General features: G+C 43.5%; 26 protein-coding genes across 37 annotated transcripts; 17 read left to right on the top strand and 9 right to left on the bottom strand.

The window, feature by feature from the left end:
• Nucleotides 1-56,649: 56,649 nt before the first annotated feature.
• FBXO2 (F-box protein 2) lies at nucleotides 56,650-60,950 on the bottom strand. Its single transcript, XM_074161638.1, has 5 exons — nucleotides 60,681-60,950; nucleotides 59,424-59,550; nucleotides 59,229-59,324; nucleotides 58,739-58,874; nucleotides 56,650-58,309 (listed from the first exon to the last, which is right to left on the bottom strand). Exons 1-5 carry the CDS (start codon nucleotides 60,928-60,930, stop codon nucleotides 58,175-58,177), a joined length of 744 nt encoding a protein of 247 aa, XP_074017739.1. The 5' UTR covers nucleotides 60,931-60,950; the 3' UTR covers nucleotides 56,650-58,174.
• Nucleotides 60,784-66,767, top strand: LOC141473986 (F-box only protein 6-like). Of its 3 annotated transcripts, none has more exons than XM_074161637.1 (6): nucleotides 60,784-60,881; nucleotides 62,764-63,113; nucleotides 63,724-63,850; nucleotides 64,531-64,626; nucleotides 64,963-65,098; nucleotides 65,811-66,758. In XM_074161637.1, the coding sequence occupies exons 2-6, from the start codon at nucleotides 62,855-62,857 to the stop codon at nucleotides 65,955-65,957; spliced, it is 765 nt and encodes a 254-aa protein (XP_074017738.1). In that variant the 5' UTR covers nucleotides 60,784-60,881; nucleotides 62,764-62,854; the 3' UTR covers nucleotides 65,958-66,758. The 3 variants fall into 3 exon arrangements, with proteins under 3 accessions (XP_074017738.1, XP_074017737.1, XP_074017736.1); XM_074161636.1 differs by lacking the exon at nucleotides 60,784-60,881 and adding an exon at nucleotides 62,635-62,675 and having other exon boundaries at nucleotides 62,790-63,113; XM_074161635.1 differs by lacking the exon at nucleotides 60,784-60,881 and having other exon boundaries at nucleotides 62,699-63,113; nucleotides 65,811-66,767.
• Nucleotides 66,768-67,386: 619 nt separating this feature from the next.
• Nucleotides 67,387-74,910, bottom strand: MAD2L2 (mitotic arrest deficient 2 like 2). 2 transcript variants are annotated; one of them, XM_074161639.1, is made up of 9 exons: nucleotides 74,808-74,910; nucleotides 71,688-71,739; nucleotides 71,326-71,444; nucleotides 70,690-70,761; nucleotides 69,708-69,808; nucleotides 69,491-69,585; nucleotides 69,312-69,385; nucleotides 68,171-68,263; nucleotides 67,387-67,898 (listed from the first exon to the last, which is right to left on the bottom strand). In XM_074161639.1, exons 1-9 carry the CDS (start codon nucleotides 74,868-74,870, stop codon nucleotides 67,857-67,859), a joined length of 711 nt encoding a protein of 236 aa, XP_074017740.1. In that variant the 5' UTR covers nucleotides 74,871-74,910; the 3' UTR covers nucleotides 67,387-67,856. The 2 variants fall into 2 exon arrangements, with proteins under 2 accessions (XP_074017740.1, XP_074017741.1); XM_074161640.1 differs by lacking the exon at nucleotides 74,808-74,910 and adding an exon at nucleotides 74,186-74,262.
• Nucleotides 74,911-81,098: 6,188 nt separating this feature from the next.
• Nucleotides 81,099-86,639, top strand: DRAXIN (dorsal inhibitory axon guidance protein). The gene is made up of 6 exons (XM_074161756.1): nucleotides 81,099-81,558; nucleotides 82,882-83,069; nucleotides 83,634-83,745; nucleotides 84,103-84,192; nucleotides 84,433-84,522; nucleotides 86,527-86,639. Exons 1-6 carry the CDS (start codon nucleotides 81,099-81,101, stop codon nucleotides 86,637-86,639), a joined length of 1,053 nt encoding a protein of 350 aa, XP_074017857.1.
• Nucleotides 86,640-93,839: 7,200 nt separating this feature from the next.
• Nucleotides 93,840-103,494, top strand: AGTRAP (angiotensin II receptor associated protein). Of its 2 annotated transcripts, XM_074161649.1 has the most exons (6): nucleotides 93,915-93,950; nucleotides 99,220-99,254; nucleotides 99,488-99,599; nucleotides 100,222-100,420; nucleotides 100,627-100,665; nucleotides 102,612-102,718. In XM_074161649.1, the coding sequence occupies exons 1-6, from the start codon at nucleotides 93,924-93,926 to the stop codon at nucleotides 102,716-102,718; spliced, it is 519 nt and encodes a 172-aa protein (XP_074017750.1). In that variant the 5' UTR covers nucleotides 93,915-93,923. The 2 variants fall into 2 exon arrangements, with proteins under 2 accessions (XP_074017751.1, XP_074017750.1); XM_074161650.1 differs by lacking the exon at nucleotides 100,627-100,665 and having other exon boundaries at nucleotides 93,840-93,950; nucleotides 102,612-103,494.
• Nucleotides 103,495-125,913: 22,419 nt separating this feature from the next.
• Nucleotides 125,914-136,988, bottom strand: MTHFR (methylenetetrahydrofolate reductase). Of its 3 annotated transcripts, none has more exons than XM_074161542.1 (13): nucleotides 136,849-136,988; nucleotides 136,079-136,110; nucleotides 134,039-134,290; nucleotides 132,705-132,943; nucleotides 132,296-132,406; nucleotides 131,935-132,128; nucleotides 131,196-131,446; nucleotides 130,208-130,342; nucleotides 129,713-129,893; nucleotides 129,142-129,324; nucleotides 127,641-127,742; nucleotides 127,300-127,419; nucleotides 125,914-126,780 (listed from the first exon to the last, which is right to left on the bottom strand). In XM_074161542.1, the coding sequence occupies exons 3-13, from the start codon at nucleotides 134,278-134,280 to the stop codon at nucleotides 126,583-126,585; spliced, it is 1,956 nt and encodes a 651-aa protein (XP_074017643.1). In that variant the 5' UTR covers nucleotides 134,281-134,290; nucleotides 136,079-136,110; nucleotides 136,849-136,988; the 3' UTR covers nucleotides 125,914-126,582. The 3 variants fall into 3 exon arrangements, with proteins under 3 accessions (XP_074017643.1, XP_074017644.1, XP_074017642.1); XM_074161543.1 differs by lacking the exon at nucleotides 136,079-136,110 and adding an exon at nucleotides 133,876-133,932 and having other exon boundaries at nucleotides 125,938-126,780; XM_074161541.1 differs by lacking the exon at nucleotides 136,079-136,110 and having other exon boundaries at nucleotides 125,938-126,780.
• Nucleotides 136,989-137,071: 83 nt separating this feature from the next.
• CLCN6 (chloride voltage-gated channel 6) lies at nucleotides 137,072-152,806 on the top strand. 2 transcript variants are annotated; one of them, XM_074161597.1, is made up of 23 exons: nucleotides 137,072-137,155; nucleotides 138,215-138,274; nucleotides 139,303-139,368; nucleotides 139,911-139,976; nucleotides 140,658-140,724; nucleotides 141,140-141,246; nucleotides 141,486-141,612; nucleotides 142,219-142,286; nucleotides 142,395-142,453; nucleotides 143,119-143,251; nucleotides 144,118-144,231; nucleotides 144,485-144,651; nucleotides 145,580-145,706; nucleotides 146,081-146,207; nucleotides 146,555-146,708; nucleotides 146,809-146,968; nucleotides 147,109-147,215; nucleotides 147,828-148,014; nucleotides 148,648-148,805; nucleotides 149,618-149,774; nucleotides 150,471-150,578; nucleotides 151,251-151,376; nucleotides 152,726-152,806. In XM_074161597.1, the coding sequence occupies exons 1-23, from the start codon at nucleotides 137,072-137,074 to the stop codon at nucleotides 152,804-152,806; spliced, it is 2,610 nt and encodes an 869-aa protein (XP_074017698.1). The 2 variants fall into 2 exon arrangements, with proteins under 2 accessions (XP_074017698.1, XP_074017699.1); XM_074161598.1 differs by lacking the exon at nucleotides 139,303-139,368.
• A 9,647-nt stretch (nucleotides 152,807-162,453) lies between these two features.
• Nucleotides 162,454-165,950, bottom strand: LOC141473865 (natriuretic peptides A). The gene is made up of 3 exons (XM_074161475.1): nucleotides 165,537-165,950; nucleotides 163,639-163,924; nucleotides 162,454-163,380 (listed from the first exon to the last, which is right to left on the bottom strand). Exons 1-3 carry the CDS (start codon nucleotides 165,654-165,656, stop codon nucleotides 163,364-163,366), a joined length of 423 nt encoding a protein of 140 aa, XP_074017576.1. The 5' UTR covers nucleotides 165,657-165,950; the 3' UTR covers nucleotides 162,454-163,363.
• Nucleotides 165,951-170,162: 4,212 nt separating this feature from the next.
• Nucleotides 170,163-170,873, bottom strand: LOC141474087 (natriuretic peptides B-like). The gene is made up of 3 exons (XM_074161791.1): nucleotides 170,760-170,873; nucleotides 170,341-170,635; nucleotides 170,163-170,188 (listed from the first exon to the last, which is right to left on the bottom strand). The coding sequence occupies exons 1-3, from the start codon at nucleotides 170,871-170,873 to the stop codon at nucleotides 170,163-170,165; spliced, it is 435 nt and encodes a 144-aa protein (XP_074017892.1).
• Nucleotides 170,874-176,263: 5,390 nt separating this feature from the next.
• Nucleotides 176,264-199,517, bottom strand: LOC141473842 (atrial natriuretic peptide receptor 2-like). Its single transcript, XM_074161446.1, has 8 exons — nucleotides 199,281-199,517; nucleotides 197,347-197,481; nucleotides 196,912-197,086; nucleotides 196,390-196,488; nucleotides 195,561-195,652; nucleotides 194,894-195,031; nucleotides 176,942-177,123; nucleotides 176,264-176,363 (listed from the first exon to the last, which is right to left on the bottom strand). The coding sequence occupies exons 1-8, from the start codon at nucleotides 199,515-199,517 to the stop codon at nucleotides 176,264-176,266; spliced, it is 1,158 nt and encodes a 385-aa protein (XP_074017547.1).
• A 3,587-nt stretch (nucleotides 199,518-203,104) lies between these two features.
• On the bottom strand, nucleotides 203,105-207,787 carry LOC141473898 (chymotrypsin-like elastase family member 2A). Its single transcript, XM_074161524.1, has 7 exons — nucleotides 207,745-207,787; nucleotides 207,143-207,231; nucleotides 206,505-206,602; nucleotides 205,417-205,545; nucleotides 204,244-204,380; nucleotides 203,409-203,554; nucleotides 203,105-203,269 (listed from the first exon to the last, which is right to left on the bottom strand). Exons 1-7 carry the CDS (start codon nucleotides 207,785-207,787, stop codon nucleotides 203,105-203,107), a joined length of 807 nt encoding a protein of 268 aa, XP_074017625.1.
• A 2,942-nt stretch (nucleotides 207,788-210,729) lies between these two features.
• On the bottom strand, nucleotides 210,730-215,866 carry KIAA2013 (KIAA2013 ortholog). The gene is made up of 2 exons (XM_074161522.1): nucleotides 214,876-215,866; nucleotides 210,730-214,097 (listed from the first exon to the last, which is right to left on the bottom strand). Exons 1-2 carry the CDS (start codon nucleotides 215,864-215,866, stop codon nucleotides 213,238-213,240), a joined length of 1,851 nt encoding a protein of 616 aa, XP_074017623.1. The 3' UTR covers nucleotides 210,730-213,237.
• A 3,008-nt stretch (nucleotides 215,867-218,874) lies between these two features.
• Nucleotides 218,875-237,356, top strand: PLOD1 (procollagen-lysine,2-oxoglutarate 5-dioxygenase 1). The gene is made up of 19 exons (XM_074161554.1): nucleotides 218,875-219,085; nucleotides 223,591-223,682; nucleotides 224,185-224,321; nucleotides 225,558-225,721; nucleotides 226,223-226,335; nucleotides 228,046-228,109; nucleotides 229,218-229,315; nucleotides 229,652-229,753; nucleotides 229,864-229,995; nucleotides 230,275-230,396; nucleotides 231,094-231,198; nucleotides 231,646-231,771; nucleotides 232,590-232,731; nucleotides 233,268-233,381; nucleotides 233,651-233,716; nucleotides 234,072-234,176; nucleotides 234,574-234,720; nucleotides 235,024-235,149; nucleotides 235,421-237,356. The coding sequence occupies exons 1-19, from the start codon at nucleotides 219,004-219,006 to the stop codon at nucleotides 235,574-235,576; spliced, it is 2,193 nt and encodes a 730-aa protein (XP_074017655.1). The 5' UTR covers nucleotides 218,875-219,003; the 3' UTR covers nucleotides 235,577-237,356.
• A 148-nt stretch (nucleotides 237,357-237,504) lies between these two features.
• Nucleotides 237,505-250,482, top strand: MFN2 (mitofusin 2). Of its 2 annotated transcripts, XM_074161792.1 has the most exons (19): nucleotides 237,505-237,553; nucleotides 237,892-238,045; nucleotides 238,268-238,446; nucleotides 239,157-239,292; nucleotides 239,636-239,798; nucleotides 240,320-240,444; nucleotides 240,763-240,871; nucleotides 240,963-241,070; nucleotides 241,470-241,623; nucleotides 241,861-241,928; nucleotides 242,101-242,222; nucleotides 242,558-242,684; nucleotides 243,226-243,330; nucleotides 243,821-243,923; nucleotides 244,606-244,826; nucleotides 244,970-245,119; nucleotides 246,036-246,232; nucleotides 246,614-246,748; nucleotides 247,423-250,482. In XM_074161792.1, the coding sequence occupies exons 3-19, from the start codon at nucleotides 238,272-238,274 to the stop codon at nucleotides 247,490-247,492; spliced, it is 2,268 nt and encodes a 755-aa protein (XP_074017893.1). In that variant the 5' UTR covers nucleotides 237,505-237,553; nucleotides 237,892-238,045; nucleotides 238,268-238,271; the 3' UTR covers nucleotides 247,493-250,482. The 2 variants fall into 2 exon arrangements, with proteins under 2 accessions (XP_074017893.1, XP_074017894.1); XM_074161793.1 differs by having other exon boundaries at nucleotides 237,892-238,446.
• A 2,379-nt stretch (nucleotides 250,483-252,861) lies between these two features.
• On the top strand, nucleotides 252,862-259,224 carry MIIP (migration and invasion inhibitory protein). Its single transcript, XM_074161445.1, has 9 exons — nucleotides 252,862-253,032; nucleotides 253,593-254,081; nucleotides 254,723-254,825; nucleotides 255,255-255,366; nucleotides 256,801-256,865; nucleotides 257,304-257,433; nucleotides 257,817-257,913; nucleotides 258,645-258,752; nucleotides 259,060-259,224. The coding sequence occupies exons 1-9, from the start codon at nucleotides 252,862-252,864 to the stop codon at nucleotides 259,222-259,224; spliced, it is 1,440 nt and encodes a 479-aa protein (XP_074017546.1).
• Nucleotides 259,225-272,386: 13,162 nt separating this feature from the next.
• TNFRSF8 (TNF receptor superfamily member 8) lies at nucleotides 272,387-292,204 on the top strand. The gene is made up of 11 exons (XM_074161761.1): nucleotides 272,387-272,458; nucleotides 281,866-281,956; nucleotides 284,997-285,122; nucleotides 285,554-285,709; nucleotides 285,816-285,909; nucleotides 286,336-286,613; nucleotides 286,837-286,947; nucleotides 287,263-287,310; nucleotides 288,499-288,524; nucleotides 290,243-290,450; nucleotides 291,960-292,204. The coding sequence occupies exons 1-11, from the start codon at nucleotides 272,387-272,389 to the stop codon at nucleotides 292,202-292,204; spliced, it is 1,455 nt and encodes a 484-aa protein (XP_074017862.1).
• Nucleotides 292,205-296,490: 4,286 nt separating this feature from the next.
• TNFRSF1B (TNF receptor superfamily member 1B) lies at nucleotides 296,491-314,377 on the top strand. Its single transcript, XM_074161618.1, has 10 exons — nucleotides 296,491-296,553; nucleotides 304,195-304,297; nucleotides 306,581-306,709; nucleotides 307,842-307,991; nucleotides 308,952-309,045; nucleotides 309,128-309,321; nucleotides 310,089-310,163; nucleotides 311,006-311,043; nucleotides 311,350-311,620; nucleotides 312,178-314,377. The coding sequence occupies exons 1-10, from the start codon at nucleotides 296,500-296,502 to the stop codon at nucleotides 312,375-312,377; spliced, it is 1,308 nt and encodes a 435-aa protein (XP_074017719.1). The 5' UTR covers nucleotides 296,491-296,499; the 3' UTR covers nucleotides 312,378-314,377.
• Nucleotides 314,378-317,636: 3,259 nt separating this feature from the next.
• Nucleotides 317,637-417,144, top strand: VPS13D (vacuolar protein sorting 13 homolog D). Of its 3 annotated transcripts, none has more exons than XM_074161606.1 (69): nucleotides 317,637-317,805; nucleotides 318,729-318,806; nucleotides 319,039-319,229; nucleotides 319,538-319,618; nucleotides 320,913-321,029; nucleotides 321,246-321,350; nucleotides 321,670-321,840; nucleotides 322,587-322,687; nucleotides 323,311-323,479; nucleotides 324,896-324,988; nucleotides 325,724-325,934; nucleotides 326,510-326,689; nucleotides 327,136-327,266; nucleotides 328,029-328,101; nucleotides 328,618-328,788; nucleotides 330,098-330,228; nucleotides 330,893-331,025; nucleotides 331,630-333,849; nucleotides 334,209-334,360; nucleotides 335,122-336,156; nucleotides 337,038-337,128; nucleotides 337,679-337,805; nucleotides 338,687-338,867; nucleotides 339,829-340,011; nucleotides 342,646-342,862; nucleotides 343,346-343,556; nucleotides 343,686-343,857; nucleotides 345,179-345,291; nucleotides 345,838-346,047; nucleotides 348,016-348,281; nucleotides 348,461-348,594; nucleotides 349,507-349,662; nucleotides 350,258-350,477; nucleotides 351,319-351,393; nucleotides 352,102-352,308; nucleotides 352,779-352,868; nucleotides 353,864-354,004; nucleotides 355,214-355,336; nucleotides 356,026-356,100; nucleotides 358,513-358,618; nucleotides 358,945-359,097; nucleotides 359,738-359,873; nucleotides 360,688-360,735; nucleotides 361,495-361,645; nucleotides 362,280-362,490; nucleotides 363,652-363,899; nucleotides 364,565-364,756; nucleotides 365,281-365,407; nucleotides 366,380-366,522; nucleotides 366,783-366,913; nucleotides 367,161-367,336; nucleotides 367,430-367,553; nucleotides 367,957-368,192; nucleotides 368,950-369,058; nucleotides 369,529-369,689; nucleotides 370,047-370,155; nucleotides 371,452-371,631; nucleotides 371,898-372,014; nucleotides 372,356-372,505; nucleotides 373,480-373,629; nucleotides 374,446-374,542; nucleotides 376,215-376,363; nucleotides 378,837-378,971; nucleotides 379,339-379,506; nucleotides 392,476-392,608; nucleotides 393,976-394,171; nucleotides 411,379-411,510; nucleotides 415,181-415,421; nucleotides 416,250-417,144. In XM_074161606.1, exons 1-69 carry the CDS (start codon nucleotides 317,709-317,711, stop codon nucleotides 416,379-416,381), a joined length of 13,173 nt encoding a protein of 4,390 aa, XP_074017707.1. In that variant the 5' UTR covers nucleotides 317,637-317,708; the 3' UTR covers nucleotides 416,382-417,144. The 3 variants fall into 3 exon arrangements, with proteins under 3 accessions (XP_074017707.1, XP_074017706.1, XP_074017708.1); XM_074161605.1 differs by having other exon boundaries at nucleotides 342,643-342,862; XM_074161607.1 differs by lacking the exon at nucleotides 356,026-356,100.
• A 25,478-nt stretch (nucleotides 417,145-442,622) lies between these two features.
• Nucleotides 442,623-470,554, bottom strand: DHRS3 (dehydrogenase/reductase 3). Of its 2 annotated transcripts, none has more exons than XM_074161601.1 (6): nucleotides 469,584-470,554; nucleotides 447,157-447,300; nucleotides 446,756-446,875; nucleotides 445,774-446,012; nucleotides 444,630-444,755; nucleotides 442,623-443,478 (listed from the first exon to the last, which is right to left on the bottom strand). In XM_074161601.1, the coding sequence occupies exons 1-6, from the start codon at nucleotides 469,776-469,778 to the stop codon at nucleotides 443,394-443,396; spliced, it is 909 nt and encodes a 302-aa protein (XP_074017702.1). In that variant the 5' UTR covers nucleotides 469,779-470,554; the 3' UTR covers nucleotides 442,623-443,393. The 2 variants fall into 2 exon arrangements, with proteins under 2 accessions (XP_074017702.1, XP_074017704.1); XM_074161603.1 differs by lacking the exon at nucleotides 469,584-470,554 and adding an exon at nucleotides 468,841-469,143.
• An 8,118-nt stretch (nucleotides 470,555-478,672) lies between these two features.
• LOC141473840 (arylacetamide deacetylase-like 4) lies at nucleotides 478,673-486,088 on the top strand. The gene is made up of 4 exons (XM_074161444.1): nucleotides 478,673-478,843; nucleotides 482,995-483,211; nucleotides 484,743-484,806; nucleotides 485,317-486,088. The coding sequence occupies exons 1-4, from the start codon at nucleotides 478,673-478,675 to the stop codon at nucleotides 486,086-486,088; spliced, it is 1,224 nt and encodes a 407-aa protein (XP_074017545.1).
• A 5,914-nt stretch (nucleotides 486,089-492,002) lies between these two features.
• On the top strand, nucleotides 492,003-498,269 carry LOC141473992 (arylacetamide deacetylase-like 4). The gene is made up of 4 exons (XM_074161643.1): nucleotides 492,003-492,158; nucleotides 495,777-495,993; nucleotides 496,399-496,462; nucleotides 497,489-498,269. Exons 1-4 carry the CDS (start codon nucleotides 492,003-492,005, stop codon nucleotides 498,267-498,269), a joined length of 1,218 nt encoding a protein of 405 aa, XP_074017744.1.
• Nucleotides 498,270-504,206: 5,937 nt separating this feature from the next.
• On the top strand, nucleotides 504,207-510,529 carry LOC141474001 (arylacetamide deacetylase-like 4). Its single transcript, XM_074161654.1, has 4 exons — nucleotides 504,207-504,389; nucleotides 506,157-506,373; nucleotides 509,359-509,422; nucleotides 509,755-510,529. Exons 1-4 carry the CDS (start codon nucleotides 504,207-504,209, stop codon nucleotides 510,527-510,529), a joined length of 1,239 nt encoding a protein of 412 aa, XP_074017755.1.
• Nucleotides 510,530-512,817: 2,288 nt separating this feature from the next.
• On the top strand, nucleotides 512,818-517,194 carry LOC141473963 (arylacetamide deacetylase-like 4). The gene is made up of 4 exons (XM_074161610.1): nucleotides 512,818-512,994; nucleotides 515,134-515,350; nucleotides 515,733-515,796; nucleotides 516,420-517,194. Exons 1-4 carry the CDS (start codon nucleotides 512,818-512,820, stop codon nucleotides 517,192-517,194), a joined length of 1,233 nt encoding a protein of 410 aa, XP_074017711.1.
• Nucleotides 517,195-518,368: 1,174 nt separating this feature from the next.
• On the top strand, nucleotides 518,369-521,540 carry LOC141473961 (arylacetamide deacetylase-like 4). The gene is made up of 4 exons (XM_074161608.1): nucleotides 518,369-518,545; nucleotides 519,408-519,624; nucleotides 519,952-520,015; nucleotides 520,766-521,540. Exons 1-4 carry the CDS (start codon nucleotides 518,369-518,371, stop codon nucleotides 521,538-521,540), a joined length of 1,233 nt encoding a protein of 410 aa, XP_074017709.1.
• Nucleotides 521,541-523,092: 1,552 nt separating this feature from the next.
• On the top strand, nucleotides 523,093-527,202 carry LOC141473951 (arylacetamide deacetylase-like 4). Its single transcript, XM_074161593.1, has 4 exons — nucleotides 523,093-523,260; nucleotides 525,247-525,463; nucleotides 525,665-525,728; nucleotides 526,428-527,202. The coding sequence occupies exons 1-4, from the start codon at nucleotides 523,093-523,095 to the stop codon at nucleotides 527,200-527,202; spliced, it is 1,224 nt and encodes a 407-aa protein (XP_074017694.1).
• Nucleotides 527,203-527,904: 702 nt separating this feature from the next.
• On the top strand, nucleotides 527,905-531,817 carry CFAP107 (cilia and flagella associated protein 107). The gene is made up of 3 exons (XM_074161443.1): nucleotides 527,905-528,001; nucleotides 530,756-530,935; nucleotides 531,567-531,817. Exons 1-3 carry the CDS (start codon nucleotides 527,905-527,907, stop codon nucleotides 531,815-531,817), a joined length of 528 nt encoding a protein of 175 aa, XP_074017544.1.
• The last annotated feature ends 2,975 nt before the right edge of the window (nucleotides 531,818-534,792 follow it).

Genomic DNA, 534,792 nt, shown 5'->3' with positions numbered 1-534,792 from the left:
CCCTTTTTAAGATGGAAATTCCAGGAAGCCCATCCCCGTTGCCAGACCAGTTGTGGGGACTGTGCTGCTGAGACAGACCAGCAGCTGCTCCTGCTTGGCTCAGTGTGTCCCTGCTCTGGTCCCTGCCAGTCTTGCACCTTCACATCATGTCATCCCTGTGAAACTGGATCAAGTGTTTGTTCCTAGAGTAGGTTCCCCACGTTTTAGCTGGAGAGAGGAGTGCCAGGACAGGACTCTTGTTAATGCCGGGGGAAATCCAGAGCAATCCTACTGCAGGCGGTGAGAGCGTGAGCAGAACACACCTAGTTTCTTCCTTGCCATCCCATGGTGCAGCTGAGTTACCCCTTTCTGCAAAGCGTTAAATGTTCCTTGGCACCTACCTCTGATCTGCACCAGTTCCTTCATAATGAACCCTGTGGCCATGAACAAATGGTTCTGGAAAGGATTTTTGACTCTCTTTAAGCTGTGCTGCTTTGGTGGCTGCTGTGCACAGTTCAGCTCCAACATTGATCTGTAAGCCACGTCTGTTCTCCAGATTTAATGACTACTCATGCCCTGAGCACTCCTGAGTGGCAGTGAGCACAGAGGACAGTATGCTGTTGATATACAGCCCCCTGAAACCCATGTGGCTGTGTGGGTGCTGCAGGGGAGAGCGAGGTAGCCCTGGTGCTCTGGCTGGTGGCTTGGCCTGAATTTAGCTAATGCTTCAAACTCCCTGGGGTGATTAAAGCTGATGGATATTTCCAGGTCACCAGACAAGAGAATAAGGTGCTGAGTGCACCTGTAGAGGAAGTTCCTCCTATGAGCATGAAGAAACCTTGAAAGGCCTTTAAGACAAGGCATAGATGTGCTTTGAATCCTGCAAAGTTTAAAGCTCGTTTAAGCCCATGGTGTCCTATGTTTGTGCTCACTATAAAGAGGTGATATAAGCCCCCCCACCTCCAGAGTGATTCTGGACACACCATGCTGGGACCATTCATTCAGCCACTCTTGGAAGGCAAAGATTAATTTCAAAGCAGTGGAAAACCTTTTATGTCTCTTGGGTCTGATCTGGCAGTGTCTGATCTGCAGACAAAAATAACAAGAGTTCTTGGCACCTCACAGGATCTGTCCTGTTTTCTGGAGCAGGCAGGGGAAAGGACAAGCTGTCATTTCCCTCCTTCTCTCTGGCCAGCCCAGGCGCACTCGGTGCAGAAGGGTTGGTTGGCACTAGCAGAAGCAGGGCATCACCTTGCCCTTTTTTGTCCAAGGCAGTACTGGGAGAGTACTGGGCTGAAGTGAATCAGAAAGGAAAATGAGAGAGACCGAGATACATGCAGAGCTGTAGCAGATGATTCACAAAGGCATATTGAGGAGATTGTGCCCCTCCAGCAAGGAAACTGAGGCAAGGAGAGGAAGAGGAACTTATTCCAAGTCGTAGTAGGCTGGCAGAAGAGCCAGGAGATGATCCTAGATGATGCTTTTCACTGCAGGGGCCCACTGGATGTTGGTAAGCTGACAACTTAATTAAACATAGTCATGATACTTGTCCTAAGATCTAACTAGACATTTGCCCCATCAGCACTTCACTCCGCACAGCTCTGTGGTCAGGGTGGCTGGTGCTTTCTCCACATTCTGCAGATTGAAAGAGGCTTAGAGGTGGGGCACGGCCTTTCCCAAAATGCTTACAACACGCTGATCTCCCCAAGCATCTGTGGAGACAATAAATCAGTGGCAGATGTGTACATCCATCTCCATGTAGGCAGCGTCCTCCTTAGCATTAGAAAATATTCATAAAAGTACAGAGGTAAGAAAATGGATGGGTTTATCTGAGCAAATGCGAAGGTGGGGCTGACAGCCCTGCTGGGAGTCGGTGCTCCGAGGCAGATGCTCGTAGCAATAAAAAGCAAGACCTCACCTGTCTGGCACTGTTCCGGGAGCAGATGCTCACCCTAAATTAATTCCTCCCACATCTCTGCCAATCTTCTTTCTCTGATGACTCCTCTGTTTCCCAGACCGTCTCTTAGGCCCCATCATCTTGCTGAGCAAGGTTCAGCCTTCTCCGTGGTAGCTGCTCGTGCCTAAGGTGCTCACAGAGTCTGGACTAAAAGTGGCTGGAGATTGTCTCAGGGAGAATTTCTCAGACAGAGGAAACTAGGGAGTTAAAATGCTTCATACGAAGCTGTCAGTTTTGATGTTTTTAAACAGCAGACCAGCCTTACTTGGAAGAGAATGCTCCAATTTTCCATTTCAAAACAATCTTGCTGTAGTTGAAAAGAAAAGTACGCAAATTTTCAGTTACAGCAGTTTCTGTTAACTGCCCACTCCTTTTTTTCTAGTAAATCCTGTTTTGAGGGTTACAGTCTGAAAAGTTGATGTTAATGTTTCAGGATGGGGGTCATTCTGAAACTGTGCAGTCTCCTGCAAAACAGAGTGGGTCCTGTCCTGACCAGAAGCTCTCTCCCTGCCAGCCCAGGGCAGGCACAGAAGGGCACTGATCCCCAGTGTTGAAGCTCTGTGATATATGCACTGAGGTGGTGTTGGTGCTCTTCACCTTCAGTGGAGCTGCTGAGTGGGTTTAAGGCTCTCCATGGCTGTGGACACTCAGAGAGAGTCTCTGCTCACAACAGCCCTGTCGAAATCAGCTTTGGAGGGAGGAGGAACAGAGCTGACGTGATTTTGAGAGATCATTGTCAGAGGAAGGAATAGACCCAGGTCTCCTTCCTCTCTTTGTTTCCTTATGTTATGGTGCCTTTTGAGGTGTTGGGTTCACGTGGGGTCTGTCCAGGCAACTGGGGCATCAGGTTTGGCTACCGACCTCAGCAATTCCAGGGGCTGCAGATACTGAAAGGGGATCAGTGCTGAACTGGGCTGTGTTTCTCAATCCCTGATGGATCTGAAACTATGCCAGAGCAAAGCCAGCCTGAGAAATATCCTCAAGGAGGAGGACATATGGCCTGCTTAGAGAGTTACTGGGACCACTGGTAACCAGGTGGTCTCCAGACACCCCTGGCTTTGTCTCTGCTGGAGCAAACTGGGATGTTGCTTTGTGTCACAGCATCTAATTCTTTTAGCTTGTCCTGCACTGAGTTTTCTTACCAGAGCAGCCTGCCCTCCTGGAAAGTTATAAAAGGCTTTTTATTTAACCCTGTGACATGTATAAATCCTCCCACGCTGTCCACCAAGGAGGCCGTGCTGATTAATTTACAGCCAGGCAGGACAAACTCACAGTCTCTTAGTTATTTCTTCCAAAATCACTCCTCACCCCAGATAGCATGCAAGCCATAGTTCACAGGTTATGCTTTTTCAAAGGCCTCCGCTAACTGCTCTCCCCTGGCTTAGTGCCCAGGGTCCCGCAGCTAAAAGTCGCTCAAGGCCCGTCTCCATCCTGAGGATGTAGTTGTTCGGGTGTTTGGTTTTCTGCCCTCCGCTTCTCCTTTGGGTGGTTGCTGGAGGGGTCGGGGAAGTGACGGCCAGGACCAGAGGCAGAGCAACATGCAGATGAGGAGAAAGATTTGCAGGGGGAAACAGAAGAGAACTAATGGGAGGGAGGATGGTTCAAAAGCCAAGGGGAGAAGAGATGTGAGCACCCCAAGGAGGGAGGGCACTGCTGTTTCACCACGTCCTGTGCAGACCTTAGAGTGTCGGTTCTCAGAGTGATGTAGCACAATTCCCGATGTAACGCACGCGTGTTACTTTTGTAAGTCGTCTCCTACCCTCACTATTTTCAGTGTTCCTTGATTTTTGGAGACTGTTGTAAATAAAAAAATTTTGACATTCGCACGTTTGGATCCTTCACTCATCACTGTGTCACTGTTGCATGTAAGCGTAGCGCCGTTGTGTGTGTAAGTAAAGCAGTGGGGATGAGGCCACAGCACTGGTTCCCAACGTGCACAGGATCGGTCCTGCTGCTGAAATCAGGCCTCTTGAAGCCAACTTGCTACGTCCAGAGAAGATGACAGTCCAGAAAAGCCAGCTCAGGATCCCACGCAGGTCTGCAAGAGGGCTGGCTTGAGTAAGAGTTTTAGGCAAGTTTTGTGGAGGCCTTTTACTCCTCCACACCACCCTGTGCTACTTGCAGTGTTTGAAATTTGCACCTCTGTGCTCACCCCACGAGAAGGAGATTCATGTGCCTCTTATCTGCCTGCTCCCCTGGTACTGCAGTTTCTCACAAAACCTGGCACAAACTTCTGGTCAAGATTTTGTCTCCGTGTCCTGTGCTGCAGCAGCAAAGTGCTACTCTGCACCTCCCAGGACCACACTGAACCGATGCACACAGAGGCCAGCAGCAGGACAGGAGCAGAATCCAGGCTTTTACCTGTCTTTGCTCCCCACACCCTCATTTGGGGGTGCCTACACTGCACCCAGAGATGATGTTGCTGGGAAGGACAGCACCGACAGCACATTGGGGCAAAAACCTGCCATGTTTTCAAGCCCTCACTTCTACCGATGAGGCTGAAGTTACTGGTGAAATCCCTGTTGCAGTAAATACCAGGAAAGCTCAGGGTCGCAATCTGACAAATAAGAAATGCATTATCCACAGGAAAGAGGAAGGTGGTCCCTTTGATGAGAAGTTGGGGTTTGCAGGTAGAGGTGTCCTGGGGTACGGCAGCTGCACAGGCAGAGACGGGCAGGGTTTCCATAGCTGCTGGGCTGGGGAAGGATTTGGGGCAGGGGAAGGGGCTTGGAGGATGGATTATGGGGGCGGCAGCTGCTCACTGTTCATTTCAAGCTGGCAGAGGCGGGAAGGAATTGCCTTTCCGTCTGCGGGAACCCATCCATGCCGGGCTGCTGGCTCAGCACTGATGGTCCACGCTCGGAAGCCTGCTGCCTGCCATTTGGCAGAGCCCCATCTCTCCTGCCAGGTGAGTGAGCCTGGTGTGAAGTCTTCACGACAGGCAGTGAGTTGCCCCCCAGATCTTCTGTCAAGCTGCAGCACGGCGAGGTCTCCGTGGCCTCCCCGACTCCCCACCAGCATTCGGGGGCTCTGCCTGGGCACCCTGGGGTGCTGCAGCGGGTGCACGCTCTGCCCCTTCTCCCGAAGGCTCCTTCCCACCCTGAAACCGAACCCGGGGCCCCGATTCTGAGGCTTGGAAAGGGAAAAGCCGCTTTCTCACTAGAAAAACTGCATCTCGGAGCCTGCCCTTTCCACTTATGCTGTCCCTTCGTCCTCGGGTCACCTGCCCGTCCCCGGGAGACCTGGAAGGATGGGGCTGGTGTCGGCAGTGCCGGCGGGAGCGGCGGGGGGGTGTGTGTGTGTCGTGCCCCCCCCCCTTTGCACGAGGCCTTTGCACGAGGCCTCGGCACGCGCGGGCGGGCTCAGGTGCAGCCGTTACCTCATCGGGCGCCGTTAAGGCGCAGCCCCGGGGGGGCGCTGAGGGGAGGCCGCTGCCTCCGCCGCCACACGGCGCGACACGACACGACACGACGTCGCCGGGGGTGAGTGGCCTCCCCCCCCGTGGTGGGGCGACGCTGGTGTTGGGGGGGCCGCGGCAGCGCTGCTGGAGGAGGGAGGGGAGCCGGGGGTCTGTCCCCTCAGGGCCCCGCCGCGCCCGGTGCCGCCCTGAGGCGCTTCTTGAGGGGAGTTGGGCCGCTGCCTGTCCCGTCCCCTCCGCTCCGTCCTTAACGCCGTCCCCCCTGCCTCCTCCTCGCTGCTGCGGGCGGCTTAGCACAGAAATAGGGAGCTTTTCAACCTTACACCCGCCTGATCCAGCCGTGCTGATGTAAACAAGGGTCTTCTGCTTTTTTTAATTTTTTTTTTTTTTTCCACACAGTCTGGAGCACGGATTTTGCTCCTTCTTGTTTTTCATCCCACCCGCCCTTCTCTAAGCGCCCTACCCTTTGCTGAACAGGGCTGGTCCCCGCGCAGCCCCGCAGGGCTCCTTATCCATTTCTGAGTAGCTCGGGAACAGTCTTCTCCCCCTGATGATTGACACAAAGGTCAGTCAAAGAGGATGACTCACTCTTTTCCCTTCCCTGGTAATTTGTCACCCTGCAGATGACACATCTTAGTGGCTCTTCAAGCAGCGAGCAGAGCTCTGGCAAACCTGTGAGGAGCTGTGCTTCTGGGATGCTCTTTTTTTTTTTTTTTTTTGTCCTGGTGGTTGTTTATTCGGCTATTATGTGCTCCTCAGGGCCTGAGGGTGGTGATGAGCAGAAGCTGGAGGGGCTGGGTGCCAGGCTTTCCTTTGCTGTAAGCCAGCGCAGGAGCTCAATTGAGCCCCAAACAGTAGGAACTTGGAAGGTTTGTGGATCATGTCTCTCAGAGTGTTGGCCCATGATGCCTATTTCTTGTTGTTTTTTTTTTTTTTTATTCTCTCTCAAGTTAGAGCAAGTTTATTGCCCCAGGAGCTCAGTATGGAAACACGTTTTGAGACTGCTGCTTGCAACAAGCTGTAGGAAGGGCCAGGGAGCTCGGTTAGCACCTTGATGGGTGTTTTGGCAGGGAGAAAAGCAGTGAAGGAGCCTGGACAAGAATAAGGCCTGAAGCGCATTGGGCTGCGGTGAGAAAGATTGCCAAAGATTTGGTTTCAAACCCAGATTTGAAGCAGAGAAGCCTTTTTGCTGGGTGGGGCTGTGCATGTGTCAGTCTGGGGGGATGGATTAATCTGCCAGTGAAGTGCAGCCGTGGCTGGGCTGAAAGGCAGCAGCTGGTAAACAACACTGAAAACAGCCGCTTGTGATGGGAAGTGGAGGAGGCTGAATTAAATTACAAATAGCTTGTGATTTAGGCAGGCAGTAGAAATGTCCTCCATCTTAAACTTGAAAGGTTTTGCTTGTGGAGAAGGAGGTTGTGAGGGAACTGCTAAGGGGTGAAAAAGGTCAGGGAGAAGGTATGGACTAGCCATATGCATCTGGATTAGCCAAGAGAGGCTATGTCTGAGAGGAAGGGTCGTGGTGCTTCTTTGGGTAGCTGATCTGACAGCGTGTGGCCAAAGACATGGCAGTCTTGGTGTCCCCAGAATGAGGGTGCATGTGAGGACATCCACTTACTGAAGGGGTGAGCTGAAATCTGGCAGTGAGAGCATTGTGGCTTGGCTGGTTTTGGCAGGAAAGCAAGCAGCTCTTGCTGCCTCATGACTGCTTTACTTTAATGTTTGTTAGCTTGTGTTCTGTGTTAGGCTCATCTTAGCTACAGGTGTGGGCACTGATGCATTGTTCCCCATCACCTAAGAGCTCAGCAGCCTTGTCAGACCACTGCAGGTGATGAGTGTTGGGTGATTAAAAGTTCCCACATGAAATGAGGTGATCTGAGATTATTTCCCTAAGCAGACTGAACCCAGAAAGTGCAGACGCAGGGTTGGGACCCTTTCAGCCTGAGGCAGGGCAAACTCAGGGTGAGCTTTTAAACAGTCGTGTGGAGGTGCTTTTTTTTTTCTTAAACATCAATGACCTTTTCAATTGAATCTCTTGGTGCTGAGTGAGAAGTGCAGGTTTGGCTGCAGGGGAAGGTTGCTCATCTGCACTAGGACTCTTAATCTTTTCTAGCTGGTGGCCTCTGTCCTGCCGAGCTTCCTAGGGCTGTGTTGTGTTGGACAGAGGTATATGGACAGGCAACAGGGACTTTGGTGTTCTCTCTTGAACCCATTCCCAAACCCATTCGCTGGCTCGTGCAGGCTCCTGGGAGCCTTTCTCAATGTGTAATGGCCTGGGCTTCCCCTGAGCTTTTTGCGGAGTAACAAAGGAGTTGGCAAAATGAGCAGGTGAGTTGATCAAGCAGTCAGTGCATAAGATAATTGCCCACAAATGGCTGGCTGAGTCTGTACCAAAGTTTGTTGTCTCAGCATTGAGCACTGCCTGTCAGAGCAGGTCCAGGCTGTGGGGAGTGATGAGAGCCACAAGCTGTCCCTTGGTGGCATTCAAGATCACGATGAGTTTGCTGGTGCCTGCCACAGCTGCTCTGCTTTGCGTTGAGGAGTTTGTGTTTGATGAACAATATAGTTTTGTCACTGGAGGGTAAGCAGTGGCAGTTCATGTCCTTGAGTATCACTTGGGTTTGCGGTCGTTTCCTGAATGAGACGCAGCCCAAGAGTGCTGAAGGATCTGCTGCCTGTGGGATTTTCTTTCCAGCTCTTTGTTTGGAGAGGGGGAGGTTTCTGGCAAGAGAAGTTCCTTAAACTGCAAGGCTGCTCAAGGGAAGGTAGTGGTGAGGTGCTGCTTTGGTCATGTTTGCTGCCTTTACCTGTTCTATCTTTAGACTCAGTCCATTCCCTCTGGCATGGTGACACAGCACTGCCTGCAGATAGCTGAAACAGTTTGGGGGGCTGGCTGAATTCTGTGAAAACTAGACCAGATTTTTATTTTTTCTGCAGGTGCTATTGAGCTAGCTCTGGATGGTGCACAGTGCTCCCACTGTATGTTCTTTTGGGGGTAAACTGTTCCTCATGATAGTTTCTCAGGCTGGCTGCAGTGGGTGGTGGGTTGATTTCTAATTATTTTCTTTTTAAACCATTGGACTCTTCCTGAGGGTTCTAGTTTGTCAGAGACAGGTGTGAGTGAGCAGCAGACCTGTCCCCTGCCCCTGGTATTCATGTACCTCTCAAAGGAGCTGCTCTAGGGGAGCCAAAGGGTAAACCCAGGGATGCCTGGGATGCCTGTGATGATAAATCGCGAATTCTTGTCAGTGCTTTGTCTGTATGTCTTTAAGCTTTATTTTTCCTGATGTGAAAATGGAAGTGACATCTGTGTCTAATGTGTGAGGCTGTGACCTCAGTGAAATCCACTGATGGATGCTGCATCGTCTGAGGCTGCTCTGCAGAGGTGCTGCCCTTGCTGAGCCGGCTCCTGTGCAGGCACCCTCGCGGTGTCCCAGGACTGAGAATACAGGAAGGCTGTTCTTTCCTTGGGGCCTGGCTTACACTGATCACAGTTCAGCTTATGTGGGGAGAGAGAGAGTGCTCTGAACTGCCCCAGCATGTGTTTAGGCATCTGGTCTGGTGATGGATCATCTCTGATCCCCTAGTATGCAGTTGTTATCTTCTAGCTGCTGCCAGAGGCTGAGTTTTGCTGGCCCTTTGCTGCTTTGGAGCTTTAGGGCTGAGCAGTCTGTGCAGCTGGTCATAAACCTGAGATAAGAGCATGCCTCTAACCCTCGACAGCACAGAGGGCACCAGCACCTGGTCAGAGACACCCAGCTAAGCATTAATTCTGTCCTCTGCAGGTTATCATTGCGTGCTACTGAAGTCTGCTGGTGCTCTCCAGAAAACCTTCTCTCTGCTGTCTGATCTGCTGAGGCTGTTTCTAATAAAGCTAACTACAGAAAAGTGGATTCAGCTCCTTCCTGATGCATGGAGACAAGTAAGTTTTTCCTCCAGCGCTGCTGCTCTGACCCCATTCCTGCTGAGCAAATAAAGCTGCCTTACTCCACCGTCTCTGATAACAAACCCTCCCTGCCCAGCCAGCAGCTGGCTTTTGGGGGCGCTCTGCAATGGTGGCTGTGCTGTGGCAGCTCCCAGCAGAGTTAACCGGGTGCTGGGGAGGACATGTGGGACAGAGCTGGGATGAATCTGCAGACAGGGCCACGCTCCCCGCTCTGTGTTTGGAGAGGGTTGATGATTGCCAGCACTGGGCTGGAGATGCTCAAGGAGCCTGGCTGGGGAAGGCTGGTAGTGACCAGCCACTAACCTCGCGTGCGCTCGGCAGCCTGCACTCCCATTTATTACCACTTAAAATTTGCTGTCTCTGCTCCAAATGGAGTGTTTACAGCATTGACACGAACAGCTGTCCCAGTCAGCCAGATCATAACAAATGGGATCTCTGGCTAGAGTGTTATTTTGCTGCAAGGGGGCAATACATCTTATTACTAAACAATGAAGCTCGTGATGGATGGTGACGAGTCTCTTTGCTGTCTTGCTTGATGATCACACTGAAAAATAAACATAAAACCCAAGATGTTCCTAGGGATCTAGGCAAGGCCTCACATTGTACCTGGGAAGAGACGGTGTTGAGATTCTCCCGAGCCTTAACTGAAAGAGGCTATCAGTTGTGCTGCTTTCTCTTTGGGAGGGATGAGCTGGGAGGGATGTCACGGTTGGGGGAGAAAATATGGGGAGAGAGAGGAGGAGGTGCCGGGCAAAACCGTGGGGTGTAGTAAGAGCTGAAGACAACTGGTGTCTTCCCTGGGAACGCTGCAGAGCTCTTGCCCTTGGTAATGTTGCCTGTTGTCTGATTAAAAGGCAGTACAGGTCGAACAGTGTCATTTTGATCCAGCCTGAAGCAGGGCTGCATTATTGGGGGAACTTATGAGTTGAAGGAGGGGGAGTGGGGACAAAGCCCTCCAGAGGGCCATGGAGGAAAATGACGGTTATGGGGGGGACAGGGCCCTCCTGAGGGACAGGCACATCATCCTGCTGCTTCAAGTGACTCGTGTTGAGGACTGTGAGCCCTAGCCTCTCTGAGCAGGACGCTGGAACAAATGATATGCTCATTTAATGCCAGCACAAAATTGGAGGAATTGTGTTCAGTGTAACGGAGGTGAGACAGTCTGAATCAGCCATCTCTGTTTCTGAGCAGCTGCAGCAGCAAAGCTCAACCCTGTGCAGGTACGTTACCTACAGCTCAGTCGCTGCAGAGATATCGATGGACTCCTGGACCGAGCTCTGCAAGAGCCGCAGAGGAATGCTGGCTGGCTAAGGATGGTGTGTGACTCACCCATCTCCTACACATACCCACGCACCCTTCCCCTCGTGCTGTTTCTAAGATCAGCCAGCACAAGGACTGCTGGATTTTCTTATCTGATCTCCCCCAGCCTAAGGGTGTTTTCTTCTAAATGGGAACTGTGAAACGATTAGAACAGGTGGTACTGTGATTTTTACACCGTAATAAATATATTCAGAGTACAAGTGGGGCAAGCAGAACAGACCCAAGGGAATCAGCATCTCCTCTGTTTGGGCTGTACAGGGTGCAGATGCAGCACAATGGGGCTGACAGCAATGAGGATTGGCGCCGAGTGTGTGAGTGACACCGGTAGCGTTGGGAAACCAATTAAAACTCATTTAAAATATTAGCATATCAGCAGGCAGGAATTCTTCCGACTGGCTTGGTTTCACTGGAGGATCGGGGAATAGGGCCAGCATTCGTCTGGCAGTTTTTCCTTCAGCACACTTGCATTCAGCTCCTGACCTGTCAGGGTGTTGAGGGACCTGCTGGAGGAGAGGGGCAGAGGGGCTTGGCGTATCCCTGGGGAAGGGTATTCCCAGCCTTGCACTCCTCCAGCAGGAGCTGTGGCAATGAATGGTGGTGGAGGGACGGGAGCCATGAAAGCAAACAACGAAGCTGCTCTGTTTTGATGTGTGTGTTTGTGGAGTGGATGAAGGAGGAGGAAGCTTTTAAAAAATCCCAGACCTCTTTTTCCCAACAAGTTCTCCCTGGTATATATTTATTTTTAGTATCTATTTAGCAGAGAAGAGGGGGAGGGCTGTCTGGGAAGGGGGTTTGCTGAGAGGGGGTGGGTTTGTAATCCAGACGGATTCAAAGACAGACTTAAATAGAGCATTAATGGAAGAGGGGAGCTTTGAGATTGCAGCTTTCTATTTTGGCAAAAAATGAGCTTTCTGTGTTGTGCCGGCTGCTGCTCAAGCACAGGGGTGGTTGGTCCCTGCACAGAGGAGCTTTCATTTATGTGCTCCTGAAAGTCCGCATGCTGGTTGGGGGCATTTTTGGATCAGGTCCTGAAAACATGAGGAAGAGAAAAGAGGGAGTGGAGATGGCTTACCCCATGCATGGCGTGTGTGCGCCATGGTGGAACAAGCAGTATTGCTGCCAGCTTTGGGGCTCAGTTGCCTTTCTCCAGACACAGCTGAAAGCAGCCTGGCCTGGTGATCTGCAGGTTTCTGCTGGACGCTTGGTCAGGGAAAGACCTCGTGGCTTTGCCATTCTCCCTGGGTAGAAATTTCCCTTTGAAGCAAAGCTCTCCTGAGCTTCTGTTACCCTGTTCCTGTGCTGTCTTTTCCCTCAAAATTGTACTGAAACTGGAGAATCCAGTGCTGAAGGATTTGCTTGACATCCGATTGCAGCCGAAAATCATTGTGCTCCCTTTTTTTATTCCTGTCAAGGTCGTGGTGCGCTTGAAGATTTTATTTCTGACTGTTCAATAAAGGTGAGTGCTGGGACCAAGAAACTCATCTGAAATAAATCTGTGCCCAGTGACTGTCCGGGAGCAGGCTGCCCTTTCCTCAGGTGCATTTGCTCTTTGGGTCAATCAAACCCCAATTTCTTCTCATTTGTATTTTTGTTGGTAGATACCAGCATTTGAAAATTGCAGTCATGTTGCTTAGTTACCATGGGGTAGAGAAACTGCACGGGCTTGATTTCTGTGGGTGGCTGCGGATGGGTGTGCAGGCAATTCCCAAGCAGCTGCATGGGGTAGGAGAGAAATTCAGGACCTGGAGTATCGCATGAGAGATCAAGGATACAGATCTAACTGGAGTGAGTGACTGAAATAGGAGTTAATTGACCAGGTACTTAATTTTTGTGGACCTGGGTACATATTACAAGAAAATAATCTGAAGAAGGACTCCGCATTCCCGCACTAGGAGTAGATGTACTGAAGCTGTCGGGAAAAGTTAGTCTCTAATACCTCCGTATCAGTAAAGAAATCACAGCCTGGTCCCTGGACGCAGACTTTGACAATCATTTCCTGCTAATGCTTTGGCCAGCGAGTCTGTCACTCAAATATTTGCTGAGAGGTGAGGTTCTTAGCTCAGTCTGTGCCTGGCTGAGTCCTTGCCAAGGAGGCACAAGGATGATGGGAGAGGTGACCTGGGCTGGTGTTGGTTTCTGCACTCGGAGGAATTTTGCCTCTGAAAAATGCAAATGTGGTTGGAACCAATTTTGTTCAAGAACGTGAACAGACACTCAAAGGACCTTTTTTCACTCTCCCCATGACTTCTCCTTCTCTAATTGCTAGGATGAATGCATAAACCCTTATACTGAAGTGTTCACAAGAGCGGGTTTACTCATTTTACTCTTTTTCTTGGCATAAAAGGCATCTTATTAAGCGGGTTTTAATGTTTGCTCACCAAGAGACGTGGATTATAAAGCTTTAGAAATAACTTGCATCTGGAAAAGCCAATTAATAAAACAAAAATTCTGATGTCATTTTCTCATAAATTAACAATTTATAGATAATTTACAGTGCTCATGTCATTAGGCAAATGGGCTTTAAATTGATTTCAAATTAGTGGGTTAATGATTTCCCACAGGTACCATTTCAATGGGCAGCATATGCATGGTGGTTTTTTTCAATACAGGGGTAGGTGTGCAAACTCATGCCTCTAATTGAGGCAATAATTGGAGTGGTGGTCACATTCAAGTGCAGTATTGATCTGCAAAAAAGTGCTGACTGTCTCCATCACTGTGGCAAAGAGGGGGTAGGAAAGGACTCTGGGACAGACTGCAGTCTTTGCATATTTCTTGTATAATAACTTTCATTTTGGTACCCGTTAACTCCAGGTAGTGCATTAAGGGAGCCGATTGATTTGGTATTGTTAAATAACCTTGCAGTTCATAGTACTGGAAAAAATATTCAGCCAAGTTCTAATTATAGTTGTAAGGGAACGATATGTCCCCAAATTGATTAAAAGTGGGGTGATGACTGTATGGAGTCTGAGACCAACCCAAGGAGGGAGGTGAAGTGTTCTCATTGCTGCTTCGATGCTCAGGCTGTGTCCTGCAAGCCTGGCCCGGGAGCCAGTCTCCAGCCTTGTCACCACTCTGGTGTCAGCTTCCATCTCTGTGTGACTTTCTTTCACCTCGTTTTTTCTTTTCTGTCATTTTGTCCCACCTGCGAATGTTGTGAGTACTTTAGGGGACAGCCTGACTGGCTCGTGTATATTAGCACAGAGAGCTGAGGTTGGAGCCCTGAGGTGCTAGCAGAAGGTCAGCAATTGATATCACGGCTTGGTCAACTGTTAGTTGCCAGGAGGTCCAGACTGGTGTCATGTTGGAGCAAATCTGGAGCAACTCCACTGGCTTGGTTGGCATTTCTGTAGGCTTGTGCTGGCATTAATAAATTGATGAACTGGGCTTTTTGTGTCTCATCACCCTGATGCAAGAGGCATAAGAAGCACTAATGAATTCCTCCTCTGGGAGATGAGGAGTTATTATCCCTGCCCTGCTGTGGAGTAACTGGGACAGAGAGAGATGCCTGCCTGAGGTCATGGGAGGGAAGAAGGGACTTCCCTCCCATTGATGTAGCGCTGCTTTCTGCGAGCCCCACTTCACATGGGTGTCTTTTTGCAGCGTGTGGCCACCGAGGCAGGACAGCACTGAACAGAGATTACGGTCTGGGTTGGCAACACCCTCAGCAGTGCCCTGGGCGTTGTTATTTGGCACCATGGATGGGGAGGCTGAGTGCCATGGAGGATTGTGTTTTGAGCATGACGGACAGTAACTCATGAATTAAACGGCTGTGGAAATGGATTTTGTTGGCAGTACACATTTGTGGAGTGCAGTCTCCCTGTGGCTGGCTGTTTACACAAACTCTATTGCTTTCAAGCTTTGTATTGCAAAATTAAATTCCTCCTGCATTAAAAATTTATGTTGGATGAAAAGATCAGTATATTGAAACTTGGTGAGAATATCCCCCTCCATGCACATACACGCCTCATTTAGATGTACCTGCCCTATGAATGCCAGCTCATGATCCGAATCATGTGAGATAAGGTTTATAATTACCTTCTATCAGTGCTCTTTAGGAAGTGGAAAGGTGCCCTTAAATAGGGGATGATCCCTATAAAGATGAAATTTATACGAACTGAGAAGTTGTTATTGCATCCCTTAGTGTCGCCTGTGCTTCCAGAGGTGTTGAAAAGAACCCACAGAGAGAGATTTATGGGAAAGCATCTTTTCACAGTATGTTATTTTGGATTCAAGGACACTGAGATTGTGTCGTTTATTACACAGAGCTACTTGTCAGTACACAATTCAGCTCGTAATTATAGCCTTTCATCTTATTAGCATATGTAAGAGTTTATATAAGTTTTATCCAAACATTTTTTAATTCATTAGGTGTTCTCCTTGTATCTGCTGTGCCCTAGGGCTAAGAAACACTCTGCACTTGTTTTTTATGTAAATTAGACCTTAAAGATACACATAAATCTGTAGACATGCTTCTACCATTTAAAAATGATGCCTTAAGATGCGTACAATAAAGGGAATGAGGATTTAAAGCCCCATCTCAGTAGAATACACTTTATTTTGTATATATTTTGAAGGAAAGCAGATACAGCAGCATATCTTGGGTTTCGGGAGAGAAGGTGGAATGAGGGGTGGGAAATGAAAGGGGAAGCAGGCAGATGGTGCTAGTGGAGGTGAGCAGCAGCTCGAGGTAGAACCCAGGGCAGGGATAGGAGGGTGGCACAAGAGGAGAAGGCTGGAAAGACCTCAGGCTGAGGTCTGTGGCATCACTGCAGACGTGTTCTTGACGTAGCCACCATGAGTCTTGCATGGGGCAGGAGGGATGCAGGAGAAGTCTGTTATAAGCAGTAAGTAATGATGGTGTGGAGGGAGCCCTGACTCTCCTAGCAGAAAGTCATGTTGGTGCTGGCTGTCTAAGGGTGTTTGTTGGTGTTTCCTCTGGCCAGACAGAGCATGGCGTCTTCTGTATTAAATTCCTTTTTCCCATTAACTTGCATGCTATTTATTTCTGCCTTCCTGCTTTTGGCTGCACGCTGTGAGTCTGGAGGAGCTGTGACCTGAAAGGACCATCTGTTTCTGTGGGTGCAGGCTGCTGGCAGACAGGCGGGGTGGTGAGGGCCGGGGAGGAGGGCTTCAGATCCCATATGCTGCTGTTCCCTGTGCCTCCTTGCCGGCTTGGTACTTTGAAGGGGAGTGGGGGGGGAAACTCCAAATAACCAACCAACCAAAAAAAACCCCTCCGTTACCCTGGGCAGCTGTAGTGGAGCCAGACATCATTTCTCCTTGCAGATGGGGAGGCTGGGAAGAGTGACTTGTTTCCTCCCTGCACCAGAAACCCTCATTTGGTCATGGGAGTGATCTGTCAGGCGGTGCCATTTTCTTCCGGCAGCTGCAGGGCCTTTTGCTGGCACGGCAACCACACTTGTGGGAACCCAGGGCATGGACCTGGGAGCACCTGGCTTCAGAAGGGCTTTGATAACAGACCTCTCTGATTTCTCATGATCAGAGCTTCAGTCATTGTCTTCAGAAACCCACAGAAAGGCTTGGGGTGTAGACTCACAAAGGCTTCCAATTTAGGAACCCAAATGGGAATTTGATGCTTTTGCTGCTGGCAGCCTGTGAATGAAAGCCCCTGCCCCGCAGTGCTATCTGTAAGTATCTGTCACTCTCCACACTTAGTGACGGTGCGAGATACAACCTCTGATTAATGCCTCCAGGGATTTTCTGCAATATTGTTTTGCAAGCAATTGTCATTTAACATTAAGGTAAATACCTTGCAGCTATGAACTAGAAAGCCTTTTTTTTTTTTTCTTTCTTTTTAGAAACAGCCTCTTAGCTTCACAAGCTCTCTGGCTAACATTAAAACTGCCTCTCATCTGCTGGCGTTCCAGCCAGCCTCCCGCTACCCCAGAGCTGGCCCTGAGCAGCATGCAGTCGCCCGCACTGGCTCGAGTCATGGGCAGAGCGGTTTGCTGCTGCCATGGCTGGGAAACCTGGCCGGGGGGGAGGGAAAAATGGAAAGGAAACTTGGTGCTTTTGCCCTTTTTATCTCTTGCAGGAGGAGACTGCTGGTTAGTTGGCACAGGCTAGTGCTGAGTGGTTGGATATGTAAATGAGTTCACTTTCATTAGCGATCTTGGCTATGTGAAAACACCATTAAGTCCAGCAAGGCTCATCTCTTCTAATACCTGTGTTTCCCCTGGAGACATCTAAGTTTCTAAGCTAATAATTTCTTATCGGACTCTGGTGACTTTTAGTTAAGAAAGTAGCGTGATGGGGGGGTCACCACTCCTTATGTTTTTCCTTCATTTCTAAATTATGTGAACTCTTTTCATTACTGTTGCTTCTCTGAAATGTTTAGCTTCCCCCTTTTTTTGGTCCTTGTTGCCTCGTCTGGTTCTTGCTGATGTAACCCAACCTAATGTGGTAGTCAAAACCCACAACAAAATCCCTCCCACCACTCTCTTTGGTGGAGATCAAATGGAATGTTTTTGGGGTGATCACTGCATCGTTGCAGGCAATAATGGTGCCAGTGTGTGCCCTGTGCCCCTGTGAAAGTGGTGGAAGTTTTCTCCTGTGAAGGACAACAGTCTCTCCTTTTTCCAGCAACCCCCCAAAGAGCCAGCAGTGTGCCTTGGTCTGGCTCCTTCACAGCAATGCAAACAATTACCATTGCGTGAAAGCCACGGCTGCCCATGCTTTAACAGCATTGCAAATTACACTCATAAATTCAGAGTGCAGCTAATTGTTGTTTTATGGAGTAGATGTTCTTCAGGAAAAAAAAAAATAATCTGTAAACACTCTGATGCCCTGCTGAGTAGAGGGCTATTTATCTTGGGTGAGGAATAGCCTTCCAGAGCGATTTAAGTGCAAGGTGGATGACAGGCTTTTCAAGGGCACTCTCGTTCCCCTGGTGAGGTTCTGGGCAAGTGGGATCTGCAAGAGTTTTTTTTAATATGGGGTTTTACCTGCTGCTAGAGCAATATGCCTTGTGATTACGGTGTTATTACTTGTTCTGGAAACCCCTCCGGCCTGGCTGAGATCAGGGCTCCCCTGTGCCTCCCGCTGTCCTTGTGAAGGAGAAGGATGCAGCTGGTTTGAAGGATTACACTCAAAGTGGATGTGACTGGCCGGGAACAGAGGTATAAAGCTCATCGTGCAGGGAAGCGAGATGCTGAGCAGACTCTGCTTTGTTAATTTGCCAAGATACTGTTATGTGGTATCTGTCACCATAAGCAGGTGCCGTGAGAACATTTCTACTCTTCATCTGTCTTGAGCATGTCCTGAGGATAGATGGGAGAGCCAGGAATGAGCTGCTCTGGAGTCTTGGCCCAGAGCCCTGACCTGGAGTGGCCTCATCCTGCACCCAGGAAAGCCAGTGGTGAAGCAACTCCCCCTCTTGCTTGGGGGTGTCCAGGCTTTCGCTGCTGGAATGACTCTAGCTAAGCTTAAGCTCCCCTTCCTTAGCCCCTTAGCACTTGCAGGTGAGCCAAAACCTGCTGCTTCTTGTGGTGACAGTCTCACCTTCAGAGGCTGCTCACTCCTCTGAAAGGCCACTTTGCTTCCCTGAGTGCTATCGTTCTTCTGAGCCTGTCTCTTTATTCCTAATTGGATCCTGTGTACTCAATTGTCTTCATCTGTGAAAATGTTATGAGGGTGAGGTTTCAGCACTTTTTTCTTATGATAATTTATTGTATTTTAATTCTGCTTTCAGTGTGCAGTGACTTGGCAGGATATGTGGTTTGCAGGGAGGCAGAGGGTGGGAGGCTTTATAAATAAAATACCTGTGTCTGTTCGTCTCCCTTCACAACCGGGGGCTGATCTTCGTTATGCCAGGGCAAACCTGGGAAGCTTTCTACTAAAATTTAGGGTGGCAGCAGCACAGTGCTGGTGCAGCAGAGATGAGAATCTGACTGCATGTGAACTGTCAAGGCTGTAGCTTTCAGGGCTCTAAATAGACAACGTATGTGTATTTTAATAACCGTAACCTTCAGTTTCTGCTGAATGTGCAGAATGCAAACCTGCATTATAATAGCTGGAAAGGTTGTTTGTGGTAGATCTTGATATACTGTTTGGAGTGGGCTTTGCTTTGCTCCAGGAGGCTCCAGTGAGGCTTTGGAAGGGAATGATGTGCTAATTGAGAATTCAGCAAATAACAGCTTATAAAAGGTCCTTGTCTAGTAAGGTAAGAGATACCTCTAAAAACACGCTTTTACTGGTTAGAAGCACGTAAGAGAATGTCCTTGTGGGCTGAACAGGACACTTTAGTTATAGGTTATGACAATGCTTTGAGCTTTGCAAATGCTGTGTGTAATCAGAAGTGCTTTTGGCTCTTCCTTGTGGTGCGGAGGTGAAGCAGGAAGGACAGGGAAGCTTGTTCTGTGGTTTTCCCCTTCAGTGCATGGAGGGGGGTTCCTGGGAGCTGTACTGAAAGCTCCTGGAAAGGAGCTTGGGTGTAAATGCCGAGTTTGGCATATGCCCTGCTACAGTGAGTGTTGCTGGAGAGCCAGCCTGAGATCTGATACCTGAAGCGGGGCCTAGTGGGAATCAGACCTTTAAGCACATATAGCCTGCTTTATTTGGCTTGGTGTCAGCTGGGGTGATTCCTATTGTTAACAGCTATCCTTTTAAAGGGGAAAAACTTTGTAGCCAGTTGAAAGTGAGCAAAAGCATTTGAAATGTAAGGTTGATCCAGGCTTTCATGTAAACAATATGCCTTTTCCCTTTAGCGGAGCCTTGTGTGGGGTACGCTCTTGGCTGGCAGCCCTGGGAAAGCTCACGGTGACCTCTTCTATGAGGGGGAGAGGAAAGGTCCACCCGGGAGGTGTCGTGCTGTCACGCTGCTGCTGCTGGAGTCTGGTCCTGCTTCAAGAGGAATAGACGCCAAAAGGGGCAAGAACAATAGCTGAGCACAGGAGTTGGCTCGCTCTGGTGTGGACTTGGCTGGCGGCTCTGCTGCTGGAGGACCTGGGGCCTGACCTCCTGTCTGATGAGCTGAGCTGGAGCCCCTCATCTCTGCTGCTGAATCAAGGGTTGCTCTCTTATGGGGTGAAGGAGGCAAAGGCTTCAATCAGTGCTCTGCTGTAGTTGCCAGGCGAGAGCATGTGTGTATGTTACTGTTAAAATTCAATGTATGGTGTGGCGATTGAGAGACGGGACACAGCTTGATGCAAGCAGAATGTCAATTTATTGTATACAATCATGTCTTTATATATGCTTACATTGACTGTGTGTTTTAAACAGATTGGTCCTTTTGCACATACGCTGCTCGCACGGCTGCATCGGATTGGTCAGCGATATACTGTCACGCTAGCAAACATACCTTATTTTGAGGAGATAGTCCTTAAGGCCTTCTTTGGCAAGGTGCTAGGGTGTCTGGAACTTGCTTATCTCAGTGTTGTAACATTTGTCAAGTTTCTGTTTTCAGGCCCTTGTTTAGTCTTTTTATGGTCATGACTTCCTTCGGTTTCCCATGGTTTATGGCCTACGTTTCCCATGGTTTATGGCCTACAAGTTCCAGCAAGTCCCTGCTAATTAATTGAGCAGTACTCAGGGTTCTGCTCTTCAGGCCTCGTCCCACAGTATGGAGTATCCAGTAATGCTGGCTCTTGGCAATTGGTCAGAATGACTTGAAGGGGAGAAAATCTTCCTCCATCCCTTCCGACCCCTGATGTGATTTAAAGGAATCAGTTTTTATTCCTGGTCTGAATGCGAGCTTGAGTGTTTCTGTGAGTAGCTCAGCTGTATTTGTGTGTGATCCCTCTTGCTGCTGTACTGGGGCCCCTCGGACTTCCACTGCTGTACCTCCACAGCTGAAATATCTCAGCTGTAACCTATTTAGCTTTCCTGGCAAAAGTTTTCAAACAAAGCACGAGGCTTTGCAGGCAGCGCGTGGGTGAATGTGAGCAAAGCCAGCAAGGTGTTCAAATTCAAGTAGGTCAGAAGTGAAAGAGAATTTCACAGGAAACACTGAGACATATTTTAAGTGATTTTGTTCCAAATGGAAGTCAAATCATCTTTTTCTTTTTTTTTTTTTTTTTTGTAACTTGGGTTTTCTAGAACTGAATCTAAAAAATAAATCCCTTCCACTCTGAAAATAATCACCCAAACCTTCAGTTTAATCAAAACATTTATCTCTACTAGATTGGCTGGTAGCTGTTCCAAACTGGTGCAATTTAAGCTCATTTCTAAGTTGAAATACGTGTGATCATTCAGCAGAGGATTTGCAAAGCTACACACTTTTAATGTGCATTTCAGAGCTGTAGCCCTCAACAACTTGCATGAATGCAAGTCAATCATTTTAAAAACAAATGCAGCGCTGTGACCTTGGTTATTGTGCAGCCAACCTTTCCACTGGCGTTCATCCCCATCCCGTTTTGCTTTCAAATCCATGCCCTCGGGCACGTGGTTCGGGTGCTTTCTGAGTTGGGGCCCAGCGTACAAACCCTTGGTGAAGTTTATCTGTGGGAACAAAAGGCCCTTATTCCACTGTCACTGTGATTGCTGCGTGGGAGTATTACAGTGGTGCGGGGGGAGGAAGGGGGAATATGCTTCTGTGCAATCACAAAATTGAATTCCTTCTGTGTATTAATGTAGCAAGTGTCATTTTCTTTATACAAAAGAGAAAGATCAAGAAATAAGAGGTTTAACTTAAGTCATCAATACAAAAGAAGTATGCCTCCGGTTGTACCACTGTAAACAAATGAAGCTGGATGTCTGTCTAAACAACCGATAGCTCGCAGGCAAGTAAAGAAAAACCACTCAGGATGTGACATTTCTTTAAGAGGACCTTAATGTTTTGATTTACCTTCACTAAGGAGCAGAACATGGTTGTTTTAGTGGAGCTGCCCCAGCCCTGAACTTTGCTGGCTCCAGCGTGTTTGTGCGAGCACAGAACACGGGTCCCTGGGGAAAGGGACTTGGCTGGAGCTGGCTGGCGAGGCAGCCGCTGTGTTAGTCTCTGCAGAGCTGCCCCTGCTTCTGCCGAGCTCGCTCTACACATGTGTGTCCTTCCTGGGGTCTGATGGGTTTTTGCAGGTTTTGGAAAGTTCCTGTGGATGTTGTAGCACTGCACGCAATTTGAAGTGCGTGGCTGTGTTGTCTCTACTGAGAGTCTGTCTGTTGAGAAGATGAGCTGTGGATGAAGCTGTACATTTCAAGCAAAGGTGAGATGTGCCCAGTGGTATGGTGGGAGCGAGGCATAGGTAGACCCAGGAGCTGGAGTGCTGCAAAGTGTATGCTGGGAGCCCCCAGTCTGGTTTCATCCTGGGCAGCACCCTGGTCACCCTGTGGGCAAAGCTGTTGGCTGAGTATCTGGGAATGCAGACTTGAACAGGATTGTTGGGGCAGCATCTGTCCGCTCCACAGAGCAGGGACCAGTGAGTACAGGGAGCTGAAACACCAAGCACCTCCTTGACATTTCCTTGTCACCCCTTCACAGCCACTGAAACTGTTGGTTTATGGCTGTGAATAGCAGGAAACACAGGAACGATTTCTCCTTTGACATTTGAATTGCAGACACCACTTCCAATTACATTTCCCTTTTTTTTTTTTACTAGATGTTGGTTCAGGTGTATTATCCTCTTTATTTTATTAGTGTTATTATCTGTTGTTGAGGCTGCTAGCGATGCAGAATTTGCTGACATTTTGGCAGAAGGGCTTCTGAAAGCATTGCCTGCTCTTAACCTTTGGGAACACGTAGGACTCTGCTGTTGGGCATTTGCCAAGGCCATGGCTGTCTTTGAAGCTCTGCCTCTCTGCTGGGATCTGCAACCCCAGCGAATCCAGCACATGCTGGAAATCCTAGGGCATCTTTAATTACCCTACCCCTTGGCTGCAGCTTGTAGGCTCTCTGCCTGGGTGGAATATGGTGGGGTCTCTGGGAAGGATGCACGGGGAAACCCCATACTCACCTCTGGAATTGCGTCCCATAAAGGTATACAGCTGAGCCCAAATATTTCCTGATGCCTTTGCTTTTCATCTGTTTCACTCTGCTGGCTGGATAAAGGTTTTCTTTTTCTCATCATGATGAGAGATGTTCTTTGTCAGGGCTCTTAATCTCTGAGGCTGTGCAGATAAACCTACAGACCTGGAAAGACAGGGGAGAAGGAAGATGTGGCTAGTGAGGCAGAGAGAAGGAGGCTGAAGAAAGAGCAGTGGGAGGGAAGTGGAGGGGAGAGGGATGTTAGGAGAGGGTGAGTTATGTCACATTGTTAATTTGTGTTACTTGTCCTATTCTCCCGAGCTGTTGTGAATTAGAACAAACCGGGTCAGCAGAAATTTGCTGGTCTCCCAGCAGAAGCATCAGGAGATGATGTACAGGGATTTAGCCATATGAATTGTTTTTTTATTATTGTTTTCCCGTGCGCTGTGGCTGGGGTTTAGCTTGGAATAGCTTTACTGAGAGACCTGCAAAGGCAACAGTTGTAGCATTACCCACAGTGAGCAGGAGATGTGCGGGGATCAGCTGTGTGGCTGTTCCAGGCTTTACAACAAGCAGATTTTGCTTTGTACAGAGCTGTGTGGTTAAATCCTCTTCATCTTCTTTATGACTGGTGCTGCTCATGTAAGTTACTTTCTCTTCTGCTAGAGATAGCTCTGGTCCTAGTGTGATAGGAGAGAGGAATGCCCTTTGCTTCGCAGAGTGCTGAGGGCTAGTGCAGCTGCCTTTGCTGGTTATTCTAAAGGCATTTGGGTTGCAGGAGGAAGAGGGCTTGCAGCTGCTTATCCTAGTGCCAACACCAGTAGTGGTGGTCTGGATCTGAAATGGAAGAGCTGATCTCCAGTTCCTGGCAGGTCCAGAGGCTGTGGGCTAGGTGGATACGTGGGGTGATGCCTTTTGATGCTCTTCAACCATGCACCCTGAGTTCGGTGGTTGGGGCAGAGCTGTGCTGTGACCCTGTGGGACAAGATGGATTGCCTGGACATAAAGGCTGAAAACATCCTAGGCTCAGCCTCACAATGGCATCCTGCCTGGTGTACAGCTGGAGGAATACCGTTGAGCATTGTTAAATGCACCAGACATGCAACATAAGGTTCAGTTTCCTCTTCTGCTACATGTATGTAAACTCTGTCTAAATGATTGTTATCCAGGGCTGGATCAGACCCCTGCTGGTATTTAGGGCAAATGGGTCATCTGTGCCCCCAGGATTGATGCTTGCTCTAATCGAACTCAGTATTTCTTCTGACAGTCCTTTGCCTCTGCATGGCATCTTCCATGTCAAAGTCCCAGTGCCTCTACAAGCCTTAATTACCTGTCTTTTTCATCACATCCCTGTGGAGAAATATAATTCCCTAGTTTATAGGTAGGAGCTTTGAGGCATAGAGAGGCTAAGGTCAAGAGGAGAGATGCATGGAGAATGGTAATACAGACCAGCAAAGTATTTTGACACTTATATTCCTTCTGATTCTGAAGGAGAATCAGAAATGCTGAATTATCTGTGCCTTTACAAGCTTCCTTACTTACAAATACGTGCAGCTCACTGCTTACTGATACAAGGTGAAGAGTAATTGAGAGGAGCACTGCTCCTGGGTGACACCCTTAGCAGGGCATGGGACCGTATGCCTTGGCAAGAGAGGTTTGGGGCTTGAGATGTGTAGCAGGAGTGAAATGCAATTTATGAGGGCGTAGATTTAAATGAATTGGATCATTTATAAAATCAACTTCTCCAGGCTACTTAGCTTTTTGATGTCTCACCAGTATTTAATTGTCTTAACTTGGTCTTAATAGAATTATTAGGTTTTATATCTCTGTAGATCTTGATTTATTTCCCAGCTCTCAATCTATTGGCCTGTGGCAACACTTCTACTTAGCTTTGATTTGCAGGGGAGGAAAAAGTTATTAGACCAGCAAGTTTGTTCTGCATTAACAAAGGGAACAGTTCTTAACCAAATTATCTGTGGTTTGTCCTGCAGATTTTAAATGAAACATTGCTTTGGCAATACTGAGCTTCACAAGGCAGGAGCCATCTGCCTGTAGCCCAGTAGTAGCTGCTACAACAAAAAAAGGCTCTGGGTTTGGGGTTCCCTGCTGCCTTTGGTGTCTTTGTCTCTCTGGTGGTGTGAATGGTGGGGGGCTGTACGCAGGAAGGGGGTGGTGGCTGTGCTGTGGTTGAGTGCTGCTTACTGTCCTTAGAGAGTGTGAGGGGTTGCTGCTACTAAGACAGAAGAAATGGATAAAAACCTTTTCCAAGCAGAGCTGGGAAATGAAGTTTTGAGCCAAAGTTGGTGACTGGAGGGTGAAGTGAGGCAGGAAGATAAATATTTTAAGTTTCAGTATTTGTATTTTTCTGAAATGCTTAAGTATGTTTTGAAACAAAGTCTTTATTTGTTTTTGTTTGGTTTGATACAAAACAGGATTTTCAGGACTTGAGCCAAGATGAAATTTCACTTTTCACATCTTCCTCGGTCAATGACTAAGTTGAAGCAAACAAAGAAATTAACTCCCTGAATCAACTGCTTCCCCAGGCTGCCAAGGTTTTGGCTGGGAAAGGAGAGATTGGCCCCATATCCTCTGGGACCCTGCTTTTTAGAGAAGAGGCTGGCCAGCAGCAGATTGGGGAAGGCATCTTGGGACACCAGTGGATTTAGCTCGTAATAACAGCAGGGGGTCAGTGACAGCTCTGTCTGTAGCTGATAAGTAAAAGAACAAGCTCAGAACTGCAGGTCAAGAAACAGCAGCTGTCATTACCCTAGAAGCCCCGATAACATAATCCTTTAATAATACCAACATAATACCAGCAGCTGAAGGCAGGGGAGGGAGAGGAAAACTAGAAAAATCTGGCCTTGCATTTGCTGTGGATAGATGTGGGAGAGGAGGATGTGTGCCTAGGTGTCTGGGGCACAATACAAGTGAAGGTGGATGTCTCTGAGCACAGGAGGTGGCTTTGCTAGGAAGGATGCTCTGCTGCATGTCCCAATGATTTGTTGTTGCTGTTGTTTTTTAACTTCTTTTGCTCCTGCTTGTGCCCTGAACTAATGCTGCACTGCCTGCTAGGAGGAGGAATCCCCTCTGGTCACCCTTGGCCACTCTGTGCCTGGGCCAGAAGTACCAGCTATTCGGGACTGGGGATCCTCTTGCTGCTGAAGACCTTGTCTAAGGCTGTTGGAGGCAGCAGGGCTTTGGTTAGCCCCTGCAGAGGAAGGCTGTGTCCTCAGGGCTGTGCAGCTCCTCAGAGGTGGGGAGTTTGTGCAGAGCGTTGAAAATAATGCAAAAAGTGTAGCTTGCCTCTTACTGGATATGTTGTCCCTCTGCCCCCCACTTAAGAAAATATTGCCCTCCAAATTCAATCCTGTAGCTTATTATTCATGAGGTCATTACTGTTTAATTTAATCACCAAATGTCAGCTGAATCCCATTTATTCTGCTAGCTCACTAGAGATTTACCTATTTATTTTACATTTCAAATGAATTGCTCATTATTCTGTCATTCTGGGATTTTATTCTGTAATTTATTTTGTGGGCCCTGACAAGTTGAAAATGAGCCCTGGTTCTCTCCTCTGTCTTGCATGTTAATTGTCAGGCCCACGGTTCAACTGTTCGCTTGCAGGACCGAGGGACCTGACCCAGTATGCGGGGAGGGAGGGGAACCAGGCTGTGTAATCCCACAGCTGCTGTTGCTGATTCAACTGTGACAAGAAGGAAATACTTTTTCTCTCCCCTCACTCCCCTGCCTCTTGGGTCACTGTCAAAGGACAAATTCCCCTGTGCAACTTGCTACCGAAATACACCATGGCGGTTGGAGGTGTGTAGTGTCCCTTATGGTGCGTGGGCGTCAGTGTGAATGTGCGGTTGGAGTCCTGAGAGCAAAGGCTGTAAAACAGAAATGTTGGAAAGAGTACACTGTTTGGGGTATAAATCAGCCTTCTGTTTTAATGAGGTTAGGATGAAATGGTCCTCGGTGAAGGACCTTAGGTTGCTTATTTCTAGCTCTTCTTTTCTTTCTCTTGCTCTTGTTTTTGTCCTGCGTTGGTGCTGAAGAAGACAGACCAGTGCTCTGCTCCAGCTAGCAAGGTCCCTGGCTCCTGTGGTGTCCCTCACCTGGATTGGGTCTTGTCTGCTGTAGGTCCAGGTGTTCGAGCTCACAGACCAGCTCCTTGCAGACAGTTCCTCGTGCTGTTTGCCTGGCTACCGAGATCACTGTGTGCGATCTCAGCCCCAACCAGCCTCTTTCTCCTTCCTATTGCAGAACACACAATATTATGGAAAACCAATTTTCTGTCTGGATTAGTTCTTTATCTGCCAATTGAGTGCTCTGCGCTATTTTTCAGCTGCCCCGTGAGCTGCTGGGACCCATGGGCCCTGTACATTGCCCCTTTATTATCCAGTTGAAGAGCGGCTCTTCTGTGCTGGAGAGAAGACTTGTTAAGGAAATTCACAAAAGGCCAAAGACACTGGCAGGCATTAGAAAGAGCAAGAGGAGGAATTCAGAGGGTATGAAGGGGGATTTCAATCTTCAGGCTCATTTCTTGGTGGAATATAAGCTAAGCATGCTCTCAGCACAGTGAGAGTAAACAGCACAAATTCCACCGGGTTTGTCTTTGACGCTTTCCCTAACTGATACCAGTCCAAAGCACCTCATTGATTTTCTGCTTTGCCCAGCCTGACATCAGCAGTATGAGGTTGCTCCTATTTGCTGGGCTGAGTTATTGCCTGCTGTTTCCAGTGAACTTCCCTGGCAGGTGTGAGATTTGGATGGCATAGACCTGTTTGGCTTTTTTCTGAGTTGCTGTTCCTGGACATAGTATTTTCGCACCCTTCTCAGCCTGGGCTATCAAGGGCATGTTTTTGGAAGGCACTGTTTCCCAGGACTGGAAAAAGCTTTCTTGGATCTACCTCACCATCTCTGTGAAGCAAGAAGTAAGCTTGATCTGGCCAGGCCGATACCCGTGAGGCTGTGAGGAGGGTGAGCTACCCAAACAAGCCGTCTGCCTCCTGGTGTGTGCTTATGCTGTAAACTGCTTGAAGCCAGGAGTTTTCAGTCCTGCTTTGCGCAGCACTTTGTGTTGAGAGTAACATGGGCTGAAACAGGGTCTTTCGGACATGGCTGCAGTATGAGCAATTGCCAGAGCACCTAAAATGTCAGCGACTCGCTCTGGGCTGTTTCCTGGGATTTCTCCCTTTTCCTGGGATCTGGGTTGAGCTTCTGTGCCCTGACTGTGAAGAAAAGCTCAGTGGGGAGGTTTTGGGGGGAGGAATTTGCCTGGTTTGCACTTGCTCAGTTCCAGGAGGAATGGGGTGGCTGAGTGCTCAGTACTCGTTCTTGTGAACAATGGCTCAGAAAGCATCATTTTCCAACTGGATGTCAGGCATGTGTATTCCTGGATACTTAAGTACTCTTGACTTGCCCCTAACTGAATTTGTGTCCTAGCATTTTTCTTAATTATGCTCTCCGATTCCTCTATGTCAGTGTTTAATTGGAGATTAATTGGGAAAACAGCGGTATGCATCCTGATAGAGGAAATGGATCATGTGCATGTCTCTTCCATGCTCCTGCTAGGCTCTAGGGAAGAGCCCAGTTAAATTTTGGGCTTGTCCTCCCCTTTCAATGTCAGTGTCTCTTCTGCTTCCCTCGCTGCTGCCCTGCTGATGCCAGGGAGGGTGCCCAAGTCTCCTGATCAGCACCTGTCCCAGAGCAGGGTGGCTCTGCTGAGAAACACGATGGGCTGAACAGGCTTCCCCATGCATCTCCCCACACCCTGGCTCTTTGGGGTGTGATGGGGAGGGGTGTTAGACCATCATTAGATGTTTGGTGGAGCCTGGTTAGATCCAGCCAGAGGAAAGGCTCTGGAGCCCTTCTGAGCACTCCTGGCCCTGCCTTCAGCTGAGCATGGGATGACGAATAGAGGTTATTCCTGCAAATGCTCCTTCCACCCATTAACAAGCAGTTAATGGTACAGGGATCCAATAACAATCCTTCTGACTGGCTCATGAGGTTGTATGGCAGTGTCCCTGCCAAGCAGCATCTCTCGCATCCTCCTGTGACTGGGAGAGCAATGAAGGGGATGAGGGGAATGCTGCCAGGGGCGCTGGATAAATTTAGAAGCTTAAGCTCCTTACTCTGTCCCCATAAGCTGAGTGTAACCATGACTGACACAGATGTGGCAGCTGGTGTCCCTCTGATAGCCAGGGATGCACATCTCAAAATCACTGACTGTGCTGCAGCTGAGCACCTGTTTTAGGCTCATTTTCCCCAAAACTCAGTGTTCCCAGACAGGCTGGGAAAGTGAGGAGCAACCTTTGCTCAATTTGGTAGGCTATATGCTGGTTGGGGTGGCTGTTTGATGTTGCAAAGCTCCTTGTACCTCTTAACTGTAAAAACTGCTGCTCCTTTTGAAGCTGCATAAGCAGTCATATTACTGAGAGCACTAAGTAGAAAATAGAGCCCCTCAACACCTTCCCTGCTGGTAACATGTTGTGAAAAGCTTCCTTTCCTTTTAAAGGGAGCAAAAGAGCCTTGCTTTACTGCCAATAGAAGATGCATTTCTCTGGCAATCGGTGTAAAATAAATCTATTTAAATAGAGGTAATTTGGGCCAAAGGAATTGATTTTGCTATCACAGTATGTTGGATAACACTAGTTTGTTTCTTAAAAAAAATTAAAAAGATGGGGGCAGGACTACAGTTTGGTACTTTGCACAGCTGTATAGCTGTTTCCCTCCATAATTTTGCAGTCTGTCTCAGAGGGATGTTGCTGTCCCTTCCTCCCACCCCTGGTAGGCTTAGTTTTGCTGTCCCATTTAGCATGAGAAATGCCTGGCTAGTTAGTCCAGCCCCACACACCAAAAATGCTCATTTAATTTTGGATGATTGCACTTCTAGAGGAGATGGGGGGGTGGCATAGAGATGGCAAAATTAAGGCTTTGGACACTCATGAGCTCTGGTAGAAGATGCAGGGGCTTAGAGCATCTGATAATTGTGCCATTGGTTACCTGCAGCTGAGTATTAAAAAAAAAAAACGAGGTGTCTAAGGAAAATGGATATTTGGTCAGCTTAGGCTGTCAAATTGTAGAGCTGGCTTGTTTTGTCTCTGTTCTTTTCCTCTTAATAAACAGGGTGCTTTCCAGCAGGGCCAAATTACGCCAGGGCTAAGTAAGTCTGGGTTTTGGTACTGCTGTTTCATGGTGCCACGGTAGCTTCCTCCCTTCCTGGCCCCTTCTTCGAGCTGAGGCCGGACTCCCCAGGCGGAGGCTGCAAGCTCCCTAGGGTGCTGTTGCTTGGGGGGAGGCTTTTGCCTCTCTTGCCCCAGCAAGCCCTGGCTGGAGTGAGGGTGCGGAGAGCTGAGCCCCAGCAGGTGCTGAGCAGCAACACAACAGGGACAGTGGGTAAGGATGGAGCTGATCTGAACATGTCTCCTTGGTGCCTGTCAGTCAGTAGTACCCATCAGACCTTTGAGGGTGGGGGTAAGATGTGAAGGGGAGGGTTGAATTATGGCTGGAAAAACACCAGATTTCTTGTTCTTGATCAGGAAACCTTTCAAATTTACCTCTGTGGCCTGGCTAGTCTAATAATGAATTGATTTCTCCGTGCCTTGGCACGTTTTACAGAAGCCCTGTCAATACAAGGCACTTGATTTAGTCAATAAGAAATGGGCTGGGGACTTCAGACTGGGATTTAATCACTGCAATATCACTGGTGACATTTCAAGTGACAGATTTCCCATTAACCTGGGGAACCCAGTTTGGCTTGTTCCTATGGTGCCCTCTGATCAGCTCATGTTTGGGGGGGAAATACCTGCACAGACACTGGTGTTTGTGGCTGTAGGACCAGGGAGCTGAGCACTGATGGAGAAGGGAAGAGCAAGGCTCCAGACCAGGATAGTGCTGCTGCCTCAGCAGATGCACTGCTGGCTCCATACTCATGTCCTACTGTCACGCTGCAAACTTAATAATGTTTGTCAGCAGCTAATTAACACAATAACAACTGCTTTCTGCCAGAAAGCTGCATGGACCCTGCAGATCAGGATTCTCTGCCCTGCTGGGGAGAGGCTGGGGCAAAGATGGGTCTCCAATGAGTAACAGCAGTGCTGCTGTGCACCAAAGGTGGGGTGAAGAGCTCTTGTTGCTTCTGAGGAAAGGCCACCGCTTGCAGAGGGTGCAGCCTGTGGGTGCAATGGGGATTTGTCATACATGGAAAGATAAGTGAACTGGCCCCTGCTGCACGCTGAGGAGCCACGCTCTTCAGAAGCACACAGCCACAAGCCACAGCATTTGTCTCACCTAGTAGTTGGTAGGTTTTTAGTGTATTCTCTCTGTGTGTGGCCAGAGTGTGGTGGTTCTGACCCATCCAACTAAATCTTAGTGCTGGTGAAAATGCCATTCAGGCAGGGGTTGTTTTGCACTCGGATGCAGGATGTAGTTCTGCAGAGTTGGTAGCTGGACTGCTGCAGTGGTGGGTCTCCTTCCAAGCCACTCAAGTCTGTGGAAGTCTGAAACTTCCGCAGGCTCTGGAGTACAGGGATGTCCAGGAAACCACACTTCTCCATCTCCCATCAGAGCTAAGTGGACATGAGGCATTGAGCTTTTCCCTGCCTTCCTTCTGGAATCCGGGTAGCGAGCTGTCACTTGCTGCACTTTCGTCAGAATGGCCTTTCCCTCTGACCTGGGGCTGCCTGTGTAAGGCTGTCCAGACACCATTCTCCACACCATCCTGGTGCACCATTCCCTTGGCAGCTGTGGGAACAGAGATCTCCCTTGCTCCAGTGGAGCTGAGATGCTGCCTGCTCCTCCTGGGCCTGGAGCAGAAGTTGCTGACTGTAGGTTGCTGCCAGCTCTTTGCCTTTCACGAGAGCCCTTTATTCTCAGCAGGGCAAATAGAAAACCCATGACCCCCTCTGCTGGCAGTCATCTCCTGTTGAAATATTATTTCAAGCCAGTATAAAATTCATTCACATCATCATCAGTGTGAAATGAGGAGGCAAGGGTTTTCCTTGCTTTTCCCATTAAGAATAAATCTGCCCTCTGAGACAGCCTGTTTACATCCTTTAATGAGCCTCCGCTGTCTGAAGCGGGATCACTGCCTGCTCTGCAGGATGAGCCACGCTTGCTGAGCACCCTCTGGTCTTTCTGTTCCTCCTACAAGGAGTGGGAAATGCTCCCGAGTCGCCTGAGCAGGGCTCCTGGCACTCCTTCCCCCGGGACTGGCTGTATTTCAGCTCTGCTACTGACACTGGGGGTTTTGTGTGGCTGGGGCAGCCAGATGATGCTGGGACACAACATAAAAACTAGCTGAGAATTCAGAAAGAATTCTCTTTTTGCAGTTGTAGTGAAGGAGGCTATTCTGCTAATTAAGCTAACTTGGGGCCCCTGAGGCTGGGGGTTGGACTCATTTGTACATTAGCTGAGGGGAACAGGTAGCCAGTGGCATGAGGTCTGAGCTGGAAGCGCTCTCGTGGGGCTGCACTTCCCATCTGGAACAAGCTGGGGTCTGGGGTGCAGGAGTGTTTTTTAAGAGAAACTTTAGAATCTCGGAGTTTATTTAATATACCTTATTCCTTCGGGTTATTTTTAGCTTGCTGTGGCAGTGAGATGAAAGCATCTTCCAAGCCTCTAAATGAGGAGCTGCTTGCTTCTCTTCACTGGATCTGTTTTATAGGTGAAGGAGGAGAGTAATAGAGCCAGAAATGTAATTATATCTCTCGCAGTGTGGGGCTGTTCCATGGCAAGACCTTTGCTCTGTGCCTAGTGGTGAGGAGCGGCGCTCAGCTGCCGGGTTTCCACAAAAGAAATGATGCAGTTATTGGCTCCTTCCCCCAGCTCGAGAGGGTGTGAGTGAAGAGAGAGATGCTGTGGAGCCCTCCACAGGGCAAGGTGGTGTAATTTGGTCTGGGCTGGCACAGGCAGCTCTTTTGGTTTGACTGTTCTGTCTTGCACTATGAAATACAGAGCCTGTTTGGGTTGGCTGTGGTGGGCTCTTGTGTACAGGCAGAGGCTGGCAGCTCTGATGCTCAGGATTTAGACTCAGGAAGACCAGAGATGATGTCTAATTTGTCTTTCCCCTGCCTCACAGGTGCTGGATGGAGGCTCTGCAGAGCAAGGTATGCTGCATACTGACAGTCAGCAACTACATCTGCAATTTGTGCCTGACCAGGGCATTCTCTGAGGGAGCAGGCCAGTGCTGTCTGACCTGCCACAGCCACAGCTTTCTAGGGGACATCCCACGGCCAACACACACAAGCCACTCCGTGCTTATGCTCATGTAACAGTGTTGAAGGAAACCCCTCCACCTGCAGAGAAGATGATTCCCAAGCATGCTTTGTGGTCAGTGGGGATGGCCAGTCGTTGTCCCCTTCTATTAGCAGCCAGCTGAAGTTTCTCAGGTTTGAAAACTGTGTTTCTGATCCATTCATGCTGCTTGGCACTGACAGGAGAGTGAAGACCTTGTGGTTAACTGATTTAGCTCAGAAAAGTTGTCTCAACTTTGCTCTGTGTTACTTTCTCCCTTTAAACCAGTTGACCAGGACTGGGAATTACCTGCTCACTGGTTATGTGGGCTATACAGGCTTGTCCTTATTTGCTAGCACCCGAAGGTGCTGTTCATCACAGCTGTGGCCAGCAAGAGGCGGGGGTACCTGCAAGTAACTGGTGGAGCTAGAAGAAATGGGGGTCTGGGCAAGTAACTAGCATGTGACAAGGGGATCGTTACCCTGTCCTCTGCTCACAGCTGGAGGGGACAGAGGTCTGGGTGTGTGAAGGAGCAAGGGGCTCTGTGCTCAGCTTACTCCTGGGTAAGAGCACTGTACGTTTCCCTGTCTATGGAAACTGGATAATAACCTGAGCTGGTATCACTTGGCTGCAAAACACACTTCCCTGACTTGGCCTGGGTTGTGGAGGAGGGTGATGCATGTTTACACCAGCTGCGGTGCTGGCCTAGTAACTACAAAGTAGGGTTTTTTGTTAAAGGATGGAATTGGTCTGCTTTGGTCTGTACAAAGCAGCTTTTTTAAGCTGGTCCTGCTCTGTGAGTTGAAAAACAGTGTTGAAATAAGAAAAAAACCTCCATAAAGAGGAGATCTTGAAGACTTTATGCTAATCATATGAATGCTTTCTGCATTAAAGCATTACTATAATGAGAATGTGTCAAAGGCTTTGCTGGAAAAAAAACCTAAAACGTTAAAACAGATTGGGGCATCTATCTGTACCATAAAGAGATCTTTTTAGTAGAACTGCCCATAATTCCAGCTGTCACAAAATGAGACTCCTGAAATGCCCTGTGAGTAGCCATTAAAACTGGGGAAGACTCAGCCACATGGTCTTGCTTTGATTGTTTTCAGTGAAAAAAGTACTCTGACCCTTGGACCGTCATTGCTTTGGGAACCTCTGCCTACAGGAATTAATGACCTCTCATTAAACCAAAATAATCATTACCTCAATTCCCAGCTGACTGCATGGAGGAGGATGAAGGCCATGCTGTGTGATGTGCCATATCATGTGGCTTTCCCTTGGTCCCCAGACTTGTCCCTATCTCCCTGAACAGAAGCATGAGATGGTCAGACAAAGGCTGGTGTGACCCAGGGCCCAAGAGGGGCAAGCTTCAGCGAAGCTGGGGAAAAGGAGTTTGCAGAGACACTAGCCTAAGGTGGGACAAGAAACGTTGGTTTCTTTGAAGCTGTAACAATTAGAATGCATTCTTTTCACTGGAACGACTTCAGTTTTTATCCACATCCCCCTCCTTTCTCTAGCAAATAACGGTTTGGGTTTGGTTTTTTTAAAATAAAATCCTCCCTCACCTCTGAGACTGGCTTAGCCGAAATGACATTTTCACTTGAAAAGTGAAACAGAGGAGGAGAAATATCTAGCCACCTTGGTCATTATTTCCCCCCCCATCCCAAATGAAGTAGTGGAGATATAAGGAGAGATGCACAGGGCTGAAGGAGCTAGGGAGTATCTGAGGGAGAACAGAGGCAGGATCAGATTATCATCAATGCTTTTGGGTTTCTGCACTAGTAACAATTCAGACACCAGTCCCCAGATCCTTATTTTGATCCTTTTGAGATGGGAATATAAAAGGAGTTCTCCATATTCAACAGATGCATCTGAAGAAGGTACAAAGGGGAGAGAAGGTCCCAGATCCTTTAACTTCTTTGAAGAACTGAGCATTTGAAAGAATGATTTTTATTTTAAAAAGGGGAGAATTAGAAAGGTTTAGAAATTCAAGAAAGAAAGGGGAGGAGGGGAGAGAAACATAACTTTAACCTGTAATTGTCCTCTCCACATTCATTTTACCACTCCAGAGGCCGTTACTTGTGCTGTGTGACTCCTCACAGGTTTTCTCACCGTTGTCTCCACTCCTAAATGTGGTCTTTGAGTATGATGCTGCTTTGTCTTCTCACCTCCCTGTTTTATTCCCTGCCAAAGAGTGAGGTGCAGCCCTGGGAGACCTGGCCTTGGCATTGCACTCCTACTGCATGGTTCACGCCAGAGCAAAGCTGTAGCTACCTCTGTGGGGTTTGGGTTTCTTTCCTCCGTCCCTCCTTTGTCCTTGTGTTTGCAACCACCTCTTTGTTTTGCAATGGTTCTGCTTCAGCCTTGAGTGAACAAACATTGCAAGCACTGTGTGGTGTTTGAGGCATCCCCTCTGGTCCCACGACAGGACTTGTTTAGACAAAGACCTTGGCACAGGCAGATGGTTTCTCCACTGTCTTCGCTTCTGGCATTTCACCTTGAACATAGTGATTTTAATGTGTCCTCCTTTGTTTGGAATAATTTGTCTTACAGTCTCCACCTTATGTTCCTTTCCTTTGCTGATAGCCCTGGGTTGGGTGTCATACAAACATTTGCGATGGTGTTTGTCTCTCCATCCTTTAACAGATGCTTATGTCATCTGAAAAATATGCATTACATTATCAAGCAAATAGCTGTGGCTTTCGATGGGTGAAGAGGGGCAACTGTGTTTAGATTTGGGGGCACCTATGAACACTCCCACTTGTGATAATAGTTGCTGGTTTAGCAGTGAGACTGCATTTTTTTCCCCCCAGTGCTTTGGTTGTGTATACAAATTATTTTGTAGTCTTGTTTTTTTCCATTGAGATCTGTTTGGGAATTCTTCTTTTGTTTGTCAGTTCTTTTAATGGCTGTGTAGGAGGGTGAGTAGCTTTTCTAGCGAGTGCAGCTATGAAAGCGGTCACTTGGCAGCAGCGTGGTTTGCAAGGTTGCTTTAACAGACATGCAAATTACTGTCTTGTTCTTGTATTGAATCCCAAAGTGGGTGGAATCCTTCCTCAAGAGAAAATACCAGGACAAGGCACATCATAGCTTTGCTATTACTGCAGAGCACTGAGCAGTGACCGTAAAGTGCTGTTGCATTTTATTTGCTTCCATTTACAGGCAGTTGACTGACCTGCATTCTGCATAGACAGCCGTGTGATTTGAGCTTAATGAGTCAACGGCATGTGGGACAGAGATAGGTGGCTCTTCTAATCATGGGTGAAAGGCCCATTGATGTGTCCTAGGAATTATGTTAAAATTGATGGGAGTTCATAATATCCAAAGAACACTGGCATTTACAAACGCTCAGCAGCTGCCCCTGTGGCTGTTAATGCTCACTCGTACAAGCACCTTGTAGATTCAGGACCCTCTAGGACTGGAGCTGGTGTGGGTGGGAAGGTGCAGTAGTGGCTGTGTCTCCTGAGGGCTCACTCCCAGTGGGCAACTGGTGTCCTGGGGCAGCTGGGAGGCAGCTGCTTAGTTTTGTCCTTTTTCTGTACCAAAACGGCTTGTGCATCTGCAGGATTCTGCTGCAGAGTGATTCCAGAGGGACTCTCAGCAGGGGAAGACGACACTGCCTTAGACATGTCAAGTGTGGTTTATGTCCATGCCAGCTTCAGTTGTGAAGTGGGGAGCTGCGGGTTTGTTCCAGTTTGTCCCAGTTTGGGAAAAGGCACCAGGACCCAGCCCTTCAGAGGGAATTCACTGTCACAGGGCGTCCTGCTTAGGCACGGTGCCAGGCTGAGGGCTCGGGGCGTCCCCCGTCTGATTGGTGTTAGACCCACCTTTGGAAGGACCAGCACAAGCCAGAGCTGAGATTGGTGAACGATCCCCTGGCTGCTACTGCTGTGTAACATAAAAATAAACCTTTTTCTATATATGAAAGCCTGCAAGGTAATTAATATCCTAGCCATTAAATTCCACTGTAGTATACTCAGTGTTAATAAGCTAGCTAAGAGCTCTGCTTGAGATTAATAAGTTGCAAATGACCCAAGGGCCACTGCTTCATGCTTGCTTTTTTCCCCATTTACCCACCCAAAATTACAGAATTTAAATAGAAAGACAATTTTCATTTATGAGCTAGTATCATTATTCATAACTGGAGAGTTGTAAGGAATAAAAAGCCTTTCCGGTTAATTAGAGACTTCAGCATCTCGGGAAAATTTGGAAGGGAAGAAAATTTGGGTTTGACTGAGGTTCACAAATATAAGGCACAAATCAAAAGGAAGGGTAATGTAACTTCTGCAGAAATTCCAAAATGCTTGATCCTAAGGGTCCAGCTCTCCTGTGCAGGCCAACGATCTTGCTGCAGGGAGGAGCATGGAATGTGCCAGGAGGTAGAGTTGCTGGATATCCAGGGTGTTTCCCCACCTCCTGGCTGCTCTCTCAGGAGAGAAAGACAGAGGGATGTGCTTCAAGAAGAAAAAAGGGAGAGAAATGGCCAGATCAGCTTCTGATCTGAAAGAGCAAGGAGTTCCTTTTTCTGGTCATGCCATACAAACTCTAGAGCTTTCTCCTGGTACTGACCTGCTTGGTGCCTTTGGTGAGCTGCTTGTGAAATGTGGGAGATGTGCTTGGAAGGAAGCGGGAGCAGAACTGGGCTTCCCTTGGAGTCACGTAGCTGAGGCTACTGGACCAGAGTCCCCTCTCCCCTTTGAAAAGGGTCAGGATGGGAGAAACTTGGAATGTTTTTTTGTGTTAACTGTGGCTTTTTTCTTGCTCTCGGGGCTGTCAGTCTGCTACTGCCTGCCAGCCCCAGAATCTCTAATTAAAACAAATTAGAGGGAGAAGAACTAGAAGTATAGAAATGCTCTGCTAATTATGTGGCTTGCTTAGCAGGAGAGCTGGGCTGCGGTTTTGTTTGCGTCTTCTCTAAGAGGAGGCAGCATTGCTCAGAGATGCTGGGGAGAGAGAGGGAGGGAACAGTCTTGGAAACTTTGGCTGTTTGTATCCACGTGTGGACTACCTCTGTGCCCAAAGTATCAGCCTGATTCCTGCTTTAATGCTGCTCTTTCCACACTCTCTGAAAGCCTCGTGTCTACTGAGCTGCTGTGTTCAGAAGCATCTCTCATGTTGTGTACAATCCTCCTGTAGCTCCAGATGCTCATCTTCTTTTCTTACATCCCTTCCCCATCCCTTAGGGACAATTAGGGAAGAGATTGTAAATTCATAATTATGGACCTTTTCAAACCTAAATTAGTTCCTCCAGTCTATCAGGTGAATACATATTTATAAGCGTTCTTAAAAATGCACCATCCTTCACTCAATGAGGTGTAATGAATCCATCATGTAAATACATGCTCAGGTGCAGAATGGAAAAATCCTTAGGGTATTTTTTAGGATTATTAGAGGGATGTTCCTTGAGCAGCTTGGCTTCTCTCAAAAGTGATAATAAAAGTGATTTAACTGTATACAATGGACAGATCACTTAACGGATGTTTCTTCTTTATCAAAAGCACACTGGCGCTCTTCAGGCAAGCAGGTTCTTTCTCTTATCTCTGCAACTTGGTTCATGTTAACAGGACTAAGTTAAAAGAACTTAAGGAATAACTCACCTATGCTACCGAGATCAAACTCTGAAAAGCGCATTTTCCAAGAGTGCGTATTCCAAACAGAAAACCAAAAAACTTGGTTATTGATGCAGGAAATGGTGTTTGAGATGTCTGAATCTGAAATTTCTTGCTATCTAGTCTGTCCTCTGCTCTGGTAACACTTAACCAGCTTTGCATTTCTAATTTTGCTAGAACGTGGAGTAAAGACTTCCTGAAAATGCTGAGCTCATTGAAGTTGTCCCAGTGCTCTGGCTGCGGGGTTGGGGGGGGCGTAGATGACCCTGAAGCCAAGCTGTGGGGAAGACAGAGTCTCTGGTGTCTGAGGTAGTGCTCAATGTGTTGCAGGTAAAGCAAGGTATGTTCACAGCAGCCTGCTGACCTGCAGAGGTGTCTCCAGGTGACAGTCTGGTGGTGGCAGGATAGGTGGAGGAATGTCATCTTGTGCGTGTTGGCAGCCGTGGGCTGAAGGAGGAGTTGTGGATCCAGAGTCCTTTTTACTAATCCAAGCTCTGCAAGTCCTGTACTGCATGACTGTGGGGAAACTGCTGCTTTTCTGCACCTCGGTTTCTCTGGTGGAAATCCAGGTCCTTGAGCTACTCAGAGAGTATTGGCTGTGGAGTTGCTGCATCTGATAAGTGCACTCTTGTCAGCACTGTAGACCTCCCTGTAGTCCCCAAATGCCTGGTACCTGATGTGTGTCCCAGTGGTTCTGCTGCCGTTCTGCATTTGGGGCAGTTGGTGCTTGAGAGGGCTCAGACTTTGGAGGAGAGTCTGTAGCAATTGCTGTAGGGGGCCTTGCAGTGAGGGTCGGGCTTTGGGACTGTTCCCCTGGTCAGTCAGACCTTCCTTTCCTCCTCAGTGTGAGCACTTCTGAGCTCTGCCATGAGGGATGATGACCATGAATGAGTTGGTTCTCTTCTAGAGGTAGGTTCTCAGGAGGAGAACGATTTGTGTCCCCATCACTGGCTCTGGTGCTGACTCACGGGTAGCCTTGAACAACCAGTTCTGGTTTCCTTCCTTGCACTGCGGTTTCTCTGACTGCAGAACCTCGCATTTATTACTGTTTTGAGTATTTAGTTTAGCTTTTTTCTCCTCACAAATGTTAGTAGTGAATCTTAACACTAGGGTATGTCTCTGGGACCTACCTGTGATTACAGTTAATCAGGGCTGTAAGTGCTTCATTGGGCTGATGCCAGGGCACTCGGTCACACTCAAAGTCAAACTTGCCTATCAAATCCTCCTGCTGCTGAGTGGAAGAATACACTTCCTCCAGATTACTGGGTGCCAGGGGAGGGGAGTACTCGGTGTAACAGCTGGAAGTGAGCCTTCTCATCTCTCAGCCAAGTTAGAGAACCTTGCAGACTCCTATCCTAATTAATAGAATCTATTCTACTTTCATTGCATGCCACTACTTAACTTCTTAGAAAGGAGGAGACAATGATTCTGGACTGTTAACAACTATGCTAATTTAATGTTGCATGAAATAGCTGATGCAGAAAGAAACCTGGGATTTTATGGCTACAGCTCTCCAGAGTTTGCCTACCCAAAGGGAAAGGATTTTTTTTATTTTTTTACTTGGAACAAAGGGAGCCTATTTTGTAAAGCAATGAGTCAAGAAACGCATGGAAGAGGGGCAAAACATTTTTCTCCTATGCCCATTTTCCTGCAGACTCATTAATTGTGTGCCATAGAAGACAGCAGTTGCTGCTTGTCAAACTAGCAGGAGGAAAGCTGTGCCCTCAGCATTTGCAGGTGAATTCTATGTATGTGGTAGCCTTTGTCTGTGATGCTGAGGTACTTCTCTGTTTTCATGTGATGTGCAACAAACCTAGAGATGCTAAAGCCAAATGGTTGTGTATCTTGGAAAAACTTTTCATGCTTCTAGTCCACACTGAGCTTGTGTGAACCCTACTCTTGTTAAATCCCTGAGCCACTGAGTGCATGCTGCATGTTACCAGGTGCCACCAGCCACAGTCCCCAAGTTTAAAAATAAAAAAAAGTCAAGTATCTGAGCATGGGACCGCTGGGCAGAATAGACATCAGCATGCAGGGGAGGTACTGCCTTTCTTCCTGACAGCCCTTTTTCTCCTAAACAGTATACCTGTCTGTAGGTGCTCTGTTATAAGCCAGATTGATGGTGCTAAAGTTCTCTTACAAGGTTCTGGAGGATTTCCCTACTGAGCTCCAATACAGAGAAATTACTTTTGATCACCTTTCTAAACCCTGATTGCCTGTGTTGTAAGCAGTTGTGGGGCTGTGTGCTTGGGATGCTAAAGTTGGGGCTCCGCCAGCATTGGAGGTAGTTGGGCTGCTCAGGTATGGCCTTTCCGAGGGCTCTGGGGCTGTTTTGGTGAGACTGGTGTACCAAGCTCCTGGAGGATCCTGCTGCCTGCCCACCTCATGCTCCTGGGGAGACTGCCGAGAGGTTTGACTGTCACTGGTGACTGGCAGGTCGTTAATGGATGAGAACATCTCCTGGCACTGACTGCCAGCGGATCCCTCCCCAGTGATCTTTTTCTCCTTTTATAGCGTTCTGTTAAGTTTGTCTTTTAAAAATTACCATTTCTAATGTTACAGCCTGAAGATGTTGTTGAGAACTTTCATTAATTGTTACAGCTCGTTATGGTTTTAATTACTGCACTTTTTAATGTGGGCTGAGCTCTCTGTAATATGAATCTGTTTGTGCTCGCTTGTTTCTTTACATAAAGCAGAGTGCTTTACTGTCTAATTACAGTGGACTTCATAGAGTTAGCTGAGGGGCAATATTAATTACCCTTTGTCCTAGCTCATCTCTTGATGCATTTTCTAATTTCTCAATTATTTCTTTTTATGTTCTTTGCATTGTGAAGCTAAGGAATAAAATTAAAAACAACTAGGAAGGTCAAGGTTTGGGGTGGGGGGAGTTGTATGTAAAACCTCATCAGCTGCGTTTCTGTGCTGTTAATCTGTGTTGCTGCAGCTGGACTTGGCAGGGCACCTCAGGAAATGTAGAGCTGGGGCATAGCTCTTCTGGCACTGATTTGCCCACTCCCTGGTCCCTTTCTGCTCCTGATGTTAGAGGAGTGATGGATTTCATCCCCACCATCCCCTCAGACTAAACCTAATGGTAAAGTGAGCAACTAGGGGAGATGGAAGGAGGCAGCTGGCAATAGTGCTGGGGCCAGGTACTCATTAAAGTCTCCTCCGACTCTCACAATGACCATTAATGACTAATTAGCTGTGCTCCCAGTGCTGCCACTGCAGTACTGATTAATTTAACAAACCTCTCCACTGCACACAGTATCCATGAAGAAAAAGGGGTCTACACGGCTTGCAGGTGCCTTGCTGGCACTGGGGTACCCCCAGCCTGACCAGCGGCCAAGGAGGAAGGTGTGCTGTTGTACCCAAGGTTGGTGATGGGTTTGTCTGGGCGTCTGCGAAGCCAGCTCTGCTGCTGCAAGTCTCCTCGCTGGCAGTGTCAGTGGGGATGCTGGATGCTCTCCTGCCCCAGGAGAAAGGGAGCAGGCAGGAGATGACTTGCAGCATGTCCATCTGGTGGCCTGCATGCTCCTCTGGCTCCTGATGTAATTTACTGAGTCCTCATGGATTATTAACTGTGATCTTAGAATGATGGATAGTGCTTGTTTAATGCGACTCTGCCTTTGGTGCTGCTACTTCAGCAACTGCTGATTTGGGTTTTTCCCTCCTCTGCATCAAAGCTGGTAGTAGCCTAGCTGGGTTCAGGATAAGGCACTCTTTTCTCTGACTTTGATATGGGAATGAACTTGTCCCTTCGCCCCCCCAGCCTGCTCTGCCTGGCTCTGCTGTGCAGCCTCCAAGAGAAGAGAGGATCTGCTGCCCTCCCAACAGCTTGGTGCTGGGCAGAGACAAGAGCCAGCCTTGCCACGGGCAACAAGAAGAAGGAGCAAGGGCTGTGGGGCAGGACTGAGCTGGCCTAGCCCCCACTGGTATGTGGCAGGGAGGCTTATTAATTGCTTGGTGGTGCTGTGTTACATGGCCCATTTGCAGCTTTTTCTTGTCTGTTTTGAAACTGTGAAATGAGGCGCAGTAATCAAGGAGGGTTTTAATAACCATCCCAGCTCTGACATTTAAATTACAGATGGCATTTTCAATTAAACAGGCACTCTCAGCAGGTTTAATTTAGCTATCAGTTCTGCTCTGTTCTTTAAGTGCATTCTTAAAAACAGTGATGAATTTAAAACTTGCTCCAAAGGGAGAAGAAGCTGAGGAGGGATTGGAGCTGGCTGGAGAGGGGGAAGCCCTTCAGGGGATGCTGAGCATGCAGAGGGAAGCCGGAGATTGAGGCGATGAGACATTCAGCTCCCCCAGCACAGGTTTGTGCGCAGGATGCCTGATGTGCTGCTCTTCTCAAGTGTCGTTTTGTGTGCCTACATGTCTGCATACACAGTCACAACAGCATCCTTCCAAATGCAGTGACACCTGGACTTGAGCACCCCATCTATTCTGTGGCTGGTCAGGTGTCTGTGTGCATGCCTGCCTGCTTTCACTCCTCTGCTCTATACCATCTTTCTGGTGGCAATACCTTATGCATAGTCTTAGAAAACATGCCTGGCTGACATAATTAATTGCATACATCTTGGTGTACATAGCATGATGTTGCAGGCCTTGTGCCTGGTTGCACTCCAGCTCCGGAGTGGAGACCTGTGCACTGACACTTTCTCTGGCAGGAGCCCTGTTCTCTCTATGAGCATCCTTGCTGCACTTCTGCACTATTATTCTGTCTGTATTTCATTGCTGTCCTGCTTCTGCCGATGCATGAAGCACTGTCCCACAGCACAGCAGCTTATGGACCTGCCCATGCACAGCTGCATTCCCCTGCATGCCCACAGCTGTCCTTTCTATCTTTTCACACATGTACTCCTGTTTAACCAGGGCACCCCAAATCCACTTACGCACTTGTGCTCTCCCTTGCACTGTTCATGGTTTGCTTGCTTCTTCCAAACAAGGCTGAGGCTGTTTCTAGCTCTGCTTAAACATAAACCTAACAAAGGAAGACCATAAGGGGCATGGTGGGAATTACTGTTTTGGTTCAAACTTAATTGTCTCCCTGATGGCTCTGGCTTGCTTTCCTCATTAGTTACTAGATGTGCTGGTTGCTGACACGCTGAGCTTGGTTTGCAAGTCCTTATGGGCCCTGGGAGCTGCTGTTGCTCAGGGCTGCCTGTGCTGAGAGGTACCCTGCCTCCAGGTCTCTCCCGAGAGGAGGCAGGGAAGGAAGCACCATGCTGGTTGTGTCGTTCAGCCGGGGTAAGTGCTGTTCTGGAAAGCCTGTGTTGCCTGGCACTCTGAATCTCAGTGGTCTGCAGACAGAATGATACCTGGGTGGAACTTGCTCTATAAATGAGGCAGGGGTGAAGCTGGGGCAGCCCCAACTTCTGTGTGCTGGAGGCTAGTCTGCTGCCTTGTTTGTGAGGTGGACACAACTGCTCTTTACTTAGTACAGATAAATGCCTGCTAAGTGTCCCTGGAAGGTCACCTGTGTTCTCCCTCGCCTGTCCCTCTGCATGCAGTGCACGAGTCTCTGGGTCCTTGTGGCCCTGCACACTCAGGTCCCGTTTGCTCCTCTCTTGGTGTGGCAGCTATGGTGGACAGCCAGTCCAGGTACCTGGTGGTTTCGGGGGACAAAGCTATAGGGCTGCCGGCTTCAAGATCACTTCCTGATCTCCAGGAATGAAATCATGCCCGATTACTCTTGAGGCATGTGTGTTTCTAGTCTTCTGTGGCGGAGCTCATGATCCCCTAGGTCAGAAACGGCTCCTTGTTACCTCCGTACCCAGGTGAAACAGCTGGGGTTCTGCCCAGCACAATTACAGGGCAAGGGTGACTTGTGGTACTGAGGAAGGAAACTTATTTCAAGTAGTACAATTTGGGAAAGTCCTGCTTGGGTCAGAGCTCAAAAAAGGGATGGGATTGGGAGTTGTGATGTTGATACCCAGCTCTGCACACTGTATTGCTGCAAAGACCTGGAGGTCACAGCTCGTGTGAGGGTGTAGTTCAGGACGACTCAGCCATCGTGTATTCTCATGGTTCTTAGCTGGTGATTTCTGCGACACTGTGTGTTGCATAAATTAAGGCTGTGGTCCTGGGCCTTCCTTTTGGGGCGCTGCTGTGGCATTTGGAGAAGAGCCTTGCCCTTCTGCCGAGGAGAGCGCCTGCTCCCTCGCAGCTGTCATGAGGAGCCTCCTGCTTTTCTCTCCAGTGTAAAACAGGGCTGGATAATTTCATCACCGCTAATAACATTTCTAGCGAGGCAAGCTACAATAATGATAAGGGTAATTGAATCTCATGCTTCAGGGATAAGCTGAGCTCAGGAGGGGGATCAGGGAGGAATTCATTTCCCCCTTCCCTGTGGAAGCTGCTTTGCACAGTCGATCATTTGTGTTGAAAGGCTGATGCTTTCCCTGGCACAGGGGCTGGGCTGACCCGAACAGCTGGGCTCCAGAAGATCCCTCTTGCCTGCTGTCTGTCCTGGATCTCGGTGCTCTGGTCTGTGGTGAAGGGTGAGCCGGATTTGCCTGCAGTCATTCCAGGGGAGAGTGGGGAGCAGTGATAAGGAGAGGGAGGCACTGCCTGCCCGAGACTATCAGTCGCTTACAACTGGCTGGCGTGTGCAGGTGTGTGCCGACAGGCAGTGTGAGCGGGCACCAGTGCCAGGAGGTACAGGAGAAACTGTAAAGTTAGCCTCTGTGTCCTGTTCCTGTGCAACTAGCCTGCTGTAGAAGCAGCATTTGAACACCTGATAGAGGTAAAGTGTTCTACGTCTAGAGCTCTGCTTTGATTTTTAACTTTGGAGGGATGAGTTAACCTATAGGGACGCGTGATGAAATGAAGAATACAAAGCCAGGCTGTCTTAAGAGTTGCCAGGACAGAACACTGGTTCCATTGTCAGCTAACATCTCTGGGCTTTAGTGAATCTAATCCCCAGGATTTAGAGACTCTCTTCTTACCTGTTGTCAGAATAGCTAGGAGTTCCAATTCCTGCAATCGTATTACAAAAATTCTTAAAAAAAAATAAATCACATTACAGAAAAGGTATCTGTGGTCAAAACTTAGTTTCAAATAGTATGCTTTGAGAAAATCCTGAATGAATCAAACCTTAAAGGGAGCCTAGGAAGCAAAATGTGTCTGCATAACTGTTTTGTGTTATCCTCCCAGCTCCTAATACCATCGAGAAGTGGATGCGTTTCTGAGGGGGTCTCTTAATACCCTTCTCTTACCTCAAAGGAGCATTGTTGTTTAATTACCTCATTTGTGCTTGGTGGGAAGCTTAAAGCATTCTGAGCTGTGGCAGTGAAAGGGGCTGTAGAGAATAGTGTGGTGTTATTTGCTAAGAATAAACCATAGGGTGATGCAGCTCAGCTAAACGGAGCTTTCAGACCTATCTGACAGGGTGGGAGCTCTCACTAAAAAGACCTGTCTGGCTGAGCTGGAGAGCAGAGACATGGCACGTGGTCGGGAAAAGGATGTCAGCAGCCAGCCTTCTGCCCTGGTCCCCTCACTGTACTCAATGACCATCCCTTTGGATGGATTTATTTCCCCCAGTGCTTGGTCTGGATAGGATCAGGCAGTAGAACTGTCTCAAGGTCTGTACGTGAGCATCTGAGACCTTGAAAACAAAGTGATGTGTTCAACAGCCATGCAGGGAGACTGTGCAGAGCAACACACTGAACCCAGCAGCACAGAGGTGTGCAGGAATGCTCTGGAGTCTTTCCTCATTTCTAGGAGAGAACCCTCAAAGCTCAGCTGTGCTGGTCCTGGAGGGAGAGCCCAGGAGGCAGGAAAGCATTTCTATTCATTTTTTCCCCTCAGCAGCTGTGAATTATTCATGGGACTCCACTGACTTAGTGCTCGGGAAAGGATTTCCTGTTCATTATTTACTGATCTCTTCAGAAGCATTACGCTTTTTACTTTCTTCTTTTTTTTTTTTTTTTTTTCTTTCCTGGGATCTCTTTAGGAGCAGGAGAAGCTTGTCCCCCTGGACTTTCAAGAAGTCCTTTGCCATGTGCCTTTGTTATTTATTCCTTATAATGAAGCTGCTAGAATTAATTCCGAAGAAAGACAGTGTAAAGAAACATCTCTGTCATTAAACAGTCTTCAGAGCTTTGGTTAAAAGATTTCCAGGTGGCAAATGAATGCCTCAGTGGACTCTGTGTCAATTGATTCATGATGTGATTGACTGATGGTGTCTAGTCTCATATCGAAGCTGTCCTTGATGTCTATCACCTGGTTTCTTCCCTGGCTGTGAGCATGGGATGAGAAGACTGCAGTGGGATGCACAAAAGCCCTGGTGACCGTGCTGGGAAGGAGTCCAGCATTTTGGCCTGGGACTGGGTCTCTCTTGAGGTTATGATCCCCAAAGTACCAAGGACATTGGGGTAATAATACCCTTTGGTTTATTTTTTTGTTGAAGGTTGTGGTGTGTGGGATCCATGCTCTGTAGCAGTGTCACTCCTTGTTCATCAGACAGCCTGGGTCACCTTCCTATCTCTGGTAATGATCTAATCATCAGAGAGGACAGTCTGTGCCAGCGTGTCCTGTCTGTTCTTGGGTTGGGTGCCTGAATGAGACAGTGACACATCTCCTACCTACAGTCCCGCACATGATGGCATTCACAGGCATTCCCGCACATCCCAGGAGGCACACTGAGTTTGTTTCTCACTGGAGTTTTGCTCTTTTTTCTCCAGCCCTAGCACAGAGGTGTTTCAAGCTCTGCCTATTGCTTTTTATGGGGCATTTGCTGTTTCTAAAGGTGCTACTCATCCTTATCTAGTGATTTGCAGATACACATAGGGTAATTTCTCCAGGTCTGTTTCCAGGTGGGACTGTGATAGTGTCAAGTAGTTAATTGGGCTATGTGGTCTCTGAGGTCAGCTTCAGACTCCTGATTACCTGTGTGGATGAGCCAGGGAATTGCTGCTATGCATATTGATGAGGATGAGCTTTCTGTGGGAGCCTGCCAGGCTCGGGGGGGTGATGAGCAGAGCTGAGGGTAAGACCTAGATAGGGGAATGCTGGCTGATGTCAGGGGCAGAATGGCTCAGAGGATGTGAATTGCGCAGCAGGCATGGGTGCAGATGTGGCTGTGAAACACACCCCGTAGCACTGCTCCTGCAAGCAGGGCAGTTGCCCGCAGCAAAGCCCTCTCTCTGGGGCACTACGGACAGAGAAAAGAAAAAGACACTGTGGCTCATCGTATGGCTCTGTATTGGTGTGCTCAGACTGCTGTATGTTACATCCCCTGTGTTGTGCTCTATCTGCTTTTGTTCATGCTGGCTGTGCAGGGTCTGTCCGCCTCTGTAAGGCGTGCAACTCAGCAGGACTCGTTCCCAGAAAAGCCTCCTGAAGACTTTTGAAAGACCAAAGGAGCAAAGTGCATTGAGGCATAAAATTTATAGTTAGTCACAATCCAAAGAAAGGTAGCAGCTCATCTGGACAGGAATTGCTTTCACCTTGGCTGCTCCCACCTCTTCCTATCCAACATCATTAGGCTTAGGAAGGAGCAAATGTGAAGAAAAGGTTTGAAAGCAGCCTGGAAAAGCTTGGCTGGGGTTTCTGGGTCATACTATACAAATCATTAGGAAAACAACAGCAGCTCTGCCTCTCAGTGAGCTCTAATGCTCTCTGGAGATGCAGGTTAGCTGTCTGGCCAGGCTGCAGTGTGGGGAGATAGGGAAATAGGCATGATTAAATTATCCAGGCAGTTCAAAGGGCTCTGCAGGTGGCTGCTCCTTGGTTATGTGTAGGGGAAGGTTGTAGGATTGCTAATGAATGTAACCCCTAAGGGAAGGAGACCCAGAGTGTGTTGCTGAATCCTGGCAGTTCTTGGCTCAGGGGTGTTCACTGTTGGGCACAGACATCCAGGGGCTCAGCGGGACAGGCTTCCAGTGTCCCGCAAGACAGATGTCACTCCCCAGCACTGCACCGCTCTCTGACAAGAGGCAGCGTGGTCCCTTTTTTTGCCTCATGTGGTAAACACTCTCCACACACCCCAAGGTATTTCCTGGCTGTTTCTCTACCTGTCGGACACATAACAAGCCTTTCAGCTACTTCCTGCCACCCAGATGTGCAGCAGCGATGTGCTCGTGGGGGAGAGCTTGTGTGGATCCCCATCTGACACCAGCTGGGTATGGTTATTGAGGGAGGTAGACCTTGGCACTGATGGGGCTTGGAAATGAAATGAAATGCCATTCATTTTGCATGCAGGCAAAAAGCACGGTAAATGAAAGGATTAGATGGAGTATGCGTGAAGGGAGAGCTCTTGTCCTGATCAATAATTTAAAAATTCCCAGGCAAGTGAGAGTTAGGGCTGCATGTACAAAACAGTTATTTGAGGCTTTTTTTTAAAAAAAAAAAAAAAGCATCAACAAACAAAACCTTCCAAGGAGCTGTGAGAAAGACTAGTTTGTTTGGATTTACTGGTTGTACTTGAGCTGAAAGTTGCAGTTAAACATAACTGGATGTTTAGTAAATAAACTGCATTTATAGGAATGCATTGTTACTTTTATTCAAATTGCCTTAAACACTGTCCATATCACAGTAGCATAAGGGAGAATAAAAAACTAAGCCACATCGACTTAGAGGAATACTGTCGTACTGAAATCAGAGCAATTCAAATGCTTTTTCTTAATGTATGCTGGTTATGTCCAAACTTTTATTCCTCATGGCCACGTGTGTGTTGGAGGCTGTATAAAGCGGTGGACAAGGCTTCCTCCTTGGGGAGGAAATGTTCAGAAAACAGGGCTGTGGGCTTGGAATTCTTGGCTGTACTCACAGGCTTCCCGTGTGACTCCCAGCTAAGGCAGGCTTATGCCTCTGCCGTCCCTGTGCTAAAATAGGGATAATAGCTCATGGAAGGTAATAAAATCTCCTGGCAGTTCAGAAGCATGTGGGTGTATCATGGCCCTCATTCCTGGAGCAAGCACTGTCTGTATACAGATGAGGAATTAATGCATCCCATGTGGGGTTTTTTTTTGGTTAAAAAAACCCAAACTTGCTTTTCAGACTTTGCCTGCCTGTATCAAAGCCTCTTTCCTCACCTCTTTTCCATCCATACTGAATCCCAAACTCTGCTGTGTACAGAAGCACTGACCTTGATAGCAGTCCATCAGTAGCATCTCCTTTTCTGTAAGGAGTGTGTCGAACAGTAAGTACAGCAGCTTCTCATTTCTTTGAGCTGAAATGCCCAATGGCAACAAATCATGTAACTTCCTTTGTGTTTCTGGTTTTCCTCATAGTCGCTGCTACCATTAAAATTTCTAGAAAAGAAAGAAGCCCTCTGCTTCTTCAAATGTACCGTGATCCCTTTTCAGCACCCCACCTGCCCTGAGCATAGCCCGTGCTGTGAGGAAGTGGCCAAGTGGCATCAGTGAGTATTGGTGTTCCTTGCTGTCTGTGAAGGGCTAATTTGAGGGGTCTTAGCTCAGATATTCCAGCAAACAGTTCCCAGTGGTGTCATCTAGGAGCTGTTGTGTTGCCTCTGGGGATCCCCAGAACCAGGTGTCCACTTAGCTGCCCCAAATGAAGTGTCAGAGACTTACAAATAAGAAAGAAAGGTCTTATGGTGTGTGCTGCTCTGAATCCCTCCCAGGCAGGAGTGTTCCCCTGCCTCTGTCCACTTCTCTCTAGCCCTCTCACCCTTGAGTGCTGTGTTTCTTGGCTTTGATGCCCGTTGCTGACCAAGAAGAGCTGCCTTGTACTGGTTATTACGCATCCTGTCGCTGCTGGGTGTGCTTGAACTTGACACAGTCTCCGAGGGTGCAGTGGGAAACACAGGTTGGAGCTGTGTTCTCTGCTCTCCTGAGCCCTGGTTTCCACTGATGGTGGGTGACTGCGAGTTTGTGCTGTGCGGGATGGGGCACAAAAGCATCTGAAAAGGGCGACTGGGGCTGCTGCCTGATTATTTTTTTTTTTATATGTTGCTTAGAAACCAAACTCAATATTACCTAACTCCACCAGATCTGCAGTGCAGAACTCATTGCACAAGGGGAAAGGAGGTTTTTTTATTTTTATTATTATTTTCTACTTTTTTTCCTTTTACAAGAAATAACTCACTTTTCAGCTGTTGGAGAAGGTAGTAATTGATCTAGAGCTTTGCAGCTTGCCTTCTGGAATGGTTTTATTCTTAATGTAGGAATAAAACTCTGTTAGGTCAAATACACAGCAATAAATACAAGAAGCACATTAGCTTTAATATATTGGATTATTCCACTTGGTGGTGACGGGGAAAAAAACAAGATTTAATTCCCCTGGCAATGCAGGCAAAGAAAATCGCTTTCCCTACCCATTTTTTTTTTTCTGTTAAGTCATTTTTGTCTGTCAATGCCAGTGCTGCAGGCTTTGACAGGGTTTAATTTTACTTTTTTTTTTTTTTTTTTAACCTGGTATGAATGTAGGAAGTATTTTCTCCAAGTAAATTGTCCACAAATTCACTCCATACCTTTTATTTCTAGCTGGTATGATGGATTCCTTCCCTGGTGGGATGTGGGGAGCTCTCAGTACAGTCAGAAAAGGGGGGATTGTTGTAAACTGGCAGGGCAGGGCAGCTTTGAGCTTCCCTCTGCTGTTGGAGTGGGGCAGTGAGTTCAATGCAGCCATTCCCCTTCTTCCAGGCACATTGGTGTTGGTTTCAGTTCCTACCCTGAAGCTTCCCAGCTCAAACTAGGATTTGCGTCTCTGTGCCAGCTGTTTTCGTGATGTACCACCACCCTTCAGTGCCATAACATCTGTTGCAACTTTCCTGGTGTCCCACAGGCTAGTGGTGGCTCGGGGCTCCCGTGTGGTGGTGAATGTACCCAGCAGGGCATGAATTTCTCCCAAGTGACGTGCCTTACACTGCTGAAGTCTTTCATCCAATCCCATAGTCAGTCCTTGTGCCGAGCCTTCTCTCATTTTCTTGGGAGACCAATGACATTGGATCCTTTTCCTACAATCCCTACTTTTTCCCAAATTTCTATTTTATATCAAGAACAGGACAGATGAGAAGAGGCAGGAATGATCCCCTTGCTTGTCATCACGGCAGACAGAGGTAGAAGGTGGCTTTGCTGTGGACTAGGCAAATAACAGAGAGACTACAGCAGAGATTTAGCTTGGGTAACAGAGAGGAAACATCTCCGTGTGATGAAAGACTGTAAGAAAGGATTTGCAGGGGGTAAAGCCTTCATAGCCAGAAAGGCTTGAAAAAAAAGTAGATCAGTCTGTCAGGAGTGATGTACAGGTGGGAAGGGGGGTGCCATTCACAGGAGAGAGGGCCTTAGAGTAGGCAAGCCTGGGTTGTGTAGGGGGTAGAGTGGGGTGTGTGTGTTGGTTTTAAAGGCTCTCCTGTGTGCAAATTGGCAAGAGAGACCAAGGAAAATAGCAAGGCAGGAGTCTCCATGTCATGGAGACTCCATGAGTCTTTGCAATGTATTCATCTGTCCAGGCAGAGTTATCGCTCCAATAAGCAGGGCTCCTCCACCAGCACCTAGATTCTATCTGATTGTATTTGTCTAAGACGAGAAAGACTTCACAATAATCCTGCTGGCAATTAATTGGCTTTTGTTCAGCAAGAGTGAACAAGATCTCATCTTAATCTGTTTCATTATTTCTCCTTGTATAGCACAGTGAACACAAGATTAGGTTTAATTTACAAAAAAATGCAAAGTCATTACTCATATCTGGATCAGGATTTTATCTGCTTCGTTTTGCAATGCTTCATGTGTCAGTATTAATGAGAGGAGCTGCATGGTGTGTGGTGAGGTGGAAATGGCACCGCTTGACTTCAGGACCTTTTGGAAGGATTGCAAGTAGCAGAGCTCTGGTATCATCCTTCCTCTATCCCCATCTCCTGCCCTTCCTCAGAGAAGAGGCTTTGTGCTCAGGAAAACTAGCCTCTTCCCACAGGGCAGTGGGCCGTGATGCTCTTAGCTCTCATCTCCTTGCTCCTTAGGCAGTAGCAGCCCTGGGTGTACAGGGAAGAGAGCTATAGGAAGCCAAAAGGAAATGTGGGGTCCATGGCGGTGCCAGCCAGAGGCAGGTCTCCTTTGACACCAGGTGAGAGGCTGGGCCATTTCCCTATGATGGTCAGTGTCTGAGGACATCAGGGTCCTGACAGTGCAGGAAGGCCAAATTGGTGTTTCTGAAATGCTCTGGATGGCTGTGGGCATGTGCAATGCCTGGGGGTTTATCTGCCCCTGAGCATTGCTCGTACAACCCATCCCACTACCCAGTCCCTGCCAGGCAGCTGGCTCAGGAACCAGCTCACAGCATGTTCCCTTCCTCTGGTTCTTCTGAACATGGTACCTACATCTGCAATATGCTCAGTGGGAGGCGTCTCACTCCCTGGTTAGGACCAAGCTCCTCCGGCAGTTAGATGCGTTCCCCCACGATCCATCAGTCCAGTGAGCACTCTTAGGATTTTATTGCAGCCTCTGCCTTTCTGGGAACACTGATTGCGCTGTGGTTAATGGGTCTGCACAGATAGCAGCTCCAGATGAGTTGCTCTAAGTGTCTGCAAGGCATGTTAGCCAAGGGCGTGTGTAATATAGCAGGGACTCTTGCCTTGTTGGGGAGGGCTGTTGAACTTCCCATGCAAGGAAGGCAGCAAAGTGGCTGCGTGTGCCTGAGCGCAGTATAAATGGGGATGCAGACAGCCCTGCTGCTCTGGGTGGGATTCTTCTGATTCTCATGGGCTGGATTAAGAAAGAAGATACTCTGCAAGGAAGGGAAAGTTACTAATTTGACTGATACTCTTAATAAATCAATGCCCAAGGATAGTGTTGGGCGAGTTGTGCTGCTTCCAATTGAATTTGAAAGGCAGGCCTTGATCTGTGTTCAGGAAAGCTTTCGCTGCTCTCTGATTAGTGCATTACAGTTTAAAAGACTGCCTGCATCCAAGGCAAGTGTGCCATGAGTGTCTCTTGCCCAAGAGGCAGCTGTACTTCCAAGATGCATGGGGTGTCCCAGATGGCAGGGAGAAGTGTCAGGGTCTGTCACTCAAAAGCCGCTCTGCAAACCATGACAGCAGGCACTTAACAGGGCAAGAAGAAGAGAGAAGAGGAACTTGAGCCAAAGCTGCAGCCGGAAGAAACGAGGTGCAGTGATCAGAAATGCAACACTTAGTGGTACGCTTACAACTATTCAGCATCTCTCTCGGCGTGGGAAGCAGGAGCTCGGAGCACCCGTGGCTCCCCGGGCTCGCTGCCTGCAGCCCGAGTGCCCTCTGCTGTCACCGCGGGTCCCGGCAGCACTGGGGCGAGCGCTCCCTTCCTTGGCGAGAGACCGGGGCCGGTGGCCACGGGGGGCATTGGACATTGCCCCTGCGTGGACCGCGGACAGGGCTGCGCTCAGAGCAGTGTCCTTTGGATGCTGCCAGCCAGCTGGAGCCCAGGGCTGCTGGGAGGAGAAAGTAGAGACAGTTACTACAATCTTTTACTCCACTGCAATCTTTCTCTGCGTGAGACAAAACTCTTTTCCTCAAAAAATGAGGGAGGCTGATACTTAGCCCAGAAGCGTGCATGTGTACTTTCTTAGCTGTGTCTGGCTTTTCTATTCCTGTGACATCTCTTCCTCACACACCGATCTTGACCATGCCCCTTGTCTATCCCGTTCTGGTTTGTCTGGGTACCTTTGCTTTACCTGCAGGATGCTGTGGAAGGAGCTCAGCTCTCAGGCGGTAATTATACTTTCCAGCTTCCATGAGACTTCCTAGTTGAACTCTAGGAAGCTGTTCTCTCTGTAACTCCAAAGTGCCTCCCCAGTAGGAAAGCATCTTCAGGCCCTTTTTTCCCTAATACCTAAGGGTGGTTGCTGCCCCATGGACATAAGGAGGAACTAGCTGGATGGAAGGAGAAGCAGGAGGTTAGCTCAGTGCCAATGCTCCGCACCTGTGGACTTTGCCTTTTCCTGAGGTATCTGTATGGTGCAGGACAGCAATGAAGGAGGTGTGGGAATGGCTGTGTCTGAACTGCCAGCGAGGTTTGTGTGCACGGGGGATGTTTCTTCATTAGTCCAGTGTTTTCCAGTTCTTTGGAGGTTTTCTACCCCTGACAGGCTTGTGGGCCCAAATGCAAGGATAAGTCACTGGCTTTCCATCCCGTTTGTGACCATACTCATCTCAGCTGCCGCTTTAGGCTAGAAGCTTCTGTTGCAGGTGGGGCTGATGTCCTGCTATCCTGGCTTTCAGGAGGTGTCATTCCCAACCTTTGCAAGTTCTTTGATTTAGGGGGAATCAGTCTCCTAAACTATCATCCCTTTTACAGCTGGCTAGAACAGCTGGGCTGCAAGCAACAGGGAATTGTCAGATAGTTGTCTTTTTTTTCTCCCCCATCCCTCCCATCCCCAGTCTTGAATGCCGGGTGGGGGAGCAAACTCCTCCATCTGTCCACAGTTCCCCCAGGTGGGTAATAATAGATGCTTCATATAGAAAAATTCAATTAGACTTGACAAGAGATGTATGCTAGAGCTTCCTTGCCAGGGCCCCATCTTGCTCTGTTCTGTTCCTCTGCAAGAGACTTGCTGTAGGAGCTGTTATGAAAGGAAAAACCCTTTTAAGTATAATGGCATTTCTAGCCAGGACTGGTGGGCTTTGTAGAAAAGAAAATTACAGTGGGATCTTGCACAACTGCAGCCACTGAGATGCAATTGTCTACCTAGGACATCAGGTGCCAGCTGCAGAGAGCAGGAAAGGGCTGTGTGAAGTGCTGTGTTTAGGGCTTCTCCTCTTCTCCTAGTGCCTCTGAGTATTAAAGCAGCCAGGGTAAGAGGTGTGTTCGTGCCCATGTCTTGGCCAAGAAGTGAGTCTTAAACTCTCTCTCCAGTTCTCATCATCCAGCAGTTTTGTTCCAGTGTGGGGTGTTTCGGTGGATATTTCCATTCCTGGTTCAGTGTAGCTCACCACTAAGCTCAGTGGTGGCCTGCCCCAGAGACGGCTGTGGTGCGCTGTGGTTTGTGCTAAGGAAATAGGAGCTCATTGTACAGCTCTGGTTGCCATGTTCAGGACTGGGAGGAGACCCCTTTTGTGTGCTTTTGATTTTCTCCAGCGTGAATACTTCAGCGACGCTCAATTTTTGTGGTTTAGTGTTCAGATTTCTAAGTACTCTGAGTCTGGGTGATGAAAATATCGGTTATAAATTGCTTGGGGACAGACCTCTTCCTGCCTGTACGCACACATATCTGCATTGGTCATCAGTGTCCCCAAGAGCTACTACGTAGTGTCACACAGCTGCCTGCTGGTGTTGGCACAATAGAAAGCAGAAGGAACCCCCATTGAAGCTCTGTGTGATAAAGCCCTTCAATAGCTGGGAGCTTTAATACAGCTAAACCCTTTGTTACAGTTGCCCTGACTTTCTGTAATCCTATGAAATTGCATCCTCTCAATTTCCATGAGTCTGTAACATGTGAGGCCCCATTAACCTCCTGCGCTCTGCTCGTCTTGGACAGATGAGTTGACATCACCTTGGAATTGGATGTATGTGTATGACCCTGACAGCTAATGTGAACATCGGCCCTGCTGGAATGAGGGTGGGGGGAGTGTGGAGGGGGGAAACCGAGCTGCTGGGGAGGCTGTATTTAGAAGTTCAGCCTAGATAAGCCTAAAGTGGGGACCATGCCCTACCCTGTATTTACAAGGGACACAGTATCTGAAGGCTTAATCCTGGGGTTTATCCTGACTCTGAGATCCTGGCTTAGGAAAGGTTCAGTTTAACAATTGCATCACGATGTGGAATATTGATCCCCTCGTTGTTACTGATTCCTTAGGGACAGACGGAGGCCTCATTTCTTCTGTGGGGCAGAGGATTGGGAGTGAGTTGAATATTAACTAGCAACGTTTGTCAGCTTCATTAAAGGCTGTGGTGAACAAAACTGCCTCGTGTGAGCGTGTGCAGAGGTAACAGAGGGGGAAGAGTTAAATTCTGAACTAGTGCTGGTCTCTCCTGGGTCAGAACCAAGGCTGAGCTCACAGTAGAGTTATAGTTACAGATGACCTGGAGGGCATCTATCAGGGCTGGACTGTGTAGGAGCCTTCCCAGACCTTCTCTGTGCCTTGCATGAATTCCCACTATGTTTTAAGTGCCCCTCTGCCTGCTGCTGCTCTGCAAACCCGTCGCCCATCAAGTGCTTCTGACAGGTTCAGGCTGCTGGGTCGGCAGCAGAGCATGCAGCTCTTTCTGGGAGACTCATGGTGTTACCCAAGACACAATGACTCCTGGTTTTGGATAGGACTGGCTGACATCACTCCACATAACAGAAAAAGCACAGGACACAAACACCCAGCACACAAGGGAGGGTCCACACACAGCTGTGTCATTTTATTATGTCTGCCTGGGCTCTGGCTTGGTGTGGCTGTGGCTCAGAAGGCCAGTGTGCCCTAGGCATCAGGTGCAGCAGTGCAGAAAGCCTGACGAAGCAGGGCGTGCATGGTGTGACCAGCTCAGAAGCTCTCTCCTTTGGCTACAGGTAATACCAGTGCACTGCGCGTGTAACGGTGCGCTTTGATGCAAAGTGGCATTCAAGTACATATGCGCTGGCAGCCCAGGAAGGGAAAAGAGACAGATGGACACAAAAATATAAGTGCCCGTCTCTCTAAGCAACACCAGCTCTATTACAGGGATGCTCTTCCGAGAGGACTGACTTGCAGGGACAGGCTTGGCTCAGGGAAGCTCAGGTGTCTGTGTTCAGGATGGTGGCTGGCAGCCCTGAGTGATATCAAGAGGCACTAGTGGGAGTACGTATGAAGTGCTGTCTTGTCAGTGAGCATATGGAATGGAGGCAGACGTGTACTTTTTGCAGACGTTGTTAGTGTAGGCAGGAAGAACTGAGATCAAGTGGGGCTAACGACAGCTTTCTGCATGAAGAGTGTCTCCTACCTGCAGAGCCATACTGGAGGACCAGGGTGCTTGTTGCATGAAGCATGCAGAGGCCAGGAAGGGGTAGATGAGTTTGTTTTCATTTGTTCCTGCTGCCCCTCAGTTTGCTTCTAACCCACTTCCCTAAGTCCTTGTTGTCTCTCTTCCAGCAATTGCTCTCCACTGCCATCTGTTTGAAGGAGCCAAATGAAGGCCCAGGCCTTCAGGCTGCCCAGGGTTGGACATCAGAGATGTTTCGGTTCCCAACATTTTGCTTGATAAATGGATGCTGGGAACAGTGTAAGAGAAAATGATCCAATACCTACTGCTTTGCATTGTCATTCCTAAAGATTAAACTAATAGCACTTGGCAGCCAGGCTAGAGCTCCTATGAGGCAAGTATAATGACATCTATTGTTTATAAATGGGAGAAGCTAAGGTTCTCACTGCAGGTCATGGAAGCAGTTGATGACAAAGATGAGAGGGCTCTGGTTTCCCTGGTATGTTCTCAAACACAAGGTCTATGCTTTTCTTTCTTCCTTTTTTTCCCCGCTCTTTAACTTCCAAAAAATATGCCCAAACTACCGCTTGAAGTTAAGGGGTGCCCAAATCTGGGAAGCAGGCAGGAGAGGTGTCTAGCTCAGGCTGGGTGCTAGGGGTTAGTGGCTTAGGAGAGAAGTAAAGTCTGCAGGATTTTCAGGTGATCTCATGTCTGATGGAGAACGTCAGTGCAAGCGGGTGAGCCTGAGACTCATGTGGTGCGTTCACAGCTCTATTAGTGTTCTTTGCATAGTCCATTTGAAGAAAGATGGGTGGTGGCCCCTGGCATCTTGCACGTGCATTCATATGCAGAAAGGTTGTATGCTCTACAGCCCAGAAGCAGCACCATGAAGAAACCATCCAAAGGCCATGGGATGCCCTGAGGGAAGTCAGCTGCAGCATGCAGGCCCCAGTTCAGCACAGCTACGGCTCCACTGTCACGCTGCTGTTGGTAACGCGTACACCATACCATCCCTTCCAGAATAGTGTGTCCTGGCCACCGTGTTCAAAGCGGACAAAGCGAACCCCCGGCCCGTAGTTGGAAAAGGTGTGGGAGATCTTTGGGGCAAGAGACAAAATGGTTGTTGGCAAGTGTCAAACCACCATGAACCTACCCTTCCTTAGTGCACAGAGCCTTCAGCCCCCCCGCCCGAGTCACACCTACCAGGCTGGGTAACAATGAGGACATTTACAGTGGGAGTGACTGGAAGGAGCTTTGATCCCATTGTTGTTCAGAGGCCATTGAACCTCTCCCAGTTGGGCATCTCCTTCATCTTACACCTGCAGCGGTGGCTCAGCAAGTTTCCAAGTTTTATGTAAGGTAGCCTCACATTAATAATCCTGTTCAATCACAGGGTCATGGCTGCACAGAACACATGACAGAGCCTTCTCCTCCTCCAGGAGAACTCTCCTGCTTCTCTCTGCTTGAAAGTAGTCCCGATTCATGCAGGTTGGGTGTCACCTGCTGAGCCCACAGCTGTAACTCACCTCAGTCCAGTTGGCGTCACTGTCCTGTGGGATGGCAACAGTCTCGCTTTTGTACTCAGCCAGAACATCCTCGTTCTCTGAGAGCAGCTTCACACAGAGCTCATAGAGGCAGCCGGCATCACTGCGTCCTGCATACCTGCAAGGAGATCCAAGCTGCCAGCTTGTGTAAGCTCGGCAAAGAGCCAGAGCATGCACTTGCATCTTGCTGAGTGTGGGCTCTACCAATCTCATCAAGTTACTGGGACGCTGGTTTGAGGTGGAAATCTGTAATGGTTCTTACCCCCATCCACCACTTCCCTTCATTCACAGCAGGAACCTGGTCTTTAGAGGCCATACGCACCAAGTTTGAAGCCCATGGGAGCTGCTGGTGGGTCCGTAAGCCCAGAACCAGCCCTGTCCCACATCTGGGGGATGTGACAGCTGAGGTTTTAAGGCCCAGTGCAGGTATATGCCCTCCCTGCCTGCCTTCTGAGGCATCCTCGCTACTTACCAGTCTCTTACCACGATTTTAGGCTGGGTTGTGTCCATCAGCTCTTCCCAGTAGCCCTCAGCCCTGAGGTCAATGACCTGCGCCTTCCGACACCACCTGAAACACGAGATGTTAATTGGTATCACAGTTTTTCTCCTGGGACTGAGGGAACCAAAAATGTCCCCTTCCTTGAGTAAGAGAAGAAAGCACCCTTACTCATAAGATGTGACAAAGTATTTATGGACTTCTTCACTAGGGAATTCTTTTCCAAAGTCCCCAGGGAGCTCTTCAATTTTCCAGCCATCACCTCCATTCTCTACCTCTCCCCAGTGCTGCAAGTCGTCTGCAGGTGGCAGAAAAGAGATTTGGATGAGTCTTAATTTCTGTGGGCCTGGGGAACCTGACCTTCTCCTGCTGGACCCTTTCTCTGGCTGGTGACAGGTATGCTGGTAGATGCAGCACTAATTTTGTATGAAGATCTATGGAGATGTTTGTTAAGTAGAGCTCAAGCAAAAAACATTTAGTCTGGTTGAACTTTAATAGTAACAAACTTTAACATTCCCCACCAAAATGGCTGTGCATGTGTGTGTTTATTTAAGAAAGTATTCCAGCGAAATTATTTAGGTATTCTGAACCGCGTGTCAGCACTTTCAGTGTCATAACATGGGAATAGCCTGGGGAGAGATGCTGATTGCTTTATTTCTACAGTTTCTAAATTGCTGAGTGGTGTTTCTAGAAGCAGTATGGCCTTAAACATTGGGCTTCTCTGGTCTTAGCCAGAGGGAATGTGGCTGTTGGAAAAGCTTGCAGAAAAATAAGCTGTAAGCAAAATGGAGAAGCTGTCTCAGTATTGCTTTGGTCTGTGATGTGTGAAACGTGTTTGCTGCTGCTTGGGTTGTGAGGCTTGGTTACTGCTGCTTATTGCTAAGGGTCTTGTAGATCTGGCAAGTGAAGTTCATCGACTATCAGAATAATGGCAGATGGGGTTTGAGCGCAGCTCTGTAACATGGGATGTGGTAAGGAGGGTACAAACAGGACTTGCCTGAGCTGCTTCAAGGAAGGAAGCCTGAGGTGCCTGGTGAGCCAAGGGCAGACTGGCTCCTGAGTGGGGAAAGGCTTGATCTTTCCTGTCCTGGGTTGACAAGAACCAATGTGGAAACTCAGGTGCCACTACCATCACTGGGACAGGGGTTCCGCAAAGGACATTTATGTGTCTCAAATGTGACTTGTATCCCTGCAGGGGCTTATATAAGGTTGACGTCAAGTAGAGCCCTTTGCAAAGGCTGAGTATCAAAGGCCTTCATGCCCATTAAATGATATGACCACATGCATTAAGCGATTTGACTGTTGGGCAAGAGGAAAATGCTGCAACCTGGTGGCAACTAAGACCTCTTTTCAAAGACTGGAGATGCCCAGTTCCCAGTGACTGGTCGCCTCTGTGAAATCTGGGGGCTTGTTATGCTTGTCTCTCACCTTCACCACATGGGTTCCTGATGAGATTCTTCCTTTTCTTACTCAGGAAGTAGAAGTTTTGCCAGTTCTCTGCATTCTCCTCTGACTCTGCTCCAGTGAGGCCTTCCTGCTGACACTTCAGGATCCAAAGCGCGGCTCCATCGACCAGGTTCTTCCACTGGCAGCAGACCAGGCGGCACGCCAGCACCAAATCCACTGCAGGTATGGAAGCCAGGATTCTGATGAGGACTGCTTCAGGGAGGGACTCCATCCTTGGGCCAGGCTGGATGGAGCTTTCTGAGAGAGAAAGGGGGAAGGAGGGGTGACACAGTGGTCCTTCAGACATGGGGTCCCCCACCCTAGGTGATGTCAAACACTGATGCATTAGAAAAAAGGCAAAATAAGCATGTTATCTGAAAGCACGATTTTGGGGACACAGATTACTTCCTAACCTCAAGCCCTCTGACCCCTATTAAGTTAATACCCTGTAGCATGTGAGCAGATCAATATTTTATGTTCTAAGTGAAGCTCTCAGTTAAATCTATTCACAAAATGCAAGGGATTGACATCTGCAATTGTGGACAGTTTGTCAGCTTCCCAGACTGGAACCAATCCTTCCAGAAATCTCTGTTGCTGCAGAAATCAGCTTCTTAGTAATGACTTCCTCTGCAGAGGCAGGTATCTGGGTGTTTGTTCTGCCTCTAAGAACAACCCTGGTAACAAACGCTGCAGAGCAGTACCCAACTATCAGTAGTGAGCATCTTGGCAACCACATCTGCAGTGGCTCGTTCTGTATCTGAAAGACTTTCCCTCAAGGGGCTGGCACTTAATTTCCTTAGTCATGAGTCTGGATGAAGCATAGGTCTGAGCACAAGAGAAAATAACTCAGCTGATACTCTCTAATATTCCTTCTTCCTATGGCCTTATAACCTGAGCAATTAAGTCAGAAGCGTGTATTTTAACCTCAAGTGCTAATTCTCCATGCTGACTCCCAACAGCTCTCTGCTGCCCTGAATTCTAGGGCCGGGTGCTGCAGGAGTAAGGACAAGATGAGTGCGCAGATTCAGAGTCCCCATGTCATCAGTGTGGGACACACTGTGACACTGCTTTTATCCCAGCTGAGACTGCAGGGAACTGTCTAGATGCAGCCAAACTCCTCAGGAGTGAGTCACTAAGCCTTGGAGAGCACTAGGAACAAAGCAGGTGAAATATCCTGACATGCTGCTTGATGAAATACAGCAGTGCTCAATCTGGCAAGGGAGGGAAGAAATAGGCAGTCACTACTATAGCAGCATCCTGAATCTGGATGTTCCAGACGCAGAGCTGCCCTGTGTCCCTTATCTGCACTGCAGACAGGAGGAGGAAACTGACATTTAAAATTCCCTGGTTTTTATAGGGGTAGCACTGGGGACTCCTTCCCAAACACACACCTTCCACCCCTCAACCGCAGCCTTGAAGGGTAAAATGTGATTATTTAAAAAAGAAAAAAGGGAAAAAGAGAGATCATGCTGGCCTCCTCCCCTGCAGGAATCCCGCATGCCTCCCCGCCCGGTGATGGAGCATTCACCGCTCTCCCCGCTCAGCCGGGGTTCCCTCCGCACTCGGGGCGGGGTGAAGGTCCCCGCCCGGTTTCCCTTTTCCACCCCGACTCTCGGTACCCTAAACCCGGCCCACCACCAGCAGACCACCCCCCCCGGTAGCGCCCATCCCTTGCCGCGCTCCGGCTCCCTGTCCCCCCTCCCCGTGCCTTCCCTTCCGAGCCCAGACAGCCCGGCAGAGCCCCTCCGGCTCACGGCGCGGTGCCCCCCGTCCCGTCCCGTTCCGTCCCCGGGGGGAGCCGCCGGGCGCTCCTACCTTGGGCGCTGCTGGGCGGGCGGCCGCGGCTCTGCAGCGGGCGGGGGCCGGGCCGGGCTCCCCCGGAGAAGGGCGGTCTCGGCGGGGCCGCGGCGCCGCCCCCCCGCCCCGCCCCGCCCGCTGCGGAAGGGCCGCGCCGCCGCCGAACATCCGCGTCCGGAGGTGGGGCCGGGGTCGGGGCCGGGGGGGGGATGGACGGACGGAGGCGCCGGGGGGGCGCGGTTCGTTATGGAGTTATGGGAGTAATTAGTGCAAACTCTTGCTTGTTTCCCGAAGCTCGGCGCTGTAGGGGCCCCGGGATTTTCCGTCGCGTAGCCCGGCGCGGAAGCCGTCGGTCTGCCATGACAACCGTCCTGGACCTCCCCGAGGATGTGCTGGTGGAGCTGCTGTCCCTGCTCCCGGCCCGGGACCTGGTCCGCGCCTGCAGGCTGGTCTGCAGGCAGTGGCGGTACGTGGTGGACCTGACCACCCTGTGGAAACGCAAGTGCCAGCGAGAGGGGTTTTATAGGCAGAATTTGGACAGAAGCGTCACTGACTGGAAGATCTTCTACATGCTCTGCAACTTGAAGAGAAACTTAATCAAAAACCCCTGCGCCGAAGGTTTGTTTAATTATTTATAGTAGGAAGCTAAGAGTTTCCTAACAGTCAGAATGAGTCAGTGTCTTGCGTTACTCAAGTGCTGCTGGACTGTCCGGCTACTGATGGATCTCTGCGGGGTCAGATCCACGAGTAAACGCCTGCGATAAAAATACCGTGGGTAGATGAAGTTCTGGTAAATACATATCTGTGGTTGTGACCAGAAAAATCCCTGGAGTGACTAAGGCCCAGCGCTGTGGGCAGTGACGGTTAATTTGCACAGCAATATGCTAATGAAGCTGTCGGGTGTTGGGATTAAAGACTCAGGCAGCTGGGGGACTTTTGTTGTCAAAGACGTGATTAATACGATTACAGTAATTCTACTTTATTACTGATTATGAGTTTCTGATGTGGTCAGAAAGTTGGTACCTATTGTCCGAGCTGCTGACAGCCACATTAAAAGTAATGGCAACGTAAAGTAGGAGTCACTTCCAGCTGTAGGAAAAATACAGTGGAAAAACTCATCAAAGCAGGTTCTGAGTATTGTGCTGTACCCGAGACTGTAGCAACAGCAGAGATACTGCTGGAAACTGAAGGGAGGTCCTAACGCTCGTGTTGGTATCTACGTTTTTAGAGAAATTTCGGCACTGGAAACTTGATAAAAATGAAGGAGATAAATGGAAGATTGAGAATCTGCCTGGAGCTCATGGAAATATGATGCCAGACCCCGAAGTACACAAATACTTTGTCACTTCATATGGGTAAGAGCTGGATTCCAGTAACCTGGAGCTGGAAGACCTGCTTCCTCCTGTCTGTCTGAAGTTAGGCGGCTGGAGGCGGGTCACTGAACCTTGGCCCATGGGTGGGCAAAGGAAGGAGCTTAATTAACCTTTTATACTAGTTAGTCTAAAGAGACAGGTGCGCTGCTGAGAGAATCGCAGCATGTGCTAAACTCCTCTGTCTCTGCCAGGAATTCCCTGTAACTTTTTTATAGTCATGATAACCCACACGGGATCTCTGCTTCTCTTCTACCAGAGGCGGTGGGCAAAGGTTAAGTAAGCTAATTATGTGTGCTTACCTGATGAGGTCAAAGCTCTGTAACCTCTAGGAGCGGTAGGTGTGTCTGTCACGGTAACAGCTTGCAATAAAAGCTGTCAACAGCGGGGGATTAACTGCTTTTACATCCATTAAGCAGTAGTTTCTTGTTCAATATATGCTGTACACGTACAGGGACCCCTCTTAATCCAGCTTTTATCTGGGAGTGAAGCTGATCACTTCCTTGGTTAGTTCTGGCTACAGAAAATGACGTGCCTTGGCCATGTCAGCCTTGTGGGCCTTCAGGTCTGGGTGGGCTTTTGGTAAAACTGTCAGGCAAAGTGTGGACGCTAAGAGGGAAGAGATGTATTTTGTGAAGGTGTAACTATTTCTTTTGCTCTTGCAGGCCATGCTTCAAGTCTCAACTCATTAACCTGCAGAAAGAAGGATACTGGAATCAGTTGATGGATGAGAAACGGCCTGAAATTGTAGTCAAGGACTGGTAAGTGTATGCACTGAAAACTAGAATTTCTGGCATTGGCCTAGAGCTAAGCTAGGCCTCCGGAGCTTTTCATGTTGTAAAATTAGTTCTTTATCCTTTGGGAGTTGTAGCTCTTGAGCAAAGCATGAGCTAAATCTGAGTTTATTCAGTGGGCTGTAGAGAGGTGGCAATGCTGTGACGAGCAGGACAGCTGGAAGCTTTAGAACTTCTTCATAGCTGTGGGGATGACATTCCTTTTCCTCTGCAGACAGGGATCCCCTTGGATACTAGTTTTGAACACTAAAGAAAAACTGAATGCTGTAGATACAACCCTGCTCCTTGGTTACTCCCCTCTAGGTATTCTGCCAGGTTTGACTGTGGGTGTCGCTACGAGCTGACAGTGAGGCTGCTTTCTGAAGACTACATTGTCCTTGAGGAGTTCCACCCCGAGCCAGTGGTCATAGAGCAGTGGAGTGACGCCATGTGGAGAGAGGTGAGCAGCAGCCCTGGGGGCCGTAGCTTTGTATCAGTGTTGTGACACTTGAATCCTGCAAGTCTTACCTGGCCAAAAGTCCCAAGTGGACCTTCCTTCTCTGCTCCTCAGTGTTCTCTACTCAATATGAAAGGTAAGGAAGTCCTTGCTGTTGACAACGCTGAAGACACAGTACTGCTGTGAGAGCTGTGTTCATTTAGTAGGTGCCCAGGATTCGCTGGAGTATCCCCTGGGCTCCTGTGTCATTTTAGCTCAGTCTCTTTAATTGTTTCTGGTTTTTTACTTAAGTTTTTGTCTAAATAACTAAGTCCAAGAGCACAGTTCTTGTTTTTATTGCATCAAAAAGCTTTGTTTTAGAACTACAGCAGGGATGTAATTTGAAGTGTTGCAGACATTACTTTTCTTAAACTGCCAAATGTGTTCAATTAGTTTGGCTGTAGATTCCCCATTATGTTGTTGCTTATGTGATAAACACACCCAAGAATCAAGCTTAATGTTATGTTTGACTTGGGGAGGACTTCAGGGCAGAAGGCTGAATGAGAGAGGCTTTTTACCCATCCGTCAAGAAAGGATTATGGTGCACTTTCAATTAAAGATACCTTAGAATGAATTTTTCCTGAGACCAAGACTCACATACTATAGTTGTTTGAGTGTCTAGGTCAGTACAGGTTTATTTAGGCAAATTAAGAGGAATTTTCTTCTTTCTCTCCAGATCTCTCACACCTTCCAGAATTACCCACCCGGAGTTCGTTACATCTGGTTTCAGCATGGAGGCCAAGACACTCAGTTCTGGGCAGGATGGTACGGGATCCGAGTGACAAACACCAGCATCACCATCGGACCCATGACACGGTTATGAAGGCACAATAGAAGTGTCTGCTTTTACCTCAGGACTGTGACCGGGTGGTCTCAGGTGCACTTATTTCTCTGTACGTCCCTGGGTGGGTGTCCTGGCTTTGTCTTGCACAGATGATCTCAAGTAGAAGCGGCTAGTTCTTCTCGCAGCAGAACTCCTGCAGGCCCAGCCCTCTGGAAGGACTTCTGTCTTCCTCTTTCGTTCTCTTGTACCATGGATTTTACTGCAATTACTAGTGCCCTTCCACAGGAGGAAGATCAGGACAATTAAATATGACATCTGTCTTTTCTACTTATTATGTCCTTGTGCTACAGCTAAATGCTTAAGTCTTAAATAGAAAACCTTTCTTTTTTTGTTTATGGAACTTACAAAAGAGAAGGCTAAAATGTTTCATTTCAGATTATCAATGCTGTCCTCAAGGGCTCTGCTACAGAGACTTATTTTGTATAGTATTTTCCTGTTTCATTTTAATTATGTATAAAAACATGTATCTTTCACATCAGCCCTTTCATAAGGGAACTGTCAATGCTTTTTCAGAAATGCTGTGTCACTAGTACTTAATTTCTTACCGTTTCCGTAAGTCTATGTGATCAAAATGGTATATACCTTCCCTGTCCCAATACAGCCCATCGTTGTTTGAATAAACAGCTACAGAAAGAGGAGATCAGGAATCCCGGAAGGTGGTTACCTTACAGCATAAGTGCCTTTTGATTGTGCTGGGCTTTCTCCATGCTGCCTTTTTACTCCCAGAGTATGTGGTTTGTACTGAAGAGTCTAACCCTATATAAAACGTTAAAGCAGTGCAAAACCTGCATCTATAGTATACTTGCATTTTTTTACTGGGAGGAAGTAGAGAGGTACTACACTGTCTTATCAAATTGTCTGAGCAACAAGCTCAGCTCAAATATATCTGAGCTATATAGGCTGCCCAGGGAGGTGGTGGAGTCTCCTTCTCTGGGGACATTCAAAAACCTGCCTGGATATGTTCCCGTGCAAGCTGCTCTGGGTGGACCTACTTTGGCAGGGGGTTGGACTAGATGATCTCCAGAGGTCCCTTCCAACCCCATGTGATTCTGTGATACTATAAACCACATCTCCTACCCCTGTATGCACAGAGCCAATACTAAGGCCTTCTTCCATCTGCTTCGATAGGTGTAGGATTAGTGTTTCCCTTGTCTGTTCTGCGAGGAGTAGGACATTTGTCATGTGTCCTTGCTGGACAGACCAACTCCACCTTGCTAATACCACTTGTGGGTGAAAGCTCTCCCATGGAAAGGGGAAAGACCGAGGTTGTAATAGCCTCTCGTAGGAACTGACAGATCCCACACGTGTGTTCCAGGAAAGGTGTGGAATGTGGTGGAAGCTCCACAGGAAATAAAAATACTTCCTTAGTGAAGGGGGGAGGCTGGTTTGGACAGAACTCAGCCTAGTTCAACTGGAGTAAAACTTCATATTTATTGAAGACTAGTTGGGACAGTCACAGTGGACAGACACTACATAAGGCCTCGCTCACCTTTAGTACGAGTCCATTGCTGTAGTGGAGCACGTAACAGATCGCTGTGTATCGCTACGATGTGCAATGGAGATGCCCTGTTGAGGTGAGAACTGGATCTGTACAAAGCGCTGACTGCGCGCTGCAGCGGCCACGTCCTGCCCCCAGGGACTGGCTGTAACAAAACCTACACTCACTCTCTCACACGTGAGCGTACAAGGGAACAGGCTCTGGCTCCACATTCCAAGTCAGTTCTATATACAGTGGTAAGAGCACTTGAAATCGAGGCAGCAGCTGCTCTACATTCACCCGGAAGGCCAGCTGAAGAGACGGTTATCAAGGTATGGTTTGTGTTGTATCTTATTCCACTGGAAGATCAGATGAGGCTTGAAGGCAAGGAAGATTTGGAATCAGGTGCCTTTGTGGGCTCGCTCTTCTACATACAGCTGCATCTGGAGGAGAGAAACAAGCATCAGCTCCCTTTGACATGCAGGTAGGTGAATGGGGGAAAAAAGTCCTCAACAGGCTAAAGAGGAGGAGTTTGTACCTTCCCCCATAACCAGGTTTCCTATTTTATTATGAGGAGTCTTGCCCTGTTTTCATTAGTGGCACAGGCTACTGCCCAGCAGTATTAAAATTGTCACCCTAGAGAAACTGCAGAGCTGGCATCAGAGTAGACAAGACTTAGAACTACATGCAGTTTCTGGCACCTCTGGCACCTCACCTTTAAGATGTCAGATGTCATCGTTTTCAGGGGAATGAGCCGGGGATCGTGCATGTGCACATCTTGTTCGTCAGCGAGGATCCACGGGAAATCCTAGGGGCAGGAACACAAGGTGCTTTATTTGCAGAGAGGCTGGCAGAGGCTGTAAGGTGAGCCCTGAGCTCGCTCTCAGCTCTAGGTCAGCGTTAAGTGAATGAGAAATCTAGTGGCTGAGGGAAGAAACGGGTAACTCAAGCCTTTCATAACAGCAAAACTTAAAACATTGTACACTTGGCCCTGAGACTCAGCATAATTATCTTTAGTTACAGCATCAAACTATAACATTAACCCACGTATCCCAATGGTGACATCTCACTTCTTTAAAAGATACACTCTTAGCTGTCGTCAACTAGCACGTTCTATTCATTACGCCAGCGTTTAACTCCAAAATGCTTAGGCCATGGACTTATTTCTGTTCTGCCTTGTAAGGTGAAAGGTTGGCCGACTGTACTACTGGTTTCCATGACTAAGCAGTATAGAGCAAACTTTCCCCTTGCAATAATTCTGTACTTCACTAGCTTGCTGTATTGTGCCTTAAGACACCCAAAATAAATTGGCTTAGGGGAAAAAAGTTTCCCTGCACCAAAGCAAGGATTCTGTAAAAAAAAGTCTTGCTTTAAAAAGCGATCTGCACGTGCTTTCCTGCAAGAAAAAATATATTTGTGCACTCAAACCCCACTAGTTTACTTGACTCTGAGGCTTCCTCGCTACTTATAAAGAATCAGCCATCCAAACACAGTGGATGTGAAGCAAAGGCGCTTTTTCTGTTGTTGTTACTTAAATTCAAGTACCTGCTCTCTATGCTAGAGTACTTCTGAGTGAGTGAGCAGGCACTGTGCAGTGAGTGTTGTTACCATCTTCAGGTCAGGCGTTGAAGCAGCTTTTGTCTGCAGTTGTGGCTGGTGTGTGAATGTGCTCGCTCACCTCACTGGTGTAAACCATTTTAACATGTGCAAAGCAAAGCTGTGAAGTGCATCACGTGAAGCTAATGTATGCGTTCAAAATACCTAGTGGCCTTAACCTCAGAGATGCCAAAAACTAATTTCCAGTCTTTGCTGCTCTGCAGGTTGCTCACTGTCAGGGAGCCAAAGCTCTCACCCACCTTTATCACCTGGATCTTTTCCATGTTCCGTGTGGCAGCCTCCCGTGTGTGAACCAGAACCGTGAAGGTGCAACCTGCAAGAGAAATGGTAAGCTCCAGATCAGGGGACAACTACCAGAGGACGGGACACCACCTACTGGTGTCACAAGTCAAGCAAGGCCGTGCATGGATGTGTTTACCCGGGGGATTGTTGTCAAGCACAGCATCGCACACGCTGATCTTCAGGATGAAGGCACGCAGTAACTGCTCCACGTGGGACAGCAGGGACTCTGAGCTGTTGGGGAGACAGCAGTTGTTACTGGCGTGCAGCAAAGTACCGGGGCCTGGAGCTGCTTCCGAACACTGCCGCAGAGACAGGCATTGGATGCTACAGGCAAGCAGGAATGGAAACTTTACCTAATGGAAAGAAGAGGTGGCTGGGTGATCTCGAAGACAAATCTCTCCACAGGGTGGTGCTCTTTATCCAGGATTACAACTACGACTTTCTCCACATCATTCTGCAAGAACAAAGATCGAAAAATACCTTCCTTAAAACAATCTGTCTCTGCCCCCAGTCTGCTTCATGTACTGCTGATGAAGTGGGAGTATGCTGAGTTGTTGTGGCTCACAGCACTAGCAGTTATCCAAAGCTTGAACACTGACAGATTATTATTACCAATCAGAAAAAAATGCTTTTACAAAGCCATTTCTTGCTAGATGTCGAACTGACAGCTTATCACTAAGGCCAGGAGAAATGAAGTGCACCAAACAGTACACTTCTCTAGACACTGTTTTGGAACAAAGGAGGAAACATACAGCTATCTCACTGCGTTGCTCAGGAACGGACAATGACGAGGAAGTTAAGATAAGCTTAGACCGTTGGCCAAATACAGCAGCTTTGTACTATTGCAACGTAAAACTGACCTCTTTCCCGTCTCTAAACGCGCATTAAGGTTGTCTGTAAAAAGCAGAGAATGCAAAATCTGCAGTTTCTTATGGACACACTTTTCTCTCACAAAACCTGGAGTTCAAACCTACCTTTTCTTGCTGGCTTTACAGCAAAGCATTCAAACTCTTCTGCCAGATGGGTACTTAAATGTATTCAAAAGCAGAATGTTAAGTTAACATGTAGGATGATGTAACTGAAGAGATATAGCTGTGTATCCTCACGTGCATGTATCAGATGTAACTAAATGCCAATGATCAGCAGTAAGGCTGGGCCTTAACTGCAAGGCAAGGTTATGGATGTTAGTTTTATTTTTATTAGTAGCTTTATCAGCTCATATATTGTGTATGATAAATTTGTAAATAAATTTTGCAATGAAGACAGTATTTCTGTTTTATTTTCTATCAAAACCACTTGCAGTACTTTCTGGCCCAGTCCCCGATACGATCTTACCTTCTCGAGCAGCGGCTTTACGCAGTGCAGCGTGTCCTGGATGTACTGATTCAGCTCCGGGTGGCAGGACATCTGCAGCAAACACAGGGAACGGTCAGAGCTGGGTTCTGATGTGAACCAGGACAAGGCTACACAGGGAGATCTAAACAGAAGCACCGATGTTGCAGAAGTGCCAATGTTACAAGGCACTTGAGTCGTGCTTCAAGTAGAATTCTTCACCACTAAGCTGCCACTTCAAACCAGTAATTCTTGCATGGAGGGGTTAATTAGCTGAGGCAGATCACTGTACCCACACAGTTGTAGTATATCGGGAATATATACCCACAATAGCATATCAGGAATAGCATATTCCAACCATCTCTACTTCCTAGGAAGCATGCTTTTGTGTTACCTTACTGCACATAGCTGGGGAAGCCGCCTACTAGTGCTGTCCATGATCTGCTTGTTCCATGAGTACTGCTGTATCCTCAGCTACGAGGCTGCTTTCCCTTTTGACAGGAACTAAATTCTCTTCTAAAATGAGTTTGCACATTAAAACAAACTCTGGAAGTGATTTAGTTTGTTCTGGTGCGTGTTGACTGATCCCAGCTATTTCGCTTCTCCACGCGGCTGTCAGCTTCCAGGACAGTCTCCTACCTGGACAGGTACATTGTACTTTTTCCTCTTCTGAAAGATCCCAATAGGGTAAACTTCTCTGACATACAAGATAAGGTGAACAGCCACTTCCAGAAATTCTGAAAGAACATCTGCAACCACTGAAAAACAAAAGTAAAGGATGCTGAAGTAGGGAGGGGTGGAAGCACACACAGTAATACCAGCTACTCATAGGAATTATTATTTTTTTTAAGGTATTTTTCCCTGAATAAATTTCACCTGCTTCCCCTTAGCTGCAGGAAGCTTAGGGACAGAGCAACCCTCCAACTGTGATCTCACAAGCTCATGTCCAACAAGAAGCCTTGCCAAGCCGTACCAGTTTGCAGCGCAGCACGACACATTACCTTGCCCAAAGTTAAGGTCCTGCCGCGTGAGAGTGGTCATCTTTCCCAGAACCTGGAAGTAACCACAGAAAGAATGTTTACCCTCTGGCTCCTGTGTTATTAATATAGTCAGCTCACGGAGCCATCCACTTCCATTGTGGCCCTGAGCTCAGACCCCAAAAACCTGTCCTCTGTGCCTAGTCACAAGCATGTCAACACAGCCACGACAACTCCGCAGGGCCCACTGGGAAAGGTTTAACCACCCTCCATAACCAACATGTCATCAGAAATCACCAGTACTGCAAAAACGGAGGACAGTAGCATTGCTGTGTTCTGGCCCACACCTCAGATTGCTCATAATTTAATTCCTGCTTTTTTTTTAATTGGTTTTTATTAAAAAAAAAAAAAAGTGAAAAATCTGTCCAGTTCACAGTTCTTCACTGGCTCCCTCCTTTTTTGATACATTTTGCTAGGACTGGAGAACTCTCTTCCTAAGACGTAAGGAAGTTTAGACAATCACTTTTTAGTAGCACAAGGAACACTATTTTTTTTTAAAGCCACACAAATGTTTCCATAACATACTAGAACATAAATACACCTTTTCTAATCCCTATATCCTATTACAAAGCAAGAACTGGTCAGTTTTATGGGTTTATTCCCACACCACCACCACGAAGCATTGCTTGTTCAGGCATCTTCCTGCATCTTCCACCGACACTACACAACACAGGTACCCAACTGCTGTCCACTACCAGCAGCTTCAGAGCATCTTCCTCCAGTGCCAAGGAAACCAAACCCTGCACAGCTGCATAATTCAGTTAACATGGAATTTGTCACACAGAATCATGGAATATCTTGCGCTGGAAGGGACCCATAAGGATCATGGAGTCCAGCCTAAACCATACGACTAAGAGCATGATGGTCCTTGAACTCTGCCCGACTTGGTGCCCTGACCACTTCCCTGGGGAGCCTGAAATTTGTGACAACTATAACTGGCAGCACATTAGACAGCCATTAGATACCATGTGCCAACAATCAAACAGCAGACTCTGGGGCTCAACTTTCCAACACCTTTCCTTATACAGTGAAGAACACGCCTTACACCTTTGCTTAAAATTATGTTGTGTACACCATTTTCTATTGCAAATTTTGTTTCATTATTTTTATCCATACTCTCCGCACACATGCAAACTCTAACCACTAATAGCAGCAGTTTTTTGTTCATAAACTGTGTATGTCTTTAAATGCCTCCAGGTGCACCCTGGCTCCATCAGTAACACAGGTGTCTCACGCAGACCCCTGATGAGCCACAGACATTCCAATCAGTTCTTTAGCCACTGATTTTCAAGCTGCTCCAGCTGCAACAAACCATGTTGTCCAGACCTACAAAGAATTACTTCAACCTTCACAAAATAGGAAGATATTTTCCTCTCCCTTTTTAAATCAGAATCTTACCATTCTATACAAAGACTTCCTGGAATATTAGTGACCTGCTACAATAAATAGAATTAAGATACTTAAGCATCTCTCCAGCACCTCAGCTGCAGGGACTCTCAAATTTGTACAAAAGATCTGTATCACAGTGGCATAAAGAATGTGTGTTCTCACGGAATCACGGAATTATCAGAGTTGGAAGGCACCTCTAGGGATCATCTAGTCCAACTCCCCTGCTAAAGCAGGGTTGCCCAGAGCACATCACTCAGGACTGCATCCAGGCGGGGCTTGAAAATCTCCAGAGAAGGGGACTCCATGACCTTTTTAGAGGTTTATGTTCATGTCCTCACCTAAACATCCCCCTTTCTTAAACTGAGGCCCCAGTGGGGCAACAGCACCCCAAGAGACCCACCCTTAAACGCAGTCACAGGCCTAAGAATCACACATTGCATGCTCTCTCAGCTTCAGGCTTGGAGTAAATGACTGGAGCAACGCTGCAGTTAATTGCCTTTCATCTGTTCATTTGAATTTCCTGTCCTATATAAGCTCAGTTGCCAGAAAAAGCCACCCCACCTTCCCACACGGCACCGAGGGATGGCAGGGGAAAGTGAGGAGGGGTAATTAGGGAAGAGAAAGCCTGCGCTTCCTTCGGGCTGCTTTCTAGAAGCCAGCAACCCCTTACCGCAGGAATTCCAGCAGGGAAGCACAGGAGGCAGGGACAGCAGGCCCTTAGTAACCCCCCCAACCCCACCCCCCGCCATCAGAGCGCCCGTGTCTGTTACCGGGGCCCCGTCCCAGCCCACAACGGCCAGCCCAGGCCTCGGGCACCGGCCTGCGCCGCCCGCTGCACGGTCACGGAGGGAGAACCCCAGCGGTGTCTCTAACAACTGGGCAGACGGAAGGACAGACCTCGGCTGTGGGGACAGGGACGCGCTTCTCACCCGACCGCCATCGCCGTTACTCCGGCATTGCCGCCGGGGCGTTCAGCACCGCTCCCTCCCCCAGAGGGGCTCCCCCTCCCTCGGGCCCCCCCCCCAGCACAGCCCCTCGTTCCCCCGGTGTCCCCCCTCCCGCCCGCTCCGTACCGCTCCGCTCCGCACCGTCCCCGCCGCCGTCCCTCCCGGCCGCACGCGCGCGGCGCACAGCGCGAGGGGCCGGCCGGCGGCGCGCCCGTGTGACGTCAGGGCGGCGGGAGGCCGCAGCGCCCCCTGGCGGCGGGAGGAGCGCTCTGGGGGGAGCCGGTCCCCGCCGCCCCCGCGTCGCCCCCGCGCCCCCCCGGCCGGTGCCCCCCCCGCCCCCCCCCCGCCCCGCGGCCGCAGCTCCCTCCTCTACGGCGGGGCTGGGCGCTCGGTGCAGGGAGCGGGGGACGCTGGTCCCCCCCCGGCCCGCTTTCCTACCCCGTTACCGTAAGGCGGGGGCGCCCTGCCCGCCCCGCCCCGCCGTGCAGGTGAGCGGGGGCCCGGCCGCCCCCCCCCCCACCGGGGCCGGGCCGCCCCGCCTTTGTCTCTGTCCTTTGTCTGCCCCAGGCAGGGACCGGGGCAGGGACCGCTCCTGCCACCAGCCCCGTGGGACCTCTCACCCTGCGCTCCCGCAACCCTCCTCCTCCTTCGCACCGGGCAGCCCCCGCACTCCCCTACAGCACCCCCGCACCCCTTGCACCCCCGCACCCCCCCCCCCCAGCACCCCCCGCGCCCCTCCCATTCCCACCTCTCCCCGCACCATGCACCCCAGTCCCCCGGGATTCCCGGCGTCCCCGGTTCCTCTCCGCATTCCCCCACTGCCTTCCCCCTGTCTCCTCCTCCTCCTCCTCTTCCTCCTCCTCCTCCTCCTCCTCTCGGGTTTGAACACCCCCTGCCCCCCCGGCAGACCTGCTTCCCCTCCCGCTGCATGCACAGCCGCTGCCCTGCCCTGCCTGCCGGGCTCAGCCCAGACGGAGGAGCTGCGGACAGGTAGGCAGCGCTGCCCGCACCGCGCTCACCTTGCGGGGTGCGGGGGGGGCCGGGGGGGCATGTTCCACCGAGCTGATTTCCCTTTGCTTTCGCAGGGATTGGAGAGGACGGGGGGGGGGGCACTTTCCCACTTTCCGTGCGCCCCGGAGGAGACAAAGGCCGGGGGTGACGGGGAGACCCTCGGTGCTGCCGCCGCCGGGATGCCCCCGGTGCGCGGTGCCTCGGGTGGCGGCGGCATCGCTCGGTGGCGGGAGCCGAGCACCGAGCCTGGACAGCGCCGGTGCCTCCAGCCAGCCCTATTGTCACCCGTGACCGGGAGCGGGCTCCAGGCTCCCCCGCTGCCGCCGCGGTTCTGCCAGCCGGCTCGCCCTCGGCGCGGTGTGCAGCGCCGTGCACCTTGCAGGGGTGCGCGGTGTGGGCTTGGGGTCTTGCGCCCCACCACCCGACTGCAAGTCCCTGCTACTTCAGGGGCTTCTGCGAGCTCCTTCCAGAGCCGGCTCTCCCCTTCCCTGGAAGCAAAGTCGCCTCAGACAGAGGCATCGTCCCTCTCGCTGGGAGCTGCTGAGCCCCTCACGTACCCCAGGGGTACGTCCCGGTGCTGAGCCAGAGCTGCCATGGAAAGTGGCCGAGGGGCGACAGAAGCTTTTCCCAGTGAGTCATTGTGTTTGCAGAGCCGTGGGCTGCCACGCACCGAGCCCCTGAGTACCCCCCCGGGTTATTCTCTGCTCTTCCTCTGTTGATAAAAGTGAGATCTCGTTTCCGAATTAAATCAATTTGGCATCCGTTAATGGCTTATTACAGCTAGTAATTCATCATGTAGGATTTAAGTGACATTTATCCAATTCACACCTGAAGTCTTCCGTCAGAGGGTTTAATGGAAATGGGTTTGCATTCCCATCTCCTCTCCCTTGCAGAAGGAGGCATTAATCCTACGCGCTTTGGTTCAAAGTTAGAACAACATGCCAGGAAAAATGTTGAAAGCGCAGCCTAACTGTTCTGCCAGTCGGGACACATCCACTACTCCCCCCTACCCTCAGTGAAGATGGGGCCAAATCTGCCCCCATTCTTCCCTGTCACACTGGCGGGTGTTTTCCAGCCGGGTGAGCAATGACCTTTGCTATTGATTGTGTCTCATTTGTCACTAGGCATTGTGCATTAAACTGGAGAGTCTTCTCGGCTGTGCTGACAGCAAGCGACTCTATCTTGGATGCTAATCTCAGGCTCATTGCTATTTTAATCTCATTATTGGGTAGAGTAGACTCTGTTTGATAGCAGGTTGCCTATGATGGCTGTGTCAGCCACTCCGTGAAGTCCCAGGGGGAAGCAGAGCAGAGGGTACTGCATATTCATTCATGTGCCCCTCTTCCCCTTCAATACAGTGACTTTCTGGGCTGCTCTGTCCCTGGGGGATGCTGGTGCCGTACCCTCCGGGCTCGTGCAATGGCACTGAGAGCAGTGGAGGTCTCTGTGCAGATCAGGGTAGGCACGGGAGAAATGGGTGGTTGAAGGTGAGAGGCAGGTAGTGACTTGAAGGATTTGCAAGGTGTCCAGTGTTCATCAGAGCCAGGGTTGCTGGAGCTTAGCAGTGACCTAGTGATAGGTACAAAACTACCAGCTTCCTCACAAGTCCAGGCTGCAGGAGAGGGTACTTCCTGGGTTGTGCTGTGTGAACAAGTCACTCGTGTCCTCAGTGGTTAGGAAGGCAGAGCGCAGTTTGTCACCCTGACCGGTAAGGGGAAGACATTGCCTGGGCCAACAGGTCAGCAAAACCCGAGTCCCACTTCCAGCCCTTCAACTAATGTTGAGTGAGTCACATTTGAAGTAGTCACTGGATTTGAGGTGCCCCAGGGAGATGCTTGGTGGAGGCACAGGGGCAGGTACAACTCCTGCTCACCCCCCCCCACCCCAAGCCTGGATCTCTATGTCCTGTCTCTTGTGCCACTAGTGCAATTAGTGTATTGGACTCCCTTTCTACAGCGGAGTGCTGTTTGGTGATGGCAGAAAGTGAGAGAAAACAACACAAGCAAAAGGAAAGCAGATGTTTCAAAGGGTAGTGGTGGGATTCAAGTAGCCCAGCCTAAATCTCTGCAGAGCAGAAATGTCTCACACCAAACACAGTCACGAGGACAAGGAAACTGGAGTCAGATAAATATGAAAGGCAAGGTAGGGAGGAAAGGTGACGATGGATACAGGAAACCTAAGGAAGAAGTAGGGCAGCTCCAAAGAGGGACCCAAAAAGACTGGCGATCTGTGAGCAGGAGACCCTGCTGCTCTGTTGCCCCAAGGATGTCTGGGCCAGCAGCAAAAAAAATATTCTTTACAAAGTAAATGTGCAAAAGAAAAAAAGAAGGGTGCATATAAGATTACCTGTCTGCTTTTGGGGACCCTAGAAAGCTGGGAGAGATCCCTTTGAAATGGGAAGGTCTCTTGGCAGATTGTATATGAAGCTTCCCAGAATTTGCCTCCAGAAACAGAAAAACAGATGGAAAGAGACCCAGCAGGGAAGTGAAATCTCATTTATCTGCACAATGCCATCCTCCTGGCTCCAGCCAGCTCTCTGCATGTCAGCTACCATAGAGCCTACCCCGTCCATTCTGCTCCAGGCCTTCCCAAACCCATCCATCACCCTATGGCTTCTTATTTACAGGGAGCCTGGCACACAAAGCTGGGTTTATTGTCTGTCGTCCCTGCCACACATGCACATACACACAACACCCGTGTAGATGCACATACACTTTGTCTAGTGCTGCAGCTTGGGATTGTCTGGAGTCCAGGAAATCTTTACGCGCTCCTGCCAAAGTCTGAGCTTATCAGAGCCAAAGAGAAATCTGGCCCAGAAGTACGTGCTTGAGTCTAGCTTGGTTCAGCCCTTGAGAGTATAAGCTGCAACATTTGAAGTCTGGAGTCATAAAGGATCTTGATATTCTCTATTTCTCGGTTCAAGAGAAGAACATAGGTGAAAAGTTAAAGCTAGGACTGTCAGGCATCATGTTTTAAGTCAGATATAGGAATGCGCATAGATGATCTGATGTTCCTGCTTTGTCAAATACAAACCAAATGCAGCAGGGGCAGTTTCAGAGCCTACATGAGAGCAAAGGTGACATACCTGTATTTATAGGGAGAAAACACGCCTGAGTTTCTGTGTACCTACTCGGTCCATGGCTGCCTTGCAGGATTACAGGCAGAGAGCAGAGTAATAGCAATTGTATCGGTGAGTCCAGAGAAAGAGACCTCCCCACAGGGAAAGTTAGCCAAGATGCAAAAATACCCCTAATTTCCCTTACACAGTTGTGACCACCAGCTATTAGCCCAAAATAGATCAGAAATAGTGGCTGAGAGACAGCACTGCAACTCACTCATCAGCTCTGAGCCTGCACCCTGGGTAGCTCTAAGGCCTTATCTTTGCTTTACACATTTTCTTGTTAGTAGGCAGATTGGCTACCTCAAGAGGCAGGTGGCTCGTAATCCTAAGGGTATATAACGGAAGTGCAAGGCATGGGGTAGAGTAAGGAGGATGTGGGCCTGGTGTTGTGAAGAACTACAAGGGCAGCTTAACTTGGCCACTACTTCAGCTATTTTCTTTATTAATGTATGAACCCTAAGAAGGGGATGAATTCTGGGGTTGTTGTAACATGTGTGTTTGTTTTAGAGCTATTTAGGAAAGGCATCTTCTTACAAGGCCTGACTTCTTTCTACCTGGCATATGTCTCAGGGCAGAATTTCAGCCTTTGCAGAAAGGGTGCATCAGCAGTGTGAGAACATTGCTGTCAACAATCAACAAGCCCAGGGCTAGCATGGGCTTCTTTTGTGGACTGTGGTCCTGACAGAGGAGATGGTGGGGTTTACTTTGGTGCTCAGACACTGAGGAACCTGAGCGCTGAGGAGAACTAGGGATGCTGTTGTGTTATCTAGCTGTCTTTTGGAAGTGTGAATTTTACACCTTCTATAGGGTAAGAAAAATGAAAGAGGTAGGTTAAAGATAGATCATGACATGGAAATAAGTGATTAAGAGAAGGCTGGGACTTCTGTGCCTTTAGCACAGCAGTGTTGTGTTAACCCGAGGTAGCAAAACTTGTCCATGCGCTGTTTTGGTTTGACAAACAGCTCAGACCTCCCCTGGCAACAGCACACTACAGGTATTTATCTGCATTATTAGTGCAAGATTCCCAGTGACAGAGTAACACAGCATGTTAGCCTGCCCTCTCAGCCAGTGCAGAGATGAGGCATCCCATGTGCTCTAGCTGCACTTTCATCCCACGTCATGCCAACAAGGCAGCCGGGCAACTTAAATAAATGCCCCCTACACTTTGAAGCAGACCTGTTTAGCTGCTTCCTAGCTCCTGCTGAAAACCAGAATCCACAGCTAATGTATCTGTCAGGTTCCCCATCAAAGGGCCCATGTCTGTGTGAGTGAGATTGGAGACACCTGCCTTGCATTCTCTTTGCACTTGTTCTCTCCTCTTGGCATTTTGCCTGCAGATGAAAAGGTAAGATGCTGTTTCCAGCTCTTTGAGTTGTTCTGAGTGATGCCTTGATCCAGCTGGTTTGCTCTGGTTCTTAAAGAGAAAATCCTAGGAAAAAACAAAGACTGCGGATGCACAGCTTGGGTTTTGTTTTGTTGCTATTTGTTCCATAGGTTTTGAAGCAGGACTTCCAAGTGCTTTGTTAATAGATTTAGCTGTTGGTCTGGTTTTTCTTTGTCCCAGGTAGCTGCCGACAAAATGCTCTTTCATAGTGTTATGCCTTCAAATGAACTACCCAGCACCTCCTAACTCCATCCTGAAGTAGCAGTTTGTTGTCCTTTGTGGCCAGTGGAAAGACCTGCTTTTCAGACACTGCATTGAGGGCCACTGTGCTGCCTACCTCCTTCTGGGGCAGGTCTGAACTGAACATTTGCTCCCAGGCTCTGAGCAGTAACGGAGATGAATCTTGGAAAGGCAGAATCAGTTGCTGAATGAGCGAACAGGCCTTTCAGTTAAGAGGATGAAGACATCTCCCTCTAAAGTCCCCAGATGCTCCATGAGACTGGGGCTGCTATGATGGCCACAATAATAATAGACCTAATTAGAGAGGTCTCTGACTTGTGCAGTTTCTCAAAAAGCCATGTGTCATAACACAAACTCAGGGATGAAGGAAGACCCTCAAAAATATTATAGCGAAGCGGAATGAATGAGACTAGATTGCAGCCATTGTGCTGAGGGACTCCGTCTCAGTGTCCTTTGGACTTACATTACCCTCCCAGTGACAGCCTCACCTGTGGGGTAAGGTGAAGTGACCTGTGCAGGGTCAAGAAGGGAAAGTGGGACAAGCTAGAGAAAACTCAGTCTGCCTCCCTGCTCCTTGATCTTTAGAGCAGCGTTCCTGCTTTGCTGGCAGCAGCAGATTTATTTCTCTGCTGTGCTGTGACGTATCAGCACAAAATTTCCAGTGTTTTTTCCTCCCTTGACGAGTGTCAGCTACCCTGAAGCAGTACGTGTGTGCACGCGTGTGTCTCTGTCTTGAGCTGCTCAGGGCTGTTGCTGGTCCTGCGAGGCCACCATCTGCCTCCAGTTCTGTTCATCTTGACATCTTCATTGCAAGGAAACCAGCTGTGAGGAGGGGCCAGTGCCAGCCAGGCCCAGGATGCCAACCTGGCAGCAAACAGCTCTAGCCGGACAGCTGGTGCTGTGCAGGCGGCTCAGGAGCTGTGGCCTGCAGGAGCCAGGCTCGCTAGCCCCTCAGATGGTAGGCTGTGAATGGCAGGGTAGGGGGGCTAGTCAGGAATCAAAGGGAAATGTCCTGCTGATTGATGGCCCTCATTTGCACATGAAACTGGGACTCTCAGCCCTGCAGGCCCTGCACGTGTGCCTCAGCTGCTGTAACCAGGGCCGGGAGAGGAGGAGGTAACCAAGGAGGGGAAAAAAATCACTTCCAGCTCTGGACACCATAACTGTTTTCATCCAAGTGTCCTAGGTCTGAATCTTTCTTGCCTTTACAGTTCCTAGAAGTTGGTTGCTTATTTTTTCTTCTTCTTGTTTTAAATTGCAGGTGAGGCAGAGCACCCAGGATTATGGCAACTTCTGCCACCTTCTTCTCTGCCTTCCTTTTCCTGTGCCTGCTGGTTCTTTCTGACATCAGCCCTGCAGACTCCCTGGACCCTGGCACAAAGCTCAAAAATGTCCCAGAGAACAACAACCATCTTCAAAACCAAGAGATGTGGCTGCAGCAGCCCAGAAGTGGGCACCACCACAAACATGGCTTGGCCAAGAAGGAGAGGGTCCATGCCATGTCTCCTAGAGGGCAGCCGGCTGGGGAAGAGGCCCTCAGAATGGGAAGCGGAGCTCCAGCTGCAGAAGAGCTGGCAGCAGAGGGACAGCCAGCAGCCCTGAAACAGAATAAGGATGTGTTCCTGGGGTTTGAATTCCCACATCCTGAGAGGGAGAACCAGTCCCCTGGGTCTGAGAGAGGAAAGAAGCAGAACCGAGAGCATCGGCGACACAGCCGCAGGGACAGGCTGAAACACCACAGAGGTATTTGAGCTCCAAGGGAAGCTGAGGCTGTTGGGTCAGTGGAAATGAGTGTCACTTGTCTGAGGGCAAGAAGATGCAGCTGTGGTTGAGCCACATGGGTATGTGGAGGGTGTGGGATGTGTGCTTGCTCTGGGGAGAAATCTGCCAAACAAAAGAGGCACAAGAAAAAAGGGGAACTCCAGAACCAGAGGTTTTAACTGCTGGCTGCGATTTTGGGAAAATGACCTGGTTTGCCTTACAGGGGGAGCTCTGAAAGATCCTAGGCCTTGAGGGGTTGTTTTAGGGTGGCCGCCTTTGTTTTTTTGCTTTTTTAGCAAATGGTTCAATTTACGAACAAACATGTCCAAGCCATGCTCAATCTCTCTGCTGACTTCAAAACATGACCAGAACTAGAAATAATACAAAACCTCTACTTTGCTTGAAGATCAGTTTGTTTTCATCAGAGTTTGTATTCTTCTATATTTATGCTGAACTACAAAATATATAAACTTTGCATATGTGAAATTGAACTAATTACTTTAAAATGTTGCTTGTTTTTGACTGGGACTGCTTTCCTTCACAGGTCAACTTGTGGGTGTGTGTCTCTGTGGTATGGTACGCTCGGTGTGGTAAATCTTTAGTTCTACTAGAGCCAGGCAATTTATGTCAGTCTACACTGTTTGACAAACTGGGTGTCAGTATCCCTGAGTTCCAGCTATCACTCCTCTCTGCCTCAGTAAGAAGAGTTCTATTGTTTTCTCGGGGGACTGACTAATCAACTCCCATTAAGCAATATAGAAGAGTATGCAAGAAAGCTGGTTCGAAGCGATATTTGCAGACTACGAAAGAAGCCTTGTTTCTTTGGTTTAACTTAAGGTCTATATCTAAATGAATACTGAGGAAGAGCAGGGATCAGGCTGTGAAAATATTCTTCTTTCAAATTAGGGAGGTCCTGACTTGAGCTAAATTGAAATAACCCACAACTAATATCAAATAAGAATGCGTTCACGGGTATTTGCAGCAGCTTAATCCATTGGGTTAAAAATGGTACAAACAAAGAGACTAGAACAAGAAATCCTTTGCTTCTTAAGCAAGAGATAGACATATCTTCAAGAAGGTGTGATTATGTATGACTTAAGTGTGTAAAAATCAAGACGCATATACTCTGGACCTGATCTATAATTTAATAGCACATGACTGTTTTACACTGGTCTAAACACCAGCTCAGGGTGGTAGAACACTGGTCAGTGGCTGGATGAAATCTGAATTCCTTTGACTCAAATCTATGGCACACAGAGAGGGATGAGAGAAAGCTAATGCTACTGTACCCATTGCCCTCTGCAGGGAAGACTCCTGAGGCTGGGCCAAGCTCCCTGTACAAGAAACCTGAAAGCTTTGAAGAACAGTTTCAAAACCTTCAGGCAGAGGAAGCTACAAGTCTGACTCCCACCATGCTTCTCATCACTGCACTGGAACTAGCCATTTCCACAGAAGAGCCTCCTGTTCTTCCAGCCACATCACCACGTTCACAGGTAAAGAGACAGCTGGAAACTGCAGTATACCTCTGATGTAGACAGGAATTTCCTGCAGCTAAGGTGCAGTTTCTTTTTTTTTTTTTTTTTTTCCTCCTTCCCAGTTAGAGGTAAAAGTGCTAGCTTAACATCAAAGCCCTCCCTCAAAAGCAGCACTTTGTCTTGGAGACATCTAAACACATCTTCTTCATAAACATTTCCTTTAGTTGCTTCTCTTCCCTGCCCTACCTCTCCCTTAGCTAGCCATCTTCATTCAGCTTCAAGGACCAGAGAGGCAGTAGGAGCACTTGGCTGGACAGGCAGCGTGTCCTAATGCTCCTTGCTTGCCTTTTGTCCTTATGTAAAACCAGCGGAAACTTCCCTCTTGGCTTCAGCTGCAACAAGGGAAAGCTCTATCCTTTTGAAAATGAGATGCCAAGAATCCCCAGTGGATCAGACAGGGGGAAGGGAAGTGGAAATCATAAAGCCTTTTTAAGGTCTAAAAGCAGCAGGAAAATTTACGAAGACTTCAGTGTCGTTACAGAAATATAATCCTTTGTCTCTTTGGCTTCTTGTGGTTTGCAGGCCCGCCTCAGGCAAGATGGGGATGTGATGCCCACCCTAGATATGGCACTCTTTGACTGGACAGATTATGAGGATCTCAAACCAGAAATGTGGCCATCTGCTAAAAAGAAAGGTGCTAAACCTCCCTGTCCTCTTTCCCAAAAGTCATTCTGTAAGGCTTGTCCCACGGTTAGTGTTCACAGATGTGCTGAGGGATGTGAGATCATAGTGGTGGGGAAAGAGACAAATAAGGATAATGCTGATTGTGTTTTGTGCTCAGTTTCAGAATGTTTCTCATTTTGGATGCATAGTTTGAGGGCAGAGGAAAAATGATAGATGGAGGGTTGAGAAATAGGGAGGAAATTAGACTATGAAGGTTTAGAGTTCAAACTCTTGAAGCTTGAGGCTGTTTATACCCTGGAACAATATAGTCTCCAAAATAAAAACACTAGCGTGAAATTTTCTATCAGCGTCTGTTTTTTTTCTATAGAGAAACGCCGCAGTAAGAGCCCCAACAGTGGAAATGAAACCGTGACGGCTGAAGGAGAGCCATGTGATCATCACCTTGACTGTCTCCCAGGTCAGGATCAGCTTGGTAGAGTCATTTCTCCAAACATGAGATCGTTTGAAATCCAGCCCAGGTTCTAATATAAGTATTCTTATATCTAATACTGATAGAAAGGCAGAGGGAAGGGTGGAGGCTCTCTAGGCATGTTGTGGGAACAGATGATGTCTGTACCATGGAGCTGCCATGGGTGTCAGTAGCCCTACGAGGGAAGGGGATAAATGAGCTGTGCTGACCCTTGCTCCTGTGTTGCAGGCTCTTGCTGTGACTTGCGTGAACACCTCTGCAAACCACACAATCGAGGCCTTAACAACAAATGTTATGATGACTGTATGTGCACTGAAGGTGAGTTCAGCTCTTTGCTTTTCCTTTTCCAGCTGGCTTTGTAGTTGACTTGGAATAGTGGTTTGTACATGAAAATAGGAGCCAAACTCTGCTGCTCTTAGCCTTTCCCTGCCACTGACTCACAAAGTGACCATTGAGTCATCTATCTTGTTTTCCCTCATGAAAACAAAAATTCTGATAACTACAAACCTAAAAAAAAGCCACAATATATTAACACTTCAGTGGTGCTTTCGAGTATCACAGGTTATTAAAACAGACTACTATCCTTGTTTTACATGACCTTATGCCTAATATGGCTTTCCTGAGTTAATTATGACTGAATTTATAGCAATTTAGTAGGTACGGGCAGGACACAGACTTTTGTTTCTTAAAACTGTTTCTGAAGAATCCACGGCAGCCCTTAATAGCCAGTTGTATTATGAAGATGTTGAGAGGCACACTCTTCTAGTCTGAACATGTTCAGGATCAGGTCCAGGCACTGGGACTTGTCGGCCAGAACAAAACTCTGGTTGCCAAGTTTTGTGACCTGTGTTACATACCTAGTGACTTTGAACGGGTCATTCACCTACTTTTTACCCAGTTAAACAGACTGCTTTCCTGGAGTTGCAATATTAAATGATAGTCTTCACCTTGGGTGTGTCATATAACACTTGAAGGTCCTCATCAGAGACGATGTTCAAATAGATTAGCCTAGAAAAGCATTTCTGCAAGCCTAATGAGGGCTGCCCCTGGCCCTGCTTTATACTTAAGCTAGTAATAAGGTGATGCCAAATATCCTTCCTCTGTAGCATTAAAAAGATCCCCAGAGATGTAGGGTCCAGATAAGACAGACAAGACCCTTAGATAAGAGCAGAGCTCTGATCTTGTGTGCTCTCCTTCTGGGAGGCCAGACTGCCCTGGGGGGATTGGTAATGAGGGGCAGAAACCCGACTTCAAGGTAGCCTTCTCAACATAGCCCAGGGACATGCACTCCAAAAGGCTGCTCAGTGACCTGTGACATCAGCTGGGTCTCCCGTGTGCAAGTACTCAAGGCCAGTTTATGGGCTGTCTCATTATAAAAGCTATAAATCTTCAGCCTCCCCGACTCTGGGGGGTCCTGGCACTGTTGCTATCTGCTGCCTGCTCTGGAAGTAAAAAGAGTTGCAGTTTCTAGGATGATCAGCTCAGCTCCTGCCAACCCAAATGACCAGATCCTGGGCTATTGAAAATCAGGGTTTTCATGAGAATTATTTACACAAAGGCTGTACCCTGTTTGGCCCAACTAGCTATGCACTCTGGTGTAACAAAGTCAGACAATAGACACGAAAAGATAAATCTATCAGTGCCCGAAACCAGTGTGTTACCCTGACCAGAGGCTCCCATTGCCTCCCACTGCCATGGGAGAGTATGTACTGATGTTTTTTACAAATGAAATGGCTTATTTTTCCCCCCTTAGTATTCATCAATGCCATATCACATAGCTTCCCTCAGACCCTGTACTTCGAGCATCCAAAGCAGAGAAACTGAAGGAGATCAGCAATGAGCTCTGGATCAGATGTCCCAGTAATAATGCTTCAAAGTCTCTTCTCTCCTCTCCTGAAGCTTCAGGGAAATAAATAGCAAAGGGAGCTCCCTAGCCATTGCTGCTGCACATTAAGTCTATAGTAATTTCCCAATGGAGAGATCACTTAGACGGTAATGGGAAGTAATAGGAGGAAACCAAGCAAGGCTTCCATAAAATCACTGGAAACAATCAGGATAATTCATTGGTATTTCAAGAAGCCAGTAAATCCCAAACCAGAACAGTGAGCCAAGCAGAATAGCAGGGCCCAGAAAGCAATATGCCCTGCCCACGCGAGGCATTTCTCTACCACCTCATTTGACACAGCCCAGGCTTCCCAGTCCTGGGACTGTCCCCACTGGAGCAGACTCTGTTATGAACTGAGACCGAGAGCCAATTGTTTGATGTTAGTGCTCTAGTGAGCCCTGGTCCCTTCTGCTCACTTATACGTGTCTTTTCCGTAGGGCTACGCTGTTATGCCAAATTCCACCGGAACCGAAGAGTGACCCGGAGGAAAGGGCGCTGCGTGGAGCCTGAATCGGCCAACGGAGAGCAGGGATCATTCATTAATGTTTAAGAGGGTGGGACTCCTGCCTGGATGGTCAGCAGCTGCGGTCAAACTGTTTATACCTAGCAATGGGAATTAGAGGAAAAAGTCAAGCAAATGACTGGAGCTGCAGGCTCTGAACATGCCAGGTTCCAACAAGACTGAGGCTTATGTTAATTATAGAGTGGCCTCAGCCTTTTCTATACCAGGACTGCATTCCCCCTCCCTTTCCTCAGCACATTCCTGCCATTGAGCTGGGTCCCCTCTGACAGTTAGTAAGAGATGATCGTGACTAACCATTCTGGTGGTCCTGGCAGGAAAAGGCTCTGCATTTTCATCTCCTCCTCTCAACAGAGGAAACGTATGAAAGATCATTCAAGTCAAAGGGGATAAAGCTTAAACTTTACCCTTTAACTATTGCTTGAGAAGAAAGGTAGATCCTCCTTAAAGATCAGAGGTTCCTAGAGGATAGGAAGCTTGTAGCCTCCAGGCAGAATCAAAGATAAGGAAAGGGATCAGCAGGAAGCTGGCTGCCTTGGTGAGAGCTGACAAAGCTCTTGCTCTCTCCCTTGTTCACTGCTACAGACAGATATTCCCTGGCTGTTACATACTACCACTTCCTACCTGTCTTTGGGACCATCCAGTCCCACTCCATCCTTTCTTGCTTCCAGAGAACCACCTGGTTTCTGCAAGGACGTAGCAAGACATTCCAGCCTGCAGTTCTCACTCATTTAGTTATCCTCCCAAGTCTGTTATTTTTAATTATTACTTTTAGAAGCTTTCTGGGGAAGTGATAGTTTTCCTAGTGAGCCAAAAATAAAGTTTTTGGTAACAGGAGATAGGGACGGGCTGTTCCATTGTAGTAAACCCTGTGACATGTTGCATGTGTGTTTCCATGATATGTAAATAAAGATATGATAGATATCCTTTGTGCAACTCTTCTGCTTCTTTGACTGCACCTAAGGATGTGGCAGGAACCAGAAAAGGCCTATAAGGGATCTGGCCAGCAGGTAGCACTCATGACTCCAGGTAATTACACAGAGTAATTGTCCCACTTGGTAGAAAAATATTTTTACCCAAATTGGGGATCCAAGCTTTACTGTAGCCTCACACAAATTGCAGCTAACAGTCAGTTTCTGCCTGGTGTAGCCATCCAGATGTTTAAAACTTCTTTATATTACTACTTAGTTACTGAGTTCAGTGATATATCAGAGCAACAAAGGCTACCTGTGTTAAACAGGAGTAGTGTTAGTTGGTAAAGATGTTCTTTTCAACGGCTAACACCTGCTAACCTGCTGGGAGACAGCTCTGAAGCATTTTTATACTCAAGAACCTGGAGATGTACAGCACTTTTTGTAGGAATAGAAATATTAATCCTGGTGCTCTGGTCAGAATCCTCTTTTCGCTGCTTCCCTAAGCCCTTCTGTGTTCTATTTAGGTAGCAAATCTCCATTTTGCACTCCTGTTTCTGTTGTAGTGTCACTCTGCATTGTATATTCATTCAAATGCTGTTAGCATAATAGTTTACTCCTCTAATATGATGAGTGCCCAGTCATGACTACAGAGATATGCTCTGAATACAATATTAGTTCTGACCCACATACACCTGCGCCGTGAGGCGGTACACGAAAGAAGGAATTTGTAGAGGAGCATTTAGGCAAAACCTACTGCTTGGTTGGATGTAGCTATTTAGATTTCTGCTTATAGCATTACAGTCTTAGCTCAAAAGGCAGGAGAAAAGAAAGGTAATTTGGGTCCATCTCTATGCCACGGCAGCAAGGAGGCAATTTGTTAACCCAGAGAGAGAAATGCAGCCCCTCCCTCAGCCCAGATGCAGAATAGTGGGTGGTGCTGCCAGTGGTATTGTGAGTGAAAGCATAAAGGGAAAAAGGCCTTAATTGATCACAGCCAATTGCAGAGCTCTCAAACCCTGGTCTGTGTGACACCAAAGAGAACCACAGGCACAGCCATTATCAAAGCCAGGTTTTGATACCACACTGCTTTCCAATATAGGAGCCGAGATCCGGGTGGAATTGAAAGAAAAGCAGGAAATTTTGCAGGGCTCTTTATCCTTGGTGATCCAGGTATTCATTGCCCCATACATTACATACAGAATCCTTGTAGGATCCCAAGGCAAAAGACCTTGCCCAGGTCTTTTGGGCAAGACTGTGTTGCAAATCATGTGAAATACAAGCAGGCTTAAACAGCAAGTCTGAATTTTAAGCCAGAGCTTTTAGGCTCCAAAAGGAGACTTCCTTCTTCAGCTCTTGCTTTTTCAGCTTTTGGTCTGCTATTAATTCTGACTATAAAGAACACATGATTCTTAATTGGTGGGGTTAGTTAAATGTCTAAGGTCAGTGAAAATTGAGTTAATTATTATAAATCAAGTCACAAGATTATTGGATTGATTGCTCACATTGGAGTTTCAGAAAGAGTCCACGACCAAGACTCATTCTTTCTGAATCAAACTGTGATGTTACAGAGGTGAAGCAGAAAGGGTGAGCAGCAGCACAGGCACACACTGCACAGCCACAGCAGCATGAAAAGAGTAAGACAACCTGATTTATGTATCAGCCAGATCAACTACTGACTTCGCAATTGCAGTGCAAAGGAAAGCTGTTGAGTAAATAACATGCCAAGGTGTGGAATACAAGACAAGCCTGTGATATAAAACCCCAGGGCAGCATTTGCACAAGTCCAACCCACATCTGAGTGCAGCAAAGCTTTTTAGTGCCGCTCTGTGCTGTCTCCAGAGCATGACAGCAGCTGCAGAGCAATAGTATCACTGGGTTACATTCAGCAACTTTCCCCTCCCTTCCCAGCATCTCCCAGTCACAGTGCAGTCAGTGACAGTTCCGCCTTTGGGTGCATTAGGTCTGAATAAGAGAGAGGGAGACAAATGTCAAGCAAGTCTTGATTTACATGTTCTTCTCAACTGATTGTTTGAGAAACTCAAATTAAGAATTCACACAAGCTCAGCTTCTTCTCTACTGCCCCCAGACAGCTTAAACCAGAGCTTTTGCAAGATTTTCTATTGTCTTGAAAGGACTTTGGATCAGGCCCAAACCAGCCATAGCAGGGCTCTGTGGAATAATTTTTAAAGTTAATTGTAGGGTATGCATGCAAGAAAGGTGAGCGATAAGAGTCCCACCCAAACTCCTGCTCTACAGCTACTGCTGTTAGCAGCCTCACAATGAGTCCAAAGGGTATGCATCATTTTAAACCACTTCTCCAAGGGTGAGAATCATTAGACATGGAAAAGAGAGGACAGCGTGCTGATTTGACATAATCATCTCAGCAGCTGCCTGCTCTGCAAATGCTGTTGAATCTCAGGGATGTTGCTAGCATTTGCTAAAATGATGACTGCAAGGGAGACGGGGAGTGGAAGCACAAATTAAAACACTTGGGAATCATTCTGTCTCAGGTCTGTAATAGTCTGCATTCATTTTAGCTTGGGGGTGGTTTATTGAAACCCTCCCACCCCATCCCCCCAGTAATTACCCTGTTGTCAATCCACAGTGTGTGAAAGTGCTTCAATTTCAAACCCATGCTATACTAAATTGTTTGAATCCATGCCGGTCACTCTCTGCTACATAAAGCCTGGAAAAAGCATTGCTTTCACATTTTTTTATCAGCAAAAATGAGGGCTGTTGTTTTCTTAGAATGTCCTGAGTGATCACATTTACTACATAAATCCATTTCTAGTATGTCACTTCATTTTCTATAGTGCTAGAGATTCACTAATCTTCAAGAGCAGTCCCTCAATGATATCTCAAAGCTCTAGTTAGATTTTAGAAAAACAGATGAGCAGGTCTTTCCTTGCTGAGATTCGAAAAGACTTTCAAGTGCACTTGTCAAGATACCACATTAGTGTAACCCTCTCCACTCCCCAAATCACCTTGCCATAGACTGTTTTGCAGTGAAGTTGCAGGAGGAGGCTCCCCAGCAGCATGACAAAATGCCTTCACTTTCCCCTCCAATCCAAATAATGTTTCCGCTTGCTGATTTCCCACTGGGATTTAAAAGGAAGTTTGTAGAGCCAGGACAACTTCTATCTGCCCTTCTTCACTGCTTATTCAGAAAGGCTCTATAGATAATATATGCATTTGTGCCGAGCTGATACCTTCGTTGCTCTCGGCTCCACAGCCAGGGGCACAGCTCAAAAACACAGGTGTCAGCTGCAGCCTTTAGCTACCTTCAGACTAGACCCCAAGTGAGGGATGCAAAGGGCAGAACTACGAGGGGTGGGCTTGTCTCCATCCCCATGGGCCAGATGAGGATAGCAGGAGCAATTGCATTCCTTCCCCATGGAAGTGCTATCACCTTATCCACCAAGGGTACAGTGTCCTGAAAATGCAAAGGAAAGCATTTCTGCCTTATTAGCCTCACTTTTATGCTGTCAGGAAGGGAGCCAGCTGTGTATTAGGTTTTTACTCAGTCTGCGCAAGACACGCCACCTATATATTTGACATAAAGCAGCTAATTGCTGGATATCAGTTGCAGTGAGCTGAACTCACCTGGACCAGTCTTCCAGTCAGGAAAATCTCCATATCCTGTTTCTGGTCTCCTGGGTCGTCTGCTTCTCCCTGCAGGTCTTCTTTAACGTGCTGCTTATCTTTCTCACCGTGTTTATGTTGCTTTGAGTTATCAAGCCTAGGGAAGGGAACAGAGACAGCAGGTTACACACAGAGGCAATTTACAAGGTACAAGCAAAGCAAAGCAGAGATAAAAAACAGCCAACCCCCCAGATCAGATAGGTGTGAGACGTGCAAATGCATAATGTCTATCATAGCTCTCATTGTTTTCATATCCATGAGATCATTAAGACATTTCTAAGTCCCTTGAGTCCATGACATGCAAGCGCAGGATATAATAAGCAGGGCTGAATTAATTGCACGATACACTGATGAACAAAATGAAGTAAAGTGCTTTTATTGTACAAGGGGAAACGAATGCTTTGCATTAAACAGCAGTCACATCAATCCAAATTATGGCTCATGCTGCATAAATGATAATGAGACTGTGTCACTCAGACTGGGTGAGAATGCTGAAAGGAGCAAAGACGCCCACATACTGCTGGATCTGAACAGTGCTCGTACTTAAACTGGGACAGGGGAATTTGTCTTTATAACAAACAGTTCTCCTTTGATAGATACCTATCCTGGCAGAAGGGCATCCTTATTGTGCTTGCACCCAAATACTGAGCCAGAAATATGGCTATTCAAAGTCTCTTTTTATCTTTTCCCCTACCCCAGGTGTTCTTTTTGTCATTTGCGGTAAAATCCAGTCCTTGACATTACTGGGACCACTAGCATTGATCCCATTTGATGCCACTACTTCTGTGAATAGCGGCAGGGCTTCCCTGCAAGACACAGAAAAGGACATGAAGTCACAGCTGATGTGGCATGTGGCAATAGATGAGTTAGATGAGTTATATTTCAATCTTTCATCTGGTAATGTGGCACATTCAGAGACTCCTGGGGGGGGACTTTCACAGCCTTTTTTTTTTTTACTGCTGTTCTGAGCTATGCAGCCGGTCAGTTTTGTTCTGCTGCTTCCTCTGGTTAGCATTTTCTATGTTGTTTCATTTTTGGCATTTAATAATTTGCCTCGGGAGATCTTCAAGCGTGCTGCCTATTAGCAGTCAATAGCAGTAAGGGTGCAGTGAAGGACAGGCTAGATGGGGCTACATTTGTGGCTTGTTTGAGAATGTCTGAGTGTAGGTTCAACACTGCATGATTCTCATGCGTAGCCTTGCACTGCACTGCTTGAACTGGAAGTGAGATTGAAGGATGACTCATACATTTCCACATTCAGCTTCTGCAATGAACTTCTGACTCCTTGCTCATTCCTTAGAGGCTCCATCTTTTCTGCAAGAATAAATGATGACAAGAAAGCAACTGACCCAGTAAAACATTGTAGTCTTACACTGCAGACCAGTAAAGCATACATTGGGCAAGAAGGGAGGGCTTGAGAGGGGTCATCCTGACTTCTTGGTTCTGTTAGTTCATTTGCCATACTTGGAGAGAAGACTGTTATTATGAGCTGGACAGGAAATGGTAAGTACTGGCTGTACTGTGTGCAGTTGGGTTATCACTTATCAACTTCCCTAGCTCTAAAATGAGACAAGCTTTCTTTCAGAACGAGAGATGAAGAACTCTTGATTTGGACCAGGCTTTTAGGCAGAGATCAGTCATCTAGTTCTAGAGAAAAACCTAGGGCCAGTGGAAGGAACTAAGTATCTGTCAGCCATTCTAGCTACATGGCTAGAGACTCCAGTGCCAACCCCAAAGGCTGACCTGAACTTGACTCGGTGATTGTGTGATACAGCTGAGCACAGACAGCACCTTGCAATTGCTTTTTTATTGCTGTTTATCAAGAGTCTCTTTGTCACTTCTCACCTTTTTGTCACAGCACCGCTATGCGCACAGCAGCTTTCTCTTTCTCCAGAAAGCTGCTAAGTCCTACACACGCTTTGGCCTTCCAGGACTCTGCCTGCAGCCCGAGCATGCTGTCAAACCTTCCCTGGGCTGCGTTAGGCACATAAGCAGCAGGAAGAACTGTTTGGCTGGGTGTTTGGAGTCAACAACTCATCCAGGTGCACTTTTAACCTAGTGGTGGCTTTTGTTTTGGAAACAGGTGCTGTGCAATCCACATCAGGTAACTAGAGACTATTTCCTTGTCTGGAATCTGGTCATCTTGCAAGAAATCACCACTTGCCACTCAGTCCACAGAGGCACACTCCAGAAACACCGTGTTGTAGCAAGGTGGGGGTCGGTCTCTTCTCCCAAGTAACAGGAGATAGGACATGAGAAAATGTCCACAAGTTGCGCCAGGGAAGGTTTAGAATGGATATTAGGAAAAAAATTCTTCACTCAAAGTGTTGCCAAGCACTGGAACAGGCTGCCCAGGGAAGCGGTGGAGTCGCCATCCCCGGAGGTATTTAAAGGCGGGCAGGCGTGGTGCTGAGGGACATGGGTCAGCGGCGGTTTAGGCAGTGTTGGGTTGGTCTCGATGATCTGAAAGGTCCCTTCCAACCCAGACGGTTCAATGATTCCATGACCAGCTCCTGTGGCAGAGGGCACGGTTTTCGGCAGAGGCCCGGCCTCCACCTCCCTCCTGACCCGACGATGGGCCGGCCTCGGGGCTGGGGCTGGGGCCGGCCGGGCGCGGCGGGGCGGTGTCCCGGCTCCTCCCGCCCCGCCGCCCTCCCCTGGGCGGCCCGGGGGCAGCCCGCGGCGGCGGCGGGGTCCGGCCCAGCCCTACGTGAGGCGGCCCCGCCGCCGGGAGTCACGGGGAGGGCGGGCTGGTGTCATGGAGCTGCCTGCCGTCAACCTCAAGGTAGGGGCCGCGGGGCCGAGTCGCTCCCGGGGCTTCCCCGGCGGGGAGGGGCCTCTCCGGCCGCGCGCTCGGTCTCCGCGGGCTCGGAGAGGCGGCCGGGCCGGGGGCTGCGCGGCTCCGACTGAGGCCTCGCCGTGAGGAGCGGGGGGGGGGGGTGTTTCTCCGGGGCGGCGTTTCTCCGGGGCGGCAGCCGCTCTTCCTCGGCCGCGGCGGGGGGGAGGCGGCGGGATGGCGGCCCGGGGAGCCGGCGCTGAGCCCGTCCCGCCCGCTCCCCTCGCACGGCCGGCGGCTTTGCCCCTGGTCCAGGACCTGGCCGACGGCCTGGTCAAGAGATGCGGAGGTCTCCCAAGAGGAGAGACTGGTGTTTCTGAACCTTCTTAATGGGCAAACGTTGCAAAAGGTCTTGGTCATTAAGACGGGCAGGGAACGACTCCACGGTTCTTTCTTCAGGGCAGTTGCTAAAGTGGCCGAGGGCTGGGCTGGGCCATCAGCTGGTTATTAACTTGTGTCCATGGAGGTTTCCAGCTCAGCTGACCTGAGCTAATCCAGGATAAACACTGCACAAGATCCTGAGGAGGCAAAGTTTTTGCTTGTCAGGCAAAATAGTTTAGAAAGATGATCCCACTTCCTTTGGGCTTGTCATCTAGTAGATAACTGAAATTGCTTCCCCTGTTGGGGGGTGGGGGCCTTCAATTGGGGAGAATTTGAAAATTTCAATGAATATCTGGTAACCAGAGAAATGGGAAATAATGGGCTTATCGAAGTTACGTTATCTTTTCACTTTGGAAGAAGCACATCCTTGGGGAGAAGCTGGAGGATGCTAAAATTACGTTTTTGATTTTGATGTTGGTGTTTGATATTGCAGCCTTCCCTGATACCAAACAGATGAATTTTTCCTCCTTTTTTTTTTTGTCTTTTGTATCAGAGCCTTGAGATTTTTAGGTGCATGTGCCTTTTCTCTGCTTCACTACTTTTGTATCTTGTATAGGAAGTTTCAGCTGCTCTCTGTGGTAAAAACTTTGCCCAGAGAATGAAAGCCCTGATCACATCAGTCTTCTTCTGCGATTGATTTATGAAGCTGTGAGCAGTGGCCCCGGAGCAGGCTGCCTTCGCGTTGGGTGGGAGGGTAATATTATCTCAGCTATCATTAAAAATTCAGCTTTGTACAGCTTTCACGTGGCTGCACTAAATAAAAGCTTGGCATTCATATAACGATGTTTCCCCCTCTTACTAGTTCACCAAGAAAAGCAACTTCCCTTCTTAGAGGCAAGTAAGCAAATGGATTTTTCAGGGCCTGGCATGTGGATTATATTACATTCTGGGAGCTGATACTTTGCTCTGACAAGTTTGGACTATTGTGTGATTCCCAGGGCACTAGGAAGATTAAAAGATCTTGTCTTCTGCTTTGTTTTTTATTGTGGTTTGATTTTTTTTTTTTTTTTTTTCCCATGCTAAAACAACAGTGAAAAATAAGGATGTTTAATTAACAAGTTTGCCAACATGAAATACATGCTCCACCATGGGAGGTGGAGATAGAGGAACTGAAAAACACGGACTTCTTGAATGAATGAGTCACCATGACAACACAACTGAAATGTTGCCTCTCTCTGCTTTCAGACAACCATTCCCAAATCTCTTCCTAGATAAGAATGAGTTTGTCCTGGCCAAACAGTTTTCAGCATTAAGAATTTCCTTGTCAAGCCTGCCGGTACTGCTCTGGGGAGGAGCTGGGGAATAGGGAGTTAATAATTGTACCTGCTTCTTTGTGTTTTGTTCCTGAGTTAGGGCCTGCTTCCCGAAAACATTTCTTAAAGGTGGGAAAGATTCTTATTCAGAAAGGGACTGGAAATAACACACACTACGGCTATTCATTGGCATGATCTGCTTACAGTTTCTGTGAGATTAAAAAAAGATGAGCTTCGTGATAGAAGCGGCTCCAAGAAAACTGCGTGACTGAGCTGTGTTTGTGCCAGAACACAGCAATGTCTTAGCCTTGAGGTCTTTCCTTAAGCTACTTGCAGAGCTATAAAATTAATGTAGCAGGCTTTGCCCTACAGTGGATGAGGAACGTGCTCGTGAAACAGCATCTACTGCTCTAATAGTAATGCTGAGCAAAGCATGCGGGAAGTGGCATAGCCATAGTTTTGCACGAACGCTTGACACCTAGGATTATTGCAATAACTATGCAGAGCCTCGAAATACAAAGTTTGAGTTTGATGGAGCCTGGACAGTGCCCTACAATCCATGTGCCTGGAAACATACATTTTGTTCTTGAGCATTTTTAAATGCTAGGTCAAAGAATGATAGAATAATTTAGACTAAAAGAAGTCTCTGTGTGTCCTCTAGTCCAACTTGCTGCTCAAAGCAAAGCTAACTTCGAAGTTAGATCAAATAGCTCAACTCAAAATTCAGCTGACTTTTAAAAATTTCTAAAAATCTCTATCTCTAAGGATAGAGCCATGCCAACCCCGTTGGATAGCCTGTTCCACTGCATAACCAGTCTCATTATTATCACTCTGTTATAATAATGAGGAACATCCTCACGGGTGGCTCACTCACAGGTGGCCACTGAGATCTATATTTTGGTAAGTATATACTCAGGTGAATATGTCATTCACAGAGTAGATGAGCTCACTCTCAAAAAAAAAAAAAAGTAAAATACAAAGAGTTAGATACTGCAAGAAAGTAATTGTAATTTGGAACTATGTAATTTTTAACTTACTCAAAATTCAACTTTATGCTAGGCTTTGTGCTGAAACATGTTTAAAGGAGTGAGTTCCTGTTCCAAAGAGTTTCCCATGTAATGGGACCCAGGCAGACCCAGGATCTTTTTATACTTGACAATTAGTTCCATCACATGCTAGGATTTGCAGAGGAGCTAGGAATCCCCCTTAGCTCTCCCCAGTTTCCAATGGGGTGCTTTTCATACATGGTCATCCTTCTGCCCAAAAGGGATAGGGACAAAGGTCTCTCTTATTTTCTGCTCTCAGCACGAATTCAAGTCTTAGGAGTTACTTTCTTAAATGAAGAAATGTATGCCTTTCTGAGGTACAGACTCAAGTCCTTGAACAGATGGAAAAAATTTAAATTCTTCTGTTGTCTCATCAGGAGACTGTCTGCAAATTATTTAATCTCACATAGTGACTGTAGCTTTAAAAATATTCTTCATTAACACTACATTTTCTGTGTTAAAGCCTACCAAACCCACAAGTTTATTCCATAGTGCCCTGAAGAACTGTTGGGTAAATTGGACTAATAACCAGGAAGGGAATGCCTTGTTTCTATTTCAGCAGCCCCTCATACTATCAGCCCTGCTTTACCTGACGTCTAAGCTTGCTTCATAATTTAGTAACTGCAATATTGATCTAGACAGCTTTTTTTAAAAAAAGCCACCCTGCCTAATTATGTTAACTGGTGAGCCTTGAGGGGTCTTGTGGGTATGTAACATGCAATTAAATACTACCTAATTAAGAATTTCCCTGATGTTGTGATAGTCTCTTGAGTAAATGCTATTTGCATGTCTCCATTCTTATCCGAGAACATCTTGTATTTTACCGATTAGCAGCTTTTGCCTGGTCTCCATGGTGCAATTTGGGAGAAGGGAAAGTGGGGGGTAGCGGGGAAGCGTTTTGTAGGCTTTCATGAACAATTAAAAAAAAAATTATTAATAAAAATCTGTTTAAGCAGTGTTTGAAGTTATGACAAAGGCTGGGCTACTCAGGGTGACAGCTCCACTGATGTGTTAGGGTACTGCAGTGAAGCAAGAGCTCTGCCTTATCCTAAGACATCTCCAATGTGGTACCTGGGCAGAGCAGTGGGACCCAGAGCAGATGCCTCACTCCCGTTGGTTTCCTGGCTGCTCTTCACTCATGTCACAGCTTCACTGATTATTAACTCTCTTCTCGAGCAACTAGTTTTGTATTGAGTTAGAGCGTGGATAGATGTTTTAAGTCAGCGAACATAGCAGGATGTCAGTAAATCTTATTTTTTTTTTTTAGTGTCTTAATGTTCCTGTCTGCATACAGCTTTCCTGTGCTACCTGAGTAATTTTGCATTTTGCTACTTACTCATCTCCCTTTTTTTTCTTGTTCTTCTCTTTTCTTTTTTTTTTTTGTTGTTGTTGTTTCTGTGGGAGTATGTAGGGGGAGTGTGCTTCAGAGGGCTTTTGGTGGTGGGTTGGTTGTTTTTTTTTTTTTTTCATATCGAGGTCAGTATAAATGCTAATTGGAGCCTTTCTTGCAGCTAGAAAAAAAGCAAAAGTGCCTGTTTCCCATGGATCCTCTGATACGTCCAGGCTTCAGCCTTTCTTTTATGAGGCTGCTAATAGAGCCTGTCTTCCATATTCTTGTTTTCACAAATGTGAAATGAGTGAAAATGAGCCATCTCCCTGTGCTGAGGTTGGCCAGCAGGCTCAAAAGCAAGTGAGCGCACGGATATAGGGATAGAAGAAGACTGAAGAGGTATATTCTTGTTCCCATTTGCTGTCTTAATAAACATGTAGAGTATGTCTCCTTGGTTACAGAAATATCAAGTGCTGGTGAACAGAATCCTTGTGTCGCTTGTTACAGTAAGATGCCTTCTTCTTGGATTTGTCCGCTTGAGCACAAGGATCAGGATCATTAAGGACATTTGCAAAGTATGGAATCTGTGATAGCATTATCTTATTGCTACTGTTTTCACTGCCAGCAGCGAAAATAGCTGTGTACTATGGCAAGATCGGGTTCTCAGGTTCCTAGAAGATGCCTTCAGGTCTGTTAATATTGCAGTGAGGTTGAACCACTGCTCTGAACAGACTGGAAGGAGGTAAAAGAAGGATTTACTGTGGAGTGGAGTGAAATTGCTGGGAGCTGCAGGCATGGCTTTCAATGGGCTTCTTGGTGATGGGACGCCAGATTGGTCTTGTATAAACTGTGCTAGCATAGCATGAATCGGATTGTCTGGCTTTCTGTACAAACTCTTCTGGAGTTCCAAAATCAATAATCCATTTAGAAAAGACTAAGTGGGCCCTGAATCAACTGTCGACAGAGATGACAACAATAATGAATGACTACAGCGTAGCACCATAGGAAATACTCAGCAATAGAAGCAGAGAAAAATGGGTTTGTGTCTTCACTCTACCAGTTGCTACACCAGCTTTCTGCACTGGTTCCTGGGTCCAGGGCACTCTTCCACCCGTCCCTTGGAAATAAGATGGTGTCATTTCACGTCGATCCTCCCACAGTTCTCCCAACTTGCTGACCTGTCTTCCTCTCTGTTTTTTTTTCCATAGGCCATCATTCTGGTACACTGGCTGCTCACAGTGTGGTGAGTGATTGGTAACTGGCCTGGCCTGGGTGAGAAGAGGGTATTCCTTCAAATTAGGGATGGGACATTCTTGGGGAATCAGCACTCCTTGTTTCTGCCTGTCTGTGTGCAAAAAGATCCTACATCTAAGTGAGATGTTTGTGCAGGAACAGGGATGAATGCAAACAAACTGTTGAAGGCTTATTGTGAATGTGGGCTGGGTTGTTTTTTTTTTTTTTTGTCTTATTTGACAGGGGATGTATGAATTACGTGTTTCCAGGCTCCTATGCCTGGGGAAATTTCAGTGTCCTTGCAGTGGGGATCTGGGCCATTGTGCAGCGAGATTCCCTGGATGCCATCATGATGGTGAGTGTGAGGGCCTTTGCCTCCACCAGGCTGCTCGGGGAGAGGGTGGAGGGCAGAGACAGCTTATTTGAGTCAGTGATGATTTTCAGCTGTTCCCAATACAGCAGTGAACAAGTCAAATTCCCTATTTGGGTTGTTTTGTTTGTTGTTTTTTTAAGAGAGTGTATAAATCTACAAGCACTGTAAACCATGGTGAAAAGCATTCGCTGTCACTTATTTTGCTTCTCAGAGGTGAGGCATACTTGAGTCTTACTATTTTTACCTGCTGTTGTGACTTATAATGCCAGAGGAGGACTCAAAGTGTTTAATATGCTTGAGTTGGAGGGGCTATTTCACCTTCTCTGAACATTAAAGAGATTGACAAGCAAAAATAAACAATCCTGGAGTATACCATAAGAAGGTGTCTGACAGCTGTGAAGAAAATGCATGAAGTACAAAATCATTCCTTTAGGAAACTCTGTCTACCTGGGGCAGTGTCAAGGGTTAGCAATGTGTGATACTGGGGTGAAGGCATGATTGAGTGAACACAGCTCTCTCACAGGAAATAGATGCTGTAACTGACTGTTACTTCTACTGGTTAATCCCCTATTCAGTTCCTGTCCCATTCTCTCTTTGTTTCCAGTTCCTGACTGGCCTGCTGCTCACGGTCCTCACAGACATCATTCACATCTCTGTCTTCTACCCTCCAAACAACTATCTCACTGACGTGAAGCGTTTCAGTATAGGCATGGCCATCTTCAGCCTCCTCCTCAAACCTATGTCCTGCTATTTGGTGTATCGAATGTATCGGGAGCGTGGAGGAGAGTACACCTTTAACATAGGTAGGATGTTTCCTCTGCCTCGTCTGGTGTTAGGGACACTGCCTTGCACTTTGGACCCTTCAGCCTGAGCTCTGTACAGCTGGATTCTGCCCCCCTTTCCAGGGAGGGGGGTTGTGCTCTCTCTCTTGCTCGTGTCTGTTCTCCCATTTTGTGGTTCTGGTGTGTCTTAGGCCTTAAATTTACATTCTTCCTCTCTTCCCTTGCAGACCTGGAGTCCTCATCTGACAGCCATTTTGCCCACAATGGTACTGAGACGACTGTTGTCTCTCTTACTCAATGTCACTGAGAGGCTTTCCCTCTCTTCCTCCTCCTGCATTTGTGGGTGCTTGTTGGAAGCCTTTGGGTGTCCTTCTCTCTTTGCCAACCCCTTCTTTTCCTTCTGGGGGAAAGTAGAGGCAGCATCCCCTCTAGCTGGACTATGCATGAGAGGGAAGGAAGCTGTATTTCTAACTCCATGCTTTCTCTGGGCCTCACATGTCCTAGCTACCTTGATTGCTTTGGACCTCCATTTCCTCACCTGGAAAATGGGTCTGATGTTTACCTTGTGGGACTTCGTCTGGAGTCACTAATTTTTCTCCTGGTTGTACATGCTAGTGATAATGTGGCAGCCTTGCCAGAGAGGAGGGGCTGTGGCTGCATGGTCTGGGTCTCAGCTTCTTTGCCAAGCATGCCTGGTGCTAGTTCACCCAGGGCAGCTGCCAGGGATTGTTTGCTGTGTGGGAGTTCACCCTGGCAAAACCAGCAGCCTGGCACAGTTATCTTCTTGCCATCCTAAAAAGGCTGTGCAGGACAAAGGGTGGTATAACTGCATGACAGTCTTTGAAAACTGTCCCTTGTGCTGCTTTGGTGCTAGCAAAGAAGATAACGCTTCCTGTGAAAAGAGGTGGATACCTGCAGAGGAGGAGAGGCCATGGAAGGAAACCATGGCTTGAGGCGATATGCGCTGTTTGCATCTCTCTGCTAGTGGAAGGTGGATGTCTTCTCCATCAGCTACTTGTGCAAATGCCAGACAGATCTATCTTAACTGGGTCAGAAGGCCTGTGAGTCAACTGCAGTGCCTTGCTGTGGGCCATGTTTGTGCCATTTTTCACAAGCTGCTAACTTGCTTGTAACTGCGGTTTGACATTTGGATCCCATGGGAAGTGTAAGAGTTCATTTAGGAGTTCCATCCCTTTGCTTGGAATTTGGGAGCACTCCTTTTCAACCACACTACCCCAACACAGGCGTGATATTGTCTGAGAGTCTTCTCTCAAGCACAGGTTGGAATTCAGATGCTTTGTAGTTTCATATCTTCTCCTGAACTGTCTTTCTCACAAGGTTTTCAATACAAACCGTGTGCTGTTGTTTTGTAGAACGTGGTTGACAGATTCCCTCTCTCATTTTCTTGCTATGTGGCATTTTCCTTTTGAACCTAACAGTGTTTTATTTTTCCTGGTCTTCTCTGTCTCGTTTTCTTTCCACACAAAATCCTTGTTTTTTGCTTGACAGCATCCTTGCTGCTTAAAACAAGACTCTGACATGGTTTGGTAGCCACCTTTGATTCGGATTGCTTTCTAGCCACAGCAGATGCCCGCCCTATAGATAAAGAGCTGTCCGTGCACATTTGCTGTCTGTCTCTCTTCTTTGCCCACTCATGCACTGGACAGTAACATGATTTTTGCACCATTCTTGTGGCACAGGCAAATTGTTCATAGTGTAATTGGGAGCCCTGCTGATTCAAATTTAGTGCCATGGTGTGGCACACTTGAGGCATAGTTGCATTGTTGGGAAGGGTGGTTCATGGATGAATCATGCTTTTAAATCTGTGCCCTGAGCTAGCCGAGGTTCCTGCTGCTTCTGGTTTTGTCTGTTCATTTTTCCACTAGATTTCATCAAGTTGATCTTGCTGCAATATGCTATTACAGGAGCCTGTTATGCTCCTGTGTAGTATTGCGGGTCTTGCTTTCCACACAGCCATGTGGCTACTAAGAGAGCAGTTCTCAGAGAATGAAGAGGCATGTTAAAATGCATCTCAGTTATTTTGCCTTTGATGAAAGGATGAGTTTTCTTACCTCCTGTGAGGATCACAGAACACAAGAGCTGGTAGAGCAGCTAATGTGGTGTGCTCCTGAGCTGTTGGTTTCTTCTAGGGGATTTGGTTCTTGTGCTTTTGGTTTTTTTCCTAAGCTTGTTCTCTTCCTTCTCCACTCAGGTGTCGCCCGTGCAGGCCGGGATCGCAGCACCTACGAGCCAATTGATCAGCAGGATGCCCCTCCACAGTGGCCTGACTCAAGCAAGGCAGCCCAGCAGCCGTACTGATGCCCTCTCTGCACCAGAACAGACGCTTCCCTTGCCCAGTCTCCCAGTCTAACCTTCCGCTCTTCCCATGTCCATTCTGATGGAACAAGACCTGCTACTGAGCAAACAGGAGACGATCCGATTTTACATTTCTTTGCCTCCCTGAAGGTTAGGGAGATGGGTTCCTGCAGTAAGCCCAGAAGATCTTGGAGATGTCATCTTAAGCACTGTGACTCTTTGTAATCCCAGTACTCTCCTCTCCTCCCTCCCCCTCTGTGTGAGTGGATGCACCTTCTGTGGGCTTCACAATCTTGTCTTGTGCATCCTCCCTATTGTAAGGGAACCACTCAAAATATTCCTGGACAAGCTTTCTTTAAAACGGTTATGCATTGCCCTTAAACAATACAGTTTACCCTACTTTTATGCAGATACGTTTCCAGGAAACATCTGGGAGTTCCTGATGGCTGTTTTTGATGGTGTTACTTAAGATTTATGACCATAACTCCCTATGCTAGCTGTGGTGGTTTGCACAAAGCTGGGGTTGGTATAAAATGCTCTTACTGGGCCAGGGAGCTGCTTGTGCTCCCAGTATCTAGTTTTGGGTTTTATTCACTGATCCTTTTATGCAAGTTGAATGTCCTTCAGGATACTTAAAATGGCTGTTGAATGTAGGTTATACTCTGTGCCTTGAAATGTCCTTTTTCCTTCAGCTGCCTATCTTAACAGAACTTGAAATGTTACATTTTTTCTAAGAAAACTATAAAACAAACACAGTTTTTCTGTGTTAGAAAAAGTTATGCTGGTCACCTATGTCTCATTTGAAAATGTAGGTATTCTTGAGGGTTTGGGACTGTAGCCAGGCAGTCTGGGAGTGTCGTTAATGGGGGAAGGTCTACAGGGCTTTGATGGCTTTTAGTGTAAGCTTTACTCAGACAAGTAGAGCATATTGCTTGTAGATGTGTGGGTGGTGAAGGTGGGTTAGTAAAATGAGGATTGGGGAAAGGAAACGATGGGTTTATCTACAGTGCAGTGGTGAGCTCTGTGGGGTGTGACAAACTATAAACTCTAATATTACACACACTAATCTGCCCTGCTGTGGCTTTCAGGGTAAAATCCTAAAAAAAGTGTTCAACAGGATTCTTTTTCAGAAGAAAAAGAGTGTCAGCTTTGGCAGAATGAAAATACTAGTGCTAGGAAGACCTGTGTTTTCCTAAAGCAGGTTCATTTTCAAAGTATACATCTGTTACTCTATAGTGGAATTTTTCTTGACAAGAACTGTTGCTGCATTGACTCTTCAGTGACCAAGAGCGCTGTTAACTTTGCTCTGACCTCCAGAACCATGCCATTTGTATTTTTAAAACCCAGCAATTTTTCTCCCGAGTTTGATCGCTTTAAACATAAACAGATGCTTCCTCCACTATGCTGCACAAGCACTACAGTGACCTGCTACTGTACCTGGACCATCATCATTTATGGCTGGACCAAGCACATGGTAAATGCCATAAAAGTGCAATAGTTTGGTTTACTCTCCGAGATGAGTGTTGTGCATTCATTTTGCAGGCTGCCGTGCAGCAGGGCATAGGAATAGGAATCCGTCTACTTTTGTGATCAGATGGGGAAGAAAGAAGAGTAAGTAGGCAAAAATTTCTGGGGCTTGTGGAATCATTGAGTTGTCTAGGTTGGAGGGGACCTTTAAGATCATCTAGTCCAACCATCAGCCTAACTCTGATAAAAACCATCACTAAACCATGTCTCTAAGCACTATGTCAACCCCTCTTTTAAGTATCTCCAGGGATGATACCTCAACCACTTCCCTGGGCAGCCCATTCCAATGCTTAATAACCCTTTCAGTGTAAAAATTTTTTCTAATATCCAATATGAACTTCCCCTGGCACAACTTGAGGCCATTTCCTCTTGTCCCATTGCCTGTGACTTGGGAGAAGAGAAGAGACCCTCTACGCCCTCCTTTCAGGGAGCTGTAGAGAGTGAGAAGGTCTCCCCTCAGCCTCCTTTTCTTCAGGCTGAACGCCCCCAGCTCCCTCAGCCTTTCCTCATAAGACTTATTCTCCAGACCCCTCACCAGCTTTGTTGCCCTTCTGTGGACCCACTCCAGCACCTCAATGTCTTTTTTGTGGTAAGGGGCCCAAAACTGAACAGTACTTGAGGTGGGGCCTCACCAGTGCTGAGTACAGGCGGACGGACGATCACCTCCTGAGTCCTACTCACCACGCTGTTCCTGACACAGGGCAGGATGCAATTGGCCTTCTTGGCCACCTGGGCACACTGCTGGCTCATGTTCAGCTGACAGTCGACCAACACCCCCAGGTCCTTTTCTGCCAGGCAGCTCCAGCCACTCTTCCCCAAGCTTGTAGCGCTGCATGGGGTTGTTGTGACCCAAGTGCAGGACCTGGCACTTGGCCTTATTGAACCTCATCCCGTTGGCCTTGGCCCATTGATCCAGATCCCTCTGCAAAGCCTTTCTACCCTCAAGCAGATCAACACTCCCACTTAACTTGGTGTCATCTGCAAACTTACTGAGGGTGCACTCGATCCCCTTGTCCAGATCATTGAACCAGCCCCAATACCGAGCCCTGGGGGACACCACTCGTGACCGGCCGCCAACTGGATTTAACTCCATTCACCTGGTTGAGTTGCAGAGCAGGCCTTTATATTCAGTTAATGTTCTTTTCAGCTCTTCAGAACTGTGCAGTGACAGCACGGATCCCTGAATAACACATTTAAACACTCAGGTTTTTTAATTCTCTAGACCTGTGAAGCACAGACAGAAAGCAACTGTTTTAAATGCAATGCTCTTTGGGTATTTGCATAAAGAAAGATCTACAGCTAGTGTGGCCTTCCCAGCCAATCTCCATTGCGAAAAATGCCACAAAAATCTATTGATACCCGTCTAGCTGACCTGCTGTGTGCTTTTCTGTGGAGAATTCAGCACATCTGGGAGCTCAGGGGAGCAGAGCAAGGCACGAGTTATACTAGGCTTACTCTACCTCAAGAATACGTATTTTGGGCAGTAAATCAGAGAGGTGAGGATAAAACTGAAGACCCTCTCCTGGCTTTCCGAGGAGGAGGATGTTTGTTTCAGCAACGCTTACAGTAAGCACCATGGCGCTCTTGGATCCATACCTGGTTTAGCAGGGCCTGTTGGGGATTCATGGGGTCTGTTGTGCTGGAGCAGAGCCCTGCCGATCCAGGCAGCCTGGCTTCACCACGGGGCTCCTCTGGGCTCATCAGCGGGGTCTCCTCAGCCAGACGTGGAGCAGCGCGATCACAGAATGGCGGGGGTTGGAAGGGACCTTCAGAGATCATCTCATCCAACTCCCCTGCCAAAGCAGGGTCACCCAGAGCAGGTTGCACAGGAACGCATCCAGGCAGGTTTTTAGTATCTCCAGAGAAGGAGCCTCCACAGGCTCTCCCGGCAGCCTGTTCCAGTGCTCTGTCACCCTCAAAGCGAAGTTTTTCCTCATGTTCAGATGGATTTTCCTGTCTTCCAGTTTGTGCCTGTTGCCCCTTGTCCTGTTGCTGGGCGCCACTGAAAAGCAATACTCTGCTCAGCTGGTTTTTTGCTTTGTTTTTTTTTGAACTCCTCAGGTGCTGATGTGGCAGGGGTTGGTTGTTATTCTTTTTTTTGGTGATGAGCTGATTAGCCACAACCTGACAGGTTCAGGTGCCTCCCTCAGGCCAGCTGGCCTCAATGGACGGGGCCCTGCCCGCCCAGCCTCACACCTTGTCACCAGGCCGGGCTGGGCTCCCCCGTGCTCTCTTGGAGATGGCCTCACGGCCCAGCACTGCTGACAGGAGCCGGGATATGGCAGGTTTTGAGCTCCTCATGGGCAAGGAGGAGGACGTTCCCCCTCTCCTGAGGCGAGCAGTGCCTCTCGCAGGTATCCCCTCACCTCCCCTGGGTGAGCTGCCCTGGCCTGCTGGGCCCTGCCTTGTCAGGGCCGCCCTCAGGCCATTGCTTTAATTAGCTGGGGGCGAGAGCGGCTTTCCAGTGGCCATCTGCAGCCCCGGTGGCAGGCGGCGTTGCTAATCGCTGGGGGATAAGCTGCTTACAGCGACCCAGCTGGAACGCGTGGGGTTTGGGGCATTAAGGGGGGACAAAGCTGCGGGTCTGTCCCTGCAAAGGAGGTGCAGGCACAAAGAGGCGAGTGTCCCGTCCCTGAGGTTCTGTCGGGGCCCAGTGGCATGTCCAGCAGTGGCGGCTATCAGAGTGAGTAAGTGCCAATGAGGAGAGGTGCGTCTGCACCCATCGAGAGCGCTGGGAGTCATTGGGGATGCTGAGTGGGGTCTGGGGCGTGTGCCCCGGCCATGGCAGGTGAGAGCAGGCCTGAAATGGCTCCCCCAGGCTGGGGCTGTGGGTGATGGCCCTGCCGCTCCCACCACCACATCCTGGGACACCGGCTGGTTCTTGGATGGATGACAGCACGCGAAGGGAGCTGCTGGAGCAGTAACTGGTTAAGAGAAGAGCGGTTGTATGTGCCTGTTGATGTCGAAGTGGCAACCAGAGGCTCATGTGATGGCAGTGATGACTGAGCAGTGGGGGAAAAGCCTTGTTTCTAAGGCACGTTAAGTGTGATCTCGGACCAATCCCTGGTCCCAACTTGCAACATGAAATGGATCAGCATTGGTCTGCAGGGGTGGGAAAATACGCGTTTTCTGTAGGGTGCCTATGTGTTTATTATGGGTCTCTCATTGTCATTGTAATGCTAAAACGGCATTCACTTGAAAGAGCTTGATTTACTTTCGTGAACTGTGCTATTTCCTTTTGCTTAAAAGAACAGAAGTATGTTGATCAGCTTAATTTTTGTTGGCTTAATTGTATTTCTTTCAGGTTTTAATGCATTAGTGTGTTGCTGCAAAGTGTACATAGTAAGCATGTGTTAAATGTTTTGGTTGGAAACATCAAAGCTAATATGGAATCCATTGGTCATGGATTTTGCAGTTCACAAAGTCTCTGGCTTGCCTCGAGTATCTCTTTTAGCCTTAGCAGAAGTTTTTAAAAAGCACTTCATAAAAATCTTGTTGCCTTTTGAGTAAGATTAACTGCTGCTTAAAAGTGGTTATGTTCAAGTCATGAATGGCAATTTTGGGAAGACAGACAAACATGATTTTTAAAGGATGCTATGTCTTCCTAATCTCAATGCGACTGAAATTAGACACGAGGGAGGTAAAGAACAGCACCTAAAATAATACAGCAATGCGTTGACAACTTGGTATCTGGCAGAAAGAACTGAAATGGAGAACTAAAAAGATCAAATGAGTTATAAAGAAAATAGGTTATGTCTAGGTTCTTGAGCGTAGAAGTGGTCCAGTGCCGGGTGTTCGTGGAGTAAAATAGCACTGATAAACATGATGGTTTTATGTTCTTTCATAATTCAAATCCTTTATAACACCCTTTTGTGATGCATTATTAGTTGGCTGGATATTCCTGGGATGCAAGGAGTGCTTCTACGGAACACCAGTCCGCTGCATTTTGTGGTTATACTTCATGCAGCGATAGGCACCCTAAAGAAGGCAGCCATGCTTTGTCACTCTGTAATTGCCAACTTCTAGTTGTCTGGGAAAAATAATGAGATCTTTCTGCTCATGATACACTTGGTGATGTATGAGAAGCATTAATGGCAGTTCCCAAGGATAATTACAACACTCCAGGACTATCTCCTGTTGCTTTAGTAATTGAGTTTACTCCCCAGTTTGCGGTGATTATTGCAAGAGTCTGCATGTGAGGACAAGCGGGCTGTTTGCAAACAGGGATGACTGAGGGTCACATGCTTTTGTAGAAAAGCAACTTAGAAGAGATAAACATAGTTTGGAAACAGAGTGCAATTTGTCAAGAGGCTTTCTGGTATTCAAGTATGTTTGAAAAACGCAATGGGCATTGATTTCTCAGGCTGTGCTATTTCTTTCTTTTCAGATTGACTAGGGTTTTTCATGATGATATAGGTGTGTGTGTCTCTTCACAATACCGTTTTCATTTTTTAAAAGGGAGGTGGAAAAGAAGGGTGGTTGGAATGACAGTGTGATTGACATCTTGCTTTTAAGACTTGAGGGAATGAAAGCGCGGTGCCCTCAAATTGCACTTACCTGTTAGCAGCAACTTACAAATCAGTGCTCAGCACAAGTGTTAAATGTGTAACCATCTGACTTAGCGGTTAGACTGCAAAGTAGGTCTCCCATCTGTGCTGTAGCTCTTCCAGGTTAGAGGACGATATAGATTCCCTGGGTGTGTAAACATGGTTTCATCCTTTAGTGCGGACAAGAAGAATTTTGCCTGCATAGCCTTGAACCTTTGCAGGGCTGTAGCATAATACGTGAGCAAATTTTCACTTGTTAAGCAGTTAAACAGTACCTTAAGTTGAGGCACTACCTTTCCTGTCAGCCCTGGAGAAAATGCAAGCATGGAGGAGATCTGAGCTGGATTTCCAATCAGTGAAGAGGGGTAAGCATTGTGCTCCAGCTGGAACCATGTTGCTCTGACTTCTGTAAAAACATTTTCTTCTAGACCTGTTCTTGTTTGGTGCCACGTAGATCTGGTTAGATGTAAAGCATTCTGGAAAAGCAGCTACAGACTACCTTGTCTTGGCAGCAGGGTAGTTTGGCTTTGCTAGCAACAAGTTCTTTTTGAGGCTGCAGGTGCATGCATAATGCTGGAAGTCTTTGTGTTCCAGGTTTTCTGTTGAGAACTGAGTCTGTCCCCTTCAGTCATTCCTGCGCTGCCAGACATGATTGTCTGCTGAGAAACAGGAAGACAGTAGTGTCCGTAATACTTTCAGGACTGAGGCTGGTGGACTGGAGACAAGAAATTCATAAGGAAAGTACCCAAAGCCTTTGGCAAACTAGGCAAGATGTGATGAGAAATATGCATGCTCCTTTGTTTATATTTCTTCTTATTTTTCTTCAGAGCAAAGAAATGTTCAGAAGAATGTGAATGTTGATCTGTATTTGGGCACTAGGAGTCCAGTAGACGTTTCTCATCACTGGCTTGAGGCTGCAGCATTCAGTGCAACTCCCAGCCAGACAGCAGAACAAGGCCGGCTATGTACAACACCTCTGCCAGCTGGGAAGAGAGATCCCGGTCTGAGAAAGACTAATCTCTCCTGCCCTTCTCAGCCATTCCAGGACACCGCCAGTCAGTTCTCCAGTTTCTGCTCCTTGCAGCAGAATAATCTGTGCCCTAGGCTGCAGCAGCACAGCTCAAAGTGTGTGGCTCACAGGATTCCCCATCTTGCTTTGTCAGCGCTCCCTGCTGTGAATCTCCCTCAGAGACACTCACACCTTGAGACTTACAGTTTAAAAGGGAGAAGGAGTGAGAGTATTGACTTTCCTCATCAGAAAGCAAAGGCAGCTGGTAGCTGCTCCATACACACTGCTCATCATCGCTGTTTAGAAAATAGGAACAAGAATAGTGATTATCCTGTTGAAAAACAACAGCATCAGCCTCCTGCTGCTTCTTGTATGGATCCTGTGAACCCTTCACTGGTCAATGCACGTTTGTTATCTCGTGCTGTAGATTCCCCTCTCAGGGATGAATCAATAGTGTGTCCTTCTTCAAGGAGCCCGAGTGAAAGTGTGAATGCTTGTTGTAGTTCAGCCCTGACCTTGGGGGATCTCGATCCATCTAGTTTGGAGTCCCTTCAGGCTATTTTGCAGTCCTCACAGATTTCTGCTGGCTTGTACTGTTCCATTCAGAGGCTTAAGCAAGAAACTGCTTTGATGGGGATAAGGGGCTCCCTCCCTCTGGAGCCCAAGTCTTCTCCAGTCAGTGGCAGTTTCTGCTTTGCTCCGGATGATTCATCTCCTAGTATCCTGAGCATAGGAGAACAGCTAGCTGGAGTGAAGACCAGTGCTGCTCAGGCACGATTGAAATGGGGTGTCCCATTTGCTAAAGACTGGAGCCTTGGTGCAGTGACAAGGGACTTCAGTCGTGCAGAACCTCTGTCTGTCTCTCACAGATATGGATACATTGACTCGAACACATGGAGAACCAAAATTTCGGGTGACATCCAGCCAAAAACCCTCTCTTCTGGGGTGGGCTCTGGCAGACTAGCAGATACAGAAGCAGATTCCCTCTACAGTTGCTCCCCTTATTTCAGATGCCAGTCCCAGGCAAAGCCAACTCTGGAAACTGGTAGTCTTTATGTTCACACAAAAAGTCATTCCCCTGGAAAGGTTCTTAAAGGCAAAGAGACATCTGATAGGGCACCCCTATGTGCTGTATCTCAGAAGAAAGACCTTCCAGCCAGTCTGTATCCAGAGGGTTTGCAGGTGTCACTAGAGACGGATTTGGCGGGTGCTCAGATGAATGTTGGTGTAGCCATGTATGGGACCCCAAGGGAAGTGTGCGTGAGAGTCACTTCTCCTCCTGGAGAGAAAGAGTTCAGACCAGTCCAGCAGCTCAGTATTAAATCTGTAGAAGTCAACAAATCTGAACCTCATGTTAAGTCCAGCAAAGAGGCAGAAGAGGTATGTGACTCTAGATCACGAGCAGCCAGAAGAGTGGCTCTGGAGGGCAGCAGCCAGTCCAGCCCTTTCAGTATTCAGGTTGAAGAAGGCTATGGTGAATATTCTGACATGGATTGTATGAATGTGAACAGAGAAGTAAGGAGAAACAAACACTCCCACCAAAGCAGCTGGAAGAACTGGGAAACTGATGCCAATCTCGACCAGTCTGAAGAACCTTCTGTGGAGAGGAGTGACAAAGAGCCACGGTGCTGTGAAGAAGGAAACCAGACACAGGACACTCTGTCCAGAGAGGTAAGGGTGTATTCACTGCATAGCATCCCTGTTGACAGATATTACTTGTGCTTCTTTCCAATTCTTGATAGAGGTGCAGAGTTGAGGTACGACAGTGATGGGGATGCTTGTCCTATAGTTTTTTTCTGGCACTGAATGGCCAGATTCTCCTCTGTTATGGCCCTGCTCCATCCCAACATATGCATCTTTCTGTCTGTAGGCTTCTTCCTAAAGAACAGCTTGTTAACATGGTTGTTCTTGGGAATGTAAACACCTATTTATATTCTCTGTATCTACTTGCAGAGGGAAAGCATTAAACTGGTTTTTACTCTTTGCATAGTTGCAGGGCTCTGAGACTTCCGTTTTGTTGTGCTTTTCTGTGTCTGAAGTATGTAAGAGTGTTCACCAGAGCAATGGTGGGGGCAGCGTCAAAGGCATCTGACATGATACACTGTCCCGAGGCAGCACTGTTCTGGTCTCCATCCAAAATGAATTACCATGCTGGGCACAGGCAGATCCTTCAACAGAGTAGAGTAATGTGAATAATCATGTGAGTTACTGTCTTTTGTCTGTTTACAGGTCTCAGAGAACAGCTTCTGGTCATCGAAGGTGAATGAGCAAAGGTAAAAGACTCTGTGTTTATGTGTCAGTGTGCTGGTAGTTAACAGGGGAGGGAAACTTAGCTTAGGTAAGTAAGGTAAAGACTTAACCTACATTATTCTGCCATGGTTGGCTCAGGGGCTATATCCATTTATTTTCAAAGAGTTGCCATCTAGAATGGAGCATTCTCTGAAAAAGAATTTCTGTATCTTTTAAATTTCAGCTTCTAAATTCAACCTTGGTTGTTGCTAGCCGTGAAGAAGCATTGCTACCATATATGCTACTTTTCAGTGCAGCAAATTCCAGCATGCTCACCGCATAGTTAGCGAAGATCAAGAACTGGGCTTATCCATCAGATGGGATTCAAATTTTTGATCTGTGGATAAGATGTGTGTGATTGCTACCAATTTAGTAACAGTGATACCTTAAATTGGTGTGAGACTGCAGGGTTTTCACCCTTTAGAATGATTTGAAGTACCTTTTTTCAGCTTGACAACTGAATTCCGATTGCCACCTTCTGGCTGTGTTTAACTTTCCTTTCTGTTAACTGGAGCTCACTTTTGTTTTTTCTCTTTAAGTTTCCAGCATTTGTGTGACAGAGAAATGCTAGCTAGATGTTTCCAAGCATGGAGGGGACACATCCTCTGGAAAAGAGCTGCAGCCAGGCAGCTTTACAGACAGCAACTGCTTCGGAAGGGCCTTGGTGCTTTGAAGTGGGCTGTGCACCAGAGGAGGATGCAGCTGGAGGTAGCCCGGCAGAGATGTGCCTGGGCTCTGCTAGCTGTCAGCTTTTCCAGGGTGAGGATGGGCAAGGGACAGTAGAAGTGGTGCCATGAGTTTTCTGTTGTGCAGTCAGAAAAGGCAGAAATCCTATTTGGACAGGGAGGAGGACGGGGAACCCTGTGTGAAATTCAGCAATGTGGACCCTGATACTGGTACTGTGCCTGCAGTTTGTTCTAATGCTGTGGTTTCTCCTTCAGTGGAAGGAAGCTGTGGTAAAACAGAGCAAGAATCAAGCTCTACCGCCTGAGCCATATTCTTGTACCCAAAGTTCATCGGTGGGATTTTTTGGAGTAGGAAGATTAGCAACTATGACAACCTCAGCTCAGCAGCAGCTTACAGTAGGATACTCAAAGGAAGCTGAGCAGGCTTGTAGGTAAGCTGAGAGCATTCTCTTCCTGTTATCTTGGACAAGTGGAGGTTTAGAAACACACAGAGAAATTTTTCTCAAATGGTGGGAAACTTGTTTCTGGGTCCTTGAATGTATTGCTGCAGATAAGGACTGCAAGAATTAATAACTTAGTTTTAAGAACAAAACAATCCTATTCCAGAGCTTCTGTGCACTAGTGTTTTCAGTCTGATTTGGTGTCTGACCGAAATACTCTTGTACTATTTCCTGAGTTCAGCTATCACCTGCGTATGTGATATAGGCGTAAATGAGATTGGAGCGAGACAACGCTACAGTCTCTAGCAGGACAGAAGAGGTGTCAAAAGAAATACCTTTTGTTGTGCCTTCTGATTCTGAAGACAGAAGAACAAGTCCAGACAAAAAGAGAGAGCTACTTAGGGAAAAGGCAGGCTCTGGATTCTGTTCTGTGAGTGCCTCTTTGGACAGAAGGATGTTAAAGCATGCTTGTGACTCTTTCAGGGTGGAGGGAGGTCTGTGGACACAGCTTCATCGTAAGCAGAGAGGAGATGAGTTCTGGTTGAGAGCTCAAGCAATCAGAGATATGAGACGGCTAGCAGGTAAGCACACGTTCCATAGCTTTGGAACAGCTTGGAGGTAATCACCATTTCGCCATGTTTCTTGGTTTGTGTCTAGTTGTTGCTTTGACCTGAATCTTTCAGAACCTGATCCTGCAAATAGCTGGGCCGGTATCTGTGACGGTGGGGGTAGCCCACTCACTGTGTCATACCCCTTTTGCCTTGTTCCTTACATTAATTCAGCTGCAGCAGATGCTGTTGCTCCAGCAATGTGAGCTGTCTCCCTTAGGTGCCCTTTCTCAGGCAGCTAGGGTCCAGCCAGGGGATGTTTGCTGCGTGACACTTAAGTTCAAAGTTCTTCTAAGTTCTTGTTCTTCCTGTCAATCTCTTCCTGCCCTGCAACACAGCAGCTTTCAGACTGTGGCGCCTGCAGAAGGAGCTACTGAGCAAAGAGGAAGCCAGGCTTTTGGAAGCTCGGGCTCTGCTGGAAAAGAAGAAGCTACGAAACACTTTCTGTTTGTGGCGTTCCCGATGCTTGGAAATGGAACAGATTTTAGCACTGAGAACTCAGATCCAAAGAAACTTGGTCTCCCGGTAAGTTGATGAGGTCTATTTTTCATGTGAAAAGTTCACTGTGAAAGTCCAAGAAATGATAGAGCAAATCCAGACAGTGATGTGTTGTTCCATCTTAAAGCCGTCTATTATTTTGTTTTAGGAGTTAATAAAGATGAAAGTAGGGGTAGAAACATGAAAATGAACTACTGTGGCCAGAGATGTTACAACTTGCCTCCTGTGCACTGCTAAAGCATCCTTACCTTTGATGTCCTGAAAGACCAAACTTGAGAGCACCCATAGTGCTGCAGTGCTCTAAGTATGATGGTGGCTTTTTAATGAAATAAACAAAGAAGCTCACAAGATGACAACTTCTGGCTGTCTTTAGTGCACTTAACCCAGTCTCAGGAGGAGACTTGTATACTCTTCACATGGTTTTCCATGTGGTTTTATTTTCCCTTGGTATTCTCAGGTGCTTCAGTGCATGGAAGGAGACTGTTGAGCAGAAGGCACTTTACAGATGCAGCCTGGCCCATCTCAGAGCAATATCACTGAGGAAATACTTCCAGCGGTGGCTTCAGATGCTGCAGGTCAGAGAAGGCGATAAGCAGGCAATGGTGAACTACTTCCTCCTACAATGGAGGCAGCATTATGGTAAGCAGCTTGGGGTCTGTGCAGGATCTAAGATTTGGAGGTGCTTAGGCTCCTTCCTCCTCTTGGTGAAAACCGGTTGAAAACAACCCAGTAACGAGAGACTCAGATGATATGTGGTATTAACAAACTAGAGTGGGAAGAGGACGAGTTGTTCTGTACATGTCAGTGAAGCTGACAGGGAGATTTGTTGTTCTGCTTCATAAACCTGGCAGAAAGTCTTAAACCTTGCTGAAAAGAAGCATTTTGAGCGCTGGGCTGAGTTTCTTAGGGATGCCTTCTGACAAACTTTATCTCTTGTCACTCTCTGTAACTGGTTAAGGTCCAGTTATAAGCTCAGTAGCTGACAAATCTACGACACAAAGGCATGAAGATCAGCCACTGTGGACTGTAGAGAGATGGTTTCCAGAGAAAATGGGCTACTCTCTTGATGACGTCTGCCAAAAGGTGAAGCTCCAGAGAGTATATCTGCTGTGGAAAGCAAGGCTGTGCGAGCATCACAGAGCTGAGTGAGTGAAGAAGAGCCAGTTCCTGGAGCCCTGCCCTCATTAGTAGTGTCCACTTGACTTTCTGGTCCTTCTGGAAGAACCCCTTTTACTTCTGTCATCCATCATGTCTGTACTAGTATCTCCCTCTGCTATCCCTTTTCAATCACTTTGTTGTCTCAATATCTTCTGTCTCAGTTCTTTCTCTCAGACTTTGGAGCAGTGTAGACTCAGAAAAGCTCTGAAATTGTGGCACCAAAAGTGTCTCATGCTGAAGACAATTGAACAAAGTCCTAAGCACTTGCACAGGACTGTCTGTGAAGAGCCTCTTGCCATGCTGTTTTCTGAGGACCTCTCAACATCTTCTGGCTTTGACAGCAGTGCTCCAGCTACTCAGGCCTCTCAAAGTTCATTGGAAAAGGTGAGGAGGTCTTGATACATCCAGACTGCTCTGAGGTATTAAATTTCTGGGATTTTGTGGGGGGAAATTTCTGTTTCAAGGTGTGTGGTGCTTAGTATTTAGGCCTGAAGAGCACTGAGCGTGTCAAGTCTCGTTGTTTAAATGTAATCAGAAATTGTAAAGTCACTTCTCTGTGCCCTTCCTAGTTCATCATTTAGTGATACGGGGAGGTGCTGAGCTAGTGAGGTTCTCTTGTGCGCTTGCTCATGTTTGTGGCTGCAAGGTGGAAGGGATGAGGTACAAAGAGCCTCATCACTAGGAAAGTGCACATGCCTGTTTTCCCTTTTCTCAGTATAGAAATAACTGTATAACTATTCAGTATAGAAATAGCTTTCCTATGACTTACATGTTTGCAGTCCAGAGCTGTACTCGCTAGCCTGCAGTTCCTTTGGATTCATACTGGATTTTCCTGAATCCTTGGCAAAAAGAGGAGTAAATGGTGTGGTTGTAACTTAACTAAGTGATTTCATTGTGAGGACACTTACCTTACAGCATGCTTTTCCCTCCATACCTGCAGGAATACAGTTTTAGTGACAGCAGCCAGCAGAGCTTCTCCTCTCTTCTGACTGCCGAGGATGTCACACACATGCCGTATTACAGTCCTTTCCTGCAACTACACCAATGCGCGGAGATGCCAGCTGAGCTGGGGGGGGACCTGTACTTGCAGGCCTCCTTTCCTCCACGGAGTATTGGGTATGGGTAAGTTGGAGACTAGTTCCTTGGGATGCTGATAGCAGTTGCTCCTTGTTTGGTCTGGCTGAATTCCTTCCTTTTGGCTAGTCCCCGATGTCTTCTCGCAGCATCTTTCTGGATGCTTTATCCTTTTCTTTCTTTCCTTTTTCCCCTGGCACTTTTGTCTTGCAGAAGAAACTGGTTTGTGGGAGGTCAGTTCCAGTCACTGGCACTGCAGAGTCCAGACAACAATGTCCAGCCTCTCACAGGTTACTCTACATGGGATGAGGTAAGGCTGGAAAGTGGTGCGGTGCATGTAAACATACAAACGTTTTCTGCGATGCCTGATTTAGCGAAGAGCCATTGGGTTTCAGTATCAGTGTATGGAAGGTCTCACTGCTATTCTTTCTTTGTTATTATTTCTTCTCTCTCTAATCTCCCAAGGTTTGGGAGATTAAGGCATTTCTCAAGGTAACTCTTGCCTACCATTTACCAGCTGAGTTGGAAATTGGCCATGTGTCAAGGATTTAAAAGGGATATGTTAGACTATGATGTCTAGGTGTTCATGCGGTGCGTGTGGGTTAGCAGCAGGGAGTTAGGCAACCACAGAAGTCACAGTGGCAAGGAGAAAGGGCTGAGCTGCATGAAGTGACTGTGTTACAGCAGCAGTTCAAGGCCATTTTTTGCTTTTCTGAATTACAGGACTGCAGTTCTGACAAGGAGGTGAAGAGTTGCTGGCACCAAGCAGAGAGATGCTGCCTGCAGAGGTACTTCATTGTCTGGTCAGCTCGAACTCAGCAACTTGTAAAGGCCCAGCAGTACTGCAGGCTCGTTCAGCTGTCTCGGTAGGTATTGTGCTTTCCAGAAGTTACCTAAAGCTGTTGTTGAGAGCTCTATATTTGCTTTTTTTAAAAAAATATTCTTTTAGATATCTTTTTCTCTCTTCAGTGGGAGTTTTGCAGGCCATTATTTTGGGGTTTTCTTTCCTCTTTCAAAATTATTTTATCTGAACACAATAATTTCTGGTTTGATGGGATGCCTCAAATTAGAGCAAGCCCAGCACGGCTGATAACAAGCTCCCTGCTAACTTCCTCTCCACTGAACTGGCCCTGCTGTCTACTCATTCGGAAGTTGAAGGACACAACAGGCTCGGCACAGCCAGGACAGAACACCTTACTCCCAACAACTTGCCCTGTCCATCGTTTTCCCTGACACTTAATGGGGAAAGGCTGTTAACAGATCGGATGTATTTCCTAAACTCCCTCATGTGTATGTTTATTGTTAAAGTTTCAGTTACAAGGGGTGTGAGTCTGTGCGCGTTCTTCCTACAGTTGGTGCAACGACCTTTGTCTTTCTCAGAGCCTTTCTCAGTTGGCACCGCTGGGTCATGGAAAATAAGAACCGAAAAGCAGCAGCAGCCCTAAGACGTCGAGTTCATTGCTGCCAGATGGCTTTCAGCCTGTGGAAGAAGAGGCTGGCCCAGAAAGTGGAAGCTGACCGGAGATTCAGGTGTCACGTTCGCCAGATGACTGCTGATGCTCTGTGGCATTGGCATTCCTGCTGGCAAAGTGAGTTACCCCATCCTACAGCACCACTTGTGTCTGTAAGAGAGGGATGCTGTGGGAATGGTTGGGATGGAGAAAGTCCTACTTCTGGTTGTCCAGTGCTCCTCTGGAATGGCACATACTAGTCCAGGGCTTAGTAAGTGCTTGTGTCACTGCCTTCTTGTGATTACAAGCAGGACACATGCCCTGCTGTTTTGTAGTGCTTTATGCTAGAGGAGATACTCCTGGAAAAGGGGTGGATCTTGCTTTACCTGCACTACCAAAGGAGTGCTCAGGCAGTGTGTTTTAGCAGCTGGGGAGTTAAATGGAGGTCAGATGCAGCATTCTGAGCTTGAACAGACCCAACAGTCAGGCTTTGCAGGGAGCAGGGTGTATCTTTTGTGGTTGCTTAACAGTCACTCCAGGGATTCCATGTGCATTAAGTGCTAACACTACCAGGGAAGAAACACTCCCAATTTTTGATGGAAAACCACCTTGCAGATGAGAGTGGAAGTGATCTGTGATCCCTTGCTTGGGGAAGGGCAGGGGAAAAAAAAAAAAGAAGGTCTGACTGCCTTGTAGACAAAAAACTACAAGGTGAGTTGAAAAGTCTCTTCAGCTGCTAAAGAGATGACAGGAAATCTTAGAAGCCTGGTCCCATTTGGTATTTGCAGCAGATGTGTTATTTGCTCTTGTCTGGACTCTGGAAAAAAAATAATTGTTGGGCTCAGCTCAGCAAGCTCTTGTGTTCTCTCAGGGAAGCGTGCTTTGAGAGAGCTGCAGCAGCGATGGGCTCAGCACAGCTGCCAGGAGAAGAAGAGGTTGGTCCTGCAGACATGGTATTGCCAAACAAGGAAGCAGAAATATGCGGCTTTATTCTGGGAACGTCTTCTCCTGCACAGGTTTGTTTCCTGCCTTCAAAGCATTTCTGAGGGAGACATTGAGTGAGGAGCAATTTATGTAGCAGAGAATCCAGTGTATCCAGACCAGAGCTTGGGTCTGAACATACAGCTAACTTTTGCGTAAATGGAGGTTCTGAAGGAGTGCTTCCCTGGGGGTGATCCTACACTAAGGGGTCTGTTACCCATAGCCTCACACTCCCCATCTTGTTCTTCTCATTCAAAACTTCCCTTCTTTCCAGTACTTCTGTTCAGTCCTAGTTATGCAGTGTGGTATTTGTAAACTAAGCAAGGAAGATGCAACAGATTTGTGTAGTTTAAAAAAGTGAAAGCCTTGTTTCTACTGGAATTATTCAGTATTTGCTGAGAGGAATACTGGGCAGAGATCTTACAGAGATCTGATGTTTAAAAACCTGAATCTTCTAGATTCTGGGGACAGTGTATTGATTTTATTTTAAACTAATGTGCAAAACTGAGTTCAATATAGTCCTGCAGAAAAGCAGTATTCAGTAAAGCCTGTGAAGGGAGAACCACAACATTCAGTTCATCTAGGTGTTAGTTACAATATAGGTGAAGCTGTAGCATGTTTTGGAGTCTTACATTGTGGTGCAGATCCTGAAAACACAAGAATTTAATCTGAAGAGCAAGGCGTCTGCTGCCAATCATTAACAACTACTTTTCTCTCTTAGCTGCTGTTCATTAGCTTTCTCATTGAAATCTGTTTTGTTTGTGGTTTTTGTTGTGTGAGGCTACTGTCTGCCTGAAACGCTGCGGAGCGTCCAGCTGCAGTGAATCAGGAATTGCTCACGTGGTTCTTGGAGATAATTCAGGAGAATAAGAATGATTAAGATCATTTATGCCAAGCATTCATTTAAGGCAGGTTTAGCCCTAGAAGATTTCCTTTTGAATTGCAGGTTCGGGCTGAGGGGAGACAAAGATCTGCAGAGGAAAGAGCAACTAAAATCCCAGTAAAACCTTAGTGGCTGTGATGCTTAGGCTCTGCACTCACCCCACCCAACTGCATTTTCTTCTGCAAATCAATCTGTGTGGTGGCACCCTAGTGGGGAGTGTGTTTGAGAGAAGTCCTTAGTGTTTCTCCTTCCTGTAGAGTGCGTCTCCACCATTAATCTTCCTTCTGAGTTCTCCTTTGATGAGAGAGCGCTTCTAATTTCTCACCTGGATATGGTACAGGCTGAGCCCTGTCTCTTCTGAGGGGGGCATTTTTCATGCTAGGATAACCTGCAATAGATTCTCTTGATCTTCAGAGAAGCCTGCCAGGCAGAGGATATTTACACCTCTGCCCTATGGTGCAGTGGGGTGATTTGCATAATGAAAGTCCAAGTGGAACAAGGAACCAAAAGGATAAGCCAGGAGTTAAAAGCAGATTGGCTTCTGGGGTTGCAGAGGAAGACTGGCCTCCTCTGCGTCAGCCTGCAAGATATAGAGAGATTATTCTGGGTGCAGATTTACAGTGCTGTTAATAGTAACTCCCATAGACATTGATTTTTTTGGAATAAAATTGTCTCCATAAAGATTCTCATTGTACATCCCATGTACGCAGGCCCTTGGTTTGTGACAGTCAAGAAAAAAATGAAAATCTGAATCTTGACAACAAGCTGCTGTCTTAAAAGCAGCCTGGTTCTGCAGCAGGCAGATTTAAGGAGTCTGCTGGGTTCCATGCTGAAGGAGATTTTAGCAGTTTTATTCTCATCCCATAAGGAAAAAGCCTTCTTCAAGCATCATCCTAAAGGTCAGCTGCTGACACAGAGAAAGATTGAAGAGTGACTAACTTAATTCCTTCCCTTTTTTTTTTTTTTTTTTTTGAAGGATCCACTATATGTAGGGACAGGGGAGCCTAGGAAAAGCGTGTTTTGTAGGCAAAGGAAAAACATAGTATAACATTGCATTCAGTTTGTGAAGGCCTTTGAAGAGGAGGAAATGCTAAAATGGCCAGAAAGAAGCAGATGTACCCCCGGGCTCTGAGGATTTGAGAGGTAACAGTGCTGGGAATGTGAAGTAGACCGAGGGCAAGTTTTTAGCAGGGCAAGTTTTTAGTGAGGAGTCTGAACTTACACCTCCCAAGGATAGGGCACTGGAAAAATAAGGAACACAGAGAAAGATACATAAATGCTGATTGCAGAAGGAATAATAAGAACAGTATTTTTTCTTGTTGAATGCTCTTTCACTTGCTTTGACCGCTTAGGTACAATGCTGCAGGGTGGGATGAGAAGGTGGAATTCAGTCTATAGACTGTTCGGTGCTGACATGGAAATGTGACTTTAGGCATCTCCCACTTTTCCGTGCCTGTATTGTTTTTCAGGTGCCTCATCACCTGGGCCCAGGTCACTGCTTGTAGACTGAGGCAGCACGAAGCCCTCTCTCATTTTAAAAGGCTCAGAGAGCACCGTCTCCTAGTTGTGAGCTTTACTGAGTGGAGGGTGAAATTCTTGAGAGCTGAACAGCAGGTGCTGGGAGAGAGAAACCACAAGTGGCCTGAACCCTCTCAGGGCAAAGCCTGTCACCGCTGGCGAGTGGCCTCAAGAGGACAGCAAGCCCTGCGCCTGGGATCTGTGGCTACGGTAAAACAGGTAAGAAAAGATGAAGGTCCGTATGAGACAGTTATTCTTAACTGCCTGTTCTCTCATGAAGACCTTGGGTGAGTCACTAGCCGCTGAGACACAGTGACAAGACTTGTATAAAAACATGGGTTTGACTCATGATGACTGCTTAGTCCCTGCCTTAAAATTCTTTACAGACTGTGCACGCAACTCCATCACCATAACCTGGCACTGATTGCAGCAACCATCTGGAGCACAGCAACAAGGAATGGGGACATTTTGACCAGAGAGAGGAGAGCACTCCTTCCTCTCTGCTCAAAGATGAGATGGGATAATCACTGTCCCTGCAGAGCAGAGCGAGCTGTCGGAGTTGCAGCTTTTTTCAAAAGGCTCACAGCTAGCAAACCACAAAGAGGTCGATTGATTTGGAAGGGCTGAGTCAGTCCTGCTGGGATCTCATCTGTGCAGTTTTCAGCCTGGGGTCTAGCACATTAAACTACCTGCAGGGAGATACACATAAATGTATCTCTAAGGCTAGTTTGTGTGTGCTGTCCATGTGCATTGTGTTTAGTCTTGGCTGCAGCTGTGTTATTTGTTTGCAGGCCTGCAACTACTGGACAAAAGCAGCTGCCTTTTCCCAGTGCTCACGGCAGTGCAGTACCCTGATAGGTGCGAGGAAGAGCAGGAAGATGTCTCTGTCTCGGTCCATAAGTAAGAAGATGCCCCCTCCTCTCTTCCTTTCATGGGGCCATGTGGGGAGTGTGAGTGAAGAGGGAAAGGGAATAGTGTTTGCCAGCCAGATGACTGTTGAATTCTGACTGTGGGTTGCTTCTGTGTTCAGGAGCCAAAGGACTAAGAGCTCATGGTAGCTCTGATCTCTCTAGCTCCGAGGTTAGCATGTGTGATTCCTCTTTTCTTCCTTAGAAAGCAGAAGAGGCAGAGAAAAGGGTTCAGCACCAGCTGTCCCTCTAGGGCTTTTTCCCAGTGCCATTCACCGCTGGCTGATGATCTACAGAAACCAAAACAGGGCTGAAAGGCTACTGCTCCCTCACCTAGTAGAGAGACCTGGTGTAGTAGGACCCTCTCCTGCACATGCAAGGATCCAGGAGAAGAAAGCAGAGGTGGACATGGAGGAGAGGGATAAGAAGTGGCTTGGGTAAGTGGAATGGAGGGCTCTGGGTTCCCTCTTGTTGCTGCCATCAGGGAAGGATTCTGTTGTAGGGCTGTTGGGCTGATAAAGCTTATTTTCCCCTCCTTCCTATAGGAGGAAGTATCTAAGGTGGTGGCATCATACAGTGACACTTCGCCAGTGCCAGCGTGACAGGAGACTGCGCTGTCTGGCGAGGGTCTGGTATCAGTGGAGAGAAGCCAGCAGGGTGGTGATACTGGCTCAGGTGTTGGTGAGTATCTGGTACTGCCACCAGGGTATTAGTGATGGCTGTTACTGGGCAAGCCTGCTCTGCTTCCAGCCTCACATACATCCTGGGAGATGAGACCTGGGGATTTAACAAGTTCCAGTGTGCACCAGAAATCCTGGTTTGCTGCTGTGGCTACTTTTGCCATCTTTCTCTTTGAAATGCCAGCATGGCAGACTGGCAGATCCACATATTTAATTGTGCTTTGCCCCATCTTATAGATGGGAAACTGAGACAGGATGATTTGTATAGATTGCCTGTAGCCTGTGTGAAAAGTTCACAGCAAATATTACAATCTGTGTTCCTGATACACCCCCCTGGTGTCCACAGCCTACCAAGGGCTGTCATTTGGCCTCCCTTTCTGCTCAGGCCATAGGTTATGGAACAGACCCACGTTCTGTCTGGCTTCCTGGGTGTTAGCTGTGTGAGATGTGCTCTGACCTGCCCATGGGACAAGATGACACATGTATAGCAAGCGCATCCATAGTCACGGAGGAGCTGTGCCGGAGCACTGGTGGGGCACTGTCCTTTCCCCGGGGTACTGGGGCTTAATTAGCCACAATATTTGCAGGAGACAGTAGTTCAGCAAGAGCTTTGTTAGCAGTCAGCTTTGTTTGTTACCAAAGCAAAGTCATTCAAGAGGGACCCGGGAAAGGAACTGGAAGCAAGGTGGGACTAGAGGGAAGTGAGGTAGTTGGGCTGCCAGAGCCCAACTGATCCGGTGTGCTGCCTCTTTCCCTGGCAGGACCAGCGGCGGCTGCTAGAAAAGGCCTGGAGGCTGTGGAGACGACGACATTTACAAAGCCGTGTGGTGCAGAATTTTTTGGAGGAGGAAGCCAGGAGCTTACTAGCTCAGGTAAGCATTTATGACTGCTTTAATTCTGTGGACTTCAGTGGACCAAAAAGCACCCCAAAGGGACAACGGGTGTTCCCTGTATCTCTCTCCCTGCACAAAGCACTTGCTTAGGGAGAAGCTGAATACATCAAGGCATGGGACTTGCCCGTAACAAAGGGAAATAGCTTCCAGCTTTATAGGGGTTCATCTTTGGGTGTTTTTCAAAGCTTTGTGTCAGCAGTCAATTTCCCTGACGTGTGCCTCCTGCCCCACTGTTATCAGAGATGTTAATCCACTAATCCCCTGCCTCTCAAGAGCCCACTCAGGGAAGAAGCAGGCTCCACGCTGGTGAAGAAGGACTGTGCTGACTTGCACCCAGGGACAGGCAAATTGCTAGAAATTTGGGTGAGCAGGCAAAGTCTTAGAGCTGAAATAGCCAGTTCGCTCCTCTTCCTGACTCCCAAAGATCCATGCAGGGTTAGGTCTCCTTTAATGAGACAAGAGCAAGTACTGAAATTAGAGGGCATTGGTCTTCCTTTTCACACTTTGATTTGTACTCTGCACTTCACTTACAGGCTACAGGAACATAGGGGATACAGGTCAGGGCTCTGAGTGACCGGTGAGGCAGCAGGCATAGCCATTGCTAGAGGAAAAGCTTTGTTTAGGGGTATGTGAGGGTGGCTGCAATCCCTCAAGGGTAACCTGAGTATTTGATTTGTCCACTTTACTATTTAAGGCCTTTGGAAGGTGGCGGCAGCTAACAGCATTCCGGCTCAAGGACAAAGGACACTGCTGAATGGTGGGGGCCTGCCTGCAGCTGCTGCTTGTTTCAGGACACGTGGAGGATACAGCTGGCTGTCACAACAAAGAGCTGGTCCTGCGCAATCAAGAAAACAAATGCTCTGCTCACGTGATAAAAGCAGTGCTGCCGGCCAGAAGTATGATGGCCAAGGGACAACCAGGAAGAGATGGTACCTAGTGAAAGGTCCTCTTTAAAGGACTGATACCCTATCCCCCTAGAGGCCCAAATTGAGAAGTTATTCCCTTTTGTTGTGAGGTTGCGTTCTCTTCTCCTCTGGACCCTGATTTTGCTGGAATTCTGATTAAAGGTCAAAAAACCACCTTACAGGCTCTCCCTTTACTCAGTGTTTTTTCCTGGACAGGAGTTTAGTGTCACACAGAGGAGTAAGCAAATACATCAGTCTTAGAGATAAGCAGGAGCCTGCCTGTGAAATGCTACATCCTGTTGATTCCAAACTCTGGACTGTCCTTGATAGGTGCAAACACAGGTCTTTATTTTTAGATTTGGCTCTTCCCCTGGGGGGGATTCCCACATGGCTCCCACCTCCTCCCCCTGTCTAGGTCCATCAGCTCTTTATTAAGCCTTTCAGTGGGTGGCCAACCTCTTGACTGCTTCCTGCTGGTTCCTTTCTGGGCTGAATGGGCTAGGGATGAAGAAACCTGCTGGGAACAGCTGAGCACCAAAAGCTTTGCTGAGGCAAGACAGGCGTGTCTGACCCCCAACCTTCCCATTACTTGCTTCTGTGATTGATGCCCTATAATTACCCTGGATATATGAGCCCAGTCTCAGACAGCTGTAATGAGAGGGTCTGAAGAATCTGGAAAAGGCTTTTCTTCCTCGCTTGTTTGAAAGAGATGCTCACAGCATGGCAGGGATCTCAAAATCCCACTGGGAACTGCCCCAAGGTCTTGTTTTCCTAGCCTGTGGTAGCTTTGCAGGATTGTTAAGTACACAAAGCAGCCTTCCTAGCTCCCCCAAGCCCTTATTTCAATGCTGTAGGGCCTAAGGCTGTTAAGAGTCATTAGGTCAGGAAAGACAGGCTATCTTCCCCTACAGGCACTGGAAAAGGACCACCACAACTCCTGTGACCTTGCAGAACTAAGCCAAAGGTTGTAGCTGGTTGCATTTGGTAAATTCTAGTATTTAAGCTTTCTTTGCTGTACTGTGGAGCTTTGTCTGTACTTAGGGCATGTGTTGAAAGTGAAGGCAGAACTGCCCCATAAACAACTGGTTTTCTTAAAACTTTCCCTCGTCCCGGGTGATTGAGAGACAAGAGTCTTTGCTACTTACAAGAGCATGGCTTAGTACAAGAGACGTTTGTATTTGTGTAGTTTATTGTACTTAATCTAAGAAATAGTATGATTCCTACCAAAAAGAAAATAGGAAATATAATAAAAGGAGAAAAGTTAGGGAGAAAATTTGGATATTCTTCTGGAGTGAGTGCAAAAAAGCCTGATATGATCAGTTATGAAGAAATACATCTTAGGAGTGCAATATAAAAGCAACTTGAGCTTCTTCTCAGGGTTGGTAACTGCTGAAATAGTCTCCTTGCATAGGCACTGCTGACAGGAGTGTTTCTGCCCCCAAGGCAGCATTTCTGGCTTAAAGAAAGTTACCAGAGTCCCACTGCGTTTTATCACGTTGATACACAAGAGTTCTCCTGTTAGTGTAATCACCATAGCCATGATTAGCACCTCTTCATCCTGCAGAGCTGGTCTTCAAGTTCAGTCTAGAGCTTCAGCTCAGAGGTTCAGGCAGTTCTGGCTCTCATTCAGTGAGAAGGGGTCAGGGAGCCTTTCTGTTGGGGACAGAAGAGCATGTAGGTGTGGGTAGATCAGAGCGCTGTCCTGGTCACTGGGTGTAGGAGTGTGTGGTCCACCATCAGCACAGGAGCTGCTTTTTCTCTCTCCGCAGTCAGTGGACGGAAAGAAGAAGTAAAGGATTAGAAGAGGAATTTTCACTGCTGAGTCGGGGAGTTCAACAGCTCGAAAGTATCATCCACAACCTGCCAGAGGCAGTTTTCAAGTGGGAAGTCATTGTCCACCAGGTTGACCAAGTAGTAGTTGTCATGGATGTACTGGATGATCATGCGAGAGGGTGACTCCTCTTCATAGAGCTTGGCCCATTGCTCAATCCACAGTGCAAAGGCCTCATCCTGCCAAGGAAAAAAAAATGTTGGTAGTGGTGTAATGTACATGTTACACAGCTCTGTTTTCTTATTACCTTATTTAGGACGGCCAGGCCTGTGGCTGGTTGGCCTGGAGCTTATTTCCTCCCAGTAGAAATATTTCAAGAGCTGAGTTCCAGTCAGTGGAAAGTGCCCTGAACACAACTGTTCAGAGCTGAAAGGAGACACACTTGGAGTAAAATGGCTCAATACTGCCCCTGTGCGTGTAAGAGGGGAGGGAGAGCTCCTGCCAAGAGCTCTGGGGGCCAGTACAGTGACAGTGATAACTCCCAAGCCTCCAGTTACTGGGCACTTGGTGTCTACGAAGAGCTCTTGCCAGAGCAAAGTTCTCCTTACACTGAGGGAGCAGGAAGAGCAATATCTGGACATCTGCAAGCTAATATCGCAACAGTACTCAACTGCGAGAAGTGTTAGAGACTATAACCAAACCTGACACTGAACTTCCAGAGCATCACAGCGATGTGTCCAGTGGGAGAGAGGACTCACCTTCCAGGAGAGGAAGCTTACAGGATCTACCACCGTGGGCTGGATGATCTCTCTGCCTGGGAAGATGCCCCAGGTGACAGCATTGGGTTGCAGATCTGGAGCATTGGTGATATTCTGGCCCTGCCAAAGGAAGGAAAACCTTTCTGAAGCAACTGCTGGAGGAAGGATCGAGTGAGTTGGAACAAATGCACTTACCCTCTCCTTGTTAAGAGATCAGATGGCTGCTGCACATACAGCTTTCCCTTCATCAGCCCCACTTTGTTCACAGTGATACCCGATTCTGAATATGTGCATCTCTCCCAAGGTGGTAAAAGGAAAGTGTCCGGTAAACAACAGCCTACCTTGACATTGACAATGTGGTAGTTCACTCGCAACTCATACTTCTTCAGCACTTTGAGCAGTGCCGTGACGATCTCACTGGAGGTGAAGAACTCTAGGTATGCCTGCAGGGGCAGGGAAGGGGAAAGAGAAGAAGAACCTTTACTCATGGTAGGGATGGGATGCTTACAGGGAACCAAGAGAACAGCTGCACAGCCTGTGCTGCTTGGAAACCAGGCAGCTTAAGACTTGTATGTCTATTCCTGGAAACATGTACTATAAAGGAGGCTTGAGCAAAGGGCAGAGCAAATTAGTAAGAGAGCTGGGGGAAAAAAAAAGTAATAACTGGGGAGAGCAGAGGTAACAGGCCAGGAGCAGCCAGGCCAGGAAAGCTATTCCTGTTTTGCACCCACGTAAGCAGAGAGGCGGGAATAAGTTCCAGACAGCGTAGTCTGGGAAGCAGGCTGTGCCAGAGAAGAGTGCTTGGAAGAGGCCTGAGCTGGACCTCTGTTCTCTGTGGTACCCTATGAACAGCCGTGTCCTGCCAAGGCAGCCCAGTCTGCTGGGAGCAGAAGTCAGGGGTCTCAGCTGGGCTCTCCCAAGCACCCTACCATTCCCTGTCCCCATCTTTTGTTCGCAATTCTCCCTGTGTGCTTATACAACCTAATTCTGTACTTGCTCCATCTACCGCTGCTCTGTGCTTGGCTGCTCCCAACAACTGCTTCCCCTCCCCCCATTTCCTGGCCATTGTGTGAGATGATGGATTTCCCCTCACCTCGGGGGAATTTTTTCCTTTGAAAACATAACTGCATTTGCCATCTGCTAGTCTCATGGCTTTAGCGGTTTGGATCCCTTTTGAACAAGGCTGCTTTGTTTCCTAGTATGAGCCACTGGCTTGGCATTTACCTTGATGGGAGATTCCTATCACAGCCATTAGTGGCGAGGCTCTAGGGCCCGGAAAGCTTGGCAGTAGGAGGCAGGCATGGGAGATAAGACTGCTCCCAGGCCAGAAAAGGAACCTGACAGCTCTCTAAACAGCACAGCAGTAGTGCTGTGGCATGGGGACAATCGGTGGAGAACTCTGCCTTAGAGGAGGACAGATGATAGGGAAATTTTTTAATGCCCAGATAATACCATGAGAAGTTGGGTGGTAGAGATACTCCCTCATTGATTCCTAAACTGGGTGTTTCCTGCATCACAGGATGGGATCAGGTGCAGTGGGCAGGTATGTGTTTGTATCTAAAACTTCATAGCCCTGCTTTAGGAAGAAGTTATTGATAATTACTTGCTGGGAGTAAAAACAAGATGTTTTGAGGTTGGGGAAAACAACTATGAAGTAAGCCATAAAGATGACATAGTCCGTCTCTTAAGACACCAAAGGAGCTTTGGCTCATCTTAGCAAGAAGGCATTAAGAAAAGGAGCAGGCAGAAGGATTATCTGGGTGAAAGCCTAGGACCTCCCTACCTAACAGAGACCAAATTGGGTCATAACTCTTTGCTGCCTAGATGAGAGTTGCACAGTACCTTTTGGAAGACATAACCCCCGCTGGGACCCCAGCCTACAATGGGGTCTGTGGACGGCTTGCCATTGATGTTTGGCTGGGAGTTGATGGTGAGGATTCCTCGTCTATTAACCTTCTCCAGCTGCTCCTTCAGAAGGTTGGTTTCAGTAGCAAGAGGGTCATCATTCCAAGGCATACATGTAACCTACCACAAGGAGAAAGAATAGCTCACAATGGATGTGACATCCCTCTCGTTACCATCTGGATGTTGAAGGATCTCAGAAGTGCCCTAATGGTCTCAAACACACCTGCTTCAGGACACAATTCCCAGGTTTGGTTCAAGGGGCAGGATATCCTCAACTCTAAGAATGAAGTCTATCAGTACTGGTGCTGTCATACTGTTCCAGCTCAACATAAAAGGAAAGCTGGAAAACTCTGGCTGTGGGATTCCCTTCCAAGTCTTCAGCAAGTCCTTTTGACTAGGGAAGTGCCAATTCTTGTTTGGAAGAACAACGTCAACGTGGTACCAGGAGCAAAAGGAAATACGCGGTGTCTGTGCCACACTGACTGTCCCTTCCTGGGCCATCACTCACCTTGTGCCCATTCTTGTTGGGTTCTCCAGTGATGTAACATGTGAACACCTCAAAGACGCTTTCCTCACCAGTCAGCTCTTCTCCCCACATCTTCAGGAGCTCCTCCCGGGGAGACTTGCTCTTCAGGTAGAAGAGATAATAGTCCTTCAGTTCCCCAAAGGCTGGAGAGGAGGAGTTACCCCTGTAAGGGGAGCAGACACAAGATTAACAGACCACTGAGGAAGAGGAGCTGATTTGGTGATGCAGGAAGACAGCCAACACAGGAAAAGAAGCATCCAATGAAATGAAATCCACCTAGAGACCAAAAGCCTCCACATCGTGGTGCTGTTCTCACTTCATTCAAATCCAAGCAACTGGGGACCACTTTGTTAAGAAGCCACCTGTTTTGTCAAGCCCAAAGCATGCCCAGGACACCCACTAATGACAGAGACCAAGTGTGGAGCAGGCTTTCTTACCACACCTCTACCTGAGTGCCATTGCAGGCTGACAGCTTACCATCGGCCGTTGGGGAAATCATCCCATTCTTGAGTTCGATAGATGTAACTCTTTGGCCTAGAGGCCCAGAAGATTGGCCGAACATCTTCCACTCTTCTCTTGGGGTGAGCACTGACCGCCCAGGGCAGAGGCCTCCTGCATGGGAAGAGATGTTAACACAGTTCCTCTGCTGACTGTCCACTAGAGGCTGGAAGACCTTCCCCTGGAGAACTTTCCCTCTGGGGAGAGCAAGTAACGGGCTGAGAAGACTTCTGTTTGTCAAGAAGTAGGACAGAAAACTCTTCTTCCTTTGTGGAAAATCTTTTCCCACTCAGTTCCCTCACAGGATGCTCAGTAGGTGTCCATTAAATAGCTAAGTACAGGACTGACAGCCGAAATTGGATAGAGGTAAGGGAAAAGCACTGTGTGAAGCTATTTTTAACAAGAAAAAACAGTTATCTGTTTTCCTTTGCTTCCTCTTGTCTATGCTGAAGCCTGTGGCCTCAGAGAGAAATCCACATTCCCTTTATCAGCTGCACAGAACCTTAGAAATCCACAGTGGGACCTTGCATAGGACCTAGCCCGTACAAGGGGTTGTTCTGTGCAACCTGCTCTAGGTGGATCTGCTTTGGCGGGGGGTTGGACTAGATGATCTCCGGAGGTCCCTTCCAACCCCATGTGATTCTGTGATAGACCTCAAAAAACATGCTTCTCCCAAGTGGCAGCTCTAAAAGTTTTTGTTTTTAAAGTTCTAGAACAGGCTACTTTAAAGCCACTTGACTAAAATGAATTAGTCCTCTAGCTGTCCCCTCTATTCCTCCCAGCTTTTGTCAGGGACCTGCAGGAAGGGTGAACTTCTAAATGCAGAAAGATGCTAAAAAAAAGGAAAAAAAAAAAAAAAAAAAATCAGCAGAGGAGAGGCGCCAACCCCTCCATTGCTTGAGCCTTCAGTAGGTGGGATGGATGGATGTGAAAGAGGAACTAACAGAAGCCAGCATATTCTGCTCACCTTGGGTCCTCCTTCCATATGCCCAGACGCTTAAGGACTTCGGTAGTAGCCACTTCCCGATTGAGGGTGTAAAAATGGAGCCCATGCACCATGCCACTATCCAACAGCTCCCGGCACATGGACACTGCCAGCTCCACCCCATAGTTCCGGATAGCTGCGTCATTGTCCTTGATGGGTTCAATCACATCTTTGATTTCTTGAGGCACTTCCAGCTTGGAGAGCTTCACCAGCTGGCGCAGGGAGTGGTAGCCCTGGATGAGGATTTTCATGTTTCCATCATTCCGGTAACACAGGTATTTTATCTCAATTTTGTGGCAAGAGATTTAGAATTGGGGCTCCTGGATTCTACCCCAAGGCCCCATCTCTAGGACGGTAACGCAGTCCTCATCGTGTCACTTTAGGTGATTTCTTCCTGTTTCTTTACTTGTTGCCTGAGCCCAACATGCTGGGAGTGATGCCTAACACCTTAGGACTGGTAGACCATTGTCCTTTATATCCCTTTCTGCCACATGGGCACAGAAAGCCTTGTAAACTTATTATTACCTAAGAATATGCCTAAGAATTTAAATTCTTATGCCTAAGAATTTGATTTGGCAAACCACCTACAGATTTATCATGTTTAGCAGTCTCACTTCCCAGAAATTTTGTGGAGGATATTTATAGACCTCTCTCAAGCCCTGACCCACAAACACATCCTGGATCCTTATTCCCTCCCCAAACCAGAATTACCGGATTTCACCTGTATGGGGAAGATGCCAGGAATAATGGGGCAGGTGATTCCAATGGCTTGACAGTCCTTCATGAACTTGAGAAAGGTTTCTGATCGGAAGAAAAGCTGTGTAATGATGAAGTCTGCGCCAGCAAAGACTTTCTCCTTCAGGTGCCTCAGGTCTGCCTCGTAGCTCTCTGCTTCAGGATGACCCTTGGGGTAGCCTTTGGGAAAAAAAAAAAAAGCAAAACCCGGTGGTCAGGACAACACATTAGAAATTAGAAAGGAGCCAATCTGATTGTGCTGTCATGGCCCAGGTCCAGCAAAGGACTGCTGAGCTGATTTCCCTATTGCAGACCCTACCCCACGTTCTGCAATAAAAAGCATTTACCTGCCACACAGATGTCAAAGTAATCATCAAATTCATTGCGAATGTGCTTAACCAGGTCAATAGCATAGTTGAATCCATCTACTTCTTCCTCCCACTCCTCACCAGCAGGATCTGAAAAGAGAACAAATCCACAGCTCTCTCCAACTGTTTGCTGGACTCAGATCTGCTACTACTGTAAAAACCTCTTGCTATCGAAAGGAAGACAAGATGAAACCTTCAAGTCTGCAGTTTTACCCATGGGCTGCTTTTGTCTACCCTTGAGCTCCAAGGACTGCTAACAAAGGGATCAGGTGAAATGCAGTCTCAACTTTTAATTCCCACAGCAGAAGGAGCCTCTAAATCTCATTTCTCCATTTTTACCCTGGAATTAAACACAACAGCAAAACAACCCCAGGCCAAAAGGGTTCACCTCCACGCAACGCCATGATGTTCTTCAACCCAAGCCGCTTGGCCTTCTGCAGATGCCCCGTGATGTCATCCTTGGTCTGATTGCAGCATGTCATGTGCAGGATGGTTTCCAGGCCACAGTAGTTGACTGCAGTGTTGGCAATAATCATGGAAGAGGTTTCCTTGTCAGAGCCTGGGTCCCCTGCAGGGTGCCACGTCACATCAATGAAGAGCGGACCACCTGCTCCCATACGGTCAAACCTGTGGATTTTAGAGCTGCATTAGCCTACCAGGTCACCAGGTCCCCTCTCTGTGCCTGGGATATCTCGCTCGCTGCTGGAATGCCAGCAACAGGCAGAGAGAGCTTGGATGACAGCAGCAGGAGAGACCAAGAAAAGTGTTGAACTTGCAAGTGGCTGATGTAAATAAGTAAAGTCATCCTTTAAGGCTGTATGAGGAGGAGCTTACAATCTCTTTGAAGAAGAGGCAACTTAAGTGTTCTCTGCAGAATAAACTTCCTCCCAGCATGCTCTATTAGACTGCTATGTCTTCTGATAGACACCAATGCAAGTCCCATTCCTTTTGAGATGGGAGACTATGCTGCAACCCCCTGCTCCCAGCTTTAACTGTAGAGGCCACAAATACGGAAAGATGGACCAGATCTCTGTTGTGTTCCCAAGTGTGCCTAACGGAAGAAACAAAGGCTCCCCTAACTTGTCTCTCTCCTGCTCTGGGTTGGAACAGGCCATTCTGTTTAGAGTAAACCTGGCTCTGGTATACGGCAGTTACAAAGAGTTATGAAACTCCCTCTTCTCCTCCAGGTGAGTACATGGTGGTTCCTGGGGCTCTCCACAGGGCTCAAGGATAACCTTTAGCTCTGGGGACACCTATCTCAGGGGTTAAAACTGTAGTCCTCAGTAACAGAGGCACAAACCATAGTGGCTGGATGATTCTGAAAACAAGTGGGAGTTTCTCTTCCAGAGATATGGGCACACTGTCCATTAATTAATACACTCTGCTTTTAATAGATACTTTTCTGCTTTGTTGTCCCCCAGCACTCTGCTTCAGCCCCAGAGCATGACAGTGGGGTTGCTCCATCTTCAGAGAGCACAGGAGAGGGGAAACGATCTGGCCCCCTCAGTAACCCCACCATGACACTTAACTCTTCAGGGCCTCCAAGGAAGACAAGTTACCTGGTGTCCATTACCCTCCTCAGCAGGAAAGCACAGCCCCATTACCTGCTTCGTCACCTGGAAGGGGAGACAGAGCATGGGGCAGAGCCTGCCTCATTAGCTATTTCCCAGCCCTCCACCAAAGACACTTCATCTCTCCCCTCTCCCACCCTGCAGCCCTCACCTGGAGATGAGATTGACAGCAGCATTGGCTGTGCGTGGAGGGAAGAACTCCAAGGAGAACCACTTGTCTCCAGAGTCCTGCCGTCGGCGCATCTTCTCCCGCAGTCTCTCATGACGGTCAGCATCGAGGACAGGGGTGGAGCACCGTGAGCTGTCCTTGGAGCTCTCACTCCCGCTACTGCTGCCACCATCAGACTTGGAGCTGGAACTGGGACTGCAGGTATGCTGGGTCTCATTGACCATGGTGAGCGCTCTGGAGGAGAACAGAAGGAGCACGGTGGGTACAAGATAGGGGACAGACCTCAGCAAGCAGCAGTTACAGCCGGGGTGGGCAGATGATGATGAAAAAGCAGCCTATGCCAAGACCCAACATTAATCATTACCAAGCAGTCCCTTTTGCCAGCCCTCACTATAAGCTATAGTGGGGGGATCTGGTGAAAACACAATAAAAAGTGTGTGTTTAGGTAGGGCTGAGAGAAATAACACAGCAGATGGCTTCATGCCGCTTTGATGCGGCTCTTCTGTGCCTGCTGGGTCAAATTCGGCTCTTGGAAGAGTCAGGTCAACATCACTTTTGCCCTGACTACAGCTGAGCAAGCCATGATACCCATGCGCATCAGGTGAGGGCCTCTTTGATCTTGTGGCCTTGGGCTGGACATGCCAGCACATTTAATTTTTTTTTTCTACAGCAGCTGCTTCTTGGACTGTATCCATCTTCAAAGTTTCCATTCGGTTTGTTCCCAAAAGGCAGTGCTTTATAGCGTAGGTAGGAGAGCCAGTGCTAATGAGCCAGGTACACAAGAATGCACTTACTATTCCTATGTCAGAAAAAAGTGAAGATCCCCTCTGATCAGGCCATCCTCACAAATACCATCCTTTGTTTTGTCTCTGCTGGCATCACAGTTGCATTTCTAACAGTTTTCTTCCACAAGACATACCATCTCCACAGACAACTGTCCCCTGCCCCAATACCACTGCATGCACTCAGCTCCTCCCTTTACCAGAGCTGCTGTTCATGTTCCTTTCCTCACCAATTGTAGCTGCTTGGAAACAAGGTCAGCAGAGACCATCCCCTTCTCCCTGCCTCCTAACGTGATTAGCTGTGCTCGTTTGACTTCACAGAAACAAAACAGCGCTGAAAGGCTGGACAAGCGGGTCTAGGATGCCCAACTCCACTTAGCTCCCAAAAGTGTTTCAACCTATGCCTTTAAAATTAGGTAGTGATTACAGATAATTAGAGAAGAGCTGCCATAAAATTTGCATCTGCATTATTTGCTTAGGTACCTGCCAAAACTTAACGTGGTCCCTGGGAAGCAGCATCTTGTCTGAGCATGACATAACACTGGAGCCAGTTTTGGAGGGAAGGTTTGCGCGAGCTCACGTGCACTTTGTCCTTATCATAAACTCTGTGAGTTTAGGTCATCCAAGAAGACTTTGAACTCGTCTACTGTTTACAGTGAGTTACCAATCAAGCCAAAGCCTTTGGGAGAAAGTCTACTTTTACCACCTGGGGAGCTCTCCAGTTGGCAGGAGATATGAGAAAGGAGCGCAGGCCGCCTGCTGCCAAGAGGAACCGGGAGACTTAAATCTCTTGTGTACCAACACGGCAGGCCATGGTAAAAATCAGCAGCACAGCCCTATTGACAAGTGAAGCAAAAGCAACAGGGTGCACAGTTACAGCCCTGACCAAGCTCTCTCAAGGGCTTTGCCTGGCATCCACGTGGCACTAATCTGGGAGAATTATCCCAAAGCATATGTTGGTGATCAAGCTAGCAGCACAAAATCACGTGCAGTCAACTCCCGATCTCTCGCTTCTAGCAAGCAGCCCACAGCACTGTAGGGAAATCAAAGGAACTCCATTTTCCCACTTGAGATTTAACACCCACCACAAGGAAGGGTTCGCGTATGAATGTCTCTATAGGATGAGACTTGCTGTTGAGAAAAGGGCCTTATCTTACTGGCAACCTTGAACCACAAAGACAGGAGAAAGGCCCCCCCTTAAAATTTTGTCTACAAGCAGCACTTGGAGCAGTTTCCTTACCATCAGATGCATCACGGATCTGCTGGCTGAAGCTTGCGGTTATTGCAAAGAGAAAAAAGATTTTTCTAAACAACAAAGCCAGTTGCAAAATAAGACAATCTTAACCACGTGTCAGCTCTGTTGTGTCAGCACTGCTGCATCTCTGTCTCTGCCACTCGGATCTGTGGCCCTGTGCATCCCTGCTGATCGGCACGGAGGATGTGCCTCGTGTTTACGTGATGCTGGTGGTGCCAGTCTGCTTCGCTGCAGGGGGGGTTTTACCGCTTCCAGGCCAGAGCTGACACCCCACACACAGCACGGAGGTCTGTATCCTCCGAAGCTTAGTTTTACCCCCACCCCCAGCAAAACTCGTCTGCACAGACCCACGCTTCATATGGGGCACGCACGCCTGGAAGGGACTTGCCAGGGCCTGGCTGTCCTGGGCTATGGCATCGGGTTGGCAGCGGGGTAGACAAGGGGCCCAAGGCTGGATTTACCGCCTGGGCAGCGGCGAGGCCGGTGGGAAAGGGCCGGGGAGGGGGGAGCTCCGCACCCCCGCGGGCTCCCGGGGGATATGGGGCGCCAGCAGCGCCGGGGGGGTCCCCGCTACCGGAGGGGTCCAAGGGACCATCGCTCGGGGCCAGGCAGGGACCAAGCGGCAGCCCGACCGCTCCTTCACCTCAGCTGAACCCGCCGGGAGCGCGGCTGGGCCCGAAGGCAGAGCGGGCGGAGGGGCAGACCGGACCCGGCGTGGGGGCTGCCCGGGCGGTGGGGATCGGGGCCCCGCTCACCTGCCGGCGGCGCCGGGCGCTGCGCATCGCGGGCGGCCCCGGCCCGCGCCGCTTTAAGGCCGAGCGGGGCGGAGCGCCTCACGCGGTGCCCGGTGCTTGCCCTTCTCCGACATGGCGCCGCCACCGCCCTCCCCCGCTGCGCCGGCGGGGGCGGGGCCAGGCGGCGGGGTGACGCGGGAGCGCGGCGGGTGGGACCGGGAAGGGGCGGTGGCGGTGGCGGAAGATGGCGGGGTGCAGGTCCGGGTTGTGCTGCTGCTGCTGCCCGCGCTGCTGCGGCGAGCGGGAGAGCCGCACCCCCGAGGAGCTGGTACGGCCGCCGCACCGCGCGCGACCCCGGCCCCGTCGCTGCTGGCGGCGCCCCGGCACCGGACCTCGGTCCGGCTCCGCCGGCTCTGGGCAGCGCCTGAGGGCGGGCGGCTGTGGGGGGCGTTGAGCGTTGCTATGGCGCTGGGCCCGGTGCCTCAGGGCGCGGTACCTCAGCCCCTGCTCGGCCCAGCGCCTCAGGGCCCCGTACCTCAGCCGGCGCCTCAGGGCCCGGTACCTCAGCCCGTGCTCGGCCCAGCGCCTCAGGGCCCGGTACCTCAGCCCGTGCTCGGCCCAGCGCCTCAGGGCCCGGTACCTCAGCCCGTGCTCGGCCCAGCGCCTCAGGGCCCGGTACCTCAGCCCGTGCTCGGCCCAGCGCCTCAGGGCCCGGTACCTGAGCGCCTGATCGGCCCAGCGTCTCGGGGCCTCATACCTCAGCCCTTGCTCAGCCCGGTGCCTTAGGGCCCCGTACCTCCGCCAGCACCTCAGGATCTGGTACCTCAGCCTTCCCTTGGCTGGGCGCCTGAGTCCCTTCCCACTCATTTGCCTCATGTTGGGCCCAGTACCTCAGCTGGTATTGCCAGTGCCTCGGCCCGTGCTGTCCCAGTACCCTAGGGAGTGTTTTCTTTGGGCCTGGTATCCCAGCCCCTGTGGCCAGTGCCTCGGTGTGCGCTGCAGAGCCTCCCAGAGTGGCTCTGGCAGGGGCTCTCTCTGGCTCCCTGGCATAGGGGAATGCTGTCAGTGCAAGTTTCTTGCCCTGTACTTCCCTGTAAGCTGTTGCTATAAAGGAAGCTGGGATGCGGGTTTAGTGCTCTGCTTTACTACGCTATGGGGAGCTCCCATATGCAACTCTTGTAGTGTATTCTTGCTGAGGGGCCAGCTTTAAGGTAAGACCCTGTACAGTTACCCCAAAGTAAGTGGTGGTCTGGTAACCCATACTCTGACCATAAGCAGTAGTGGCATAGGCCTTCCCTGACCTTGGCTTTGCCACCAGTGTTCCTGAGCACCTGTACATGCATTCATTCCCCTGATGGTTTTCCTTCTCTGTTTCTTTGTTTTGCAGACGATCCTAGGAGAAACTCATGAAGAGGAGGATGAGATCCTTCCACGCAAAGACTATGAGGTGGGATGTTAATTGATAGCAGCTTTTGAAGTTAATGTGAAAAGAAATGCATCACTAGTTAGGTTGCATTGACATCAGCAGAAATACCGAGAGCTGCTGTTATTGCAAAGAACTGCTCATCATCATTATATGTTTCTGGGTTAAAGCCCTGCGAGTAGAGCTTGAATATCTGCTGCTCAAGTCAGACTCTTGTTGAGAAAATCCGTTTTCAGAGTCTGCTGCATTGTTCTACTTCTTTAATGTGAGGTTTACAGACTCTAGTGGTCTTGTTTCCTCATGACTGTAGAAAGCATCTGTTGCTACTTGGTCACTGTGGCCTGACTGCTGTCTCTGATGTCATGCTGCCTCTCGGCAGATCTTCCCATCTATCGGGAAGATAGATCTAGAAAATCCTGCTTCTTACAGGAGAATTTTGTTTTTTGCATGACTGTATGGTGGCCCTCAACTATTTAGAGCAGTTGCTGTCAGCATGGGTGTCATCAGCTTAGCCTGTTACAGCTTGGCTTGAGAAGGTGATGTAGACAGAAGCTAGTGGTACTTTGTGAGTACGACTGGGCAACTCTATATTGCTTTTAACTCTGTGCTGTGATCAGCTTAAGAATTGATGCGTTCATCTGGAGAGGAATTCCGACCTGGTGTTCCTGTTGTGAGAGGTTAAATATAAAGATCTGATGTTATCCCCTGCACTGTCAAATTGGAGGCGCTTAAAGAAGTAAAGTCTAAATCTGTACAATGTGACTTCATTAATTCAAAGTTGTATTAATCAGTCGTGTCCCTGTTTGATTCCCTATGTGTCTTAGCTTGGGCAGTGAAATTGGTCTGTTCTTTCACTTCCTGATTCTCGGGGTCTGGCTCTGCTGGAAATACTTACGTTTTTTGCAGGAGTTTTTTCTCCTACTGTTGTTTGCAAAACCTACTGTGGGGGTAGTAATGACTTTTGTAATCTTTAACGAGGTCTTCTCTCTATAGTTTTTTGCACAATCTGTTGCAGCTGGTTCTCTTAAATTGACCTTTTGGCATTCTTTCAGAGCTTGGATTATGATCGTTGTATCAATGACCCGTACTTGGAAGTTTTGGAGAGCATGGACAACAAGGTAGGACCTTGTTCTTTCTTTTTCGTTAACTTGAGAGCTAAAACTGTGGAAATCACCCAGAGGAATTTTCCCAGGGGAGTTGTGGATGCCCCATCATTTTAAGTGTTCAGGGCCAGGTTGGATGGGGCTTTGAGCAGCCTGATCTAGTGAAAAGTGTCCGTGCCCAGGGCAGGGGGTTAGACTAGATGGTCTTTAAAGGTCCCTCCCAACTTAAACTGTTCTATGATTCTAAAGGCTCTCCGATGTGGGAAGTTTTGTGGGTTTTTTTCTTTGTGCTCTCTTGGTTTCTCTATGAAAAGAATAAAAATATATATGGAGAATATGGCTCTCAGCATTTGTTCTGATCCTGGGGTTTAAAGAGAGATGTTCAGCACTTTCAGTTCCCTATTTTCAGTTTGCTGTTGTCGCTGTCTTCTGTGGATTTATCACTCTAGCTGTAATTGAGCTGTGGAGTCCAAAACCGCCTTTCTCTGATCCCCATTTCTATGTTGCTTTGACTTGGCTTTTTTTTTTTTTTTTTTTTGTATCCTCTTCCTAAACAGAAAGCCCAGAGATATGAAGCAGTGAAGTGGGTGCTGGTTTTTGCTATTGGAGTCTGCACAGGACTGGTAAGGGCCTTGCTGTTCGGGGGATGAGGAAAATTCAGGAGGCTAAGCAGGAATAATTTAGACGTCAATGGCCGAGGAGGAAACATTCTCCTTCATGAAATGGAGAGCTTAGTAGCTGAAGTTGTCTTTGTGGAATTATAGCGTGGTTATTGCTATATTATTTTCCAGGAAGCCTTTTTTTTTTTTTTCTTTCAGATCTTGCTGTGCTTTCTTTGTAAAATATTCTAGCAAATGCTTTAATTCTGCATGCAGGAATACTTGTCCAAAGTGAGCACTTAATAAAAAAGGAGGCCGATTTACAGTTGAACTGTGTTTTATGTTTGGCATTACTAGCTTCACTGCATGTGCTTTCTGAGTGTTTGAAAATTAGCTTTGCTGACTGTATGCCTCAGTTAAACACCAGCTTTCTTCTGTACCCTGAAGTATGTGGTGGGTGTTAAAAATGCTGCCAGATTAGTACTCTGAAATGCATTGCTTCAGGAATAATTCTAGGATGGATCTGTCCCGGTGAAAACGAGGGAGGCAGCAAATCTGAGCTTCTGAAGTTACTTTGCTGTGAACAACGCTTCTTTTGCCTCTGTGCTTCCATGTGTGCATACTTCTGGTAGAACTTACTAGAAGGTGGTCTTTGTTACTTGTATGTAGTAATTTCTGATGGCAGATCTGCCTTCTTTTTCATAGGTGGGCCTCTTTGTGGATTTCTTCGTGCGACTCTTTACCCAGCTCAAGTTCCGGGTGGTTCAAAGCTGTATCTTTTACCTACTGTATGGGTTCCTGGTAGACTCAAGTGACCTTTTGCTTTCTGTTGCCATGTTTTGCTTAGAACAGCTGACTCTCAGACTTCTACCATTAGTCGTGTTGTTGATGATTAATCAAATTTTCAACTTACCTATGTCATTCAGCCCTTGAAACAGAGAAATGGTTCCGGTATCACATATGTAGGCAAAGCTAATCTCTGAAAGAGTGAGTGGTTCCCCTTCTTTGTAACTCAGTCTTGAGCTCTGAAAAGGAAGCCTGGCTTCCTGATGGGTTGTGTCAGATGCCCTGGCTGGATTAGGAAGTGTAGGCTCAGCTTGTGACACCAGTGGGAACCCCCAGACAGTACCGAATGATTGTGTGTTGGTGGCAGGGAACGTTGTTGTTTTCCTTGACAGTCCCTGCAGCGGTGGAAGAATGCACTGAGAAAGGCTGTCTTGCCTTGTCCTTGCTGGAGCTGCTGGGGTTCAACCTGACCTTTGTTTTTCTTGCCAGTCTTCTGGTCCTGATCCAAGTAAGACCTAGGTCCACTGTTTCTCCTTACACAGCCTCCCTTTACTCTCACACTGGTCCTGGATAAGAAGTTTCTTTCTTGCTGGGAGCACTTTCTGCCCCAAGACATTAAACTAGCTTCACAGTGCTAATTGATTTAGCTAAGCAGGGTCTCTTAGTCGCTTGCTGTGCTCTCTGATGAGGTATCGTTGGTCAGCTATGAAATCGATGCAGCACAGCCTCAGTGTTTCTTTTCTGCAGCCTGTAGCAGCTGGATCAGGAATTCCTGAAATTAAGTGCTACCTCAACGGTGTGAAGGTTCCAGGCGTTGTGCGTCTCCGGACAGTGGTGTGCAAAGCTATGGGAGTGCTCTTCAGCGTGGCAGGAGGTAAGAAGGGCTGTGGTGTGTTGATCTCGTTGGGGTAAGGAATCACTGAAGGGGGAAAAATGCTGTCCCTGCTCTACATAGGGCATAAAAGGCTTCTCCTGTCTTTCCAGTAAAATGATTTTGATGGGCTGAAGCAGAGTGATGAGCCCTGAATGCATACATACACCAGAAAATAGACAGAAGGATCAGGACTATTGGGGGAACAGTTACTTTTCTGGGTAGGTTAGTCAGAAGTGGCTCTTTGTGGCTCCAAGAGGGAGACCTGAGAATTCTCCAGAACACATTGTCTGGAGCAGCCTGAAGGAGGCTATGTTCTAGGCAGCAGGGCAGAATAACTTGGAAAGTTCAGAGTCCTTGTAACAGCTGTTTTTTGAATGGTTCCACCGCTTGGAGTGCCAAGTTTGTGCAAGTCTTCACAGACATTTGCAGGGTTGAGGGGCCAGGGGTCAGCACCTTCCCTTACCTTGAAGGGAGAGGGAAGGGCTGCAGGCTTGGCACTGGGGACTGTGCCATGGCATAGGAGTGGTGAGCTGACCTCTCCCAGCATTGTCAGCAAGGGAGAGAGGTGGGCGGGAATGTGCTGTCTCATCAATCCTGTTTTTCCAGGTCTTTTTGTCGGGAAGGAGGGTCCAATGATTCACAGCGGTGCTGTTGTGGGTGCAGGTTTGCCACAGGTTAGTGCTGGCCTGGGTCTCTGGCCTGGTCACACCACTGCTTTGTAAGAGTACTGTGAGGAGTAAGTTTGCATCTCCTTTGTTTCTAAATCTTTACTTTGTTTGTAGTTCCAGAGCATCTCTTTGAGGAAGATCCAGTTTAACTTTCCCTATTTCCGCAGTGACAGGTACTGTACATAGGACATGGAGGAGGGGAGAGGAGGAGTGAGCAGGCTTCCTTGGGAGAAGGATGTTGGGTTGGGTTGAATCAGTCGGTCAGTTTTTGATTTTCTCTCTAGTGTCCTGCAGTTTCATTCTGCAGCAGGACAACACTGAGACTTGACTCTTCCATGCTGCTCTACTCTGGTCTCTGTGTTCATTGATGTCATCTTGCACTACTTAACAAATCTCTGCCCATTTAAATCCTTTAATCTTAACAGTTAAATGGCTTCATTCTTGGGAACAAGCTCAGTTAATCACCCCTTATGACCAAGATATAATACAGAGAAGGCTGGTCCACCTGAATGTGAACAAAATCTTGTTCGCCTTACCTTACCTCTCTAATTCCTTCAAGTGATGCTGGAGCCCCACAGTTTGGGATGATTCCTCATATACTGGGCAGTTGTGTAGTGCCAGAGTTTTGCTCTGTATTGGTGCTCTCAAGAAAGAGCACGATGCTGCAATGACTTAGTGAATAAATGGTGTTGCCTGCCATGGCCAGCACTTTCCCCACCTCTCATTCCTGTATCCCTGGGATATATCCATAAATGGGAATGGTCTCTTACTTTGCAGAACCTAAGCACCTCCAGAGCTCTGCTTTGCTAAACTGAGATTGTTTTACTCTTTGTTTCAGGGATAAAAGGGATTTTGTATCTGCTGGAGCTGCTGCAGGGGTTGCGGCTGCCTTTGGAGCCCCAATTGGGGGCACTCTTTTCAGCTTGGAAGAAGGTTCCTCCTTCTGGAATCAGGGACTTACATGGAAAGTGGTGAGTAATGACTGCCTCTTTTTGTGTGTCTCTGCCTTGAGCTGGACTTTTGGGAGGGCTTGCGCATGAGGGCATTCCGATTATCCTGTGTCTCCTGGGTTCTCCTGGCAGGAGAGAGATTGTCTGCTCTGAGAGCTCCGGAATTGCTACAGATGAAGAGCAGATATGAGTATGGAACTATGGGGCAACTCTGCAGGCAGCAGAATTAATGTACCTGGGAGAAGACTTTTGTGCCTAGGCTCTTTGCAGTCCAGTCCTTTGGGAGCAGACAGAGTAGGGAGGTGCTGGATTTCTTTCTGCTTTCTCTCTGCCTTGGGGAGCTGTATTGCAGCAATGCCATGTGCCGTCAGGTTGTTTTCTCTGCCTCTAGTGCCGTACTTTCATGAAGTGGACAGTATTTTTGCATGTCTTATGCCAAATGTCCTGTTGATGGTATTCAGTTCGTCTACTCTTTCTCAGTGGGAATAAGAGGAGCCAGAGGATTTGCCAAGATAGCAACTGTCTCAGAGCCAATGAAGACCTCAGTTCCATCTCTAAACAAGCTGAGTTAGTGTCCTGTAGTTGATTTGCAACTGCAAATTAGCATCTTTGACTAAAGGAAAAAAAAAAGAGCTTCTGCTGCAAGAATTACTAGGTGAAATTCCTAACTTCTTGTGCAGGAAACCAAATCAGATGATTATAGTAGTCCATTTTAGCCCTGCTCCCTTTTGCAGCAGGGAATGGGTGTAAACCTCAGTAGGACTATTTTCCTAAAGCTTGAGAAGGCTCTGAGATTCCCTCCCCAGACCTAAGTCTCAAGGCAGAGCTGACTGCCGGTCTTAATTTGGGGAGTGCTTATTTCTTCCTTTTTGTTTTTACCTCCTCAGCTTTTCTGTTCCATGGCTGCCACCTTCACCCTGAATTTTTTCCGCTCTGGGATTCAATTTGGAAGTTGGGGATCTTTCCAGCTCCCTGGGCTGCTGAACTTTGGGGAGTTTAAGGTAAGATTTAGTACTTTTATTTCCCCCTGAACCCAGTCTCTTTTCAATTCAGTGTTTCTTTCTGGGTTTTTTCGATACATGCTTGTAATTCAGTGAAGGGCAGTTGATATTTAGTTTCAATACATTGATAGCCTAAGACAGAATTGTTTCCCTTTGGTCATAGCTGCTGAACTTCTGCTCTGGAGATAGAAGAGTTTGTAGGAAACTGCAACAACTACTCTGATGCTTTTTTTAAATGCTTTTCTGCGCATAGTGCTCTGAGTCTGATAAGAAATGCCACCTCTGGACAGCTGTGGACTTGGGCTTCTTCATTCTGATGGGGATTGTAGGAGGCCTTCTCGGAGCCACCTTCAACTGCCTGAACAAGAGACTTGCAAAGTACCGCATGCGGAACGTGCATCCCAAGCCAAAGCTGGTCAGGTATTTGTGCTCTTTTGAGTTTGGGCGGGGATTTCTCGTCTCTGTTCAGTGTCCCAAAGCAAAAGCAGCAATCTAGAAGACCCAATGAGAGGGACTGGAGAAAATCCCAGACCTGTTCTTTTTGAAATCACAGAAAAAAGCCTCCATAGAACTTAAAAGTGAACACCAGAAACCAGATGTTACAGTCCCTCTGCATTTTTGTAATTACTCTGATGGTACAGAGAGCTGCAATCCCCCTTACAAGGGCTATGAAGGGAGCTCTTTATAATAAAGGTTATAGTTGAACAAACCAGAGCTTTGTTTCCATGCAGTATTTTTTTTTGTCTTGTCAAAATGGATGTGGAAGGAATAGCTGATCCCACTCCTTTTTTCTTTTTTCCCCCCTCTTTTTTTAATTGTCTGCGTTAATTAAATCCACAACTGAGCTAATATCTGTGCTATTTAGAGAGGGAATTGCCATGTAATTCTGGAAAATAGCTGTTTGTTTGCTCTAGGCAATTCCTAAATAAGAAGTTCAGGTTTAAAAACAAGAAAAGTGTATTTCAGCAGTTAGAAAAGAGATAGGAGAGACTATACATCAACCTGTCCAGTCCTGTCTAGACTTTTACCCTGTGATGGTCTACAGAACGTTGTTTCCATGTGAACAGCCTCATCACTGAACCCTTCCCTGTGGCTTTTTAGATGTGACACTTATGTGTTCTGTGGGCAAAAATAGCTCCTTTTGGGGGCAGGCAATAAAAAGGGGAGTTAATGCAATTCCCTTGCAACAAAGTCATAATTCAGCTTGACTTGCAGGGTCCCCTGCTTCTGATGTTAAGCTGTGGTGACTGCTTGTTCTTGCAACTTTATCAAAGTCCTGTACAGAGCTGGGACTGTGTTACAGGGCTGAGCGTGGCTTCAGTGTGTGGTTTCTATTGTGTACTTGCAGAGTCTTGGAGAGCCTGCTGGTGTCGTTGACTACCACGGTCGTGGTCTTTGTAGCCTCTATGGTTCTGGGGGAATGCCGGCAGATGTCTTCCACCAGTCATAGTGGCAATGACACTCTGAGCCTGCAGGTGAGGGATCTTACGTGAATATTCTATGTCCCCATTATATTGTTCACCCTCCAGAGAAGCACAGGCACATAATGAGCTGTTGACTGCAAGCAGTACAGAACAGAACTTCAGTGAAAGCCTACGTACAGTTGCAGGAGCTTAGGATAATAATGAAAGCTGCCCTTTGTGCTTTCGTACTTTGGCAAAGCAGCTCAAGCTGTGAATCAGGGAGCTTATTAATGTTGCAGGCCACATCTCTGCTCTTGATGTTTGGTCTGAACTTCCCAAAATGTGGGCTGATAGCCCTGTACAAGAGGGTTACTCCCATTCTGCACAAAGGCTAATGTAGGAGCGAGTGGATTTTAACTGTTTGTGTCTTTTGTGTCCCGCATTAGGGTATGTCAGAGGATGTGAATTCAAGCATTAAAACTTTTTTCTGCCCAAATGAAACCTACAATGACATGGCCACACTCTTCTTCAACCCTCAGGAGTCAGCTATCTTGCAGCTCTTCCACCAGGACGGTGAGTAGCTATGAGACAGTGCCCCATCCCATGCTTAGGCTTCAGAGCTTCATCTTCCTTGAAACAGCCTTGTTTCAAGCCTTGTTTGAAGCACAAGGCTAAGAGCATCTCCAGGCCTTCATGGCTCTGGGGGACTGCTACTACAACAGGTGAAAACCTCCTCCACAGGAAGAAAGGCCTTTTCCTCTCTTTTTCACTTACTCATTGTCTTCATGTGTGTTTGGACTGGGACACTACGTAGCTGATGTGAGATGAGCTGGCTGTGAGCTGAGGGGTGGATGGTGCAAGACTGCGGTCTTTGTCCGATAGACCGTGCCCCTTTAGTCATGATTCTTCTTGTGTTGCAGGTACTTTCAGCCCAGTCACACTGTCCTTGTTCTTCCTTCTCTATTTCTTACTCTCCTGCTGGACATACGGGATCTCTGTGCCCAGTGGTCTTTTTGTACCATCACTGCTTTGTGGGGCTGCCTTCGGACGCCTGGTCGCCAACCTCCTCAAAAGGTGCATTGAGTGTGCGTGTGTGTGCGAGAGATGTGCTGCAGACACACGCTGAGCTCTCAGTCAGGTTCTTCTAATCTCGGGACTCTGTGTTTTGCCCTAGCTACATCGGCCTGGATCACATCTACTCGGGAACCTTTGCACTGATTGGGGCAGCAGCATTCCTGGGAGGAGTGGTCCGCATGACAATTAGCCTGACTGTCATCCTAATTGAATCCACCAACGAGATCACCTACGGGCTCCCAATAATGATCACCCTCATGGTGAGCACAGGATCTTAGCCCAGGCTCCTTGCAGACTGCTTGAACATGTGCTGGCCCCAAATCTCTGTTCCTTCCAGGGCTATGATAAGGAGTCTTGTACTTGGAGCAACAAATCAGTTAACCTTCCGTTTGCTTTGCAGGTCGCCAAGTGGACAGGAGACTTTTTCAATAAAGGCATCTATGACATCCATGTGAACTTGCGAGGAGTGCCTCTTCTGGAGTGGGAAACAGAGGTGGAAATGGATAAGTAAGGCTGCTCCTCTTGGCAGGGCTGTGGGTTAGAGTTTGTGGTGGAGTTCTTGCTCAGAAAGGAATGCTGTAATACGGGGCAATGATGCTTCATCTCTAATAAATCTGCCTGCTCTGAGGAGCAGCTGTGAGGAAGACTGCTGTGGGAGGAGCTGGGAGTTGTGCATCAGGCCTGCAGCAGGAGAGAGGCGCTGGAGCCCTTTCTGAGGAGGGGTGGACGGGTGGAGATCTGAGGAGCAGATTTGTGAGGTTCAGAAAGAACTCTGTGCAACTGTTCCACTGGATTTTGCTTCTTGCAGAATTTCATCTTCTTCCCACTGTCATCTTTTCCCAGTAGTGTTTAAACACTTTCTGTGTTATAAATTGGAACATTTTTCCTTGCCTGTAGTGCATCACTGATGCAATGTTAGGTTATAAAAAAAAATTGTGCCAGCACTGTTAGTAACACAGTGAAGGTGAGCACACAGGTACAAGGAGCTGGCAGAATAAACTGCAGCAGACTCCTTCAGGATCTCATTTTGGGATGGGTTTGTTTCCTCATTTGTCTGTCAGCAGCCTTCTGTCGCTGACATTTGACACAGGCAGCAATCTGGGATTTCTCTTTCCTCAGACTACGAGCCAGCGACATCATGGAACCCAACTTGACATATGTCTACCCGCACACCAGGATCCAGTCCCTCGTTAGCATCCTGCGCACAACTGTCCATCATGCCTTCCCTGTAGTGACTGAGAACCGGGGCAACGAGAGGGAGTTCATGAAGGGAAATCAGCTGATAAGTAACAACATCAAATTCAAGGTAAGAAGTCGCTTGTTTGATAAGTTGAAGGGTGAAGAGCTTTGTTGTGCGGGTGGAAGGCCCTTTCTTTTGTTACTAGGCGTTTGTCAGTGCAGAATTCGGGGCAGAGATAAGCACCTACTGCAACAGAAAATTTTCAAGGACTCAATTTCATTCTATTCTCCAGGTTATGATAAGAAGAGTGGGCTGCATTCCCAGAGGCCAAAGTTAAGAAAACTAAGTAATCTGTTTAGGATAGACATGGAAAAAGTTTGGATTTGGCACTGAAGTACTGAACCCACCACTGAGATCAGTAGTAGGTGCCTAAATGCTTCTCTCCTTTGTAGGAGAGTCAGTGGGGCAGATACTTTAGTCTCTAGGTACTTTAGTTGGGAAGCTTAAAATGTAAGGTCAGAATGAATAATGAATGTGCTTCTGACATACTTGTGCTCTAGCAAAAAAGGGTGCCCAAGTTCCTAAACATCAGGTTCTCTGTCCAGGGAGAGTACAATCCTATTGACTCTCACAAGTACTGCAGCAACACTAAGGAACACTTTATCTGTTGACATAAAGCTATGATCAAATAGTTCATAGTTGCTCTTGGATGATACCCACTAAGCAGGTCGTTATCTGAAGATTGTTTATTGTATCCAGAAATCCAGCATCCTCACCCGAGCTGGAGAGCAGCGCAAGCGTAGCCAGTCCATGAAATCCTACCCTTCAAGTGAGTTGCGAAACATGTGTGATGAGCACATAGCAACGGAGGAGCCACCAGAAAAGGAGGATCTGCTGCAGCAGATGCTAGAGAGAAGGTGAGATCCTGGTAGGCACAAACGTATGGAAACAGGGTGTTTCCATATGTTGGATGTGTTATGATCATTCATATAATCCCTGTCATTCTGTATGTCAGAGGAAATAGTGCTGATATCCGCATTTTAGAAGTCACTTGTGAGGTCTCATTAGCCAGTGCTGGGGCTCACACCAATGACTCGGTTCCTAGGCTCATGGCTTGATGGTGTCCAGCCTGTTAATTTAAATTTCTTTCAAACACCTGTCCAGAAATATTTCCTGGAGAGGATGGAATACCTGGGGAAATATCTTGTCTGTAGAAGTTGATGTCCTCTTGTCTGCAAAAACCTGAGGGCTCTGCAAAGCTCACCAGTGACTTGGTGCCATAGAACTGATACCACCTTTCTGGTAACTGGGCTGAGTCACCAGGCTTGTATTGCTGTTGCTTCCAAGCAGAAGCCCAGTCTAGTGAATCAGTTTCTAACCTAGTCATTGTAACTCATGAGTGGAGTCCCGACCCTGATGTTTTGCCAGATGCTTCAGCCGTTAATAGAATCTGAATAATTTGGCACTGAAAATTGCTTTAGTAGCAAGTGATTTGAACTTGAGGGTTAGGAGACTGTGTCCATTCTGCTGCTGTTGTCATACTCTGCCCACGGTAATGGCTCTTGACCCCTCTCTCCTATTTTGTTTGGTGGAGAAGACTTGCTTGTCTAGCAAGAGTCCCTGAAATGTTCAGAAGGTTGCAAAGAGCCGAAATAGCTGCTATTTTGGAGGTGGGGGTATGTCTCTCTCTTAAATTTGTGCAACTTGTAACATGTTAAATCTGTCACAGATACACCCCCTACCCCAACCTATACCCTGACCAGTCTCCCAGTGAAGAGTGGACCATGGAGGAACGCTTCAGACCTTTGACCTTCCATGGCTTGATCTTGCGCTCACAGCTCGTCACCCTCCTTGTCAGGGGTGTTTGTTACTCCGAGAGCCAGTCGGTGAGTCTTCCTAATCAGGAATACTCCTTCCCTCTCGGCTGAGAAGGTTGGGAACAGTATTTATAGGCTGCCAAAAAGAATCTATCTATTTTTACACTTTAAGGAACGCATCTGTGTTTTAAAAGCTGCAGATGGATAATGTGAATTCTCCCTTGCAGCTATAGAATAAAGAGAATTTAATTTCTGTTTAAGGACCCCCAGGAAAACAGGATAGCTACTGTTTCAAAAATAAACCGACAGACCCATTTGTTGCATAAACGTGCAGTCCTGTCAGAGCTAGCAAACAGAGGGCAGATATTACGTACCAACAGAGCAACCAGCAGTGTGTACTGTGTGGTTTTTGCCATTGCGTGCCAGGGTCTTACCAGGAGAGTGTCAGCTGTATCACTGAGATCAGTAAGAGCACTTGTTTGAGGCCCATCATTCACAAAGCTGGTTGGTTGCTGCCCTCCAGTGTTGAGTGTAGACCCATCAGAGGCTGGAGAGCAGATCTGGTGCTCTCTCAGCTGAATACCTGTATAGGTTTGGGCTTGCCCTGCTGCGTTCTGAGATGAGCTGCTAGGGGTAACTCTGCAGAAGTTGTAATTGCAGGCATGGGAGGAGAAGGAGATCTGGGTGAGTGAGTGGGAGGCATCGTTTGCTGTGCTCATTGCAGCCCTTCTGCCATCTGGGATGGTGACACTGTTCTAATTGCAGAGTGCGAGTCAGCCTCGTCTGTCCCATGCTGAGATGTCAGAGGATTATCCCCGCTATCCAGATATCCATGACCTGGACCTCACGTTGCTGAACCCTCGCATGATAGTGGTAAGAGAGGCTCTGCAGTCTGACAGTGTTTCCTGATATATGTTTAGGACTGTCCCAAGCCTTTAAAAAAAAGCTGAGAACATATTTTAAGTCCACTTCGGAGAGCAGTGACCAACATCCTGCACTTGTCATGCATTCAGCCAGCCTTGTCTGCATGTGGAAATCAATCCTCATACCTGCTATGAAGCAGCATTGCACACAGGTGCTTTACTTTCAGAATAAGACGTTGTCTGTCTAGTTTAACTTCCTTCTAGATTAGACTCCTGCCTGAGTGAGATCGAATAGGGAAACTGCTGATATCTGGAACTCTGTGTGCTGGCGGGTCGGTCAGTGACAGGGCTGTCATTGTCTTTGTGACAGGAAGGTTGCCGTGTAGGCCAAAGTGCTTTTTTTAATATACATTCTTATTTTCATGGACCTGCCTTTATCCTGCTTAGAGGCTTTCTGCAGCATTGGGCTTTTAAGATCATGGGTTGCAGTGTTCAAACAGTGACAAATTGAGGTTCCTGAAATAATTTCATATTTGTGGAGAAATAGAAGATGCCCACAGTCCAAAACCCTGTCCAGAGATCCATGCATTGGAGGAGTTGTAGGAATTCCTTGTTCCTACAGTGATTCCCAGAGATAGTGAAAATGCCTCTTGTAAATAATATAATTGTTTTTCTTTCTTAGGATGTCACCCCATACATGAACCCATCACCCTTTGCTGTCTCTCCAAACACTCATGTGTCACAAGTCTTCAACCTGTTCAGGACAATGGGACTCAGACATTTACCGGTTGTCAACGCAGTTGGAGAGGTGAGTCCTTATCTCCTGTTTTTTTCTTGGCTGAGCAAGGAAGCCACCGTGTTTTTCACAATGCTTTCCAATTTTGGGAGAATTGAGATATCTTTTAACATCAGAGATGCTTAAAGAGATCAGAATGTGAAGATCTTTAAGGCCCTGAAGTATTGTTGATTACTGTGACTTTGTTACCATCTTTTGTGTCCAAGCCTGCTTCCTGCTTTCCCGCAAACGACAGGACATGCGGTCTCTCTCCTGTCTCAGGTTGGCAGCATGTGGAAGCTCTTACTACCTTGTATCTGTTGAAAGGCCTTGATCTCATCAGAGGTGGCTAATTTGGCTTCCTCTTTGACAGCTTTATTCAAGGCCAAGAGCAGAATTTCCTGTGTGTTGGGGCGGGAGGCTTTTCAGCTGGAAGGGAGCTTGGGTTCTGTTGCTACTCATAGGAGCAGCAAAATAAAGGAGTCTTTGAATGGTTTGTGCTTGATTCACTGTACTTGTGTGTGTACCTTTTGCCATCTACAATGCTCAGGAGTAGTCAGTAGGTGTCAGTAACTTCCTACAAACATAATGAGAAGCTTTTTCCCTTAGGCTGAACTGGTCTGTCCCTATAAGACAGCAGTGCTTTCTCTGCCTCTTGGGGTTACTGATAGCTACTCTGCAGAGCCTGTTGGTTGAAAACAAGAGATGCTGACTCGTTCCATGTTTAGTGCAAGATGCTCTTGCCATACTAGAGAGCAGCCTAGTTCTAAACTCTTTTAATGTGTAAAATCACTGAGGTGTTTCATCAGCTGAAACATGTGGTTTGACTGTTTCCCCAGCAGGCTGGGAGAGGGTCCCTTTTGTGACCTGCCAGCTAGTGATGGCCAGTGTGCAGTCCCTGCTTAGCTGGTCTTTACCATTTCTCTGTTTTGGTCTTTAGAGCTTCCTAGAATGTATCTGATACGAGCTATCTGCAGTCATGTCATGCAACATATCAGAAATGTCTCAGCTTTGTTATTTCCAATTACAGTTTCCATTTTCCAAGGGATTTAGTTACATTCATATACTGTCTAACATCAACAGGATTTCCCTTCCTTGGCAGGGGTAACTACTGCTGTGCTCAGACGTGATAGCAGCAGTTAAGCTGTCCATTTGGGTGTAGTTAAAGCAGTGTCTTGCCTGTAGATAAGTGCTGGGGGAGGGACGGGTGTTGTTTTGGCGAGATTTGAATTTGAACCCACTCTAATTCAGCATTGGTCAAGAACCGCTTGCAGGTTCTGTCTTTTTGGGGGTTGGAAAGAACAGCTCTACCATGCACGTCTCCTAGTGGCACATCTATGATATTGACTTATATCTTTTTTCCTCTTTTCTTCCTCTTTAAGATTGTTGGGATAATCACTCGGCACAACCTGACCCACGAATTTCTGCAGGCAAGACTGAGACAACACTATCAGACCATTTGATGCCCCTGCCCACCCTGCCCCACTGTCGGTGTGGCTACCTCCCTCTTCCAAGCCTGCACACGCGCTCACATTCTGCTTGGACCCCACAAGGCCCAAGACTTGCCGTTTGGCTTCTCACATGCAAATCAAGCCTGGGGAGCTGGAAAACATCTTGCTAGCCAGAGAATTAGAGGAGTTGCCTGAGCCCAGAGCTGTTGATGGGTCTCACGCACTTGGTTTGACCACTCTTGATCCAGGTTTTTTCTCCTCCTGTGCCCCAGTTATCTCCTTTCATCAGATGTTGTCCTGACACCGTATGTTCTGCTATTTTGTTTTGTTTTGGTTTTTTTTTAATGGTTGGAAAAAAGAACCATCTAGTTCCACTGTGTCCTGCGCAGAGAACTGCAGCATCTTTTCCCTCTCCTCCTGTATGTCTCCCTTTTCCTCTTCCTTCCTTGTTCCTGCAACTGTTGCCTTACTCATGTGAGAAGGGGGTCGCTGTCAAGGCTGAGAGGAGATATTGAAGTCTGCAGTTATCAAATAGCTGCTCTGGAGGATGGCTTTTCTCAAAAGCAGCATTTAAAAATCCAGCTCTTTGGAAATAGACCTCTCTTTGCGGGTGCTCCCATTTGCCCTTGTTGTCCTCAAACCTGGACACATGTTTTTTCCTCTCTGCCTTCCTTTGTTCCTAATTTCTCTCCTCCTTTCATGGGGAAGCGTCCCTGCTGTGGTGTTTTTGACAGCAGCTGACTTTGAGAGCAGCTCAGCAAATCAGGAGTTCAAAATAGTTCAATTCCAGTGACTGGGATTATAAATATTTAATACATTTGTAAAGCATCTCAGAGAAGGGAGATCTTTTCCCTGTTAGCTGTTGCTATTATCTCCCTGTAAGAGACTCTTCTAAGGCACTTTGTGGCACTCCACTTTGTCACTACCCTGACACTCCTGCATTTCTTGGCATTTGTAGGCGCTTTGTCCTTGAACAGTGAGAGCCTGGGACACATTTCCAGAGAGATCAGGGAACCTCATGTCCTCAGAGCACAGTGAAATGTTCAATTCTGGAGGCAAATAGAACTGATGCTCCGTCTCTGGGCTTGGTTGCGTTATCTCTGTGTCATGAGAGGAGCTGGTGTAACTTCAGGCTGCCATACAGGAGGGACACTTGGTGCTAGTGACGAACAGACAGGATTTGCTGCAGGGTGATTAAGTGGGGCTGTCTGTGCTCTAAAAATGCCTGGGATAATGTTTGCAGTTGCAACAGCCAAATATCTCTAAGGGTAAAATCAGCACTTAGAAGCCAGTTGCAGCCAGTTCGCTGCTTTAGCAGGTACCATCCTGGCCAGCACCTGTATTGTTCCAGCAGGCACCTGCCCTCCTGAGTTTTGCATACAGATAACCCTCCGTGGGAAGCCAGCATTGTGCCTCCAGGGGCCGCAGAGCTGATTGGCTTGATAAAGCACAGAGCATTCTCTCAGCCAAGAGACTGGGCCAAGTAATATGGGAAATGTATCCCAGAAAAGCTTCTACACAGCCTCTGAGCACTCTGATTAACCTGTTGTCTGCCATAGGGAGCTAGCTAGACGAGAGTTGTGCCAGAAGGAAATCAGACATTATTTTGTTTTCTGAATTCAGGAACTCATCTATGCTGAACATTTCCCTGACTAAGCCTGAAGAAGTTCTGCCCTTTCCTTACACGTGTTAAAATATTAAAGCTGTTAAAACAGCCTCTTTGACTTTGTGGAAGCTGATTGCTCAGGGCACTGCTCTGCAAACTGCTGGCTGCTGAGCCCTGCTACATTTAGGGTTAGGAGGAGGTTTTGTGCCCAGGGCACCAGCCAGGGTCTTCATGTAGGGCTCTTGAAGTCTCTGGAACTCTTTGATGTTCGTGGAGTCTTTGCAATAGGGATAGATGATGGGCGGATGTATTCTCTGGCTGTGCTTGCAATAAAGACAGCTGAGTCATGGGAGGCTGTTGAATTTTGTCCAACCCACGAGGAAAACTTAGTCTTGACTTGCAAGTTGTTTCCCTGTAGGTAGTGTAAGGATGTTCTCTCTGCAGATGATTTCTAAAATGCTTGTGTTCCCTGACCTCTGGTCTTGCACTGAGCTACCCCAAGAAACTTCCAGCACCCTTTTGCACTCCCTGAAGCTGGACTGTAGGTCTGAAATACACTTCTGTTAACCTACCTTTCATTCAAAGGATTTCTGCTTGTGGGCAGTTAGAAATCACAGGAATCCTGTTTTGATGGGATTTCAGATCACTGTAATGTGGAATTAGCAATCCCATAATGTCAGAGCACCTGTCAAGAATGCCCCGTGTCTCTCCATGACAGATCTTTTTCCTCTTGCTCATGTTGAGTGATTGTTTGTTGAAGGTTCCTTCTCTTCCTGTACACGAATAGAGCTCCTTAGATTGTTTGCCCTGAGCTGGTCATGTCCTGTTTTATTTCTGTACGCAAACTGCAGCAGCATATTTTGCTCCAGGTTGTCTTGTCATCGCTACTGAGGCCTGGAGTTAGGCAATCCAGACAAGACTGGCTGAAAAATCTGGTCAGGGTTTGTCTGAGCACCAGCTGGGCTTCCCCATGAGAAGGCCACTTGCCTTCAGCCAGCTGTCAGCACTGTCTGCTCTGCCTATGCATCTATCTTATTTAAATGTTTTAGCTGGAAAACACACCCCTTTCACTCTTTCAGTAAAGAAGTTTTAAGTATGGATGGTGGGTCACCCTGTCGGCTGCTCTAAAGGGAAATCTTGGCGTGCAATCACCGTTATGTAGCTCGCAGAAAGGGAATTACGAGTTCATGTGACATTTGGGGATGTAGCATTTCCCTTCTGCTAAGGACTGGTGCAAAGAGGCTTGTGGTGAATCAGTCTCGTTCTCACGCTTTGGTCACTTCATTCCTTTCTTAACACTCACTGCTTCCGCTCTGGCTGCTTAGTGATTTACCAAGAAACGTTCTTCTAACATAGGTGCCTGTAACCTTTTACTCAGAGCAACACTAAAGGAATAGTAACCCAGAACTGGATTAGTATTGATGGCAAAAGTTAAGTTAGGGGGTAATATGGGGCCTTCTCCTCTGCCTCCTGGTTTCCTGTGCAGTGTTAATTATGCAGTTTTGAATTGTTAACTTACTGTGAGCCATTCCAATGGTAGCGACTTACCTTTCCATCTGGTTTTTTTTGCACTGTTTTTTTTTTTTTTTGTTATGAAATTATGTAAGCTAATTCCACAATGTATATAAATTGTATTTTTTTTTTTAAATTTGTATGAATATATTTTTATTTGGACTATGGCACTTGGGAAATACTCATGTAACCATAACATGTCTGAGAGTAAAATGTTTGTGTCTCCTTCAGCACTTTCGAGGCCTTTTGATGTTTCTAGTGTTGTCTTATTTTTGCCCTTTACTATAATAAAACTGGTAGGAGATGGGAATATCCCAGAACATGATTTGAGGTAGATGAGTAGTTGCTGTTTATGAGCTGTCTGGATCGAACAGTTTGTGCAGAAGGTGCTCTGAAACTGGGCAAAGAGGAATTGGTGTAATCCTTTAGGTTGCGACCGCTCTGGCCCTGCGTTCTCTCACAACAGTTTAAAAGGAGGGAATTACCTTATGTATGATAAGGAGCTGATAGTGCACATTGTACTAGAGGCAAGTGGTGCTTTTCTTACCTGAGAACTCTTGCTTTCTGCTTTTCTCCCAGTAAGTTAACGAAAGACCTTCAGAGTGCAGCGTTGCATCTCTTGTTTTACAGATGGCCTCTCCAGGATGTGGAAAAAAAAAAAAAAAAGGGGGTGGGAGGGCTGTGTCTTTCCGTGCCTACAGACACAGCTTGACGATGTCACGGTTCGGCAGCTTCCCTGCAGCCAAACCCACTAAAGCAGCCAACTGGACTGATGTGGGCACCAGACACTGGGTAGAGCCTCGGTCAGCTTTAGGGCTGCTTTGGGCATCAAGATTATATGCAAGGTGGTTCTTGCTGCAGACAATAAAAGCAGTGAAGTTGCCTGAAGAAGGAGGGATCAAAAACAGTTGTAAGTGGTGGCTTGTCTTGCATTTTATCATGGGTGATAGAGGTGGTTACTAGAAAAGCTGTGTAATAGAGTTATGCTTTAAAGTAGATTAAAATCCCTTTCTACCAAGGTTTATAGATTCATTAAACCCAACCACGTGTCGTGATCCCTGTAACCTGTAAGCTGTGTATCTAGCAGAAGAATTTAGTGCTGTTCAGTGAGATTTAGGTTTTTTCCCTTTGCTTCAGTTTGCTGGCAGAAGCTGCCTACTTCAGCGTGTGTGACACACACACACACACACACACACACACACACACACACACACACACACACACACACACACACACACGTGTGTGCCACGGAGCACACCCAGGAGGGGACAGAGGCTGGTGCCCTGAGCTTGGGCTGCGCCGGGAGCGGGGCCCGGGGACGGAGCTGCCCTTGTCCAGGGTCCTGAACCGCTGTTCGGCGGCAGCGGGAGACGCTCGGCCTCTGCAGCATCCGCCGGAGCTTTTCAAACGCAGTGCGTGAAAAAATTTGTTTGTAGCTGGAATGGGTTCCACCACCCTCTGGAAACTTCGGGGGATCAGTTTGTGAGGGTTAGACGTTGATATCAGTGTTTAAAAGTAAGCAAGGTGTCCCTTTCAAATCAGGGTGCTGTTTCAAAACTGCAGAGATAAAAGCTGTATGGGCCATGTACGGTTTAACAAACATTTTAGTGATTCTTAAGCATCTAGGAGCAGGAGACTGAAACCCATATATGCCAGTTTGAATAGATGAACATAGAAAACAATACTGTGTTGAAGAACTCACGAAACTAGCAGAAAAGACAGGACAACCCTGAGAGTCTTGCGGAGTCCCCTTGTAGCTCCTTGGTGCTTATACTAGAGAATATATCTGTGGGATGGCCAACTTTACACATCAGTTTTATCTTTGTTTTGCTTCTTCCCAATTCCCAGCATATCAGGCTTGACCCTAGCTGCCTTCTCACTATCTTCTGTTTTCTTAAAATTTCCCCATCTCCTAAGTCAGCTTCTTTTTCTATAGAGGATTCTGCTGGTTTTCCAAGAGAGTGTTCAGGAGATGGGAAGGTAGAGGGAAGGTCTTACAAATTTTTCTTCCTTCCTTCCTGATCCCAAACTGTGATTACAACTATAAGCTTTTTTTTTTTATTAATTTTCTTTTTTTTTTTTTTGTGAAAGTATATCACTCAGCAATAGACACTGCTGCTGGGAAAACTAAATACAGGCATGGCATAACCTGTTTACAAAGGGCGAGTTTTACTGTTGAGAGGGGAACTGATGTGCTCAGGAGTCTTTGAACCGAGATTCCCAGTTGTACTAATTTCTTTTGTTTTGTTCAGATAGGATGATGGGAGGCTGGTCTCTGGCCTCAAACCATTACATGCAATCAGTGAAAAGGACCAAAGGCAGCAGCTGTTTCTGGTTGCCAGCAGCGAGGTACAAGAGCCCATCCTGTGGTCCTAAGGTTTCTTTCTGCTTTTTTGTTTCACTCTGGTGTTTTCCATCTGCTCACTGTAAGACTGATCTTGAGACTGCTTCTCTTTATACTTCAATGATGGCAGGAATAAGACTCAAACAACAAAGCCCACTGCATTCTGTCACTTGCTCTGGTAAAGGATTGGGGATTGGAGCCAGCAGAAGATTCCCTTTTAAAGTTATTTGTTCATAGCAGCTGTCACTGGAGTGGCAGTGGTTCAGCTCCAGCAGGGAATGACAGCACAGGGACATCTGGTTGCAAAATACGTTCTTGATTTGTTTCAAGATGTTTCACACTTCAAAGGTGTGAGAAAAGCATCAGAAAAGTTCCCCCTTCCTTTTATCTCTCAGCAATGCCTCTGGACTCTTCCTTCTTTGGTGTGAAAATTGAGACAAGTGTTGGACAACTGGGTACCAACCGTCTAAAGGGAGCTGTACCTCTGGGTAAGTGTGCGAGAGACTCAGGGAGAGGCTGTTCTCAACACGGCAGGGTTGTCAACAAGCTTTCTGCTAAATTCTGAGCTGTGTGACCATGCTGCTGGTAGCCTCTGTCTTTGGGCATGACGCCAGCGTGCTATCTCTGTAAAGAGCTGCTGCCAAGGATGACTGGGACACACTCATCAAGCAGGTGTCAATCAGCAAAGGCCTTTGGGGGCCAAGCTTCAGTGAAAGTAAATTGAGCAAGCTGGATAGGGCCAGATTGTTATGCAAATTGGCACAGCTCAGCTCTTCCTGGCAGCAGCAGAGGATGTGTGCCCTATACTTCACATATGATTTCTTAGAGAAACGAAGCAGTGGTGACAGCTTCTCTTGGCATTCTTGCTTGCAGACTGGGATTTCAGTGAAACATTTCATCTAGTGGGAAGCTGGAAAGGGATTAGTGCAGTGTCTGAGGGGGAAAGAAACCCTCAAATCTAATTTGCAAAAAAACCCCATACCAACCAGACCACTTTTCCAATTGAGGCTTGTGCCTTTCAGTGTGCATGAAGCCTGCTGGTGTAATTACTGTATTTCAAAGTTCAAAGGAAAGAAAACTGCTGAATTATGCACTGTCAGTCAGGGTTACTGCCAGAAGCTGTTAGGAAGTGAGTATGAAGCCTGGCATTGCAGGAGGTGGCAAATGTCATTAGAGCTGGGTGGAGGGCGTTATCCTGGTCCTTCTCTGATCTCCCTGGGATATTTCTTCCTTTGCACAATGAGCATGACAGCACTGGGATACATCCCAGGTGTTCTGGTGTGGGGGGTGATTGAGGTTTATAATGCGCTCTGATGCCTGACAGCGTGCAGGAGGGCAGGATTTCAGGACCCTGCTCTGTGCTGAATAGTTGTTTGGAACCTAATCTGCGTTAGATGATTTTTACATCAGCTCTTGCTTTGCAGCGATAGCTTTGTCCCAAAGGCATCCTGTGGTTAGAATGTTTCTGAATTGTTTACAATTACAAGCTACCCTGATTCCCTGTCTTGGGGCTGACTTGCAGCACAGTTCCTAAGGCAAAACTCTGCACTATTATTGGCACATGTCACCAATTTTACCTTCCCCTAGGGTAAGTTTCTTTAGAAGGCTTGAGATGTATCTTGGATAGGTGTGAAGACTTAGTAGGAATATGCTAATCTTCAATTCATGCCCTCACGAGAGCCTGGTACTGCTTGTTTCTCTTCTAGTCGAGTCCCGTATTTTCCTCAAAAAAGTTCTAGAAAGATTAGTTTTCAAAATTTACAGGCACCAAAGACAGATCCACTACAAACCTGAAGGAATCTACCTCATGTTTAGCTGTGGGTCAGTGCAGAACTGGCTACTGCTGGAAGCGAGCAGGGCCTAGTTAAAAGGAATACCTGTATCCTTTCATGGATGGAAACTCTGCGAATCCACCACAGTTCCAGCAGCAACAGAAGAAATAAAAGGCTGTCAAGTTAGCACCTGATGTGTACATGGGATGACAGGACTGTCCTTCTTATCTTTGAGCCATAAACACAACATCAGGTTGCTGCAAAGTAAGGTGGAGAATGAACGGGTAATGCGTCCCTTGCTGTGGTTACTGCTTGTGCCTCCATTCTTCACCTGCTGCAAAGCTCAGCCTGCTGACCTTCAGTGGAGAACATTAGTGGCACATGTCGTTGGAACTGCTGGGTCACAGTGTACGTGGCTGTTCTGTGAAACAGGTGATAAATGAATTAATTTGCCAGCTTGCTCTGGGATCCTCATTTCTGCACCTACAGGCTGAAATTCCTGGCCTTACTGAAAGCAAGTTCCTGGTGGAGCCTTTTATGTTCTCTATATGCACCCCCTTGGCCAACAGTCTTTCTGTACCCTCTTTAGAAAGCAAGAAATACAGCTCTAGAGAGACGTTTAGCTTTCAGATGTCCTTGCTTTCTCCATAAGCAGGGGGCTGCTTTTGTCTGTGTGTTTGTTTGGGACTGCCTGTTCCCAAGAGTGTTCCCTGCTCTCTCCGATCCAGCTCTCGCAACAACAGTGGTAGCTTTGCTTGTCCTTGGGAATGATGCTCTTTATCTGTAGGGCTGGTCAGTGCTAAGTTTCTCTCATTCAGCTTTTCCAAGTGCTCATTTCTGTGCGCAGTCCTATTCTGACCCGACTCTGAAATTTCCCTGGGGGAGCTTTACAGCTCAGTGTGTTTATGGGAGTAGCAGTAAAAATCCAGCCACAGAGATGCTTTTTTCCTAGATTGCCTGCTCTTAATTAGGTTCTCCCAGACCGCAGGGTCTATTAACATACTGTCTGCAAGCCAATACAGACTTGTTCCACCGGGAACTGGCTTGCTGTTAATACTGGACCTACCTGGCTTTGGGTCAGGCAGCGCCAACTCTTCTTGCCGTTTTTAGCACATTCCACTGAACTCATTAGTGTTTTGTGCCTTGCGGGGCTGACAGGGAGGGACAATTTACAGGGCCTTGATGTGTCTATGTAAGTTTTGCTTGACTGGGTAAAATTCAGCTTCAGCAAGGGCTGTTACTGTTAGAGTACAAGGATTGTTTTTACTTTCCTTTAATAGCAGTGCATGGGAAGTCAGGCTGTTGCCGGTTGCCAGTGTGGAGGCATCTACCTGCGTGTTCCCAACTTGCTGCAGCGGGAAACAGGTGGCTGCAGGGCTGTGTTTGAAAAGCCTGTTTGAGAATGCGAAGCCCCATTGTCCCCACAAAGGGTGACTTCACACCACCTTGATTTGTGAAACCACCTCTGAGTAAATGCTAAGTCACTGTAGCTTTTCACTGCAGAGATGTCTCATGGTAGCTGCTGGGAGTCTTGGCCCGGGAATCAGTTCTCCTGCCAGGGAAACCTATTTGGGCACTATTACAGAATCACAGAATGATAAGGGTTGGAAGGGACCTGCACGGAGTATTTTATCTTTGGCTGGTGCTGCTGGAAGGAGAGGCTCTGACATGTGATTGTATCTCATTTCCCATCAGAGTGGAACAAAATGATTCCCTCGGAGTAGGCTTCTGCTCTCCTTCCCTAGGGAAGGATCCCAAGGGCCAGCGTGGCAGGGAGCACGCAGGTGCCTCGGAGGCCGTGTCAGCAGCACAGGGAGTGACTGGGAGGGTGGCTTGTCAAAAATGTGACGTGTGGCATAAGCCCCATTAAAGTGGTACAGCAGCTCTAGCTGTAAACAGGCATGTGCAGGAGCGGTGTGTCATTCAGCACTCAAACTTAGGGTTTTGCTGCAGCTATGGTTCCTGAGAGCTGTTGTCAGCAACTGTCCTGGCTCTGGCACATCTGCCTCCCCGCAGCCTGTCTTGACCGAGGATCGTTCCCCTCATTATGCGTGTTTGCATAAGCAAAGTCAGAATTAGACTTCTGCAGTCGAGTCCATGCTGGTGCTGGTGTGTTCTTAAGAGCTGAATGAGCTTTTCAGGGTGCTCGAGTAATGGATGCTGGGAACGAGGCGCAAAAATAGATGCTCAAAATAACACAGTTTCTAGCGATATGTGCAATCACAGGACAGTTGCGTTGAGCCTGGGCTCAATGCCATTGCTCTGGCTGACTTGGGGTCCAAGCGATTTGGTCCTTGGAGTGCTAACTGAATGGATCTTGGCAATATAACCCTGTTTTGTGGGGGGAGAATGTGCTTTGGGCCAAATTCAGATCATAGCTGTGAAAATTAGCTACAAAGGCTTAAACGAAACTTTTAACAGACTTGCAGCGTTCCCATTAGCCGTGTTTAGAACAACTTCATTAGTGGCCATTCCCAGAAAGTGATAAATGTTATGTACTAGGTGCTTTGTAATTGGAGTGATCCCACCTGCCCTCACATGAGAAATACCATAATAGGATTCAAGCCCCTTGAGGATCCATCAAGAAACACTGGGGATCAGCACCTCAGCCACGTGCAGAGTGAGACAAGACACAGTTAATGATGTATCTTTCTGTTGATGCTCGTAACCTTTATTTGGTCAGTGCTAGAAAGCATATACAATGAATTCCCTTTCCTCCCTCTGGTTATCTTAAAACTTGTGGAGTGTTATGATTTTTCTGATTTCTTTTCATGTACATTTTGCTTACATGAGGGATTTGTGGCAGTGGAGTGGCAGTTCCCGTGACTGAATAATCTATACCAGCAAAAGGACTCTCTTGTTACCGAAACCCTGTCTATAGGAGGACTCGTGTTGGTCTTTCAATGTTGAGCAAGCTTTTTTTCCTGCTAATCTGTTATAATTAATTCCCTCTTATTGCAGAGGGAAAAACTCCAATGAAAAACTCATTTTCGTTTTTACCAAGTTCATACTTTCGCGGTCTTGTGTAATTAAGATCCAGCCTTGTGGGTACCAATAAAACATAGAATTTTGACTTTAGGAAAATACAAGATATTTTAATGCAACAGACAGGAGAGAGGTCCAGCATGGATGTCTAACGTGTTAGTTTTATTTAAAGATGGTCTCTTGGTGCTAGAGTAAGAAATGTTCTTTAAAAAACATCGAATAAATAAATAAATAAATAAATAAAAATAGGAATAACTTTCTGTTGAAGAGGTTAGAAAGCATCCGGCTTTCATCTTGGGAGGAACGGGTACTGTAAAGCATTCTTCAGAGTAGGGTACAGGGAGGTTGTCCTAATTCTTCCTGGAACCTGCAAGCCAAACAGGAAATAAGTGTTACTAGAAAGTGTTTCTCTCTCAGTATACACCACCACTGTCAGCAGTGCTTTTACCTGCCACATCAATAGACATGGGCTTTTTTTTGAAAAACCAGTAGTAGCTTAAATATTAGACTGTAATGAATTCCTTTCTCAAACTGTGTCTTATTAAAGACTTAAATAAGAACCTGCTTGTCGCGTGATACAGATGCTGTCTGTTCTATCCAGCAAAATGGTTTAGTCGGGACTCACCGTTGCAACCCATTCCACTCAGGGAGCCAATTCTATCAATTCTCCTCCCGAAGCAGCCAGAATCTCTCATCATCCTGGGCATCTGCAGCCCCCTCAGTCTCTTGAGGAAGGGGTCCCTGTAGGACAGAGGGGTGCTGGGTGCTAGCCTGGGTTCAGCCTTCTGGTCATCACTGTCATCTATGAGTTCTGGTGGGACCTCCTCCTGGGTTTTGGGCTCTTGCAGGTCAGAGTTGGACTCCAGGGCTTCAATCATTGCGAACTTATCCTCCAGTCTCTCCAGCAGAGCCTAAAAGAGAAGGATTAATTTCATGAAACTCAATAGTTTTGTGGTCATTTGCTAGCTCTTCCCATCATCTAATTCTGCATTCATCAGTGGTCCCATAGACACCCCTAGGGAGACCCTCAGGTTAGATCCCAGGTTGCTGGTGGTACGCGAGCTCTGCCCTCTGCAGTGAATCCCTGTTCACAATAATTCCATCTCTGGGTAGCTCTAGCGGAGAGCTCACTGAGGCTGGTTGCCACAGAAGTGTATCTTACAGGCAAGGTTAGAAGAGCTCTTAGCAGAGGCAAAAAGCATGGTCTCAATTGCACGAGGAGATAGTTGTCAACCTACCAGTGGTACACTGTCTCAAAGTACCTCTGAATCCATAATCACTCCCATGTTCTCAGAAATTGCCTGCGGTGCTGCTTGCCAGCAGTTGACTTTCCCTGTTTTGGTTTGGTTTTTGGTTTGTTTGTTTTTTTCCCTGAGATCATCTGCTTGCTTGTTACCCCAGGCTATTTCACTCCATGTCACTTGCAGAAGCTCTTGATGTTTTCACTAGTCTGTGCTCCAGGAGTTACAGGATTGCTGCTCCTTAAAGTAACGTGCATCTCCCTGAAAATACCTGCCTGCTAAATTTATGTCTGCTATGTGACCTCTTCCTGGGCACCGTTCTCTATAGTTTTTAAAGCTTCGTGTAACAGGGATCAGGTAACCTCCTCAAGGACAGCTCAACCAATTAGAGGAATCTGATTATCCATCTCTAGAAGTAGAGTGGAGAGAAGCGAGCCTTACGGCTTGCTTGACAGTGAATGCATTTGGAAGCCACAAGTCTCAGCCAGCTGCTGAGAGTGAGAAAAAGCCTAGAGACATGGGGCAGTTTTAGCTTTGGCTGTCACTATTCTAATCGCCATAGGGAGTTTGTTCTCAGGGTCAGATGCTGCGAGAACCTGATCACTGGTACCGGTCCAAGGAAATGTTTGAGCTTTCAGACTTCGTCATGCAAGACAGAGCCTTAAGCTTGTATTGCGCCACGACAATGGATGTTCTCTATCATTCATTAAATACGCATGTGGTAATCTCATAGCTCTAGAAGCTTTTCTGGAGGAGCACACTAAATGATCGTACTATTCCTCTAGCAACTTTTCTAAAAGTTTGACTTTGGGTTCTCCGCTTTATATCCTCATCTCCCGTCCACATGCAGCCAGTTCTCTTAAATCCACAAAGCTAGAGCCCTATGGCTGCCCCGCTTCACTGTTCCTGCCATTTAGCGGGATCAACAGTAGCCCACCTGGAAGTTTTCTATTTGTTCTTATAGAGCTACTGTCATGATTTGTTTCCCCTCTGGGATTTTGCTCCCAGGAAGTTTAAGAGAAAAAGAACTGAAAACCCAAAGCAGACATCCCACAACATCAGAATTTTCTTCCCCTTTGCTACCCGGGAGCTCAGGTGAACCCAGCACTGGAGGATATTGCTCTATAGAGCTTCTTTGAACCCCTGTGAAGATCTAAGACCTTCTCTCCTGGAATGCGATCGCTGATGTGGCTATCCGATAGTGTAAAAGAAAGGTAAAACCACCACCTCACACTCTGCTAAGCACCCCAAAAGTTTAACCTTGCAAAAGAAGAGTCCTCACCTCCATGCTGGCCAGTTCTTTGGCAGGGCTGAGGTTGTAGATAGGGTTGGCTCTGCTGGACTGGAGTTGGATGAGCAGCAGCAAGAGGAAGCCACAGGAAAATGAGCCTTTAGTGTCCATGGCGGCTGGGTTCGTTGGGAATAGAGGAGTTCAAGCTGTTTCTTCTTAGATGTCTCTTCAGGTCTCTCTCTTTCTTGTCCTATCCTCTGTCTTCCAAAGCTTGTCTTTTATACTCTTTGGGTGTGATCTCTGCTTCCTAGGTTATCGGTGGATTTATCTGGGGCACATTCCAGTCCCGCTGCAGGCATGCAGCTCTGTCAAGGGAAGATTCCCTTTATTAGCTGTCATTAGGCAGCAGCTGCTGTTGCTGAGGAATGTATGTCACAAGTCAATGATTTCATGTCACTCCCCCTCCTCTTGATACCAGGCGCTGTGATTACATAGTCCAGTTGGAAATTCTTAGCAATTTTGTTTCAAGAGACCCCTATGGTCAGATTTACAGAGATGGGAAACAATCTGAAACTGCTCTAAACTCCGCTCAGTTAGAAGCTTTCCATCGGGAAATTACCTTTTACAGGGAAAACAATAGGCTTTTCAGATGGGTATTTGGTGGAGAGTAAAGGCTGAAGATAAATCTACTTTTAGGACACCTAAAGTATCGTGCACAATTTCCTTCTATATATGGAATATGCACAGCCACCGCATACCATGGAGTGTGCCGAAAATCCCAGGTTTGGGACAGTTCTCTTTTCCCATTGCTGTTGAGGTGATATCACCATTGAGACTTTGTATTTGTACGTTGCCAACAACAGAGACACCCCGATCTGCACCTCAACACAGACGGTAACTTCTAGAGTGACTGCGGGGACACCGAGTGCCTCCAGCCCCCCACGACAACTGACTTCGGCACCACTGAAAAACACTAGTCTTTCTTAACAGCTAAACCTTTAAATCAATGGGATTTCTTTAAACATCGATGGTAAGGCTTTACCCTACAGTAATAAAATTTGAAGAAGAGATGGTCAAATTCCTGAATAATCTTCTTGTACCTTCACACAAGGAACCAACTTGCTCGGCGAGAACTTTAGATAGATCGCTTTCGGTGTTATTCAGAGAAGGTATCAGAATCTGGCCCCGAGGAAGAATGAATTTGTTGATGTGTGTGTTTTGGGAGGGATTAAAATGAAACATTTTGTTGAATATATTAAAAAGTACTTATTTGTGTCTTTGAGAGGTAAAGTTTTCAAGATTAGCTAAAAACTGCCTGTGCTTAAAAGAGAAATTACGAAAATGCAGCTTTGCTGCAAATTCCTCTTCCAGCATTGTCTTTGTGTGTATAGTGCAACTAAAAATTAATACTTCTTACAGAACTGCAGGAGAGTTCTAAATTGTGAAGCATATTGCTTATCCTGCATTTTCCTAATGTTTCTTGTTATTCTAAGTTGAAACAAGAATGAACATATGAGGAAGTTGAATATGTCAGTCTAGGAATAATTTGTTGACTTTTAATACAAATATAGATCTTGAAAGAATCTCCCAAGTACAGTTTCTAAATAATAATAGAACAATAAAATATTTCTCATGTCTTAAATGTCTTAACATGGTGTTTGTGTACAAACATGTGAACGCACTGTTCACATGATCCGCTACCAAAATTACACTAGAAAGGACATTCTCAAGGTTGTGAAGTCAAGCTCAAATGCTACTTTTTCCTAATATAGCCTGAAGTCAGCCCAACTCTGTGTGTGTTCTGATGAAGTCCTTTATTATAAAAGCACACTGTATTTTTCCCCAGTGCTTTCCTTTTTCGGTACATAGAGGCGGTTCTCTTTTTTTATATTATTGTGTGCCCCAACGCGTTCTTATCTTGTGCTGTTCAAGTTGTGCTTAAGAAAGAACTAAGGTCCTGATAGCCTCTTGGGGTTTTTTTTTTGTTTGTTTGTTTGTTTTTTGTTGTTTTTTTTTTTTTTAATTAACACACTATACTCTGGTGTCTGTATAATGCACTAATTAGTTACAAGTATTCTCTTACTGCTGCTCTTGGGTGTGTTTGTGTTTGTTTGCACCGGGGGGTAACTTCAGTTTGTAAACTGAGAAAGCGTGAGACGATAAAACAGAATTATTCATTAATATTGACTGTTCAATTTAAGATAACTAGGATCCGTTACGATCCGTTACTGCTTTATTTTTTGTTTCTTTCCTTTTGCGCTCCCCACCCACTAAGTATTGCCTAGTGCTGTCTCGGTGCAAACACACTCTGCCGCTCGATCTGCGTTTTGTCTGAGAGCTCAGCACATCCGTAAAACAACCCCTGCGGCACAAACCCAGCAGCAAGACACTGAGGAACACAGTATCAGTCTCAGGTGGGAAATATTTAGCTTTGAGTGGAGTGACCTGTCCCTGTGAAACAATCTAATATTCTAGGATTGTATTCAATAACCTGGACCCAGAGATACTCCTTTCTTTTACTGGTTTGCTCATTTTCCACCTTCTGCGTTTCACAGCAGCTAAATGAGATGCCCGACTTCAGCCTTGACAACACTTTTCTGAGAGAGGCATATTTCTGTGCACTATTTCATGTCGTATGTATGGAATTATGTAGATGGGATAAAATGGATCATCACTGTAGCTATTGTATTTTCAAAGCTAAATTCTGCCCTCTATTATCCACCTCGCAGTCCTGCCAAAGCAAATGGAGCGTAAAATGTCAGAACTCAGCTCGTCGGGGTTGAAACTGAAAAGCTCAGTTGTTTATTTGCTTGTGGTATCTCAGTATCATCACCCTGTCAAGATTAATATGAACTTTAGGCTTTATAGCCCAGTGATGCGTAGCCAAGATCCAAGCATTGCCCCTGCTCAGCTGGTCGTTTGCCCAATAAAAACCCTGCTGGGAACCGTTTAACAGGGCAGCAGGTTCTTATAAAAAGCATACGGTGACCAGTTTCAGGGTTGGGAAATTGGCACGTTCCCCCAGCATCCCAGGGTATGGGATGGGAGGTGTGGGGACACGAGGGTCCGTTAGAGAGCACCTCAGAGCAGAGAGGGAGAGCATCAAGGCAGCCCCCTGAGTGGATCCCTGCGAGGAGGAGGATGGTACATGGACAGAGCTCAGCTGAGGGTGACACAGCCCCTTCCCCAGCAGGACAGTGAGGTGTCCTTTGTTTTCAGCCCTGTGAGGCTAAGGGCTGGTATCATGTGGGTTCCTTCTGCTGATAGTCAGATCAGTCCTAGCTGATGCCCCTACCTGCTGCACATCCTTCCAGTGATGTCCATTCTCCTATTGCCACCATAGCGCAGCTGAAGAGTGCGAGTGTGAGCTGCTCGTAAAGAGCCTTTTTCGTCCTGTTCTGAGGAAGAGGCTGGATTTGGATGCCTTTCATCTCCCAGTGACTAAGCCCTTTGACAAGACTGTGCCGTACCCCACACAAGCTCTCTTTCTCTGCCTCACAATTTGGTTAGATTAAGAAGGAAATGAAGAGATGAGGCCATCAGTGTGGGAAAGAGAAGGGAAATGTAATAATGTCTGGTGCGGGGCATGCAGCAGCACCGAGATCATAGGACAGGCCATACTGCAATTAAGATAGTTAAGTGATGCCTCACTTTTTCCATGGGGGAGGAAACTTATTTTCATCCCAAACATAGATTGTTTCTGTCGCTGATCGGGATGCATTCGCTCCATGATGGGGCAGCCCCTTCGTCTGCCGGACTCCCCAGGCTCAGTGCAGGCAGCACTCGGTTCCTTCGCAGCCGTGTCTTGAGAGCGCTTTGCACAAAACCCGGGCGGAAGATCCAGGGCGCTTCGCTGAAGCCGACTGCCGTGAGCTCGGGGAAGAGCCGGCCGTCCGAGCTGCCCCGGGCCGGGGGAGCCGGGCTGGGCTGTGCTCCGGGCCCGGCAGGCGGGGGCAGCCCCGGGCGGAGCGGCGGGAGCCCGGCGGGGCCGGCGCTCGGGCTGCGGGGCGACTGGCGTCTGTCCCGGGTCCTGAAGGCCTCCCGGGCCTCCGCCCGCAGCGCAGCCGCTGCCAAATGTATTTTTAAAGCCATGTAGCCCTTCTGTCCTTAATGCCACCCTGTGCCGGTCTGCCGTGCCAAGTTTGGCACCGATACCAGCGGCTTAGCCCGTGGGACAGGGGAGCGTGTAGGACACTACCTGGAATTAACCCCAAGCCCGGTGCCCACCTCCTGGGAGGATTCACAACGTCGGGAAAGGCGTCCCAGCTTACTGCCACGATCCCAGAGCTGGCATCGGTGCCAGACAGTGCCTCTCCAGTGCAGCGTGGAGGGTCACTGGACTGATCATTGTCTTGGAAAGATGCAACCACCATCCTTCCTGCTGCTGCGACCCTCCAGCAGAGGCTTGTCTGGATCTGGTGGGATGCTCTGGCCAGGGTGGGGTCCGAGCCCTTGGGGCAGAGGGAGAGGAGTGCTCTGGAGGGGATTTCTGTATCCTCTGACTGTGTGCTACGCCGTGACAAAAACCAAAACCACTCACAAAAGGCAATGCAGGCTTTGTACAAAAGTTTATTGCTGCATACCCCACTCCCGCGGGGGCTCCAGGGGGAGCCTGGCTGCCTGGCTGCTGGGCACCGGCCTGGAGGCTCAGGAAGCGCTTGGGAGCCGGTTCCGGCTTCAGCTTCTCCCTCTCCTCCAGAAACCTGGGAGAGAATGGCAGAGAGCTGCCGGGGGAGCCGCTCCGAGGCTTTCAGCCGGGGACAGCGGCCGCTCCCCGCGGCTGCCCCGGCCGCCCCTCCGGCCTCCCCCGCCTCCCTGCGCCGCGGGGAGCCGCGGACTCTAACCCGGCACCTACGGGCTTTGTACTGGTTGCATCCCAGCCCCGTCTGCGCGCCGATCCTCTCCATCCTCATCCCAAAGCAGCCGGAGAAGTGCCTCCGTCTGTAGGAGGAGAGGAGGCTCCTCCACTGGTTCTGCCCCTCCGCCGGCTGGGGAGGGCTGGGCGCCGGGACCGGGGCAGCCGGCGGGCCGCTCTCCGCCCCCGGCAGGTACCACTCGGAGCCGTCGTCCTCAGCCTCGGCCAACGGCTCGTCTTCCAGGCCCGGTTCCCCTTCCTCTTCCCGGAGCTGCCCCAGGGCCTCCAGGAGGTCCTGGAGAGGGAAGGAGAGGGGAGGACCGACGGCCGCGGCGAGGGGACAGGGAGCCCCGCTCCCGCCCGGCGGGACGAGTGCGGGTGGCTGCCCCGGGAGCCCCGGCCCGCCCCGGCCCCGGTACCTGCAGTGACCGCAGCTCCGCACTGTGCTCGCCGCCAGCCGGCTGTGGTCCTGCCCATGACAGGACAAGCAGCAGCAGCAGCGAGGCCCCGCAACACAGACCCGGGAGCTGCATCCTATCCTATCCTATCCTATCCTATCCTATCCTATCCTATCCTATCCCAACCCAGCTCAGCACGGTGTCACTGCTTTGCCCATGGATGCCTCTCCTTATATCCCCACTCTCTGCCCGGAGGGAGCTCAGCTGCCTCCTGCCAGATCCCCGCAGGAGCCGGAGTGCCACACTCTGCCCGTCAGCTTCGATAAGGGAACTGGTTACAACTGGCCCCACAGGTGACCCTTCAGGAGAGGGGGGTCCTCTGAGTGCAGCAAATCCTCTAGAGGAAGAGAGTTGCCCCAAGTCATCTCCTCCCCTCCTGGCAGCATTCATTTTCCCAGTGATTTCCTCCCCCTCCACTCTCCATCACTGTTAGGTAGGAGTTGAAGCAGTGAAAGGACCTTGCACTTTCTGCCTGTTTGCTCTGCCTCACATCTGCAGGCACGCAGGAGCTGTGAGCTGGCCCAAGCAGGGGGTTGATTTCCCCTCCGAGGGGATGAGGGATGGATCATTTCTCCTCCATGGGGGAGAGAAGTGGGGGGAATTGGAAATTTTCCTCTGTCTGTAGCAGCTCCCAACAGCTTTTTCTTCTCTGTATGCATTTTTTTTTTTTTGTGCTATGTAAATAGGCCATGTCCTCAGATTTGGGTTCAGGAGATTTTCCTTCCTTGCAAATTCATGTGATGATGATTCTTGCCTTCCTCTGGCATTGTTGGCAGACCCTTCCCTCTATAGCTAAGAGGCACTAACTTTATAGTGGCCTAAGTCTGCCTTGAGCGATGGTATAGCTGACCACTTTGCTATACATACTGCTTGCTCTCCAGCCATGCCTTGGCTGCAGCAGCGAATCAGTCAGCGCCCTCCTCTCATATCCCACCATCTTTCCTATAAATGATGGTGTGTCCTGTCCCCCACAGCTTGGGCTGGAGTGAGAAATTCCTGTGGAACAAATGTTCTTTCCAGAAAGCCCAGACGCCTTGCTCAAAGAAAGAGGTTTTGTAGATCTTTGGATTTATGCTCCACAGATAAAAGTGTCTGAATTACCAATTTGGTGAGTGTAACAGGCAGCTTGTTTGTATGAAACTTTCTTTTATTTTGCCTCAGAGCTCTGCAGCAGTTTCTTATTAACTTTCAGTAAAACTTTTACCTTCTCTCCTGTATGAGTGGCAAATTTCAACTATAAATGAGTACAATTTCCACTGGTCCTGGGGTACAAATCAAGATGACCCTGTTTGATCCTTACAGAACAAAAGGCAGAAGCCGTGACATCCTGTGGGTAGAGCAGCAGACAGGGCCCTTTCAGTCACCGCCTGGGTAAGGTTAAAGCAATTACGCCAAGTTTCTGCTTCTGCCCTCCTCGCTTGTTTAGCCAGTACACTCATACATTTATCTGATTTCACTTGATATGCAGTGATTTCTGCTTGGCCTTTAATTCAGAGACTGTCCTAAAGCTCAGCAAAGCCAAAGAAAGCCTTTCCTCTGAGTTCAGAGGGTTTTGAACCAAGCTGTTGTGGTTTTACTATTGCTAGGTTCTGTATGAACAAACAACAACATACATTATGTTTTTACATCTCCTTCCCCCATTTTCTTATCTTTCTGTTCCACAAATCTCCTTCCAGCTGACATAATTTATCTTAGATTGGAAGCAAACTAGCAATATCAGCTGGTGTGGGACAACGATCTCTGCATCCAGCATCTTAAGAATTGGCAAGTGTGGTTTTGCTTAAAGCATCACAGCAAAGAAGAATCTGGCAGAGACGTGAAGTGTGTGTTTTGAAAGTAGGGTACCTGAATGAAGGAAGCTCACACCAGGTGGGAGTGTTATGTTGACAGAGAATAACAGCAAGAGAGCTAAGGTGAGGACGTGCATCACCCTCGATTTTGTGTGAAGTAAAGACAGACAGGAGTGGAAAGGGGTAAAGCAGTGAGAGTGTATGGGATCTGTGTGATGACCAAGGGAAATAAATACAACTTAGCCCTCTAATAATAAACTAGGCAGACTTGAGACTTGGATGAGACCAAATCTTGATCGCTGCCTAACATCACTTGTAAACAGGTACCCCAAAAGCAGATACCTTTGAGAAAGGTATCCGTATGTTTCCTTCTGTGTAGTAGTTTCATCGCAGGCTTTTCTCCTCGGCAGCTTCTGCAATCCTAGTCTGTAAATTCATGTGCTGCTGCTTAGTGGAGATGGAAATGGCACAGCTAGAGATGAGCTTCCTCCGTCTGACTGGCATGCTAACTTCAAAGGTTAGCTTTGATTTTTTAAATGCTAATAGAACTCAGCAAATTACCTAAAGTACACACACACCTGGCTTCAGTCCTAGGGGTCTAATTATGGAGCCTTTTATGTGAAATAAATTTCTTGCTTTCTGAAAAGTGGCTTTTTAAAATGTTCACACAAAATGCCAGGTGATGGGATGGCACGTTACCAGCTCAGTCTCTGGGGAGTTGGAGCTCTTATCTGTTTCTTATTCATCTTCTGTAGGATTCTGTTCACAAGTGCTCTCAGCTCAGTCTTCAACTTCCTCTGGCCTCTGTTATTTTATCTGCAAATAATTTCAGTGACCCACAGTCTATGTTAGTGTAGCTGAGTTTGGAAACAGGCTGAGGATGTTGAGGAAACAAACTCCAGTACCACTTGCCCTTCATTGGATTTTCAGTATATTCAGTGTTGAGATTTCAACGTCAAGAAGCTTTTATAACTGTGAGAATGTGCCTGCTCCTAGGGTTACTGAGAGCTTGGAGCAAGCTATCGGAGCCAGGATTATTAGGAGAGAGGCTGTAACCTTCACATTAGCACCAACTGTCACAAAATACCAGCTCTTCATTGTTTGACACCATAAGGTTCCTGGGCTGCGTGGATTAACCTTTCCCCCATATAGGTTGCACCTGGGCCAGGCCTGCAGTCAGCATAACCCAAGAGAGACTGTATTTAAGCAAGCTGGGTGCTTCCTGTCAGGTTCCCCCAAGGAAGCTTCCACTTTGCGTAAGTAAATTATTGTGTATTGGGGGAAAAGAAGTGAAAAAATCTCTTCCTAACCGCATGAAGGTGTGTTAGGTTAGAATAATGAATCAGAAATCTCTTTGCTTGTGTTTGTGCCGGGCAGATGCCTTTGTATGATGGAAGCTACAGCAAGGGAAAGTGCTGTCTGTGTGGCCCAACAAGACTCCAGGCTTCCAGGAGAATTCACCCATGAATTGCTGTCCAGTCTATGGGGCTTTCTCTAGAAAAGCTGTTCATACTGATCAGGCCACAGCGTTAGTTTCAAGACATGTGTGGCATGCCTACTGATACGTGAATTATGCTGAAAACTGATTTACTCTTTCATCCTCCGTTCCCCTCTTTAATTCTTCATCTGACTGGTGAAATGCTTCATTTTCCTGTTGCTTTGTTGACTATAATAAATTAATTACGTGGACTATTCCGTTGTTTGCGAGCTTTTACCCAGGGGTGCCTATGTAAGTGATGAGATTGTTCTTTACCGGTGAGTGTCTGTTTAGGGCATTTTCACTGTTGCTGCTGCTTTGTTATCAAAATTAATTTAAACAGAGTAAGTAGCAAACAGCATAAGACCTAATAAAGACTGTTAACTAGAGAAGCCTTCAGGATATGTTGTTGAATTTTCTGCTCTGGTTTTGTGTTGATAACCTCATAACTGCTGGTCTGAGGAGAGAAAGATTCTGGAGGATGGAATAGCCGTAGACAGGTAGAATTAGCGGTAATTTCTAAACGTGCAAGAGAGATTGAAAGGGTAAAAGATTGCAAGAAAATAGACAAGCTGTTGGTAGCTTGTGCAAGGGGAGAATATCTCCATTAACAAATCATTCTGTGCTTTCTGGTGTCAGAGAGTCAGCTCTTAAGTGTTGAAACTTATGTTTAGGAGCTTGTTGTATTGATGTCCTTCCCAGAGCAAGTCTGTGGCTTCAGGGTGGAAGCTATATATTGAAAATAGTGTGAGAGAAGAACGAAGCTTTCTCTAGTTTGGTTCTGAATAGCTCTTGAATGGGTCTGGCGTCGCCTTCATTCTACGTGGAATTCTACATGGAACCAAATCATAGAGTTCAAGTGATTGAGGCAGATCCAGAGACTGGATCTCAGGCTGCTCTGTGCAAACAGGCTTTCTCAATGAGAGCTGAGCTGTCAGCAATTCAGAGCACATGCAGCTAGAGGGTTGCTGATGAACTTGCTTTGCAGAGGTGTTTGTGCTCCATGCTGCGGTTTATGTCCAGGGATCCTGCTAGGAGTAGGTTTATTACCAGAATATTGTCTTCCAGGAGCATCGGTCTTGTGGGCAAGAAAATGGGAGCAGTACAACTGCGTAGCCCATCTGCCCGCTCCAAGCAAAAGGCTGGGAGTGAGCAGCTGTGCCTTCATTTGTGACCATCAGCGCAGACATTTGTGTGAGCAGCTTTACTGACTTCCACGGAGCTGCTTGCAGGGTTCAGCTCTCGTCAACGGCGGGACAGCACAGTGATGGTCTTGGCAAACCAGCCTCCGTACAGAATTCCTTTGGCTCAGGATGTTTGCCAAGTAGCTCTTCTCTGGTTTGTTCATAGTTAGATTCAGTGAATACTTAGTTTGCTTAAAAAATAGAACTGGTCAGATACATGGGGTTTTTCTTATACAATCTTGACTTTTTTGTTGGAAAAATGCTTTGCACTATCTGGATCTGTCTATGGAAGAATAGGTGCCCTTTAACTTTCTTCAAAGAAGGGTAGCATTTTTTTCTTTAGGACAAGGTAAGATATACTAGCAAGAAATGATTGTTTTTCTTTGTCAGTGGCAGATCCAAATGCAGAGTAACAGCTTTCTACTGATGTCGGCTAAGACAGCTACCCTTTTAGCCCTTTTAGTTCAAATTGTGGTGGTCAAAGACTTGGGGCTTTGCATCCTGGTTTCTGATGGCTTTTGTGAAGATGGCTATGTCAGTCTTGTTCCTGTTATACTTAAGTTTACATATTGCTATCCTAACTTCAGAAAGGTTCCTTGGGTAAAAAGAAGGGCTTGTTTGATTGTGTATCTTTTTTTTCTTTTTTCTTTCTTTAAAAGCAGCTAAAAAGTCCTTTTTACCAGAAAGCAGCCCTCTGAAATGCTTCTGAACTCTAGTGGATTGTGTCTAACTGCAAACTGGGCACTGTTTCAGTCGGGAACGATACATGAAAGAATCACAGCAAAGGCTTGAAGCAAATTCACCAAATTGTGGAACACAGTTTATTATCTGTGACATAATGAGACTTGTTTATTTATACACTTAGTGCACAAACAGTACAAATGGGTTCTTTTAATTACATTTCAGATAGATGTTCACAAATTATTACTCTGATACAAATAGGCAATAGATCATTCTATATACAGTGTATTCTACTGGCCAAGTGATTCAGGGGAGAGGTGGGCTGCAATTTGCTCAGTATATGATGTGGTAGATGGATCGGTGGAGCCAATGTAAATAAGGGCTGAATATCTCACTGAAAGGCAACAGGTCCTTTGAAACCTCAAAGTCAATCCTGTCAAGAAAGCAGAAGAATAAGTAAAAGAAAGAAGTGAACAGGATTTCACACATGGAAATTAACTGGTTTCTTACTGTTCTAGGGCCAGGTTCAGCTCCACTGTTCTGCTCAGAGTTTCTTTGGATTGACACAAGCATCCCTGGGGAGCTGCTGAAAACCTCTCTGATCTGGCTTCTGTGACAAGATGAAATGCATACAGCTGACTCGGAGAGAGGAGTGAAAGCAGGTAAAGCAGAGATGTGGCATTCATGGCTTTTAAGTATACATCTGATGACAGTGAATTCTGAAGAGGGCAAAATTAGTAAACTGTGTTTGCAATAGGAGGGTAAGAGTTACTTTAAGGCACCACTTCCTTAAAGCTGAATTAAATCTGCTCTTCTGCATAGGAATGCAAGTTACACACGAACACACAGACCATCTGCCTCTGGCTTTCTCTTACCATAGTAAGCAGTTAGCATCCCAGTCCACTCAGTGACCCAATTCTGTCCAGCTTGACACCAAAACAGCCTCTGGAGAGGCCCTTTTTGCTTCTGCCTCGGTATCTACGGGGTAAACTTAAGAGATCACTGAAGAACCTCTGGACAGCACTATCACTCATGGACATGCTCCCAGGCTGGTCCCTGGTGGTTTGGGTCCGCGGGATTTCAGTGTCTTGCTGATCAAAGGCACCTGTTGGGATCATGTCAACTTGCTCAAGGTCCCTCTCTTCTGAGACCAGGGTGTGCTCCAGGTCCTCGTCTAACAGTTTGGACAGACTCTGAAAAAAGGGAGAGGTGGAGAAGAGAAAAAGAAGGGGTTCTGGGAGCTCTGTCATTGTTTTCATATAAGCCATGCTCAGTGCCAAATTTGGAGATACTTATTCTGAACATTTATCAAAAGATGAAAGTACTTGAAGTTATCTTTAGTTTCTTCTGGCTCACCAAGCTGCTCTGAGCTAACACTGTGTGCTCTCTCAAAATGCTCTAGGGCTCTGTGCTGTTACCGTATTCTATAGTCCTGAGTTCACAAATTGCCTGTTAGCTCTTTCCTGGAGCTGGGTTATGGGATAAATTGTGAAAGACGATGAAAAAGGCTTGGTCAAGAGTGAACAAGGAACAAGAAAAAATGGTTGTTACCCTGGAATAATAAGAGAAGTGATGCAATGACAGGAGACATGCTGAAATTGGTGCTAGAAGGATTATATATTTCTTTACAGATTGGGAGGCTACTTCATATTTGGGAACACCAGCTCCTTAGGTAGCTGAAATGTGTTTTGCTAATGACTTGGAATTCCTGCACACAGAAATACACACACACACACACTTTTCTCTTTTTCTCATATTCTACCTCTGGGGCTCGCAAGCAGGGACTGCATTACTGCACTACCGAGCTGAGGAGGAGATCATGCAGGTACAACCCATTAATTCCTTTTTCAGCTTAAACCAAGGGCTTCAGGGGCAGCACGCAGGTGACTGCTTTAGGGCTTTAGATAGGAATTCTTCCAGAAAAATTCCTTTTACTCTAAAGTTTATTGCTTCACTCGGTCACAGGATGACCCTAAATCTGCAATGCCCAAATTTGCCCCACAGGAAAATAACATTTCCCTTTCAATTGCCTCATGCGATCAGAAATTTAAATTCAGTAATCAATTACTTTATTTTCCCTCTATTTAATGACTCTGTGTCCGGGCGCCTCAGGGTTCCTGCTGTCATGATCTCTTGGAGTGTCTCCTACTGCTTCAGCTGGGGTTGGAAGAAACAGAGCTAATCTGAAGTGTCTAAGTCCTAAAGAAGCATCAGCTTCTTTCAGTTCTGTTGAGCAGCCAGTCACTTACCTGGAAGCTGGAAATGGGCCTGGCCCTTGCATGGTTTTGACTGACAATAAGCAGCAGAAAGAATCCAGGGTAAAAAAGAAGTTTCAGGTTCATCTTCATGTTTTGGTGTCTCTGATTCCTCCTCCCCTTGAGTCTCTCCAGATCAGTGCTGCTCTGTGTCTCCAGATACCAGCCTTTATATCTTCTTCCAACCCCTCCCAAGTCTACCTTTTGAATTCAAACCAGTGCAAGGATTGGTTTGAGGTTCTGATCTGTTTTCCCAGGAGGAGGAGGGAGGAAATAGTTCTCTTTTCTGATGGCGAATAAAAGGAGCGTTTTACACTTAGGCAATGCAGCATCATTCTGTTGCTGTGGATCTGAAGGTCCCTGCAGCCTGCTGTCTTGGTGCCACTTACCTACGTCAGTTTGCTTAGCACAGTGTTCCTTGCTAAACCTTTCCTTTCCATCCAGAGAAAAATAATTGTGAGAGAAGCATGAAATGAGACAGGAAGCAACTTATATCCACTACGTGCTCACCTGGCTCATTTGTCACTGTGAAATACCAATTCAGAGGGACGAGGGTCTCATAAAACATGCTGTGTAAAAGCAAGGTGTTATTACCTAACATCATAATACGGCATTAGTAACCTATGAGATGAAAGAGTGTGATTTGGAGAAGGGAAATCCAAGCCCTAACAATATGACAAGTTGTGTTAGTTACTGGCCTGAGTGACAGGGAGGGTGGCTGAAACCAGGCTAACGGGCACAGAAAGCTTCTACATGGCTTAAGTTGAGGAAGAAATTCTTCTTCTCCCCTGGATCCAGATAAAAACATTTCCTCTATGTATTCTCTGACAGTTTTTCATACACAACTTGTATTAAATCTGAAATTAGTCTGAAAGGAAGCACAGCCTTTCTTGTGACATGTACAGGTACATTAAAAAGCTGCAGGATCAGAATGTGTCTTTGGTGTACTCTCTGTCTCACTTTTTTTTTTTTTAATAAATTGAAGCACCAGCTTCAAACAAAATTAATTCTGTCAAGTGTTATGGGGAGCAGAAGAAACTGTATCAGTTCTTAGCCTGGGTCTCGAGGGTATTTAAATGACTGCTGTTGACCAGACCTCCCTCTGCTGTAAAAGCACCTGGGAGGTGTGTTGGTGCCCCAATGAAGATGTATGGAGATAACTGATTCTCCAAATACCTCATCCATTCTAATGAGGTTTTTTACTAGGTTTCATACCCAAAAATGACCCTTTTTCTGTTCCGGGTGCATTGGGGAAGAGCAGCAATAAAATCTGTTGAGTTGCGTGTTTTGTATATGAAAAATGGAAATGTTCTTGAGTAAGCAATAATACATCTTGATCTTTCACTGCATTTTTACACACATGATGCAGAAAGCTAAAGGCCATTAAGCTGAATCTGTATGGAGTAAATGGAAATGAAGGACCATCTGGCACTTTTCATCTGATCTTTGAGGTTAAGAGTCTTGTTGGGACTGAAAGCTTGGAAAAAAATGATTCTGTGATGTGCCAGCAGGTTTAACATTTTCAGTGTCTTTTCATCCGCAGATAAGTTTAAGACAGAATTGTTATGAGTCCCTAGAAATGGGTATTCTAAGAAGGCAGCTTATAAACAACCCTCTGTGACAGAAAGGGAGATATGACGTTATTATATTGTTGGGATTTCTTTGTTGTTGATGTTGATTAAAACCACATTTGACCTGAATCTTACTAGAAGATGAAATCACCATTTCAGTGGTTTGAGGTGTGTATTTTGCAGTGTAACAAGACCGTAAGAGAAGGTCAGGACAGTTTCGGGGTCATCTCTTCTCTGAAAAAGCCTGGCGTTGTTTTGTTGGTTTGATTGGCTTCTCACAAGTCTGCGTGTATGTGGATAATAAATTATCTTCACCTCAGGATCTTTGAACTTGTTTTGGGGGACTGCTGAATTGTGTCTCTGGTAACTGTTGGAAGTATATACACTAGCACAGTCCTCATCTAGGACTATGTCGGTAAAATCAGAATAATTAAGGTTGGAAATGACTTCTGGAGGTCTGTGGTACAATCTTGTGCTAAAAGCAGAGCCAGCTTAGATGAAATTGCTCAGTGCCTTGTGAAGTTTTGAAAATCTTCAAGAAAAAAGTTATTTCTTAATACCTAATTGGAATTTTCCTTGTTGCAACTTATGTCAGTGTCTCTCATCCTAACACTGTGCAGCTGGATGCTGTCCATAGGCAGAACAAAAGGATGTTCCGTCTCCCAATACAATGAGAGTGCATGTGAGTGTGTTTCACAGAGTGCTGCATAACTGAGACAATGAGGACAGCTTCAGTCCATCTAGTCAACAGCTGGGCTCTAATCAGATATAGTGCAGTGGAAAGAAGTAGTTAGAAACAGAAAACCATCCAGCAAAAGTCTTTGCTTTACATTCTGGATCTCCTCAGGGCTCAGAGTAGTGTCAAAAATCAGTGTCTGAATATTCAGAGCAATTTAAAAAATTGCCATTGGGATGGTGCAGTTAAGTTAGAGGCTTCCACACCAAACTTCAGTCTATAAGAAGGGAGAAACCCCTGAAAACAGTAAAAGATACTTGGGAGACAGGAAATGGCTTTGTGCCCGTTTCTGAGGTGATTTGAATGTTCATTTATACGGCAACTCCTCCATATAGCGTGGAAGGAAGTATGAAGAAGGCAGCAGTTTGGCATGTGTTGCTCATCTCCAACAGTAAATTGTTTCCTAGCTTACTGAGAGATTTCTCCTGTACCAGCAGAGATATTATTTCTTATTGGAAGAGTAGGGTTAGGGCATACTAATCCTCTGGGGATAGATCTGCCTCGCCTCTACAGGCTGCTGCAAGGAAGGCGAGCTCTGAAGTCGATAGCGCGTGGCATGCTTGGACAGGTACCATTAGAACAGTAACTCATTATCCTCCTCTTTCCCAGCTCAGTGACCCCTTTCGGCCTCCCCCTCCTTCCCAGTCACTCAGGCCAGCATTTCCTGGCTCACTGCAGCTGGCTGAAAGGGCAATGATGTTTTTGGAGCACTTTCATCAAAGCGGGATCGCCAAGTCCTGGATGGAAGCTGGCACCAGGGGCCCCTCATTACGAGACATTAACATTTCGCTGTGGTATCCAAGCATTTGCCTGATTGTCCCCCTTCTTTGCCCTCTCCCGAGTGGTCCAGAGGCTGAGCTGAGGCAGGGTTCAGTGCACAGCATCATCGTGAGCCCAGGCTTGGCTGGTAATTGCCCAGCTGCAGGTGCTCTGCTTGCTCTTCTGGCACTTTGTTGCCTTGGGTTGTGTGCTGACAGCATGGGCCTGATGCAGGAGGGATCTACAGCAGCAGCAGTTCTCTCTGCAGAAAAGGGACTTGGCACAGCTCACTTACCTGCTGTAAAGCCGGAATGTATCCACTGGGTCTGCACCAGCACAATCCAGAGGAAAATTTGGTCCCAGCCTCAGGGATGGTTGGGACTGTGTCCTGGGAGGAACTCTGATCTTCTGGTGTCTGTGGTAGCCCATCTGAGGGGAGTGAACCAAACCTTTGTGATTGGGTGACTTGGGACTTTCCTTGTGGGCTGGTCACCCTGCTGCACACATTTCCTCGCTCCTTTTCCTGACCAGCAGCACTTTCTGTGGGGCTGTAAAGGCCAGTAATAGGATAGATTCAGTGCAGACCCCGCTCTTCTGGGGTCCCAAGAATGCATTTTGCCGTTGCCTGATCTGTTCTGCTCTCACTAATGCTCACTATTCCCTTTGGGGATGAAGAGGGGATATTTTCCTCTGTAGCTCTTTGGGACAAGAAGGGGCCTGGGCCACCCGAGGACAAGGAGGGCAGCAGGCTGGCATTTAGTAGCAGGTTGTAGGTGGTTTTGGAGCGTTGGATTTTGATGGCAAAATTTTAACATTAGGTTTGTCAGCCACATTTATCACTTTCTGCTGATGCTAATGAAGCCCAGCAGGGAAGCAGCAGTGAGGGAGGGGATGAAATAGCTGGAGATTGTGCTCAGTGCTAGTCAAATAGCTGTCTGGGTGTGCTCTGTGGCTCGCTGCTGCTTGCCGGAGAGCAGTTGGGCCCAATTCTGATCTCTGCCACAGCAGGGGTGGAAGCAAAGAAGCCACATGGGATTTCTGTATCTGGCCTGTAGCAGCCGTGATCAGTCTGACTTCTCTCATTATCCCCCAGTGCCAGCACTTGGATGGCGTTAGGGAGAGAAGCGCAACATCCACTGATTCATTGGTGGGTGTTTCTGGCTCCCTTTTCAATGATTCATCTCTCAAAGGAGCTTTTTCTTCATGCATGGGGGCATTTTTAGGTCCTGCTGTGTGGCTTGATGCTAAAGATCCCTGACTTTGCTCTGTGCTAGTCTTGCTGATGTTTATAACAATTTTGCTGTAAATTCTTTTGACATCTAGAGACAAGCTGCTTTTCCCAAGATACTTTAAAGACACAGAGTCCAATTGCCTGCGGTTCAGCACTCTTCAGCGAATGGTGTCCTCAGCTCTCAAAGGAAAAAGTGGAGAGGGAATGGATCAAGTTAGAGATGCAAACAACAGTCATAGAGCAGTGTAAAACAGATGAAATAAATGTGAAAACTGCCAGAGAGCTGCTATGAAAAACACAGACGGCTTTTGGAGGCTGTAGTGCTGCAGAAGATTCTCAGATTAATCATGGTTGGATGAGGGGAAGAAAGGAGGGACCTTGTATTGGACAAAAGTGAGAAGTAAGAAGGGAATGAAATCTAGGCAAACATTGTAGGATCAGCTGAAATAAAATTCAGGATTTTTAGAGACACTAGTAAAATGGATCCTGAAACAAATAGAAAACAAGCTGAGGTATTTGGAGCAATGGCACAAGAGTTTTGGTTGGTGCCCACTGAGAGGAAGAGGCTTAAAGAAGTATTCACATCCCATAAATCCTCACCTGCAACTATATTTTTGGCTAAGCTGCATCTCTAGCAGGGTGAAGAGCATCTTGCTGCCCAGTTGTTTTGGAAAGGTGGGAATGTCTACACAGGCAATTTGTAGATATTCACACTGCAGCTGAAAACATGGCTTAGCTGTGCATGGTTTTAAACCACGCAGGTCTTTTTAGTCCTGTGGCAGCCAGTCTTCCCCCACCCTGCTTTTTAAGTTGGTCCTCAGAAATTCTTAGGTTGGTCTTGCACTAAGAATCTGAGTCTTTTATTCTCTGTGTTGTATTAGATATCTTTGGTATTTGAACTGAAGTCTATTTGGTCTATTATTATCTATTGTTACCTTACTATAGAAAGATTGGACTTTCAGTGGGAGCTAAGTCAGGCCTGGATTTGTAAAATTATTTGTATAGCAAAGCACACAGCTAATTAGCAACAGAAAGCAGAAAGGCTGTTACATTACTCTGCAGCTCATAGCCTCTGACAGGAGGAAGAAAGCGAGCCGTTCCTGGGCAGCATGGAGATTACATATCCCCAGTTGTTTTGAGCTGAGAGAGATTTTCGAAGCAAAACTAGGGGGTCCTTCCTGTGAGGTCCCACCTAGCATCTGTACTTCGGGTTGGCGGCCTTCGTCGTTAACCAGGTGTGTGGTGACCTCTTCTGGTCAATAGAGAATATGCCTCCAAGTTCGGTTAGAACGAGTTCTGGTTTAAAAAAAGAAAACGGATCAGACGCTGTGAGAGGTTTTGATAAAATGATCTTTGATTCAAGAACATGGTACGTACAGTACCAGAAGGGGTTGAGTGGCTCATTTGCAGGCTTTAGACTCTAGAAGCCATGTAAGAACGTGTGAGTGGTTATGTCTTGGGAAGGCACGTGTTATGGGTGTGATATATGAATGGGTGTGCGTGACATATAAGAGTTTGTGTGTACAGCAGTGTCAGATGTTCTGGTTGGTGGCTAAGTTTAGATCCACGACTAAATGTGTTGATCTGGACTCTTAGAATGGATTTTGCAGAATGTAAGTTTCTGTGAGAAGAGATGAGCTTGGGGAGGACGTTTCTTGAGCATTTTGTCTGGGATAACACTTGCCAGTTTTTTCTTTGCAACCAAGCACATCCTGGAATAGTTCAGAGCACTGTCAGCAGTGCCCATTGATCTAGAAGGTTTGCTAGCCAAGAAGCCAAATAAAGGGGCAAGTGGTCACACTATCCCATTGTGCTATTTATTGCTGCGTGCCATTTGTCAGTATTGAGTGTGCAGAAGAAGCAGCTATTTCTAGAAATGGCTAAACACCTACAGGAATGAAATGGCACCTATCCTAGATGTTGCTGTGGTTGTTTACTTCCCCTCTCCCTCCCCTCACAGACTGGTGATGAACCTAAGAATAACTTGACTAACTAAAAATGTAATCATTACATAAAGCCTGTCCTCCACTAGACACTCTGTAGATTTTCCTCAGCCTGTGAGAGAGTGGCACTGTGCATAACCTCAATTTTGTATTCCCACAGCAGGATTCCAATTGTCCATTAGTTTTAACACATCTCAGACCCGTGGACTTTCCTTAACTAGAGCTGTGTCACTAGGTCCCTGCTTTTGGAGAACAGGGAGATAAACTGTCCTGATTTTTGTTTGGCAGAGAATTCATGTGTGTGTTATTCTTCCTCCCGATTACATTCACAGTCTTCTTCATTGGTGCCTCTCATCAGTTCAGGCACAACTGGATATTTGGATGTGCCCACGCTTGCTCACTAGGATTAGAAGGCAAATCCTTCATGCCACAGTGTGGCAAGTGGTTGGGTGTGCCAGAGAGACCACCCTGGGAGTCTGCAGTGGATGGACATCAAGCTACGTGTGAGCAGGAAGAGAGCTCCTTCCCACCTTGGGTGGGTGAGCCGAGGTGGGAGGAATGCAGCCTCGGCCAGAGCTTAGCTAAGCTGCTCTTTCTTAGTAACTCAGTGCAGCTATGGGGACTCTTATCACCCACTGTTCTTGATTTGACAACTCTTCTTTGTTTTCCCAGAAAATACTCACTGTGTTTGCCAAGCTTCTGGAAATAGCTACATCCTTTTGTGGTGGAGGATGGCATGGCTGTGGTCCAGAGAGGCAGGATATTTTAGCTGTTGCTTGTCAGCACAGTGAGATGGGTGAGTAGCATTCCAAAAACTAACACTTTCAAGCACTTCTACGATAAGGTGCTCAGGCTACAGGGCTGGAGCCTGTGTTCATGCTTGAGATAAACTCCACTGTCAGCGCCACATTCACACCTCCCCTGTCACATTAGGCACCCCATGGGCCTGCCTTTCCCACTAGTCACTTGCTACAAAGCCTCAGCACAGGGGTATCAGGCCCTGTGCCTTCTCTATAGAGTCCCCAGGGGCTGCATTGCTCATGTGCCCTTGTGGTGACATTGAGGTGGCTAGAGGAAATACTGTTGGTTAGAATAGATTTGTCACCAAGAATTGTCACCCTGAACTTTGTTTGGACTCAGCCGTTTCTCTTTGGGATGCACTGTCTAGCCATTGCTGTCTGGGCAAAGCAGAAATGGGTGGACTAGCTATATGTCAGGGCTTGCAGTGCGAGTTAGGGGATGTACAGTAGTGGGGCTGCTTCCTCGTGTGAGGGCCTACACCAAATGTGCTCTCTGAAATACCGGAGATTGGGGGAAGGCAGATTTAACTGTGGGTGCTGAGGAGAGTAATGACCTCACTCCAAGTTACTTATAGTCCCTATCTCTCTGTAAATGTCAATTTTGAGTCAAACGTTTAGTGGCTATGGGCTGGACAGAGTTATTCTGGAATTACAGGATTTCAATTAATTTACAGGGACACAAGACAGTTGTGTTAAGCAACTGAGTGCTGCTAGAAAGCTGAAACCCTTGGGGCTGTGCCAATGGGTAAAAGAATCATTCCTCTAACCAAAATAGTTTAATCACTGCAAAAAGAGAGCTTAAACCTAGCTTCAGGATGAGGACAATATAGAGTTCAAAGGTTTCCTCCTATATGTGTGCTGTCAGCTTCAGGTCACAAAAAAAGAGCTCTGTGTAAAGGCGAGTTGTATCATACCCACACTTCCAATGGGCTTATATAGATGGGGAAACGAATGGGGTTTTGTCACCAAGCTGAAGAGGTCCTCTGTTTACTACATGTTTGGAGAGCTAAAGTTAGTACTTAAGTTAATATAACTGTCAACCAGTTGGAGAATCCATGAGACTGGTCGCTGTTGATCAGCTGGATGGGTACAGCTTCAGTTCTCTCTCCCTCTGGGTGTTTCAGTCCAGACCTTGAAGGATTTTCAGCCTATGTGGAGCTAAACTCTTTACTCTCATAAATGATACAGTTGTATTGATGTAGGGAAGGTTTTGGCCGTTTGCACAAATTTAAAAAATTGGCTTACAGCTCCATGTGTGCACAGACAGCTTCATGTCAGCAAGTCAGCAAATACCTTTTTTGCACACAGTTTGCTCGCACGCGGTAGAGGGGTCAGGCTTGAGTAGCAGCTGCCCATGGAGGGGCTGTACACTGTGTCTGTGTGTGCCTGATGGGCTGTAGGAAATGGTGAACTCGCTGCCCTGTCCATGATTTAGCTCTGTGGCCTGTTCAAATGGGGCCCTAGATGCCACCTTTTAAGCCTCAACTTTAGCACCCTGGTTACATTGCTGTGCCCCATTGCAGAGAGTAGGAGGTCCAAGAGTATGTTTGATCCATGTCTGCCTCAACTTCCTGATCTGGGAGCAATTTCCTCTGTGTATCCACTCGGTCTCTCCTCCAAGAGTGGTCTCTGTCTGCCCTGCTTTAAAAGCTGGATGGGAAAGCAATGCGATAGTAAGCAGTAATGGACAGGTAAGGTAAGAATACAGCCACACAATCTGAGTTGGATGCATTACTAATCCTTTTTACAGGAAATAGTGCTTTGGTGCTTTCTGGAATGCAGGAGAGCTCTCCAAAGGGTCCTCATTTGAGCACTCAAAACCTGTCTTTGAAAAAACCCATCTTGTGAACAGGTGCCTATGCTGAAAACCCTTAACTGTTCTTAGTTAAAACCAACATGCTCGTATGGCTCCTCTTTGCATAGCTGATAGATGCCACAAAACTTTGGAGGCAGAGAGTGCTTTTAGCTTCCCTTGCCCACTGGAGATTCTTCACATAACTTCTGCATTGTTTGACCAAGAGGATTTGTTTTACCATGTCACCTCTCTGAGGATAGCAGCGCATTTTTTTGCCTGGTGTTGAAGTGTGAAGACCGTTGTGAGCCATGACATCATATCACAGGCCAGAGCAGATCAGGAAATGACCAAGAAGGCCTAAGATATTGGCCATGGGAAGAATGAATGGAGGAGAGAAGGGATATGATACAGCAATCTTCTTTAGCCTAGATAGGTCAGACGCACCTGACAAGTGTAATAGGACCAGGAGATCTTTGACACTTTAGCACATGATGATATTTTAGCGCAGAGAGATGGCTTTTGAGAGGTAGAGGTGAACCACGGTGCAAATCCGCTAGATGACATGCTAATAAATCAGAGCTGCCCTTAGACAGTAAGGAGTAAAAGGCATATGGACCTGAACAGCTAGACTGCTCTGAATTTGACCTTTCTTTAAGTCCAGGAGGCTTAAAGTGAATTCTGGATTCCAATCTCTAACCACAGCTAGAACAGTGATTCCCTCCAGACGCTTCAAAACTACCAGTGAGGAAAGACACAGATGTATATTAATGGCTACAACTGGTTTTGGGGGAGTGGAAGGGAGGGAAGGAATGTTGTAACAGAAGAAAAACAGTAAACTACATTTTCTATAAAATTTAATGTTTCTTGCAAAAATAAATCATTATGACTATTGGTTCATAAACTGAATAGTTTCAACTGTTTTTGAATTGATGTGAACTAGAAGGAGATTAGTCAGTTTAATAAAAGAAAAAGAGGTCTGTAAGGTGAATTAGCTCTGAGGTCTCGCTCAGTGGGTTACAAAGCTGAGGGCTTGTTTTGGTCCAAGGTTCCAACAGCCGCAGGGCTTATCGCTGAAGTCAGAGCCAAGACAAACCTTCAGGCTGGGTCACGTTAGTGCCCACAGCACGGGAAGCCTCCGCTGAAGTCCAAACAGACCTCACTTACAGACAGATCTGGTGCTGTCTTGCTGTTCGTTTTGTAAATAACCTGCTCTCCAAATTGCTAGAGCACATTTCTCCCTCTCTCTGTAGTTCTCTCTCCTTGTTTATTTGTGTCAAGCATTGAGAGCAAGATGATTTAGCTAAGACTTAGCTGTTTCGGGCCTTTTATTCTGTAATTGTATGGGACACAGGATTGGCCGATGATTAAAGTACTGCTTTGCGAAGTGGAAATGTGCATCACTCTCGTGATCTTGTCTGCAGCCTGAGCAACTGTTTGTCTCTGTATTCTCCCCCTGCACGAAGTGTGTATGCTCCCCTGTCTCACATGGGTATTAAGAATGAATGAGAGCCTTTGCAGATACTCAGTAATTGCCTAATGACCAGAAAGCTTCTACTGGGGGAGAGAGGCTGCATTTAAAACTTCTATACCTCCAAACTGTAACACTGGATGGCTTTCCAGAGCTTTTTTGCACATCCCTAATCGTTATACTACTGTACTTCAAACCTCAAACCAGACCCCTACTTATACAGGTCTGAGGGCTTGATTTGGTACTCCTTAACTTAGCTTCAAAGCAAGTACCTTCATTGAGACAACAAAATGTCCCGTCCTTCCAGGCTGAGCTCCTCGGCGCAGTGCCCGCTGATTTGTTCCCTAATGATGATCCCGCCGGCTCGAGGCTGCTAAACACAAGTGCTGGTGAGCCATGCATGGAGGGCAGAGAGTTCAGAAAGCAGGAATTCCTGGAGCAGCAAGAGGAGGGGGCATGACAGGAAGAGGGGACTGATACTTTGCTGAAGAGCCCATCACAAATAGTGCAAGAATAACAGTTCTCTCTCATGGCTACAGATTCCCTTATCTGGGCGCGTTGAGCGGTGGAGCCTGTCGACACTTCTGCCTCGCGCCCTGCTCCGCACTCAGCCGCCCGCAGATACAGAGTGGCTTGAACAAGTTCCAGTGCTCGCTCTCGGAGCTTCCCAGGACCCCGCCGTGTGGCAGCCGGGTGACATCACTGCCAGCAGCCCTGGAGGCGCTTCCTGTGTCACATTCCCAACTGAAGAGCCTCTTGCCAAATCCTTGTCGTTCTACACAGTCTTTTTAGGAACAAATGGTCTAATTTTAGCCTGACTGCCACAAACACCTTCCTGAAATAGATCCTGACTCTCTCCTACCTTGTGCGTGTTCTTGAGAGCTTAAAAACAAAATCCCTAGTCCTTAGGGTCCACAGCTAAGGCCTCCGTCAGCCTAAATTTGGGCAGTAAGAAATACTGAGCGGTGCAGTGGGGAAACTGCTGTCACCGTTAGACCCATACTGAGCGGAGCGAGGACAGGAATGTTCCAGAGAGGCAGGAACTCAGGTGATGGCACATCACAAAGTTCTTTGGATCTGGTCTAATCTGGATGAGCTGTTCTGTATTTCAAGGACTTTGCAATAGAAAGAACTTGTTGTTTTCTGGACTGGCTGCGGCCGGATATGACATTTAGAAGTAAAGTGAATGGACTTACTCAGTGTCCTCTGTGATTTCCTCGCACAGTTGCTTTAATCACCATCCTTTCTTTTTGAGGCATAACTAGATGAGCCCTGGCCTAGGAGTCAATAAACTCTGGTTCTGATCCCATAGCAAGGTCAGTTCATGTCTGTCTCTGCTGTGCAGCTCTGAACCGCTTTGAGAACAAGTAAAAAGCACTTGCAGAAAAATTAGGAATTACTGTGAGATGAGGACAAGGAGCACAAACTCCACAAAATCACTGGGGTTTTATGCTCCTGCCTTTTGTTGTTTCCGTGAGTTTGATTATGCGAGCTCTTGTACTGAAGGATCAATGCAAGCCTGAACTGCTGTTTTTAATTAGCAGAGAGTAAAAAAGCCATGTCTTTAACGAACTCTCTAAACAGGAAAGCAAAAAAATGTTTTCAGGCAGCTGTTGTCTTTATGTCACTCTCCTGGGAGTGACACACACTCCCTTTATGTTCCTTTAGACCTGCTAATTAAGCAGCTCCTTGTATCTGCAGGTCAGTTGATCGGCTAATGGACTCCCTGTAGTCCCCAATGCACCGTGTCTTGAAGAATAAATAGGAAAAGGCAAAAACCCCTTGGGGCTCTGACTGGATCCCAGCCTGACTTGTCCAAGGGGCCTTTTCTGAGCAGGACTGAAAGCAGGCACATGAGACAAAGGACAATAGCCCCCGAGGTTGTTACGCTGGGGTTTGCTGGGGTCATTGGGTATATGGCCTAGCCTCTGCAGGGAGACTATTAGCCAGGGGAGCCTCCCAGCTTGCCATCATTCAGCTGAGGACTAAAAATACTGTTGGCTCACATAAGGTGAATGCAAAGTGGCTGGTGTTACTGAATACTCGAAAGGCCAAACCCCTGGCACTTGGCTCCAGCTGGGCTTTAATGGACGAGAACAAAAGTGGCAGTAGGGCTTCATGCACTGAGCATCCCAGCAGGAGCTGGGAGTACGCCAGCGCATTAATGGAAGGACAGAAGGGACTTGGGGGACAGGACTTCTCCCTTCTGGGTGAGCACTTGAGTTACCCCAACTACTGCACGGCCTGGGATAGCTTTTGCTTGCTTTCTCTAGCTGTATCAGCCAGGACCTTTGAAATGTCACTGGCATAACCGATGAATTTCAAAGAATTGTTTTTCTTCTCAGCTCTCCTCCCCCTTTTAATTTTGACATGTCTTTAATAACAAATATTTTAACAGCCTGAAAAGCAGTGTAGAGCCCACAGGTTAGGTAACTTACTGGAGGTCATTGAGCAGACGTTAGCAGAGTCAAGCGCTCAGCCTTGATTTTAGATTTTTTTTTTTTTTTTTTTTTTTTTGGCTTCCATTTCTGCATCTGGGCCATAGAGATCATCCCAACTGTCCTGGAATACGTGAGAGTAGGGAACAGTCACTGTCAGACTGGGTTTGGGAATCAGGACCAGCTAGAAGCTGGCAAATACTCCAGGATATGTGCTCTTTTCTATTTCATTTTATTAACCTGCCTCCCTTTTTACCCTCTCTCTGGTTTCAAGGGCACGTTCCCATTTAACACCTTATCTTAAAAGACTTTTTTTGCCTTTCTAGTTTCTCTGTCCTTCTCCATCTCAAGAGGAAAATGCTGTGGCAACTCGGTGACATTCCCTTCTTCTTTCACTGCTTGTGACAAAGTGTGTGTGGGACTGGAGTCCAGTCTTCTCTTGGCAGCCCAAAAGGCTGCTTGGAGGACTGCGAGTGCACCATTTCTCAGGCTGGTCTGTAATGACACCTGGCGTTCAGTCGAGGAAAATGCTGATTGTTGGACCACCCTGCTCTGGCCTTGTGAGAATTCAGTTGTGAACAGGCTGGCTGAAGGGAGGAGCAGAGATTCTTGTTTCTAGAGCTGCTGAGAGGACCCGGCCGGTTTATCTTCCAGACTCTGCAGTGTGACTGGTGCAGGGTGGCTAAAATAATCCATATGATCTTTATGGAGATGAGGTGAAACCTTTGAGTGATACTCAGGGAAAGCTATGGAGAAACTGACTTTGTGTGTCAAACTCAAAAACTGTTTTTATCCCTGCAGGATTTGTCTGGTCGAAGTTATGTCTCTGTGCCTTTGACTAGGTTGAAATCCACTACCCCGTCATAGAGTAAACTCGAGACTTGGCGTTAGTCTGATACAGACCCAACTTTTCAGTCCAGAAAATGTTTCATCTTACCAGAAGTCAGTCTCAGAGTTAGACCCAGCAAACCCGGTACACCTGCAGCCTTCATCCACCCCAAGGCTTTGTATGGTAGGCATACACAACCCAAAAATCTTTGGAAACTCAGCCACCATATCAAAGCATCAGCCGTATGCATAAAAACTGCTCATCGCTTCCTCCTTCCTCTCTGGAGAGGGACTGTTCAGAGTTGAACCAAAGCGTGTTTCATTAATAAACACTAATTGCCGTCTATCATCAAGCACATAGGGCCATTTTCTACTATTTCCTCAATTAAAAATCCACACTGAAGCCTCTGAAGAGATGAAGATCAGAACAGGCTCAATTTTCCATGCAAATAATTTTGCCTCTGATCTTGACCCAGGATTTTCATAACAATTAGAGACAGCATGGGGCTCCCGTGGCGCTGAGCTGCCCTGCGGTACCCAGCTGTCCCTCTCCCTCTCCCCGGTGCTGGCCCTTTCATTCCTGTTTGTGAAGGGACATGTGCACCTGCGGCATTTTCCTTCACTGACTTGAAAGTCATAGCTCTTCAACATTTTTCTCAGTCCCCTCTTTCCTGTTTTTTTTTGTTGTTGTTGTTGTTGGTTTTTTTTTGGTTTTTGGTTTTTTTTCCCCACATTTGATCCCACTTGCTGAGTGCTGACAGGAACCACATGAAAGGATTCCAGCCTTTCGGTATCAGTACTGGGCATCAACCTACATTTATATATGTGGTTCTGAGTACATGTGATTGTATGTTTGTTTAACGCTGTGTGAGCACGCCTGGGCAGCTTCCACACATCTCCAGTAATACATCATCAAGCATTTAAAAAAACCAACAACATTCCATCATCCCTTTGGACTCAAGGCGACTAACTTTAAAAAGAGTTTGGTTTTTTTTTTTTTTTGAAGTGTTTGATTTGTATTCCTCATGGCTTTCTGTGATGCAGCTTGCTGTAATATGATTTACATTTGTTTCCTTTGGTGTGAAAGTATTGGAGCAACTTGTCAGCTGCCTTAATGGGAAAATCTTAACCATGTGCTTGCAGATATCTTTCACTAGAAACGAAATTGCGTTTGCACCAATGTAAGAATTCCATGTAGACAAGTTCTGAGATTTGGGAAGGTGGGAAGGGAAGTTGTGCCTGAGAAGGGCAAAATATCTTGTTAGGTTTTTATAAGTTGTGAGACTGGGGTGACCATTGTGACCACTGAAGCACAATCCTGCATGAGTTGAACCACTTAATTTACTTGAAATAATTCTGGCTTGAACTTGTGAATGTATTTTTAGAACGCCACCTGATCTTGATTCATAAGACACTAGAGCAGCTCTTGGCTTTATCCTGTAAGAAGACAACTTATGTGAGGTTTTTCAGTCATTCTTATTAGCCAAGTGAATGACAAAGAGATACCCAAACAGCTTCCTTTGAAGCTCATAAAGCTACTTTATTTTGGCCAATAAATAAATGAACACATAAAACCAAAGACCAATTGCAGCTTTTCAAGCTTGACTTCCTTGTAAATACATACCTTTATTTTTGTTGCTTTTTACAACCATTAAGCACTGCCTTGCCTCCCTTAAAAGGAACTTTAATCTCCTAAGGTCTTTCTCTTTTGCAGTAGTAATGCTCTACATGAACCTGTTGGTCAGGAGAGGAGACAGGCCAAACCCTCTCCCCCACACTTGTGCTTCTGTTCCCATCAGAATGGTTCCCTCACTCTGGAATTGCTCAAAGAAGGTGATTAGCAAGATAGGGTTAATGATAAGTGCAGCCCACTTATAAATTAATTGAACTCCATGTAGAGTTACTAATTGTCAGTGTGAGGAAGTAATTCAGTTTGCTTTGATTTCTCTGAGTGATGTGTAGAAGAGGAATTTACTGTGCTCTGGTTATCACTGCAGAGGAGTCTTGTCCTCCAACAAGAAAAGCAAATTACAATTTGATGGGAGAAATAGCTTGTCCTTCTACTATATTCCATACAGCTAGACTGCATCTTTGTCTCACCACCTCCCCCTTGGTGACTGGATAAAGGGAAACGATACATGTATAGTGAGGAGATTCCTCTGTAGTGGAGAGCAGCTGGAAAGACAAAGTGCTGCAGAGACTTAATAGAAGTAATTAGATATTGTTTCCGCTTCATTTGCATCTCTGAAACAGCCATCAAAAAGAGTAATTAGCCCCTCTTCTTCTCCATCGGGGTCTTGCTACTCCCCCTCCTGCTATCTACAGTTATACATGCCTTGCAAACGATAGTGTGCAGGAGAGATGTACAGGCTGGCTTGAAATAAGCTGGCTCAGGTTCTGAAAGTGTCCTCACTATGTCTGGACTTCTCTGGCTAGATTCTTTGTCACCCAGAAATATAAATCTAGAATATAGCTTTACTGGCGTGAAAGGAGTCACGTTGCTGTACATCTTTTACCTACCACTCATGCTCCTGATGGAGCTCCACCTGCACTTTTGTAGCTTCTCCTTGTTTAGAGACGCCTTTCTAAATTTCTGTTGGTGCTTTAGGTTCCCAAGTAAACATACTAGTTAAAAATGGGAATTATGGCTAAGGACAAAAAGTGAATGTTATTTAAAAGAAGCGTGTGTACCTGGGGCAGTTTGTTTCTTATCCTGTCACATCTCTTCTACAAAACCTGGCAGAAACTCATTCTTCCACGTTGCTTTAATACCATGGTCTCCATGCTGTGCCCTGTGTTCTAAACTGGCACCTTTGTCACCTTGCCCCAAAGCAGATGAGCCCGATGAGCTGAGGTTCTCCTGGAGGCTGTGGTGGGAGCTTTGATGACAGCCGTTCTTCTGCTTCTGGCTCGTGCCATGGGTGGCACTCTCAGAGCTCCAGGCTGGTCTGGGACTCCCGTGACTGTGACTGTCAGGGTTCTGCTCAGCCAGTGCTGCTCCCACAGCACCTGCACTGTGCTATCAACAGAAGGGAGCACACGTTAGAGCTTGTACTTGTACAAAGACTCAAGTTCTACATGTCTTAGCCCTTAGCGACTGGCCCGTTATCTGGGACCTGCTAAGCCTTCACCTCCTTACTTGTTGAACAGATCCCTGGCTGCTTTCCATCTTCTTTTTCTTGGAGATCGCTGGATTCCAGTGACACACCAGGCTGTCATTTTGCACACTGTAGTTCTTGTTACCAAGAAGCCAGTAGGTTTTCATTTTCCCTTTGCCCTGGGCCAAGAAAAGGAGAGAGCAGGAAACATCTGTTTTCATGGGATGTGAAGGAGAGCAGAGAATCACTATGGTCAGGGTTACTACCTGTACCGCACTTGTTATCTCTTCTTCTCTCATAAGGGGCTGGTGTTTGGGTAAAGAATTGTAATTTCTATGCAGTTTGGGTGCTATTAATTCTTTCAGTTCAGAAGAAGGCCTTGCTGTTCACTGGCAGTATTGCTAAGGGTTTAAAATAAGCCTTACAGCCATGGGTCTTTGTAACTGAGTCCTAACACTTTCACCCGTATTCATGTGGTTCCGTGCAGGTGCAGACAGAGCAGCTGCATTTCAGAGCACACAGTAATACTTTTGCATGAATTAGGAGGAGTAATGTATAGGCCCTTCCAAGTGAATTAGCAAAAGAACCTTGGGGACATGGTTAAAAATTGACTTGTAATTCATAGAAGAGCAATGGCCCAATCTATCATATCTCCTTCCTATCTCATTAAACTCCTTTGCTGTTGCAAAGTTACAGAAGAGCTGTTACCTTGACTTCAATTTCTCCTCTCAGTTCAATTTCATATGCGTCGTCTGTGAGAAGAGCATCATATGTAGCAGAACTGATGTGGATCTTCTGCGCTAGGATTCAGAACAGAGCAATAGAAATGAAGGATTCCCCTATTCCCAGAGACCACACACCAGCCCTCCTGTGTTTATCAGTGCAGCGTTTCTACCTTCTCTTTGGAAAATGTCAGGTTGAGGAGGAAGCATAGGGAAGGGGAAGATGCCTTAAATGTTGGTTGAGGACTCTGTGCCACTGTACTCAGATGTCACCTAAAACACAGGAGCAGTTCAGCATCACACACCAGTAAAAATGAGTGTTTCTGGTAGCTAAGGCAGCGTAAAAGGCTGGACCAAGAAAACACGCACTGCCCTCTTCTGTGTAGCCGTGGTGCTTCTACCTAATGCCTTTGTGTTAAAGTCCTTCAAAGCAAACTCTGCTTACCTTGTGCTATTTGGTTTTTGTCACCCTCTTTCTCCTCTTATTTCCGATGGCATAAGGGATGTGACTCGCCCACGTGAATACACAAGAGTTTCTCCTGCTTACTTGATAATTAGTATATGCACAGGAATAGTGGGGACTTCAGGTCCTGCGTGTGCTGGTTCTTTAGATCTATGGTAATGAGGTCTGTAGCCTGGGACGTATCACAGAGAATGCTCCTTCTCCTGTAAGAACCTTATTTCACCTTTAGCCATGCCCAGTGTGAGGAGGTGTTGGGGCTTTTCCTTTCGCTGCAGTACCTAAGAGATGTATAGTGCAGGTGTGAACCTGACTGGCACGTGAGGAACGCACAGATTGTGCCCGAGTCACTTACGCAAGCTGGTGGACTCCATGCGGGAGGCGGTGTTTACAGTGTCCCCAAAAAGGCAATACCGAGGCATTTTGTAACCCACAACTCCAGCCACGCAGGGTCCTGAGGAAACGCAAGGCAGAGAGACCCCAATAAGAAACAAGTAGAAAAAGTGCAGGGAGGTGCCAAATGCAGACACCTTTGCTAGTCACTCTGCATCCTCAGAGAGCAACGGGAATGGGGAATACTCAGTGCATCTAGGGCCTGGCTGCACAGCGTTTACTTAAGGAAAGAAGTCACAATTTGATTAGCTGTAGCTAATTGGTGCTGATATCAGGGGAAGATGCACTTTGCCAATACTAATTTCACAGTCCTTTCCATGCTGATGCAACAAAAGTCATTTCACCCCACTGTTACTACTAGAACTGGGAGAAATACTCGTCCTGGAGTCAATGGCTCATACAGAAAGGTAGAATTCTTTTCTCCTCACATGATTAGACTGCGTCCTATTCTCTTTTTCTCCTGCCTCCACCTCGGCCCCCGTACCTGTGTGTATCCCAGCCCGCAGCTGCAGCCTGCCCATTGGCATATGAGGGATCACAACCTGACGAACTGCTGCCACCAGATCCAGAGACATTTTGGCGATCTCGTCAGCGTGTCTGGTGCCGTTCCTCTCTGGCAGGCCGCTCGCTACCATGTAGGCATCACCGATGGTTTCCACCTGATGGGAAGGGGCACGTGTCACTGAGCGGCAGGCACCGAGCTTTTCTTTCAAAAGGAGATCAGAATAAAATAAATAAAAATCAAAGATAGCTCAGCTGTCCGCCACTTGCCAAGCTGTGGCGTAGTCCCTGTGCCGTGACGGCTCTTGGATTTCATGGCTTTTGGCCAGCTGGCCTGGTGTATTTGAGATTCACCAGGGAACAAAGTAAGAAAGATTTCAGCAACTGCCAGATTCCTTGCCTGCAGGTTTGGACTCACCTTGTAAACATCGTAAGACTCAATCCTGCTGTCAAAGCAGACGTACAGATTGTTGAGCATCTCAACGACTTGCAAGGGAGTACAGGAGGCAGCAATGCTTGTGAACCCCACGATGTCCGAGAAAAAGATCGTCACCTGTCACAGGGAGAAGGAAAGCGTGAAGCTGAGGTCTCCAGGCAGCAGCGGCAGAGCCTTTGAAGGATTTGGGGATTTGTGGAATTCAGAATAGAGCAGCCTAAGGCACAGGCTGCACAGAGAACCAGCGCTGCAGAACTGAATAGATATAATCCTAAATTAACAAGCTCTGGCTCTGAAGTGTTCTCTGTTACTTTGACAGATAAATTATCACAGAATCACAGAATCTTCATGGTTGGAAGGGACCTTTGAGATCATCGAGTCCAACCACAAAAAAAAAAAAAAACCCAAACAAAAAAACCACCCCACCCCACACCCACTCACAAACAGACACAACCCAACAATCTCGGGCACTAGAGCATGCCCTGAAGTGCCACGTCTACACGTTTCTTAAATACCTCCAGGGATGGTGACTCCACCACCTCCCTGGGCAGGCTGTTCCAGTGCCTGACCACTCTCTCAGTAAAGTAATTCTTCCTAATATCTAATCTAAACCTCCCCTGCTGCAACTTTAGACCATTTCCATGTTTATCTCCAAAGTTTATCATCTGCTTCTCTGAATCATCATCACTTCTCTGAATACCTTGAGCTAGACGGGAGACTGAAAGTCAAATTCTTTGAATCTTGTGAGCAGTGATCTACAGACTTCTTGTAGTGGGGCCTAATTTTTCTTTTAAAGTGATTTAGACTGTGGTAGAGATCACAACTGGGTATCTGAACAAACTGCGAAATAAAAACTCAAGCACTGTCTCTGTTCTTGTTGAATTAGGAAATATTAACTGGATTTTGTTTTCCTACAAGTGATTTTTATCTCTGTCACTATCAAGTAATTTACAAAGAAATTAACTTAAAAAAAAATCAGATTTATAAAAGAAAGAACAACAGAAACCATAATAACTGAATTGAGGAAGAGAGATGTGTGTTGTAGCTCTTGGCAAAGAATTAAGTGTTTCTTCTCTGTGCTGCCTGAACTTTGACAGTGTTTAAACTGAAATTGTTCTTGTTTTTGTCTTTGGTAATCCCAATTCATCCAGAAGAGCCACCTTTTCACTCCCTGCCTTGGTTCAGCTACTTTTGATGTCATGACTATTGTGAATTGTAATTAATTGTGCAATTACAGGTTGCTGTTTTGATAATGACACCTACAAATTAAATGCAAACATTTATTATTGTGTTTCACAGCTGACAGTAACGGAGCATCCAGGGGAAGAAGAGTGAATAGAATTGCAATTACTGGGGCTGGAGGCTTTAGGCTGTGGCTGTGGGGCACAGCCGCCACATTCAGCATCGATGGCAGCATCCATGCTCTGAGGCAGAGCTGCAAATAAATGGATTTCTGGCCAAACTCTGCCCTCGTTTTTATGTCAACAGGCTTCGTTACATTACACACATGAGGCTACGAGATCATCCGTCCCTCTCATCCTTCTCTACGTCCCATCACAGGGAGGAAACTCAGTTCTTGCTCCTGTGTACTTGTGATCTAGTGATGCTGGCTGGCTTTCATGAGGAGGCTCTTGAACCCAAAGAAGACAACTTGCCAACATAGAATCTTTGACATCTAAAGTTACGCTTCTGGAAATTTCAGAATTTCTTTTTTCAGAATTTCTTCTTTCCCCATCGGCCTAAGTGCTTCATGGCACATTGCACAGCGCTTTCCAAAACCCATCGTGAATGTTTGGATTTCCGTTCACACTCAACTATGGGTACAAAACCAGGTTCCTCAAACAGTGGCAAGGTAGGTGCTTTTTTAGGTGAATACTTTTCTATCCTTGGTGACAGCATCCTTTCCATTTGCTAACCTGATCGTAGTTTTCTGCCTCAACTTTTTGGCATTTCCTTAGCTGCTTGGCCACAGATTTTGGCAACATCTGGTGTAAGAGGTCCTCGGCTAGCTGCCTCTCCCTTTTCAAGTCCTCTGTCTTTTTCTTGATGTTCCTCGCATAACTGTGTATCCAATCTGTCATTTGCTTGAAGGACATCAGGATTGTGGGGTAAATGAGGCAGGCTATCACTAACAGACCAATCTTAAGGCTCATTGTGGACAGGATTTCTTTAGATTTCTTGATAAGCTTTTCCTGTCCCTTCTGCAGTAGGCAGCTCTGTACGTCATGCAGTCCCTTTACCAAGGCTTCAGTGGGCACAAATTCATCCAAGCCCAGGAATGGGATGAAAAAAGAGATTCCTTCATAGTGGGTGAAAGGAAGTGATAGATTGACATTATCCATCCAGCACTTCTGTACAGTCTCTGATGAGAAGATAGCGTAGTTCAGAATGGCCAAAAGTGCATGCAAGGTTGTTTGAAAGCTGGTAGGTGCTGGCATTAAATGAGCTTTAAGCACAGCTTCTCTTATTCGAAGGATAAGTTTAAAAGCTACTATGTCTGCCCAGTCAGGATTGTGTCTCATAGCTCTGAGGTCTTCATGGGGGCTGTTAAAACGCTCCAGCAGTTCAGAGATCACTCTGGAGAGCACCTGGCTGGCTTCAGTATCCCTTGTGCTATTTAATTTTTGTCTCATGTCAATGATGTAAAATCTACAGATGGAGATTTGCTCCTTCTTGCACTGGCAATTCTCACAATGCGGTTCTGCTTTGTTTGCCTTACAGAGGGAATTTAAATTCCCCAACAGCTGAGCATGAAATGATCTATTCCCTTTGCCTGCTGCTGGGAAGAACCAGCTGTGCCTTTCTTCCTGCAGGAGCTGGATGAGGCGAGCAGCCCAAAGGTTTTCACAGGACGCAAGTTCCTGAAGGGCTTTCCCTGTGTTTTTCCATATTTCCAAGCTGTTGCTCAAATCAAAAGAAATGGCTCCAAGGAGGCTGCAGAGGGAGACCATGCATGCTGTCAAAATCCTTTGAACTGTTTTTCTACCACCAGCATTGGAGCGGGGAAAACATCTGAAAAAAAAAAAAAAAGAAGAATAAAAAATAAAAAAGAGTGGGGATGTCTGAGCCCTGGGATGTTTCTTGCAGCTCCTGAAAACACAACTGGAGCTCATAGCGATGTTTGTACATTCTGAATGTACAGGGAGCATGCATTAGCTGAATGTTATTGTAAGACCTATTGTATTGTATTTGGTTCCTTCTGACATTTTAATTTTAGAAGAAAAGGTGTAGCAAAAAGAGACTGCTTCCAAGACACACTGAGCTGCAAAAACACATGAATGAAATCATACAGTTTTTCCGTGAGTATTAAAACTGATAAAATAATTTGCTGTAGGTTTTATTCTCTGTGGTTCTGCTATCCAAATTTTAAGGAAGCCCATGAAAAGATGGGTTACTTATTTCAGTGATCACAAACTGGAACCGTTGGATTTTTTTAGAACTTTTAGAATTTGTTCTTAATAGGAATTTCCATATGATGAATAATTTGTGCTGATCTGTTCAAATGAGTTCAGACATTTCCACAATATTGTCTAAATATTTCAAAAGGGAAATGAATCAAATTTCAGTTTTGTTTCAGTTTTTACAGAAGCAGATACAGATCTAATTTTTACTGTTTGAGCTTCACAATTACCTTTTCTGTTTCATGCTACACATAATTGACATCCGTGTTCCGTACAGCAAAGTAACCTCTGACAATTTTCATCTTCAGAACTATTAATCAATCATTTACAATCTTACGCTAATGATACCCCTGAAAACAACTCAGGATGTTTTGCTGAAGGTGGAGACTCCTGAACAACTGGGCAGCCCTTCTTTCCACCGGTAAAGAACAAACTGGGGACTGGGTTGCTGACCAGTCCATTCGGCTCAGTACTTTTTGTTTTTTCACTCTGTGTGGTAGAGGTAGATCCCCTGCTCTTTCAGATAGGTACATTTTTAAGAAGATAAATAAGAACCCAATAAAGCCTGCTATTCCTCGGCAGAGGCTGGTATTAGGCAAAACAAGTTCCTGCTGGGCTCTTCGCAGCAGAATGGTGGTCAATGATTGTAGAGTAGAAGAAAAGGAGTAAAAGTACAGTCCCCAAAGATGATAAACAGCCATGTTTTCTCTTATTTAATACAATTTATGTTTAATAACATATATTTATTGATTTTCAATCCAAATGTAACAACTGCACAATGTCTGACTGAAAGGAACCGCAAGCCTAGAAAAATTTCTCTTTGAACCCAGATGCATTCCTGTTCTCAAAACTTCCAATCTTTTCCTTATGCTATCTAGTGCTTACCTTTGAGTCGCTTGTCCTCTGCAATCATTTTACTTTTGAATCCACCAAAATACATGCCAGGAGCAAGAAGAAAAACACGACAAAAATCCACCTTGATTTTATGCTGCCTACCTTTTATTACAATGAAAGAAATATAAATAGGGGCTTTAATTTAGTACCAGGCTAAAAGGTGGTGATTCTGGTTGTGCTTTGCAAAAAAATCCCCATTTGTGTCTGCACGTCAGCCGACAGTGACAGTTCAGAGGTCTTCACCTGCTGTCTGAATGACTTAAAAATGAGCAACGGGGATGTGAAGGAGGTAAGTCTGCGGAGATGCTGCCAGCACTCACTGCTAGATCTTACCCTTCCCCTTGCTGAGTCCCAAGACGACAGGGTGTTCAAAACCTCTCTAAAAGCATTTTGCAGCCCTCCTGCACTCACCTGCGTGGACCTGCCTGTGCCCGTGCTGCCTTCCTGCTGGGCATCGCCCCTGCCTGCTCCGGTGAGTCCCACTCGAGGGTCCCAGCAGCCGCCGCTGCCTTCAGCCCCGCTGGTGCCTCCCTGTCTCCCCCCGGCCCCCCTGGAGCTGCTCCTGTGGCTCTGACTCTTCCAACCGCCCAGCCTCTTTGCTCACTTCGTCCCCCAGGTGAGGGCAGGGAGCTCCAGGGGAAAGGCTGTAAAAGGGCTCCAGCGATATCACTAAATCCAGCCTCTGGTCCTGACAGACAATACACAGTAAGAAGTGACAGGGACACATGTTTTTTACTTCACGTTGCAAAAAATAATGTTTATTGCAGTCTGGTTAGGTATAATACTTGTGTTGTTAAAAGCATCATTTCCCAGCGTTTCGTGATCAAAGGTGTCATGATTATGACTTTATTGAAACTGTTTTCCTTCTTGGTGTCTATCATCCAGTTCTTTTTGGATTAGTAGTTTGCCATAACCTAAAATGCAAAACAAGTGAAAAATCATGAGACCCAGGAATTTGTGAATAGTATATGTTGCATCGAAGGTGAAGGATTTAAGTAACTGAAATGAGACTTTTGCTTCTCAGTCACTTTTTAGATTAAAGTTTATATTAAATTAAAAAATAATTGAAGTTCCAGGCTTGAGCAGCATGTGCTGCCTTCTAGAATGCAATTGCAACCATCAGTGTTACCGATGAAGACAAATTTGAGTGATCATTTCTGAAGTCATACCAGTAAAAACTTTATAACCATAAATATAGCTCCAGTATAAAGGGAGAATGCATTACTAAACACTCAGGTTATTTAAAAATTAAAATAATTTGGATAACTATTTAAGAAAAGGATACTTTATTTTTGCTTTTGCACTGGTAAGGACTTGTCTACAGAGGTTACTCGTATGGAAAGTAGCATTTGAATCAAAAGTGATACAGGTCCCTGAGTAGGTGGCAGAAATCTCAGTCAGAGAACCTCAGAAATCACTGTCTTTATATTCTCCAGCAGCAGCATCTAGAAACTCACCGACTCGATCCAGTTATTGTAAGCAGACACCCGGGTGAAGACAGAAGGCTTGTGATAATAGTTGCAGCCAAGGGAAGAGCCAAAGCTGACGATACCGTGCACTTCCCACCTGCCATCAGCCCCTTGGCAGTTCAGTGGGCCACCAGAGTCCCCCTGGAAGGAAGGGGGCACACAGTTAATGGCAGTCGTAGTATGCATAGCTCCTCATTGGTTTTTTTTTTTTTTGCTTTTCTTTCCATCAGGCTTGTTTGCTCTGAAACCGAGCCCTAAGAGCGGTGTCCTTTGAACTCACGTTGCAACTGGAGGTGATTCCATCCCCACCAGCACAAACCATGGTGGGTTTCACTGTGCTTCCCCACCAGCCAGACTGGGAGCAAGTCGCGTAATCCACCACCAGCAAAAGGCCTTGCTGCAGGTCATCTGGAAGAGCTCCGTTTGCTGAGAGGGAAGAGAAACAAAGGAATCATGGTACCAGTTGGTGCTGAAGAAAGAACAAAACTGCGTTGTTAAGTTTCTTCCAGGATCTGGGTACTATCCCTCCAGGTAAGAAACTCCAGAGGGGGTCTATATTAAAGGAGAAGCTGTAGAATCTATTCCTTAGCTCCATTCTTTTATTTATATATATATATATGCATGCCTTAACTTATGAACAATTTGTGTTCCATTTTAAAATGTCTCATTGTTAGAGAAATAAAGGGCTGCTCTTTGTTCAGGAGTTTGCAATTTACTTATCGCTCTAGGAATTGCCTCTTGAGCCGAGCTGACACTTCTGCTGAAGCCTCTGAGATTTTCTTCACCTTACATCTATTCCCTTATGTGTCTTTCCAGTTATTCAGCGGGGTTTGTTAGCATTAGCAGATTCACCAGTCTGCACGCTGTTAATGTTTGTTTTACAGGAGTTTCTAAAAGCTTAGGACGGGGCCCTCTAGTGCATTACTAGCCCCATTACAAGCAAAATAAACTTGAAAGGCAGGGAAAAATCATACTGTGTGAGGGAACTGATGAACCAGCTCGCTACACTGAGGCTGAGGGGATCACCATCAGCAGCCTTTTTCCAATCAGCCCCAAAGGAGAAGGCAGTACTGAAAGATTTTGTTCCACAATTTTGCCAATGTCCAAGTACTTACTCTGCAGTCTTCCCCATCCCGTCACGTAGCAGGCGGTGTTGGAGGAGAGGATGCTCTGTGCAGGGGGCAGGCAGGCCAGCTTAATGTGGTTACTTAAGGTGACGTGCTCGCTGAGCTTGATGAGAGCGATGTCGTACCTGTAGGCATAGGCAGAGATTTGAGAGTGGGGAAGAGAAAGGGAAGGGGTGAAGAGGTTTGCAAACAGATTAAGACACAACAGCATGAATACTTAGCAGTTATACAGCACCCCCAGCCTATTCAAAAGTGATGCAAGGCAGCAAGGAGGCCAGTACATAAGCAATAAAGATTCCTCCACCCTCAAAGCAGTGGGGAAATCCATGGACTGGAAGACTGTTCCCTGCAGAACTGTCCACTTCCCTGCTGGCAGCTTTCTGCAAATTGCCTTCGATTGATTCTTTTCAACAAAACCAAGCATGTGTTAGGACTAATTCCAAGGAGCTGGAAACTGAGGGGATTTCTTTGCTAATGCCCTTAGCCTGCAGCAGGACACAGGAGTCCTTCAGCAACAAAGATATTAATCAATAATACTCTGTGTTTATGCCGTTCATAGGAGGACTTCAGAGAGCATTGTATAAATTAATTCATTCCCTCCCACTATACAAAAGAAATCATTGCATAGAACAGCTTCCCACCCAAGCCTAAACGTGCAAAATGATATCTGAAAACACAGTTAATCAATAAATAATTAATATTGAAAGTTCTTTGTCTTCTTGACAGGACAAGAGGTAACAGGCACAAACTTGAACATAGGAAGTTCCATCTAAACATGAGGAGGAACTTCTTTCCTGTGAGGGTGGCAGAGCCCTGGAAGAGGCTGCCCAGGGGGGTGGTGGAGTCTCCGTCTCTGGAGACATTCCAAACCCGCCTGGACACGTTCCTGTGCAGCCTGCTCTGGGTGGACCTGCTTTGGCAGGGGGTTGGACTAGACGATCTCCAGAGGTCCCTTCCAACCCCATATCATTCCGTGATTTTCTTGAAGGGGAAATTGGAGTCTCAACTCTTCTGTATGAGCAGACATTTAGAAGTACCGCTGTAAGAGGTGGCTCTAAACATGTACTCATTTAGCTGACACAACTCAGGGTGGGGGGGATTCAGGCAGTTTGATTTTTGCCCTCTATCTAATAACTGAAAAGATATTTGCCACCAACTTACCCATTTGCAACATTCCGTGGATTCCAGTTCTCATGAACGATGATTTTTTCTGGAAAACTTTCAACTGATCCTTCTTCCACAGCTGCCAGATTGTATTTTCCAAGAAGTACTCGATAGCTCCTAGAAGAACTGGACCAGAGAAGGAGCAACAGTCATACAGCTGCTGGTTTGCTGCTCAGGCATCTGCATCTCTGCCACCTGAGATATTCAGTAAGAACATCCTTAAGACTAATCTCACATCAGATGCATGATTTGTCTGGAGCTGAGCCAACGTCTGACGGATTTGCTAAGGACAAAGCCAGGTTTAACAATCATTTCATCTCCAAGCTGTCCTGCCAACTCCTGCTGAAGGCTTCATTAACAAACCCAAGATGCCTCCAATCTTTGCAGGATTCAGCTCGTATTCTTCAATGAAGTAAACATTTGGACTGCTTTTTGAACAGTGATAAACAGCTTCACTGATAAACAGCTGTGTGACAGATATAATACGTAGGATTTATAACAACAACATGCAGCCAGTCCTTCTTATTTCATATATGACATTTTCTACAACTTAGTGTCACAATAACCAAGAACTGGATGTACATATTCAGGGACGTAAGCTACCAAACCAAAATGGGGTTGTCTTTGTGGAAACAGCAGCAGTTTTGATGATGAAAGGGCACAGCTGTACCCAATCCTTTCTTTGTTATACTGCCCCATAATACGAAGAGCTTACTGAAAATGTCTGGTATATTTGTGATTATTTCTTCAGGGAGGGGATTGATTAGTGAATCTGTGGATCTCACTGCCACATATATTATAGAAACAGGCAACAAAGCTGTATTTTAATAACAACTTCAAGAAATAATGATGTTTGTAGTTATTTACAGAAGAGTATTTAGTTCATGTAATTGTATGAGGGGTTTTTCCCCTCTACTTTTATTTTAAGGAAATTATAAGGTGTCATTCTTCTTCTGACCTATTGTAATCAAAAGAGAAGATGTGATACTCAGAGCTTTTAGTTGGGAAAGGGAGAGCTGGCATTAATACGGTTTTGCTTCATCTCTCACTGCTTCCTGGGCACAGATTGTCACTCCGTTACTTACCTGATGCAGTGGGCAGCTGTCATCACCCAGTTGGTTGCAATGAGGGTTCCTCCGCAGGTGTGATACCATCTGCCATTTGAAGTGTATTGAAGAGAGGCCTAGGATCAACGGAACAAGTAAGGCTCGGATTTTTGCTTACTGATTGTTTTCATTGTCGCACTTTCTTCATACACCTAGAACAGAACTTGCTGCTGGAAGATGGTGGGAGGCTTTTAAGCAAAAAGTTTCCAACTCCTGGACATAGAAAAAGTTTCCCTCCTTCCCTAGCGTCCAAAAGTTTGATTTATTTTATTTTTAATGTTGTTTCTTCCAAAGCTATCACTAAGGCTGGCCCAAATAGAGAGCATGTATAACTACACTCCAGTAGGCGTTGTATGCTCCGCTGAACTTCACGGTCATCTTGCTTAAATATGGGGTGGTGCCTAAGACTACTGAGAGAACCCGAAAACCTGCATAACCAGCAAGAGGCGGCACATTCAGAGCTTTCTTAAATAGATTGAAAACTTTGGGTTTAATTAGAATATAATAGTGAAAACCTAAGATGTATCAAATGAAATATAAGACCTGGTTTTGTTCAGCCGTGTTGTGTGAGGGTGGCACAACCCCAGCTGTTTCAGGAAAGGCACAATGTGACTCACCTGCCAGGGCCAGCTGTAGGGTCTCGCGTCTTCCCCTCCGACGACTTTAGACACAGAGGGGGGGTAGGCAGGAACCCCGCAGCCAAAGGCTAGAAGATATACAAAATAGAATGCGTTTTAAAAGTAGAAGGCGTAAAAAAATGTCTGTAAGAGAGGGGGTTTTTTAAATATAAACTATGTTTGTACAGGACATTGAAAGGTACAAATATAGGCTGTGATTTAATGTGGTACAAGTGAAGATACAGCCATCAGCCAAAACTGACCAATGCCATACAAAGCCTTTTTGAATGGTTTCATTTTTCTTACAGATAATCAAATCAAGTTGGCTCAGCCAAATTCTCAGGTGTCAGCTGAGATGCAGCTCTTAACCAATGCAACAATTTGATGTGGATTAACTGTATCTCAGTGTATTCAAGCTAAGTAAAATAATGTCGAATTTCCTAAAGGCTGAGCAGTAATGCTAATTGAGCCCCTGTAAGAACGGAATAGCACAGCAGCTAGCTACTGTTCTGAGGGAACAGCCTATGCTGTATCTCTGTCTGCTTTGTTGCAGAATGTCTAATTTCCCTAAAGAAGGAAAGTAGCTGAAATTGGGTACGTACCTGCAGCTGCCAGAGCCAACACAGCAACGAGAACTCCAAGCATGATGCCGGTGAGCTGTCTGCTGCAGGCTCTGCTTTGCAGGCCATTTTATATGTTATCCTTTATCTCTGCGACACGTGACTTAAAAGGTAGTGCTATTCTGGTACCAATGGAAAACTCGTGTAATTGTGGGATAAATTTTTATATGTACAAGTGCCTGAAAAAAAACAGTTTAGATGGACCTTGGGTCCAGGCTATATAAACAACTTGGTCAAAAAAAAATTCCAACTGAGCCGCACACTATTTGTAGCAGCTGTTTGCTTTCCCATTGCCTTGAAAATTCATCACAAAGGTGTTTTCCGAAGGTAAATGTTAAATGAATTATTCTAACACTTGATGGTATGTCAGCAGTAACAGTGTCTGATCTATTCAGACAGTGATAGATTCAGACATGTCAGCGGGGTTGGATTAGAGATCTCTGGGGGCTCTCTTCCAACCTTAATTATTGTATGATTCTGTGATTGCTTGAAATTGTATTTTGTTCTGGTTTGTTTTGTGCCTGATGGCATTTACCACCGTGTACTGACCGAAAACCTGTATCTTCTTTTCTAGCTCAAGTCACATGTGTGTTAGCGTGCTGTACTTCTTCAGTAAACCAACTGCACTCGCTTTAAAGTGGAAGATGTTTCAAGCAATACAGAGACCCAGCTGTCGGGGATGATGGAGAAGCGCTGATGCAGCGCTTCTGGTGAGCCAGATGCCCTTTCTTTCCTATTTACCTTCAATTGTTAGATCAGTAGCACGTCCCTGGAAGAGATTAGGGTTCCTGTAACCCTATTACAACCCTATTGCAAATGAGCATTTTTACACCCCAAATCAGCATGCTGACCTGTGGCATAATGCAGGGTGAGCTTGTTAACGATAAAGGCTAAACCATTTTCACCAATAGGACCAACCAGGCAAGAGCAGGGATTTACACCACTACAGAGCTGCTGCCACAAAAGTGTGTCCCCTAATTAATTACTGGACATTTGAGATCAATGACTTGATATCAACGCTTACGCTTGTGTCTCTTTCTTCCTTTTTTTCTTCTGCTACTGGAATTTTCCATCCTCTGTCACATTCCCATCTGCTTACCCTTCACCTGAAAAACTGTTATTGCTTATTTAAAAAACAAACATCTCTCTCCCATAAGCCAGGTCACACATAGGGAGCAAACTTATTAGAATGGAAAGATACCATAATGCCAGTTTTGTAACCAGAGGTGCATTGTACATACAGACCAAACCAGAGGTTTCAGAAAAGCTGAAATAAATCTATTGTTTACTGTCAATATTAACGAGCAGCAAAATCCCTGATTTTCATAGCTTCCATTCAGCAGCAGGTACTGGTTTGGATGAGAGATGCCTGGAGCACACATGTGGAAGGCAGAAATACGTAACGCTTTGCTGTTTTCTCTGCTTCTCAGGAATGTATTATCCTGCCCAAACAATAGCACTTGAGGAGGCTGCATTTTGAATTTCAAATGGAATCAACCAAACTCTATTCTGGCATCTTGTATTTATTATCTGACAAAAGCATAAATCGGGATTAATTGAGTGCAGACTTGAGATTCTAAAATTTTTTTTCATTAATTAGTTGGCTCTCTTCTTAATGTCTGAGTTTTCAAGCCAAACAACATACTATGCTTTTCAGCTTAACTTCCACGCCACTGTAGTTTTCTCTGAATACCAACTAAAAATTAAATGCAAATTTTGGATGTTCAGTTACTGTCTCGACTTTCCCATTTTATGGGTGTGCTTGTGAATGGGGAATTTTGTTTAGGTTTTTTAAGCATTTCTGCAACCATTTCACAAATAATCCTCTGCTCTCACACACTGTAAATCTCTAAGTAGAGAAACCCTGTTCTTTTTCCCTTCCGTTGTAAAGAAATTCTGAAACAGTTCTTTTATTATATGTGGGTAAGGCTCATAAGAATCATGATCTTTTTAATGTAAAACACTCTCAAAGCTTTTTTTTTTTTGTTTGCTTTTTTTGGGGTTTTTTTTTGGTTTTTTGTTCCACTCCTGCTTTATGTAACAATTTCTTCTGCATCTTTTCCAGGTCTAGTCTAAATAGGCTGAAGTATCTTTCTTGGACTCAGAGGGCATCATACTGTTGGCAGTTCTGCAAGTGAACATCAAAAGCCTCAGCCTCCAGCTGATACCACGGTGGCTTGGAAACAGCTCCCCAGAAGCTTTTATCATCTTCATGCCAGATGTTTCACAGAAACTAAGCAGTTCTTGGACCTTCAGTAAGAAAGAGCAGGAACTTCTGGTATGTTCTGTTAAAATGTAATAGCTAATATTTCTTTTACTACTCAATGTACTTAATGTACAATTTATAATGTACTCCGTTGCTTCACTATCGTTAGTCTGTTCCCTTGCAGGGTAGTAACTATGCTGAATTACGCTAGACCAATTAGTAAGCGGAATGGTCTGCAGACAAGTAACAGACACTGAAATCTGCTTTTCTGAGGGAGGCTTTTAATCTGAAACTAGGCAGTAACCTATTTAAAAACTCAAAGTTAAATCCTGCCCCAGCTTTTCGTTGGGAGCACCAAATGTTCCAAATTCATTACTTGCTGGAAGGCCATTAAATCTGCTACTTGATTGTTCCCTGGGTTCATTTCTGGGTGTTTTTAAAACGAAAGCTTGGCCTGCGCGCTTTGAGATAGAACAAGGTTACACAGAGCCAGGGAAATGGAGATCAGCACCACTCAGTGTTTCGGTCTCTCATTGTGCCTTCCAAACTGTCTGTTCCCAGATTAGATCCATTTATGTATTATTTTTCCACACTGTATTTCCTTTTAATCCAAGCACTTTTGTGCTGGATTAAATACTGGCCACAGACGTAACATAAGGCTCTGCTCGTTTTAACTGGGTGGGGAGCCAGGCGAGGAGAACACTGATGGGGACGGGGGGGGGAAAGGAAAAAAGAAAAAACAATCACACTTTGGTGATCAGATTAGACTGAAAGATATTTATTTAGAAACAACAGCTTTGGTATTTTAAAACCAAACAACCTTTAAATCACTAGAAAGTGGGATGTCTCCCCCCATAGCCAAAACAAATCAATGCACAAAGTCTCAGTTTGCTTACGACAGGAAACCTGCAGATCAGCATTTCCAAGTGTAATTCCAGAAAACAATGTCGTTAAATTGGTTTTGCACTCTACAGTCATAAAGGCTGAAAAACCTGTTACCAGCACTTAGATATCTACAGTTCCAATTGACTGACATTTTACTGAAGTGGAGGCAAAATTATTAACATCCTTCCCCCCTCCCCCCCAAGCAATAAATTAAAAAATGTATACCAGAAAGGAAGTTACACTAAAGTTTTCTAGTTAAGTTAACTCTCTGAAGGGAATCATCATCCTTTATTTTCCTGTAAAATTAAGAAACAAATCAAAATATCAAAGGACTTGGTATTACCTTCAAGTATTTTCACCAAATGGATTACTCTTAGGGAACTGAACATCTTACAAGGAAGAAAGAAACATCTGTTACACAAGCTTCTGGGATAAACTCTTGTATAACCACACCTTCCAAGTCTCGGATTGCTCTCTTAACAAGGCACAAAGGGATTGTTGCTTTCAAAAGGTCCTTGTTCTCAGCTGCAAAAGTCAGATGTCTTGTGCAAATGGAGGCTGAAAGCAGGACTAAGTTCACTTGGACACTGGGATGTTCCCATTCAATTAATGAAACGGGGTGTTATTTCAACACCATTAATCTTGCTTACTGCCGCCGGCTTCCACTTCAGCCCTGTTTCTAGAATCAACTTCTGCATCATCTTCATTGTAAGTAGGTCCAATCAAGACGAGGCAACAGATTGGTTTGCTGTACACTGCAAGGCTTTGTGCAGTGTGGGGAAGGAAGAGGTGTTACACCAGCCCTGGCGTGTAGCTGTGAAGCTTCTCAGCGTTTCGGAGCACAGCGTCAGGGACAGTTACCTGCAGTAATGGTTAACAAGTCACTCTGTAAAAGGCAGAAGGCAAGTCTTGTAGATGACAAAGGCAACCAGATAGACAGCAGTGGAAAAAACAACATAATTTTATAATTTCAGGACACGTTTCAGGGTGCATGTCAGGGCGCAGCTGTATACACAGTAATTGAAATTAATTCCAGACCGCTTCCTCCTTTTGCACTAAGGTTCCGATCATGATCACAGGCTTATAACTGCAGTTGTCTTTGATATACGTATCTATTCTACCTCTTCCTGGGTTAGTCTGTCTAGCCACAAGCACCTTCCACTCTGAATTCTTTCAATGGATGACAGGTATCCCGACCAGAACTGCTTAGGATCAGGCCTGATCTCCAGTGCTGAACGTTACAAAGCCAGTGAGATGAGAGGAAAATTGCAACTTGCTTAAGCACCCCTTATGTACTGACTGTCAAGTTTAGTCTAGCACCTTCTGTCCAGCCTTAGCTATCCAAAATTCAATTTGCTTTTATAATTTGGAAAAACAGGGCAATCTAAAGCTAGAACTTTTCCTCTGACAGCTCTAGTTAACTCTGTCCTTTTTTATTTCCTCTTTTTTTTTTTTTTAAACACAAGTTACATTTAACTCTGTTCAACGCTAAGGGTGCCGCTGAACAACATGGCCAGCTCACACAGCAAATGCAGTCTTGTCTCTGATTTCCACTCTGTATCACACGCAACCAGAAAGTACCAGTACTAAGAGCAGAAATCACCATCTATGGTCTATTCTGTGCTAAGTTTTTACGAGCAACTAAGTTTTCTAAGGCAACGCAAAACAAGAAATTCAAATCCTTTACACCAAAGTGAGATGCAGTAGAGCTTGAAGTCAGAACCTTCAACTCACAGTATAAAGCACTCAGTATTATTCTTAACACAGCTGAGTATTTTGTCTGAATGGGAGAACCACTAACTCAGCACTTTCCCAAAATGATGGCGGCAAACGTGGTTTGATGGAGGACTGCAGTGTCTCTGAATCTATGAACATTTACCAGTAGTCCCAACAAAGTCAGCACCTTGCCCTAAGAACAACAGCTTGCGTTCGTGTGTTCTTGTACGACACGTCACACATTCACACCAGGCAGACAACTGTGCACGTCTCCCACGCAGTAGTACAGACAAGTACAGCAGCTCTCTCACAAGCATTCCGGTACTGGGGAACAAGAGACACCAGCTCATTACCCAGCTGCAACTGCTGGCTTAAAAACAAGCAATATCCTACACCAAAGTGTGGAAAAAGGACAGAAAAGCTGTGCCTGCCTTGCCCTGCAGCCTCACAAATGTTTAAGAAGGACAGATGATGGCTTTATCTTTTTTAATGTTTGTGAGCCCTACCACTCCGGTCCCTGCCCTAATCCTGCTTCTTGCAAGAAAAGGTCACGGATCACTTGTTGCAAGACTGAAAATCCTCACAGTCCAAGACAGACCCTCCCATAGGCACAGCTGACAGAAAATCAGGTTGACAACACTCAGTGGAGAGCAGCCAAAAGCAGCAGCCTATACCTTACTCCTGAAGAGCGGCTTGGCTCCCGGCCCGCAATATTCATTGTAGATGAGTTTGAACAGAAACAAGTGAAACAAGGTGATTAAGGAGGCCACACTGAACCAGAAGAGGAAGGGTAAACCTGGGTATTGCTTGGCCATGTGTTCCTCGTGAGCCAGAATAGCTTTTAGATGGAGTGTGTGTCTCAGGTCCTGCAAGTGGATCAAATCTGTCGATATATAAAGCAGTGGCGTGATGGGTTGAGTCACCATGACGGGGAACGTATGACCTCGTGCCTCTGAGGTGAGCTCCACGGGCTCATTCATACAACCTGCCTCACACGCATACAGTCTAACAGGTTTGTCTTGGAATTTCACAGACACGTGCAAGAAGGGCTTTCCTTCAGCATCCAGCAGAACCGCTAGATTAATCAAGTCCTTATTGTAATGGATCCCACGTAAGGAATAGCTGTTATGAAGTACATCGGGGTCAGCCTGAAACTGAAGGTGGTTTTCTGTGAACTGCAGACCCCCAAAACTAAGCACCATTCCCTGCATAAGACCATGGACTCCAGCTGCCACAAGACCCTTGCATCCTCGTTTCTGGAGAGTTAGCTTCCACAGGTCTGAGAGTTGCAAGATCTGGGTGACACTGGTCAGCTTTGCTGGCCACAGGTTCTCTGCATGCATGGTCGCGTGGCCACTGAAGCAGTGGTCAGCATAGTTCATGCTGGCTTCCATTTTTTCTCTGTCCTCACCACTAATGAGTGGATCTAGCAGAGGAGCCGGCATGGTTGATAACACGTAGTAGAGGGTCATGTTCACAGTCTCGCTGGATGGTGTGTGCAAATCTGTGATCTTTCTCATTTCAACCCCTGTAACAAAAGAGAACAACCAAGAGTCAGAAGATCACATGTGAATATAACATTAACTAGGAGAAAAAAAGATCCAATGTACATGTTGCCATTCAATACACAGGCATTTCTTACACGTAAGCACCCTTTGCCTATGAAACATTGAAGTGTGGAACTTTTCCTTGTATTTTCTTAGATGCTCTCTCTCTGCTACTTGGGAGTTTGAAAGCCAAGCTCCCACTAAAGGGCAAAGCAGTTTGATATAGAGATGCCTTATGGAGCTGTCACCACGACTCCGCAAGAATGATCTGTCAAAGGAACATCTATCTTTTTACTGGCTATAAAATAACAAGTTCTACATTACGTGGGCAGCTACTCTTTTATGCAAGGGCATGAAAATCTTATTTTAAGTAAAAGCATCCTTGTAGGACAGTCTTTAACTTCCACTAAGAAATCTGCCCTTTATACTGTCACTAGAGGTCAACTCTATTTCCAAGTTAGAGCTGACACTGGGCAAATCAGTGAAGTTCCTAGAGACATGAAAGCCAGCACATCTAGAGTTACAAAGAGAAATGCTCTTCTATCATTTCCTTTATGCAGTAACAAATACTCCACTTTTGTAAATTGCAGTGGGTTCCAAACCAGGAACACTTTTATTATCCCACAACATGCCCTTTGGCCCCCGAGAGAAATCTGTCAGGAAGAGTGAAGCCTCTGAGGACGTTACAGCAACTAAGTCACCGAGCTTCCTGCTGCCCTCTAAAGCAACCCTTTGGAGGTTGAGCATCACTTTCCTTACCTGAAGTGAACAGGTCTGACCAGGTCTGTTGGTGCTCTTGAAAAAGATCTTCCACTCCCATCTGCATCACCTCCAGCATCTCCTTCTTGGCCGACTCCCTCAGCTTGCTGAAGGTCTCCTCCAGCCTGGAGACCTCGATGGGCTCTGAGGTGTACACCACGGAGAGCACGGTTTCATCGAAGTGGGATTTGGGTGCTACCTGCACCCGGCTCACGAGCTTCTTGGCAGCCACCACCATAAGCACCACCTTGGGGCTCCCGGGCAGCAGCAGGCGACCGGAGGAGAGCAGGAACTGCCGCTCCTCCACCTTCTCCAGGCTGGTGGCAAAGCGGCTGCCCAGCGAGGGCGCAGAAGCTGGGGCCGAAGCCTCGAAGGCAGCCACCCGGTCGGTGGGGTTAGTGATGCGGATGCGCTGCAGGTAGAGATGCGGCCGGCTCCGGTGGGCCGCCACCTCCTCTCGCACGGTCACGCAATCCCCGGCGCCCGCCCCGGGTCCCGTCTGGACGCACCGCACCCGCCGCACGGCCCCGTCCCGCAACGCCGCCACCGCCGCCCGCGCCTCTCCGCGCCCGCCCAGCGCCCTCAGCCGCACCAGCGCCGGGTACTCGGTGGCGAGCGCCGGGCCGCCGCCGGATCCCGCCGCCGACACCCAGAGCCGGCCGGCGGCCACGTCCAGCAGCAGGAAGCCGTTACCCGCCAGCGCCAGGCCCGGCCCCGGCCCGCCGTCGCTCTCCCCGGTCGCCGCCGCCTCCTCCGGCAGCGGCAGCGCATCGCCGCGCTCGGCCTGCGCCCGCCAGGCGCCCGTGGCCGCCTGCAGGCAGAGGGCGGCGGCGCCGCGGGGCTCGGTCCCCCGTCCCGCGCCCCGCCGGGCCCGCGCCGCCCCCAGGTACCAGTAGGCGACCAGCAGCAACGCCAGCAGCAGCAGCAGCCGCCGCGCCCAGCTGCTGGAGAGCAGCCCCGGCAGCCCCTTCAGCCGCTGCTGCAGCCACATGGGGGGCGGCGCGGGAGTCCCGGCCCCTCCCGGCCCGTCCCTCCCCGGCCCCGATGCCGCCGCGGCACAGCGACCCTCACGCCGCCATCGTCCGCCGCCCGGAAGCGTCGCGCCGTGCGGCAGCCCCGACGCGCTTTGCGGCGCTTTGCGACAGCCCCGGACGCACCGCCCTCTGAGGAGGCGCTTGGCGGGGAGCCATCGCCCGCCCCGCCGCCGCCGCGGAGCCAGGCCTCCCCCCGGCTCTGAGCTCCCCTCCGCCCCGGCTCCGGGCCTCCCCGCGGTTTCGACCCGCCGCTGCCCGCAGAAGGGGGGCCGGGACGCCCCCGGCGCCGTAGCCGCGGGTGTAAGTCAGCAGCTGCAGCCTTATTCCAGCCCACGGCTGAGGTTTTGTCTCTCCCACCCGGGTGACTGCACCAATGGCAAAGATCGGGAGCGGGCCTGGAGTTTTCTGTAATTCCAGTGGCAGTTTACTCTGTTACCACAGCAGAGTTTATGTGGGAAAGCGAGTTCCAATCTATCAAACTTTATTCCCCAGTGTAGTAAATAGAGGAAGCAACTTTATGATGTGACTTGGGTGTGCACATCAAGCCACAGAGAGCTTTGGACTCCAGCGCTGCTCTCAAAAGACAGTAGCAAACCATACAGGAAACGCTGGGAGTTAAAATGAAGTGTGAAATTCCTGACCAGATAGAGCCAGTGAACCAGCTCAGTGAAGGGGAGCAGACGAGGCACTTTCTTAAATTCTTCTGCGAAAGAGCTGTTTGATTACGGGGGCGTGGGGTGGGGGTGGGGGCACTGGAATCTAAAAATGGTGGGTGAGACGCTGTCCCTTGCACGTTGCAGTGGGGCTGGTGTTTTTTCGGAAGGTCTGGTGTGCTTTGAGGCCGCTTTAAAAACTGAGTTCTGATCCTTTCAGCTTTTAGGAAGTTGCTGCTTTGCTTGGAGCACGTGTTGCACGTACTCATTGGAACATCTGCATTGGCAGCTGCCTCTGTTTAAAAAGACAGGCAGCCGACTCCAGCCAGAGCGCACAAAGCAGTACAAACATAGAAACAGGGGGAAAAAAAAATATGCTTGCTGGGTTGGCATAGCTGCAGAATGCAAACAGAGCTGTCAAATAGGGACAGTCTGGGTAGAAACAATGATGCATTCATAATTTCTGGTGTGCAATTCCCCCCTTTCATTTTAGAATAGAGAGATTTAACTTCATTAAAATGAGCAACTTGTAATTTTTAAAAGTCTAGATTGAGTCACAGATCTCAGTGCGAGGTTTGAAGGTGAGGGGCTGAACACCTCTGCTGTGGCTCCTGGCTTAAAGTGTTGAGGATGCTGAAGATTTATCAGGGGCTTTGTCTGGGCCTGCAAAATAATGAAGACATCTAAAGTGAAAGTATGTTTGATTTTTTTTTTCTTCTTTTTTTTTTTTTTTCCTATTTAGTGTAACTGGCAGCTTTGTAAAAGGAAGTTTCCTGAAATGACCATCTTAGGGGAGAACTAGTATTTCCTTGGATTGTTGCCTGCAGTACATCCTTTGAGCATGAGGACTATTCTGTTTGCCTGGTAATTATGAGGGAATTCCTGCTTTGGGGAGAGGGAATGGAAACAAAAGTGCTTTTAACATACCCAAGAATATCCTCAGTGAACAAACAAATAACAATTTGTTATTTGTGATCCTCTTTGGGAGGATGCTGTTATGAAGCGTGAAGAATATTTCTTAGCTACAGTGTGGCCCTTCTAACATAATTTTTTCTCCTCTAAGATTGTACCTTGTTTTTTATTTTGAAAATCTGAATCCTGTAATATCTGTGATTTCTGTTAATTTGAAGAGGTGACTTACTGACAGAAACCAACAGACTCAGGCCTCAGAATTTCACACAGCCAATTTTTTTATTAAAACTGAACTCTGCGATGAGGGAGGCTGCTGTATTATCCCAGTGCTTTTATGGTGGCCTGTTTGTTTCCAGCTGTGTGTTTCATAGCCCCAGTCGAGCTGAGCAATACATATTGCGTTGTGTTTCTGTTTTATCTCACTGCACATGCCACGCCATCGCTCCACACGCATCCTTCGCTTTTTATGCCTCCGCTAAACTACCCTGTGCCGGTCCTTTCTCCCTGACACCTTACCTTCCTCCTGTGCTCCGTGGGCCAAGCCCAGGTGTGGCTGAGGACTCAGTCCCTCTTTCAGTGATGGCTTCAATGCTCCACTGCAATGCTGCTTCACATCTACTTCACATCTTTTTACAGAACAGCACGTAACATTTACACAGCCTCTGTCACCCTGTGAGTTCTTTGCAGACAAGTAAGTATTATTTTTCACACCTTACAAGAGAGAAAATAAGTAATCTCTTAATGTTGCTTTCAGTAATGGAAGCAAAGTTTGGTTTAATTGTACACAGTGCCTGAGAAAATGGCACTCTCACTTCTAGGTAGTAGAAATAAGGTGTTGCTCAAGGCCTCACGTAAAGTGTGTGCTTCTCATCCATTACAGTTAGTAAAGGAAACAAGACCACAGCAGATTTTGTGTTTGCCAAGGAAATGTGTGAGGCGAAGTGACAGGTGGGAAGAAGGTATTTAATAAGGGCTTCCAGTTTCCAGAGCTGTGCATAATCCATTTGTTTTGCTTTTTTCACACTTAATGACTGTGTCAGCCAGATGCAGCCCAGCACTAACTGAAGCTGGCCAGAAAGCAAGCCCCCTCCTCCACGTTTGTTTAATCCCTGTTTCTTCCCCTGCAGCCCCGTTCCCGTGTCCCACGGCTGTGGCTGTGACCCCGGCGGCGGGACTTGCTGGACCCCGCACCCCAGGTAACGCTGCTGCAGCTCCGGGACCCAACCCCGCCACCCTCGCGTCCCCGCAAAAGGCAGATAGATGTTCCCCCGCTTGGCACGAGCCTCGGCCCCAGGGCTTCCTGCTCCCTCTCCCAGATCGGCCCCAGCTGCCTCCCCGCCTCTTGCGGGGGCCGGGGCGGCCCGGGAGGAGGAGCCGCCGCCTCCCCGCTTCCTCCGGCCGTCCCCGCCGGGCGGGTCTGGTGCGTGGCAGAGGCTCCGGGCAGCTCCGGAGGTTTCTAGAGCCGCCGTCCGCTGGGTCCCGGTCGGTCTCGGCTCCCGGAGCGGGATCCAGGAGGGGAAGCCGGCTCCATGGTGCCTGCGGCGGTGCTGCTGCCCTGGGTGGCGCTGGCGCTGTTCGGGGCGGAGGGCGGCCGTGCCTCCGAGCAGGAAGGTAAGGGGGGGGTCTGCTCCGGGGCAGAGGGTGGGGACCGGCGGCTCGGGGAGCTGGTGGCCAGGCGCATCCGCTGTGGGTGCCACCACTGTCCCTAGCGCCCCGGTCCAGCTCTAAGGCATTGCCCGACCTGAGGCTGGTGCCCGCTGCAGAGCCTGAGCCCCTGGGCGGCACCCAGAGCCTGCTCCCGAGGTCTGAGGCCGGCGTGGGTGTCCTCCATTCATGCTTCTTCAGCGCCTCAGTTACCAGATGGGCACTCACATCTCTGAGTTGTACGAGATGAGCCTTGGACACCATTTCATCCCAGTAAAGTACTCACAGACCCTTGAGTTTCATCCCACCTGGGTCAGCCCTTCCTGCCTTTGAACTTACACAGTTCAAGAATTAGGTACCAGAGAGCATTTGATGCCAGACTGGCCACACTGTGGCCTGAGACCCAGGATGCTCCTAAAATAACATCAGTCTGTCCCCACATAAGCAGTTGGTAAATGCTCTGAAGAGTAATTGGTAGAACAGTAGAGGATTAGGGCAGCTACAGAATGTCAGCCAGGCTGACAAAAGAGGTTCACACGCTGTCACTCTGCCAAGAAGTTTGGATAATTATCTCTGTCTTCATTAGAGAAGTGGCAATTAAGAGGAGATTTTATCTTGCTATCTGGAATATTTTCCTTCACAGTATGTGATTCTGGTATAATTACCTTTACTATATATATTACTTCATAATAATACAGTTAATGTGTGGGAGTGTTGGAAGTTCTTTAGCTATGGTGGTATAACTAAAGCAAAATAATTTGAGCATTTAGGATAACTGTTAGACAAATATAAGTAAGAAATTAATCTCTCGGTGCTATCCTGCCTTCCTTACACACCCCTGATCTTCCAGGTTTTTAGTAAGGTTTTAGAGCACACTAAAGGTATAAAATTGGGTGCTGGGAAAAGAGAATGAGGTATGTTGGTAGGAAGAAGGATTAACTGCTGTCTGAACCTGTCACTTCTGGCATGGCTCGAAGGAAAAATGCCTTACCTTTTCAGTGCCCCTGCTTCCTCAGAGTAATACGAGAATAACGATACCTGTCTTCTCCCTTGTACATTCCTTTAAATCTCTGAAAAAGCTCTAAGCATAGTTATTTATATATAATTGAATCTTAAAAACTTTCATAAATGTAAATTTAATACAGAGATTATATTATCCACTATTAAATGGTGCACTGATTTTTTTTTTTTCTATTTGATCTCTATGTTAATGGTATTTTCTTGAACTCTATGTGGTACAGTAAGATTTCCCAAAGCACAGCCTAGGGATAAATTCATTCCTTGTCCTAAAATGCAGCTGTGTTTTCCCTGTAGAGTCAAGGCAGAAGTAAATAGCTCCAAAGTTTTTTGTTACTGAACTCGTCTTAAGATGTCACTGACTTTTACTCTTTGTAAAAACTCAGAAATCTACCCAGTCATTTTACTGTGATGTTACAGAACCCGTTTCATCAAAAAACTCACAGAAGTAGTAAATGTCCTCTATTATCATTCTACACATGGAAAACCAGAGGGATGGCTCGATTGGCTCCTTGTTGCATAGCAGGGCTAGCGGTACAGTCCAGCTCCCCTGGTTCCTAGTCCAGTGCTTGCTTCGTTAACCACACCGTGTTCATATTTTGCAGCCATACCATTATTAAATGTCTTTATACAATTCCTAATTGTTAGCATGGCCCAAGGAGTCTCTGGGCCCAGGAGGCCCAGCTTCACAGAATAGGCTACTTTAGATATGAAAAGTAACTGCGACATGGAAAATAGGGAAGCATAAATCTGCTTTTGGAGGTTTTAAAATGCCTGCATGTGGTACTGAAATTAAAAGGGTTTACTGCTCTGTCTCTGGAAATACCTATCAGCTGCACCAGTATTCAGCAAAATCTTTGAGAAAGAGAAAAAGGGGTTAAAGGAGAAGGAGTGGAGGCAGCGTAGCTCAGCACAAGCTTCTAGTACCGGACTGAAGGAATGTCTCTTGGGACAGAAAGCTTTCGCTACTGCAGAGATTTCTCAGAACTGAAACCGAGCTTAATGTCTCTCCGAGTCCTGCCCCCACAGACCAGTAATGAGAAGGGAATCTCTAACTTGGAATTCTGCTGGGGAGGATACTTCTGTCTGTGCTGACTTTGCCATGTTCCAGTGAGTTCACAGGCTGCGTGGTGAAACCTTTTCTGTCCTAGAAATGGGAAACCACTTCCTGTTCATCCCCTTTATCTCTCGCATCTTGTCCGGCAGACTTCTGGCACCCCTATCAAATGACGTATAAACAGTTTGTTGCTTTCTTGGGGTGGTGGCATGAAAATGAGTTAATGACTTATTTAATGTGAGATGTCTGAGAATTCAGGCTGAAATAATTGCAAAGCAGTCAGGCTCTTGTCTTTCTTTCCTTCTTTTATCATTATTATATGCTTTCTCCTCTCCTTTCAGGTGCTAGAATTTGATGTTTGTCTTTACATTCCTCTCTGGCAAGCCCACGTTTGCCCCTCTCTTCACTGGCAGTATGAGCTTCACCTTCTCAGAAACCGTGAGCTCAGGGCTGTATAGTAAAGCTGCCATGATTTTCTACATGCCATCATATGGCTAGAAACTTGAATGGCTTTAACATGTCCCCTGAGGAGATACATATTTTACTCATTTGTTTGCATCCTCTGACTGGGCAGGACACACGGAACTGGAGCGTGCTGGAGGAGCTGGATTAGGAGTCTGCTTCATATGTTTGAAGATCTGCCTTTAAAAGCTGCACAAATTCATATTCTTTTGTCTGTCACTCCCTTTGCCTGTGTGAATGTCTTAACAAAACACAATTACAGCTGATCTTCTATTTAATGTTCATAATCTCATCTCTTTCTATTCTGATGCAGGTAAAGGATTCTGGGAATTTCCTTGAGAACATCCTCTTTCTTCTTAACTTGGTCTTAAACTTATTTTTCACTTTTGCTGCCTTTGTCAGGCGTATCTAGGACTCCAGCTCCTAGATCTTTCCTCTCTTAAGATCAGACAGAGTATCAGTTTGGGTATGCTAAGAAGATGCATCTGGTACATCCATTGAAAAAAAAATCATTGTTCCAGAAGAAGCCTGCTCAAGCCAAGAAAATGTGCTTTCAGTTTTTCCTGGTATTTTCTGATGTTAAAATCGGATGGCCAGGATTTGCATTTAAGCGCTTTTGCCAGAACCTATACAAATTCCTACTTAAGCAAAAGTGTTAAGATGAAGTATAGCATTTAATCGTTACAATGAAGAAACCAGAGCTTCCACATAAAAATCATATTCCAGTGGTACTATAGAGAAACTTCTGAAAGAGAACTTCAGGATTTAGCTTTGTCATAATTTTAAGGGACTGGAAATGAAAAGAAGTTTGGGAGGAAAAAGTAAATGAAAATTATGGTAGAATTAAATTCACGTTGTGTACATATGAAAAAATCTGGAAGATTTTTTCAAGAATGCAGTAGAAAATTGGAGCAGCCATGGAGAGGGAATAATAACATTCAGCCGAATTTTGGTGTTCCCTTTACTCAGTCAATGCTGAGTGACAGAAAAGCAACTCTGTGGGGAACAGGAAGCCAATTGCATTAAATGGATTACTTCCAAATGGGCGTTTTGTAGTAGTTCTATTTTTTTATCTTCAAGTTTAATATCCTTCATACTGTGTGGGAGAGAAGAGAATTGTAGCTTTCAATAGCAGGGCAGAAAAACACTTAATACATTATATTTTCTTTTTCTAGCTCGTAACTTGGGCAATGAAGTTGTCTCTTTATGTATTCTCTCATTTTATACCCAGAAGCAAGTTCTAATCTCCGCTGCAAAGGAACAGTCTTGCTTGTGCTGCAATTAGTTTTGGGTTCTTCAATCAGACACTGAAATTTGAGGGCACCTTAGCCATGTTGTGTCCCCTGTGATAGTTTCTCCAGTAAAGCATTGGCTACATCCATGCTTTCTTTTTTTCCCTCTACAAATCTTTGATGAGGTGATGCCACGAAAATGCAGGTAGCAAATAAGTAGGTTGAAGCTGGTTTTCTTCCTGAGGTTGAAGCTCTGTGGGCAGTGAGAACTCCTATAGTACTTAACGTTGTACAGATAATTGGGTGAGGGTGTAAACAGGCTGCTTTCTGCTGAGCAGGCTGTGGTAGCTCCACAGTTAGACTACCTCTCCTTCCTGGTTTAAAATGAACCTGGACATCTGTCAGTGTCATATGGAACAGATGTAACCTGTGTCCTTGAACAGCAACGACTGTGCAATAGTAGGGACTTGTGGATTCTATTGCTGGATTTGTGATCAACTTAAAGAACGTACCAGGAAAGTCACTTTGCTTCTCAATGGTTGGACTTTGACTTCCCTTTGTTAAATCTGTCGAGTACCTTTAAGACTATTGATCCCTCCCTTGGCTCAATATCTGATAGCAAAGCCTCTTTGTTAGGTATGGAACAGCTGGTTGTGAAAACCATGCAAGTTGAATGTGTCTCTTGTGCTTTCTCCTGTACGCAGGAAACCTGCTGGTTCTTACTGTTGCCACCAAGCAGACTGAAGGATTCCAACGCTTTAGAAGATCAGCCCAATTCTTCAACTACAAAGTCCAGGTGATGGCTAGCAGCCTCGGTGGTGGTTGGTCAAAGGGGTTTTTGAAGTGTGGAGTGGGTAAGAGTTGGCCACAAAGTGATTAAATAAAAGCTCGAGAAAGGATGCACCTTCTCAACTGGCTGAAAAATAATGTGATTGAGGCATTTCTGCAGTGGTCTCTTATTCCATCCTGAGTGTGGCTTGGGATGAGATCCATAACTCCTGCTCAGGGGAGCCTCCTGGCGCTTTTCCATTGCAATGCCAAAACACACAGTACAGAGAGTGCTCCTGTCCCTCTTGCTGAGAGTGCTTTGTTACTGTGCTGTTACTCTCATTGTCCGTCCCAGAGAATGGTTCCAAGGCCGGTGTACATACCTAGGCCGTCTGCCCCGATGATGGTTTTCTGTTGTGATTTGCACTGGGAGGTATCAGGACTAGTAAGGTTGTGGGTTCTGGTCCTTTCCTGTGAGTCCTGCTGGGCAAGTGACCCGTTCAATGGACCCTGTGCCTGTCGTTCTTTAGGTGCTGGGGCTGGATGAGGAATGGCAGGGTGGAGATGACAAGAAGCCAGCAGGAGGTGGGCAGAAGGTCCGTCTCTTGAAATCAGCTTTGGAGCAGTATGCGGATAAGGAAGACTTAATCATCCTTTTCGTAGAAAGGTAATGGGTTGGAAAGTATTTGCCACGAGCTGAATCGTAAGGCTGCTGGTACAGGTTCTTACTGAGAAGAAGTTAACTGTGAAATAGATTGCTTTAGGAAGGTGTGTCCAGGCCTCCTCCGCCTTTTCCCCCTTAATTCTCTGCAGTTGCCTGAGAGTTGCTCAGAGCTGCATCCGTGGCAGCTGGGAAGGTCTGACCAGAGCAGGCTGATTCCAACTCTTGTATAAAGTTGATAGCGTTATACCTGCTTCTGCCAGGGTGGAATTTGGCTGCCTCTGTCTGCAGAGAATGAGCAGACAATTTCTGTGGAACTAGGCAGGCCTTTCTTACCAGAATTATTTGTTTTATAAGGTGAGGCAGGCTGCAACACAATCCCAACAGCCAAGAATAATCTGCCAGAGAAATGTGGAGAGGGAAAAGGAGGGTTTGGAGTCTCAGTGTCTTTTCATGTGTCCAACAAAAGTCAGGGCCAGGGTGTCTGTATCTGTTTCTAGCTCCCATGGGAGGCAGATCATCTTTTGCAGCTCTGAGTGTCTACGTGTGTTTAGAGAAGTTGGGAATGGTTAATCTCTGGTATGAGCAACTTTTGCACTCACCAAAATGAGTTTGAAGTATGCAAATCCTCTTGCAGAAAGTGCGAGTCTCACTCTGAGAGTGTCACCTGGCGATTAGTCTGTTCTACCCAGTACTGAGGAGGTGGCAGCTGGACTGTGGCATCCGGTGATGAGTGTCCAGTGTAGGTTCCTCCTGGAGATTTGCAGGGAGCTCATGGAGAGTGGCAGGATGCCAAAAGTTGTAAAAAGCATAACCTAGGGGTTTGCTTAATTTAGAAAGGAATGGCAGAGTAATTCTTCCTCCTATAAGTAAAACATTGTTATGACCAGTGAGGGCACCAGGGCTTCGCAGTTCCAAATGGGGGAAAAGCAAGAAGAGATCAGCGTGTTTTGCAGCTTGGAAGATTTGTTTTTATCATCAGTGAACATTTTGTAAAAATAAGAATGGGCAGAAGTTGCCCGAAGACAGTGTGGAATGTTCTGCAGTGGAAAGTAACATGTTCCACTCTATGAATAAGATTGCACTTTAATTCGCTATAATTATGAAAAAAAAAAAGGTAATAGTGTGAAGCAGAACAGGAGAAAGGGGTCCAGAATTAGCTGATTCTAGAAACTTTTTGTGCTGACATGTTTTTGTGACTCCATACACTTTTGTCCCTTTCTTATTTGTCTTTTACTCTAGCTATGATGTACTCTTTGCTTCGGGCCCCACAGAGCTGCTGAAGAAGTTCAAACAAGCCAAGAGCAAGGTGGTCTTCTCAGCAGAGAACTACATCTATCCTGACAGGAAGTTGGAAGCCAAGTACCCTCAGGTGCGAGATGGAAAGCGCTTCCTGGGTTCTGGAGGTAAGACACAACCTTCTTTCAGCTGAGAACCTCTCTCAGCTTTTTCCTCCTATTAGAAGGCCTTTGGGAGAAGTAGCAAGGGACCAGGTGTGGAAAGCGTCTTTATAGAATATTGTGCAAACTGAAGCCCTGTGCACAACTGGCCGTAACGGAAAGACTAACAATGCTCCTGTCTTGACCGGCAGGAGGGGACATAGCTACGGATTGCATGTAGAGGATAGGAACCTGCCCCCTCTCCCTTTTCCCTTTGCAGTGAGACTTGTCATTCAGGGTGTGGGTATCTGAACTTTTCCGATGCTGAAGATCACAGGTTCGATCCTGGTGTTGTTCCATGTTGGGAAGTGTGGTCTATACATGCTTTTGCTGAAAGCTTGTGTATCTCTGTGGCACCGCAGAGGGGAGTGAGACTTTGTGTGAAAGAAGTGAGAGTGTGTGTATACAGGAGAACATTCCTTTTCTGGTTGTCTGGGTTGCAACACCTCTTCATGCTTATTCCCACAGGCTTCATAGGTTACGCTCCAAACCTGAAGAAGCTTGTGGAGGAGTGGAAGGGGCAGGATGATGACAGTGACCAGCTCTTCTATACGAATATCTTCTTGGACCCAGAAAAAAGGGTAGGTGTAGCTGGATTTTGGGATTAGGAGGGGATGCCTGAGAAGCATTGCAGTTAATCTTCTGTGCAGTATCGCTGTTAACAGTAAAAGAAGTTAATCGCTTACATATTGAACCTTAATTACTGCTCTGGCATCCTCACATGAAAAAGGCCAGTATATCTAGTTACCCATTTTCCTTCTGAAAATTTGCATTCTAGCCACTACCCCCTTGTTCTCTTATTAGCAATTTCTATCTTTAAGCTCAAAATGTGAATGGAAATCCAAAGATGCATCTCAAAACAAGTCTCACTAGAAACTCATGCTGGTATCTGTATGTGCTGATATTTAAAGCTATTGAGTGTGGCAGAACTAACCAGCCTCCTCCCAGGGGATGTGACACCCAGACTCCAGGCATGTATCCTCCCTGCAGAGTGCAGTGCCAGCTTAGAGATACCCAACCTGGCACTAAACTATGTGGTAAAGGGGCAGATGAGGCCCGAGCAGATTTGAGATGATGAAAGGGACAAAGGTTGACAGCCTGGTACCCACAGGACAGCAACTGTAGACATCACAGTGGGTAGCTCTGCTGGAACAAAGAGGCTGCCACTGCCTTCAGCAAACACCCCCAGATTCTGGCTGACAAAATCTGCATCAGCCGATGCAGCGTGCCACGTAACGTCATGCAGAAGCCTGGAATGGACCCTGGATTCATCGTCGCCATTCCAGCACCGTGTGGTGCGCTGGCCGAATCCTCCAGCCCCACAGGGTGATTCTGCTTCTGTTGTTCCTGCCCATTAGGCAATGCACTCTGTCCCTGAGGGACACCACAAACGCATGGGAACTAAGAAGTCAAACTGTAACATTAGAGTCAAGAGGAAGCATTAGAAATAGGAAGCTGCTTTCACACTGATTAGAGAAGGAGTTGCACTTTTTTACCAGCAGGGCTGGTAAAAAATTCTTAACAGCTGCAATTTTTTTTCTTCCCCAAATCTGAATATGGCCTATGATATATTAATGAGAATAGTTCCTTTTATGCTCTCATCTGCAGTTCTGGCCCGGTGCCACACAAAGGCTGAGTAATTCCACTGACTTGGCATTCAGACAGCGGATGTTAGCACCCTGCTGTCCTTTCCAGTAATCGATCTTAATAGATGCCTGGAGGGACACTGAACTCTGTTAAGTCAGAGCTGGATTTTAGTCTGACAACAATCTAGTCCGAGTGTGACTTGCAGCAGGGGATAAAAACAAAGATCACGTGAGCTGGCCTTGCACCCTCGCTATGTTCTGGTTTGACACCGGTACCTGGGGCAACACTTGGGCTAACACTCACCCTGTGCATAGATGGCAAGAAACTGTCTTCACAGCAGACATTTTTGCTATCTTGGCATTCCTGCATATTATGCGTGGGTTTTATATGACCATGCTGTGAGTGTACTTCATTAATATGCTGCATATTATTATTGGCATACCCGCAGCAGTTTTAAAATGTTCATTTGTATGGTTTTGCCTACTATAGTATGTTTAAATTGTTTTAGAAAATGGCAAATTGTCCCAGATTCAAGTGAAAATGAGGATTAGCTGAGAGTGTTTTAGGCTTCAGAGCTTGGAGAATATGGAAATGATTAAAAGAATATGATATATTGCATATATATAGTTCAGCATAGGGTCTCTCAGATGTAAAGAATGGATGTCCACTTGTGTTCTAATTAAGGTTATCTCGTTCTTTTAAAGGAAAGTATCAACATCAGTCTAGACCAAAGAAGCCGGATCTTCCAAAACCTAAATGGGGCATTAGGTGAGATGGAAGAAGGAAGCTCATTTCTCCTTGGAATGCAACTGCATGCTGACACCAGAAATAAAGTTGTGTTGTGGCTGAAGGGATTAAATTTCAAAGATTCCTGTCCCTGCAGAATAAGCCTCTGCCAGAGTTCTGGGATTTATTTGCAGTTCCACTGCAAGCAACTAGGTTCTCATTGCAATTCCCTCCTCACTTGGGGGAATGCAGGTCGGGTTTTCCATCTTACACCTCCATTCTGCTTTGATCTCCAAGCATGTCGGATTGAATTAGCCTTGGGGATTGAAACTGGGAGGGACTTCAGTGCAAGTAATAACACACAACCCTGCCTAGGGCTTGCCTATCTTTCCGCTTCAGAACTGTGTCTGGAATGCCATAGAAGGTGAGATGCAGTCAGATGCTGCCTGTGAGCGCTCGCTGACCATACCAGGCTTCTGACCCAGCCTGATTGATTGATTGATTGATTTTGCTAGGCCTGGCAAAAGTGATTCACTTACTCTCCTGACACTACTGCCTATGTTTTCAGTTTACAGGCTTGCACTGCTCCATCTTTATGATACCGGCAGTGTGGTTTTTGGCTCCTCTGCTCATTATAACAATGACAGACTGGAGCCTGGATCTGTACTAGTCTGTTTTCCAAAGGTTTTTCTGTGGTTGTGTCGAGGAGACGTCTTGGATGATCTGTGCCGGGAGGGCGGGCTTTTGTCAGGGGTGAAAAAGAGAGACAGCGGGTGCATGGAATGCTTAGGTGAGAAGGGTCTGCGTCCTCCCTGGCCATCAACAGCTGTTCCTCACAGCATCGTTTGTCAATGACAGTTTTGAAAGACTGTCAATGTGGCTTCTGCCAATTTCCAGCAGAAGGTGTATTTGTCAGCTCAGCAAGCTGCACTCTGCCCAACTTCCCAGCCACCTCCTGGTATCTCATGGATCATTCTGAATGTTTTTTCTCCTTTCTGGATATGGCCTGTAGCCCTTAAAACTACTTGTGAGTGGTTATCCATGCCCACGCTTTCATCTTTCAGCAGTAGTTCTGTAGAAATGAGGCATTGTGCTGCTAATTATTAAGAAAAGCCTTCCTCTGATAACACGATGGCAATGTCATTTCCAGATGAGGTAGTTCTGAAGTTTGAAAATGCACGAGTGAGAGCAAGAAACTTGTTATATGACACTCTGCCTGTGGTGATTCATGGAAATGGACCCACCAAGGTAAGTGGGCGTCCGGAAGGAAAGATTTGATGTGTATTTATTGCAAAGTGACCCTTTAGGCTTGAGTCTGTCTCTCTGGGGCTGTCTTCCCATATGATGACTTTCCCTGTGTACATTTATATTTGAGAAACAATAAGTGGTCTGGGTCCGTAGCAGCAAGATGGGGCTGATTCAAAGATCAGCATGTAATTAGACCCTCAGCTGTCATGCTTTGCAGATTCTTGAGTCCCAAAAGAAGATAAATGAAGTTCTGATGCAATGTGGTCTTACACTAGGGGTGGGTGCAAAGAAACTCTCCTGCCCTGTAATGCGTAATGGGCAAATTGCCTTTTGCAGCTGCAGCTGAACTACCTGGGAAACTACATTCCTCAAATATGGACATTTGAGACTGGCTGCACTGTGAGTGATGAAGGTCTGCGAAGCCTCACAGGGTTTAAGGTAAGGCTGATGTCTATTCAAAGCTCACAAGACAAGTCTTACAATTACAATAGGATGTTACGTGTCTGATGTGGTACATGAGCCACCACTTCTCTCCTCTCTGAATGTAGGATGAGGCATTGCCAATGATTCTGATTGGCATTTTCATCGAGCAGCCCACCCCATTCCTCTCCCAGTTTTTCTTGCGGCTTCGTAACCTTCATTACCCAAAGCATCGAATCCAGCTCTTCATTCACAACCATGTAAGTAAAGTTGGCCTGTGATGGTCTTAGCAAATGTGGGGAAAATGTATACCTCCTCCTGCACTGTGGGCACCTTTGCAACCTTTGACTAGACTTCCAGGCTCTGTAATCCCAGTACTTATCTGCAATGGCACCTGTAAGATAGCTCCATCCAGCTGTAAAGATGTGGAAGTGGGAAGAACTGTTCCTCATCTGGTTTGGCATTTTTAAGAACAGGAGGCTGAGCAGCCTGGGATGAGCCCACTTCATCTGTTTTTCCTTATTTTTCCTTTGGCATAGGAGCAACATCACTTGATGCAGGTGGAGTCTTTTGTTAAAGAGCATGGCAAAGAATATCTCGCCATCAAAGTGATTGGACCAGATGATGAGGTGGAGAATGCTGAGGCACGTAACTTGGGCATGTAAGTGAAGAGGCTGTACATTACAGCTAGTGGGGTCAGCCTCTGTCCAAACTAAGGCAGTCCAGTTTTTCTGAGTATCGTCACTATCAAGTGGATGCTTCTCGTCTTTCAGTCACTCTCTTCTTTCAGTTTTCCTAGCATTAACTGCCCCTGCCCATTATATATCAGAAAAAGTATCAGCCCTGATACCACCTCCCTTTCTTCAATTTCAAAACCAGGTTTTTACTGGTATTTTGCCCTGTTAGAAGGATAGCCCTGTACCTCCCATCTTCATCATCCAGTCTGTATGTCCAGTCACAGATCACAAAGAATATGCAGCTGTATCTCTGAAGAGGATTGTAGTAGTAAAACTGAGAGCTAGTGGCAGAATATCTTCCTGTCTGTGATCAGGAGGTGTGAGTTTGAGCTCAGGTCTGGATTTGGGCCAGTCGTAAATGGGAACTTGTTCCATTTGTGCTGGGGAAACAGTTTGCTAAATGTTGATTTTGGCTGTGTCTCACTGTGTGCTGTTGGATACTGAACCTGATGTGCATGTACTATGCTAGCTCTCTGGGTCGTTACATTAAACTGAACTTTTCTGAGCACCCAGAAGAAGACCTTTAGTCTATAAGGTGAAGGAATTCCTGGTGTTCTGTCCCTTGGCTTGGTCTGTTGCAGGAGGATTTTGATGTTGAGTTTTCTTGTTCTGTGTCTATAGGGATTTGTGCAGAAAGGATCCTGACTGTGACTATTACTTTAGCCTGGATGCTGAGATAGTTCTGAAGAATACAGAGACTCTCAGGATCCTGATCGAACAGAACAAGTGAGTTCTTTGGTCTGAGCAATCCTTACTGGTCATCTTTCACACAAGAAATGCAGTGAACTCTTTTATCACTGAGATGTGTAAGGCACTAGGAGAACTGCGTCAGAGATGCAACATTAGACAAACACCTCTTATTTGGTCTTTTTTTATGTAGATTTAATTCCTGGATTTTAGGTAGTGGATGTAAATCATCCCTAGTTTTGTCTTTATATAGTCGCTGGAACAAATAGGATTCTAAGAGACCTGCTGCAGGGTGCAGTTATGTAGGAGATTGTGACCTTATTTGCCCTTTTTTATGTGGAATTATCTTCCAACAGGGTTAACAGAAGCAGCAACTCTGTAAGTGAGGGAGAATCTGACTCTTACAATCCTGTGGTTTGTAAATCTTTTCCTTTTTTTTCTGTGGTAACATGCTGTTCTGCAATTCCTTTTTCTTTTTGCTCGCAGGCTGGTGATTGCCCCACTGGTAAGCCGTCATGAGAAGTTGTGGTCAAATTTCTGGGGAGCGCTGAGCCCCGATGGATACTACGCCCGCTCAGAAGATTATGTGGATATTGTTCAAAGGCGGAGGGTGTGAGTATGCAAGGAGAGTTTCTCAGTGATAATAATCCCTCAAATATAAAGCTTGCTGTGGCTCATTATCATCAAACCAGCTAACGTCAAAGAACCAGAGAGCACAACTGTCTTTGTGTATAGAAGAGGAAAAGACGTCTGTACTCCCATTTGGAAGCTGTTCTGTGTTCTCCCCTGAGCAGAGAGCGTATTCTTTGGGCAGATTTTCTTATGATCAGAGTAAGGGTTTAAGAGTCCTGACTCTACTGAAATCACTTCGTCTTACTTGTGTCATGTTTTCTCACCCGTGGATTGTAGTTAGTGTGATCCTTAAAATCCTGTAAAGTACTGTTTAATCTTTATCAGATAGTCTCCATAAAACAGCAAGGCAATCCTTGAATGGAAGATTCACAAAATATAATTGTTGGTTTATTCATATTCTTGAGGGGCCCTCTTTTTTTTTGGGCCATTATAAATGCTGGAAATCAGCTTATGCACTTTTGGCTGGTTCAGTTTTTTTAAATCACTGGAAAAAAAAGTATGTTGATCTCTCTGGGAAGAGATTCAAGCCGTTAATTACGTCTCTAGCAAAAACACACAGTAGCAATTAATTGCTTTCACAGCGGACTAGCATTTGTGCAGCTTAAAAACTCTGAGCCTTGTAAGTGATTTTTCCTGGCATGACAATTCCTATTGGTATGAGTTCTCCCCACTGTTCTGAGTTGGCTCATTTAGGCAAGCCTGGCTGATACTGCGGTGCTGCCTGCCATCCCATCAAGTCCAGCAGTTTCTGTCTTGGTGGTTATTTCAAGTCTTATTCCCCTACCCCTGTGTTTCAGTGGGCTTTGGAATGTGCCCTACATCAGCAGCGTTTACATGGTTAAAGCCAAGGTGCTGCGATCGGAGCTTGACCAGGGAGATCTCTTCCACAGTGGCAAGCTGGATGCTGACATGGCTTTCTGCCACAACGTTCGGAATCAGGTCAGTGGAGGAGAGGGAGGCTGGCGGGGGAGAACTGCCTGCCAGGGTGGAGGGGACAGGATTAAGTAGTTTCAAGGCATTCAGCTCTGCCAGGGCATGGGACAGGATGAACTGGCACTATTCAATACTCTGCAGGCTTGGAACAGTGTGAGATTTCTATCTTGCTGTGAGACCACACGGAGCCAACAACCACTAAATGTGGATAACATTTCTGGTTTTGGGCCTATTCAGGGCTGTTCTAAATGGGATTGATGGGGTAAGAGGGAAGAATCTAATCTCACAGCAGCTACTGTGTTCTGCTTCCAACCCTGGCTGACAAGAGGCACAGAATTACTGGCTCTGGCTATAACCTTTCAAAGTTCCTCGTATCTAGGGTGGAAATTAAACTGAAGGCCCACAGGAGAAAGAATGAGTAAATGAACAGCTTGGGCAGAGCCATTATCTCTGGGGAACAGTCCAGTGCTTATATTTCATAGTATCTCACAGAAATACGAGGCCTGGCAACAAGGCTTGATTGTTTCCCTTCTGTCCTGCAGGGAGTCTTTATGTACCTGACAAATCGGCATCAGTTTGGACACATACTGTCCCTGGAGAATTACCAGACAACTCACCTCCACAATGACCTCTGGCAAATATTCAGCAATCCTGAGGTGAGTTAACCTGCGTGCTCAGCAGGCTTAGCAATGCGGTATGTGAAGATTTGATGACTTGCTTCACCAATAATGAAGGTCCAGGCTTTGTAATAACGATGTCTCTCGGGTGGGATGAGAAGCGTAGTCACAGATTTTAAAGAGAAGGTGTTTTTGTGATTCATAACATCTGGATCTTCACAGCCTGTGAAGTACTGCTGCGTGAGTGCCTGCTGCCTCCTTAGCCAGATTCCACAGAAATGACTGGTTTGCTTATCTTTTAACTGCAGGACTGGAGAGAAAAGTACATCCATGAAAACTACACAGCAGCTCTAAAAGGGAAGTTGGTAGAAATGGTAAGAAAACATTGCTATTATCCATCAGAACGGGGGATGAGCATCAGGACAATGCTTGTATCATCACTATCGTTATTCTCGGGAATAAGCAGTTCATCATGACCTCATAGTCTTTCAAATCCAGAGGAGACATGACCTTGAAAGTACTTCTAGAGCCAAATCATTCTTTTGGAAGTACATCTCCAGCTCTCTTAAGCGGAAGTGGGCCACATAAATCAGAAGACAAATTTCTATCCTAAATATTTTAGTTATTTTCCACTTAAACTGACTCAGTCTACAGTCAGTTTAGTCTTGTTCCTTTTGCCTCAGGCACCTGCCCTTGTTTCTGCTATTCTCACCTGTTTACTTTCTGCAGCCCTGCCCAGATGTTTACTGGTTCCCCATATTCACTGACACTGCCTGTGATGAGCTGGTGGAAGAAATGGAACATTATGGCCAGTGGTCCACAGGTGACAACACGGTAAGAAAAAGCAGGAGCTTTTTGATTTCTGGGTCACACCATTGTCCATCCGTATTTGATGGCAGCAGTGCCTCCTGGAGGAAGGCACAGTTAAAGCAGGAAACTGGAGGCAATACTCTAATTATTGTTCCTGATTAACTCTGATTTTTCCGTTGCTCTTAAATGTGAACTAATTTTTCTGAGTCCTCTTTAGTGTTCTCTGGAGCTACAGTTCTCAGCCCTTCGGATGGTGATATTGTTTACTGTAGAGTTTAATTATTGTTTTAAATGAGTTTTCCATCCTGGAAATTCTGATAAATAAATGTCATATTTATTTGTAGTTGCCAGAAACAAGTACTTTTCATTCCCGAAGTCCAAGGTTCTCATCCTCATGGGTATTTTCGTGATTCTATTTCAGGACAGCAGAATACAAGGAGGATACGAGAATGTCCCAACTATTGACATACACATGAACCAAATTGGCTTTGAAAGAGAATGGTACAAGTTCCTTCTGGACTATATTGCACCCATCACAGAGAAGCTGTACCCAGGATACTATACCAAGGTATGTATCCCTTAGCATCAAAACTTGTGGTCAACTCAGCACCTCCTCTAGTTGCAACTGTGTGAAAAAAACCTGCTAGAATCCTCTAGCAATATGTGTACTATTTCCCAGTATGGAGGAACTGACCCTGGAGTATGACAGGTATATACATCCAGAAATACGCAATTTCCCAGTGACGTTCTCCTGCCTTATTTTGCCTTTCTCTCTTAGTGGTGGGATGCAATTCAAATATTACAGCAGCTCAGTAGCCATGGTCTACTATAGCCCTGTAACAGATGTGCACTTTGTTCTTGTCTCCTGCAGACTCAGTTTGAACTAGCCTTTGTAGTTCGCTACAAGCCTGACGAGCAGCCCTCTTTAATGCCCCATCATGATGCTTCCACCTTTACCATTAACATTGCTCTGAATCGAGTTGGAATAGACTACGAGGTAAGCGTGTGCCAGTGTGTCAGGAGTTCAGTACAGCCTCTTGAGCAGTCCAGTCGGCTGAAAACCCTTTCCTTACCCACATCTGGCTTCTTCACACTGAGGATTGCAATTAATGACTGGGTCAGGGTAGAAGATTTTTGAATGCACCAGTACACAGTAGATTCCCCAAGCACCTTCTCACACTTTCCGAAGGGCTGCCGGGAGAAGGCGGAGACCCTCTCGCTGAGGTGCTTTTCCCAAGCTGATCTGTCTCTTGGTTTGTTTCTGTCAGGGAGGAGGCTGCCGGTTCCTGCGCTACAATTGCTCCATTCGAGCTCCACGGAAAGGGTGGACCCTTATGCACCCAGGACGCCTGACCCACTATCATGAAGGTCTTCCAACCACCAAAGGAACCCGTTACATCGCAGTGTCCTTTCTTGACCCCTAGAGCCATGCTTCACAGGAAGGACCTTTCCCTGGCCCTGCTCACTGCTGACTTTGAGTGGAAACAGGGAATGCTACTGAGAGTTGCTAAGGCATTGATCAAAGCTATTTGGATACTGATTTTTAACGGTATTATAAGACTCCACTACTGGAAGATCTCTCTTTCTCTCATACTGCAGGTAATATCTAGGAATATTGCTGTAGGATTTGAAAGGAGATTTTGTGCCTTCATTTTTGATTCTGCTCCTCATCCACTGTCTCTTGGAAATGCGATTTACTTGAACCATCACTGATTGGTTGGCTTTACAAAAATGTTTTCTTGGACTGGAAATCCAGCTTTTTGGAGGCAAGTCACAAGCTCTCTCTCCAAGTAGCTGGAAGCCCATTTTCATCCACAGCATGTATGGGACTGGACAATAATTCCTGGATACTATTCCAAATGTAAACCAATCAGGGAGCTGGCTCCAGGAGTCATAACAGTTAAATGTCATACCAGATGAAACTCAGCAATAAGAGCCTGAAGATCATCTGATTCCTTACCTCTTTGCAGTCCTTGGAAGTTCACAAAATTGCAGTGGCGATATAGGTGCTTGCAGTTAGTTAAAGGAAGGTCCACTAACTATACATTACCTCTGGGATTAGACAGAAGAGATACAAGATAGCCCCCCTGTCTTCTCTTACTGCAGCTGAAAGGAGCATGTGTACCCAGACAGATTCAGACCATGTCAGGATGTGTAGATAAAATCAAAGAAAGGAAAGGCTGAGAACAACTAGATCAGTCAGGAGGGCTTCACTGCTGAATCATCTCGGTTCTATCCCATGTTAAAATTGTCAAAAGCTCTAATCAATCTCTGGGTAACAACCCAGAGGCCCCAGTGGTCTTTGGTGGCCTCATTCCAATTCTCTGTGATTGTTTTCATAACTTTCTTTGCATCTAACTTGAATGGGCCATCAGAGAGCTGTTCTCTGGTACTTAGAGGAAAACATTATTCAGTGTTTCTATGATTTGAGGTTCCAAACCAAAACACTCCACTGCAGACACTTCTCCAGTGGGGTCGAGGGTGATAGAAATGAGTGGTTGGAAAGCGTTGAGAGATCGTGGTGGGCTGGTAGGTATAAAAATCTGTCTAGACTAGACCCATGGTTAGAGAGGGAAGGGGGAGAAACCTTTTCAGCCGTTCCTGTGAGATACCTGCTCTGCTCCTCAGACACCACACTGCTCTGGGGCAGCCAGTATATTTGACATGTTTGACATCATGATTGTCCTTAGAAAGAAAATATTCCTTAGTTCTCTGTCTCCAGCTTGTGCTGTCTGATTGTCAGGTGTAGAGCTCCTTCATCAGGACGGCTCACATTAATGCAGGGAGAGTAGCTTTAGACATATAAATTCTGGCAGGGAACTTGATGGAATTTGAATGGACCTGAGGATGGTGACGTTGACCTTTTTCTGCTGCTTTCCATGTGCTTTTTAGGTCTGTTTCAAGGCTACACACTCGCTCGTGCCCACGGGAGAAAAACCCAGGCAGGGACAATCAGTTTGAAAAGTAAAACAATAATAAATGTTTTTAGATGAAACCCAGAACTATCTGTTACCAAATGAAGGGACTCAATAGGCCAAACGTTGGGAAGATGTAGAAAAGGCGTATGTATTTATTCAGCAGGTTGTGGTGTTTTTTTTTTTTTCTTCACTTATTTTGTTGTGTCTTTCCTCTGCCCAGTGCGGTGATTGTAATTAATGAAGAGTCTGTCGCGGGAGACTCACATTAAACCCTTACCCCACGGTCACGCCGTCAGTGGGTTTTCATTCCGGCGGTGGAGGGGGGGCCGGGGCCGGGGCCGCTTCCCTCAGCCCTCAGCCTACCGCTCCCGTGGTGCCCCGCGCCGGGCCCGCCCGTCGCGCCGCCATGACGCTCCGCCTGGCGCTTGCCGGCTGACGATGCCGCGGGGTTAACATGGCGGCCTCACGGGAGCGGCGGTGAAGGTGAGAGGTGGGGCGGTGCCTGGCGACAGGGGAGGTGGGAGCCGCTGCGGGCCTGTCCGGGCTCTCGGGGGGTCGCCTCCCGGGCGGTAGGGGCAGGGACGAGGGCGGTGTCCTGGCCCCGCCGCCCCTCTGAGGTGTGCGCGCGCCTGTGGGAGCGGGAGAGGGGCGCTTCCCGCCCTTTGCCCGGCCCCTCAGCCCCCTGAGGAGAAGGCGACGGCGGCCGCCCGGAACATCAACCCAGGGCATCCCCCGGGCACAGGGATGGCAGGGGAACGGAGGCTGGCCGATCCGGGAGCTCGGCAGCCTGTGTCCCTCATCCACTGGTCCCTCTGCCGCAGGGACAGGGACAGGCTGGACTCGGCGTCGCTGAAAGAGCTGCGGGACGGAGTCTGGCCGGGGCTCAGGAGAAGGCAGGACAACTGCAGTCGTTCATGTTCAAGAGGGATTCAAGCTGACCATGCCTGACTTGTGAAAACGTAACTCAATCTTAAAGTAAGCGGACGAAAGGGGAGAAGTGATCGCTGGGGGCCTGTTTATTGGAAGGAACAAGTAAAGATGACATTTTTTGTTTCTGATGTTTGAGTAATTTCCAGTTGTAGAAAGTGGAACAATTTCTCTGTGAAATAAAGAAGGTTGTTTTTTTTCCAGGATGCTTAGTTTACTAGCTGTAGGCACTTGGTGAGCCACCTTTATTTGCTGGATTTTTCCCTGTAGCGCAATGTCCCTGTTGTTTACTCGTTCCAAGTCAATAGTTGCAGTGAAGAAGGATAAGAGACACATGGCTGAGGTAAATGCTTCTCCGCTTAAACATTTTGTCACTGCAAAGAAGAAAATCAATGGTATCTTTGAACAGTTGGCTGCATACATCAATGAGAGCTCCTCATTCCTGGAAGGTAAGCAGAATTGTTGAAATAAAAGCGTGTAACAGCGCTTTGCCCTCATACAATTCCCCAAAAACATACCAAACCCCCCTCATTCACTTAAATGGCATTACTAGACCTATGCCAGTCATTCATGTTTGTTTATATATCAATATTTATAAGAAGAACAGAAAATTATTTTATTGAATTTGGGTGGAGTTCAGGGTTCATATTTTAAAGCTGACAAGTTGACACATGTTAGGAAACTGAGCTAGTTGGTGACCTATGCTTGATTTTTATGCTCTTTGGCAGTTTGTTAAAAAACTGTACAAGGCCCTTTTGGTTTTTTGCCTGTAATTCTTTCAGTATTCTTGCCTGGACATGTTATTGCTAGTGACATGTAGCACATGCCAATAATTGGCTTTGACAGTTTAAGATGCAGATAGAAGATTTTTTTTTATTTTTTTTTTTTAAGGGATTTGGAATGTTTGATGTGTTGGCTGAGTTCTGTTTGAGGCAGTCCTAAGGATGAGAATGGTTATTAGATAAACAAAAGAGACTAGTTGATAAATGCTGTTTCAAATTTGCCTTGGGGTGTAATTACGTGTGTCAAGATTACCCGCACAGTCTTTGGGACACAGATAAACATTTAGTTATGTGTGTTACATCATGAAGAGGTGTTTTACCCAGTACTGAGACAGATGGCTTCTGGAATTCAGAGACATGATGTATTTTGATTTTAGAAACACACAAGAACGTAGAGCTTGATCCTGTCACCACAGAAGAGCAGGTAGTGGAAGTTAAAGGCTACCTGTCAAAAGTCAGCGGCATCAGTGAAGTGTTGGCAAGACGACACATGAAAGTTGCTTTTTTTGGAAGGTGAGTCACGTGCTTATGTTGCCTACACTCCCCACTCAGTAAAGCAACTGGCATCTGTAGGACTGTAGCCAGTAAAAGATATTTATAGAAACACTGGTGCTCCAGCTTTTGCTTGTAATGTGCATGTCCCTGTAAATTGAAAACAAGTACCGTAGCATGTAATTCTTCCATTTGGAAGAATTCTTACGAAAATAGAAATGTCTTTTTGTAAATTGCCTGTGGCACCTAAATTGTTAATAATTCTGATGCTGCTTGGGTTTAGAGAACTTGTTTTCTTTAATATCAAAATGAGTATACCTGCATCTCAGAAGCCTAGCTATGCCATTCTTCAATCTGACTTCAGGACAAGCAATGGGAAGAGCACTGTGATAAATGCCATGCTGTGGGACAAAGTCCTTCCTTCAGGAATTGGACACACCACTAATTGTTTCCTGCGAGTGGAAGGGACAGATGGACATGAAGCTTTCCTCCTTACTGAAGGCTCAGAGGAAAAGAAGAGTGTTAAGGTACAACTTCCTTAAGCATAAGATAAAGGAAAAGAGCTCTTCAGAAGTGCCAGAAAAGAGAAGGAACAAGAAAATGAAAGCACTATGAATAGATTTCACAGTTAAGGATTTTAATCATTAAAGGAGTAGAGATAAAGGACAGGTTTTTGTTAGAGGAAGGGAGGAATGGAGCAAGTTATAGGATGAACTTGTTCATTTTATGAAAAGGATGCTGTGTTGTATTTGTTAGTGATAATAGCAGGGAACTGAAATGATGACTCAGGAAATTCTGAGCTCACAGACTTCCTGATAATTCCTCAGTAGCCTTTCTTGACAGGAAAATTTCTCATAAACTCTCACTGGGTGGTTGCCTTTTGACTAGGAGACTCAGGCAAGTTTTATGTGGAAAACCTCCCAGGCAGAAAGTGATTTGGAGTTGGGTTTTATCTTAAATTGTCTGTGAACAGCCCTGAAGGGGAGATAATTGTGTTAATGGGTCTTAGCATACAGAAAATGTTAAAAGTTATCCATCTTTTTAATAGACAGTAAACCAGTTGGCTCACGCCCTTCACCAAGATGAACTTCTGAACGCTGGCAGCCTAGTCAGCGTCATGTGGCCCAATTCCAAATGTCCTCTCTTAAAGGATGACCTAGTGCTGATGGACAGGTGAGAAATACCTTTCTTTCCTTTCCTGCTTATCGCAGATTAATTACAGAAATGTGTGCAAATGCAAATTTAACAAACATCAAGGAAATTGTTCTAATCTATGACAGCGACTAAAGTCCTTTGCTGTAGTTAGCAGTCAGAGTTTCTCTTGATTGGTACTTCCTTTTAGTCTGTACTCTGTGTCACCTCAGGACAATGTAGCTCAGACATGGGAAACTGATGCCCTGAAAAGCTGAAACACATTTCTTATTAACTTTTTTGATTCTGTTTTGGCTGTTTGCACAGCATAGTAATTTCTCTTCTCTTTTTTATTGCTAGCCCTGGCATTGATGTAACCACAGAGCTGGACAGTTGGATTGACAAATTCTGTCTAGATGCTGACGTATTTGTCCTGGTAGCAAATTCTGAATCAACATTGATGCAAACTGTATGTTCAAGTCCACTTGTTCAGTGAATTTGGCTAAAAGTTAAAAAAATTGACATATTAATCTTAAGAGGTTTTGTTCCGTTTTACTTAGGAGAAACAGTTCTTTCACAAGGTGAATGAACGTCTGTCTCGACCCAATATATTTATTTTAAATAACCGCTGGGATGCATCTGCCTCTGAACCAGAATACATGGAAGAGGTTTGTGGTGTGTTTAAATTCTTTCTCTTTGCATGGATATTATAGAGGCTACTAACTCTGGTCCTTGTGGGTAGAATCAGAAAGTGTTGGATGTGATTGTTTTATGGTCTGGATTTTTATTGTTGTAGTGTGGAGACTAGTGGGAGTATACACTAGTGATCAGGACATGATTCTTGACATTTCCGAGCTGGAAATCAAGAGTTTCACCGGGACTTGTTGAAATTAGATCACTTGGATAACCTCTGGAAAATTCTATAAAACAGCAGGGTTTTTTTTCTTATTCTTTTGCATTGGTAGGTTAGACCAGCAGAGGGCATCTGGGTGCCTGTTCTAGCCTTTAATGGATGAAGCGTAAAGTGGATTTAACTGCATGTAGGGTTTACTCTGTTTATTCCTCAGGTGCGTCGCCAGCACATGGAGCGATGTACCAGTTTCCTGGTAGATGAGCTTGGTGTGGTGGATCGAGCCCAGGCAGGGGATCGAATTTTCTTTGTGTCGGCAAAAGAAGTGCTGAATGCCAGGATTCAGAGGGCTCAAGGGATGCCAGAAGGAGGTGAGGAAAGCTGACAGAAATTTTCCATTTTCTTATGGAGAAGAAAATAGTATCTTTTTCCAAAAAATGGATAAAATTGGGGTGGGTCAGCTAATTAATACAGCAGTCGAAAACTAAGAGGTGACTTAGCAGCATTTTTGCATTAGCTTCAAGGTAAAACAGGAACATTTCCTGATGTCCACCATCTGATTGCTTTCTCAAAACTTCAGTGGTTGTTTTGTACTTTGTTTCTCTCAGGTGGAGCGTTGGCAGATGGATTTCAAGTAAGAATGTTTGAGTTTCAGAACTTCGAGAGAAGATTTGAGGTGAGCATTGTGTGTGCTAATCTTCTGATTATATTTTACTCCTGAAAGGCTGGGCACTAGCGTTGATAAAGATGGAGTGGGACCACATTTTGGAAATAGATTATACAGCAAGGAGAAGTTGTGTTAGTGTGCTTCTGCCTGCCGCTAATCTTGGGCTGTCTTTTGTATACAGGAATGTATCTCGCAGTCAGCAGTCAAAACAAAATTTGAGCAGCATACGGTGAGAGCAAAGCAGATCGCGGAAGATGTTCGTCTCATCATGGATTCTGTGCATATTGCTGCCCAGGAACAGCGGTGAGGAGAGCTGATGCTTGGTGTTTGTATAACTGCAGCTTGTATTCCAGGAGAAATTTAAAGGAATATAAGCATTTAAAATGCAAAGCAGAATACAGCATGGTTGGGAGCAGGAAGGACGTGTACTGTTGGTCTTGCTTCTAGTGAATTGTGGAATTATTACTAGAAGCACCTCCTTTTTGTCTTGTGTGACGTGTGTGTAAGGTATTGTATATACTGACACATTTTCTTCTTGGGCAGGAGAATCTGTCTTATTTCTGGAATTCAAATGATACTTGTAGATCAAAAATGCGTTTATCTGGCTTTTTGATGGGCAGTATTTTTTTTTTCACCAGAGTTTACTGTCTGGAAACAAGAGAGGAACGACAGGAACGTTTAGGTTTTATTGACAAACAGCTGGAGCTCCTTACTCAAGATTACAAGCGGAAAATAAAACAGATCACAGAAGAAGTGGAGAGGCAGGTAAGGAGGAGCAGCTGCAGAAAAACAGGTTGTCTGAAACGGCTGTCAGCATGGTGGGAAAAATGCAAAGTGCTGACAAAGGTTTTAAAGCACTAGAAATGTGGGAGTTAGAGATGGGAAGAGAAGAAATGCTTTCAAGAGAAGTTTGTTTGTTGTTTGTTTCCTTGAGGTAATAAAATGAAAAGTAGAATGCTTGGGGGAAGCTTTCAGAGAGACTCACATAAGATGCTTTAAATAAACGATGAGATTTTGATTAATGTTTGAATTATTATTGCAGCTATGCTTCAGTCTTAAATTCTTCCTAAAATACTAAAATATTTTGGATAAGTTTCCTTATTATTTTAATCTAGAATAATGTCAATCATCTTACATTTTTACTATTATGAATATACAGAAAAGCCCTATTCATTTTTCACAAGTCTTATATTGTTTCAGTCTTTTTCTGTCTGTGCTTACTAAGAAATGCACGACTTCAGTGGTGGTTTCCCGTCTCTCCCGAGGACAGAATATATAGAAACTCTGTCCTGTGCTGTTTCTCCAGGTGTCAAACGCAATGGCGGAAGAAATCAGACGACTTTCAGTGTTGGTAGATGAGTATCAAGCAGACTTCCATCCCTCACAAGTAGTTCTTAAAGTTTACAAGAGCGTAAGTGGTGTTTGCTTCTTACAGGTTGCTTAAGCAATTTAAAGAGGCCTTTTTTTTTGCTCTGAGTCAGTAATTATGCCAGCTCTTGAGATGCTTAACATTATTCCAACTAGGATATGAGCTAAGCTTTTCCTCTTGTGAAAAATCTCTTGTTAGAATGTCTCTTGCGTTTGGATAGCTTCTGTAAAAGGTGAACATCTTTAAAAAAATTAACAAAAGAAATAGATTTTTTTTAAATAATATCAGTGATAAATTGATACACATATGATACAGAACTTAGGAAGACTACAGGGTACATTTGAGATTTTTTGTTTTGCACTTTCCTTCACTGAAAAATGGGGGGAAAAAAATGAAATTAATGTCAGAACAGTGGGCAGACAGCATGTGTGCTCCTGTCCTGGGAGGTTTTTTTTAAGTTGAAACTAGCACCTGCAGCCTGCATCTTACCTGCATCTATTTTAAGCTTAATAATCCTATTTTTGTTTGTCAGGAGCTGCATAAACACATTGAGGAAGGCCTGGGCCGTAACATGTCAGATCGTTGCTCCAATGCAATCACAGCTTCCCTGCAGACGATGCAGCAAGAAATGATTGGTCAGTTCAGCAGGCAATGCTTTCCTTCCACTTTCCTTGAACTGTAATGCAAAATACCTAGGTAGATGTTCTGGGTTTCTCTTCGATCTGATGGCTGATGTGCAGCTGACATCATCTTAGTTTCCATCTTGATTAGTAATGCTGTTGTCCAGAGGACTAAGTGCTCCTGCTTTTTCCACTCTGTCTGAGTTTGTGCATTGATGGCCTAATGAATACGTACAATCAGCTTAATCCTTCATTACAGAACAAAACTGTGGCTTTGGAAACGTGAGAGATTCTCAGAGCAAGATCCTAGTGAAATGTGAATGACTTGTAACTTAGGTGCCTCTTTAAATATAAGCTTTGAAAGGAGTGCGGTGCCTAAATGCTTTTAGAACTGGCTTTCAGATTCTGTTTCCCAAGCTATTGCTAAACTTTAAACTTCACCAGCTGCCTGTAAAGATTTAGGAGGGTCCATGAAAGATTTCCTTCTGAGTTGATCTGAAGAACTAAGGATCAAATAGTAATTCGTGATGCATTTTTCATTTTGCAACATGCTTGGCTTTAGGAAATTTCAGATAGTAGGAAAAATAACTGGAGGATGGACCAACCCATAACCTCCCCGATTACAGAATACAAGTCCAGTCAATTCTTGTGAATTCAGTCGCCATTTTTTGAATGTTTTTCTTTTCTGTGTATGCAGATGGTTTAAAACCCCTTCTTCCAGTCTCTTTGCGGGGCCAGATAGACATGTTAATTCCCAGACAGTGCTTCATGCTCAGCTATGATCTGAATTGTGACAAGCTTTGTGCCGACTTCCAAGAGGACATAGAATTCCATTTCTCTCTTGGATGGACGATGCTGGTGAACAGGTTTTTGGGACCAAAGAATGGTCGTAGGGCCTTGATGGGCTATAACGACCAGGTAAGATATCTCATTGAGTGGTCGGGGTAGATGTGATACTCATCGTTTCAGTGGCTGCTGAATTCTTTTTGGCGGGAAGGGCAGTGGCTTGCCTTCTCTTATTCTGTACTTTGTTTTTGTTTTGTCACTACTTTTCTAATTAGGTTCAACGCCCTTTAACACCAGCGAATCCCAGTCTGCCTCCTTTGCCTCAGGGCTCTATGACCCAGGAAGAGCTCATGGTGTCGATGGTGACTGGCCTGGCCTCATTAACTTCCCGAACTTCCATGGGGATCATCGTGGTTGGTGGTGTGGTGCGTTGGCAATCTGAGCAGCATTTATATAAATACAGTTGGAGCACTGACTTGAAAAGTGCTTGCACTGCTGAGTCCTGTAGATATTTGCTATTTACAGTTAGTGAAATACTTTCTCCTTTGATCTTCCCTTTGAGTATAAATATTGAGCTTATTTTGCATACTAGTTAGGCTTGGAGCCAGGGTTGTTGTGAAGATAACCCTTCAAAGTATGTTACAAAAGTATTAAATAGTCTCTGATTCTTTTGTGAGAATAAATGAAAATTTGGTATTTTTCTTTCCCCATTTATAGAGGAATCAGGACAGAAATATCTACCAGGAGCCTTTGATCATGTGTATCACCCTTCCTGGAAGGGGAGGAGAGCAGTTTTTAGATACTATGCCTAATTTGTTTCAGAGATAATCAGCACTTCCTGCTTTTCTGTCTTTTGAAAACAGTGAATGTTTTGAATTTCAAATCTCCCCAAATTATGGAGGTATAAGAGATTGAACTCAAGTTGCCTGGTAACTTTAGTTCCTCTTGCAGGAAGAATCTAAATCCCTGTAGTTCCATACCTACACGCTACTCTAGTGTCGCAGTGTCTAGGGGTGGTCGATTGCTCGAAAGGCAGATGGTTGCTTAACTTTTACTTCAGAAATAGGGATTCTGTGAACCAGACAGATGTAATTGAAATGTGCTGGAAAGATTAACCCATACAGAGCCCCAGTAGTTTAGGTTAGGTATTTTTATTTTGTAGACTGAACATTGATAGTAAGCTCTCTGACCAGTGAAACCACTTGCAAGTCAGGGTTATCTATCTGGCTGGTTTTCCTGTGCCTAGAATGTAAGTGCAATGCTCTGTGCCACGGTTGTTAGGAGTTTGCATCATTCCTAGACAACAGCTGTGTCGTTTGCTTTTCCTTGTGCTTTTTTTAGGTCTGGAAGGCTGTGGGTTGGAGACTGATTGCTCTCTCTTTTGGCCTTTATGGGCTCCTCTATGTATACGAGCGCCTCACCTGGACCACAAAAGCGAAAGAGAGAGCTTTCAAACGGCAGTTTGTAGAGTACGCTGGTGAGAAACTGCAGCTCATCGTCAGTTACACGGGTTCCAATTGCAGCCACCAAGTCCAACAGTGAGTTACCTGTATTCAGCTGAAACCTAATCTAAATTCTATTGTTTGGGGTTTTTTTAGATTATATTCCTTGTTCAAACAAGATAAGTCTGCATGTTGAATTCCAGATTAAAAAATGTGTAATCATATATCTGTTTTAAAATAATATTACTGTTTTCTGAATCACTGATACAGTATTTGGGTTCTGTTAATAATTAGTCTTAATGAACTTCTGCCTCTTAAATCAAGTTGCTCTGGTGCTTTAACATACTCTTGTGCAGAACTGAAAAGATGAGTGTCTGAGTTAGTATCATTATCACTATACATCAAGGGGATATATTCCTTGAATTTGCTGCTTCAGCTTACTTTTCATCATATCCAACTATTCTCCTTGTTTCATAGAGAGCTTGCTGGAACATTCGCTCATTTGTGTCAGCAAGTAGATGTCACACGGGAGAATCTGGAGCAGGAAATTTCTGCCATGAATAAAAAAATCGAAGTTCTGGATTCACTGCAGAGCAAAGCAAAACTGCTCAGGTGAGATTTTATCTGATATACACAGACATTTGCATACAATTGTTTTTCATGTGATTGCCCCAAGATGTTTGGATTAGGGTGTATCTTTTGAGTGCAGTCCTTCTTCTGTCATAGCGTTTGATGTGCTGTCATCAGCATCTTTCCCTACCAAGTCACGTTCCCTTTCACTGTGTACTTTCACTTTCCCATGTACTGTTGCCAGTCATTTAAATCTTGTCTCACACAACACCTTTTCCTTCTTGGTTTTGGTTTGTTCGGAATTACAGTTCCTTTCCATTTATCAAAACATACAGTCCTCAACTCCTACAGACTCTTTCGGGCTATTATAAAATTATGCCAAAAGCCTCACTTTTGCCTTTGCACACAGCTGTCTGATGTTTTTCTCCACCCTGCAAAGGCTGCCGGGAAGGATTTTTTCAAACAGTCCTTATTTACGCAATAAGATCATTGTGAAGTTGAGACCGAGATCTCAGTTTAAATCTCAAAACCTAGGGCCTGTTGGCAGGAAAGTGTTCCTGACCTGAGGAAGGGCAGGGAACAGCAGCAGCAGTTTGGAATGAACCTCTGGCACCCCTCTCTGTGTCTTGCTGTGTACCCGTTTCAGTCACACTTCTTTCAAATTGGCTTGAGAAGAACTATTTTACTTGCCTAATGGAGACTTTCTGTCCTTGCAGGAATAAAGCGGGTTGGCTCGACAGTGAACTCAACATGTTCACACATCAGTACCTGCAGCAAAGCAGATAGTGTGGGAAGAAGAGAAAACCAACACTGTTCCCCTTCAGTGCTCTCTTAATTACTGCAGAGAACATGGTGGGTGATGGAATTCCCTAAAGGGAATGAGCAAAAGCCTATTGCTGCGTTTCCAGTTGCTGTGTGAACAATAGGATTCTGCTTCCCCGTTTTGTGTCCCACCTCTAAACACTAGCTGTTTATAACTCTTCCTTTTCCTTCTTGTGAGACCAGGCTACTTCAGGGGGAATGTGTGCTTCATACATTTACAGGGGGCTTTTTAAAGCAAAATCAAATTCAGTGACAAATTTAAAATGAACAAATGTTTATTAGGTTAAAAGCTATTCTGACACATCTTGGTGGAGTTACTCATTTTCCTACATGAAGATAGAGCTTTTGACTTGCAAGCCCCAGGTTTATGTATGTGTGAGAAGCTGTTTGTCTAAACGCAGATCCCGAGCACACTGACACAGTGATGGTTTCACAATGCATTTATGGCCCACGCAGGCTTATCTCGTAGGTTAATATTCCGTTATTATAGAACATGACAGAGAAGCACTGTGTCCCTTCATAGAAAGGTTTATTACTGTCAGTATGTTTAAACCTACCAACAAAACCCAGTTCTCTTCCAGAGCAAGAGGGACTAAGGTTTTGCTTTGTTAAGCTTATTATCTTTGGAGTTAGTTTCTTCCTCTTAAGAACTCTTTAATAATGCAGTCTGGGTCTGGCCCATTTCACACCATGGACAAATAGTTTGTAAAGACATAACTAGCTCCTGTGAAGGAAGTAGTGCTGATAATTTGGCAGCTTGTTGAGGAAGACAAATTGGAAAGAAAAGCCAGTTTGACAGAATGTAACAAACTGCCTTATGAGATAAGTTGATGAATGTGGGGGTTTTTTTGGAAGTGCGCAGCTATGTTTCTGGAAGCAGGCCTTCGGAATTCCATTACCACTATTCGGCCACAAGAACAGCATGCAGATTACAAGCTGTAAGAGATTTTGCTTCATGCAGAGTTCCCATAGGATGTTACAGTCCATGCAGTAATATGATTTAATGTTGTTTCTCTTCTGTTAAAAGTAGGAGAATGAGCTGGCAAGTGCAGCTCCTCTGGGGCAGAGGGGAGACCTGTCCCTTGTATTTCATGCCAGGGCAAGAATGGGTTAAGGTGACATTTCTTTAAAGACATTCTTTATTTGCAAATACATGAAATTAATCGTTGATCTTTGCCCTGAAACAGTTTTGAATTTGGAGTATAAGATTTGGGAATTGTAAGGACTTGAGTCTTTTCCTGTTGGAGTTGATAAAGGAGACATGCCCACTGGTTTCAGTAGTACCAGGATTAGGTTCCTGTGTTGCAAAGTTTCTTTTCCACTTGGTGGGTCAGTATTTCGCCACGCGTTGGGTGTAACTTTTCTGTTCCCCACAAGATGTCTGAGGAATCCAGAATCAGATCCTGTAGTTCTGAGGTTAGTGACAACCCAAATGTGTTCAGCATCTAACTTCAGAGAATTATGGGCTATCTTTGAGCAAGCCTCAGCTGAATTCAGAACTAAGAGTGTTTATTTTTTCCTTATTGATAATGAGACTTTTCACTTGAGAATGGTATCAGCTGGACTTAGAATTTCTCATTCATGCTCAGGTGTGAATATATGTGCCTGTGAGAAGTCCCCTGTTCCATGTGTCACAACAGTTCCAGAAAGAAGCAGCTGCCTGATACTTGAGGGAGTAAAAATAGTGAAATGTCAGTAAGTACTTTAGGCTGTTCTAAGATTTTGAGTAAGACTTGAAGTATCTTGATCATGTAGGAGCTGGCAGTGAGACTCTGTTATGTCCCTGGAATGCAGGAAGCAAACAAACCTTTCACCTTCAGTAGGCAGCTTTGAATCCAGCCCAAGCTGGAAAGCCATTGCCATCAGAGGGCTTCACTGGCCTTGGTCGGTTTCCTCAGGCAACCACCGGGACATAAATATGGCTTGGATCGGATCTGAGAATGAGTAAGAAAGAAATTTGAGTCCTTGCCTCTGGAAATGTGTTCTCTGGGCTTGTGGTGAAGTGTATCGGAGTACGTGGAGTTACCCACTGTTATTCTGCTGCAGGTATTATGTGAATAAATTTGGCTCTCTAGTCTCAAGCTATCACATAGACACTTAGAAAAGGCTGTGTACTGTGCTGCTGAGTTAGAACATTAAGCACATCCCTAATATACCAGGAAATTGTCAGTTCCAGGTAGAGGGAGGTAATGATGTATTACTGCTCCGCAGCTCTGGGCTACCTGAAACACTGACCTTGCTTTTGAAGACGTGTGCTGTGAGCATATCTTCAGCAGGCCTTTAGGGGAAATCTGATCTGGATTATGATCTGATCTTTAACCCAGTGTCTGATCTGTAAAGGGAAAAGAGATTAATGGGTTCTTAGAATCTGATGTCTTGCCAATGTGTGTGGTTCTGCCACTGGTCAGATTTTGGTGATGTAGGCATTCTCACTGTCATGTTGAAACCTAACCTATAGAACGGGGAAAAGAACCACTTAAATTTTTTAAGAAGCAAAACTGCTAACATGGGAGAGAAGAATTTTTAGGGGTGTGTGTAACCCTTGTTCCTAGAAGTCCGAGAGATCAAGAACCAAACTTTTAATAGAAGGGCCTATGAGTTGGATTCCTCGTAAACAAAACACAGCTGGACTTCTTTAATTCAGAGTGGTGGAGGAATGAACACTATCAGCAGGGAGGCTGTTCCCTTCTGCTTCCCATAAACTATGATAAGCTAATCCTTAGAGCAGGTAATTCCAAAAACACTCTTCCCCAAACTCTTACTAAAGAAGGTCAGCTAAATGCACTTTATCTTATTGCTGCTACTTATTTTCCTCATTGTGTTATGTTGATGGAGCTCTCCGAAATCCTCTTACCAGTGAGTTTTCTCTCTGCTGTATTTAAGGTGGTAAATTTGCATGAATTATCCCTGTATCAATGCTGTAAACAATGGAAACCAAAATAAAAATGAATTGGAAAAATATTTCTCCTGCTGTGTTCTACGTATTGTGATACAAAGTCTTCAAGTGTAAGTATAATATATTCAGATGATGATACACTCCCATGTTGCAGTAAATTGCGTGTTTGATGATAATGAGTTTTTATCTGCCTTCTTACTATGAAAATTAACAAGGCAACCAATGATAGTGATTTATCTGATGGAAAGTTTGAGAGATTCCTCCTTAAGTCACACTCAAAACGTTGGTATTGAAGCAGTGCTTTCTTGAGAATGCTGTGGGAAGTAATGGTCAGCAAATACGGCGGTAAAGGACTGTGGTGGTGAATGGCTGTTCTTAGGGGATAGATCACACTGTGCGTAACGTAAAAGCCAGATCCCAGCGATAACTTTTCGAAACGGCTCCCTTTTACCTTCTGGGAGAGTCGGGGGTGCGCGCCCCGCTCAGACAACGAGCTGTGGCGATGCAGTGAACCCCAAGGGAGGAGGTTTGGGGCCGGGTGCCGCCCTCGCCCAGCACCCTGCCGGGCCGGGAGGGGCTCCGGCCGCCCCCGCCTCCCTCGGCCCCGCGCATGCCGGGAGCCGCGGGGTGGGACGGGCCCAGCCCCGGCCGTGGGGCTGCGGGAACCGTCGGGCCGGGGCCGCCCGGGGGAATCCCGGCGGTGGTGGCGGCTGGAGCCGGGCGGGGATCCCCCGGCCGCGGGAGCCCCGGGCGAGCCGGAGCGGCGGGGTGCGGAGCAGGTGGGCCTGAAAACGCGGCGTCGGTGGGGGGGAGTTTGAACGGCCGGAGCCCTGGAGACGCTCGGCCCAGCTCCCCACACCCTGCCCCGAAGGGAGGGTTTTCCAGTTCTGCGTCGGCTGCCGGAGCGGCCTCTGGAAGAGGGACGAGGAGTTTTACAATGCCCGAGGCCGTTTCCCCTTCCTCGTGGGCGTGGGAGAGGCGAAGCATTGCGTCTGCGCAGAAGGGCCTCTGGGAAGCTCTGCATAGGTGTTGGATAACTTTGTTGCAGAATTGAGTTCTTAGCTCCCGAGACAAACATTATTTATTTTTAACTGCGAGAAGCTAAGCTCCTTTTCGCAAAGGATCCAGACTAAAGCAGTTTCATAAGCTTGAGACCCTGGGGTTGAGCATGAAGGACTAACAGCCTTTTGTAGGTTACACTAAGAGTGGATCTCATCTGGTAAAACCCTTCCAAAAAGTCCCTTGACTAATGCTATTTTCAGAGTATTTGCTTTCCGATGAGCAATGATGAGAGGGTGCTGTTGTCTTTGTCCTGTGAATACTGTGAGAACTACTGTTTTGTTCAAATAGTCTCAAATTTAGTGCTTCAAGACTGATATTTCTATTTTATGTGCAGTAGTGCACCTCTCACTTATTTCTTGTAACAAAAAAATAATGTTGTAGGTTTTTGATGTTAGCACTGCTCTTGGTTCCTCCTGGTGCTGTTGTACAACATATGCGTTTAATTCCTCATGACCAGTTGCCAAGGTGGCAGACACAAAAACAAATCGGATGAGCTTTAGAGAAGGGTTTAGGGACCCTTCGGAACAAAAGGTCCTAGAGAAGTACATAGTTATACTTGAGAACATACCTGATCGCTCTAGTCGAAAGCAATGTGGGGTTTAGGGTTTTGTTTGGTTTTATTTGAAAAAACACTTATTGCAAATTTAGAGGAGCTTGTGATGTTGTAAACATGTTGAATAGCATGACAGCCTTCCAGTCAAACTAAGGTTTACTTATTTACTTACTTGTTTATTCGACTCCTTTTTTTTCTGTGCTTCTAATAAAAGGGCAGTAACCCTTAGTGATTAACATGTGCCATTGGAATTGTCTGAACCCTAGTCCTGAGTCATAATTGAACCTTTTAGAGTCTTCCTGCCTGGGGAACATGGAGGACAGTTTTGACTTAATTTTTTTTTTTTGATAGAGTAAATACATTCATACTCATTATTCATATTTTGAACTTATGAGCATCCTGGTATTACCAGAACATAAATTTTGATGCTTAAAAAGAATATTAAAGCAGAATTACGTAAGGTTGTCGTAAACGTCAGCCTCTCATTCAAATGTCTCTTATTTGGCTTTTTGATGTGACTTTTTTCATGTTTACTGTTTCCTCTGTAAAGAATGTCTTGTCTCTATTCAGTCAGTGACCAGTTTCTGGGTCCAAAATACATGACAGTACATCTGAGGGGACAGGAGTATGCAGTGGTGCTAGTTGTTACCATAAAGAGTTCTGAGACTGGCTGATTTCTCAGGAGCAATGATCAACACTCTCCGTGTTTCAACAGCTGTAAGTGGTTTTTATGAAAAGTCCCTGAAAGTGGCTTTTCCTGAGTCTGCTTCCATTTATGTAGTTCACCCTTCCTCTGGCTTTACAGGAAAATGTTTTCATAGGATGGATTTAGAGCACCTGAAAAGGCTGCGTCAGGCCAACCAGGACCTTCTACAGAGGCTCAAAATGACGCAGGAAGAGATCAGGAAAAGACTTCCCAGCAAGCTGCTCTCTCCAGCACCTCTTCATAACAGAACAGCTACTGAAAGATCTGTCCCCTTGCCCAGGAGAGGGGTATGTGTTGGGTTTGTGCTAGAATTGCTGGGAAGCAAATGGGCCTGGTATGATGGGCAGCAGCTCTGCCTATGGAGTGGTGTGGTAAAGGAGACATATGGGCATGGAGCAGCTGGTAGAATGTGGAATATGGAGTCTTGTTAGAAAAGTAGCTAGACTTCTGTTTATTGTTTGTCTTGTGGTTTCAAATACGTTCTCCTTGCAAAAGGTTCAGAGATCAGTTCCTGCCTAAAAAATATAGGTTTCTTAATCTAAAATAGGAATCAACATTGTGGAACATAATCCTTTTATTTCTTCTAAGCACAAAGGCTGAAAATTTAGCGGTTTCTCAAACTGGAAAAAGTTGCGTTTAGCTGGAAGTGGATCCCTTTCTTATCTTCTCCAAACCCTTAATAACGTCTCACAAATAATATAAAGATTTTGGTTTTTTCCCCACAGGAGTTTAAAAGGGTGAGCAGATTAGAATGAGAGATTGATTTATTTACTGGCTGAAACATCCTAACGAAAGGTATTTGCAATCTGGATGATGCTGTGTGGTAACAGAGTCTCTGTCCTTACAGAAGGAAAACCAGTTCGATGCTGCGAAGTCTACAGCTGACCCTGCGATGTTGGCGTCTGTGGAACCTGGAGTTTACGCAGCCAGAGCAGCCCTTTGTTCATCTCTTAAACACAGCAGCAATGACAGAGGGGTTCGGCAGCAACAAGTGAAAACACAGGAAGCAGTAGGTTTGGATTCCAGCTTTCCAGGAAAAAAGAATGCTACGCCAGGGTCTGCAATCATTACATGTGGCAGAGAAACCTCTGGAGTGGATAGGGATGGCCTTGCTCGAGGAAGTCCGGAGAAAGAATCCTTCCTTCCAGGACGTGGAGACAACAGAAAACAGTCCACTCTGCCACATGGTTTTCATGAGAAAAAACAGCTTAAAGATGATCTGGACTCATCACTGAGCTGCATACAAAGCGAGGAGACCAGCAAGCAGCCTGTGGTCATTAGAGAGCCCGTAGTCCGTAAATCCATCTTGCTGTCATCTCAGTCCAAAGGGTTGAAGGTAAATGGTGAAACTAAGGCTTTGCTTATTTCCATAAGTCAATAGAAGGATGGGGAGAAAGCGTCAGGAGACAATTACTTGCTCCGTTCCCACTGTGTAAACTGGAAGTCGGGATAAGAACTGTCCCGGCCATAGCAGCCAGGGGTTGTTGGCAGTTTGTTCAGCCCCCACTTTCCTTAGCCCTTGAACAAAAGACCAGAAAACTGTAGCACTGCACTGTAAAACTCCTTGTCACTTGCGTATGTGACTTATATGCTCAGGGAGAGCAGGCTGGTGCAGTGCTGCTGCTACACCGCTTATTTCCTTAAGTGTGAAGGGCAGGCTATTACTGTGATCATCCTCCAAGGCAGCACAGATGGCCTGATGTTTGGGGATGTATGATGCAGGGAAGTCAGCATTTCATTTGAAGCCCTGGAAAAGACTGCTTTAGCCTGGGCAAGGCCCCTGCCTCCCCTTTCTGTTTTATGAATTACGAAGACAAAGGGCTGGTGAGCAAATTACTGGTGGAGGCATAGATAGAATCCAGCCTCAAACTAAGCCACAGCTGTCCCGTTTGAACAGCTGCCAGTTGTCTCCTAAGCTGTACCTTTGAATGTCCTGCTAGATGTATAGGAAGTCTTTATGAATTGTTTTCTTCCCAGAAGGAAGCTGGTCGTGTGACTTTTCAGTCTGACCCTGCAGAACATACCATACCTGTGAGTGGCTGGTCCGTGCGTCCTTTCCTGGGCTATGACTGGATTGCAGGTGAATCCTAAAGCTGAAGTAAAACTCTCAGCCTGATGTGGTAATATGAAGAGTTAAAACACAGTTTACAACCCCTTTAAGTTGAGATGGGACAGAACTGCAGAGCTAGAGCCTAGGCCATTCCCTGGCCAGGCCAGAGGTGACGTGTGCTTCCCTGGAATGGTGAAGTGGCAAGGGCACAGGAATCCAGGCAGCAAGTGGCAAAGCTGAGTGGGGTCAGAGGGGATACCAAGTAACTGAAATGAATAAATGTAGTAAGAGACCCAAACCCCGCAGTAAGTCCCTGGCTTGACATGATGGCGTGCTCTTCATTATCCATTTTGGTGCTTCAGACCTTTGGTTGTTTTGACTGTTTAGCGTGAGGCTTGCTTTGGTGCTTTCCCAAATTTCTTAAATCCTTGAACTTCTCTCTTTCCTTGGTGTTCTCAGGGCTCCTAGATACAAACTCTTCAGTGGCAGAAAAATCTGATCAGTACTTTGCTGAGCTGCATGAGTTCCGACAGGCCAACAAAGAAGCATGTATTCATCAGGAGCACCTGGAGTAAGTGGCTATGGAGAAAGGGCTGAAGCAGCAGTGTATCCCCTGAGAGTAATGAGAAGTACAGTCTGATCGGAATGGAAAATTGTAAGGATGGCTTTGTAGGCCTTTACATCCCAATCGGAAATGTGTTCTTGGAAAACAGCTTGTGGGACTGTTCAGAGGGCCTGCCCCCCCTGGCACTAACTGTCCTGGTTTCAGCTGGGATAGAGTTAATTTTCTTCCTAGTAGCTGCAGTGTTTTGCATTTATTATGAGAAGAATGTTGATAACAGATATTTTTTTAGTTGTCGCTAAATAATGTTTATATTAAGTTGTCGTGGTTTCGGCCGAATTTACCAAAACCAGACTGACAGATGGCTCTTCCCCCCCCCCCCCCCCCCCCAAAGAAGAGAGAGGAGGAGAAAGAGATAAGGAGATTCAGAAGTTTAGAATGAACTAAACTACTTTAATGAAGAATTAATATTAAAATAAAAAGAAAATAATGAAATAGATACAATATATATACAAAACCGTATCAAGCTCCCAGGATGACAGTCACGTCACTGGCAGGCACTGGGGAAGTCCCAGACTGGACTCAGCGACGGATGGGAACTGGATTCCAGCTCTGGAGTCAGGAACACACAGATCGGGATCAAAGGCAGCTGAACAGAGTCCTCTCTGGACGTCGGCCATCGCAGGAAGGGGCTGACCCTTTGATCCCTCAGCTTTTACACTGAGCATGGGGCAGATGGGATGGAATACCGCAGTTGGTCAGGTTTGGGTCACCTCTCCCGTCTGTTCCTCCCTACTGATGTGACCCCTCTACGTTTTTTCCGTTTCCGACCCCCTAAGGGGGCAAATAACGAAATTGGCTGACCTTGGTTGTTATAGCAATAAGTATAAGCAAGGGCCTCCCTGCACACCATTCCTTGGCATGGAGCACAAACATTGGTCTTATCATTCTGAGAACGAGCAGTTTTCTCCACAATATGCCGTTAATTTCAGAGAGTTAGAGGAGGCCTAGCTAGGATGTAAAGTTACAGAACAGAAAATTGGTTCGGTTTTACTTCAAACCGGGACATAAGTCAAGGACTTTTTCAGCTTCCCTTAGAAGCTGAGAGGGACCAAAGACAGGACAAGCTGAGCAAAGGGATATTCCATAGCATAGACGTTGTGATCAGTATAGAAATAATAGGGGTTGGTGGGAGGGGGCAGGAATCCACAATTGCTGCTCAGGACAGGCTGGGAAACCGGTGGTAAGAATGAATTGTGTTGCATCACTTTGTTTTGTATATTCTTTTACCATTATTGTTATTTTTCTCCCGTTACTCTTCTATTAAACTGTCTTTATCTCAACCCATGAGTTCCCGCTTCTCCCTACCCTACTGGGGACGGTCCTAGTTGCTGGCTGGGGTTAAACCATGACACTAACTGATTTGTTTGGATGTTTCTTTAGGGCCAAGGGTCTGGATTACACAGTTCCTGAACAAGAACCGGATTTGATAACCAGTTCCCATAAATGTAAGATCAGATTTCTTCATAATCCAATTTCTGCAAACAAACAATGGAGCGGTCTTTGCCTGTCATTCGGAGAGCCCCACATCATGCAAAACAAAGAAGAATGTGTCATTTTTAGCTGCAGCTTCTAAAGCAGATTCAACTTCTGGCTCCAAAGATACTTGAGTTTTCTAGGGATCCTCTCTCAATAAGTGTCATCGTGTTTTGTCAAGGTTTCTTGCTAATATTCTCTTTTTAAGTTGAGGAGGTTGAAGTTTTCGTTTTTAGGAACTTACGTGGGGACAGGAAACGTAAAAGATTTCAGGAAAAGCAGCTCTTTCTATAGAATGCACGTGGCACTGTGCATTCAACCCAGTCAACAAAGAGCACAGCTGCTTTGACTGGGTTGAGGAACCTTCTGTCAAACTAGAAATACCATGATGTTTCGTTACCCTCTGGCAGGTGTTTACTGTTATCGATTAAACCAGCGCCTCTTCACTGTCCCTGTGGATTCAGAATGTGCCTGCCCTGTGTGTAAGATCCCACGTTCTCACCAGCCCCCAGAGGTACTGGAAGAGCCAGCCTGTGTCAGGTAGGTAAGAATTACTACTTTGTAATATGCAGAACTGAAGGAAACGTCAGGGAAGAAAAAAATGATCATGTGAGGGGGAAAAGCAGTGTCAAAATAACTCTGTAGAAAGTTGCTGTTATCAATGCAGAGTTACCTCTTGCTTAAAAACCCACCACTGATCTTTTCCATAAGCAGGAACAGTTTTGAAGTCAGTGAGAAATGCGTGTTTTATCTGAATTTGGTCCAGAATCTGAATGTACATGTTAAGTGTCTAATGCCCTAATCCAAACTGTTTCACTTGCTTCACTTTGGGGTTAGAGCCTTGGATTCTGAGTGTGAAAGGTGATCAAATTTCTTCTGCCTTGTGGAAGGTGTAGGCAATTGCTTCCCTTGTGTGGTTGCAGGGTCAGCATTCCCAGGTCTACCCTAATGCCTGCCTACGAATACAAAGCCCATCGCAGGAAGAGCTTTGATCCGTCAGACAACCTGGCATTACCTTCGGTAAGTTGCTGTCTTCTGGCTGATCCTGATGGCACAGCCCAGGCAGAGCATTGTTTTACAGCACAAGAAGAAAAGAGAATCTGGGACTTATCCCCTAGCAGGGTTTCCGCGAAAATTTCTGATCTATGTTGCTGAGATGATAGCAAGAAAAGGCATCGGTGTGTGCTTCTGAGTTCATACCTTTTGTGTAACTGGCATAAAGTATATGCCATATCTCCAGCTATTTTACGCTGAGAAAAAGAAAGTGCCCTATAGAGCTGTTTACTTTTGGGGCATGATTCAGCTGACTTATTTCAGGAATTGACCTTTCAACACCATGAACCATACCCGAGAGTGCCTGTATTTCTTCCCACAGATGTTAGAGAGTCTAAAAGACAAGCTTCTTTGAACTCTTCACAGCGTACAGGGGCCAGGCAAAATCAGTAGTGGCAAGCACGGATTTAAAACTGATTTTGTAGAGTTGGTCCTGTATTTCAGCCAACAGGCAATGCTGCAGACGATATTACTAATCGGACCTGGCTGTGCCCTAAAGATTTCAAGGGAAGATGTAGGAAGAAGCCTGGTTTTGCGGTTTAGGGAACCGGATGAGTCAGTTGAGACAGGTTCAGAGAGATTGGGTGCTTGCGTTCACAAAGCAGGAGGTTGTTTTAGAAATCATTTAGAACTTACAGGCCACAATAGATTAAAAAGAGTAAATCACTCCAATGCAGCATTCCCATCTCTTTTCACAGCATTGCCTGGCTGGCTGGGAAAATACTGTCCCTTCCAGCATCCCCGCACTCAGCGGTTTGGATCTGCGAGCTTCACTGGGAGAGAAGCCACCCCACCATCCTGGCCTGGTAAGAATGACTGTGAAGAGTCCCTGGAGATGCTGTGAATTGCACTGATGGGAATTGCAATCCCGTCTCTCGAAAGGATACGATAATCATCGATGGCTGAGCAAATGAAAATGCCTGGAAGATTATCTTCTTATCTCCACAAGGAAACATTTTCTCTCTGCTGCTGTGTAAACTAGTGTGCACAGACACCAAAAAGCAAATGGAGCTGCATAGCAGGCAAAAGCCCATTCAGCTCACCAATCTTCATCAAAATGGGAAAAGAAACTTAGACGTTCTTTGATTAATATCCTCTTCATTTGGATTCCAGAACTCAGTGTCCAGAGTGTCAGGAGGAACCAGAACTGACCAGCTTCTGAACCTGACCCGCTTGACACACTTCAGATTTAGCAGTGCTTCTCAGCAGAGAGAGCAAAACAAACCTGGACGCTACAGAGCAGCTCCAAATTTCAATCTGGGTGCCTCAGCTCTGTGAACCACTGACATGATTGCCCTGCAAAAAGGTTTGGGGCAGGGTGTGGGAACAACTCTGTTTGCATAGAAATAAATCTTTGAGCAGATTTTTCCTGGTTTTCATAGTTGTGTGCATACGTGAGCAACCAATACACATGGCTGAATGTACAAACTCTCATGCGTGCTTTTTCACTTTTCTTTTTTGCCTTTTGCAGCTACTTCTAAGCAGATACATAAGCTTTCCCACCTAGGGCTGGATAAAGTGATGTGTACAGGATGACTAATTAGTACTGTAACCACTAGGACCGTAGCAACAGAGTTCAACTGCCACCTCAACTAAGTAAACAAGAAGTGTAACGTTAACTCTGAATGCCGGGGTGAGGAACCGGCCTAGAAATGGCCTACTTTCAGTGAAATGCATACAAATATGTTCATTTCCAAATGTTTGAAACATGACACATAATTTGCTGGTGCCTTAAACTTGAGTTACTCAATAATTTAGTCAAAACAAAAAAAAAAGTCCAGTTTCTTTTCAGTGCAATGTCTGTAGCTGCAGGGTGCATTACATCAGAGTAATTATGAATGTGCAAAAGCTTATTAAAGTAAAATTAAATTTTATTAATCCAAAAGCTAGATAATGCCATAAAATGTTTGCAAATTATGCTTGCCTCTGCTGTTTCAAGTTTTTTGGAGATAAACCAAAAAACATTTTGGAGTTTTTAAATTGTACCAAAACAAAATATATAGTGTGTTTCATTTTAATCTCATAGACTGATCTTACTTTCCTTGCCTAAAAACAATAAAACTGATGTTTTATTTTGTTTTGAATAAGCCTGAAACAGAAACTCTGCCTCAAGAATTCTTTAAGTTATTGTGAAATCTTTATTAGCAATTGCATCCAGAAACTTTGGATCAAATTTATTTCTGGGAATTAACTTGAGAGAAGTAATTGGGTTTGCACCAATGATATTTTCAGCTTCTTGTTCATATATCAAATACATTATTTATAAATCAAATGTATGAATAGATTTTTTTAAGCAAGGAAAGGAGTATTGCAAGTTTATGAAATCTTAATGTGACATTTAGAATGGAAAATGGAAAGCACAACTGGCCAGTTTAGCTTTGGGTTGTGTGTATGTAGGGTAAAGCGAATGGAATTGGTCACATTATTTCCATTATTGAAAGTACTAGTTATAAAAGAAAGAAATTCAGTGAATATAAAACAGTAGCTGTTAAATGTTATCCTAAATAGGGCAAATTCAAGATTTTTACTACCTTGCCTTCAAACCCAAAACATTTAGAAGTCATAAACCTCTTCTTAATTTATCCTGAAATAAATCACAGCGATTCTGCTCCACTTTATAAATAGAGAAAATGAAGTACTGTGAGATCAAGTAATTTATGTGAGATCTACCAGGTAGATATGGGACGGAACCAATGTTGAATTCAAAATGTCTCTTGTTGGCTCGGAATACGTTCGGTCTTTTTACGCTTGAGAAAGTATTGAAACTGTGATTATGACTCTCTTCCTGCACTAGAAACAGGTGAAAGAAGTCGGTGACACTGCACCTGCGTACCCGAGTTAACCTCAGTGTGTCTCTCTACATCTTGGTTCTGGCCTGTTTGATCCCACCCTCATTTGCGAGCTGAAACAGTCTGAAAATGCTACCCATTTATGGAACCTGGGGTTTTTTTGTTGTTTTGCTTTGTTTTTCTCTTCATCTCCCTCCGTATCTCTCCTTTGTAAGGCTAAACCCTACAATCCCAGATCTTGTTCACAGTAGCAAATCTTTAGAAAAGATTCTTTTCCCCACATGCACACGTCAGGGTGGCTTTAACTCTCCCTGTGTACCCTTCCTCTTGTGTTCTCACATCCCTTTTCAGGTGGAGGTTCTCACAAATGCTGTCTCAAAATAGTCTTTTTTTTTTTTTTTTTTTTTTTAATTATCTGAGCCATCCCACGTACCCTTCTCACTAATAAAAAAAGAATAATTTCACTTTCACATTAGGAGGACTGATTTCAATTTCCGTGTTAAAATTTTGTCACTTTAGTTCACTTTCTTGTCTGAACTGGTATAAGGAATTATTTCCTTTGCTTTTTATTACTCTTTCAGAGCAGAAAATCTGAGTTGCCTATTAACTTAGGTTATGACCTGATGGTTCTATGTTGATTTTATTGTTATGTCTCCAGGTCAGTGCAGAATAAGCTTAAATCATGATCCTTTTTCCATAGGGAATCTAACCAGTGTACCCAGGTTTTTCAGCAGAGCTTAAACAGAGTGTGTGTTTTGAAATTTCTGTTATCAGTAGTGCCCAGGGCAGTCTGTAGTTGATAGTGTACAGAAACAGACTTTTCTGTTGGCCAGCTTGGTCTTCTCTTTTTACTTGTAATTGAAATTATCAAAGATTGTGCAACTGGATCTTGGTTAATATTGTTGATCCAGAATTTAATCTTGAACCCTTTGTAGCCGCACTGTTTCCCTGGAAGAGAGACAGGAGGTCTGAAAGTAAGTAAACCCTTATTTCTTTTAACTAGGACACCTGGCCATGGATGTGTGTGGAGACCTCATCTTCTCGTCAGAAGGTGATTCACGTATAGTCAAGCTTCTGATCATAATCTCACTTCAAGGTAGAGTTACCAAAAAGATACTTGCTCTACTTTCATGTGACCCGCTGAGGTAAACGCGTGTGCCCCTTTCATCTGTTTTCTCACAGTTGCTCTGCGGAGGTCTGTGGGGCTACGTGCTGAAGAATGTGGCTGCTGATTGCGCTCAAGATGTCAGAGTTACAAATCTTAGTTAGTTTAATTTGAACAGCAGTAATGCAAGGAATGACAACAGAAAAATCATTTCTAGAAAGTGAGGTCATACTTTATGAGAATCAGAGATTTTTTTTTATTTTTGGTACTGAATATGAGACAAAATCTCAATCCAAAAGATGGGCAAAGCCTAGAGGAATGCTAAGTGCCAGGCGTGCCCAAGATGCCTGTGAACCGAGTGCTGTGCAGAGTGGTTTGGGTGTGGATAGGCTAATGAGTTACAGTGTAATCACAAGGCTTTGCACAGTGGATTTGTCCTGCAGTAAGTGTTGCACAATCCAAGATAATACACCCTTCCATGAAGGAGAGTGACTGAGATGTCACCTGGGGGTACATTGTAAAGGAATACATCTCTTTACTGCTTGAAAAATTGTATTTTGTCTAGTATTAAAGCAGCTTCTGCCCTTGGACTGTGGACTCTGCAGGAGCCTCAGGTGTGATGGAGCTAGTGCTGGAATCTGCGTTTCCAGGGGAGAATGGGGTGAGGGGTAGCGTGTGTGGGATGTCGGGATTGTGGGTTAGGAAAATGGGAAGGTTTTGAGGCCGGGGGTTTCTGGAGAGGAAGCTAAGCAGAGGTGAGACTGTAGGAATATGTATTAGGAAGCTGGAGTGGTGAGAAGTGTGTTGGGAGGAGGCAGAGGGCATGAAATACTGGCACAGTGGAGAGGAGGGCTGGATTGGGAAATTAGGAATGTAAGATATGGGGTGGTGGGAGACCTTTGCAGATCTGGGGTTCAAAAGGGTGTGGTAAGGAAGGGTTCCCAGGGCTGTACCAGCATCTCCAGGGCTATGTCCTCCTTAGCCACAAAATAATACAAATACTGCACTTTGTTGTGCAGTTACAGCGCTCTGGAAGAGCTTGCCTCACTGTGGTGCTCACGTTGCGATGCCACTGGAAGTTGGAATAGCCAAAGTGAAGCCGAGCATTCTTGACGTCGTGGATTTTATTTTTTCCCCGTTCGTAGCACTCGGAACACTCTGATACAGTCTGTGCAGCTCTGTCTTATGTTATTGGCTGGCTCCAGTGTGTGTGTGTGCCCATTCGTCTTAGTTCTCTTTTGGCATGAGTGATGGCTGCCTGACGCTTTGATGGTAAAGCTGGTGGTTAGTTCCCCTTTCTGAATGTATTGCGTGTGTATAAATCTGATTCATAAGCTGGGAATCCAGCTATGCGTAATTAAACCAATTAGACGCAGTAGATAATGCATTTGTGATTGGTTTTAACAGAGAAGTGTAGTTCAACCTTTAAAACGTAGCTCTGTCTGCTTCTCAGTAACAGTGTTAGACGGCTGTCGTGGTTTAACCCCAGCTGACAACTAGGACCGAGCAGCCGTTCACTCACTCCCTCCTCATCCCCCAAGTAGGATCGGGCGAAGAGGGAGAAAAAGGAGGAAAAACCAAAATTCATGGGTTGAGATAAAGACAGTCTAACAGAATGGTAACAGAAGAGAAAAAAGTAATAATGGTAAACGAATGTACAAAAGAAAGTGATGCAACACAAATTGCTTCACTGCCCTATGATCAGTTGCCCAGCCCATCCTCAGCAGTGATCACAGATTCCTGCCCCGCCCCCAGCCCCCTTTCCTATACTGAGCATCATGTTTATGGTATGGAATATCCCTTTGGCCAGCTGCTTCTGTCTTTGCTCCCTCTCAGCTTCTATGAGAAGCTGAAAAAGTCCTTGACTTAAAGTAAACATTACTTTGCAACAACTAAACCAATATGTGTTAGCAACAATCTCCTCATCATAAATCCAAAACACAGCAGCTACTGGGGAGGAAATGAACTCTATCCCAGCTGAAAGCAGGACATCTGTGTTTTGTCTGTTTGCTTCCTCTGGGATTGCTGTAAGACAGTTTTGGTGATGTCTCAGGGTCAGGCGTTTCTTGCTGTTAGTACATTTTAAGAATTAATATCAAGAGTCTTGAATGAATGTAGTGCTGAATTACTCATTCTGTTTAGTTATCAGCGTGTCAAGGAATGACTGGCTCCAGAACTCTCAGGTGCATGTGGCATGAGCTTGCTTTTTGAATTATTTGCAAACTTTGATTTTTTGGGGGGGCTTTCATCTGTTTGGAACTTGTGTTTTCAAAGCCCAGAAGGATTTCAGAGTGTGTCAAATCTGAAAATACAAGAGAAATTCTTCCCCTTCTCTTCAGAGTTAAAAACCTTAATTTCACCAGTTTCCTGGGTAATGGCAGACCAAATGTTAAGGACTTCATTTTCTGCTTCAGCTGATGTTATTCCATTGGTTTCTACAGCAAAAGAAAGCTCATCTTGCTTCTGTTAATAGATATGCTTTATAACTCTCAGCTTTTAGATGAGGAGAACCAGAGTACCAAAAAGGATAGGAGTTACCCAAAAAGTCTGTGACAGCACTGTGAACTCCTGACTCCCACTCCTGTGTTTTAACCACAAGGCCAGTCTTCCCCAAACATTTTTCTTTTCGATTTTGGTTTAAAATATATACAGTTGGAACTCTTGGTGCTTTTTCAATTTCATTGTTTTATCGTTGTTTAGGCAGCTAGAGCCTATTTCAATTGCAACAATAGCATTAACAATTGCCTATCAGTGAATAAATGTAAAATATTTGCAGAAAGGATAGTTAACAAGGAAAACTCAGGCATATCCCCTTATTATTTTGAACTTAGTAAGATTCTTTGCCTTTCCAGTAATAGAGATTGAGAGTTACTCTGTTGATTTCACTAGAGTTTGTTTGGATTTGTATTTGAGTAAGTGTGGGCAGAATTTCTTGTTGTTAGAAGGAAGTAAAATGCTCGTAATTCCAGTAATCTTCTAAAAGGGTGTATTTATTCCCAAAGTTTAAAAAAAAAAAAAAAAGTTAATATAGGGAGTGCAGTAAGATCATAGGTAATTTCCAGTAAATGATAAGAGTAGTTTTTAATCCTGAAACAGCTGGTTTATTTGGGAAGTGTTTATTGACTTTACAGATGAACTTCACGAGTTAAATGCTTTGCTGAAATAACTGAACCTGGCCACAGAAGACCTGTGAGTTCACACATACCTGAAAGTAGATATTTTGTGAAATGACAAGGTTCTACAAAAGTCTCTTTTACCTCTCACTTTGGTTCTGAACTATGCTTGACTCTCTCAGTTCACAGTACCTTTCACTGAAGTTTTCTTTAGCATCTTCTGCCAAGAGTTTACAGACTGGAATTCTTGAGTGCCTGCGTATACTCTCTGGTTTGATTCTGTTCACAGTTGAATAGCATCTTCCAAAAACTGTAGGTGAAAACTGGATCTGATGGGTTAGATTTTAGTTTTAACAAATCTCAAATAATTAACACCTAGACTGAGTAAAAATGCTCAATCCGATACTCAAAATTTAAGAAACGGTAGCATCAAAATTTCTTTGCACATGTCCACTCCCACTAACACGGTTTTTATTCACAGTATCCAATCAGGCCAAGCTTCCCTCACCAGTTGTCTTCCTCTCTAGTGAGTTGGTCTCCTTCCCCTCCAGTCCTAGTTGTGAGTTTCCTCTAGTCTAAGCTTTCTGATCCCTTCAGTTGATTCTGTGCTTGTCCTCTATATGAGTTAGATGGCACTTTCTTTCCAAAACTTCACTTTGAAGGTCTCCTTGAGAGCAAAGGAGATAGTCTTCCTCTTCTCAGTTCCTGGTCATATGCTGATGAGGAGAACTTGCTATAGAGAAAGTCTGGGTTTGCTTCTGAAACTCCATGTGGGAATTCAGTGATGTGAAGATACTGCATAACAGGCAACTTTAGGGGTTGTGAGTGGCTTGAGAATGCTTAGAGAGAATGAATTTACTAGAGATCTCCCCTGAAAATCAAATGCATTCACTGTCAAGTTTGTGCAAGGTTTGGGGGTTTTGTGAGGCTTTTTGGTCAGTTTTTGGCTGGCTTTCATGGCTTCTCAAAAGGCGCGTTCCTGATACAAGAGTCAACTTGTAGTAGGGGAATTCAAGAATTGAGACTGAGGCAAATGTCTGCCTTGACAATGTTCTGCTCTAACACTTTGAGGTCTAGCTGGCTTTTAAGTAGCTGAAAAACAGGATCTTTTAAGTGCCAGGTAAAGCTCAACACCAGACTTGTGGAGAATAACTATGCAGTCGAAACCAAATAATATAAACCTCGAACATGCTTCTTTGACTATAACTTAACTATTTCAAGTAGACTTTCTAAATGGGGGGAGTTACTATGAAATAAAAAAGATGCAAATTTACTTTAAAGTGGCTGCTGCTTATTAGCTCTCTGCATGGACATACTGTAAGGTTAGAAACTTGTTAGCTAAAGGCAAGTACATATGTAGTTTCTTGCCTTTTATCAGTAACTGATGGCTTTAGAGAAGGCTTCTGGCACGTTCTGGTTCGGTGGGGGAAACCATGAGCTTTAGAGAGCTCCAGACAAAGACTTTGACATGAGGTAAGACCAAGCTGAAGTCAAAGCTGGTACTCGTGGATTAATTTGTATTGGTGCAAAGGCTGAGGGTGGGGAGCGAGCCCCAAAACAAATAATGCTGTTGTGGGTCATTTAGATTTGTAGTGTGATTACCCCGGCAAATGAGCAGCAGAAAAGACTTTTGCTTTAAATAAAACCAGTGCTGGGGAGGTGTGAAGAAAGGGCATAAAGGATGAAGAAAGGGCATAAAGGATGTTTAAAAAGCCTTAGCCTTCCCATGATATTACCTGTCCAACCTTTATTACCCACCACTTTCTTTACAGCTGTAACCATCAAATGGCTTTCCTGTCTGCACCAAGGAAGATTCACCCTTGAGCATCTCCATTTCCAGCAAGGTATGGGAGGAAGGGCATAGTACAGATAACATTCAAATAATAACATCTTTTCTCAAGAGCTTTCTCTATGGAGAATGACAACGTGTAAATCTCCCCTCTTCCAGAAGCTGTAGTCAGAATTACTGAAACTACAGACATGATGTGATCTTTCTTCTAAGGTCGTCTCTCTCTCTGAGCCAGGCTGTGGGCATAGTAATTCTGTGACATGGTTTTGGTTTCTTTCATGGAAGCCGAGTCTTTCCTGAGAGCACTGAGTTCTCTGTCAGCTCTTCTCATTTTTCAGTCTGACTCAAAATGCACTTTAGTTTTGAAGCTACTGTGCGCCAGAAAAAAAAGACATTTTATACAGATTCGTTTTCGTTACATTAGTTATTTTATCACTCTATATAAGGTAGTAGTATTAGTTGAGATAACAAAAACAGAGTTACAAGATTTTGTTATCCACACCAACTTTATAGAAATTGCATCTGTAAAAGAAATCTAATTGAAAATTAAGCCATGTTATTATTAACATGATCAGTCTGACACATTTTTAGTTGCTTAAACTTTTGTTTCAAAGTTCTGAATGACTTAACCCAATCAAAAAGTGAATAAAAAGACAGACATCATATCTTCTTTTGCATATTAACACTGAATCCAAATCTCTGGTAGCAGGAATGCAGTTACACTTCCAGAAAATTATATATATATACACACACACACACATATATATATATATATATAAAAAAACCAATGCTAAGAGTGACTTCGCTGCTTCTGGAAGGCCGGAGCGTAGCACTGCCATATATTGTGCAATTTAAACTGAGGAATATGCTCAGGTGGAAGTAATTGTAATGAAAACCAGGGAACATGAACGGAGTCTTTGTGTGGGGGATTTACAGCTCTCGGCTGAAGCAAGACTTCTTGCGGTAAGACCTAATACAGCTGAGAAGATTCTCTTTTCCCGGGTTCTCTGCTGTCTGGAGAACTCTTCCAACAGTTACGTTTTGGCTCAGAGTCAGCAACACCAATAATTGTCGACAGCGTTTCTGAGCTTCCCACAGTCAGGAATTGGCTTTTTGAAATAAGTATGTTTTGATGTTATATTCTGTAATTAAAAAAAAAAAAAAAAGTAACCTTATCATTGTTTGGGAACAGACCAGGATGCATCTCCTTCTGTTAGTTGTTCATTAATTGCCAAGAAATTTTCTGTGCTCAGTGAGAGCACAGCTGATTGAAACAAAAGTCCCAAGTTGCAAACAAACAAGAACTAGTCTGTTCTTTTATTTTAGATTTCTGGTTCACGTACGTATGAAACTTTATATAGAGCAAGGAAGCTGATTTCTTTTTCTGTTATTTTTAGTAGAGAACAGAAACACCCTGTGAGAATGTCCATCTACTGACACTATGGTTACTGAAATGACTTGGGATTTCCCCTGTTTATTGGGATTTCATTATGACCCCACCTCATGATAATTAGTTTTTTCCTTCTGGGAACTCTTGTTTTAAGCCATTGCTGTATTTCAACAAGTATGGAACAAGAGCTTCATACCATCTTCCTTGTTATCACAGTGGACAAACATACCAAGGTAAATTGCTAAATCCATAGAGCTCTGCAGATCATGTTCGTGTTATCAAGAGTGTCTGCAGTGTACTTAATGTATTGCAGAGTGGTTTGATTGATGGGACATAATTGAATGGATTGACAAATATTTAATACTAAGAGAAGTGTATGTGCCAGAAAATAAGTGTCAGTACCAGAGTGGCACAGAGGGACAAAGTTTTGCCAATCTGAGGCATACTTGGCATAAATGAGATCTTACTCCTTCAAATACTTTGTCAGCTACAGCTAGTTCAAACTGTGATTGCTTGTTCTCTAAGTGATGTTTCTCAGTGAGGTCCCAGTACACAAGTGTTGCCCTCCTTCCGTCTGTCCTCTTTGGGCTACTGAAAGATATCTGGAGAATGTCGGCTTCACTTACAGTGCCTAAAATCATTGGGATCCTGGATGCTGCCCCTGCGTGTTGATACCACAGTGTCGCTTCCCAAGATCCCCCGGAAGAGAGCTCTCCAGTGGCTAAAATGCATAAGTAGATCAAGAGAGGTGTCAAGAAAGAGCCATTCTTGGTGACTACTTGCTTTCCTTCCTTTAACCATGAGATTCTTTGATTTTTATTATAGCAAATCCTTTCATTTTTCTTTTTTAATGTGTTAATATTTTCAGCTTTTATTTGTACCCCCTGTAGTATGTAGCAATCATGAACACTGCCCTCGGTACTACTGAGACTCCTGGTGAAGTTTTAGGGTCTGGTCGTGTTTCGTCTGGCTACGTAGCAAGAGTTTAGTGATTTTTCGTCAGCGTACTGCAATGCTCTAAATAGCAACACTGACAGACACTGAAATACAGATTTTAGACAAGGTTATTTTAATATGAATCCTTTTAAATCCAGTGGTCTCATTTATCTGTTTGATAGACGTTTACAGCTGACACTTCTCTCAGTGTTTTTTTTCACCGATACATATAGATATATATTAACTGCACATACGTATTGAAAACCACAAGAAACCATGCTAAAAGTACAATATTAGATTAAAATCAGCCACTTCAAAATTAGAAAATGTCATGAGTACTTTTGCTTGAGCATGTGTGTAACTGCTATTTCTACAGTATTCTATTACTACTTTTTTTACTAAGCTGTCGCTGTCAGCAGTGCTATGAATAGACAATGCTGAAGGAATGTCTTGGGCACATGTTAAAGAGACTTTCCCTCGTGGCTTAGCTGGGTCTCTGCATTCTTTTGCTCCAGGTATCAAGCCACATTTGAACAACCGCTGACTTACAGGACCTTCTCTGATCTCCTCCACTCCACGCAGCACACAAAGGTGATCAGCACAGATCAGATACCCGGTGTAAAAATTACCTAAGCATTAGCTAAGCTTGGCATGAACTAAATCAGTTAATATAGAAAATGCCAAGCAACCATGTCTTTGGGCATTGGTACCTTCGACACCTAAAACAAAAGGAGTTTCAGATGTTACAGGCAGATGCGTGTAATCAAATAAACATTATAAATAATAATAGCATGCTTATAGGGACTTTCCCCTTTTTGGGGGAAGAAGCCAAAAGCTTTCCTCTTTTTTGGAAGAACAAAGACATAGGGGTTGTTTGTTTGCTTCTATTTGTTCTGCTTTTTTTTTTTTTCCTCTTCATATTAACATAGAGGATTATTTTCTAGGAAATATAGGCAACATTTAGAGAACAGTAGCGTGGGTTTGTTATAAAACGGAGGTGCTTCTTCCAGTTACTGATAGGGCTTCTTTTGGAAAACCCCTTTCATTGTATTTGAAATCAAAACACGCAAAGTTTGAAATTAATGCCTTCAGTTAAAAATGCTTGCAGGTTGGAACATTCCTATTAAACACAATCTCTTCACCCTTTTCATTGCTGTTGCTTTTATTACAGACTTGTAATAGCATCGTGTGACGTTAATAGCCTTTCCAAAAAGCCAGCAGCAACACTAAGCTCTTTTTGCTTCCGATACTTTTAAACATCTAGTTCAATCAAGAATGAATTTAAGAAGTTTTAAGAAGGATGGCAACTGGGAAGCCTGGTTTCCCTTGGGAGATGGATTGTTTCTCCTGAGGAACTGATCTCCCACTGCAGCCTTTCCCTCAGTGAGAGCGTTACTAGAATCTTTCGTCTCTATCCAAGTCATCCCCTTCCATGAAACTTTAAAACTTAATGACATTGTATCCTCAGCCAAATGTGATTGAAGTTATCCAGCGGGTTAAATGTTGACACCATTGCTTAAAAAGGAACTGACATACGTACATATATATATATAAAAAAAATGCTCAGGAGGCTCGTTTCAGTCTTATTTTTTTTCTGTAAAACAGGCCAGAAAACTCTCCCTTTTGCCAGTCCTGAGAAAGTCTTTTACATATGATGTTTTGTACTCGCTTAGTTTTTGAATTAGATACATTGACCGTAGCACTATAACTTACAGCAGCTAGAATTTTCCAGCCTGTGTCTTATGTTGGTTCCTGTCCTTTTGCTAGAAAAGCTCTGATAGGAGCTGATAAGAAAAAAACAAAAGAGAAAAAAAAAAAAAGACAAACGTGGCTCACCAATTGCCCTGACTACTATATCATTTGAAACTGCACTCATAAATTGGGAGGATTGTCTAATGGCATGTTATTACACGATTAAGACATTTTCTAGCCCATTAGTTAATTAGGAAAAACAAGAATGTAACATTTGGACATTCAAATATGTAGTTGTCTCTAGACATACCTACCACTATCAGTTTTTGTAGCTAAGAGAGCTTAGAAACTGAGAAGCAGCCTGAGAGAGTGAAGAAAGGAGGTTAGATTTATGTGTCAAAAACACAGTATGTGATGTTCTGAAAATGCCTGTGTTTTATAAGATGGTATTCTGGAGAAAAAAATAGAGGCAGTTAGTTAAAAGAGTTATAGCTGTGAGTTGAAGAAGATAATTTACATCATCCCAGGGTCCCTGTGGAATGCTCTCATCTTTGGTACTCCATTGTGATGGCAAGGAAGTAGCTGTGGGTCTTTAACAAAATAATCAATTATCCGACTTTCAATCTCTTCTCACTTCTTTTGGTTTTCTTCTTCTTTTGGCTGATAAGGGTGAGAAGAAAAAAACCATGGGTGTGAGAATTCAAATTCTCAGTGTTTTCCTGAGCACCTCAGGTTTTCAAGGCAGTCTGCCCTTTTTTGAAGTGGCTGGCTTTTACTTTTGACAAAACTTTGGCAGATAAGAAGGCTTCCTGACACCTTAAACCAAGGCAGATCTTTCCAGGCACCAGAGCCAAAAACATTATCCAGACTAACAAATGAAAGTGGGTGAAATGATGAGTAGCAGCCCAAGGGATGATTGTCAGCAACAGGAATTATTTCAAGAGGGACTGAAGGAAAGAGAAAGGTTCTCAAGAGGATGCTCTGCAGTATGTTGGTGTTTAAATGGCAATGTGTAAAGCTTAAACCTTCGTGGAGTCACCCCGGTTGCTCGTGAGTTTTCACACACTCATCCAAACAGGAGTAAAATGACTGTGCTGAAAAAATTACTGCTTCTTACTGGGAACCCAGTTGAGGCTTGATTGCAGCTCTCGAGAGTGTGGTGGATGGACAGGGCAGGGCTTGGACTCGTGCCTGGCCAAGGCTTTGGGGTGGTGAAGTGCTCTCTGAGGGCAGCCAGATGACTCAGGAGCCTCTGTTTCTGCACAGGCAGCCGTGCACCTCGGGTGACAACCTTGATGCATGCAACCGACTCACAGAAACCCAACTGCTCCGGGACTAGTGATTGCCGTGGTTTTGTTTTGTTCTTTTTTTTTTTTTTCTTTTTTTTTTTAACTTTTCTTTTTTGGGCACCCCTCCTCCCCCTTCCTTCTAAATGGTTTTCTGAGCTTGCTTGAGTCTCAAAGCCTGTCTCCTGCTTGTCTTGAATAGCTGGAATGGCTCTGGACTGAAGGAACAGACACGGAGTAAGACTGGGCTGGACCCTGCGAGGATCTCAGACTCCAGGAGGACCAACGTGGCTGTCTAACCTGCCATGCTGGGAGCTAAGGAGATTTAACACCACTGCAGATGGCTGCCTGCAGGCTGCCTCTAGGACTGTGGCTCCTGCTGCTTCTCCAGGATATCCAGACAGCCCCACAGGTAAGGCAGGATGGCACCGGGATCCTGCAACCCCTCAGGATGCAGGAGCCTGGAGAGGTCTGGGGGCACCCTGGGCTGCAGGGCTATCCTGCCCATAGGCTGGGTGCCGGCTAGTGGGGGTCTACAGAAACAGGCTTTGTGCAACACGGGGTGATAAAAGTATAAAGCAGAGCTGTTGGGAGATAAAGGTATAAAGCTGAGCAGGCAGGAGGGTTTGCCCTCTCTGGGAACTTTGCAGGCAGGAGCGGGGGATACGAACTATGATCTGCATCTTTTTGTTGGCATTGCTAGTGGTACTGCACCTCCAGGCACATCACAGCTAGGGAATAAGGAAATATTTGATGGGGTGGGGGACTGTTCTCGTTTGTTTGCGTGAGTGGCTTTTATTTTTGCCTGGATGGCCAGGTGTTCTGTGACAGGCACATTCCTTGCAGAGCTTGGTTCCCAGGGCTTCTGCTCACTCTGCTGATGTGAGCCAGGGCTGGTAAATGAAAGGTAAAAGGCAAAAAACCCAGTAAAATACCTTCCTCTTTACAACCACCCACCCCTCTGACACTGATTTCTTCATGAATGGACTATTATTTCTGCATCAAATTGGCTTAAAATAGACATAGCCCACTAGTCGCACTCAGCTGATGCTGTAGATGCTCCCTGCTCAGATCGTATCATTTCTTGTGGGTTTGCTCCCCCCACCTCAGTGAATCATGTGGCAACGAGCCCTCAGCACCTGGCATAAGTCCAGGTAATTTCCTTGGGTGACATTTATGTTCAAACACACACACACAAAAGGTCAGTCGCAGAGGCCCTTTGCACAGGTGAAGTCAAGCAGGTGAGTAATTACACACTGTGTTGGATCCTGAAATTGGCTATTTTCCCTTGCCGTGGAAATACGAGCATATACTAGCTTAAGACACCTGTCTGAATGTTGTAAATGAATGATGTAGCACATCACTTGGGCTGTCAGGAGATTTTTTTACAAGAAACTGACTCTGATTAGATCTTTGAAAATAACCAAGTCCTGCATCCTCTTCATAGACATTTGAAAAGATCCTCCCGGCTCTTTTGGTAAGAGTAGGAGTTTGCCCTTGTGTCTTTAGTTGTAAATTCCCCTCCCACATTGCAAGTTTGCTCTGTTTTGCCCTGGTTATCTGTCCTGCTCCTGTCTCCTTCCTGAAATCTAGCAGGATCACTGTTCTTCTGTAGGACTGGAGTCTGTAGTTGTTACCCACCCGGGGAATTCTTAGGACAGCATCCAGATAAGCTTGCCCAGTGTGCTGAATGCAAACTGCTTTAAGAGAAAGGCAATAGAGAAAAGATGGTATATTTGCTATTTGACATCATTTTTGGTGATTTGTTCACAAAATAAAAGGGGCAGAGAGAAAACCTGTTTTTCTGATACTCACTGTCAACATTCAGACTCACTGCAAAATCATCAGTTACCTGGAAGAAATATGTAGATCATGCTGGGATAAGCAACTGGCTTTTCACTCTCTTTCTGTATTGCCTCGATCACAGCAACCTTTGCTTTTACTGCCACTGGAGCACAAGTGATAGTGTTTAATGTGAGCAAGTCCCGGCTTATTGGTCGTATTTTAAACCATATTTCACCTCAACTTGAGTCCACAGGTTGAGTTTTGTTTCTTTTAATATTCAGTTAGCTCTCACTTGTTAATAATGTCTTTACTATCAAGCAGATGAAGCTTGATTACCTGAAGTCTTAGATTATCAGCTTCTTTTGTACTGTCAGAATTTGGATAGAAGCTTAAAGGGAGTCAACTGTTTTGCTCCAGTATTAGTCAATTCTAGAATAGCCAATGCTGGTAGAAGATTTTTTTTTTTTTTTTACGGTAATATGCTTTCTTCCTGACTTACAGCTCATTTGTAGCAAGCTGATTTCTTACTCTGCCTCACCATCACTTTTTCTCTATGAGCTCGAAAGACCAGACATAAATGAGTCAAACCTTGTCCTGACTGAATTGCAGAATAGCCCACTGAATTCAGCACCGCCTTTACAATTGCCATTATTTAAACTGGAATAACAAATGTGTTTGTAGATACAAGGAAAACGAGAAGAGCTACAAAAAGTCTTATTTTCTAAAACAAATTCTCAGAAGGAAGCACTGAAAACCAAATGTTACATATCAAATATGTTTGCTTAATTTAATTGGGCCTTGATCTGCAACACTTGAAAAAAAGAAAACAATGGTTGGTCTGATAGGTCCATAAAGCACTAAACCAAGGGATCGCTGGCCACCCTGTTACAGAGCAGCCCAGACACAATATGAATTGTGGTCTTTTATTTCACAAGATGTATTCCAGCTCCTGCTAAATCAAAAACCTTTATTTGAAGTGCGGGCAGGAAAAGGTTAGTGAACTTCGGTCCCTGTCTCTCTCAGTTGAACAGCGCACCGAATCCCATTTATGAACTTCTTGTATTAGAGCAAAACCAGATGTAAATTACTGGTCTGATACAGACTCATGGCTTGGTCAAATTTGTTCAGAAAATGTGGACAGATTGACTTTGTAGTGGCAGCTTTTTGCTACACTGGTGATTGTTTACTGCACCAGTTTACCTTCTTGTGAGTTTAAATATTTTAATCTGCTCCTCTACAGCTGGCAAAAAGCAGTGTTCACTCTGCATTGCGTCCTCAGCTCCAAACCAGGTCAAATCAATTCTGCTATAGTGTACAGATGCAGAAATAGTGTCTGTGAGGTTTCCCGTTGCAGCTGTGAGGTTTCCCGTTGCAGCTGTGGCCGTCAGCAGAGACATGTCACACAACGGGGACGCCCTGCTCCTGGCTACACAGTGCCACCAACTTGCTTGCACTGAATGTAGAACAAGTGACTGTGCAGCCACAGGGTGAGTTGTTTCAGTGTCCTAACCCCCTGAAAACCAACTTCACAAATTCAGAAAGCAGAGTTTTCAGTCAAATGAACTCCTAGAACTGATTCATCCTCTGGAAACACAATTGCTTTGTCTTAAATGATCAAGGATTTGGGGAGGAAGGAAAATGTGGGCACAGGCAAGAGAGGGGAAGTGGGATTGCACCCTTGGATGGCAAAGAGCCACAGCCCTAGCTGTAATAGACACAGATTCCCACTTTGCTAATCCATTCTTAGTACTGGCCCATCCATTTAGAGATTCCTTAGAATCAGAGGGAAGGACAAAGACTGTCCTACTGTCCACCACAGCTGGATTCCTAACCCCTACCCACCAAAAATTCTGTGATTTTCCTTCAATTTTAAAGTTTTTTTTTATAATACATATTAATCAACAGAACTGTAAGTACTAATGGACAATACTATATGTCATTGGGATAAAATTGGTATTTCTTCATTGAGACTGCATTATCTTTTGGAGAGGGGACAGGGGAATGTACAACATCTCCTTTTTTCTTCCAGAAACACTAGGAAATGATGCCTTAAAAAGTGAAATTGTGCTAGAATTTTGGATTTCCCTGGCAGAACCCGAGTTCTGTTTCTGTCTGCCTTGAGATTCAGGCAAGAGTGGATAAGGGGAAGGGACAGTCAAAAACTGAAAGAGAAAAATACTTTGAATGTTAATTAAAAAGGATTTTGAGGTTACTGTATTTCATTCTGTTCCTTGCAGAGATGAGGAGAGTTTGTTCTGTAAAACCTATTGGAGATTTCCTTGATGGAGCAAAGCCCTCCACTAGTTGCTGCTGAGTATGGATTATACCACTCTTCAGTGTTTCTAGGCATTCCAGGAAGATGAGGAGGGAATGGGGCAGAAGTGACAGTTGTTACAAACAAATCCTTCCCTACAAAATGAGTATCAAGGGGCAAAAATGATGAGGTGAATCTTTCCTCACTGGCTAATGGAGAATTTGTTGTAAGCATAGGGAGCCAGGAGCTTAGTGCTTCCTTTTTTGTGCACCTCTACACAGAGGCACCCTGGAACCACGAAGGTGAACACCCCACCCCAACGCTCACAGCTGATGCTGTTTTGTAAAAAGGTGATAGCGTTGAGGTTTTGTAATGCGAGACTGAAACTTTTTTCTGTCTCCTTTGCTTTATCCCTTCATTTCATTTCAAGAGTTATTTATGAGCAACTAGGACCTGCTAACTCAAACCTTAACCTTCAGCTTCTGCCTAACAAAGAGTCTTAATTTAAATAAACTGGGTTTTGCTCTGGAAAATTAGTTTTATTAGTTATATTCACACAGGCCTGAGTCAAAGTAATTAAATTCATATGTTTTTCTGAGACAGGGTTAAATTTTCACTGTCGTCGTAGAACGTATTAAAAAAGGATTCTTTGACTTAAGTTTATACTAACAAATGGGACAGTGGTCCAAGGCAGACAACTTTCACTATTTTTTAGATAAACCTTATTCAGTATTTTGTAATGCTTGGTTTTGTCCAAGCACTCACAACCAGAAATATGTTAGAAATGTCTTCATGCTGAGATTTTTGTTGGCAATGAGAGCAGTAAGAGTCCATATGCTTTTCCTTGCTGCTGTGTTCTTCTTGAGCCATCACACGATAAGGTACCACTTTTTACATGAATTTTTCCCTTTTCTCCTCCCTGCCCTTGTGATTCCCTCCCTTCTTTTAGGTGACCCCTGTTCTGATTAAGGCTTGAGAAGAGGGACGTTTTCTTTAAGAGTTTCCGCATCATCTCAGTCACGATGCTGGAACCCCAGGACAGGCTCCCGCAGTTGCAGCCGTTGGTAACGCAGCTTGAAACAGCGCATGTCTGTGCTGGGGAGATCAACGCTGCTGCTGTTGGCGGGAATTTTTTGCAGAATTTCCGTCACCTAAACAGGATCATTCTGTGCTGTCACCAGATTCCTTTGTAGCTGCAGTGTTAGAAGGCAACTAGCTTTTCCCCTGCCTCTTTTGATTACGAGCAGCATGTGATGTTCTCCTGAGCAAACTGTTTGCCCAAACTGTTTGAGTGGAAACATGCTTTTATGTTTCACCAGAAAAGCTAGAGAGAAGGTAAACTGTAAGTTCTGCTGTAGCAGACCAACTTATCGTGGTAGCAGTTGTCCTCAACTGTGAGTGTTGGCAGGATAAGTGTTTACAGCACCGTTGGTGACAGTTTGGACAAGATTTGATAAAAGCAAGCAAATCTAAAGTTAAGGACCCAGCGGGACCAGAGGAACACTATGTCCTCTATGCCCATACCGAGCTTATCTGGGGTTCCCTGGTGCTACCACAAACCCCCCATAATTGTAGATAGACATTGGACCCAGTACAGCAAGGACTTTAACACATCTAAGGCTAAGCAATGATAGAGACAGGAACGGAACCACCAACCCTGACCATGAAGCTACGGGGCCTTTTCCTGCCCTCAGCCTTGTGGTGGTATCTCTGTCACATTGCTGTGGGTTTACACAGAGTTGAGCCTGGAGGTCCGAGCTCAGTACTGGACTACTCAGATGACAGGAGTTCACTCAGGCCATTTTGATGTTTAGCAGGTGACGATTAGAAATCCAGTTTGTGTTCCAGCTGCAGTTGGTAGTACGCTTACTACTATATAGAAATGGTAAGTTGCTATGGAAAATAGACATATTGTTTCAACAGCCTTAATTTTTGAGAAGCTATGCACACATGTTGCTTCCACAATTCTGCAGAAATCTAATGCTTTCTTTGGCCAAGCCACTGAAATATTTTTCGCTTTTCGTCAGTATTGGTTAACCAACATTAAAATACTTCATAACTCCAGCACTCCATCATCGTTCTACCCGGGAACAGCAAGACAAATACACATTAAGTATTTTGCAGTCCCTCCAAATTTGGATGGATTTGATGGTTGATGTCTAGATTTCTGCCGTTAAAAAGGAGTAGCCAACAGCTGACCTAAACAATTCTATCACTTGGAGTCTTCTTGTACACAGATATCTGAGATAATGGTCAAATCAAGAAAATGCATAAGGTATTTTTCCAGAAGCACCGAGTCTTGAAAGGAGTGTGACTGGAAAGTTTGTAATATAGAATTCCCTGTGTTTCTCGGTGAATTGCTTCCAGCGATCTCTTCCTAATTAGAAATACTGAGCTTATCAAAAGAAAAGGTCAAACAAGCCAATATTTTATTGCAAACTTGCACCCTGATTTCCCTAACTGTAGAGGAGATGTTGGAGGTGGTATTTTGCATGTGGGAAGAGCAGTTACAGGTGGCGAAACTGAGGTAATTCACGTGTTCAGTCATTGAGTGGGTAAATTACCTCCGTTCGGACCTGTGGCTACCCACTAATAACACACATTTTTGTTCCCTTTTCACTTCATATCTTTGGCTGGTTATTTTTTTTGTTTTAGTTAACTTATTACTCTGATATTCTTTACACACAGACAGAAAAATGAAAGTTGTGTTATCCTTGTATGGCTGACTTCCCTTCACCCTTCTCCTAAAAGCAGCCTGATCAAACCTCTGCAGAAAATGAGTTGGCACCATCATTTTATAGAAATGAGACCTTGCCCCTTCACCTCTGCCATTTCTTCAAGGTGTCTTCTTTGCTTTTGGACACCAATTTGTTTCACTCCCCTAAAAACTCATGGAAGTTTCGATGAGTTCTTAGTGCGAGAGTTTTTGATTCTAGATGCATGAAAACTTGAAATTTAGCTTACCAAACACCGTGCCTATAAGAAGCAGAGCCCATATCATCTTTAGTGACACTTGCCTTTCCACACTGCCGGTTTTGCTCAGGTAATTTATTTTGAGCTTTTCATCCTGAAGCACTATAAAGGTCTGGGGACTTGGTTTATGCTCAGGTCCTTACCTTAAAGTTTTCTGTCTGCAAAGGGCCAATCTTTCTGCTTGGTTTAAGAGCAGAACTTTGCATCATTGCATTGCTCTTACAGGTCACATCTCTTAAACACGTTTAGCAGGTGGCTATGGATTAGAAGTGGTGGGGTCTTCAGAAGGTGGTTTCCTAGCCATAGAAATCGTAGACTTATAGAGTTGTCTGGGTTGGAAGGGACCTTTAAGATCATCCAGTCCAACCATCAAGCTAACTGATAAAAAAACATCACTAAACCATGTCTCTAAGCGCTATGTCAACCCAGCTTTTAAATCCCTCCAGGGATGGTGCCTCAACCACTTCCCTGGGCAGCCCATTCCAAGGCTTAATAACCCTTTCAGTGTAAAAAATTTTTCCTAATATCCAATATGAACCTCCCCTGGCACAACTTGAGGCCATTTCCTCTTGTCCTATCACCTGTGACTTGGGAGAAGAGACCAACCCCTGACTCTCTACAACCTCCTTTCAGGTGTAGAATTTGTTAAGATGACTTCTTTTTACAGCAGAACACCTTGGGCTTGGCTTATTAAACAGTAAGGGTGGTTACAAAGCTGTGCTCAGAACTGGATACTTGAAAGCAATGTTTTTTGTGAAGCTATGGATGTCATGTACTATGTAGCTGGGTGTAGTATATAGCTGCCCTCTTGTGGAAAGGGAAAAAAAAAATGTTGAGTACTCTTTCATATGTATAGTTTCATAATTTATGTCTTGTGTCTGCATAGTTCATGCAGCAGTTTAGCACAGCGCTAGCATCAGGTCAAATTCATAATCAGAATTTGCACTGCTGTAACTAAGAGCAGAATCGAATCCTAAACTCCCGATTTCAATATTTTAGACAAGGTCACTTTTTTAAAAAGCAGCCCTTCCCTCACCCTTTTACTCCGACACTACTCCTTTATTTAAACCCCAAAAGAGACAGTTAACTCAGCTGTATGATTGTGCTGCATAAATCATTCAAGAATTTTGTTCTCACCCCAATGTAAACTCAGCATCATTTGCAGCTGGAGCCAGTTGCCCAGGAGAACCAGGAAGAGAAGATCAGGTTTTTGTGGTGACTTCCAATAGTTCTTCCAGAGAAAGCTACGATGAGGATGCTCTTGTTTCTTACATTTTCTTGATAAAATTAGTTAACCCACTTCATATCACTGAAGCGACTCCTGAATGACCTTTTTTGTGTCATTTCCTGTTATTCGGTGTGTGGCAGAGCAGATGGCTAACCTGGGTGCTTCTCCACACAGATGCAAGGAGATTCTGCTTCCTTTTCCTATGGTCGAGGGCTTCCTCCTCAGAAAAGAAAAATATAGGGTGCACATTTGTAAACTTGATTTGCTGATTAAGCAGACATCTGTGATTTCCTCTATACTGTAACTAGAAAAAGTGCTTTGTAGGGAAGCGGTGTGGCCCAGTGGTTAGTGCAGAAATGTGTCAGGCAGGGTTTCTCAGTTCTATTACTGGAGCTTGATGAAATTTAATGGTTTCATTATGTTTCTATTTCTTGTCCTTTTGATAATTTCCTTCTTGACTGAAAGTTCCTGTTTTCTGATGTAACCTGGGGGCAAGTTAAATAACTTCTGTGTTTTATGGTCCTGGTGTAAAAAGAACAACGTATTAAACAGGAGAATACAGCTGTGAAATTAGTTAGGTTCTGCGCTGCATACAAAGGCAGTAGAAGACAGTAGATATTATTTCAAAGGCCAATGGAAAATTCATCTGCAGAAAGTGAGATGTAGGTATCATAGGGGAAAATCTCTGGGGAATCTGCTGATTGATTCTTTACAAAAAATTGCCATTTATACCTTCTAGCAAATACTGAAAATGAAATTCAGATAACAACGTTTTTAGGGGATTATTAAGGGAGATGCCAAATTCAAAAATCAGATTGTCTCATCAGCAAACTTGCAGCGCTGTAATTTCCCACAGCATGTAGCAGCCGTGCCATACAAAAATGAAGTCTTATTATGGTCTTGATTATATTCTTGATACAATTCATGGACGAGTCTCATTTTCTAAGCTAATATAGAAGGCTCCGGGGAGACCTTCGAGCCCCTTCCAGTCCCTAAAGGAGCTCCAGGAAAGCTGGGGAGGGACTCGTGATCAGGGAGGGGACCCATAAGATGAGGGGGAAGGGTTTTAAACTGAAAGAGGGGAGATTTAGATTAGGTATTGGGAAGAAAATCTTTACTGGGAGCATGGTGAGACCCTGGCCCAGGTTGCCCAGAGAAGCTGTGGCTGCCCCATCCCTGGAGGGGTTCAAGGCCAGGTTGGACGGGGCTTTGAGCGACCTGGTCTGGTGGGAGGTGTCCCTGCCCAGGGTGGGGGGTTGGAACTGGGTGGTCTTTAAAGTCCCTTCCAACTCTAACCATTTTATGATTTCATTCCTATGTTTAAATGACTTTCAGAGAAAAGAGACTGCTTAGTGGAGATACACATTGAATTAGTGCTAAATACACTGAATATTGCATTCTTTGCTTAAGCATACGGGCAACAGTAATTTAGTTGCTTTGGGGATAATCGAACTTTCAAAAAGCTGTAGGGTTTTCTTTACTGTCTGCGAGTACCATCACTTGAGACAGCTACTGGGATCTGCCCTAATGCAGAACTAATTCTTTTCTAATTGTGTCTTTTGTCTGTTTAAATTTCTAGACATCATTAAACCCATCTCATTCCTGTGATACACTTGAGAATTGGTTCTATGATGAATCTTCACGAAGCTGCTGTTACCAGTGTCCCTCAGGTCAGTATGTTTATAATTCAGTCAAATTAATATGGAGCCTTTCTTGCAGAGATAGTAGGAACCACGTGTATCTGCAGAATTGCATTTTGTCCCTGAAGAAAAGTGCAATTTCATGAATCACTCTCTAGTGTGGATCCAGATGTGAACCTGTTCTCCGCTGCCCTGCTCCTGTTCAGTCTGCATGCAAACAATCTGTAAATTGTAAATTAGGTAACTTGCTAGAATTTTCAGTGTGTTTTTTATCGGTTGACCTGACGCTCTGAAGTAGCTAGAAGTAGGCAGGTCTAAGAATTCATTTCAGCTTTGCTCAGGGTGTGAAACAGTGCAGTGAAATTAGGCTAAAGAAGTTTCTCATCAGAGACAAAAATTATAAAATTAAGGTGTGAAAAATCTGTCATTATCCTTATCGACAAAACAGTTTAGAAAGTGTCTCACATGAGAAAGGGAACAGCCCCTTGTACATGGTGAGCTCTGCCGGAAGCTCGGGGTGACTCAGAGGCACATGAGGGCAGAAGCAGGAAACACCTTGGTGAGACAAGAGTTCTGGAAATGTCTGAAACTCCCCCTGTTGGCCAGAAAACCCCTCAGTGGGTGGGGCATTTTATGGTACTTCACCATCATTGATCTCTTCTTAGAGAAGTGTTTTCTTTTTCTTTTTTAAGGAAATTTTTGACATTTATTTGTGCTCTAATAAAGAAGAGGGGTTTAGGGCTTGGTTGCTGACATTTGCATGCAGTTACATCAGGGTTCCCATTGGGGCATCTTGTACTGCTGGCTACACCACTAGAGGCGGTCAGAGTTGTATAAGTGTGAGAACCTGACACGTCGGGTTCTCACAATAAGTAAACAAGACCAAGGGATGGAGAAACTGGTCCCATAAAAGAAGAGGGGCGGGGATCTGACTCTGAGCCAGTCCCAAGAAAAGCTCTTTTCTCCTTCAAAACCAGACTTTGCAAAAGTTCCCATAATGACAGGTGTCATGAGCAGAGACCTGATTTACATCTGGCTGTAACGAGCCACCAGTCTCAATCATTTCACCTCTGCTTATTCTTGAAACTCATTTTGTTACCACACCCTCACATCAGTCTTGGACATCTCTTCCCGTCCTCCAGGGCCTCCTTCACAACAGAAACCCATAAGAATCCTTTTTCATTTTAATCTTCAAGCAATAACCTATTCGTATCTGCTACTAACTCAGTTGCTCACTGCAAAGAAAGAAGCTTTTCTAAAATTCCATGTAATCAAAGTGGAGCATCTTGAACTCTTGCTGCAGCCTGGCTTTACTTTCCTTGGTGTTCCAGCCCACAGATTTCAGCTTTCAGTCTGAGCACAGTGGCCCACATACAAGCCATCCTCTGTTTCCAAGTTAATTTCAAGTTCAATTTCAAGATAAACTTCAAATCAAACCTCAAAAGATCATTCTAATCAATTTCTACAGTTGCCACATCTCTTGTCATGTACTTAATTCTTGTGCAGGTAAAATAAGAGTTCATACCTGGGATACCAGAAGAATGTTTTCTTTCTGTCATCACAGAACAAAATGTTTCCCGCCTGTCAAGGGGAGAAACAGACACTTTCATGGAAAATAATGGTATATGCTGGAACACCTTATGTTATGCAGAAGTTGTTATTTCTCTTCACTTCTGTTTATGGTTTTTTACCTTTTTTGTTTGGTTGGGTTTTTTTGTTTCAGACTCTAAATCAGATATCCAGCTCCACAAGATAGTGCTGCAGTCAACACTGAAGATAATTTCCCACCTATAGTTAACAGCAAATCTTCAGGAGTGAATGAATGTACATACCCACAAAAGAAAAACACTTAAAACACTCATTTCATCTACTTACTTTCAGTGCATCTTTCAGTACAGGTGATTGCAGCTGGTGTTCCTACTGCTCAGGATTTTATCTGGTGGTTGAACTATGAGCACGATCAGTGGAGACCAGCACCAGAAGTCACTGTTAGGGAAGCTTCAAAGCTACTGCACCTGGGGCATGTATCCCCCAAGGGAGGGACCCATGTGCACAGGAAATCTCAAATAACTGAAGTTAAAGTTTTTGTGTCGTTGCGGGAGGAAGGGGAAAATGACACACACTTGCAGGTACACACGTGTGCAGCTTGAGTGCTAAGATTCAACCCCCACCTTGAAAAGAATAGCCTGAGACAAGTAGTTTTGAGGAGGTGGGAGTGACGTGGGACAGGCTTGTCTGGTGGTATTTAGTGGGCCAAATATAGCACAGCTGTTTTTACCTGCACTCCTACATCATACTTGCCAAAATGAGGTGAGTTATTACCCTGCCAGGCTCCCCCTCCCCGTGGTTGACTCTGTGATCAGGTGATGCAGGCTTGAGTGCTGAAACTGGGATTTGTTTCTCTCCTGTTTTCCACCTGTGGAACATTCAACTCTGCCTATCTTTACATTGCTGCTTTAGCTTTTCCTTTTGCTTCTGCAACTGCCACTGCTCCTTACCCCCTGGCAGTTATTTCCATCTCCTGGCAAGGCCACAAGGCGAGAGCTAACCACTGTGCCTTCTCATTTCTTTGGCACTGTGGCCAGTGGTGAAATTTCTCATCTGTTTCTTCAGGAGCTGAAACATTAGGAATGCTTCTGGCGCAGCCTTTCCCGTATTCCTAGCTGGTTACTGTACCCAGTTCGCCAGATGGGTGCTTTTAAAAGCTAGTCACTAGAAAATGATTCCAGGCATAAACACAGAGTCATAGAATAACTTAAGTTTGGCAAAGACCTCCAGAGGTTGTCTCATTCAGCCAACTGCTCAGCTTCGTGCGTGCTGCATGTGCACAGGTCTGGGAGATCCAGGGCAGTGTGTTTGCAAACTGTGAGCAATGAGTGCGGGTGAGTTGGACGTGCTGAGCAGAGGAAGTGTCTCACATATACATTTAGCATCAGAAAGACATACATACGTAATTTGATTTCTTTGAAGGAAAATTAAACCATCTCATAACTGTCAACAAACACTTCGGGGTGGTTTTCCCCTGTGATTCTGAACAGGTATCCTGCATATTTTGTTTTTCTTTTCCCAGGCTATGTTAAAAAGAAAGTGTGTCCTAGGGACCCAGATGAAGACTGCATGAGATGTGGACCTGAACAATATGTGAATGAAGAGTTCCAAAGGCCACGATGTGACGCTTGTGTATCATGCGCAAAAGGTTTGCTTTCCCTCACCCATGCTTCGCAGTTATATTCTCTCTATATATTTTATTTACACTTTATATATATATATTTATAATTTATACATTTAGAATTTCCAGCAGCAAAATTATCCATCCTTGGTTACTGATTTAGAGAGCAGAATGCTACCTTGCACATAATTGGAATCACTTCCTGTGTGACCTCGAACTACCTACAAAACCTCTCATGCAATGCTATCCAAGTCTGATTTCTGCTTTCTGTCTTATATTACAAGCTGTTGTCTACAGATTTCTCCAAGTATTCATGACTTAAGTTGCCATCATGAAGAAAGCCAGCAGCCTGTTCTGCTTCCTGAGCCTTTGAACTGGTGTTGCTTGTCTTTAGCCCCTGCTTTGCGTTTTCCTTGCGGGGTGATCCTTTGTTGCCACATCTGTTTCTTCTCCCCCAGAATCCGACCTGGTGGAGAAAGAGCCCTGCTCCTTCAATTCCAGCCGCGTGTGTGAGTGCCGCCCGGGCCTCTTCTGCCAAACCCCTGTTCTGAACACCTGCAGCCGATGCCAGCAGCACACTGTTTGCCAGCCTGGCTTTGGAGTCAAAGTCAGAGGTAGGAGTCCCTGCCTGGCTGGCTTTCCTTTTCTGATCTCGGCCACGGGCCTGGACCTGGGCCATCTTGGTTGGTCAGTTGGTCCTCAGTCATTATTTTTATTCAGGCACGTCAACAACTGATGTTACTTGTGAAAAGTGCCCTGCTGGGACCTTCTCTGATCAACACTCCAGCACAGACATCTGCAAGCCCCACACAAAGTAAGTTCATAGCTCTTTAAAGTGACTAACTAATTAATTAAAGTTAAGAAAGGACAAAAAGGGACACCTACCGCCTCTGGTGTAAAGTATATAGATTTATCTTAGAAGCAAGCTTTGGGCCTATGTGCAGAGTTTAGAAGGCCTCTCTTGTACAGCTGTACAGGAAGAAGGAAGGAATCCCTCTTGCCTCAGTGGTAGTTCACAGAGTACAGTGGAATTATACACGTGTGAGTATCAGGTTTGCATTCAGCTCAAGAATTAATGCCACAGGGGTGAGAAGAAGATTAATGACTTTTTCACTGAAAGCAATAAATGCAGGTGGTACAAAAATGACCCAAAGGGATGTTTGTCGCATGGAAAATACTCTTATCTTGCACGATGGCAGTTTCCTCTGTCGCTGATACGCTGTTTTCTGTTATTCCTTAGCTGTGCCGAGTTAAACAAAGTAGCTCTACGCAAAGGCAATGCCACACACGATCAGGTTTGCCTGGACGAATTGCCCACCTACCTCACCCCAAGCACTTTGTCCATGAAATTCAGCGATGAAACAAATAACTCTGACCTGAGGAAGCTTGAGGAGAACCCAGTGACCATTGTTAGCATCCTTTTAAGGGCCACAACAACTGAAAATCCCAGTTCAACTGAGGCTAAAGTTCCGGCTGGAACTTCTCCTACATCAGCCAAGGGGGAGATGTCAACGGGAGGTAACAAAGACGAAGTGTTTACTCTGTCTAGTGTGTTTTATTTGGGTATATCTTTGGTAAATGCAATGTTTCTGTGGGAGCTTCCTGCAAATCTCCTACGACTTGTAAAATGTTGTCCATGGTTCTATGTCCAAACTCATAGATCTACTAATAGTTGCCCCTCTGCCTTTTCTTAGCCTTTCCTTAGCCTTTCCTTTCCTCCCTTTCCCTTTCTGTGCTGTAGGTCTCGTTCTTTGGGGAGTGGTTCTCTCTGTGATGGTGCTTCTTGTGGGCATGCTGTTATTTTGGAAAAGGAAGGTTTGCAAGAAGCGGATCCTCATCCTCAAAGGAAAGCGTGAGTTTTTAAAGCTGTAATACACAGCACGCTGTTTGGTTATACGCCAACTGGGAACACAAATATCCCAAAATTTTGTGGAGGTCATTGGTTAAACTGTGAGCATGTGAAGAAGAGTGATTTTTGCTGATACTGACTTTCTTTAGCTTTGCCTAGAATTACATGTGGGGTGTGCCTGCGGAACCACATTCCCTCTTTTATAGAGAGCAGGATGTGCACGTTGTAGGTTGGTTGTAGAGCTCTGGGTGTGGTAAAGCTGTTGGGGCCTGTATGCTCCATGATGAGTTTTACTAAATGAATGGTTTCTTTTAGCAGCACATCTGCAGTCCATCATTTCACACAAATCTGGGCTCAAATCTCAAGGTAAGTTACTGATGGACCAGGAGTTGTAAACTATATGTCTAAAGAATAAGGAGATAGTTTTAATATGGAACTTTACTTCATGGAATTTTAATTTAAAACGTGGAACTTTTCCATATCAAATGTACGTCTTTGCTAATGTGCAAAAGGCCGGTCCTGCTGGCTGCCCTGCGCAGGCAGGGGACGCTCGGGATGTCACAAGCCACTAGATGGCACTTTTTTCCCACTGCACCCGAATGACTGGGCGATGTGTCAGTGCAGCCAGGCTTTACTGGAACAACGCCCAATTAATTTCTGGGCACTCAAATGTGGGAGACGTGTTCCAAAAAAAGTGGGTGTTAGCCATTGCAACCTGTACTCTAGAGTACACATATTTTGCCCAATTAACTAATCCCCTCTTTGCACTTCCATTTCCCTTGACTGATCTGTTCTCTTCTGTTGTGTTAGATTCTCCTGATTACCACACATCAGAGCTTCTTATACTCATTTATTCAGAAATACGATTTAAAACTTGTGTTTTAAACTCTTGTGTGCAGCTTAATTTTCTCAAAATGGAATTTTTGCTTCCTCACTTGCCTTACGCAATAGCAACTGTTGCTGTGCAGCATTAGAGAGCTGATGCACTGAAAATAAAGATGACTGCTTGGCAGGGTGAAATTCCACAGGAGGCCTGAGCCCGTCTAGCTTCATGCTACAGCAGAAGGATGCTGTACACTCCCTTCATTTCCACAGTATTCCCGTCTTCCATCCTTGCATAAAATCCCATCCCCTTAATATTCATCTGACCACACGCTGAACTGATCCAACTTCTTAATTCAGTAGAAAGTTATTAACATTTTTTTACTTTTTTTTTTTTTTTTTTTTAATAAGCCTGTCTTACGCTTATTTGGAAGGTTTAATCAGGTCATCATTTCATGAGATGAATACCAGTTGTGGTGTGGTGAGAGTGACAGGGATGGCCACAAAGGGCTTTAGGGAGAGTGGGACCTCACAGTTTTGGCAGGGACGTGTTGCTGGTTCAGCTCAGCCATGTGTGTCAGTGTGCCCTCAGTGGGAAAGAAAGCAGAATGCAGGTGGCTTGGGCAGTACAGCAGTTTAGGACATGGCTAGGTTGATGTTTCAGAGCAAATATTAATGTTCTTGTGATTGCTGTGAATTTTCTTCTGATAATTTTTCCATATGCCATTGCAGGTTCTGATCGAGTGAACAAATGTGCGGTAAGTGGGAACAATATTCCAATTCCAATGTAAATAATGATATTTTTGATTCCAATTCCAATTCACTTTCCATTCCAATATAAATAATGATATTTTTTGAATGTCCTCTTAAAGAGTGCCAGCCTTTTTATTTGGACTTTCCTCTATAATGCATGATCCTCTAGGTGCAGCGATGAGATGTACTAGGACTTTCATGTTTAACATGGTGTTAATCTGATGCTGCTAGTCTTGCTTGTGAAGGCAGTGTTTGAGTTGGTCTTACACCATTTATGTTGCATTCCATGGGATGAGATCCAAAATCACAGGATGAACATGCATTTTCTATTTTCTGGGAGAACTTTGTCAGTCCCATTTTATCTTGCTGCTTCGGTCATACAGGTGGGATTTGTATTCTTCTGCCTCCCTCTGTGCCACCTTCCCTCTTTGTAGGATTTGGCATTACTATAATATGGGTACACAGTGGCTGTTGTTTCTCTGGAAGGTTCCACCAGGACCAGCTTCTGGTTTAACAGTATAATCTGCAGATGAACAAGAGAAATATCAGTCACTATGGTAAAAACAGAGAGCAGTTCCTCAGCTGCTGAAATCCTCACAGCTCTGTTTGATTTCCCCACTTCCAGTGATATTATAGCAACTTTCATCCTCTGAGTCTTCTCAGTTTATTGGCTTGTCACTAAATGTCCATATCTGCTAGAACACTCTTTAGACTGTTCCCTTTTTAAAAAAATCAGTATGTTGTTTTGGTTTTTGGGTATTGATTTTTTTTTCTCTTTTCCAACCTTGTGGAGACAGAAGCAGAGCTAAGAACCATCAGAAATTTGTGATGCAGGAACTTTAGCCTTTCTCTGATTCTGGCTCCTCTTTTAAAGGACTGTCTGTAATTAATTCTTCATGTAATAGCTACTCTGAGCTTGCTTATCCTACCTGAGGTTCTGCTGGGGCAATTCCATTTTGAAGTGCAACCAGCTCAACCTCAGGCTTGTTTTGGTGTTCCATAGGAGCATGGTAGGTCTTTGCAAAATCCAAGAGGAAGTTAAACCATGTATTTTCAGTTTTGACTTTTTGACTCTCTCACTGTATGACTACACATCTGTGCAGGTTTGTCCTCTGATGCTTATCTCACAACTAAAGTTGAAAAATACCTTCTTAAACTTCTTTCTGAGCAATTCCCTTAAAATTCTTACTTCCAGCATCTATCTTGCTTACTGATGTTATACTCTTTGCTGAAAAGTGCTACTGAGCTTCAGCCCCCCAGAATGCAGCTGTATTATGGGACAGCAGACTCTGCAGCAGAGCTTACGGTCTAGGACTTGTGGCAAAAGGTCAAAATACCAAATAGGTGGATTTACAAAGGTTCATTGGCAACTGTATCGCAGACAAGGCAGTGGAATTTACCAAAGCATCCAGGCAAGTCCAGGAAACTGTATTTCAGTGGAAGCGAGGTACGTTCTTGTAAACGTCATTGAAAATCTGTGAATTTAGCTTATAAACACTGTTTTTAAACATGGCCTTAAGTGATGCAGGAACCTAGTTCAAAGAAAATTAAGTTCCTGTATCAGTGTGGCGGCACTCTGGAATTTTTTACTCCCTATTACAGTGGTGCTATGAAGTACATGATATTATTCTGACTGCTGCAGGAGGTGTCTGTAGACCTATTGCGATCTTCACAGCGTTGGTTTTACATTCACCCCTCTTTACTCTCCTCTTTGTACTGGCAGAAGATCGTCCTGACTACTGACTGTGGGCCGGAAGAGAAGGAATTAATTGACAGAACCCTCCCTTTGGAAACCAACAACAACTTGGTCTCCAGTACAGAAAAATCATATAGTCCTGAGCTGAGTCTGACTGATGTGACCCAGAGCAATGGAAATGCCCCAGACTGCCCTACCGATTCTCGAGTGAGAGACCACACAAATAATCGAATTGGTGAGTCTTGCTTTTATTTTCTTTTCCTCTTACCTTTTCAATTTTGCAACCATGGGCACGTAGTGTCATTCTGAGATTATTAGTAAGCTGCAAAGTGTCTCAAGCTTCTAACAAAGATAGGGGCTGCATCTCCAGAACCTTTGACACCCCAGTTCTGGTATATCAATTCATTTGAATATAATGCTTTCTTATTTTCACATTTGCCTTAGTCACTTATGAACCAGACAGAAAAAAGCTTTGCTCTTCTTCCTCTTTTTCACTCCAGAAGATGTAAATTTGCAGAAGTTGTTTGAAATCCAAAATATATCAGCTGGAAAATGATGCTCTAATACTTAATGAGAGTTGTACTTCACATGTCTCAAGCTATCATTTTCCTCTCTTGGTGTCACAGTAATAGCTTGGGGTGTGTCTCCCATACATTCCCATGAAGTCTGTGATCATGGCACAGTGTAGGAGATGAAGTCAGGCAAGGAAGCTTGCTCGCAGGGAGAGAGTTGTTACCTGAGACACAGTCTGCATGAGACATTTTGGCAACGTTTCCAAATCCAATTTTGATGGCATTTGAAGGCGGTTTTTTTTCATATTACTAGGGCTGACCCTTCCTTACTTAATGCCCTTTCTGTTTTTTCTGTGGGTGATGGAATTGGAATGAATGTGATGATTTGACTTACCATACCCAAATATCTCCAATAATTGTGAACAATAACCTACAGCATCTGATCTGCAGCATCTTCTGAATAAAATGTAGCGGCCCAAGCCACAGCAAAGGCCTTATTTACCTTTTGTAAAGGGGTAGGGTCAACAAGTTGGGCACAAGGTTCAAGTCTATCCCAGAAAATTTTGTTGTTGATCTCTGCTGGAAAGAAACTAATTTCTTTGCTGGTCCTAAGACCCTGAATAATTACCCAGAATTTCCATACAGTGCTGATCCTTGCTCAAAGGCTGCTTTTAATGCAGCTGTTGCTGCTTCTTGAAACAGCAGGAGCATGAACCTTGGATTCTCTGTATTTATCTTCTCCAGATCCCAGTTAATTGCTTCTTCTGACAGATTCTTGCAAATATCTTACTGCATTTTCTAATTTGTCTTTCTCCTGTAGTCCTAGCTATAACTCAGTGACTTCATCACATGGGAGATAGATCTACTTGATCTAAAATGGTCAGAGTCCCCCTTGACAGTGGTCCAAAACCAGACAGTGTAATAGAAAATGTGCAGGCCTTCTTTGTCATTCAGTATGTCCAGTGCTTTGATTTCAAAATTAAAAGCACCTTAAAAATAAACAATGGAACAGACAACTTAAAATGTGTGAATTCCAAAAGCTTTAGTGGGTTAGTGAATTCTGTGTTTTCACAGTGAAGGGCGTGATCTGCGTGCCTCTGATTTTAAAAAAGAACGAAGGGGAAAAAAGGAAGAAAAACTCAGTACCAAATAAAAATTTTGCATGAAAAGGAACCATCTCTAGGGTCAGCAATGATCGGTAACTACGCTCTGCTATTTTTTTCCTTCCTCAGAAAAAATATACATCACGAACGCCGACACCGTTATTGTGGGGTACATTCCAGAGGTGCTTAGTGGGAAGAACTGTGCTGTTAGAGGATGTGAAAATAGCGTTGATGCCCAGGAAAACACGGAAGAGGAGCTGGCAGTGCACTATCCAGAGCAGGAAACAGAGTCTTTTCCAGGGAATGATGTGATGGTTCCTGTGGAAGAGGAAGGAAAGGAATTTCATCACCCCACCACTGCCACCGAAAAGTGATAACCCACTGAGCAGATGTGGGAAGCTACAGAAACATCCAGCGCGACACTAAACCTGAGTCTCTGACAAGGGAGGTAAACACAAAGTGCCTTAGATTGCCTGAAAACTCATGTAAAACACTGACCCACGTTCAGACAAGGAGTGCTAGAACCTCTAACAAATGAGAGGATCATCCAAACCGTTGGCCTTCATAGCCGACCTCAACTATTTCTCTTTCTTTCTGTCTCCCGATATCATGCTGGAAACAAATTTGAATCAAAGCTACAAAATTCAGAGGCCATCTGGATGCCAGCTCCTGTTTCACAGCTTGCTTTCTCTGCATGAAGGAATGGATTGAAAATTATATCTGATAACTTCTATTAGTTATGAAATTTCTGCCTAGAATTCTGAGTTAAGCTCGAGACTCTGCCATGTTTCGTATGTTGTTTCTATTCCAGTATTAACAATTTTGTCATATATTTTGCATCATCTGGTAGTTTTCTTAAGGCCTCAACTCCTGACGGATAGTAATGACAATTTCAGTTTTCCCTGACACAAACAGAACCCTTCAGTTTGTGGACTTCATGTTTCTTGAGGAAATAGGATTGAAACATGCCAAACAGACTCAGAACACAGAAGGCAAATAAAATAAATTGAAGTCTGTGGTACTTTAGGCCATTCTTTCTAAGTTTTGAAGTCTGATTCATGTCTTTTGACTACTTAAAGTCATCAGTAAGTGTAAAGAAATGCTCACTTGTGATGGAAGCCAAACTAGCTGAACATTTGGATATTGGATGAACTATGGGTTTAGCCCAGCGTGCAGTCTGTAAAAAGGGAAAAAAAGAAGATAAACTAGTTTTCTACTAAAAGGAAGGACTGAAAAACAGGCTCAGCAATTATTTCCTATAACATTGTTAATATCTGCTTGTTTTAGCATCAGTGACACTGATTCGCGTATCTATTCTTTAAAAAAACCCTGTTTTGTGGCCAACTGGCTTGCGTTATGCTTGTTTGATAACTGTAAGTGTAATAATGCTGACTGTGTTTTTGCACAGGACAATGGAAAATGAGCAAGATGACAAAGTGTGCCTTAATAGTCAAAAAAAGAAACCACAAAAACAATTACTTGCTTTGTAGTTTTACCCTGGACTGTAATAACAGCTCTGCAACTTCAGCATCTTTTGCCTTAGAACACACAAAAGGAGCATGAGGGCACAAAAACCACCTTCTTGGATTTTCTCTCTGACAGTGGCAGTAAGAGGTGTTATTTAGGAAGAGCACATAAGCCTGATTAATATCTGCTGTTTGCATTCTTCGTACTTTTGCAGCATCAGCTGTAATTGGATTAAGGATGTTAAAGAGTTTGTCCCAGTATTCCTTCATATTGCCATTAATTTTTCTTCTCTCTTTTGAATTTCCTGGAACAATCTGCCTCCATAAGCACCTGTGGCAAGAGATTACAGATTTACCACTTCTAAACTGCCCTCTTACTTATTCAGTGAGTGTCACTGATTCTTATATGACACAGAATTTAGTGCAATACTGAGTTGCTTTTATGATTCTTGATTGTATCCTCCTCAGCCTCCAAGCTGAGTTCCCATCTCTTCCTATTTCTCATGTAAGTTAGGTGCTCCACTGCCTTGGTTATTTCAGTTGACCTCTTCTGCATCTTCTCTAACTTCACTACATTCTTCTGGACAACTGGAGGCCAGAGCCATGCACTGTGCTGAAGAAGAGGAGTGGGCCAAGGTTTTAAATACTGCCAAAACGATACTTTCCTATTTTATTCTCTGTACCTCCCTAGATGATGCCCACCATTGTTTGCTTTTTTTTTTGGCTACCCCTGCACACTAAGCAGATGATTTCAGAAGAACCATCAAGGGTGACTCCCCGATCACTTTTCTGACAGCAGCTGGATGGGGATGCAGCACCGCGTATGGCTGGGTTAGGTTATTTTTCCCTAAATATATTGCCTTGGGTTTATCTATGTAGAAGCTCGTTTGCTACCTTTTAATGAGCTCCCTGTAGCTTTATTTGCCTTCTGTGTGTCATGTAACTTACCTGGAGAAGTTTAGTTTTGCCTTCACTCTGTGGGCACTCTTTCCTCCAGATCGTCGATTAAATTATTGGACAGAACCACTGATCCCCAGTGCTAACTGGTCTCTACTCTGAAAAATTACCATTATGCCGTGCTGTTTCCTTCCTGCCTTTTGAACAGCCATAACTTTTGTATCCTGTAACCTTTTAGCAGATCCATAAATCCTCCAATCCTAGGACAACTTGCTTTTTCCACCACCTTAGGCGTGGAACTTCATCAAAGGCTTTTTGAAAATCTCCACAGGGTAGGCCCACTGCATCTTGTCTATCTGTTAAGCCTCACGGAATAAGGGAAGGTATGTTAGCAAGATTTTGTGGTTGAAGAAATAAATCCAGAGAAATTGATACGTTTCTGGAACCACAGCCCCAGAGATGAAGTGGGAGCATCTCAGCATTATGGCATCTAGTCACTGACTTTCCTCAGAGGATGATCTACTTGTAGAACATTTGAAAACTGGTTGTAATTTCAAGCGTTATTAGTTCCAGTATTTTCTTCCTCTCTGCAAGTCCAGAACATACAATAATTTCTAAAAATAACTGCTGCCACTCTATGTTTTAGTTCATTGACTGAGTCTTGCAAGAGAGGCGATTAGTGAATCCTTTCTGTGTACTTCTGTGCTTGTACTTGTACTGTTTCGTTCAGAAGATAAGCTGCTCCTAATGCCTAGATCGAAATTTCCTTTGGCTATCCCTATTGCCCCGTCAGCGGCAGCTACGTGAGGCGGAGAAGGAAACAGAATTAACGTTTTTTGGTTTAAGTGCTTGTTGTGCAACAGAAGATCGAGTCACCAAGTACTGATGTGAAACAACAACGCAAGGAAGAATTAAAAACCATGTAGGATAAATACCGCTCACCCTTTCGTCACTTCCAGTTAGGGCAGTTCCTTGTTTCCCAGTGCATACGCTTCATTCTAGAAAAATACAGGAACTTCTATTTCATTTTAGAGGACACCAATTTGTGTATCCACAAACGGGGAATAACCATGTTCACCTGGCTGTGACTGTTAAAGGCTGTTCTGTAACGACAGCTAAATATGTATTTCAGCTCTGTATATACATTAATCTTTTTTACCGGAACAGCTTTCTAGATGAATCACGCATTGCAATCTGTTGGATGTATTATAATTGCTTAGTTTAACAATGCTGGTAATCTTTGAATTAAAAATGACATGGATTTTAAGCCATAGCCACACTTTTCTTGTCTGATATGTAATGATGTTTCACTGTTGATAATTTCAGTACATGTGTCACTTGCAGAAAAAGTAGTTTTGCAAGAGAGCTGTCCAAAGCTTAGGAAGCTATTAGTCGCCTGGAGTTTTTCACAGGAGCAGAGCAGCTCTGAACTTACATTAAGGGCTCTCCTGCCATCCCGGCCGAGTGTGCGAGACACGAGTGAACACGGTGCAGTGGTACGGTGGGTGCTAATGAATGCTGCAAAAGGTAAGTTCATGTTTTGGGGCTAATGGAGCAGAAATATGAGTAGAGACTCTTTACACATAGAATGGTTTGGGTTGGAAGGGACCTTAAAGACCACCCAGTTCCAACTAGACCAAGGGACACCTCCCACCAGACCAGGTTGCTCCAAGCCCCATCCAACCTGGCCTTGAACCCCTCCAGGGATGGGGCAGCCACGGCTTCTCTGGGCAACCTGGGCCAGGCTCTCACCATGCTCCCAGTAAAGATTTTCTTCCCAATACCTAATCTAAAGCTCCCCTCTTTCAGTTTAAAACCCTTCCCCCTCATCTTATGGGTCCCCTCCCTGATCATGAGTCCCTCCCCAGCTTTCCTGGAGCCCCTTTAGGGACTGGAAGGGGCTCGAAGGTTTCCCGGAACCTTCTCTTCTCCAGGCTGAACCCCCCCAACTCTCTCAGCCTGTCCTCACAGCAGAGGGGCTCCAGCCCTCCCAGCATCTCTGTGGCCTCTTCTGGCCCTGCTCCAGCGGGTCCATGTCCTTCCTGTGCCGGGGGCCCCAGAGCTGGAGGCAGCGCTGCGGAGGGGGGGGGTCTCACCGAGTCTCTTCTACGGTACCTGAAGTAACTTTAACATCAGGCCCGGGGGCAACGTCGCTGTCTGACCTGGGGAACCGTGGCCGGGGCTAACGGGTCCCGCAGCTCCGCGCTGCCCCGGTGCGGTCCCATCCGCGGGGCGGTCCCCTCCCGCCGGGCCCCGTCGCCGCCAGCCCCGCCCCGCGCCCGCCGGCGGCCGCACTCGGCGGCGGGATGGGACCGCGCTGGGCGCTCCTCGCCGCGCTCCTGCAGGCGGCCGCCGGCCGGGTGAGTGCGGGGGGCAGGGAGGATGCGGGGGGCGGCCGGGGGGGTGAATGCGAGGCGGCGGGGGGGGAGCCCGCGGGGAGCGGCCCGCTGCTCGCCGGCGGCTTTTACCGTTGTCCCGGTGGCAACGCGGGAGCGCAGCCGGTTCCGCGCTAGATGCGGTGCCCGCGGGCGTGGGCTGCCCGTTATGCCTGCAGAGGAGTAATGCAAGGGGGCATCCTTCTGTCGCTGTGCTTGCAGTCCCATGAGTTCTCTCTCTCTGCTTGTACTGGAGCCCACTCCAGTGGAGTCTCACTCTTAGACTTCTTTAAAGCTTATCCTGCTCCCTTTGGCTCCGTCGTTGTTATTTCCTGGCTTCCCAAAGCAGTGACTAATCCTTTGATTTTTCAGGCTTGTTTGAATATTTGCAAAAACTGTGAGTGTCTTGGCAAGTGCAGAGTGTAAATCTGTACGTATTTTACACCGTTGTTTAAACAGGAAGAGCTTGTTGTGCTCTGTTGCATCCCTAAAACTATTCGTTATTTACATAGAAAAGCCCTTTAATTTACATCTAAGACCTGATATGATGCAGCTGTGACTGCTTTTATATCCAGCTGTACCACTATTTGGCAATAAATGCTTTTAACTGTTTAAACTGAGCAGCTTGATGGGATCTATTTGACTTTGATTGTGTGATGATGTGATAGCATGTTTCCATTTGATTTTAAAATGCCTTAATTGTGAAGATAAATATGGAAATGCTGCTGAGATGTCCAGGTCATTGCTTTTTCATGGGATGTGTATATTATTTACATGTTTACTTAATCATATTAATTTAGCCTTGATAAGACAAAGGTTCCAGATGACGATGCCAGAATGCATATTGAACCTGGAGTTCCATAATGGTCTTTTAAGGAGTACTGGGTGCTATAGTGGGTTGTTAATATATTAAATTAATTCTTTTAACTGCTTCTCACTCATTTTGAATTCAGCCCTGTAGTTTTGTAAGGTGATAGTATTTTGAACCTGATTCACTGAACACGTTGGAGTAGAGGCCCAGGGTAGAGCAGGTAAAGAAGGGAGAGTCTCAGAACTGTAGCAGACCTTATCACCAAAATTCAGGTGTAAAGTTTTGTCATGCTTCTTCCTGAACAAAGGGCGCTGATTCGAAAGGAATTAACTCTCACCCTAAAGATGGCCTAAGCATAATGATGGAAATCATGAAGGAAACTTTCAGCATCGCTTTTTGCATTGTGACAAACCAAAGAAAAGTCCATATTTCAGAAATACCACAGCTGCCACAGAGCTGGAAAAAACCTGCCTGTTATATCAAATTTTAAAAGTGATCAGTTAAAGAAAACATTTTATTTTTGAGGGAGAGAGACTGGCAAAGCAATAGTTCTTAAGTGATGTTATTTCTTGTTATTTCTCATTCAGCTGAAATGATCTGAAAGCTTCTAGCCTCACTCCCTGTGTTACTCACAGGAACTCAACATAATTTTTGCCATTTTGAACAACTCAGTCACCGGGTATTTTTAACAGAAACTTTCTCCGTAGCCCCGAACCCGCATAACTGTCCTTTGCGAAGCAGCGCAGCGTGCTCTGCAGCATAGTTGCTGGTGTGTGTGGAGATGGTCATCCTCTGGATGCTCAGGGGAAGACAGCTGGTACAGGGAAGGTGTGTTGATAACGACACACATACTCTGAAATGCAGAAGGATGAGCGTAAAGGAGATCTTGTGGAAAAATCCTGAAATAAAGCTGAGCAGACTGCTCAGATGTCCCTGCTTTTTGATGGTCAGAGCTCGGAGTGCTGAGGGTGACCTGCAGCTTTGCTGTTGAACATAACCACACTTGTGCTTGTTGCATCAAAGTTCATGAAGGCTGAAAGTCTTAACAGAGCATTGGAAAAGCTATCTGTGATACAAGCAACACCATGCCAAGAAAATAAGCTGTTTCAAAATAATAGAAAAAAGCCAGTCCTGACAGTTGGCCCAGACAGAAGACAGTTCTCCCCTCCAGCAGTGTTTGTGGCTGGTATACCTGAGGTGGCTTGGGAAGGTTCTTCATCTGCCATCTCTGCACTTAGGGCTCACGGAGCTTCTCCTTCCCTGCTCTGCTCCCAATGTCACCTATCGCCCTGTCTCCCGTAGGTGCGTCTTCTAGGATGTCTCCACCTAAGGTCAAACCTAATGTGGCCAATCCTGACTTGCTGACCCTCTCTAGGGAACTTGCTCATCACCTGCCCTTCTCTGACAAGGGCTGAGGACACAACCTGTCTTCCTGCCTCTCAGGCCTGCACTCCGTTATTCCTTGTGCTTTCACCCCTTGTTTGCCTGAGTATCTTCACTTTCCACAGGGAAACTGTAGATCTTAAGGCTTATCAGCCTGACGAGTACACACAGTCCTGATGAGTACATCAGCCTGATGAGTGTTTACAGTAACAGTCCCTGTTACTGTAAGTGTCAGATCTTGATTTAATGAAGAGTATCTTTTATTAGGGCAACCTTTAGGAAGACAGACCAGTTTCAGATACATAAGCCTGAAGTTTTTAAACAGAAGAGCTGGTGTTCCTGAAAATGTGTATGGTTATCCAAATACATACGTAATAAAATATGCTATGTCTTCCTACAAACGTTTACATGCTTCTATAACTTTTGCATGTTGTGAATAGCTTCCATATTCTATCCAGCCTCCTGCCATCTCATTCTGGGAAAATGGTTTCATGTTATGGTGGTGAGTGGCAATGGAGTAGAATCCCTAACAGTAAGCAAAAAGACACTGGTTTCTCAGGGAGGGGGAAGGTGGAGTTGTAAATCTGTTTGTCTGTGACTACACAAGGACTCCTGCTTTACACCACTGAAGTACAATATAGGATGGGAGAAAAATTCACATAATGGACCCATAATCTTAAATAGATACTTGCAGGAAAGTAGCTTTAAAGAAAGTTTTATGGATTGAGTGTAGTTGGTACAGCCTGATACAACTTCAGCTGAATTTGGTGAGACTTGCTGTTATTTGATAACTAATCTTCAACAGAATTATTTTTGTAAATAACCAGTTTAAATATTTTAAACAGAGTTCTTCTTTTTCCTGTCGTCAGCAGGTTTGGTAGCTCAGCAAACAGTATCTTTACCTCAAGTCCTTTCCGTAGCAACAGATTTTTGTGTCAGAGTCTTTGGTGACTTCATTGTGGTTTCATATGCGTAAAGAACATCATATGCCAGAGGTAGTTCCTGTTCAGACTCCTTTGTTTGACAGCTTGAGTTTGAAGAAGGCAACTGTATGAAAAGGAGACCAATAAAAATGTAGACATGTGAGTTGGTTTAAAAAATATGCTTAAGTATCTTTGTTCAAATGGCCTCCTCAAGTAAAAATGAATGTTATGTCAATGGATTAATATAGGTATATTCATCCATTATATTAGCGTGTTCTATTTCTATTATTGCAGATACTTAAATTTAGTTGCACGTAAAGTCCCAGAATACAGGAACAAGCTGTAAGGCAGGAATTGGAGGAAATTATGTTCATTATAATTAATATTCAGCCCATAGGGAATGCATGACATTGTGATGTGCTGTGAGCAGTTGAGACCTGGACTTCCTCACCAGTAGGTAGGGCCAGGTTGGTGCATCGGATCCAGCCCTTGTAATTTGGAGGAAGTCTCAATCCAAATCTTTTTTTGTAGTTCATGCCTGGGGCTCAGCTCTGGGACAGACACCAGGGTCTCTGTTGTGGTTGGTCTCCGTACAACTCAAGGGGGACAGCCTTTCCCTTCGCCAGCGCTGCTCCACACAGCACAGATACAGCTGCAGGCATGAAATCATGAGATGCTGGCACGTCCTCTGCTAGTTTTATCTTCCAGCGGGTAATACAGGGAATCTTGGAAACAATTGTGCTTGTGCACATGTATTTGGAACAGGCCATACTAACCCCTCGGTTGGTGCGGAGGCTGCTGGAAGCCCACCCCCCTCCAGTGATGTATTGGGTCACCATTTTACTGGGTGTCTGTGGTGCAGATGGGACAATGATTCAAACAGTGCAGGGACTCTGGAGAGAGAGTCCCGAGTCATTGACTTTTTCTCTGTAACTCCTTAGTTATTGCTTAATACAAAGGCATTGCAAAAATCTCCCTAGTGAGTTGTGTAGTCAAACGCAAGCATAGTTTACCCATTTCTGTGCCAAAATCTATTGCTCAATTTGATTGATGTGCATAGAGCTAGATTAAATTTTGTGTTTATTAATGTTTGTACCTCTGTTCCTAGATAGATGAGGCATTTTACTTCTACTTGTACCTGTCAAATTAAATGAAGTCTTCCAAAGTCTTCATTTTGTCCATAAAGATCTCAAAAGTCTGCTGCCATTAGGCACTACAACCTAATGTGAGAAGTTCTAAGGCTGTAACACAAAAGATGCAGCATCAGGTTAGTTTTCCCTCACACAATCTCCTTGCAGAACATTGAATCACAGTAAAAGCAGAAGACAAAATAAGGACTTAGGAGAGATACAAACAGTAACAAAATGTAAAGATTGTGGCATAGAATCTGGCCCCTACTCATCAGTCTTTCAGCCCAGAGCAGCCAATGGATCTGGATGCCAGATAGAAATATTGTACTGCCTCACACCTTAAAATTGGTGAGACGGCTGGAAAAAGTGGGGTCTTCTTGTAGCCAAGAAATCCAGGAGAGTTTTATACTTAGTAAGAGGCCTACACGTCCTCTGACAGAGTAGAAGATTTGACTACTGGCCTTGACGGCTTTGATTAAACTAGTTTACATGGGAAGTAACCCCTAAAATTAATGGCATCCTTCCAGTGCAAACAAAGCTGAGCTCATGTGTGTATATAAATTGTATCTAAGTGAGTTACAAGTCCTTTTCAGTTTCCCATGATGTTCTTTGAGGACAACTGGCAAGAAATTGTCATTTGTATGTCATTGAGAGCCACAGCTCATCAGATAAAATTTCAGGGAGATTGTATCAGACAGTAGACATATCCTTTTGAGCACAACTTAAGAGAAATGGATGTGAACCCTTCAACCAACAGGTTTTCCTGTGCCTTTAACTCACAGGGCAGTCTGTACAACAGACAATGCAGAGGATGAGATAAGAATATTTTTTTGCCAGGAAACCTCACCAGCAGGATAATTTGTGATGCGGTTTATTGTATTTCTCCCTTTTTTTTGTGTGTCTGCTCTTGCAGTGAAGTTTTACGTTTTAGTAAGACTCTCAAGTGCTTGTTTTAACGAAGTTGATCATAGTGAATACAAAAATGTGATGACAACACTTGTTCTTTCTTCTTTTAATAAACAAGAAAGTAACTTAAACAAAAAAAACCCCTCTTGAAAGCAGAGCCCTTTTCTTCTCCTTCATCAGATTTTAGCATCAGCTCACATTTATAAGTGGTATGGTTTACCATTGCCCGTCCTATGAGGGGGTAATACCGGGTCCAGCATTAACAGTTATCACTGAACCTAGAAGGTTATTGAAAAGCCTTGGTTTTCTTTCTGAATTGTTACAGTTATTATTCTCATTAATAATGATGAAACTGATAATGTTGAAGCCAGCCTCCTGGGTTCGCTTCAAAGTCTTCAATTCTTGTGCAAGCTCCTTTCTTATCTAGAAAGCAAAAATGGAGGCCAAGGTAGATTTTGGAGATAGTTGAGGCTGCAACATGGTTCCTGCAAAACTGCCGTTCTCATCAAAAGACAAAGACCAGAACTGGGAAAATGCAGCTTGTGTTCAGCAGCTGTTTCTTACTTCACCTGCTCTAGTGTTTAAGAAGGAGAATGATTTATTTTATTTTATTGGTCATTTTCCCCCACCCCATCACAGTCTCTAGCCTGTTAAAAGCACCTTTAGCAGTTTGTTCTTCAGCTTGCAACTTGACTGTTTCTCGTTGATCTGGCTGGGAGGGAACGGGGCTGGTGTTGGTGAATCCCCTCCCCAGTCTCCCTGGTTTTGCGTCTTTACCTCAACTGACCAGAAGAGATCAGAATTGCCCTGATGTCTGGTCAGTGTCACCAGCTTTCACAGTGTTTCATATAGGAGTGGTGAAACTTCTGCTTAAATAGTTTGCTTTCCTTTATTTTGTTTTCTGGAATGAATATTGTAACTCAAGAAGGCCCTTCTCTGCCTTCACGTTCTCAGGAATGGTTCTTTTTGACCACTGGCCATTAAGTAGATGGGTGAAATCCGGTTTCTGATATACGACTAGATAAGAGGTAAAATAATTCTGCATAAGAAAATGTTGGGCTCCTTTTAGGTAATTGTTGAGAACGGGAAGTGTTAGTCTACTTGGTCAGTAATGTGAAGACACAATAGATAATCAACATGTTTTTTCAGTAAGGAGGAAGGATATTTTCATTACCAGCCTCCAAAGAGCCTGTTCCTGTTTTGATTTCTCTTTTTAATAATACTTTTAAAGTACTTCTCTAAATGTGTGTAGATGATACGCGGAGCAATCTCTTCACACTGCAGAAAACTGAGCAGTGTCACATACTTTTTGAACAACATCTTTCTGATCTGGCAGGGAACTCCTATGCTTCTGCTACCTAACATCAGCCTTTTTCTCTAGAGTGAGTATATTTTTCCCTTTGAAAACAGATGACAGGTCCTCAAATATTTTGACACTTGTTCATTGAAGTCACTGAGCTGTGTTGAATGGTATGAGCTGAAAATTAGGCACTCTGTATTTCATGACTGTTCCTTATGCATTTAACCTGCCACGAGGTAGGTTTTTTATTTTTATTTCATTCTTGCAGCCATTTGCTCCTTTTCAGAAGCAGCAGTGCAGTTTCTGGTGACACTGTTTCCAAAACATCAAGGCCTTTCTCACTCAGAAAGGAATCACAAAGTGTCTGGAATGATAAAAGGCTTTTTTGCCTTTCCTTTGGTGAAACAGTTCTAATAGTACAGGTTCCTTGACTGAAGGGACGGGTTCTCTTGCCCGGATATTGCATGGGTGTAAGTGAGGGCATAATGAATGTAAGTGCAGAAGAGAATTGAACATTGTGTCCTGTGCACCCACTGATGAAAACAGAGAGATTCCTTCAAGTGCTGCAGCTTGACCCACAGCTGGACCCACAGCTCCTCTTCCACCAGCTCAGGGGCCCATGGGAATTAATGAGTAGCAAAGTCAATCATCTAGTTTTCAGGTGGGGCTCTAAATCTGTAGAGGGAGTAGACTTACTAAGTAAGGAGGTATCACTTTTAATGTAGCCACTTTGCAGAAAATGCTTCTCCCCGCAAACCCACAGGTAAGAATTTAGGTTCCGCTGGCGTTTGGTCAAAGGTTGTTTGAATCATGGCAACTGAGAATCGGTACTTAGTCCTTTGGGTTAGGGGATGCAGTAGTGCCCAGGTGTGATGCTAATCCCATAGTTCTATTGCGTTCTTTTGAACATAAAACCTGGAGAAATCACTTTGTTCATTGTCACAGAGCTTTGAAAAACAGAAGAACTTCTAAGTGGTCTCAAGTAGTTTATAAACTCTGCTGCCTTCTTCAGCTTTTTGACATCTGCTGCTTTCTGTTTCATCAAGCCTACATCAGTGTCTTGGAAAGGAAGGTGGTTATAATTGCACTGATCTTTAAGTGTTTGTCTCTTGAATCCCTACTGCAGGGTCAGAACGGACTTATGACTCGTGATTTTCCTTTCATTTCTCCTAGGAGTATGCATTGCCTTATACGCCACAGTTTGCACAATGCAAAGATCCCAGCACTGAATTCTATGAAGAAGAACTTAATAAATGTTGCAGCAAGTGCCCTCCAGGTAGGTTATAATTCAAACAGCCAAATTCAGTCAATTTTCAGATGAGCCTAGTACATTTTCATTATTTATAAATCTGAAGAGCAGTGGATTTTTGCTGTTGTAATGCACTCCTAGCTGGAAGACAATGAAGTGCTGTGACCGTAAAAATATCTGCAAAAGAGACACACTGTCCATCAGAATTGGGATTCTGGTCCAAGGGGTTAGCAGGCTGCTGAGCTTGTGTAAGCTTTGCATGGTGTTTTGATTAAAGTATTTTTAAGTCAATGTTTAGTGGGGGAGCAATAGCTCACTAAGAGAATTACAAAAATTAAACAGAGTGTCAGTCCCGCTAATAACAAATATATTGTAAAACATGGCATGAGGGAGAGCTTGGTTTCTGTACTTTGATGATATCACATATATAATGGGCTTTCCATTGCACAGGTTAATCTATAGTTGCTCATTAAGGGAGTTTTCTTGCCTTTTACTGCAAATCAGGCAATGCAGACCACTGTCACAGACTGGGTACAACGCTACAGAAACTGTCTGCTTTGAGGTGTCACGTCTTACACGGTGATAATTATTAGTGGCCTTTTGTTAGCAAAAGTTGTCGACTGCAGAAAGGTGGGGGGGTGGGTTTGGGTTTTTTGGGGGGAGTGGTAATGCCGTTTGGGTATTTTAATAATAAGAGTTTTTGCAATAAGTTGCCATTATGGTATTACATTAGACACAGCAAAAAAACTGCTGATTTGCCTCATTACATGCTGAGCTAACAAAATTTGTCTCCATAAATGCTGAGTTCCTGTCAGAGAGATCCGGAAGTTGAAGCAGGAAATCAGTATATGCTGAAGCAGCCACAGTTACTTGATTAACCAAAAATGTCAGATAGATCTGTCAAGCTTCCTTTGTTAAAAACACAGCAGATGAAAGTTGTTAATTCATAGGTAAAACCTTTTTCTGTTGTGCTATGTACTGTTCAGTCCATGTCTCCTTAATTTTAATTTTTCAGAACAACAAATTCTGGGCATCAAGTTGTAGGAAGTTTAAAATCTTTATTTTTATCACAAATTTGAATTTTTTTACCATCATTTATCAAAAATTGAAGCCTAAATCATTAGCAGGATGTAGGAAGCAGTATTTTAAGGTTCAAGTAAGTACATGGAAAAACAAAGTCTTTGGAAATAATTCCTATGGCTCACTTCCAGGGCCCCTTCTTTCGGAAAGCAGAGATTCTTCAAACGGCTCCAAAGGCTTTCTCGGAGTTACTTCTGCTTTCTGAGTGTATTTTCCGGGGTATTTCTGTACAGGATATGAGACATTGACTTTTATCTCCTTACTCCTTTCAAGCAAGGGGGAAATGGCAACTGAGGTGTTTTCCTTTCTCCGAAATGCGTATGTTGGAGCTCTTATTTACTGATTTCCACCGCTGCACTGAACTCTGTTGTTAGAATCATAGACTCATAGAATGTGTTGGGTTGGAAGTGACCTTTAAAGGTCATCTAGTCCAACCCCCCTGCAGTAAGCAGGAACATCTTTAACTAGATCAGATTGCTCAGAGCCTCATCAAGCTTGACCTTGAACGTCTCCAGGGATGGGGCCTGGAGGAGGTGAGAAGCATTGGAGAAACTACCTTTGGTAGCTTTTGGTTTCGTCTGGAATGCCACTAGCCTCAGAAACTCCTTGCTTTGATCTGTTGGGGCTGGGTGACAGTGTTAGGGCTGGCTGAAGAGGTGAAGGGAAAAGAGTGAGCTCGTGTCCCTTCAACAGCGACAAGTGGCGAAGTTCTAATTCAGGTCTCTTTGTGGTAATACTGTATTATGCTTTCTTCACGTGCTGCTTGTAAAGGTAGCAAGGGCCTCTCCCAGAAACATCATTCTAGCACATGCCTGACTTTCAGTATGAAACACCATCCTGTGTTTCACCACAAAACACAGCTTCTAGGAGGATAAAAAGTTTGTGTACTCTGGTAGCTGCATCTAAGTATATGCTGAGGGGTTTTGTTCAGGATTGAGGCCGCCTTGTTTTGAACGTGGCTGGAATTCACTGAACTGAATGTAGGAAAAGGGGTCCAACATGAATAACATAAAAGAAATCAGAGTTTCCTGGAATATACATGCAGTTTCCTTTAAATCAATTCTGCTTGGTGTACATTACCAATCTGATAGTGGCAGTGAAGGGAAGGGCTTTCTACAGCTAAGAATTAAACTTAACTTAAACACTTCCTAGTGATCTTTTCCAGTGAGATGCTTTCTCTGGTTTTTTGTTTTTGTTGTTGTTGTTGTTTTGGTTTTTTTTTTTAAATAGGTCAGTATAAGACTGAGAGCTGCAGTCACAGCGTGGACACACAGTGCAGTCCCTGTAGACCTAACACGTATACAGCAATCTGGAATCTGTCTCCCCAGTGCTTTGCCTGCTCTCCACCCTGCAGGAAAGGTAGGCTTGAATTGCTAAAGAGATATTTGTGACTTTAAGAGTCAATGAGTGGGCTTGCTTTAACCTACTCTTTTCTTCTAAGAAAACTAGGAGGTTTTGTCTATCGCTTGTACAGTGCCATTCTCATGCTTTTGGTACTCATAAGATTTGGGGAAAAGAATGAGGGAAAAGTCTTGCAGGGGGCCCTGTACCTTTTTATTTCTAGGTCCTAAAAATGTGACATCAATCCTATATTCTTGGAAACTAAGGCACTGCATCACTAAAATAGGTACAAATGTCATCAGCGGAATAACTTCCTGCTTATGCTCCCCAGCCAAGGGACCTGACTTGCACGGGGGTAAATGGGTAATTACATTTCCAGCATCCAGTCATTCCTCGGTTTGTTTGCTGAACTGACAACAGCAAACACCAGTTGTGATATTCCTATATTGTTTTAATTTCTTTTGCAAAGCAGCATAGTCAGTGAGAGCACGCTGGTTCAGTTAAAGCAGCTTAACAGTATATAAAGCAGTAGATTGTACCCACACCTGTACATTGGTCTAATAGATCACAGGCATTAACAATTTCCGTCATACTGTTGCCCATCAGTTCTAATGGAAACCAGTGTAGAAAATTACCTACTTGACTCACTTGCAAATAAGTGTTACGGGTGCAGTCTAAATTGTTCAAAGGACCTTTGGTCTCATCTAAACAGATAATGCTATGAAGCTGGTTAATTACAGTATGAAAATGTCTGTAGTAAGGTCTCCAATCACTTTCAATACAGTTGTGTGATCTGCATAGAGTACAAATCTCAGTACGATCCCCCCCACACTGCGGTGATGAACACACGTAACACAAATGTGCATATTTATGGTTATGATACGATACAATGCAACTGCCGGTACAGAGTTCCAAGTGTGAATTCTACAGATGCAAACTTCTTTCCTAGAGAGAGGGAGGAAGTTCTTCTGAAAATGTATTTGTTGGGACATATAACGGATTTATTTTATTATGGTATGCCAGCCAGAAGCTGCAAAATTGTCTTCAGTTTGTGTTATGTGAACATGGCCTCACATTCACTTGGAACATTGCAGGCTGTGATTTTGAATGTTGCTAATGACATATTGTTTTATTCTTATTTTGAAAACAGGATTTGTGCAGAATCAAACGTGCACTACATCACAGGACAGAATTTGTAGCTGCCCACCCAATGAGTATTGCATTTCAAAATTATTCGAGAACTGCAAAATATGTAAAGCGCATAAAAGATGTGGAAAAGGTTACCGAGTTTCCAGAAGAGGTAATTTAATTCTGAACACTCTACACACAAAAGAGTATGAAGAGGGTTATTTTTTGAATTAATAGTCCATAAATATTTCTGAATCTGCCTCCAACTCAGTAAATTACAGGAATATTGTCTTTTAATTCCCTACAGTTCCTCATTTTGTGCAAGCATTATCTTAGCCAGCAGGCAGTAACTAGAGCAACAGTATTCTCAAAAGGCATATCCAAAGGGAAAACATGTTGCAATCTTCTACTACCCTACATCAGAGTTCCCCAACCCACCTTAATCTTTGTTTTGCTCTATTGTGTGATTTCTTCCATACAAATGACTCAGATTTCAAGACCACGACCATTCCTGTTTGAATCCTTGAGGTGGGGCTTCAGGTTGCATTTTGGCTATGGTAAATAACGATGACTCTGTGCTGTCCTGCAGAATGAATCTGTCTTTATTAGATGATGAAATTCACCACTAATGATAATGTATATGTATGTAATACTACATAATTATAATGTATGATAATTATGATATGTAATGATAATGTATGATAATTAAGATATGTAATAATAATGCAGCTGTCTCAAGATGATAAATAATATTTGAAGAAGTGGAACACTGAATATTTTTAGGAAATTAAGAATAATTTGAAAAGGTACAGAACTCCAGCAGAATGGAATAGATGGTCAGCCTGTCAGGGGTGGGTGAAAAAGCTCATCTCTGTCTGCAGTCACATTTTAACCTTTTTGGTGGGTTTTTCTGGAATTTGAAAAAGTCTTTCAAGAGCACCAAATTCACAGCTGATTAATCTTTTGATTTGTGTTTGGGTTGGGTGTTTCAAATTAATCTGTTCTGTGACAGTTAAAGACTGTATTTTGTGTCCCACCTCGGTATCACTTCCAGGATCTGAACCACAGACCTTGATTATTCCTTCTTGTTTCACACTAGATGACTAACCGGAGTCTTTGTGTTTGTTTAAAGGGACAGATAGCACAGATACAGAATGTAAACCCTGTCCTCCTGGCACCTTTTCACACGAGGAATCTTACAGTACCAGCTGTATACCCCACAGAGTGTAAGATGCTGTTTCTCTCTAATAGCAACCTTAACTGTGCACGGGGCTGCTTTCTCTCCTAACTTCTCTTTGTTTCTTGCAGTTGTAAATCAGTGGCTATTCCTGGAAACAGGATAAATGATACTGTTTGCAGCGACTCAGGAACAGCAGTTCCCACAGTTCTACCTCACGCTATTTTGAACCTGCTCCTGACCCAAAGCTCGGCTTCCAGCAAACCTGAAATAATAACTCGACCTATCATCTTAAACTCTGTACCTGACATGTCTCACATCATCGGTGAGCTGTTCGCTCATTTGAAGTCATTTCTGTCTGTCTAGGAAGGAAGTTTATATTTAGTTCTCAGTTTCTTTCCAAGACCAGTTACCTGCACCCAAGAAGAAGCTCAGAACAGCTGAATTTATTCGATATGACACTGCTTGTAGTGAGTTGCATAATATTTACCTGTCAGTGCCATCCCACTGCATGCTACAGTCCTTGTAATTCTGGAAATATTTCTAAAAAGCCCCAAACTAGATGATACAAGGAATTTCCTGAGAATTGCTACTATGAAGGAGCTGGTAGAAAAGCTTGTATCTTAGGTTCTGCACCGAGGCAAGCTTGACTTCGTAAACCTCCTGGTGAGGGATCTCGGGAGACTTCTGGCAGCCTTTCCCGAGCAGGAATTCCTTACAGCACTCCCAGCTGAGGATGTATTCCCTCCTCCTCCCAGCCTGTCCAGAAGGCACGGGTGTTTAGGAGCTTTCCGGGCTACCTGTCCTTGTATTTAATGAACTGTGTTAGCCCAGAGAGAGATCTTTTGTGATGAGGCCAAAAGTCTGTCCTCACTTTTCAGGACAGGAAAATTCAGTTTTATAAAGTGGTGGAGACTGGAACGAGACCTTGGTGTCCGACAACAAAGGCATCAAATGTGAATGTCAGACATACCTAACACTTGTAAATTTAGCTTTTGTAGCCATGGACAGAAACCACAAAACAAGCTCTTTCTAATTAGATCTTTGTCAGATCAACCTGCTAAATAATTTATCTTTTTGATTTATTTTCAGGATCAGTAGCAGGGCCTTTGTTATTGATCCTGATAATCACTACTTTGGGATATTGCTTAGTCTCCAAAAAAAAAGGTAAGATTCGTGAAGTGAAAACACACAGATCTGTAAATATTGGAAAGCGTATCACCTTATTTCCTACTAATTTGAGCCTAGCGGTCGACTGACATTAGTGTCTTTGAAGATGCTAACTCTCCTTGAAGCTTTTCTCGTAGCTGGATATGGAGGAAGTATCACTAATGGGGAGATTCTTTGGTGTCTAATAATGTATGAGTTTGTTTATTTTTTTCAAGGGGACAACATCAATAGAAGAGAGACTAAGAAAAACTCATGCAAATCATCTTGATCACATAAGCTTTGCGGCTACAGAAAAAACAGAATTTAAAAAATACTTCAGGAATTTCATATGCATTTAGAGTAAAAGTATCTTTATTAAATCACGTGGGGTGAAAGTATCTCAATACAGGGATACAGGGAGGCAAATGTCCTATTCAAATCTCTCCTGTTCCTCTGATTTTAGATAAATCTCTAAACATACAACATCCTAGTGGAGTTGGACAACTGTAGAACAGTTGTGCTCCTGCTGGAGCTTGTTAAATATTTTGTATTTCATCATTTAAATATTAGACATTATCAAACATTATCACTGAACAGTCATGACTATTTTATTGTCAGCAATACCTTTTCTCACTGACACTACACTAGAAAAGTTATTGATTTGTGCAGAGGGTCCTCTTTGCTTGCTGGCTAAATTTAAGTCTCCTTTACAATATAGCTTTCAACATTTTCAAACAGTGTGTAATAAATGTACGTTTGGAGTTTATTCCAGCAGCAGAGGATCTCACTCAGACTAAGAGAGCAGCTTTTGCAACTGAAACAAATCTGGGTGCTAATGAACTGTCTTTCCTCACTTGCAGCCCTGGCATATTCTCCACCAGCTACGGAAGCAGATTCGGTGGGTGTCACTCCTTCCTTTCCATCTTTCCCATTTCTCTAAAAGTTTTATAGAAATCATGCTGTCTTCTCTACTTGCAAGTAGAAGAAAACTCCCCAGGTAATCAGTGAAGTACTGTAGGTGCCTTCAGGAGACAGGTTCATTTTGTTAAATGTCCATTCCACAGCTGGTTGAATTTTATTTATGGTCACCAGTATGCAAATGGCAATTATCGGCGGTTTCTTTAGCTGCCCGAGTATTGACCAGTACTTTGTTAGTGTTTTTCAAAAAAGATTAATGTTTTGCATTTCTCTGCAAATATTCCAGCCTTTTTCCCCTACGGAAAAGCAGTGTGAAAAAAAAGTAAGAAATACAGGATCGCAAAACTCCAGTGGTTCTGAACAGGAGGAACAGCGTCTCTTGGGAACTTCTGGGTCCAGCAGTAGCTCCCTGAATAATCCAACCGGAGCTGCAAGAGTCGGGGTGATAAGTAACAAGAAAAATGAAAAGAAAGAAACAGAAGGATTTCAGCAGCAACATTTAGCTGCAGCAGGTTGTAAACTTCACAGTGGAGACAGACACAACTCTGCGAGCTCAGGTGAGAAGGTGTCTGAATGATCCAGAACCTTTTGAAATTCTATTATCAATTATGAGCCTTTTTAGCAGAAGTTCAAACGGCAGGATAAAACATCAGCAGAGAGAGTAACTTTTGAAAAGAAAAAGAGATTGTTTTAAGTTGTCAGCCAGAGACAGTGAAGAGAGTGTGCTCAATGGAGAAAAAGTTATTTGCAGAGGAGGGATCGGTGTGATGGAAGGCACTTACCTGTGAGGGGGAGGAAGGGCCAAAGGGAGCAGCAAGAAAAGAACACTGTAAAAAGCACCTGAAGTGGCCACAGACAGGTAGGGAGTTGGCTATGATCCAGGGCTCTCTATTAATTTTCATGCCTTTTTTATTTCTGGGATGACACAAGGATTTTATGGTACCAAAAAAATCCCTGAAACGTTACAGAACCAACTCCACCAGTTTATCTAAACTAAGTGAAGCCAGAAAATATTTAGCATCTATTTTAAGTCAAAGAACTGGGTAAAGAATCCAACCGTCCTGTTCTGGGTTTCATCCTTCCATGTTTAATGTGTTTTCTGTTTATTTGACAGAACATTCTGGTAACGGAGGAACGCAGGTGAATGTGACTTGTATTGTTAAAGTCTGTGGTCCAGACTGCGGTTCCCAGTTCCCAGAACAGACTAGTTCAACTAGCGTGGATCATGGAAACGCTCCCTATTATTCCCCAACAGGAGAGAAAATTCCCCTTTCGAAAGAAGAAAACCCCTTGAAAAAAACCCCCAAAATTTAGATCTCCGTGGAAAACGAGGACAATTTACTTCAAGACTTGCTTCCAGAAGAAAAGAAGTTTCCTCTGTGTATTCAAGATGTGAAGATGAAAACCAGTTAAAGGAAATTACAGGTCGTTTACTGAGTGACTGATAAAATCAATCAAATAACTCCTTATCTTCTAAAACAACCATGGTGTTAAATGTAGCATTCCTACAGAGACTTGACATTTCATACAAATACAGACACTGATGCTTTTGAGGTTTTAAATCTCTTTTTGTCAGCTTTGAGGGCAAAAGGTAATAGTTTAAATCTTTGCTTTTTCTTTTAAACTGAGCGGCCAACTCCTCCCTTTCATCCATGATACCCTAGAGAGACCTTTACCAGATTTTATAAGGAACATTTTTCTAACGTTATGCCATTGATTTTTCTGCTGAGACTTCCTGTGATGGGAATTCGGGTTCAGGTTTGCCACCTGTCAAGAACATGGCTGTGACCAGCTCTTCTGAGAGACTGGAGTTAAATTATCATTCATTCAATGCTAATGAATTATCCATTTGATCTTAATTTTAGAGCTATTGCATTCAATTTCCTATCCCGTATCTTCATGGGGATACTTTCCCTCATCCTCCTGGATATTTCTTTTATTATTACAGTTTGCTTTCGCTCATTATTGAACCAAACTTCTCAAATCATCCTTTAGTATATCAAGGAGTGAAATCTTTTACAGAACTTTTATTACTAGATTACAATTATTATGTCTAAACAGTAGCATTTCATTAGCTGTACATAGTTGATGTTATTTTAGAAAAGAAAATCTACATTAAATAGTTGTTATTTTGGAGTAGGAAGTAAGTTCCTTTCATTGACAGCTCTAAAGTTTGTCATCTTTGTGTTCTGGGTGATTTAATTTGGTTCCCTGATTTTGACCTCATTTTTGAGGTTAACCGTAAACCCAACATATGTTTGCCCATGATCCAGTGAATATTAGAGAAGATCCGCAGGAATACGTGTGCCAGATAGCTCACGCCCACTGACCTCAGGAAAAGGACTCTCTCTTGGTGACTGCATAGCGCAATCTGTAAAACGTGGAATTGACTCAAACCTCAGAACCAGAAAATCCTGTTCTCCTTCACTTCTTGCTTGACACTGAAGATCCAACCACCTCTTACAGAAAATTAGTAGAGGTTCTCCTTGAATCCAGTGGGAGTCTCTTGGTTTTGGAAGGCAATTCTTAAGATCCCATTTCCCATAATTATATTTTACGTATGTGACTTAACCAACAATCGCGGCGTCTGTATTCAACCAGAATTTGCAACAAGGTGCCTGAATTACATTTGAGTGAAGTCATACAGTAGGCATAACATTTTTCTTATATGCCATAAAAACATACTGTTGGGCTAGATGGTGGCCGTACTTCCCTTCCAACTGAACTATTCTACCTCAAGAGAAACAAAATGCAGCATTTCTGAGGCCTTAAACTGAAAAAGAACAGTTTGGAATAGCATTTATTCGACAGCTACAGAAGAGATAGAGGTTTTAAAAATACAAATTTTAAACTTCCACAAAAGCTGTCAGGTTTACTAACGTTATTTCTGGAACTAAGAACTGGCAAACACGTCTTTAATTCTACTATGAAGAAACCTTTTACAACTGTGTATTACACTTGAAGTACTTGAAAGCAGTTTTCAGAAAGGGCTTTGAAAACGGGTGCACTGAAGCTATTAGAAAAATGAAGGATTTAGGCAAGAAAAGAACCTCATTTTATACAGTGCTTTGAACCTCTTGCACTATTTTCGTGTCTTGTTCATCAGGTATCGGGGCCCCATTGAAGCAGCGGTGAAAGATTTTTGAACAAGTTTTAAAACTGTTAAACAGGGAGGATCTCGTTACAGCAGTTAATTTACTGTATTTTCAAATTATGGAGCTGTGCGACAGAAGGAAAAGCCAAGTTTTATGCTGAAGTAGGAAAAATGTGCTTGTGTTTGCTTACAAAAAATAAAAAAAAACCCTCCTTTTTATAATTACGTGCATCTTCAAGTTTCCTGATCTCTCCATTAAACAAAATTCTTACTTATAGAATGGGTTCTTTCATTCTGTAGGTTAAGCTTCTGGTTTGCAAGCAATTTTATTCCTATTGTTACTGCCCAGTGCCAAGAGGAGGGATGCTCTGCGGCCTGCGCAGGGGCGTTACGCGAGAGGACCCTCATCACGCCCCGCTCTCTCCCTTCAGCGCCGAAGAACAACGCCGTAACCTTGACCTCCAGTGGGAGCAAACGCACCTCCGCCGCTCTTAAGAGCCAAAAGACTTTATTTACTGCCGTTTACGCCGCGTCACGGCGGCAGTGAGGGGCCTCTCCTCAGGAACCCGCCCGGAGAGACGCTTCTGGCGGCGGCTCGCAGGCGGGCTCTGTCAGGGCGGGCTCCCGCCGCGGTAGCGGGGCCGTTCGTCTCCTCGGGCTCCGCCGCCGGCGCGGGGCAGCGCTCCCCGGGCGCCCCTACAGGCGGCGGGGCGCAGAGCGGGACCGGCCCCCGGCGCGGCTCCGCCTCAAAGAGGCGGGCGAGGCGGAACATCGACAGCTCGGCGCTCCCCTACCCAGGCGTCCCCCCGCCGGCTGGCTCGGGATCGATTGGCGTGCGGCCCGCCGAGCCCGCGCACTACCGAGGAGGCGGCCGCCACCGGGAGCCCAGGTGGGTACCGGCGAGCTGAGGGCGCGGGGTGGCGCCGGGAGGGCGGCCCCGGGCCCCGCCGGTTATTTCCTCCTGCCTCAGCCTCCGCTCCCAACTCGACCCCGGCTGCATGGCGCGGGCCCGGCCCTGAGGGGCCCCTCCCTGCCTCACGCCCCTCGCAGGGCTCCGCCCCGCCGTCCCGGCCCCGGGGGGACGAGGGGCGGCCGCGCAGTCACTGGTCCCTGCGCACCGGGACCGGGGCGACGGAGGGGAACGATCCCCTCGTCCCGCCGGGGCTTAGCGCGGCGCCTCCCCGCCACGGCCGGGCCTCAGGGTGCCCCTCAGGCGCCCTCCCCGCCTGGCGCAGGCCGTTCGCCGCCGGCCCCTCGGTGGCTTCCTCAGGGCTCCCTGTGGCCGCCTCTGGGCAAGGTGACCTTTAGCTTCCACTCTGACAGGCGCTGCCTGCCAACAGGTCTCCTCTTCTGCTTGTCTCCTCCTCTCCACCGTGTGTTGGCTTGTGTGTGTGTGGAGGGAGAGAAGGGAGTGTGCCCTCAGGGCCGCTCCCGCCCTTTTTTTGTGTCACTAGGCTCTGAGTAAAATTCCCCCCTTGCCCTGACAGGCGTCATCCTCCCAGATCCCTTCTCTCCTGGCCTTGGCGCTGCCCCTGCCCGGCTGACACAGGCCCAACTCCTTCAGGGCCTGTCTCGTTCACCCTGTTGGGAAAATTGAGTGTTTTTTCCAGAAAAAGTGAGCCAGCTTTGAGTGAGGTCCTGGTTTGGACTTTGCTTCTCATCCTGATAAGCACTTGACTGTTACATTTTTACTGTGCAAGTTCAGAAAATAAAAACACTGTGGTAGAAAATAAGTGTTTTGTTTTTCTTTCCAGTGGCACAGCAGGGGTCTAGAAAGTTACATATGTAAAAGCCTTAAAACACTTGAAAGATTCCTAAATAGTTATTTATGTTCAACAAGTTTAGGTTGAGGTGGTGCTTTGCTTTATTTACAGTTCTTAGGGTAACTGCAGGCATGGAACTGTTCATGCTCCGAGGTTTTCAGTCACTGGGATGCTAACCTGGTCGGAATGTTTCTTCAAGATCTTTCCTCTGATTTGGTTCCTAACACCTGTAGGTTTCCTATTTTATTTACTTTTTTTTTTTTTAAGGCTAACATGACAAGGATTACTGTATTTGCTAGTGTTTGAACTTCAGCTTGTCTGTTTTATTAGAATAAAACTCCATAATGTGACGTGGTGGCCCCATGTGTACAAATGCTTGGTCTTTGTTATGTGGAATAATACTCTTGTTTTTGAAAAATGTTGAGAAATTTTACAAAGATAAAAACGTTAAACTTATTTAATGTAAAGATATGCTTTATTTGAATGTAACATTTTACAGGACAGTATAGTTTCACTTTTCAGCCTTTAGAAAAAGCCTTTTATTTGCATAATACTGGTTATATTAACAACATTAGTTAAATATTTTCACAGGCTATTTTTTAAAGAAATAAAGGTTTAAATGGGGGTGCCTAAAATCAAGCGAACCTCATAACGAGAAACCTGTGAATCTTAATATCAAATTTAAAAAAGAACTCTTGAAGTTGTCATTTTCTTATTGTCAGACGTAAATAAATCTGACATATCTTGCTCTTCTGCTCTCTAGAACTCAACCTTACGTACAGTGGTTTAGGGAGGGCTGTGGGGTTGGGAGGCTTTTATAAACGCAGAACTGATACATTTACTGCATTCTAACCACAGGATATGGCCTGCATGCTTTTTTCCTTGTACATGTCCTGTAATAACATGCTTGATCCTGCCCTTGCAGAAGCTAATTGTAGTTTTGCAATTCACTGGTTAAAAACTTGAAGAGGTACTTAGGGTTTTAATGGTCTGATTACCACATAGGTTGAAACAGAAATGGCTGAAGAAGAGTATGAAGGGAAATATTTACGTGTATGACAAGTGTTGCTTTTCTGCTGTAGTTTTTTTTTCCCCCTCCTTGATGCAGTTATCTCTGCTATCACTTTGAAAAGCTGTTAGAGTAACTGTTGATGAGCTATTTATGGGACCTGTATCCAATTACTTCTCACACATACACCCTTCCCAAAAGAGGGGTGAGTTGTTTCACAGATGTCATATAAGAATTGTACAAAAACACTGTCGAAGGCTCTGGGCTGTTACTTTAGACCAGGCTTCCAAAACCAGAATGTTGGCATCTTGGAGAAAAGACTGGCAACAGAAGTCGAGAAAGCCAGTGCAAAACTGCTTCACATAAATGTGGAATTTTAGTCTTCCCTTTTCTGGAAAAGAACTGTAGATTGGCCTTGTTGATTATGGCAACAAAATGCAGTGTTTTGATTAGAAAAAGGATGAGAGATTAATTTAATTTGCCAGTGGGAGCGATCTATAGTCATTAAAGCTCCATATGAAACTCTTGATTTGAGACTTAAAGGGTATAGCATAAAGCATTTTTTTAAGGTAGAAATCCAGCTTCGTGTTCTTCCTGCTTTTTAGATTGAGTACAGTAAGAATTAGAGTGATAGCACTATATCAGCTCTGCAGAGAGAGTGTATTTCAGACAATCATTTTCTTTGTGATTTTTTTTTTTTCTTTCAGAGTGAGACTAATTATGGAACAGCAATCCAGAAAATGACAGAAAAACGTTAGTTGCCCTCTTCTAGGACAGTCATGTTGGAAGGATTGGTAGCCTGGGTACTCAACACCTATTTGGGCAAATATGTCAATAACCTGAACACAGACCAACTTTCAGTTGCTCTTCTAAAGGGTGAGGCTTTGGGGTATTTTCTTGTAGTGTTTTCATACTGAGATTTTAAAGAAAAGTTGATATGTTTTTGTAATAACTGGAAGGTGGAATAGAAACAGTCAATATTGTGTTTAATGATTATAAAAACCCATTTAATATAGAGTTTTGTGCTAGCACTTTAAATGTATAGTAAATTCTCTTGTGTTCCTATCTGTTGCTTTTTATCAACACTGTTAAACCAATTTATATGAAAACTTCCAAAGTATGCTTAGCATATCTTGTCAGCATGTTTTATTTATATAATATTTGAGTGTCATTTTTCTTAATACTGTTCAGAAACTTTCCTGTTGAGGGACTGTGGCAGGAAATATTCTGTAGTCTTTACCTCTTAAGTTTTGGTGCTAGTAGTTACTCCCCTGTCAATAAGACTTCTGGTTTATGTTATATCACGTTACGTTCACGATTCTTGTACTTTTACAGAGTCCTCAAATCAGTACTTTCTAATTTACCTTTTGCTGCTATTATTTGCTATTTTTTGAGGGAATATTTTATAACTCTTTAGAGCTTTTCTGTGCATACTTTTGGTAATATTGAGACAATATGTGAAGTATCTCTTTTGAAAAGACAAAGAGAAGAAGCTTTCTCCTTGGTTACAATAAAGTTCAGATTTAGAACCTTGCAGGAGATTGCTTCTAGGTGATCTCATCAAATAGTTTGAGCGTATGACATTGGAAAATTAACAAGTATATTAAATAACCATTGCAATTGCAACACAACTTGAAATGGTATGTTGGCTGTTCTCGTGAAATCCTATTTGATTTTTTTTTTTCTTTAAAAGATGATGCTAGTCATTTTAGACTAATAATGTTCAGGCTGGCATTCTTTTGGCATAATTTTGGTGTAATTTTGTTTAACAGACTTGTCTTTTTTTCTGCTTTGTGTAGGTGCTGTTGAATTGGAAAACTTGCCACTAAAGAAAGATGCCTTGAAGGAACTGGAATTACCATTTGAAGTAAAGGCAGGTTTGTATTTTGTTTGTGTGTGCAGGATGAATATTTATAAACAGGAAGTATTGCATATTTTAGAAGAACCTTAACCTGTGAGTCAGAAGCTTGAACAAATGAGGTAACCTGGTTTTCAGGTAATCTACTTTAGCTTGTTTGTTTCTTACACCACTTTTTCTTGCAGGTTTTCCAAGGGTGATAAAGTATGTTTACACGGGAATCTGATAGCATCTCTCTTTTGTATATCTAGGTTTCATTGGCAAAATAACACTGCAGATACCTTTTTATCGCCCACACGTGGATCCATGGGTGATATCTGTCTCAAAACTGCACTTAATTGGTGCACCAGAAAAAAAGGAAGATTTTGATGAGGAAAAGGAGAAGTTGCAAGAAAGAGAACACAAGAAAGCCCTTCTTCTAGCACTTGAAGAAAAATGGAAAGTGAGTCACACTTGTCTTTCATGGTGAAAAAACCGCTATGGTAGATGGATGGCATTTAAGTCTCCTAACAAGTAGGAGAACGAACTCATAGGAAACCAAGTTAGAATTTTATTTATACAAGCTAACAGTGCAATTTCTGCCCCCCTGCCCTGTCACGTCGTGTGTCCCACATATGTTGGAGATGCTGAAATCTTGGGGTTTTTTTCCCCTTTCTCCCTGTTCACAGTAATTTCAATATAAGAAGGTGTGTTGTTTCCTGACCAGTTGTTTCAGTGGTGGTTAATGTTTATCCCTATTTTCTCTTTTAGAAAGAACGACAACAGAAAGGGGAATCCTACTGGTACTCAGTTACTGCATCTGTAGTCACAAGAATTGTGGAAAACATTGAAGTAAGTCTTTGCATTGTAGAGCTTTTCCCACTTGTTAAGAATTACCTGTGCCCACTGTGCTTCACATTATGTAGTCCTCAGGAAAGAAATATGTAAATCAAAGGTAGGTGTTTGGCAGAGGACAGTCCCTTTTCAGACTGAACCTTCATAACTTCAGTCTTAAACTAGTCCTGATGGGGACTTCCGGAAAGACAAAACCCTCCATCCTGCTTTTACCAAGGGGAAAACATCAACTTTTTTTGGTTTGTAACAGTAGATAGGTAATGAATTTGCATGGAATCTGAGGGTTTTGCTCACATTTCAGTTCTTTTAGTTATAAACCCACCAAAATACTGTTTATGAAGCAGAAGAGCATGATTTGTTTTGATAAAGAGGTAATTTATAAGTAAACATATCTCAGAGTTTCTGCTGATCTATGATTTTGATTATTTGACTACAAATTGTCTCTCAAGTTAATTATTATTCTTCTATTAATAAAAATCTGCCATGTATCTCCTGAATATCAAAATGACTCAGAAGTATGGCTTTTACACTCTGTTGCTTTTTCTGTTTAGAAGTCCTAATGTAGTTAATGACATTTTAGCAATGTTCACATCATTAATCATTTGTGTTTAAGAAACAGGAGCTTTCTACATATTACTTGCTAAACTTTGCTCACCTCCGTGAAAGGACTATCCTTCTTTTTTCTTATGATAGACTGAGTATATTATTTGGTTGCATTTCAACTCACTAGAGGCAATTTAGAGGCCGGATACCTCAGACCGTTTGCTTTTCCTGGTGTTAGAGAAGGATGTATTTGGTGCAGGAGCTCGAGGCGAGAGTATCTATACTTTTCTCAGTCCTGGACTCTACGTTCTCTGAGCAATCACAGTAACTCGGTGCTCTCAAAGGTTTTACCAATATAAAATTAGCTTGGGTCACCTTGTATTGTTTAGTTTGTAATTCTGGCCCATGCTGATGATTCCATTACCTAAAACAAATTTGAGTCTTCGGTTGGCGATTACACATTTGCCTTTAAAATGGAGGAGAATAGAAGGATAGCAAAAGAAAGTACACTGTCTTGTGAAAGTGACTGGTTGTTTTTCGGGAGAAGGGCAGGGACTGGTGGTATCTGAGGAGAAGGCAGAGCCAGGGAGTACAGAACAGAAATGGGGAACAGGATTTCTGAGGTCTAAATAACTACCAGAAATTTGTTGGATAAGTACAGAAATTAAATATTAAATTGCTTCAGTATTAATGAATAATACTGCTGTCCACTCAAATCATCTCTAGTAATGGCTTTTTTTCTGTTTAGCTAAAAATTCAAGATGTCCATGTGAGGTTTGAAGATGGTGTCACAAATCCTTTGCAGCCGTTTGCGTTTGGCATATGCATCAAAAATGTATCAATGCAAAATGCAGTATTTGAACCAGTAAGTATAACTTTTTATACAAAAACTCAGCTAAGATGTCGTGCTGTATTTTCTGGATGCTAGTAAATATTTAGTAAAATATATGGCATTTTAATAATGTGGTTATTGTGATAAATTGATTCTGGGCATTTCATGTTGTTTATTGAGAATGTAGAACGAAGAATTACATGACACGTGGTGTGTGATCTTGACTTTATTCCACTTTTTCTACTTCAGGTAGAGAAGCTAATGCGGAAAAAACAGTTGGATGTTGCTGACTTCAGTGTTTATTGGGATACCAACTGCACTTTATTGGGTGACCTGCCTCCTGGTCAGCTACAGGTACAAGAGAGATATTTTTTTGTTGTTGTTAAGTCTCCTTTCTATATTGCAGACCAAATTGACTTAGAATTCATTTGATGTGGTGCTTTTAAGAGCAACAGAAGGTTACGGTTTCAGGCTATAACGATAGGATACACGTGCAACCCACAAAGGCTGTGCTGTGAAATACCTTGTTTTACCTTTGAGGACAGAACATGTTTAAGAGGGCTTTTTAATGGACTGGCATGCTTATAAGTGTATTCTAGGATACGAAACCAGTGCATCCTAGTAAGTGTTGTACGCTCATTCCTTATAGAATAAATCTGCTTGTAACCCACAGGAAGCAATGGATAGAAGTATGGAAAGCCGTGATCATAATTACATCATGGAACCTGTATGCACTTCTGCTCTTCTTAAGAGAAATTGTTCTAAGGAGCCTTTAAGATCACGCCAGACTCCGCGGCTTGAGTGTGACATTCAGCTTGAGACTATACCCTTGAAGCTTTCACAGGTAAATACCAACCATCTTCATTTAACTCTCTGTGTCTGGAACAGACTGTTGAGAAGCAGGGCACGTGAGGCCATCATGAACGCCGTGCTGTTGGATGTCCAAACTAGGTTGCGTGGGTACCTGGGTGCTCTGGTTGCACACTGCTTTATGGTCAGAACGACTGATTAAAGAAGCTACTCCTTTATGTTTTGGTTATCACAATGCCTACAAATTCAAATTGGTAGTTTGACATAGAGTGCATTTTTTCCTTCCCACGTGCTGCTACTGTTTGTATGTCAGTGCTTCTGAAGATTCTGCTGGTAAAATGCCATGTTGAATTATCTACCTCTAAGAAAACAGGTGCTGATTCAAACAGTGAAATACCTGTCAGAGTAATAAAATTGTGGTAGTGTTTGTAATGGCTTAAATACCAATTATAGTAGCATAAAATTAATACTTTCTGAAGGATTTAGTTTTAGAAGCAACTGAAAGGGATATACTAAATAAGTTGTTTGTAAGTAAGGACGCCTTTAAATTGAGTGTCACACATTAACTACTAGGTACTGGGAGAAGATATGTGGCACTAGAGAAGCGAATTATGATTAACATTAAGCTTAATTTTGAAGCTATATGCAGGCCATTGATGCAGATAACTAAGCCTGTGGTTGATTTTTTGTTTGTTTTGGTGTATACCCCCCTCCTCCCCCTTTGCTTTGGAAAGCACTCCCAATATTGCCTAATTGATCTGTCTATTGTTTTACCAAAAGATGCAGTATCAGCAGATCATGGGATTTTTAAAAGAACTGGCTAGAAAGGAACGACAGCTTAAATTCAGGAAGTGGAGACCAAAAGTTACAGTGACAGAGAAGTAAGTATATCTACAGATGTGGTGGTGTTAATATAATATTAAAAACTATACTAAGAGGCTAGAATGAAGACAAATATAAAAAGGTAGATAATAATCATATATTAGAGTTTCAGTTTTCATGTCTTGTTCCCCTACTTCATAAATCAATTCTAAATATTCAGATGTAATTCAAATTTAGAACAAAATTATTCTTACCTGAGATTTTAAATCCTCCTTTCACAGCTTCCAGGAACTGAAATTAAGTTGAAGGTTCTACCCCCATGCACACACTCTGATGTTCTGAAATATTCTTTGTGGAAAGAGCTCCTTTTAAGTTTCTTTTAATGATAAATAAGACAGATGGTATCAGTTCAGACCAGAGGTCTTTATAACTCAACATTTTGTTGTCTGTGCCTGATATGGAACAGCTTTACTAAGTCCCACTAAAGTGGAGGGGACTTTGCAGAGCACTGTTCTACACAGTTTGTAGAAGTTGCCCACACATGTTGGCTCTAATGCTGGTGCTTTTTTCTGACCAGTTGCCGACTGTTTTTTCACTGAATCTCTCTGGACCTTTTAGCAGTTTGTCATGCATTTGGGTTTTTTGAAAATATTGCTAATACAGTGATTTTAAAATGTTTCAGCTGCCGAGAATGGTGGATTTTTGCTTTGAATGCAAATATTTCGGAGATCAGGGAGCAGAGACAACGTTCCACCTGGGAGTTCGCGTTACATCGGGCCCGAGATGCAGTATCTTACACTGACATGTATTACAGCAAGTTGAAGGGGGAACTGCTGTCTGCTGCAGAGCAGGTATTTAGATTTGAGTTTTCTTATATTTGGTTTGTTCCATGTTCTCAAACTTAAATCTGTTCTATTTCAGAAACATCTTTAGTTTTACTGCAGGCCATTTTCACTGAACAGACTGTCTTTTGACCATAACTGAGTTTTTAATACTTGAAACCTGGGCTTGTGGGAGGTGTCTGTGCAGTGAGATTCTTGTGGTTTTGTTTTGCTATGCAAAAAGCTGTCCTTTTTTTTTTTTTTTTTCAGCTGTGACTGATTTTCACCAAAAATAGCATTAACTCTCATAGAAAGCTCGTGTCAGTCTGTGACATGCTTTCTTAACTTGTGTTTCTCTGTAGACTCAAAAAGTATTTAAATATCAGAAGTGTGTCAGGTCACCCGTATGGTTGGGTAGATAATGTAGGAAAAACTGTGGCTATTTGAGAGTGTTTAGGGGTGCTTTGTTGGGTTTTAGGTTGGTTTGGGTTTTTTTATTTTTCCGCAGTTGATTTTAGGCAGAAGAATTTAGAGGGAAAGTGCCTCTAATAATGAACCTGTGTCCTAGCTCAGAAAGAAAAAAACCTGTGAAATAAAATTAGTTTCTTTTTATAATTAGCTGCAAGGTGTATTGAGACTTTTTTGTTAAATCAGTTCAGGGCACCGTGTACCTCACCTTAATTACAGGTGCGATTCTACTGATACTTTAAGTTGTATGTAGTCGTTACTTGTGTTCTTTAGACATGAACTGTAGGAGTAGGTCACTGTACTGGAAACTTTATAGTACCTGGCAAAGCAGGAGACTTTTCCCTTCATACAGTGTGTGCTGTCTTCAGCAGAGCTGTGAAGTGTAACAAGGGCAATGCCATTGGACTAGAAAAATGCCTTTTACTTTCTTGTTTCATTCTATATTTTTTAGACATGGGTGGTGAATCATAAGCTTCCACAAAGAACTTCTTAATCAGTACAAAGAAGACAACATGTCTGAGTGACTGAATATGAATACTACGTTGTCCTAATTTATGCAGTTCTTTTCCTCTACCTCCTTTATTCAAGATAGAACCTTTTTTTGCTCCTGGCTAAGTTAGTCATTCTGTTAAATCAGCTTATTTTCCATGGCTTACATTTTGTGCTGTGAACCTTGCTTCTGATGTGTGGTAGAAGGATATAGTTGGGCAAGGAATTTTTACCATGAAAAGTCATAAAAGAATGTATTTTACAGTGCAAGTAAACTTTATTTGTAATACAGGGGAATAGCAGTGTTACAGTTGCCCACATGAATTCTGTTTATTTTCATGTGCTTGAGCACTTGGGTACTATCATTAATGCCACATTAGTTTTTTCCGTGAGTCTCTAATTTACTCAGTGCAGAGATGTTTGACATGTTTGTGAATGAAACACTGCATTCTTTTACTGCAGTTACTTTATATTTTTTTGTCTTTTCAGGCAGAAATGCATCGTATTGAGGATGAGCAAACTTATGAAGAGTTGAAGATACTGTATGAGATAGTTCATGATAAATTTCATGACCTGTCTGAGGTGAGGAACATTCTGCATACACGGTAATATTTGGAATCTTTAAGTGAATTATTCTGAGGCATTGTGTTCTGTTCCGCTGCAGAGCGTCAGCATATGTTTGTTTTGATTTGGAAGTGTGGCATTAATGCTAAAATTGCAGCCAGTGCTCGGTTACTCCAGTTATTACTGTTTCGCTTGCACAGTGAAATCTTTTGCCTACTCGTACGATGATCTTCCTCAATAGTACCTTGCCCCTTGCCAGAATTCCTAGGGCAAGTACTCTTCATCTTAAAAACAGAGAGTGGAAAATAAAGGCCTATAATGAATATTTTCCCAGAATAAATATATGGCAGAAGTGAGCCTTGTGTAAATGGCTTTCTTTTCATAAAATACAAACTAATCTCTGTAACAGTACAATGTTGTGTATCTTTCAAATACAATTGCTAAAATTTAGAGCTGTGTTTTATGGTGTCAAATGACTTCTTATTTGGTTTAGTGTTTCTAGACTAAGATTTAAATCATGCTATATAGCTTTATGTATGAGTATGCAGCAGTTAACTGATTATATGTTTGTTATTTCTTTACCACTGCTCTCCTAATAGGCTAAGTATTGATTGAAAATATCACTGCTGGTATACTGAAGAGTGCTGAGTAAACAGAACATGGAACTGTGTTTCTATTGGGACTTTTTTGTACACTTGTGATATTCTTTCACTTGCCAGTAGTAATGTGTATGTCTTCAATGTTCAAACATAGAGTGTTAAAGAGCCGTTGCCTGATTGCCCTGGAGGCTCCCCTACAGCAGAGTCCGCACATGGCAGTAGCACTGGAATGCTGCAGTATCTTCAGTCTTGGTTTCCTGGTTGGGGAGGTTGGTATGGATACACTCAGCAAACGTACGAAGGTGAACCTTTTGAAGGGCTTCTCCCAGACCCAAAGGAACAGTGGAATCCAGAAGACATACTAGGTATGGGAGTATAGGGGTTTTCTGTTTCTTTTTAAGGCTGCTGATGCTACCATAGTTAGATACCTCTTAAAGGTGAATAGAAACAGCTCGGTGGTTCTGTACTGTTCAAAGATTACGTGTGTCAACAGACGTACCTAAGCAGAGCCTGTCTACAGGTTAAGAACCTGTTAAAAAATCTCAGTACCTCGTGTAGCTGTTTATTTCTAAAGTGATATATAGAATATATTTGCTTCCAGTATTATAGATATTCATGGCAAAGAGCTCTGGGACTTTTTCTGTTTCGGATGGGTGGGGTGACTGGTGCTATGACTGGGTATAACATTAACAGTACTGGGTTACTGGGGTCTTCGTAAATTTAGGTTTACGTTACCTTCATTGAAATAGAAGAGTTCTACAGAATACTGGGATTTGTTAAGGAAGGAGGTGCATCTGCTTTATTTTTTGTTTCTGTTTTTCTCCCCTAGAGCTGGGGAAGTCTTTATTTTCAAATTCAGAGAAACCTTTTTATTCTTTAGTAGCCTTCGAGAAACTCAACTTATTTAATGTGTTGTTTTGTTGGTATTTTTTTTAATTAGGTGCAGATGAATTTTTTGATCCTGCTGCAGATGCTTCTAGCATGAATACCTTTACAAAGAGAGATCATGTTTTTGCTAAATTAAATCTACAGTTGCAAGGTGGCTCTTTCACTCTGTTGCATAAGGAGAAGAAGATTGCACGTGCTGAGGAGACTGCTTTTATGCAGCTGGAGTTTTCAGGTATTTATTGAGTCAATTTATGTTCTTTCTCAAAAAAAACCCCAGGGCTCTGTCCACCTTCAAGCCTTCCTTTGATTTTTTTTTTTTTAAATTCTTTAAATTACTATGCTGGAACAAAGTTCAAAATGAAAATCTGAAAACAGCTTGTGGAAATTGATGTATCAAGTGAAAATAAGTTTCTGTCTTCAGATGTGTGAATGATTTCGACAGAAATCTAATTTTAGACATCGCTATGTGCGGAAGGAAGACAACTATAGAAATACTTGCTTAGCAGTCATTGGAATTTATTCCAAATTTCTGTGCTTAATTTGTTTAGTAGAAATAAAAATACGTAAGCACTTCCAACAGACTTGTTTGTTGGATGATATTTGTTATCAGTAAAATTTAAAAATAACCTATGCTGTGTGTTAAAAGAAATAAAAGCATATTATGTATTTATATTCCAGGTGTAAAGATCTTAGCAGAATCCCTTCCTCGCAGAAATTCTTCCCTTCTCAAAGTTCAGCTCGGTGGTCTTTTTCTGAGGGATCTGGCAACAGAAGGGACCATATTTCCTGTTCTTGTTTTCCCGAATCCTGTAGGTGAAAAAAACTCTTTTAAGTTACTATGTAGGATGCATGAGTCTATATGAAAATAGTTACATTCCAAAATTCAACACATATTTTTCTTGGTTTGTGTCTATTCCAGAAAGAGAACACAAAAGTCTTGAAGAAAAAATTGCAGTTGTTGAACTTAGTTTTCCCCTCCCTTTCCAAAGATCATTTGTAGAGCTCCTTGTTGTTTGCTCTGTGTGCTTGTAACTTTAATTTATACTTACATGTGTTGGAAGAAGATAATTTGTTGAACAAGATTTGATTTTTGGAACAATCAGCATTGCTGCTTAATGAGTGATGGTTCTTTTTCATAAAACTCATTGGTCCAAGTAAGGTTTTCTTTCACCTGTACACTGTTACACTAAAAGCAGAAATGCAGAAATATTTTTTTTCTTCCTGATAAATTGATGAAAAGATTTCAAATACCTCTTCTGAGCAAACAAAATTTTAATCTAACTCTATGACAATTTCCCGTGTATTTTGTATTGCGTAATTTGTAGAGGACCAACTGAAATTTGCACTTCAGTCTGTCTGGTACATGAGGAGATAGTGTTATCTTCTTACTCATACTTCCCTCTCTCCTTTGACTACATCAAGGAAAAAAACCGCATATAGTAATCTCAGACTATCCATGTAATTCACTTATAAAGTGACCGTAAGACTAGTACAGAAAAGACTTTTATGCTTATATCAGGTGGCTTGGTTGATTTTATCTAAACAATGTTTTTCTTTTAAATTCTTCCTAGCAAAAAGAGGTTGGCTGCATGTCTTCTTTTGGACTCCAGAGTTTGTCCTCAGAAATGACTAATCAGAGCGCTGGTAAAGATTTCATTTTATGTTTGATGATAACAAGCGTATGCGAGAATTCCTACAAAACAGAAATTTCAAAACTGAGTGCCTGAAGTTTGAATTCACGCAAATGCTTTTTGCAAATAGTAAAGATAAAATTGTAGAAGCTTTGTTCAGATATAAGGGTGCGGTGGAAGTTGACTTTAAAGGAAATGAGTAAGAAAAAATGTATTTCAAGACAACGGGAGTTTCCCTTGCTCTTTGTCTTGGTCTAAAAAAAAGAAAAAAAATCGTTAAGAGTTCAACATTAAGACTCCAGTTCTGAAAATGTTTTTGTACCTACAAATGTTGGATCCTGTTGATTGTGGGAGTTGATCGAATGACTTGCATTTAAGTCACTGAAGAATTTTCAGATGGGTACTACTTTCCTAGTAGTACCAAGTAGAAAGTAGTTATTAAATTTGTTGGGGTTTGTTTATTGCTTTTGTCCATTTGTTTGTTTTGGGTTTTTTTACAGCTGCTTTTTGTAACTCTTTTTTTATTCAGTTGCAGATCCAGATGCCCCAGTGTTTGAGATGCTTTATGAAAGAAATCCAATCCACAGTAATTTTGAGAGGCGCCTGGAAGTCAGTACCAGACCTCTAAACATTATTTACAACCCACAAGCCATTAAGAAAGTAGCTGACTTCTTCTACAAGGGAAGGGTTCATACCTCAGGTTAACCTTTAATGTGTTTTTTTTTTTGGTGGGGTTGGTGGTATTATATCTTTGATATATCTTATCTTTGATTTTTATTTATTTTCATTCTTAGAAATATAAAACACTAATCAAAGAATCTCACTTTAAATTCAAATTAAGCAATACTCTGAGTCTTGCTCAGAGCCCCATCCAACCTGACCTTGAATGTTCCCAAGGATGGGGTATTTACCACCTCTCGGGGCGACCTGGGCCAGTGTCTCACCACCCTCAGTGTAAATGTCTTCCTTATAGCTAGTCTAAATCTGCCCTCTTTTAGTTTAAAACCATTACCCCTTGTTCTGTTGCAACAGGCACTGCTAAAAGGTTTGTCGTTGTCTTTCGTGGAGCCCCTTGAGGGACTGGAAGGGGCTCTAAGGTCTCCCCAGAGCCTTCTCTTCTCCAGGCTGAATGCCCCCAACTCTCTCAGCCTGTCCTCATGGCTGAGGGGCTCCAGCCCTCCCAGCATCTCTGTGGCCTCCTCTGGACTCGCTCCCACACGTTGAAGATGCCCCTGCTCATTGTAGGGGGGTTGGACTAGATGGCCTTTAAGGGTCCCTTCCAACCCAAACTATTCCATTCTATTGATATTTATTTTTTTTCTTTCTTTGTTTAATTAAATTGGGGATTTTGCTTGGGCAGACTCCTGAAACTTCAACTTTAAAATTGCAAGTTGCTGCGATACCACATGGTGGATGTTCATGATGCCTAAATTAAAATGCATGAAATAGGATGCCTGTTTCTGTTCTCTCTCCTTAAAATTGGTGGAGACCAACCGGTTTTTTGAGAGGACAGTTAAAAGCAGAATATTTTACTGCTAGAATTTAAAATATATCTTCTCTTTCTTCTCTTTCTTCTCTTTCTTCTCTTTCTTCTCTTTCTTCTCTTTCTTCTCTTTCTTCTCTTTCTTCTCTTTCTTCTCTTTCTTCTCTTTCTTCTCTTTCTTCTCTTTCTTCTCTTTCTTCTCTTTCTTCTCTTTCTTCTCTTTCTTCTCTTTCTTCTCTTTCTTCTCTTTCTTCTCTTTCTTCTCTTTCTTCTCTTTCTTCTCTTTCTTCTCTTTCTTCTCTTTCTTCTCTTTCTTCTCTTTCTTCTCTTTCTTCTCTTTCTTCTCTTTCTTCTCTTTCTTCTCTTTCTTCTCTTTCTTCTCTTTCTTCTCTTTCTTCTCTTTCTTCTCTTTCTTCTCTTTCTTCTCTTTCTTCTCTTTCTTCTCTTTCTTCTCTTCCTTTTTTTTTCCTGATTCAGTAACAGATGAACAAAATTATACCTAGTCTGTTTTATATCTGTTGTGCAGGTTTTGGATATCAGTCTGAGTTAGAGGCAAGAGTGGCTGAAGCTGCCAGAAGACAGTACAACAAGCTGAAAATGCAGACAAAAGCTGAAATCAGGCAAACTATTGATCGTCTACTAGTAGGAGACTTCATTGTAAGTTTTTGCCCCCAAAATGCTTATGTAGGCTTTTTTTTTGCCATATGATTTAGGACTTGAAGCTCTAAAGCATGGAGTTTTTTGTTGTTTGTTTTTGTGGTGTGCTTTTTAAGAAAGTGGGGAGTTTTACTTGTGTTATTGTAGTATTCCTTTTGCTGTGAAACAGTCCATTTTTGTGCTGCAGACCTGTTGTGAATAATGGCAGAATAGTAGTTTTATTTTCTTGACCCCATTACTGAGATGACTTTATGCCAGCTTACTGGCTCTAGTGTGCCTTGGAGCTCTGCTATGTCAAACTTACTAAATATCTGTGTAACATATTTAAAGATTATTTTCTAAATTAAAAAGTTGTTCTACCTTGATTTGGTCTTGCTTATTCTACAGTCTTCAAGTAATACTGGTATATGTATCACGATCATTAATCCCTAACTTTGGAGTTAGCTATATTGATGCAAGATAGTTGTTTTACATCGTTTTCAGTAAAATGAAAACATACTTGTTCTGGTAACGTGATAATTTGATGTTTGATAAAACAGCGTCGGCTGTGGTTTGACAGGTGAGGAGGTGACTCACTAGCTTGATTTGTCTGACATGGCTTTTTCTGTATGTGAGGGGAGCCCTATTTCTTATGGGTTATTACATCTTTCTTTTTATCTTTCAGGAAAACAGCAAAAGCTGGACCGTGTGCCTTGATATTTCTGCCCCTCAGGTGATCTTTCCTGATGATTTCAAATTTGCGGATCCAGTGTTAGTTGTTGTAGATCTGGGAAGAATATTACTTACCAATTCTCAAGGTACGATCTAGAATTATTGCAGCTTTCCCTTTCTTTCCACCTTCTCCCAGAAACCCTTCTGTCTGTGTAGAAAGTAGAGACGTCTTAAGTTTATTTCCCCTGTATATGCAAAGTCATATGATAATAATTTTGCTGTTATCAGTAATTTTTTAATTAAGATTGATGTATGGTTTTAAAAATAACGGGGGAGGAGTGGTGCAGGTTTTTTTGTTTTGTTGGGGGTTTGGGATTGTTTTGGAATTAACTTTTAAATCAAAGGCTTCCCTGTCATACCTTGCACCTCTTGACGGCTGTGAGTAGGCGTGAAGATGGTGTGTCAGGTGCTTTACCATAGATCTTAGCTTAGAGCGGTATAATATCTAGCTGTTGAATGCTTTTTTGGGGCAGTATGCCAGCAAAAGTATGCTTTGAATGAGCCCTGCAATTTTGGAGTCACATGGATTTCTGTTCTTGGTACGTGTGTCTATAGGACGTTTCCGAGTACGCTTTGTGTTTAAAACATACAACTTCAGACAGGTTGGTCAGATAATGATGGAAATGTTGAAGGAGGGGGAAGAATACTTTTGTTTATTTGTTTGTTTACTATGACTTTTTTAATCCGCAGAGGAACCTAAAAGGAGTGCAGATACTTATTCTTCAGAAGTGAATGAATTGAGTGATGAGGAATATAAAACACCACTTGCAACTCCTCCCAATACTCCGCCACCGGAATCTAACACTAATAGTGGCATCAAAATGTCTGAGTTTACTGGAGTAGAAATAAGCGAAGAGCAGCTACAAGCACACTTAATGAGTAAAAAAATGTATGAGAGATACACGCTTTCATTTATGGACCTCCAGATTATGGTGGGTCGAGTGAAAGACAACTGGAAACATGTTCAAGATAGTGATGTGGGTCCAACTCACGTGGTAGAAAAATTCAATGTTCACCTGCAGCTGGAGCGCAGGTTGATATACACGTCTGACCCAAAATACCCAGGAGCTGTCTTGTCTGGCACTCTGCCGGACTTGAAGATTCACATCAATGAAGACAAAATATCAGCTCTGAAGAACTGCTGTACCCAGCTGAGTACATCTGAAGCTAAGTCTTCTGATGCACTACATTTAGGGAAAGACAAGATTTTTGCAGAGGTGGACCAGCTTGGCAGCTTGCATGACTCTGTAATGAATCTGACACAGAGTGTTGTAATGCTGGAGCAACATACCAGGGAAGTTCTCGTTGAATCTCAGCTGCTTTTGGCTGAATTCAAAGTAAACTGTATGCAGTTGGGTGTTGAAAGTAATGGCCGATATATCTCTGTACTCAAGGTTTTTGGCACCAATGCCCATTTTGTCAAAAGGCCATACGATGCGGAAGTGTCCCTGACTGTTCATGGCCTGTTACTGGTTGATACTATGCAAACGTATGGAACAGATTTTGATCTTTTGATGGCTTCTCATAAGAATCTGAGTTTTGATGTGCCAACAGGAAGTCTTCGAGACAGCAGGGCTCAGTCCCCAGTTTACGGACCGTATGATGCACGTCCCATTGATGCAGCTAGTTTGGCGGAGAGATGCACTACAGCCTCAAATACTTCATCTGGTAACAATGGAAAAGATCAAGAGTCCCTGATAAAATTAGAGTATCAGTTTGTGAGCGCCGAATGCCCATCGATGAATTTGGATAGCAGTCTGCAGGTGATCTCTGTACAGGTGAACAACCTGGATATCATCCTTAATCCAGAGACTATTGTTGAATTGATTGGGTTTCTCCAGAAATCTTTCCCGAAGGAGAAAGAAGATTCTAGTCCTCAGCCTTTAATAACTGACTTGGAAAGAGATTGGAGGGAACAGGAAACCTTCCAGTCTACGTATGCTCAGAATACAGAGGTAGCAGTTGATATTCACTGGTTAAATATCCTTCTCCTCAGGACAGTTGGCATGACAAATGGAGAAAAATATGGCAGAAAAATTGCAACAGCCAGTATTGGTGGCACCAAAGTCAATGTCTCCATGTGTAGTAAACTTGATGTAAATGGCTCTCTTGGATGCCTTCACCTCATGGACCTCACACAAGATAGTGTTAAAAACCAGTATGTTGTCAGCATAGGGAATACAGGAAGGTACGAAGGTCTCATTGGTGATGATTACTTTGAATCTTTATTCTTCAGGCTCGATGATGGAAATAGCCTGCCAGATGCTTTAAGTTTCACTTTTACAGAAAGGTCAAAAGAGGAATGTTCTCTCAACCTTAAAATGGCCTCCTTACACTACAACCACTCCGCTAAATTTTTGAAAGAATTAACTTTGTCAATGGATGAATTGGAAGAGAATTTCCGCAGCATGCTGAAAAGTGCCGCTTCGAAAGTTACTACAGTCTTGGCAAATAAAACTGCTGAATACAGTGAAATGGTTTCTTTGTTTGATACAACACCACGATCAAGAGATGTTGCCAACTTAGAAGATAATGAAGGCTATGCATTAGGATCACCACCTCTCAAAACTGATACTATTAAGCTTATATTAAATGTAAACATTGAATCACCGATTGTCTCAATACCTCGGAAGCCTGGTAGCTCTGAACTGCTTGTAGGTCATCTAGGACAAATATCTATTCAGAATTTTGTACCAGGAGAAGATGAATCTACAAGTGATAGACTGCAAGTTGAAATTAAAGATATTAAAATGTATTCTTTAAATAGCAGTCAATTTGCAAGCAAGAAGGAGCCTGCAAGTGAAATATCTCGTGGGCTGCATTCTTCTTCAGGCCCTGCCAGTATTAATAGCCAGGAAGAACCCCTTTTTACTCGTCATGACTTCTTTGAATCGTTACATAAAGGCCATGGTATGTTAATCAGAGGGCTCTTCATTATCTTAATATGAGTAGTAGCTGGTACTAAAAATGTGAATTAACCATAGGTCCGATTCTATATTCTGTCTCGCCCATTCTCCTGAAATACATCTCTGGAAATTAATTGTGTTAATTACAATGGACAAGTTATATTATTTATATTAATTTTTAGTCTCCTAAGCAAAAACTTAATAGTGTCTTTCATGCAGAAATTTAAAAATATACTTACTTTACCATTGCTACGAGATTCTGAGCAAGTTAAATAGCTACTATGTTCTCTCTGCTGTACAGTCTTGATATGATAAGCAGTTCACTTATAATAATGTTGTTTTAATTTCATTTTCTCTTAACAGCTTTCCACATTCTGAATAACACAACCATCCAGTTTAAATTGGAAAAGATACCATTGGAGAAAGAATTGGATTTAACTTTTCCTCTGAGTAATGAAGACTTTGGAATATCAAGCATTATGAAGATTGAAGGGAAATTTGTGAACCCTCTTCAGGTACAGCAATGTGAAATTTCCACTGTCAATATAAACGTATTTCCCTGCATAGAAGATAAGTATTTTTCAGGCAAATATCTTCAGGTTTAACATGTTGGTAGTTTAGAAATCAGATCCTTATAAGTGTGGTTAGAAGAGACAGTTTTACATCATAATAACAATGACGAAAATTTAATCTTGTTTTGGGGCATTTTAGACATCTTTATGAATTGGTCTGACTTAGACTTACCCTAAACACCTATCACAGAAGGAAAAATAAGTGTGTCACTGTCCAAATACATTTATTTGCAATTCTAGTAGAAACTACAAATTAAAATGCCATTATCTTAAAAAAAAATCTCTGCAGGAGCAGAGGAAGCTGAAACTCTTAAAGCTAAGGAGACAAGCAAGTAGAGTGTTTTTTCCTGTATAATATATATTCCTGTATAATCTCAGCATGGTAAATTAAGGCTAGTTTAAGAGGTGAATTATTTTTAACTAACTCTGTGTAGATGCTTTTTGCCTAGTAATACAAGGTACCCTGTTCTAGGATCCTATCTTGTATGTTTCCAGATTGTGGCATTTTACAGAGCTAATACAGAAGAATTGTTTTGCTTCAGCTTTGCATTGTACCTTGTTCTGGATTATTTTTTGTGTGTGGAGAAAATTAAAATTTGTCTGGTTTGAAATTCTTCCCACTTGTGAGTTTTAAAATATATGTACTGATTTTATTGATATAGAGAACTCTAACATGATGATTGTTTCTTTTTTCTACATTGTAGGTGGTGTTAGCAAAACATGTGTACGAACAAGTCCTTCAGACTCTGGATAATTTAATTTACAGTGAAGACTTGAACAAATTTCCAACCACTTCTCTATCTTCAACTTGTCCTAGTTCTCCTTCAGCATCACTTCATAGTACAGGCACAGAATTCTCAAGTGAACGGAAGGAAAATGGCTTATTCAGCCATTCTAGTTTTAATTCTGTTCCAAACAAGTCGTTAGCTATCAGGGAAACAAAATCTTTTACTCAGATTCAAGCAAACTTCCATATCTCCGAGCTCCAGGTTCAGTTAAGTGGTGACCTCACGCTTGGTGCGCAAGGCCTTGTCAGCCTTAAGTTTCAGGATTTTGATGTTGAGTTTGCTAAAGATCACCCTCAGACTTTGTCTATTCAGATCGCCTTGCGTTCCCTGCTAATGGAAGATCTTCTGGAAAAAAACCCAGACTCGATGTATAAGAATCTCATGGTGTCCCGTGGAGCACCCAAGCCATCCAGTTTAGCGCATAAGGAATATCTGTCACAGTCTTGTCCCTCGGTATCCAATGTAGAATATCCAGATATGCCACGTTCCCTGCCTTCCCATATGGAAGAAGCAACTAATGTCTTTCAGCTGTACCAAAGACCAGTTTGTGCCTCTCGTAAGAAGCAAAAAGAAGATGCTGATTCTGAGTATCCTCTGACTCCACCTCCTTCTCCAACAGCAGGCAGATCCAAGTTGCCCTGTGGAAAAAGTAACTTTGATGATTCATTAGTTCATATCAATATATTTCTAGTGGATAGGAAACATCCTGAATTTTCTTCCCGCTATAACAAAATTAACCGTAGTGTAGATGTTGATTTTAATTGTCTAGATGTCTTAATAACTTTGCAAACTTGGGTAGTGATACTGGATTTCTTTGGGATTGGATCCACTGCTGATAACCATGCTATGAAGCTGCAACCTGAAGATACTCAGCAGACAGTCAAATCAGAAATTAATCCCTTGTCAGCTTCTCCAGCCCAAGAGCCTGTAAACACTAAGCTGGATCTGAAGGTATACTTGAGATGCAAAATAGTAACTGGATTGTCTGTCATAAAACGTCTGGTTTATAGAAACTTAAGGTGATATTTAAATCAAATGTTCTGTATTCTAGTGGAGAATGCGCATAAATTTAGAAACGATAGATTTAAAGTGTGTGTAGAGGTAGTTTAAAAAAAAACGTGTAGAGCTGCTGTGCTGTGTGAGCCTCCTCGGACTTGGAGGGAGGCTGAAGTAGGATGCTCCATGTTCATCCAACGGAGCTCTCCCGGGTAGAATTTGACACCCACCCCCTGCCCCATGTTCCATCCAGCCCGTTCTGTACCCGAGAGTCTGAGGAGAGTGTAAGTTTTACGGGCAGTGACTGTTATTTCCCTGGGATAGCGCAGGGCACAGACTATATGTCTGTCATCTCTTGAATGGTAAGATTGGTTCAATATTAAAGCCCTGACATACTGAAATTGGCACTGTGCTGTTTTAGGTACTACGGAGTTTACTTTAAAAAATATATATACTTTTACAAATATATAGAGATATATGTCTATATATATGTATAAACATGTATTTTTTAAGAAAAAATCCCGTGTGTATACATGTGGTCTTTGCCCAGAGGTCCTGCAGCCTAACTTAAAAATGACAGGTCTTGAAAGAGAAAAGGACGAAGATGGCAGAGCTAGGATTTGTTGATGACACGATCATTCTAAGTTGCTTGGGAGACCTGTTAATCTGCAAATAAGGAAGTAAAAAGGTTGCTTTCCTCCAGTGTCTCTCAGTCAGATAATTCTTGTTTGCCATTGATGTGTTACAGTGCAATTGTCTTGAAAAAAAACTAACAAGAAATTCCAGCTACGAGGTCATATTGTTTAATACCACCCTGTCCCTTTTTGTTTGGCCAGGTCCATTCTTTGTCGTTAGTACTGAACAAGACGACTAGTGAGCTTGCTAAAGCCAGTGTGTCAAAACTTGCAGCTCACTTGGAAGTGACTGGTGAGTAGATCGGAGGGCTAAGGTCGTACACGGTTTAAAACAAAAGGAGGCATGCACTGGAGCTGTGATTTGAAATACTTTGATTTTGGTGTCATTGGGGTTTTTGTGCGTGTGTTTCCTGAGGAAGGTGCACGTTCTTCCCACTGCTTCTTCCTCTGCTCTTTCAGGCTTGATTTTAAATCTTAACATCCCTGCCAGTTGTCAAACCTTTGATCGTTTTTGCAGAGATTGGCTAGGATTTTAATATTTTACTTTCACAGAGCACAACAATAGTGTATATTACTGTTTTAGAGAGAAAAAAAAGTGTTCTGAGTTTTCACAAATCAAAGTGCTATGATCACATTATGTACGTAAAGTACAGAGTTGGGTTTGGGTTAATATAATCTTTGTAGCAGAAAGAGGAGATTTTCTTTGAACGTGAAGTTTAATGTTTAATTGATATTTACTTATTTAATTACTCGTAACGGGTTTACCCCACTTATAGAAGCTTTTTGGGTTTAGTAACTTGTCTGTGTTTGAGGATCCTAATTGTCTGTCTTTTGTTTTGCAGAGGGAGATTTAGCCCTGCAAGGGAGTATTGGAAGTATGTCCTTAAGTGATCTTACAGCTCATGGAGAGTTCTACAGGGAACGTTTCACTACAAGTGGTGAAGAGGCACTCATTTTCCAAGTCTATAAGTATGAAATATAACTTCTTGTTACTCCATATTAACACCGTGAACACCCCAACCCCCCAAAAAAACCAAACCAAACCCAAATCCACAGCTGTCAGGTCGGTGTGATTCTGCTTTGGATGGTTGTGACTTACATGAGACTTTGAACATTTTCGGTCATAAACTTACAATTTTTAGCTTTTCTTTGTCCTGCAATGTACGTGGTTTATCAGGAAGAATAGTTCTTTATTTCCCTCTGGGGCTGTTCTTGAAAGTATTTAGGTGATGGTTTTTTTCTAGCTAAAATAGTAGTTGTTTTTTAAAAGTTGGAAGATGTTTTCAGCTGGTGAAATAGATCTTCGTTGGCCCTTAATTTTGGAATTAAGGGTTTGCTTTTGTCATAGTCTATTCTTGAAGTTCTTCAGCTTTGTGTAAGGCAGTAGTTCCTGTGATGTTTTGAGGTTTTCCACCCCCTCCTCCACCCACTAGGATTAATCAGATTAGAAATTGTCCAAGTAATGTTGTGGAACTAATTTCAGATGTAACAGCACGCAGATTCTGGGTTGAATCTACGTATTATCCTGCAGTAGAGTAATTCTGAGCCACTGTTCAGATGTATAAGATCACCAGAGGTGTATCTGTTAGATGGAGAGATTAGAGGTACATTCTAAATGTAGAACTTTCCTGTTTGCTTCATTAAAACTCAGTAGCACTTAAATATACGTAATTCAGGAATAATTAATATAAAACCAGTTTTTCATGTCTATAATTGAAATAGTTTTAATTTTTATACCGTGAACATCAGTTAAATCCTCTATTTTATTATTCTGAATGCAATAAACCGAATAGCATTATTTGTAGAATGTAGCTAAGATAGCTACATTTTATTTTCAACTTTTGTCACAGATACGGGAGGCCAGATCCATTGCTACAGAGGGAGTGTGATATTCGTGTCACTCTGCGAATGGCATCTGTTCAGTACGTGCACACTCAGCGTTTCCAGGCAGAGGTGGTGTCTTTCATCCAACATTTTACTCAACTTCAAGATGTCTTGGGGCGGCAAAGAGCAGCAATTGAAGGACAAACAGTATGTCTGGAGTTTTCCTGTTCTTGCCTTCTTTGAGAAGTTGAAGTGCAGTATAAAATTTGTTAATGCATCAACTCAGGGAGTTGAAATGATGAGAGGTTTTAGAGTTCTGCTGCTAGTGGAGGTTGCTCATACTCATCTCGTAGTTAAAAGATGTTATTTAGGACCATCCTGCTGCTGTTTGAGAGTGTAGAATACCAAATTTGCACGTTACTTAACACTTTGGCACCTGGATCCTGCCGTATCCACTGATAGAGGTGTTTTTCCTACCTTTGCGATACTGGACAAACAAGGCTCCAGATTTTATCTTGCCTTTTTCTCCACTGTTTGCCAGGTAGTTACAATACCTGAACAGGGAGAACCAAGTGAGAAGTCCTTCTGTTCTACTCAGCTGTATGTCTTTGATTAAGTAGGATGGCTGGTAGAATGAGAAAATCAGGTGCTGAACTGAGCTGTTTTGTACAAAACATGATGTGGGAGTGTTTAATATAGTTAATAGTAATAGTTTTGTTTAAAAAGTCGCTTCTTATAATTGGAAGAAAGACCATTTATGCTTGCATATATTAAAATGCTTTATTGTGCATCAGTTAGGAAGCTCGAATCTGATTCTGAAACCTGTTCTAAATTATGGATTTTTTTCCTTTTGTAAGGAATTTTTTTTAGTAGTCTTTTCTTTTAGTAGCAGTGTCTGTTATGCCCCTTTTAGTGGCGTGAGGGCAGTGTGTTTCACTCCTGATTGTGCACCTCTTACACAGGTGTGTGCTCTTTGCATCGTTGTCCTTTTCTTAAGCCTTTATTCTCTGCCTAAAACAAGAGCTCAAGTTCTTTTTTTTTCATATAAAATTTTATCACATCTTAATTTGTAAATCAAGGAGTAGTGTTCCTGAATTCAGTACTAATCAGTGCGAAATAATCGCCCGTTCCCTGTATTTATTTTTTAATGACTTTTTGCTCTTCCCAGGTACGAGATAAAGCACAGCGAGCCTCCCGAGTTCTTCTGGATATTGAGGCTGGTGCTCCTGTCCTGCTTATACCTGAAAGCTCAAAGTCTAACAGTCTTATTGTAGCTAATCTTGGAAAACTGAAAGTCAAGAACAGATTTCTGTTTGCGGGTATGCCGGGTACTTTTTCATTAAAGAACAAGGTAAGAACATAGCATCTTAATTTAGCAGCTTGTGGTTTTTCTAGTTGTTACGCATTTTATTTCCATTTCAAAATGGTAAATGTTCAAAACGGTTATTTCCATTTCAAAATTTCTTACATTTTACTTCCTATTTATACTTTGTACTACTAGTAGAGAAACAGTCCATGGCAGTGTGCTGGGCACTCCTCTGGGTCTGGTACAATCAGCTGCTGATTGTGTCCAGCTGTACCCTCCTGTGCCTGCCCTGGGCTCGTTTCTGGGACCGTGGGGGGGATGGGACTGTGCTGGGGGACTCACTAGAACTGGCCTTGTTGGGAAGCAGAACCCAGTGGGGTGCACACCTGAATGTGGGAGCATAACAGCCTTTCACCTAACCCTGTTTGGTAGCTGCTTCAACTCTTCGCCAAACAGAATTTTAACAGCGTGAGTAGCAGAAAATAGAGATCTGTATTGGCTGAGACAATGGGACACACTGAATTGGGTTTAGTTATTTTCTTTTTTTCCTACTCTTAATGAAACTGAGCGTATGTAGTTGCTTTCATTAGGTAAAACCTAATGAAAGGTTTGCAGTAAATGCTTGAGCTTAAGGGTAGGCGCAGGACGGGGAGTAGATGGTGTTGCTGTTGAGAGATGTGGCCACAAAATTTGGGGTAAGGAAGGTCCATCTCAGATGGCTTTCTATACTTAACCTATGGAACAAATGGGTAGTTGTTCCGGGAACTTCCTAATCCCATTTTAAAGGGGGGCAGAAATTAAGTGGACTAAATTGCTGCAGCAGTTTTGTGGCCTGTTACCTCCATCTGCTTTATATCTACTGATGTCTTTACTGTAGGGAAATACTGGACTGTAATATTGAGTACTGCAGTGTGCTGATGTATTTAAAGGTTTGTAAGTGGTAGACTCCTAAATTAAGGTTAGAAGTTACAGGATATGTGCATAGTAATTTTATTTCAACTTTAAAATACTGTGTTATGTAGCACTGTAGAAATTTGGGGGTTTGAAATGGGATCAGGTGGGAGTTCGGGGTTTTTTGTTTGGGTTTTTTTTTTTCATTTTTTATCTCTATATGTTTATTTTTGAGGATCTGATTTTACAAGGCAATGCCTACAAGGATCCAGTTTTATTTGAGGTATTTCAGATCTTTATAGTAACGTTCAGGTGCTCCTCATTCATTAAAAAAAAAAGAGGAAATATTCTTGTGGAATTTAGCACTTCAAAAGTTCATTTTATATGTTAAAAATTACATTTCTGTTCTAAAGACTGCTGAATTCTGTAAGAATTGGATTTAAATTTGTTGTGGTGTGCTCTTTCTGCATGTCTGAGGAGTTATTAATTTGGATTTCTTGCATAAATTCATAGATCTATAGATGATGTGATGATTTTTCTTTGCATGTGCTTTTCAGTCTTTTCTTTACAGTATAAAGTTAAACATTAATGTCTTCAAATTTTTAATCTTAAAATCCTTGATCATGGCCGCAATTAATTTTTTCCATGAATAATATTTAAAAACCATGTAAGGCAAGTAAAATTAATAATTTAAACCAGAAAGGCAAGTTTACGAGTGAGGATTGTTTGTACAGTGACATCAGGAGCTGGATACGGAAAGATGGGAGATGGCAGTGATGATGCTGCAGTCGCGGGTGAAGTGAGCGATCCCAGAGAAAGGGGCAAGTGAAGCACTAGGGACAGATGCCTGGTACCTGCTCGGGCACGTGGAGCTCAGCAATATTGAAATATGAGGTTAATAAATTTAAATCAGGACAGACTAAATGAACCCTGAAATTGGCTTCAGAGTATAAAGGTAGTGTGTAAACCAGTTCCACTACACATGTTTTTGGGAGAATGAATTCCTAATGATGTGACTATTTTACTAGCAAACTGTACCTTCTGCAGGTTTTTGATGCTAGACAGCATCGTGAAGGTGGAAAAGCTCGTAAAATTTCCGCTGGATACGTGGTAATGGGGAAATGTATAAAATGTTATACCTTGATATAAATGAGCTTTTCTTTTTTCACCTGTGGGGATTTTAACAGAGGGTAGGGATTGATTCTATCTTAAACTTAACTACTGCAGAAAAATTTTGCGACACATTTCCCTATAATGACTGAAGTATTTCAAGTGCATAAAATGATAAATTCATGTATATAAGTGTTTGTTCACACATTCTGATAAAATACTAAGTTGCTGACATGATCTTGCAGAAATCATGGCATATGCTTTCAGCATCTGAAGATGTTCTGAAAAACATCTTTAGATAAATTTTAACAATCCTTATTCTACAGAAATGCTTGATATCTTGACACTCTTACCCCTCTATTTTTTTTTTCATTTACGTGGGTTTTTTTGTTTATTTGTTTTGTGCAAAACTCACTGGTTTTGAGTCATTGAAAAGATTTCACAACTCTTTTGGAAATGTTGTTGAAATAAACATTTTATAAAAGAAAATGCTTTAATCTGCTGTAAAGGTTATAGGAAAAAAGTTTGGTCATCTTTCTACAATAAAAGATAGTGGCATTCAGATAAAATACTTAGGGTTTTGTCAGGAATTTGTTGCAGCTTTAACCTTGGTGAATTGGTTACTTAGAATTCAAATTACAAATCTATTGTTAATTACAAAATTACTTTCATCAGCAGGATTCAGTTCAATTTTCATCTCCTATGGGAACCCCAAAACATAGCATGAAGAAAACAAGTGCTGACGAATCAAAAGCAGCGATGGAAGGATTGTTCATGAAAAAATCATCGGGAGCAAACATTTCCAGGCTGAAGAGCGAGCCTGGGCTGAACGCACTGAGTAAGCAACAGGGACAACAGTCAAAGCTGCCTCTTGTACCAAACCCCGACAGCCCAGGTACGTGACACATAACAGAAGCCCCATAGAGCTCTTCTTTTTCCTTCTAAAATAACGCAGTGCAATTTTCTTTTATCTTATGTGACACTGAAAAGGTGAGGCTCTGGGTCAAAAGATTGTAGGTTTAAAAAGAAAGGGCTTCTTAGTTTCAAGGTTGATTTTTGCAGCTTAAAGGATTAGGGAATTGTAGTTCAGGTTCTGGACAAACAATGCTGTAATTTGGGCATATTTAGAGATGCATATTGCAGATGCATAAGAAATCTAATTGGGCACTTAATTAAGAGTTTACATTTACGTGTGAATGAGCTTGGTATCTGGTAGTTACAAATATTGATGAGTGTGAATAAAAAAAAAATTTAAAAAACCACACCCAAACAGAATAGCTTCCAGGAAAACTAAATTTCCTTTTAAAGTAAGTTGCATTAGTTTTGTACAGATTCTTTTTTTTTTATTCTTAATATGTTATCTCCCGTGCATTTGCAGAGGATCACATCTGCCTCTTAGACTGCATTGTGGTTGATCTGCAGGACATGGACATATTTGCTGCGCAAAGATACCAGAGAGAGTATTCAAAGGCTGTGGAAGATACAAGTGCGGATTTGAGCTTTCCATCCTACTTCGTGAGGCAGACAGGAGGAAGCCTGTTAACAGAACCTTTCAGACTGAAGCTCCAAGTAGAAAGAAACTTAGACAAGTGAGTTTAAACAGGATCACTTTATGCTGTTGGCCTAAAACTGTTATTTTAGATGCCCTTTATTCTATCTTAAAAGTACTACCATTTGTGTAGCACCTTGAAATACTGAGGTTTTTTCCTTTGTTGTAGAGAGCTGAGCCATGCCGTTGCAGACATATCGATACATGGCAATCTGTCATCAGTCCATTGCTCTCTGGACTTGAATAAGTACAAGCTGATCCATGGGCTGCTGGAGAACAACCTCGGGGAGCCCATAGAGGAGTTCATGCGGCCTTATGATCTGCAGGATCCAAGAATTCATGTAAGAGGAACTGTCTGCAGTTGATATTCTGTCTTGAAATGTCTGGGAGTTTTGCTGATTAGGCCAAATATCTGTTATTTTCTTGTAGTTTACCAGGTGAACTGGTAGATTTAAAGAAAAGAAAACGTAGGTAAACGAACAGCAAAGGAACCTTTTTGTCTGTAGATACTCCCGTGAATTCAGGTTTGTCTCGGCAATACCACTGCTTTGCTTTTCCGATGGCTTCATGTTTCTGAGATTCTAATCTTCAGAAGAGACAATGTGAGAAACAGACGTCATTTCTTGTGTATTTGTTAGTTTTAGTTCTGCTTAAATATATCAGTGGGGAAAAAAGTTAACAAATCCATGAAAACTGTACTTTTTTTTTCCTGAAGTATTTAAGCTGAGCTGCTATTGCAGTATATTATTGGTACATTAAAAAGGTTAAGGTTTTTCCATTTGCATGGAGCTTTTGGAAGGGACTTGAAGGTTATCCTGTAATCACGTGCTGGGTGATGGTTCCTTTTCCATGGTGTCTATGACATTCCTAAAGACATATGAGATTGTAGAATGTGTACCTTGTGTTAAAAGCCCTCTTTTTGTCCTATAAATCTGAAAGAAGAATTTCAGTATTAAAAGCTTTACAGCAGAGCTGAGCCTTTTTTTCTTGAGCAAGTTCTCAAGTATCGCCTATTTGGCTGTTGTCAAATACTGTCCTTTGAGGAGAAGTGTGGGCAACATCTGGAAATAATAGATATTTATCCTTATTACTGGGAAGCGAAGCTGTCGAACAACATGTTTCCTTATGATCTTACAGGGCTTCTAGGCATTGTCTATGTTGCACGACTGTAATCTTTGCTTAAGAAGCAAACATGTGACCACAGCAGGGGAGGAAATTGCTAGAAAGCATCTAGGATTCTCTTTAGGAGAGGAAAGAATGGGTAAAGTTCTCCTAATATAAGTATGCTCTTCATGTCAGGCTTTTCATCTAAAATTAAAACAAAAAAAAAGTTTTAGAAACTGCAAGTCTGAATGTATCTGAAACAGTTTGAAAGAATTGTTGGCTTTTGGGGTTTTTTGGTGGGGGAATGGTGACAGTGACGTTATGTTTGAGAACAAAGAAGCTGTAGAACAGTAGTGTGAAATTGGGTTAAGAGACATTTTTCAAGTTGAAGGCTACACTGAGGTGAAATGTAACTTTTCCCCAGCAATGGTTAATGAAACTTTTTGAAGGAGAAGGACGCTACAGTTGTTTGCATTTGTCTGAAATAACAAAATTTAATTCAGGAATGAAAGTTAAACGGATGCTCTTATAAAGAATGTTGGTGTTTTCCGCTTTCAGACAGTTTTGAGCGGAGAAGTTTATACTTCTATGTCGTTCCTCATTGACATGGTTAATGTGAGTCTGGAACTGATGGATCCAAAAGGAAAGGATGGCAACAGCTCTTTAGCCAGGTAAATTTGCTTTTGTTACTGAGTACCTTATGCTAAATACTGAGAGATTATAGGACAGGAATTGACATAATACATGAGGTTATGGTTTAATAATACCATGAAATAGAATTTCTTAGAGCCCACATCGAGAGTATCAGCTGATGTGAAAGATGAAAGGGGAATGACACTGTTCAGAAGAGAACATCTATGTCTTTCAAGCTGTCCTTGAAATCACAGTTCAGTTGGCAATCAGTGGAGTTGCCCAAGACAAATGGTATTCAAATTAAGAAAATGTTGAGAGGTTCTCTTAAAAATACAGATTTCTGTTATGTTGTTTTGTGGGGTTTTTTTAATCCCGAAGGTTCTATATCAGTGGAAAATATTATTACATACAGTACAAATATACTTTCTATCTCAGTGACATGAGATGTGATTGCAATTGTTTTAGAAAATATGTAAAAGCAAGATATAAGCCATATACCGTGCATACTTTTAAAGGAAGTGACTTCTGGAAAAAAAAGAGCTACAAGACTCTTAGATGTATTGGTTTGCTTTTTATCCTCCTAGGTTTGATTTTAAGAAATCCAAGTTGCTTTTTGAAAGCTCTTCAAATGGAACAAAGTCTGTCAATTTGGTCTCTCATTCCATGATGGCGTTTGACACGCGTTACGCTGGACAGAAGTCTGCTGCAGGCCCCCCAAATGTGTTCAACTGCATCTTTCAGCCATCAAAGAACACCAGTAGTCCAGGAGCAATCCAGATTGAGCTGCACTTCAGGTTGGTAATTCTGGCATTTATCTGTTTGTTTGTTTTTTGATAATGACATACTCGATCAGGATTGTCTTGTTTTTAGAACAGCTGTTATTAATGTGGATAAACTTGCTGGCATTGTATTTAAATCTGAAGATATTTTTGGGGTGGTCTTGATAGATACTTGATAGATTAAAATCTGCAGTTATTAATTAACTGAAGGTTATTGGATTTTTATTTTTTTTCCCCTTGTTGCAATAAAAAAAATAGGTTTGAATGTGTAATGTATTGGGTGAAGTTCTGGTCTATTAAAATCAGTAGTGCTTAAAGCTTGCTAAGTCTGGCCTTGTATGTTTGCATAAAACCATATTGTGGAAGTTTTAATATATGTTGTGCAAAAGCTGTTTCCCAGTAGGTGTCACACTTGCCTTTCGGAGAGAATCAGATAAATACAGAAACGGCAGCTCTTTCAAAAAACATTCTCTTCTGTATTCTGTCCTACCCTGCTTGCTTTTCCTTGTCCAAATTTCTTGGAATGCTTAAAGGCATCACAGTGGATATCTGTTTTCTTCTAATTGAATATTGAAAATGGGAATATAAAGTATAATGTCAGTATTTGCTTGAGGTAAAGTGTCACTTTATGGGTTCGCACCAAGAGTGCAGTGAGGTGACTAGAGATGGTGCTTTCACTTTTGATCAGTCTCACTGACCAAACTCAGCTTTCTAACGCTTTTATAAGTGATACCTTCTCAAGCAGCTGCAGGAGTAACGTAGAAAAAAATCTGTGGACTATTTTAGTCCAGTAGAAAATCTTGAAGACATTTGTTCATAAAAATCCAACAACCTTTAGGCAATTGAGGGAAATTTGGATGATGCATGATGGTTTTAAGTAGTTAATAGATTTGTGTTCGGAAAGACACCAAGAATTTGTGAGTAAAACAAAAATGCCATGGGATTTACAAAAAAAAAAGTGGTTTTCATGTAACTATTGATGCAGTATGTGGCTAGATTGGAGGGTCGTTTGCACAGTGTAGCCTTGTCTGGTTTATGAGTGATAGTTCCAGGAATTTTCTTCCCAACTGTTGTGCTTTTAAATCTTAGCCACATAAGCATGTGTTACGTTTTTACTGGTGAGAGCATCCTTGGCACTAGATGTAAGCTTTTGCGGAGCTCAGTGATAGTGTTATACTGGCTCGTGCCTTTTGGAAATATCCTGGAGAGCCAGGGAGGGTTAAAGGCTTTTACTATTGGAAGCAGCGCAGGCAGGCTGCTTCTCACAAAGGAATTACAGCTCTTCAGAGGCTTTATAGTTCAGAATGCGTTGGATATAAAATTGTTTCATGGTATTTAAGCACTTAGATTATTTTCCAGTTAGCATGACTAAATATAATTGGTATTCCGGATCATGAAGCCAAGCACTTTTATCCCTTGTAGCCAGATATTCAAAATGTGATGCTAAAAGTTCAGGAAGGCGAGCATTTTTTCTGAATGACAAAGAAGCTTCCTGTGCTGCAAAATGCTGTCAGGGTGTGAGAGGAAACACATTGTATGTCTAATCTTTTAAAGGGGTATGGAGCCAGGTCTAAATTTCACACGCAGTATGTTAGATTTGATACCGAACAGATGTAAAAGAATAATAAAAAGAGCAGTTCAGAATTTGAGACTTTGCAAAATAATATTGATAATGTAAATGAATGAAAGGAGCTTTTATAATTTAATTTCTTGTTACATAGTTTTTCAATTGATCTTTTTTATCATTATAGCTTAGAATTCATGCAGTTATGATCTGTTGGGTTTCTGTGGGTACAGCAACTTGATGAATTTCAATCTGTTTAAATATATATATGTATTTTAAAGGCCAGATACTCTGTAAACTCAGTGTATCCCTGTAAAGTTCCATATGGTTCTTGCAGAAAACTACCAGTATCTAGCAAGTATCATTTTAAATATATGCAAGATGCAAAGTTCATACGTGTGCTTCTCTCTTCTTAAAAGGTCTACTAAGGATTCCTCCAGTTTCACAGTTGTTCTGAACAATCTTCGTGTATTTCTAATATTTGACTGGTTGTTACTTGTTCATGACTTTTTATATACTCCTGGAGATACCAAAAAGCGGGAAAATCACCTTTCTTCCCGGCAACGCACGTACAGCAGTGAAACAACTGTAGTTCCAAAAGCAGTGAAAAGTGGAGTAGTTACAAAACGTTCATCGCTACACGTGTCTACAGAAAAGCAACTGGAAGTTAAGGTTAATGTGACAGGTAAATGCATTCTTCTGTGGTGCTTTTTAGGAGGTTTTCTGATTAAAAGCCATGTTGTGCTGGTGGAAAAAAGGGTCCTTTAAAGGACGGAAAATCAAGAAACCTGCTACAAATGCTTAAACAACCTTAACGTTCTTTCCAATTGCCCTGTTTATTATTTGTCATTTTGTTTTGTTAAGGAACTGAATTTGTGGTTGTTGAAGACATGTCTTGTTTCGATACCAACGCCATTATTTTGAAGGGGACTACTGTTCTCACGTACAAGCCCAAGCTGTTAGATCGTCCTTTCTCTGGTAGTTTGTTTGACATTGAGGTAAGAAGAAATAAATTTGCTTTTGTAAAACATCTGGAACTAGAGGAGCCTGTGCGGATACTTTCCTGTAAATATATATACAACAGGAGTAGTCCACAGGTGATTTTTGAAGTTTGTTAGTTCATAAAATGATCTCTTTCTCCAGTAGTTTTAAGAATGGTTTTAGATCGTTGAAACACTTGACTACATAATCTCAAAATACTGGTAGTTACTGATCTAGTTTCCAGCCGTAAACTGGCGAATCAGTTGAAAGCTGAGGAGTGACTGGCTAGACAGAAGCCCACACGGTCAGCAAAGGCCTGGAGGCTGTAACCATAACTGACTTGAGATGAACAAGCAGTATCACACCATTGGAATATGCAAGTGGGGATCTTCTGTGAGCAGGAATTTTGAGTACACAAAGTGATCCTTGCATCCTGTCCAGCAGAGTAGGACCCCAGCTGGAGCACTGTGGCCAGTCTTGGGGAAACAGAGCTGAGGAAGCTCTGAACAGTTGAGAGGAGAGCAACAAGAGCGCTCAGAACTGAGGGGTAAACAACATATTGGGAAAGTTTAAAAGAACTTGCTCAGAAGAAGAAGCTGTGGTAAATCCTGAATGGTTATTGTAAACCAAAGGATAAAGTGTTTTCCGTATCTGTGATAGGAGTAGTGGAGTTAAGGGTAAAGGGAGCAGTAAAGACAGTATTTTGTTGCGTATCAGAATCTCTTTTCCTGAACTTACAGCATAGCTGGACCTGGAATAAATTGGAAAGATTTTGAAATGTCTGCTGTCTTAAAGTTTACATAGGAATTGTCTGTAGAGAAGAGTTTGGCTGTAGTCCATGTTTTGTGATAGAGAGTCCATCTTTGAGGTTCTTGCCAGGCCCGTTCTCTTGGTTCCTAATTTTTTTAAAACCATTTTTTAATTTCTAGGTTTTTTCATGCCGGTTAGGAAATGAGCAGGAGACCGCACTGTCAATTATTGATCCAGTAGAAATTCAGATGGAACTTGTTGGGAATGCTTCCTACCCAAGAGGTTCAGGACTGTTGGATGCTTTCAATAGCGAGGATTTTCCTCCTATTCTAGAGGTAATACTAAAGGCCTGAATAAAACTGTATGCAACAGAGAACGCTAGATCATGATCTAGCACAGATATTTTTTTTTAAGCCCAAAGATTCAATAGAATACTTTCAAATGCATAAAAAAAAGGATAAGATAAATTTTTCCTGAAGTGGAAAAGGCAAAGAAACAAGCATGCAGAAGATACTCTTAGTGGTAATGAAGAAGTAATTTCTGGGATATATCATAGAGATTAATAGTGGGGGAAAAAGTGGGCCGATAATGGAGGCATGTTAGAATGTTACTAATAACTGAAATAAAAAGGTTACTTTTCTGTATCTTATTGTTAGCGTTTATTGGAGGGGGAAGTCTATTTAGAGACTTGTTTTTACCATTGTACCAAAGAAAAACTTTTTTTTTTCTCATATATGCTTTTAATGTTTTTGGTTGTTAGTAAATAATAAGTTTGGTAATTTTATTGCTGGAGCTTTAAAACAACTTGGGTGTCAGATTTTAGTATTAATTTTTGTCTTCCTTTGGGAAAAGCTTTGTTAATATCCCAAGTACACATGAAAAAGATGTAGAAAAGGGTAAGTGAATCTTCTTTTTTATTTTTTCATTTAGATTCAGTTGCAAGCACTGGATATCAGACTGTCATACAACGATGTTCAACTGTTCTTGGCAATTGCAAAGTCGATTCCTCAACAGACAGCTCTGCCTGACTCAGCCGTATCGACTGCTGAAAATTCTGCAAATCCTTCCGGTTTAGCGCTGGTGACTGAGACCTCCTCCTTGACACACGACAACAGAGATACATCCAAACGTGTGTTGGATCCTGTTCTTGGTAAGTTTTTAACTTTGGGAGTAAAGCCATTTTCTATATCCAAAGGAGGTTTCTGCAGTGTGAAGGGAAACTACTTGCTTAGCACAAAAAATATTGATATCTTCATCGTGTAAAACCCTTCATTGATTTGAATTATCTGATGAGAGCATTACACTGATGACACTGTAAAAAAAAAAAAAAAAAGTAGATTTTATTGGTTGTTTTCTGCTTGTAGTATTATGGTGGGTGGTTTTATAGTAAGTTTTATTTAGCGTCACTTGTCATTGTAAATCATCACAATGGAGTACTTGTTAGATGGCAAACTTTTAAAGGGGGAGAGGGCCCACCTCTTCAAACTCATTAAACTGATAATGAAATGGAGACCATCGTAATTACTAGTTTTATTGTCATGTCTAGCAACCTTTTGGTTGGGTGACATTACTGTTTTACAAACTAAAAATTGTGTGTGGTCAGAGCCATTGCCTGACAGTAATGAGGAAATACACACTCATGAAAAAGGCTTTTTTTTTTCTCTGCTGCTGTGTTTGAGAGCCATGGGTGGAGTTCAAAGTGAATAAGTAACTGTGTTCTGAAGGAAGGGTTGGTTTACAAAAAAAAATTTTGGTCCAAACTGAAATTAATGGAGTATGTTGACTTCCTGTAGGAGAATAAAAATAACCCATATATTCTAAAACGTAAACGTTATGGGTTGGGGATTTGGGTTTGGGGTTTTTTTGTAAAAGCAGTGCTGAATCTGAAACAAACCAACTCCCATTTTTCATAGAGATATCTCTTTAATGTAGAAATGAAAACAAGTAGATAACTGTCAAGGATTTATGATTGGTTAACTCTTCCATTACAGAGATACAGCTGGCTCGCCTCCAGGAGCTGGGATTCAGTATGGAAGACTGTCGTAAAGGTCTTCTGATCTGCCAAGGTAACCTCACATATTCTTAGTTGGCCTTGCAGATTGTTCATATTCCCTAACTTGCAATTAAGTAAAACCTTTCAGACTGTAAGGTAGCTGATGCCCAGTCAGTATTTCCTTCTCTTCTTTACTTTGGCTTTGTGTTGGCATACAGAACCCACCCCCCCAAAGATTGTTCTTGCCTTCTGGGATATCATGTGTGGAGTATTTGAGTGTATTTTTGTCTGGGGGTTTGGGTTGTGTTTGGTTTCTTTCTTTTATGTTATACCTATTTCTTTTATGTTATACCTATTTCTTCCTATCTCATCTCATTCTCTTTAGAGCATGTGTTTCCATCTCTCCCTTTCTGAATCGCTTATTTTACCTCCTTCTCCACGTAGTACCTGAAAAGGTGAAACTTTAACACTCTGATTCTTTAGCACTGTCATGTTTCCCACCTTATTTATAGGCATTCATAATATGAATATAGATTTATATTATGTTGCCACTGGTTTTGCAAGCTTCAAAACGCATTTCTTATTCTTAGAAAATACCAATGTATTTATAATCTTCTCATATTTATGTTATTAAATAGGACACATTCAAGGTACTGTTGGTGTCTTGCTACACTTCGTAAGAAGAGAGGGAATTAGTTTGCTTCCGTATGTTTTTTAAATAAGTACATTTCATTGAGAAAGTAGATGGTGATTGATTGCTTGGTTGGTTTTATCTATCAAGGTGACCTGAAAAAAGCAGCGAGTTGGTTATTTAAGAATGCTGAACCTTTGAAATCAGCTTCCCGGACCTCTTCAGGTCGAGACAGCCAGGGGATTGTGCCTTTTCAGTTCGTCTCTGGAGTGGAAATAAAAGCAGAAAGTATATGCATTTGCTTTATTGATGACTGCATGGACTGTGATGTTCCTCTTGCTGAGTTAACCTTTTCACGTGAGTGTCTTGTTTTGCTGAGTTGCATAAAATTACTGTTAGTTCAGTATGTTCAGCACTGTGCTCAAGTTTCTTAGGACTTTTGTAATTTCAACTAACAGTGTTCTGGTGGTGGTGATTGTTGTGTGGGGTTTGGGGGTTTTGGGGGTTCATTTTGTTTGTTTGCTTTTATTTTTTTTTGTTTTAACTTTTTTTTAAGAAGATTACAGGCTTTGTAGGGTTAGGATTCTGGTTTCCCCTTTCTACATCAATGGAATCAGTCCTGAGCAGAACCCTAGAGAGGCTCCATGCTGTAGAGCATGGCTGTCAAAATCTTAATTGAGAAGTATTATGGTACGCTTTTTGTACCATTTCAATTTAAAAGACAAGACAAAACCTTCCATTGTTTACTTAACAGTTCACAAAATCAGGAAACTAAGTTGGTTTTCATTAGTATAACATTCACTTTTTTTTTTTTTTTATTTTTTCAGGTTTGAATTTTCTCCAACATTTGAGAGCCAGCCCTGAAGGCTACGCTCGCTTTACCCTCTCTGGGGATTATTACAATCGTGAGCTTTCAGGTGAAATACTGGGGGGGTTGTTGTTTATTTAAGTTGAGGAAAACAGCCTTGCCTATTACACTAGCCTGAAATTCACCCCACATGAAATGCGTCTAAGAGACTGAGAGAGGTTGACACTCGTGATGGTGTGAGAACGTGTGGTCTGAGACAGCAAAGCCCAACTCCATATTAGGTGGAAGGGTGTGGAAAGTAGAGAGATTGCTGATACAAAAGTTACGTTGAAGTTTTCAAATGTAATTGCATAAAAAGGTTATCCAAGAACGTAACTAGCTGTGTCTGTATTCACTTCTCTTTTTTAGGATTTAATTGTTCTGATGCATTCAGTTTGTTACTTATTTCAGGAAGGAAAAGCACGTTGAGGGTAGGTGATTAGGCTGAAGGCTGTGGATCAGCATAAGACGACCATCATAATATATATTGTAGATATAAAAAAGCAAGTTACACCTCAGTACAGGTCAGACGCTGACAAAAGAAACAATCTATCTGTGTGTTTTCTTTGAGAAACTAAATTTTCTGTTAAAAAATGGTGACAACCACCTCAGGATTTATCTGTCAATAACAAGTTAGTTTTTTTGTTTTAAAAAATAAGTAAGGTGATTTTTTTAAATAGCTTTTAGACCTTTGTCTTTTGTGATACTGAATGGTAGGCCAACTTATGTATAATTGTGTGAAAATAATTTTCAAAACGATTTCAGAGAACTTAGTTCTAACTAACTTCGCTATGAAGCTGTAATTGCCTTCTAGTGCTTTCCTCACAAGTAAGGTACTTCTGCAAGACCCTACGTACAGTGTACACTGGTTCAATGGAGGAGCTGGAGCAACTTAGAATTAGCTGGTAAATTAAATGTGTAGGCTTATGAGTTCATCTTGAACACAGATTGAAAGTAAAGGATCTCCTTATTAAAGTTGCATTATTAAATACTTAGGTATGTAAACGGCATTCCAATGTGGCCTTCAAATGTGTGATACATGTGACGTTTTCTGTTTGTTCTCAGGCTGGGAGCCATTTATTGAGCCTTGGCCTTGCTCAGTTTCTTGGCAACGACAAGCTTCGAGCCGCCTCCACCCTTCCCGACTGAAGCTGGAAGTAAAGGCTGAAGACCGTTTGGATATAAACATTACCTCTGTCTTCATAGGTATGTAGGAATATTCCCGGAGAGCATCACTAGACAGGCTAATTCTCACTGTACTACAAGTGACAGACGTTGCTAATTGAGTCCTGCTGGTGTCCCAGAGAGGGAGGGAGGGAGATTTGGCACCGGTCCCTCCTTCACATGATATTGTACACAGGTGTGTGTTTAGGCAGCCTGTATTTTATCTGATATTGTGAAAGTGTAAAGATATGAGCTACATATTTTAGAGGTTAGTAGGAATTCTTTCTTTGGTCATATGAATTCTATCAAATTCATATGTTATTTGAAATTTATTTTTAATCAGAAACAGGCTTTCATCTGAAGCTTTCCATACTTAAAGTACTTAAAATATTTTGGTAAGTTCATCATTTTTCGATACATTGACAGGTGTAGTGGGGAGATACTCATTTCAGTTCTGCAGTCTCTGAAAACCTGAGCTGTCAGTTCCCTCCTCAGGAAATAAAAATATTTTGTCCATCATTAACTCAAACTTCATGTAAGCTTCTGTGTTGTGAGACTGTGATTGTGTGAGTTTCCCAGAAATGTTGTTCCTTATTCTGTATGCAAATCTGAATAATCTGGTAGTCATAATAAAACATGTAAATGGCTGAGCTTGCAGATATAACAGAAGAGCCTTCCTTGGTCCTCGAATGTTCCTTCCTTTCTCCCGCAAGGCCTGTGGGGTTGGCAGAAAGAGGAAGGCAAGCTGGGTGGAAAAGACGCAAATCAGTGATTCCTAAGAGTTCCCATTATGCTTTTTCATACTAGTGATAACAAGTAGTAAGGGTAGTTTATGGTTAATACTGTGCCAGAGAACTCCGTTGCTGTCTTGACATTTACGCAGCAGTGAGCATGTACCTCTTAAAAAAAAAACAAAAACAATATTAGAAACTCCTAACACGAAACTATTTGAGGTTGATTGCCTCATCAGAGAGAGCTCTTGCATTGCCACAGGAGTATCTTAAGAACGTGGAATTCACTGAAAGTTTTAAAAAAAATAATTTTAAAAATATAAAAACCTTTGGTTTTGAACTGCTGTGATTTCATGAGCTGTTGTCTGTCTTAACTTACATAAGCGGCGCAGAGAAACAGCAGTGAAGTAAAACTTTGGCCATTAGAGTAACTCTAGTGTTATAAATTTAACATACTTTTCGATTACTTTGTTTACTGCCAGCTTGCAGACATTTACTATCTATGCTTCTATTCCCCCAGAACAATACACGTGCACCAAACAGGCCTGGATGGAAGATTACTGTAAACAGGACAGAGAAGTGAATGTGATCAGTTCAGAAGACTGGATGGGGTCTTCGGTGGATCCACCGTGTTTTGGGCAGAGTATGATACTCATTAATAACACTTTATTTGAAACAGTCCTGACATACACAGTCATCTGTCCAATGTATTGCAAACATATTTGGTCTTCACAGCGTACAATGAATTGTTAGAGATATTTGGCAAACAACAAAAATGCTTTCTTCCATTCAATTGTATTCAACTCTTTAAAAACAAAAACCTTTCTGGCTACTTAGCTTCGAGTGAGAACTTTGCACTGCTAGTCCCGCTTCCCTTTTTTGTCACACTTTCTCAGTTAATGAGTGACTGTCCTGCCTAAGATAAGAGTGTTGAGTTCAGAGTTTGTGCGGTTCAGAGGTGACCTTTGGGAAGACCTAAATGACTGAGTTTCTGGAAAAAACTCAGTCCATGTTATATTATCAGTATAATAAGTATAATAATATAAAAAATTATGTTACATTATTAGTTTCATGTTATTTTCATGAAATAATTCGCTAAGTAATAGCTCTTGATATGTGGCAGGTCTTTTCAGCTTCTTTTCTCCCAGTTATTTCTGGCCGAAATTTTAGCAATTCCAATGCCAATTTAGAGTAAGCAAATGGGAAGATTGCATGATGCACCGATTGCATGATGCCAACTGTTCGTATCGTTCCCGGTGCATGATGGGGAAGAGTCTACCTGTGTTTGTGTGGCTTTTCTTACCTGCTAACTTTGTCTTTCCTGTCCGCCAGGCCTTCCTCTTGTCTACCTTAGAACTAGGAGCACAGCCAGTTTGACTAACCTAGAGCATCAGATCTATGCTAGAGGTACTGTATAGCACAGAGAGACAACGAGGGGTTTTGCTTCTTTGGAAGGCTTTTGTATATGAAATACTGTGTTGTATGTGTGACTTACTGGTAGATTGGCATCTATATTTAAAAAAACAAACAAAAAACCCCAAGCCAAACAACATAACAGTTACTTTGCTTTTAAGCTGCTTAACTAAATATTTCATCCTATCTTTCTCTCCTGTTCCTCTCTGGGCCCTTCAGGAAAGAAGGGCTAAGTAGAACTGATGCTGTGCAGGAAGACTGTCTTTTTGAGGGAGGTTATATGAATTGTTGACTGGTCAGTGTTCCTTTTCTAGAGACAGTAGGGTGTGATTAAAAATAGCATAATAAAATCACAAGACTTTATTTTGTATTCTGAAAATATCCACCGGTACGTTCAATGCACATACTTATGCCTCATTTGGCACGTATTTAGCTACTTGAAACTAAGATGCCTTCAGAGGAACAATCTCTTTTTAATAAGCCTTAGGAAGTAAGGCATTCCTAATAAATATCTTGTAAATTTGTTTGTTTAATATTTGACGGTACAGTCTTTGGGCAAAACCATGCAGTTTAAAGTAAGATATTTTAATTAGTGACTTTATGGAAGACAGAACAGCACACTTGATAAATATGTTGCCCCTGTAGAGAAGTTGCTGAATGGGAGGACAGAAAGCTTCTGTGAAACTGCGTCTGTGGCCCCTTCGGACTGTCCCTTAGAAACGTTTTCACTGAGTGGTTGCAGACAGGTCATAGATGTTTAAAAAAAAAAAACCCAGAAATGGAAAATGATGAAAGGATTTATTTTATTCAGGTATTGTTATGGAAGGTGGGGGTTTTGGTGAAAAAATATTGAATAAAACAATAAAAGCTCTCAGTATTTATTGCTTGGCTGTTCGTGGGTGTTGCAACTAAATTATTAAATGAATTGTGAAAAAAACCTCCTCGTAATGGTAGTCTGTATTTTCAGGCAGTAGTCTCAAAATGCAACTTTTACATGTTTTCTTTTGAAAAGCTGGCCATAGTCCCAAAAATTCTTCTTTAAAAGTCTCAAAAAATAAATTGGCAATAGATTAAGTGCCAGACTAAACCTTCATTTGGCTTCTGGTCTGTTATTTTGCAGAACCTGGACTAGCCAAAAAGTTGTATAAAGCCAAGTTCAACAGTAAAAAATTATTTTATTTGCGGCTGGCAAAAATCAGAGTTTTTAATTTTCAGGAATTTTATCTTCTTGCCATTTAATTGGAAAGAGCTTTCTGTGTAAGCTTTAGAGAGACCAGATTTAAGTCTCTACTGACAATGTAAGGTACGTGGGAATTAGTTGTCATTGATTAGAAGAAAACTGCATGTGATCATTAACTCCCTCAGAAACTTCCCTGCCCACCCCGCGTTGCCCCTTCCTGCCTCTGTCAGCCTGTGCTTAAGTTACTCTTAGGTAGAGACTCGTTGGGGTGGGATGAATGGGACTCGGAACATGAACTACTTGAACGTGGTATCGGTCCGCCTTGGAGTGACTGCAGAGAAATGCTATGGAATAGATTTAATTTCTGTGTTACCTTTTCTTTAAGCAGCTGGTTTATTGTGTGCACCTTCTTTCTCCTTCTCTCGTGCAAAAAGATGTATGTATTTAGGGAGCAGCCATTTATCTTCCTTGTTAAGTAAGTTACTGGAATTTGACAGGGTTCTTTTCCTGTCCAAACACAGTAAGTATTTTCACAGATACAATGTCCTGCAGTATGGAAAATGAGAGTAACACTTGTGTGCTTGGTCGTACTGCAGGCTTGAGAAAAGTCAAACGTGGGAGATGAAGTTTCTTCTTCTGGGGTTTTGCTGTCCCAGTATTTTCACAAAACCAGATTACCTTTGGTTACATTCAAATTCTTTTTCATACTTTGTTTCAGTAGGCTTTAGCCCGTATAGGAAAATATTTCCGCTTGTTCAGTCTTTGAGGAAAAAAGTCCCCTTTAAAGGGGTTACTGGATAATCCTGTATTCGTCACATTAAATAGAGCATAAATCTTAGTTATAAGTGAATATATGTTTAATACTTCATGAGCATTTGGATATACGTGAAAAGTTACAGATTATGATTGGCTTTTTAGTTGGGTTTTCTACATGTTAGTTAAAACTGGAGGCCTAGTATTTTATAAGACTTGATATGAAGAAACAAAAGAACATGTAGATTAAGCTCAGTTCCTGGAGAGGATGATGTAGATGAAGACTTTGTATCATTTCTGTAATAGTTACTAATTTTTTAAATGTTTTAGTAATCTGTTTTTCTTTGGTCTGATTTTCTTTAGTTACTGGAGGTTGTGGTTCTCCAGCTGTTGTGTCTGATCCTATGTTAGCATCTGATGAGTGAGTGCTTTTCTCACAAGCATTTAGACAAATCTTTATTCTTTTTTTATAGTTGAAATGAAGACCCCAAAACGTAGGCAGCCGTTTGTCCCCTTTGCTCTAAGAAACCATACTGGATGCACTCTGTGGTTTGCTACCCTCACTACAACACCCACCCGGTAAGAACCTGTTGTGGGATCCCTTTGACAATATTTCTCTGGCTTCTCTAACATTCAGCCAAACCCAGTTGTTTTCAGGGCTTTTGTTTTCTTGCAGAGAAATGTAGGCAACTCCCAGCCTTTCTTAGTCAAGAGCTTTTTATTTGACAGTGAGATAGTTATTACTAAAAGATAGAGGCCCAAGAGAATTTGAAAGCTGGTCAGACTCATTCATGATGTATATTTGTTTACTGCAGGACTTCTATGGACTGAGGCAAACTAAAGAGCGCTCGTTACTTGAATTAGTCGCTTTGTCAGTTTGTAAAAGGATGTGATTCTCCTCACAGGGCTGCGCTGTCTCACAGTGGGAGTCCAGGTGTGGTTCCTGAGGAAAACGGGACGTTGCTGGATGATGCCCATAATGTCAGTGAATGGCAAGAAGTGATCACTGGGGAAGAGATTCCATTTGAATTTGAAGCCAGAGGGAAACTCAGACACAGGTGAAGGGATCAGGCTGTGAGACGGGTTTTGACACACTCGTATCTAACACACAGGGTCATAGTTGTGAGGGCACTAGCAGATGTTAAATAAAAAGTGGAGATTTTTTTAAGTCTCCTATCTTAATGCTTTGGTTTTAAACATTTTCAACTCAGGTATAGAGTGAAATTATCAGAAATTATTTAGTAAGCAGTATATGTTGCTATTAGTGATAGCTGTTCCTAGATGTGAGTTGGATCCTTGTAAGCTTTGGAAAGACTTAGGGGCCTCAATTACAAATCACTTCTTCTAGTTCTTTATTCTAAAGGACTTTGGGGTGGGCATTGGTTGTTCAGCATAAGTATTATCAGTGTTAAGAACTAGAAGACTTTATTAACAAATATGTAGCATGTTTTTCTTTTTACTTAGATGACATATTTGTACTTCTGTATGTTCATTAGGGAAGGTGGAACAATCAAACAGATAAAAAACCAGGTCTATCTTTATCCATGAAATGGAAAAACTCTTGAGACCTGACTTTTTTTAAACACTTCAGTGAGATTCTTTATCCAGAATGCAGAGGATGTTCTTGGTTTGAAGTGTTTTGGTGGTTGCACTGTATAATAATGCTTAATAGTAATTTTACTTGACCTAACCTGGTAGGAACACGCACGATCTAAGGATTCATCAGTTGCAAGTGAGGGTGAATGGCTGGGAAGAAGTCAGTCCAGTGTCTGTAGACAAAGTTGGAACATTTTTCCGTTATGCTGCGCCGGATAAGAACTCGTCCTCTTCTACTGTAAGTTCTGATTTTGAGGGTTAGTTTTAATAGAATACATAATTTGAGAGTAATGATGTCTCCACGTTTTTGATCTTAAAGCAGCTGCTGCATGAGGTTGTCCTCTTTCCAGTTAGCTTGGATTGGGAGACTTGGGAGATGCTGGGTTCTGAACTGGCAGTTTTGTGCATAACAAAACCACAAACCTGGTAATGAGCAGTTCGTCTCTGCTTAGGAGCCAGAGCTTCCAGCGACAGAACTGATACATTAGTGACAGTGTCATGGACTCGTGGAGATCGAGCTTTAAATCAGCACAGCATTTCAGCAGCTATTTTTATTTCTTCTATTACAGAAATGCTTTTCATGTGTTTAATTTACTTAAAGTAAACAACACTGGCAATTTCCTGTAAGCCTAGAGATTGTTGAAATATGTGGCTGCTCAGACAAAATATACTTGTCATGAAGGAAAAATGCAATTGTAGTAATCAGCAGGCCTGGCACTTGGGGGTTGGGGCTCAATGGTAAAAAGGATCTTGTGCGTTTCAAAACTAGTTAATTTTTGAGGCTGGCTACTGAAAATTATCAAGCACTGGAGACGGTGGAAGTTGAGATCTTTTTGATCTTCTTCCTTCAGCTTCATTTCTTTTTAAAGCAGTATTAAAAACAGGTTTTGTTAATACAGTTCTCATGTGTTTTCCAAGCTCTGTTGAAGATCAGAAACACAAAGGGATGAAAGTATTTAGTTTATTCTTCCATAGTAATGTTCTGTATTGCAACTCAGAGTAATATCTTGAAAGTTGAACAACTTTAACTTTCTTGTTTACTTTTCTCCCAGCTTGGAAGCCCAATAAGTAGAACAAATATAATACATCCACAAGTCTATGTGAGTATATATTTTCATTTTTTGAGAGCTGCTTAAATAGGACTAGCATAATTTTACAAGAGAACAGGCTTTTCCATCCTTCTAGAACCTTTTCAATAGAAAGGACACAAAAGTCAAGAAAACAAAACAAACTTTCAAATCAGAGCAAATGCTTAACATGACTTTCCGTTCCTCACCAGTGTAAATGGTTGGTTGAAGAATGGGTCTTAAATTCCAGCATGTGAGCCCATATAGAATGTGGTTTTCAGGATCGAAGTGGCAATGATTTTGTGTAATGTAGGAGATAAAACACCACTGTAGAAGGGCAGCTAAGAGTGAAGAAAATATGAATATTTTAAGGAAGCTCCACCTTATTTTTTTTTTTTTTTTTAGTTTTGACAGCTAGAAGTAGTGAGTGACTAATGATATGAGACTTGTAATTCAAACTCCGTGAATGTTACAGTAATGTGATAGTGAGACAGCGTGTAAGTGTTCTTTTAGGATTTGTATTGCTCTTATTTGAACTTGTGTCATTTTGAGAAAGATAATGGAGTTAGTAATATTTAGAATTGCTTTTTTATAGTTAATTTTATTGTGTTTTGAGGAGAAGGTATAGAATTATAAATCATTATTATGAAACTCTCTATACCTTAGGTGTTGCATGTGGTTGGACTCAGTTGGCAAGTTTTTACTGCAGTGGTTACTGCTTCAAAATTGAGGTGTCCCTCTTCTAGAGGTAATCATTACCTGAGCTTTTTAATGCTTTTAAATATCTTCCAGTTTTCTTCATTGCCTCCAGTTCGTGTGGTATTTGAAGTTACCATGGAAGGCAGCGCTCGGAAGGTGATAACGGTGCGCTCAGCCTTGATTGTGAAGAACAGGCTGGAGACACCGATGGAACTGAGACTGGATAGTCCTTCTGCTCCTGACAGTAAGTGCTGTGTGTTCCTTCCGTGCTGCGGGGAATCGTTAGCTTCCTCCCCAAGGAGATTCACCACGGACTGTGACAGTTGACAGTCAAGGAGACCTCCCTGGAGGGAAATGGGTGATGTGGGGAAGAAAATGATCAGCAAGGGAAGCTGGAGAACCCAGCAGAGTTTGTGCTTATTGTTCAGGTCAATGGGGAAAGCTGAAGCTCTGTAAAGCATTTTTTTCCTGTTTGTAGCATGTTGTATCTTTTAGCAGCAGTCTAGAATCGTGTGCAAAGGTACAGTCTAGAAATGTAGTGATACACTGATAATGTACCCAAAATCATAGAATCATAGAGGTTTTGTTGAAATAAGCATTTTCACTAAAGTGTCAAAAGAAAAAGAATTTGAATTCCAGGAAGTTTTTAGTCTGTTTCCAGTTTCAGATTTACACAGCTACATTTGTCTGCTGCCGGATGGTTAATAGGGCTTAAAACAACGGGTTGGTGTTTGAAACATAGATAAAATAGCTTGTGTTTTATGTTGCATTGCAACAAAACATGTTGCTTTAAAAATTTGAGACTTTCTATTTGAAAATTGTATGCGTTTCAGTCAAGAGGCCTGTTTTGATAGGTGTATTTTCTTCTCTGGTTGCAGAACCTGTAGTTCTTCCAGCAGTTATGCCAGGGGATTCCTTTGCTATTCCATTACACCTGACATCTTGGCGTTTGCAAGCCAGGCCAAAAGGAATGGGGGTCTTTTTCTGTAAAGCTCCAATTCATTGGACGAGTGTTCAGAAGACAGCAGAAGTCTGCAGTAGCAAGCGAGAGTGTCATTCGATGGAGTCTGAAAATAGCCGATTTTTCAGGTAATTAAGACCTAATTATTTTTCTGTAAGCTGTGTTATCTTCTTCTGATAAATGAAATACTGTGAAAGCAAGTAACAGGAAAGAAAATACTTAGAAATAAAAGCTTCTGCAGTTCAATGGGATGTTTTGTTTGGTCTCTTGGATAATGAGAAAGTGTTGAAGTGTAACTGCTGTGTTTCTGCAGGGCTCCTTGAAGCCCCTTTGGCAGTACCTATTAGCAAATGTCTGAGAATAAGCACACTGTTAATAGAGAGTAAGCAACTGAGACTAAGCACACTATTAATATTTATTGTAAAAAAGAAAAGGTTAGAAAATAGAACGTGGACTTAAATTATCTAGTCTGTATCACTGAGAATAATGAGCGGTTTGCTGTAGTGTGTTTGCAAATAGTCATTCTTTGTCCTGGTTGTCCTGTTCTCTGTTCTAAGCCCCAAAATGTTGCTGTTTAGTGAGGACTTAATGGAATTTTGTAGTTAACTGATACGGTGGATTTAGGGATGCTCGCAATTTAGGAAATGCTAGAATAGAGATTATGGAAGTTCTTTCAGGAAATGACCTTTTCATACTATATATTTCCAGCTGTGTGTCAGTTCCATAGTTCATTTCTTAATATGCTGGTTTTGGACGTATCACAGGGAGGAAAATAAACAAATTATTAAAAATGAAGTTTTACTTACTCAATTTTTTGCCTTAACTAATGAAAAACTGAAGTGTCAGGTGGCCAAAGGAAGGATATATCTACTGGGAAGAAGGAAGCATTCAGCATTTATGTTATAAAAACATAACTATAGTTTATTTTAATAGTTAAAATCTCTTTTTAGTAATAGTCGATAACATGTTTCTGCAAGTTTATGGAAGTTGGTTTTAAAGTTGCTAATCTGTAAAAGCAATTTTCTGTTAGTTCTCTGAACAGACGGGTTTTTTTGAGTGACTAAATTAATTCTTTGATTAAAGTCAGGAAACTCCTGTTGTCTTAATGTTAGTCATACCTACAAAATACTGTAAAATCAAACTCTGAAGTGATTATTTGGAGAACAATTCCAAATGCTGTTTATCAGTCCTGAAGTTACAGCAAGTTGCGGGATTTAGTGCGATAAAGACAGGGTTGAATTATTCCATCAAGTTCATTGACTTCTTCTCATATACATCTGCCTTCACAGGTTTTGTGTGGCTATAAAGAAAGAAAATTACCCGGATTACATGCCTTCCAGCATATTCTCTGACAGTGCTAAACAGATTTTCAGGCAGCCTGGGCATACGATTTATCTCTTGCCAACGGTGGTAATCTGTAACTTGCTGCCTTGTGAACTCGAGTTCTATGTTAAAGGTATGCCAATTAGCGGGACATTAAAACCTGGCAAAGAGGCAGCGTTGCACACAGCTGATACGTCTCAGAACATTGAGCTGGGTAAGGCTCTTTCTCAAATACCACTTTCTGAAACTGCTAGAGAAGTACCTCAATAGAACTGTTTCTTGCGCAAGGAACTATGGCTCATGAATGGAAAAATTAATAACATTTATATGGTTATTTCATTGGGTCACGGGGCTTCTTGTAGTTATTAACCAAGTGCACACATCTAAATAAACACTAATATTGCCATCACTCCCCCAAATCTGTCAGCTCTCTTGGGCTGTTCCTTATTTGGCTCTTTTCTCATTTTCCTGAGAGCGGAAACAGTAGAAACTGGAGAGAAGAGTGATAAAGGGAATAAATCATATAAGTTCCCACTGTTTTGGGTGGTTTTGCTGTTTTCTTTCTGACAGACTAAGTTGATGTCGAAAGTATGTATGGAATTATTCAACCCTGGCTGGACTTTGGATGCCTAAAGCAGTAATAGCCCTAAGCAGGGTTTTTTACAGAACATTTTTTGCTGCGTGTGACTTAAACTGAGGCATTTCTTTATGAGGTCACAGGTTACTGCACTGGACAGATTAAAAAATTTATGTGGGTAAGCTATATGAAATGTTCAGCAAAATCAAGCCACATGAAAGCCCAACCTGTGTGCTTATCAGAAACCAGTGTTTTTGTGTGGGTGACATTTGGGTTTATTTCATTTTCTTTTGTTTTCTTAGGGATAGTGCTAGAAAACTTCCCGATCTGCAAAGAGCTGTTGATTCCTCCTGGGACACAAAACTATATGGTGCGGATGCGGTTGTATGATGTCAACAAACGACTGCTAAATCTGACCATAAGGATTATATGTCGTGCTGAAGGTTCTCTAAAAATACTAATTTTAGCACCATATTGGTTAATCAACAAAACAGGTAAGTTTACAGTATTTTCCTTCATAGCCGTAATCGTGAACTGGGAAATAAAGATTTCATGCAGTGTTTTGATTCACTGTCTGGCCAAATAGAGCTTTTAAACACTACTTAAGAGGAATTAAAGTTGCAGGATTTTTTTTAAATATTTTTTTACAGTGCCAGCAGGTATCGCGTGATGAACGTTACAGCAGATAACGTAGACATTTTAGTTGCTGCGTTTCAAACATGAGCTATTGTACCTCTAAATAAATCAACATAGATTAGATCACTGTTAAAATTGTGGTTTTTAAAAACTGAAATGCCTTGAGAAAGCAACAGGGCTAAATTGCAGATATTCTACATTAACATCCATGGGCACTTGCAGAGCTACAAGAACTTGTTTTCTACTTGAAGCAGACTAATGGCTAATATTACAACTGAAATATTTTAGGTTGTTCCTTAAATTGAATTAGTTTTTTACCGTTCTAATTTTAATTTGTGCAAAGGTGAAGTGCAGTTTGACACACCGTTTTTTGTGTTTAAAGGATTACCACTTATCTTCAGACAAGATAATGCAAAAACAGATGCTGCGGGTCAGTTTGAAGAGCACGAGCTTGCTAGAAGCCTCAGCCCACTTCTGTTCTGTTACGCTGATAAAGAACAGCCAAACCTGTAAGTAATACCACAGGAAGAGCAGCCAGGAAGAGACTTATAAAGTATGAAAGTAATTCACAGAGGATTGGTGGTGATATATTAGTATGAATATCATCTAGGAAAAGCCTTTCCCTATTAAGATGACCTGTTAAGTTATTAAGTTTCTAAATACTAAAATAAGCATATTGGATCTTTAGACATTTCCTTCTGAAGACTCCTTGGTTGGCTAATCCTTTGTGTCTACAGGCTGCTTTGGTTTGACTTTGCATGTTTTGAACTCGTGCATCTTTGGTAAGAATGTCAAAAACCTTTTTGAAGAGACTTGCCCAGTTATATAAATGACTTTGTTACCACTAAAAAAAACCCGCACTCCAAGCCTCTAATCCTAAATTCTGAATGTTAATAGAGAAGTAGCAGCAGTCACTGAGCAAGAAGTCCTCATGCGGCAGAGCTATTGTGATTCTGATGTAAAAGGAAATGCCAGGATTTTGGGAAAGAAATTTTTCAGCTACTTTAACTGGCATCAAGTAGAGAATGTGCTTTTTCCATGAAAATTAGAAATAAGAACATGATTTAAAATAATTTATCTGAAACATTCTGGGCTTTTTGCTCAAATGAACAACAGTTACATTTATCGCAAAAATATATTCCAAGTTTTTTTAAAACTTTTCTTTCAAAGAAAAAAGACACACAAATGTTCTTGTGGTTAATCAGTCTGAAACTTACCAAGCCCTTTACAAGAACTGGTCACTGAATCTTGACCATTATGCTAACGGTGAATGAATCTTGACCAATATGTTAAAAGCCCTTACGGCCTAAATGCAGAAGGAATGACTCAAGAAGAGATTTATCGTGGCTTCTAATGCTTTTATATTGAAACGCAGGTGTTTGGTTTTTTGTATCCGGGTATGTGTTTGGCCATCAGCACCGTATTGATATCTGAGCCTTCACTTAAATGAGTAAATCTTTGTGTTTTCTTTATACCTGTAGATGTACGATGCGGGTTGGAAAAGGAATCCATCCTGAAGGAATGCCGGGCTGGTGCCAGGGTTTCTCCCTGGATGGTGGAAGTGGTGTCAGAGCCCTTAAAGTGATCCAGCACGGAAACCGGCCAGGCCTCATTTATAACATTGGTATGTGTCGATAGGAACATTTGAGAAATACTGTAGAATGGTCTGTAAACTGTGCTTGAGAAACAGAGGGTGACAGATGGCATAAAATTGTATTTACTGTTTAAAATAACGTTTCAAATATTATGCAGTGCTATGGCAGAAACTGCACGTCTCAGGAACCCAAGAAAAAGAACTTTTGTTATGTGAAATATGTTGTGGCAGATATCTTTTGTTTTCTTTTGTAAATAATAGCTTTGTTTTTAACTTGTTTTTATTGCTAGGTATTGATGTTAAGAAAGGCAGAGGCCGTTACATTGATACGTGCATGGTAACGTTTGCGCCCCGGTACCTGTTAGATAATAAATCAACCTACAAGCTTGCCTTTGTTCAGCGGGAATTTGCCAGAGGCCGGGTAAGATGATTCCTTTTTGTTACTTGTTACTACAATACCTGTAGTTGGTTACAGCATCTTCTAACCAAAAAGAATATAAAAATTATACTTGAAAGTATTGTTGACTGGTTATGAGATCTTTCTGATTAATCTAATACCAGCATCCACCTAACAGAATAATTGCAGTGTTTGTATTTGAGCGGTATATAGATAAATACTGTATTTCCTAATACCTATAGGATATGTATTTACCATTTTCTATTCCTAGGGAACGTCCAACCCCGATGGCTACATCTCCACACTTCCTGGTTCCAGCGTCGTGTTCCACTGGCCACGGAATGATTATGATCAACTGTTATGTGTGAGACTCATGGATGTCCCGAACTGCATTTGGTCTGGGGGCTTTGAGGTCAACAAAAATAACTCGTTCCATATTAATATGAGGTAGTTATTATATATAATCTTCTGTAACAACTGTTTAACGTTGTGGGTAATGCAGATGAGAAACCTCTCTTGCACTCACTTGTTCTTATTCAGGGATACCCTGGGAAGATGTTACTTCTTAAGAGTAGAAATTACTCTTCAGGGAGCCACATACCGCATTGCCTTCAGTGACACAGACCAGTTACCGCCACCTTTCCGCATAGACAACTTTTCCAAGGTAAAAGAGCAAAACATCACTTTTTATTTTTTAGTGAAAAAAAGAAAAGTAGGATTTCTTTTATATTTGTTAGAAGAGGGAGCTGATTCTCTTGTGTAATGAAATAAAATGGAAGTATGTGTAGCAGGACATGTTTGTATATAATAATTGTAATTTTGTGAAGTTCTAGTAGAAATTGGCAGTACTGAACTACTTCATCTTGTTCAAATAATAACACTAACATTGTGGCATCTTAGCTGAGTCTGGAATGGAAGAAAATGCATATGAAGCCACTGTGGGGGACGAGAAGTGAGCTGAACGTGTTTCAGTGATCAAGTCCTGAAAAATGAACAACTGATGGGAAAAAATCTGTCTGATTAACAACTTCTGTGTGAAACTAAATCCTCTCTCATGACTGTTACAGGTCCCAGTGGTTTTTAATCAGCATGGCGTTGTCGAGCCAAGACTGTACACCGAAGTGAAGCCCATGACCTCTCTGGATTATGCGTGGGATGAACCTGTTCTGCCGCCTTTTATAATGCTGACAGTCAAAGGGGCAGGCTCCTCCGAAATCGTCTGTAGCATGAACGACTTCCAAGACAGCAAGCAGCTTTACTATGAAAACTTTATTTATATTGCCGCTACATACACTTTCTCAGGGTAACTCTTTTTATATTAGATGAAAATATTTTGAATGTTCATGCTGTCCTTTAGGCTTTATGTTAATATTCTTTTAATGGCTAAAGCTTTTTCAAATGCAGCTAAGCTTCTGTCACCATTGTACTAGCAGAGGAAACGCCAGAATTCAGAAGCTGAGTCTGACAGTCAGTAAAAGCTGTGTGTCTTACCGTGTTTGGTCATGGTCACTTAGCTGTATACGTGCAGTGTGCCGTTGTTTATTTTGTCACGTAGTGAGAAAGATATAGCATATAACATCTGCTGTGACCCCACTGCCTGATCTTAGAAGATCTGGGATGTTTAAGAACTCGGGGCTTAATTTCATTTGGTGGATTAAGAAAACTTGATGACAGGACACACCTATTTAGGACATGCCTGTGAATTTTAGACTTGCACTGGTTTATATGCTATTGAAATCAGCTCTGGGAGATTGGTACATGCTTTGTTACTTTCCTCAATATAAGATGGAAAATTTTCTTTGGAATTGATCTGCTTTGCCTGTGAGGTTCCTAGTCCCAGTGAGAAGTCAAAGCCCCTTTTAAGAATGCACTCAAATTGCCACCTTAACCTGGTAATTCCAAAACTAACAATAGGGGAATAAATCCAACGTGTATTTTTGTCTGGTTGGAAATATTGGAAGCATAAGTTTCCTCGACTGGATTTTGGTACAGATCTAATTTGGCTTACAGAAAAAGCAGCTACTCTGAATAAACATGATGATGTTTCCTCGGTGTTGCAGTTTACAGGAGCCAAGTGCAAGACCAGTTGCTTCAAATAAGGATGCAGCATATGCAGAGCTTGTCCTTGATGTTTCTCCAAAGACTCAGCGAGTTATACTTAAAAAGAAGGTACCAAGACACATTTGGTTTTATTAAAATGCTGTTGCTTTGTGCTGAAGTAAAATCTCATGCTGGGAGAAGGAAAAAATAAAACCAGTTTCATGGTAACTTTAAAAGGGTGGAGACAGACTCCGTTGAAAGCGACAGGTTGTTGCAATTCAGGTTGCTTGAATTCTGGTGCTGCTTCCATGTAAGACTTCTATGGGAGTGACAGGAAAGGGAATTGGGATAAAAGTAGTACAAAAGCTTGTAAACGCTTCTAAGACAACCAAGTGCTGCATTTGTACGTTGGGTGTTCTCATGAAGTTACAAGGCAGGGCATACAAACTGGTTTCCAGTTCTAATTCACGGGGCTCTAAAGTTAAATATATACAAGTCATTCCAAGGATTATAATTCAAAGCATCTGATAGCAAACCAGAACAGAAATATTTGCTCTGTACTGCCATGTTCAATTAAATGTTGAATTTTTGTGCAACAGGAGCCAGGAAAGCGATCCCAGCTTTGGAGGATGACAGACACAGGAATGCTTTGCCATGAAGGTTCTTCAGTTCCTCACAACCCCCATAAACCTTCTCCTCGCTCTGCGGACTCATGTATGATTTTGGATATCGCAGGCCTGGCAGCTGTCACTGATAACAGGTATTGACATACAGTTTCTCGGGAAACTGATGTAGATTCTAACCATGACTTTGAAATCATGCTGAACATGATGTTCCCTGAATAAGGAAAGAAATTATTCTGAAGGCATGTGGAAGAGCTAGATTTTAGCTGTCTCCGTGAACAGACCTCACGATCACTTTTATAACTTAGGAATATTTTTAAAAGCATGGCTGATGTATTCTCAGCAGCAGGTTGTCAAAAGAGCACTTCAGAAGTGAGATTAGGAAAGTGGACTAGAACAAAATTAGAGTAAATGTTCGCCATTAACACTTCTCAAGAGCAAAGCTGAGAAGTTGCAATCCTCTAAGCATTGGGTACGTGCCAATTCTCTTGCAGATACGAGCCCCTGATGCTGAGAAAGCCCGACCGACGGCGCAGCACCACCCAGACGTGGAATTTCCGTGATGGCAAGTTGACCTGTGGCATCCATGGACTGGTTGTCCAGGTCAGAACTGGTTGTGTGTTGAACTTGTTTTGCCTGTTGCTGACATAGATGACAGAGTCATTTGGGCTTAGTGTTGAAGTGAACGAAAAGCTTTGAGGCCAAAGTTCAGAAAACAGAGAAAACCAGACTCGTGCAAACAGTGTGTGTGGTTTAAATTAGTGTTTGAATGTTCTTCTCAACTTCAAATAATTAAACCACTAATTCAAAACTAAATAATTAGAAAATAAGTAGTACATCATTGTTAAAATGCACACTATAGTGATAAGCAGGGCCTTGATATTCTCACACACACCAAATGTGACAATGCTGGAGATTGTGTCAATTAGTATCACTGATGAAAGTCAAGATTTGTGTATAACCAGCCCTTCCCACAGTCATGGTTCTAACATTTTAGTAATAAGAATTTTAAAAACAGTTTGAAGTGTTTGCTTTCTTTGTGTTCCAGGAAATCTGACCTGCAGACAGCTCACACTTGCAAACTATTTGATAATTCTGCCTGCTGATGTTAGAATTTGCAGACACAGAAACCTGGATTGCTTTCACAAATTCTAGAACTAAATGTCAAAAGAATTTTGATGCTCTCTTTTGGGTTTTTTTTTAATGTGTTTCAACCATATTTATCCATTGCTTATAGACAAGTTTGAGTAAGTTATCCTGCATGTTGTTGAAATAACAAAGTATGTTTGTAACAAACAACGATATTCCTAATGTTTTATTACTTAGTCCAATGATGTCGTATTGATCGTTACATGATCCAATTACAGTAGCTTTGTAAGTTACTACTTGTCGGTTTGAAGCCACCAGAAAGCCCTGCATTGCTGTGTTGATTCAGAAAGGATTTATATTCTCACCTGCAGAGGCAGAATGCGTCTTTTAAAAAGCTTTCCATCATTTTGAAAATATTTTCAGGACGGACTTCCCGTGTTCAATCCTGATAGGATAGCTTCAGGTTCCTAACATGGAGTGGGAATACTTGATTACTGGTCTTGGCTGTTTCTTCTCACTGCCCAGCTGATTAAACATGAGTTACCCGAAGCTTTAGTAATACCAAGTAAAAAGCTGCTGCATTGCTTTTCTTTTAGTTCTGAAGAGTAAGAAATGTGTTCATTTCCCTCACACCCAGATTACTCAGTCTGGGCTGGAGTCTCAGATGACTTTCTTCTTCAGCTGTGTAAGGAGAGGAAAGTAAAATATTACAAAATTATTTTTTTTTTTTAATTAGTGTATGTAAATAGTTATCTGAAACCTTTACCTATTATTAATATTTTTTTTCCTTACTCTTATTTCTTTCTCCAGGCAAAGGGAGGCGTACTAGGTCTTCATGATGGAGCAGAAGTTGTTCTTGGTCCTGATACTTCACTCGAACTTTTGGGGCCGGTTCCACCTGAGCAGCAGTTCATAAACCAGAAGATGAGGCCTGGCTCGGGGGTACTGGCTGTTAGAGTCATCCCCGATGGGCCAACGAGAGTTCTGCAGGTGAAGCTCCTTCATTAACTACAATATAGTTTCGTTATTTGCTTGGACTTGAACTGCCTTTTTCTGTATAGCATTCTATGTTCTTACAAAAAGGTAACTTCATAATTATATGAAGGGGGAGGGGAATATCATAAAAGAGAAATAATTGACACAAAACTTATCATTGCACTTTATAAAATTATTTTTTTAAAAAAATAAGGTAGGACAATATAGCTGTTATTTATAAGTAGGAAAATGATCACTGTAGTAATTTATTTGCTTATCAGATAACAGATTTTAACCAACGTAGAAATGATCGTTTATCTGGTGAAGGAGACGAACTTCCAGTTACGGAACAAGATCTACGCAAGTTTAAAAATCCAGATACAGAGCAGGAGTTAGAAGTAAGATACTACAACTAGTATCTGTCTATTTTACATATTATTTTCCTTTCTAGATTTTAGAGAGGGGTTTGGGGAGGGTTGGTTGTTAGCTTTTCCTCATGATGACCTCTTGTTACGAACTTGTAGATTTTCCTACTAAAACTCATTCTTAGAAGTTGGTTTATATGTCTTAAGACCTCTTTATTTAAAGACTAGTTGTAAATGAGCTGTTCAGCCTCTCTCTCTAGCTGAGTCTAAAAAAGTAACTTATTTGCAGAAGTATGTATTCCGTATCACAGGGTTTTTCAGTGTTGTTTTGTTAGTGGAGGGGTTTTTTCCAGTTTCAGATACTCTTTTTTCAGGTGCTTGTGAAACTGGAAGGTGGAATAGGATTGTCTTTGGTCAACAAAGTTCCTGAAGAGCTGGTATTTGCGTGCCTCACAAGAATTAATGTCCACTACACACAGCTCTCGGCAAGTCAGGTGTTAGAGCTCAGTGTGCAAGACATACAGGTATTTCCCATTTTCAAACAAATGTATTTGTTCATGGGTCTTCCGTGGTTTTTGTTGTCATTATAGGTTTGAAAAACGTTTTGAGCTGTTACTAAGATTTCAATTCCTAAATATAGAAGTTTCGATTAGCGTCAGTGTTTCCCTTTTTCATTGTTCTCTACTTAGAAATAGTTGAGACGATATATTGTATTTCATGCCTTTGATTTCTGTTAGGCAAGTTAGAATCTTTTCCGTTTTGAAAACAGGTGAGATCAAGATTTTTCTCCCTTCCTGGTTCTTGGTGCTTTGTCATTATGTAATGAAGAAGCAGCCACTGAGAGCAGGAGTCCTAATGTTGGTAGTACTGCGGTGTAATCCATAGAGTCATAGGCAACTAAGACAAATATAAACCTCTCATATTTTTTTTCCCAACTAGGTTTTGGGTTTGACTTTGCAGAGTTTTGCCTTAACCTTTGTTTTCAGTTCAGTCTTTACAATTCAGAGTTCACAAGTTTAACTGAAGACTGTAGATACTGATGTTGCTCTACTCAAAAACTCCTCTAATTTATTAGAATTCTGTTCCCAATATGTAAGGTTTCCGCGGAGGGGGAATTGTGGATACTGATGTGGATTACATGAGATAAACGGATACTTTCATGCAACGGTCAAACTTCAATGCAGGAGTAGCTTGTCTCTGCTGTTTAATATTTTTGGCAGTGTTTTTTGAAAAAAGAAAAAAAACCACAGAGAACATAGCAGTTTTGTTACAGGTTTTGGTTGTTGGTAGCTATAACCATTTTTTTTAAATGGAGGATATTTCTGAATGTTTTTTTGGTATAGTCTTAGTGGTGATCACTAACTGGGTATATCCAGTATCTCCCAGGCGCAGGGACCATGTGTTTCTGAAAGCTTTTAAGTCCTCAGTTAGAGAGGATCAATTTTGCTATTTATTGTCATCTATTCAGATTTTGTTGCCTGTCTTGTCCGCTCTGTAGGTGGACAACCAGCTTATTGGCACCACGCGGCCTTTTATGCTCTTCCTGACCCCTAAGATGAGTGAAAATGAGCCCGTGGAGACCAGTCCTGCAGTGCAAGTAAACGCAATGAAATTTCCCAGTAAAAGTGCACTGACAGATATCTACAAGGTAAACCACAACCTTTTGATTGTTCCATGCCAGTATTACTCTGTTTAAATGCCCTTTCCTGTTCCTCATTTTTACTAGTAATCTGAATTAGATAATTTGTGAAATACACTTTGTTGAATTAATACTGAATTAAACAATGCTATAGCCGGTTCCTCATGTTCATAGTGTTTAAAGCCACAGTACAGTGATGAACAGGATAATACGTTCAAAAATACAACAAATTAGGCCAGACCCCTGTTTCTTCATGTCTGTGACCTTACTTTTCAAGCTGATTATTCTCACCTCAGAACTGATAGATAGAATCGTAGTGTACTGAACCAAAATACCTATGCTGTGCTTTTCATCAGTTGGGTACAAGGTTATTACTTTTCTCTGGTAAACAATCTTGCAGCTTAAATCCTGCGTACTGTTGATTGAGTTTGCAAACTTACCCACCAACTGTGGTGTGCCTTGTGAGGGCAAAACCAAGTTGGTGTCAAGACCTATTTTCTCACTTGGAATTTTCACCCATATATTTTGATGCTATTTTGAAAAGCAGCTGATTTTGGTGTTGGGAAACAGCAAAGCATCAGATTCTGAATTGTTACTACTGCGTGATGAAGCACAATACCTTCCAAAACATTGAAACAATCACTAGTTGTAGGTAACTTTAAGTGAAGAAAACTACCGAAGACACTTTGAAGGTGGGAATCCTACTACAAATCCATTCCAGTGAAAATATTCCATTGAAGTAGAACACATTGTCCTATTTAATGGCTTACATGGATCATATTTCTCGTGTTAATACTGTAAACTGAGACTTACTTATCTTCGTAGCATCTGATGATCACCGCTCGAAAGTTCACAGTTCAAATTGAGGAGAAACTACTTCTGAAGCTGTTGAGTTTCTTTGGCTACGATCAATCTGAATCAGGTATAGTATACAAAGACCAGTTTTACAATACACAGTATTGTGATCTTTGCATTTAAAATAAGTTCAAAACACCTAACAAGTGCTTGGCTGCTTGGAAGCTTCCACTGTTGAATGGAGAGCTGGAGAGCTGATGTCTCAGTGGCCCCTATAACACTGTTCAGGTAAATTGGGCTTGTTTCAGTAGTCAGGTAACGAGCCCTGTAACGTGCTGTTGTGCAGCACACGGTGCCTGAGCTGAGCCTCTGTGGGAAGGAGTTCAGTGTTCATCTAAGTTCCTGTATCTGGATTCATCTAAATTGGAATAAAAGAAATTGTGTTATTACTTTAGCAAACCACTTTGTTTAGTAATGTTTGTTTATTTAAACCCAAGGCTAGAAATGGGATCTTTGCTCGTTTGTTCCTTGGGCAGTTCCTCTTGCTTAACTGAAGGGAAATTCTGGCTGCCTGACCTTTTAGTGGTGGCATCCATACCCCTGGCTTGGGTTGTAACAGAAGTTTTCTTCCGTTCAGTGAGGCAAGACAGAGCTCTCGAATCTTGTCATCTCAAAGTTGTTGTTCTAATCCTCCCACTGCAGGGTTTTGTCCGTACTTTGGAGACTTTCTGAAGCATCTGTATTGCAGTGGCAATTAAAAAAGTCACTTTTGTTGTCCAGTAGCGTGTGTAGGGTTATATAATAAAATAACTATAGCAGGAAAAAACTATTTTTGGCAAAATGTGGGGGAGCCTACAAATGATCCTCAAGAGCACTGTATCTTGCTAGTCCACAGTATCTTCTGAATTGTCTCTGAAAAAATACAAGTATTGCATTTCCCGGTTTCACAGAGGACAAAAAAAAAGATTTTGAGTTTTGCTCTTACGCTGTTTACTAATCTGTCCTGTGTTTTGGCTTACCCTGATGCTTTTGCTGGTGTGTTTTTTCCTTACTGTACACTCTTTGTAGTTTATCCACTGGTGCTGATGATGTCATCCAAGATTCAGACAAAAGTTATTTTGTCACTTACATTCAACGTGTTTAATTGTTCAACCTGAGTTCATAAGACTTTGTCATCGTTCATCTTTCCCCCTGCCTTCTCACACCACCAAGATGCTCTTAGAAGTAACATATGAGCCTGTTAGTGCCAACCAGATTTGGCTCACTCTGTACGTAAATTGATGTATTGAATGTCTTCCATGTAGGCATTTTGTGCAGTCTTGAGTGATCAATGAGAAGATTGTCAGCTTTGCTTATTTTGTACATTACTTTGATAGCTGAGCATGTGAGGAAGTACAGAGAAAGGAGGGAGAAGAAAACATATTGCAAGACCATGACTACACAGTAGGAAACGTTGCATAGTTATGTTCGGATCTCTTTGTTTCTGTATGCTGACAAGATAAGCTAGAAGCAAGATTAAAAGCTCAAGTAACTTAAACTACGCATTTAGATTACTTCTTTAATGTAGCTACAAACACATTCAGATCTGCCTGCATCTCTAAAACCTGAAAAAAAAATTTTGAGCCTCAAAGGTCAACTTCATGTCACAAGGCATGAGTAATTTTGCTGGCTACACTTGCAGTCACACATACTTTTTATTTGTACAGAGAAACTATTAACTCTTTATAGAATATGTATTCCTAACCCCATATTTATTTATGTATCATCTATTCTGATTCCTGTGTTTTGTCTGGATGCAGAGGTTGAAAAGTATGATGAAAACCTCCATGAAAAGGCTGTTGAACAAGGTGGAGGACAAAAGCGATACTACTTTGAAAATCTGAAAATAAGTGTGCCTCAAATAAAGTTGAGTGTCTTCACTTCCAACAAGCTGCCTTTGGATCTCCAGGTACGTTCACAGTGTGCTTCCGAGTGAAGAGATTTTGTTGTAGGAGGAAAAGGCAACAGAAGCTTTAGTTTACTACTATTAATTTCCATTTACTCTTCCATTACTTTAGTTACAAACAATAGAAGTTCCAATTACTTCTGTTATTTGATTTGCATAATTTCCACTCTCTTCTGTAACATTCGTTCTTTCTGTAGTTTCAGTCAAGCACAGCCAACTTCACCTAACAACTCACTACTTGACAAAGGATCTTAGTTACATTAATTGTAGTGTAAAGAGGCTTAAAGGGAATGACCATTGCATGGGAGGGCTGAGGTGTGAGGGTAAAGCTAAAATAAGAAGTTACTCAATTTAGGGAGCAGAAATACAGGACAACTCTGAGTGTTTTAATCCAAAAAAATGTTGTTTCATTGGCATTGGAGGGTTTGTGTGAACACTGTGCAATTTGGTTCAATATTGAAGTGAATTCAGATTGAGTATGGACCGAGACGTGTGGAAACTCTGGTCCTTTGCATGTGGGAATAAACATTCTGGCACAGTCATTCAAGTGAACCAGGGATTCCAAATTATAGCAAGAAAGAAGATAATCTCCTCCAGTGTTCCCAGCTTGTGTGTTGGGACCTTCCTGGGCATAATAGGGTGGCAACAACCAGCACTATTTCAGTTCCTCTGAGCTAATACACTGATTTCCTCCAAGATGGGGGAGTTGAAACAGGAACCAACCAACCAAACAAACCATAAAACCCGTTCCCCACCGTGAGGGAACGGAGCTGCTGCCTGTTCAACTTTTGTGTTCAGAAAACAAAATTGAGACCCTGACCAGGCTTGTTTGTGCCCTCGATACTATGGCCATTAAGATGTGCAAGCTTTTAAAGAAGTTTAGTTTTGTGGAATGAGCGTGTATCGTGGAGTCCTACCGAGATGACCCAGTATCATCAGTCTTGCATTCTTGTATTGCTTTTACCAAATCCTTGTGCAAAGGAGGAGAGTTCAGTAGCCAGCGGCGGTATTCCTTACAGTGTCTTGAATGCGTTTGCATTTTAGCTTCAACACGAAAATGCTTATCATCTGATTATCTCAAATTTAGAGAGAGAAAGCAGTGTTAGCCGTGAGTGCCTTTAAGAAACGGGTAATGTGCCATGTTCTGGTTGGTTTTCCTCCCACCTTTGGTATATGATTGCATAGGGATGTCTTGGCAGCCGCCAGCGTTGTTCCCAAGAGAAAACTTGGTGTGTACATTTTTTCCCCCTAATGATAACAGTCACTGACTGTTCTGTGTCACAGACAGAGTTCCATTCAGTTCTGTAGCACAGGAGAGTTCAGGGTAGGAGGGAGAGAATAATCACAGTGGAGTCTTTGTAGACGTTTTTCTGACTACCTCTAATGTTTCTGGCTTGGCCATTGCTGTCCGGTAATTTGGTGTAGACAGATTATTTTTATTAGGTACCAGTATTAACAAAGTTGCCTTATATAATATCTGATAGTTAAACAGGAAATTACTTCCTACCCAAGTGAATAATGAGGACTACTCTAGTTAGTCATGCATTTACTGAAAAAATAAATAGGTCCTTTCTTACTTGCAAACTTACATTAGACCTGTAATTTACCTTAATTGCCTGCAGATGGCAGAAAAACTCATATTACTCACTGCCAAGGGTGCTTTAGTGATTAATGTAAGAAGCCTGATACTGGTGGTGTATCTTTTTGCCTTCTCCAGACTTTCTGATGTTGGTGGCTGTGCAGATGCCATTGTCAGACCTGAAACAGAAGGGATCTCTTTCTTTCTTATAAGACTAGTTTTCTTGTTAATTTTTCCAAAATTATTTTGTGTGTGTGTATATATAGATGTAGAGATTGTCCACCTTAAATATGGTACTTTATGTACAGATTGTACAGCTGGACCATGGACTAATTACTGTCTTAGTTTTCTTCCTTTAAAATAATTGAAAAAGCTGGTTTAAGGAATTTCAATAGACCACATAATGTTGAGAAATGAGCCTCAGGCTTGCAGAAAATAATGTATGTTATTCCAGCTCATCCTGACACTTCGTCCATTCATAGAACTTCAGCAGGGTGGAAAATACCCAGTTTTGTCTTCACTACGTATCAAGGAAATTCATTTCGGGTTCGTTTTAATTGAACATTAGAGCAGTTAGAGCAAAGCGCTAAGCGTGGAGTCTTAAACACGTTTTGTTTTGAAATATTGGTATCAAGTGTAGGAAATGATTGCACGAAGAAGAGTGTTTAATGACTCGTTATTGAAGAAACGCAGTTCTAATAACTGATCATTGCTTACAAAGAAAAGGCTTATGGAGTGATTGCCCTCTGTATCAAAGCGTCTACACAGCAGTGGGAAACTCCTCTGGCAGCTTCAGATAATTTTGGTTTGTTACCCATTTAAAGATGAATTCATTTGGGTGCTGTGAATGAGAAGTAGAGAGAAAAATTAAAGTAGAAATATCTTTTATTTAATTAGGCATTGAAAAGCACACTGGGATTTCCTCTAATCCGATTTGAAGATGCTGTGATTAATCTGGATCCTTTCACGAGGGTCCACCCATATGAAACTCAGGAGTTTATCATTAATGACATTCTGAAACACTTCCAAGAGGTGAGTGTCACACAGATTTTACCGTGGCAGAAGCTGAACTTCTCTTGATTGATGAGTTCTCTACTGAGGGTGCAGGAGTTCCTTCTTGAATATTACATTAGTGCTATATTGCTGCTTTGCTACCCAGAGAAAGAGCATCATGTGCTCCTAAGGATACACTGCATTTTAAGATTAAACCGTTGTTGATCTTACTGGTATTTGTGTGTTCATTTCTTCAGTAAAACTGTTCATTTCCTCAGTCAAACCGTCTGGGTTTGTATATAGTTTTGTAGCAGGTGGGACTTTTTTTAATCAACCTTGTTGGTGTTATATCAAGTGTTATATCACTTCTGTAAGTGATATTTCGTTCTTCATCTTGATTCTACAGGAGCTGCTCAGTCAGGCAGCCAGGATTCTGGGTTCTGTGGATTTCCTTGGCAACCCGATGGGTCTATTGAATGATGTTTCAGAAGGTGTTACTGGACTTATAAAATACGGCAACGTTGGTGGCCTCATCAGAAATGTCACACATGGAGTATCAAACTCTGCTGCAAAGGTAATAATTACGATATTAAAGTTTGCTAAAGCAATAAGCAAAAAATAGGCAGGAAAACAAGTCAAACAGAATTATTGACGATCTGTAAATTGCTTTGTTCCTGTTTGTTTTCTAAAAATTGAGTGTAGATTTTTTTTTAAACGCTTTATATATATACACTTCAGGGATGCCAGAAACTCTGCCAAAGTCAGTGAAACCACTCAAGACCTTATTATTGATACATTTTGCATATTGAAGGCAGTAGTTAACCAGAGCGAGAGCCTAAATGTTGCTTAAGTGTGGTGTCATCACCTGTGTGAAAATGAACAAAGTTATATTTTATTTGGTGTAGAATAGAGCGAGCGCATTACAGGAATTTGGAGTATTTAAGGGTTTATTTAGTAAAACAGGAGTTCTTAACTTTCCTTTTTGGAAAGTGATTACGTTGATGTGAATGTCAATGATTATGCTATTGCTTGAGGCTGTTTTACTCTGTGCCACACAGCAACAAAGTAAGGAATTCCTAGATTGCTATGCATTTTTTCTTTAGTTTAATTCCAAAGTCTGCATGGTGAACGTTCTTTTGTTCTTCTGATGATGAGAGAATTCAATGATACCAGCGTTATCAGTGAAAATAACTCTAGTGCCTGAGAGAGGTATGGTCTGATGCATCAGCCAAAAATAGGCAGTGGTTTTGATCGTGGTCAATACCGTGCTTGATACTCAGCAAACATATGTTCACTTGGATAAAAAAAATCTCGACATATTTTTCATTACTTACATTGTGTGTCAACATGTATCGTAAATGAACTCTGTGATTGTGGGTAGAACTGGAATAATGCTTTTGCCACATAAGGATGTGTTGTTAAAATTTGTTTTTGAGAAAATTCTTTATTTCCTATTATTTGTATTTTCCTAAACTGGTAGGTTTGTACATGTATATTATCATGGTTCATCCTTTCACAACCTATTCCACTTGTAGACAAGGAAATCTTACTTTTTTCCCCATATTAATGGGAAAAGTTAATTCAGAAGATGAGAAAGGTGAAATGCGGAGTTTGCATAATTACAGATAGCTCAAGATTAACGTTACCAAACCCAGTTAAACCATAGGCATCCCCAGGCCGTCACCGAGTGCTGTATAGCTGTGAGCGTACCCAACCCAGAGAGCTGAGCCGTGAAAAATGACACACACCTTCTCTGCCGTAATTACCTGGTTCCCAGCATTAGCCTATTGTGGTCAGTTTCAAGAAATACAAACAAAATACCATATTTGTGTCTTAATCCCATACAAGGTGATGCTGTGGCTCCCAGCACTGCAAATACCGGCCTGGCCAGGGATCTGGTGGACTGGGTGAGCGTCCATAGGGCAGTGTCCGTCTGTGCACGGGTGGGTCTGTCTGTACTTTCTACTCCTGGTTCCAGTCTCCTGTGACCCGTCCTCTCCACCCAATAGAGGATGTTTCTTTAGAGCTTCCTTTCTATAAAGTGTTGTTTCCTCATTGCAGTCACATCTGCAGCAACAGTCTCATAAATCTTTCTTTAAAAGGCACGAGCCTTCCTACGTTTCCCACAAGGGCAAGGTCATTCTTTGAACTTTGGAGTCATTTGTAACCAAGGGGTCTGTGAAGGAAGATTTTCAAAGGCAAGAGGGCGGCTGGATGCTGAGGTCCTTTCAAAATTCAACAGGAGCCGAGTGCCTGCTTCCCATTTATACCTTTGAAAATCACCCCAGGTACTATTTATCTGTCTTCCCAGGTTATTTTTTTCTTTCTCCTTGGTAGATCCGAAATGTCTGTGATGCAAGTCTCTCACAGTTCCCTTTTAAAAAAATTTTTATATGGATTATATATTTATATATAATTTATATATAATTTATTCTCTCCTTTCAGAACAAGGAGAGAATTATATCCTTTAGGAAGGCTTAATAGTACCTTGTGAAACTCCTGTCCAAAGGATGGATCTTAATTCTGCTACATAAAAGATGACAGTAAAAAAGGCTCAAATAATCAGGATGAATTCTTCCCAAAATATATTGCACTGCTTTTAGGCATCTACATCTGCTAGAAAGCTAAGCCAGGAATGTCCATACGATAAAAAAATTGATGTTTCAAGTGCAACTTGTGAAGTGTTAAACTGCACATGGTACAGCGTAGAACTTTTATTCCTTTATACTTTACTATGTATATGCCTTATGAGCGTGTTGAGGATAAGGGAAGTTTTGGTAAAGAAAAAAATGTGGGGGGAAAAAAATAATTCGAATTATTCAAGAAAAACATGACTCAAACAATAGATCATTTTTATCTTGCTGTTGGTGCTCTCTGTAGGGAGAGTATTTTTAAGTATATTTTCACTGCGTAAATTTTCACCTGATTCAGCTGCGCCACGGGGACCCTCGTCTTTGCAGCTTATTCCGTGGAGCTGGTAACTAATGCAGCTGAATCTGGAGGAACATATAAACCAGGGGCTGGAAAAAATACCTGTTTGGGTTGGGTTTGGTGCTTTTAAAGTATCCTAAATAAAACTCTATCCTAGGTTTTCAGATGAGTTGGCTTTTACGGTGTGAGTAGATGGATAAACAAAGTTTAATTCTACAATCATCACTTTAGAAGTAACACTGCTTGAGTGAACTGGAAAGTATGCTCTCTGAGTTGTATCTGGTTTTGTCATTTTATTGCTTTTCTATTTTATAGTTCTGTTGATTATCCCTGTAATGGCTTTTCCATGCATTTCAGAACGCGCAGTGGGTAATGCCTTCTTTCAAGTGGAGAGCTGCAGTGTATTTAAGTTGGCACAAAACCTTAGGTTAAATAAAGTTCACTACAGACACTTTTGTAGTTTTTATCCCTTGGAGACTCCCAAGTTCTGTATTTTAAAAAGTTCTTTGATCCTAAATATAGACACCTGAGGGAATTTCATTCCCTCTGAATGGAGACTTCTATAGTTGCCATATGCGTAGAAATGTCTTACATTCTTGGCATCCACGCTTTTTTTTTTATTTCCCCCTTTAGGCATGATAGTACTAAATCCTTAATTCCTGTTTCAGAGGTGTTTCAATTAGAAATGAGTATTGAAGACCGAATTAGCATCTGAACAGAATGTTCTGTACCTTGGGCTCTCCAAAGGGACAGTGAAGCCTGGTTGTGTGTGTTACTGGCAAATGGGCGTTGTGCTGACAGAGTGAGATTCCTGGTGGTAAAGGATTAAAAAGATGAATCAGCTCATCAATACTGTATTTAACTTGTCTGATTCCTTCAACCCTTACAAGGAATTCCGTTATCTTTTATGAATTACGAGCACATAGTAATGTGGTGCAGCTAGGTTTAGTTTCTGGATATATACATACATATATAGGATGGAAATAATTGTTGTGTCCATCCCTTCCTCCTGAAAAAAAGTAATTTAACGAACTTCTTGAAAGAGCTGAATTTTCATATTGAACTTTGAAGTTTCCAGTGAGAAATTTAATTAGGCTTCTTAAGAAAAGGCAAACACCAGGCACAGTTATGTTCCCTTGTTAGGTTCTAGTGCAGGCTTCCAGAGCTCGGAGAGGCAGGAGTCCTTCGGCTCGGCAGCGGGCACCCGGGATCCCGGACTTACAGACAGAACCTGGGATCCCGGACTCTACACACATTGGAGCTGCAACAAAGAGTAGTGTGGGTGTTTGTTTTTTGGCTGAGTAGGAGGCACAAATGAACTTCTGCCCTGGGCTTTCATTCCGTGTATCTAGTTTAATTCAGTTCAGAGTGATGGCAGAGGTGTTTAAGTGATTAACAACGATATGAAAAGAGGCAGGGTGTTGGAAAGGTAAGAAGATTCTAAGACTAGTAAGGATAGGAATATTGCTCCAGGTGAGTGTTTGACCCAGAGGCATTTATAGAAAAGGAGCATGAGAGCCACACGAAGGGAAATGGGAGTTTTAATCCTCCTTGCAAGATAAATCAAAGCAGAATCTCAAGTGGTTGGCGGTGACAGAAAAATAAAGATAACTGAATGGAAAGTGAAGAGGAAGTAATAAAGGGGTTATTTAAAAACAAATCATGACCAAGTGTTTGACTTACACGAATGTTAACTTTAACAAAACTGGCAATAAATAAGGTGAGGAGCGGATACAGCAGAGAACTGAAGGCAGGTACAGTTCAAGCAGGTTCCACCCAGGAACAGACAGGAATGTTTCCAAAGCAACCAAAGCTGATGGTTCCCTTTTGTTTAAAGCTGCTTAGTTTATGTGACCAACCACTCTTACTTGATACTATTCAGAGCAACAACAAGGGGCATTCTCGCATCTTTGGAGACACTGTGCTTCAGTAGTTCTAGGAAAATTAGCTCAAAACACAGTTCAAGGAGCTGAAAAAAATAATCCTATCTCGATGACAGGGAACTTGTGACAAAAGCCTTTGTGTATGAAGCCTGAGAAAGAAGAACATGGTTTTCCTCAGGAGAGTATTAAACAAAACGGTCAACTGATGTTGTAGAAAGATCATGGTGGCATTCGGGTTCAGAGTTTCCTGGCATTTTATATTTTCATGATTTTGTTTAACTCCCTGCTCTTTTATTTAACTGTCACCATCAAAACGTGTACGGTCACTGCCGGTCTCACTCTGGATAGAAATGAGGAAGGCTGGAAAACACATCGTCTTTCTGGGCAACTTTAGAGATTTGAATTGGGATGTTACTGTGGGGAAGCTGGTGGTCATCCTTTACAAGGGTAGTGCTGAAGTGGGGGGATTTGAAGGGGGGGGATTTAGAAGCAATTGCCATAAATAGTTTTTTCTATTCCTAGAAGTCATTTATACAGTTTGGGTCAAATGTAGCTTTCCTTGTGTTTTCTTAGTGTAACCTTAAGATTTTTCTCCTCGAGTCTTCCCCAGGACTGGCTGCTGCAGCTGGCTCAGGTGACGTGTTCAGGTGGCACCGCAGATCATCTTTGCTTTCACTCGCATTCCCTTCACAGCCTGGCCGTACTGTGCAGGTTGTGCCGGGCGGTGAGGGTCTGTACGAAAATGTGCAGATTATGAGATGTAAAGTGATTGAAATTCCCCGGCAGAAGTCGTCGGTGCTGGGAGGAGCGTTACAGATGAGGCCACGTACCCTGTTTCCTAGCAGTTTTAAAAGACAGCAAGCTTTATGGCCAATTAGTGGCAATCAAAAGCCATGGAAAGTGTCGCTTTTTGTGTGCAGAACATCTGGTAGCTGTGATGAGTATCTTTGAAAGAGGTTTTGGGGTAAAGGATTGTCTTTGAGAAGTTTGAACTATTACTTTGTTCTTCCTGTTTCTCATTTGTACCCCGGGATGAACCCCGTGTGCCGGCGTCCCGGTTCAGAGTTTTCTTTGCAATTCAGGTTAAATTCAGCCTTTCTTTTACAAAGCTGCTTGTACAAAGTGCTTGTGAACCTGCTTTGACTGCCAGAGATTTTTCTGTGGAGAAGTGGGCATGGGTAAGATCAAACGATATAATGGTGATTCTGTGGTAAGAACTTTGTTTTATTTGGACTTGATGTGTTAAATGTGCACGGTCAGGATGGAACTGTGGCGGTGGCGGTAGCTCTGCATGAGCCTTTTCCAGGGGAAATCACTCAATAGAGAATGAGAATCCTGGAATGGTGCAAAAACTGCAGACCCTGAGACGCTGCGGACACAGAGCTGCGAGTGACCTTCTTACAATTAGGGGGAAAAAAAAAGGAGGTTAGAAAGCTTTAAGTTTTACACTTGCTTTGGAGCTTTATTTTGAAGGGGGTTACCAGCTGATTTCCTTGCAAAATAGAAGACAGAGTTCCTGTTGTGCTGACTCATTGGGGAATTAGGTGAAAAAAGGAGAATTTAAAACATGGTATGCAAAGCGTTGCCAAATCGCAAACTGTGAAATTAGAAATAAACATTTACCATAGAGATGAAACGAAATTTGATCTTAACCTACATCTTTTGAAGGGTTAGCATGTCATCAAAACGGGCACCTAACATCCCAAACGTCACAATTAGCATCTGAAGGAGAAAAAATGGGGTGTGGGTTTGAAATTAATGGCTTCGGTCTTGACAAAAGGCTAGCTACACCTCCCCACTCTATATACGTAGTTATATAGATGTGTAGCATAGTGTGTTAAATAGATTTAAACTTGAAATTCCTTGGCTGTGTATTGCTGAGGAGGGAAAACACTATTTTTATGCCCCCGGGGCGATGGCCAAGGTCCCTTGTGGAGCTGGAGCAATGGGTGCTCGGCCTCACCCCGCGCAGGGCTGTCACTGTCGGCACCGAGAGTGGGACAAATTAAGGTGTTTGCGTCAGGTTTCATTCAAAAATCTCGTGGAACACAGAAAACACGGGGTTTTTAAGGAGATCGGCTCCCAAGCCTGGTGGCAGGTGACGGAACCTGGCTGGGAGGAGACTGACTGCTGGGGAGCGCTGCCGGGAGGGAATGGAAATAAAAAGATGGGAAAGATGATGTTAAAAACGCAAACTTAATCTGCCACCCTCGGAATACGTCGTTGTTACGTATTAACTGGAGGAACTGGCCTAGACCTCTTCAGGCTTTCTCTCGGGTTTTCGGTATAGAGGGGGTTTTTTCAGGAGGGGGGTGTAAAAAGGGCAAACGATTCCATTCCCCGAAAACAAACAAACCGTGAGACCTTAACAGCTTTGCAAGAGTTAAACCTGGGGGAGGGGAATTATCTGTTAAGAGTATTAGTTGTTTAATAAGGCGCCGTGTCCTCCAGCTGAACCCGCCGGTGACTCTGCAGTTGGGGTCATTCCAAGTTCAGGCCGCGGCTCCGCTGCCTCCTGCCCCGGGGAGCGCGGGCTCCCTCCCGCCGCGGGCCCGGCCCCGCCCGCCGCTGTCAGGGGAGGGGACGGGAGCGAGTTAAGGCGCCTTCGCCGCGGAGGGGGCTGCGCCGCACCTCGAGAAACACGGCGTTTGTTGGGTGGGAAAAGCCCTCGCCGCCTCCCGGTTGTCAGTAATTTAGAGAGGGTCAAAGTTGATGTGTCTCTTAAAATGAGAAGCTGATTATAGCGTTTTGCTGATTTAGGATTTTCTAAATTAAGACTCTGCCGGTTCTATTCATAGTTCCGTCACACGTTTCTCTCTCTGCACTTTGGCTGGGTTATAAATGCGTTTTGGGCTCGGCCTGGACCATCCTCTCTGTTCAGGACTGTATTTAACAGGATGTATTAACGCGTGAAGGAAAGCATAAAAGTATATAGCGTTTAGATTTAACTGAATTCACAAACCTTCCTGCATAAATAGCCAAGTAATTCTTAAGAGAGTGACAGAGCCCTGCACAAGCGTTGTGTGGAACAGCTTCAGAGAGCTGGGGCTTTTAAATCTGACAAATAAAGAACCGCTGTTTTTTCAAATACTTAAAGCATTTCAACTTTTAGCCGCAGTAGAATGTAGAGTTGATGAGAAAGGGGGAAGCTGTGCTGTCTCTCTGCTTACTGAGGTCCAGTGTGTACAATTAAATACATAGTGCTCCCGTTCCACAACAATGCGTGTATTGATTAGTAAACAAACTGCTCTAAAAGTTATTTTGTGGTAAATCACAGAAATGTATTAAATATCAACCTTGAGACATTGCAATAAAAGGAAGGAAACTTAGGCTGAAGAATTTACTGGACAACTTCATCTGCCCCCCTGCACTAGTCAGTATGTGCACCCAAGAATACTGCCTGTCTTTTTTCTTTTTACACTTTCCAAAGAATTAACACCAAGGTTTCAGGATGACCAACTGCTCTAAACCTCTTTTTTTAACCGTAACAAACCCCAGCAGCACGTGTGTGTGTCTGCTTCGCCTACGACATGGACACTGCGAAGGGGTTTGCCTCCATATAGAGAAATAAATGGATAGTTTTGAACTGTTGTATTTAACTGTCAGAAGTCGGTGTAAAAATTGGCTTCCTCTAAAATACCTGTAACGAGTTGGAAAGATGTAGGAAATAAAGCTGATTTTTAGTGATACTGCTAGAGGTGAAGTAGCCACGGGGGATTAAATTTACAGATATGTATTAAACGTTTATACATAGTCCGTCGTATTTAATATTTACTGTATATGTATTTAGTAGGGTTTTACTGTTAGGTTCACAGTGTGCGCTGATTTGAGATGTTTACTCTTTTCAAGCCGTCTGTGCTGCCATGCCCGGGGCTTCTGCTGGCAGCACATCAGGAAGGAGGGAAATGTCAGGGTAGCAGAGGGGAGGAGAATGAAGCTCCAAACCCCACGTTCCTGCTTAGGGCTGTCGGGAAGAACGTGTCCCACAGAACTCACATTCGGAAATGTGACAATTGCTGTTCTTCCATTACCTGTACGGCCTTCATTTCCTGCAAGAAGCAGCTCTTCTCTTTTAGATGGACAGTTAATTGTATTTAGGGGAAGTTACTGTTGAAGCTATGGAATGACTGTTAATCACCATGGCTAGGGATTCTCCTGTTGTGGAAAATGTAAGTGTGTGAGAACTGAGATGACATAATTCACAGTTTACATTAGGGTTTCTAACTTAAATATGTTTTTAAATACTCTTTTCTACCTTGCTGAAATAGCATAATTAAATTTATGCTTTGGTCTCTCAGAGGCAGCTTTTGTTATTGGAGATAGAGGTATGAACACTATCAAGGTGTGGTGTTCAAGGTTTTTTTGAAAGGTGGTTGAATGGAATCTGACAAATAGCTCCTTTTCAAAGGAGTTCTGCAGAGCAGAGATGTGAGTAAACCCTGGGATTTCTAATGTAAAGGCAGTTCATTGTGAGGTTTGCACAGGAGTTGGAACTGACCTATATTTAATTTCATCACTTTCTCCCTTAAAATTCCATGTTGGAATGTTCTGCTTTGCTCAGTCAATAATATTTGTAAATGTACCGTTCTCTGATGCTAGAATTACAATGGAATGTTTGGACTAAAGTCATAATTGTGTATTTATCCTTTTGGGATGTCCTTAGAGAACCAGGCGGTGCCAAGAGCTTAAAAAGACTTTAAAAGATTACTTAAAACTTATTTCCATGCTGTGTGCTTCATGCATCTGGCTTAGCGGGAACATGCAGTACAAAGTCTAGAATTAGTTTTCATTTGCTTTGAATTCTTCTTGTGCCCCATAAGCCTTATTGTTTGGCACTAGCCTTGATTCACAAACACCGTATATGGGGTGTTTTTGTTTTTCTTCTGTTGCTTGAAGCCGCAAAGGATACACTGTCAGTCGTAAAAGGGTTTGTGGCAAAACTTCCTTAATTATTGGGCCTTTCAAAAGAAAAACAAAAACAAACATACACTCCCAAAAAACACCCAGAACATGAGGAGATTAGTTTCTTGTACAGATAATATTTCAGCTGCTTTTGCAGACCATGGTAGATAGTTAGTACTGATGGGTGACACCAGTAACAGAAAACAAGAAGTGATGAATCATCTGTTTGCCCGAGTCTCCGGAGGCGGCGGCTGAGGCCAGTGTGCCCCGGGTTATGGAAGGGTAGTAACATTTCAATTATCGTGAAGCGTTGAGAGCGGTTTACATGCTGTTCAAAGATAGCGCTCACAGTAGCAAAATGTCCTGGAATTTGGAGGGAAATGTGAAAATAGTTGTGTTTCACCCTCTTCAGGAGGATGGGATTATGCCAGAGCACACAGGCTCAGGTGGAGAAGTGGAGCGGGTCATGTCTGCAGCCTGCAGTACGTGTCCAGTTGGTCGCTTCACATCATACATGAACTGGTGTGGGATGAAAACCAGGGATCGAGCGTCTTTAGAATGTAGACCTGGAAGAAAATGTCCGTGTCCCTCCGTAAAGCAGAAATGCAGGAAGCGTCATCTGCTTCAGGGACACAAAGAGCCAGAGGAGAAGGAGGGTGTCTGTGAATGAAGGTTGTCTGGAGCTTTTTGCAGAGGTTCTCCTTCTTCTGTCCAGGCAGAAGGGATAAGGCAAAGGATTAAACAGTGCATGTTGATGATAATTTGAAATATTTTTAGTACCTGAAATGACAGAAGTTTTAATTAGTAGCCTGGAAGATACATGCTTTGTTTCGTTTGGAGATTATACCGAGCCGAGACTGAGGTATTGTGCTGCAATTCTGCTCCAAGGAAAAGGGGGAAAAATGGGGAGATAAAAGACCAAGTTAGTAATTTCTTTTTTTCATCCACAAGTAGACAAAGAACTTGTTACGGAAATGAGGATGGAGAAGGAGGGGGACTGGTTTTTAGAAGTCCCTTGATTAGTTTAATGTTTGTTCCACAGGCTGTTGTATTTAGTTCTGTTGGCATTTACACGGTCTTAAGTGGGCTTTGAAGTTATCAGGTCACACGTTATTAACAAAAGCTAAGGAAGACAAGGGTGGATCGCACTTTTGTTGTCACCTTTGTTTATCTGGAGAGTATTTTCTGTGTGACCGGGTTAACAGCTCCGTGAGCCATCAGCACCGCTCCTCCAGGAGCCCTGGGATCTGAATCCCGGTATCTAATGCTGCACTTCTCGAAGGAGGCATCTAAAAGCAAGACATTCTGGGGAAAAAGGCGGCTGCTTTTGTGCCTTAACTTGTTCAAGTCTCCCTTCAAAGTTTAAGCTGGACTTAAACTGCTTAAATTTGCGATGCTTCCTCAGGTTTCTGATCCTGAAATAACTCACCACTGCCGAGTAACTTCTTAATACAGTGATTATAATCTACACAGACTGGGCACAAGGTGTGTGGGGGTTTGTGGGTGGGTGGGCCTTTTCATGTTAGAAATCTTTATTTTTCCTTTTTAGTTAGGTAGGTGCGATCCTGTTTGCTGAAATAGGCTTCAGCAGCCATTTCAGGGAAAGTATTTCTGAGGTGCACAGAAAAGGATGGTTAAAAATGTTGGATACCCAGCAGTTACATCGCTCCCGTGGTATTACCTGGGTACTGCGAGTGCTGACGTGGGTCTTGTTCGGTTCCTGAGTCCGGATAACGGGACACTACCCTCAGAATCCTTACTACAAATACGAGCCTAAAGGTCCCAGCAGAAGATGGTGAGTGGCTTACTGGCCAAGCAGAGCTCAGCGGGACTTGCCGAGGCCTGTGAAACGTCTCCCCTGGTTTATCTTCGCTGGCATTTTGCCTCTAATTGGCAAACTTGATCACGTTACGTTCTGTCCCTCGGAGCAGGGCAAGTGCTGCCACGGTCCCCAGCTGGAGGCTGCTCCCATGGGGCCCGTTCACGGCGCTCACTGGGGTAACCCGCTGGTTCAGGTACAAATGGTGCAGCTGGCAACGGGGTTTGGCTTCAGGCTTTGTTAAATGAGGCCGGAAAACAAACAGTAGCCGGGGAGGGTGAGGGGGGGTGTGTGTGTGTCAAAAAGTAATTCAACATGAAGTTCATGTTCAGTAATTCACGTGTGTTGAGTTTAGATTTTGTCACCTGAATCAGAGCAAAATGGAAACATTTCATGGTACATTTGGTGTATGAGAATCCTTAAATTGTTCTGTTTACAGCTGTAATTCAGTGTTATTTTCTAAATAGCAAAATGCCCCCATTAACTTTGTTTTTACAGTTCATGGAGACGATGACTTTTAAACCGTGTGCATGTGATTTTTTTCCTCCTTACTAAGAGACTAATTTACTATCACATTAAAATTCTATCTGTACACTAAACCTGAATTGTTATTGACTGGTTCACAGAGGAAGATTCTGCTTCACAGAGGAAGGCAAATCTGAGGGAAGACCGGCGCGTGTTTCCCGGCAGGGCTGGTGTAGTGGAGGGGCCAATTCCGACTGGGGGCGGGGGAACCAAAGCTGTGAGGGAGAGTTTACCGATTTTGATCAATATTAGTAAGTTGGTTTCTTCCTGCTGGCTGGTTGGTCGATCCCGCACTAATGTAACTTTCAAAATGTGTTCCTGAAAAATCATTTTCAGGCCTTGACAGATTCCTTAATGAGGTTTGAATTGTCAAGGCCTATTGAGCCTTTTAATTTTTATAGCAACTACTCTAATCCTCTTAAAGCAAAGCATTTGTCCAGAAAAAAAGCCCAACCTTAAACAGGGTTAATAGACAGCTTCAGGATGGTTTGTATTTCTAGGCTAATTTAGAAAAAGAAAAAAAAAATCTACATTAAGTTCACCCAGAGGTCAGGAGTAATTCAGTCAGTGATCACTATGCTCTGTTTAGTGTCCCTGTGATCAAGTCACAAGAAGGGTCATGGGATTTAATTTTCATTCATGTTGTTGAAGTCCACTTGTTCAGATAATTGGAGCCACTGGAGTAGTTTGTCTGTGGATGGCAAGAAGTATCTAAAATTAGTAAAAGATCTAAATTAGTATCTAAAATCTTTTTCTTCTAAAAAAGAAATGCAGCCTTGGAAAAAATGACAGAAAAAGGAAGGGAACATGGTCATTGCATCACTGTTTGTCTGTTTCTTTTTTCATCTTTAGTGTATTAGAATCCAAATTTCACACCAGGTTTTAGTTGTCTCCTGGTGCAACACCTTAATCACAGGGGTTTTTAACGTAACTAATACGGATGCAAAGGAGAGAGCAGATGCACCAAAGCGGAGCTGAGCAGTGGACGGGGCAGTGTCCGTACCCAGTTCATACCCAGTGAGGTACTGGTCGTGGAGGAGCTGTGATCAGGTGTTACTAAAAAGAATTTAATTAACTCTTGCAGATGTTTTAGTTTCATGTCAGGCGTATTTGCCTTGAAGCTTTTCACGTACCTTTGCAGAAGAAAAGCTTTGTATCTAAATAACATTTTGTGAGGTTTTGCAAGGCTCCAGCCGGGTCGCTGGCACTTCTTTTTGTACGTCCTTCACAGACTTCATTTGTTGTGGCCTGAACCCTGCGGCGGGGTTTGACTGTTCCCTCGGGTGCAGCGGTGGAAAGCTCGGGGTAATGTGCTTCAGAGCTTTCTTCATGGCACAAAAGCTGGAGCTACTGCGCACGTGGAACAAATTGAGTTGTATAAATCTGTATTTCACAACTAGGATCTAGGAATTTTCCTCAGTACATCTCCATAGTAGAAACACCTTTTGTTCTTTTAATAACAGAAAAGGTTGGTCTCTTGCAGTTCGCTGGGACCTTGTCAGATGGTTTGGGGAAGACGATGGATAACAGACATCAAACGGAACGCGAATACATTCGCTATCACGCTGCAACCAGCGGAGAGCATCTTGTAGCTGGAATCCACGGACTTGCACATGGTAACCCTTTGCTGTCATTTTAACTCATTTCTCTCTTAAAAGAGATGATCAGGTTGAAAAGAACAGTTGGTATTAGTATTAGTATTTGCAGCCAGGGAAGCGGAGCTGCTGTACACTTTATATTTGAAAGTGAATGCTGGTGGGGGGGCAGGGGGGAGGGATTGTTTGCTTTGGAAGTTGACAGAAACTACATTTAAGAATCAGGTCTTTTCACATGTAACTGTAAGTAAAACCTTTTTTTCAAATTAAAATGAAATTGCAAAGAAAGTTCATTCAAAACTTCAGTTTCTTTGTTGGGTCATAAAATACCCACGCAGACAGACTTTTTGAGGGCCAGACGTTAAAATAAAAATGAGGATGGTGGGACTGTAGCTTGCTTATGTTTGCTTTCAGTTCCAGAAACCTGAGTTTCGTCAGAATCAGGACATCAGTTTAAAGTAACATTTCATCAGTTGGGTTATTTTGTGGTTTTGCCTGGTTGTTGGTTGTTTTTTTTTCAGTCTACTAAGAGCTAGAGAAATGAATTTGTGTAAGGCAGTGGACTAGTCTTAATTTGGCCAGAATCTCACATCAATTTAGCTCATGATTTATCTGTTCAAGAAAGTTAAATCAATACAAGCCAAGTTTAAATCAAATATTTATATTTTGCATCATCTTGACTCAGTTTGTTTAAATGTCAGTCTTTCAGTGCAACTGTTGCAGCCTGTGCAAAGACAATCTGGCTTTTACCAAACTGGCAATTTTTTCCACGCTGGGCAAAGGGCTTTCTGCTGGGCTTTTGTCAGAAAGAGACGCTGCAGGTATTTAAATGGATGGTGAGCGGTTTCTCTCACACCAGTGTGCTCTAAAGTCTGATTTCTTCAGTGTTAAGACTCCCAGCAATGGAAACGTGCAGAGAAACATCTTCCGGCAGCGTCACAGTTAAAATCACACAACGCCATTTTAAAATGACTGACTTTTTCCAGTGGAGAAATGCACTTTTCTGTCTCAAATTATATAAGCTTTTGTGGTAATAGAATTTTGTCACACTGTAAGTAACCGCTTCACCTCAGAAATGGATGAGGACTCTTTGTGTAAATACAGCTGGGAAATAAACCAGTACAGAAATATTTAGAAATACACATATTGAATAATGAATTAAATCTTTTTCCGTAGGATATTACTGTCTGTGCCTGTATATACTACATATGGGAAGTATGAAGTTATTAGCTAACTAAACAGTTGTGAAACAGTTTTTGTACTGCATTAAATGCCCCGTCCGTTTCTGTCAGGCTTGGCAGTAAATTGCTTAGGCATCAGCTGTGACAAGGCTCTGTCATTTTTTAAGGCAGTGCTTCTGCCCTACTTTGCTGTTCTTGTCTTTTAAGGCATCATTGGAGGACTGACGAGTGTCATAACTTCAACGGTGGAAGGTGTGAAAACTGAAGGAGGTGTCAGCGGTTTCATATCGGGCCTTGGGAAGGGGCTGGTGGGCACCGTGACCAAACCTGTGGCGGGAGCTCTGGATTTCGCATCGGAAACGGCACAGGCAGTGAGGGACACTGCGACTCTGAGTGGCCCCAGGTCAGTAAGCGGTTTGTATTTCCCATCAATAATACTGGAAAAACGCATATTAATACCTTATGCAATTGCTGATCTGATTATCTTTCCCTACCCAAAGAAACAATAATTTAATCACATTTACTACGAGCTATTATTAGTGATGTAGCTCATTTAATTCAATTTGCTTTTTCTTTAATAGATGGCATTTGTTGATCCTATAACAAGAGTGAAATTTGCATGGAAAGTCTGCAATATAAAATAGGAATCATTAAGCTACAGTATTAGATTAAAGCAGAATTTTGAAAGGGCTGTATGTAATGGGATTGGATTTCCATCATGGAATCCTTATGCAGAGTTGAAATGGAGAAGCTCTCCCTGCTCTACCTCCAGCTCCCATTTAGCTGTGTAGGAAATGGTTCTTCAAAGGTTTGAAGAGTTCTGGTATCAATGTAGTGTTGTTATCTTCTAATTTTCATTTTGAACAATAGTTCTCACTTACAGAAGGTGTGGATATAAGCCCGCACACCCACATGCTTGTCTGTTTCCCCACAGATCTGTGCGTGTACATCACCACAGATGCTTTGCTTGGCTTCATCTTGTCAGTCACTACCCTAACGTGCTGCCTACAAAATAACGACGATTGTTTAAAGTAAATGAATGTTCATTAGCACCGATTATGAATGTGGAAGAGGGAAAGGGCTAAGTTCTAAAAAGGCTGCTCTGAGAGAAGATTCTTTTTACTCTTTGTGGCCGAGAGTTCATAAGGTAGTGCTATGCCAAGAAGTCCTGGTGTGTGCGTACGCGAGATCCTGTGTGCTGAAGAAGTGAAAGAAAATCCTAAGTAAATTTCTTGGCAGAAAACTTAGAGAAAAATGTTTGCAAAATGTTGGGTTTTCTGGTTGTTTTGTTCTTCCCATTTGGCTTTTCCATTTCCTGTGTTTTATTATGCCACGCTTGGAGTCCTGAAGTGCCTACCATCAGTGGTTCAGTAGAGAACAATACACTTGATGAAGTGTGAGTGAGGCGCAGGGAACTTTGAAGAGTGAACGTAGGTGTACTTTGTTGTGAAAATGGAAGTGTTTACGTGTATGTCTGAAGTATTTGGTACTTGGCTTGATTTGTGAAAACAGGCCGGGGATTACAGTTTGCATGCATAAAATTACATGAGAAATCTTAAGTGCATCCCTGAGAAAACACATCTACCGCTTTGCTTATATGGGTCTTAATTTTGTGTCTGTACATATTGATTGATTTATTTAAAGGCGGGGAGAAACACACCTGGCTGTACCACGGGTTGAGCTGTGTTTTTATTATTGTTTGTTTCAAGATACATATTTAAAGTTCACACTTTGCCATACTTGTATGAGGTCCAGCCTGTGCACAGTAGCGATGATGTTATCAGCGGTTGACAAAGCAGACAGCAACTGGGAAGGGGAGGGCCCCCAACCAGCCTTATCTCTACCTTGTGTTTGCCTGTGGGACGTATTTCCCTTTAACTTGTTAACTGTCAATTAAGAGATGAGGTTAAGACAGATGAGCTGAACCACATTTTTGCTTCCACTAGATTCTGAAATACTGTTGTCACAGAGGAGCACTGTGCAGTGATTTTAGTGTTTACACACACTCTGCAAAAAGCTTCTAACCCAGCAACCTTCTACAAGGAAAAAAAAAAAAACCACAAACCCCCAAACAAAAAGAAAAACCTTTCTCACTCACTACACTCCTCCAGTCTACAAAATCTGATCAGAACTTATTTTAAACAAAAAACGTGCTTAAGAACATGTAGATAATGTAGAAGGGGGAAAAAAACCCCACAAAACCACCCCACCAGCTATCAGCAACCCTGCACTCAGGTTTTGTTTCATAAGGGTTGGGTTTTTATGTGCTTATATAATGAAGCAACCAAATTGTTCTTTCGGGTGTATAAAAAAAAGAAACAACAAAGGATTTGTACATTTTTCAGACTGTTGTGTACCAATATCCCCCTGCCGCATTTGTTAACTGTTCAAATATGTGTGGTTTGGAATGAAAATAGAAGAGTGTTCCAAAGCCAAGGAGCTGGCTCCAGTTGGACACCGGGTTTAAGCGTGCTGGGCCGTGTGGGCTCTTCCAGGCTCAGTGCACAAACACAGCTCACCCCGACCAGCGTGAGTTTATGGCAGTAACTGATCTGAAGTGCAATTCTGAACAACTGAAGAATGTGAGGTAATAACGTGGTAAGAGCCACGTTGACCTTATCTTGAGACTGACGGCGTGCGTGCAAGGTTCCGGTACTGGTGCACAGTTGAGTCAACCAGTTAATTACAGTTGCATTTAAATAGCATGATACATAACCAAAAATTATAGGCCCCTTGCAATTCTCCAATTACATGGTTGAATTTTAAAAAAGCCATGAATTTAATCTGCTTGACTTTACCCATTGGATCAGTTCTGAGTGAGATGAAGAATTTTAATCGAGGTTGTAGGGTTTCCTAAAAGGCGTGTTCAAATTCCATTGAGTGGGAACACTGAGGACGAGTCCACAGCTTGTGTCACTGATCAGGCTGCGGGGACAGATCTCTCTTTTGGCTTCAGATGCACTGGTTTGTACTGGGACTCGTGGAGCGAGCACAAACCCTGTGTTTGGAACAGGGAGCCAAACTAATAGGGCTGAGATGCAGACGAGGGTTTATAGCTTATGGTAGTAGTTTAAAAGGTGATGTCTTTATAAGTACAAGAAAATATTTTTTTTAATCTGACTTTAGGCTGGGCTTTTTCAAGGCTAATCTTAAAACTTATTATGTAATCATATAATTTATTATTTATGTTTGTTATTTATGAATAAAGCTGCCTTAATACTTTTAAATTTGAATACAGGAGAAAACATAAAATAGTTGTTGACAATGCAGCATGCATCTCATTTATAAACAGTTAATGCCTGTGTCTTTATACCTTTTTTTGAGCGGGTTTTATGTGTTCCAAGTACTCTAGTGTCACATACAAGAGTTCTGATTATTTCCATATTTGTCATATACTGCCAAAAGTCTTAAAGACCAGTTCAGAACAGGAAAGCTGTTATGTCTCTAGATATGCTTGGAAAGCTCTCTCCGAGAAACGTGTTTCAAGTCCTAGTGCAGCACAAGTAAAGAACATTTATATTTAGATGTGTCTCTAACTTAACAAGTAGTGCAGGAAACTGCCGTTACGGCTTTCTCTCAGGCTTCTGCCAGGTCAGTGCGAGCGCAAGATTATTCTTGAACTGTTGTTGCAAGAGTTTGTGTTCTTTCCTGATAGTCACAATGTGAAACTTAGAAGTAAGGAGATAACTTCATGACCTACCCAATTCTAATGAATTCTATCGGGGAACTCGGCTGTATTAGTTAAGAATAGTTTGAGGTTGGCAAGCCATTAATGGTCACAGAAAAGGCTTGTGTCAATATTTGATTCTTTTAAATGTACTTCACCTGGAAAGAAGCAGCATGTGCTCCGTGTTCTTTTGTTCACCGCTGTCATGCTCTCGGAAATGTGCAGTGAGGTTGCACAGTTTGAGACAAATGTCAACAGCAGGTGATGATTGTTTTTTCCTGTGTGCATCCGTCTCTGTTAGCTACAGTTTCAACTGTGAGGTCAAAAGCAGGAGACTTGAGAGCATGAGTACCAGTGACACTGAGAAGTAGAAGAAAACATGTACCTAATTGTATGGAACACCAACTCTGCCAATAGACTGCTAAGAGGATATTCTCAAGGTTCTCAAGTTTTAAAGATAAATATTGCTTGAACCCCTGTATGTGTCCCAGATTCCACCCTGACCTTGGACTTGATCTAGATCTGACATCAAGAGTCTTTGTAGTAATGTCAGTCATGTGTGGGCCACCACTGGTGAGCGAGACGTCATTCTCCTGGTAAGCCCCTCCGAAGATTTTCCTAGAAGCCAGAGAGACAATATATTTATCAGCTCGTGTGTTGTGGAAACCTGGAAATGCTGTATTTCCAGGCAGTTTAGCTGATTTATCAGTCTAATCTGTAAATGACCTGGGCAGTATGATTTCCTTCATATCCTCTTTCCTCTTTTTTTCCCAGTGGGATAACAGGTCTTTATAATGAACTGTTTTCTCAATTGATCTGTTTTCCAAGTTTTTCCATTTTACTCCCGTGTCACCCTGTTAAATGGCTGTAGACATTGGCTTTTCCTCAGCGTTAGCCCTACCTCCCATCTTCAGCCACTGCTGAACTGGATTTTATGGGTTTACATTCTTCTGTCATTACTCTATCCAGATTCTTCCATTGCTGTTGTTGAGTTCCTTTGAAATCCCCCCAGTCTGTAAGTTCCCATCACTGCTGTGTGAAAAGGGACCGTCATATCCCCGGCCTGTGACAAGCTGTGCTCTGCAAGTCATCCAAAATTGTCTTGGCTGGTTTTACTGCCCTATCACATTGCAAATTGATATCCAGTTTTGTGCTTGCTATTTTCCCCCAAGAGGGCTTGTTTTTTATGTTTTGTTTTATTTTACTGCTTTGCAAATATCTCCTCGTCATTTAAATATTTGTCTTCTGGATTATTTTTCCCCAGATGAACCAGGTTGCAATTTTGTAGGTTGAATCCCATTTCATTTCCTGCCATATTTCTGACCTCTTCAGGTTCTTTAGTACTTCACTGTCCTCACTGGAGTTTTAAACGCCTCTTAGTTTGTCCTCTCCAAATCTAATTTTACATGCTGCTTTTACTAGATCCTTGAAGTTAAACGAGCCTGGTTTTGTGCCCACACATTTTGCAGCACCTCAGTAGACAATTCTCCCCGCTTTAATCATTTCCTATTAGCAGTCTCACCTGCTCAGTATTCTTCTAAGACCTACATGATTTCTAAATAAATGAAGCTACCCTTAAGAGTGAACAGAAGATGGTTCTCTGGTCCTTTTGCCTATTGAAAGAGTGCTTCTTACTGCCACGAGACGCTTCTGGATTGTAGCTACGACTATGGATTTCTTTTTGTTTTTCTTTGCCTTTACTCAGAATTATTTTCCTAAGGAAATTTTTGTCGGGTCAGGAAGAAGTGCAGTCTTCCCTAGACTACACAGAAACAAGTCTCGCGTGCTGTACATCAGGCTTTTTGTCAGAAAAGTCTCAAGTACCGATGATATCTGACTGTAAGTGGAATCCTGTCGGGATCGCTTTGCATGTTCACTGCACCCGTCTGTCTGCTTCCCCTTCCAGCTCTGCAGAGGGACCTGCAGCAGTTGAGCCATGTGGTTACTCTTCTGGAGGGCCTAAAATCCTTAGAATTGCTGCCGGCCCACACTTCCCTGCTCTTCCCAATCTCTACATTCTCATACAGTGACTAATCCCAAAGAAGTCAGTCTTTAGTTAATCAAACTTACTATTTCAAGAAATAGAAATACAATTTTTGAAGTGGAAATTAGAAGTGACTTTAGAAATAAAGGAAATAAATGATTGTAGGCTTAAGCCCAAGAACTTCTATGTGTGAGAAAGGGAGGGGGGCAGCTTTTTTCCACACCCCCCTCCAGGACTGATGGGCACCTCGCAGGTTTTTCCCTTTGCCCCTCTGGGACCGAGAGCTGAAGGATCATAAAGTGGGAGCACAGCCCCTGTTCTTCACAATAAAGCAGAATTTGCTATGCATCGTTTGTTCCTAATTGTTCACTGTAGGAAAGCGCCATTAGCTGCTCAGCACCCAACAGATGTCCGGTGGTTTGGAGAATCCAAACTGCGCTAACATATCCCTCTCCCTTTCTTTTTTAGAAGGTTGAATGGACATTAATTGGTCTCTGCTGTAAAACCAAACTATAACACTTTTTTATGCACTACTGCAAATACCTTGCTTTTTGTCTGAATACTGTTTCCAGGAGATTATTGCTAGGTGTCTGCAGTACTAGGTACCATGTATGTTTGGAATATTTGGGAAATCAATTGTCTTTACGGTTGGTTGTCTTTGTCCCCATTTTTGAAGGAGACTCAATTTAGCTGTTTGGAAGGAGTGGAAAAACCAGTGTTTGGACCTACAGCAGCAACATAATACTCATTAATATTGTATAGATGGGGTTACTTCCACCTCTGCTGTGTATGAATGGTTATAAGTAATAGGAGGTTTAGAAATATTTAATCATACAGTCCTTACATTTTATATATATTAAATCTGATTAGCCTCTGCTAGACTTTGAGTAGCAGCGTCTGGGATAGGAAAACTTGAAAACAAGCACCTCACCTATGTTTAAAAAGCCTCTTTTTCGAGCCCAAGGGTCAAAGTTGCTGAGGCTCTTCATTAGAGCTCCTCTTTGCATTTTACTTTCTGGGGTTTTATGCACCCTACAGATTAGCAACAAAGTTCCAGATGGTTTAAATTCCAATAGGGAGTGCTAAACCTTTAGTTACAACTTGTGTGACTTCTTTCGTTTAAAGCCTTTTTGCATTGCCGTGACAGAGCGTATCCTGCCGATCAAACTGAGCGGGAGCCTGGTTTAAGAAAGCTGCGGTCACCAGGTTTCACCATCGGGAATGTGTCTGTTAACACGGAAAAGGGAGACTTTACGAGAGACTGAACTGTGATTCTAAATATTCAAATTATTCTATTTTGTAAGTAAAAAGGATTTTCCACTAAAACATCAGTGTTTAACTTGACATCTGCCCTGTCTTGAGGGCAGAAAGACACCCTGGATGCATTCAGACTGTTGGTTAAGGGTCCCTTGACAGAAAGGGACGGGGCACTGGAAGGGAACGTTGTGAGGGCAGGACAGGAGTGAAAAAGGGAAAACATTGAAGTGAACAATGGCGAGTATTCAGCCAAGCACAAAACGTGAAACTATGTTTTTCTTTAGATGTCCATTCATTGTTAGCAACAAATACTTTCCAAAAAATGCATGAATGGAGTTCTTGCTGTGGTAGTCTCCACAAAACCAAAATATTTACTAGTGCCTTGGTAAGTTACAACTAGAGGCAAGTGTGTTTCTGTCCCTGCAGGGAGGGAACCTTGTACAGCTTTTGCATTACCAAAGACTGCTGCTATGGCTGGGTTCAGAACGGGAACCAGATTAACCTTGATTTCGTCGCTTACAGTAACCGCTTTGGAAACCAGGTGCGGGTTTGTGAGGAAAAGGTATTTTGTTGTATTAGGCCAGTCTGGTACGAAAGGAGAGGTGGCGGAAAATGGACAGCATGGGTCCTACCCTTGCGCACGTCCAAACGTCCAAACACTTCTGAAGACCTGGAGAAGCTGCTGCTTCTCAGGCCAGGCAGAGTTTGCAGCAGGTAACTAATGTTTTCCGGGTAGGTTAAACCCAAGGCGCTGCCATGTAGGCCTGGCCTAGTCCTTCAGTCCATTAAGCCGTTATGAACTTACCTCTGAAAGGAGCTGACAAACCCTTTGTTGGATTTACCACACATTTATTCTACTTCTTACGCTTTAACTGACAGTTAAGGGGACTGCATTTGCTCCACAAATGGAATTCTTATACGGTGTGCCCACTTCACAGTATTCAGCTATTAACTAAAAGAAATCCATCGAGACAGGGAGAAAAATTTATTTCCTTAGAAAATACTTGTATCTCTAGAGCCTGCATATTTTATCTAATTATCTTAGATTTCAGCAAATGCTTTTGGACACCAAGGCCAGAAGTAAAAAAGAACGCTTTTTACTGTGTTGTATGTTTCCTGTTTTCTGACATTCATGTGTTTTTTAATCCTTCTTTATTCAGAAAGTGCTCTGTTAATTGATGCTGCGGTTTTGGTGTACTCTATGTAGGAGTTTTCTTGAGTTGAAACAATTACAGAAAGCTGCAGATTTAACTAGTCTGCAGTGGTATCTCCTAGAATGGCACTGGAGGGACTTTGAAAAAGAAAAAAGTGATACTCATGCGTTAGCATCAGCAGAACAAAATAAAAACTCATCGAAGACCAGGCAATGGAGTATTCACAATTTCCATTCACAAATCTACTTGCGCAGAATTAGGTGGGATAAGCCGAAGGCGTGCGCGCACCAGAAAGGAACAAAAGCTTTATTCAAAACAGACGTGTCTGTTGGAATGTGGCAGGACAAACCAGCAGACTGCATTAAACCAGTCGGACTTGATCCCCAGAATTGAAAAAAATTTAATACCCATTCTGTGGGTTTTTATATCTTTTGGCCCTCTTAGTAGTATTTTTCAGTCCATAAAAATAGTAGGAAAGATGAAACTGGTGTAATGCAATAGGAATATAGCATTTGTTTATTTACTTGTTTCTAAAGCACAAATGGCACGAAGCGCTCGCCAGGGCAGTGGCTGCATGACCTCATGTCCTGAAATACCTGCGTCTTGTGCCAAAGGGGTGAAGTCTGGTACAGTCGGTCTGGGGCAGCTTTCTGGGAATAAGTTTTACTAGTCATATACTGAGGAAGGTAAGCACGGATATTCCCATACCAAAGAATAAACAGACAGGTACCTTGTGTTACGTGCATGATCAGTAAGAGTCCTTGTGGGTTTCCCTGTTATTTGTTTCTCCCGCGTGTATTTGGAATACCATCTTTCAAGTTGTCTTTCCATTTGGTTTCACTCCAGATGCTTTTGCTTTGAGATGACGTTAAAGGTTTCTTTACATCCTTAATTTTGTGGCCTGTATTAAGAAGTGGCCTTTAATTCCCACCGTAAAATGCCTTGAGTAGAGTATCTGAGCATACCCAACGGTGGACTTCTTCCGTTCTGAGACCAAGTATAAAGATGCAGAAAATGCTTGTTATATACTATATGAAAATCTCTTCTCCCCACACTGTATTTCCAGTAGTTTTGTGTCTTACTAGAATTACTTGCTCATCCTCCTCCCAGGAACAAATACCATGGCATCAGGTTCTCTGAGGTTATTCCACATGTTTAAACTCTGCAGCTGGACAGGTAGCACTGTTTGTACTGACAGGTTTTCTTTCCAAATTAAAAGATACAGCATTGCCTTAAAACTAATACCACTTCTAAGCAGTATTTTAAGCCAGATTAGTTGAGGTGCGTATTTACGTAGTAATTACAGGTTTACTTGAATGCAAGGGACCTTGCGGCAAGGTATGTGCTAACGCGCTGCGAGGCTGTTTACCTGTTACTAGAGAGATTTTTTTTCCTTTGTCATTAACAGGGAGGTTTTCTGTTCAGCCCTAGTCCAGAGTCTGTAGATGGGAGCCCAGGGCCTGCTGGGATGGGGTTTTACACTTGTGCTGTCCTTTTGCCCTTCCACTGAACTCTTTTCATTTCAGTCATGAGCAAACAGTCAGTGCCTGAACTAACAACCCTGCAATCCTCCAAAGCACGCCTCGCTTACAGTACCAAACAAAGGGAGGCCCGCGTGGGCCGGCCCAAGCCAAGGAATGCAGCTTCGGGGTTCTGCTCCATAAATTTAACCAGCACGACAAAAAGGAGATAATATGAGCCTTCGTGATGATCTGAAAGGGGGAGGTTTGTGTCCCATTGATTGCGGTCTGGCCTATTGCCAGGCCCCGAGCCTGACCGACAGTTGAACCATATCGTTAAGGCGTGTAATACAGCTCAAGTCTTGTACAGCAGCCAATGAGTACATATCCAGAGGGCAAAAGTTTATAAAGAGTTGAGGCTGTCCTGTTTAACCCTCTCACACTGCATGTAATATATACTGCTGCCATTCAGAAATAGTCACATTGCTATTAAAAATGTAAACCTTCAACTTTCTTTACTTGGAAAAAATACATGTGTGTCTGATTTCTAATGTGCAGCAGATTTATAAAGTGATCTGAGAAAAATATGTAAAACTGATCTTTTTTTATTTATTTTTTTAGCAAAAAAAAATCCAACCCACTTTTTTTTCCAGTACTATTTTATTCATAGTTACTTTTTTCTTCAGGGATGTCTTCTGGGTTGTTCTGCAAACTCTTTGATACAGATGGAGCTATTTATTGCCTTGATGTCACCTCATTTAGCATGTGGCTGGTATTTTTATAGATAATTTTTTCACCTAATGTTGCTGTTAACATGTGCAACACTCTTTATCGGGTCTGTAAGTACAGCCAGCTGATTTGAATTGTTCCTGTGACTCCTAACTTTAAACATGAAAACAAACTTTCTGAGTATCTTTTTGTTAGGCGAAGTTCGTGCAGGACTTTGCTGTGCCTGTTGCAGCCCTGGCTGTACTAACTACCCCTACCAGTGAGTGTCCTGGTGCTGGGCTGGGGCTCCTGCTTTGCTTTTTACCCCAAGGAGAGGATTTGCTTTCCCAGAAAGATAGGAGTACAATAGGGAAACGTTTCTGTTACACTCTAAGCATGTTACGCTTCAAGTAAAGCGACTCTGCAGTTACAAAGGGGCATTGCTTGGCCAGCATGGATGGGTTTTGATGGAACGTTATAAACACAAGCACAGAAGTAAGATTAATACTCTATCATCTGCTACGTTGCCCTCCTGTCAGCAGCCTGTGTTCGTAAGTTGAGACCTCGCGCTGTGCCCTGAGACCTCTGCCTCCTGAGACAGAGGAACGTTATGGCCCTGGGCAATTTAATGTTCACTAAGGCACGTTCAGCGCATGTTTTTTCAGATAGTTGTTTGCAAGAAATCCCCGCTAAGAACCGTATCTTTTACATTGAATCAGAAGGTGAATGGGCGCATTTTTCAACAGGCTTGTGAGACAGGAAAGTTTAAGGTGACAACTTCAGTCATCACTCTAATCAGTACAGGAAGGGTCTGGGAGAAACTGGAAACCGAGATGGCAGTGTGACATTTTCTTAACTTCTTAAGTTTGAGGACACCAATGTGTTTGAAAAAGGATTCGTTTGCTGCCCAGCTGTTAGTCAGAAGTGGAGCAAGTGCCCAAGGGCTGACCACTGGCTGATGCACAGAGTATGGCTGGTGTAAGTGCCACACAGGTGTCCCGTACACAAGCACACACAGCTTACGCAGATCTCGGATTTGTTAATATGAACGTCGTAAGAACGTGTCCTTCGGGCGAGTACATCTGCTGCTCTGCTGCTTTTAAAGAAGTGGTGCTTGATGTCTTCATTAAGCTCTCCTCAGCCTGCTTTTGAATTTGGAGCCTGACGAGGTGAGACAGAGTCATAAACCCAATGAATAGTTTTCAAGTTTGTTTTGATCTTGTATACGAAAGGCAGGGGACGGGAGAAGAGCTACATCTCTGAGAAGCTGGCAGGAACGACCTACATGATAAACAGTTGCTTCTTCAGCATGCTCTAGTTCTCCTAGAAGTGTACTGGGTCAGATAAAGGTCTTCAGCATCTGAGCTGGTAGATCCCTCAAAAGAGGAGGGATTTGACTGTAAGTGGGAGGTTTTAACCCCAGGCACCATTTATTTGCGTGTTTCTGCCTGAAACTAGCATTTTGGGAACACATTTAACAAGCACAATATATTCCATGCGTTTGCTGGAATAAACGGTGCATATAAGCTTCCTCAGATATGCAGTCAGCAGGGAGCTGTCTGGCTCATGATTTTACACATTCTTGCATCTAACTGAGACATTCTAATGCCAAATCCAACACTCGGACTGACTGCACTGCGTGTGCATTTTTAACACACCTTAAAAGCATCTGTGTGTCTGAATCGGTGAACGAATTCCGTCACAGAGCTGTGCCAAATCTCTGGGTTCAGGCATCAAGTCTGCCTGAAAATTATCTGCCTGTTGGGAATTGCACCCCCAAAGCCCAACACTGGGAAGGAGGCAACTGTACTTACCCTTTGAAATACAGCGTTACTCTCTGCCAGAGGAGTCGCAACGGAACATGAAATCCCGATTGCCATAGGCCTTTCTGAAATGGGCCCAAGTCATTTAACGTTCTCAGAGACGGAGAATTAGCACGTAAAAACTAATGCTGGCTGTCCCCTTATGCTCAGTAAATGCAGGGGACACTTCCTGCGTATCACAAGGGTTCAACATTTGAAACCAAGTACAAAGTAAGTACATCAGTGAGGAAAGGAAAGTGAAGTAGTGGATTTTTGGTGTTTTGCAAAGGTGTGATATGAAATACAGGCCATATCAGAAATGGCATACGTTTGTTTTCCTTGTTATCCTTACAATGACTGCATCATCTGTAGTTTGTTGCTGTGATGGCTGAACTTTTAGGTTAATTTTTAAGATATACGTTGTTTGGCATTTAATTGATTCTGGCACTTCTGAGTACGCGTTACACTGTGTCCTCCCTTACGCATCCAAGTACTGTCTCTGCTCTGTGTTCTGTGGAAATTATGTGGATGTGATGATGATACAGACGGCTGCAGGTGCAATTTACTGTTGAACTCGAGCAACTGTAGCAGGTATTTTAGTTGTCATGTATTTAATGATAGATGTAAGGCTATTCCTCCTTTCACTTATCAGATTAAGTCCCTTCTTAATGTCTGAAATGCACCGAAGCCTCCTTAGACAAAGCACCCCCTGTATTTATGAAGCAGACTTCTTCCAGAGCCAAGAAAGTAACAGGTTTGATATTATTTCTCCAAAATACTAGCAGCAATTGAATTGGTTCATAGGCTTATATTACCTGCCAATTTTCCTTTGTTTGAACTAAGGTTGTTTTATAATTATTTCAAGGGGATAAAAATTGTTCCCAGGCTGAAAGTCAGTATGCCAAGTTACAGCCCAGAGCAGGCTTTTATCAATAAATTTTATGCAAACCTGAAAAAACAAGTTTATAATGGAAACACTGACAGAATTTGAGCTATACCAGAACCAGTAAGTTACTGCTTTAAATGGGTTGGAATGATGAGGTTGTTAAACTGGAACACCTTTATGAATGCGACACATTGATGACCGTTGCTGGAAGTTTTGGCAGCAAGAAGTGGGTTCAGCTGAAGAACATTATTAAGGGCGGGGGGAGGGGGCTGTGGCCAGAGAGCTCTCTCTGGAGGGCTTACAGGGGTGATTCGCACACCAGCTGGACACCTAGAATGGACGTGGGGGTTGGTGACAGCAGGTGAAGTCTCTGTGAGGAGCCTCTTCCACTAAATATTGGTCTCAGATGCCAGAACTGCATCTCCTTGCACGTAGAGCTGGTGTTTGTGCAGGATTTGGGGTGTCCTTGCACTTCCACTTATGGATCAAAATCTGTGTAAATGCTCGAGTTGGGCTTTGTGAAGAGATGTGGAGTTGCCAGTGCTGCGCTCTTACCCAGACAACAGATTAGAAATTCCAGAGATACACAGTTTAAATGAGAAGTAGTAGTGATTGCTGTTTCCGTCATAGGGTTTTTCCTTGTTGCTTTTTTCTCAGAAGTTGCTAAATTTCCTGAAGTTGTTTTACTCTGAATAATAATTCTGGGTGTGATACTAAGGAAACTGAAAGATGTAATAGGAAAACCACACACTTTTGTTGATAACCTTTAAGTGCAATGTTTTGTTTTCGCAGACTATCATCTATTGGTATACAAAATGTGATACCTTCTGACTTTTATTGTTTTAATGTCAGAGCAATCTGGGTACTCTTCAAGGAAAATTTTTTAGGTTGGAAAGACACTCAAAGATGAGTAACAGTTACTGTTCTCAAGAACACGGTGTATTTATGCACCTCAGCAAGAATCGCATCTAAACCTGACGGGGGTAAAGGTGTAGTGAAGGAACAAGGTTAAAAGGAATTCCGTAAAACATCTGATGTCTCTTGTAAGAGTTTTTTTCAATCTAAGCTGGTAAATAATTACCATTGGTAATACCTGAACAGCATCGACGGGTCAGTGATCTGTTCTACTGCAAAACTACTGGCTTAAAACTGGTCAACTGAATCACAAGAATTCTGTGAACTGTTAAGCAAAAGCCAACCAATTAACACTGTTAACTGTTTTTAGTGTTGCATGCAGCCATCTGAAATGAGATTCTCCAGTGTTCAGCTTTGTCTGAACAGCAAGGAACTGGAGTGTGTGCCTCAACCTTGTGACACCATTTCCAATCTCTTTGTGTCTCCATTCAGCAGCACTCTTCCCTGCTGTGACTAGTAGACGTGAGGGCATTTCTGTCTTGTGTTGCCTTTGTGTGCTTATTAAAAAAGAATCAGCAAATCTGTTGAGTGCATGTTTAATGTAACACAGATGTGGGCACACCACCGTTCATTCTGCTTTACAAATCTTCAGCTTTTTGCATTTCATCAGTGTTGCTTATTATTTACAGAACGTAACTTGAGACAGTAGAACAAATTTTTAGATTAAAAAAATCAAGTCGTGTGGAATGTTTTTAGCTGTCCAGACCAAACAGACCAGTTTGCCAAGGGGCCGATGGACTACATCAATGCAATTTATGCTAGTTCTAGTGGCACTTAGTTGAAAAGCAGCTGACCTTCTTATCACTAAGATGAGAATTATCTTTTATCACCAGGACGAATGTTTTAGTGTGGAGGCGCAGTGGGGACAATAAGCACTGGACTCTTAAGTACTTCTTCCATTTAAAAACAAAAACAAAACCTAAAAATAACTCACAACCAAACCCACAACTCAGAAACTGCCAAGCCTTCCAGAAATTCACTGTGGTGCCTAGTACTTCTGTAGTACTTGTCCTTTCTACCTGACCTGCTCCTAAGGCAGACGTTAGAAACCGATGTTCACTGATGGTCTGGTTTCTACAGAATAGGTCTGATTAAAAGGCCCTATTCTTTCCTCATTTTTACAGTTAGCCTTCCTTGCAAAATTTCGGATATCTCTTCTGGTGGTACTACAGCAGGAGATAGCACAGATGAATGTTTATCCGAAAGATGGTTAATGTAAAAACCATTATGCAGCATTGTTGCTCACTCCCATAGGGATGGTTATCTAACCTTCCTGAATGCATAACAGGGCAGCGTCTAAATAAAAAGTTATTGATTGGCCAATAGTTAATTAAAAACTACATGATGCTTCAGACATTCATTCTTTAAACTTGTCAACAGAAGCTACAGGTGCTGCAGAGAGGTTTAACAGCCAATGGGGGGTGTCTTGGATAAGTGAAATTTTGTCATTTTACTGCTTTTGAAAGTTAGGAAGTAGGACAGACAGCAAGACGTGAGTTGCACTGGTTGGAACTCTTTAATTTCTTTGGAACTTTGCCTCAACATTCTGCGTTTCATAAAGGCAAACACATACCTTTGTTTATTAATTTGTAAGAATCTAATACACAAAAACAGACACTTGTTCACCTCTGGTGTAAGTTCAGAAAAGTGACAATACGGTCATGTAACTGTACCTGGTACAGATGGAGCCTGTTTATACCTAAAAACATGTAAGGGGCAGGAGAGGGGACTTGGTCTAGAGTCCTAATACTTAACAGTGAAGTTACAACCACTGCATACAGCTGTTACTCCATGGAATAATTTTAAGTTGTACACAGGTTGTGGAAGTCATCTATTTACCTAATCTTTAGGTTATTCTGATTCAGAGAAATGGTACCACTGGAAGAATATAGTTTTAAGACATTGCGCTTTTTGCAAATGAGGAAAACTAAGTACCTTCATGCAGCAAATGGCAATTGTCATACTGGCGTTTTTTAGCTTGGATGCATAATGCTGTAATTAACTAATGAAATCTAACCAAAACTAAAGCAGTGCAGCAGGACAGGTAAAGCAGTGAGAACATCTGTCAGCAGAGGTAAAACTGAAAATTGAACTGGTAACATTTTACCGGCACTGTTAATGACAACATTTGTTATGGTTATTAAACGCCTGCTCTGTTTCTCATTCTTTTAGTTGGAGAATTTCCACTCTTCATTTCATCCTCCCTGCTGACAAACTGACTTTCCATCTTAGCATAACCATAGTTCAGCTGCAGCGAAGTCAATAGCTTTTTGTCTCTCCTGAAGATTCTCTCAGAAAGGATCGGTGATAAGCCCTACTTCTGAGACACTAATTTGTTACACAGGTCAGGGATGTAATAATCTCATTAACAAAATCAGAACTAACCAGATAGTCATAATGTATTAATAATTTAAATTGGCTGATGTTTTTCTCTGCTGTGCTGGAAAGCCAGTGTCTTTGGCTTCTATACCTTGTTTGCAAAATACATTGTTCATAGCAGCCAGAGCAATGACAGCTAAAAGACACCGAGAGACCAGTCACCCAATGGGGAGCAGCAAAGATGATACTAAGTCATGAATGACACGTAAGAGATTCTGTTCCAGTAACATTCACTGCAACCGAGAAGGGAAGGGGCACAAAATAATGTCTGTCACCATGAAAAGGCAAAGGTGTCAAAGACTCAAAGGAAAACAAATTTTTAAAGGGTGCATGGGTTGCAAGTCTGGGACAGGACTGCTGAAAGGGAAAGGTAACAAAGAAACAAGGCTCCAGAGAAAACATCTGCAGAAAGCAAAGCTTAGAAGGCAAGTACTCCTGTGTGCTATTGCCAAGCAGCTTAAAAAGAAAATGCGTTGTTACATGGGATTTTTTTCCTGTCTTTTGATCAAAAAGGATAGAAGCAGGTCATTGTACAGGATCTTCACAAAGCATCAAGATGAGAAGTAGAGAGCGCTGATCAAAAGTGGTGCCTTTGGCTTGGAAAATTACTAACAGCAGTAGCCTGAAAGAGATACGAAAAAGCATACGGCAGACCCAGAGTGATGGTGCTGGGAAAGGACAGAATAAAGCAGGGCTAGGCAGCCTGTAACACAATTCTTCAGGGGTAGGGCGTTCCAAAAGCTTAAAGGAATTCAGAATATTATTTTTTAACAAAATACTGCTAGGGGAGGAACCTAGCTTGCAGTTCTTTAGCACTGTGGCCAGTACCAACCTCTGATGTCTGTTAGGCCACATGTGTGTGTCTTTTATTATTGTCATTTTTTTAATAGACAGTGAAGAAAGGTAAAGTATGCTACACCCTACTACAGAGACTCTAATGAACTGTGGATTTTTCTTTTGTCTTAACTGCATGTGCCTATTTCCATACCCCTTCAGTTTTCAAACTACTGACACTGTCCGTCAGTGTGAGCTCTCTCTAGGTTGATCCACTCTTGTTTTCTGTAGAGAGAAGAAACAGTCAAATCAGTAAAACTCTGCTGATAAATCATCCCAAAATCTGCAGACAGTGTAGTCGATTTAGGTTGCTCTTCCTCCTTTTAATTTAGTACACTGCCCCTTAATTGCAGAGGAAAACTCGAGACATTTCTTTGAAATGTGTAACTTCCAGATGAAGTATTACAGAATCTACATGCAGTATTTGTGAAGACCTTGTATTTTTAAAGGGTTTGTCACACCTCATATTTCAAAATAAATACAACTTTGTATGCTGACAGGTTTAAGTGGAAGGAAAAGTGCTGCTGCTGCACTGTCATGTCTCTGCATCTGTTTTGCACGTAGGACACAAGCGGAGAGAGTGAGAAAGCCGCGCTGCTGTAGAGGACCTCAAGGGCTCTTGCCCCACTATTCAGAAAGTCAAGCAGAAGGACAAGAACAGCTGTTCAAACTGACTGACAACATCCAGGATGAGTTGTAAGTACTGACTTACACAGCTACTTTAAGTAGTTCTGTTTGCTGCCGTTCTATCTTCATGTCTTTGGGGAAGGAAGAGGGACTAAAACTGCTTCACACGCACACACATGCACATACGTGTTGGTTGTTTTCTCTTGGTACTAATTAGCAGCAGAGCATGAGCAGCTGATGACTTCCACAGTGGCCTGTCCCCCGGCTGTGTACAAACATCACTGCAGGTGCCACAGGGCTCCTTTGGTTCCCTTGTTGCTAATTGCCATTAATCTCGCATCACATACAGACTGGGAAGGAACTGGAGTTTGTTGGCTCCTGCTCCTATTAACGCCCCTGGTCCCTTTCTATCATTACGAAAGATAAATCTCATTAAGTTTCTAACTAATCATTAGTCCCTTTATCATGCATAATACATATCCAGCCTCATGTGCACTGATAAAACAGGTGCGTGTTTTAACCCTGTACTCTTCTTCCTCTGTAACACACGTACAGGCAGAACAAGTACCTCTTCCCTTATCTGTCCCTTATCGCCTGTTTCTCACAGCACAAAGCCTGGTAGAGGGGCCAGTAATTCCGTGATAGCACGGACCTGCACAGGGAGCACTCTGAGGGGGCTCTGCTGTAGATGTGAGAGGAGCTAAACCGGATGTCTGTGGTACATGTTATTCCTAAAATACAGCTGAAAGCCATGTGCCACTCTAGATTGTACCTTCAGCTGCCTGTGAGGAAGAGTTTGTCATGTGCCACTTGCTTGTGGCCCTGTGATCTTACACTCTCATTACCCTGTTTTCATCTCATTTAAGGGTCTTCATGCATATACAGTCTGGCTTTTAGGTAGGGAGAACGGAAAGAGAGAAATTTGTGACCGAAAAAAGTGAACTTTTTGCAGGAGTACCCCATGAGCAGATCAGTGCGCTTTTGTCATCGAGTCACACTGTTCATTCACTGTGACTTTCACCATTAGGAACATTATTCAACAAGAGAACAGTGTTTCTGTCATGGAAAATAAGTACAAAATTATGCCTCTGACTTTTATCCTAGTATCATAATCAGAAACACATTTAAAGACCTGATTATTTGCATATTTTCCTTCAGAGTTAAATCCATAAAAGGGGGTTTAATACCTTGCTCTACTGTTCTAACTAAATGTTTCCACATTTTTTTCCAGTTAGGCTCACTGTTTCACTTCTGGAAAATATTGTGTAATTACTTCCTGATGTTGTTAAAAAACCCACAAATTCTCCAGAGATCTACTTTGTTCTACTGGATCATGTTTCATTTAATTTTTCATTTTATTAATTTGAGATCTTTTTAATAGTGTAGAAGTATGGGTTAAAAAAAAAGAAGTACTATCTTGAAGTAGTATCTTAAAAGGTTAAATACCTGTTTTGTGAACTAGACACAGAGAAGAAAGTAACAGTTGGCAAGAGAAAATGGGTAATGATGCGTGACTCAAACTTAGAACAAAATGTAGAGCTTGCACTACAAATTAGCTAATGTTTCTGTGCTCCACCATTAAATCATTGACCTCTGTTTCCATTCCTCAAAATATATACATGACACCAGTAAAAATCTTGTATGGAAAATTAGATCTATAATCTGTTATTCTTATGGAGGAAATACAAACCCACGGTCTGATTACCCAGTTGCTTCCACTGACCTGTATAGCAGCTTTTAGTGCGTCAGTTCTCTCCGTGGATGTCCCCCATACAGTGGGCTGGAACACCATCCATCAGGGAACCGGCTGGTCTGCTTTTGGGGGTATACGAAACCTTCTCAAGTTTCTCAGCTTTGCTGTGACAATTGCTAAGGACAGTGATACAGCATTAGGGGTCGCCTTTTTATCTTCTAGCCCTGCTGGAAAAGAAGCAAAGAAGCCAATGTGGCAGCAGGTTTCTTCTGGTTCTGCTTCTAGTGGAAGTCTGACCCAAGTCAAAGCCAGAATCTCTGAAAAATACTGTACTTGCTTTTATGTGCCTGTCCTAAGGAGCAAGACTATTATTCTGCAGTCTATAATGCTGCTCTGTTTTAAAATTAAGTTTTCTATGACACTTCATAAAAATATCAGCCATCCTACTTAACTTACGTCAAAGGCAAAACCTTACCCCAAAGTGTTTGAACTCTGATGGAAAACTGAGGGACAATTGCTAGTTTCACTACCTGTGTTAACATTGTCTGTCACCTATTTTTTTTTTAAGCTGAAATACACTTTTTTTTTTTGTTTGTTTATTTTGTTTTACTTAAAGGAACACAATGAAATTATTCTATCCCGTAGTTTAATCCAAGGTCAGAGCTGAGAACAGCACGTTACAGGCCTTCTTTTTTATTGGATGGCTGCGCTCTTCTCAGCACTTCAATGAAAATCTAAGTTGTGCATCTGCTTTTTCCAGGTTTTGGAGGCAAGGGCATTTGTCAGCTGGCAGGGCTAGGAGGCAGAGGGCAGGGAAAAGCCAAGTTCAGTGTGGAATACCATCTTTCAGAGGACTATTAGTAGAAAATTACTGGAATTATTCTTTTATACCACAAAAAGAAACTGTGATCGACCTCCTGAAATACTTTTGGCTATTAAAATTCCATTTATAGCTATGGGTTTATTTGGATATAGCTCAGAGAAATTGTGCAAAGTGTTACTTAAGTGGTGTTGGTGATGGTAAGCTTTTCTGATCGACCAAGAACTCTTAGTACCAGCAATCTTCACTGATTTCAAAAACAGTGGCGTCTTTTGCAGAATGCATTAGGACAACAGCAAACAGATCTGTACAAGCAACGGGTCAGAAAATAGTACTATTGAAGCTACCTGACAGCATGAGAATCTTATTTTACAGATATGCTTCAACTGCTGTGGGTTGTTGACAGAGCATTCTTTTTAGCATTCTTAGTTACGATTTTGTACTTAATTTTCTGAATTTTTCAGTATTTTACAAAACCCACTAATGAGATTCATTTCAGTAGTAAATCAGAAGTGGAGAAGTGGGTTTGCATTGCTTACTATTTTTTCTTTCACACATCAACCTTTTCAGCCATCATATTTCTCAATATTCCTGACTCACTCTTTTCTACCTCTACTATTCATCACTCGGACTAATCTCTCTGGGGAAACCTGCTCGCTGCTTAACCTTTCACCCCAGTGTTAAACAGCTAATTTCTCTTTTCTAGCTACTGATCCAGGCAGCAGGTTAAACTTGGTTTTTTGTTTTTAAAGGCAAGGGAGGTGTGTGGTAAAAGGAAGCACAGTAGGTTTACAATGTGTAGAAGGATAATGCTTTTGTCATAAATGTCTGCAAACCTTTCACATACTGACAATGGAACTAAAGTTAGTTACAGTTAAACTTCAGTATTAGGACTTGGAGTGTTCCAGTGCAAGGAAATTACTCTTCTTAACCCTTGTTAAAGGGTATTTTTATATGCCCTTTTAATGTCCAAAGCTAGAAGCCAGGCATTTAGTACTAATAGTTGATTTACAGCATGATCTTTGTAACCGGGTGAGAGGGTACTTCATCAGCTTAATTTTTTTTAGAACAGCTTAAATTAAATACAGATGAATTGTACATGTTATACTATTAGTTTTTCTGAAAGACTTCTAAAGGTCACTCAAAACATACCAGGTGAGGACATTTGTTAGTTTACTATTTTTAGCCTCAAGTGAATATTTTTTTTCTGTTTTTCTTCTTTGCAGCTTCATAGCAGTGGAGAACATAGACAGCTATTGTGTTCTCATTTCATCTAAAGCTGTTTATTTCCTGAAGAGTGGTGATTACACAGACCGTGATGCCATCTTCCTAGAAGTCAAGTATGATGATCTCTACCACTGCCTTGTTTCAAAAGACCACGGGAACGTGTATATACAGTTGACGAAGAAAGCTGTTAATACAAGTAGTGGTGTAGCAATGCCAGGCCCCTCCCAACACAAACCGATGGTAAGGACCCAGCACCTATTGTTTCATTCACGCAGGGGTTTCTTTTCCCCTTTATGCTGAAAGTGTTTGTGGTCATTAGTGTTTGGTTTCCTGTGCTGCATAACAATGAAAACTTTGTTCTGTCAGCAGTGAAAACAGCTGCTGCTGAAAAGGTTTAGGTGACAATAGGATTGCTCCCTGAACTCCTGAGAAAAGTTGAAAGCAAAATCTAAAATATTCCCGCAGGCAGAAAAGTTATAGTAGGAAATGTGTATTTACCTGAGAAAGGCTTTTAACTTTACAATACGTACATGAAACATAAGTACTTGCTGCCTATTTACTCTAGTCTTCTCCTCCTATACGTAGTATATTTTTTTTTACTGCAAAATGTCTAAGATTGGAAAGAGTGTTTATGTCATGCATGTACAAGTTAATTGGAACTCTCACTTCTAAAACCCATTACAGGGTTTTTTTTCTTCATTACAGTAGTTGCTCAGGGGTCTGTTTTACAGGCAAGGTTACAAGCTCACCTCTGACCCGTCAGTTTACATTCCAAACAGACAAGCCAGATAAAAGGTAGGAGGGGAAGCAAAGGAAATAACTTCAAATATTGCAAGATGTTTGTGCGCTCATCCTAAAATACCTATCTCTATTTACCTGTCTCTCCCTCCCTCACTTCTTCATTACTTCAGCCTCAGCACTGAGAAGGAATCTCCACTGAAACATTTCTGTTCTTTACAGGGGACTTCAAACCTAATCCCTTCAGTTACTGAAGTAATCAAAAATAAATATATTCTGCTTTAGACGATAGTAGTACCACGTTAAGAAAAATCACGTTTCTCTTTGCAGGTGAAAGTGAAATCTGAAGATATTGCAGTAAAGCTATCTCAAGAAATAAACTATGCAAAGAGCCTTTATTACGAACAACAGCTGATGTTAAGACTCAATGAAAATCAAGAACAATTAGAGCTGGACTCTTAAAACCTCTTCCTTACTGCCAGAGTGAACTGCAAGTATCAGTCTGGAGCCGATGGTGTTCTGTGACTGCAAAAACTACTACATGGGAAGCAAACTGTACGATTTTAGTATTTAGCTAAATGGAATCATTGTGCATAAGAAAACAAGTGAGGTGGGCTTTTTTTTTTTTTTTAAGCATTAGTTGTATAACAAAGATATAGTTGAAATGCATTTGGTTCTGGGAGAAGCCCTGTATTTTGCTAACATGTATATATGTAAAAGTGTTTCATGTAAATAAGAAAGTACAGACCAGGGTGTTGGTATAAATAGAAGTCTGTTTACTGTGTAAAGAAATTAAAGGAGCTATACTGAGTCTTACTGCACTACCTGAAACTAGCCATTCTCTCTCTTTTTTTCTTGAGAAAACTGATTTTTCACAGTGCAGGAATGTAGATAAACGTTTAAAAAAAAAAAAAAAAAATTAAGAGTTAATTGCAGCTGTTGAAGCACAGATGTCCTGCAGTTTGGAGCTTCAACACTGTGATTAGGGTGCATTGTTTGGGGTTGGTTGTTGGGTATTTTGGGTTTTTTCTTAAATCACGAGTACAGCTACATGCATATATTCCTAGTGTTCCCCTGAAATTTCATCCTTGTTTTTAACCAAAAAAGTAAAAAAAAAAAATGAATTTTGTTAAATACTGCAGTGACACTCAATAATTCACCTTTTCAGTAAATTAGAAAACAAGAAGCTGATTCTGTTTTGAATACAGCACTCAAACCTAGCAAAGTCTGCACCTCTGAAGGCTCCTGCTTCTAAGTTGTTTTTAAAAGAGTTCAAGTGAGCAGCCTTGGAAATTGAAAGCTTTTAACTTCACTTTTTTCCTTCACTGGGATTGAGTAAGTGTATATATAGTTGGCCGGTTCGCGTGCAATTCTGCTAGCCTTGGCAATGCCGGGTGGAGGGAGAAGAAACCATTGCATCATTTGTTTTCATGACAACCTCTTCAAAATTAAACTTTTTGGAATAACAAAAATAACATGCTTTTTCAAATGGTGTACATTAAATCAGTATTTGTCTCATCAACTTTAACCGAACTGAAGAATGAGGAGTGAGTGTACTTACATACCTTCATTCACAGCGACTAGGAGCTCTCAGCCACCACGCTGAACAGCTGCACGCACGATGGCACTTTGCTGTGCAAGGTTCAAGTGTGAATACATACCTTTCCTAAAACTGCTGAGTAACCTAAATGCTGGAAGTGTTCATTTTGTAAACCTTTGACTCAAAGGAAGGAGCCCACTAAAGCTTTATTTTCAACTTAGTTTACCTTTTAATATCTTTTCATAAAGGCGTACAGGAATATTTTTAAACTGAAGGTCAGAATTAAACTGATTCTCAACTCCTGTAAAGCGAAAGGCAAAGGATTATTGTATAAGGAGAAAATGTGGTATCAGTAGATGTGTGTATGGTCTCTGACTGGAAATCAAAATCCGTAAAGGTCCATTACGCAAATGAAACTGATTTAATGCATCACTTTTGTATATTTCTCTGTATAAATTTTTAAGTAAAATAAGGAATTCAACAAGTGCATTGGCTCAACGGTGCTTTAACACGTCAGTCCTGTTGGACTCTGCTACTGAGACCCCCTGCTTCTCTCCCCTGTAAAATTCTGTTTTAATGCAGCAAATATCTAGCTGCTAAAGATGGTAAGTAGATGGGGAAGGAAAATAAAAAGTAGTTCACAGCTCTGTGTTGAGAATTTACACGAGAGTGGCCTGAATACTTAAGTTTTGTAACAATTATATAAGGAGCTGACACACAAACACCTAAAAAGTAGTCTGTTACCTGAACTCAGGGAGCTACAGTACATAATGACTCTAATTTATGTATTTTTTTAAATTTCTTTTGGACTGTGCCTAACCTGTTTCTTTGTCGATAATGATTAACCAGAACATTGTTTAAGCCTTTGAAAAGTGTACCTACTGGCCCAGACAGAGCATAACTGGCTTAGGTTATTCCAGTATGTTACAATACTGTTCCCGATACTGTGCTCCTCTTGAGCGTGGCGGCTGGAGCTGCTCGCTCGTTTAGAGACGACGCGAAGTTTTTCTCCTGAGGGTACCCCCAGAGTGCTGCTTACAAGGAGTGATGTACACACACAGCTGATAGAAGCATATTGGCCTCATTTAGCATTCCAAACCAAATTGAATCAGAACTTTGTGTTTTTAAAAGTGCAAATGATGTTATTTATTGCTGTAACCCAACTAATTTTATAAAATTTCAGAACTCTTACTGTGGACTTCCTATTGCTATTGGCACTACTAACATTATTACTCAGTGAATAAATATAACTTTCAGATTCCAGGAGCCGTACTCAAAAGTAGTTTTCAGAGGATGTAGAGAGTAAGTGCAAGTCTCCAGCTTTCACTCAAATTCTTAAGAACTCAAACACAAGCTGTAAGCAGACAAGACAACTTAATAGTTCCATTTACCAAATTGTGCAGCGTTCTTCAGATTTTAAGCCTTATGAAACAATATGATAAAAAAAAATAATTCTCCATGTTTTGATTGCTTTGTCAGATACAGGGCAGCAAAACGGAAGTTTGCAGCCACAGCTGTGGATTTAGGTCAGAACAGAAAGGACTTTTGTAGTTCTGCTTGTCCAGAATTGCTTCTAGACTAAAATGACATTGCCATCTGTGTTCTGCAGATCTTGCACATTAAAAACTTGCTTACCTAATTCAGTCACAAGTCTGTCTTATTTTAGTGACAGCAGAACACATGGGTCTGGATAAGTGTTAGAAATATTAGGATACATTTTTTTCCACATAAAGTTATATTAATACCTAAAGTGCAGTAATTTTTTTTTTCTTTAAGTATATTGCTTGACTGAACTCTGGCATTGTATAGCTTGGGTAGGTGACATACTGTGAGGCATTACTGTAGCACAAAAGCATTTATCAGCTGTGCTGGTCATCCAGTTGTGTAAGAAAGCTGTCTGAATTTTATTTTAAAATATGTGCTTTTTTATTTTGAGGTTTAAATAGCTTAGCATTTAGATTTCCCACTCTTAAATGACTTTTGGAAAAGTAGACCATCTAAAATGCAGATTATCTGAGAATCCAAGTAAGAGAAATGCAGTGTAAGTCTGTGTTTAACCTGCAGTGGCAACCGGCACTCCAGGCAGTTGTCCAGGTTTTACCTCAAACACTCTTGAGGGCTGTTCTGCCACTCAAGAGGCATGTGTCTAAGAGAATTATTCATTCCCATCCTCTATAGTAATTTTCTGTTCCTGCAATTAATAGTTTTGCAAGCTAGGGCACATGAAGAGTGTGGGTGGAATCAAATTATTACACTTCTCCAGAATTATGGTGAAATAACTCTTAAGTCAATAATCTTTATTTTACATTTCTTCAACAGCAACTCCAGCAAGAAAACAAAGTTAGTCAGAGTATGCAGAGAACAAGTCGTACGGTTCTCAGCAAAATATAGGTAAAAATCAAAGGTAACAGGCTGAAGTGAAGTATTTCTACCTCAGCATATCTCTGCATGGGTTCTAGGGCTTTTGAAATACCACCTGCATTGTTGATGGGTTATTTAATCTATTAGAGTGTGAAGTTGAACAGCTTTCTATAAAGACTTGATCCAAGCGGCATGAAAAAACATTGTCTTCCCCGAATTGTATAGCATGCTAAAGAGAGTGGGCAGAGGGAGAAAGCTGTGTTACCATCTCTCATCAGTGAATTCTTTCCTCCCCAGCTTCTGAAGTGTGAAGATTCTGAATCTGCTTTCATTGCTGCAGCAGTTGTACCTCCTCCCATGAAACCAGGCTAAGGCTGGTAAGCACACTGTCTTCATAAGGCTTACCACTGACCTGTTTCCTACAGTGCACACATCACTAGGTGATGACTCCTCTAGGAATAACCTTGCTTGCTCTGCTTCTCTTCTTAGAAGACCATCCTCTATTTGCTAATCACAATGATTTCACCTCTGGCCACCTGGGTCTGAAAAAGCACATTTCAAGGAGTATGCTCGCTTCAGGTTATAGGCTGCTGCAAAGATAGTAACAAACAAACAAAAAAACACCCACATCAAAACACATTTTAATTAAGGCAGCAGTTGCTCAAAATCCACTTACACAGCTTGGTTTCTTCCAAAGAATAACATTGTGCGTGTGTGTGTATGCTTATATACTTCTTTAATACCCACCCCACCCCAAATAGATGTAATATACATCCATACTCCTACTTTTTTTTATTTTTAAACTTATCTTGAAAAGTGATGGCCACATTCCAAATTATTCTTAAGAGGATAGTTGTTACAAAGAAGGAACAGAGTCTTATTTTTCCTGGGGTGGGGGGCAGTGGGGAAGACACACAGTAACACTATGCCCAGAGCTTTGGATTCCAGCCTGGACTTCTGTAAAATTCAGGCTTGGCAGTAGGCTCTTAACCAGTACATGTTATGATACTTAATCAAATGTAGGGCTAGGACCAAAACACTTCCAATTCCCCACTTGTATCATTGGTTCAACTTTATTACAGCCTATTTATTACAGCCTACTGGTAGTTGGTCCAATGCTCTGCCAGCCTTAAAAAGGGAACTGGGACAGCGCAAAGCCATCTGCCTCAATAATACCATAAAGTTACCTAGCTGAGAAAATGTTTCATTAACAGAGGACACATCAGTTTGACTGAACCGTATGCTTTTCATAGCTATCAGCAGATTTTCTGAAGTGGGAGAATGTGAAGAAAAAAACCAGCACCAGATGTGTACAAAAAGCTGGGTTCTCGCACTGTGACTGGCTTCGCACGTGTCTCATAGATGTAAGAGTCCAGTCTTAATCACATGAAAGAAGGCTTGCCAAAAAGAAAAAAAAAAGGTTACTCATTAACCACTGACAAATACTGGGGGCGAAAAAAAATTTTTTTTGCTATGCTCCTCAGTAGAACTACAGCACATTCTAGTAGAGAAATAAAAATAATCTTGGAGCAAAATGCAGTTACATAAGAGATGCATGCCTACTGCATTATATCAATTCTATTAATGCCTGTTGTACAGTTAAGTTGCCTCAATGCAATCAGACTCCAGAATCACAAGGGTTTTTTGGTTGGGGGTTTTGTTGGTTTTTTGTCTGTAGCTGACAGGCTACTGCCCAAGCAATGTGCCCAGCACAAAGAGTTCTCTCGCTGGATAAGAATAACCTTGCACCTCAGGCCTACTCTGGTCTGACTCAAAAGTACTAAAAGGCCATGAGAGAAGTAAACAGCTTTCATGTGCATTTACATTTAGGATAAATGGATGGGTCACACAAAGGACAAGGACTGTGTATGGGAGCTACAGAACAATTGTTTCTGCACACTGAAAATGCCAGCAAAAAAAAGTCCCCTGGATGGTGCAGCTGTAGAGAATTTTTAACAAATAAAAATCTGTCATACCAACTGTCCCTCAACCCACAGCAACAGCAAACATTTGCTTTGACCTGGGAGGTGACTCACCGTACCTAATGACTGTTTCTTCAAGGCCCTTAGCAAACAATCGACAATCAATCAGCAGTGCAAACCACTGGATATTAGAATAATGTATCAAAAAAAAATGGTGCCTGCATATAGTTGGGGGAGAGGAGCAACCAACCTTTTGCAGGACAAGACAACCCCCCACCCTCACCCCCCCAGCCTGATTTTAGTAAGGTCAAGCCCCTGACACAGCAGAACATACTAGGCAGACCACCACCAGTGATGTTTTCCCTCTGCCAGTGTGCAGTTCTAGGCCCTTTGAATAATCCTTCCTGTGCCAATACATTTTTCAGGATTTCTTTTAATCTCAAAGTATGGAGGTGCCAGAATATGCCTCTCTATTTGTGGTATAACAGCAGTTGCACTATGGCCCTTCAGGGGATCCTTACACCCTGAGTTCAGGCAGGTATATGTACAATACAAGAACACGATACTGTATATAAATGGATAAAATTATTCTTTCTGACCTAGTCTGGTATAAAGCTGATCTCCAATCATGCATTTTACTTGCTACCTGTGTTAATTTCCTCTAATGCTTCTTAAGGGCTTCTCTAATCTGTACCAGCCTCAGTATGCAATGGCATGTCAACTGGAAATTTGACCACCTTGTTAGTTTTGTGACAGGAGAATCCGTTACTCACAGTGAAGCTAGTTACTACTTGCACATTTTGGTTCACTGACACTAATTCCAACTGCTGATCCTACCCATTAAAAAAAATACTTCAAACCAATATCCACCTGGGGAAACTATCTGCTGACAAAACGTTGTGAGCAAAAATAAACAGCTGCCAAGTTCATAATCACGCCGAGATCACACCAAGAGCTGACATTTATAAGGAGGTTTAAGAGGTAACTCCCCAGCTTTGAGCTTCCTGATTTCAAATGCTAAATCCACGTAACACACGGACTTTCACCCACCTTTCTTTCTTTTCAGCAGCTACCCTGTGCCCTCTCCTCTCAGCACACAGCACGAGGGAAGCTGACGTGCAGAAGAACATGTATTTATACACCAGAAACCAAAAATACTTCACAGGACATGCAGAAATTCCCACAGCATCAGCAGTGTTGGATACACTCAGAATTTGAAAGACAAACATCCATTATCAAAGCAGCAGTTACATGCCTATTTGAAATATTAACCATCAAAGCTAGGCAGCTTAGCACTGCGTGTGTGGCTGAGCCTTAGCTATATATTCACCCAAGATTATGGTATTACCACAGGACCTGTTTGCTGTGGGTTCCTGTGGGAGTTTGAAATAACCCACACACAGCACAAGAATCCACTTTCGCACCTTGCACACACAAGGTGCCTTCTAGACTCACGTTGGTAACTGGACTGCTATGGGGGAAAAGCAGGGTTCTGCATCTTTCATGCATAAATGTTGAAATATGAGCAATTTGTGACAGAAACCATACCACTGACCGACTGATGATCAATGGAAGCACAGCACAGTGCCTGCATATTCCACAGAACCTGCACCCTTTCTGGTTGCGTTCGCAACAGCTCTTCCCACTACCTGCACTGAACAGGCATAGTAGGCAACAGGTTTCCACCACGTAAGCAACAGGTTTCCACCGCAAGCAAGACATCCAAAAGAGCCTCAGGACTTGCTCTCACAAAGAGATAAGCAAAGAGGAGGTATTTCTGGAGGTCTGGCTCCTATACAGAAGAGAAATGTTTCCCTTGGCTTGTGAAAGTTGCTCAGACTGAGAGCGGTAACAGGCTGAAGAAGCCAGCTTTCCATTCCCTGTTCCATTACTCTTTTTGATTGGCACTTTAATGAGGGCGCTAGGGGTCGACCCCCTGCCAGGGGGCCGGTTCATGCCCCGTTTATCTCACAGTCCATGTAAGACTAAAATAACACGCCAGGCTGAGTTTCACTGGCTTGTGATCCAACAGCCCACCATGATGGATTGAGTGACTGCAGCAAGTTGGCAGCTAAAGTGTGTTGTAACAGTATCTTTCTGTCAGCACAACACAATGGATTTGCTGATTCCCGGGTTTTCCCAGTGTTCATCGTTACCATCGGCTCAGAATTTTCTAAAGTTCATTTTCCAGAGGGCTGCAAAGTGATAATAAATAACATACCAAAGGTTACGCCAAGCTTTTCTTCCCCTCAACTGTCCTACTGCTGACAAAGTAGGGGTTGTGGTGCCAGCTTTACTGCATACACAAGGAACAGCCGTAAATTCACTTGCTCTTCCAGAAAGAAAGAAAGGGGGCAGCTATATTGCTCTTTTCGTGTGAGCTCATTCTGCTAGGCCAACACATGCTACACAGGACTTTTCACCCCTGAACAGAACAGTGAATACAATCCAACACAAGAGAAGGTTGCTATGTAAAGCAGCTCTGTCCAGAAGAGCTGTCGGTTTATTTGGGGGCTAAGTTCACAAGCTGCAGAAACACAGCTAACAATCCACAGTCCTTGTGATCATCTCACTGATTTGCATGGCTTAGAACCATCAAAACAACTCAAAAGTGAGCTAGAAAATCCAGGAATCCTGTGCAAGGGACGGATTATGCTTTAGATCCCTTTCTTTAATATTATAACAGATCCTCATATCTCCTCTATAGGAAAACCCCAAACAAGTGGGCTTTTTCCTTTAAAAAACTGGGGTATTTGGAAATTGACCAAATTTTTATTAGTCATCTGAAGAGGTCCTCTATGTCCTCTTACTAACTAAGACCGTGTCTCTGTGCCCTATTTCCTCAATATACTTCTCATTCTCCTCACCACTGTCTGTGAAATGAATAGCTCATCTCAAACACTGGGGACAACATCCTTATTTTCGGTTGTTGCCATCTCAACCCCTCCCAGCAAGAGTGAACAAGTGAGCTCCATAACAGAAGCAGCTTTTCACTTTCTGTATACAGATTTTTGACAGCATAAATTTCAACAAGCTCCCACCCCTCAAAATCAGATTAACACCCCACCCCCGGGGCTAATAAAAAGGCGAATGCTGTTTTCCTTGCTTAGGGGAGAACAGTTCTGTAGATCCATACAACTGTTATGTTTACAGTTTTCCATTTCTTTTAGGCCTCGCACAAGACAGTCTAACACAGCCAAAAATATCTCTAAAATCAACTTTGGAACTTCAGCTTCCCCAATGTCGATGTGTTCTGAAATGTCTCATTGTGGGCATCCAGAACTGATCCAGCTTCACCCTGTTCCCATCTCTGGGACTCTAGATCCATCTAACTCCGAGCAAAACCAAGTGTGTTCCTGTTAACGGAAGAAATGATGAAGAGACAGAATGAGCAAGGAAGGCAAAAGAAATGAGCATACAGATGCGGAAGGGACTCAGACAGGCAAGATCAAGGAAGAACACACAGAGATATGAAAAGAGAAGAACATGAAGGGAAAAAGGAGCCAGACTGAGTAGCTGCTTGAAGAAAATAGAGCTGCTCTCAACAGCAGCTTACTGTTTACATTGACAATACGAATCACTGCACAATACAGATTGCAATTCATGGTGGAGGAACCACCTCATGAGTTGAAGACCTTTATTTGTGAAAGGGAAGAAACAATCATAACTACAAACTGGAAGAGCAGCAGCACATGGGGTCGCTACTGGTGCAAGTCTTTGCTAGTGCAGAGCATGTAATTAGTGTAATTCTTTGCAGAACTCCTCTAGACAATCCAGTTTGTAGTTCTGTGCACCCCAACACTGTAGCCTGCAGATACATTACTCATCTAGCTTTGAACTAGCTACCTCAGAGACTGCCAACACCACCACCACAGCAGAGCGAAGTAGATGTGGTGTGAATGTGGTTTGAAGTTTTGCTGAAGCTGCCAGTAGTCAATCTATCTACCTTGCTAGTCCAATTCCAGCTCCTATCTGCCTACACAAGTTGCTGCAGCCGAGCCCTTAACGCTCCTCTGGGGAGAGTTAGATGCTTATACCTCAGCACAGTAACACAAAAGAGGGCACACCAAGCATACAGCCAGAAAGCCTGGGAATTATTAGAAAAAACGAGTGGGTGGGAGAGCTCATGGGACCAGTGGGAGGATGCGGGAAATCAGTAACACTGATCTGAATAACTGGTAACAATTATTAGATCTTTTTTGGTATGAATCATCTCTCAGAGACTCATCATTTAAATGATGTCACTCAAGGGACAGTAAAAAATACAGTAGAAGAAACAAGCCTGCCATGACACAAGGGTTTTGAGCCACAAGGTGAATGATCAAACAGGTCTGGGAAACTTCACCAACACATCTAAAAGGGAGCAACTTTTGTGGAGAATATACACTCTGACAGATCAGACAAGCAAATTTGTCTTTAGGAAGATTATGATGTTACTTAGAGCTTTGCTGAATCTGCTTAAACTGATAGAAAAGGAGTGGTCTCGCTTATCTGATGACCACTGAACTTGTCCTTGCCCCATCCCCTCCCCAGTGGGGATTTGAAAATACAGGTTGTAAAATTAGCCAGCGGGAACCTTCCCAAGGGAACAAAACAAACACAGAACAACAAAACAAAAGCCCAAAACAAGCAAACAAAAAAGTGACTTTGAGCAGAATCTATTCTCTGATTGGGCTCACCAAACCTACAAAAATGCTCCTGTCGTTGCAGGGGAAGGGGCAGCAGAGAGCAGTGCTGCCTTATGCAGATTTCAACTATTACTTTTATCTTCTTAAAACAACTGCATGAGAAGAAAAATGCTTTGATAAACAACTAGTAGCATCAACAACAGGCAGGCTCAGGAACTCAACAGCAACCACACTACAGTTCATACTGCCTTTCTCTACACCTTCTTCTCACACACACCCACTTTTCCCAATCTACAGAGCCACGGCCGTTTTCTGTCAACAGAAATACCGAGCTTCTGCATCCAAACTGTATTTGTTTCTCACCTGATGGGCAAAATACTGGAATGTTAAGAAAGCAAAATTACTTTCTCGTCCTCTGGTACAAACTGCAAATGGTAGCAGTAAGCTCTACAATAGGCATGGCCTTTCTTCCCTATACTTTCCCCCACAGCTTTCCTGTAACCAAGGATGGCACCACCGGGACAGCTGAAGCCACTGTCCTACTGCAACACGGGGCTGACCCGAATGCACATCTAGACAATGTGGTCATGTCAGTCTGAGCTCCTGGCCTTCCTCAGCACCCAGGAATTTGGGATCCCAAGGGAGATGCTGTCAGTACTACTTTGTAGCCAATCACCTAAGGCAAACCTCAGCAGCAGTGGCTATGGAGCTGTATGCGAACTGACAGTCACATGTAGTCTGAGAACTTGACCTCCTCCTCAGATCCAAAATGGGGGGTGGAAATCATCATTCTGCACTGAGCAGAGCAGGAGGCAAAAACCTGAAAATATTCACTGCTCCAGGAAGGCTCAAGCTTCCTGAAGTCAGAGATTATCTCTAGGTTTATACAATGCTCTTTCCTTTTTAGACACAGAGCTCCCGACGTTTACCGTCTGAAAGTGCACTACCGGTAAAAGTTTCTTAAGGGGGGTCTGCAAGGACCCCCTTTTTATGGAATTTAGGCACTCACACAGAAAAATACAGGACTTAATTCCTGGAAATACTGTGCATTAGACAGCTTCTATTGGTTTCAGACCCTCCTTACCTATGATGAGTGAAAAGAAAGATCAGAAGAGAACCTGAGAGTCCCAATTTCAAACCAGTGATTTTAGCCTAAAAACTAGGCCGAAGTGCTTTATCAGGTATCTCTCTCCAACAAACCTGCCACACCATAAAAGAGAAAAATAGTCTAAGAAAGAGTATAAAAAACTTCCACACTGACTCTCCTGGAGCAACTACATAAAAACCAGTAACTTTAATTTGCTTGGAGCTTTCTTGGTAGAAGAGAGAGGGAGAGGTAGCAATAGGGATTTAGGAAAGGGTCAACAGAACAAATTCAGCTCTTGGTTCCATACCCCACCTCTGGAGCAAAGCCCATTTCATAGAGGTGATGTGAGTAACAGTCCAAGTATGCCATGACCAGTTATCAATATATATTATTAACTAAGAAAAAAATCCAGCTTAATGGTTAGCATAGTGCTATATTTTTACATCTGTCAGCAATTATTTGTATTTACTTGCACTGCAAATGGAGAAGAAAAGTCAGAGAAATATAAACACCAGAATTCACTGAATTCCCACTAGTCTTGTATTTTCCCACAAAGAATCTCTAATCATCCCTGTTTACACACTGTCATTTGTTCCTTGCCCTCTCCAGTATGGAATTTCTTCCCGATTCTCTAAGACCAGAAATTATTGGTCCTAGTTCTACACTAGAGCAAATAATGACTAACCCCTCTGCAATTAGTGGTGTTAACTTCAGTGCTCTAAAGACAGCAATTAGAATTATAATACGTCTTGGACTCAAAACAGCAAATCAAACAAACCCCTTTCAGTTCCTGCTCTCCCCTTGGCCATGCTTATTCTACAGCAAAAAAAAAGGAGGCAGGGAGAGCAAGGGTTGTGCTCTACTTCAGTTGTACTCCACCTGTGCAATGCAGGGTGAGGAACAGGTTAGCTGGGTGAAAAGTTCACTGCAAGCTGAGCTGTCTGTTTCTCTTGCTTAATTTATCCGATATTTGGCTAACCTTGCTCTGAACCCAGCCCCCAAGACCCCCTTCCTCTCATCCCTCCCCAGCGGGTTCATGTCAGCCAAAGACACCGCCCCTTATTCCCTTCTCCCTGACCCTGCTGAACGGAGCGGGGGCTGGGACAGAGGGCCAAGCACAGAGTGAGAGTCCTTGCTCTGGAGAGATAATAATTTTTTATGCTCTAAACTTCAACGGGCCTCATCCTCAGGAGCAAACAGAAAAGTTCTACAGTCAGCAACATTGCCTGATATTGTGTTCAAGCTTATCAGTGTTCCCAAGGCTGGATGGCACCCACCCTGCACCCCCACCTCCCCTGCACCCTGTTGCTCTTCCACGGATGTGGGACTTCCTAAGGTAGCTTATAATGGACCCTAGTCCACTTTGGCAGCCCTTGCAAGGGGACTGTCACGCAGCTCCTACTACTACCATGATCTCCAAGACCCCGGTTAGCCCAGTATGTCCATTACCTCTTTCTTGCAGCTCAAGATCCTCAAAAGGAACACAACAGACATACTTAGAATATCGCAAAGAACAGTGCAGTAACTGCAATAACACAGAGCATAAGCAGAAGACCCTAGATGGTTTTCCCCCCTCAAATCCCATGAAGTCAGTGGAGGAAAGGCTGGGGTAGGGAGACGTGCTACTGCTGCTCTTTGGAGAATAGGATTCCCTGATCCATGGACCTTTACACACCCGTAAGTTACTCATACTGCACAATACAGAAAAGGTTCTGCTCAGAAACTGCTGAGCAGTTTCCCTTTCAGTGACAGTTTACAACTTTCCCACACATCCTCCCCCTGTACCCTAAAAATGTGCTATGATCACTCTGAAGCTACCCCCGCTGTGCAGGGCACCTCCTAGAAAACACATTCAATGCCACCTCTTGATTCAACACGTCAGAGTTCCACATCAGGTGATGCAAACTACTGGAAAAACTGCCCAAGAACGTGCATTTCTGGCAGGCTTTCATTATTTTCCTGCTGTGCTCAGGACCGCTCCCAGCACTCTCTGGGGCAACACAAAGCGTATTTGATGGCCTTCTCAATAACTGGATACATCATCAGAAAACAGTGCACAAACCAAACCTGTCATGCTTTCACTGCTCGACTGAGCAGCTAGTACTTTCTTTCATGTTTAATCTTGGACTCCAAGAACCAACACGCTTTTATACCCGCCTGCTGGCACTGTGCCTCTATGAGATGGTGAGTAAGGATGTGACTAGACTCTACTAATTGAGAAAAACAAATGTTTCCTGTAAACCTTAACTTCATTATAGTCTTTGACCTGACAAAGGACCTTAAAGCTGTCCATGGCTTTGACACAGCTAACCTGCTTTAGCTCCAGTAGAAACCCTCACAAACAGATTATTATTATTATTATTATTATTATTATTATTATTATTATTATTAATAATAATAATAATAATAATAATAATAATATGTCTGTATCATCACAGTGCCCCACACTGTACATACTGAGAACAAAGTTGCTGTCCCAGCTGCTGGTTTGGGGGGCAGGCACAGAGCCTGACAGCTTTACAGTAAGTGGAAATTCCTTGTGGTCTAAGAATAATATTAAACTGGCTTCTCAGGATCACCAGATGACCTCGCCTTGACACACGGCTTAATTTGTCTGGAAGCAGTGCAGACCGGAGTAGTTCTGATGTGGTCACTAATTTAGTGACACCATCCATTTCAAACTTCACCACTCCCACACCAAGGTAGCAAAGGACCAGTTTGCAACAAAGAGTCCTTGTTATTAAAGGAATCCTGGGCCTTATCAAAGAACATGATCCAGCATCCCCCACCTAACCCCTGCATATTTTCAAGGCATGAAAATTGCTAAGAAGAGCCAAGCAAGGTTGTCAGGAAAACATCAAACTTCAAACTGCTACATAAGAAAACACAGGATACACACCAAACCCTTGGCCCACATCGCGAAACTCCCCATTATCTGTATTGCCCAACAGTAGGACCAACGCAGATACTCACTTACCACTGCATCAGGATAATTAAACAATTAAAATAACAGACAACAGTAGTTTCCATACACGGAGTAATTTGTGCAAACTTTCAAAGCCTTTGTTAAGACATTGTAACACCTCTTCAAAACTGCTGAAACTATTAACAGGTAAAAAGGCACAGGATCAATACAGCAGATGTCAAAGATGATGCATAAAATCAATCGCAGAGTTCAAGTGGCACATATCCCAGTTCTTTGCTCCTTCCATCCACCACACACAAAAGTACTTCAAAAGATACCATACCAGCATGGGAAAATTCAATGCAAGCTGAAATGCAGCTCAAATCGATTACCACTTGCGGTTTACGAATCACCTCATTAAAGAAAAAAAAAAGAACAAAAGCACGAACAAAAAAACCCCAAAACTTGACAGGGCAATTTTAATCATTCTGGCCTATGCCCCCAAAACCAGTGTTTGTTAACAACAGAAAAGGGCTCGTGAAAATCCAGCCGTTCAGAAACAGCTCCCATTTTAGAAATGACAACATGCAGGAGGACAATTATCAGGTCAAGCTTTAAAGGAAACCAATGTCACCTTTTCAACGTATCCAACTTAAAAGGCTTCTGCTGTTCGCGGGGGAGGAGCGGGCAGGAACAAAACCAAAAAAACCCAAACAAACTAACCCAACAACAAAAACAAACAAACAAGCAAAACCCAAAAGCCCCTTCGCCCCCTCCTCCTCAAAAACCCGCACATTATGAAAAGGGCAGCAATCGGAAACTCGGCATTTCTGTCTCTTTGGCAGGTTCTTTTGTTCTTGCCGATTCCACGAATCGGAGGAAATCTCTTTCCCCTGCGATGGCAGACAGGCCTTCACAAACATAAATCCTCCACTTCCACATACTTAGGCTTCAGTGCACTTCCACTTGTTGCTTCTGTCATGAACGCAGACCTGGATTAACTCTGACAGCGGACCCTCATGCTTAAGGGGCCGGCTAATCACCGCGAACTTTAGATACCATGGTTAAAGCGAAACGAAATTACATGAAGGACAACGACGTGAAAATCACCCCATCCGTGCACAATGGGGGAAAACCCTTCCACAAGCGAGGCCTGTCTCCGGAGGGCATGTCGCGGCTCAGGCTGTTGGCCAGCCTCCACCCGCAGCTATCGCGGGTGTGTATCGCGACACTGATGCTCCTTCACGAGCTGATAACGATTCCCCCCGACGGCAAAGGCCGCACTCTGCCTTCCCAGCCACCTCTATCCGCTCCTTTCATTTCACGCTCCTTTGTACCCTACAGCCTTCCCCCCCCGCCTCTGCGGGCATTCCCCTCACGTTTTTTCGGTTCGGGATAGGATTTTTTTCCTCAAAAAAGAATCCCCTTTCGGGCTCACCTCAAACGCGCGCCGCCGCCCTCGCCTCGCCTCACCCCTCTGGAAGGTTCTGTGGGGGCGCGAGCGGGTGCGGCTCGAGCGCGCCCCCTGCCTTCCAACGGTCTCCAACGGCTCCAACGGTCCCCAACGGCCCCCAACGGCCCCCTGAGGGGGGCCGTTGGGGGCCGTTGGGGACCGTTGGAGCCGTTGTCCCTTCTGGGGACACCACTGGATGTCCTCAGGCCCCGGCAGGAGATGGCGGGACGGGCAGGAGCGGGAGTTTATTCCCCCCTCACAACAAGGTAAGGTCCAAGGTCTCGGGCCAAGGGCCGAGCGGTCCCCACAGGCGGGTTTGCTACCTACCGAGCAACCAAAATATTTCCCAAAAAAAAAAAAAAAAAAAAAAAAAAAAATTGCTAACATGTGGAATCTATTAGGACGTTTCGAAGGAATTCGCGTTCATTGTTTCGCTTGAAATATAAAGGTTATAAAACTTAATGGCCACATGACAGGGAAACTATATGAAACACTCGGAGATTTACAGAGCAACTGTTATGCTCTTTAGGCATGTGGGCTGAAAATTGCTTTACAATAGGCAACGCAACCTGTGGTTTGAGCACTGAGGTTTTCTGGCAGTTTTCTTTTTTTTTTTTCTCTTTTTTTTTTTTTTTTTTTTGACCTTGCAGACTGGTATTCAGTTACCACAGCAGCTCCAAAGTAAAACAGAAACACAGCTTGTATCTTCTTTCAAGTATTTATTTCTTTTGTCCTGTTAACATCAAATAATGAAAGGAATTGTAAGGATTTTGAAGGGGGAGTAAAAAGAATGAAAGCAGGAGAAAGGGAAAAAAAATACCAACGTAATAGCTCATTTCTCACAGCATGTGCAGCGCAAATGAACAGTAAACACATACCACAGAAAAATGCAAACAAAGGCTACATTTGCTAAAAGTTCCAAGAAATAAACCCATCGTGAGTGCCCCCAAGCAAACATTTCTGTGATTAAATCCTTAGAGCCTTCCCATTTCTAGGCCAGTTTAGCCCAGCAGATATCTTCCCCCAAAACACACCTCGGCAAGCTGGCCGGGAGGAGCCAGAGGGCCAGCTTTTCAAGCCTTGTTTTGGTTTAAGGCATGGAAATGTCACAATTACGGCATTAAGAGGAAGCTGTAATCTAATCTGAAAGGTCAAGTACAAGTGTGAAAACCCAATTACAAATTTACCGGTAGGGTTTGTCTATACAGAGCGACATAAGTAAGCAACAGTCCATGGGCAAATACTGTATTTTGCTGTGCTTGTCAAACCTGGATCTTGCTTCCGAACCGTAGGGCAGGGACTTACTGCACAACGGCTTTAGGGTGACCCTAAGGGTTATACCATCAGGGCAATCAAATACGGTCTCGATCTGTGACACCAAGCAAGACTGTACAACGTTCTGTTTGACTCATACCCTCTGTTTATAATAGAAACCGAAATGCTCTGTCAGGGCAAGGTTTGCAAAGGGGGACGTCAAAATACTGCGCTAGCAGTTTTGATAGAGGAGTTTCAAATCCACAGAGTGAAGAGGGCGAATATGAACATAGGGTGAAGTGAATTATGCTCAGCAGCAAGCACAACCTTTTGGCTAATGCACCTGCGTTCTCAGTGCATTCAGACAGCCTGCTCTTTTTCTACATTTGCCCGCTTTCCAAATTTGTGGCAATACAGCTTTATTCCACTTGTGGTTTTATTTTCATAAATGAACTAGGGGTGAGTATGCAGCAAAGTAATTCCCAAAGAATTATAATGCCATTCCCCTCATATGGAAATTTGCCATGCCCTGATGTCAGGAGGTCACTGTTATGTTAATTAAGTATTTCCAGGATCAGCACAGTGTGGTTTTTTTTTTTTCCCTGACATCAGAGAGAGAGGTGAATCCAGTGAAAGAAACAAAACCGAACTGTGAATATTTGCTGCTATAAGTAAAGGCAAATGCACTTTTGACAGTATCCCAAGCTAGGTTTTTTTTCCCTTGAAAACGTCTATAAAGCACGTTTTTGATCGCAAGATTGGAATATGTCATGAGAACGCATTCAAGTATGCATTTGCATTAATATTGTTGCCAGAAGCCATCTCACAGTCATCATCAGACATACTGGAGCCCCTAGAAAGCTTTCTGTGGGATTGGAAGGCATCCAGCCAGGGGAAAGCAAAGCCACCATGTGATTTGGATGGCCAGTTCCACAGGAAAGCTATACATTAATGGATGGCAAGCACTCAAAGTGGTAGTTATGGTGAATAGCTTGTGAGCATATCATTGGCTGAGAACCATCAAGCACATAAAGTATTTGATAAATGAAATTTTGAAAGAAGTCTAAAAACGATCCAGTGAAAGAAAACAGGCTTATTTTACAGCAAGAATTGCCCATGTTAAACACACTGCTAGCTGTAATGATGATCACTAGAATACGAGTTGCCCGTCCAGCCTTAGAGTGTATCCAACATGATAGGTATTTTCTATTGTCCTGCAAAAGGACACTTTTAGGTACCATTAGAACAGTCTATTTTAATATTTCTGAACGGTAATTTATCAGAAGAAATCAAACAGCAGTGCTGGATACCTTGCAATTCAGGGCTTGCACCATATTGCCATTATTCAGACAAATGGACAGGGTTCATGGGCTTTACTGGGTGTTTGTTTTCTACTTCAGTACTGATCTATGAACACCACTAGATCTACAGTTCAGTTCTTTATCCCAGAAAGTGGGGATGTTGCACCTAAACCTACTGTTTGCACTTTCTGGACTTTTCATGCATATACTGCCCATTTCAGCAATTTTTCCTTCTTTCACAAACTTCTAGTTTGTGATTCCCCCTTTAACCATAAGGTGATGTTCCGGCCGGCCACTACCCAACAGTCCTTCCCAGTTCCAATTCAAATCCAGTAGGTGTTAGAAAGAATACGCAGTTATCAACTCATTAGGCAGAAGTAATGCTGGCTTTCTGGACTTTTGGTAACTTAGTGCTTTAAAGGAAGCTAATCTCGAAGATTTAGGGCAGTTTGCATTAATGAGAAGGTGTGGACACAGGCGCACACAGGTGAGAGACTGCCTGAAGGGAAGGCGCAGAGATGAATAATCTGTACGCACAGCATTCTGGCTCAGAAACTCTCAAAACACAGTCCTCCCCAAGAGGAACAATTAGAAGAGACAGACAAAATGATGAAAAATGAAGGGATCAGCAAAAATCAGACCTAATATAAACCCAACGAAAATAAACTCAGCATGGCTCCTGTAGCTCATTCAAAAGAAGGTCTTCTGTGAGAGTTCATTTGCAAGAACTCAGTTCACAGAAGAATAAAGATAGAATGTAACTTCCTCTATTGTGTGCCATTAGGAGCCACTGGCAAATCTGGCTGACAATATGAAGAGGTTTTTAAAGGGGAAGACTGAAGATTGCAATGCTACCTACCAGACTGCATCACAGGTAACGTGACATCTCCAGCCAGAAAGTGTCAATGTTCCTAAATACTGGGCTTTAGGGTTTGAAAGAATTATTTTCTCAGTTGATGAGTTGATGTAGGGAATGAGAGCTCTGAGGAGTACATGTCTGAATTAAAAAAAAAAAAAAGGGACATGTATCAAGAAACCTATTTTTAAAACTGGAATGAAGATGCATCGACTCTGTGTTTAAAATGATCAAAATGAGGTCAGAAGGCTCAATGCTATAACCCTGTAATGATGGAAGCAGAGCATTCTATTGTATTGAATGCTTAATCATAGCTGTTTGTACCTGACTTCTTTGGTTTTTAACATATGTAGCAATTTTTGCTGGAGGACATCAACACTTCTTTTTTTAAATTATTTTTCTGTGTCAGCATCAGATCCCTCCTAAAGAAATTCAGGGCTATATTTCATTTGATCAACATGTTTGTTAAACCTCAGCTATGTGAACAGGACAACAGAGAAGCTGAATGTGTTTTAGGGTTCAGAAGTATTATAATAGTTGATGTGGGTGAAGGTTTTTTTGCAATAGCAGACAAAGACAGTTGAGAAATGTCAGATTACTAATACCGAATATTCAAGAATATTAGAATATTGAAAGTGACAGACTATTCAGGCACCAAAGCACACACAATATTGCTTTTTGGTGTCTCTCCACTGTCTTTTGCGTAACCCTTAGAATAGGAACAAAATATTGCCTAGCTCTGCAAGTATGCTCCATGAATTTGCAGCCCTGATGGGAGTCCAGAAGAGACCACACGGTATTTTATTGCTAGGGAAAACAAAGCCAAGCAATAGCTCACAAACTGATTTGTGATTCTGTTTAGTCCTGTTGCTGCTTTGAGTCAATCATTTTCTTCCCAGTTTATTTTTTATTAAAAAGGGGAAATATGGCCTGAGACGTCAAGGAATTAGCTAGGAGATGCTGTGGCTTCTCTTTTGGTACCTGGGAGAGTCTTCTCCATTATATCAGGCTGACACTGAACCAAAGAATTGCTTTGTTCTCTGATGGATAGATATTTTTTTTTAAAAGTACTTACTCTTCCACATTCAACAGTTGAGAGAGCAGAGACAATGGGCTTGTCACCTCCACTATTACTTGTAATAGGCAAAGTTGCAGGGGGTATAACGACCATGCGAGTGAACTGACTTTGCTATGGCATGTCTGCATGAAATCAGCATTCCCAACAGGCGCCAGGAAGAGGAACTGTGTCTTCGGGTATCACTTGTTGTCCATTATGACCATTTCCATTTTCTGTTAACATTCTTCTGAGATGAGCCCTTATTACAATAAACCCTTATTCCATATGACAGCATTTTTCATATAGCCAAAATATTCCAGAAACCATATCAACCCTGCATTTATTTCAGCCCTCTCTCTAGTTGACTTCCCTGGAAAAGACAGCAATGGTTTCCCTCCTTTTCTTACAGCTAATGCCACTACTGTAATGTGCCAGAAGAGTGTCTGGGAACACTCATCAGATCAATAGCAATGCCCAAAGCAGGAGCAGCAGCTGGTGGCTATGCCCTAAGTGCCTAATGCTAAAAAGGGAAGACGAAGAAGCGTTTCAGTTAATGCACTCACAATGCCCAGTGTTTGCACATGGTGGTTCAAGGGAAGGAACCAGTCAGGGGTCAAATCTGAGGCAGGACTTCTGGGAGTGATATCGGCTACTCTCAGGCACCAAAAGGCAACTACAGACCTCACTGCAGTACTTTGTTTTGTACTGGCTATCATGTGTCATCTCATTCTTTAATCTATTTTTTTTTTTTAAAGTGTCTTGTGGCACCACAATTTTAAATCAATTTGTGCAGTGATTATAGGTACCTCAGCTTTCCATGCAGTCTTCCTGTGTGCTAGCGCACTGTAATAGTGATTTGCTCAGGTGACCCATCTCTGTGGCAGACTGCCTCAGAAGGCATGTAGGAAGTCAATTTTAGAAGCCAGGTCATTTTCATACAGAAGCCAGCAGGCTTCAGAGATGACTAGATTTAAGGCACTGATATTCCAACAGTGTTCCTCTACATTAATTCCACATTGCCTGGGGAAGAAGATGCTTGGGGAAGATGTCAAACAGTAACTTTTCACTTTCTATTTGTTTCATGATCATTTCGTAATAGACAGCAAATTTCAGACCTAGGATGCCTGTCTGTGAAAGCCTGTACAATACAGAGGCAACTCTTTCAGATCAATAAAATTCAAATTAAAAAAATGCTTTTTGTGTAAGAGGCAAACAGGAAACCGAACCCCATCTACCTAGTAGCACTAGGTCAGCATGATTACTAACACAAGCCAGAGAACCACACGTCCTTGTAATACCTAGGCATGATGGATGACCTTTGCAGCTGGCTAGGAAAAAGTGAGTCAAACTGACCCTTCCTTGTTTTTACATATATGGGTTGCTTTCCCTGCCTCAAAAAAACAAGAGACAGCAAACAGTAACTGGCGTATTGGGGTGTTCTGACCCAGCAAGCTACGAATTTAATGAACTGGTTTTTAGGGCATAGTGACCCATAGGAATTAGCAGGAGTAACAACATGCTGCTTCTTCTACAAAGACTTTGTATTTGGATGGAAATCACATGCCTCTGTTATTATATAACTTGAGGAATATAATGTGCTGTCTTGCCTCTGTCTGTTTAGGACCATCACACTCCCCTTAAGGTTGCATCTATCCTCTATTTTGTTTTCACAGAATCACAGAATGATATGGGGTTGGAAGGGACCTCTGAAGATCATCTAGTCCAATCTCCCTGCCAAAGCAGGTCCACCTAGAGCAGGTTGCTCAGGAACGTGTCCAGGTGGGTTTTGAATGTCTCCAGAGACAGAGACTCCACTACATCCCTAGGCAGCCTGTTCCAGTGCTCTGCCACCCTCAAAGTAAAGAAGTTCCTCCTCATGTTTAGATGGAACTTATGTTCACGTTTCTCATATACTTACTCTTCAGTCACTCTCAAACTCAAATTAGACCGCTTTCTTCCCTCATTTAAGGAGGAACTGTTCTTTCTAGATTTATGCAGAAAAATCAGCAGATACACTTGCCTTGATTTTTTTTTTCCCTGTGTTAATATCTCATAATGCCCATAGCAAAGGTGAGCAGAAGGAACTAAGAGGTTTGGACTCTTTGTTTGGGAAGCTGTGAAGCTATAATTTGTCTCCTCAGAGGTCTATTCTTTTCAGTTGTATCCAATGCACACAGGCTGGATCAGTACGTGTTTCTGCCAAAATGTCCGCTTGAGGGATCTGTTACAGAAACAGAAGAGGGTGTTATGTTTCAAGAAAAGATGACAGGAGCAGGGGGAACTCACTACCTTCTATGCTACTGGCAACATTCAAGTTGTGTCCTGTGTCTTCCACCTGTAGTCTACAGGCTGCGGTACCTCAGCCCCATCAAAACAGAGTCTGGTCTCTCTCTAACACATTACTTTGCTGATCTGACTCCCCTCAAGGATAAAGAAAGGGTTGTTTGTGTTGAAGCTGTCAGCTCCCTGAAGGTACTGAAAAAAGGTACTGAGGTGATCTTAGTAGAATAGGAGGTGGGAAGATGGGTGGTTTATCAGTCAGAAAAAGGACCGAATTGCCAGCTTCCCACAGGAAACACTGGATAAAAGAGAATGAGGAGCAAGGGGGAAGGTGAATTTCTGGTTTACTTCATGTCTTTCTCAAGTTAGTTGCTGAAATCTGTAAGAGGTGCTTGCCACTATTCACATCTCAAAATCTCCTTCAGAAAAGCACTCTAACAAAGAGGATTCTGTTCACTAGAGAATGCAACCGACAGGTTTTGCTCAATCTTCAAACTTCAGCAGGCTGAGAAGAAATAACCCTGTTGAAGGATCTTAGCACCAGGGAGGTGAGAGCTACAAAGACAGTGCAGAATATTGTAATTCTCAGGGCTGTTAGTAGTTTGGTGAAAAATGCAAAAGATTACATTTGGCATAATCTTGGTTCACCCCCAAACTTATGAACAAAGGCTATCAAAAAAGTGGCTGTCACCCAGATTAAGTTTATTAAAGCCACATGAAGAAATAAAAACAAAATAGGTGATCCAAGGTCACTCTGTATTCTTGTCTCAACAGTTGCATTTCAGCTAGAGGAAAACACTGGGCCAAATCAACGTCTGCTACAAACAGATGTGTTCTCTTCGAAATAAATGCACCCACTTATGCTCTGCCTGCATTAAGTCTGTTACTGGGTTTTTATGAGATTTGGCAAGTGCAGTGCTATCTGTTAATATCTGAAGGTGGGAGTGTTCAGGGAGTTGTCTGAAAGGCTTGCAAGACTAGATCTGATCATATCCACCCACACTAATTAACACATTACATAAAAGTACAACAAGTTTCTCTTCGCAAACATCAAAAACACTTGCCCAGGCACTTTCTGTGAAGTTCTAGAAGAGCTATAGGCATGGACTCTGTCGCTTTTTAACCTCAGCAGAACAATGGATGAGGAGGTAGGGTATAGTTCTCACTTTCAGGGTTCACTCCTTTTCTTCATCCTACTAAAAACATGGCATCAGCAGGGATACAGCTCGAAGGACCTTTTTGAAGTTCACCAAGGGCACAAGAGGGAACATGATTGTTTTTTTCCTCATCAAAAACAAAATACAAAATCAAATATTGAACACGAGGAACTAGATTTACTTACAAAGGACTCCTCCTCTCCCTGCCCTGCCTTGCTAATTCTGAGTATTACTTTGTACAAACACCAGCCTCTGAAAACACCTGGAATTGAGAAATCCTCCCATTTAAATAGGGTCTTTTTATGTCGGGAGAACATATGACCCAAAGCGGCTAACGTTTCTCTATCTTTCCAATTTTAAAACAGTAGCAATCTCTTGTATAAAAATGACAGTAAGGAGTCGTCTTCTTCAAAGATTGGAGCAAGTAAAACTAAAAGAGCTTAGCTAATTTCACATGAAATTGCTGTGACCTGTTCCTACAGCTTCACCTAGATTCCTCCAGCAGGATAATAAATATATACCCTGATTTAGATTTATTCCAGACTCTTTGTATGACATCTGGCTTCAAGATGGTGGCACCGAAAAGTGCAGTAATGACATAGAAAAACAGAAGGGAAAAAAAAATAATTGTGCAGTGGAAAGCAGGAGGCAGTGGAGAGAGCAGGGAAAACCAAAATTAAAATAAGTCAAAGGGCGGAAATTCCTTTGAGAAGGCCCTAGGCTTCAACAAAGCTTGTCCACATTTGCAGCACTTCAAGATTACCCAATACTAACCTTATGTGAGAAGGGACAGTAGACCTCAGCAGGCATTCCAAAGGAGCCTTTCTATTAAAAAAAAAAAAAAGTCTTCAAATGTATCCATCCAAATCTGCGGGTAGCTCACTGGCCGGAGCGCATTCTATCTCGCAACACTCACAAGACGAGAAACTCTTACTCAACTCTTCCTTACTATCTGAAAAGCAAAGTCAATGTTTTCCTCATTATTTTCTGTTTGCTGCATACCTCTCCCCCACTGTGACTGCTATTTGACCTGTTGTCCGCTCAGAGACCCTGAGGGAAGAGAGAGGGAAGTTTGTGTGTGTGTGTATCAGAGAAGGGAGAGGAGGGAAGTCTGAGCAACGATTCTGAATTATTTATATTGATTAGAAAGAAATCAACAGCACTTAGTATGTAAGACTGTTCCCTCTGAAGAGAGGGAACACCTTCTGTGCAATGCAGGAAAAGGGCAGATTCGAGGGAGAGGATTTGGGGATGAGTAGGGAGTTAATTTCAACGTGTGTCCTAGTTTTTCCCCCCACTTTTGCATTAAGATGTCATCAATGAATAGAATCTTAACATAAAGGTTTAATTTAGGGGGGACACTGCAGGGTGCCCTCTTTTCACCAATTCTGTTCACTCTTGCATCTACAAGCCTGGCATGTCTGACGGTGGTTAATAAGAAACTAGCAAGTACTGGAGTGCATAAGGGGAGGTATGTATAACCATCCCTTCCCCTCCCAACATCTCTTGATCAATATGGTACCTTCAGTATTCCTGGCAGATCCTGGAAGAGTTCCCCCCTCATTGCACTTGTGTTTTCAATGAACTGGGTTTCTTCTCAAAAAATTGACAAAAAATAAAGCTGAAAGTATCTATTAGGGTGGGTGTCAAAATCACAGAGATCAAAGTTTCTTTTCATCCTCTCCAGAGAGCCTCAGACATCTAGGAATTCAAAACAAAACTCCATTGTAAGAAACCTTTTCAAAGCTGGCACAGAGCTACAGCTTCCGTGTCCTGCACTCAGAAGGAAAGCACTGACCCAGACAGGAGACCCACGCAGGCAGAGGGGCTTGCGTCAATGGCACTTGGGGCAGTATCTTCCTCTTGAACTGCTCAAGAAGAGAGATACCCACTGATCTGCAGGGAGGTTCAGACCTTCAGATTTTAACATTCACATCATTGCACTTAAGTAGCTGGTCTCCATTCTACATGGTGGAACCAGAGGAATATCTCAAATACAGCTCACAGCTTTTCTGCTGGAACTCAGAGCTCCTTTCGGAAGTCATATATTTCAGCATATAGGTTTTTTAGTCTTCCAAGTTTTTTTATAGAACCTCTTGGTTCTTGGTTTATGAACAAATACCTTTCTATAGCATGTTCCATTTGAATTTGCTGAGCTTTTGACAAACATTTAGGTAGTCAGACTTAGAACTTTTGAGGTAGGGAAACACAAGAAATATCTGTTTTACGGGTAAGGGTGCACCTTGAAATTATGCAGCTTGCCCTAGGTCACACGGGACATCTATGGGAGAGCTCGAAATTCATGTCAGGAGCCCTAAATTCACTCCTTCACTTTAACCACCTTCCTTGAGGCGCTTCATTCAGGTGTTCTCCAGTTAAGTTTGCTACTTTCCTGTATTGCAATTATATTAATTCCTCTTTTAGTAGCATTCCAGTATGTTTCAACTACGTTACTATGCCTAGTGCTGCACGCTGCATCTGGCATAGGAATGCAGCGTTGCTCTTACCAGGCTGTCAAAAAGAATATATCATTACAAAAATAAATAATGCCTAGCTGCTTCTGTCGTTTCAGTCCAAGCAGCATTTATCACTTTTGGCCGATCAGTGCCTGATTCAATGCCCCTAAAACACAATGGGTATATGCCCAGTTGAATTCAACGTGCATTTAATCAGGTCTTTGCTAACTGTGCTTCCAAACTTCACATTTCATGAGCACTACAGTACTGTCTCTTCTATTTTTAGAGCATTATTCCACTTGCTTCACTGTGCGGATTGATACAATGGATTTTCGTCTGCATGGATTGTCAGTGAATGTATGTTGGTACAAGCAGGTTCTAGTTTTAGTTCTAGATTTAGTTCATCCCGAGTGTGATGCTGCCTACATGCGTGGCAATCTGGGATTAATGCTAAAAATATATATATATTTTATCATAAATGAACAAAAATATTCAGAAAGACAATTAAATTTCATGTGAGTTCAGTGACAGAAAGAATCTTCCACTATTCAAACTGTCTGCTCTTCTGACTGAGCATTGCTCTCCATCCTTCACAGGTGCGGACAGAGAGCTTTCCTGGGCCCAGCACAGCCCTTCAAGGCAGTCCTGGGTGGCCTTTATCAAAGAACACATTGCTCCACGGTTTGCACCTTCCCTGATGGGAGTTGGTAACAGCTTCATCAACAGATGTAAAGTGAAGGAAGGGAAGGAAGCTTCCATTACACGTCCATAACTTACAGTTCTTCAAAGTATTTTTTAAGTTCCCCATTCGAAAAGCTGAAATGAAACCAGTAGCAGTTTGTAATCGCAGTTCCTGTGGAGAGAGGGGATAAAGTATGGGGTGTGATGTGCTGCCTCTCAGCTGAGACAGCCTACAGATACTTTCCAAACAAAAATTACATCTTAAAACTATGAGTAGATTTAACAATTGAACTCTAAAGAATTAAACATATAAACATTTCACACTTTTTGTTCTTCTTTCCAAGGGTCCATAGTCTAGTCATTCAATCCTGTGCAAAGGTCCTGTTACTATGGATATGACCTGCAAGAAATGTGTTGCCTCAGAGCAGCACAAGTCACATGAACAGGCTAAAAGCCAAGACTGCTGATTCACGGTCTTGTCAGGGTTTTCAGGCTTCTGTTGGCTTCACTGAAGAATAGTCCTTGCACCATCAAGTCTATGTTCGTCCTTTAAAAGTGTTCATGCAGGTGTAGCTCCCAGAAAACTTGTGGATTTCTTCAAGTGCTGCCTGAGGGAGAATGCTGCAGGAGAAGCAGAAAGAAAATAAGCAGAGCAGACAAACCTCTTCAGTCTATTCTAATAGGAGGATGTGTAAATACGTGTTTATGTACACACATACATAGTATACACATTCTCAAAAATCAGCTAGTGAGAGTGCACAGACAAAACGTGCCCGTATCCTGCTGTGAGTAGGCCTAAAAGGAGAAAGTTATATCAAGTCACTCTTTCTATACAGAAATATTTATCCAAAAAAGGTCTGTGAAAACTGTAACTTGGAAGATACCATCTTGTTTTATTCCTCCCAAATATTGTGCAGAATCTCGCACTCAGAAATACACAAATTTAAACCGAGTTCTCTGGTTAATTTGCCATATATTTGTGCCTTATCATAAGGTATGGCTGTAGGTCTAATTTCCCGACAACTACTGTAATGGAAAATAAATGATTAATTCTTACAAGAAAGGAGAAGGAGAACAGCCCTTTTTCAGCCTGTAGAATTTCTGGGAACTTTTGAAAGGAACCCAAATTTTACATTCAGAGCAAAGCATTTATTGTGACTTATTTTTTCTTGTTTGAAATGCAATATTGTCATTATTTTCCACAGAAATCTCATGGCCTTGTTTCAGTTCCTGACTGCAGAAAGTTTTCCAAAGGCTTTAGTGCAAATTCTCATGGAAACACAATTTTAAATGTCCTTTCTCTTTAGTTGTTTCAGGATATAAGTTATGACTTTCTTTCCTTGGGGACCTTAAAATTCTTGTCCTAATCATAGGGAAAAATATTTTTTTAATCGTTTCATGGCTTTAACACAAGCAATGCTCTCTAAATACAGCTGTGATGTACATACCTTATTGTACATAAATCCTTTACAATAGAAAGCCTGGAGTCCAAAGAGCAGCTTACTAAATCAAAATCAACTACATGCATATGTTAAATGTTAAGAAATCTCCTAGATACAAATACCAGTTCAGATTTCAGGAATCCAAATTTTTGGAGTGAAACTGGTTTTGTAAAGGGGTTATACCCAGGGAAAATATCCACAAAGGGGATCTCATAAAGTTTTCTGTCTGATCCTGGATACTGGGTTACAGTCAAACTGGACAGAGACAGAGGGCTGTAAGCCAGTCTTGCCTAACTGGCCAGGCTATTGCTGGGCTAAGGAAATAGTTACCTTTTTAGGATGACAAGAACATGCATTGTCCATGGAAGGAGCAGGAAGGCTTGATTCATCTGAACAGCTTCTACTGTCCTCCTAGCCACTGTCTCTGGCTTGAGAGGAGGAAAAAGATTAGGGAACCTGAATAAATAAAAGTAAAAAATAAAACAATTATTTACTAACCAAACTCCTTATTTAAGATATTACTGTCCAAGTCCTGTTACCCACTAAACTATCACTGGTTACTGGCATTCAAACATGTCCCAAGGTGGGCTGGAAGGAGCAGAAAGTTCCAGTTCCAGACAGAAAGCTGGAAAGTAGAAAGCCCAGTTCCAACCAGTTAGTTAAATGATTAAGAATGTACATGCTGGTGCCTTTAGGGTGAAGTGGCAGAGTGTATTCAGAATCTTGATTCAGGGATTTTCTTAAACTGTATGCAAACCCATAGCAAACTGCTGTCTGTTCAGTGTTGGTGTTTTTCCTCTTCCTCTGAGTTGCTCTGCTTGATTCAAATTCTTGACAGGTGAAAGACAAATATTGTTCCCCCATTGCTTTTAATACAAAACATAAGGCTTTTCCGAGCTCCTGCAGTAGTTTGACACTGTGTATTTTCTTGACTAAGACAACACAAACTATATTAATAGGTTATTTTGTCCATTGTAAAAGATTAATTTGGTCAGCTGTTAGTCTTTGAATTTCTCTTGTTCTCTTCGAGAGAGATAAAAAGAAGCTACTGATAGACTTACTTCTGTCATTCCTTTCAGTGGGAAAGATACAAGTATTTCAACGAATAAAGAAGGAATCTTTACTGTTAATTCTCAAGTAATTTGTAGACTGCTCCTTCTGAATGACCTCAATTTTCAGATTGCCTCCCCTCCCTCCCTGGTGGCCGCATATGGCCCAAACACACTCAGGGAAAAATAGCTTTCAGTTTCCTCTGCAGAAGCAAACGTCTCTCTGAGTCCAGGCAGGCTGGATGAATATGCCAGCAAACCGAGGGAACCAGTCTGATGAGTCCCAGCTGGCCTAGAGTGACCCTCTGTTCCCAGGCAGCCAAATGAGACATCAAATTCTCTTAACTAAATGAAGCATTAATTAGGAGTGTATTCTGATGATTCATTTAAAATGAGATGCTTTATTCTAGTTCCCCTGGACTGACCTGATTCTCATGCCCTGAAACATCTCTGTGCTGGTGTGGAAGGGCAGGACTGTTGTGGCATTCACTCCCGGACAGTCCAGCAGCCCCAAGGTCAGGCTCTCCATAAAGGCAAAGGACGAGGCTTTGGAGGTGCAGTAGTCAATGGCTCCAGGGATGGCCGACAAGGCCAGGACAGAGTTCAGGCAAACAATGTGGCCATTCTGCAACTCCAGCATCCTTGGGAGGAATGCTTTGGTGGTCTGAAAAAAAGAAAGAAAAAAGGTTCGCTCAGCAGAGATATAACAAAAATAACAGTTACTGAAAAAACCCAAGGTGACACAGAGACAGCAAGCCAAACAGTGTTGTTCATTATTCTAGGAAAGGAGTGGGAGAGTACCTTGTTGCTTTGTCATTTTCTGAAAGATTCTAAACAGGCAACGTTTGCACAGAAACAAAACAAAATCTTTCCTAGCATATAAGTAAGCAGCACCCATAGATAAAGGCCATGAACAGAATGCTTTGTATGTTTAAGAACTTCTTGTAGAGGATAAAGTCTTCAACAATGTGATGAAATCACAAGAAGCTCTTTTTTTATTACTATTACCTAATTCAAAATGGAATGAGCTTCACACTAGTTTCCTTCCCTAAGCAATGTCTCATGCTCTTCTGATGTTCCATACCCATCACAGAAAACTATCCTCTGTGAGCTCAGGCTTGCTCAAAAGAAATTAAGTGTTTTACTGGAAATCACAGAATGGGGATAACAGAATGGGGATACAAGAGCATCAAATACTGTGTTACTACTGGAGAATTTAAATTTTTTTAGACTTCTTTCCTCTGGCCTTTGTTCCTCACATTGTTTTTTCTGTCCCCTTTTCATGTCAGACTGATTTTACCAAGCATCATTTAGAAAGCCCTAGTAGCAGCCAAGTATTTACTGGCTATAATCTGTCACTCTCATTCCCCATCCTGAATACATGTGACACAAGAGCTTCTGTCTTACCCAGAATTGTCCCAGGGTGTTTATATGTTGTGATTTGAGCAGCGCATCATCATCGCTGTCCATCAGGCTCTTACCATGGACCACAGCAGCATTGTTCACCAGGATAGTGATATCACCCACCTGCAAAAAAGCAAATTACTGATTACAACTAGTATCTCTGCTTATGAATCAGCAGTCACCATTATGTCTGAATATCCATTATTGCCTAAATACATTTTTATTTTCAGAGCTTTTGACATTCTTGCCTATGGGCCTTGTAATCCTTCTGGATCACTTAAAACAGGTAGCTAGAATTTGTACAACATAATCTGGATGGTCACCCTTCTTTTTCCCAATTTGCCAATACATTTTTTTCCTCATCAAATACGAGTTGTTCCTAAATTCCGCCCACAGACACTAACCTTTTCCCGCACAGCTTTGGCTTGCCGGTAGACCTCCTCTCGGTTTCCTACATCGCAAATGAAATAATGGCATTCTGTCCCCATCATTCTGATTTCCTCTGTGGTCTCCTTCAGGCATTTCTCAGTTCGACCCCACAGGATGATCTGCAGCAAGAAACTTTTGTTAGAGTCAAACTGCTTCTGCTTCAAATCTAAAATAATTAAAACATGCTTCTAACTTCAACAATTTGATGAACATCTTTGATGTGTTTTCACTGCCAGCCCTGTCTCATTGTTTCATTTAAGACTAACGATGATTTTCTGTTACATGGGGATGGGACTTGAGTATCATGGTGGTAGCTGTATCCCACTGCTGATTACTTACAGGTTCTTTACAAGCAACACAATAGCTAACACAAAAAATCAGACCTGTAGCCTAACATGACAAATACATGAAACGCTTGGCAAATTTCTGTATCACGAAATTTCAAATCTCTCCCTGTTTTTGCTATATACACAAACAGAATGATAAATTTATTCTAAAATCACAGACCTTCCTGGTATGCTATCTACTTTTCGTTCTACATTTGCAGATAGTATCTGCTCTGCAGTAAAACATACTTTTTCAGCATATCCTATATAACTATTTGCAATGCTGTTCACAGGCTGATGTCCTAGGTGCATTTCAAACAAGAGCTTCATGCTAACGCAGACATTTAAAGTGAGAAATTTCAAGCATGAATTTATTTTACAACTAATATATGGAAGGTTTCTCTTGGCACTCCCATTTAACACAGTAAAAATGCTACAATACTTCTTGTAAAAAGAACAATTCTGATTATCGGTGGAAACAAAACATTCAAATCATATAGCATGGACTTTACATATAATGAAGACATAACCAGCACAACCCTATCTGCCTTTCTACACCATCATGGAGGTCAGAAATAGAAATAACTTGAAAAGTTACCAGGTTCATTAACTTTCATTGTGAGCCTTTATCCAGTATGATTTTTCCTAGTGAAACAACACTATTAGTCTCAAGTATGAGATGGTGCTTCCATTACTGTCTTTCAAACATTAATCTACAGCTAAACAGATTTAACCAAATTTTTTTTCCTAGTATATAACCTAATTTTCTATTTCTTTTAAGGCTAATGGAAGGAATATAATTTAATCTCTCCGTTACTAAAGACATCCCTATATGAATCAATCTATCCTTTTTGCTCTTGAAGTCTTCTCAGCATTCAGCACGTTATGAATGGTGAGTCACTTGTCATTCTACAAAAAATAAATTACTGAATGGAGGATGTTACTGACACCAGCTGACTGCTCTGGGACTCCAAGACCCAAAAGAGACAGAAAAGGTTGCGACTGCTCACAATGGCAGTTGTGAGCATTGATAATGCAAAATTACTATTTAGTACTAAAAAAAAATATGAGGACATTCACACAGTCAAATGCAGGTTTACTCTGATCAGGGGACTGGGAAATGGGCTTTGAAAATGGGAACAGCTTTGCTGCTCTCAGAACGGTGCTATTTCCAAGCAGCGGCCTTATCACCCGTGATCCAGAATTACAGCTGCTTCCCACACCACTGTGTATTGCGTATGAATCTGACTGGTGTATGTATTGATTTGTTAATGGTTAAAAATAAGCACACTTAAACTTTAAAGATTTAATAATTTTTGAGTTTTCCAAATGTTGAAAGAACAGTAAAAAAAAAAAGTCTAAATTATATCACACAATTAACTTAGTAACAGCAAGATAAACATAAAAATTTAAGACCTGCGGTATTCCCTCCCCACAACAAATCTCTTGCAGAGAGCTTTAACATGCTTATTTTTAAGGGCCAGTTAAGCTTATCTCATAACTGGTACTAAAACTAATCTCTGGCAGGGTCAAAGAGCTCTTCCAGTGCGACTAAGCAAGGCAATGCAGAAGTACCTGGGTCCTCAACCATTTCCTAAATGAGTTAAATTTACAATTAATCCCATTTATAAGTCACTGGCACATCTGTGAACATAAACACACACAGACTGATAGACTTATATTCTCAAAATCACCAAAGGACTAATGAGTCAGTTAACCAGAAACTTCAGAGCATGTATAAATATGTCAGAGCCATTCCATGGGAAATCTCATCTCAGGGGAAGTAATTTTCAAGGAAAAAGCTGTGACCAGACTTAAAAACCGTAAGAAAGCAAACGGCTAAAAATGTGCCTCGTGTATTGGCCTGTCTTCGAAAGTCTCAGCGTATCACCCTGGGCCATCAGGCTTTGGCATCTGCACAAAGCTTGTAAAACTGATGGCTATTGACTCACTTCTGAACTCGGAGCTAGACGGGGTGAGATTTCTTATGCCTACTCTGCAGACTTGAACGGAAATCAAGAACATGTGAGAAATTTCACAAGCTTTCAGGAAATATTTACAAAATACTGCTGAACTATAAGCATACACACTGACTTGCTCTCTCTTTCACAACCTACATCTCTGTGGAAAGGGGAGAAGAAAACACTACCAAATGTCAACCGTAAGCATCAAGTCTGATGCCCACAGAGTTTGCGTCAGTGTGAACTTCAGCCTCTTAGCAGGATGGGATCAGTCAAATGCAGACACTGAAAAATGAACTGACAAGTTGAAGGGTTATGGAAGTTAGGAGAGGAAGAGGAGAGAAAGAGAAATAAGGTGTCAGACAAGAGGAGTAAGGCAAGAAATTGAGCTCACGTACCTAGCACTCTAGGGTTTCACACTGCTATTGCAAAATAAAAAGTATATCGCTCATTCTTCACTTTAATCTGTTTCAAACATCCATACAGCCTCCTATTCCCAAGAGCTGCCACTGATGTATTGAATGTCAGGAAATATACATGGAAGAATAGTTAAGCAAAGGAGGACCTGTCAAAGGAACATCTGTCTGTGATGCAACTCTTGGACATAACTTTTTTTATGCCCCAACAGTTACTTTGGGACCCTTAATATCCTACAGGCAAGTCTTGCAAGGTGACCCCATTAAAATCTGGGCCATCTGGGGAAGCCAGAATTTGCTGGTTATCCTGCTGACAGCACTAACTTCAGTACTGATTTTTTTCCATGGGAAGTTTTCGTGTCCTTGATACTGTTCACACTCAGGTGAAGGCTTCAGCCTGCGTAAGAGAAAAGCGGTAAATAAAAGGCCATTCTTTCGGGAGAGGTGAAAGTTCCCTAACGACACAGTGGGAAGCGAGGTTTCCTGCTGTCATTTCTGCTACTTTTTACATGGATAAAACTCAAAACTCAATACAACTTGCTTTTGGTCCAAATTCAAGCTTGACTGCTCCTACAAGATCATATGAGACTTTCAATTTCTGTTTTACATCTGGCCAAATTAAATTGGCACGGGCTTCCCTCCGGCCTCCTAGGATATCAGATCTTACAGAGACAAGACTTTTAGTTGCTGCATTAGCCTCATAGTTGAGGCTTCTGTTCCTCCTGAACGCTGTCTTTACAGAGGGCTTTGGCTTAGTGTTTCTGTGCAGGCAATTCTTCTCTCTTCTTTTCTTGTTTGCAGCAGTTTCTCCAATGTTTTTCTAGGTCCTTATTCTACTATTGCCTCCTGAGATTTTCTACAGACCTACTCATCAGTCCTCTGCTCTGCTGACTTCACCTCCTCCTGCAGAATCCGCAATTTGACAATTACCTGTTTGGCACTCAGAAGGTTGTGTTACTTGTAACATTCTCACTAAACCATTCAAACAGACAGCTTAAGAGTCAGAGATAATCGTGCGTGTTCTCAATGCTCCTGAACAACAACTTTTGCTCACACTTGAGCTGATGAACGATTGTGGGCCTGGGCCTGCGTCTTGCTGATACCCCATGAGCTGCAGTTAGCCCTAAAGCTGGGCAGTCCGCACTTCCCTTTACATGCAGGCACGCATGTAAGGAGCTCTCATTTTATTCTTAGCTCAGTCAACATCAAGAAAGGCATTATTTAGCTTTATCCTGCCCTCGTTAGGGTTTGAGGGCTCTGCATTTGAAAGGAGTCTACATCTGCAGTTTACAAAAGGGTCCATCTTATTAGGAAGCACAATTTTCAAAATGTAGACATGGGTTGCAGAGTCTGGTCTGTGTTCCCTATCCTTTTTAAGTTTAATTCTAAATTGGCAATAAGTGTGTCCCAACTGGAGGCTAAGTCCTGGAGAGAATGACTCTTACAGACACAGAAGTTCCTGTCTGGGGCAGAGGAAAATGCAGAGGAATAAAGGAGAAAAGAGACACGGTGATCCTCATTACACAGCCTGTCAGGATGTTGCGCAGCCACCCATTCATGGTAATTTAATGGTGGACAGAGGAATATTTAATTTGTGTTTTGGAGAAGTTCTTGGACAGACATTTTTCCGTCCTGGAAAGAATCCAGCCCCTGTTTCTTCTCCCTCTTCATCTCTCGTCATCCTCTCCGGCCCGCCCCTCCCTCCTGCACTAGACACGCTCTCCTTTCAAAAAGTTACTGACCAGAAAATTGTCGAGGGCAAGAGCCCAGTGAGGCGGCTAATCCCCGCTGTGGCAGGCCTGCTCCTGGGGGTTCCTGCCCTGTGCTTACCTCTGGGTGACCCCAGTGTTGGCAGTCAGGGAGGCAGGTGGAATGTTAAAGCAATTGCTTCTGCTCCAGGCTGCTGAAAGGCGATGAGAGCCCGGGCAGCAGCAGGGCAGGAGTCTTCCTACCATTGGACACACCAGAGAAGAGATTTAGGATGACAGAGGAACTTAACACGCCCTCCTCTTAATTAACTTTAAAGTAGACGAGGGCTGTGACATCACAGCTTAGTGCAGATTTTCCCAGGATTTATTCATGAGCAGATTTTGCAAAACAAATCTTATCTAGATCTTCTCCCCTCTGGCAAGTCACCGAACTCCTTATCTGGCCTTAGGAAAATGATTTCAGCTGGAGTGGCAGGCTCAGTAGACGCTGCATCCTCTGCTCCCAGAGGACTCGTTTAACTCTGGACTTAATCTGCTAATGAGACATGCCCTAAGGTCGGAGGGGAGTCAAAAGGAAGGTTTTAGCTGCTGCTGGACTAAGGCAAGACTTTCTATTAGAGGCCTGCACTGGCTACTTGCTGAAAGCCCCAAACCTGACTGCAGCTTTAAATCCCAAATTTCGCTGTAACACAAGTGTTATGCTTTTGATCGCCACAAAATCAGATAAAGCCAGTAATTTATATAAACTGGTCTAGATTGAAGCTGCTATCAACCACAATATAGACACATGATCTATGCTTCCAGAGTCTTAGGTTTATTATTGGTGCAGGAGATGAGGTTAGAGCTAATTTTACATCATTTACAAGGCTATTTAACTTGTTTGGTCTGATTTTATGGCTCGTACAACTCAAGAACAGCAGCAAAGGAATGTTGCCCTTTTACATCATCAATTAATTTGGCACTATATCTTCAGCAAACCCGCTGTGCTAGACTTTATCCTTCCAGTGAACTAGACCAGTATTGGAAAGGTGTGCCACAACAAAAGCACTTCTGAGACTGAACATGTGCCATTTCTTGACACTCCCCTTGGATTATCTGGGTTGTATTTTAGTACAAAACTGTTCACTTTTAGTCTTTTCCAACACAACACCACGCATTGTGATTAGCAGATACAACTTCCATTCCAAAAGTTTCTGCATTTTATGATTCATGAAGCAACTCTCTGTATCAAATGAAGACACTGACAGATTAAAGTGTTGCAGAGAGACACAAAGTGCCCTTCCTGCCTGCTCTCATTATTGCTGCCTCCACAAATCAACCACAGCTCCTCACCGCTGATCAGCAGAGATAGGAAGTAGTTGGTAGGTCAACACATTTCATTCCCCCTTTCAACCTCCTTCCCAGTCCAGTGAAACAAAAGTTGCTCTGTTTGAGTAGTTACCCGTAATTGCACAGACTGTTACCTTTGTTCAAACAGAGAAAGCCTTTCTGCACCTAATACGGAAAGTTTCTGCATACTTTTAGGAAGTACAAAGTGAGGATAATCCACTGAAGTATGTCAGTCTTGTCCCCATATATTTACAAAGCCTGGTAGTACTAACTCACAGTTGGTCCTCCAAAGCAATGCATTCCAGTGTATCCCATAATCCTGGCAGAGTTTTGCACATCCTAAGAACAGGAGGCTAAATCCTACAGCCTCAGAAGCGTTCATATATTTCACTTGTCAATGGCATAAGGTTTTCTCCTCCACCCCTTCCCCTCTCTCCCCCCAGGGCAGTCAGACAAGTTCTCTCAGGAGTTCTCCATGGGAGAGGCAGCTCAAGACAGATGACTGGAAGAGTGAAAGGTGTGGCCCTTCAGTGTGAAAAGCCAATCTTTGCTTTAGAAAGGAAAAAGAACCTTTTGATGCCTGAAGTAGGTCAAAATACTTAACCCAGCCCCTTAGTGACACTTGTATAAAAGTAAGCAAACAAAGCAGGTCGGTGGCAAAATTGTCTCAGTTCCCCCAGTGGAAAGTGAATATCAAAGCTGGGAGGGACGGGTATAAGAAAGGTTACAGGTAAGCATGGGGGAATCAAGAGAGTAAGCCCATTTTCCTATTTTACACACAAACTTTTCTAGAGTAGTATTTAGAAGTTACAAAGACATTACACTGTAAGAATTTAATTTAAATTTAATCCTGCCACCATGGTAAACACAAAACACAGACTTTATTATAAACTGCTTTGAGTTAAGTCCAGGAGTAATATTCAGTAATGAGATTAAAAGTTAGGTCTAAAGAGACTTCAAAAGGAGACTAAAAGAGTGAATTCCAATTCCTTTAGTCTAGAGTCAGAACTTTCATTATTTTATATGTTGACTTAGCACTCAATGGGATTAACATTATTCACCTAAACCACCATCAATTCCAATTGTACCCCAGTCACCCTTTTTTTTCCTTTGAAGGAAATAAAACAGCACCTAAAAAAGTCTTAGAGAAGTACGTAAACACCTGTCTCCTATTCAATAGAGGCCTTCCTTGGGAAGAAAATGTGTAATTTTCTGTCTGCATACAGGCATTTAAGACCAGCTCCCTCTAAAGAAGTGAACAAATGCCCACTGTTCTCACAGCCAGGACTATTTAAGGACAGGTGGCCCCATGCTGACTTTTTTCCAGTGGTTTTTCCAATTGCTTTCGTCTGCAACACGAACTGCGACTCCAGACTGCCCTGGGAGCAGCACTTCTCAGCTCTGTTGTAGGGAACAGTTGAGGAAGGGGAAGGGTTAGGGTTGTTTGCAAGAAGAGGTCACGCAGGAGTCAGCCTTTACAATCCTATTAACGCTGGGACAGGGTCAAATGGAGTGCACGTTCCAACAAAAGCACCAAGTGGCCACAAGCTGTCACCCTGCAAAGGTTCATGGAAGCATTTGGGGGGGAAAAACCGACAGATTTTTAATGGTGAATGTCTGCCACACCATGTGTTAGAACCGGCCTCTGCTCCAGGGAACCAAAGCACACAAAGAAATATCCAGCAATAAAATTCTCTGGCTGCAAAGCAAGAAAGAAGTGGCATATCTGGGGGGCGGGGAGAGGGGTAAGCTTTTTTAAAGTTATGTATTTGAGGTAAGGCTTTGAAGATTTCTACCAACAAAAATAATACTCCATCCTGTAAAAATAACCAGTGTGCTGCCGCCTCCATTTGCTTGGCATGTCATCCCTATAATCCAAATTCATATAAAAATGTCCACAGAGATCTCAGGAAATTGTGGGGAGGGTAAATATGCAGGTGCAGAAAGCCCTTTTGTACTGCAAGCACAGCAGACAGGATGAAGGGATAGAAAGTCAGTAAATAATATTTCAAAGGAAAGAAAGAAATGACTGGATCTGCCTGACAATAATGACAGGGTCCAACGGGGCATTTCAACACAGGGGAAGGTTTGCTGTTTGCACGTTTTCCTTCCAAAATGCTGCAGTATTATTTTCACTTATTGCACATAACTCTCAGGGTAAAGAGTTCGTACCATGTGCCAGGTTAAATGTTCGTGTAATATAGTTAAACATTTACCGTGACAGAAAGTTATATTGCCACTGAATGGTCAGAGTGTTTGTTTTTGTAAAGCTAAAAACAATCAAATGCTTAGATTACAGGGTAGCTAGAAGTAAAGGACATGTGGATCCAACACAGTATTATGTCCATCACCTGACTGGGTGAAAATAACTCCTAACGTTGCCTGGTTCAACCAACAGTTAACTGAAAAGTCTGCTACTTCTTAACTTACAAACTGGAAAAATCAGACTTAACATAAATTTATGGAAAAGAGTAATTCAGGAGCTACAAACTGGGTGCCAGTAGAACTGAATTATTTTTTAGAGTTTGCCGTTATATTTTTGAGCTCATTTCTGTAACAGAGTGCCTAATCTTGAAATGCTGGGTGGTTTGAACTTCTAGTGGACAAGGCTGGTCACTGCATCACCACCTCTGAGAGCACCTGGAGACTGCTATGGCTAGTTCCCTTACAGCTTACAAAACTATCAGTTATGCTGGATTGCCAGTTCAGAGTAAAAAATCGTCAGTTTTAATTCAGAATGTTTTCAGTTTTGCTTTAAGCTAAACCATTATGAGTATTTCATCAGCACTTTACTTATTTTGCGGAATATATAAAATTCCACTACAAGCTCTATAAAAAATAATAAATACAATTTTATCAATGAGATGCTCTACTCAAAGGTAACCTAATTAGCCTTCTGATGCTGGACCGGTTCTGAACTTTGGTAGCAATCTACGATCACCGCTATGTGAACTGGAGCTAAGTTTACTCCACATTGAGATGTAAATGTGAGGTAAGTCATTATAGTCCTGTTACCAGTCAAGGGGACTTTGCATTTTGCTGCGCTGTCACATCAGCAGAATCCAAAAATAAGGTGGACAAAATGGCAAATGTATAGAAGCTCTGATAAATAAGGAAAGGCATAAGGAATGTTTACAAGGCAGAAGAAGACACAGGCGGACAGACAACCTCAGCCCTGTAGGAACATCACAGAAAAGGATGAGTAGGAGAAGTGTTTCCATTTGTTAAACCGGAAGGCGGCCTGCAACAAAACCAGACATGGAAACCTAAGGATGAAAAACATTTCTATTGCTGTCATTATAAAGTGCCCTCCAGGAAGGCCTAAAATATGCTCCAGATCATCCACGTGCATAATATGATGTAGCTCCTGACTGAAAAAATAATTTCTCCCATGAGGCTACTGGAGAAGTACTGGGAGTTAAAATAGCCTACGTTAAATTTGTATATAAACCGAACGCTAGCAACAGCTCCAGGCGAGCTCCCCTGCAAGCCTCCTTTCTTTGCCTCCAGAAAAAGAGAATCGCTACCGTTTTAAAACCATCTAAAAGCTGTCAAAAGGAGCTTTTCTTATAAGTATTTTAGTCAAAGAAATAAAGGATACTGCCTTGAAAAAAGCTTCAATATTTAAAAGCTTAATTGTTTTCCTATCTTTTTATGTACATTTCAAGATGTTATTTTTTAATGGTGCTGTTGCTATGCAACAGGGCAGCATTTCTACAATCTATTCATCTGTTGTACAAATGACAGTTTTCAGGACACGTTTAGCTCTCAGCCCATTAAGTCAAAGGAGGAGGACGGGAATGGGAGGATTGTAAGCTCCTAGAACATGCATCCCCCAAAGGGGTACAGTAAAAAAGGGTCTTTCACTGATTATACCATTTTCTTCAACACACTGTTAGGATGGAGTAGCTACTCTGCTTATAAAAAATGAGAGAAACAGCACAGCTCTAGTTAAATAAGATGATATCTAAATGTAAAATGAAATGTATGATAATTATTTTTATCCAGAAGTGATCAATTCTAACCAGATTCTGCTACAATGATACTTATTTAAACTAGAGGGGCTGGTCAGGTAATCACAAATCCAGCCCTAGCATATTGCTAAGTTACAGCTCCCTGGAAGTTACCACCCTCTGGATGTGACTGCCTATCACACGCACGCTTGTTAGGCTGCTGCAATGCAAAATGAAGTTAATTCAAATCAATATGAACATAAATTCAATTAAGCTATCACACAACATGAGATAAGCTACTTTCCAGTGAAATAAACTAACCTGGTCAGTAACTAAGATTTAGCTGAGGGGGAAGTAATATTAAGGCACAATAATTCCATAATGTGTTCAAAGTTGGTAACAAGTACAGCTCTATGCATTAAGGGTTTTCTCCCTACCAGTAGACTGCAGAGCATTGGGGATCTGTAAACTACTTCATAGAAATGTGTGAAATTTAGCCCTAAAAATAGGTCTATTTTTGGTTTGACTCGCATTCACTGTAGAACAATCTTTACTTCCACTAAAAAATATTTATAGGTAAACAAAATAATTGGTACAGACCAACAATTACTGTTCTTGTAATATAATTTCAATGGCTAAGAATTTTCTTTTATTTTCCTTTTTAACTCAGTCAGGAAGAGAAAGTAAAATCAATTTATAGACGTAAAATGCTTTTCTAAATTTCTGATGTTGCAGAGACGCTGGACTAAAATAAGGTGATGACAGTGGTCAAACCCATCAGCCCGGCGCTTCCTCTGTGCGAGCAGTAAACAAGTGTAAGGATGTGGTTAGAGCTGGCTGACCCACGGCTGAACCCGGGGCTGTGAAGGAGCCGCAAGGTGCCAGATCACTGCACACACACACGTACCCACACACACACACACGTGTGCGTACATCCACACACGTCCCTCCAGCATTAAAGGTGTCCTAGAGCAATCTGCAACAGTTGCACATCATCATCTAGGGAAATGAAACCCTGAAAACCCCCTTTGATGGCTAAACGTTTCGCTTTTAAAGAGGCAAAGCTCTTGCTTCCATAAAGCTCACATTCAAATATAAACACAACATAGACAATAGTCTCTAAGGGGCCTGGATTAAAGTCAAATAACAAGCAACACAAAGAACGCTCTACAACATTGCACAATCAGCATATCTCAAAACCCAAAATCAAATAACTCAGCTCAGCGAGACAGGACTCCCGTGTTTCCCAAGAGGCTTGGAAATGTTCTTACATCATTTCTGACAGCTCACTGTGGTCAGAGCCAGCCCTGTTCTATTACCACTTTGGGAAAGAAGTATTTGTACCAGCTGGATGTCTTTAATATTCTACTTGGAAGCATGACCTCTTCTCTTTAAGGCAGTAAGCTGAGCTTTGTCCTCACTGGTAAGGGTTTTTTTTAGGAGGTAGGGCACAGGGAATTTGAGTTTGTAGTCAACAAAAAGCCAAGCTGCTGAAAGCGGGTGTCAGGATTTCCCATTCCCTCTCCAAACTACCGCAGCCAAGTCTCGCCCAGCAAATGTACTGATGGGACAGACAAGGTGTCTCTGTTTACTACGAGCAAGGAGATTAAAATGACAGATCTAAGACAAACACTAATTTAATCTTCATGTAGCAAATACCCGATTGTCAACTGTTACTGTTGATCCATTCTCTTTAAGGGCACAGAAAGGTGAACTGCGCAGTGTCTTTATAGCAACATCTTCCCCTCCCATTAATGTCTTTTAAGTCTAGTATATTTGAGGTTTTTCTTAAGGCCCAGCACCCAGAGTCAAGAGATTATCTAACAATTTCTGCATTTGGTTAAAGCGGTGTGAGCTTCTCCACTCCTCTGATACGAAGAAAATCTTGAACATGTAACTTGGGTGTACCCAGTGATTCAAAGGGCAAACAGAATGAAAAAACAATTATAATTACTTAAAAGATCATGCTTGTTTTGTGTCGTAGCTCCTGACTTGTTAACAAAGGCCTAGCTATACAGGAGACATTTGCTGCACAGTGAACCTCCTAAGACACACTGAAATTAGATTTTGTTCAGTGCCTGAAGTTTTCACTGTCTGATACAAGTTGGAACTCATAGAAACTTAACGAGCGGTTTCAGTCCAGGACTTACAGGGAAAGAGGACGTATCTAAAAGACAAACACTACCAGTCAATACAAACTGGTGCAAGCTGGTACCTGTGCTGCCCAGGAGAAGGACCACCGAGTGAATGAGAAGTCAGGCTGGAACTCCATTTGCACCTATTTTAAATGGCTTTCATGTAGATAAGGGATGAGCTATATTAGCCAGGTCATACTAACTGCACCTCACCTTTATAGAGACTCTTTCTAACCTGTGGCTAAAAATATGTCATACTACAGGATAATCACAGCCCAGGATCTTTCCAGGCATCATTTTTATACCACCTCAAAATATTATATATACCACCTGAATAATTTTAAGTTGTTTAAGTGTACTCAGAGGTACAAGTGCCACTGATTATGTACCGAGAGCCAGATCTATCTCCTAGTCCCACACGTGAAGCCAAACTGATTTCACATTTGCTCAGACAACAGAAATCCCTACGTTAGTCAAAACAAGTAAGCTCTGTAGCGCTGTATTCAATAAATTGTAATTAAGAAGGTGGCAACATAAGGGTGGCTGTCCACAAAATCCTTTTGTAATTACGCATAGTTTATGGCTAAGCTAATAGGATGAACAATTTAAATTAGTTACAAACTCTGCCAAGGTACCCATCTATTCCCAAGTCTATTAATTAGAATCAATTTAATCCCCACTGGGATAAAGGTCAAACAACATGTATTTGACCCTTTTCTGCTGGCGTCAGTGTTATCAGCCAATGGATCTGGCAGTGCCTGGGTCTGACTTGTTCGACTCTTCAGCATGTTGACACGATGCTTTGAAGAACAGAGCCTGAGCCCAGCTAAAAAGATCTCTCTAAAAATTTCTGCTTAATATTCCTGATAAGCCCACAGGTTTGAAAATTCCAGAGCTTGTTCTCTCTCTCGGTGGTCAGCTCTTCGGCTGTTGTTCTCTGTCTTTAAGATTTTTTTCCTTTTCAGTCTCCCTTTCCTACACAGGGCCTTAAAGCAGGAATGGTATTAGACTCGTGTCTTCAATTCACTCCAGAAATCAAAGTGAAAAATGAACATTAACAACTGACCTGCATTTGTTAATGGATTTTAAAACAAACACTCAAAATCAATAATCATTAGCTGACATTTCCAAACTGTCCAGAAGGAAAGATACAGAATTTCTACACCCTTGGCCAATTTTATGGGAAGCAAATAAACAGAACTGTTGTCTTTTTTTCTTCTCCCCATTGTTCCTGTAGAATTAACTGGCTGCTTCTGTGGAGTTCACCATCATCATCTATTTGTTCCAATTGTTTTCTTGGAAAATTTGTCATAATACTTTCACACCTCTCAGGTTACTCTAAGACTAAGTTCCTGGTCTTGGCTATGGTAATATGACATAAAATCAGCCAGTTCTTGATGTACTAACATTGTTTATGTTCTCTTTGAATGTTGCTGATCTGTTTGAGGAATGTAACTCAGAGTCTATTTATTCTAAGTTCCTCCATATTTTTACTGTTCACTGCATAGTATCATCCTATCGTGACAGGTTTCCACGGCAGGGTTTAAAAAAACAAAGTATCTTTGATTCCTTCTAAACATTTTAGCCAAAAGGCTTAGAAATGTATGCAGGACACTTATGGTCACTCTTAAAGCAAATCACTGTGGCAGTATAATCAGGCATTAGCTCAACAGCATTTCTAATTCATTTTATAACACAGTAAAAACTACCTGTATATGTCAGTGCTTCAGATGACAGACTCATGACATAAATGCAAGAGAGATGCACAGCAGCACGTTTACACGTCACTGTAGGTGATGAAACCACCTAATAAAATAGGGATGAATCACTTCAGATAAGTACGGTGACACATCATAGACCAAAACCATCTTGTCAGCCATGAAATCCAGAAAAGCAGCCTTTTTCCTTTCTTTGGTACAAGTAAGATTAAGATCACAGAATCACAGAGGGGTTAAGGCTGGACAGGACCTCTGGAGTCATCTGGTCCATCCCCCCTGCTCAAGACGGTGTACCTGGTCTAATGCTTTGACCAGGTCAACTCTCATTTTGAACTTCACTGTCTCCTCTGCAAGCTTTCCACATCTAACCTTCTGGATTCACTTTCAAGGCCATTATCCCCATGTTACCAATCACGCTTCCTTTAGCATCACAGCTGCCATTGCAGCCTTTACCTCCCAGCAGTAATTTGGGAAAACCTTTGTGTTTTCTACCACACTGTCTGCACCTCTGTAAACGTTCCCCAAAATTCTTTATTGTTGCTCTTCAGATCCCACCTTAAAACCTCCATTGCTGTGATGCCTTTCCAAAAACTTAAAAATGGTTAAATGAGTGGTGCTGAAATCACTTGCTGCACAGCCCCCATCAGTACAGACTGCCATGATTATATTCAGCTGTTGCCTTTTGGTTTGTATGTACATCGTAATCCTGAGGTAGGCATCGTCTTTTTCTGTTGTCCTTATACAGCACATTTAGCATCTTTATGCTAAATAATTTCTGGCGCATGAGTGGGTTTCATCATTAAAACTTACCTCAAGATTTCTTACAGCAAGGACACAGTCCTTATATTTTGTGGGAAGCCTCATTTAACTGTCTCGATGCCATTCTTAAGCATTTTTAAAAGTGCTGGATTTTGATGTGCCAACACAGCGCTGGTCTCACTGGGACATTATTTTCACATGACATCACTGTACCCTGATGCGAGATGACAAGCCTGTTACTCTGCAAGCTCCACTTCTTGTTAACATGATTTATTCTCCTTACAACACACTCAGTAACAAAAGACAGGTATGTTCTAAATTAGAAGTTAGAACGGCTCCAGCCGGAATGCTGCTGCACAGGCACCAGCGGATCTGATAGCGGGTGGATTCCGGCGGCGCTTGCCAAGCAGTGACACTTGCTCAGCGTGTTACTGGAACTGCTGGCCCTGGCATTTGCACACACAACAGGCTCGGTGCCATCGCAGCCCGGGACTTCAAACAAGGGCTCTTCTGCCCATCCTTAAATTCAATCAACAAGGAAGGGAGCTGCCAGCAGGAAGCCATTAAGTAAAGCTGCTGTAGGTATATAATCTTTATAGAAAGAAAGCCTTTCTAGAGACCATAAAGCGACTCAATCAAATCTACGCTCTCACAGTTTACCAAAAGTTCCAAATTAATGTATTATTTTGCATGACGTGGAAAAACATTCACTCCCCAATTCTTTTCACGTATTTCTGGTTACTGTTATGGCATGCTCTATGAGTTTGCTGTAAGATTAAGTGCTTAAATTTAAATAAGATTAAAGTAACCATCATTAAAAATATGCCTGAAACTGTTCAGTTCCTTGTTTTTTTTTCTTCAATCACACACACGCCAGGAGAGATTACCTAGAACCTGATATTTTTACTACAGGTAAACACTCTCATTATACTAAAATATCTACAACACAGAAAATGCAAAATTTCCTTTTAGGAACAGAAAAAAAGTCTTTTTCATTTTGAGACATGTCAGATTGCTTTTTCAGAATGGCCAGTGACTTATTTGCATTGCTAAACTACTACGGAGAAATCCAGTAACTCCATGGCCTACATGTCATCCTGGTACCTCCACAGGACACAGAAAGCGTTCAGGATGGGGACAGATGCTCTCTTGACAACACTGTCTTAGTACTGGGATCTAAAAATATATATGTAAAATGTACACCGAGCCTTTTTAAAATTATCATACACCAGGCCAACCCCACATCTGTCTGTGCAGTGCATTTACGTACTGCATTCGCATTGGGTAAAGTACAGCAGAACTGCATCCATTTCTTTTATAAACATCGTTTTAAAGGCTTTATGATTTCATTATATTGGATCATGGTGCCTGTTAAAAACAAGCCCATGGTGATTAATCATACTCTGTGGAAAACCAGTTCCTCTCAGCTCTGAAATTATGTAACTGAAAATCAGTGCTTTTCCTTATATCAGAACTAATCTCCTCTGGGGTGGCCAGATCAGGTCTATTCATGTTCTGAACTGGGAGTGAATTGCAAGATACTCAGAAATCAGTTATTACTTGCAGAATACAAGTGTCTTCTTGATGCCTGGCCCAGCCGCAGGGGATGAGAAACCTGACAGAGCAAGCAGGAGGGAAGGTGTGCTATCTCATCCCTTCCCCGCTCTCCCAGCACATCGTCAGAAATTATACACCTTCCTACATGACAAAAGAAATGTTTTCAGGTTTGGAACACTACAGCCCATCTGGGTGGAACTCTGTGGCAGATTAACATTCCTGTGTGTTAAAAATTTGATGTCAGGTTCTTCAGGCAAGATACGGTTTGGTCAGAATATTCTACAGGTTTTGAAAGTGAAATCGGAGATGAATGTTTGAGAATGACCAATATTTTAGAAGACATTTTAGATTAAGAACTCTTACTGAAATGCACGTGAAATACTAACAGCTTTTGCGCTACACCTTAAAAAAGGACATAGCTCTGAATGACTTTAACATCAGTCTCAGTATTTTGCCCTCACTTCGGAGATCAGTATTAATTTCATTTCCAGCTCTAGTCCCACTGCAGTTAATCTTTTATCATACAGCATTGGTATATGTTGTAAAGAAGTTTTTAAAAGGTATATACTAATTCACACAAACCAGGACAATAATATGTCGACATGATTCATAAAGACCAAAGTGAAATACTCATAGAACTACAGAGGCAGTTTGTGTAGGTAACGTGGGAGGAGCATGCCATTGTAGAAACTCATTTCAAAACCTGCCAAATTTTCCATTACTGGGAACACAAGGGCTAAATTCTAAGACCTGATGCCATTTTTTACATAACCTCTCTGCAACGCTCTCAACCTAAACAGAATTTATAGCTTAAAACCTCACTCAGCCAAAACTCTCCAATTATACACAGCTCTCAAGCACCTGCAATTCCTCTGAGGTTTTCAGTTCTGTTGGATTCAGTGGGACATGGAGGGACACAGGCTCTGGGTGTCAGCAGCAGTGGGGGCTTGCACACTCCTCCTCCCTTCCTCGCTGCTCCTTCCTCCCCAATTTCTTATTACCTTCCGAGTTGCAATTGAACCGAAAGAGGAGAGCACACTCAAATGCCAGGCCATCTTCCTAAACGAAGACATTAAGGTCTGACTTTGAAAATGTTATGAAATTAATGATGGAAAGAACAGTTGAGATTTCGGTTGCGGGTTTGTTTTTTTTTTTTGTAGCCTGAATAAAATCAGGAGTGATATAAGCAAAATACAAACCAAACCAACAGCAAAATCTCTGATCAGTTTCCAAAGCAAAAGTTTTCAAGTAATGCTTTCAAGATCTTTGTTCACTATCCCAAAAGAATCACTGGGTTATTCTGTTTGTGGCATTCTACAGCTGCCCATCGTGTTGCCATCCTGTTAAAAGTCCTTTGCAGACATAATTGTCTAGACTGCAGTGCTGACAGAGCCAGGTCATGGCTATCAAGTGGTACATTCCATGCAAGAGCGAAGTTTCCGCTTCTTGTTTTCCTTGGTGATACAAGCTCCTTGCCATCTAGTCAGGGCTCTTGTCTGTCCTGATATTCCAGACTGCTCACCTCACCCGCTGCACAAGCCTGCAACCTCTTCGAGTCGTGGAGTCTCCTGCACTACAGGGAGTCAATGTCCAGTGGACAAACCAGTGAAAGGAGAGATCTCTCAGTGTATTTATGAGGGCATTTCTTGCACAATGATGAATGTGAAGAACCCTCAAGAAGGTTAATAGGAATTGTCCAGCTCCTCTCTGCAGCACTGTCACACTAACACAAGGCTGCCCCTAACCCGTTTGGTATTTTGGAGACGTCTCTCATGCCAAAACACCCCCGACTCCCTGGCAGCCCTCTTGTTTATTCATCAATAGCTACAGTTACTAAAAAGGCAAACACAGCACAGCTGGAGGGGGGAAAACCCAAACGCAACAAACCCAAAAACAAAATTGGAAGACAAAATATAGATACTTGGAAAAAACAGATCACAGAAATGAACACAAAGGAACACTAGAAAAGCACTGCTGTGTAAGATCCCTTGCAGATGCGCTACTGAAGATCCACATTGCTGATTTCTGAGCCCAGAGCCCTCAGTGTTAATAAAAAACCTAATGAAAATCAATGGCTTTTTCCCAGTCTCCCAACAGGAAAGGCCTAAGAAACTCTGGCAAAGTCACTGTTAGATAACCTTGAAGACTAAAATATATACTACAGTTGGATAATCTGTTTCTATCATATAATTATACCTTTTTCAATTACTATTATTAGGTTTTGGTGACATTTAGTAATCCAGAATGCCTAAGAACCAAGCATCTCTTTCCTGTTCAGTTAGACCCCAGATTAAACAATCTGTGAACAAAGTAAATTAAAATTACAGGGAAAATTTTTAGACATCAATGAAGTTCCTAAACGAAAACCTAACGAAGAGCAAGATATACAAATGACTTATACAAAACACATACGAATCAAAACTTCATCACTGGAGATCATCAAAACCAGGGCTGACAACTCTCTGGCAAGGGCACCATAATAGAAAATGCCGTAGGAAAAGCAAATGGCTTGGAGGAAACCAGAAGCGTTTTCCAAGTCTCACCAGCAGTGAATGAACCCATTCAGCCCCTGCACCCCCCAGACTACTCACATCTGTAGAGGGCTGTTCTTCTACACAAGAAATATTGTTCAAAGGGGCCAGTCCTCCTAATATTAACTCCATTATATAGTATATGCTTTGGAAAACACCATTAGGGTTTGGAAGTGGCTCTTTATTTCATAGGCATTAAATCATAAACTCATAAAAATAACTCATTCTCCCTTTTCATTAAGCCAGATATACTCTGTGGTTTTGGCTAACCACAGAATATCAAAAGCTAACAGCCTTAACAAAGCTACTGAGGCAGAGGTGATGCTCTATTGGTCAAATACTTTTGAAGTATAGTCAAAATTCTCAAGAGTTAAAGCCAACAATAGTGGAAATTTTGAACTTTGCAAGCAACCGAGAAGGAACTGAAAGCAAAAAAGTCCATTTCTCCAGCAATTCAGCCGCAGCAAAGTAACTCTCAGCCGGCACTTCTGAATCTGGACACATGTCTGGGGAGCAGCACGACAGTTGAATTACAATGCTTGAGTACTTCCGGAGAAATTTCAGTGCTATTCATCCCTCATCATAACACTAACATGTCCGGTGTCATCTGTAAACCACTCTTTCTCTGCATACAGCAATTTTACATGCTTTAATTTTTTTCCAGAAGTGCTACAGGAAGCATTTAAATACACAATCTCTTCCACCACCAAGTAGTTTTTAAAAACTTCTACCCAAAAGTAAAAATGCAGATGGATCTTAGTGTACACCGAACAGGGATGATCTAGTGATTAGAGTCTCTCTTTGCCTAAAAATCACTGGTAGCCTTAACTGAAAACTTAACTAGAAGATACGCACCTCTGACACCGCTTTGTCTCATTATTGGCCATTTCATCAGAGAGGCCAATGAACAACCATGAGAAAAGAAACGACACCGTAGAAGGAAACGGCTCCTGGACACTTGTCCAAGTCATATTCAAAGCACAACAGCGGAGCAATGGGTGTAAAAGAATGGGGGTAGAGAATGGGAAGCAGGATGGATTTACATGATCATGCCCAAGAGACTTCCATTCTGTTGGATTGAGAATTTCAGTCTCCATCCTCACCTATCGAGCAGAAGACACTGTATTTCCATTTGCATAAACCCTTTTTTTGATTTATTTCTTGCCATCTTCATAGCTTTAAATGCAAGACCAAATTTTAAGGTAAAAAAGTTGCAGATGTGACGATTCATAATCTTAGCGAGATACAGCACTTGGCACCTTACTGCTCAGACACATCTCATTTGTGATTAACAAAACCAGCCTCTGAAAACAGAGTGTAAGATGAAATCCAATCCAGTCTAATTATCAGAGGAAATGTCATATGCTACAGTCTCAACTAACCTATCTTTCAGAAGATTCTAATCTCAAAAATATGGTTATATATCGCCGCCTACCTCCAAAACTCCGCCACTATGTCTGTGTGCGCAAGCGCTGTGATGATTTTTTCAAGATATACCGCACCCCCACTATTAGAATCTGGATCTATATGTTACTGCTTCCATTCTCCTCTATGTAACACCGTGCTTGGCCTCAGAATTTCACGCCTTTGGTGGAAGTGTTTTTCTAAACTTGGAACATTGTGACTACACCATCTGATAATCAGAATCTGTTATAAATTATTAATTATGATCAATAAATCAAGCTTTGCATATCATTGTAAAACAGTTAACTGCATAAGAAGACAACAGAAAAATAAAACAGTTAATTTTCACAAGCTTGTTGAAAGACAACTCACTTGCCACTTCAAGTCTCTTTCGTTGCTTTTTGGTTGTCTAAGTCAAAGCATAAAATCGAAGAGTGGTGCCAAACAGAGGTCTCGCATTCCACATGGAAATGGCATTACAGTCACAAAGTTATGTCGAGCACAGAAGGCAGGAAAGAAATGAAATCTCGCAGCAAAGGGAATGGAAACTACCACATCTGAGTAAAGTTGGTGTTAAGAATGTGAAGGAAGAAAAGGATAAGCTGCTTGAGTGTTGCAGGGCAAATGTGCCACCACCAAAGGCAAAAGGCAGTGCTGCTACCAGAGAGGATCAGAACTTGCTGAGTGCCATATCTGACTGACTGGATAGCCATGACATAGCTGAAAGGAGAATCTAGTTCAAATTCAGCAAAAGCAAAAACTGAAGCACCTTGATGACAGACATGAAAAAACCCCGTAAGGCAAAACCCCCCAAAGTTCTAGACAATAACTAGCACCCACACAGCGTTTCACAACATCGTATGAGGCAAGTACAAGGCTTCCCAACAATTATTCTCATTGATTCTTTCCTTCTAAGATTTTATAGCTGTGACATACAAATGAACTACAGTCGACATCTGTTTATACTAATTTCATCCTCAGCTCTGTATCCTAAAATAGCTCCCTCTCCTTTTGGCCCTTGTCACCTGGTTCACTAGGACCGAACGCCATTGTTCCGCTTCCAGCTGAACCGCAGCTAAGCGGCTCTCGAATTAGCTGGAGAAATGGTGGTACTTCAATAGCAGAGCTTCGCATAGCAACCAGCCGGCCTAAATAAATAAATAATGAAGCATGGTGTTCTAACAGATAATATAAATACACTTCCAGCAAATTGCTTGGGTCCAAAGGTCAGTCAACTTGTTTGCTCTGCCTCCAAGAATTTGTAAATCTCAACACGATGTTTAAACACAAGCATATACAAACATCAAAGTTCAATGCTGACATATTTTACACCTCTGAGTTGTGTGCCAGAATAGCTCTGTACCACACAGAGAAAACTGTGGTGCATGTGTAAGGAACTGACAAAACGCTACCCCAAACTAAATGCAAATTTTTCTTTAAATATCCTCTCATTCTCTATCTGTCGTCTTCTTTATTCTCCATTCATCCTCTCTCACAAGGAGAAGTATTTATGCAGCTGTCTAATTTCACAATTCCTCTCTTTCATTACCCATTAAGGGAGAGATGGAACCTTAAATCTCAAGCCTCGTTTCAGGGTGTTTGTGGGTTTTGTATTCTTGATTGATTCACACATATGGAGACACCTATACTTATGAAAACACAAAGTTTCAAGGTAAACCACCAGTTCCCGAGCTAGAGAATGAACACACCACCCACACTGCCATTTCTGGGCTGCTGTGCAGACAGACCAGTCTCTCAGCCTCTCCCCATTTCCCTCTTTCCTAAAGGAAACGTGCAAACAGTCTCATAGCTCCTACTCATGTGGTGCTTTTCTTCCTTGTTGGGGTCTCATTCATCTTACCTTGGAACAGCTCTGGGCTGGCAAAAGCAAAATGCAGGGGATTGCAGAAAGCACAAGAAATCAGTTTCCAAATGGAAAGCCATCAGGGTGAAAGTGAACTCTTCTCCCCACTTTCCCGAGAGAATGCATTATTCGGACAGGGAGCCAGAACCCTCCTGCACACACCGTTTGCCCCTTTCTGAGCCAAACCCCTCTGCTCTAGGGTGACAGGCATGGCAGCGGCAGCCTGGCTGTCCCCAAGGAGAGCTGGAGATGTGCTCAGCCTGGAGGGCTGGCGCCGGCAGCCACTGCCCCCCTCTCTCTGTTCGCACACGGTCCCAGCAGCCAGGAAGCAGCCTCGTAAACAGAAACGCAAGTGAGCACTAGCTTCACGCATGGCAGTCGCACAGCTCTCCTCTCCCCGCCACAGGAAACCCAGGCTGGAGCGAAAACCTCTCCTTTGTCCCCAGAGGAGAACTCACGAGGGGGCCCCTTTCTCACCTTTACATTTTCTTAGATGAGATGGGGAGACGGGATGCGGGGAAGGAGTGGGCAACTTTGAAAATGTAAGTCAGTGCAATGGCTCAGCACACCAAGGCTTTGCAAAACGAGTGCTCCTTCTCCCCTCTCACCTTCCCAAAGCGATCCCATCAATCCCACCTAGAGGTGAGGGAAAAGGCTTTCAAGTCTCTGAGTTGGAGGACTCACCAGCGGAGCAGCAGGTGGGAGCTTCCTCCCCCCATCCCCTCTGTGTCAGTGCTCACCTTTCTGGCTCCTCGTTTAGCAAACTCCCTGGCCAGATGGCGGCCGATGCCTCTGCCCCCTCCGGTGATGAGCACGTTCTCCCTGGACAGGTCTCGGAGCTTGGGCGGCAGCACCATGCACACGGCAGCCTTCACCACCAAATAAACCATCTGCACGGGGAAAAGCAGCAAAGCGCCCAGCCATTTCCAAATCATCCTCTTCTTCCAGGCAAGTCAGGAAGGCAAAATTCTCTTCCAACCCTTCACAAAGCCAAGTTAACAGAGAAAGAAAACCAATACCCTTCATGCACCCCCAGATGGGTGACAAGTCTTCAACCCCCTTCCAAAACTTAGGGGGCAAGAGATTCTTGGACTGGAAAAATCCTTCTCTCCCCCTTAAAAAAAAATGGGGCAGGAGTAAAGTAGTGCAGAAGATCAAGTCACTCCCCTGTTTCTTGATCGGTGTCCTCTGGGATTGTCACATGCAGGTAAAACGGTTTCCTTGCTCTTTAACTGGAAGACAGTTTTTTTAAATTAAAAGAGAGAGAGAAAAAAGTAAAATTAAAAGTAACCATACATCCCTCTGCTTCAAAGACCAACATAAAAATCCAGTATCCAAATGGAAGGTTTTTATACTTGGAAAAATAAAATAAAGCAGCCTATGTCTCCAAATTTCAGCCTGCAGTGCCTTCCAGGCAGCTCATTTCTATTCTTAGACTCAGGAAATTGCTTAAATAAGACAGAATTGCCAGGACCTTCTTTTTAAGAAAGGCTCTATTCAGGGCAAGGTTGTTGTTTTTGTTTTAATATCTATAAATATCTATAGACGTTCTGTCCTGAGCCAGTTGCAAAGGTTGAGCTGATAACCGCCTCTCTCTGCCCCCTCTCCTGGATTTCTCACTTGGAGGAGCTGTGATCACAGAGCAGGAATTACGCCGTACACTATTTCAGCTCTGGCTCTTACTCATTTCTCCCTATTGCTCTCTCTGCCTATCACAGCCGCGGCGCTGGGGAGTTTTTATACCCCATTAAGCCTGATTGACAGTTAAAGTGTTGGGGAGATTTCACTACTGTTCCTGTGAGTGGCTGGTTCGGGCTCTCCCCTCCCCCGGAGCCCTCCGGCAGCCACCGCACAGAAACTCGCCCTCGCAGGCAGGGCTGGGGCGGCCGCCGGCTGCCGGGCGGCGAGTCGGGGCTTGCTGGGAGCCACGCTGGGCTCGCAGCTGGAGCTGGGGCACACTGTCACCGAGCCAGCTCAGCCCCTGCCGCCTCCCTAACGTGCCCACAGCCGCGGTCTGAGCCCAGGGAAAAGCGGTTCCAGGAAGAGCCGGGGTTAAGGCTGAGTTCAAGGGAGCCGGCTCTGCCTCAGGGAGCTCTGGCAGAGGATCTGCTCGCCCAAGATAAGACGGGAAAACGTCTCTCGGCCCCACGTTGCGGGGCTGAGTCCAGCCTGGGCTGATCATCATCTCAATCTATTGCCGTTGGACCAGGGGTTTTGTGGACGGCGTGACAGCTCACGGATTTTCCAAGCTTGCGTTGCTGACACTGGGGGTTTAGTCGCGGGGCAATAAAAGGCAGGCTCTGACTAAAGCAGGGGGACTCACTTTCTCACAACAAAGGGTGGGTTTTTTCTCTCCTTTTCCAAGACATTTTTTTGTCCAGTTATGAGGGCAGAGTCGCAACACAAGAAGGTCTCCGTAGCACTTTAAACTATGTTGTAACAGGAGAAAGGGCAAAGTGTATTGCAACTAGGTCCCCCGACGTGGTGGTTTGCAGGGTTAAATATTAGGCAGGTAAATGACGTTTTCAGTTGTTCCTATTAAGCATTGCTGAGGAGGATCAAACTGCATGTTTGAATTGAGCTGTTGGTGCACAGTTCGTAGTTGTGGCCCCGATCAGAAATAACCCAACGAAGCTTTGAGGATGGCAAACGGTGCTCAAGGGTCCAACCTCCCACTGCTGTCCTCTCAGCTCTGCTGGGAAGAACTTCGGGGTTATGACTGTATATATCATTAAGAATGTACTCAAATTAATCCAATCCCATTCAGGAGGTCTGGATCTATATCCACTATCCTGGGAAGCCATCTAGTGGTAAAAACTAGAATTGCTGAAAAATGACAGATTTGAAGGCACTCTTCAAACTTCTCTACGTCTATAGTTACTCAAGCACCACCTCAATGGAAGTGTATGGGCTTAAGCACCTACACACAGGTAGCCGAGAAGTGAGTCAGGAAGCTGAATCTCTTAGAAAATAAATTCAATTTTATGCTTCAGAATTAAACAGATATTTTTGAAAACGGACATTGTTCTAACTGGCCATTAGGTAACAGCGCTCAGGGGTTATTTGTTTGCAAAAAGAAGAGCAACTGAGTTTCTAGTGCCACCCACATTTAAAACTTATATCATACATAGATATTTTAACACAAAATATGAACAATATCTAAATCTTTGAATTTCAGCTCTGTTAAAAGTTCCACAAAAGTTTTCAGAAAAAAAATAAAATTCAGAGAAACTTGCAGAGTTCTTACCTTTAAATGCAGGTTAGCTCGTGCAAAATAAACGATATGACTCTCACTGCGTCATTATAAAGTGTCAGGAGAGAGGTTTTTGGAGAGAAGATGAAACATTCTAACTGGAAACTCTAAGTCTGTGCATATTGTCAGAATCAGGTATTATTCCCTAGCTCAGCTGCATCCGAAATAACCACAGCTCAAAGAATTTCCATTGCCGCTCGGCAGCGTTTAGCACCTCTGTGTGTTTTTACAGTAATACCTTTGGAAACGGAGCTGGGGGAGGCACCTGGCATTACGATTTTCCTCTCGGTCCAACAGCTCTGAAGGGGAGAGAGAAATTACACAGAGAGCCCAGTGTCTGGTTTAAACAAGAATGACTCAGTGTCTGGACTGGTAACAAATATAACAACTTTCTGGTATGGAAATAAGGAGCAGTGTTAAAAATGAAAGGATATGAAATTCATCAAAGTAAAACTGATTTTTTTGATTCCTGAGTTCAGTTTCTTAATGCATAATTCACCACGGACACATTTAAAATAGAAAAGTCAGCAATATTACACAGTCAGCCTGTTCAGATTAAAATAAAAATTTATTATTAATTTAAAACATTTGCTGGTCCTTTGAAGCCAGTGGGAATGAAATAATCTTGTGAATATTGATTTCATGTATCTGAATAACTTAATCAGCTTGAATAATATTCTAAAATGTATTGGAAGCGGGTTTTTTTCATTCGTTTTGATTTCGTTTTATTGATCTATGTGCAACGTTGCTACTAAATTTGAAGCGGGTGTAAAAGGACAGTTCTAGATATTTAAAAGTTCCCTATGAACTATTTTACTTCTTTACCTCTTTACTTTAGATTTACCTTGGAGCAGTGAAAACCAATAGTTACTACATTGTACAAATGTACAAAAGCAAGAAGCAAAAGCAGACATAGGAAAACGGAAGTTACTGCATCTTGCCTGTAATAAATATGGTGAAAAATATATGCAAGTTATTTTAAAATTCACCTAATTCAACCAGAAAGTCAAATAGCTTTAAATTCCACACATATTATATAGAATATTCAGAACAGCTAAGGTTTGTTCCTTCTAATTGCAGTTTCACTCTGGAAAGTGGCAAAAAAGTAGTATTCTGGGATTTAGTCTGATTGTTCTATAGAAACCATTGTGTTCTATAGAAACCATTGTGCTTTTTTTTGGCAGGAGGTCTCTTTCCAAACCGTCACCTTTACAAAACCAACATGTGCTTTTGTTCAAGAATCATAGAATCACAGAATTGTCCAGGTTGGAAGGGACCTTGAAGATCATCTAGTCCAACCATCAACCTAACCCTGGTAAAAACCATCACTAAACCATGTCTCTAAGCACTATATCAACCCATCTTTTAAATCCCTCCAGGGATGGTGCCTCAACCACTTCCCTGGGCAGCCCATTCCAATGTTTAATAACCTTACAGTATAGAAATTTTTCCTAATATCCAGTATGAACCTCCCCTGGCGCAACTTGAGGCCATTTCCTCTTGTCCTGTTGCCTGTTCCTTGGGAGAGGAGACTGATCCCCGCCCCTCTACATTACACCTTCCCGTAGGTTTGATTATCCCAACTGCTTTCAGTAAATGTCCATAGGTGCACACAGACACTTAGGACATACCTTTGCTGATGGTAACACGGATCTCTCACATCACAGCAGTTGCTCCAAACTGTAAGTTAAAAGTTGCCCTGAAGTAAATCCCTTCCATGTTTCACTCCGCAGTCCTTCACCAGTGCGCTGGAGCGTTCGAGAAGGAGGCCTGTTGATGTGGTACAGTTGCATCAGTTGCTAATGCTATCACTTAGCTGCAGAATAATTTTGCATTTTGGACAATTACACAACTATAAAGTGTAAATTGAAAAAACCCCAACAACTTGGTTTAAGCCATTTTCATGGTACTTTAAACTATGCTTTATTTTAGTTTAGGACAAAAGCAAGATGGCAGTCATAGAATCATAGAATGGTTAGAGTTGGAAGGGACCTTAAAGATCATCGAGTTCCAACGCCCCTGCCCTGGGCAGGGACACCTCCACTAGAGCAGGTTGCTCAAAGCCCCATCCAGCCTGGCCTTGAACACTTCCAGGGACGGGGCGGCCACAGCTTCCCCAGGCAACCTGTTCCAGTGCCTCACCACCCTCACAGGAAAGAATTTCTTCCTAATATCTAATCTAAATCTCCCCTCTTCCAATTGAAAACCATTACCCCTTGTCCTGTCACTACACTTCCTGACAAAGAGTCCCTCTCCGGCTCTCCTGTAGGCTCCCTTCAGATATTGGAAGGCTGCTATGAGGTCTCCCCAGAGCCTTCTCTTCTCCAGGCTGAACAACCCCAGCCCTCTCAGCCTGTCTTCATAGCAGAGGTGCTCCATCCCTCTGACCATCTTTGTGGCCCTCTGCTGGACCCGTTCCAACAGGTCCACGTCCTTCCTGTGTTGAGGACTCCAAAGCTGGACTCAGTGGTAACTCATTCAGTTTTGGCTTCCACTTGTCTGTTCAAGTTTCTGGGTTTGTACTTCTTAACAGAAGTGTAACGGAAGACAGCTTTAATACAGTTTTATGAATCTATTCTGAATTAATGGGCCCAAATTTAGATCATGCCTGAATGACCCATTCCTGGGACCACAGCTCAAAAGATGTGTTAATGCTTTCTGAATGTTTAACCACAACAGTGCCTAACTAACAGTCCAGCTGAAAACTAAACCTGTTCATATTCAGACCAGCCCACATAAAGGGAGGTTAGGGAGGCCTAGAGTAACTGAAACCCAGCTTTTGGATTGCAGTTAAGTGTAGATTTACTCATACTTTCAATCAGAGTCATAGAAACCTACTTTTTATTACTCGCCCTCTATTGAAGGAAAAAACAGCAGTGAAAAAGCAACACTTAAGTCCAAAAGAAGTCGATACACTCTCTAGGCAGATCATTTGTGTAACTAGGGTCCGTTTTTGCAGAACAATGTTACGTGGATCTATGAAGAGGCTCAGGAAGAGTGTCGGAATGCTCAGATCTCGGTGTTGCACCTATATACACTGGCAGAGCTCTACATTTGTTCACAGAGCCTTTGCAGCCAAATTTGTAGTAAAGTTGGGAATCTGTTCGTGCAAATGAAGTTGCTAAACAGCAAGAACCTCTGAAAGGAAAATGAGCTGGAAATTAAAAGCATGCTCAAGGCATGTCTGAAAGCCATTTGGGCTAACAATTCTGTGTTTTCAGCTTAAAAAAACCCACCCAAATATGTACAGTACATTGGTGAGCAGATGTGAAATAACTGGGAACGCAGAAGAGCGCTGTTACACAATGGAAAGTCTGTGTTACTGGGGTGTCAAGTAATACCAGTTTTTTACATCAGCGCAGGGTTCTTGACCAGGGACAATCTATCATGGTCACAGATTAAAACTAAACCTCCTTTAAAAAAGGAAAACCTTTTGCCAAGCTGATCTGGTTTTTGTTATGTGAAGTGCTGCTGTCAGATTTGGATAAATCAAGAGCTAAATTTTTGTGCTTCTTGATTTCATTCTTCCCTTGAGTTCACATTTTCCATTTGAAATGTGTCCCAGTGGTTCTATGATTTCACACTGTCCTTCTATATGTTATTAAGTACTAAGAGTCTGATACTGTTGCCTTGTAAGTGGAGTTTTGCCATGGACTAAGCTCAAAGGGACCAGGTTTCTGTTTAACTTCCAGCCTTGACAGAAAACAGTCTGTGTCCAGCCTTGTGCAAAAAGCTCCATTTGGCTGTTTTACCGCTTTCCCAGGGTCTCACAACAAATCAGTACCATGAATAAAGATATAACACACATCTTACTGAGGAATCCTAAATTCTAGATTACCTCCCTTTCTAGATTCAACATGTGTAAAAGTAATTGCCTTTATAAGCAGGAGTACAGTGTTTTCAAAGTGACTGTAGGCGCTACCTGGAATTCAGACAAAGGGATGCTACAGCAAGGAAGTGGTATTTCTGTCAATCTCTCAGTCATTTTAGTACAGGTTAGATTTTATCATTTGTACTCACTGCCCTTCTTTTTTCTCACCTACTTTTAATTAGGAGCCAAAGCTGACTCCATCTGTTAGCCTGCGTCTTCATATTGGAAGAGAGAACAGTGAAAAAATACCACATGTAAACAGGACTGGAGTGACTACATCGTGTTAAACTGATTGACTCATCTTACGTTTTCTTGAGTGCATTTACCTCACTTCTACGCCACTCAGTATTTACCATTCCTTCTGATTAATTCCTCAGTCCTGACAAAACTTCTAAGACACACAAGGAAGTAGGGAAGCAGAATAATTAAGTGCATAAGACTCTCAACAAAATTAGAGAAGGTTATTGTTTCAAGAAGCTGAACTGAAATCGTACTAAACCAACGTGATAGGGATTTTAACAAAACCAGAGGAGTAGGCTAATGCCTAATAAGTTTGCACTGGAAGCTTGTAAATTAGCTTAGGAAAGAATCTCTAGATAAAATGTTCCCTGAATCCTTTCAAGTAAGGTATTTTTAAAAAAAATAATTACAAGCAGCTATAATTTCTTTTCAGAGCTGGTGGTTCACTAGCGCAAATGAGGTGAAATAATTCAAGTCCTTTAACTGTCATAAGCTTCTTCAAACTTGAAAATCCTAGAAAGGAAGACAAAAAGAGGAGGAATATCAGGAAGAGAATGCTGTTGCCAAAGGCAAACTTTTTCAGTTGGAAAGCTGGGATGGATGAGCTTTAGGTGTATGAACTGACATGGGGGAATGAGATCACATTAAAAATTGACAATGGGAAAATAAGATCTCTGGAAAGATTCAGCTGAGCTAAAAAAAAGGCACAGAGGGATGCTGGGTTCTTCATTCAGACAGAACCCACAGCATTTTTGATGATGGTCTGAACATATTTAAAAGTATGTCTATATGGGGACATTCAGAACTTAAAACCTATTAATTTTAGGATGGATTAGTGAAATTCATTAAACCCCAACTTAGATATTCCTTCTCAGAATAAAATGTAGCATTAAGTTTTGCTTTAATTTATGTTGTGGCTTTTTTTAGAAAAATCATTCAAGTTAGTGGATGGAGCAAGAAGTTGGGAAGGGCTCAGTTAAGCATACCTCACAGTGACGGAAGAGATCAATTACTCCCCAGCTTAGGCAAGTAATTTGAGTCAGTACCGGAAAGATGCCCACTATGATCACAAGGTCCTGGCCTGCTGAGTTAAACTGAGAGTTCCATGTTGTAACTTACATGGATTTCACGGTTTTCTTACCTTAAACAGCTATTTATTTATTTATTTATTTTCATTTTAAACCACGTAATTCAATTAAGTTGTACCTGCTGAATTCCACTGAAGTTGATGATTAGACCTATTCTCTTAAGAATCCAAACTGGTCACCCTTATCATCCGGTCCTTTATCTCTTATGACTCATCATCTTTACTCTCATTCCACACAGATAAATATTTGTTTCCCCTATTGACTAACTCACACTACAGTTTCTCACTCTTTCCCGTAATGCATGTTTTGCATAAATGGGATTTTTCTAAGCAGATATATTTCATTTGCTTCTTTTATGAGTATAAAAAAAGCTAGAAAGGACTCACCTTTTTTTGTCAGGATCCCCCTTTCTGAGGGAATACCACTGCAGGTTTGTTAGCCAAGGCAGAATCTTACAGCTCATAAAATGGAGTATTTCTCTTCTATGACCACGATTACAAGCTTTTATAAGGGTTTTAAAATGGAATCTCTGGGAGATTAGTGGGGATAAAGAAATATTTCAGTGTGTTCAGGGGATAGCATAGATTGTACCGATTACGTCAAGCTGAGCTGATGTTTGTTCGCTTTTTACTTTCACCCAAACAAGTCCTGTCCAGTCCCATGGTGGACAGAAATACATGAACCTGCACCTGGTCACTCATTTCTTCACCTTCATCACTTCTATTTGCACCAGCATTTGGCTGGCCATATGGTCTAATCACAGTCTAAATTACAACAAAGGATAATGTAGAGGTGTTGGCAAAAAATAGCAAGCTGTGAAGTTGTAAAGCCATCAAAATCCTTTCTTTAGAATGAATAAGTATAGAGAGTTAAGGGCCAAAGTTCTCCAAGTCAAGGGGAAGTTTCACTCTGGTATCACCGGACCATTGGTGAGCCCCGAGACCTTTGCTGCACGCTCCTAACTAGTACACATTTTTACTAGTGCAAAAAATCACACATAGCTTTTCAGGCCCATAAAGCAGAATACAGTTAAACCAGACAAAAAAATAAAGTCCATTTGCAATTTTGGAATATACATAATAACGACGTTTCCTGGATGTGAGTCTTCTACGTATTAACTTTGACCAGGCTAAATAAAGTTGTAATGAAGTTGTAATTAACGTTGTAATGTTCTACGTATTAACTTTGACCAGGCTAAATAAAGCTGCACCAGCCGGATGTTTGTATGCTTCCAGCATCAGGCAGCCTTCTCTGTAGGAGGAGGGTGGAACAATTTTGGTATGCAAATGACTTCTCTGTGGAGTCAGTCTGGAGGATATAAATATTGACAGAAGGGTATCAAACAGCTCTCTAATAAATTATTCCTACCAAAGAAAAATGGAATCCTTTTATGCTCTGGCTTTAATAGCAGGGATTCTAGTTGCTTTTGTCTTACTGGTTTTAATTGCAACTTCTTATAATTCCTTCAAGGTAGAGATTCCTCCTGATGCTGACCAGCCATCAAAGCTCCGCTTGTATCACTGTGTATACACTCTGTTGGAAGTTCTGGTGAGTTTATCATGCTCTGTGATACTGGGATTTTCAGGAAAGGAAAAACCTGAGTAGCACTATGAAGATATGCATTTAAATACTGCAGCTATTTGTAATGGGAACCACATTGTAACGGTGTTCTATTAGTGTATATAAAAGCAGCCGGTATGAGGAGAGTTCTTTTATATACTGAGATATGCTTTCTTATGCCGCAATTTGTGCCTTCTGTAATGAAATGATGGGTCCTGTGGATGACAGGAGGGCTATGTATATAATTTACATGACTAATAATAACCAAACCTTCTGTATCTCAGTGCACCTTGATATATTTAAGGTAATTTCCTAGATTTTGAACTATCTGCAGTAATTTTCTTACCCGTGATTCTGTTCTTATTTCTGCAGTGACTGAATTGCTATGTCTTAGTTAAGTATCATGGAATCATGTAGGTTGGAAGGCATATCCAGAGGTCATCTAATCTAACCTCCTGGCTAAAGCAGGCTCAGCTAGACCTGTCACCACTTGTCATTTAAGTACTTGTAAGCCAGACTCACTGTGCTGTGTGCTTTGCCATTGGAGAAAGAAACAGCTTTTGCCCAAAAGGCTTTCAAAGAAGGCAACAGGAGTACGTAAGAGCAGCCTAAGACCTGTCACATCTGGCACATAACATGTCAAAAGAAAGCCTGCAGGAAAATCAGAGTGCTTTCATTAATGTTTCTACAGAGCTCATCTCAAGCACAGGTATCCTCTAATCCCCTACCATAAGGAATGGAGTAACTAAGGCCCATATCCTGAAAGGTGATCTGGGGCACTATAATCTATTAAAGACTTACGTGGGTTCCTTGATCTTATGTCGCAGCTCTCATGAAATCCAGTAATTGTCCCCGGTTCTCCAATGGCCTTTGCCTCATGTACCTTTCTGTATTGTATGGCATGAAAGAAGAGCCTGCTGTCCTTAAATATCTCACGCTGCTTTTCACATTAAGCTATATATAAACTTAATATAATAATATGACCATAATAGAATAATATGACTGTATGTTATTAAGTTCTCTATGTTTTATACTTGGTTGGATGAAAAGATTTTTTCAGATGATTTTTTTTACCCGCTTTTACAGCTTCTAAATGGCTGCTATGCAATGGCACATATTCTAACTTCATTGATAATACGTTCCAGAAACTTCAGCTTCCTTTTTCTGGATTGTTTTAAAGATTAATTTCACCATTTGCTATGCAATGAATCCATTCAATACCTGATTTTCTTTCAAAAACCTTTAGACATCTGCTGGTACTTCTGGTGAATTTCTAGGTTTATGTTTATAGTCACAGAAGTAGTCCTCATAGTGAGGACTTCACAGGTTTCTTACAGAGAGCGTGAAACTTTGTTCATTGCAGATGTGCAATGAACATATCCTGCTCATTCTGATGAATGCTGCTCTTCTTGTGCCAGGGATGTTAAACACCTCTTTTTTCTGCAGTGCAAGACAGTCTTTTTCTCTTTTCTTCCACCTTACTTGTGATACGTCTTAGAAAAGCTGCATCAAGAGTTAAATGTGTACCTTCTACAGCAGAGGTGTCATACGTACAATGCTCCTGCTGCATCTATCCACACGCTGTCATAAAGAAATCAATGACAATCCCAAATGGAAGAGATGAGAGAAACCCTCCTAGTTCACACTCTAAGCTTTTGTCTTTATCTATTTATACAGATCGGTATTTAGACTAACTGTGCATATTGCACTGTGATACAAAGCTTTGATGATAATTATTTCGGCTGGCAAAGTGTAACACTTCAAAGTGACTGACAGAAAGACTGTCCAATGTAGTCTTGAAGTCCATGAAGCTCAAGTTGAGTGGTTTTTGCTAGTTGGTATGTGATTTCATAATAATTTTTGAAGTAAAAATCTGGTCCCCATATGATCTTTCACATAAAAAGCCAGTTTGTGCCAGAATTTAGGTGTTCCAGCAAATAGTTTTTCAAAGACCCTATTTCACAAGAAAAGGTATGCTGACATGCTGATCCAGGTACTCTTTTTCTACACATATACACATTTTAGAACCTGGTTTATATAATATGTTTCACCTACTAACACTGATCACATATGTCTAAGAATAATCATACCTTTTCTTTTTTGAGTGTATTGTTACTGGTTCTGAAGTATTTTGTAGTTATTGATCAGTAAGTTATTCAACAGAATACATACCACATTGTCCTTCACGACAGTGTTTTCTCTGAATTTGAAGATGCCTCTGTGACATCAGGAGCTCCTAAGATAAGGAAAGGAAAGAGGATATTTAGATAGAAAGCTCCGAAATCAAGTTTATCATATATATTGCTATCTGTCATCTGAAAGCTCTGCAAAAACGCAGAGCTGTTAGAAAGTACAAATGAGATTAAATAAACACGGTATGGCAATTCTGCCACCTTCAACCATTCCAAAATCAGAACTCTGACAAAAAGACTGACTTAAGAGTCATGAGGATTTTTGAAGATTGCTGTTTGGGGAAGGTTATACTGACATTGTAGTCTCTGCCATGATTGCCTTGGCTCTTATACTCATTTTCCCCTTTGCCATGATACCTGAAAACGTGCGTTTTCAAATGTAAGGCAAGAACTATATCTATCCATTTGTCTCCAGGAACTGGGACTCTCTTCCATGGCTCACGAAGGTTTCTTTTATTACTCCTCACCCAACTTGTTTATTGCAGCCTGGTCTAGATTATTAGGAAGAAAGAAGCTGTGGTGTTTGAGAAGGGCCTTGGTGAGGAACTGGATGTTGCAACACACTTGAACTACGTGAGATTTGGCTTCATATGTACGTGATAGCTGGGACCACGCACCTAAGAAAGTTCTGCCTCTTTGTCTCACTCTGGCATTCTTTCACAGCAAAATTACTATCTAAGGCCAATATTTGAATTGTTTCTGAGACAGACAGAGCAGATCTAAATTAAAGGCCAGATACACAAGGTTGGAAAGAACAATTTACAAAAGCACAGCTGGCCATTGGTTTATTTATAGTTTATTTATAAGGCATTGGTATAGCAGTGTACACAGATACATCTGTTGCTCAGAAGAGAACAATACAATTTGCAAATTGCTTGTGATGATTATCATCATTCCAGAAGAATGAATTATCATTGTCCATAAGAGCAATTAAGTCATCATTTAATGGGAAGGGAAATGTTGTCCCTAGCAGGAAATACATCCAATACAACACATGTTCAAAATACCGGAGGATTCCAGTGTGATCTTCAGGCTATCTTAATTATCAGCAGTTGACTGGCCTTGGATAGGAAATGTTTTGACACATTCAACAAACTCCCCTGTCTTCAGAATATTTGTTTTCCCTGATTAGATATAAGGAACTGACTGTAGAGCCATTTCACGAATACCTGTGAGATCTTGATAAAAGCAACAGTTTCACTTACGGAGAAGGAGATACAGAACCATTTTCATCAGTTCTTCATTTAGGACAGCAGCCCTTCATTATTGATTCTAGGTGCTAAGGACTTTCCTTAAAGCTTGTTGTCACTGACCCTGTGGCACGGAGATGACCCAAGACCAGTAAGTTACTGAATCTTGCACACAAATTGGCCTGAGTCTTTTTCTCCCAGTATTCTAAATGCTGTCACGCTAGGGACATGCTAGGGATTTTCATCTCACCTAACCTTAAATGCTTTAATGGAGGCATCTGAAGTACACAGCCTCCCCTTATAATCAACGGACATGAACAGACATCTCCAGAGCGTGATTTAACACACCTGAAATTGGAACCATCCTCAAGAAATGCCTCTTTCTCTTCACTGATTAGAAAAGGAGCCTCAGGCCGAATGACTCCTAACTTTCATACCGAAGCAAATGCCTGATGTTACTTGTGGTAAATCCAGATCACAGAAATTAGAAGGTATTTATATAATACAGTTAATGGAACAAGTATTACAACATTCTTCCAGAAATAATGGTACCTCAAATCATGAAGATGAACGTTTTCACTTTCATAAGCGAAATCACAAAGCCACTACTGTTATTTGTGGTAATCGTATAAAGTAGCAAATAACCAAGATAATTATCCTAAATATAGTATAAAAGAAGTAGCTTGTGGCCTTTACAGAGTGGGAAGCCTTGAATTCCCTATACTAATGTATCATTTTTCCTGTTATATCTATCTAGGCAAAGAACTTACAAAGTTTGGGCATCGTTAAGGAGCACGTACTTATAAGGCTGATTTATGATGGTCTGCCGGTATGCAGGGATTCACAGCTCTGCATAAAGGATCTGCATTTTGATGAGGTGCCAGTGAGGATTTACCTCCCAAAAGTACCATCTGCAGGCAAACGGAGAGGAGTCATCTTCTTCCATGGAGGTTGCGGGATGTTCGGAAGCATCAGTAAGGAACTGAAAGAGAAAATATGATTATTTAGGACTGTTAACTATGTATTTTTAAAAACTCTCCTAAACCTGAGAAGTGGTTGAAGCTTAGTTTGAGAGACTGAGAGACAGAAAGCACTTAATGTTTATTTTTACTTTTTAAACTCTCTAATCTGCCCTTATTTACTATCTAAATAATTTTTACAGGATATAGCATTCTTTATGGCATATATATATATTCCTTACAGTAAGTGGTGCTGCTAAAGAAATAAATTCATTTTTTGTCTGAAAACCATATAGAACCTACTAGCACCTGTATTTCTGCCATTGATCTCTAACTGCAACATGTTTATTGGGACCTCTATAAATAGTGTTCATGGCAATTCAAGTGGCCTGTAGCAGCCATTTTAAAACACGTGTCCATGATGCATATACGTTAATTATGCTGTCTTTTTTCTCCAGTTTAATTTCTTAGAGAAAGCAGATAACTGCAAACATGTAATTTAAAAAGTTCGAAAAGATACTGTTTCTACAGGCAGTAGACGTGCACACATATCGAATAGTGTTAGAATTCTATAATTGAAAGAACACATCATTGAGCAAATACCTGTAAACTAAACTGTCTAAATGCAGCAAATTCAGATTAAGGTTGAAGGAAAACTCAATGTATCTTAAAATACATTAAAAGAGGCATATTTCTGCCCACGACCTTACCATGGAATATTTATACAATCAGACAATTTACTATAACACAATTTGGATGCCTTAAATTTCTGCCTGAATTAGCCACACAGAGATACACTGATTTCACAGGGGGCATACCAGCTGCACCCTTCACTCTTCAGAAAATAGCCAAATCTCTGCTTCAAAACCAAAATTCATTTAGCCTTAGCTATCGTACTACAATTAGCATTACCACGGCAAAATGATATGACTGACCTAAGTCAGCCTCAAACTCACAGTTACTTAAAACAATGTAATAAGCTTTTACAAAGATCTCAAGCTATTTTATCCCTTACAACCACTCTAAGCAATTGAGCATAATAATTACAGAATGGTTCAGATCGGAAGGGAACTTAAAGATCATCCAGTTCCAACCCCCCTGCCCTGGGCAAGGACACCTCCCACTACAGCAGGTTGCTTAAAGCCCCGTCCAACCTGATGTTGAACCCCTCCAGGGATGGGGCATCCTGTTCTGGGTGCCCTGTTCTATTGTCTCACCACCCTCATCATAAAAAATGTCTTCCTTATATCCAATCTAGTTCTACCCTCTCTCAGTTTAAAACTATTGCCTTGTCTAATAGCAACAATCCTAATAATAATTCCTTATTTTCCTTACACATCAACAATCTCATAAAATGTATGAACTTTACAGTGTGTCCTGATGATCAAAAGTCTAGATTATTTTTACCCTAGAGAAAATTAGGGTAGCTCCTTAAACAGGCAAGTGCCCCACACTCAATCATGGTAATATGTCATAAAAAAATAAGGGACGATACTGCTTCAAGTATTCTAAGATATTAATTACATTAACAACATTTGTTCTCCAGGAAGTTATGAAAGAATATGCCGACACATAGCCCGAAAAGCTGATTCAGTGGTTGTGTCTGTCGGGTAAGTGAGCTCCACCTGGTGTTTCCCCCAGAATTAGAGAGTTCTGCTGCTCTAACAGTGTCCCCGCTGTACAAAGCTCGGGAGCCAGAACTTGGCTGGCTCCTGTGGGCAGCAGGATTGACCCATAGCGATACATACAGAGTTTGGCCCAGAGAGAGAATCCCAGATTTCCCTGCTGGGAAGAACTGGGATCCCAGGCAGGTACAATCACATCAGGAACCGGGTAAACATGTGGCTTTGCACAATGTGGGTGACTGGACTGCACTACTCAAGCCCTCGCGCTCTTAAATTCTGCTGGAATAAACTTCAGTGGTCAATGGCATCTGTATTTTGTCAGAAATGGGAGGGGAAGCTTCTGGTTTGCTTCAGCATGCAAAACCTTAAACTAAATAATACTGGATTTGCTGATTTTTTGCAAATAGATAATCCATGGATGCATTTAAGATGACACATTCAAGGAATTTACCATTATATGTGTTTGCAGTAATTGCTGTCTTTTGTACCTTTCAGGTACCACTTATCTCCCGAGTACAAGTATCCAGCCCAGACTCTGGAATGTCTCACGGCTACTGAGCACTTTTTGAGGATTGCAGAGAACTATGGGGTAGATCCTGCTCGGATTATTGCTTGTGGGGATAGTGCAGGGGGCACTTTTGCTGCTACTGTTTGCCAAGAACTGGTAAACAGAACAGGTATCCCAAAGATCCGTGCCCAGGTACTGGTCTACCCATTTCTCCAAGCATTGAACTTCAATTTGCCGTCTCACCAGAAAAACGCTTACGCTGCCTTCTTGTCCCGGGAACGCACAGTCTGTTATATCCTGAAGTATTTGAATAAGGATTGCTCTATGAAGGAAGCTGTTTTGGCAGGTTCTCATGTTCCCGAGAGCATGAATTTGAAATATAGGAAATGGATAAATCCAGATCTTATCCCAGAGGTATTTAAACTGGGCTATAAACCACCATTACCCCCTTCATTTTTACCTGAAGTCCATGAAGAAACAAAAGAACTGCTGAAGGCAAGGCTTTCCCCCCTGTTAGCAGAAGATGCTGTTGTTTGCCGCCTACCTGATACTTGTATAATTACCTGCCAGCACGACGTGCTCAGAGACGACGGACTCTTGTACAAGAAACGGTTAGAGGACAACAATGTAAAAGTGAGCTGGTACCACATGGACGACGGCTTCCACTGTGCACTGGGATTTTTTGGTTATGGTATTTTCTCTTTTCCGTCATCAAGTAAAATAATGAACCACACTGTAAACTTTATAAAAGGCTATTAAAATGTTTTCTTGAATACAGTGAGCTGCTATGCAGAGTGTACTTAATCGTACGTTAGAATCTAGGCAAGAAATAAGTTAATACAGCACCATCTCCTGAATTCTGATTTTCAATTGCTATTACTTGGGAGCATGATGTATTTTTAATCTTTTTTTTCTTTTTTTAAAACACATTAATTGGTATCCTTGTCTTCCTGTTCTTTTTATGTTGTAAGAATTTTTGTTCTCTTCTCATGTGAAAGAATAAAAACTCACCATAGAAAAAACATTTTAAAGCATACAATATAAGAGTTATCAGCAATGTACATAGGCATATCCACAAAACACAAAATCAGCGTGATTCTGCCCCTCTCCTCTGCTCTCATGAGACCCCACCTGGAATACTGTGTCCAGCTCTGGAGTCCTCAACACAGGAAGGACATGGACCTGTTGGAACAGATCCAGCAGAGGGCCACGAAAATGGTCAGAGGGCTGGAGCACCTCTCCTACGAAGACAGGCTGAGAGAGCTGGGGTTGTTCAGCCTGGAGAAGAGAAGGCTCCAGGGAGATCTTATAACAGCCTTCTAGGGGCTAGAGGAGAGATGGGGAGGGACTCTTTATCAGGGAATGTAGTGACAGGACAGGGGTAATGGTTTTAAATTGGAAGAGGGGAGATTTCGATTAGATACTAGAAAGAACTTCTTTGCTGTGAGGGTGGTGAGAGCCTGGCCCAGGTTGCCCAGAGAAGCTGTGGCTGCCCCATCCCTGGAGGGGTTCAAGGCCAGGTTGGAGGGGGCTTTGAGCAACCTTGTCTGGTGGGAGGTGTCCCTGCCCAGGGCAGGGGGTGGGACTGGGTGATCTTTAAGGTCCCTTCCAACTCTAACCATTCTATGATTCTATGATAGCACAAATAAATATGTCCCGCCAACACCTCTGGAGACTGAAGATACTTTCAGTACTTCTGAGATGAGAATTAATCATCATCAGACTGTGTGTATAGGCAATGAGGACCTTTGGACTTGTTGTGGAATCTGAAGGAGGGAACTGGGTGCTCTTACCAGTCTGATTTTACAGGGAAACGGCTGACTCAGAGGGAGGTGCGGAAGCGTGAGCTGTAGGGGATGGCTCCCTGTACGCACCCCAGGCTGGCACCACAGATGCAGTGAGGGAGAACCACACAAACATAACCCAATGTCCTCTAAACTATATTCTATACAGTTCCTTTCTGAGAAGCATTTGGTTGTATTCAAGGAAGACAGAGCTATAGTGGGTTTTGCCTTTTTGTAATCAGATAAATAATCAACTTGTTTACTCAGAATTTGGGGAGAAAGTATGTAAACAGCATGGAAGCTGCCAAAATAATTTCTGCAAATATCCAAAAACATGAAGGGAAAAAAAAAAAATCTTAGTCCAGTTTTTACATTGCTTATCAGGACAGATCCACCTTTGCTAAACACAGATCCCAAGGTAATTGCCGTTGCATGTCAAAATCACTGCCACACAACGCCCAGGAATTGTAAGATATTTCATCACTCTTACGCAACCACCTTGCACTTGCCATAGCTGTGCACACACAAGTGTGGAAAGAGTTTGGTACCTACCCGCATTCTCTGCCAGCCAAACTGAGTAGGAAGAAAATGGTGGGTTAAATTCTGCACCTTGTCACCATATTAATTAAATACGGTGACAAGTGAACAGTTACAAATCTCTGCAGCGACAAGTTGTTACTTGTGAATTCTTATTCTCTGGTCCCTCTCAGCAAACTGGAATTATGTTTCTCCACGCTCTGTTGACACAACAGATATTTTGTTTCATTTTTCCTATTGCAGGTATTAGAAATTTATTTTTCTAGCAAAAGAAATTCTTTCAGGAGTAAATAACAAGACAAAGTTCCAAATGTTCCACTGTTGGAGGACTGTAGGATTTGTCATGGTTATACAACCTGATGTGAAATTCTGGTTTCTGATCTCGGAGGGAGGTTGGTTTACCAGCTCCCACGTTGGTGGCTGAAGTGAGGCCAGAGTCAGTATCTGCTGTAAAAGCTGTGCAAAAAGCAGGATAACATTTGAGCAATTAATCCATGTCTGTTCTGCCAGGGCTGTGCTGTTACCTGTACATGAGTCATCCCAAACTTAGTTTGGGGATGACTTCGTGAACTTCAGTTAAACCTGTGAGAGTCATTAGGCCCATCTGTATTTAAGATCATTTTTATTCATTTATCGCTCTTCTTTGCATCTTCTGTACCAGGCTTGTTCTTTTGATGATTCTTGGCAGGTACAGAGATGGTTGGAAGTGCCAGAACTAAGGATGTCCACACAATTCCACTTTGTATGTTTTAAGTTCGGAGATGATCGCGTAAGATCACACACTATTTCACACACGTCATTCAGTGCAGCGCGTATGATGCTCCTTGTCGCTTCAGCAACCCAATACTTGTTTTCTTTTTGTTATTCAGTCTCTGGACTTATGCCTCATTTATGGGTCAGTGTCCAAACTCTACACTGATTTACTCCTGAGAGTCTTCCATGGTCCTTTATCTGTAGGTCTTAATTTACTACAAATATGAATAGATCTGTCTTTAAGCAGAATTATTAGCTGCTTGAACACATGCATTTTAATCAGTATTGAGGGCTATAACCATGGTAGTGCAGATGGGTAAGGAGAGAACAGCAAGTGCTGAAATAATGTATTCCTTTTTTAGTAGCAACTCCCATATTTTCTAAAATTTAGAAAGTCGCAAGATCTAATTGTCTCCATGGAACTTCCTGCCCTCTAACTTACTTAAATAACTACAGCTCTGCTATGTGTCTTGCATTGCTAAGATAGAAAGTTTGTTCATTTGAAGACATTTTATAGTTCCTGAAGTGTGGAATTAGTTTTCAAAATTATCACTCATTTAAAGATTTTTCTTCTTTCTAGGGAAAGACAGAAAATAATTTTTACTAGCCTCTTTACACAGACACTTCCTGACAGCATGTTCGTCTCTGCAGGTTCAACGAGCTACAGTCAAGTAGTTAAAACACAATCAAGCACAAACCTGCAGTGCACCTTCAGAATTATGCACATCAATATCTTTCCACAAGGAATTATGCATCCAGAGAAATAATCAGAGATCCGAGTGGGCAGGCAGAGCATGTTGGCGAGGATTTGACCAGGCTAGTTCAGTTTTCAAGTTCAGGCTTCAAGCAGCAGATGGCTCTCACGCTCCGCAGCGCCCAAAAGGAGCTTCTTGGGTCAAGCAGCAGCACCTTCTCTGGGGAATGTTTCCCAGTATCCCAGTATGGGCATCCATTAGCACTTGCTGTGTCCGATTCCAAGCAGGTGAGTACCCAGTTGCCACCTAATCACCACCGTGACAGGCAGAGAGTTCTTGGCACCGCCTGAAGACTACATGAGGGAATATTCCATATCTGTTGCAACTGGCTCAGTCTCTGCCTCCCCGAGTGTGTGCAGCGACACAAGAGAGAAAAAGCTTAAAGACACCAGCCCAGTATTGACAAGATTTCAGGCACTGACATTTAGCTTTTCGTTGGAAATTAATAAGAAAAGGAGTTCCTGGGTAGGACAAAAGGAGATTTTGGCCTCAGGAGCCAATTCCTCTGGTCCATCTCACAGGAGCAAGAGATAAGGTTAAAAATCAGAAGCTGGAGAGAGCACACATTTGAAAGGTTATTTAGGGAATGGCTCTCCATCCTGTGACTCAAGCAAGCTTGTACATCGCTGTCTATGCTTATATAACATTAAGTACTATTCTATGCTTATAAAACATTAAGTACTATTCTGTTATTAGAATAGAATCACAGAATCATTACCCTGTATAATTGCAACGCCCAAAGAAAAAAAAAAAAAACAGTTTATTACCTCAGGAACCAACTAGTTTGTTTCTTCTCCAGCTGATACTGGATTCCAGTACATCCAGTCTCTGTGGGGAGCCTCTGGGGCTGGTGGGAGTGCTGGGATGTCTGGACCTACTTAACTGGCCCAAAAGAGCCCAAGACCTACCGGCTGTTGGTAAAGTGGCTACTGTAAAGACTGGCACCAAATAGATTTTGAAAAAAGATGAACAATAGGTGGCAAGAACCTTAGTACAAAGGATCTGCCACAAGTGTCAGAGGACTTGGATCCCCAGAGGGGCCAAATCTGATAAGTACACTTAGACCACACCTAACTCATTGGGACAGCACAGTTTAGCACAAAGCCGATTAACTACTTTCACTATTCAACTCTAAAGAAAGGAGCTGCAACCGTGTTTTGTGTAACAGTATTTCCCCATGATCTTGCTGAGCTATAAGAAAGCTGAATCCTACACACACCTCAGACCTGACCGGTTTGAATTCACCACTTCCATTTCCCAAGAGAGTGTCCCAATCACCAGGCAATGTGTATTTCGCCAACATCCCTTATCAAGCCGGGCAACTCTATCAAGTGCCACATGGAAGAATAAACAAAAAGGAACCTGATTTTATACTTAGGATGTAAACAGCCTTGTGGTGAGGGAGGGAGAGGGAACGGAGACATTGGGAAATGAAAGTCCACAAAGGGTTGTTGGAAAAAATGAAGACACAGTTTGGGCAGAGGGGGCAGAGCACAGAATCAGCTTCTCACAGAGCGTATCACCAGACTCCAAAATGTTCCTTCCTATTTATTCTAAACAATTAATAAACAGCTTCTAAAGTCAAGAATCAAGTCTGAGGTCTTCTTTCCTGCACAGGTCATGGATCCTGCATTCTAAAGTTCTGGGATTGTCTGTGTTTAGTTTCATTTAAATATATATCTCAAGGTCAGCTCATCCCTCATACTTCTTTTTTAAGGAAAAAACTTACACACTCATTTTACCCACATTGCTATTTTTCAGAGTGAGAATCTGTTGTCTTCATAGTTTAAGCAGACTGGTAAAAATACACTGTTCCCAAAGGTGACATCATATGAGCTGAAAAAGCTTTGCTTCACAGATTTTTTGTTTCAGGTGAAATCTTATCGCTAATGATTTGTGTACTGAAAAATAGGTTTGTTCCAGAGGAAGGCACAGATCATAGGGCTCATCACAGAGTATATACAGAAAAAAGCGAGCTGCTGATGTCTAGTGATTGCTACTAGCCCTGAAACCATGAAGTCCAAGTCTAGTTTTCATCAGCTGGAATCATATTTCTACCTGGAATGACACCTGTAAGTAATATATAAGTAATATATCCATGAGGAGACAGAGACTGCAGTACTGTAAGGCTCAACCAAGACGCCGTTAAAAAAACAAACGCAACCCAAACAAACATACAATATTTGGTACCACAGGCTTTCACCCACTGGAGAAAAGCTCTGAAGGAGGACGAAGCGAGATGCAAAGCACTGACACGAGGCTGCGGCTGCTTCTGATTCCAACAGACTCAAAGATGCAACTTCACAGCCCTGTGCAAAATCAGTCAGCAAACGTGACGAAATGTGTTTGTGACACTGAAACCTTGATTTCACTAGAAGTGTGAAGAAGTAAGGTGTTGAGGCACAATAAAACAAGAAACTGAGTGGCTCTGGAGGTGATTACTAAGAAGTCCTGTTTCACAGGAGCTCAGAAATAATACAGACCTGACTATTCAAGAAAGAGGGAGAGATAGAACAAGTTTTTGTTTTCTCATAACACTGACACTACAAACGATCTATCAAGCCCTGGTTCTATGGTGATGGGCACAGACTCAAAACACGTTAGCTGCAAATACAAGAAACTGCTTATGCAAGCCTCTCCCACGACTAATTGTTACTGTCTGTTTAATTGTATGGTTTGATTGCCACATGTTTTCATCTTCCTATTAGCATTTTTAAAAGCTGGATGACGGGATGTGAAGAAAATTGCTAATCCTGTGCCTTTACCTTCAGAAATACTTCAAAAGTCAGAGGGGAACAGAAGCCACAGCTGGTTCTTCCATTTGGTTCCCAACAGTCCAGGGAGATGGAACTCCTCCTAGCGATTTTTCTTGCTGTTTTGACTGTCTTTGTGGTGATGGCATTCTATCATGAACACCCCAAGGCAAAAATCCCTCACGGATTTAGTCAGCGCCGAAAGCTTTACTTTTTTCATTACCTCCTGAACTTTGGGTTTGGTCTGGTAAGTAAAACTTCATTAAAGCTGAAGTTTTTAATGTAATTTTTAATAGAGGAGTAATGGATTGGTGAGGATTTTTAGAATCAACGTTTAAATACATTGCAAATATGCAACTGGATTAATTTGGAGATGTGAGCACCAGTGCAGAGACGTTCAGCTCAGCTGGGTATAATAGACTCTACTGCTTGCTATACAGCACCACAGGTAACAATATGGAATAAATAAAATTCCGCAGACTGTGTTAATACCCAGTTTTTTCTGATGGCCTGTGTTTTACCTTTAAAATCTGTTGCCTCAGTGCAGTGCTGGAAGGCTTAAGAATCTTACTGCACTGTATACGTGGAACTTCTGCTCTGTATAACATAGTGCCTATTTGGAGAATGAGCAACTAAATGATGTCTGTGATCTCAGTTCTCTTCTACAACTCTATCACTCTGCTCCTCAGCCAGAAACAGAGCTTCATCATCTTTTGCCTTTCAACGTGTCGATGTGACACACCGCGAGATAGTACAATTAACATTAAAGTGTCACTATTTTTGGCACATTTTTGATCCTCCCGTGTTTTTCATCCTTGTTTCTCTTAAAAACTAAAATGTGACTTCCGCTTCTCTTTCTATTTCATTGGTTATCCTTTTGTGAATTAATTGTTGCCTCTGTCATTTTAAAAACACTTCTGTGACACCTAAATCAAGCTTCTTTTCTTTTAGTTGCTTGAATTATGAAAAAAACACTTCCGTGTCTTTGGCTTATGCATTACATTTCACTCCAGTTCCACATTATTATTTCTTTCTCCCTTTCCCTGCGACATTGCTTATTAAGTTTTGTTTGAAGCCAGCCAGTAAAGCTCCTAAGAACGTGACTCATCATGTCTCTTGAGAAGTTCCCCACCCAGGAGCAGAACGTGAGGTTATACAAAAGTTTAAATGCAAGTAAAGTCCGAGTCACGTAGCTACTCTCAGTATTGCTGCTAGGCCAATTACTTATGCCAAAGTAGCCAAATCCTTTCAAGGGATGGCAACCTATGATCTCAAAACTGCAGGGAAAATTAAAGTTTACTAGCATATCTAGCCTTCAGCTCGGACAAAAGATGCATACGAAGTCACTGGAGACAAACCAGTTTGAAGTAGTTGTGCTCAATCTAATAGATTTTATGAAGAAATATCTGCATTCACCTATGAGGATATACTTAAATAAAACCAGCTACATCTTAAAATTAATAAAACTTCTTCACTGAAAAAAAATCTATTAACTCATCCTTTATTTTTTCATCTGATATTCAGTCTATAAGAAGAAAAACTGACATGTCAGTAAAGCTAAACAATACCCGGGGGACTTATAGAATCATAGAATGGTTAGAGTTGGAAGGGACCTTAAAGATCATCGAATTCCAACCCCCCTGCCATGGGCAGAGACACCTCCCACCAGACCAGGTTGCTCAAAGCCCCATCCAGCCTGGCCTTAAACACTTCCAGGGACAGGGCAGCCACAATCTCCCTGGGCAACCTGTTCCAGTGCTTCACCACCCTCACAGGAAAGAATTTCTTCCTAATATCTAATCTAATCTCCCCTCTTCCAATTTAAAACCATTACCCTTTGTCCTGTCACTAAATTTCCTGACAAAGAGTCCCCCTCCGGCTCTCCTGTAGGCTCCCTTCAGATATTGGAAGGCTGCTATGACTTAGGATTGATCCTGTCTGGGAAATAGAGGGGCTGATTAAATTATGCTCCCTACTGTGTTAACAGTTGTAAGCATCTTGTACCCGATCTATTCTAGCAATGATTTAGGCAGAAGGGCTGCCACAAAGTGCAATTCACCTGAGTTGTGGGGTGTACACAGCAGGCCATTGTACCTGTGTAAAGAGGACAAGGACCCTGACAGCCTGGAGAGCAGGGCTCTGACACATCCCTCCCACAGACGTTACTACGTGCGTGTTGCTGCAGGCCCTAGTCCTTCGCTTGAACACGCATCCGGGGCTGGACTCCCACTTCTAAGCTAACACAGCTCATACCTGGCTCTTTTCCTGGCACACGGAAACCTCTGTGCCAGTTGCTGCCAGTGGGATTGTTTTTTTGGTATTTCACTGTGAATGCCAGACACTTGCACTTGGTGTGACTGCAGAGGCTGCCTTAGACAACGCTACAAACGCGGTCGCAGTTCTCTAGTCCAACACTTTGACTGTCTTATGCTACCTGTAAGTCTTTACTAATTTTCAAACTGTCATGTCAGCTATAGTGTTAGAAGATCCTTAATGAACGTATAACCAAACTGTCCAATTACTGGTTTACAAATTATACTACTAAGCAGTCGCACTTCTTACAAATGTCAGAATGTAGGTTCTGTTTGACTGACTTGGTTAATTGCCTGCAAAAGAGCAAGCTTATGAGACTAAAACTTGGCCACAAGATGATCCTTCTTTCATAAGGGTCATCTCCTCAAATGGCCTAAACCAGGACACCTACATCAAATTCAACAGCACCCCACTATTGAGCTACATAAGGTACGTGAAGTGTGAGGTGGAAGTCACAAGACTTACTGTGGCATTTTAAGATACATGCAGTATATACCTTTGTTTATGCAGTTCCTTTTGGAATACATGTGCATGAATAACGGCAACAAAACGAATTAAATTACTCATTAGAGAAGTCTACCACTGGAGAAGGAGAAATTTAATCCAATCGTGGAAATACAGTGATACTGCCTCATATTTTTCATCTGGAGCAGGACTAGACTAGAGCAGAGTACAACTGAGCAGCCGAAAGCCATCCAGATGCACTGAAGCAGAGCAGCTCCGAGCGACATAAGACTCTCCAGCCCCAGTGTTTAAGTAAGAATCACTGAGCCGTGAGAACACTGAGCTGAGGTTTAAGGCTATTCCTGTTCAGGAGCCAGCTCTGGGAGACACTACAGAAAATTTTTCTGCAAGTTAAAAAGTAGTGTGAGTTTAGGAAACTAAAGTATTTATAGGCACATTTCTTCATCCAAAGCTAAAGCCTAAAATGCTACAACTATTCTCACCTTATTTTGTTCAGGCATGTGGCTACTTAAACACCTGATGCATCAAAGTATTTGACACCTTCTTTTATCTACTATTAATAGTTTGATATTTTTCCTACTGATAAAAAAAACTAACTCAGGATTTCACCACTGATAAATGAGCTAATTTGAAAAACACCATGCTCTCACCTAACATTCCGAATATAATCTAGAAGTTGCCCCCAAAGGTAACCCCATGCTCTGCTCTATGGCACTGCTAACATTTCAGCCAGGGATGTGTGATGGTACTAACGAGCTAAGTCACTGCGCCCCCGTGAAAGCAGCTCTCAGGCAGGTTTCCCACAGCTCATAGGCCTTGCTTTTGGAGAAGCACAGACACAAGGCAGCTACAGAAGATAAATTCATCCATTCCTGTCAAATGTACGGCTCTTCGAATTTCCAAATTTGGTAAGTGTTACAATAAAATGAAGATGAATCCAAATCATCATCACAACTGGCCACTTCATTGTAAGAACCATCAGGAGATAAAGTTTGGATTGACCATGGAATTTTAATTTTTTCATGATCAATCTCCAGGTAAGATGGAAATTTGCACTAATTTGTGGTTTCTTTCCCTTTATTAACAGGGAAAATTTTTGGAAAAAGTAGGTATCACCTCGGAGGTCTATTTACTCAGGACTGCAATGGATGGAATACCCCCATTAAAAGATAAACATCTTTTTATGAAGAACTTAAGGTTTGAAAAGGTTAAAGTAAGAATTTACCAGCCAACAATGTCAACTACTGGCCAAAGAAGAGGAATCCTTTATTTCCATGGAGGAGTTGGACGGTTTGGAAGCATTCGTAAGTAATATAAATAATACGAGCTACAACTACAAATACTATGTAGTTTCTGATCTGATGTGGTATTTCTTAAATGACAAGAAGAGTTAGTAGGTTAAGCATAATAAATAACAGAATTAATTTAATAACTTCTCATCTTCAAGACTACTTTGGAAGTGGCAGCAGTGGTGCTTTCTATTAACTAACTTTTAAAGAATTGAAACAATGAATTGGTGTAAATTCCACTTTTCTTACCAGCAAGAAGATTCCCACAGATGGAATGATATTGTCCAAATTAGACCCTGCCACAATCAGAGAATCATAGTGTAGCATTAAGCACAGAATAGAGATAAGAATTTCACAATATATTCATTCAACTTATTTTTAAAGCAGGTTACAATTCCATTGAAATATTTTGTTTTACAGGGGCCTATGAAAGAACATGCCGCTATCTCGCCAGAAAAACTAATTCAGTGGTTGTGTCTGTGGGGTAAGTGGAGTCAATCCAGAACACAATATGAGAGCCATTTCTGCCTCCTTCTAGGTTTGTAAGTCTTTAATGCGGAGTCACCGCAAGCTAAGTTCCTTGTATAGTGCATACAGCACTTATATTTAATGATCACGTGCCTTTCACCAGCACTAATTACCCTTAGGAAGAATTAGTCAACTAATCCCCACTTGCTTATTTCCAAATAAAATCCATTACCATAATTCTACAATTTGTAGCCACCACTAAAAGGCAAGGATGTTTTTGTTTCCTAAAGCCATATCCAAACCACCTGAAGTGGAAAGCCTGTGTTTCAAGTGTAACTGTTTCTGTTAAAAGCACAGCTGCCTAGACTACTAAATACTTATTTTAGTAATAGTAGTTCTGAAAAACTTGGGGGGCGGGGGGAATCCACATATAACTTGCAATCAACTTCAGATGAGCATTCAAAATACTTTTCTGATGAGCTGTAATGCATTTTTAAAAGAAACAATTTCTAAAAGTTCCAGAAAAGAGTTGATGTCTTGGAAATTATTAAAATTGTACTGATTACTATTTACATCCTAAAATACTTGAAGAACCATTAACTCTTATTGATTCTGTTTATAAAGGATTCAGTTTATAGAAACCACTGAAAACCTTTCATGTTTTCATTATCAATTTTCAATGCTCATATTCTCTAACAATCTGTTGGGAAATGTTCGTTTCAATTTCTAACTAGAATTGCTAATAACTGATTCACACATACCTGCCTTGCCCCCTAATTCTAATAGCTCAGCATGTGCTTTTGGCCACTTAAAAGACAGGAAAAGAAGTATTTTGCAAAGACAGAACAGTGTACTCAGTCCCTCAAACATTAATAATAGTAGCAAATACTACATCAAAAGCAATAATTATAATCAATTCTATTGCTCTAAGTATAATCTCAGAATATTTTCCTATCTTCAGAAAGAAATATACGAATGAAAAGACGACAACGGGCTCATTCCCTAGATATGACTATTTTAAAACACTTTCACTCCTATTTAGGTACCGCTTAGCTCCTGAGCACCCGTATCCAACCCAGTTTGAGGACTGTCTCACTGCCACCGTACACTTCATGAAGACTGCCCAAGACTACGGAGTAGACCCTTCTCGCATTATCGTCTGTGGAGACAGCAGTGGGGGCACACTCACTGCTGCTGTTGCCCAAGCACTGGGGAACAGAAGGGATCTCCCAAAGCTGAGAGCACAAATCCTAATATATCCTTATCTCCAGTGCGTGGACTTTAATTTGCCTTCTTATCAGCAGAATGAGGGAGTCCCCGTTTTGTTAAAGGAACGAACCCTTGCTCTTGGTTTGAAGTATCTTGATAAAGACTTGTCTGTCATGGAAGCAATATTTAACGGTCGTCATATTCCAGAAGATTTGCAAGAGAAGTATCAGAAATGGGTGAGTTCTGACTACATCCCTCATGAGTTTAAAACAAGAGGCTACAAACCAAGTACAACACATCCATTATTCTCAAAAGAAGTCTACACCCTGGTCAAGCCCATGTTTGACACTGTTTTTTCACCAATGCTGGCTGAAGACAGTGTTATCGCTCAACTTCCTGAGACTTTCATTTTGACCTGTGAATTTGATGTGCTTAGAGATGACGGACTGTTGTACAAGAAACGGTTAGAGGATCACGGTATAAAAGTGACCTGGTGCCATCTGGAAGAGGGATTCCATGGAACAGTATTCTTAGCTCTTTATGGTGAGCTGATAGGATTCCGATCTGGAAGTAAAGGCCTGGCAAAGATAGTAAATTTTCTAAGATTGATGTAAAATCCCATTTCTTGCTTTCCTCTCCTGATTCTTATCTCCCATTGCTTGCAAAGATTTTTAAAAGAAAACACCCCAAAATTTTCCTTTTCTTAAATCATGCTCTTAAAATTCTGCATTGCATCTGTCTTCTTTTTACCCAATAAATTGATTTGGTGATGGCTTTTGCTTCATTTTCTCTTATGACAGGCAAAATGAGGTGAACTTGCTTTTCTTCCCTCTACCACCTCTTCAGATTTTTCTTCTGTACCCATAAAAGATGTGGTCCCCACAGCAAGTGTTTCACAACGCAGTTTGGCTCAATAAAGTTCTGGTAATATTAATACAACCATGACTTGAGGAGAACTCAGGGCAGGTAACAGGGCATGAATCTGCAGGTTAAGTGTATAATGAGCCTATGTCTGGTGAAAGCTGAATTTGAGGCAAGCTTCAAGAAAATTGAATAAAAATAAACAAGTAGAAGGAAAGGAGGGGAGGTCAGGAAAAGGGCAAGGCTAGCCTGGAACTACAGATGTTGTAAAAAATATTGGTTAAGGAATACAACATCTATTAAAAAATCATGCATATACATTTTGTATATAGATAAAAGACTATACAGTACTTTACAAAGAGCTTGTATTTACTATAGGCCTGCACTGTCTGAAGCAGGAAGCACTTTCTCATAGAGGAACAATGTAAAGGGGCAGTATATCACAAATAAAAGGATTCCAGAACAAATCAGAATGCTGTCAGGACCTGAAAACTAGTGAAATGTTGGAAAGTTCAGTGCAGCTGGGAGGTCTCGACCCTCTTTGAAGAGCTATGTGTTACAGAAGATGTTATAAGAAATTAAGAAAGGGAAAGCAAATTGTTGTACATCCTTCTGATCACCAGATGTCAGTACACAACTGATTTTTAGTGGTAGCAGTGACCCAGCAAACCTTGTGCTCTGGCTGCAGAATACGAGTACCTGGATGGCATTACAATAGGTCAATCTGTGTTTTAGACTTAAATATTTTTACTGACCCTGTTGTTACGCCTTCACATACTAAACCTGTATGCTTAATAACAGGAGCACATTTTAAGCCATTACAATTTTAACGTTAGGTTACCTGTTCTAAACCAATCGAGTTACAGTGATTTATTACACAAGTCTACAACTTCAATTATCTCCTGCTTTGCTATCTTTACATTACCTCTTTGTACCACTCTAGTTAAAAGTCAACATACAACAGCAAGTATTTTGAAAAATAAGCAGGCCATTAGAAAACATTCCAAATTTGTTAACTCCATTGATTTATAAATAATATTATTTATTTAAAAGCGTTTAACATTACTCTTTCCCTACGATGCACGTTATCTGTACTGCTCCTGAAATAAACAGGCACAATCCTGCACACTATGGCTGCTGTTATTCCTGTCAGTCTCCCCTCTCTGATTGCCCATTTCCTCAGTGATTCACTGTCTTTGTTGACTGTCTCATGATAGTGAGGAAACTGCTAACCTAAATATTTAGAGTAATGAGTCTCAGACAAACCTGGCCACAGCAAATTAAGGCCAGTTGCAGCTTTTGTATTTACATTCAAGCCACTTACGCCTTAATAAAAATACATTTTGGTGTGGTGACCTGTCATGGAATCCCAGGTGGATGTTCCAGAGCAGCGTATTTGGACTCCATTTGTGCAGAGCAGAGTTCACCCGTTCTGAGGAACAGAGCTGCGCAGCTACCGACACACAGACATCCAAGAACATGTCCGCATTTCAAAATGCTACACGACAAAAACCTATGGAGTCACCATTTCAAATATGTACCTGCTCTGAATTGTACAGCACAGGATCTGAATTTCCATCCCTGAACGCTAATACATATTTGTCACCATTTTTGTTTGATTCTTTTTTTTTTAATACAGTACAGCTTTTTACTGCAGAATTTGTTGGCAGATGTTTAACCCAGAAGTCATTTGGAAGGCACGGACTTCAAAGAATAACTTAAGAGGAAGAAAGGGTAAAATATAGATTTACAGCAGACTAAATGAAAGATGGCTTTCAGTCATGAGTAAGAGCAAAACACATCGGGAGCAGCTACTAATTTGGGTGGGGAGATGGAGATAACAAAAAGCAAGGACACTGAAATGTAGGTAGGAGGCAGGCAAATGAAGAAGGAGGTGGATCAAGAAAATACAGAGCACCTTTAAAAAACAGTATCATAAAGCACATACTAAGCTGTAATTCCTTAAAGGTTCTTATCGTCACCATAAAGGGCACACTAAATCCATCTTGCAGATCGGAGGACTAAGGCTTACAGGTACGAAGAGGTCTGAGGCACTTTCAGTATTTGTTTACATAAATACAAGAAAGGAAATGTTAACTGGAGGACACTAAGTTTCTTACATGCTTTACTTGGTAAAACTGAAATTAGTTAAATAGTACCACAGAGTCTAATTGTCCTACTAAATTACCTAGAGTAAATAAACCAAAAAACCAAACAAAACACCAAAAGCCAGGCAAATTATATATCAGAAGCTATTATTTCTGCTTTTAATTCTTCTTTGGAATACATTTTCTCCTGTTTTCTTAGCTTCATGCCTTCCAGTCAGTTATGAAGCCTGACTGTACTTGACAGATCAATACCTCAGTCATTACAGTTGCTACTTTACCATGTTTTAGTTAATCCTTGTAGTATTTCCTGTATTACACATAGTAGCTCGGCAATAGCCAACTAACTACAGGCCAACTGTGGGCTGTATTAGGAAATACAGTCTACAATCAGAAATGAAATGTTCTGCAATATTTTAGAGGAAGACATTACAAGAAAAACAGTAACACATGACAATCGCTTAACTCATTAGCAGCAACTACCCTGATTTTTTTCCCCTTTATTAGTGTTTGGTTTGAAAGCTGCCTGCCTGTCAATAAATAATTGATGTGAAGTTGATGAGTTTTATGCATTCTCAATCAATGCAGAGGTCTCTGATTCCACAGCCTCACCTAACCGACAGGTTAAACAGGGCATAAACCAGCAAAGATCATCTTTCTTTGAACAGGCATTGTTATAATACTTTGCCTTCCCATCATTACTACAACCATTAGAGATATGCTGAAAAATAAAGAAAAGAATAAATTTTAGAGGTAACTACTTGCATTAACAGAGGCTCACTGATGAGAAAATGGGAAGAATTAACTGAATTATCGTCAGTTCTGTACTCACCAACTGATATATTAAACATGTCAGTCTCCAGAGACAGTAAATTTAATAAATGAAGTATCAATTTTGTGAGCTCCGAGTAGCTGATTGTTTTATAAGAATAAAGAATCGCATGCATGTCCATAACGCATATTACAATGCCAAGCTCCAGGCTGTGTTAATTTTCTCAAGTTCAGTGGAATCTCTTCAATCCTCATCAGTTAATGCAAGGCTGTTCTCATCTACAGATAGGCAGAGACTTGGTGGAAGCTGGGGTTTTGCAATGAGTCTGCTGAAAGAATAAAAGCAAAACACATCAGCAAACACCTGCATTCTAAAGAGCTACTACTAGTAGCTTTCTATCCAAGATGGGTATCAACCTACTGACAGAAAAAGCCTTTTTGTTTGCAAAGATGGAAGGTACTCCTTCATGGAGTGGACTGAAATGGAATAAAACTGGGGTTTTTTTGACAATTTAACACCTCAAAAAGAGGCATTTCCCAATTGTGAAAAAAACCCACCAAAAAACCCACTGATTGTTAGAAACGTGAGAGACTGACAGTGATCACAGATATCTCTACCCGTACATCTACAGGTACAGGAATGGCTGACCAGACTGGAAATATCTGAAGCACTCTGAACAAGCATCAGGAGAAACGCGACATGCAGCAAGAGGGTTATTTGAGTCACATGAGCATTTTGGAATATAAGTATCACAAAAGAGTTGTGAATATGAGCATCCCCATAAGGACAGAGTAAATCTAAGTCCATGCGATTTGCTTGATTCTGGAAAACCTCAGAAATTAGGGTAACAGGCCAGGAAGAAGGACTGAGGGGCTGCCATAGCGTACAGTTAGACCATGCTATAACTGAGCACACTCAGAGCATAGTTGGAATAAAATATTAAGATATTAAGTAAGAGTAAAATATTAAGAAATTATTCTGAAACATTACTTAACCAACTTTTCTTTAACAGAAGGGCTATAATGTGTATCTGGAATATTTTTGTTCGGACTGTCACGACTGTAAACAGATTCTTACTGAAGACAACCGCCAGGGCATAACAGCAAAAAGCAAACAAACAAAACCTCCAAACTGTCCCTTTTTATTTAAACAAAAAAGACAGTAAAGAAATATTCCTTACACTCTATCAGATCCATCGGGGTTTCAAAACAGAGATGTCATCTGTGAGGTGTTGTGGTTTTGATTAAAGGTGTTTAATTATTGACTCACTGAATACTGTGAAGAAAAGATTCCTGCTAATACAGTGTCAGCAACAGCTTACGCAGCTACGGCAGATGTAGACCTCTTTGGTATGAAGCTTTCATAATCTGAAATGATCTATTACAAATATCAGGTATTTGATTCAATTGATATTGGTTGCTCTTGAAAGTTTGATTTACTGCCGCTGCAGTAACAAGTGCCTTTATGAGTTTACTATTCTTGATTAGAGGTTTTTTTAAAGCACAGAATTTCTCTCCTCTGAGGATTCAAACATAAGAAATCATCAAGAATGCTGAAATATAATTTTTAAAGCTGATTTGCATGTGGTAATTTATTTCAGGATATTTCGATTAATGGCACAGACATCAGAAATAAGCACCTAGTGAGAACTGGGGCGTTCTGCTGTTTTGCCAGGAATTTATGGCAAAACAAATATTCAATAAAAGCCCCACAGGCTGTGCTATAATATCACACTACATAGAAACTATTTACAGAACTAATAACCCCAAACATCAGTGGGATGACCCTGCCGTGCTGCAGAAAAAGCCCTGTGGACAAACACTGATAGGCTTAGGACAGAATAAGCACTGAACAGCTGAGGATTTGCCTATTTCACAAACGTTGGCGCAAACTTACATTGCTTTAGCCCACACGTTCTTATCTGCACAAGCTAAAATTGTGCAAATCAGCTGCCATGATCGCTTTGCTTTAAATACTACGCTAATGAAGCTATGGACTAATTCAGTTTTCAGACTGGAATTTCATTGTAAAAACCAGACCAGGAAAAAAGTTTAAAATTGTACGGAAAATGAAATTCTGGTAAGAAGGATACAAAACAGAAACACTATTTCACCAAACAACTGTCACTAACTTTAATCATCCCTCACAAATAATATACATCATGCCACTACATTAAACGACAAACAAGAATTACAATGAATATAAAATTCTGAGAGTGCAATTAGCGAAAAGCTTTTACAAGAAACAATAGTGGCTTGAATCTACCGACACACCACGGCGCATCTGGAGAGACCTTGATGTACATTGAGACTTGCAGTGTGCATCCCACTATGAAACAAAGTTTAGGAAAAAAATTTGGATTCAACTATTTTTCTTCTCAGAGAAGTATACAGCTTGATGACAACTGCAAGTAGCCCCACATCACTAAAATGTAACGCTACAAAGGCAACGTCCATCTGTAATGAACCCACAACAAACCAAACACACACAATCTGCAGGTAAGGGCCCCTCTGAACAATCGCTTCTCATTGTTAGTGAAGAACTCATGACATAAATCAATCCCATAGACTTAAAACTCCACCTTTTGTAAAGGGTAAAAATTTCCCCCTCCCCTTTTTTAGTATAAGGAAGCGTTGCCAATACTATCATTAGCAAAAGAAGGGTGGAGAAAATTAGGGTATTGCAACATTAATAAACTTATTTCTGCTTATGAACTGGGTGCTTAGTCTTCTGTGAAGACGCCTCAGAACCACTTGAGAAACAAGGCTCAGGAGAGCACAGGTTTTGTTAACGATCACTTCTATTGAAGTGAAATGGCATCGCTTTATACAACTTTAGCAATACTAGGAATGGTTTTCTTTTCTCCTGTTATAATACCAGCGCTGCTTCTGGCAGGGGTACTTTATGATTTTTTCAATTCAGAACTGCCACCTGGAATTGACCAACCTCTAAAGCTTCGTTTTTATCATTCATTGATGATTACAGCCATGATCTCGGTAAGTTAACTTTCTTAAAACTGGGGACTTCGCTTTTAATTTGGTAGCGTGTTTGGGAGCTGGAAGATAATGGCTTAAGAAAAATTAGAAAAGAAGAAGCAATTCACTCCCCTGAAGCCTGTAAGCATTGTTATATGAACCAAATCGTCTTAAATTGACTCATAAAACTGATAGGACTAATCTTCAAAGCTTATTTAGATTTTTCAGTGCATCTGTCAGACTGCAGCCACTTTATATTGGAAAACTGTTTCACACGTAAATTTAAAAAAATAACGGTATGTATACAGCACCTATTGAGCTGCATGTACATGTAATAACGCCATTTATTCAGAAGCAAGCCTACATTACTGCTCTTCACACTTGCTTCATTTTATACCTATTATCCATAATCATATCTATATATTCATAGAGCTATACACACAGTGTACTTTGAACAATAAAATAATTAAAAATAAAAACGAGCAGGAATGGTGAGGTCTTTCTTTTTGTGTGGCTAGTTCAGAAAGTAAGATACAGGTATATTTAAGGACAACCTGTTTAGGTTTCGCTTATTCTTTAAAAATGCCAGTGTGTTTGTGTATTTACTCACATGACAGTGAATTTAACATAATTCCAATATATCTATTTCCATTAACTCTGTAACAGAGACAAAATTACAAATCTTCCAAATGGGAAGTGGAAAAGAATTATTATCGAAAAAAACATAAAATCAGGAAATTTTCAGTTTCAAAATTTTGTCTATTTTTTCCAGATCAAGATAATAACAAACCTACTCCTTTTCGCAACCAGTTACGGGGCTGAAAGTCATTTCTTGAATCCAAGTGTTACACAATTAAAAAACTATCAAGCTGGCATTTGTTCCTTCCACCTCCAGAGTTGTGTGACACTGTCAAAGTCACAGCAACTTTGCACAGATTTCTAGAGAAAAAAAAATAATCAAGATAAACAAGTAGTGTTTAGCGAGTGTATTAAATCGCCTTCTAGATCTATGTATGTTAGTCTTAAAATATTCATTTCCTTGGGCTGAAAGTGACACTGAATCTGCCCCCTTGCAAATAGCAAACTATTTTGATGTTGAACTTCACAACATTTGATTTTAAAGTTAAGACATTATGGCACAGCTTGAATACGCCAAGTCTCTTCTTTCCCACCAAAGCTCAAAAATTTCTTCTCAGGGTAACACAATTTTCTTTGTACTTTTTCATGCAAATATGGTATCTTTAATACAAGAAATACTAAAATATCTTCTAAAATGTTGCTCTCTCTTCATTTTAACTGTGAGAAATATAAACAAACACTATTTCTCTTCCTGACCATGGTGTATGTCAGAGCCTATGATAACCCCAGAGGTTTTAGCAGAGCCTACCTCTACAAGCAACAGTTCTAATCTGCTTTCATCACCCTCACACCCACAGTCACTTCTAACGCTTATTTCAAAATCAATGAGTGGTCTTTTCCTTTCCCCCATATTTTTAGCCTAAATACATTTCTGATTATTTTTAGATTCACAAAAACAAACAATGAGCAAGAGGACAAGTGCCTCTGCAGAATGGGATCGACATGTTACTTTTCGGCAATCTTTAGCAACACTTAATCAAAATTGTTCAATGACTTCTCACTAGTCACAGTAACTCCACTGAAGCACCGCCCCCAGTTTCTTCTGAAATACACCACACTAAAATAAAGGCAGGATTTTATTTTTTTTTTAATTAAAGACAGTTGGAAACCTTCACACTAATCATGTGCTGAATTCTTTCTTTTCAACAGGGAAAGATTTTGCAGAAGCTCGGGATCTGCAGTGATTTCAGCTTATTGCGAATTCTGGTAGATGGAATACCCCCGTGCAGAGATTCAAAACTTCTCATCAAAGATCTCAAAGTAGATGAGGTACCGCTGAGGATTTATCAGCCTAAATGGCCACCTACTGGCAAAAGAAGAGGAATACTGTATTTTCATGGAGGCGCTGGCACATTTGGGAGCATTAGTAAGAAATCGGCGAGTTTTATTTCTAAAATCAAATCCAAACCTTTACATTTTCACCTTCAGATGTGTCAGTCAATATCTCACCTGTCCTTCCTAATGACAATAGTCTTGCAATCCCGATACTAACTGCAAAGCACCTTGCGGAATTAATCATCTAGTGCACAGTTAAGGGTCATCACATTTCTACTTCCTTTGGGCTACAGGAAAAGTTCATGAAAGTAGATCTGAGGCTTCTAAATCCAAACCTGTGACTCAGCAAACCCTCCATGAGCTGTCAGCTGACAGCAGAGGGACTCTGCTCCTCCTCCTGTTGATGCTCTTCTGAGAAAGATGTAGTTTTCTGGGCAGAGAAAGAGAGACCATCTAAACAAAACGCAAATGCACAGGTCACTCTGAGGGAAGTTCAGCTCACAGGATGTCCTCGTACCTTAAGCAATGGCAAGCTGAAAATAAGGTATAGCAGCAGTCCTGGAGCAAGGGTTGGAATCCTCGTCTCTTGCCTCTTCCCTCATCCTCCTCTGTACTCCATCTTTTCTGGAAATGTTACTTAAAACCTTTTTAGGCTGATACTGAACTCAGTGTAGATCTACTTTCTGGAATAATTACAGTATCATGAAAATGGCAATGCTACTGCTAGAAGGAATACATTCTGGCTTCATTCTTTGGAACAATGCTTTGGTTACTTCTCAAGGAGAAATTTTTAGTTTTGCATCTCAATGGGACTGAAGTGTTTCCTGTAAGCCTGGATATGGCCTGGAAGTAGAGAATTTAAGATATACTTCTGTGCTCAGCGCTCGACTTTTGTGTACAAACACTAAAAAAGTCAGTGTTTCTCAACTTGCAGTCCATGCATCAAAGGATGTCTAAAAGTTATAACATAGTCCAAGAAAGAGTTTAAAGAATATATATTAAAAAAATCTGTAAATATATTCCCATTCATGCAAACAAGGAATCAAAATTAAGGAAGATATAAATAATAAGTGAGCATTAAAATAGAACTAATGGGGGAGTTTGATTCTTGTGGTAACACAGCACAGAATACTTTCTTCCTTTTTGAGAAAGGGAGACAACCCTTTGATTGTCTCAGTAGCTGCTGGCTCAGCCTCCCAACTGTTCTGGATTTCTTTCTGAGCAACCAAGTCCGCGTGTGCTTTGTCTGGAAGCCAAGGCACCTAAAACGGAAATCTAGATTTCATTCAGGGGGCAGACAAGGAAGTCTGTGGGTTTTGAATCCTTCACTGTTTCAAAGGGCAAGTCTCCACTAGCACTACGTCAGGCGGATTTCAGTGATCTGCTAATGAGTTTGAGAGCCTACCTAGCTTCGTTTAGCATTGTGCAGAAATGATAACGTAATTTCTGGTAACTTAGGATCGTTCTGCACCGTGGCAGAAATAATCTACCTGTGTTTTACTGCAGAGCGTTGTTAGCCTGGTGCAGTGTCAGGCTGACAACAGCTGTGATGCTTCTGGTTCTAAGGCTAGTTTGAGTGGCATTGAGGGCTCAGGAGATAAGTTTCTATGATCTAAGTGAAAGGTCAATTCCTTTCGCTGGAAGGAAAAAAACCACACCACAAAGTTGCGTAGTTGTAGTTGTTGTTCACAACACAATTGCTGTTGCACAATTAGCACACCGAGGGAGCTATATCACATGCCATGGATTAACACAACACCCATACCTGTACACTGACTGTAGTACCTGACCTTCCATTTGAATTCCCGTTGGTACTCGGTAACAGGAAAGCAACTAATATAATGACAAGTTTTTAAAAGGACTTGGGGAATCTACATAGTAGTAAGCCTGAAGTTGCAACTAGTAAATGAGCAGAAGCTTCAATGAAGAACAGAATCAGTGGACAGATAAATATGACTCACTCCTTAAAATCCACACAGATGGAAGTCATGCTTCCCTGAAAAACTGCAGAATGTCTTTATGATAGCAAAGGATTAGACAATAAAATGACAGGTGGAATGGCATGGAGAAAAGTCAAACGGATGAACAGAGCATCTTAACTTTATAAATAAAACAATGGACTCTAAGAGACTACTCCCTTATAGGAAGAAGATCTTGGGATTATGGTAAAAAATTGCCTGAAAATGCTGACTTAGTGCACAGCAGCAGTCAAAAAGCAAATAAAATCCTAGGGATTATTATAAGGACAAAACAGGAAACTTCTTTATGCCATTGCAATAAATCCATGGTGCATCTAACTATTGCATAGTGCTTATGGTTCTGGTTCCCAGACCTCACAAAGGACAGAGCAGTACCAGAGAGACTCAGCGGGAGGCTGCGGAGGTGAGAAAAGAGTAAGTGAAGACCGTGCCTCTTCAGGCTGGGAAAGATGGATAAAGACAGATACACTAAATGCCTACAAAACCATGAGAAGCAAGAGAAGTTAAACAGGGAATGATTATCCACCATTTGTTACAGTACAAGAGTTAACGTCACCAAAGGGAAGTAGCGAATGCCAGGTACAAAACAAGCAAATAGAAATGATTCTTTACACCTTTATACACAAGCTGTGGAATTCTTCACTGCACAAAGTTGTTAATGTTAAAACCATAGGTCCAAGAAGTGGTCTGAATAATTCAAGAAAGAAAGATTAATCAGTGGCATTAAATATAGAGGGACAGTTTCTGTCTGAAAGGAGCGCCCTGACCCTCAACTTCTTGTATGCTTCTTATTACTGTAGGCTTCTCCTCAGCTCATTCTTCTCCTTAGACATCTTGTGTTGCCCACCAGCTGAGATGTGATACCAGCCTGGACAGACTTTCATTTTTTCCTAATATTACCAACCTTACATGCTTATATTTGCCCAAACAGCCACTAGCTAATAACCAGAAAATAGGTTTACATGTAGCGCCCACATAGCATAGCAGAAGTTACTCATCGGTCTCGTGTTGCAGTGCACGTGTTCAAGAATCTATATTTCCATTTCAAAAGGATACTTGATTTTTACAACACCGTTTCTGATAAACTTTCTCTTTAGGAGCCTTTGAAAGAATATGCCGCTATATTGCCAAAAAATGCAACTCGGTGGTTGTGTCTGTTGGGTAAGTGCTACTTTTACACAGAAGTATTTAAGGTAATACATTTGAAACATTTCTGAAAAATATGGTGAAAATATTTACTACTTCAGATCATGCTCCCTATTTTTCACTTTTGCCTTTCATTTAATTTAGAAATGTGCTTATAGGAAAAGTAGCCTAAAATAGCTGTAAAACCATTAGTTTGCCTTTCCAATCTACACGAGTGAAAAAGAAAAATAACCTTTAAAATTTAGAAAAAAAGGCCTACATAACTACCATATCGGTCAAACATGAACAATGCAAAATAAATTTTTGTGATTACTTTGACAATAACCACAATATCTTTGACATTTCAGTTACCGTTTGGGTCCTGAACACCCATACCCAGGGCAGTACTTGGATTGTCTCAATGCCACCTTATACTTCATGAGGAATTTAGAAGAGTATCATGTGGATCCTGCTCTCATCATCATCAGCGGTGACAGCTGCGGAGCTAATTTTGCGACGGTTATTTGCCAAATCCTGCTGAATAAAAGAGATCTTCCAAAAGTACGTGCTCAGATCTTACTTTATCCAGGACTACAGGGGCTAGATTTTCATTTGCCTTCCTATCAGCAGAACGCTTCAGTTCCCATATTGTTTCGGAAGCTGGTTCTCTACTTCTGTTTTCGTTATCTTAACAAAGAACCATCAATTTTGGAAGATGTCCTACAAAGCTGCCACGTTCCTGAGAGTATGAAACAAAAGTATAAAAAATGGATAAGTGCTGACATTATTCCTGATGAATTCAAGATTAGAGGCTACATACCACAGAAATCCACTTCATATAAGCCTGAAGTCCATGAAGCAATAAAAGAAATCTTAGCAATAACATTTTCCCCACTTTTAGCTGAAGATTCTATTATTTCCCAGCTCCCCGAATCCTACATCGTGACATGTGAGTTTGATGTACTTAGGGATGATGGACTCTTGTACAAGAAGCGATTAGAGGACAATGGTGTTCAAGTGACCTGGTATCATTCTGAGAGTGGTTTCCACGGAATTTTAGCCTTTTTTGGCTATGGGATTTTTTCCTTTTTATCTGGAAAGAAGATAATGGATAGTACTGTGAATTACATAAACAGTTTATAAAAGTATTTTTCAGAACAAAGATGCAAGTCTCACATTACCCTTGGCAAATTTATACTTGGCGAAGAACCGAAACACTTTTGATTTACGTTTTGGATTTCGACTGCATTTTACACTTTCTGATTTCTTCTTCTGCGATGACTCTCAAACAAATGTTAAGATTATTTAAAGCACCATTCCAGAAAACAGTATTGTAAAATCTCCAATAAGACGGAGATGCAAAAGCGAGGCATTTGGCACATACTGTTTCACTTCAACTCCAACAACTCCAGTGTCTGTGCGTGGCTGGCACATGCTCAAGGCAAGCAGCAAGAACAGCTCTTCCTGAAGATTCTTCGGCGGCCCAGAAATGCTGACGACAACAACAAGGGTCTACTTTGGCCCTTGTGAGAGACAGGAGATGCTCACTGTATCAGATGGAGAGTGAAATGACTCAGGTTCTGTGAAGTCTGATGACACACAGTGAAATTACAGCAATGCATTTTAATTTCTAGGGTTAGTTTGCACAAAGACTACGTTTTTCTTGAAGAAGTGTAGTCAAAAGAAAGGCTTCTGTCTGAAGCAGAATTTCTAAACTAGATCTACTATGGGTTTGATTTTGTTTGGAATCTGACAAATGATGTTTTGTTTTGGAACTTGATTCTTAAACTGGAACCCCTAAAATTTAATGAGTGTGTACCTGTTAGGGAAGTGCAGAGGTGAGACTTCTTTTCCTTTCTTTTCCTTTTTGTACTCCTTTTTCAAATTTATCTTATGCTTTCCAGATTATCTTATGCTCAAGACTACCTGTTATGCTATATTTGTTGAAAAAGTTCTGAAGATCACAGATGTAAGAAAGTAGGGAAGCACAGCGTTATATTATCACTGTAATGCTGCGGCAATTTTGTGATGTTTTCAACAACAACAAAAAAATAAAAACTAGCACTTCAAATATTTCTGTTACAAGAGCAAGTTACGTTTGCACAAGCACATACTGACTGATAAACCCAAATGAACGCCTCATGGTGACAGGAACAATGCAACCCTGGCAGCCTTGCTAATTGTCAAATCTGTGCTGTGCACAGTAATTAATTTACCGGACAACCGGACCATCCAAGACTATTGTATAAGATCACATAACTGTGGAAACATAATATAAACTGAAACGCCAGAAACACCATTGAGTGGGCTATTTTTAAATTTTTTTTTTAAATCTGGACTTTTGTTGTTTTAAACAAAATATATCCTTCTACTCCAGAGTATTTTACGATGACCAGCTGCCCTATTAAAAACACTCAACTTCTCACTGGAAAAAATTAAGACATTTCATTTTTTATTAAGTTTTCTAACTAAAATGACACGGTACTTTCCCCCCATCTTGTAATTTAAACTAAAAAAAAGAACCAAAAAGCATAATAAAATAATTATAACACAGCTGCTTAATGAAGTTAGATTTCTACATCTTTCATTTCACTGGGAATTTGCAATTTCAACGATGTTCTAACATCCTAGTTGTTTGAAGAGTTGCAGACTCGGATTCACAAGTTATACCTCAAGCATCATTTAAACTACAGCATCTCTACATTAGCACAATCCCTCTCGACAGCAAGAACAAGAGAAAGCAGTTTGATTTGAAACTCTTTAATTGCTGATTACCTTAAATCATTTGATGCTGTACCCGTTGCACACTGAGAGTTACTGAAGTTTACCTGATACAAGGTAACTTGATCATAAACCTAAACTCAGCCTCCTCTGTTGTTTTTTAACCATGTTCTTCTTTTAGAAGAAAACACAAATACTAAAAAAACTGAGATTGAGGTAATGACATAATTTGATAGGTGCACCTTTCCAAAAAAAAAAACATTGGTGACAATCCCTTTGGCCCTTTAGAGTGATAATGATCATATGCAGGCTCCTGTCTTCTGAGTAGTGCTTTATAGTGTCACAAACACAAAGCACGCGAATGCCCCGTGTCCATTTTCCACCTCTAATTAATTTAGTATTAATGCAGCTTACGTATAACACTCTTCTCCCAGCTAAAGACCGGTTTCCTGTAAAAATTCTGAAATGATGCTGGTGTAGATCTTTTAATAAATTCAGGACTTTGACCAGCTTATCTTTTGTGAAATAAACAGAGCAGGAGGGGGAGGAGGGGAAGGGGGAAAGACACCTACTAATGTATTTATAAAAGGAAGGAGAAAGGTTTTTACTAGAGCAACCTTATGAGGAACAAAGAATCAGGAAGTAACAAGACAAATATTTCTGGGAAAGTCAAATCAAAGACATTTCAGATCACTTTGCTGCTCAGCAAAATGGCAGCTGCTTACACGCTGCTGGTGTTATTCTTTGCAGTTTTTGTTGCCGGATTTATACTGTTGGTCATGGCGGCAATTAATTTTGATTTCTTCAACTCAGAAATTCCTCCTGGAGTGAATCAGCCTGTAAAGCTCCGAATCATTCATATAATTTTAATAAGCACAGCTGTGGTGGTAAGTTAACTTGGCGCGATTTGTGGGGGAAGAAGGGTGAACCTGTACATTTTATACTTAATGCAATGCTAGAACCCTGCCTGGAATTAATTCTCGGAGAGGAGAGCAAGGCATAGCTATCATGCTGCACGTTGTATTTAGAAGCTCAGTTTTGCTAAAAAAAAAAACCAACCTTTACCAGATTTTTTACACTATACTGCGTTATGAGTCCTGCCTAGCTCTTTTTATTAGGCAGTATTTAAACACTGCCCGATACAAGCATTTGAAAGCCTGACTGTGCTTCTACAGCGCATTCTGCTAACCTAGCAATAATTTGATTAAAGATGCTACTACATGTTGGATCAATTATGTCTCCATTCTAGGTTCAGATTGTATCAAATGTCTTTGGGTCATGCTTTCAAGCTTTTCTCGGACTTAGGGATGAGGAGTTACTTATTTATTTTGAAGACAATATCAGAAAGTGAACATTTCAGAATTGGGTTTGGGAAGGGGGAGTTTTTGTCACACAAATGACAAAATTAGGTAATATTGCCCAAGAGGAGCTGAAGGAATTCCATCTCCCCTGAACACATATTTGTAACTCCTGTGGCAACTAAGGAGGCTTGTCTGACAGGAATGAGGGGTTCTGGCCATTCTTCAGGTGACCTGGCCTGTACAAGAGTGGAAGCTCTTACCTGCACTCAACTTCTGGTGATCTCTGCTGACAAAGGAACTCACTGAACCAGGAGTATTTCCATGTGATGACAGATGTATAGATGCTGTGATGATGGAAGGTGTTAGAAATACATGCAACAGCATAAGCTGTGCATAAATTTAATAAATTACTTAAACACCTTCAAGAGGGATAAACTATCTACCATGAAAAAAAAATTCTCTGGCAGAAATATACTAGATTACAGAGGACCATAGTAAAGAACTCATATATTCTCATGCTTTGGCTGCACACAAGTTGTAATTAAAAAGAGATTACTTTCATTAAGCAGCTGGAAAAGCCAGTTGGCTTTTTATCATCTATACACTGCCCATTAGTACCATAAACCAGAATCGTATGCTGCAATGTAAACAACACAGGTTGAAAGAAACCAAATAATTGACTGTAAAGGTGAGAATATTCTTTGTAGTTGTTCAATTTCTGCTTGGAAAATAGCAAATACCAAAGAATAATGCACCATCCTTGGCGGGGTTCAAGGCCAGGTGGGATGGGGCTTTGAGCAACCTGGTCTGGTGGGAGGTGTCCCTGCCCAGGGCAGGGGGAACTACATAGTCTTTAAGGTCCCTTCCAACCCAAACCATTCTATGATTACAAATAGCTGGAGTCACTGATGAAAAGGTCATTCATAGGTAAATATATTGAGAGTCCTAACACTGTATTGACAATCCACATAAATGTGGCAGTTTAGTGAGAAATATTCATAACAAAATAGTGAATATTAAGAACCTGATCCAAATCTTCATAAGGACCGAAGTGCTGGTTTGGTGTGACTAAATAATCTATTTCAAAATGGAGGTTATGCCTTTTTTTATTTTTGCAAACTTATGCTGGACCTGTAGCTCTCATTTGTATTCTTTTCATCTTCTGGTGCCTGGCATGAATGTCGCTACAGCATACAGAAAGAACAGAAGTTCAGGCCTATTAAATATCTCAGGATCTTCTTGCCAGTACATTAATTGCACACGTCAATGAAGACTTCTGAGATGAATCAAAACACAATTACCAAATATATTCTCAACTTAGTCAATCCAATTTTGGGCAAGTGTCCATATCATGAAAATCAGCACCAGAACTATCAGCTTTCGCTGTGTTTTCTCATCTTCTCAGGGACAAGGACAGAATAACCAGTAAAAACCAAACTCATTTTCAATGTTAAGTAAAGGACCCTCTGAGAAAGCAAAGGGATATATTTCACGAGTCTTTGTTAATGCTGCATTGGTTTGGGATTATATTCTTTGTGAACGCTGCTGTTCGTGTGACCTCTCATAGTGCTACTGTTACCTGTACAACCACTCAAATATTTTATGACTGCCCTAAAACATACAACTTGACTTAGACATCACAAGTGTACTGCCCATACAGTTCCTTTACTTTGGAAAACCCAAAATCTCTTGACTGAACTTCCTATTCTCTTTGCCTTTGAACAGGGAAGGATTTTGGAAAACATTGGGATCTGCAGTCAGGTTAGCTTTCTCCGGTACGTGCAAGATAGAAAGACTCTAGGAGTGGACCCAAAGCTCTTCATCAAGGACCTGTGGTTTGAGAAAGTGCCTGTGAGGATTTATCAGCCTAAGGTTCCATCTGCCAGCCAAAGGAGAGGAGTTATGTTTTTCCATGGAGGAGGATGGGTATTTGGAAGTCTTGGTAAGACATCTCTAGCAGAAAAAATATTATAATTTAGTTAAATAAATACAAAGTTGATTGTTGTTTGACCTGCAGCAGTTACGAAGTTCGAGTGTAACCACAGATGCAATCTCTTAAGTCTTGCTGTCAGAAGAAAGCATCTGCTGTGCGTTATGTGCGTTTTTCTTAAAGATAAGGACAATGAGAGCGGAAAAAATACAGTAAGCAAATACTGAAATAGGAAGACGTGGGGGTACAAAAGATCCAAGGAGCTATGTATGAAAAGGCAGAGAAAAGAAGAGAGTATTTTCTTCTTGCAATTCTTTGATTTATGCAATAGACATTAGTACTCTGGAAAACAAAACAAAGCAAACCCAAACCCCACCAAATATGTTTCTTTCAGAGACCCATGAAAAGCTATGCCGCTGGATCGCCAGAGAAAGTGAATCTGTGGTTGTATCTGTTGGGTGAGTCGGTCCTCATGCTGTTTTTCAGAGATTATTTCTTATACTGTAAATATCACTTTACAGCTTCCCTGATCATAGCAACAACCATTCTCAGAGAAATGTTTCTGTGAGACTTGTAAATCAATGTTTTCTTATTCTAAACTGAAAATCGATAGTAAACAGATAGTAAACCGTATATTCTACTTAATCCTTATTCAAGGAAACTCTGCTTGATGCTTACAGAAGCACTACGTGAATGACAAGCCAGTATCATCATCAACATAATCTGGATTATGAGTACGTAGCTGCACTCTAACAAAGACATAAAACAGAAGTATTATCATTTGTATCTGACACATGGAAAGCCACAGCATAAACCGACTAAATGACTCTCAATAAAACCTAGACATAGTTGCCAGCAGAGTACTCCTCTTGTTCAAGACCTGAAAAATGTCCTAAACAGATGATATCTTAACAAGTTAATCTGCACAAGTTAAGTGAGCCGCGGTATGTTTATGATCAACCTGTGCAGAAAGGGAAAATTCTGAGGTAATCAAGGTATTGCTGGTTGCAGGAACCAGTATTTTCAGCAATACATTTAAAACTAATATTCCCTTCTCTTACTTCTGTTGTCTGTGTCCTAGGTATCGTTTAGCTCCTGAACACAAATACCCTGCTGCGTATGAAGACTGTCTTAACGCTACCATACACTTTTTGAACAATGTAGAGCACTATGGTGTGGATCCTGCCCGTATAATTGTCTGCGGGGACAGTGCTGGGGGCAATCTAGCGGCTGCTGTTAGCCAGACCCTTGCAGGTAGATCAGACCTCCCCAAATTACGAGCTCAGATCTTGATCTACCCAGGCCTTCAGGCACTGGACTTCAATTTACCATCCTATCAGCAGAATCGAGGAGTCCCTCTCTTATTCCGAGAACGTGCTGCTTTCTATGTGTTACAGTACCTAAATGGGGATGCATCTAATGTGGAAGAAGTCTTGGAGGGTTCCCATATTCCTATAGATATTAAATTAAATTATATGAAGTGGGTGAGCCCAGATAACATCCCCGAAAAATTTAAGGTCAGGGGCTACAAACCCCATGTACTACTTGACTGTACAACTGAGGTTTATGAGGCAGTGAAAAGACTCTGTGAGCCCAACCTGTGCCCGCTGTTGGCTGAAGACGCTGTTGTTCACCAGCTGCCCGAGTCTTTCATCTTGACGTGCGAGTACGATGTGCTGAGGGACGATGGCTTGCTCTACAAGAAGAGACTGGAGGACAACGGTGTTCGAGTGACCTGGTACCACCTTGAGGATGGATTCCATGGAGTCATAAATTCATTTAATAGTGACTCATTGTCATTTTCATCTGGAAAAAGGGGTCTTGATAATATAGTGAACTTTCTAAAAAGCTTATAGAAACAATTTTCTTTCCTTCTGTAAGAACTGCCAATTTTCTGTGGTCTTTTATGCTTCTAAATTCCATATAAGAGGTTTAGATAGGACAGTTTGTTAGTGAGCAACCATGCCAATGTGACATGTGAAAAAGATATTTCAAGAATGTTAAGAAAGTTTCTTTTAGTGCTGCTTGTAGTATTCCATGTGCAGTCTCCCTATCTGAATGATCTATTTGATCTAGACACTTGCTACTCTCACAGTAAATATTAAAGATGCAGTGAAATTTTAAACATATACATCTGGTCTGACCCATTTTATTCAATTATGATCTTGGTTTCATTCCTCCTAGAAGACTAACTGTGTTTTGGCAAAGGAGAAAGATACTGGTATTAGAATGCTCTAACACGGTGCCGCTCTTTATGGTACATGTAGCATCTGAAGCTAAAATTCCCAGTCACCAACTTGCAGAAGATTTCCTTGGGTTAGGTAACTGGCAGTTTAGACTTGAAAAAACAAAGTCAAAACCGCAACTGTCCCCAACAGAGGTATTCTATTTAAGAGCTTTGTTTAAATTACAATGGAGGAAATGCTCTAAGTGTTCTCCTATGTTTATCAAACATACGAGTATGCTCAAAAATTTGTTCCTGTACTTAAACACTCTAACAATAAAATAAGATGGGTGCATTTACTTCTGTAGAGCACACGTTAGCTTTTATCTCCTGATGTTAATTCCCATTTTCTTTTCTAAATGTCCTTGTTAAAACCATATATTTCAAACTACTTAGAGAATGTCCACAATACAGGAAGCAAGATGTTGTGGCTGCAGATCAGAGGCAAGAGACAATTTAACCACCACATTAATTGACTTTTTTTTGTAAACAGCAACCCGTCATAGACTAGACCTTCATTCAGTACTTCAGCTGTCTCTGAACAGTCATTCATATCATCCGCAATCCAAGAATACCAGGCCTTGTATTGATCCCACAATTAGACTGAAGCTAAACAGGAAATAAAACACATTCTCTGACTCACCTCCAATGTGATGCTTGCTGGCACCTTGCACAATGTTTCCAAGACTTTAAAGTGTGTGGCACCCGAGAGATCTGTTGTAACTTGGACTACTCTGTGGTTTACTGTTACCCGAGAAAGCTCAATCAAAGATTGAGTAAAGACACCTCACCTTTGGTTAAGTGAAATGGCGTTTTTTTATATACTGCCAGTGATACTTCCGGTGATTTTTATTACTTCATTCATACTAGCAATTATGAGAACAATTCAATCCGAGTACTCCAATGTCAATATCCCTCCTGGAGTGAATCATCCTGGAAAGCTTCGAATTGTCCTTGCTCTCCTGATTAGTGCATCTGCTGTGGTGAGTTACTCTGCCATGATTTCTGCCAGAATGTGGTTTAGGTGTTATTTTTGTAAGGCTATATATCTAAATACCAGAATTCTGCTGGCTGCATTAAGACTCAAACAAAAGCTTTCCTTTTTTGGGGCTGTTTTTATAAGACAATTTTTGTAAAAGCGTTTCTGTTAGTCCTCAGATAGTTTCAGTCAGGTTTTCCCTATTACCTAGGGATGAAGCCAACCATAAGAGTCCAAACTTTATCAGCTGAGCTTCCCTAATTAAGTTTCAGTTAATTATTTATAAAAAGTGAGACTACTTTGATTTCCATTTTAGCTAAGCACAGATGATGTTTTTAGGCCATTCTTGAGGCTTTCCAGTAATACTGATGGAAGGCCGGGTGCCTCTCAAGCAGATAAAACCAAAGACTCACGGGAAACCTTAGAAGAACGACATCTGGGAAGCCGGTATGAAACCAAAGGACACCTTTTTTCCTCCCCTAATACATTTTGCCTGACAGATCGTGAGTTGAACGCGTGGGCCTACCTGCTCAGGCGCACGGTGCCAAAGCAACCCCGCTCGCCCAGGCGCGTAGCCTCACAGGGGACCGCCACGGCTCCATCTTCTCCTGTGCCAGCTTTCTGGTGAGGACCAAAGCGGAGCGACCGCTAAAGGCGAGGGCAGAGGCCAGCGGCTCCGGAGCAGGCTGAACCCCGCCAACACGAAGACCGGGTGTCCCCTCAGGCCTGGCAGCGGCCGAGGGGGCGGCAGGCGGAGGGTCTCCCTCACGGCAACCTGCCCGGCGTGGCGGGAGGCAGCCTCCTCCGAGGCGGCCCGCGGCGGCCGCCCTGCCCTCAGCCGGGCTCTCCTCCCTCTCTTCCAACAGGGGACGATTTTGGAAAAGATGGGGGTGTGCAGCAAGATCGCCTTCACTCGCTACGTGCGCTCCGGGAGGAAGCTGGAGCCGGACCCGCGGCTCTGGCAGGGGGACGCGCGGTTCGGCCGGGTGCCGGTGAGGCTCTACCGTCCCCGCGCGCCATCTGCCGGCCTGAGGCCGGGCGCCATCTTCTTCCACGGCGGCGGCTGGGTGTACTGCAGCATCGGTAGGGCGGGACGGGGCCTTCCTCCCCCCGCTGTTACCTTCTGGAGGCCGGGGAGCGCGGGGCGCGGGGAAATAATTCTGCCCCGAAACCTGGCGGAAAGCCTGAAATCTGGCTGAGCTTTCCCCTCATCTTCGGCCAGCTCGCGGGGACGCGCTGCCCTGAGGGGAGGCAGCCGCTGAGGCGAGGAGGGATGAGGGGAGGGGAGGTGGCGTGTGAGGGCCGGGAAGGGCACGGCCAGGGCGGGAAAAGGGGGCTTCCACCTCCCCTGGATATTTTATACGGAAACGGAGCAGAGCCGGCAGCTGACAACCCCTCAACTTTTTGCAGATTCCCATGAAAAGATCTGCCGTTACATTGCCAGAGAAAGCAAGTCCGTGGTTGTGTCTGTGGGGTGAGTTACGTCAGTATTTACCCTAAGGAAGTCTTTTTGCTTCTTCTCACTCCTCAGCACCGCAGGGTTGCACACCTCAAGGGAACACTCCTCAGTAAACCATTTCCCCCGGGTCCCATGTGGTCAGGCAGAATTTCAAGGGGACTGTTTTCATTTCTCCCCCTCCAACCTCTTAATTCGGGGAGAGCGCAAACAGACCCCAAAGTCAGGTTCATGTATTATCTCGCAACACAGAGCTACGCTGGCACCACACAAAAAGAAGGAATGCTTTCTAGAAGAGTTTTCTTACGTTTCTAACAGTAAGAATCAAATGCTAATATCCTTTAATACTAATAATACAGAAAATTATGTGTCCCAGTTACTTATAAAGAAAAAGAAACCAAAATAATTCTCAAGAGAAAATATCCTAAGTAGAGGTGAGACTGATCAAATTCAGGTGAGACAGAATAAATTGCTTCATCCACAAGCCAGGTGCAGTCTATACCAGAAGAGTAAAATGAACTTGTATCCCCCAAGTTCTGATCAGAGCTGTTCTGAGAAGATCCCAACTGTGCTACATCCTTCCAGCTTCATCCTACTGGCTATCATTTATCTGTGATAACTCTGTGGACAAATACCTCTTTAGCAGATAATGACACTGGGTTTTTTTGCTGAAGGAAAAATACTCCAAACACAGGGGAAGCCAAGGTACTTTGTATTTACAGTTACGACATTTCCTTCTCCTACTCTTGTTGTCTTTCTGTGTCCTAGGTATCGTTTAGCTCCTGAACACAAATACCCTGCTGCGTATGAAGACTGTCTTAACGCTACCATACACTTTTTGAACAATGTAGAGCACTATGGTGTGGATCCTGCCCGTATAATTGTCTGCGGGGACAGTGCTGGGGGCAATCTAGCGGCTGCTGTTAGCCAGACCCTTGCAGGTAGATCAGACCTCCCCAAATTACGAGCTCAGATCTTGATCTACCCAGGCCTTCAGGCACTGGACTTCAATTTACCATCCTATCAGCAGAATCGAGGAGTCCCTCTCTTATTCCGAGAACGTGCTGCTTTCTATTTCTTGCAGTACCTAAATGGGGATGCATCTAATGTGGAAGAAGTCTTGGAGGGCTCTCACATCCCTCCAGATATGAGGCTGAAGTACAGGAAGTGGGTGAGCCCAGATAACATCCCCGAAAAATTTAAGGTCAGAGGCTACAAAGCACACAAGCCCCATGAATTCAAGGCTGAAGTTTTTGAGAAAGATAAAAGGTTCTGTGAGCCCAACCTGTGCCCGCTGTTGGCTGAAGACACTGTTGTTCACCAGCTGCCCGAGTCTTTCATCCTGACGTGCGAGTATGACGTGCTGAGGGATGATGGCTTGCTCTACAAGAAGAGACTGGAGGACAACGGTGTTCGAGTGACCTGGTACCACCTCGAGGATGGATTCCATGGAGTCATAAACTTATTTGATTATTACGGCTTCACATTTTCAGCTGGGAAAAGGGGATTGGACAGTGTTGTCAAATTCATAAAAGGCCTGTAGAAACAACTTTCCCTCTTCATGCTTCTCCCACTAATGTGTCTGTTGAGGCTTCCGAACCTCAGTTTAGTACTTGTCAGCAAAAATGTGATACCCTTTGATATGTAAAATACCAATTTTGATATTCGTTAACTTCAAATACTGTTTGAACACTGGTCTTTGTCCTCCTGAGACTATTGACAGTTCAGCCTTTACAGTTTTAATATTTTCCGCATGCTGTGTTTTGGTCACTTTTCCTTCAAATCAGCCTCCGATTGATTCCCTGTGTTTAATTACCGGCTGATTTATTTCTGTGGAATGATTTGGATTAAATGAATCCTGTGAATTACAGTCAGGATCTCTGTGATGTCCATTTGATAAACTCCAAAGCATGACTTTGTTTTATTTAACTAAAAAGTAGGAGTTAGGTACGTAGTGAGGTGGAGGGAAGGCTCAGAGGAAAGCTCTGAAGAAGCAGGCAGGATGAAGGTGTCAGAGAGGAGGTTCTTCAGTAGGCACGGCAGAACCACACCTGCAAGAGCAGCAGTTTGAGGCCAGAGTTAATTGGGGACACCTTGCTGGAGGCAAGTAAGGGCTGCCCTGATTTTGAAATAACCATAGCTCTAGAAACACCTATTTAATTTTGGGGTGTCTCCAAAATTAAGTGCTCTCTGAAGCTCGGGGCAAGAGATACTGGTTGAGAGGGAACACTTAGGTTTTCGAAAGACAGTAGGGATCAGTGAACTGGGCTCTTGATCTGTGTATACTGGAAGGTTTAGCTTAAAGAGAGAGAAAATATGAACGAAAATGTTTTCATGTTCTTTCACAAGGTACTTCCCCAGTATTTTTTTTTTTCAGAATTTGTGCTGTGATGTTTCTCCATCATACATGGAGAAAGGGTTTTCTTTACAGGACAAGGCAGTGTTACTTCCCTGACATGATGCTTCATTTCAAATTGCTGGTGAAAGCAAGGAAAGCCAGTAGTGAGCATACTCAAAATAGTAAGACCGAGGAAATGAAAATCCTAAGAAAAAAAAAAATAAATAAAATCCCGAGGCTGAGGAAATCAGAAATTTTTACAAACACAAACGCTGCCTTCCGTTGAGATGTCACAGAGCAAGGGCAGCCCTTCCCTTAGTCTCCTGCAGGCTGCCGTTAGACAAAGAATCCCGAAATTTCAGGACAAACGACACAATTCCGGGGCGGCGTGCAGCCCGATCCGCCGGGCCGGCCGGTGCCCCGCATCCCCCCGTACCCCGGCGGTGCCCGTTTTCTGGCTCCGGCGGAAGCGGCGGTGCCAGCCCCGCGGCCCCAGCTCCTCCCGGCGGGACGCGGCTCCCCCGCTGCCGCACGCCCGGGTCACGCTTTGCCTCCTTGAACCGAGATTACAGCGGCCTCCCCCCCGGTGCCCGCTGGCCGCCCGCACCATGACCCCGCCGCCGGCTTTGCGGAGCTGTCACAAACGGCCCGTGACGCCGCCGGCCCCGGCCGCCGCGGCGGTGGCGCGGAGCGGGGCGGGCGGCCGCTACCGGGCCCCGCCGCGGGCCGGGGAGCCCCGGGGGGCGGCCGGCGGGCCATGGCGCTGCTGCCCGCCCTGCTGCTGCTGCTCCTGCCCCTGGCGGCGCTGGCGGTGGCGTTGGCCACCGTCCTCCTCGGCCTCCCCAGCTATGACATCCCGCCCGGGGTGAATCAGCCCGCCAAGCTGCGCCTGGTCCTGGCTGTCCTCCTCGGCACGGCCGCCCTGGTGAGTCGCTCATCGCTGCGGGGGAAGGGGTGTTCCCACCCGGGATACGGGGGCTTCCGCGGGTCCGGTCCCCAACGGGGAGGAGGGGAAACCGCCGACCCCCCCGCCGGTGGCACGAAACCCGGGGGAGTCCCGGCCCAGGGAATGCGCTGGGAAGGGAAAAAAAAAAAAAGAAACCGGGATCCTGGATGTCCCCGGCGCCCTCATGGGATGCTTGCGGCTGCACATCCCGGGGAGAGCTGCGGTGCAGCACCCGCAATCGGGATGCTGCTGCTGTCTCCGGTAAAACCCATTCCACCTTCCGAAGCGGCATGCCGGGGCTCGCTAGCAGAGATTGCCAAACGGCGGGGCTGATTTCAGTCTCGAATTCAGAGCTGAGCTGGTGTTTTGCCTGATAACTGCCCTCGGCTTCAGGCGAAGTCACCTTGCACAAGGAAAACTACAGCCCTTCAACTGCTCCTGCCGCGGCTGACATTTATGGTACAAAATCCGGTTAGGGCTGCTTTACTTAATCCTCGGACTCCCTTTTACAGCATTGCATAAACGGCATTAGAGCTCAACTAAACTCTGCCTCTGTCACTTGCTATATCTTTTAATTTTCGTAAATCTTCAGTTTTCTCCGTCACTCCTTTAGCCACGCCATCGCCTTTGCTATCACACACATCTCGTTTTCCTCCACTCTGTTTCTTACACCATTTACATCCTCTTAAAATCTCCTGACACAGCGACCCAGCTCTCCCGAATCCCCCCAGCAGGTGACAACATGGGAACGGATAAAGACAGACTCGCATAGGGCATTTAAAATGGGGATCTTGTTTAGTTAACTGAAATGTATATCAGCTTAATTATTTGATTCTCTTAATTAATTTGGTTCCCAACTTCTTGTTTGTTCACTTCTTACATCAGGTTTATATTCTGGCTTGCAAGATCGTTCCAAGAGCATTGGGAAAGGAAGCGTCTCGATTTTGCTCACACCATCTCTTGTGCAAATAAAAAGCAGTAACTAACTTGCACAACACAACCCAGCACTTAAGATTTGCAGATTCACTGAGTTTTATGCTCTAATTCATGAATACTAGTTTATGCAATGAAGAACCATTAAAAGTTTTTATTGCTGTTCCTATATATGACATTTCATTGCTCTTATCAATATAAATAAAACAAGAATGAGCACAAAGGTGTGCAGGACAATACTGACAATTAAAACATCCATTCCAAGACTGCCAATTTGGATGGCCTAGATAAAATTTCTGATGTGATACTAGAATGACACTAGATTTGAGGAATGGAAGTAAATATTTTACAGTCTGTAATATTAGGATGTGAGAGCTTGGGAAAATTATTTTTCCTGAATCAGAGCGCTTTATTTTTATCAGACAACAGGGGGTAAACTGCTGTATGTGACGCCTAGATTTTTTCAGTCTGATTCTTTAGATTCCAGTGATTTACTGGTATGATAAAAGGTGGAACTTCCCCTTTTTGGTAAAACTAATGTAGGCAAACTTAAAACAGATACTGTTTTCTGACTCTCTCCTGGGATCTCTCACTTTTGTAGAGCTGGGCATTCCTAGCAAAAAAAAACCAGTGGTGGAGTTACTTTTCCTCACTTTTCCCCGGGTTTATTAAGGCAAACCCCAAAGATGAAACAACCCATTAGGATGAACTCTCCTATCGGTACCTGAGAACTGATAAGGTGTCTATGGGTACCTAAGTACCCGGGAAGGTGTTTGGAGAGTGGGAGATGCTTCCATAGCCATTATCCTCCTCTATGAACAGCCCTCACGGTAGTTACTTTAACTTCTTGTGCTGTTATTATTATATCTTCTTATAGCGTATCCATATTTTACAACATTACCACTTTGTTTTGTTTTTTTTTTCTTTAAAATTCCCTTCAAATCCAGTTCAATGCAAGTACAGTGCAGAGTTTTTATACCTTGGCTAACTCAAGACTTTTCAAGAAGCCTTGATTTCTTTTACCTTTAACAGGGAAGGATTTTGGAGAAGACCGGACTTTGCAGTCAAATCACTTTTGGCCGATACGTGCGACAGGGACGGAAACTAGGGGTGGATCCAAAGCTCTTCATCCAGGATCGGCAGTTTAACAAAGTACCTGTGAGGGTTTATCAGCCTAAAGCTACCTCTGATGGGCGAAGGAGAGGTATCATCTTCTTTCACGGAGGAGGCTGGGTATTTGGAAGTCTTGGTAAGACATTTGCCAGAGGAATTATAGTAATGTAGAAAGAACATTCTCATCTTTTTATAAAATTGAAATAAGAGGAGGTTTCAGCATGTGATTTGGGAGGAAGTCTGAAGACAAATCCATGCCTTTCTGGAGTGAACATTCCCAAGCTGTCTCAAAGATTGGGGCAAGAGCAAAGCACTAATGAAAATATTTCTTTTCCAGATACCTATGAAAAAGTATGCCGCTACCTATCCCGAGAAAGCGAGTCGGTAGTTGTCTCTGTTCAGTAAGTGAACCCTTCCCAGTTCTACTGTTTGGAGATTACAGTTGCTGTGGTGCCGCAGCAGAGCTGCATTGGTGCTGGAGATGTTCTTTTTTTTTTGCAGAGAAATTTCTATAGAATTCAGTGAAGTCCACAAAGAGACAAATAGTGACAACAGAGATTTCACAGCTCTTAACTCCTGATGCCCTGATCTACTCAGAAAAGACCCAAATGGAAATATTTAGCATACTAAGAAAATCTATAAAAGCCAGTCAAAAACTTAGATAAAAAAGGTCTTCTCTGTGTGGAACATATGAACGTGTACTAAGATGCTCCAAACAATTGTGATTTATAGAAAAAGAGAGAATAATCCCACTGTATTACTCCCATTTTACACAAAGGAAGCAGAGGCACAAAAGTATTGAATTGCCTTGTCGAGAATAGACGGGGAGTTTTCAGCATGACTAAGAGATGTACAAAGTGTCGGTCAGACTCTTAGTCAGAAGACACCCCTACTTTACTGAGTCCTTGTGATTGAATTCACAATTTACAGCTTATCGACAATCACTACCTGAGGAAGGGAAGCTCAGGAGGTAATGAATATCCTGACCTGGAGGAAAACTACCCCAAAATGATAGGGCTGGAAGACAGCACAGGATACAATTTCCTGATTAATACTAATGACACTTCCTTCTCTTATACTTGTCTCTTTCTGTGTACCAGGTATCGTTTAGCTCCTGAACACAAATACCCTGCTGCGTATGAAGACTGTCTTAACGCTACCATACACTTTTTGAACAATGTAGAGCACTATGGTGTGGATCCTGCCCGTATAATTGTCTGCGGGGACAGTGCTGGGGGCAATCTAGCGGCTGCTGTTAGCCAGACCCTTGCAGGTAGATCAGACCTCCCCAAATTACGAGCTCAGATCTTGATCTACCCAGGCCTTCAGGCACTGGACTTCAATTTACCATCCTATCAGCAGAATCGAGGAGTCCCTCTCCTATTCCGAGAACGTGCCGCTTTCTTTGCTTTGCAGTACCTAAACGGGGATGCATTGCACATGCAAGAGGTCTTGGAGGGCTCTCACATCCCTCCAGATATGAGGCTGAAGTACAGGAAGTGGGTGAGCCCAGATAACATCCCCGAAAAATTTAAGGTCAGAGGTGTGAAGCCACTTAGGCCCACTGATTTTATAGCTGAAGTTTATGAGACAGTGAAAAGGTTCTGTGAGCCCAACCTGTGCCCGCTGTTGGCTGAAGACGCTGTTGTTCACCAGCTGCCCGAGTCTTTCATCCTGACGTGCGAGTACGACGTGCTGAGGGACGACGGCTTGCTCTACAAGAAGAGATTGGAGGACAACGGTGTTCGAGTGACCTGGTACCACCTCGAGGATGGATTCCATGGAGTCATAAGCTTATATGATTATTGCGGCTTCTCATTTCCAGCTGGGAAAAGGGGATTGGACAGCGTCGTTAACTTCCTAAAAAGCTTATAGTAAACACTTTAGATTCCACGAGTCTGTTCATGCCTCAATTTAGGAAAATATCTTTTTAGGATATTTAATATCAGGTGATGGGTAGTTAATCAAGGGCAGCCATTAACAATGATAAACAAGGCTCATCAGAACCTCATTCCAGCTGTTAGTTGGAACATGGAATATGCAAACCTTATACAAGCTTGTACCACGCTGCAAGCCCTTATCTTTAGCCATGTCAATAAAGAACAACATTATTTTGAATGAACATCCTGGTTTGTCCCACTTCTTAAAAATAAAATGCATCTGTCTGTGAAGAGAGACTGTGTGTCGTGCAGGGATGTGTGGTGTGTCGGTACAGAGGAGTGTGTCACCTATCACAGTGTTTTGGGACATACTCTGTGCTCTGATTCTGAAGCCTGTTAGAGTAAAAACCCAGCTGACTGCAGCGGGTTTAGGAGCCACTGTTTTTCTCAGCGATAGATACGATGCAGCCTGGAACGTGGTTACTGGAACGACAGTCACCATGGGGACAGCAAACACAAATGGTTCTACGGGCAAGCAGTTCCACACGTCCCCCCTGTTTCTGGGCACACGGGCAGGCAGAAGTGCAGCCCCTTTCTGCCCTACTTGTAGCAATGGGCTACTGAGTGACCTTCCACCCACCCAACTCGAAGGACAGTGCCAACAACCAGGGAGGGCAGTGCTGGCAGACAAAGAAATATGTTTGCATTGCAAAGAGACGGAGACGACTGGTGGAAAGTTAAACCCAAATACTCTTCTAAAGTTCTCATTGCAAACTGGCTGGAAGAGAGGGAAAGGCTAAGGCAGGAAAGAAGTCTGGGAGCAGGAACAGAGTGGGTCAGCACTAACGCTCTGGAGGTTGTGTACTGCGGTCGTGAGCTAGAGTCCAGGCTCATCTCAGAAGAGTAATAGAAGGGAGAAGGATAAGCAGCTTGCCTGTCCTATGTTAATTCAACTTTTGTAATGATCTGCCATTCTTCTCTCTAAGCCAGGCCAGAAGCAATGCCTGAGCATGGGTTATAGGCTGTGGTTCCCACCAGACATAACAGTAGGCAATTAAAAATGCTATAGCACTTTATGGAAATCATTTCAGACTGCTGTACAACTTAGACGCAGCTGTACCACAATATATACAACTTAATAACATATACCAACATTAGACAAGAGAGGTTTCATTAATCCTTCCATAAGTTAATCCTTATTATTACTTGTATCAGAGGATCTTTAATAATTTGGATATTGGTTTCATTTGCTTGTATGACCAAGAGCATCTTTGCTAGCAGGATTGCATGCCCTGCTTCAGCTCAGCAAAACTTTATCATTAAACATTTAACTTCATCAAAACATGCCAGTTAGCTTCAGTATTGGAGCTGTTAGTGCAAATCCTCCTGACTCTGCTAAAATTACTTCCTTTAGAATTGTTTGTTTTTGCTGGAGCAAAATGCTTGACTATATTGCAGAGACTGTCCTGCTGCGGCAGCAGTAGGAACAAAGGGACAAAAAAAATAAAAAAAAGGATTAATTCATCCTTTTCAGATGCTAGTTCACATGGCAGGTGAAAGTGTTTAACACCAAACCGTGAATAATTTTTCAAGGGCTGTAAAGTATCTTATATTTACACCAAGGAATCGATCCAGGATTTTACAACAGCTGATTACACCAGCTGACTTTGCCATCTGAGAAAATGTACATAGCACAGACTTCTTCCCAAATAAGTGCTTTTTAAATGCGTAGATGAAGAAAGCAGCACTGGAACAGAGATTCTGTAATTACCAGATTGTCTTAGCTACACTGCGTGTTGCGTGTCTCTCTAGTTTATAAAAGGCACCGGGAAACTGGGCAGCAGCATATACAAAACAGACTTCATTTGGTTCCCGGATCACAAACCAGACCAAACGCTAAGGAGAATCATGATAGAAAAATACCAGGTGAGTAAAAGAAAGGGCTGTGCGAGCCAACATTCCAAACGGCGATGATCTTTGACTAATACTTTTGTGGTGGTTTTGGCCAAATTTACCAAAACCAAACTGACAGATGGCCCTTCCCTCCCTCCCGCCCCTCCCCCAAAAGAGAGGAGAGAAAGAGATAAGGAGATTTAGAAGTTTAGAATGAACTAAACTACTTTAACGAAGAATTAATATTACAATTTAAAAAAAAAGAAGAAAATAATGAAATAGATACAATATATACAAAACCGTGTCAAGCTCCCAGGATGGAAGATGCACTGGGGAAGTCCCAGACTGGACTCAGTGATGGATCGGAACTGGATTCCAGCTCTGGAGTCAGGAACACACGGATCGGGATCAAAGGCAGATGAACAGACAGAGTCCCCTCCGGACGTCAGCCATCGAAGAAAGAAAGTTGACCCTTTGATCCCTCAGCTTTTACACTGAGCATGGGGCAGATGGGATGGAATACCCCGGTTGGTGAGGTTTGGGTCACCTCTCCTGTCTGTCCTTCCCCAAAGATGTGACCTCTTTACATTTTTCCATTTCCGACCCCCTAAGGGGGCAAATAACGAAATTGGCTGCCCTTGGTTGTTACAGCAATAAGTATAAGCAAGGGCCTCCCTGCACACCATCCCTTGGCATGGAGCACAAACATTGGTCTTATCACTCTGAGAACGAGCAGTTTTCTCCACAATATGCCGTTAATTTCAGAGAGTTAGAGGAGGCCTAGCTGGGATGTAACGTTACAGAACAGAAAATTGGTTCGGTTTTACTTCAAACCGGGACAACTTTAAATCATATTTCATGTCCTTAAACAACTATATGTGTAAACCGGCTACAAAGCTCCGTGGCCAGTTTCCAGGATCCGGAGCTCCCTGGTACGTTTGATGGCTGTAGGATGCCTTTCAGAGGTAGACAAACGGCACATACTTTTTGGTACCCTCTGGTTGTTTCCCAGTCTCTGCCTCAGAGGGTGACCAGGGCACATGAAAAAAATCAGCATGTAACTACCAGCAAGGACCAGGTCTTGTGTCTTCAGGACATCCCTGGGCTTGCTGGTGAAAGAGGATTATTTTCACCAGCACATCTCCGATTCATAGGAATGAACTGCACTTAAACAAGTCCCAGATCTTTCACAACAATACTTTTCCCACAAGTGTCACCTGCTAGAATGTCCCCTCCTCCAAGGTGCCGCTCCACCCCCAAATATTCTTATCATTCTCTCCTGACGGAGGGTTGGAAGGCAGTCTGTGGTCTGTGTAATGCCGGTGCCCAATGAAACACTTAAGCGGCACAAAGACAATCGGCTTTTCATTTGCGGGCTTCTTAAATGTATCTGCAAATCCATGATGCGTATGTTGAAATCAGACTAACCAGATCTCATGAGATACAAATGTAGTTGCTTAATTTTATTGGAAATTTACTTTACTTGAAATGCAAATGCCCTTATTTTCAGGGCATTAAATTATAAGTAAAAGTAACGAAAGCACAGACAAAATTTTGTGATATCTCTGGTAGCAGAGTCTGACTCCAAAGCGCACTAAGGCATCTGAATGCTCTGTACCAAGACAAACAGCTCAGTTTCATGTCCATCTCATTTCAGGGCCTGCCCATCCAGCATTTCTTCACCCATCATGAGGAACCAAGAAGCCGGAATTTAGTATCGGAGTATGACGATAAATACAACAGACACGGCTACAACCCTGTGCTGCCTCCCCTCCGCAGCTGGAATGGACACAAGCTTTCCTGGATTCCTCAGAAATCAGATTTCCCCATTCTTGGTAGTTTTTGTCATTATTAATTCAAACAGACGGATCAGGGTGCAGTGGGGAATATACGGACCTAGAGCCAGGAAGCTCCTTCTGTTTTAATTCTGAAAATGGATTTTGCGGTGACATTTGCCTAGTTTCTTACCCAGTCAGTAGCTAATTTTTCTGATTGATAAAGTGGAAATCTTACCCACACAACAACATTTAATCACCACAGGGAGCAGGGAAGGGTAGTGTCGATGAGCAGATCTCTCTCCCCGGTGCAATAACGCAAGACACCAGCTGAAAACAAGGAGCGCTGTGAGGTACAGCTAGCAGGGGAATTCCCGGAGCATTATTATGTTTCTGAATTTAAGTGACATGTACAGCTCTGCTAACTTTTTTTAATATCTTTCAGAGAGACTATGAGGAATCAGGGCTCCTTACATTTATCCCATTAACTGTTGTCCTATTGATATGGAACAGTGATTTTCCCTTCCAGCCAGAGGGCAGACATACATGCCCCGGGAACAAAAAGATCTCTTTTGCCCTTAATCCGCTGTCAAAACAGTACAAATATTCCCTATGACAACTGTGGAGTAAAACCAGCAGGACCAAAAATTGAATTCTATCATTTCTAACGTTTAATCATTTCCTGTCTCAGAACCACCCGCCAACTATGGCCTTTTTGAGTACCTGAGGAAAAAATGGCGTGAGGAAGAAGCTGGCGTGATGAACAGTGTCTACACCGTTTCCTATGAACTCCCACTGATTTCTTCTTGTGCGACTTGTCAACTGCGAGAACCAGCTAAAATTCATTACCTCCCTCCTAGCCAGGGACACCTCCAAGCCCTTCACAGAATCCTGGGCTACGAAGGGGGTCAGAAATACCTGCAAGCCATCGGCTACTGCTGAGAGACAGAAAAGCAAGGGATGCCTCTGTGTAAACTGCTTAGGGGGATTTTAAGTATTACTTAATATAGCTTGTCGCTGGCGTACGTGAGGGTGATCTGTTCCGTGCAGAAGGAATGAGAGTTAGGTTATACAGGCAGAGGGCTCTCTGCTCGTTAGAACAAGCCGCCGGGTTAACATTCTGACCTGCAGATGGCTGGGAGTATTTCAGAAGCTGAAATTTCAGAATACTCATTAAATCACTGAAAACAAAAGTTTCATCTGTTGGTTTCTACTCAATGAACAGTTGCAGTAAGAAAAAAAAAAAAGTAAGGAAAAAAAGTAAGGAAAAACCCCCAAAACAGCAGAGTGGGATAAGGACATATTAAGGTTATATTAAGCATATTATATTAAGGATATAAATCTCCTAATTGCTTTGTCCCTGGTTGTTTTTTCAATTGTACACAGCTTCCTATATATTTCTTTGTCGAAAGAGGAGAAAAAACCCCTTATGTTATTCCATACTATGTCTGAAACATCCAAGAAGAAAGTCAACATACGAAACGGCTGCCTATCTAAGGACAAGGTGAAGCAAGGTCTCTCCCGATGCAGTGAGGGAGCAGACCTTGACTGCCCTTGGCTTTACACACCGAGCGGCACTTAAGGGTAGATAAGCCGCAAAGGGAAGATTAGCTGACCTTACGTTGCCAAACACTAAACCTGGAAGAAATAGCTGTAGGTGGCCTCGATACCACAGAACAGGCCACCCTGACGCTTTACTCAGTTGGGAAAGTGTGTGAAGGACCTGTGTAGAAAGTGCTGGCTGAAGTCCAAATTTGTATTGCACTGCTGTGCAACTCCTGCACTGAAATCACACTTGGTCCGAGGAGATATTTGCAAGGTTCAGCTGCTATTGGTCTGAGGCTCTACAATAAATTTGCAGCAAGTTACAGGTTTAGATTAAATATATCTGGAATTAATTCAATGCATATTTATCTCTTCATCAATTTTGCTCAAGATTAGCAAGAATATAATTGTTTTTAGGAACAAGATAAAGCATATACCTTAGTCCTGGCATGGACAAGCCTCTGGCCATGGTCTGTACAGAGTTTTCTCTCTGCAACATTTTAGTCACGGTGATTTAGGTTTACTCGTTCAAGGTTGGATCTTCAACTGAAGGACACTGAGGATTCAGACGTGTGTGTAGAGCAACAGTGGCACCTATTGGCAAAGGGATTCTTCACTCATCTGAGAGATCCAAAACCCTCTGCGGGAGAGGAACCGCAGGCCCTCAGCTGGTTGTGTGAAGCAGAAAGCAGCATTGTTAATGGAACCTTTTAGAGATGCAAGTGCCCTGATAATTAGATAAGCTTTATATAGGTTGGGTTGTTTTTTTTTTTTGGCTTTAAAGCCCCAGGGAGATCAAAGGCAATTAGAAAAAATTGAAAGCAAAATACATGTAAGTAGTCACTGAAACAGAGCCAGCTATTAGCACGGTGTTATAAAAAACACATTCTCCTGAAAAAATGGCTTTAAAATAATCCATAAAGAAGGCATGCCTTACAATGGAATGAAAAATGGCAGATACAGAAATTCTTGTTTCCACAAGGAAGTCTATCCAAATTAATTTTATTGCCAGTACGACTATTAAAAATATATTTTTCTTTTTGTTACCCATGTGCTAATATTTTTAATGAAAATACCAACCAGGCATGCATCTTAAAAGCACAACAAAGCCCATATAATATTTAGAATAGAGCGTAGAAAATTATACAAAGGCAGTCTTCACTTCACACAACTCTATCAGTTTGCTTAAAAATCTGGTTATCAATCATTCATCGTTATTAAATATTCATAGTAAATGAAACATTTATGGTTATTATCTACTGGCAATTACTGAGATGCACAAGTACCACCTATGAAATTTGTATGAAAGCATTAATTCCAAATCTGTAAGCTGCCTGGGCAGGGCTCCCTGAGCACAGGTCTAATTTGCTCAACTATCGAGCCATTTACAAGTAAAATATACAACTCTGAGACCCAAAGGAACCCCAGAAAGCATGTTTGCTCACTGGGTGAAATGCATTTTGATAGAGAGATTCTTAAATAGAAAAATCCACAGTTCTACAAGATGTGTCAGTTGTGATTAATAATACCCGGCAGCAAAATATCTGCTCTGAACTAATTGATTAGCTGTTTTCACGTCAGCAATACGAAAGACGCATCGCTGATACCCAGCCAGCTTTTTGGTGACTCAAGTCTCAAGCTGAACTCATGACAGAAAGAGTCCAGGCTTCTCCAGCTCTTGATCTGAGCTCAGTTGGAATCAAACGCCAACCAGCCAGGCACAAAAATTGAATGAATGTACCTTTACCTCAAACACATTGCTCAAATACTCTACAAGATAAAACTTCAGACACAATAGCACTGATCATCAAGCTTTTTCCTCCCTTTTCTTCCTACAAAATGTAGTTGACCTGCATCATTCCAGACACAACCCTCCAGAACCCTAAGGTCGAGCCGTTGCCGAAAGCAGAGCTGCAAACACATGGCTACACCCAAAATACCCCATTTATATTTTCTCGCTGACTCCTTTGATTAGGTCATAATCCCAGGTTCTGATTTTGAGCATCTCTTTTATTGCCAATAGGTAAAGTCAAGCATATACACAATTTTTTCTGAGTACTATACTCATTTGGCAGAAGTGTGTTGAAGGAGGAATGGCAGATAAAAATGAAGGATACCTTACACCTACAGACACTAATTTTTGCTGAGACAAACAACGCTGTTTAATCAGTTACAAAATTGCTGCGGTAGAGAGTCCTTTAACAATAAATACCGTTGTTGTGTCTAACACAAATACATTTCCCAACTCCCTCAAATATTCAGAAATTACGAGGACTTTTATCCAAGATAAGAATCACTAAAACAGAGGTCATTTCGCCTGTGCTTCAAGAACAGGTGAAAACAGAAGCAATTAAGATGTTCACAGCTGCCGT

This window comes from Numenius arquata, chromosome 20, assembly GCF_964106895.1.
Source record: "Numenius arquata chromosome 20, bNumArq3.hap1.1, whole genome shotgun sequence".
NCBI classification, from domain to species: Eukaryota; Metazoa; Chordata; class Aves; order Charadriiformes; family Scolopacidae; genus Numenius; species Numenius arquata.
The sequence above is the reverse complement of the archived record's forward strand: the minus strand, read 5'-3'. Positions and strand labels throughout refer to the sequence as shown.

Excerpts from the sequence above, each read along its gene's own strand:
- FBXO2 (XM_074161638.1), bottom strand. The coding sequence starts at position 60,930 with ATGGAGTCCCTCCCTGAAGCAGTCCTCATCAGAATCCTGGCTTCCATA. Across the intron at positions 59,551-60,680 it reads CAGGAACCCATGTGGTGAAG|ACGACTTGCAGCACTGGGGA; the intron begins GTGAGAGACAAG and ends TGCCACCTGCAG. Across the intron at positions 59,325-59,423 it reads TACTTTGTCACATCTTATGA|GTGGTGTCGGAAGGCGCAGG; the intron begins GTAAGGGTGCTT and ends CTCGTGTTTCAG.
- LOC141473986 (XM_074161635.1), top strand. The coding sequence starts at position 62,705 with ATGGACGGACGGAGGCGCCGGGGGGGCGCGGTTCGTTATGGAGTTATG. Across the intron at positions 63,114-63,723 it reads CAAAAACCCCTGCGCCGAAG|AGAAATTTCGGCACTGGAAA; the intron begins GTTTGTTTAATT and ends CTACGTTTTTAG. Across the intron at positions 64,627-64,962 it reads GAAATTGTAGTCAAGGACTG|GTATTCTGCCAGGTTTGACT; the intron begins GTAAGTGTATGC and ends ACTCCCCTCTAG.
- MAD2L2 (XM_074161639.1), bottom strand. The coding sequence starts at position 74,870 with ATGCGGAGAGGAACCGGGGACGCCGGGAATCCCGGGGGACTGGGGTGC. Across the intron at positions 69,586-69,707 it reads CCACCTCTTCTTTCCATTAG|CTCAGAGTCCCTGCTGTCCC; the intron begins GTAAAGTTTCCA and ends TCTCCCCAACAG. Across the intron at positions 68,264-69,311 it reads AAAAGATCCAGGTGATAAAG|GATTTCCCGTGGATCCTCGC; the intron begins GTGGGTGAGAGC and ends TCCTGCCCCTAG.
- DRAXIN (XM_074161756.1), top strand. The coding sequence starts at position 81,099 with ATGGCAACTTCTGCCACCTTCTTCTCTGCCTTCCTTTTCCTGTGCCTG. Across the intron at positions 81,559-82,881 it reads CAGGCTGAAACACCACAGAG|GGAAGACTCCTGAGGCTGGG; the intron begins GTATTTGAGCTC and ends TGCCCTCTGCAG. Across the intron at positions 83,746-84,102 it reads GCCATCTGCTAAAAAGAAAG|AGAAACGCCGCAGTAAGAGC; the intron begins GTGCTAAACCTC and ends TTTTTTCTATAG.
- AGTRAP (XM_074161649.1), top strand. The coding sequence starts at position 93,924 with ATGGAGCTGCCTGCCGTCAACCTCAAG. Across the intron at positions 99,255-99,487 it reads CACTGGCTGCTCACAGTGTG|GGGATGTATGAATTACGTGT; the intron begins GTGAGTGATTGG and ends CTTATTTGACAG. Across the intron at positions 99,600-100,221 it reads CCCTGGATGCCATCATGATG|TTCCTGACTGGCCTGCTGCT; the intron begins GTGAGTGTGAGG and ends CTTTGTTTCCAG.
- MTHFR (XM_074161542.1), bottom strand. The coding sequence starts at position 134,280 with ATGGTCAATGAGACCCAGCATACCTGCAGTCCCAGTTCCAGCTCCAAG. Across the intron at positions 130,343-131,195 it reads ATATGGAAGGAGGACCCAAG|GAGGCCTCTGCCCTGGGCGG; the intron begins GTGAGCAGAATA and ends CTTCCCATGCAG. Across the intron at positions 127,420-127,640 it reads ACCACATTGTCAATGTCAAG|GGCCAGAATATCACCAATGC; the intron begins GTAGGCTGTTGT and ends TTCCTTTGGCAG.
- CLCN6 (XM_074161597.1), top strand. The coding sequence starts at position 137,072 with ATGGCGGGGTGCAGGTCCGGGTTGTGCTGCTGCTGCTGCCCGCGCTGC. Across the intron at positions 139,369-139,910 it reads TGGAGAGCATGGACAACAAG|AAAGCCCAGAGATATGAAGC; the intron begins GTAGGACCTTGT and ends CTTCCTAAACAG. Across the intron at positions 145,707-146,080 it reads ATGACACTCTGAGCCTGCAG|GGTATGTCAGAGGATGTGAA; the intron begins GTGAGGGATCTT and ends GTCCCGCATTAG.
- LOC141473865 (XM_074161475.1), bottom strand. The coding sequence starts at position 165,656 with ATGGACACTAAAGGCTCATTTTCCTGTGGCTTCCTCTTGCTGCTGCTC. Across the intron at positions 163,925-165,536 it reads AAGAACTGGCCAGCATGGAG|GCTCTGCTGGAGAGACTGGA; the intron begins GTGAGGACTCTT and ends CTTCTCTTTTAG.
- LOC141474087 (XM_074161791.1), bottom strand. The coding sequence starts at position 170,873 with ATGCAGCTCCCGGGTCTGTGTTGCGGGGCCTCGCTGCTGCTGCTGCTT. Across the intron at positions 170,636-170,759 it reads CGGAGCTGCGGTCACTGCAG|GACCTCCTGGAGGCCCTGGG; the intron begins GTACCGGGGCCG and ends TTCCCTCTCCAG. Across the intron at positions 170,189-170,340 it reads ATGCAACCAGTACAAAGCCC|GTTTCTGGAGGAGAGGGAGA; the intron begins GTAGGTGCCGGG and ends ATTCTCTCCCAG.
- LOC141473842 (XM_074161446.1), bottom strand. The coding sequence starts at position 199,517 with ATGAGCCTTAAGATTGGTCTGTTAGTGATAGCCTGCCTCATTTACCCC. Across the intron at positions 197,087-197,346 it reads AGTCTTACGATGTTTACAAG|GTGGAAACCATCGGTGATGC; the intron begins GTGAGTCCAAAC and ends CCTTCCCATCAG. Across the intron at positions 196,489-196,911 it reads GCGGGCTGGGATACACACAG|GACCCTGCGTGGCTGGAGTT; the intron begins GTACGGGGGCCG and ends GCGTTTCCTCAG.
- LOC141473898 (XM_074161524.1), bottom strand. The coding sequence starts at position 207,787 with ATGCTTGGAGTTCTCGTTGCTGTGTTGGCTCTGGCAGCTGCAG. Across the intron at positions 207,232-207,744 it reads GTTGGCTCTGGCAGCTGCAG|CCTTTGGCTGCGGGGTTCCT; the intron begins GTACGTACCCAA and ends TATATCTTCTAG. Across the intron at positions 203,270-203,408 it reads GAATCACCTCCAGTTGCAAC|GGGGACTCTGGTGGCCCACT; the intron begins GTGAGTTCAAAG and ends CCTTCCTTCCAG.
- KIAA2013 (XM_074161522.1), bottom strand. The coding sequence starts at position 215,866 with ATGTGGCTGCAGCAGCGGCTGAAGGGGCTGCCGGGGCTGCTCTCCAGC. Across the intron at positions 214,098-214,875 it reads GTCAGACCTGTTCACTTCAG|GGGTTGAAATGAGAAAGATC; the intron begins GTAAGGAAAGTG and ends CTTTTGTTACAG.
- PLOD1 (XM_074161554.1), top strand. The coding sequence starts at position 219,004 with ATGGTGCCTGCGGCGGTGCTGCTGCCCTGGGTGGCGCTGGCGCTGTTC. Across the intron at positions 230,397-231,093 it reads GAGGCACGTAACTTGGGCAT|GGATTTGTGCAGAAAGGATC; the intron begins GTAAGTGAAGAG and ends CTGTGTCTATAG. Across the intron at positions 233,382-233,650 it reads AAATATTCAGCAATCCTGAG|GACTGGAGAGAAAAGTACAT; the intron begins GTGAGTTAACCT and ends TTTTAACTGCAG.
- MFN2 (XM_074161792.1), top strand. The coding sequence starts at position 238,272 with ATGTCCCTGTTGTTTACTCGTTCCAAGTCAATAGTTGCAGTGAAGAAG. Across the intron at positions 240,445-240,762 it reads GACCTAGTGCTGATGGACAG|CCCTGGCATTGATGTAACCA; the intron begins GTGAGAAATACC and ends TTTTATTGCTAG. Across the intron at positions 242,685-243,225 it reads CAGAAGAAGTGGAGAGGCAG|GTGTCAAACGCAATGGCGGA; the intron begins GTAAGGAGGAGC and ends CTGTTTCTCCAG.
- MIIP (XM_074161445.1), top strand. The coding sequence starts at position 252,862 with ATGGATTTAGAGCACCTGAAAAGGCTGCGTCAGGCCAACCAGGACCTT. Across the intron at positions 255,367-256,800 it reads ATTCATCAGGAGCACCTGGA|GGCCAAGGGTCTGGATTACA; the intron begins GTAAGTGGCTAT and ends ATGTTTCTTTAG. Across the intron at positions 257,434-257,816 it reads GAAGAGCCAGCCTGTGTCAG|GGTCAGCATTCCCAGGTCTA; the intron begins GTAGGTAAGAAT and ends GTGTGGTTGCAG.
- TNFRSF8 (XM_074161761.1), top strand. The coding sequence starts at position 272,387 with ATGGCTGCCTGCAGGCTGCCTCTAGGACTGTGGCTCCTGCTGCTTCTC. Across the intron at positions 286,948-287,262 it reads CCTCATCCTCAAAGGAAAGC|CACATCTGCAGTCCATCATT; the intron begins GTGAGTTTTTAA and ends TTCTTTTAGCAG. Across the intron at positions 287,311-288,498 it reads ATCTGGGCTCAAATCTCAAG|GTTCTGATCGAGTGAACAAA; the intron begins GTAAGTTACTGA and ends ATGCCATTGCAG.
- TNFRSF1B (XM_074161618.1), top strand. The coding sequence starts at position 296,500 with ATGGGACCGCGCTGGGCGCTCCTCGCCGCGCTCCTGCAGGCGGCCGCC. Across the intron at positions 296,554-304,194 it reads TGCAGGCGGCCGCCGGCCGG|GAGTATGCATTGCCTTATAC; the intron begins GTGAGTGCGGGG and ends CATTTCTCCTAG. Across the intron at positions 306,710-307,841 it reads CTCTCCACCCTGCAGGAAAG|GATTTGTGCAGAATCAAACG; the intron begins GTAGGCTTGAAT and ends TTTTGAAAACAG.
- VPS13D (XM_074161605.1), top strand. The coding sequence starts at position 317,709 with ATGTTGGAAGGATTGGTAGCCTGGGTACTCAACACCTATTTGGGCAAA. Across the intron at positions 352,869-353,863 it reads TTACAATCGTGAGCTTTCAG|GCTGGGAGCCATTTATTGAG; the intron begins GTGAAATACTGG and ends GTTTGTTCTCAG. Across the intron at positions 354,005-355,213 it reads CATTACCTCTGTCTTCATAG|AACAATACACGTGCACCAAA; the intron begins GTATGTAGGAAT and ends CTATTCCCCCAG.
- DHRS3 (XM_074161601.1), bottom strand. The coding sequence starts at position 469,778 with ATGATTTGGAAATGGCTGGGCGCTTTGCTGCTTTTCCCCGTGCAGATG. Across the intron at positions 446,013-446,755 it reads ACACCCTGGGACAATTCTGG|ACCACCAAAGCATTCCTCCC; the intron begins GTAAGACAGAAG and ends TCTTTTTTTCAG. Across the intron at positions 444,756-445,773 it reads TTTCAGGGCATGAGAATCAG|GTTCCCTAATCTTTTTCCTC; the intron begins GTCAGTCCAGGG and ends TTATTTATTCAG.
- LOC141473840 (XM_074161444.1), top strand. The coding sequence starts at position 478,673 with ATGGAATCCTTTTATGCTCTGGCTTTAATAGCAGGGATTCTAGTTGCT. Across the intron at positions 478,844-482,994 it reads ACACTCTGTTGGAAGTTCTG|GCAAAGAACTTACAAAGTTT; the intron begins GTGAGTTTATCA and ends ATATCTATCTAG. Across the intron at positions 484,807-485,316 it reads TCAGTGGTTGTGTCTGTCGG|GTACCACTTATCTCCCGAGT; the intron begins GTAAGTGAGCTC and ends TGTACCTTTCAG.
- LOC141473992 (XM_074161643.1), top strand. The coding sequence starts at position 492,003 with ATGGAACTCCTCCTAGCGATTTTTCTTGCTGTTTTGACTGTCTTTGTG. Across the intron at positions 495,994-496,398 it reads TGGACGGTTTGGAAGCATTC|GGGCCTATGAAAGAACATGC; the intron begins GTAAGTAATATA and ends TTTGTTTTACAG. Across the intron at positions 496,463-497,488 it reads TCAGTGGTTGTGTCTGTGGG|GTACCGCTTAGCTCCTGAGC; the intron begins GTAAGTGGAGTC and ends ACTCCTATTTAG.
- LOC141474001 (XM_074161654.1), top strand. The coding sequence starts at position 504,207 with ATGGCATCGCTTTATACAACTTTAGCAATACTAGGAATGGTTTTCTTT. Across the intron at positions 504,390-506,156 it reads TGATTACAGCCATGATCTCG|GGAAAGATTTTGCAGAAGCT; the intron begins GTAAGTTAACTT and ends TCTTTTCAACAG. Across the intron at positions 509,423-509,754 it reads TCGGTGGTTGTGTCTGTTGG|TTACCGTTTGGGTCCTGAAC; the intron begins GTAAGTGCTACT and ends TTGACATTTCAG.
- LOC141473963 (XM_074161610.1), top strand. The coding sequence starts at position 512,818 with ATGGCAGCTGCTTACACGCTGCTGGTGTTATTCTTTGCAGTTTTTGTT. Across the intron at positions 515,351-515,732 it reads ATGGGTATTTGGAAGTCTTG|AGACCCATGAAAAGCTATGC; the intron begins GTAAGACATCTC and ends TGTTTCTTTCAG. Across the intron at positions 515,797-516,419 it reads TCTGTGGTTGTATCTGTTGG|GTATCGTTTAGCTCCTGAAC; the intron begins GTGAGTCGGTCC and ends TCTGTGTCCTAG.
- LOC141473961 (XM_074161608.1), top strand. The coding sequence starts at position 518,369 with ATGGCGTTTTTTTATATACTGCCAGTGATACTTCCGGTGATTTTTATT. Across the intron at positions 519,625-519,951 it reads CTGGGTGTACTGCAGCATCG|ATTCCCATGAAAAGATCTGC; the intron begins GTAGGGCGGGAC and ends AACTTTTTGCAG. Across the intron at positions 520,016-520,765 it reads TCCGTGGTTGTGTCTGTGGG|GTATCGTTTAGCTCCTGAAC; the intron begins GTGAGTTACGTC and ends TCTGTGTCCTAG.
- LOC141473951 (XM_074161593.1), top strand. The coding sequence starts at position 523,093 with ATGGCGCTGCTGCCCGCCCTGCTGCTGCTGCTCCTGCCCCTGGCGGCG. Across the intron at positions 525,464-525,664 it reads CTGGGTATTTGGAAGTCTTG|ATACCTATGAAAAAGTATGC; the intron begins GTAAGACATTTG and ends TTTCTTTTCCAG. Across the intron at positions 525,729-526,427 it reads TCGGTAGTTGTCTCTGTTCA|GTATCGTTTAGCTCCTGAAC; the intron begins GTAAGTGAACCC and ends TCTGTGTACCAG.
- CFAP107 (XM_074161443.1), top strand. The coding sequence starts at position 527,905 with ATGTTTGCATTGCAAAGAGACGGAGACGACTGGTGGAAAGTTAAACCC. Across the intron at positions 528,002-530,755 it reads CTGGCTGGAAGAGAGGGAAA|AGGGCCTGCCCATCCAGCAT; the intron begins GGCTAAGGCAGG and ends CCATCTCATTTC. Across the intron at positions 530,936-531,566 it reads ATCAGATTTCCCCATTCTTG|AACCACCCGCCAACTATGGC; the intron begins GTAGTTTTTGTC and ends TTCCTGTCTCAG.